Genomic DNA, 495,000 nt, shown 5'->3' with positions numbered 1-495,000 from the left:
ATTTGAAACATATCCACGGAACACATAAATGCCACCATGGGCTTACTTAAAAAGTGACCTAACTATGAGTTCTTAACTGTTGTCAGATCCCTTTGAATATTACATGTTTTATTTTGCAGCAAGCCTCATTGTTCAAAGAGTAAGTACTGTACTGTCCTTTTCTTGTTATCATAAAATAACTCATAAAGATTCAGGATGTGTTCCCTGTAAGACGTTGTACTCTCATGTGTCAGGACATTGAGATCAAATTGTCTTGGAAGCTGTTAAAGAACAGGAAGCCTTACTCCCTTGTCTGCCCCATTAAACATTAATAACACTAACACCAATAGGACTGGGCTTCAGTGTGTGATGCTGTAGACCAGAGACTCTCTGTCCGAACAGAGTCAAAATCTTTAAACCAAAGTTGCAGTCTCAAACCATAAGTATGACCAAGATTTTGAAACTACAGCAAGGTGAGCTTATATAGATGATGTTACACATGACAAGAACTTTTCATTTCTATTTCTTACAGAGCTACCTACCAGGTCAGCACTTCAGTCCTTCAGACAGTGCTTATTTTGTGCTGGTTGACAGTTACCTAAAGTATTTCTTACCTACGGAGGGGAACGTTCCACCTTCTCTTGTTCCGGTCGTCAGAGGAACAGTGTCACCTCCTCCTCCAAGGTACCTTAGATTTTATCAGGTCAACCGTCCTATGTTCCTCTAAAGGGGGCAAACAAGATATATTCTTATGAAAGAGAGAATCATACTAATAAATGTTATTTTGTTTGTAGGTCCCCCACAGTGCCATTCACAGGCTACGGTGTCCACCACACCAGCCTCCTGAAGCGCCACATTTCACACCAGCCCTCTATGAACGCAGACCCGGCTGCACAGGAGATCTGGAGGTCTGAAACCATTCTTCAGGTGAGGCACACTTAGTTCACAAAATTGGGTCTGAATTGTAAATGCTATTTAAACACTATACCAAAGGCATATTAAGCATGTGTATATGTTACGTTTCATGTGGAAAATCGGTGAATCTATAAAATAATCAGTATATGTGTAGATTTACCAGCTCATCGGTCAAGCTGTAAACTAAACTAAGGAGATGCTAGTTAATGCTACAGCATTTGAGGTGAATTTGGAAATAAAGTAACGTCAGGGAGCTTAATAGCAAATAAATAAATATAAAAGATTGCTGTAAGATTTTTGTTTTTTGTATTGCTGCATTTGATTAATCTTTCTAAACTTCATGGCATCCTTTCTTGCAATGTTGTTGTTATTATTATTAAATGAATAATAATAAATGTATGCATTTAGCAGAGACCATGTATTTATGTTTTGTCTTATTTACAGACATGATTAGAGTCAGATTTCTGGTTTTATTTCTATTGTAAATCAAAATGTACCGGCAGACATTAGGTATGGTAATAATGACATCTCTTCAGCAAAACTCATGCCTCTACCAGGTGTAATTTAGCATCATTAATTTAAACTTATTTAGAAAAAAGCATAACTTAAGAGGACGCAGGTTTTGCATTTCAGTGAGAGTCATATGTGGTGCGCTACGTCATTTTGCCAGCAAAACATTATTTTGTATTGTGAATTGTTGCCAGACAGGGATTTATGGTTGTAAGTAAGAGATTGTTTACACAGTCTCCTTAGTTATTTTATAGATTGGCCAGTGAGCTGATAAATCTATACAGATACCGGTTAATCTATAGATTTACCAATTTTACAGATGAACTGTAACACATACAATCACTGATAAACACTCTCTTTTCTAGTATACAAAATCGGTGCCAGGTCTGTATTGGTCATACATCATGTCACATAGAGAGGGGACAATATAATACAAAAAATTTTACAAAATAGGGCATCATCATCATCTTTTTAACTTCTTATTTCAGTGCATGATACAAAGCAGCTCATCAGGACCATTAAACATTCCGTGATGCATATATTGTGACCAGCACATGCTAATACATATTGAATCAGGACACCTCTGTACCTTTTCGAGGCAGTGTTTCACCTTAGCATTCACTTGAGCCAGTTAACAGCATTAGATCTTCAGAAATAAAAATATTTTCTTTAACTTTTGTTGTTGTTCTGCAGGTGTTTGTCGAGATGTGGCTTCACCATTACTCCCTGGAGATGTATCAGAAGATGCAGTGTCCACAGGTCAAGGTAACAAAGCGCTGCAATCTGCTTTTCAAACACACACTGCCTTACCTCAATGCTCTAGGATTGATTATCACTGTGAAAGCATGTGGGGCTCTAATCAGTAAAGCTTGAAAAGTGACGATTCAAAGTAGGGGGTTTGCAGCAGCTTCCCTTAGCTTCCTTTTCTGTTCCTTTTGTGCATCGCAGCTGTTTGGTTCAGCCAGTCATCTCCCAGCAAGAGAGTCTTTGATTAGTTTGATTCTGACTAGTTGAATTAACCAGTTTATTTCTGATCGCTATCATATGGAAATCTTTAAGCAGCAAATTGAGTCTGCAATTTGTTTTTATTGAAGTGCAATTCATGGGGTGCTTTTGATAATTCTCTTTTGTAACGACACAATACCGTCACCTCGTTTTCTTTTGGGTTTCTTTGTTTTTTGTTATCACTTTTTGTTGTCTATAAATCCAACAATCAACTTGTACCCAAAAATGTATTGTCTAAAACCTGGAAAGGCCTACTGGCATTCATACAAATATTTGACTGTAATTTTATAAATAAAATACAGACAAATACACCAAATTGTATACGGGGTCCACACATAATAATTACAGTGTTGATTAGTCACACGAGAAATGACAATATTGCACCACATCAATTTGGTTATTTTAAAATGATTTCCATTGCATGGTTTTCATGTCAGATGCATTCCTTTTGTCCTCATACCTTGTCTTGCTTTCTTGGCTGTTGGCTTGTGTGTTTGAAAGCACCAAAAATTAAACATGATGTAATGGTAAAATAGCTTGTGAGCTCTTCCAATCATTTTACAATTCATTCTGTTCCCCTATTTAAGAGGTCGTGGTTTAAATCTAGCTGTTACTTCTATGGGTTTTTTTTCTTTATTATTTGTGCATGACTAATGGTGTGAATTAGTTATAGAAAAGCTGCAGTATAACCTTTTTCTTTAAAAGTTTGTAACAGGATTTGTAAAAAAATTCTTTTTTATTTTCAATTAAAATGTACCAGAATAAACATGTTTTTTTCTCAATACAAATCATGGCATTGCATCCTTTTAACATATCATTTCCACAGTTTTAAATATCTCTTCAGAAAAATAACTTTATAATAAATGTATACCCGACAAAGACTATTGATTGCCTTGACTGGTAAGATTTTTAAAAAGTGCCTTTATACTCTTGTGATATTTGACCCTGATGGATCTCAATCACAGATACATGTTATAATTCATTATCTAGAAAAACAAAACAAAAAGGAGTTTTACTGCTAACTAAAAATCAGTTTCTTACCTCTTGATTGTCTTTTATCACGTTAAATAAGCACATATTTCAAATACAATGATATCGATAAATTGCTGCATCCTGGTAACTGTGCTGTAAGTGGTTTGATTGCAACTAGACCATTGAAATGAGTCTGAAGTGCAATGCGTTGAGAGATTTAGTACCAGGCGGCAGCAGAGCCTGTTCCCCTGTAGCGCTGTCTTTTAAATATCTTCATATTCCAAAATAAATCAGAGAGCTTAAACAGAGAAAAAAGGGGATCAGTCAATAAGATAAAAAAATAGATTTTTAGAAGATGGATCTTCTATCTACCCTATACTAAAAAATACAACTAAACAAACGGCTGATTACATACAAGGAATATTAAAAAAAACAACTAAAAAAACAACTAAACAGACGGCTGATTGCATATGAGGAATACCCTAAAAAGTATAGTAGAAAGTACTATACTTTATAGTATACTAGAAAGTAGAAAAGGGGGCTACTGCAGCTTGAATATCATATCAGTTTGTTTTGTCAATGTTTTTTTCTTTTTTCCTTTTTTTAACACTCCTCCTTTTCTTGATCAAACACTATCCTCCTCATTCTCCCTCTTTTCTCTCCTCTCTGCTCTCTCCACGTTGCTTTTGTTCTTTTTTTTTTTTTTTTTTTTTTTTTTATGTTGTTCCTCAGCTGGAGTTGCTCCAGTACCGACTCGGTATTTCCAGTATGCACTGCAGCACTCCCACCCAGTCTGGCTATGGGACCCTCCACACGTACCAAGTACTTTTACCTTTTCATTGTACTGTATGAGTTCAACAAGTAATGCAAAACTGATTTGAAAATGCTCTCCCTAAACTTTTTTTATTTAAAAATAGCACAGGTTGCGGTAGAAAGAGAAATTAGAAACGTTGAGTAACATAATTTTTGTGTTCATTTGTCTTGTGTTTTATTTTATTGTTAAAGGTCTTTCTATTCTTTGCCTGTCATATGGGTCAGCAGCCACTGCTGTATCAATACATTTTTATATGCTGTTGTTGCATTGTCACGTGTATTGTTTCATTTGAATTGCCTATTTTATTGGGCCATTGCAAGTTGCATTTAAAACAAAAATAGTTTACGAAAAGCTTTGAGGTTGTAGAACTACAGTACTGGTACTTTTGTAACAATTTATTTTTTGAAGTTGCAATGGCTTTAATTTGAATTCAGAATAACACCATTATAAATATATTATGAATGGCAATTTTATGTTTTTATCATGATGAAGCAGTCTGTGTGGTATTAGTATTTATTTTTCCAATTATTGATAGCTTTGCTGGTTCAAAAGCAAATCTGAACAAGTTGGAACTACTGGTTTGTAAATCCTGTAAACAGATATATGTTCAGAATATATATAAACCCATGTCATGAATACACCATGCTTTCATTATTGATGATGTTTTTTCTAGGAGCCCTTCTGCCCTACAGAGGAGCATGTTCTGGTGGTGAGACTCCTCGTAAAGCACCTCCATTCCTTCTCCAGCAGTCAGAGACCAGAGCTGATCACCTCGTCCCCCTCTGCACACTCTCACTCCAGCCCACTTGAGGAGTTTAAACGGTGAGCCCTGGGAACTGGAGGGTACAACTAGAGTAGGCTACTCGACATGCTTTTCGGAAAGCACACAAGGTTTCATTGATATCAAATTTAATGCATGTTGTTAAGTTTAGCTTAAACATAACCTTTCTCTTAATCATATTGATTGTACTTACCCTTCATGTTTAGTGTTTATTTTTTATTTTTTTAAAAGAGTTGTGATCCCTCGCTTTGTGCAGCAGAAGCTGTACGTGTTCCTGCAGCACTGCTTCGGTCACTGGCCCCTTGACACTTCCTTCAGAGCGGTATGTACTCTTGTTCCCTCCTCATAGAAATAATTTTGATTATTAAGACAGTGGTCCTCAAAGTGTTTTGGCCACAGGCATATATGTGTATTTATTGAAGAGCATGATATAATTTCTCTTGACATTTTCTAACTGCTTATTCCAAAATGTAACACAATTCTAATGCTGCCTTGTGTGATGCACTTCCTTTAAAGGTTTTAGAAACATGGTTAAGTTACTTGCAGCCATGGAGATATACCCCTGAAAAGCAGAGCCCCCACATGGACAGTCAGGACCGCACTGTGCCAGACAAATGGTACAGTACTTCCTACAGACCACTCTCCAGTCCAAAGGCATTGAAATGGTTCTGTTGATTCAATCTGCAACCAGGTCCCCATTGCTTTTTTTTTTTTTCTTTTTTACAAACAGGGCTGCCTTTGTGCAGGAGAATTTGTTGATGTACACCAAACTGTTCCAAGGATTTTTAAACAGAACCATTAGGACTGACCTTGTTAACGTAAATAACGCACTGATGGTTTTCAGAGTGGCAAAAGTCTTTGCTCAGCCTAACCTATCAGAAATGATCCAGAAAGGTAGGAAATGAAATGTTTGCACTCCCAAGTTGTTACTCAAAGATGCAATAATACAGAATCGAGTACCCCTGAAAATGAGGCTGATATTGAGCAGTTAATGTTATGAGGCTGATGGACATAAGCTACAGTGTCAATGTTGAATTTAATTGTGCTTTTGTTGTAAAGACATAATTTACTATTTCAGTCAAAGCTTTTTACTCCATTGTGTAATTTGCACTAAAAAAAAAAGTCATGTAACCAAAGTACAGTGGTGAGATGGTAATTGGTAGTTTTGTAACATAACAGGAGTATAAAATTGTAAGCAGCATGTGCCCAGTGTGCGGTCTGTTCAGTTAAAGCAGGGGTGGTTGAGATGTTCTGCTTGGTGTCTCTGGTCAGGTGAGCAGCTGTTTCTGGAGCCGGAGCATGTCCTCCATCACAGGCAGCACCGCTTCCTGACGCCCAGCCTCGGCGGCAGCTTCCTGTCCTCACGGCAGCCCTTCATCACAGACTCCGTCTTCAAGGTGAAGAGTCACGTCTACAGCCTGGAGGGCCAGGACTGCCAGTACAAGCAGATGTTTGGAGCCGAAGTGCGCAACACGGTGAGCAACGCAGCGTAGATCTATGTAATTGTGGTGATTTTCATTGCATCATTTTACATTGTTCCTCTTCCCATCAAAATAGGGTCATAACACTCAATTTGCTGAAGGTATTTTCATGTTTAGGTTGTCAGTCAAAGTTCTAAGACAGAGGTGGTATAGTAATGTATAGCAAACAGAAGCAGCAGCTAACTCTAGTAAGCTTTAATCCAGACTTGTAATAAACACTCTGGTTTGGGTACAACTGTGCAATTGTAGTTACTCTATTTAGTTCTTATTGTTTTTCAAGGAAATTTACCAAAACACTAGTAGATCATTTTTCACAGTGCAGATGGAACTGTGTGGATAATGTTGTCTAGGGAAGACGATGGCAGCAGAACACATGATTACAATTTTATTTATTAATGATTTTTTTTTTTTCTCATTTAGGTGTTGCGACTTTCCCAGTTAATAGCACAAGCCAAACAAACAGCCAAATCCATATCGGATCATTCTGCGGAAGCAGCTGCTAACCAGTCATTCCTCTCGTGGTTTGGGTTCGAATCTTCAGATCTAAACACCTCCTATGTGGGGAACGACATAGATTATATGGGACTGGACAGCATAAAGAAGACTGATGAATACTTGGACAGAACACTGGACTACATCTGTCAGATATTTAAGGTAGGTTTTCAATCAAGCAATTTCATTTGATTCTCGCATTATATAGGGTGTTTGAACTCAGCTTTTTTTAATTTTTATTTATTTGTCTTATTCAAACAAAGCTTGTTAGAACTGGAAAGGAAGTATATGTCCCAGGACTGGAGAATGTGTATAATTGCCATGAAAACAGCAGACGAATAATAAAAAACCTTTGTTTTCGCACAGCTGAATGCAGCTCAGCTGTCCCAGCTGATGGTGAGTTTTGTGTCGACGCAGGACGATGGTGGATCGAAGCAGCTTCCTGACTGTATACAGGGAGCAAATGGATTATTGCTAACAGATCTGGGGAGGTTGCAGGTAGGAAAAAAAAGGCCAAAATTCAAACAAAAGCACAAATGTAGAACAATAGAATTTGCTTCCAAATAGTCCTAAATCAAAACGTGCTAACGTTAAAATAGTAAGAGAAATCTCTGCTGTTTTATGTTGACTCGGAATCTGTCGTTTGCTTCTTTGGTTGCAGTAGTAATTTACAGAAAATGGTTTTAAAAATGGTTGTGTATTTCCAGATGATAAACGGACTGCGCAAGTTTGACATCGACTATCAAGGAGACCCTGAATTGCAGCCGATAAGAAGTTACGAAATTGCTGTGTTGGTTCGTCTCTTGTATCGGCTGTCATCTCTGATAAACGAGCGGGTGAGTGTGGCGAGTCCATATATGTTTCCACAAATGTTTTTTGAGGAAACATATATATAATGGGGCTGTAGGTTCAAAGTCATTTATTTAAAAATGTATTTTTCAGTTTGCAGGAGAGATGCAGTCGCTTTGTTCAAGACAAGATTTTAGCGGCCGGCTAGCCCGTTATTATTTGACTGCGTCGTCCGTGGCACAGACGTCAAAGCGAAGCCCCTTGACACGCCGCAGCCTAGAGAGACGACCCCAGCCACGGATCAGCCTGAGATACCTGGCCAGCTACCGCACCCTGCTCTCCATCTTCATGCTCTATGTAATATCTTCCTTTTTTGGCTTTGGGCCTGTGTCTTTCATCTTCTGGGGGCTGCTTGCTTGTTTTTGTTATGGAGTTGTTATGGCAATGTTTGCTGACAAGCGAAAAACTCATTAACAGTGATGCAACCTGTTTTTTTTTGTTTTTTTTTTAATATAATTAAAAAACAAATGCCGTGCATTACATTTTTGTTTTGTTTTTGTGATGCAGCATAATTCTGATTTTTTTTTTTAAACTGTAAATAAAAGAACATGTCATTTATGTAACAGAAATTGTTTCTTGTGTGATTTAAGGCTGATACAGGCCACAGTGTATGCACTCCAAAAGCATCTGTCACCAATAGCACAGTGCAATAATTGTGATATTAAGAGTCAAGTCAGGAACAGGCACTGCTGTGCAGTGTCTCAACATGACATTTAAACGCAAAATAAAATCTGCATTTCCCAGTTTTGCATTCTGTTATGCTCTGTGCCAACTTGTTAAATTATTCAGGTACTTTGAGTCCGCACTAAAAGGAAAAAACAATAACATTTACAATTTCACTATTTTGTTTATATTAAGAAAAACAGAAAAATGCATCAATAAAGGCACAAGGGATAGTAGATTAACAGCTAGGGCTTTTTTTCTGCACTGGTTTAGACATAATTTTACAAAACAGTATATTGCGTTACAATTGTGGTGTGTATTACTGTGTTAAAAACAATAAGGCTTTCACAAAAACCACTGAAGAGAAACGAATAGTGCTTCTAGAAAACCAGGCGCCTGGACTTCAAACTCGCAACACCGGGATCGGGAGTTAATGGACTAAACCACCAATAACTTGGTAAAAGATTTGCTATTACTTTTGGTTTCCAATAATACGTTTAGTTACACATAGTGTAAAACTGATTAGGATGAGACATTACTGTAACCGACTGATATGAAAAAAAAACGCGAGTATACTTTCCCTTAATGTGTTCTGTTGTCATGGCGACGTTTACACACTAGGACAGGAACTGAACCTTCACAAAGGACGCAGGATGTGGGTTTATTTTCCGTGGTGACAAATCGGTTTGGGGGATTTTCAATTAATATTAGTTGACTATTGGTCGCACCGTTTTATAAGCAGAGCAGTAGAATATATTTGTGTGAATATATTAGTTTTGAAATGGATGAATGCAAAATTTGAACGTGGAGGATTCTTAATAGTTAATAAGTGCTCGTCTGAATTAAAAAAAAAATGATTGGATGAAAACAGCGCTTCGCAAACTCATTAGTGCGCTATTTTTTGTTTAATAAATGTTGTTATAACTGGACATTCAAGAGGAAATGTTAAAATCGAATGTGTCACAGATTGGAAAGAATACGGTATAGGAATACATGTTTTATAGAATTATTTTAATTGCGTATGTTTCTTTTTATTTACGATGTAAATATCTGGAGCTTTCTGCTTAAATTAGTGCTGCACTACGAGACAACGTGATTTATTTTAAATGTTTAGAAGTAGTTCAAAACAGAATCCATTTTGTAGCTGTACATCAATAGCGAGATAAATAATACATTACACGCAGTGGTACACTGTTGAAAATACACATTCCACACAGTACTTTGAAACAAATACGTTTTTGGTGTTAAATGGTATTATCCTTGCCTACGGATTGCCACAGTTATCCAAACAACGCTGCAGGCTCGATCGTCTATTTAAATTAATGTAGGTAATGTTTTTGTTTTGAGCATAACATTTACTAATACAATCCTGTAAGAAGTGTCAGATTCCTCCTGGACAGCTGCTTAAAATTCCTGAATTCTTCAACTGATTTTTAGACGAATAAATTAAACATCTTTATTGCAAACATTTGCTAAATACAGTAGTTAAGCCCTAATATACACATAAATGTCTAACAGTAGCCTGCCTCCCATGGGCAATCTTCCCCAGTGGTCCCGTGTTGTGTATCTTGATAATGCCCGTTATCCACGACCGTTTACCCGGGATATCCTTCAACCTTTGACTTGTCCCCCTGCTTTTGAACCTGGAAAGTTGTCACACGCACAAGATTGCATGGATCCTGATCAGAGTCGGGCCCCCAAGCTTGAGCAGAGCCTACAGTTCTTGCAACAACAGCACAGTGAGACACTGGAAAAACTGCATGAAGAAATTGAGCAGCTCAGGTGGCAAAATAAAGGTAGGCCGGAACACACCGGTTTAACTTTTTATTATTTAAATGTTATATTTTTGCAAAAGCTATTGGGGAACTTAATGCACGGCATAAAAGACATGAAAAGTTAGATATTTATGCAATTAATAAAACGTGATGGAAACAGTAAAGACACTACCTGAATCTGAAGAATTTGGTGGTACTGTATTTATGGAAAATTGAAAAGTAGTTTTCCATAAGCAAGGTCGTGCAAATTACAAATATTTATATAAGATTGGCGTCTATTTCAGAATGGAAGAATTATATATAATGTACTTAATAAGTTGTTTATACTAGCAGTACACATCCCAATGCTGTTTCATTTAAATTCATGGCACATTGGATAACCAAAGTCAGAATTGTTGACAAAAGGGATGGAAACTGGTTGCCTAGTAACAGAAAGTTAGGATTAAGAAAGTGAAAGAATGTCGTTATGGTAACCTTTTGGTAAGAGGTATACATTTACAGCATGGCCTATTTATACTGATACAAATAACCCCCTGGACAGTGACATGCCATGCCCAGTAGAATGAAACCCTCTCAGTGGTTTGCAGGTGGAAGCTTCCACCTCTGCATCATGTGACTGTCAGGACAGATCTAGTTTTATGGGCTCAATCCTTATCCTAGACCACAGGACACAGCTACAGGATTACACAGTGTAACAATTTTTTTTTTTTTTTGTTCCTGGGTAGTGAGTGTTATTTCCTAATTGCTTATGCCTCAAAAGTATAGAAAATGGCTATTATTCCCCACAAACTTTGCTTTTGTGACCAGGACAGTGATATTTCAAAATATCACTATTTCCAATGGGAAAACGGGCAAATGTGTGTCTTTTCGTTCACATAAAGTCAGAAAAAAACAACATATGAATCCAAATTAATATGTATTTATACTAAAGTAATACAAAAATGACTACAAAAGATTGAGAAGTGAGTAGTTTTTCGAGATTTACGATTATACTGTACTTGACTTTATGTGAACGAAAAGACACACATTTGCCCGTTTTCCCATTGGAAATAGTGGTATTTTGAAATATCACTGTCCTGGTCACAAAAGCAAAATTTGTGGGGAATAACAGCCATTTTCTATACTTTTGAGGCATAAGCAATTAGGAAATAACACTTACTACCCAGGAACAAAAATTGTGTTACATAGTGTTATTAAAGTGGTAATAACTAACCACGTATTTAGTTTAACACACGCTTTCTTTTACATTGACTCTTGTAAAATCCATTTAACACTGCTACTGTAATATAGACTGATGTCCTGTGCAGCAGGTATGAGGACCTGAAGTGCTAAAATGAATGTTGAACTTGACACGAAAATAAGGTTTTATATAATTATAATTAGGTACTTTGGTGAAATATTTGTTATTAATATCCTAATTAGAGATCTGCAAATGTTTTGGAAGTCTTAGTTGTTAACATATTGTAACACGAGCATTCTGAGGTTCTAACCTCCAACACCACAAAATTTATAACCCTTGTTTACAGTCAACTTGTCAACTGATCACAGAAACGACCGTTTAAATTGACACATCTGTAGCCCTACCTGTGACACTGAAAAAGCTGCAGATTATACGTGATGTTTCAACCTTAACCCAGTAATGAACACCAATGCATCTATACTTTGTAGCCTCCAGTTGAGTTGCAAGCCAGCCTCATAAACTCACAGCTACGTTTGTCAGGGTACGTTCTGTGCTGTCAATCACATCTGTTAGTGTTTATGGTTTGATACCAGGGTTAGTCAGTGTTTTAGTTTTTCAGGAATAACCGATTCACCCCAAACTCTATTTGAGCTGCATGACTAACTTTGTCCTGAGATACTGCTGCAAAAGAGGACAAGGTTTGCTCAAAGTGCCATGCCAGCACCTTGATACCTGTAGTGTTTCTTCTAAGATTTCTAATATAGTTTTACATAGATTTCTGTTCATTGTGTTTTGTTACAGATCTACAGTATAAACTAATTATGGAACCAAAACCATACAGAAAAGGTATTTATTTACTTTTCCACAAATCCTCAATTCAAAGTGCAACTTGTGAATTAAACAGTTCTGTGCAACATGACATTGTAAATTCTCTTGGAATCACACTATTATTTGGTATCTGTATTGTTAATGAAACAGTGCCCAATTTCTAATTGAAATTGTGTTTTTCTTCTGCAGAAAGCAGTGCATCGTCCAGTGCCAGTCAAACTCTACCTTTAATTAACCAGTCCAGCAGCAGTCAACACTCCTTGGGTATCCAAACATTTGTATTTTTGCATTGAAATAAGATGTATTTAAACAAATGCAAAACAAAAAAAAAAATCTAGCATTTGCTTCACCTCTGGTCAGCAAATTTAGTTCAAATGACAAACAAGCAGGTCATCTTTTGCATTAACTGAAAATACAAACACAGTTCCACTTAGTGGCCAGTTACTGCAAAAACAAACAAAATTGACAATAATGAAGTCAAAACATCCTTGAAGCACTCTTTTGCTGTATCTTGGAACTACTCAACCTACTGTGAGCTTAGCACATATTCTTCAAGGTGTTATAATCTGTATCTGCGATAAATGTTAAACGAAGAAAAAAAAAACTAGATGTTTTTAAACAGCAAACATGCCTGTTTTCACACTACTCAGGTTCTTCAAGGAGACTCCGAGGACTGCACCAGGAGGTCGAGCCCCAGGGACTGAAAGGAATTTTCTTGGAACAGACAGTGCACAACATGCATCTTCAAAATCTCCCTCCAGAGGCTGTGCAAAAGAGGCAAGATACAGAGCAGCCTTCCATATTACCACCCTGGAACTAACAGGCATGTTTGACTAATATATTATGTATTCAATTAATAATTTGTTTATAGCTTGATTATCTTTATTTGTTGTTGCTGATGTAGCAGTGGAGATGACTCCCCCCCAGCCAATGCACACGCAATTCCCCCCAGCCATGAGCAGAGTCAGAGACTGATCACCTCTCTACATCCCCTGATGATCCAGTACAGCCCCTCCCAAGTGCCACGCCCCCCCACCCTGCAGGAATGTGAGGTCATTATTCGCCAACTATACAACGCCAACAGCATCCAGAGTCAAGAGGTGGGTATGGGAATATACAGTGCACATTATAAACCATTTCTCATTTGTTAGATAAAAGCAACATGTCAAATTTCAGCGCAAAGCCAATTGACCTTGATATTCAACGATCAAACCAATCAAGTTATCTTAATGACAATATTAATTGCTATGCATTTCACGTTTATTGCACGTTCCCAGCTAAAATGTGAACTGAAACTCAACATGAAAAATATAAGATATATCTTTCTACCCCTTTTGTCCTTAACTGGTGCTCAGCTTGTATACAGCACCCTTTGTTATACATAATGCATTGTGAGTGAAGTGAAAACTATCATAAGAATCAGTACTGTCATGCCATTTCCATGTAATGCCCAGAAATGCAAGCTGCTTGTATCTCATCACTATTTAGTATACTGGTGTAAATGTTAATATTTCTGGTTTGTTTCAGATTTTGCGTTTGAAATCTGTTCTGAAGGATATTATCTACAAGAACAAACTGACACCTGACACCTATATTCTAACAAAGGCTTGCCTAGCTCATCACAGGTAAGTTACACCTAGGCTTGATAAACATACAGTGTAGCAAGGTTCATTGAATAACTTAAATTGTCAAAAGAGCATTCAACAACATTGCTGTTTTGTTTTTATCATCATAGAAGTGAGGATGTTACACATTTTCCAAAACTACCTTTAAAGACACTGCCAAAGAAACTGTAAGTCAAAATTATTTGTCAGTCTTTTTTTTCAATTCTTTATTTTAATGCCTGTTTTTAAAGCAAGTTGCTTCCCCCCATTCCCTTTAGGGCTGAAGCACCACTAGCTTTCTCAGAAAGAGTGATCCTGCCTGCTCTCAAACAGACCATTGGAAACAGCTTTGCAGAGAGACAGAAAAGAACACAAGCTTTGCAGAAAAGCAGGATCCGAAGAGCTGTGCTTTAACAAATGAATACTGCGATGTTTTGTTTAACAGAATCCAGAATGTTAATTCTTGCATCTTGAACTTTATGCATAGACTACACATTAAAATACTGCCTGATTATAATACAATCTGTATTTCATTCTCACATTATGACTTAAGGATCAGGTGTTAAATGAAACATTTTCATCACTGAATAAATGGTGCTAACTATTTTATTTTACAGTCACTTTTAGAGGTGTACATCACAGCATTTACCGGTAACAAAGGATTGTTTTTGGATTAAAATGTTTGGGTGGAATGACCTTTATGAGAACAATGTTGTGCGCCGTCACATCAGAAAAGAAAAAAATCCAGGAGATCCGAGTGTACTCTCTTGAGATCACGAGTGAGGCTTCATTTTACTTTTGCGTCTCTCACGATAAATCCGCAAGAGTGACTGTTGTTCTTGCTGTTTTTGTTGTGATTTTAAACACGGAGTAACACTGGCTACAATTATTTTTTTGCTCAATGACAGACTTTTATCCATACTAATAAAACACTAATAAACAACATGACAAATACTATTATTTTTTTAAAGAGAGACATGCTTTTTTAGATAATTCCAAAGAAAGGCTTCTGCACTCCAATGTTTAGCCTCCATGAGGTGCAAACCATAAGGCTATGGTATATAAAAAAGAGAAAGTCGTCTATGTGGACTCACGATTACTTCTTCCAGTTTTCAAATCAAGTCCACCAAGACATATATACTTATTACTTACCATTTCCATAACTGGAGAATGATATGTTTGGGTGCTTTATCTCAGTGCGCTTCATAGACACAGAACACCTCCATCAATTTCAAAACAAACAGCACATATGTGTTCTTGGGGTTTCCAAGAAAGAAACACTTGCAGTCTTTGCTGTCTGGATCAGATTCAAGCCAATCCTCCCACTGTGTGCACCCTGTGTTGATGATTTATCAGCTCTTAATTCTCTTTTCATGTAACGCTCAGTGTACTTTTGATCCTTTGCATATCTGGAGAAAAAAATATGAATCTGCAAACTATAGAATAAGTATTTATTTAATAATCTACCAGGATAGTTTCAGAAGACAGGTTCATATAAAAAAAAAAAAAGTTTATAAACTTGCACACTGCATGTGAAAGAAAGAAGTATACACTTTATAAATTCTTCATCACAATATTCTATATGGAGGACGGGGGTCATTTTACTGCCCTGTGTATACATTCTCAGTACAAACAATCAATTGCCATGATTTTTTACAAGCCAACTTAACAGATCAGCACTATGCTGCTGACAAGCAGGCCTGCCTTACACTCTGTGCCCACGTGCTGAGAAGTGCAGTTACTGAGTGCTTGTCAGGAAGCTGAAGAAGTTTGGATGTCATGTTCCGATGAACTGTTTGCAAGAAGGGGTTTGCTTCTATAAGAAAAATCAAAAACATAAAATTACAAAGTGAAATTATAAGGGACATGTTTATGAACTTCTTTTTATAAGACACAATTCTCATAATTAATAGTATGAGCATTTTCTTACTTGACAAGTGATATACTGGAAAAATAAATCAAGTTAGAAGCTGCCAGAAAGGGTTCTTTACCATAGTGCTGTGCATCATCTGACCATTGTGGACTCTGCTCTGGATAATCTGCTGGGATGCTCAACTGGAGTGGAGGAACACTGGGAAGATTTTTATCATCTAGATGAAAAATAATACAAAAATCATAAGATCTTAATTTATGTGAGATTCCTATAGCTTTCATTATATATATATATATATATATATATATATATATATATATATATATATATATATATACATACACACACACACACACACACACACACACACACACACACACACACACACAAGCTTACTGTATCTGTATTGCTACTGGCATAAACATTAAGCTATTAACCTTCAGAACATAACTAACCAAGAACAAACTAGTCAACACGTGCCAATCTCTTGTTATTTTAAAAGCTGCAAGCAAAGTCAACATATACAAGTGGTGCCTACAAAAGAAAGAAAACAACTAAAAACATTTTTTTACTGTACACGCATTCAATTTCTGATCTTAATGACGGCTTAATTTACAATGAGTTATAATCTGATGCTCACCTAATTTACAAATGAGATGAACAGTTCCATTGTTGCTGCAGTGGGAAGGGTCAAGATTGACGAGGAATTTCGGATTTAGCCGGGCTACTTCCCCTTGCAGGATATTTGGGATTGTCTGCCTTTCATCGTCTTCATGTTTCCGTTTCCGAGCAGAGATTACTGGGCCCCTGCGATACAGACAGTCCATTCAGCTTGACTCGGTTGAAATTCTTTTAAAACCTAACCATATTTTTTATCCATGTTGCTCTCTATAGTCATCTCCAAGTACTGTAAAAGCATACAGGTTCTAAAGCAAATCAATAGCCATTAGAAATGTTCTATGTTCCAAATCAAAAGCAACCTGGGGGGGGGGGGGGGAACGGGACAACAGCTTTGTTCAAATGACTGACATGAAAGGGTTAATTTTTCTTTTATATGGCACTATTGGGTTGTAATAAAAATAAACTCCAAAAAAATAAACAAAAAGACCTAATTTATCAATAATCAAACAGTAACGTTTACATGATTGGAGGTCCGTGAATAGCGGTCATGGCAGGTGCAAAGGTGCGGTAGAGGGAATGGTTGAAGACAGGAGAGCGCATATTTGTCAAGACGGCATCCAGCAGGGGCTGGCACAGGTACTGCTGCTTCGTACTGGGCACTGGCGGGGGAGGAGGTGTTGGCTGCAACACAAAACATTTACAGTGGAAGTAAATGCCAAATGTGGCCACGATTTCAAAACAATCAACTAGTAATAAATAAATAAAATAATTTTTAAAAGCCAGTGCAACTCACCACTGCCATATCATTCTTCAGCTTTTCAAGAGCGATTTCACACTTCTGCAGAGTTTTCAGTGGACAGCTGTAAGAGAAGTCACAAATGTTTTTAAATTTACATTTTAGATAGATACTTTACATACTAGATCTTTAAAAGAAAATCCCAAAGACACATTCTTTCACCATCTGGTTGCAGAATTTGGAATTTGCTTGTTACTTCAAGAGATCATTATTTCATTGTTTGATCTTTACAACAGAAATGAGTGCAAGTATTATAAAAACCAAAAACAAAAAACAGTGCTTTTCATGACTGCCCAAATGTAATATGTTTTATTAAAGCTAATCTTGTAGCTTTGTCTGTCCTAAAATCTCTAGTGCCTCATGCTGCCAAGCACAGTCTTACTGTTTCAAAGACCACCACAAGCCTCTCCCAGATCTTACCGCTTTGAAGGGTCAGTCAGAATATCCAAAAGACTTTTCATCTTACTGAGGTCTTTCTTCCTGTCTGTCAACAAGATCAAAAGAATAAAATACACAATTAAATGATGAATGAAAGGAAACACCAGGTTCCCACTTTCTAATTCAATAATAAGGCAATGACATCTTATAAACTATAAAATAATTTAAAAATAAGCATGCTGAAATTCTTCCTGTTGGTTACTATTTTAAAAAAAGTTAAACAATTACATGACTAGTGAAATGGGTCTTCGCTGTCAAATGAATTCCACATCCTCTCTTTGGCATGGTAGAAAATCTTTAGTTTTGACTCAAATATATCTGACTGAAATCTTTTCTGTGGCAACTACTAAAACAGCTATTTAAAAAGGTACATAAAGCATTTATTCACTCAAAAAACTGTCAAGAGTGTTTGAATATGTGCTGGCTGTTGTGCTATAGCTATGTGCATGCATGCCATTTAAATGCTAAAGCTGCATTGCTGATAGTGCCTAGAGCCATGTGGCCAAATAACATTATGATCTACAGCAGGGGTCTCCAACCCTGGTCCCGGAGAGCTACTGTGGCTGCTGGTTTTCGTTTCAACCAATCTCTCAGTTACTTAATTGAACTAATTATTGGCTTAATTAGTTAAGATTAACAGGTGTTCCAGATCTTTAGCCACTGATGATGTAAAGACACCTATAAAACCTACTGGATAGGGGCTGTCCAGGACCAGGGTTGGAGACCCCTGATCTACAGGGATCAAAACAATGCAAAAAGAGGAGTTGAGATGATCTATGTTGCAAAATTCTACAATACAATAATACAGATCTGAGGATCACAAGACGTCAAGTAAATACCGAAGTTAAAGAAATCCTGTATACAGCACTAATGACACACACAAGCTACATCTGCAAATGCTGTACACAAACTGAATGCAGGAGCTTCACCCACCTTCATTTTTATCAATCTTGTTAATCATCCTCCTGAGAGGTTCAATGTACTTTGATAACTGTTTGAGCTTCTCCAGGTACTGCTGTTCCTCCGTTTGTGATGAGCTGGCAGGACTCATAACTGAACCGGGGTTACCTGGAAAATAAGACACACAAATAAGAGACACAAAATCACATGCAATATTTAAGCCATAATGTCCATACATCAGGCACAGCCAGCATTCAATCTGGCTCATTTAACTACAGGGCAATATTTTCTTCGGTGCCAAGTTCATAAAATGGCAGTACATGTGTGTTTTGGTTTGAGTTTTGAACACTGGAGTTAAGTGTAGTGTTCCAAGCACGGGATGACATCTGTACACACGATAAGATTTACTGGAATTTTGACAGATACTTCACAGTGATTGGTTGATTTTTGATTTATAATAAGTCATATTAGCCGTGTATAGTATCCAGGTACCTGGAGTGTTGAGTGGTCCTGGCGAGGGCACGCTGAAGTTCTGTGGTGTGCGCGCTGTGGCCGGGCTTTGGGAGGGCTGTGGGGAGGGACTGGGAAGGAAACCCCCTGGAGATGGAGCCGGTCCGGAGCTGAAACAGAAACAGCCCACCAGTGTCTGAGAAGAGCTCCAATACGAGTCTAGGAGTTCCATTAAAGACGACAAACAACCCTCTGATTTGATATTAGCAATTTTAATTTTAAAAAGGTAATTGTCTTGATTTGGCAACTCATAACAATGACATATCCATTTGACAGCGTAGTGAAAGAAAGTGAATGAGACTGTGCAACTCCTAGGGTTGTCCAGATTCCTGTAAGGACTTAAAACAAGAAAGGAAGAACTAAATTCTTTGGGTTTAAACTTAGCACTCACAAGTGAAACTATTTATTTGTTTTAAATACTAAATTTGTGGCGTCATTTACCTGACGGAGTTGGGCTGGGAGGTCGGAGGTTGAGGTGAAGGCTGTGGCTGTGAGGGAGGTGGCATCGACTGGGGCGTCGATACCTGCTGTACCGGAGAGGGGGACGACATCATGGTGATACTGCTTTGACTCACCTGAGAACACAAACCAGTCAAATAAATACAGAGCGGACTGGAAAGAAAAAATGGGTCCGATGAAAATCAGCAAGCCAGGCAAAAGAAATTAAGTGATTCCACTTTTTTTTCTTTTGTTACAGACCAAGGAATCCACAGAATTAACACTATTGTCAATGTTACAAATTATGACTGTGCAGAATCAACACTGTTGATAATGCACTGATCCCGCTACAGATGTACATGTACAATTTTAGACATTTGCTAGATAAGGACGCGCAATGTTCTTTATTAAAAGGTACAAAAGAGAAGGAGTTTCTATTAAAAGTAAAAAATTATTTGGCACCCGGCGCAAGCATTTTAGAAAGTGAAAAAAAACTAAATATTTTAACTGAATTTCAGTACTGGCCACATTTACTGTACTCTAAAAGAAGTCTAGTACAATCTAGAAAAAATAACTGTACACAACAGGCTAGTTAACCAGTCCCTGTCGTGGGTATACCCCTATACAACTGTGGCAATCAGTGCAACACAAAACAAAAATTATACAAAATGGCAATGATTTCATTACCAGAAAAAAACTCTTGTCGTTTATACTCAAGCATCATTTCACAGCCACATACCAAACCTATGATGTTAATGCCACTAAATGGACTTACTGTAAGTTTGAGAAGAAAAAAATAAACACAGACAGACACACACACAGCATTTGTTTTTTTAAATAAGCAGGATTCAGAAATGCATCAACTTTAATGTGCAGCCTAAAACATCCTGTTCCAGTAACTAAGGAAGAGCTTTTCTGTCCCAAACCATTCTTTTAAACAAACAGCTGTAATGAACCTATGGCATTACCTTAGATATAGATCATATTTGTTAAAATGCCAACATTACTAACTAACAAAACAGGTACTAGCAGGAGGTGCCTCACCCTCCACATTATTGACATTTGCAGTACTTAGCCATTTCAAACCCTTTAAAATTCATTATGCAATCTGTAAAGTGGAAGACACAGCCATGCGAATAGTAAATAGTTTTATACAATCTCACTTGGTTTCAACCCAGGCACTTCATATGCAACGCATCTGTTTGCCAAAACAGAAATGGCTACTGCTAGGATCAAGGGTTTAATACACAAAACAGCTTGACAAACTGGGACGCTTTTAATAGAAATAAACGTACAGTAGTTAAAAGACACTACACCGAACCACACTTTCCTGTGATATAAAAGAAACATATGCTTCGGACCAATCATGCGCGAGCCACTGCAAGGTTATACAAAACAGACAAATGATATTTTAAATTGTGAAAGCTACTTACAGTGGCATCCGTGTTCTATATGCCAATGACCAGCAGATTGACTGCAATCTATTGTTTTGTCGCCGTGTGCAATACACAATGGAAATACCTGTGGCATTTGCTGTCCTCCCAAAGGAGCGGAGTTTTGAGGCACTGCAGAGGCTGCGGCCGCGCGGGGTAACCGTGGCTGTATTTGCATCCCACCTCGAAGCATATTAGGGGACATCATCTTGGAGGACAGAGGGACAACAGACATGTAATAGCAAAACAAGAAACGCAGTGCATTGCAGGAATGGAAGGAAGCACATGCATGCATAGATATCCTACATGACAAACTGAGTGCAATATGGGGGTCTGATGATCTTGAAATTTAGATCTGTGTTGAAAGGAAAATAAAAGGGCTAGGAAAATATTTATTAAACGACCAATCAGTTACAGTTATGATGGCAGCTAACTAAAAAAAAAGTGCTATTTTGAAATAAATGGAAAGTTTATCCTAAAGGACTCTGATCATTTATACTACTTATTTTACAACATTTCTCAGCTAATAATATGCTTAACTATTTTGAGGTATGAATAGATTTGAAAACATTTTATAAGAATAGTTGTTTCTTAATTTGCAATTGTTTTTATAGCCTACCAGCTGGGTTATATTTGTGGTCTAAATTTGGTGTTGTGTGTGAGGGGGTGTGATCTTCTACAATGAATGTTTACTGATGTACAGCAGAAATTATAAAATGATAGGCCAAGGTTCTAAAAGTATGCATGTGCTTTTAGTTTAAGAAAAAAAGGCACAAAATAAAAGCAACACCCAGAACAGAAAAAAAGAACTAATAAGGAAAGAGAAGGACTGAAAGTCAAACTCTGTGTCTCTATTAGTTTATAATAGCAATACAAATGCAGTGATATCTAGCAAAATATATTTTTGTAACACAGGAAAGCATGCAATAGCAGACAAGAAAAAAAAACAAAAACAAAAAAAAATGCATATAACATTCTCATGAAGCACAGGTGCATGCCATGAAGCATGGTGGGAAGAGTACAATGGATCTCAATCCAGCCATAGTTAAAGGACTTGTCAAAACGCAGAGCAACTCCACTTCCAAGGTCACCAGGTGTGAAGTTATCGTTCAATGTGCTGCATGGTTAGCTTTGTGACCCAGCCCCACTTCGCAACAGCCACAATTCATTAGAGCTACTGTTACACAAAGTCTGCAGCGGAAACCGCATCTATTGTTCAGCAGTTTCTATGTGTGCCTTTCCAACCTGGGCTGCAAAATTTAATTAAATTGGTAAAACAGATCTTGGTACCAAATGAAAAACAGATCCAGATGGTAGAACAGAATGTGACAACGCTTTATATTCAAACCCAATAAGCTGCAGCTACAGAGAGGGTTACAAATTAACCAAGTTAGGCCCACAGCTGCAACGGTGCACATTACGTGGTAAATATTGTTTCAGCAATCTATCAATGTAACTGTTCAAACCCATTTGACAAGCTTTTTTCTCTCTAACTAATTGAGACATGCTACAGGAAACTCTAACTAGGTCCCGAGGTGCACAGCTGTGTGCTCATAAGATACCAAAAGCTGCAAATTCATTTAACGCTAGATTCTTCTAGTGCCCAGACCATAGCCATCTATTCACTATATAGGAATGTAAAAATTAGGGAATAATTTGTCGCTCCCCCCCACTCAAAAAAAAAAAAAGAAAAATTTAATCCATGGATCATCTTGAACAGATGGTTAGTTTGCAACATCAATACAAATGAATTAGCACCTGTTTTTTTTATTTATTTTTTATTTCCATTTGTACCTGAAGAGACTTGAGGTTTTGAAAGCCTGTGTTTGCATATCAGTTAATCTAAAAAAAAATTTAAAAAAAACCACAAAACTGTATAACCTCTTCAGATCTAATATTAATTACTTTGATTAAAAAAAAAAAAAAGTAAAATAATGAATTAGCAGTGATCAAGTGATTGCCAACATGTCTCCACTTTCCACACTTAACTTATGCGTCAGCTTCAAACCCTTTTTTTGCATAAATCAATTAAAGATTGCTGTAGGGTTTTAGGGAACATACCATATGAAATGAACACTTTTGTTATGGTCTCCAACACATATAACACAGTGCTCATATAACCCTGCAAATATGAAATCAGTACCACAAATAGAAGCAGAGACACGAAGCAACGACAGAGCAGCAGAAACACTGTCTAATTACTGCAGCAAAAGATCACTTATCTTGTACAATAACCACGATCGAATTTGACCACGAGAATCATAAAATGCAGTAGTGTATTTAGCATGAAGCCAATATCATCCAGAAAACAAAGACACACAAGCATAATATGGCAGCCACCTTAGGTCATCGGTCAACATGAAGATTTTGCCAGAGGAGTTACCATAACATTGAAAATATTAGTAGTTGAAATTGGGGCAGTGGACTGACAAGATTATACAAGCCCCCGTCACGGGCACCTGTTCTTGATCTCTGACAGACGGTGGGGTCAGAATCTGCCATTCATATATAAATCACTGGGGAAAATTAACATCAGATAAATCAGCAAGCTATTTTAAAACCACATATCAGAATGTAAACCATAATATAAAACAGGAGTTTTAATAGCCAGAAAGGAATAACACACTGTCATTCATAAAAAAGGTCCTTACATTAGTGGCAATTACCTTAAATACATGGTGGTAATTGCTGACAATTGTGTGCAGCCTTCTTTCACCTCAGTGTACTAGCAGCACCATCATGCAAAGTCCAGGAAAGTGGTAGCATTCGATAACATAAATTAAAGTAACATATACTTCAACTTCAAATGCACCGACAACCCAAATGTACTTTCCATAGAAAACCTGATTATCACTTCCAGCGTTAACGCAAGAGTGCTTGTACCACAAACATAACATCAACTTCTTTTTGTGCTTCACAATGTTAAGTCCAGGTGTTTTTTTTATCTTGCCATTTATCACTGTATTACTATACATAGAAAAGCCACCAGTTACCCCACTACCATGCTAATTAGAAACATGCATTCACTACAGGCCTGCACCAATCACACCTTCCTCTATGAGCCACCCTTACCTGTCCAGGAGCTCCTCCTGCTGCTAGCTGTGCCTGTGCAACTTGCTGGGCTTGGTGTTGAGCCTGTTGCTGAGCTGCCTGTTGTGCTTGCTGCTGCTGCTGCTGCTGCTGAACCATTTGTGCACGAGCCTGTAACTGTCCAGAACAGTGTAGAATTACTGATTTGATGTATATTTATATTCTAGTGTATTGCAGTGGTCATGAAAGAATGGGACCTGAATCAGCACCTCCCTTGAGCAGAGCCTGCCGCTCACATTGTTCCATGATTTCAGAATTATTAACGCTGTGGTCTGTCAGAGAGGGCCAAGCTCAGACCACCAAACTCACATCACTTATAGCCTAAGCAATACTGAAACCAAAGCTTCGAGGTGTTTTGGTTTTTTTTTTTTTTTTTTAAAGCTTGAAGACTATCGGGCCACTAGCTGTGCCGATTACAAAAAAGCTTTTTTTGAACAGATATGAAATTACGATAAACAACTCTTACTGTTCTTGAGCTGCTTCTCGTAAACATAAATGTCTCATTTTTGTCACAAGTAGGTGTATGTATTTCAACAAGTAACATATTTGCATTCAACTTATTTTTAGTTTTTGTTACAATTACAGGACAGTCAGATATGAAGAAAGCAGGCATGCACGCTAATTGATTTTTTTTTTTTTTTTTTTTTTAAAGCAAACAATGAAAAGAGTTAATAAGTGCAGAAGCTAGTTAATGCCCAACACTGTGCTACAGCTGTTCTACGTAGATACACTTTTTTTTGCTGCTTATTCTCTAGGCTTAATCAGATAAAATTGCCTAGTTTTACCTGCATGGCTTTTAACTGCTGCTGCTGCTGCTGCGTGAGACCCCCAGTTTGGCCTGGCTGTCCTTGTATCTGCCCTGCTAGGGATTGAGGTTGGGGCACCATGGTTTGCTGCTGGGACTGTGGTGGCAGCTGAGCTTGCTGGGGCTGGGGGGCTTGTTGCTGCTGTGCCATTTGCTGCATCTGCTGCTGTATGGACTGAGGCGGCTGCTGCTGCTGGTGCTGAGACTGTTGCATTGGCTGCTGCACCTGCTGCTGTTGCATTGCTTGCGCCTGTGCCTGCTGCTGCTGCTGCTGTTGCATTGCTTGCGCCTGAGCCTGCTGCTGCTGCTGCTGCTGTTGCTGTTGCTGGAGCTGCTGCAATTGTGCAAGTTGCTGCAGTTGCTGATGCTGTTGCTGCAATCTTGGAGGAAGCATCTAAAAAGAAATTGCAGAATGCCAAAGGTTTTTTTGTACATTTAACTGCAATTGAAAAGCACTGTGTGTGTGTGTGTGTGTGTGTGTGTGTGTGTGTGTGTGTTGGGGGGGGGGGGGGGGGGGGAGTTAAAAGGCACAAACTTTTTTTTTTTTTTTTTATTATATAAAAGAGCTGAAGCAAGAAGTGATGCCTCCGCCCTCCAGCCCTACCATTCCAGACCTTTTTCAGAAACTAACATTTCAAAAGGATGAATTGCACAAATTGAGAATACTGTTTTATACAAAAAATGTCTCAAACTGTATTTTTAGAGGACCAATAGTAGTCATAAGCAAAATATTGCATGGAACACTTTGTTTCTTTAAATCCAGTCTGATCACAGCAGCCCTAACACACCAAGTCCCCACATGACTTTGGAACTACTGTACTGTATATTGGAACTGGGATGAGATTGCTAGAAACAGATGGAGTGAGACAGATTTCTTTAATATTTTTGTTGGTCTAGATCAAGCTTACTGTAATCTAGGCAACTGCCACAAGAGATCAGTGCATTAAAAAAGAGCATTAATTTAAAAGCTAAATCTAAGAGAGTTTGCAAAGCAATCTGCTATCTACGTATTTGGCGTCAGCTATTAATCAACACACCAGCTAAAGCAAAGCTGCACAGCTAGCGGCTAAAGCAGAATATATGTAATTTGTTAGAAAAACCAATAACTGATTGAATGTATAACTTGTCCGAGGTCATCCGGACTTAGCCTGACAAACTAGTGTTCACAGTATTGAAGTGCCTTTTAGTGCCAATGTGATCAAGAACTTTGATTAAAAAAAAAAAAAACTTGACAAAGCAAAATAAAATAATGGCTGGAGATCGAAGCAAACAATACAGACGAGTGCTTGTGCTGTCATGGAAGGCAGTGCTAAAGATAGAACACAACAACGCATTTGCAGGTACGGTGCACAGATTTGAAGAATTGGCCCAGGTAGCCATTATTGTAGCGTACACTGCAGCACCAATAATAGCTTAGTGGAAACTTTGCAAAATAAAATCTCAAGCATTCATTACCTGTTGCTGTTGGTTTTGTTGTTGTTGCTGCTGCTGCTGCTGCATTTGCTGCAGCTTGAGTATGTGTTGCTGCTGCGCTTGAAACTGTTGCTGTTGCATGGCAGACTGTTGCTGCGCTTGAAACTGCTGTTGCTGCTGTTGTTGCAAGGCTGCCTGCTGCTGCTGAAACTGCTGCTGATGCTGTTGCTGTTGTGCTAACTGCTGCATCTGGAGCTGATCTACAATGGAAAAGGATGAGGCTGAATGTAATGGAATTGTATGTGTTATTGCATCTGTACACAGCTAATATCTACTGTATAGCAGGTGGTAGTGACAAAAACAAAGCAGCAAAGCCAAGCCTTGTCTCTGTATCAATGCTAGAAGGGATCTTAAATCCATGAGATTAATGTAAGCACCTCAGAAGCATAGCACATAATGGTATTTACTACTTCCTTAATGGTTTTCAAGCAAAAGGCATACAATTTGCCTCATATATGTGCAAAGCACAATAAAAAGAAAGTACAATTGTTTCATTTAGCTAGGATTCTCACAATAGTTTAAAGGGACTGTAAATAAAGAGTGTGCTTGTTGATTAATCTCACACAGCACTTTACCTGCATTTGCATTACATTCAAAAAGCATCATTTCAAAGACCTAGAAGGAAGTGTGTGAATAAGCTAGAGAACCAAGTCAGTACTTCTACAATTGCTTAATGGGCTCTATCCACCAAGAGGGCTTTGTTTTGTTTTTTTTCTAATTGAAAAGTGTGGTATCTCTTACAGTATGTCTGCAGTTTCTTGCCACTTACTTTGCTGTGCAGCGTTAGCAACTCCTTGTAAGCCGTGAGGTGGCATCCCTGATGTCCCTGGCTGCGTCTGCCCAGACAGCATCTGCTGGCTTATCTGTCCGAGCCCAGTCATCCCGACTCCTTGAGGCCGCACCATTCCCATTCCAGCCGCCCCACCGGGAGGACCCCCTGTCAGGTTCTGTAATGCGTTCATGGGGTCTGGGGTAATAAGATGATAGAATAATTTGTTTTACAAGGCTGATCAGACCAAATCATTTCCAGCTTGGACACCGTAACTAATAGCCATCCAAGCTGATATTTATTAACTTATATACATTTATTAAGCATTTTGAGCTCATCATGCCCTTTACAGTAAAGACCTTAATGAAATCGGCCGTTTGTCTAATATTGCCACACTGTTAGATCTCCAAAAATACAATATGAAAAAAAGGATTACTTACCACCTTGGCCTTGGGCCTTCTTATCTGAAAAAGAAAGGTGCAGTGTCTCAACTGGAATATAATTGGTACAATAAGTCATTGTTTTATATATTTAAAAAAAAAAGTTTCCATTGCAAAGCAAGCTTCTGGAATTTTTACTGTACAAGTACAAAAAACTAAGCCAAATTGCATTTTAAACAGTACTTACGAATGTCTCTGAAGTGAATAATTAGTCTTGCCACCAAGGACAGATATTCCTCCTGTTTCAAAGTAAAACAAAAACAAAATATTGGAAAGCATTATTGGCAATGTTTGTTTTTTTGTATAGGAACATCAAAGAACCACATTTAGTAGTAGATTCAGGCAGTTATGCAATAATCCACTAAAGACTTTCAACACCCAGTTTATGGCACATGGTCTTCTGACTCACACCACAAGTGATGCAATTTCTGTGCAATAAAATATACGGTCATCATTTTCATTGGCAATACAAAGGATACAGCAAATGTGGCAACTAATGTATCAGAGGAATGGAAAAAAAAACACATAGGGAAACACAGCCTAAATAATAGCCACCAAAGAGTTTGGCATCCAAACACAAACATTTAAACTTTTTTGACAATACAAAACTAGAAGCAGACGATCTCGCTTAATGCAATACCAATAAACCGTGGCAGACTAGAACCTACAATCTTTACAAAATGTGTTTTGGTAAAAACAGCTTTAAAAAGGAACTTAGTCAAATTGCTCAAGTTAAAGCACTATTGTAATTAGACAAACTGTGATTTGCGTTTGTTTATTTTACTCAAAATTAACTGGCAAGGAGCAGGGATTTGATTCATTCCTTATTTTACTATGTTTAATCAGACACTTCTGTATTACCTGTGCACTGTGGCTAATCAAGCTGGTATTACAACCTGAAATGGATGAAACTACTATGCAGTGTTTTTTATTTCCATCCCTGCAGAGTACTCACCCTTGATTTAGCTTTCATGAAGACGTGGTTTTCCATGTCATTGCTGGACTTATTGTGAGCGGTCCCTGCTTTACGCATCGCCTCTTCACTGAAATAAACACCCATCAGAAAACAACGTTAAATCAAACTTAAATTACAGCAATTGCAGTCCTTTACGTGCCTTTAATATTGCAGTGGCTTAGGACAGACTCAAATATCCAATCTGTTATACATTCTGTATTTCTCTAAAATCGTTTTATACTGTAACTGCTTGAATCATTTTATTATTCAGAGCGGATTTATTTGTTAAGGGTCCATTTTTAAAATTAAATTCTATGCAACTATTCTAATAGATTTGTAAACTGCGGAAGCCAATATGGATTTACAAAAATCTCAAACTAGAATTGACTGTTTGCAATCCACCACTTTACAGAAGTCAGTGTAAAATGCTGCCTATACAAAAAGATTAAACTACTAAAAAGGGGTATTTAAAATGTAAAGGGCCGATGTGCTCATAGCTTAGGAATTCAATAAAACAACTATAAAACATACCACGGCTAAAGAATGTAATCTCTTACTGGGTATTTTACCACCTCCAAAAACCGTAATACATACAATTACTGTTGAATACATGTGATGCGACAAATAACCATTAATTAATTTAAATAGATAGCATTAGCTATTCCACTCCATCCATTTTAGTACAACCACTATGAATCACAGCACTGTCAACATGACAGGCATTTCAAACGCTATCATCGCCGGTCTTGGTAATTAACTGATACAGTAAAACTGGTGTACGACAGTAGCACAAACACGATTTCTTGCCATCTACCACCAGTCTTTATTCCAAGCAGCAGGAAAACGTTTTACAAATGAAGTTAATTCAAGTTCACGGTTTCAACACACGAATCAAAAAGTTGTAATGTTGACTGCCGTGAAATCAATCGTGCTTTGTGCTTCTCGTTAACCCGTTCGTTACACTTCTACACGTGTCTACATAAGTTGATATTTATTAAAATTATCAAACATTTCCGCAGTCGACTTTATATTGACGAAGAGAGCGGTGCGGTTTCGCAATAAATGATGCTTAAAGAGGGACAGTGCGAGCGAGGGATCGCAAGTCATAACCTAAACCACCCCCGCTTTTCGGCTGTGAGGTTGCAAGCAACGCCGAGGCTGCTATCACGGCCTGAAAGCGCCAGTTCCCGGCTGGTATTTCAATCGCTTCCTTGTCTAGACTCCCGGCTACCTGCGTTTCGAACATTACCAATAGTATACAACAAACCACGGGAACTTACATCTGTCCTACCACTTTCTGTCGGAAAGCGAGACTCCTCCAGTCGCTGTCCGCTCCAGGATCCATCACGGCGTTGCTGTTTGTTGGGGGAGAGTAAACTGGGAGACTGGATGCGAAACAAGACGCAAAGGATTGTGGGCTTGCAGTGTTAACCTGTTTGTCCGGAGCCCAGATTTGAAAAACAGAACAAAAGTAAGGGCCTTACATTTCGACCGAGTCGAAAAGTAAGGATGCTAAAGTCTGCCTTATCAACGAAAAATGCAGAGTCATTCTTGAGAGATCATTATGTTCAATGTATCCCGGGTTGTTACATAATACCATATCAAACAACGATCGACAGTGTAATGTTAACTCACCTGTGTGTTTGTTTTTTACTTTCCCAGTAGATAAGGTGGCCACTTTTAACAGAACTGTAAGTATCCACCAGTAAAACCGCAGTGTTTTTAAAACTGCTATTCTAGTAATTTCAAAGACACTCAAAAGACAGCTTATTTATTATGTGTTGTTTTAGGTGCTGAGCGCCAATTGCCTTTGAACGTATCTGAACTGCAATGCGAATAGTTGCTTATGTTGATGTTTTTGTTCAATGCGGTTTTAAGAAAGATTATGCTTTGCATTTGTGAAATTTAACAGCAAGCTGACACTCAACTCCATCCCACATATACAGAGTACATGGTGTTATTAATTCGATTTGATAACTTGGGGATAGTTTGGCTACATGCTTCCACTAGTCAGGAACCGTTCAATAGATAGAATTCAAAGTTTATACAATGCGTTTAAAATGATGTAGCATGGATCGCCATGCTTATTGATGTGATGTAATACGTCACACTAGGTTCCACAGTGGTTTACCATGCTTCCACTACGTTTATAATGAACTCGTATAAGGATTTTTAAATAATACCACTATAACTTGATTGCAGTGTAAAAAGTGTTTGTGTGTGTTTTTCTTTGTTTTGTTGTTGTTTTGTATGTTTGTATTTACAGAGAAACAAATGGATTTAAACATATTTCGTTTTTTTGTCGTGTATTTTTTTATTGAATAATGAATATACACCTGGCTCCTCGAATGACCAAATGTCTCAATTGTTTCAGTGCGGGTTTTTTTTAACACTGCAAGTGTAGCATCCACACAAACGTACCGCTGCTCGACTCCTATAGTCAGCGTCTCACATACTGTTCGTGTGCATTCCCTTGCCGTGGAAGTAAACTACGCCATGTTGGCGAGTTCTGCGGTCTCGGCTAGGCTGTGGTGTTTTGGTTGGGGCAGGGCAGTGTAACACTTACAAAAAACACAAGAAAAAATTCAGTAAAAAGTAAGAACTAGTGTTTCAATTGTTTTTACCTAATTTTATATCTCGTCTCTTAGAACAAAATTTAAAAAAAGCAAATTTCTTCTTTTAAGTAAACTGTATTCAATAGTATATTGTTATAAAACATGCATACAAACAGTCCCTTAATGGGTGAAGGGGGGAACGGGGAATACGTCTAATATGTTTTATTTTTTTGCGTATGAATCCTCTCATGTTTATGATCCCCCAAAGGTAGAACACGTAATTTAATAGGTGCATACCTACCAACACGTTAAAGAGATCTAGGTTAATAAATATTTCTAGAAAAAATTATATATACTTTAACTGAATACGGGGGATAGTGAAAATAGAACAGTGTTTTAGAAAATGGATGTGGTCATCTTTCCTTTGGAAATGTACTTCTAGATGATGATCATCTTATTAACCCTGCTTGTGTGCTTTATGTTCACCCTTTTAAAAGTTTACTATAGTAAGAGCATTGCTAAGTGTAATAAAGGAAAGTGAAAGCAGGGTAAACCATTGGTAGTACTGTAGAGCATATTAACAAACATGGCCAAATGTGATAAACTACATTAAATGCATAGAACCATGGGAAAAGCATGTGAAAAGTGCAAAATTACTGTGGTAAGCTTTTATAAGGGTACATGTATGTAGAGAAGCACAGCTTATAACAATTGTGATGAAACTTGGTAAGGACATTCTTTAACGCAAGATGTGGAGTATGACTGGAGGGTTATAAAGTATGGAGGGGTCTGCATTACTTACCGTGGGTGTAGTTCTTGGTGATTTACTTACTCTGACAGCCCTGACAAACTTATTTTCTTTTTGGGCTTTAGGGCGCCAATTCATTTATCTTACTACTTGCACCGTCTCCCGACAGGTGGTTGAACGGCAGCCTGGTGTTGGGTTGATGTGAATTGGTGGGCGATGGCAGAGGATCGGGAGCTGAACCAGGTCTGCAAGGCCCAGGGCCACAGCAGCCCCTCCAGTACACCACTCAAGCATACCGCAGCAGCGCGCACTCTCAGAGCTGCTGGACGGACTTGTAGCCCTGAGAAACAGCAGAACCCCCTTTGACGTTATGCTGATGGTGATGGAGAAAACCACTGAAGCAAACCGCATGCTTCTAGCAGCGTCATGTGACTACTTCCGGTAATTCAGATGTGTTTAGACTTGGGTATTTCCTTGCACATGTTCATGGTTTTTTTAATGGGAACCGCTCACCTGAATTTGATTAAACATTGCATGGACATTTGTTTCAAGAATATTTTTGTATATTGTTTTTTTTTTTTTTTTTTTTAGTGCTGGTGGCCTGTCATAATGCTGGCTGAAACCTGTAATGTGTTTTGTTTATCCATGGCAGGGAGGCTATTTATATTACTGAAATGCCTGGTGCAAAGAAGTCCTGCTGCAACACTTTCATTAATAGTGCTCTGTTTCTTTAACAATGAGGAAAAGAAAAAAAAAAACCACGCGTGCCAACCTTCACCTACATTGTGATTTCAGGAAGAGAATGTATGCAGAAGTACTAAAAAGAAAACTTGGTTATAAAATTACACATTTCAAACCACCCAAGTAAAAGTAAACTTTTCTGAAACAGAGGTGTTTCATTTTCTTTTTCAAATGAACCAATACAAGTTAGTTTTTAAAACTGGTGCTTGAAAGGATAACATGCTGGTGACTTATCCTTTTGATGATCTTTCACCAGATCTTCCAGTATATTTATGAAAGAACTTTCAAAACTAAAGTTCAAAGAAGTCCACGTGTTACGAGTCCTGTAGTGTGTGCAGACATGTAAAGTCGTCTAAAGAAACAGTTCCTGTAATGCATGCAATCCAATGACAAACAGTTCCTGTAATTCATGCAATCCAATGACATTTCACGTTTTCCACATTCAACAGGTTTCTTCCTCACTGCATCACATTATCTCAGTTTGACTCTGATCACGCCGCCTAACTTCCTTCCACATTTTTCCACATATGAATTAGAATCTAAAGTAAGGAATGGCTTTTCAAATAGAATGTAGAATTGTGTTGCTTATCTTTAGTATAGACATTTATTATTTAGTCATTTAGCACACACTTATCGAAAGCAACTTAGAGACTTGGGGTGCAAAAAGAAATGAAGAAACAGCAAAATAGAAGAAAAGCTGGTAACATCTGCGATTGAAATACATTGTTAGCAGGTTGGCACATAAAGGTCCAGTTCCAAACCTTAATGTGGGAATATACAAAAAAAACATGAATTACACAATGTGTTTGGTAGAAACTAAAAGAACAATCAGCTGCACCACTCCAGGCAGCAGGAAAGCCCTGATCTTTCAGGGGCCTGCAGTCCTCCGTTTGAATCTGCAGCAGCTCCACTCCAAGCAGCAGGAAAAGCCCTCGTCTTTGAAGCCTGGTTTAGTTTTCTTCCACCGTCTGAAACAGCAGAGTGAGCTCAGCAGACACAGACTGAGCACCAGCAGCAGCAAGGAGTCGCACTGTACCTCAGCCTCAATTCAACAGCAGGAGTGAAGCAGCCACAGCGGGCACAGATTGACTGTGTAGACCATGTTCGTTTTTTTGAATGTATTATTATTGACACATAAGTAAGTCTGTCTAATTACTATTTTTACATCTACTTATTATCATTATTTTACTTTTAATACATACAGTGAAAAGCAAGCTATTTCAATAACACTCAGAGGGCACTCAGAAGCTCAGTATTATTAATGCAAATAATAATAACTAGGGTTCTTTGAGTTAACCCCTCTTCTAATGCACAACTGCCTGAAGCCACACCTGCTCAAGTGTGAAGGATTTCTTAATCATGTTCAAAATAAAATTATTAATATTAGGGATCAAATCTCTCAGAATGGCCCTAACTTGAATGCATGAAACAGACCAGTCAGTTCTGTCATGGAATTGTTCACTCTCACCATGTTACAAGACCTGAATATTTTAGTGATGCAGAGTAATGTCTTCACTTGTATTTTAGATCCAATCCCCACTAAATTCTTCAAAAGGCATTTTTTTTTGTGATCTGTCCCTTTCTTTTGAAATTATAAATAAATCCTTGTCAAATGGAATAGTTCCTGCTGCTTTTAAAACTGCCCTGGTTAAGCCCATACTCAAAAAACCTAAATTAGATCCTACTATTTTAATCTATTTTAGACACCACTGATCATGCTATTTTAATTAATTGCCTTGAAAACTGGATAGGGCTGTCAGGAACTGTTTTGACTTCTTTAGAGCTTTAAGTTATAACTAAGGATACGATTTTGTCACAGAGGCCACGGAAAATCGGGAATTTGAACAAAAGTCAATGAAATCTTGGAAATGGATGTAAAAATGTATTTGCTTAAGCACTTCCTTTATTTCATTTAAAAATGCAGTATGCACTGAAAATACAAACCTGCAAGTATCTGTACATTTTCTGGTGGTATATGCATGCAGCATTTACATGTAGCTATGTAGGTCAGCTAATGAGATTTGTATTTTGTAGTTGAGCGAGCATGTAAATGAACAAAGATCGTATGTTACTGTAAACTCTCGGCTGTGATCTTTACACACACATACAGTGCTTATTTTTTTTTTAAATAAAAAAAGGTGGGCTTGCTTCTTTAAAAAATATTAATTAACCTACATTTGATTTCTTGAAAAAAAAAAAAATTCCCCATAAAATGTAATGTACACCCAAGTAGTCTATAGAAAATAAATACTCACTTTCTCTAAAATTAAACATTGCTAAACAAAAGCAGACTGCCGTTTGAACTTTTTTTTAACTATTTCCGCAAACTGTAGCCAAAACGAGAGGTTTATCTGTTTTCTGATCTTTGTGATGCCTTGCTTCTTGGACACGGTGCCTGTCTGTGATTTGACTTTTCAACTTTTTTTGTTGTTGTTTTGTTTGTTTTAATTTTTACAGGGGATGTGCTCTGTAAGCTACTCCGAAACAACCAATTTAAAATGTCTCGTTCTCGTTATTGAAGCATATTTATATGCTGTTTCATTTTGAACACGGGATTAAAAACAATCTGGACATGCTGATTTTGTATATATAAATGTACATTTACGCCGGACGCGCACAGAGAAATAGGAACACCATTTATTTCAGACCCCGTCTCTTTCACTACTCGGCCGGTGTGAAAGCTGCATCATACAGTATTAATAAAATAAAATAAAAAGTTTTGTGCTCTAAAGTAAGTCAAAAGCAATAATCAGCAGTCAAAAGCAATCTGGATTATTGGTTATGGTGTACTATTTAAAAGCTTGTGTATGTTGATGTAGCTAAACCTACATTATTTGGAGAAAAAAAAAAAAAATCACTGTGCCAAAATCGTATCCTTTGCTATAATGCATCAAAATTGTGGAATAGATTTCCATCTGACATCAGAGAAGCAGAGTCACTTCATGTTTAATAAATACACTTTAAACTATGCATCACAACTGCTGCTGCAGAATCACTTACAATAGGACCTCGGTTTTACATCTCATCCGAAGGACTGAGCACATGGAGTTTAAGTGACTTACTTAAACTGCATCTGCTGCAGCTTGAGTATGTGTTGCTGCTGGATTTGCTGCTGCTGCGCTTGTAACTGTTGCTGTTGCATGGCAGACTGTTGCTGCGCTTGAAACTGCTGCTGCTGAAACTGCTGCTGTTGCAAGGCTGCCTGCTGCTGCTGAAACTGCTGCTGATGCTGTTGCTGAGCCAACTGTTGCATCTGGAGCTGATCTACAATGGAAAAGGATGAGGCTGAATGTAATGGAATTGTATGTGTTATTGTATCTGTACACAGCTAATATCTACTGTGTAGTAGGTGGTAGTGCCAAAATCAAAGCAGCAAAGCCAAGCCTTGTCTCTGTATCAATGCTAGAAGGGAGCTGAAATCCGTGAGATTAATGCAAGCACCTCAGAAGCATAGCACATAATGGCGTTTACCTCCCTAACGGTTTTCAAGCAAAAGTCATACAATTTGCCTAATATTTTGTGTAGTACATAATAAAAAGAAAGCACCATTGTTTCATTCAGCTAGGATTCTCACAGCAGTTTAAGAGGCTGTAAATAAAGACTGTGCTGGTAATTAATCTTATACAGCACTTTTTACCTGCACTTGCATTAAATTCAAAAAAGGTCATTTCAAAGAGCTAGAATAAGACAAGAAATCAAAGTCAGCACCTGTACAATTGCTAGGCCCCTACCCATTTCACGGCCGTGAAAAACGTGACACAGGCCGTGAAATTCATTCTGCACCGTGAAATCTGGTCTGTTTTGTGTACTTTCACCCTGCACTAAAATCCAATTAAGTTATATGTACTGTTACAGGTTCCTGATGCGATTGTTTGCTTGTTTCAATTTAAAAAATAAACCTCATCATGAACTTGACAGGATTTATTGATTGACACTTGACAACAGCTAACTGGGCTCTACTCACTGATTGGTAGACACAGGCATCAGGGGCGGGTAGTATGACCTACGGATCTCAACTGGTAGTACCGTCAGGCAAGTCAAAAATAGACCTACATTTTAAAATGAGTGTCCAAAATAACTGAAAAAATGATACAATCATTACTGCAGCTGATCATGTAAAATAATTTGGAAGCCAAATATATACCAAGTAGTAGTATGAGCAGAAAAATACATTAAAAGCACCGCAGGACAAAAATAAGTACAAATAATATAAATAGAAATAAGTAAAATAAATATGTCTAATTTCAGAGACTTTGCATTTATATTTTTTAGCCTCTGAATATATTGTCCTGCTACAGATCCGTCCCTAGCTCGGTGCTGTCAGTCAATTCCAACAAACTCTGTGGATGCAGACAGAGCCTTGTCTAAATACGGCCAGGTATTCACACCACAGACAGGGAATGAAGAAAAACAGCATTTCAGAATAGTTTTTGAGTTACTGTTGCATACAATGACGTTTAAAACCAGAACAGTTTTTTTTTTTTTTTTTTTTTTTAATAGAAACACAACAATTATAAAACGATCCTCTGGATTTCTATTTTCTTTTAGTGTTTCTGCTTTGTTAGTCACATGGTTTTGTTAACTTCAGGGCTTTAAATGTTTACATTGCCATTTGTAGCTACGTGTTCATACTTTTACACCACCGAGAAATTTAGGATTTAAATAATAGCAGAAACTGTGAAATTTAAGATTTTCAAAATTATATGAAATTTACAAAAAATGTACAGTGAATTTGGTAGGGCCCTAACTATCGCTTAATGGGCTCTATCCACCAAGATGTGCTTTTTTTGTTTTTTTCTAATTGAGAAGTTTATTATCTCTTATAGTATGTTAGCAGTTTCTGGCCACTTACTTTGTTGTGCAGCGTTAGCAACACCTTGCAAGCCATGAGGTGGCATCCCTGATGCCCTGTGTGTCTAATATTACCACACTGTTAGATCTACAAAAATACAATATAAAAAAAAAGGTTTACTTACCACCTTGGCCTTGGGCCTCATCTGAAAATGAACGGTGAAGTGTCACAATTGGAAAATTATTGGTACATTATTGGTAGCATAAGTCATTCTGTAAAAAACAAAAAAGTTCCCATTGCTAAGCAAGCTTCTGTTGAAAATTTTTTGTACAATTAAAAAAAAAGGCCATATTGCATTTTAAACAGTACTTACGAATGTCTCTGAAGTAAATAATTAGTCTTGCCACCAAGGACAGATATTCATCCTGTTTCAAAGTAAAACAAAAAACAAAATATTGCAAACCATTATTGGCAATGGCAACTAATGTATTAGAGGTATGGAAAAAAATACGGAAACACACAGCCTATAGAATAGCTGCCAAGATCAAATATTTAAACTTATTTGACAATACAAAACTAGAAGCAGACAATCTCGCTTAACGCAATACCACTAAACCATGGCAAACTAGAACCTACAATCATTACAAAATGTGCTTTGCTATAACAGCTTTAAAAAGGGACTAAAGTCAAATTACTCTTCAAGTTAAAGCACTACTGTAATTAGACATCTGTGATTAGTGTTCCTTTATTTTACTCAAAGTTAGCAGGCAAGGAGTAGGGATTTGATCCATTCCTGGTTTTACTATAAGTTTAATTAGGCACTCCTGTGTTACGGGTACACTGTGGCTAATCAAGCTGGTATTACAACCTTAAGTGGGTGAAACTGCTATGCAGTGTTTCTTATTTCCATCCCTGCAGAGTACTCACCTTTGATTTAGCTTTCATGAAGATGTGGTTTTCCATGTCACTGCTGGACGTAATGTGGGCGGTCCCTGCTTTACGCAGAGCCTCTTCACTGAAATACAAACAAAAACACGCTTAAATCAACCAAATTATAGCAATTGCTGTCTTTCTTTACGTCCCTTTAATACAGTAGCGGCTTATGAGGCAGTCTCAAATATCCAATCTGTTAGTTATACATTTGCTATCTCAAATCATTTTATACTGCAACTGCTTGAATCATGTTCTTATTCAGTGCAGATTTACTTGTGAAGGACATCCCAGTGTTTTATACTGCGACCAAAAATCCTGCCATGTCCAAGCAGTTTCCACATCTTGCTAATGCTGCCAGGGCAACATTCACTAGTCATTTCTGGATTAACAACTCCCATCAGCCAATCACAATACATATTTTGCCTGCTGCTACTCTGCAGCGTCATTAATCTACACCGAGGGGTAGGAAATTTGTTTATTTTGCGAAAAAGGCTGGACTCCAGAGATTCTAATTAGTGAAATTAAAATTTGCTAAGGTAATGGCTTTATTATCCAGAAACGTATATTTAAAATGGCATGTTGCTATTTCTCATTTTTGTTTGTCACATGTAATTGCTTGCTTAGAATGTATTATGCTAAAGCCACATCTGTTCTTTAACATGTTCCAACTCTTTAGTTATTAGTGAGTCTACTAAAACCGAAAGATACGCTATGAAATGGGGGGACGTCAATGAGCAAATCCAGACTAAAACCAAATTCTGACTGAACTTGCACCTTGCTATAAAATAAAAATCAGAAATGCATTCATGTTCACACACTATTGACCAATTTCACTTTTATTCCGAACCCCGAAATTAAATTTGCAACAGGTTTGCATTTCATAATGGGTACCGCCTTTGTAGTTTGGCCAACGCTTGTACTGGAAGCTGCTCGGATTTGTCACTGCTAGGGAGGACAGGCAGCAGCACTGAACCCAAAGCGGGAAAATAAATAGTGGTATGTCAAACATTTCCGTATTTGACTCACTTTTTATACTGACAAAGACAGTACCGCGGTATCGCAATAAATGATGCTTAAAGATGGACAGTGCGAGCGAGGGATCGCAAGTCATCACCTAAACCGCGCCTTCTTTTCACCTATGAGGCTGCTACCAGCTTTTCAAACATTGCCTATAGTGTACAACAAACCACGGGAACTTACATCTGGTCTACCGCTTTCTGTCGGAAAGCGAGACTCCTCCAGTCGCTGTCCGCTCCAGGATCCATCACTGCGTTGCTGTTTGGTAGGAGAGAGTAAACTGGGAAACTGAATGCGAAACAAGACGCAAAGGATTGCAATGTTAACCTGTTTGTCCGAAGTGACTTGGAAAACAGAACAAAAGGGACAGGATCAACACAGTCAAACTCTGCCTCATCAACGAAAAATGCAGAGTCATTCTTGAGAGATCATTCTGTTCAATGCATCCCGGGTTGTTACATAATACCACATCAAACAACGATCGACAGTGTAATGGTAAATCCCCTGTTTTTTTCACTTTCCAGGTAGCCACATTTATCAGAAATTAAGTATCCAATACTAGTAAAACTGCAGTGGTTAATCTTTTTAAACTGGTATGCTAGTCATTTCAACAACAATATCAAATAAATTATAGAATTCTGTTGCGCAGCTTTAGTACAGACAGTCATTTAGCAGATGCTTTTATCCAAAGCGTAGAGACTTGGGAGTGAACTATGCATCACAAATGCTGCTGCAGAGTCTTTTGCAATAGGACCTCGGTTTTACATCTCATCCAACGGACTGAGCACAAGGAGGTTAAGTGACTTACTTCAACGGCATCTGCTGCAGCTGTGCTTGAAACTGTTGCTGTTGCATTGCAGACGCTTGCTGCGCTTGAAACTGCTGTTGCAAGGCTGCTTGCTGCTGCTGAAACTGCTGTTGTTGCAAGGCTGCTTGCTGCTGCTGAAACTGCTGCTGTTGCAAGGCTGCTTGCTGCTGCTGAAACTGCTGCTGATACTGTTGTGCTAGCTGCTGCATCTGGAACTGATCTACAATGGAAGAGGATGAGGCTGAATGTAATGGAATTGTATGTGTTACTGTATTTGTTCACAACTAATATCTACTGTATACCAGGTGGTAGTGCCAAAAACAAAGCAGCAAAGCCAAGCCTTGTCTCTGTATCAATGCTAAAAGGGAGGTTAAATCAATGAGATTAATGTAAGCACCTCAGAAGCCTAACATGGTGGTTTTCATGCAAAAGTCATACAATTTGCCTCAGACCTGTGTAAAACATAATAAAGTACCATTGTTTCATTCAGCTAATTTTCTCACAATAGTTTAAGGGGCTGTAAATAAAGACTGTGCTTCTTAATTAATCTTATACAGCACTTTTTACCTGAAAAAAAAGTTTCCATTGCAAAGCAAGCTTCTCGAATTTTTATTGTACAAGTACAAAAAAACTAAGCCATATTGCATTTTAAACAGTACTTACGAATTTCTCTGAAATGAATAATTAGTCTTGCCACCAAGGACAGATATTCCTCCTGTTTCAAAGTAAAACAAAAACACATTAGAAAATATTATTGGCAATGTTTGTTTTTTGTATATGAATATCAAAGAACCGTATTTATGATCTAGTAGATTCAATACAATAATCGACAAAAGACTTTCACACCCAGTTTATGGCACATGGTCTTCTGACTCACACCACAACGGATGCAATTTCTGTGCAATAAAATATTTGCTCATCATTTTCACTGGCAAAGAAGCAATACAAATGATACAGTAAATGTGGCAACTAATGTATTAGAGGAAAGGAAAAAAAAACACATAGGGAAACACAGCCTAAAGAACAGCCACCGAAGAGTTTGGCATCCAAACAGAAACATTTAAACTTTTTTGACAATACAAAACTAGAAGCAGACGATCTCGCTGAATGCAATACCAATAAACCGTGGCAGACTAGAACCTACAATCATTACAAAATGTGTTTTTTTGTACAACAGCTTTAAAAAGGGATGAAAGTCAAATTACTCTTCAACAAGTTAAAGCACTACTGTAATTAGACAAACTGATTTGTGTTTGTTTGTTTTACTCAAAATTAGCAGGCAAGGAGTAGGGATTTGATCCATTCCTGGTTTTGCCATAAGTTTAATCAGACTTCTGTGTTACGGGTACACTGTGGCTAATCAAGATTGGTATTACAACCTTAAGTGGGTGAAACTGCTATGCAGTGTTTCTTATTTCCATCCCTGCAGAGTACTCACCTTTGATTTAGCTTTCATAAAGATGTGGTTTTCCATGTCACTGCTGGACGTATTGTGAGCGGTCCCTGCTTTACCCATAGCCTCTTCACTGAAATAAAAAACACATCAAAAAACAAAGTTAAATCAAACTTAAAATTATAGCAATTACAGTGCTTCTCTACGTACGTTTAATACTATAGCGGCTTACGAGGTAGCAAAACAGACTAAAATAATCTATAAAATCAAATAAAACTAAGTTAGTTAGACATTGTGTATCTCTCGAAAATCATTTTATACTGTAACTGCTTTTATTATTATTCAGAGCGGATTTACTTCTGAAAGGTCAATTTTTAAAACTAAATTCTATGCGACTATTCTAATAGATTGGCAACCTGCAGAAGCTCATATGCATTTACAAAAATCTGAAACTATAATTGACTGTTTGCAATCCACCACTTTACTCGAGTCAGTGTAAAATGCGGCCTGTACAGACAGGTGAAACTACTAAAATTAGGTATTTAAAATGTGAAGGGCCGATGTGCTCATAGCTTAGGAATTCAATAAAACAACTATAAAACATACCACGGCTAAAGAATGTAATCTCTTACTGGGTATTTTACCACCTCCAAAAACCGTAATACATACAATTACTATTAGAACATAAGAACATAAGAAAGTTTACAAACGAGAGGAGGCCATTCGGCCCATCTTGCTCGTTTGGTTGTTAGTAGCTTATTGATCCCAAATATTGAATACATGTGATGCGACAAATAACTATTAATTAATTTAAATGGATAACATTAGCTATTCCCACTCCATCCATTTTTGTATAATCACTATGAATCACAGCATTTTCGCCATGACAGCATAGCGCCGGTCGGATGATTAAGTACAGTAACTGTGGTGTACGACAGTAGCACAAACACGTTTCTCGCTCTCCAGCCTTTATTCCGAGCAGAAGAAACATGTTTTACAAGTCAAGTAGGGCTGTATTAGCATAACAACGGTTGCAGTGCTCAGTAAAATATATACAAGACAGTGTAAGATAAGTACTACAGGTAGAATATGTTTCAAACATACTTTAACACTAATAATTCTAATTTCGAAAAAACTGAGCACCGTCCGTCCCGTCCCCCACTCAAGCTCGTGTCAAGGCAAGCAGAAGCAAATATCTCGACAGGAAAGCGCTGTATATCGTGTAAGCTGTATTGAAGGAAATATCTCGAAACGCCTCTGCTGTTTGTGTTTTTTTTTTGTTGTTGTTGTTGTTGTTTCTTTCTTAAATGACAAGACGACCAAAAAAAAAAACTAAGTTGAATGCAAACTGTGCAAGCGTTTGTTGACGTGTCATGGAGGCACATCCAATCTCTAGGGTCACATTACAATCGTAAGTTAATATTATTAGTAGTAGTCGTACTATTAATAAAATGTGACTCTCTGATAACGTGCTTGGAACGGTGACTGTTAAATTAAGTTTTTGCCAAAGTCCGCTCCAGTTAGTGCCGCCGCAATGCACCTTACTCGCAAGCAGCATCAATTCCGTGTAAAAAGAAATAACGTGTATTTGTATTTACATTATAAAAACATATTACTGTTCTATATAACGTATTTTTAAACTAGATGGTAGTTTTTTTCCATTTATACGGCTTACTTGTAAAACAGGATTTTCAATCAAATATAAACAAGTAGCTGTGGTGACGTCACCAGTAAATTATGCAAATCAGAACCATCGAAGGTTCGAACATTCGGTAATGTGTTCCGAACCTGCGGAGGTCAAAATGTACCCTTCGTTACAGCCCTAAAGTCAGGTTAATTCAAGTTCAAGGTTAAGGTTAAAACACACACGAGTAAAAAAGTTGCACCGTCGACTCCGTGAAATCAATAGTGCTTTGTGCTTCTCGTTCACTGGTCTGTAAACGGTTCGTTACGCCTTTTAAACGTGTCTATGGATGTTAATAGTTATTAAAAATGTCAAACATTTCCGCAGTCGACTCAATTTTTATATTGACAAAGAGAGAACTGCGGTATCGCAATAAATTATATTTATGGACAGTGCGAGCGAGGGATCGGAAGTCACCACATAAACCACCCCCGCTTTTCGCCTGTGAGCCTGCCAGCAACACCGAGGCTGCAATCAGTATCACGGCCTTTAAATGCGCCAGGCTGGTATTTCAATCGCTTCCGTGTCTAGACTCCCGGCTACCTGCGTTTTGAACATTACCTATAGTATACAACAAACCACGGCAACTTACATCTGCTCTACCGCTTTCTGTCGGAAAGCGAGACTCTTCCAGTCGCTGTCTTCTCCAGGATCCATCACTGCGTAGCTGTTTGCGAGGCGAGAGTAAACTGAAATTGAATGATGCGGAACAAGAAGCAAAGGATTGTGGGATTGCAATGTTAACTCGTTTGCCCAGATTTGGAAAACAACAGGATCGTCTGAGTCGAAAAGGGAGCTTTTTTTGTCTTGTATTTTTTTTTATTGAATAATGAATTAATGTACAAAAGTACCATTTTACATACATATATGCAAAGCAGACTGAATACAGTATATAGAATGATGTTGCAATACATACAATATAAATACATTTATAGTTGCTTACATAAGTAATATAAAAACTACATCTCCAAGAAAATAACTTAGCATATAGAACAGGGGTCGCGCGAGTCTATACCAAATGTCTCTCTTGTTGAATACGGTTTTTTTTGTTTTTTTTTTTAAGACTGCACTTGTAGCATCCACACAAATGTGCCACTTCTGCATCTCATATGCTGTTCTCACTCAGTCATTGTTCTTAGGCCCACCTACCTTATTGTATCTGTTCCTGAAGTCTGTTACCATGATCTGCTGTAACGACTGGCACTTGGCAACTTCTACTATGGAAGTACAAAGACGCTATAGATAAATACAATTAAAAAATTACATATAATAATAGTATACATTGATCTTATTAACAATATTTTGTTTTCTTAGAGTGATCAGGGTGACACTGGGCTAGTTAGTAAGAGATTTATAAATAACTGCTATAGAAACAACGTGAAAAAATGTATCTTGAACTTAGAACGTGTCATGATGCAGGACGTGACGTACATGTGAAAGTGGTCTATGTGCTGAACTCAAGATAAGCGACTGAAATGTCCAGACCCAAGAAGGTAAATAAACAAATACAAGTGAAACAAGGTAAATAAATAAATAAACGTGAAACAAGATTGTCTCATTCTAAGCAAATGTTCTGCTTGTTCGTTAAAAATCGTGCCCATTCTCTCGCTGTGTTGGTGAGTTGTTTACACGCATCATCATGTGACGAGTTCTGCGGTCTCGGCTAGGCTGTGAAACACTTACAAAAACAGAAGACCTACAGAAAAGATTCAGTTTAAAGTAAGGTAGAAGGACTAGTTTTTCAATTGTTTTTACCTCATTTGACATCTCGTCTCTGAGAAAAAAATAAAACAAACAAATGTCTTCTTTTAAGTAAACTGCAAATTTAATTGTATATTGTTAGAAACATCTCTTTCATTTTAAAGTTTTTTGTTGGGTGTGTTAATAATTATTTAGTTTGAATGTATGTTAAGTTTGCTTAATTGTTCGTTACAATTCTAAAATAATTGAAGCCTGCATTAAGTGGAAGTGCATTCAATTACTTCTTGTTTTGTAAGTTAGTAATTGGCGGTAGACTTGCAATGTAAGTGTTTTGCAGAACCAGGAAATCAACCTGCATTACACCCCCGTTTATTATTAACGATAGGTGGTTGACTTCACTTGTTATCTGGATAATTCTCCCAATATAGTTGGTTTTACAAATCTTTATGCAATTAAATTAAAGGAGTCAACTTCAAATATCTTTATATAGTATAAAACACTACATCATTAATACAGAATATATTTGAAATGTATAGTGCAAAGGTAGAAGACGTAATTTAATAGGTGCGTGTGTACCAACGCGTTAGAGAGTTCTAGATTAAGAAATAGTTCAAGATTTATTTATATTTTTAACTGAGCAATAATAACTGTAGCAGGGAAACTAGAACATTAGATGTTTTAGAAAATGGATGTGGTCTTCTTTCCATTCAAAAATGTACTCTTAGATGATGATTATCTTGCGTGGAATGCATGTCTCTAATGAGAGATATCGTGAAGTGGGCTGCATGTTCTTATGTTGACTCTTTTAAAAGTTTACTATAGTAAGAGCATTGCTAAGTGTAATAAAGGAAAGGGGGGGACGGGGGACGACATGTGTGCCAACCTTCACCTACATTGTGATTTCAGGAAGAGAATGTATGCAGAAGTACTAAACAGAAAACTTGGTTATAAAATTATACATTTCAAACCACACAAGTAAAAGTAAACTTTTCTGAAACAGAGGAGTTTCATTTTTTTTTTTTTTTTTGTCAAATGAACCAATACAAGTTAGTTTTTAAAACTGGTGCTTGAAGGGGTAACATGCTGGTGACTTATCCTTTTTATGGTCTTCCAGTATATTTATATAATAACTTCTTAGTGTCCTGGTTCATTTAAGACCTGTCCAGAACAATACCATCATGTGAGCTGAACAAACCTGCCCTAGCTGAAATGCGTGATGCATTTCTGACACGTTGCGTGCTCTGTTCCTGTGCAGGGGGATGTTTGCGGGCGGCCTGCGGGAGATGCAGGAGAAGGAAGTTCAGGTGCATGGCGTCTCGTACACAGCTATGTGTAAACTCCTGGACTTCATTTACACCGCTGAACTGGAACTCAACCTGGAGAACGTGCAGGATATCCTGGCTGCTGCCTGCCTGCTTCAGGTAAGACTCAGAAATACCAAAGACAGACTCTTAAAGGACAGCAGCAGACCTGGACAGCAGATACAGTAATGCAGCATTTGGTATAAAATAAAGTAATGAATGGCCTTTCAAATAAAATATAGAATGGTGTTGCTCAGCTTGTACTATAGACATTTATTAAAACAATATGGGTTTCTTAGATGGACCTTAACAATCGGGAGACATTATTATATTGCACAGCCACAACCATTTAAGATATGTGTAAACGTAGGTGTGACTAATTAAGCTCACAGTAAAGCCTGAAGATGCTATGGAATGGGATTCTATCTGATTTCCTGCAAACAGGTTCGTACAAGTGTCTATGACGGGACTGTGGTCTTATTCTGTATGTGAGCTGTAGATCCAGGATGTGATTGGTTTCTGATGATGACAACATTCTGGAGGTTTACAAACTGTCCGACCTGTTTGGGCTGAGTCAGCTAAGCGCCAAAGTTGACGCCTATATCTTGAAGAACTTTCTGGCTTTCTCCCGGACGCCCACCTACCGCCAGCTCCCCCTGGATAAGGTCTACTCCCTGCTGTCCAGCAATCAGCTGGAGGTTGACTCTGAGAACAAGGTCTACGAGGCTGCTCTGCACTACCACTACATGCCCGAGCATGTGGAGACTGACCAAGTGTCCCTGCAGGTAGAGGGCTTTTTATTACACTCAATTCCTGCGCTATACACCATGCCACCAGGTGGGAAAATGTTACTGGACTGGCAACCATGTTAGGAATATAACAATGCATGCCCTTGCTGCACATTGAGTAGAACTTACAACTGAGCAAGCTTCCATTACACTCAAACCTAGGAATAGGTTATTCAGATTTGACTTCTGTTCCCCAGGACTCCCTGAAGCTGCTGGAGACGGTGCGGTTCTGCCTGATGGAGAAGCATGTGCTTCAGCGGCTCCATGACAAACTCAATGGCTGCCCGCTGAAGGACAGACTGGCGACGGCTCTCCAGTACCACGAGAAGGAAGCCCTACAGCCGATGCTCCAGAACCCCCAGACGCAGCTGCGCTCCGAGTTCTGCTGCATTGTTGGTTTTGGTGGCATGTGTTCCTCCCGTTTGGAGACCCTCAGCGACGAGGCCAAGTTCCTGAACCCCGTCACAGGAGAGTGGAGGAGCCTCACCACAGCACAGGACCCCCGTATGTCCAACCAGGGCATCGCCGTCATCAACAACTTTGTCTATCTCATAGGGGGCGATAACAACACCAGGGGCTCTCGAGCTGAGTCCAGGTGCTGGAGGTAAGTTAGACCAGGTTTTCATCTGAACCATGAAACTAAACCCCACCTTATCCCATATCTAACTTCCACTCGGAATGCAGTCTATAATCTGAAACCGTTACAGGTTTTTGTAAAATACCCCTTTATAAATTCCTTCACTTGTCTTTAATATTTGCATTATGGTAAAATGATTTGTTTTGTTGTGTTATTATTAAGATATACTTTCAAAACGCTGGTCTTAGCCCTAATTTGCAGTTGTTACGACGTGAGTTCTCGGGGACAGCGACTCTCGTTGTGTTGCCTGCTTTGTGTGCAGGTATGACCCGCGTCACGACCGCTGGTTCCAGATCCAGTCCATGCAGCAGCAGCACGCTGACCATTGTGTGTGTTCCCTAGGGGGGTACCTGTACACTACAGGGGGCCGGGACTATCACAACGAGCTCAAAGTGGTGGAACGCTATGACCCGCAAACCAATGCCTGGGAATTTAGGGACTCTCTGAAACAGGAGGTAAGGGAACATTTTTTTAAAAACCCTGTAATTCTCAGTGATGTACAGCTGCAAAAACAATGCTTTGTAAACCTAATGTGCCGTCTGGTGTATGAAAGCCATTGTTAATTGTTAGTGGCTATGTAAAATAGTCATGTTGTCTGTTATGTGCACAAAAAGCACTGCAATTTAAAACCAGGTTGGAATAAAAAACAGAGCTGTTGCTGCTACTGAACTAAACTTAATTTAAAAGTACTCGACCCCTGTAGACTGGCCGGGCGCTTGCAGTCCTACCTGTAAATGGCCCGGAGCTGCGTGGTCCTCCGACACTGTAGCTCTGAAGGTAGCTGCGTGGTCCTCCGACACTGTAGCTCTGAAGGTAGCTGCGTGGTCCTCCCTGACAGCTGTAGCTCTGAAGGTAGCTGCGTGGTCCTCCGACACTGTAGCTCTGAAGGTAGCTGCGTGGTCCTCCGACACTGTAGCTCTGAAGGTAGCTGCGTGGTCCTCCGACACTGTAGCTCTGAAGGTAGCTGCGTGGTCCTCCGACACTGTAGCTCTGAAGGTAGCTGCGTGGTCCTCCGACACTGTGGTCCTCCGACACTGTAGCTCTGAAGGTAGCTGCGTGATCCTCTGACACTGTAGCTCTGAAGGTAGTTGCATGGTCCTCCGACACTAGCTCTGAAGGTAGCTGCGTGGTCCTCCAACGCTGTAGCTTTGAAGGTAGCTCTGAAGGTATCTGCGTGGTCCTCTAGCTGCATGGTCCTCTGACACTGTAGCTGTCAAGGTAGCTGCATGGTCCTCCAACGCTGTAGCTCTGAAAGCTGCGTGGCGGGCCTGCAGTGTGAGAAGAAGTGGACGGTTGACGGCACGCGTTTCGGAGGATGCGTGTGTGCTCGTCTTTGTCTCTCAGCACGGGGTTGCAGTGGTGAGCCAGGCTTAAAATTTGGCATTTCAAATTTGGAAGAAAATGGGGTAAAACAAACAATTGGCGATTCCAAATTTAAGGAAAAAAAAAAAAAGTACTATAAAGCCGTACAATTTGTGACCAGAATATTTGCCAAATCACACCCATAAAACCTGTTTTGCTCGAATAATAAAAGGATTGCAAATATTTATGGCTTTACAGTAATCTTTTTTCCTGTTTTTTGGCTGATTACATTTTAACTGTTTATTTCTGGTTTCTGTAAAAGTCCTCTAGAGGGAGTGATGTTACAAGTATAGTTCTTGTTCGATTTAAATTGAATGTCTCGGTCAGTAAAAGAAGGATAAAGTCTATGGTAATCTCAAAGAACTGTCATACAGTGAAATGTCAAAACAAATAGAAATGTGAAAAGTGTAAGTCAACCCTGTGACCTGAAGAATACCACTTTTACTTTTTTAAATATACACAACTCTTAAATGTTTACAAAAGGAAAAAAAAAATAGTTGAGGATATTTGTTTGATTACTTTGCAAAAATAAACTTTTTTTCAAGTTTGATATTCATGCAAAAAAAGTATTGTCTTAAAGTATTTTGTATTTTTATGTTACATTCTTGCATACTCAAGCTGTTGGGTTTCTTTAACAGCGCTTCAGTAACTTGTCCTCTTCGTACCAGGTGTATGCTCATGCTGGGGCAGTGCTTGATGGGAAGATCTACATTACCTGTGGCCGGAGAGGACCCTTCTACTTGAACGAGACACACTGCTACGACCCAGAAACGAACCAATGGGAGAGCAGGGCTGCCAGTCCCATCGGGCGAGCCTGGCACGGTATGGCGGGGCTCAACGGCAGGGCGTACGTCGTCGGGGGCAGCAACGACAACCTGGGCACCCGCAAAGACGTCTTGATGGTAAAACCATTCAAAGATTGTTTTTGTTATCCGTTTAAGAATATTTAAAGCTGTGACTGTTTGCTAGTTTTAATCTATACATCCTATATGGTTGGATCTCTGCTTCGCTAGGATTTTCATAGTTTGTGGTACTAGATAGGCACATTTAAAAACCATGGTGAACCAGTTCTATAATATTCATGTCAAAGAGTTACGTTTGAACGTACTGATGAAAGCACTAGTCAAATTATTTTATATATGACTTGGTAGTTTTATCAAGTGTTTAATGTTATGTGTTGAGTGCAGGCTCCTGCTCCCGTTTTTTTATACATTTAGGAGCAGGCTGGTGCCGGACAGCATTTACAAAAATCTTGCATGGTTTTCTTATTTTTTTCTACAGTTTAGGAAAATTGACTTCCCATAAGAAAAAAAAGCAGTTAGTATTTTAAAGCTGGACAACAGTGAGTCCGTTGCCTTCTGGGCACAGAGAGCCTGGCATCGCTGTGCTGGATCATCGCATCTTCGTGCTGGGCGGGCGCTCCCACAACCGCGGCAGTCGCACGGATTACGTCCACATTTACGATGCCGAGGTAGAGCGCTGGGTGAGCGGGACCCTCTTCGATGAAGACATCTCCGGACTTGCCGCCTGCGTCCTGGTGCTCCCCCTCTCTGCTGTCATGGATACAGAAAACCGGTCCTCGGATAGGCGTTCCTTCTTGATTTTACATAACCGTACCTTTGACGATGTCATGAGCCTCGACGACTGGGATGAATCTGACCATTCCAGTGAGGATTAATTTTTCTAGGTTTTTATGAATAAAAAATTCAGTTGGTGACTCCCCCAACCCCAAATATTAACACAGCATAAAGGCTTTTAATTTTATATCAGCATTGCAAAATCATGAATGAAACATTCATTTTAAACCACAGCGGTTTCAAACTGCCTGGTCAAATGCTGTCTCTAGTGAAATTTGAATGTGCACTGAAAAGTAAATTTACAGTTTGCCATTTTTCGAAGGCAAAGTTCTAAGAATGTCTGAACTAAAGAAAAAATCTTTTGGCCTTAATGGGGGCAATAATCAAAATAATGTATCTTTTTTTTCACTTTGATTGAGGTAAAGCAAATGTATCCTGCTGACATCACACTACAAATTCACTTCCTGTGCAATAGGTATTTGGACCACCAACAGAATTATAGACTTTGAGGCTTAGGTGGGGTTACTACACAGGAAATGAATGTGTATCGTAGTGGCTTGATAAATGAGCTTCACGCCATTTCAAAGTGAAAATAAAGTCTGAAAGCTTTAGCTCGAGTGGCTAGTCAGAATGTTATTCCAATGAGAAGCAGCAAATGGATTACAAGGTCTTGGTTATTACCCCTTCAAGTTAGAAATATCGTATTCTGTATTGGAACAGCTTTCACAACAGCTATTATATCACTGTGCTTAGTTTTGCTGAATTATGTTGGTCAAAAAAGCATGTTAGATTGTTATTCCTGATGACCATTAATCCTGCAGTGCACATACCCAGAGTGATGTCTGTTCAAACTCTTCAACACACACAGAACACACAGATGGGAAGTTGCCCCCAGTGCCTTAAAAGGGGTTTACTGAATACAACCTGTTCAACAATGCCATTTGTGATTTTACTGTATTTACAGGAACCTCTGTCTCTCTTTCCATGGTGTATTTCTCCAGGACACCCTTGAACTGATCTGGTCCAGCATGCCTGATATAATATCTGGCTAACTGAATCAACCACATATTGTAATTAAATAGTGCATTCCTTTTTGCTGTTCAACCAGTGCATAACCTAGAACTTCACGATCCCAGTGTCTGTGCCTGTAAGCATATCCTGAGATATGCTCATCCTCTTGAGATGAAACCGTGTGAGGATATTCCTTAGCACAAGTCCTCAAGGGTTTTGGAGTTTAGGTAATGTTGACCTACTGTTTGCATAACTGTTGGGGTATATCTTGGAACCCGTGAAAATATGCATGGACATCTTATAAAGTTATTCCACATGCTGTAAAGGTGGGCCACATTGACTGACTTGAGTCACCTGATTGGCTTATCTAATTAAAAAGTATGTTTATCATTGAACACAATCCACCTTATATTAATCTGCAGTGCAAATGTGCCAATTAATCACTGTTCACATTAGTTAATTGCATTTATTAAGGGTAAGCTTGCACTGAATAACTATAATGTATATATTACAGTTTTTTGTAAAAAAAAAAAAAATAAAATAAACAATTTAGTAGTTAATGAGGAAAATGTTTTTTGTAATAAATAAAGGTGGAGTTGAATTAGTTAGTTTTTTTAGGAACCTTATCAGAGTGCTTTGTATTGTGAAAAAAAAATAGAAGCTCTCAGTGCAAAATACTCCAGTCCTACTTTTAAAAATTTATTTCAATCCCATGCCTACCGCTTAATCCACATGCTCACAATACTTTTGATCTGATGAGATTCTTGCGCTGACGGCTTCAATTAAAAGATATATATACTTGAATAACCAATATTACTGAGTGCCATGTGTTATGCATAAAATATTAATTATTTCACCTTATAGTGTGCCTTTTAGATTCTTTATAGTAAACTGTGTTTGTTTGTTTGTCCATTCCTTATGTTGCTGTGCTGGCATGTACTGTATAATTCATATGAACCTTAAAGGTGTAGGGTTGGTAAAATATTTTGTACATATTTAAGAGGGTTAATAAATATTGTAATATGTAACCCAGATGAGTGTAAACTACTGCCCATTATACAAGCACCATAATCTGGATCTCTTTTTCCCAGGTAACAACTTGTTAAATATTCAACAGCCAGTAATTGATGTGAAAACAGGAGGATTTAACAGATCTGAAAAGGTATGGTACCATATACAGCTATGGCCAAACATTTTGCATCACCTAGAATTTAAAAAAAATTCATTTAAAAAAACAACTATATGAACATAATTTTAGATCTTTCATTTAACATCATATAATCAAATAAACTACAAAATTATGTCGCAAAAGCCATAATAGTAGTACAGTACTTAATGTTAGATTTTGATCTGTCACTTTTTCAACTGGCAGTTTTTCATTAAGTACAGTATATGGAAAACTACAAAGTGGTGTGTAATTCAATATGTTAACATGACATTATTCAGCAGGTTTCATTTGATTTTATGAAGCAACATTTGTTAATTCTAAAGGGTGATGCAAAACTTTTGGCCTTAGTTATATGTCTTTTTAATACAATTAATTTAACAGAAAGCTACCAGATGTGTTTGCAAATTGCAATTACACAAAAGGGGTACCAGGTGTATAAACAGAAAAGGAGACATGCACATCACGGATGGCATAAAGAAAAGAAAGAACTACTAGTTGTATTCAGTGATAGATGCAGAGTACTGGTCTTGAAAAACTGCAGTCACACTGACCCTAATGTGGGGTTACACACTTTGTATAAAGCATGAAGCTAATGTCTACAAATCTTTTTTATCAGCTGTTAAGTGAAATAAAATTGGAGTTTTGTGTTGATTTGAACATGTGCATACAATAAGTGATTACAGAATAGTAAAAAAATAAAAATAAATACAAGACAGGATAAAATAATATGCAAAATAAAATGAAAAGCAAAAAAACTTAAATCATCAGACTTTTTATAGGGTACTCATAACATTTTCCATGTTATTCAAATGATGCATTATTAAGGTAAAACACATTTCCAAGTAATGTGTGTTTTTGGTGGCTCTTCTCCATCAGCTGTTCAAGAAATTAGTTGCACTGCTAGCCTGTGCCAGTATGCAGCTGTGGCCAAAAGTTTTGCATCACCTAGAATTTTAGGATGGAGACATATTTTACTATATGAACATAATATAGATCTTTTATTAGAAAATGATATTGCAAAAGTCGACTGGAAGCCAAAATAGTAGCACAGTATTTCATGTCGAAATGTCACTTTTTTTTTTTTTTTGATTGGTTAAAGCTTTTCGTTAAGTATGGTAAACTACAAAGCAGTGTGTCCTTAAATATGTTAACATAAAAAAACAACGTGTTAAATATATAGAATGGTGCAAAACTTTTGTTCATAGCTGTAGATGTGGGAAACTGGCAGACTTCACTGGTGCAGAACTGGTGGGTGCAAATCAATTAGGATTCACTCACCGGGCATGAGTCCAGCAACTTTTCTGCTTTGGTAACTCAAGCCTGTGAAATTGTGTTTCTATGCTCCTTTTGAATTCAGCACAGCTGTTGATCACATAGGCTTTGTGTACTGAAACACCATGCTCGGCCTGATCTGTATCGGCAAACCCATGCAGAACATCAGCATCGCTCTCCTTGATTCAATCAGGATATACTGTATTGTAAAGTGGTAGAAGTTGGTTCTCTCTTAGGCTTCTAACTTAAATATACTCTATGTTGCTTTCATATGCACAAGGAGGCAGTACTTACATGTCTGTGCATATTTTCATTCAGATGACTTTCAGTTGAATTCATATCCACTGCAATGTAGCATTTTGCTTTGATTTACGCAAAAGCCAGCCATCTCAGGGGGAATAAAATACTCAAAATTGGAGTAGCAGAACTCAAGATGATCATAAAAGCACCATTCAAATGTATTACAAGCTATGTTCACAGACCATCTATATTTAACTATGCTATTTGTGTTTAAAGAGACAGCTTTGCAAAGTTTCAATATTTTTTTCAATGGAACATCTGCTCCACCAACCAAGCTGTCGTCTTGGCTCCCAGGGCGATGCACAGTCAAAACGATGATGGCTAACCTCATTCTTTCTGATGATACGTGTGAACACAGCACTCAACCCTTGCACTGTCAGGTGAAAACTAATAATACAGATAACAATCAAGCACTGAGTTTACACATGCATGATGTATGTGTGTTTTTTTTAAACACCAACAAGAAAGTCCTACTATTTCAACACAGCGTCGATGGCTCACTTGGCTGCAGCCAGTTGCAGGCAATGTTGAAACAACCAATTCGACGTCAGGGGTATTACTCATTTCATCGCTGATCGGGAAAACCCCCGTGAATGACACATGCGCGTACAAATCAGACCTTCTTCTGATAGGCTGATGGAACATTGTAATGTGTCATATTAAAAATGTCCAGCATGGTTATTTCTAGTACAAGGATGGGGTCCAGTTTAGGTGAAGGAGAGGATTTGCAAGTAATGTGAACAGCGGTGCTTATGGGGAGCAATATGTAATATGAGATTCTTAAAATGAACTGTGGTGAATATGCAGAGGTATAGCTGGTTCTTTGAAGCCCAATAAATATTGTAGCTGTTGTTTTTTTTTTTTTTTTTTTTTTCTACTATGGGTATGATTTGATTGTATGATAAATATGCTTTTGTTGTATTCTAGGGGTGGGGATTTCGAACAATAAGATATTCGAGTATACCAAGAATAAAGGTTTCGAGTACTCGATCTTGTTAGAACGTATAAGGAGCGACCACCCTATGTGACAATGGGACGCATAGATAAATACAAAATTTACTCGAATATTCGGACATCCCTACAGTATCCCACAAATAAAACTGGTACCGTTATTGATTAGTACGAATGTATTAATACATACCTAATCTCTTATATAGTTAAGATATATGTACATTAGACATGGGGAATTCAGGGTCATGTATCTATATTAGGATCACAAGAAAATTGCTATATACTTGTTAAATAATAAAAACAAATCATAATAACAATTAAAAATACATGAAACCTCTTTATTGGGCCAGTCTTGGGAGAAACAAAAATTTTGCCTCAAAGGGGAAGTGATCTTACTGCTGAAAGTACCAGAAAATTCTTCAAAAAAACAAATAAATAAATCAATTAAATAATAAAAAAAAAAATTTTATTTATTCTATTTTAAAAATATTAGTTTTGTTCTAAATTATTGTTTGTAAATATTGCTATATCATTAAAACATAAAAAAATACATTATTATAATTGTTATTATAAATGTAAACTAGATAATACATTTCATTTTTGTAGACAGCGATTTTTGTCGAGCATGTTAATGTATTTGAGTGACCTGTATTACAAATTTAAAAGGTGAATATTTTATGCGAATTAACTACTGTTTATTAAAGAAAGCGACAATAGACTATATAACAGAGAAGATTGTGAAACTGACAACCCGGGGCTCAAACTCCTTGGTCCTGTGAGAACTATTCGATCCTGACACAATTCTTGAGTCAGCCACGATGACGTCTCTTGTAAAATCATCGAGTTTACGCCTTGTTGCGTCATCAACGTGGTGTGGGGCGAGTGGGAAAGCGCAGACACGCCCGCTTATCCGCCATTTGTAAGCATTTTCAAAGAGAACTGATATCAACAGGGGGAAGAAAAAAAAAAGCATTAAAAACCTATCTAGAATTATCCAGCTTTTAAAATTATAATCCAAGACCTGGCGGCGTAAAGCCGTGTCAATGCGGCTAGGAGTGTGAAGCAGAGGATCGCTGCAGAATTCATTTCAAAGCGGAGACGTGTTCGGATCGAAGGCCGCCATTTTCACAGCAAAGTCTAGTACTGGACAAAAAAGGCTTTTTATAAACCGCTTTCACGAAATCAGGGGCTCTGTATTCCACACTGCAAATATAAGTATACCAATATTTTTATATGTATATTGCGGACATGCCTGATATTTAGCACAATGAGGGACGATTTATTTAAGTAAAAAGACAGTCTGTTAGATGTGTTGAGTGCTGATAACTGATTTTAAAAAAAATAAGGAAAAGTTAAACTAATTGCGATATTCATTATATGCATTCGATTTCTGAATGAGTTTTTTTTTTTAAATGACTGTTTATTGAAAGTGGAAACTGAGCATTAGGATGATTTAAGTCAGTGGTGGTGCATAGACGTTTCTCGAGGAACGTTTAGCTACAGAAGCTTATTTCAATTTCCTTGTAGTAATCTGTTACATTTGCACCCAGTTTGATTTTTAAATTGTAAAGATTTTTGGAGTGCAGTTCACCCTGGATCATTTTAAAGCGTATGTGCTTCTTTCAAAGTAGCGGTTTAGATTGAGCTATTGTGTGTGTTCCAAAAAAATCAATAATCATGTCATCAGCACGGTTCGATTCCTCGGATCGGTCTAGCTGGTATTTCGGACCCGTTTCCCGACAAGAAGCCCAGAACCGGTTACAGGGACAGAGACACGGCATGTTCCTGGTCCGGGATTCATCTACTTGCCCTGGTGACTATGTGCTGTCGGTGTCGGAAAACTCAAAAGTGTCTCACTATATCATCAACTCGTTACCAAACAAAAGGTTTAAAATAGGAGATCAGGAGTTTGAACATCTACCAGCGCTTTTGGAATTCTACAAAATACATTACTTGGACACAACAACACTTATAGAGCCAGCAACGAGGTAAACCATTCAGTAACACTGTTTTTAACGTTTGTTCATTGAGCTGTAGAGGTAAATTCTGACTGCTTTACACGTGAGACGTTTGTTGTAGTTAAAACTGATTGTGGGAGTGTGTGTGTGTCCTTAAAACCTTCACGTCTGTAACTCAATGGTGTTTCTTCCTCAATGCTTTTGTTTTGTTTTTTAAAATGAAAACTTCCGTTTTTTTGCTTGACAGGCCAAATTTAGCAGTGGGCTACCGGAACACATTTGGTTTTTGCTAATGTTTTTTTTTTTTTTTTTTTGTCAGCCTTGTTAATATATTTAAAAATATTAAACAAGAAGTACCAGAACACCCGCAGAAGCAAAATAATCTTTTAAATATATTGTAGTATTTTACGTACGTCTACATAGTAACTCTTGGGCCAAGATCAATATATCAAATGCAGTATTCCATCTCTTAGGGAAACAGGTTGAAAGTTGTTTAATTTTCTAAACGAGGTCCGCTTAACTTTAGTGGTACTGGATTAGGAAGCTACAATCGGGCTATAAAAAATCAGTTATTGTGTAGGTTACTCGATTAATAAATATTATGGGGTAACAGATGGATTCTGCAATTAAACAAATTGTGTATTGTAGAAGCATACTGAAGTGTGCTCCCAAGAAATCCAGGATTACAAAGTACAAAATATCATTGTATTTCAAAGAATGTATTCGTCGCTTTCTCTTGGGAATTAGTCAGACTTTGTCTTGCAGTTGTTGTCTGAGAGAATTGACAGACCTGTCTTGTGTAAGTTGTTGCTCATCAGATTTGAGGAAATGTAAAGACTCTAGTTCCTTTTGTCACATAGGTATCCATTCTTTTTATATACTAGGAGAACATAATTAATTATTTAAGCGGAAGCTGTTCTGCATGGTTTATTATAACTGTTATCTTCTACCTTACAAACTTAATAGGTACCCAAATCCAGCCATAGGAACCAGTCCTGCACCTGTTCTGGGATCAGCAGAAGAAAACCTGGAATACGTTCGGACACTGTATGATTTCACTGGGAACGATGCAGAGGACCTTCCCTTCAAGAAAGGCGAGATCCTGATAATCCTAGACAAGCCCGAGGATCAGTGGTGGAGCGCCCGCACCAAGGAGGGCAGAGTCGGCATGATCCCTGTGCCGTACGTGGAAAAGCTTGTTCGACCATCGCCGCACCAGTTCCACGGCAACAGAAATTCAAACAGTTATGGCATCCCTGAGCCTGCACACGCCTACGCCCAGCCACAGCCACCCTCCCCTCTCCCCCCTACCACCCCAGGGGCTGTCATCAACCCTCTGCCCTCCACACAGAACGGACCTGTCCTGGCTAAAGCTATCCAGAAACGAGTGCCTTGTGCTTACGACAAGACAGCCCTGGCACTAGAGGTAAGAGATTTGTTACACACGTTGAACATTTGTGCTGCACACATTGTAATGTAAAGCATTCTTTAGGGATGTCTGTTCTCCCTGTGCAGGGAGTCTAATCAAGTGTATGTGTGTTTGTTTAATATCTTGCAAGTTGAAGAAAAAAAGTACAAATGAGCAATATGTTTTTTGCTTTGCTTTTTTTGCTGGCGCATTGGTGTTCATTTCCTTGGAGGGAAGTGCAAATTGGGTTACATTTTAATGAAAATGAAATGGCACTTGAGAAATAGAATAATTAGGTTCAAAATGTCTGTGACGCATGTGGTTCATAGTATTTAGGACAAACACAAGATTCCGCCTGGGAGATAAATGAGCTTCATCTAGAAGTTAATAAAAATAGCTTTTTATTTTAGGACATAATAAATTCAGGACCCTTTCTTCCCTGACTTCATATGAGTAATACACCCATTTAATTCTACCAGTTATTAATGAGCTCTATTTCCTGTTTTGAACCAGATTACTGCCGGTCCTGACAAAATGAAAAGGAAGACACTTTAGTGGTAAAAGGATTCAAAATATGACATTTTAGTCAGGATTATAAATATTAAAGCCTAACCGTTAGCTGCTAAACTTGGTGCCAGACATGGGAAATTGTTAGAAAATGCTGTGCGAGGTAGGGCTGAGCTAAATTAATTCTTGCTGCAGTCCACATCAAAGCAAAGTCAAAACCCACAAATGCTAAGCACTGCCCACTCTGCAGTAGTCCACAGGCCTCTGATGTTAGTGTCTGAATCTGGAAGATTAGAGGTTGCTTTTTGAATTCTAAACACACCACAACGATGGCGTTCCAAAAACAATCAGAAGTACAGCTCCGCACAACAAGCAAGCGTTCCTAAGCTGCTAGTGTGTGTGTGTGTAGCAGCAGCAGCAGTCTCTGGTTAGATTCCATATAACTTCATAAATGTTTCAACTTTAAGAATAAAAATATTAAACGGTTTTAATTTTGTTTTCTGCATTGATGCCACACATGTAAAAGACTACACCTGTACAGCAGTTGTGTTTATGGAAATGCTGTTAAAACACTTGCTGCTGTATAATGCTAACATCATTATTTGGTGCTTATTTTTCAGTTCTAAACTTTTACTGCACCCTCAATAGCCTCGTTCATAGGTAAGGTAGATTGAACTAGAAAGTAGGCTATTATGCTTATTCCCCAATAAAGGGGAATGTTTAGACAAGCCCTTCAAAAGGTGTATTTAGATTTTGTTGTAGTGCTCCACAATTAGATTATTTGCAAAATTGACATAAAGTTCAAATTGGGCAGTGCTTCTGTTCTGACCTGCATACATTTTAACAGTGGGCAGAATAGTAGCTGTAAGATTTGATATTTGGCACTTTGTTTGCACATCGGGAAGTGATACCTGGGAAAGTTCTCTCAATAGGTTTCCACGTGTGCGAAGACTTCAGATTACTACAAGGTGTGGCAAGTAGATCATTGAGTAGCTGTGGAATGTACCTCTGACTAGTGTTGCTCGGGGCAGTGAATTCCTGCTTGAACTGGAAACTGAAAACATTCTTCATGATCTTGGTGATGTTTTCAGGCTGTTTCATCAGGGTGTGCTCATACTGGAGGTGGTGTCTGGATTACACTGGTTGTTTGGGCTTTACACGAAGGTGTCAGAAGAACCGTTAAATGCATGAGTTCCAATCCGTTTTGATTTACATCCTAGTCAAAATCTATAACTGTGTGTGTGTATATATGTCTTATCTCACTACTTAATTATGATTTTATTTGTTATCCTAATGTGCAGAGGGGCTGTGGTCTGGAGTCATTTTAAACACCAAGCTGTAAATATTTTTTGCCAGATTTGACTTAATACTTGGCCTTTTACTAACGTGAAGCCCATTCTTCTTTATTTTACTTATTTGTATAGTTTACTCTTTCAGATTCTTCAAACTCTACATTCATAAAACCTAAAGCTGTACTTTAAGTTTCATAACTTGTTTTTTTGTTCATGCCCATACAGGTCGGAGACATTGTAAAGGTGACAAGGATGAACATTAGTGGCCAGTGGGAGGGTGAGGTGAATGGCCGAAGAGGTCTGTTCCCCTTCACTCACGTTAAAATAATTGACCCCAAGAACCCAGAAGAAAGCGAATGAGTGTGTTTTTTTTTTTTCTTCACATCTTCACTGCTGCCACAATTCGCCTGTCCTGTTATCAGCATCGTATTTGGTGCATTGCTTCTATGAGCTTCTCAGTCAAACGAGAAGTCTTCAACATTTAATCTTCTGCTGTAGATGGGATACTTCTGACAATTCGGAACGCTGCCTATAAACTGCCATTAACCCCTTTCAGTAATTAAAATCAGGTTTAACAAGTAGTTTGAATGTTTTATGAGTTTAATATTGTTTTTTTTTTTTTTTTTTAACTGTTGGCTACACAACTTCTGAGCCATGGTGTTTGATGTATGTCTTCAATTTAAGTGACTACAGTTGCTAACTAAAGTCAAATGTGTTTTATCAGCTTTGTGACAATGACCAGAAGGGGTTCATTTAAATGTTTTAAGGATAAGAAATGTAATCAGTCGAAAAATGGTATGACAGTGAAATGAACTACTGTGCTATAAAGGTCTGTTCATTCACTTTTGTACCTTAAACATAAGGATAAGACAGCTGCCGTTCTTGTAGAATAATGTAAAGTCAGCGTGGCTAACTGTAAAATGGTGTGTTTGGCACAGGCTGGATAAGGTAAGCCATACCTATTTGAAGCAAGGCTGTCATTCTTGAGCAACAAAGACGATGATTATGAAGACCATCCCAGAGATGCTATTATTTATGACAACAAAAAATGCTTTCCTCCAAAAGTTTTTGTGAATGAAGCTTGCGTTAATCTCAAAGAAGAAAGAGACTGAAAGGCTGCATTTTTTACACGGGCTTAAATGTAAATTGGGGTCTAAATAAGGTGTAAAAATGTTAACTTTTTGTGCCATAACTTCCTGCTCTAATTGTAGCAACAGCCGAAAAGATGTTTTGGATGCAACGGGGTGGTTATGAAACACAATCATGGAGGATGTGCGTTACAAGCACTGCATTTGTGGTAAGCTTTGAAAGGGAAACACTGCAGGCTCCTACAGTATTTGTTTTTCTTTATCTGTAGTGTGTGTGAGGGTAAAGACTGTCCCTTTTGAAGAAACCTTCATAACCCATTTTTACCTGAGCTCTTTAATTCCAGACATGGTAAGTAATTTAGGGCTTTCTATCCAGAGTGAGTCAGTCACTACTCCTTTAACAATGTTACGTGATCAAGAGTTTATGGGTATACCCAGAAAACAACAAAGAAGAAAGGAAGAACCCAGTGCTTTGAGTGGCTCATTTCTCCTGTACCATTTATCACAAACCAGTTTACACAACCCTGTTGTATTTTTCAGAAACTTTATAGAAAAAGCACATGTCCTTGAATAACCATCTGTTTCAACCCCCTTTCCCAAAAAGGTTTGCTGGAGTGTTTCCCTTTTAACGCTTTGTGCTGCTGGATGTTCTCTTGCTTGCTTTGTTATAGGCTGATAGAATACTGCATTAGGCTGTCCGCACAGAAACCACATTGTTCATGCTGCTGTCAGGTGGATTATCCCCAGTCATGTTTTTTTTTGTTTGTTTTTTTAGACGAGAAAAAACATTGTTAAATTAGGTTGTCAAACTGTAAAAGTTTGTAATGAAATCTGCGCTCGTCGTGCGTTTTTACTTGTGCTGAAATAAATGCATAATGCAAACTTGAGTAAGAATTAAAAGGGAAAATGCCTGTCTGGCCTCTCTGCATGAGATCCTAACCTTGTTTTAATTTTATTGTTTTGTGTTAAGGGAAGGACAAACGTTGCTTTGTGTCGCTCTGGAATGCACATGTTTCTTCCTGTGTAATGCTAATACAACCTTCATTCTAACCCTGTGATTGAACAATAACTACTAGTGTTTAAATATTGCATCTGAACTGTAAACGTCATGATCCGATATAAAGCATTTGCTTTCAAAAATGACGGGGGGGGGGGGGTTATGTCTAAATTGTATTTTTGTTTGTCAGATTAACAGTATTACAGTACCTATAATCATAATTTAGGGTGCATACAGAATATCCATGTCTCTTAAACAAATCAGTGCCTTTTATTTTCTTACCATTTACAGTTGTAACAGTGCGTCACATGGTTAACACCAATGTTCTGTAAATAAAATTGACATCAAGATCCGTCATTTGTTCCTGCTATTGTAGCTTCCTTTTTGCAACACTGATTTTTCAATTCGTAAAATTGAAGGTTTATTGAATTCCTGAGAATGGGTGTATGTTCAGTGGTAAAGTGTGTCACTAAAAACTGCCTGTGCAAGTAAACTCTTACACTGCAGATCTTTTAAACGGGTCGAAGAAAGATTCAGTAAGAGCATTTGAAAGTATTTCAATAGTTTCAAAGGCTTAACCGGAGCAGGGTATCAGTCCAATTATGAGCTGCTGGTATTTCTGTAAAGTCAGTGTTGAAAGGGATTAAAACTGTTACATTAAACTTACATGCCCTCCATTTGAACTACTTTGAAAACTTTTCTAAGCCCAGATGACCATGTACTTGCACCGATGTTTTTAATTGCAGTAGCATATATTTAGGGCTTGAAGTTTTGGGATTTATTTTTGATCACATGATGTCCCTTTAAGCTTATTTTGAGGCGATTCTGTAATTCAGAAAAGGCTGTTAATTCCTTTCATATCTTGATTGAGCTGGATTATGTTTCGCTTTCTTTTTCATTTCAGACAGACATGACAAATGATAATGGCTTCTTCCTGATTCTAATTGCATGTAATTCTTGCAGTCGCCTAGTTTATCGTTGTGCTTTGTTATTTTCACTCATTGAAGTTTTCTCTGTTAAAATGCACAATGCGGTCCATCAGAAACCCTCTGAAATGTACTGAAGTTTCACTTACACTTGGTTTAAGATGAGCATGTCTGGTAAATGTTTTGCTGGAAATGTTAAAATCGCAAAAGAAAGTTTGAAGGGTACTATGTATTCATTCATATTCATATTGAAGGGTCATATGTATTCTAATTTAGTACTATTTTTGTTTTTATTTCACCTTCATTATAATGCCTCCCTTGATGGGCAAGCAATTAGTGGCTTTTAATTAGGTCCTATAATGGGATCCAGCCCAATTTAAAGGTTAAGTGTTTATAGTACTACATGGAAACTAATGAGACTTGGTAAAGGACCCTTTCACAATGTGCTAATTTCCAAATTGTCCAATTCAGTTTAAAGTGAAACCTGTAATGATTTATTTATTTGCATTTATATGAATGCAACTTTTAAATTTTTAAATCAAGAATGAAAACCCTGAAAGCTTAAAACAAATCTTTGAGTGGATTTTAGTTCAGCACATAATACCAGTAAGCAAACTGAATCGCCCAATTGAAATGAACAATAAGCAAAAGTGTCTGTGGGGACAGTGTTTCAAATGTGGGTGCAATGAGGCATGTAATCACACATCTTGTTAACAAATCACTTCCTTGTGGATTGTGGGGTTTTTTTATGTCAATTTGCAGGTTTGAATAGGTGCCCTTGGAATGACAAGTTTGGGGCTGTATCCATTACCACCTTCAAGTGGTCTCCAAAGAACAGTTAATTTTCTATAGCGATTTGCCCTCTCTGTGTAAAATGATGATGGAACCAGAGCTGGTGCAAATTGGGGGTGAACTATTCACTGTTATGACATAAAATTAATATGCATATACAGTTATCTGCACACCATTTTAGTAAGAAAGAGCACAATGGGTTTAAAAATACAAATAATTTTAATAACCCAACATTTGATTCTTTGATCCTGTAAAAGCTTGGAGCAGCACACAAAGCTGCAGTATGTGATGCAGTGCCTAACTAATTTTTGTAGTAGGAATGTGTAGCTGTATGATGTATAGATGGGGTTGCTTACCCATTTCAATCCTGGTTAGCATTTTACTGCAAGAACGCCTTTCCTGAATGGGGAAATTCCCTTACGTCGATCTACAGCAGATACAAGGACTGTGACTATTATAACAATATATCCTTAGAAACAAAGATACCCGGTGATATTTTTTAGAGCCATACTTTCTACACAACATTGGATTAAAACTGCAAATGGAGGTTTCAGATAAATAAGGTAAGTAATTTGAAGTATACAAAATGTGTTACTGCTGGACAAGGATACTATACAGACCATAAAAATAAAACGTGTAGGTGTAGCACAGAAGGTTACAGTAAACGTGCATATCAAGATATTTCATCAACAGATTAGACCCCTCAGGTAAGGTTTAAATTTGAATCATTCAAATCACAAAAAACCGCCAGGCACTCAATAAACTCCAATACAGTCTTTTGATACGGCAATTTAAAAGCCACATAAATATTATTGCTCTCCAGCTCTTACAGCCATCTGATTAACTAGAACCCATGTGAGTTGACATGTACTCAGACTATAAAGACGCACGACTGAGTCTTAGTTGATCTGTGTTCCTGTTTGTAACTAACTAAGCTTTTTTAGTTTAGCTAATATACATTAGTGAACGCAATGAAGCCATTGCAATCTCTTGCTATACTGTTTATTCACTTGATCGCTTTGTGGTTTTCAACATTGGTAGGCAATGGTGTCGGTTTTGAACGTGTAGGATCACGATGGTTGGAGTATAACACATTATGAAGAGCTAACATAACACTGTCAATATATATTACGAATTCCTTCTGGAAAGCCAGACTCCGTTTATTTTTTATTTCTCTACTGCACAGTACTGTTTACTAATTTGGTTTGTTTTGCACAAAAAATGAATTATAGATTCAACTTTTTCAAATGTAACACTGTGATATAGGAATATGTAGTGATATGTAATAAAAAAAAGTAATACAAACAACATTGTCTTGGATTGTTTCTCGAAAGTGGAACTGTAATATAAATTTACATTTTTTATTGTGCTGTTGTAGTTATTTTGTGACCGGACTGAATTCCGAAACTATGCTGAATGCGGTTCCCGGTGAACTCTTTCTGTTTGTAAAGTTTGCTGTTTTTTTAACTTTTGTCCACAAGAGGGCTCTCGACTCATACACTGCAAGCAGCACACAGAGCCGCAAAATAATATGTAAATTCACATAATGTTTTGGTATGAGTTACTATAACCTCGGTTTTTAATAGCTGCTGTTTAGTAAGATATTCTTTTCTACTGCCTGCTTTGTTTACAGACATTTGCAACAGGTAAGTTTCTTTTTCGTTACAAACACACATATAATTCTAAATGCAGTAAGCAGATATTGCATTATTATTATTACACTATGTATCACAATTTTTGTTCCTGGGTAGTAAGTGTTATTTCCTAGTTGCTTATGCCTCAAAAGTATAGAAAATGGCTATTATTCCCCACAAACTTTGCTTTTGTGACCAGGACAGTAATATTTTGAAATGTACTTATTTCCAATGAGAAAACGGGCAAATTTGTGTCTTTTCATTCACATAAAGTCAGAAAAAAACAACATATGAATCCAAATTAACATGTATTTATACTAAAGTAATACAAAAATGACTACAAAAGATTTTGAAGGGAGTAGTTTTTTTCGAGATTTACGATTATACTGTAAATCACTTTCACGAATCAGCCCCCAAATGTAGTCTCCCATCATGTTCTCGTTATACTGTCCTTGGTAGCAACGTTCAAAGTCCAGTATATCCTGGTGGAAGCGCTCGCCTTGCTCCTCCGAGTACGCTCCTATGTTCTCCTTGAATTTATCAAGATGAGCATCAAGGATATGGACTTTGAGGGACATCCTACAGCCCATTGTGCCGTAGTTCTTCACCAGAGTCTCAACCAGCTCCACGTAGTTTTTGGCCTTGTGATTGCCCAGGAAGCCCCAAACCACTGCAATAAAGCTGTTCCAAGCAGCTATCTCCTTACTAGTGAGCTTCTTGGGGAATTCATTGCACTCCAGGATCTTCTTTATCTGTGGTCCGACGAAGACACCGGCTTTGACCTTTGCCTCAGACAGCTTAGGGAAGAAGTCTTGAAGGTACTTGAAGGCTGCCGACTCCTTCTCTAGAGCTCTGACAAATTGTTTCATAAGGCCCAATTTAATGTGCAGTGGTGGCATCAGCACCTTCCGGGGGTCCACCAGTGGCTCCTACTTGACGTTGTTCCTCCCCACAGAGAACTCGGTCCACTGTGGCCAGTCCCGCCTGTGGTAGTGCGCCTTGGTGTCCCTGCTGTCCAAAAGGCAAAGATAGCAGGGTATCTTGGTAAAACCGCCTTGGAGACCCATCAGGAATGCCACCATTACAGCCTCTTGATGCCATCTCAGAAAAATGCAGATATGTATCCACTTAGGCAACTGGAACTAAACTGAACTGGTGGGCTTAAGGCCCCTGTATTTATACTACTATTTATATTACTGGAAAGTTCTAGAAAGTTCTAGAAGTTACTCCAAGTTTACTCAGCACTGAATCTATCTAGAATGTTCTGGAAAATAGGTAAATTTCAAAATATCGCTGTCCTGGTCACAAAAGCAAAGTTTGTGGGGAATAATAGCCAATTTCTATACTATTGAGGCATAAGCAATTAGGAAATAACACTTACTACCCAGGAACCAAAAATAAATAAAAATTTGTTACACCATGTTATTATTATTTTCTTGGCTCACTTTGTTAGTTTCTGTAGTGGTCAGCTTTGCCTACAACGAATTAATGAAAATAATAACAACGCTTTTAAAAAGGAAATACTTGTGTAGTGTGACTTAAGATATACAATTTAAAAAGGAGGCAATCCAGATGCAGTTGAAATTCCTGATTATGGTTTCTATTTAGTGACGCTGTTTTTCAGAACATGGTGTTACTTGCGGTGTGCCTTGCTCCGCGTTCTCGGTGTGCACAGTCCGGTTGCACTAATGGGGGTGTCTTGTTCTAAATAACATTGGTGTCTGACGGTCAGTCATTGAGGAAGAGGGAAGACCCGTTCTGATTATTAAGGTCAAAGACGTGTTAGCCTCTTACATACAGAAGCCATTTGTAGGACTGTAGGTTACAGCGCCAGATGCCGTTAACACTTCAAAGAAGAGACGACAGAGCGCTTACATAATGCACATGTTTAAAGCGAAGCTTTTCGATTTCAATAGTCTCCCAGATACTTTCAGACAGGCTCTTCGGATGCATTTTTTTTTTTTTTTTTGTTACAATATTTATTTTGTTTTTTATCTACTGCATTTTTAATTCGCAGTTTCCTGTGTATGTTACGATTATATTTAAATTAATATAGCACGTTTCTGTGAATTATTCATGAACTATGCGTAGGTTCAGACATGTGATATTATGGATTCATCCACCCCCCGTGTATTGGACTATTAATTGTGGAAGGTGCTGTGAAAAAGGTTATCTGGTCAAACTTTATAGTCTGTTATGATATTGTTGAAGAAGGAGATCCAAATGGCTAGGGGCTGGGCTAGGGGACGGTAGTCTGCAGCACTTGGTTCTTTTTCAAAGGGTCTGAAAAAAACAGCAGTGTTTCCTGCTTCCTGCCTTGTTCAGGCCACTGAATACTCCCCATTTGGTTGCACTGGCTGTTCATTTTATGAAGTCTCTTGATTCTTTATTCCAGGTTTTGAAGGGCTGTTTTATCTGCAGCTGCCCCTGCTCCCCTGACTCCTCCTTCGCCCTTATCACAGGGGTGTGAATCCCGGCAGCCCAATTTGGCCAGACTTGTTCCCTTTAACCAGGAAATATAGGGCACACACTGGTTTTAACCTTCCTGGATCATCTGGGGGTAACTGCTGACAGTGGTAGCCGATGCCTTCCCCCAACTATTCCTTGTAACTACAGTTTCCAACAACAACCTTCATTTTTGATTTTATCCTTCTGTTCACTCTTCCTTAGTGGATAGCTGACCCTGTCGACAATGCCTCCCTTCTTTGAAACTTGTCACTAGTAACTTGTAGTAACGTTCCTTCTACTACTTGCAGTTATGCACCCAAGTAGCTGATAACTTGTCAAATCATATAGGCCCCTACATCTTAGAATTGCAGCTTCTTCTGTCTTATAGGACCTCCATGGAAATAAGACGTCTATGTCAGTGGTTTCTTATCCTGGTTATATAATAATAATAATAATAATAATAATAATAATAATAATAATAATAATAATAATAATAATAAAACATTGAATTGAAAAATACCCCCGGGAGACAAGTTTCCTTATTGTTCTGCTGTTTATTTAAGTAGGATTCTTTGGTGTCTGTTTACCAAACCACCAATCTGCTCATTACATTCTAAAGCCAAAGAATTGTGCTTGGGATGCTACTTTCAGCAAAAGAGAGGTTCTGAATGTCCTTGTATAACTGATCTAGAGAAAGAATAACTCCTCCTTTACCATTGCAGCATCATTCACTCAAACCCTCTTTGTTCTGCGTGTCTGACAGCTTGTTAAAAGCTTTTTCCCAAACACAGCTCTGTCAGTTAAATTGGTGTTGTTAAACAGCATGATCAATTCATTTAGACAGAACAGGCCACCCTGGGAATGACTGAAATGAATACCTGCTCGCTTAGTGCTGTCATGCTCAAGAACGGCTTTATTAGAGAGCATCGATTCTGAGCTTTTTGCTGCCCGTTATTGGTGCACTTTAAGGCTAATTAAACCGTTTTGCATTTTCTGAAAAACCCCTCTAAAAATTGTCGGCTTGTATATGTGTGTGTGTAGAGAGGGTGGGTATATATATATATATATATACATATATATGGGCTTGCCAATAGCCTGATATTGGTGACTTCTCCAGTGTAACTAATCTATTAATGGACTGGCCCTATACTCCTGTAGCTAACACTTATACCTTATTTATTATGTTTAATAGTGTAGTCTGGTAATTGGAACTAAAGAGGTTACAAACCACAGGCAAAGGCTCCAGGCTTATTTTAATTTAGCTTCAATTTTCATACCTGTTAGTAGTGCATAGTTTTGTGGCTTAGGTTAGCAACTGCATTGAAACCCACAGAACTGCAAAGCTGGAGTGGTTGTTATCCAAAATTAAAAAGATTAAGAACGTTATAATGCATAATTGAATTTAACAATGCATTTTAAAAAGCGTATTTGAACATGTTTTTCTAAATTAAAGTATTCACAAGTGAATGTATCTGCTGGCTTTTAAGCAACAAGACTCTGTCTGTCTGTCTGTCTGTCTGCCAGCTGTGAGTTATTGGAATCCCGGAGAGTCACAGTTTGTAAGGAGGCCCTGCACTTGAAAAGAAACTCACTCTAGTTGAATCTGCTGTCTAAATAAACAAGGCGGGGGAACAGGCCCTCCTATTCTATTCCAGACGATTGTAATGCAGAGGAAACAGAGGCTCATTTAGAGAAAGTCCTTACAAAGGATTAGCAGGATGAGCAGGGAGCAGGCTGGGTATCACCGAAGTGTGGCACTGCAGCATTACCCATGCAAACACTGCTGCCCATCGCAGTCTACAGTGTAAACCTCAACCTCTGAAGGTTGTGATCAGAAGATATACAGCAGAGGCTTGGAACTTACACAAGTGAACCTGGCAGTGTTTGTTCTGCAAGTACCAGGAGAAAGAACTATGAGCCTTTTGACACACCCACTAACCTGTGGAATAAAGTCTTCTTGCCTGCATGAATACTGTCTGCCAGTTTCTATAAAGACTGGACCCCCCCTGGTTTTGCATTGTTCCATATAGTGATAGACATATGGTGGAGGGTATCGCAAAATCAGCATGCAGAGATGTACAATAGGGTTCCTCAACGGTATGCACCTAGAGCCATTGTTAGTCGCTCCTGCTGTTCTGCGGCAACGCTAATCAAATCCACAAATACACGCAGGTGATCGGCTTCGTTCTGGGAATATATTCCATATTATATAAATCCCTTGAAATAGAATTCTGTAGTGAGTACAGTAGCGACTTACAATATTTTGAAATGTAATTATTATTATTTTGGGGATATTCATACTTATAAGCCAGTATGAATTTCTTTCTCGTATAACATTTTCTGCTGAAAAACACAAGATCAAACAGCACAGGTTTTGGCCTTTCCAAGCTACTGTGATTATTAAGCTTTTAAAACCTGCTCAACTGTGCCCATGTCCAGCTATAAAATGCGTGTTTATGGTGCACACCTGCACTTAGCGGCCGGCAGTGTGCAAATGGATTGATTTATTGATCAAACCGAATGGCTAACTCTCTTTTGTTTGTTTGTTTAGGTGCTTACAGTACAGATAACCCAGCACCATGACATTGTTAACTATCTCAGAAATTAGTGTTTCTCAGTAAAGTGGCTCTGTGGTTTACAACTATATAAAAATACAGTTCCCGTCAATCCTTTTATAGGGATGTGTTTCCTGTTGCGGTCTGATGTTTGTAAAGTGTATTATTTCTGTGTATTATTTCTTTTAGAGGGTGGGCTATGGGAACTCCAACAGCGCAGTTCAGTTCAGACTAATACCTGCAGGAGAGGGCTGCTCCACATTGTTGCAAGATTTAGAAAGGAAAAGTTGAACTTCACAGTAAAGATAAGAAGGTTGTGAAAAGGGTACTGGGTCTTGTTGATCTACTCTTAAGGTCACGTGGCGATCAATTGTCTTTTATCACTATCGACTTTTACTGTATTGCTTCAATTTAGATTAACACAGAACTGATTGCCCCTCCTCCCCTCTCTCTCTCTCTCTCTTCTCTCTCTCTCTCTCTCTCTCTCTCTCTCTCTCTCTCTCTCTCTCTCGTTAGCATTCTGATACTCTCCCTATCTGTAAATGAAGTCGTTCTTAGCATGTTTTGTGTTGTGCTGAATGTGTAGCCCTTCTCAGCACCAGTAGTTGCTTAAAGGGTGGTTGTCTTTTGAGTTGTAACTTGTAAAAAAGTACCCCCAAGAGGATCTATAAACTAGAGAGATCAGTCTTCCAGCCTTTTACCTCCATTTCATAAATACAAATGAACACAGTTAATGCTTAATTGAGAACAAAGACACAACAATACACTAATGAATCTTTGATAAATCACACTGTTACATCAGGGAGGGGAATAAGATTCCCTCTGTGTAGCAGTTTAATCCATTCCAGGTTTTACTGTGAGTTTAATAAGACACACTTGAGTTTGTTGCCAGTAGACTGTGCCTAATCAAGCTTGTGTTATAACCTGGAGTAGGTGCTATGCAATAGGAGTCTTATTGCCATCCCTACATCACGACTGAAAACGAGGTACAGGAATAAAAAAGCTAATGAAAAGTTGAAACAGCTTCTCCTTCCTAGACACTATAAAAAAATGAGATTAAGAGGCATCTCATTTAAATTGTTTCCCTGCAGTTGAAGAGGGAGGAAGGTGGCTTTATAGACTCTCAGGAGATTCTTTCCATTGCGTGGAGCAGCATGTGGAAGGCAGGCATGTGAGCTGCAATCACAGGTAAGATTAGTTCAGACCACTTCTTCTGTGTCTAAGTAATCACAAGCAGTAATGCCTGCAGTGTTGTGTAAACATATTGGCTTGACAAAGAATAATAGGAAGAGGTCCTGTGACTGATTACACGCTTACTAAATCTACACCCTGTCTTTCATCTCTGTAATCCGCTGAGCTCTGCATACAAAGTGACAGCACATTGCAAACAAATACAGTTAAGGGCAGTAACCCAAGCCCTTCTAATCCGTGTTTACTGTATGTGTGTTTGGAAAATTTTACTGCTTGTAATTTGCTTTTAGACCTGTACTAAGTGAGAAATAGCAATTCTTGAATCCCAGATGAAATCAGTACTATGCTGGTAAACGCCTGTGTCTTTGTAATTTACATAATATTTAGCCTTTTATGGGCCCCATAGTTAAAATGATGTGTCAAATTTTAAATTTGGATTATTTTAAAGGTAATTTATTAGACTTCTGGTACAGAATGTTTTATCAGTTCAATTTGCTTTTGTAGAAACTAGCAAATGGTGACATTTGTTAGTTTAAAAAAATATAATCACAAGTTTTCCCATATTTTCTTATAAAATCTGACAGCGATAGGGCTGCTTGTGCCTGTGCAAACCTGATCCCAGGTGAAAGGTGTTGAGATTTGGAGCTCTGTTTTTCCTGTCTGGACCTGGGGTCTGTGAAAAAGGTTTTTAATGAACAAACACAGGATACAAGGAGGGGGAGGGGGGTGTCTCTGAAGGCTCTCCTCCCTTTATTGTCCTCGTTCAGCCGGCTGTCCCCCGGACAATGCCCCCCTGTTGTTCTACAAGCTGCCATTAAATCAGTGTTTTAAAGATGGGGAGAGGGCAGGGGGCATCCCCACCAGGACACACCAGCTCTGTGGATCCCTCCTCTACCAACACGCAGCAGCCACAGGCTGGCAACCCACTTCACAGACTGTGTTTTATCAACAGTGACAACATTTCATTTATATAGAGCTTCTCAAGACAAGTCCTCCCAGAGCTCTTCAGTCCAGGGCACAGTTTTACATATACAAAATTGAAGAAAATATCATTTTAAACCTGTTCCTTTTTACATATACATCTAAGTCTGTAGTTTCAGTTTACTCCAGTCTTGCGTAGTTTGAGCTCTGTATCAGAAAGCAGACCCTGTTAGCTGCCCAGTTTGTTTACTGTAGCGGTAGTGAATTCATGTTACTGTTCGTTTTTTTTTTAGGAATAGGAATTCAAATGTTAATTCAAATGACCCCAACTAAACATATATCAGACTCAGGAGGTGTGGGGGGGTGGGGGGGTCAGGTCTGACAGATATTGAAAGGTATGTATTTATGTACATTCCTATTATAGGGAAAAGAAAACTACAAAATACACTCATGTCTTTTAAAAAGCAAATAATGAATTGGGTCAAGTAAAGTCCAGTAGTAGCATTGTCCCCAAAGGAAGACATCAACCTTATTGGGTATGTTTTATACCAGTCATTAGGAGCTGACATCCGTGAAGAAGGGCTGTGAGCATTGACTGGTTTGTGCTCTTCATTAAAGCCTCCACTTTCATGCTCCTTTAAGACCCTTTCAAGAGAAGAGAAACTGCGATGACACGGTTTATTACACAGGTATTCCAGAGACACTAAACTCTGCCTCCAGCAGACACAAAGCTTTGTAATTACCTGTCAGTTATATGTGAACACATTGCTTGGCTTTGCTGGCAAGAAAAAAATCAATGGGTTACTATCAACAACTTGGACCTAATAAAAATTACATTTCTGATGTAATTATTTTGTGAAAAATATCACATAACTGGTCATTTTTTTCAACAAACTGATTATCTTAGAAAAAAATCGATAATCTGTGGAAAGTACAAGGAGGTTAGACATAGGTTTTCAGTTCTGAAATGTGAATTATTTCATTTGTTACCATGGAATATTGCTACACTTTGGAATTCCTGTGAATAATACTCTTTTTTTTAATTATAGTTGGTGTCCTGCATCTTCCATTATCATTACTTTTCATTTTACTTCGTACAATAGTAAGATGTATTGAATAAGCAAATAGAAGTAACCATTAAAGTTAAACAAAATTATTTAAAAAGCCATTTATTTTGAAGTGAATCCCATCACTGGTGGGCTACAGAAAGAATAGAAGGGAAGCTTTAGGATAATTGATATAATGATTTAAAGTGATACAACACTACTTTTGAATACTCATTTAAAAGAAAAAAAGCTCTGCTTTCCTAGGTGATAAGATGAAGTACATAAATGTGCAACAAGCATAACTGATTGCATTTCTTTCCAAAAGGTAATGATGAATAAAATAAGCAGACTCATTAAAAGCCTGGCCCGTGTGAGAGGGGTCCTGTTTCGTTTCGTTTGTCCAATTCACAATTATCTATGAGAAGGAAATAAGACATGACCTCATTTAGGATCTAACACGGGTACCCTAATTACTGTTGCAAACCAAACTGCTTTACACGGTAGGTCTATTTCAATTCCCTGAAAGTAGCAGAAAACAACTAAAACACAGCCCTCCAGTGCCCCTATTGATCCCCAAATGGGAAGCATGCATACACATGCTGATGTTCCTGCCTGAATGGACTATGGCTACCAGGGTCCTACCTAACAAGGGGTTGTGGGGAGTTTTACACATTTTACAGACCCCTTAATTAGGGGCGCTGTACAATTTTGGGATTTATTTTAAATAAAGAGTTGCATTAGAAACTCATGCTTATAGTTCAGCCAAGCAAGACAGAGCTGAGCTGAATCAGAGTCTGCTGGTGACAAGAAGGCTTCAGAGAGGAATGGGAGAAACTGTACATGCAAACAAACTGGACAGCGAACAATACCACCAACACAAGGGTAAAGTATAGAAGCATGTAGTAAACTGAAATCACATTTCAGTATAAACATGACACTGCATCTTTAAATGAAGCCCCATCCTAGTGCTGATTTTTTCTATATGATCTGTATCTGGTATACGATGGTCCTTTGTTTGGCAGTAATAATAAAATCATCAAGTGATATTCGATTTGGTTTCTTCTATTCGTTTTATTGGTTTTTTTAATTAATTTTTTTCAATTCATTTTACACTCTGAATAGAAGACTTTTTTTTTCCCCAAACAGCTTTTTACAAAAATAATAACATATAAAGGTAAAAAGTAAATAAATAATAATAATAATAATAATAATAATAATAATAATAATAATAATAATAATAATAATAATAACAAAAACACAAAGTTAAAACAAATGCATGTGCAGCGGCTGTTTAAAATGTAACAGGTCTGGAAACAACATATTTCACTGACACCAACGGAGCGCCACTTGATTAGCAAACCACTTCCTGTGTTGTTGTAATAATAGTTTGCCCAAATGTTTTTCATCAAGCCAATAATTAAATTATATAACTATATAATAAAATTTAACAACACAATTATGCCTTTTTTAAAAGTTAATATCAGCAGCAGTAGACAAATAATGTCAACTTCAGCAGTACTGGCAAAACAGTACTAAATAATTTCTTCCAAATCCTTTGGCAGTTCAGTGGGAGTAGGTTCTTTTTCCTCATTGGTTATTGTGCTGAAGAGCATGTCCCTTTTTTGAGGTTTACCAGCAGGAGTAAGAGAAGAGGGGGTACTGGCTCCAGTCAGCCACGTTGCCATGGTGATACCCGTGGGGCATGCTCTGTGTGCTGTACTCTGAGGGGAGGTGGTGGGCGGGGTAACCCGAAGACCCGTACTGGCTGTGGGGTGGTCCATTCCACTGCCCGAGCCCCTGCTCGGCGGTGTAGGGATTGTAGAGGTGGCTGATGACTCCAGGTTTGGTGGCTGGTGGCGCTATTGCCACGTTAAGCACTCCTGCGTAGTCCTGGGGGGCGTGGTGCGCCGAAGGCAGCGAGGGAGGGCAGGAGGATGACGTAGGTTCTAGGGGAGCAGGCTTGACATCTTGGTCTGGCACTGTAGCCACATCCAAGAGCTGGGATTCGAAGCTGGGCTGGCCACTACTTTGAGAGCTGCTGGAAGGAGGGGAGGGAGGGGAGGGAGACTTACTGAAATTGTGGAATCTGTTGAGAGATAATACAGCTGTTTAAGAAGTGTCTGTTTGTATTTAAATCCAGTATAACAGCACCAGTTGACCGCAGCTTAGAACTACAGCATCTTCTTTTGTTTATGATTGTCAAATTATAAATAATGGCCTCTCCTAGACTTGGTATGGTTAGCAATACTTATTAATAATAATAATAATAAAATAATAATAATAATAATAATAATAATAATAATACCGTATAAAATTGATTCAGATTTAACAAACAATTAATATTGCTGATATGCACATATACATAGGTGATATTGATGTTCTGAACTAGGTTAGATAGTGCTTTCCTAGTTAGTGCTAACCTGTAAGGCTGGTAGGAGGCAGGGCCTGGGACTAGCTGCTCTGCGTTGTAGATCTCCCTTGTCTCTGTGCCGAGAGGGGACTCTGTGCGGATGTTGTGAGAGGGGTCCTGCCCAGCCCCCCATGGGGAATAGCTCTCATCTTTCACTGGGCAGCCCTCCTTGGGTTTGGGCACTCCTACTTCATCATCCTCATAGCCCTCATAGTAAGGCCTCCTGAACTCTGCTGTGCACAAATAGAAGAACTATTAGGACTGGTTCTTGGAATACTTTTAAAAGTAATTCAGTTGTAAAATTAGGAATTAATAATGCATCTGAAATTACATGTCGAAGTATACCTGGGTGGAGCTGTTCTGCCTCTTCATCGTCTTTGTTTAGTTTCTTCTGCACCTTTTCAGGGCACATCTGAGTTCTAAGTGTACGCTGTCTGTTAAAAGAAAAAGAACAAAAACAAACATTAGTCAGGGATGTGAATGTGACTTCTATTGCACAGCAGATTAATCCATTCCAGGTTTTATTACAAGCTTGATTAGCCCCAGTGTGTAGGTAAGCTCAGGTGTGTCTTATTAAACTCATAGTAAAACCAGGAGTGGATCAAGCTGTTATATGCATCAGGCATCTTATTCCTATCCCTGATTTAAGATCCAGAGAAAGCCGTTACCTCTTCGTATTGGTTCCTTGCTCCCTGAATCCTTTAGCGAAAGGGTTATTGTCAATCTTGAGTTTGGTTATCTGAAAGGAGAAACATCAGTTTTTAGCAACATGTCATTAGATTTGAATTTGAAGCTAGAATTATTTTTAAGATAAACTTGCTGTAATGAAAATGCATTATTGTGGTCACTGTGTGCACATTCAGTATTTTCATGGTTCTTACCTTTCCATTCTGGTAGGCTGTGACGGCAGTGAAAGCCGTCTCAGAGAAACTGAAGGTCTGGAAGACGCTCCAGCGGACACTGAAAAGATCATCGGCTTGCACAATGTGAAACCGGGGCTGGTAGCAATGCATGGAGTGCAGAATAATCTAATTGGAAAGAGCACATGAACTATCATTATTAATATCATTGACATGCACAGTATTTAGTCGGTTTATATATGATGCATGAGCTTTTCATTTCCCAATGAGGTGTGGAGTCCTTACGTGTCCGTGCTGGTCGAGGGTGTTGTTGGTCAGTTTGAGTTTCAGGAAGGACACGGGCTGCTTCATCCAGTGGCTGCCGGGGGCCGGGGAGTCTGGGTGGAGGTACGTCCTGCAGGGGGGCTGAGGCTCTGCTTTACCGGCCACCTCCCACTTATGCTTGTTCCACTGTGAAGAGAAACATTGAAACGTTTGGTCAGGAAGATGTTGTGGGTGTTGCATTGAAAAGTTGTTCAGCTGACCAGATCCATCTCATATTTTTAAGTGACTAGTGAAACACAGATGAGGGTCCAAGTTGAAAGCTTTGAGATGGAGCATGGTAGGTGGTCAGAGAGACTGCCCAGCATGGGGATTAAACACAACAGGACTCTGATATATTGCAGATGGCAGCTGGGTGATTGACGGTTTATCTGGTCTTTGCATTAGTAGGAGGCAGCAGGCCAGCGTTGAGCTGGGATCTAAGGCGCTTGAATGATTTCAGGTAAATTTGGTGTGTAGGAAAATATCTTACCTTGTATCTGAATCCATCTACAGGAACCAGGTCCACTAGCATGATGTACTTGGCATAAGGCAGCAGCCCAGAGAGGTTTATTTTACAATGAGGAAACATCCGTCTGGAAGATGAACAATAAGGAGTAGTTTAATTCACACATCAATTGTACATGGTTGTTTTTTAGTCACGCAGAATGAAAGGACAGTCGCTGGATAAAGGGACAGCTGGAAGCTCTTACCTGCCAGGTTTGGTGATGATCATCTCGGTTCCGATTTCATGGAAGGATTTCCAGAGGTCGGAGTCTTCCAGGGTCATCCTGACACTGCTCTGGGGGAACGAGTCTGAGCCAGGGGCTGCTGTGGAAGGGGGAGGGATGCCGAAGTTTGCTTTTATATCTGGAGTCGGTGGGGGGGTAAGGGAGACAATTAATTTTATTTGAAGTTGAAATAATTGAGCTTTGCAGCTTTGATTAGCACCCTCTGGCTTGTTAATGGTAAATCCATTTTAAGATTAAAATGCATCCTAACACATTGTAACAAATAATATCAGGGGGCTTTTCTTTAGCATCTCACTCTAGTAGTAACTTGCAATGACCAACGAATGAAATCGGTGAATTTGATTGCTATAATAGTTGTTAGAAATAAACAACAGCTGTTTTTCATTTGCATCACTAAGTAAAAAAATCTCACTACAGTGTACAATTTCCCAAAGACTTTACAATGGCTGATAAGTATCCAATATAAAAAGAAGTCATCTTCACATTTTCCTTGCACCACAGGAGTGAGATCTCAAATGCTCAACATGCAGACTAGGATTAGAGTGAAGCTGATGTTTTAAAAGTATCCTTTTAAAGTAAGGTATACTCACCACGTGAAGGCTGCATTATTCAAGGGAAGAGCCAAGAGATTTGAATTCAGATTTTAAAACAATCCAGTGTGGTTCATAAAGTTCAAATGAAGCAAAAATAGTGTTTTGAAATATTTGTAGGTATTTCCGTTTGGTTGTTCCTGTAATGTCTAAAGAGAAGGCTGGAGGTTTAGTGGATAATCCAGGCTGCCCTGAGGAATGGCGAGGGAGTCAGGGTTCTCACTTCTAAGGTCAGGTGCTCCTCTTTTTAAGACAATCTTGCAGTGGGTGGGGCCAGGGGACCCATTCTGTTCCTTTGAAGTGACACAATAAGAGGTGAATCCCCTGCCCAGATTGGTGGAGAAAGAAATCAAAGAAACTTAACAGAGTATTGATACAGTCCCCACAGGAAGCACCATGGAGGAAATGCATCTTTATTAACTGCTAACAGACTTTAAAACAAATACTGATGGGAGGTCCCTCTTGAGAAAGGAACAGCCTTCCGTGCAAAAATCCCTGTAAATATCCAGATAATCCCCTTAAGTAGAGAAAAAGTGGCATACAGGTAAACAAGACTTTTCTTTTTTCATTTTAATGTTGGCATAATACATGCTGCCTACTGTAGAGGTCTAGTGGAACAGTACATTGTCAGGTTAAACACATATTACTCTAAATGTATAAGCAATTGTTAATGTTATATTTTCATGCTAATCACACATACAAAAGGACATAAACCATAGTAATATAAGTCCAGCCTAAAACTAGAACACATTTCTATGGTGTTTTTGACACAGTTTATATTTAAATACCTTTTGTTTAAAATCTTGCCTTTTTAATCCTTTAAAATATTTAATGGCTAGTAATATTGTTCTTAAATAATCAACAGCCCTGTGAAATGTAAATACATATTATTGTATCCGAACAGCTTTTATTCAAATTTTGATGCTAAACACAAAACTGGGCAGGTTCATAACTATGTAAGCATTATGACGTGCTGATTATACCACATAATATATCTAGTTGGAATGTTTCTGTAAAACCATTCAAATATAGATGGATGTGTATACATTGTATGTGTAGTTTAGTTTAGATATGTGGCATGTGTAGTCCCATATGAGGGTTGACACATTTTATCTATCATTCTTATTATTATTTTCAAATTAAAAAATATTATTATTATTATTATTATTATTATTATTATTATTATTATTATTATTATTATTATTATTATTATTTTAAAATGTTTTGTTATTTCTTGATACATCATGCTTTTGCTCTGTTTTAACTGACATGGAAAGCACTTTGAAATACTGTGGTATGAAAGGTGCTATATAAATACAATACATTGCAATTAACACATGATGCTGCATGCAGAGCTATACTGTGGGGCTTGATGTCCTGAATGAACCTGGGGCTGTGTATTGGGGTGTCTAGACATGGGAATGGCGTGTTTGTAATCTCATTAGACCAGCTTCCCCCCCAAAAGGCCTGGACTTGAAATATTCATGGTCCCCTGGATGGGCTCGTTTGAGCCGGGACAAGAAGAGGGTACTTAGCACTTATTTAGCACTAGAGGGCCAAGTCCAGTCTCAAAGGCAGGGCCCTGGGCTTGAATTTCACATGAGACAAGTCCAGTAGCCTCTCCAGCCATGCTCATCCCTGGCAGTCTGCTTTCCTGGCAGCCTTTTGAAAAGCAGCAGGGCTCCTCATCCTGTGCTACTCAAATCCACACGTGGGCCCAGTTTGAAACCTGCCCCCCCCTCCCGCTCAGCCCCAGTTTATCAAGGGCCTCTCCTCCATGCGAATGCACAGCAACACAGTAACTGTAGATACATGCATATTCAGTTAGGCTTTTTTTGTTCAGCTATGCAGGATTTTTCTCTGCAGCTGTAAATGTATTTAGTTACCCGTCTGTATTGTCAAATTGTGAAATTTAGTTTTTGCATGTTATTTTTCATTTTATGTACTGTAATAATTTGTTGTTTTAATATAAAGCCGAATCTCTAATTTAAATTTATATCTTTCAATAGAACAATTAGAAATTATAGAAATTGCTTTTTTGTGGTATTTCTCTTTTCTAGCTTGTGTGTGTGTGTGTGTGTGTGTGTGTGTGTATATATATATATATATATATATATATATATATATATATATTTACATGGGGTGTCCCCATAATAAATCACCTTTTATGTTATGATTTAGTTTTTTTTTTTATTGTATCCACCTCAATCTTCCATTATGGTTGCAATAAAATCATTTTTTTTTTTTTTTATCTAAGTGTATAATACCCATCAGAGCCCAAGTTAATTTTTAATCGAGTGCTTGTATATATGCTTTTATGTTAAATCTGGTGTCAGATTTCAGCTGGAAGATAGCAGTGGCTATGAGTCAGTTTCAATGTTAATCCTGTTGTAAATCCCCGACAATAACTTGGTCAGGGTAAATGAGTTACATATCCAGCTGCAAAACAAGATTTCAAGGTTACAAGTGCATTATATTTAAACATGCACATATTTATATGCAAATAAGTTCCTGAAAGTACAAAACAAAAAGAAAAGATATAGGAACCAAAAACACTTCTCCTTTAATTTGTAAATATAAAAATACAAATACAATACGAGTTGCTGAAACACCGGTGTAAGAATCAGAAGTCACGCATGGTTTGCCTCTGAGTTGGGAGGAATTTAAAGGGACTGTACCTTTTGGCTGAGATTTTAGTTGTGAAAAACGATTACCTCAAAGCAGCTATGAACATGGTCATCTAAATCGACAGGTGAAAATTAATTTTTCCTACGGTATCGATTGCTTATAATGTATAAAACAAAAAACAAGACCGAATTTCATAGTGAACAGATGCTGTGCCTTTGATTGCTTCGTTTCTGTGTACCGGTTGGTCAGGTCAGACACACGGAGAAGTGATTTGACCGCCCGCTGCAAAAGCTGACTTTCCACTTCAGTTTTCTATCGTGTCTTTTCCTGTGAGTTCTAACGGCTTGTGTTTTCGTATTGTACAGAAAGTCTCGCCTTGGCACAGGCTCGCTGTACTGAGAAGGCTGCAGCTGTCAGGACCCTTTACATTCCATTCTCCTTTGAGGCAGTCCTTGGCACAGCAGCTCTAGCACCCCCTAGAGTTCATATTCAGTTATACAACTGGTAGAGCAAACCGCATAAGTTGTCTGCCAGTTCCATGAATCCACACACTTTTCAGCTGGAGTCAGAGCTTTATGCTATTGTGCTTCTCGTTTGTGGAACAACTCAGATTGAAACATTGCATTATTTTAAGTCTAAATTGAAAACATGCTTTTTTTGGAATGTGCTTTTACAGAACTGGTTGTACCCGGAGTGTATTGCACACATGACCTCTGTGGTTTTGTTTTTAACTTTGTACAGGGCTCGAGAATGCCATGACGTAAAGGGTGCAATATAAAAATACATTTTTATCGTGTCATTTTTCTACTCTTTGCAACAGAAAGCACCATTCTTGTGAGTTGTGTGTGAGTACATGTCGGGCAACAGTAAAGGTAAAGTTGTAATGGAATGGCTGTGTACAGTGGAGTGAATCACAGTCCTTGTTATTGCCATGGCTCTCTGAGGTAAAGAACTAGGGAGTTATGTTGTTTATGTTTATGGATTCACTCCAAAATACAGGTATATTGACCATATTAACTAGATTTACTGATATTCACTGCATGCGCTTTGCACACAATTTCAAACCTTTTCTCCATTACATAAAGACCTCAGGGATGGCTAGCAGTCTCACGCATTCCAGGTTTTATCACCAGGTGCAATGTCTGTGATGACTTATGAAAGAAATACTCATCTAGGCGCCACCTCAAGCATTGAAAATATCAAATTAACATTCAGCTTTGACCTTTCCTGTTAATTCCCAAGCTACACAGTATCTCATTTTGACCACCTAGTGGCACTGTCTGCGATGTGGAAACCCCAGTCCTGGAATCTGCAGTTGGAACATTTGCCAGTGGAAGAATCACACTGGTTGATGGTCCTTCCAGTCTTTGCAATTGTCGACAAATAACTTGATTACCCCCCATTTTATTTTGTTCACACTTTATCTCTTCCAGCAGAGAAGGAAAATAACTAACCCACTAGGGAAACAGAGCCTGTTAAGTCCCTCAGTCTTGTTTATGGCTATCCATGTAGGTCTTGAAAGCCGGGCCTGTCAAATTATTGACTACTGTGCCAAAAGTGCGCAATTAAACAGAAAGCATATGCACCCCATTATTCCAGCAGCCACAGGGGACCCCTTTTGTAACTCTGGTGCAGCTACAGTATTTTAAATAAACTGAAGCACTTACATTACTGTACCCTACAACTAATCTGAATCATAAATAAAAATAAAACATTGATTGGGACAGGGTGGGCACACAGCCTTTTTGTTAAAAAAAAAAAAAAAATGTGGAACTTGAGTTAGTAAAATGATCCAGTAAATCAATCCATTATTTTTCTCTCATGTCGCTGTGAAGGACCAGTAGAACTCCAGAGCAGAATGATGTTGCTTCAGTTCACAGTAGCCTCCTCCTGGTTATCTGTACAGTACTGCAGTTGTCATGATAGTTAAAGTGAGATGGAGGTGAAAGGAGAGACAGGATACTTGACAAAGTGAATAGTAAAAAGTGTGTATGGCACTCCTGAAGCAGGGTTGTGATATTTAGTGTTGCAGTTCTGTTGTTGAATTTGACAGCTGGGGGTGTTGTGTGTAACCCTCACAGCTAGACAATGGTGGCAGAAAGTGGACCAGCGATACTTGTCTTGAAGTAGAAAAAAATGAAATGGAAACAGATTAAGAAGTTTCATTAGTTTTACTGATCACAGGCTGTGTCTGCTCCTTATTCACACATCTGCCACTGTGCTGAAATGTGTTTAAAAAGAGTGTTGCCTTTGGGGCAGTGGTGAATTTAACCCTTTGTATCTAATTCCTGTGTCTGTGTGGATTATTGAATAAAACCTGGCACAGAAACGACTCCCACTGAGAAGCTGAAGCTTTCGTATTGCCCAGAATTGTTTTAACATGCTGGAAAGGTTCTCACTGTGGTGGATGCCCAGAGTTCATGTGTGCGTGAGTGTTTGCACTTCTCCTCTAAAGTTCTAATTAGTTAGGTGGTGTGACGTGACCTCTCACTGCAGAACACAAAAGCAAAGAGCCGCAAGTAAAGCATATAAAGACTAGATTGGGTTTTCTGTAATTATACACAAAAGCTTGTGGCATGTAGTGATATATATCTCTCACTGAAGAAACATCCACTTTTCATACCATAGTATAATTGAATTTGTGGGCAGTGCCTGGCACACTGTAAAAGCTGTTTTTCATGACACATTCACTCTGTGAATCTAACTATGCTTTCTTAGCATCTATTGTCATTAATACTAAGTTAAAGTTTAAAGCAGGGGGAAGGCAGCCTTTTTTCCAGCAGTGAATTCAATCGATTACTTATAAACCTAGAACAACAGCCCATTGAGGTCAGCATCTCTTTTCAAGGGAGTCCTGGAAGACCGTAGCATAAAAAACAAAACGTGACAATGGAATTGTCTACAGTGTTAAATTTTGAAGGATTTGTTCCAAAGGTCGTTAACGAGGTATAATCCCCTGTGGATGACGAACTTGACAACAGTGGACATCCTCTTAAACTACCGAGGGGAAAGCGAGAATAAACACTATAAATGCTTGTGATTCCAAGGTGTTTTTTGTCTCCTGAGCAGGTCATTGCTGTAAATCTTTTCTGGGGTCATGGTGACACTTCTGTAGGAGCTGATTCGCTCCTCTTGGGTGAGTCAGGCTGTAACAGTGCGGAGAATCTCATCATGTAAGCTTCCTAAACTGATCATCTTGCACACTGGTCAACATTTCTTATTGACCTTTGGATTCAGGAATTTCCCCATGCTTATCAGACAACCAAAGCAACTGGACACAATGTGTTCTATTCATAAGCAGGGCACACAGGCTCTGAATCCAAGCAAGTGTGACCATGCTTTAAAAACTGAATGACAATGGACACTGAAGGTTACTTACTGAAACGTTCTCGGCTAGTTTCACAAGCCCCGTTTAGCACTCAGGTCTGTGAAACCATCAGATCATGCCTCTTATCTCCTGCAGGGGATCTACGTGCACCTAGAGAACTGTCTGTATGTCACACTTCCATATTTAAGTTATCTTATGTAGTCTGGGGGTACATGAAGTCATGTGTTGATCTGTCTTGTTTTTACATGTATGCACAGTGAATAGCTCTAATTTTGAATTCACAGTCATGACTGTAGGAGGGTGAATGCACTGACATGATAGCTGTGCTGTACCAGGATCCCCCCCCCCTCCCCCATTGACATTCCCCATCTTATTTACACGAGGGTTAGGAAACAGCTGCTGCAGACAACTGTTACAAAGGGCACTAATATTAACCCAACAGAAGACCTCCACATATTGCATCTCGCCCCAGAGAATAAGAGCCCACAGTGTAAATGAAGCAGAGCTCAGTGGCTCAGGGGTTGCATGCAGTGGTCAGTTGATTTAAAATACCTGGTTTAGCAGGTTAAAAAAAACTACTCATTTTTTTTTTTTTTTGTCAAGAATTTAATATCAAACGTTTCTGAAATGCATCAGTTGTATGTACCAACTTCTCCTTCAGAGGCAGGCTAATGCAGGAATTCATTCTAAAATGCTGTAGTGGATTTTATATGCTGTTACAGACTGTGATAGCTCTAAACTCCTTATGGAACAGCTGTTCTTTCAGCATTCACATGGATTCGCCAGTAGGACAATACTCAAGTGTTGCCTCCATCTTTTGGTTTAACTTCTCAGTACTTCAAAGGTCTTTTACTTGTATCAGTAATAGGTGCCATGCAGACAGTATTGCCGCTGCCCTGGGTCTCTCTGCTCTGAAGTCACTAGCAGCATCAGCCCATCCTCCAGCGGTCTGCCTGGTCCCCTGATCTCTGTATGGATCCCTCTCGTCCTCCGTCTCTGAGGTGTCGGTCTCAGACCATTTGCTTTAACTGCAACGTTCTTGTGCTCGGTAGCAGCTAGTTACCAGCTGCCAATACACAGCCAATCAAAGATCAGATGCGTAGCCCTGGGCTCATAAACAGGATTGGAGTGCTCAGACGAGAGATTCCACACCTTTCACTGACATTAGCCATGCAGCGTGCTCCTTTTGATGCCTTAATTGGTCACAATAACCGACTAAGAGGTAGCACCCCTATTCCAGGGAGGAACATATACTTCTATAGACACTGGCAGCACCAGCTCCAGGCTGCTATGAATCTGACGGGTTCAAAAAAGTGACATTTCAGATCAAAGCCTGTAAGGAGCCATGTGGTTAGCCGGAATGCACTGAGCCACCTTTTACATTATTCACCTGGAGCGGGCATGACGAGTTCCATAAAACATGACACTTGAAGACCATTGCTGTACCAGTGGATGAAAAGATGAATATATGTTTAACTAGAGGAAAGGGAGACCTGCATAGAAGTGACAGTATGCTTGCCCCAGTGGAGTTTTCCATGGCAGTATTCAGAGTTAAACATCTGTGGATGAGCTGTAAAACCGAGGTCCTATTGGAAGTGACTCTGCAGCAGCAGCAGTTGCTGCAGAGTTCACCCCCCAGTCTCTGTAAGTCGCTTTGGATAAAAGCATCTGCTAAATGACTCATTAATAATAATATTATTAATAATGTGAATGTTCTTTTAAGGATTTATCTTCTCCTGTAGGTAAATTCACACTGTCAAGCAAATGAATATGCAGTCAGTCCCCAATATTAGCCATACTGTTTGCTTACAAAGTTTTGTCATTATACAATGTAGAATAAATAACTGACTGTCATTGTAGAGATGGTTCCAATGGCAGGTCGAACAGCATTGATCACTAGAAGCACAGGCATGCAGGATCCTGTTTTCAGTCTTGCCCTGTACCAGGGTGTCTTTGACACAATATCCTAATTTTATTAACAATTGCGTCTACATTTACCAGAGCGGAAGAAACCATTACTGCTTCTTATTCATCCAGTCTTGTTCCTGAAATAAAAGTAATAACCCAATAGTACAGAATAAAGGTGTAATTGTATCGAGGGCTCCTGCTGACACTATAAACCACGAGAGTGAAGCTTGAAGCATGCAAGATAATAGAGCTGAAGTCGGTTGTGTTTATCAACTACAGGAGGCACGTAATGAGGCTGTAGACTCCTGTAGTTTATACAGATGTTAATGTAATGTTTTAATTTGCTGACACAGCGCTGTGCGTGAGACAGCAACAGTCGATTCTCTTCTTCAGCGATGAATGTTTTAGTGTCTGATAACGACAATAGAATAATAGAATTACATTTTTTCGTGGGAACCAAATTAATCTCTCCAGGACTTTTTCATAAATATTTTAGAGAGATGAGCTCTTAAATAATTTGGTTTCAGAATGAACAGCAAAAGCATTGCTATTCTAGGGGTCTATATCATTAGCTGATTGACCACGTATATTTCCAATATTACTCAGTGCTGAAAAGATAGTTAATGCCTATACAAGGGTAAACGATTCTCTGTAACAGTTTGTTCATGTCTGTCTCTGCAGGTTTAATGCATGACAAATGGCACACATACTAATAAAACCAGCACCACATGACTACATTGTGCAACAGAATGAAGTGTGAATTGGCTGATTAACAGCAGAGCTATTGAAGTTTAGTGCCCCAATTTCAGTGTTACATGATGGTTTGTGTTGCATTTGTTATTTACAAGGGAAAAAAGGTTAAAGACATAAAATGTGTTATATCAAATTTGTGTAGCAACATGTTTTTCAAGGTCAGATTAGGAACATTCATTTTGTTAAATAAGTTGCTTTTATCTCACTTTATAATTCAGACATAACTTTCAACACTCATTTTGTCAAGAGCGTTTCGCTGAGAAACGAGACTTGTTGCAAAGTTTGTTAGATTTTTCTGTTTATTCTATGCTTTATGCAGCTTGGAACATGTTGAACTGTATTATATAACACATAATAATACCAGAACATATGAAGTATCCCTTTTATTTGTTTGTTTAAATGTATAGGTTTTTTTTTTGTTTTACACAAAATACTTTAAAATAGTGCAGTATAATATAATATATGAATGAGATGCATTACAACCTATGCAGTACTCCATCAATTCCTGGTTTCCTCAGCTTATACAATTGAATGCCTACTGCATCGCAAACGGACAGTGGCAAGGTTTGCCATCCTCCGGTGATAGCATTCCAGGGGTTTTTAGTCTGTGCAGGTTGCCTGGGAACTGGGGCTGAATCAACTGCATGCAAACCGAGTCGATCCGCTTCCAGGTCCAGGCTTTCTAATATTCTAGTGCTGAGGAATGATTCCTTCTTTTTTTTGCATTGCCTTGTTGTGCTGCTTTAATGCTTTGTTCATATATTTTTTAAAATCTGAAACATATTTGCATGGTGCATGACTACAGGTGCTTTAACATTACACTGTATACGGCTGACTGCAATCTAATTGACATACAATAATAAAGAATAATATTGAAAAATAAGCTGCAGCCTTCATCGATAGCATGGTAAAGGTTATTTAATGCACATGCAGCTGCTGCAATTCGTATTGCTTGTCAGCAACTGGCACCAAAAGAAGTGAGGTTTACTGCATTGATCTTCAATGCACTGGTTATTGATGGATTTTGTTTACAACCTTGGCTGATTTTATATCTACACAACAAAAGGGGTTAAAAAAAGCTTGACAAGCACAAACGTTGCCAACATGTTTGACTAATTTGACCGTTTCTGTAATTTGACCTGTTTTTAGATAATCCACATTCCGGTAAAATAATCACACAGGTTTAAAATAAGGCATCCAAAACGTTTTTTATTTTCAATATTTCAAACACACACTTGCATATAAAAAGCATTTCAGCAGCAAAGATACAAGCAGTCAGTTTACATCGAGACAAAAGAAAAACACCCTTTTTGTTTTTCCTTTTGTCAGAGTTGTTTAGATCAAAAAGCCCTTCAAAACAGTAGTTTTAAAAAGTAGATAATTTTACAAAAAAAAAAAAAAAATTCTATACATACTTCTGTAGCAACTGGGGGCAGGAATGTTTTCTTAAATACAAAGCAATTGAAACAAAAATAAACAGACTTAACTACTACAGTACCAGACCATGCAGAAACAGAGAATAAGGTTCCCAGTATGTTACGTGGAAAGGTTAGGGTATGTTCTTCATACAGCAGCAGCCAATCTAAATTCAGGACGTTTTCCAGCGTTTTACATATATTTCCGGACGGAAATACCCCAAAGAGACTTCCATGTTTTATGTTACATTTTTTTAATAAGCTTTGGTACACAAAGAGCCCTATTTTAATAATCTAAACCATAGCAGTACTTTCGATTTGACACTGTTTAGATCAATTGCACAGAGCTGTCTGCAGATAAAACCAGGGCACCCATCCTGCTGCAAGTCCATCCACCCATTTGTATCAGCAGACTTGTCTCCATGCCGCATGGGTAAATCGTGCTTCTAGCAGGGATTTTAACCATGGCATGATGACCAATATACTGAATTCAAATCCTTTCAAATTAAACTGAAAACAGTGTTCAGGATTAAGCCAACAGGTGGCACTGAAGCATGCAGTGTAAATAATAAAAATATTTGTGATAGGCAGTTGGAGAGATTCACGTTTCTTGAGGGGTGCACAAAAGTAGTTAAATTATTTGAGGAGACAAAAATGGCAAAATGACAAAAATTAAAAGAAATGGTCAAATTAATAATAGTGTTGCTACTTGTACAAACTGGAAAGTACAATATTTAAATTGCAGAGAAAATGGAAAGAATAAATCAGACTTGTCCCTTTTTGCTCTATTTCTTTTTTGAAAATATACAATACTGCCCTGCTTAGAAGTTTAGAAACAGCTGTATTATTGATACAATAATGAGAAACATTATATTATATATATATATATATATATATATATATATATATATATATATATATATATATATATATATATATATAATGACGTATACTGCATTGACAAAAGGTTTGACAGGATTAGTCATCTTAAAGCGAACATTCCAAAAAGAAAAAGCTGTATTTGTTATTTAAGTAATGTAAGGTTTTTTTACACCCACTTTCTTATACATGCAAGATGATGTTGCTGGTGTCCCTAATTTAACTGCTTTTTTCCTGTTGACCTGCTCCCTTTTTAAAATAAATATAACAATCCATTATAAGATTGAATACGTATCGGATAATGTATTTAGGATTCAGTGGGGAATCTCAGAGATGAGATGAGAAATGACAGGTCAAGCTTTAAGCCTACATCCTTGTCCTCTCTCTAAGCCCCATTCTACTCAAGTGGGATTTGTATGGGCAATCGTATGAATACCCTTCATCTCCAGATCGCCCTGTCATTCATGGTCAAACCAGTCATAATCTGTACCTTCTACCAAAGAAACCTGTCCTCCTCTCGTTTCCTCTGGACACATTACTATTGTTCAATGGGATACTTAAAAGTGGAATTAAGAGAGCCATACTTTTAAATCTGCGTGAGTCATATATGGCTCAAGAGCCTTCTGTTGGACAGCCCTGACACAAACCATAGCAAAGTAATACAAGAACAGTCATGCTTCAATGTATTGTGCTTGTGTACAATGCAGTTACATTAACTTCACTTACATTTTTGCTTTTAATTATGACCTGCACACAAACATCTGGAATTGACAGATTTCCAAAATGTCTCTCTCTCTCTCTCTCTCTCTCTCTCTCTCTCTCTCTCTCTCTCTCTCTCTCTCTCCTCTCTCTCTCTCTCTCTATATCTATATATATATATATATATATATATATATATATATATATATACACATACACACACACACACATACACACACATATACACACTGTGACACACTTTCTCTCTTTTCAGAGTTCTGCATTTAAATTATTTTGGTGCCGAGATTAAATCTTTACACATTACCATGAATGTGAAATTGTAATGTCTGAATACACGCTGTCATTTTTTGTTTGGTTCAGTTCCCAATAAAAATCCTGTCAACTCAGTTGCTGTCATGCTACACCCTAATGCAGCTGGTAATTTACACAACCTTTACAATGACAATAGCATGGCATTACATGAACTACATTTTTGGTTTGCAGCTAAATCAGTCAGATTCCTACGTTGAGGATAACAGCACCCCCTGGTGGTCCAACGTGGCAATGGTTAGTCCAAGACAGTAAAAACACTAAACCCAGTTTAATGCTCAATTCATAACGCGTTTTCAAAAGCAGCTCGGCATTTAAAATCGAGCCGTATATATATATATATATATATATATATATATAAAATATATACTTTTGAAATTTTTTTCTTTTAAACACAAAAACATACAATACATACAGGTATAGTTAAGAGTTTGTCTCTTTTTCCGCCCTGACATCTCATTCATTATTTACAAAGATTATTTAAAAAGAAAGCTGCATTTCCAGTATTCCATAAAAAATACTGCAAAGATCTGTATTCATATAGAAAAAAAAATTGTATAAAAACATTCCTCCATATTTTCTTTTGCTCACAAAAGAGATACCTATTTTTCACTGCTTCAATGGATTGATACAAGAAGACCCTTCAGTAATATTCACTTACTACTTTCATCAGTGCTTTGGATGTTGAAGTCAAAGTAAAAAACCAAGACAAAACCTTTCAAAGTGGATTTTTTGGCACTTAACAGTATACAATATTATCAACACTGGACACATCAAGGTTCCAGATGTTCTAAATATCTTATTCACATGTCGCATATAACCTGGAGCACATGTAGCTCAGTGGTTAGAGCTCAGGCTGCAGTGCAGAAAGATGGGAGTTCCACAAGGGCACTCTGCAATTCATTCTAGGCAATTGTAAATTGCAGGTTTGAGCTTCAGTTTTAAAAGCGTGTTTGTTTTTTGCTGGACCTTTCAAAACAAAGGTGAAATGGACATGACTATCTGTCAAATGGCACGGTAGCTCCCAACACGATTCCTGTAATAAACCCATGCACTGTCTTTACAGTCTGCACAGTACAAAAGAATGGCCTCAAAATTTCACAAATGTGAGATTTACATGTGAGAAATTGTGTGCTTCTTGGAAACAGGACAGAACTCGTTAGCCATTGCTAGCATAGAGACGCTGGAGATGGTAGAACTGGAGGGCTGCAATGATCAATGAAATCAACAGGACTACATGACAATGATGGCTGGAATGGGAAACACTGCATTACATTAGTGTATGCCCCCCCCCCCCCAAAAAAAAACAAAAAAAAAACAGCTGGGCTCAAGGACTTTGCACAGAAGCTCAGTTGTGTAGCTGGTGTCGAGTCATTCCAGGGTCATGATGATGGGCAGAGGGGCGGTGTTTACTGCTGGTTGCTGTAGACAAGTTTGTTTGTTAGAGTTTTTATTTTAATCCCATTTTTTGAAGATGACCAGCATGGTCTTTCCTCCGTGGCACAGCAGGTTGCGCGGCGTGCTTGTCAGTTGCCAGGCTCCAGCACAGGCTCAGATGTCCATGTAGTCGTCCTCCTCGTCAGTGTCGCTCTCCAGGGACGACTCCTGGCTCGAGGTCTCCTGCACTTCCAATGCCGGCTGACACAGAGTCTCCTTCTTTACATTGGCAGCTGACTGAGATGACAGGATGGCACTCTAAACAGATAGACAGACAAATAACAGCTGATTTTATATGAAGAATCATTTGAATGAGTACTTGTATTTAGTACTCATTGACAGCACTGGAGACTTGAGAATAGTCCTCTCTAGCCACAAAGCAGCAATATCGCTAGCCTCAGCAATGTCTCTTCCCCACATTGCCCAGAGAGCATGCCTCATGGCACTACCACGATGGTATTCAATTCTAGAGGACCTGAAGGCAATGTGCAATGGACAGATAAAGGAATGACCTGGTTAACAAACAAACAGTAAGGTTCTTGGCAGTGTTGTGTAATACACTTTCATTGTGGATTCTCATCTCTGAGATGAGGTTGCAAGCTCCATAACTATAAATTACAACTTGTGAATTTTTTTTTTACTTATTCAGAATGATGGCATGCGCCTAACAACTATTTAATTTCAAAAAGCCAACCCTTATTAAAGAAAAAGCACCAGTTTCTCAAAGTGTTATAACATCCAAAATATCTGAAGCATCTAGAATTATTACTGCGCACCTTCAATGAACATTTTAGAACACAAAATTGGAACAGCGTACTGTAGTGAGGCCCTAGGGAATACAGTAAAGAGTGACAGGCTGTTAGTTTTGCCACATTTCAACAAAGTGAGATACCTTTAGTTTTTGCTTGGTTTCTTCAGAGATGCTCCCTTTCGGGGAGAGCAGGGTTGGAGTCGGGGGGGTGACGGTGATTTCTGGGGGGAACTTGGTCACCGCTGACGGGATAAAGAGTTTTGGCATGTTGGGTGGGATGCGGGATCGTACCCGACTGCTCTCCGGCTGCTGTTTGGACTGCTGACTTCTAGGAGAGAGCTGGTCCAGAGACGAGCTGGAGGGGTCTGCTGCTTGACAAAAAAACACAACGAAACTACTTCTTATCTGAAAGCTGTTGCAACATTAACTGCTTTGGCCTAAAGAATTTTGTCCTTGACTGATGGTACTTTTCCTAAACATAGCAGTCCAGTTCCTATTGCAAGTGCCCTGTCCACCTAAAATTGGCGCTAAAATCAAAGTTCAAAACAGCAATTGAATGAAATTGTGCCTGCTCAGTCCTTGTGTCCCTACCAGTGCTGGGGGAGTGAGGGGGGTTCTCGCTGGCCTCTAGGTCTCTGAAGGGGTTCTCGATCAGCCAGACAGGGGCCTCCTGGCCCGGGTTCACAGTCGCCATCTTCATCTGCTGGCAGAGTTGTGACTCCTGCTGCCGATAGCCCAGCCCCTCCAGAGACTCGTCTGAGAGACACAGAGAAGCACCGTGAGCCGGAGGATCATTCAGCACTGCTTTGACACACAACACTAACAGACGGTTTTGAAATGCCAACTTTCCATGTATTGTTATTTCAGTTATATAATCCTACAACCCTTTGTCAAGGCGAAAGCAGAGAAACTATTTCTAAACAAATATTTACCCATTTAATATTCCAGCATGAGGGATCGCCACACAGGCAATTTCTCCTATTTTAGTCTTGTACTTTTATAAGTGGAACAGTTTGAAATAACCTCTGGGAGAGACGGTAAATAGCTGAGGGGAGCGTGCACAAGAGATACAAAGATAAAAACTAGTGTACGCACTACAAAGGAAAGCACACCCGCTGAGATAAACAAGAACCAGCGACCAGCGTGATATTTCCACAGTCAACTTGTCCAGTCTAGGTTAACCGCAACAGAAAGACCACCATACTGTGGTAAAGCAAACAAATAAATGGTCAAATGATAGGGTCTTATTCACAAAAATACACAGCACATTGTAAACAGTGTTAATTACAGAACGTAGTAGAAAAGGACAGGTTTACTCTGCGGCTGCTGCACCATCTCTGGGCAATGCGTGCCAAACTGGATGCTCTGGTCATATTGAATGCAGGTGACTATAGATAGGATTATGTCAGTGACCTCCACCCAATGTACGCACAACAATGACTGTTTACCAGACAGTTACCTTAAGAATTTGATGAAGGGTCACAGCAGTTTCCTTTTGAAGATGAAAATGCATATTGTACTCAGGAGGACGCCAAACCTAATTTGAAAATACACAGGTATTGTTAATCGCATAATTAACAATATCTCCATGGCTAAATTAACGAATGCAACCCAACGAGAGGTCTCGCATTACAATTTGATAAAACATGTAGGACACATCTAAAAGTAATTTCCAGCACTCCAATTAAATAATAAAATCGGGAAAGATTTTCTCAAACTGCTCCCCTCTTGACTGGCTAGACCAGTGGTACGCGTACCTTTACTGGTATCCGACAGGCTTGCCAGTAGTACACACAGACAGATACAATTCACCAAAACACAAAACGCTCCCTCATTCACACCATCGAAGTGTGTCAATCTGTTTGTATCACTGAATCACAGAGAAATTAGTAATTTTGATGCAGGACTCCAGTCTGACTAAAATGGTTACAAATGCAACAACAAAAAATAACATTTTAACTCTTTTTTGGGGGATTAGGCACAAAAATGCTGCATCTCCCTTTAAAAGCAAGAGTCAATATTTACGAATGTCACATGACGTCGGTCTGTACATAATACAAAATAAAAAAAAAACCTGCATATCATGTTTTAATAAACTGAAGTGCGAGGAAGGACGGTAACAATTTGATGGAATAAAAAAGCTTGCAAGTGCAGAGAGAGGTATATTAACACCAGCAGAAAGTTCTGAGTCAACACAATTGGATTTTGTTCATCTGTTGTGTCTTGCATCCCAGATATAATAGATTTAGTTACATTGTTTACCGTCTGGAGTTTACACATGATTTAATTGCACAAGATCCCATGGTTAGATGAGCTGATAATACCTCTTCAGCCAAAGAAGCAGGCACATTAATTTAAGAGCACCATTACCATTGTGTAAAACAGTACGTAGCGTGAGTTTTGTACTAAAGCAGCACCGGATCTGATTAGAATCAGTCGACTGAATGTGACGTTATCAAGAAGCATCAAGCAGGGTCAACTGTTGCAGGGAAAACAAAGTTTATTTCTCAAAAACTATTTCAAAAATATACATAAGAAATACTTGGGACTGTAATTAGGAAGTGTACTGCAGCTTATTTGACTGCAATAAGCAAAAAAATGCATTTAATATCGTAAACAGAATGAACTCACTGCAATTTAAACTTGTTTTTACTGAAGAATAAACGGCATGTCAATCACTAGAGCTGTCGGTGTTACCTGCTGGATTTCACTAACGCTGAGCATGAGAGCTGCAGCATGCTATTTCCAATATCACAACTGTGCACAATTAATGGTGCGCTCCCCATTTCCATACACAACACTTGCAAAATGTTTAATATAAACATGCCGAGTTCATTGCAGTCATCAGCTGCATTGATTAACCATTCAGCAGAATGAGGCAACAAACAAGCGAATACAGACTCAACAAACGTGGTTGTAATGGGGCAGTTTAAGACTACACATCGTTACTGGTACACCTGGTGGTCCCTGCTGGAAACACTGGTACTTGAGATGAAATGGTTTCAAGCCACTGGACTACAAGATAGAAAGGGATACTGGACTTCTGGACCAGCTCCCATGTGCTGTTCTCAAAGCATTGATAGTGAATGTAATAAGACAGTATTGCAAACCTCTTTAACCATGTTGCTAGGGTTACCTCTGCAGATTTCTCTAATAATTACCCAAATGCACAGCTCCCTTTCTCTCCAGGGCTATGTTTGCAGGTGTGAAAGTGAGATAAAGAAAGAGAGTGCGACCTCCACCTGCACCTCAACTTGCTTTTAAAATACATTAACTACTCCCTTGAGTGTTCAGATGTCTAGTGAGGCCAGAGTCTCACGGTTTGGTTCTCGCTCAGCTCAACAAATAGCCAGCGGAGAAGCACCTGAACCGTACCAAGCCCTCACGGGTCAGATGTGCCAGCGGAGAAGCACCTGAACCCGTACCGTACCAAGCCCTCACGGGGCGGATGTGCCAGTGGAGAAGCACCTGTACCCGTACCATACCGAGTCTTCACGGCTAGGCTGTGTCAGTGGAGAAGGGGGAGAGGATTCCCCTACCCCCGGAGCAGACTGCAGTTACAGCATGGCTGTGTTTCTCTGTCACATAATTAGTGTTACTTCAAACCTGATTGGTAACACAACTGACTTGCATTGTTTCACGCACTGCAAACTAAAATAAATCAAACAAGCAAATACTTTAAAGCTTGTATTTGAACTCAGTTATGTATTTTCCCAGGACAATCCCTTTATAAAAAATCTAAACATTATTGATTAAATAATGGATTGGACCCGTTTACTTTGTAACAAAGTCAAGTGTTTTGGCCTATACTGGTTCCTATTTTAATAAAATCTATAGCATTGTTTTGCCATCAAGTCACGCCGTCACTTTTGCAATAGAAGCATTAACATTGTTGGTAATACTTTCCCAGATCTCTAACACAGAGCTACACCTGGATACCAAAAGGTTGCTGCAATAATTACAATACTGGCAAAAGGTTGCTAAATACATGGAGAGGGTTTTGATGTCCGAATTACATGCACATCTTCATTTGCATAAATTTTCAATTGTTGAGAAATGGGTGCTAAGTGGTGAAGGTAATTGCTAAATATTGTGTTAAATGGGTAAAAAAACTAAACAAAAATAAATGTTCCACAGTGTTGTTCTTCACATGGCCTACAGGGGGCACCTTCACACAAGGCTTTGTAATGTGATCAATCCACATGGTTGCCTGTGCCCGTGATGTAATTTTCTTTGATTTAACAACTATCCCAGTTGCACTTGCCAAGCAGGGGTTTGAGCCACACAGAACACCGCCAGGATAGAACTGCGCTATGCAGTTATTGTTACAGGTATATTATAAGACATTACTGGTAAAAGGGTGATGCATCTGTGTAATACCTAGGGTTCAGCAGTCCCTGCAATCCTGCTCTGTGCACAGCAAGCCTCCCTGAAATATGATTACACCTTCTGCATCTATTAGGATGTTACATTTGCAGTAATCACGCAACAGGACAGATTATCTCCATATGAAAACGACTCTTTCCGCTCCCTAACCCCCACTATTACAACTCAAGCTACATGATGCATTCAGAAGATTGTGCATCATTAGTAAGATTGTGTGTCATTTTTTAGATGTACTTCTGCCTACTTCAAAAGTGATGCACAATAGTAAGCTGCCCACCTGTTAATGCTGCATGTCCATATAACAACATTATCACCACTGCTATCCTGTTCATGTAATACCTTTGTTTTAACTACTCTATACTCTAGCATCTCAAAAGCATCTCTCTCTCTCTACATAAAGATTCATATCAATTCTGAAAGCGCAGTAAATGACCCACTGAAATGAACGTCGGTCACTTAAGTCAACATTACAAATTCATGTAATCTCTTGTCTAAGATGGTTTTCAAAAATTGTATTTATTTTTTAACCTACTCACCAGGAAAAGTCTTGCATTATTGTATTAACTGCACATTATGTGCAACCCCGAGGCAGTCAAGTGATCAATTAGTCTCAAAGTGATGTGGATCAGTTTATCCTCGTTCTCATAGAGACCAGCTAAAGCAAATGCTTTCCTTCTAATACTGGGCCCCTAATGACAAATACTGTTTAAGAAACAACTGGTAAGAAGTGTAGCAGTCTTCTAACAATGCCCCATCCAATGGAACATCCGTTTCTACTCGCCACCACAGCCATATTCTTTATGCTTTCATTTCTTTATTTCCTCAGCTCCACTTTAAGACTTCTTGATCTTCCACACACACACACACACACACACACACACACACACACACACACACATTGCTGCACATGATGCCTAGAATCTTCACTTATTGATCAGGCCCTTGATTGGACCACATATCTACAGCGCTACAAAAAAAGTGCTTAATTAATTAAGAAAATTATTTTCATATAGTCCCAACTGAATAAAAAAAAGCGACCAGTGCATGATCAGGTAGGCTTTGATCTTTTTTGGAGACGGGATGGCCCTCACACACGCTACTCACCCCCCTGTGTTAGATAGGCCATGGTGTCGGTCTGTGCCTCCCTGATCCGAGCCCCGTCCCGCAGCTCCGCCTGGGAGCAGTAGGAGGAAGCCGGCTGCTGCTGCTTCTGTTGTCTGTTGGCCGCGCTGTCCGATGAAGGAGCGTTGTCAGCTGTTCCTGCCGCGGACTGCAGGGGGCAGGAGGATGCGGTGGTGGGGGTCACGGGGAAGAAGAGATCCCTGTGCTCCTTGTGCTTGGGAGTAGTCGGGGTGTCTCCTGTTAACTGAAAAAAAATAAAAAATACAAAATCAATACTCTGGATAGTAAAAAAGGATACGCGAGACAGATCCGGTTTGAAGGGACATCTTAATGGAACTGAATAGCCAGCAAAGCGGTGAATTCTGTTTATTCCGGCCAAGAACATCATTATTCGAGTGCCATGAGTAGGCAGGACCTGCATGTTATGAAGTTAACATTTTTCACTGCAGGTTAAAAAATAAAAAGCATAATGGAATTATCTGAGGCAGTAGTTTGTTTACTGCTTCGTAGTATTTGAGTGAAAATGCTTGTACCAATTTCTGAGCCAAAACAGAATCCTACGCCAGACAAACAAACAAAAAACATTCTACATTTTAGACTTCATAAAATATACAATTCAGTCTCTATTTTATCTTCACAGCACAACAAAAACAGCAGCACCCATAAAACATCTATGACACTACTGCCGTATAAAAATGATAAAAGTCTGATCCACCAAGCTTGAAAAAACAAAGCTTACCCACTTCAATCCTCCTTTAAAGCCAGGTATTGAGAATGAATCCAGTGTTCTCCCGAGAGTCGTGGTACTGTTGAGCCCCAGAATGAACATAAAGCAGGGTGCCTTCATCCCTCCCCCCATTTTAAAGGATCACTCACAAGGACTATGAGTAAAACCTGTAACCATGGACTGAGAGCACAGCGATGGGGCACCATAGCAACCAGGAAAATAAAATGATGGCACAAGCAAAATGGATGCAGTCCAAGTCTAATGTAACAGACCAGAAAGCGAGAGGTTTTTTTTTTTTAGTCAATATGCATTCACCTTTAAAAGACACTCAGAGTGCTTTTACAAACGTGGCAAAGAGTTTGGGATTTGTGAGGGTACAGCGATAGCCATAATATTAAAAATGCAATTAGAAAGGGGTATGAATTCAGTGCAAAAAGGTCTACTAAAATACAATTTAAAAAAAAAACCCACATCAGGACACTCCAGCCATGACTGATGAACACCTTCTCACTAATCTGGAGCTTTAGGAATGTGCCCTGTGAGTTCAGAACAGGACAGGCAGCACAAAAAAACAAAGCAAAATGTAGTAGGAGGTCTTGCAAAACTTTCAGGTGCCTACCAAAGTCCCCAAAACAAACAGATAGTCTCCCACTCAGTGTGCCAGGGGAACATTTTTACAAGAAATCCTTCCACACCAATAACTAATGAGTGCTTGGAATAAACCCAACCTAGGTCTGCAAAACAGAATCTAAAACCACCAACCTGGCACTAATAAAAAGAAACCACACATACCCTCTCGAGCACTGGTATGCACATTTCATGACACAGGAATACAACTGTATGCCTGCACAGAGAGCCATTGTCAAGTGTTTTTATTTAGGCAATAGTGGCAAGGTGGGATGAGGGGTCTTTGCTGGTTTTTGTTAATACCATGTTGTATTTTCCCCTGTACTGAGTCAACAGCCAAAGCAGCCCCATCAGCTGGATTTCTGACTATCACAACAAATCGACCCACAATCCTCCCCAGTTCGACAATGCTCTGGTAAAATGGAGGGCCCTGGTTTGTACAGCAAATGTAATTGATAAGGTATGAGAAACCTGCATTAAATGACAATCCCCTTTTGCTTTAAACCAGTGGTCCTCAGTTGTGGCTCTTTGAATCCAGACCTTGTTCTAACAAGGTTCTTATTTAATTGAACATCGGAGAGCCTAGACTCTCTTTAGTTGTTCAATTCAATAATTAATGGTCCGATTGGCACCAAAGCCTTGGACTGGAATGATGAAAGCCAAAATGGAGGTCCCCCGCTTTAAACAGTCAATTGTAAGATATAAAAACTTCCCAAATTATTTTTGAATGGAAGCCTTTTTTCAGTCAAAACCACAACCACAACTACTACCGAAACCTTTTCACCACTAGGTACTTCCCTTTTCCATTCCTTCTGGTTTCGACGCTCTCACACAGAGCCAAAGGATGATAGAAGAGGAGGAGGAGGAGGAGGAGGAGGAGGGTAGAGTCTGGAAAGGAGAACTACACACTCCCAATGCTCTTCACCATTCACAGAACACACCAAACCAGGGCTCAATTCCAATTGAACCTTGGCACAATTGTATTTGTAATTACCATATAACTGATCAATTACACACCTCTCCAAGCTTAATCATTCACAGGTTCGTGTTGCGATTCACACTAAGCAAACATTCTTCTCTTGTTTTTTTCAGCCACTTTTAGTGACCCTGTTTGCTTGAAAAAACATTACTGTAGTATGGTTCTGTATTTGTTTGTGTGATTACTGCCAAGCAGAATAAACAGAGTAAACATGTTAATGTGTGCAGCGATTCATGTTGCTTTTTAATGTAATTAGAATTATAATTGTAATTGATGCAGCACAATTGTAACCAAGTATAAACCAAATAGTACTGTAATTGCAATTTCAGCAAACAATTCTACTACAACTGTAATTCTAACTGACCCCAGGTCTGTAACACACTAAACTGTTTCCAGTCTTACATGGCATAGGTACTTTTTAAAAACTACCATACGTAATTGTCAAGAATAAGAATTATGTAAAAGCTTGTAATGAGAGGTAGATTCTGAAGCCCAGTGCTATTTTATTGTGGTTGCTTGGTTAACAACCAAGTCAAAAAATGTGTTTCTTCCAGCGCTGCAGACGTGAAACTTGTTTTCACAGGCTGGGTTTATTTTGATTTCCAGAGCTTTAAAAGACAGAATGAGGATGCTGAATCCCTTGAGAGCTGCTAATGCAGTCCAGCTATTCTACAGAGCGGTGAAGCTGCTGTACTCATTAATTCATTTTACAATATTGTCCTGCACAGCTTTAAAAGAACATGAAAAGTCATTTTTTATTACAACTAGTATGTTAGGAACATACACCCTCCTCCACGGCTCTAACTACAAAATCAGAGCTATCAGTAACAAGAGACAGTACTGTAAATTATAAAAATGTACATTATAAATATCATATGGGAGATATTGAAATTGGAGAAGGAATCTATGAAAAAGACCTAGGAGTTTTTGTTGACTCAGAAATGTCTTCATCTAGACAATGTGGGGAAGCTATAAAAAAGGCTAACAAGATGCTCGGATACATTGTGAAAAGTGTTGAATTTAAATCAAGGGAAGTAATGTTAAAACTGTACAATGCACTAGTAAGACCTCATCTTGAATATTGTGTTCAGTTCTGGTCACCTCGCTATAAAAAAGATATTGCTGCTCTAGAAAGAGTGCAAAGATGAGCGACCAGAATTATTCCAGGCTTAAAAGGCATGTCATATGCAGACAGGCTAAAAGAATTGAATCTGTTCAGTCTTGAACAAAGAAGACTACGTGGCGACCTAATTCAAGCATTCAAAATTCTAAAAGGTATTGACAGTGTCGACCCAAGGGACTTTTTCAGCCTGAAAAAAGAAACAAGAACCAGGGGTCACAAATGGAGTTTAGAAAAAGGGGCATTCAGAACAGAAAATAGGAGACACTTTTTTACACAGAGAATTGTGAGGGTCTGGAATCAACTCCCCAGTAATGTTGTTGAAGCTGACACCCTGGGATCCTTCAAGAAGCTGCTTGATGAGATTTTGGGATCAATAAGCTACTAACAACCAAACGAGCAAGAAGGGCCGAATGGCAAATACATGAGGCTCCGCTATATTCCTATTGCTCTAAAATGCCATACAATTACATTGTACTTAACTATCTATCACATATATAAAGTATTTATCAACTTGGGGTACTACAATTCTAGAAACACCACCGTTACCCCTCAACTGAAAACCACAAAAGTATGTCTTACGACTGGTGCGTCACAATTATTGTGTTGAGCCATTTCTTAGATTCAGCAGAGAATTAATATTCTTGATGTGATAACACACATCAGCAAGTTTCACCCCCTGCCCAAATCTGGCTGCCATAACAACCTGCAAGTAACCTGGAGAGTGCGATACGGTAACCAGGCCTTACTAACTCTACGAGAAACCACTTCCCCACGAGGTGCTGTACCAGGAACATGACTCATCTCCCAACTGTTAAAAATACAAACTCAACGTTATGTAAGAGAGCAGTCCTGTTTTTACTAGTGCTCACCACCGACAACACCACAGTGACGTATCGTTTAAGGGAAACAGCCGTCCTACTGTTGAGGGGAAACTAGATCAACTATAGAGAACTTCATGTTAATGTTTAGCATCAATTTTTGTTTTATCAAACTTGTTCACTCCCTATGGTTTTCAAATACTACTACTAATAACAATGAAATCTGAGGATTTTACATTACAGATTCAAACCAATCATATCACACTTTAGACCTTTGTTTTACCACCATGGCACTGGTTAGAGGAAAACCTCAAATTAACACACTGCTGCCTGATGAGATCTTCGAGATCCATTAAAATGATGCTGCAAGACTTCAAGACCCAGGGAACCACACCACACTACACTCATCTGTTTAGCCTTTACCCAGCAAAGCTCAGTTTTACCTTTCCTTGTCAAATGATTCTATATTAACACAACCAGACACCAACAACTGTTAACAAATGAAAAATCGACAGATCTGAACATCAAAGAATTCAATCCTATGCTGGGGAATTCCTGTTGTCGGTCTTTGTTAATTGCGCAACTTGTTTTGCCCCCATTGTTGCACTGAGTAATGAAACAAGTGGGTTAAAAAAATCATTGCACTAGATAAATATTTCTTCTGGTGTTATTTTAGGTTTTCCATTGTGAGTATATTTTAAAAAGGTCTTGTATACATAGTTTTAATATTGAATGATGAATAATGAGCTTTGCCAAGGCTAGAACTAGTAAACCGACAGGCTTCAATGCACAAGGCTAACATGCTTCCCCACAATCAGTCTTGAGGAGCCTTTTCAGAAGCAGCTTTTAGCTGGAATATTTAGTAAGCAGGACGAACAACGATCCAAGCGAAAAGTACTACAGGCAACCATACAGAATACACCTAGTAGGCTACCAAATAGGTAAGAGATTCAATACTAGGAAAAGGTAATCTCTTTAATGCTGGGACAAGATTAACTTCTTTAAATGCAAATTATTGGCATAATACATCGCAAGGTGCCACCTGAACTGTTACGCAGATGGGGTGTAACTGTACGCCAATTTGAGAAAGACAAAAAGGGGAAGTCCTGCGAGGGGAATGGAAAACCCCTTGATCTGGGGGATTTGTGTCTGAGGTTAGTGTCGATGGCAGCTTCATGTAAAATTACAAGATCAAACGCTGCATGGTTTACCACTTGAAGGTACTTGCTGCTCTCGCTGCACACTTACAGTTAAGCACCATGTGTCAAAAGTCAAATAGCTTCAAAATAATAATAATAAAACAAAAACAACTGGGTCCTGCGTTCAGGAGAAGCAACAACTAAGAGAAGTGTTCCCTATGCCCAAAGTGAACCAACTCCCACTGTGTTAAGAGACTTCAGACTCCCACCTCATTTCTGGTAGGAGTCGAGGTCTCTGACCCTGTGCCACAGGTCGGAATTACATCATCCACACATCGCATAGGGTCGGATAATGTTGAAAAATTTCAATATCTGCTGCATGTTCGGAGTGAAGCTGCACAGCTTTATAGCTGTCTGCGCTGGATGTATTGCATTCACTTAGGAGTTGCTGAATTATTATTTTAATTAACAGAAGAGATGGTTAGTAAGTTAGTTTGCTTTGGCATCTTAAGTTTTTTTTTGGGGGGGAAAGAAAGTTACTATAGATTCAGGACTTGAGGAGTACCACTTAATAAAAACCTAAGAACACTTTTCTCTAGTTAGTAATTAGTGTCTCTAATTTCTGTGTACTTACGTAGTACTACAGTAGTAAACACATGTGTACTTACACAATTACAATGTTATTATGCATATTCACAATGTACTTCATGTGTAACTTTTTGCACAATATACGTAAGAACACAATTGGATCAGAAAAGGGTTAGGTTTAGATTTATGGTTACAGAGTGCAAAAAGATTTACTTGTTAAAAAAGTACATTACAACTATGCATAAGTACGCACGTATTTACTAAGTAACTACTACATAAATACACAGTAATTAGAGACAAGGTAAAGTGTTACCAAACCCAGAATACAATATCAATGCAATCTATCAAAGTGAGATTAATACGGCACACTGGAAAATATTTATTGGAATTCCTTTGTTAGTTCCATGTGGTACCACCATACAGCACCTCTCAACACAGGATAACAAATGACTACAAAAAAGAAGAAAATAATAAACTCATTGCTCTATTGCAAGGTTTTGTGTTAGACAACAACGTAATGATGTGCACTGGATCTGTTTCCTTCGAAATCAGTGGCTCTGTATTTTGTTTCTTCTTTAATACACCAGCTGTCTGAACACCTTCACCCCAGCAACAGCCTGCTGCGAGGCAGCTCCTGGGCTGCTTGAATCGCATACCACTTTATTTTAGATTTTTCTTTTTCTTTAGTAAGATCTGAGCTCTGACAATTGAAAGCAATGGAGATGTAACAACAGTCAGCGGCTGACTGATTGCCTTGCAAACGTTCAAATTCAATCTTGAAGTACAGGGCACTGCAATAAAAAACAAGGAGGGCTGCGCAGGCAGGAGAAACAACAAACAACAACAACACTGCTCATGCCAGAGGCAGACTCCACAACACAGCACTGCCATTAAATCTTTAATGAACACGGTGGCAGATTTTTATATTATTACAAAACTCATTACTTAATGTTACACCCTTGAGCTGTCTATCTTTGCACTGCAGGTCTGCATTAAACAAAACTGCAATCCAATCTATTTATCTCTATGTGGCGAGGCTCTGTAGAAACACTAATCACAGCTACAAGCTGGTTCCTCTGGGGATATACCTTCGAGATTGAACAGAGTAGCCATTGGAGATCATGGCAAGTTCAGGGATGATTACCTGTCTGCCTAGAAACAAGAGGCTTGCATGCAACTAGATGGATTGATATTACCAAATCGGCACAAAAAATAAATATGTAAGACTTGCATCTCAGGGTTGCAGGGTTAGAAACACCCCATTGTAGAGATCAGCACCATTAAAACATCAGCTATAGTCATAGCAGCTCGAGTAGCAAGGTTTAATCAAATCTGGTTGAGTGGTTGTGAAGGTTTCACTTTGCTACCCCATCCAATCAGAGTGTACGGAATGTCTACACCATGTTTCATTACAATTGGATTGGCTGTTCTATCTAAAGTGTCTGACATGCTTACGTACAGGCAGCGGGATTATACTGTCCGAAGGTAATAAAAGGTTCTGAAACACGTTCACGTTTAAGCATCCCACCTGCTTCTGTGTAGATGCGGCCATTTGTATCTGACAGAACTTCACTGCTTGATCCAGAGCCGCATCTTCGTCAACCTGAAGAGAAAGACAAATCAAATATGAAAAGCTCTGTACTGGATGAATTATATACAGCCTCTCGCAGTGCGCACAGGACTATTATTTTCAATGCCAATTATTCTGTCTCTTAAGATAGATGCATATTTCCTTGGTGCTAATAAACGGTTGACCATGTCCAGTGGTGAAATTCTCAAAAGTGCAGGCACTCTTATGCACAGCCAGGTGTAAACATTTTAAAAATTGAGATGAATAAATACTTTAGAAATGTATACATATTGGTACACAATACATTTATACATACCAAATAAGCTTTAAAAATAACCGATCAATTATAACCAATTCACCGTAAACAAAGAAGCTGAAAATATTAAAAATGCTTGTATCACTCAGTCATGTTCTGTAATACAACACTTAAGTTAAACCATAAATGACAAGCATTAAGTTTTTTAAATATTACACTATGCAGTAACTGCTGTAGAGAGGGTTTTGTTTCAAGACATCCTAAAAAAGGGATGATGTTATAAAAATGTTTTAAAAAACTGCCATGAAAAAAATCATACAAAAAGGTCTAAGTCAAACAATGCACAACAGGGGCTAAAATGCCTCTCAAATGTATTATGCAACAGGCACTACTAATGTACTTGGCCATTTTATTCTCCACAGTATTCTCTGAAATCATCCCCATACTTTCCAGACCCTGGATACTCATCTACAACAGGACCTGGCCATGCTACAATAGCAGCCTTGGATTAGAACATATATCCATGTTTCTTTTATTTATTTTGTACTTCTTACTTATCTTCCAATAATATGTTATGTGTGCTTCTCTGTTGTTTATGTGCAGACTAAATTACCATGATCTATTCTAGAAAAAATGTAGACACCTTTTTATTTTATCCCTAGTATTGTGGTTTCTGCACAAGAAAAGTGGCAAAAGACACATTTTCATAAAGTAATATCATTACTGTGGTTTATTTCTGCCTTTTTTAAATTTAACTTAAACAAACTCTTCAAAATGTTTTAGAAAAGTGGGCATTGTACAAAGAACCAAAGCGGTGAGATGTTTGTTTTCCCTGTTTATTACAGTCCTCATAACAGAAAATACTAGGATCATAACAAAACAAAATGTGATCAGTATGTTTAACATGTGCCTTGCAAGTTGCCAGTGTTTGAAAAGCGTGAAACACACCTCCATCTGTATCCCAATTCTCCTACCAATTTTTTTTGTAATGTTATTGTTAATCCCTACTGTCCCACACATCACTTACAATTTGCAAATTCTGGCAATGTGTTGCAAGGAAAAACGCGTTATGACAATTATTTGTAATATTTATCAACTTATGGCAAACACTGACGTGAATTTTTTACTTCAAATTCATGTGCAGCAATGTTTGTTTCGAATATTTCAGATAGTTTCTCTGCCACACTAAAGAAAACAATTATTACTTAATAATAATGATAATTACACCATATCGCTGTTTTCACGTTGCACCGCTAGAGTCTTCTCTTATTGATCAATGGATGAGTACGGACACAAAGCGTAACGGGCAGAGATTTGTGCCAAAATTAAATCTGATCAGAATGAAAGCTCGGCCAATCAACATGCAGCGATTACACTGATGTTAATGGTGGCCAATAGCAGCTAACCGAAACAGACGCAGTATGGGGAAACAAAACGCAAGCAGCACGAACTGTGCTGAACGAAAGTCCATTTGAGAAACGCTGCACTAGTGGTCTGTGTGAGTGAATGGAATGCATCTGCGTTGGATGAAAAGCACATTAAATAAGTCCCAGTATCGGCATCAGAATAAGTCTCGGTACAGAGTACCGGTGAGTACCAGCAGAATTTCACACCTGACCATGTCTATCCCAAAAATAACGAGAAAGATTAGTAAAGGGGTATGCTGTACATATTTTTTAATTTCCACAATTCTTATTGTATTTATTTTTTCTGTGTTGTAGCCTGTTGCTACTTTCCCTGGGATCTCATTGACAAACACAATCCCAGTTGAACAAAATGTGTTCCCCCCTGAACAGTGAAGCAATTCCCTGCATTTTGCAGTTTTCACTACACTGCTCGTCCATGTAAGAATAACAAACTGTGGGAGTCTTTCCTGCATGCATCCAAGGCATAGGATGCACGGCAATGGATTTTCAACACAATCTAGATTTCTGTTGTATATTTATTTAAACAAGCATTCCCACAGAAACCTCCTCAATCCCTTTGTCCACTGGGTTTTTCATTATAAAATCTTTTTTTTTTGGTGCTGGGACATACTATAGAATACATTTAAGTTAAGACATTGTACCCCCCAAAATGTATAAATGTGAGATAAAGCCCCCCCTCTCTCTAGATGAGCCAGATACTTTGTGTACCACCAGCACTAACAATACATTTGTCCTTAAACGTTTGCTCTTGTCTTAATAATGCCAAAGATGGTCTAGATTAATTGAATAGAGCCACTGTTTTACACAGTGTAGGGGAGATTCCAGTGCTGTTCTCCTGCACAGTAGCTGCCCCTTCTGCACAGGGAAAACTCATATTTTCTCATTAGTATACTTCTGGGACAGAGAGATAGAGAACATACTAATGCACTACCATTCATTCAGTGCCTGCAGGTCTGCAGTACAGGACATCTGAACCCTCCTCCCTTCTCTTCCTGCAGAGCTGCACCCCTGACTATGCATTGCACGACCGGAGAGCTCTGTGCTGCATTTAAATCAGCTCATGCCTTCGCCAACATATTGTATTCAAATCTACTTTCCTTTCCCGTTCAAATGCTCAGTATATTTAGGTAGCCTGCATACATTAAAAAATACAATCCTCTCAATTTTGTGTTGATGTTTCTATCCGATCGTGCAATGCTTTGTGCAAAATACCTCAAAATTTCTGTTTTGGAGAGGTTAACCAGGATGTCATCTTTCAGTGTTTGTGGCTGTGAGTTTTTCAAACATGATGATAACATACATCTGGGTGAGACAGAAACGGCTTGGGATCTATACTATTGAAGCCTGAAACTAAATCAGAGAATGCTGAAGGATGCTACAAAGAACATTAGGTATTGGACTGTAATAACTGTGAACCTGAGACACCACCTACCATGAGAACCGCCTCCAATTAACGTGCCACTACAAGTCTCTCTCACTGTCTTTAACTGAACACACAGAGAAAGAGCTCCAGTCGAGAAGTTTGTTTTAGTTTTAGCAATCACATAAAAATGATCCCGACTCATCACCAGATTTATGTTTTCGCAGGTTTCAACAGCAGATGGCATTTGAAAAAGATCCACGGAAACTGATCGCATGGGTACACTGCACCGACTTCCACTACTCAAGCAATAACAATAAAAAGCCTTGTATTGTGAACCAAGAACTGAAACATCAGATCATTTAACTTTGGCTTAACTTACTGATCTGTTGCAGTTCTACACTATTTTACACGTACCTAATGTACTAAATCACATATGAGGAAAAAAAAAAAAAAAAACCTTATCAAAGCTATTTATAATTGGTTATCTTGTTTTACCCTAATAGACACTCTGTCACACCAGGGTTTGTACAAAAAAAATACTGAAGGACCATTTGGAGACACAGACTGTAACAAGCAGATCTGGGAACAGTTTTTCTCAAAGTACAATAGATTTGATTTCAAAGCAGGGGTATCAAGTTTAAACATGCACATGAATCAGTTTACTACTAAACATATAGACATTCACCATTAAAACTAAACTTGTGAGCAAGTTCAATGCAAGTTTACTTGCTACAAAACAATACACCTAACATATTTCACTCATGAACATTTCCCAGGACAGCTAGGTTAATTAGCCAGGCTTTACAGATCACATGCAACACCATGTGTGTCTAAGCTATAACCTGACAGGTTTGTGCAAGTTTATAATAGTTTTTACAATTTCCCTGTTTGCACAGACGGGACAATATCAAACTGTTCTAAGCTTCCTAGATGAGAAACAATAAACACTTGGTGTTTCTAAGGGGAAGGTTTTCTTTCACCAGCAGCTCCACAGAGATAAAGGGTTCTAATCCTTGTGTACACAAACAATGTATGGTACAAAAGGAAGTGCCCTTCAGCTGAATACTTTGCATTGAAAAAGTAACCGGAGGTACAATACAGTGACCCAAAGCTTGGTTTTCAGAGTCTATGTACACTACTGCATACAATGGAAAATGGTTAAAGGTGCCTTCTTACAACTAAGCCGTTTCTTTCTCGTTTATATATAGTTACGATTTGCCTTTGCTATTGCTTCAAAATAACTAAGAGTAAAGTGTCTATGGCAACAGCTTTCTTGGAAGCTACAGCAGGGTGACACAACAGCATTTTGTTGCCAGTCATTCAATAAAAATTTAAACTCCCTGATGAATATACAAGTTAGCTATTGTATATATACAGATTTAAAAAAAAAGAACATACTATCAAAAAAAGTTCAAGCAGTATAGGATTTAAGCCTCCTCCCAAAAGATCATTTATCTGAAGAAAAATCCAGGTGATCATTTTTGTACAAGGTAATGGATACAATGAACCTACAGGAACACTGTGCTAATTGCAACACTCAGTCATTACTGTATCTATAAATAAATGTCTTCCATTGGTTTCTAAAACTTTGGCCTGTTTATCCCGCTTATCGTGGCGAATGTTTCAGGAACAGCAGGGTAGGCTGTAATGAACTTTATTACCACTGAAATAAATTGGCCACCTAGGGTTCTACTAGGCAGCTGTCAATCGCAAGATCAAAGAGGAAGAGGCAGAATGCCCTGGGCTTCCCCACAGGAGCCTGCAAAACATTAAGAGAAGCCTGAACTGGTTAGATTTAGAACCAGGGAAACACTGCAAGAGCACAGCTGGTGCAGGAGCAATTTCAAATAACAGATCTGCTAAATTTCTGTGGTCTCAATTGAACCTTTTATAGTATCTTGCCGTATTTCGTGCAGAAACGGGAAAGTAACATGTTATCTTGTTACAGAACAAAGATAATAAGTTTTTCATAAGCTCTACACGCTGTCCCCTGCTCTGTGTGTATCCCCACATCTTTTTCAACATGATGTTTAAATATTTGTTAGTTGAAATGATCTTCGATGAACACCACGGAGACAGGTTACCCTACATAGCATACGGCTCAGCAAACAAAGCCTGAAAACCATCAACAATGATATACCACGTAACAGAAAAATGCAAAATTCAAACACTGCAACCACTGGATTCAAATGATGTACTGTTATTAACAATAGGCTTCTGTGAGTAAAGGGTGGTGAGAATGCATTAAAACCTCTGTGCCTACCTAAGGACATACTGGCATACCCATGCTTGTTTACAATGCTGTCTAAGGCTAAGGGGTGTGACGAGTGACTAACAGAAATCAACTTGCTGTGTGTCCCTACAAGCTCTTCATGAAATCACAGGTTCTTTAATATACCACACACGATCCTCAATGCAGAACTCTCACTTTAGTCATATTTGTCACCAAAATACAACTTTCAGTAATTAGAAATAAACACAGTGCTTATTCTGGTCTCAGTCTGGCATCATATGTCAATGTATCACCATAAAAGTTATTTAAAGATATTGCATTGTATTTTGATAACATCCTTTTAAATTTAGATTTAAAAAAAAATATGGCTCAGGTCCTCAAAGGTTATTCTAGTCAAGCTCTTTAAACCCACAACTGCATCTTTTTATGTGCTTTATAGCCCCCAAAAGACCAGTTACCAAAATAAATCTTGTTACCTGTTTGATCAACATGTACGTCTCCGACATGATCGTCTCAATCCTGCCCAGGTCGTAGGTCATGATTTTCTGTCCCTGCTGCCACACCCTGTAGGCATCCAATAGCAGCGTCTTCCCTGAATCGGTGTCCTCCAGCAGCTTCCTCTTGCGGCTGGGTCTCCTCACGATGGCAGTCTCCATCCCACCAGAGCTCACCTGGGGCAGGCCCTTAGCCACTGCCGCCACCACTACCTGCTGCTTGGAGCTGATGCTCAAGTCCTCCAGGGAGAGTTCTGGGGTCTTGCTGCCCTCAGGGAGATTCTCCTCGGCTTTGGAAAAGTCTGCATCCAAAGATTGACAAGCAGAGTCTGCCTTGCTGGATTCCGGCCAGCGGCCGGCCTCCATCTCCATAGGCTCCTCAGAGCCTGGTCTTGCTGGTTCTCCCGTGGCGTCCGCTTTCTCTGCTTTCTCCAGCTTGTCGGTCTGCTGCTTGGCCGGGCTGGGTTTGTTAGAGACGTCCGTCGTCATCTCCCCCATCAAAGAATGTGACAAGGTAGAAATGGGCTGTTCTGACACCTGTAAACAAAAACATCATAAAATAAAATATATCTAGTGAAACTACATTACTGTACACTTCCAAAGTGGCTTCAGTTCCTAGAAGAAAACACTTTACACCAAAACAAGTCTTAGCAGCTAAAACATACTCAAGTCACATTAACTGTAACTAGACATGGGCACTGAAGAAAGACAAAGCATGAGAACGACTTGTAAAAATGAAATAGAATGGATCTGCGAGAACAATAGTGGCTGTAAAGTGGATATGATGCTGATGTCATGAACTCGGCTTGTATGCTATTAATAATTCTCATACGATGACAGCATTATGTACAGGCACTTCTGCGTTGCATTTGTATTGCTCTAAACACCATGGAACTTGTTCTTTACCCCAGTTAGTTTGTTCAGAGTGTCCTCCAGTACTTTCACATTGAGGAAAAACGCTCTCCTGGCAAGAAGCTGGCGATCCACATCCCGCAAATATTTTCTACAAGACAGACGGACAATAGCAGATCAATATTGGGGCAGGTATGACAGGCGAGACGTCACAGAGCTGTCCTCTTTGCAGTCTTGTTTCAGCCTCCACTGCCGGTACACTGAATCAAAGGCATATTTAGTCTGATGCGTTCCCCTACTCTTGTGATCTTACCTGCCTGTAGCAAGGCCCTGCTTCACACAGGCCCAGTCTTAAACAAAGCTGTCTGGCTGAACTGAGTGACGGTTTGGGATGTACCAAAATCTAGGCCTCAGGGCAGAACTGAACCCAGGCCCTGGAAGATGAATGCATTAAAGGCTAGCGAATTCGCTTCTGTAACTATCAGCACCAGCATTATTTTTCTCTTGTAAGCACCTATAGTTCCCAGCACAGCTTAGCTCAGCCTCTCACTGGATGACATTGGGAAAGTCCCTCCTAGCTGTACAACAGGTGGAAAGCAGGATTTCACTGGGGGTATCTTAGGGGAAGTACCTTCTTACACCTTTCTATGTAATCATTGTTATGGAACCAGCCTGTACATTTCAGTGAGGAAGTACTCACTTTCCCTGGTCCGGTGTCCTCTGGAGCATTAACGAGACTTTGAGCAGAGTGTTGTGGTCCTTGAGCTGAGACAGAACCTCTAATAGGAGAACAATGGAGCGGTTCATATGAGACGCAAAGCTACCTGGTCGATCGATTTCATCCACTGGAATTCGCCAGATTCCCTAAACAAACATATATGTGGATTTACCATTCAGTATACAATATATACATTTCTAATTGGGTCACTCCATCCATAGCAGCTAAAGAACTCTTTGACCCACACTGATATCTATATTCATTAGTACACTTATGTATTAAACATGCACACTAGATGGGCAGGGCAATACATAAGAAACGCCTGAAAGTCATTTTTGTTTCTTATGAGCAATAGAGCACATTTGACAAACTTTGATAGAGGACAGGATGGTATTGTCTCAAAAGGTAATGATTCTGTAATTTCTACAAATGTACATCGGCTGCAAAACATGCTTTATGTTAACACATTTCAAATATACAATTAACAGAATTGTAAAAAAAAAAAAAAAAAAAAAAAATACCACACAAAAAATGCAACAGTTAACAAGATGAATTATGCAGCATTTATATATTCAAAATACTAAAGAAAAAATAAGGAAACTGAATATCCAAATGTCAGGCACGTTATTGTCATGCACCGTGAAAGCAATGCTGGCGCGCAGTGTTGAGCAAACATGGGAAAGCCCCAGCCACATCAATTATAATGAATGCAGTGTCCAGAGACAGAGAGAGAAGATTAACCACGATGTGTTTCCTCATAACGTTGGGAAGGAAAGGCTGGGCTGGTCCTAGATGGCAGAGCCATTCCACAGGGAATGCCCTTCCAGTTTTTTTTTTTTTTTTGTTTTTATTAGAACAAAGCCATGCACCAGATTGAGCAACTGCAAAATAAAATCGGCTTAGCTTCACTGTTAAGAGAGAAACTGTTCCAAATAAAATGGCCCTTCAGTTTAGCCTCAGGATTACTAAAACCCGGTAGCTGGCTTACAGCACATGCTATTTGCTAAGCTAATGTTGCAAATGAAGGTTACTTCTGCAAAGCAAGAGATGAACCATGTTGCACATTTCAGTTTACACTGGGGAAAGGGAAGTGCTACAGATTCCGCCCTGTTTTTGACTAAACCCAGCAACTACTCTGCAATACTGCTGGCTTTCCGTGACGAGGCATAGAAAAGAGTTGTAGGTTTCCCCATTGCCAGCTCAAATGCACCTGAGCCAGCTCTGTATTTACATGAAGGAATGACTTGTCGCAGTCCAAACAGTGCAAGCTTTCCCTTCCCTGGAGCTTAAACAGATGCGTTGTGGAGCCCAGGAACGGACCCTGTGAGGCCTCTCCGCAAGCTGCCACAGTGGCTACAGAATTTCTTTAAAGACTCCAATACAACTACAAATGCTATAGTAGTATTCCTAAACATGATATACACACAAGATTGATGGCTTAAAATTCCATGCTGAAATATTTGTATTGGTGTTGTTAAAACCAATTAAAAAAAACAAAAAACAAAAGACACATTGCAAGACTACTACCATGAGCTGTCTGTTGATTATTCTGAAGTATGGCTACTAAACTCATTTATTTAAAAAACGTTTTACAAATCCATTAAAACTATGGATTTCCAGTTTTCTTGGTTGCTTTTCTAGGCTAGATTTTCACGGAAGTATTGAATCACTCACTTTAGTTTATACTGGAGAGCACACCATGCTGACTTGGACTGGGTCCTGCTGCACATGGCCATTTCTTTACCGTACCCAAGGTAAGGATAAACAATCTTCCTCTGTTCAAAACCAAAAGCTTTCCAAAAACAGCCCTGCGTTTCAGTCCAGGCATGTTTAACATTCCACTGAGTTTTCTGAAATCGCAAACATGGTCAGGGCCAGGGATGGGAATAAGACTCCTACTGCACAGCAGTTTCACACATTCCAGGTCTGATGCTGATTAGCTCCAGTGTACAGGTAACAAGCACAGGTGTGTCTTATTAAAAACTCCTAGTAAAACCAGGCATGGATCAAATTGCTGTGCAATGGGAGTCTTATTTCCATCCCTGGTCTGAGCACGCTTTTACTCTGCCATCGTCAGCCACCAAGCTGGTCTCTCTGGGCTCCATTTGCAGTGTTTTATTGCTGGTGGAGGGGAGTGGAGGGGAAGCTGATTTGAATAGTTTTTAGTGTTTATTTTCCTCCCACAACTGCACAGCTGTTTCCTACTGCTGTGGACACCGAGAATCACTCAAAACACTATTGACTATTGGTAGCACACATTTTTATTCATTTTAAAATGTTGGTGTTTGATAATTCTAATGCTTGGTAAAGACGTGGAACTTTGGCACAGAGGTAGGTTCTGAAAATCAGTTAGTCTTGCCTTTCATTCCAATTCTTTACCATTATGATGAAGATGTGAGCTCTCATCTTCCTCCCTAAAGACCGTTTTTCACAGTTTTTAAACCCTTAAACCCATTAGACGATTATAAAAATGGGTTGATTGGAAGGCTGGAGAACAAACTGGACAAAGAGGATCATAAGTGATAAACTTTTGAATTCGAATTTAGTTTGACCTAAAAATTGTCTTGAAAGCTCCATTTTGCTTTATACATAAAGTATGTTAGCTGCACTAAACAGTCAACAACATCTAAAAGTACTGGTATTTCTATAGTTTGCAGTAGAAATCTCTATATTTTGGTCCAATGCTGGTACTTTTCAACACCCAGGTGCTCTGGGAAAGGGCTGAAAAGTTTTTCCAGGAGTAGTTTCTCTGCTGGTAACTACTTTTAAATTCTGTTTAAATACAACCAAATGTCTACAGAAGGCTAGAAGTCCATGACAGGAGATAATATTTGTGAGAATTCAAGGCAGTTATCGTGTTTACTGTGTAGTGTGAGACAGAAACCCTGTGGGTGATATGTACCTCACATTAACATGTTTCTAGCCTTCAGAGTGGAACTTTGCTACTGCAAATGCACACGTCACAGATTGTTCATTTCCCACCAAATTACGGTAAAATCTGAAATGTAACAGTAAAGAATGAGACATCCCACAATGTGGAACTACAATAAAAGACATGAGTTAAATAGCTGGGGTAGATACTGTATGTTCTTCCTTCCCCAAATAGCACGCTGCAGCAGTGCTAATGAACAAGTATAAAAGAACTCTACAACAACAGCTGCCAAGCTTTCAGATAGATGATGCTCTGAACCTCACAGATTACTTTGCACTGGGTCAGAGATCACTCTGCTGCCTTTTAGCAAATTCATCAAATGAAGAAAACAGTTTTTTAATGAGTGGTTTCTTAGAGCCGGACGGTTTAGAGGCAGGGCAGCCCAGTCCTGGATACTGAGCTACACCCATCTGAATGAGTCTGCACTGCTTCAAACAAAAGACATTGCATTTATTAAATTAAGCACATGTTTCCATAGGAACTCATCAGCACTCATTTCCATTATGCATAAACGATGCCAGCCCTGTAAGTGTGTCTGTTTGAAGGGTGGATAATACGGCCGGTATGCAGGGTATACAATTGAGGCACTCCTAAACAGCATTTTTGTACACATTTATGAATACCACTTAATTGGGGCATTGCAGTAATCGACTGTCTGATCCCTGAACTTGCAAGACAGGTTTGGATCACTTAGGTGCTAAGCATGTACACATGACCTTATGCAGTTTTCAAACAGTGACATGCAAGATCGTTGCTGGGTATGGTTGGTCATTTCTATAAAAAGTTCTAGAAGCCTGCAACAGGTCAGGTGCAGTTGAGAAAGTGGAAAGCATCTTTAACCAATCTACTGCCCCCCCCCGCCCCCTCCCCCAGTCTAGCCTAGCTGTACCCGAGAATGAGCAGGGGAAGCGGGCTACACCTCTTGGGACACCACCCTTTTAACCTTCCAGTTCAACTAAGCAAAATGAAAATTGTGGATTTGTAAAACTACAGTAAACAAATCCACCTCAGCCACTGCCATCTAATTTCAAGGTTTCCTTTGACACTGAAAGTCAATTACAAAACGGTGCATTGCCCTACATTTTTATGAGGCATTATACAAACACTTTGGCCAAGACCACCCTGTAGCACCAACCTACAACTGTACAAATAATCCTGCTTTGATCTTTTCTAGCTCTTTTGCATAAATATTTGATCTACCCATGAAAAATTTTAAAAAAAAAACAAGAAAAGAAGTGTTATAAAACAGGTATGTGTCTCACCATTAGATGAAGGTGCCAAAAGATGGTTAAAGAAAGTCACACCAATCCATAGGAGGGATTCTCATGATGGATCAAACAACAAGCTTAACACAGGTTTAAAAAATACAATCTAACCACTCTGTAACACGTGCAACACAGTGGGTTTGCAAGGACCTTCAGGAGTCCATAGCTGTGCATGTACAGAGACAGTGAAGCTGTCGGGATTTATGAGAGATTAGAATTCAAGTCTTGCAAAATATATACATTGAAATGTGTGACTGCTTATACAAGGTTTCCCCATCATTAACTTGCACTGAACGGTTTTGTATCAAAATATTGTGCAGTGTTGCTGTATAATATATTTCTATTCAAAAACTTTTAATTACCTTCAGGGAAAAGTACGTGAATTTGGAATTATTTCTTTATTACACCAAGTAAAGCAACACACGGGACAAGTGATTTAAAATGGAACAGGGCATCAAATACAACATTTAAATGAATAATTCAGGCAGAGGTAAAATCATTTGTCATCAGATCACGCTTCACCAGCGAGAGCTTCCTGGCTCCTGGCTATGAATAAACCATCAGCGAGCAGCACAGACAGAAGGTGCCCCAGTCAGAGAGGGATTCCCCTCCACAACCACAGCTAATGACAAAACGTGACAGAGTCACAAAGAGAAAGGCTAAATCAGCACACACAGGGCAAGCCCCCCAGGAGCAGGGCTGATTGTTGATAGGGTCTTAAAGGAGCAGGGCTCAAAACTCACACTAGCCACAGATGATCTTAAGATGTATATATTTTCCGGAAAAAAAAAAAAAAATACACATTTCAGGTATTATACCAAACCACCCCCAAAAGTAATAATCCTTTGAAAAAATACAAAATCTTATCTCTAAAACACAAAATAGTACACATTTGGGATATTGCACAGGTCAATATATATTTATGGTAACTAAGGCCACCATCATTAATGCTGACCCAAAGTAATTTCACATGCATTTTATTTATGATTTACTTTTAAATGCAATCCCCACCCCCCCCCCCCCCCCCCCCCCCCCCAAAAAAAAAAAATTGGTTTAATGATGCATGTTTCTGAGAATTTAAACTGGAGGGATAATGCTGTATTGCTCCATTTTTTTTATTGTGAATGGCCAGGAATCTCTTGAAACCAAAAGCAACAGTTAATTATTTTTACAGGCTCTATACACACAGCTAATCCAACAAAGGCGCATGATGACAGGCCAGGCTTTTCAGTGACAAGCCAGCGGAGAGAACTTAAAGACTTAAATCAGTTCTTAAAACTAGAATTAGGGCTAAAGTTAAGGGCAATGGCTCAAAGAGAACGTTTCATGTGAAAGAATATTGTAAAGGTTTACATTGGCCTGTCTTTCTGCCCCAGGTAAAGAGCATGGCCTGTCTTTCTGCACCTATGCAGCTAATCCAGCCTCATGCCATTGGCATTCTTTTCTACCGACACACTGTAATATTCTGTGTTAGGCGAAACGGAGCTGGCTAGTTCATCTGTTAGCACTGTGGCAGCCCTGGGTTCAAACACACACAATTTATTCTGCAACCCAGAAATACAACTGCAACAAAGCACTTCAGTCTTAACACTGACCCAGACGTCATAAGCAATCAAGTTTCAAACCCCTCAGCTGTGATCGCTGTCCCACTGGTTGATCACACTACTTCCAGAGGACAAGCATTCAATCTTTTAACAAATCACACATTGTTAGAGAGTTTAAATGATAATAGCACCACAGGTACCTCGTTAAACAAGCAATAGTATAGCCACGGACCTAAGTATTTTTCAAGTTTGAGAATAAAGTAATCCAAAACAAACAAATATTATGTACATTACAGTAGTACTTTGTTAACCCTTTCATGCACAGAACAGTTTAAATAAGGGTTAAAATATCACAGAAGGAATTGGTTTTTAAAAAATCCAACCTATTTTTTTTTAATGAAATCAGAACACAACAAGCAAAGTATAACTCACCATTACAAAGCAAAGCAACTCCACTCAAGCCTATCAAATTACCACTGGCCTCACTTCGACACCAAACTCCATTCAATTCTCATGAAATTCCCCGTCCAATCTTTTTGTTTGATTCTGCCCTGGGTTTAGATGGGTATGGGTTAAGGAGGCACAGAGGCGCGAAAGCCACAGAAAACAGCAGCAACAGAAGAGGCAGGAGCAGCAGCAAAAACAGCGTTGGCGTCTTGGCTGATAGAAACAGCATGCCACTGACAGACTGCTTTGCTTTCTCTTCTTTCCCTTTCAAACCTATCCATTTCACGCCCACGCGTTCTCGCTTCCCCCACTTGCTTGCTTGTTTTTTTTTGTTATACCACGAACGCCGGCCCCCGGGCTTAAGGCATCCAATCCAGGAGGAGCTGAAATCCACCCACCAGCCTACCCCCACACAAACATACACAAACAGAAGCGCTAAACCCACCTGATTCTCCTGTAGCATGGATTGAGTGAGAACTGCAGACAGCGTGAAAGAGAGAGCGTGTGTGTGTGTGTGTGTGTGTGTGTGTGTGTGTGTGAGACACGTGAGGAAATAATTGACTGCAACAAAAAAGAAAGAAAGTATTCCTACAGAGAGAGACAGACCTACACCCACAATTTCTGCTAGGCTCATAGCCTTAAAGTCTCCACTTCCTCCTTTCTTTTTACACTATATTTCTTTACCTCTTCTATTGAACTGCCCCAGAAACCACATACAACTTTTCATTTCCTGTTATGTTGTAGAAAAAAAAGATGAATCTGTTGACACCCCCTTATTTGAGTGCATAGTCTAAATACTTTGCACTTCTGTAAACAAAGGACCAGCCTACACTCATCCACAAACTATCAATTTCAAGAGCCCCTACTGTATTAACAGTACTCTGCACAGAGAAATAGAAAGAAAGAAAGAAAGAAAGAGAGAGAGAGACAACCTGCAAATGGTTGAATTTAGTGAGTGATTTAATTGATACTGGTCATTCTACATTACTAGAAATAACTAGAAATGACAAGAAGAATAACTCAAGGTTCTATTAAATTGATTAATTTCTCCAGGAAATTCTGTTTTGAGATTCAAGCCTTGTTTACACAGAGCAGAGAGCAGCTTAACTCTGTGACTTGGAGGACACAGTATAGAGGGAGGGCTGCTATTAAGGGATTTAGTTTATACTTGGCATGTAATGGATTTAATACAACTTAAATTAATTCATCTCATAATTAAAAGACCAATCAACCCAAATTAAACAATCTATATAGTGGTAATCCTGCAATATAGTTATTCTAAATACTTTTATAAAAACCACAGAGAAGTCAACCACAAATCACCAACAGATTTATCATGTGCACATTTGTCATGCCATGCATAGAACATAAAAAAATGGGGGTGGGGGGGGTGCGGGTTCTCATATTAAAAGAAACAAGTTTGTAGTTTCAGCGACGAGAACTGCATGCAATGACAACTCTTATACCAAACATGCCATGCACTGACCTACAGTAACACTTTCACAAAGCATATAAAACATAAAGGACGAGTTGTTTGCAGTGCCAATCCTGTCCACTATTTCACTCTGCAGTACTTTCCCCACTTTAAAATTTTTGCCTATTATTTCAACAGAATTGCAGGATTAAAAGACCATTTAAGAGTTTTGTTTTGTTTGTTTTTTTCCCCCCAGGAAGTTTTAACATGAAAATACAATTCTGGATAACCAGATACAAGAATCCTGTCTTTATAGGAAGCCAGACTAAATACTTTTGGGTCAGTTGGTTTAATGTTTGATTGATGCACTCAGTAATACATGGAGGTGTTTTGGTTATGCAAGATTACAATGCAGAGTTTTCTTAAGAGTGGCAAAGGGTTATTATTGTATAGGGTTTCACAGTCTGACCGGCTTAAGGAAAATTGTATTTGTATGCCCTACTGCGATTTCAGGAAGAAAAGAAAACACCCTTTAGAGACTGGACATACCCAATTTGCATATGTTACTTGCATAGGAGCGGTCTGCTTCTCATACATCTGAACTATTTCATTGTTTCCCAAATACTTAAAGTGACAAAGTAGCTTCAAGATTTATTGGAAAAGAAGCAAAACATTTCTAATGTTCCCAACACCTCTTGATCTGAATGCGCGGTGTGTGCTCCATATATCTGGGAAAAAATTACACTTTCTTAGATCCTATTAGAGCTACTGTAGCAATAAGAATCACTGTCCTCCTTTTTCTTCTGTGGAAGATCTTTTGGTTCTTTGCTTGCATTTTATACGTCTGCATATTAGGATGTGGTGGGGGGGAGCAGTAATACTTTCAATAAAGCTGATCATGTTTTAGCTTTTACAGCATGGTTAGCTCCCTGTTAAATCAAAGCCAAATTGAAACAAAAACCAACCAAGGTCTGAAATCAGCTCAAAAACTTTGCACAAAAAAATGTTACATTTATGTAGTAGCAAACAACGTAGCCTCAATTTTACTATCACTTAATGTACTTTCTAAGCGGCTTGTAATTATTTGCTTTAAGTAATCCTGTAGATTGCATTTTGGAAGATCTGCTCAATTGATTGAGTGTCAATGAATTGAAATAACACCTTGACTGAAATCATTAAATCAGATGTGAACACACTTAAGCAGACACATGTAAGATGACTTTCCTAACCTTGGTACACAAATGACACTACTTTACTGTATGGACTAGAGCCCCTTGATTATTGAGATATGTGACTACAGCCAGCGCTGGCAAGAAAAAAGGATTGCATCACTAAAACTGATTTATTTCAGAAGGGCTCAGCTCATCATTTCTTCTTTTAAGAATCATCAATTTGTAACACAGTTTCCTCCAATGCCAGATGAAAAATGATTAAATATTGTGTAGACAGCCTTTGATCTTCACAGACATGTCTTTGGAGGTAAGCTCTCTCCCATCTGGTCAAATCAGTTTTGTGCTGAAACGCTTTCTCTCAAAAGAGCGAAGTGAATTTACCCTACCAAAAAAGCTTGCAAATTCTGAAGTGCTGAAGGGTACTCTTTTTTTTTTTTTATTAGTAATTTTCTTTTCACTCACCCAAGATGGGAATGTCACAAGTGACTAATGGAGTGCATTCACACTCACAAGGCAAATCAAATGATGCAATCAGGAGCTGCTGCATCACCAGCAATGTCTGGTCCTCTCTGCTGATGCATGGCCCTACACAGGCTAGCTTTTCAAAAACTCTCCCTGCCTTCTGTTACCTTTATAGGCTGTTCAGCATAGCTTGAACCACGCATGTAAGTGTGCAGCAACCCTGGGTCTGGGGCCTGCAAACTTTATATATTTAAAAAAGGGAGTGGAACTTCAGCTACACAAGGAAAGACAATGAGCTAATGAAAGGCTGGAAATCAAAATCGATCAATTATTTATTCTAAAGCTAGCAAATGCTAGTACTCTACACAGCTCTACTATGTTCATCATTTGACAGTTTCCAACAGGAAGATCCCCACTTACAAAAGAATGAGAATATTTTTTCTGATGAAAATACATTCAAATAAATAAATAAATAAATGGATCTTCACTTTCTCTCTATGTCAGAATCAGAACTCCCTCAGAATCAATCAATACCTACTATCTGTTACTAAGACATCGTTTCCATGACCTCATTCCCTCATTTGTTTGAACTTGTGTTTGTTTCTATTACAAGACCCTCTTGACAAATCTTGCTGTATGTTAGGTGGGTCAATGTTCTATGTGTGAACAGCATATGAAAAAATGCCAGTGTGGGTGTTCATATGTATGCACACACACATAGGTAACTGAGCCACAGTGTGCTTGGAACAATTACACATTTGTTAACATCACAAGGATTTGTCATTATCTGACCTGCGATCATGTTAAACTGCACAGCTTTAAACTAACTATGCTATCATGACTCTAATCTTATGGAGCTTCTTATACATTCAGCTGTTTGCTCTTGCAAAAGCCTGCAAGTAAGGAAGAATTCAAGATATTACTCTCGCTTCAGTGTACAGTGACAATGATGCAAACACTTCCAGCAAAAAAAAAAAAAAAAGTCTCCTAGCCGCTAGTGTGATAGAAGCACACAGTGCTGATCTCTAATTCCAATTACAGTGAAACTATTTTATAGGTTAAAATAGGATTGTATTTTTGAAAAGTCACTTAGTGCTGAAAGTGTTAACCCCAGAAAAAAAATCAGAAAATAAACCACACAGTTTGTTTGCGCTCCTTGAAAGATATTAGGCTTAAGTATCAGAAAGTATTCAAATGTCTCCTTTTAAAAGTGGGTCAGCTGTCACACTCCGGTAATGCTGTGTGCTTTCCAAAGTAGGCTGCCATATTCCCAAAGTGAAAAACCACAGCCATGCCTTCTGTTTCATTCATTTGCTCATTTTCTCTCCTACTTAAATTTTTTTATTACTGACCATTCGCCCTCTGATTTCTAACATCATATTGTTACACTGTCTTCTGATGCTAAATGGTATTTATTAAACTTTTTTTTTATTAAAACACACAGAATATACTGTAAAAAGTATGCATTACACACACCTTGTGCTATCTGTTATACTGTGTAGATGCCCATCATAAGCAAATAGGCACATCTTATTTTACACTGACTCTGTACTCTTTGAACAAGAGTTTAAGATGTTTACCATAAGCAAGTAGTCCTTTAGGTAAAACATGCCGTGCAGAAAGGGCTAATCATCTCTGTAGAATTGTTAAAAGAACGACAGCCTCCAGCAGACACCCAGCAGTGCCCCTTTAAACGGTTGCTAATGTGGTCTAATACAAACCTTGATTTAGTTTTTCTGAATGTAATCAGAAACAGTTCCTGTTTCACGCATGAGCTGTGCTGTACAATGAGCGATCTCTCTGTGAAGAACTGATGTACTCTCATTCCCTGTGATCATCTCAAAAAGGGATTTCCATTAACACACAGCATTACATTACCTGAGAATGTACTGATGGCATTCACCAATTCCCCTACACCCCCTCGTTCGACTTCTGACTCATCCTTTTTATTTCCTTCTTGTAACCATGTTTGATATAAAATCAAGCTTCTGATCTCTCCACAGACAAAACAGCATCATTCCTCCCCCACCCACTTCAGAAGCTGCGGACTGGCTACAAGCATATACAGGTTTTGCATTAGCCAAAACACAGGAACAACTTGGGAACACAGAGTAGCCATAATCATAGCAACTGCTGTCACCTATGGCTTTAAAGATTTAGCATTGTCTTTACCACTGCTTTGTTTTTGTCTTTACGTGAATTTTAGTGCCAAAAACAAGACAAGACAAAAGTCCTCGCTTTAGTAAGACGAAGCTGACTGACAGTGACACAAAGCTTTGCCAATACAGTAGAACGTTGCACACCCGACTGACCGACATATAACCTCCCTGACCAATTAACTGCCTCGCTAAATAAATAAATACATAAATATTAAAATTAGGATACGAGACTAATGGTATTAGCAGCAAGTGAAGCGTCCGCGATGGAAATGGAAAGACAGCGTTATAGCAAATCAGCCTTTTGGAGCGTTCCCATTAAGAGAGGCGGGCTGCGTGCGTGTGTCAGTCAGCTGTGTGCAGCAGTGACGTTTCAATACACCAGTTGAGGAAGCTTTATGTTTTACTCTCTTTTCCTGCAATGTGTTTATATGATGGAGCGCACGGTTGCAGGTATTGGCAGCGTGTTGTTGTAGCTTTTAAATGCATTTGAATTAAACAAAGCAAGCTTCATAAACGCAATGCTTACCGGACGTTTGTTTAAAATAGCCGAAGCAATAGTTAAACTGAGCTTCTTATCGGTTGTTGGCAATATCCAGAAGGAGTGCAAAGTACCGTGACAGAGATATTAAGAAAGCAGAATCAGAGGCAGGGACTTCTAGAGTTAAAGAAGCCACCAGTTGCAGGTTACTGTACATTTACCGCTTGTTTTGTATTTATATTAAACCACTTCTACTAAACCGCATAACAACACTGTGTATTTTTAGCCTAATTAATCTTTTACATTTGCTTACTTTTAAAGCAATGTCCCCATGTTTAAAGCAGTTTGCTGTTGTTTTTGTTCACTAACCTATGTATGGATGTGTAAATGCTTTTTCTATAAATGTTCGCAAATCCGACTTTCACATATCCGCCTATACCCCAGTCCACACGCGACGCTGTACTGTATAGCTCAATACTTCATTTGTTCTCCAAAAAGCATTTTAACCAAGACCTCCAATGTCTATTACATTAACCCACTGAGGACCTGACAGTCAGTCTCAACCCTGTTCCATACTTTAAAAGGGGTGCAAAGTCAATATTGCAGTTGTAGTTGATGGTAAAATATACACTTTTGTGCATAGTATGAAACAAAGCACTAAACAAGTGCCAGAAATGAAAACAGGTCCATACCTTGTAACAAAAAACTGGGAACTCTACTGCTAAAGATAAGCCTGCCTGACTGCTAGTTTTTTCAGAAGTGAACCCAGTCAGGTTCCAGTAATGGCACCTAACAGGCCTACACTTTAGACCTGCAAGTATGTGTAAACAGGGTACGCAAAATGGAGAGGGGAGGAGGGAAGGGGGGGCTTGTGTTATTAAAGAGCAAGCAGGTTAATGGTTCTTTCGAGTCCAATTCCAAAAACTGACAGACTTCATAACAGAGGGGAGTACAGTGCAGTATCAAAATCACCTGTCACTGAATCCCATCAGTGCTTTTCCATTATACAGATTATGTGGACCAGGTAAACAAAATTGTTTAGTATTATAGTCATAGATATGTAATGATGTCACTTACATTGAACAAATTAGTCTTATTTCTCTCACAGAAAAGTCCTTGCGCTGGCATGTGCTTCAGCTGTTGCCATGGGACACTGCTTCCTAGCAACACGTCTCGGGCCCACTGCAGGTTCTGTGGAAACACAAAATATAAAATCAGGGAGTGTGTGTGTGGAGAGAGACCCATGGAGGTGGTGGATAGTGCTTCGCCTAGAACTAAGTATGAAAGAAAAAAGAAAATATGTTGTTTAAAGCTACAGTTACATTGTGACAAATTACTTGTTAAAGTAAATTACTTGAATGACTGAGTAGCATAGATAATACAACAGAGCCATAATGTAAGTGAATAAAGATACATTTCATTTTGTTTGTAATACATTTTGCCAAAAACTGTCCATTTTCCATCCAAACTACTGCAGCAGAAACTTGAATGAAGGCGGGCTAAACATACCCTCCCACACACACACAAACAAGTGATGAAAGTGATGAGTAACCTTTTGTTTTGGAATCTATCTTGCAATCATTCAACTATAACTACAGAATAATAATAAAAAAAAAAAAAAAAAAAATGAACAGATCGCACTGTTCCAAATAACACTGTTGCTAAGCATTTTCTTTTCAACAGTGTACTTATAAAACAGAATACCGCATGGTGGAGCCTGACATTTGGCTCTCTGTACAGGTGCGCTTCCATATTCAAGACTGCAAAGCTGATGGACGAGGAACAGTTTAAAATAAATAAATAAATGATTGTCTTATACTACTGAATTAAAGTTGCCTCAAGATAAATGTTAAAATCAATAGGACCCTGACTGTCCAAGGGGGCACTACACACCATTTACTGTGTTATGCCACACATTTACATATTCAATCACAAAAAAGGAAAATCAGACAGTAAGCAAGCTGCACGTACCACAGTCTGCACAGTGTGCAATTTGTTTCATTAAGATTATTATAATCCCCTTTTGAAATGGGTATTTTATTTACTGGTAGGCTTATGTACTTATCCATGTTATCAAAGTGCAGGTACAATAAGCCACTGGGATTTCTTGTTTGTTCTAGAATGTGCTTTTTCTCTGTTAACAAACACGCAGTTTCAAAATGGAACCCAGCATCTCTGACTGTTGCATACACTGCAGCTTCTTGTTAACCCGGAGGATTTGTGATCCACGCTGTTAGCAGCGTCTACTGTGCAGAGACACTCTGTGGGAGTGAAAATTGCCTGGTTCAAAAAACACTGCAGGTATACAACAGCCCCAACACCACAGTGATGTCAGGAGGGACAGAAACTGAGAAGTACTGGTAAGAAAAAACATAACATGTGCATGGGTGCAGGCTGCAACTTTTAAATGGAAACGGTATATCTAATAAGAAATGTGTGCCACTTTTTCTCCCATGAGTACAAAAAATAGTTTAAAAGGAGGGCTTTAGTGTTTTCATATATGTGTCCACTAAGTGTAATAACTAAAAGTTACTCTTTGCATCAGGGGTCTCCAACCCTGGTCCTGGTTTTCTGGTTTTCGTTTAATCTGAGCTCTAAATTACTTAATCACACCAACTGTTGTTTTAATTAGTCAAGAACACAAGGTGTTCCAGATCTTTAGCCATTGATGATGTAATGGCATCTAGAAAACCTGCCTTGATTAATCTTACTGAATCTGCCAAATTGACAAAAGCACAATCATAAAAGTAAAACAAACATTCAGAAACTGAGTAATTTAACTCAGCACTGCTAACAGTGTTCCCCACTTAGTAAACAATACAGAACATACTAAAACAAACTGTTCCAAGTCACAATAAACCAAATTAATAACATACTGTATTCATTTAGTGGGTGAGAGGTAAAGAATTTAGTGTTAACATAAAGTAGAAGTAAGCTGGTGGTCAATTTATTTGATCCAGTTTGTAAAGGTTTTAATACAGGACTAGGAGAGGATTACTCCACTCACAAGTGCGGATCACTCAAGTAGTGTCAGAAAGATAACTAACTAAACACATTTTTACATATATTATATACACACACACAGTTCGTGTTCCATTTATTTTTCCGTATAATTAAAAGTATTTCATAGTTTCCCTAGGGTCAACTTTCTGTACAGTTATTTTTCATCACAACTGTAGTAACTCGAGATACAGGTGATGGATGAACACGCATGTCGTATCTTAATATAGGCCCATGTCTCAAGTGTGCCTTTAAGTCAACTTCCAAATCCATGTGGACCACTTTACCAGAAGGCTGGCATTACCTTGGATAGAACAGTTTAACTGCTATTGCTCTGTTATAAATAATGCAGCTCGCCTCAGGCAGTTTTGATGGACACGTCAGATTAGGTTTGTTTAAAAAGGGAATTCCAGCAACACTTAAGAGGCAGTGCCAGTGTTTCCTCAATGCATGTATTCTTGCGTGCCGTTGGCCTTCTCTTTAAACACCCCTGAACAATCACACACAGGCAGACACACTTATTTGGGCTCTGTTGCCGAGTTTAGATTTGGTTGCCATAGCCAGAACTAAGGCTAACCAGATTTTTTTTTTAAATGATCCCACATCCGACTATACTTTTAAATATTAAAGCAGAACCAGACTGGAAAAATATTATTGATCAAACAAAGCCTAGCTGCCAGCTGTGAAAAATAAACACTGTCAACTTGTTACCCCTAGCTTTGATGCGAGCTTCCTCATATTTCATTGTGTGCCTGTACTATAACCTTCAGGGTACAAGTGCGCGCCTGGAAGGAACAGATAACAAACCTGTTGTGATAATGCACTAGGTTTCGGGATCTCAATTAAGATGACTTGGGGGCGATGGAGAGTGGACGTAGCAGCTGTTTGAGAGGTTGAGGAATCTACTAATTTTTTAAAATACAATACAACCTGTTTCCTTGACCAGATACACAGCACAGTGCTTGAAGAAGGTATAAAAAAAAAAAAAAAAAAAAAAAAACAGGTGTCTGTGTTTTGTAAAACCTTTTCATCATCACATATTTAAGTTTTCATTATAGGCATTTAGTTAAATTTCTACCTAAAGCTGTCTCCAACTAAATTAACCCACAACTTTAAGAACTCAATCAGCAAGTCCAATACTGATGACGGCATCTGAAATATCTGTCTGACGGACGAAGAAGTGTGTCTTTTTTTTTTTTTTTTGCCAGCTAAATTCACAGTGGAATGCCAATTCACTCATTCCAGAAACTCAATGGGTTCTACCTATAGCTAATCCAGTATACAGCAGCAGTGAAATGAAACTGGAGAAAAGGGCAGTAAGTTGCTCTGTAACAGTTGTTCCATGCAAAGGAATCCTGCTTCAGGCATGGCAGTAGTTGAGTGAACTGCATTCTTTCTAAATGCAACCTCAGAGTAGAAAGGCTGTAGAACCGGTGTTTAAATTCTAAAGTTTATTGCTGTTTATTGTTTTGAGAGTCGACCCCAATACACTTTGTACTGCTGCAGTGACCTAGGAAGTACATGGGTAACAGACTACCAGAATGTAAGTCACGCATACTGAGCTCTTTAATATATATATATTTTAAACTTTAATAAAAACGTATATAAAAACATGTGCTTCTTTCAAAACTGCACATTTTAGGATAGAGAATGGAGATGCAGGACAGGTAAGATTTATGAAATTATTTCACAGTAGCTATAAAAAAAAAAAACCTTTTTGTCTTTCATGGCTTTGTACAGTAACTGTATTTTGTAGAACATGTTATCAGCTCAATTAAAATCACAACCTGCGAGACAACTATGAATAGATTTGAGATAATCACACACTGAGAAAAGCCGAATACTGTTTAGACCATATTGTCATTTGTGTGTACATGACACAATATGAATCAAAGCGACACACAATGACAAGGGTTACAATACATGGCTTCAGAACACTTTTGTTCTATGGGGTAATTGTACGCTTTACATTTCCAGTAAGAGAGACCTATTCATATGAACGCAGCTTTGAGGATCTTTAGCCTGACACACACACACAACATTCAAACCACGTGAACATGCCCTAATTGCTTCAGTTTCAAAGGATTACTTATTTGCATACGATATCAAGTTTTGCGTAAATGGAAGCAAATGCATTTTATTTGTAAGAGGTTTAGTGTGTGTGTGTGTGTTTAGTTAACATCTATGCTGATTAAACAGTTTAGGAGAATACAAAGAATTTATTTCAAAACGTGTTTGGGGTGAGGTTGTCAAATCCTATATATCCAAGCATTGTGAAATAACCTTGAATGTTTCACTACAAACGACAAAATACATGCCCTGGTATGCAACACGTGTGCTAAAGGAAAATAAGTCCAGCGCATTAAAACATACTAAACTTTTTTTTTTCGTGAACTAGAACTTTAGACATGAAATTGACAGGCAGCAACACTTTTAGCCGAGATCCTTTTAATTGCAGTGAGAAGTAAGGCACAGATCAGACTGTAACAGAAGCCAGCTGTTTGCCTGTATTTTAACTAATTACACACAAGATTCCAATGCAAATCTAATGCAGAGCCAACATTCTCAGTGACAGTGACACGTAAACACTGTTTACCAGCATAGACTATACAGGGCCAGTTCCATTCCCTGGTTCACAGACGTGCCAGTTACACAAGATTACATTCTCAACTTCACACATCTTAATGAGGACACTGCTGCACTGCTTCAGTTTAACAAGGTATACATTTGATATGTTCAGCATATTAAAATGCAGCGTGGATTGAAACCTCTTGGTATAGTCTGTTCAACATTGAAAACCCTCCAACTAATAATGGGACAGCAGATATATTAATATACTGCTCTACATATAGCACAAGATTTGGATTTGATGGGGAAATAGAAATATGGTCTTTTAGGCGCTTGATGTAATAGCATCTATTTAAACACATACCGATTTGATTGAAGCTCAGGTACTGTGCTAGAACGCAGCTAAAAATGAAAGACTTCTCAGTTCTAAAATGTTTCTGTCCCCCGCCTTTGCATTATAGACACGAAGACAATTTATCCATTCAGCCTCAAAAAATACAACACAGGACAACAAGCTGGGGTTTGCATTCCTAGAACACAGAGAATAGAAATACGCCAAATAATAAAAAATAAAAAAAAAGAGAAATAATCTTCAGCTTTTGTAGTTTTTAAAAGGTTGCATAGATTCCTAGCATTCTTCATCCGTAACACAACTAACCAAAAGAGTTCATGATGTATGAATATGTGTTATGTCTGGCATACCTTGTGGATAATAAGACGGTGAAAAATGTAACCCTATGTAATTACGAGAACCACATATTAACTTTGCCATACAATCAGAACTAGACTTAGTGATGCACTTCTGTATTCCTTAAGGGTGTTTGTTCTCCAAAACCATCAGTATTGAAGCACAAAATAACCTGCAGATGCAGGGCTGGCTGTACAAACACAGAGAGCAGAATGACGAGGCAGATCAGACACCCACGCGCTTGTCAAGAACACAACCCCACCGAGCTGTGCTTCTGGCTCCTCTCTGCACGCTACTGCTTTTATACCATCCATAGCTTTTAACACTTAAAATCATAAACAAAATCTGCAAAAAGCAACACTACAAATACACTTCAAAACATACGTCAGATTATGCATTAGCAGAATTGTAGAATTTATTTTTAAAAACAAAGATTACCATATTGTATGGATTATTATATTATCAGTGGAATTTCTCTGGCATTCACTTTCCGTGGGATTCTAAAAGAAATTACCAAAAAATAAATAAAAAGGTACAGTTGTGATAAGCTATTGTAGAGAGTCTACGGACTGCACAGCAATCTATCATCGAAAGACTGATTTGGTTGTCAAACTCGGAGCGGAAGAGGGCACGTCACTGACTAGCTTTTATTAGAAAAAACAGGACCTTAAAATGAAGAATGACAGAAACACTTATCACAACAGCTAGAACGCGAGGATGCATCCTTTGTGCTTGGAGACAATAGTCTCCCTTGCGAGTATCATGGATCTTATCTACTCTATGCGCCTTTTTAAAAATGTACCTGGCAGGTCCTGCGGTTGGCGTAGAGGTAAGCCAGACGGTACAGGCTCTTGTAGTGCTGTGGGAAGCGGCTGAGGCACAGGAACAGGGCTTGGGTGCACATGTCAGTGAGGAGGCGTCGTTGCTCCCCCTGCTCCTCTGGCAGGCTCTGCGGCACATCGCCCGGCAGGTCCAGCTTCTTCCTGGCCTCGCTGCCTGGGGTCACGCTGGTGGTGCTGGCCAGGGCAGCGGTTTTGGTGGGGGTGGCTGGTACCGCAGGCAGCACCGGCTCAGCTGGGAGTTTCTGGGTCGGCATTTCTCCCAGCTCTTGAGAGAGAGCATCCAACACGTCCATTATATCAACCATGTTCTGTTGAAGGAAATCTGTAGGTCTGTCTTCACTTTTCTCTTCCAATCCCCTTTTGAAAAACACTAAAAAGCCATTAAATATGTTATATGTTCAACTGAGTAAAAACAGATCTAACTTTAAAACCAAAACTTCCAGATTCACCTTGCAGGTGTCGAGATGTGACAATGTTCCTGCAGGTATTTCGCATTCTTTTCTTCTAATCTTTCACTTAATACTCTACAATAGTTGCAATATGATATAAGGTTTTATTATAGGTGTTATGACTGTAATTATTATCACCACAAACATATTGAACGTTTTAGTTTCACATGACTGAAGTCACAACTTTTCATGCAGCACCAATGCAATAAAGTTATAATAAATGTGGTATGTGCTCCACCTTGACACTGTATAGAGCAGAGCTACTCAACCCTGGTCCTGGAGGGCCGCTGTCCTTCCTGGCTTTTGTTCTAACTGTACATTAAAATGATTAATTGGACCAATTAAGCTTCTAATAAGCACTTAATTGGTCCAATTAAGTAATTTAGGGTACAATTGGAACAAAAACCAGGAGGGACAGCAGCCCTCCAGGACCAGCGTTGAGAAGGATCAAAGCTCCCTGCCTCTTACCCGCTTCCTCTGGCCTGCCCTGCCCCTCCTTGGATGGGGTGGTGTTCTCAGACGAGGAGGCGCTACCTTTCCCAGAGCGCACCTTGCGGCTGCTGTCCTGGGAACTGGCGGGGTCAGTGAAGAGGTCCTGTGTGGAGTTGGAGTCGGAGAGCATCACCACCACACTGTCCTGACTACGCTCTGACAGAAAAAACACAGAGACAGACACACACAATATAGAACACTGGTGAAAACAGCACTACAGAGAGGCAGTGCTGGGAATGGGCCAGTACCCCCACGGAACCAGCACCACTTCAGAACTACTACAAGCTGAGTTAGTCACACCTAAGCTTGGGACCTGTTGGTTATGTCTAACTCACAGTAAAGCTTTATTCAACAGAAGAAAATTGTGCCAGAAAATTCCCATGTTAATAAAATAAGGTACAGTACTGTACACACGGTCCTGTAAATAATTAAAAAGAGTGCAAACCACCACCAAGAAAAGCATCTCCTCTGGAGGAATCATAAGCACCACAACCAAGGTGTCTCTACGGTTTCCCCATTACTGTGTACTGGTAAAGCCACATGACAGCAATGCATACAACTTCAGGACATCCTATGAATCAACCCACAATGAGTATCACAAGACAGGCTGGCTAAAGTATGCAAACAATATATGTAATCAATAAAAAAAAATTCACTGTGACCGACATCAAAATGCTCAACGGCCCCCTGAGAATGGACTGTGCCTTCTGCGCTTGAATCCTATGGTGAATAAACAGTTCTGAATATGGCATTTCAGGTGTCTGCATCTTCTGCTACGTTGCACCTGTACAGTACTACACTACACTTAATAAAGTGGCGGCTGAGTTGCGGGAGAACTGTTAGCTGTGAGTGAACCCTTTTATACCCCTGCATCACCCACACAAGCCCTTCAGTGATCTATGACACTGCAAACCAGAACTCCCATCCATCCCAACTTTTGAGGTAGAATTCCTTTTCAGTGGCAAAATGTTCATTCAGCTCAGAAATGCAACGTCAGTTTAGTCCCAGAGTACACTGTTCTGCAGACAACTGCTAAATTTAACAAAAAAAAAAAAAAATAATTAAATTCAAATGGGAACATGGGGGAAATAAAAAAATAAAAACCTTCCTAAATTATTGAAAAGTAAGGTAAGCACTGTTCTGAGTTTCATTACAACATAATTGTTCTTGTTTTTTGTTTTTTTTTAAACTTTTGCCAAAAGCAAAGGAATGCTGCCGCAGTGCTTAAAGGACAACTTGAATTTAGTTCTTACTACATATCCTTACTTGACCTTAAAGACAAACATTCTCTCTAGTAAGAAACTTATTTTTTATGTAAAATAATAGATAGACAAGTAAACACATAAATAAATAATACCAATACCATTCACTGGTGTCTGCCATTTTGAAATGCTGGGCAGGGAGTAATCATGGTCAAACGCTGGGGCTGCTGTAAATGATACAGGGCTGTATTATGACTAAACAACTTTTTTAGTTTGTAGTTTGGGGGGGGGGGGGGGGGGGGGGGGGGGGTTCATCTTTCATAAATCTAATTTCATATAAAACAAGGTACAAGGTACACTCTTAAGGTATTTACAGCAGAACAGAAATGCTTTTGTAGACATTTTTACTTGGCAGTAAAGGAGGAAACAACACGTTTGTTGTTTATAAACCTTTAAGATCTAAAGTTGGGAAATAAAAGGCCAGGGCATCTTTTGAAACCTATTCAATGATGTCGAAATTACAGAAATGTAAGCTTTAGCATATTTTCAACTGGCACAACTGTAATAATGGTGAATGAAAAAAAAATAAAAAAATCTGAGCTTCAGCCATTTGTGTTTATCCATGTAATAGAATGATCGATCTGGCCAATCAATACAAAGTTATACAAAAGTGAGGCTGTGGCTGTCAGGTTCTGTATTTCAATCTATATAAATCAAACTCTGTAGAGGTACGCTCTGGATGATTCTATATAGGATCAGAGGTCAAAGGCTACATTCAGAAAGCTGAAAGGACCACATTTGGTCCAAAGCCCTAATGGATAATTACACAATAAACACTGCCTAGATAGACTGTACTGAACATACATTGCCATTTTGAAAAACTAAAAACATATGTTTTTACTTGTGATTCAAATAAACACATTAATACACAAATATTGCCTGGTGTTTTAACTGAACCCCTTTTTTATTAATAAAAATGTTTCACCCAGATAAATCTGTGATGCTGTGGCTGTTGTGTTTCTTGTGGCTGGCATCAGAGGGGACTTCTAACTGCTCAACTGTTGGGTGATTGCTACTATCCCCTTGTGGTATTCCCTAGATGCACAAACAACATAACCATCTTTAAAGCGGTCACTGTTCTTTGATTCCAAAGATCAACTCTTTATCACTGCAGAAAGACGAATGACAGAACACAAGGAAGATTGTAGGACATTGCATGTGTTCAGCAGGCATTCACCCCATGGGTTCAGCATGCATACAAAATGAAAAAGCAGACATTATGTCAGAAGCAAGCAGGCAGAGAATAAGCAGGCAGGCAGGAGTCTGGAAAGGCTTAGAGGAATATAGGCAATATGGCTGCAATACAGACATACTGTACAGGGTAGGAACAAAGCCCCAGGTAACGCTTCATTATGGATCGAGGTTATTTTCCAATAACAGTACAGTGCCCAACAGAAGGCATACCGCTGTCCCAAGGAAAACATTACAGTTGTCGGTAACCATGTAGAATATCGACTGTGCACAGTTGCATCAAAACTGGACAAGTGGTTCCCAAGAACACCAGTCTCTTTACAGTAACAAATGTGCAAGCTTAACAGATAGGCAATATGAAACAATAACTATAAACAGAGGAAAACCCTACAGAAGTGGAGCAGGGACTTCACTTAAATTACATAAGAGAGGACCAATACTGAGGCTGACATGTAATCAAATAACTCTCTTGTATAAAATAATGTAAATTACAGCCTCTCATGTAATGTATGATCACTATGAGCTGATGGAGCACACAACAAGTACCTTAACACATCAATCAGCCATATTTCACTGTTCTTTGGAAAATGAATGTGCTTTACTAAAGGAGTTAATACAGGGTGGGGTGTCGTATTGTATAAGGTTCTGGCAGCTCAAACTGTGCAACACGATGTCTCTTACAACAAGATACACAGCAAAACTAAACTTACTACCATTAAAAATCACAGCCAGAGCACATTATCCAGTTTTGACTGCTCAAACCCAGGTGGCATTGAAAGCTGTATATTGATAACTGATATTGCTGGAAGTAAATCAATTATTAACAGGATGCATGCGGCTGCAGTCTAATGGCCTCGTTCTAATGCTGAATTAGAGTGGCCCTGTGGGTATAATTTTCAGGCCAGCGATGGACTACCGATCTGTTTAGCCCAGAGAGAACATCTTGACAGCAGCAGCATGCTGTGTGTGGATTTAATTATTTAGCAACTTTAAAAATGATGCAGTTGTACTACAATAATCTTCTCTCCCTGACGAGACTAGTCCTTGGGACAATTGAAGTAAAAATAATAATAATAATAATCAAGAAGCACGTTACAAATGTGTGCGGCTTGCCCATCGTCTACGATAGCCATCCCTGACAGGGGATAACAGGCTATCATCTGCTGCAGACTTTATTAGGACATGTTATTCTTCTGTGTAGGAGTTTATTCAGGCTGTTTACACCCAAGTGTACTGAATAAAGTAAGGATTGGGTTTTTTCCCCCCCACTCCCCTACATCACAGAAGTATAATAATCTTGTCAAAAGGAACCGACGAGCTGTCTAGCTGTCAGCCTAACCTCATTAAATCAAGGTGAAGTGAACGATGACAGGTAGCTCGCTGGCATTTGCTGGCCAAGGTATTGCTGTAGCTGCCGAATATGAACACGTACATTCGGAGACACACAGCGAGCTTTGCCGCCTACAACGAAAACGGGTGGTGGGCACATAAATAACCGCTCACAGTAGTGAACTTCAGCAGTGGAGTGGGAGAGATCCCTTCACGGGACAGCATACTAGGGCAACAATAAACCTGTGAATCCAATACAGTTAGACAGACTAACTCAATGTAATGAGAGCCGTCCCCAAATAAAACATTCCTTATTGCATCTTAAAAATGTGTACAGATGTGCATTTGCTTTTTAACTGCACTACACTGATAGGCATCATCAGCAACACAATATTAACTCTCCTCCAAGAGAAACAACTAATTAAAAAAAATTCTGAAAGGTCGTTAGATAATCTCTATGGAAATGCAGACAATAAACTGTGTACTTCAGATTAAAAATAAATCAATCAAAAATACTTGTATTGCACCATCCTGTCGAGTCCCATCACATTGTCATTTATGAATCCATGCCATAACTCCCCACAGGACAAAAAGAGGGGAAAAGGCTTGAACAATTATTTCTCTAAGCAGGGAAGTCACCACAAGGTAGGTTTTTAATAGTTCTCATCTTTTTGAAGAAGTTTCATTTCTTTAAATTTGTGAATTCATGCCTGAGCTCAGTATTTGGATATTCTCACCCCAGCGGAGTCCCGTCTGTTCTGTCCGCTCACAGTGCATCATACATTAATCCCTCACACTCATGCTATAAATATGAGCAGAATCTCACAAAACAACAACCACATTCCAAATGCCTCGCTATAAAATGTACAGATTTCTGTGTTTGTTTGAAATTATAGATGTATTGTGTTACAGGAGAACCTGTTTTATATTAAATTGATTAAGCTTCTAATAGGTATATTACATACAATTTAACAACAGTAAAGACAACAAGATACATGTTAAGTCTTTTCCATTGCCATTAACCAGTACTGATGCAAAGTCGTCGTGAGTGTCATTAATCAGATTCTCACCTTTAACCTTCATCAAGATGTTTCTAGAAGGCTATAAACAACACTATCACCGCTACACTTTGGGTTTCTCGTCACTGTTGTCTCACAATTAACTGTTTGATGCTTCTTAGGTTTTCTGTGTTGTTCAGTAGCTTCCTTAATTTGGAAAGCAGAATGTTCTTTACTTCATGAGACCCTCTGCAGTACTGATTTTAAAAAAGGACCCATGCAACATCCCAGACTGTATCTTCTTATAAAATCTTGAGAAGTCAATGGGAGACCAGACACAGTGAAAGTGTATATGCTACAGTAGGAAACACTAGAAGGTGGATCAGAAGCAGAAGGAAAAACAAAGCTCAGAGGGATGGGAGACAAGCAAAAGAAGAAAAGCCTTAATAAAGAAAGAAATTCACCCTCAACAGTGCCTTGTTTGTTTGTTGTGTAACCATTAGGAGGTCTCATTTTGTTTTCCATCTGCAGCAGTCTGAGATGAAACCGGTCTGAATTGGGACCGTGTCAGCCCCAGTGAGGATTGCAGCATGCTGTTATAAACCGTTCTCTCCAACTTGCTTTTAGAAATAAAAAATAATAAAAAAGTTAGATAAGGAGCATCTAATGGGAGAATGTGAGGAAAACAAACAGGTGGAAAACAAAGCAAGACACTGCTTTCAGCTGGCAAAGGGCAGCAACTGATATTTCCTGTTTGACACTATAAAAGCAATCAATGCTTTTCTTTCAATTCGCAATCCTTTGCTACAGTCATTGTTCGTAACTCTCAGGATTTAAACAACCTTTCAAAAAGACAAACCCACTCTAACTAACAAAAATAAAGTTTTAGTCACTTAAATGGAAATCAGTGAAAATGGCATCAAGTCTAAGTTAAAACAAGGGTAATCTCAATCTGAATGAGAGGAAGAACGGTAGAAAAATAAACAGGCACTGTATCAAAAGGTTGACCTGCAGCCATATTGCCCATGTTACCACCTCCCTATCAGGCTGGAACATCATCCAATTTCTACCCAGTGTAGTGATCATTACAGTAGTCCCCGCACCTCCCTGGAGTGGCAGGATCTAGAACAGGGACTGTACCATCAGCCAGGGCCTGCTCCTGCTTCTGCTGCTGCTGACGAAGGGTTTTACGTTTCACGTAATCGTGGTCCACCGGAGTGGCTGTGTAAGGTGGTGATGTCAGACCTGGACCGGTGGACTGGAGGTACGTCCCGGGACCCTGTGCCGTTCCTGTTGAGGAGTGCGAGTCGTCATCGTTCACTGAAAAGGGCTTCTCCCTGGACAGCAAAGAAAACAAGGTGGATCATGAACAGACATACATCTGGACAAGGCACACACACAGCACTGCAAAGAACATAGACAGAATTCACAATGCAAGTACGACAAATATACTGACGTGTGCCTCCAGCACATCCCCTATTGTCTGGGATTTTCACCCCCACAGTGGATAGTACATTTAAAAAATGATAGAAAAATAGAACAAATAATAAAAATGTGGAGAACCAAAGCATGACATTCAGAAAGACAGAGGGAAAGGGCATCTCCATAAACCACCAGATTCTGCTACTCAATAAACTAGTCCAGAGTACATCTCCCAGCGTTGGATAATAACCCTAATCTTCCTGTGACAAGTAATCTTCATGACCGCCCAGGAAACAGACTTCACAATCAGCAAAGAGCTATCACTGCCCATGCAGCAGAACCAGCTGGACTTGGGTGTGATCTGATCAGAGTTAAACTGCCTTTTATCTGCTCAGCCCCAATGCCAGCAATGCACTAATCAGCTCCCTTCCTGCACAGCCAAAAGGATTACATTTCCCATTCTCCAATCAGACTTCTTTTCAGAGGAAGCAAGCATTGTGCATGTAACACAATACGCAGCACACATTACATTTACTTCACTTTATTACAAAGTCATCGTAAAGTATTTGCAAAAGGGATACAATTGTTGGCAATCCTTTCATTTAAAGGACATCCCATGGTTCAAGAAAATACCTGTATCCATCACAGTACATTAATTAAACTTGTGAAATAAAACAAATGAAATGCTTGGCTACAACAGGAGGAAGAAAAGTTTTCAAATCCCTTTGAGAGTCAACGAATTAGGACGCTTTCTTGAAAGGTGGTATGTTTTTAAGAGGAGGATTGATTACATACTGGAGTGGTCATCTGGAACAGCCTACCAAGTTTCGCTCCAGCTGTCTCCAATGGCAATAACTACATGGAAAAAATATGCCTAATAAAACCGGCTTTATCTTGGTGAAAGAATTCAGGACTGGTGAACGCCTGTACTCAATTCACTAGTAATATTTTTTCTCAACCTTTTCTCTTATGGTTATGTGTTCCATCCAATCACAAAGGCATTGTACAAGAAACACAGAAGTGAAGGCAGGCCATTACTCACTTTTCACTACCTTTAGGAGTGTTTTTCTCCTCTCCACGGGCGAAAGCCCCCTCGGCTGCTTCCTTCAGGATGTTAAACATCATCTCCCGGTCCAGCGCCTGCTCCCCCTCCCCTGCCTCCAGCAGTTTCAGGATGGACGCACTGAGCCGGAAGTGCAGCTGAACAGGTGAACACAGTTAAAAAGCATTGCCAGGGACACAGGCTATCCTAGTGTTGAGGAGTGGTCTGTGCAAGACACAGAGACCACCTACGGGGCAGACAGAACAAAACATTGACTATACTTTTTTAGTTTTGGAATAAACTCCTCTTTTCCTAGTCACAGCGCAATACAATAAAACTGTACCTCCAGAGCTTCCATGGCTAGACCAGGGGGGTTATGGTAGTGAATCTTTCGGGGATATCGGGCAGCCTCCTCATGCAAGTAATGAGCCGCCTGAAGAAGACAGAGGAACGGGGGTGGGAATTCACAGCAAACAACTGAATGAAATTAAATCTGCTTCACAGACTCAGTTTGGAGTTTTCTTGGTCATGGTATATATTAACTGTACAATAAAGCATTGCAGAACATTGTAATCGCACCAATCAGTGCGAGCCACCGAGCTGTAAAAAACACATTCCAGATCTGCCTGCTTCAAAAGCTGCACAGCTCCAGCATCACACGCACAGTAACGGCAATTCCTTCCTGTGTGACTTCAAGGTTAGTCCTCAGCGCCAAAGGCATCTCACCTCCAGGCTTTCTTACTGGTAATTATATCTTGTGAGAGACAAGGAGACTTTTGGCATTTACTTTTTACAGCAATGATTTAAAAAAAAAGAAAATTCGGAATTACTCCTAAAATCGTAACCCTCCTTAGCCAACTTTCTTCCTTAACCCCAGGGAGCTTCAGCCAAGATCGGCAATGTAATGTATGTCTTGGTTATTCTAACCTCAACTTCGTAACACTTTGCAGCTGGTTTTACTGTCTTCAGTGACGCTTTTGAAGTAGTTAGAATGCAAGCACCTCAATCCAGACCTGTTTATAGAGCAGCAGATAGTCTTTTGGGGGCTGCTTGCGTTTCTCTGCGATCTTCCCCAGCATGTAGTGGATCAGCCACTCCTCCTCGTCCCCGTCCCCTTCACATCGAGAGGCTGCCTGGAAGCAGCGTGAGGCCGTCTCCAGCATGCTGTCCCTCCGCTCCTCCATCTGCAACACACAGGGCTTCATCAGAGGAGCACCCCCAGGAACACCAGCACAGCCCCACCGGGGACCCTCTACAAGAGCAATCAGCATGACAAAGAGACAGCGCACACACATCACTGTCACACAGCAGCATCGGCAGACAGCTCAAGCTCCAATTAGTGCAGCCTTCTGAAGAGCTCAGTCTGTCTGATTTTTAAATCTTTACATTTTTTGCACCCTAAGATATGATTTGAAAAGAAAAACTAAAATGTGTGAATGTTTACAATCTAATTGCTCGCCCAAAGAACTTGTGTGAGGACAATAATTCAGGGGTCCCCAAACTCAAACTAAACCACAACGTGAAAAACTAAAAAATAAATCACTTTTGTGTTACCACAGGTTTCACGTTAGCTTTTTACTTGGTGCATAATTATTTAATTTTTTGTCCTTGTTTCCATGGCCCTTGGCCCTGTTCTCAATGACTCGGTAGGTCAGTCTCATCTCTACCTGCTTGATGAATTCTGCAGGCAGGTCACTCCTGTACTGCTTGACCAGCCGTGAGGCGAAGGAATGCAGAGCGTAGGATATTGTGCCATACTCGATCCACAGGGACAGGTTGGAGAAGTCCACCTCCACGGCCCGCTTGAAGCAGTTCAGAACCGACAGGGAGTGCTTCCAGATCGGCCCGTCGCTCTTCAGCTCGTTAGAGTTCAGCTTGTCCTGGATGCGGCTGGCTCTGGCCAGCGCCATACCGGCCCACGAATCAAACCTGCACCGCAACCAACACACAAACAGGGCTGGGGTCAATTCCAATTCCTTTAAAACCAATTCCAACTCTTGTTCCCTTTTAATCAACTCCAACACATCACTGATCACACTTGCAATTCGCATTATTCTTTTAGAACAAGCTTCTCACAATGGCAACATTACTTGAATTGAAATCACTGTTAGTCAATGAAATCGGTTTCGAATGAAAGCAGTTGAGCAATCCCAGCAATTGTTATGTTTCTAAAATAACCCAAACCTGCACACAAAATCAGCAATGACACACATCCTCCAACACAGCTGCAGAATTCTCCTGTACTGACCTGTCTGGAGATATGCAGATGTCATGCATGTAGAATTTAATGGCTTTCGACTGCTCCTTGTTTTTGAAGTGATAATCAGCCAGGAGGTAATACAGCTCGCACACCAGAGGGGGTGCTGGACTAGCTCCTTCAGGGAGACTTGGCACCTGGACAAGAATGAAAAGATGGTACCCATAAAGCAAACATAAAATCATAAAACACAGTATAGCAGAAATACAAAAACAAAAAAACACAGGTTAGCAGCTTGGAAGAGACAAGTTTAGTCAGAAATGGTAGCAGGAATGAATATGTTCCAATTTTCCTGTTCTAACCACAGACGCTGTCTGTTCTTTAAATGGCTCAGACAACTGTCTTAACAGCTAAAGAAAATGCAACTGCCAAGAGAAAAGGAGGGAAAAAAATCCAACTGTTTTATTCCAGTGTCGCCACTCTGTTGTCTTTGGAACAGCCCCTATGTAAACAGGGCGATATCAATGAGTGCTTGGCACAATCCATTTCCAACAGAGACAGAAATATCAACAAGAACATTTCCAGCTTCAGGAACCCTTTCCTGCAGGTCAGTTAAAGCACTTCTCTGTATTATTTTCAACATTAAGAGGATTTAAATGTATGCACTCACCTTTTTTCTTCTGCATTTCCTATTACATGGCTATTCTGTTCTGCCCAGTACCATCGAGTTACATTATTAATGTAGTAATACCTAACGCAGAAAATGAAATTGGTCTTTTTGGTTCCAGAGAACTACTTAACATAGGCTACTAAGCTTTGACAACACATGTCTGAGAGTGCGGTCACATTGTGAATAATGACTCCACTATGCTATGCACTGTTTGGTCTATTATTCCATAAATCAGGGTCTGCGTCTGCCTTTTCAAACATCACCGTTGCTTGTTTTGCTTTAATAATTGGTTTTACCTACAGACTGCCAGCAACACACAAAAAGTGTAGGCACAGGACAGATACTACGAACATACAAACGCACAGACATATAGATATACAGGAATATGCCGTGAGCAGGAAGATTCGATCGAGACACATATCAGCACAGATTTCTTCACGAAACAGAAGAGATTCAAAGCACTTTTCACTGGACTTCAGTAAGCATGTGTATGTTTTGAGATTGAGAGAAAACAGCAGCACATTGGGGGGGATGGCTATTTAATACAACGTTAACTACCTGGAGTACATTACCTGTGGGTTTGAGAAAGACAGCAGTTTGCATAGACATGTTTTTACCTATCCAACCGGTGATACAAAATTAGCTTTTTATTTTATTGCATTTATAAGGACAACATAAATATGTTACTAACCAAACTAGCTGGTGTCTCTTGGCTGCTGTATACATGTGAAGAAAACTAAGCAGTCAACTAGTTTAAACTGACTGCTCAAGAAGATAGCGTGACCTGTTACACAAGCTCACAATCTGTAGCTCCCAGATGATTGATTAAGTAGACAAGTACAATATGTTGCACACAACTGTAAAAGGAGGCTGTTGACGGGCGTACTGGCCAATGCAGCCACTGTGTTCCGGGAGGAATCCCTTGGGAAGTTCCCATGATTGCTGCTCTATAATTGCACTCAACTCTCACTCAGCTTATATAAGACAATGTATCTGCGGCAGGGCGAAAGCCCTTAACCTTTCGCAGTCCATTTATTCAGCGCTTGTCAGACACTTCAGGTCAAATTTAGTTTCAAACACACGGTTTATTTTACACAAACACCCCCCCACCCTTTGTATTTTTCATTTACCTATTTATAGACGTGCATACTGATAAATCCTCTCCTGATCACTTGTTTTTTTAACTCCTCAATAATGCGATCCAAGACATTATTTTATTACTATAACATCTCAAAAAGCTCTGCAAATGTCTGTGACATTCTTTGAGTGCTGGATGCAGAAGCAGTTATGTCCTTTGTGTCCCGTGCTACCTCAGTGGTGCAGGGGCTATCTGTATTGCTCAGATATGGTCACACTCGGCAACTGAAAGGTTTTCTCTGCTTTTTCCGGCCACAACTAGAGACCTGTGCTTTACGTTTTTTTGTGGACTGGAAAGGAAAAATTGTAATGTCGGACCTGGTCCGACATAGGAACGGAAAGGGTTAATGTAAATAGTGTGTGTGTGTGTGTGTGTGTGTGTGTGTGTGTGTGGGTATAAGGTTGGCAGGGATGGGGTTAAATCTGTGACAGCCAGCAATCACAGGTGTGGCCATTCCCCAATTAGGTAATTGCGAGCTAATTGGGGAGTGGCCACATGTCTCTATTTGTCTGGGAGAGGGAGTAGGTGACGTTTAGGTGAGTGTATGTACTGTATTTTTGGAGAACTTGGTCAGTGAAGGCGAATGCCCAGCCTGATAGCAGAACTGTTTTGTTTAACCTTATGTTTTGGCCCTCGTGCCTGTTTATTTGTCCGTGTGTTTTGTTGCTTGTGTATTGAAGTATGCAGACACGTTGGAAGTGCAGCTTTCCCTGACTCTTATTTCTGACACTATCCAGTATCCAAATCACCAGAAAGAACAATTCAAGTAATGCATTTGCAGACTATATGATTTTGCTCATATAGGTCTCTTCTGGCGTGCTGTGGTTTACCTTGTCGGAGGTCCCCTCGATGAAGGCAGACACTTCCTCCATTGAGAGTATGGGGGTCTCGCTGCGAGGGACGATGAAGGAGATCTTCCTCAGCAGGTTGGCCAGGTCTGCAGACACTGTGCTTGCCTTGTAGCTGTCGAACTCCGGCATTGTCTTGGGCTTGACATATTCAAACAGGAACAAGGCTTCACACCACATCAGGTCCACCTGCACACAGCGAGAAGGAAGGTAGGATCTGAGACACTGTGCTAACAGCAAAACGATCACATTAAAAAAGGAGGCAAAACATTATGTGGTTGGTGATTCATGTCTATGTGTTATAAAAATAAATATTTATAAATGATAACTTACACAATTAAAAAATAAATCAGAATAGCATCAACACTGAAGTACAACCCAATGTTAAAATAGGTTTGCATTTAAATTAAGTGTGGAGCAAGTCCGGCATTATTTTATCATTAATTCAAAACCACTCAAACACTGTGCCTTACAAATGAATGTGGGTCAGTGCTTAACACTACAAACAACCCCAGTTTGCTTATGAACCACTCCATACCTCCAATGCTAACACATTGCCCCTTTAAACCTTGCATTAAAAAAAAAAGAAAATGCAAATGGTTAGGATATTCGCTCACAGCCACAGGCTAATACATGGGATTTCAAACTGCAGTAAAAGCTGGGTGAATAAAACTGTAAAAACACCAGATTCCAAGCTGTCTGACTCATACACAAGCCAAACAAACAGGAGTTTTATTATTTTATTTAGGGCGCCTGCATGAGGTCTGAACTGGCTGCGTTTCAGGAGGAAGCTGGGAAAGAATCTCCTCATTGCTCATTGAAAACACATGTGCAAGTACCACATATTCAATACATGCCGTGCTTCTTTCCCCAGTGCATAGTGTCAGAGAAGTGACGATTGTGTAAATATGTGCATAATTGTTTTTTTTAAATGCACAGTGTGGGGTTGCTATAGAAACTCTTTTTATGTGGGTTCAGTGGGACGGTCAACCTTAACCTTTTCGATCTTTAGAGACTTTGTGGGTGTATATATATTCTAAGGGGTTTAAATTTTGAATACTTCAAGTGTTTGCGTGCATATGTCTTTATTCGTTACTAATGATGGAGTAAACCGCCCCCCGCCCCCTCGACTTTCTGAAATACCAGACATGCTGACCCCAGTGACCTGAAATACCGTTTCTTAAAAGCTGCTTCTTCTCATCCACATTTCAAGACAGGGCCTCTTTCAAAATGAGCACACATGCTTGACAGACTGCATGTTTTAATTACCTTCCAAATGATAGATACAAAAGTAGACCAAAACAAAACCCACTGTGAAGCTAAACTTTGCAGAACGACAAGTCCTCTGGTGGTCTGCTATGGTATTGCTTCTCTATCTTGCTTTGTATATAAAAAGGGTCTGATCAGGAGGATTGTTAATATGTAATAGAAATCCCCCCTTAAAGTCTAACTTTTATAAAACACAACATTAAAATATATTGATGGTTTGTATATCAGGCTAAGCAAAATGTAAACACACTGACTGAATATGTCAAGAGTACCTTCTATTGTGTGTATCTCACTTCCTAATGCTCAGTATCCAGAGTGCAGCTGAAACACTGCTCTGATTACAACACCAACAATGATCATTAATGCACTGGGTTCTCCTTCACGTTCTGGGTACTGCTCTTCATACAGGCAGCAGAGGCACTGCTTGCAATGGGAATGCATGGCTCATTAGGGTTAAAACAATCATCCATGAGCAGAACATCAAATCAATAATTTGCTCAATCTTGATTATATATTGCACTAAAAAAAAAAAAAAAAAAAAAAAAAGAGTCGTCAATTAAAGCTAAAAATAACACTGCTACCGAGATATTTTGTTCCTCATCCTCCCTGTAGACAGCTGCTTTGTCAGTGTAATTAAACTCGGTTGGGTAATGCTTTCAATTTGTTCCCGTAGTATTGTGAGAGAGGAGCGAGCGAGGCTCTATGACGGGTCCCTGCTGACCTGCTGTACAGAGTGCTCCTCGAGGTAGCGCGCCTTGTTCTTCTTGCTGGGGTAGGAGTACAGGCAGTAGAAGCACTGCTCCAGGGCAGTCTCCAGCTCCTCTTTGTAGGGGTGAGCATCTTCTGAGGTGGAGGCAGCCAGCTCCTTCTGCAACACACGCACCTGACAGACACAGAGGGGCACGCTTTCAACGAAACACCAAACCAGGCCCACTCCACGTTACGTGTGTTACAGTTTAGAGCTTCCCCTCCACAGTGTAATGGAGTCTGAACACTTGGTGTAACGCATATTTAAGCGATATAGCCAAAACATTCCTAAAGGAACATTTTCTTGATGACTCATAAGGAATGATTTCCAGAGTGCTTAAATGTTCGTGTAAAACACATAACATGGAATGGGCTACATTTAGTCAAAAGCATGTGTCTAAAATGAGTCCCTACAGCTTAAAAAACTGTCCAGTCAGCATGGTCTACTTTCCATTAAAGCACAGTATACAAAATGCTAACTCTTTCGACGTCAAGTAGAGCAACATTTAGCTGTATTACATATTTTATATATATATATATATACACATACACACACACAGTTGATTCTATTAAAAGGCATTACTAAACAAAACTACCACTAGAACAAAAGAAACAGAAAAACTGTCCAAGGGTAACTACTTAAATAAATAGTTTCACCATTTTATACGGTAAAAAAAAATTATATATATCACACATATAACGATTATAAAAAAACAAAAAAAACACAAACAGTTATATAGTTAACAGATACCACTGAATGATATAGTAGTATTAACATGATTGTGGACTGTGGGACAGTGTCAGTGGTGTGCAATACAGCAAGACTTACATAAAACTTAAGGAGAGCCCCATCCGAGCTGCAGCACCAAGCCCTCCTGCCCAGGTACTCGTGAGCTGTGTTCAGCAGCATCAGGGAGGAGGGCAGCATCGGGGCGTCGGCATCATCTGGGGAATACATTCAAACAAATTACTAGGGCATCACAACACTACCATCAGATCAGATTCAAGAACACCGTTAGTTTAAAACAAAACTGAATCATAGTTACGCACTTCCTGATCAAGGGTCGTTAACTTAACAAGGTCTACTTTAATTATCTAAACAGAGGCAGATCTGAACACTGAGCTTTACCTCCCTATGGATGACAGTTATCATCTATAACAACCCAACACTCAATCGTGCTGAATTCAGAAATAAATACTTCAAGTAACTCAAATTCAGTGTTTTGATGATGTATATTTTTTCCCAGTATCTTCTTCAATGTCTTGAAGACATCTACAAATGCAAAGGCGAGAACACACTTTCTGAGACTAACAAAACCATTCTTAAAAAATATATTAAACTGGCAAGAAACATTTTGTTGCAGGAAGGAGAAGTTGGATGAGTTCTGACTCATGTCTTGTTAGTTTTAAAACATACAATATTCCAGAGCGGTTGATGAGTGTCGGGATCTCGCATTGCCACCGTCTGGGAGGTACCTCCTCTGACCTGTGGATACACACGTTAGTTTCTACAGAGGACCCCCACCCTCTTCGTGGCTCTTCCCCTGCCAGTGCTGCTTGCGCAGGGAGTCGAAGGTCTCCTCCTCCTGCTTGATGATGTGGTAGAGCAAGATCCAGGGCAGCACGGACGACATGTACGGCTCCTTGGGGTCCTCCGGGATCGCCATGCTGCAATCGATGAGCTGCAGCGCACAGACAGAGCGAGAGAGAGGAACACAATTCATTAGAATGTGGATCCATATACAAGTGCATGTACATGTACAGCTATAGCTCAACGTTTCGCATCATCTAGAATTTTAGAATTGAAACAAAAACTACACGAACATAACTTCGATCTTTTATTTAGCATCACCGAAACTACAGAATGATATTGCAAGTGTCTACAGGAAGCCGTAACAGTAGTACACTCTTTCGTGTTAGATGTTCGAAATGTCAAATTTTTCAGTTTTTATCAGTTTTTTGTTAAGTATATGGGAAAACTACAAAGCGGTATGCAATTCACTATGCGAAAGCAACATTATTCAGCAGGTTTCATTAGACTATGAAGCAAAACTAGTTAATTCTATAGGGTGATGCAAAACTTTTGGCCATAGCTGTAAAACGTCAGAAAGTGAATAAGTGAATGACCATTCCACTGTTATTTCCTTCAGCAACCAGTTTAACAGTCATGCCAGCAGTTTTGACTTGGGATGTAGATGAATATGTATATGTAGCAAAAGCTAGCACAGGTACATGTTTTACTGGCCACTGAGCAATGCAAATGATTTAGAAATACTAATTGAAGGGATCCAAGCAGAGCGGCAGGGTGGCACCTGTATGAGGTTGCTAGTGAAGCACACCAGGCTGGCGGTCCGGAGGCAGCTCTTCAAGATGCTGGGGTCCTCGGAGAAGCAGAGGTCGATGCCAGTCAGCAGCTGTGTCACCGTGGCGACCCACTCCTCTTTAGCGGAGGACACACTCACGCTGTTCATCTGCTGGATAGCTTCGTTCAGAGACACCTCAGAGCACTCCAGACACTGTCGGAAATCCTTCAGCTTCAGCAGCGAGTTCTGGAGCAGGGCAGACAGAGAGAACACACTTACATCTGCAAGCACTCAAGCGTAAATTGGATGGCACATTTCATAAATAACTAAGTGATCAGTTTTATCATCCAGTAACCCCCCCAGGGTAAGCCTCTGTGGATTGTATTATCCAAGGTAGTTGCTGATGCAATCCAGCTGTATTCCCTAGGTAGTGTAAAAAAAAAAAAAAAAACATCCAGCTGTGGTTTATCTCAGTGGGGAATAGTTTGATCAAATCAACCCTTAAGTCAAGTAGGTTTGGGCTATTTTTTGGTGTTTCTTTCTTATAAATATGGCCTTAGAATTCCTAAGATTTTTCTTGTGTGTTAGATTAAGTCGTCAACACCCAAACAAGCTTTTCCAAATGCCTTGCACAAATCATTAGTCTTGTATCAGATATGATCGATAACGAGTGCGTTTGTACATCATGCACAGTGCATCGTGTTCTGTGCAGGGGTCCTGACCTGGAGCAGCAGCAGCTGAGCAGGTCTCTCTGGGATGGAGGTGCTGAACTCGAGCTGCCTGGCCCGGCCCGATCCCTCTGTGCTCAGAGTGGGGCGGAGGAGCTGCACCACCGCCTGGTAATCCCCTGACTCAAAGAGACACTGCAGCTCTTCCAAGGACTGGCAGCGCTCCAGGGACTTCAGCTTCTTGTCAACCTGCGAGAGGGGCCACAGCAGAACATCTGAACAGGCACATTTGCATAAGGAAATAATCCAGATTCAAAATGTAATTCTGACATGCAGCATCCAGTGACGTAAATAACAAAGCGCTCAATTAGGGCTCTTTCAGTCCAGTTCATGCCAATTCAAGATGTATTTAATTGAATACTTACAGATCTGGCTAAAAGCATCATCTAGATTGAGGCAGAATTTTGTCTAAAAGAATTGTCAGGTTATTGCTAGTATATGGAAAACTGCAAAGTAATTCAATATGTTAATGTAACATTATCCAGCAGGTTTCATTCAAAATAAGTAATTCTATAGAATGATGGAAAACATTTGGCCATAACTGTAGATCAATGTTCTGGACTGCTCAACCCAATAACTAAGGACATGGTCAACAAAGTCTCCAGTAGGTGAAATTCACAAGACAGGAACCAAACACATTACTCTCCGATCCGATGTTGAGCTGTCTGGCCGGCAGTCTCACCTCTTCCACGGAGATGGCCGAGTCCATGCACAGGTTGGGCAGATGGATGGTGAACTTCTCACCGCTTTCACCTCCAGACTGTATCGCAGTGGGGCCCTGGAGCATCCCTGTGCAGATATCATAGCTCTCCAGAGCCTGCTCCATGTCACCCTGGAACAAGCAGCAACAACAGTGGCAGGGTTTCATTGTGAAATACCCATTTTAAAGATAAAAGCCCCCATTACATCAGGGCTGCCAACACACAAGCCCATTCTAAAAAAAAAATTTAAAAAAGGGGGGGGGCTTAAGTCCACATTCATATAATAAAGTCGCTTACAATGAATTCCATGGATTTTCCACAGAGGGAAGTAGAGTGCTCCAGCTGCTGCTTTCCAACAGCCCCTATCAAGAGTGACTATAGCAGCTCTGATTAGGTATTATATGATGATTGGAGCCTTTTTTGATATCAGGCTTTGTGTGATCAAATATTTTTTTTGGTTCATCTGAACTTTTAATTATGTGATCATGCTCATCAAGTAAAACATTGTTTTAAAAGGGGAGATAAATTGCAGAAAGAAAGATAGAAAAAAGGAGAAATTTGTTGCATATTTCTTATATCCTATTCCCATAATCTAAATATTGTACATATTGAAGGGTATATGTTTTTTTAATGAATAATCTAGAGATAACAAGACACGATAAATACAAATCAAGATAAAATGATCTTTCATTGGGGGAAGATAATGATGTGGATTCTTTGTCCCTTGTCAGTACCTGCAGTGCTAGGAAGCGTGCTTTGAGCCAATAGACCCGGACCACGAAGGACAGCCAGCTGTCCTCAAACAGGTCCCTCTGCGAGGAGGCAAAGGCCAGCTGCACCAGGTCACCCTGGAAATGCTGGCCGGGCAAATCTGAGCCGAACTGATCCGAGACTGGACCCGACTGGCACTTCCGTGGAGAGACTGAGAACACAGACAAGAGACAACGAGACTGGTGTTTGTCACCATTTACAAATCTGACTGCACTTTAATATTCCTTAAAGGTTTACCACTGTACATTTGCACTACAATTTCCCCATGGTTATACCATGTTTGTATTATGCTTTACCATACTTCTCTGAGCACTACAATTACCTATGCTTTATCACACTATTATGGTAAACAACGGGTGCACCGAAAGTGCAAAAGAACCACAATACGAACAGAGCACGAAGATAAATATACCAGATCAGTTCTGTAATAGAGATATGTGTTTAGTTTTTTTTCTATTTCAAAACTACAGTAATTAAAAGACATGTAGCTCTTACTTATGCTGTTTTTGCCCTTTGTCAGTAACCACTGCTCAAGCTGGAGCTCCATGCATGACAGGCTCATCACCATCATATCCTACAAGGGAAAAAAAAATTTAAAAATCACATTGATTTTTACAAACCTATGCAACAGAAGGCAGCTAGTTCTCAAAAACCAGACTCCAATTTATAAATCCAATAAAACCGTCTGGCACTGGGAACAAAGTATTTGAATCTAACTAACATTGTGAGGACAATGTTTCCTAAACTCCGATTTCAGTTCATGAGTTTTCCAGGTTGTGAATTTCATGGAGAAACCAAACAATCCTGAGAATCTTTCTAGCAAGCTGCATTGTAACAGGGATTTTTCAGGGAACATGCACTTTACAATTAACTAGGGAGATCTATTTGGATCATAGCTTTACAGTTTACATCCTATTAACTTGTATTACCTCGCCAGCAGAGATCAGCATGATTGGAAAACAAAATTAGTAACAGCCTGGCAAAGCCTTCAGGATCTGCCTCTCTTGCTATTCCCTGCCCTCAGTCTGTCCTGTACCTTGATGTGCTGGTTGCTGCAGTCCCGGAGAAGGGGGATGGGCAGGCTGCTGCTGTGTTTCCTCCAGTTGGTGTAGATCTCCAAGACCACTGCTGCCAGGCCTGCAGGCCACTCCGCCAGGAACTGCTGACCGATCACCTTCAGATAACGCATCATCAGCTCCAGGATCCCACCGTTAGTCATGTTATTCAGCAGGAAGGTGTGGACACCTAGCCTTTCTATATAAAAAAAATATAAACTCAGATATTACAGGTTCCTGCATTCACAGTACATTGTAGTTCCAAAGATATAGCTTTTAAGGTCCAGGTGTCTGTTTTTTGCAAAAAGGTCACGTGTACTGCGGTGAATGTTTTATCAAACTTGGGCAAGTGTTTCTGAAGATTAATTTTGCCAAAACTCATGCAAAATTAATTCGCTACTATCTGGACTTACATTACCTTATACACTATTGGATTAGCAATGAAGTGACTATTACCAGTTAAAGCTAAAAGACTAGCAATACGTCATCCCTTTGATGCTACGATATCCAAGTTCTACAGTTAGCATTTACAGAAACTGATAAAGTAAAACGCCAGGACAAGGTGCAGTAGACAAACATAGCTGCCATTATGTTTTCTGCCAAACATGCTAATTCCAGATGCAACAGTTTTCTTGTAATGTGGATTACAACTGCAATCTACTCTTTTACTACATTATCATATAGATATTGTGTAAGTGAATGAAAACCTACCAGATTCCATGAAGGGCGTGGAGTCGAAAGACATGCAATGTGAGCCGACAAGCTTCGCGCTGTCTTGCTTCACCTCGGAGAGGATCTCATAGCTGTTTAAGCTTTCATCCTCATCCTCCGGGTCCAGCTTCTTCAGCCTGCGAGGGAGACATTCAACATCTGGCATTTGCTATGTTTGTATACTAACTTCATAAACTAAATATGAATACCTGCAGGAACAAACCCCTATGGTCACAATTAGATCAAACTTAAATTTGTTTATTTTTTATTATTCATCATTCTTCATAGTAATAGATGATTAGTTTGCTCACCCATCTAATAAATCTGACCGTTTCATATCTTGAGTTCTTGGTATATCTGGCACACATTCTTTGAATATGCAAAGAATCAACCAAACCGAAAATATTGCAGTACAGGAAGCCTGTTACTTTGTAATGACATCAAAAGATGAACACAAACCCACTTCACTTCAGTATGTTACCCATTTGCTTTCAGCAAGTAAAAATAATAAAATTTAACAAGTTTCTTGAAAGCTGCTAAAAGCACTTTTTAGAAGGGCTTTCCAGTATTGTTGCTCAGGTGAATATGCACTGCACCTGGAGGGCAGGAACTTGACCAGCAGCTCCTGGAAGTCAATCTTCTCCTCCTTCTTGCACTTGGTGTTTCGGACCCTGGCTGAGCGTCGCTTGGCTGTCTCTCCGCTCTCCTCCGCAGCACGCTTCCGTTTGGGGGGCTTCTTCGCCTTGTCAGCTAGGGACGCGTCAGCTGCAACGCCACAGAGAGAGCAGCCTGTCAGTACTGACTGAGACAACACAGCTGACAGCAGACTAGCTGATCTGGAGTTCTCCTGCTGATAGGCATCTCTGTCACAAAAGGACTCTTCCCCTTACAAAACTAGACAAGTGCTAACCCAGCCTGCAGCTCTACAGTGCCTAGAGAACTGTAGTTTTGTCAGCCACTTTTTCATCCTGGCTTGTTCTTTTTAATTTTGCTTTTGGCTAGTGCTAGATTGACGGCAATGGAAACAGAAAAGAGAAATCAGCTTCTTGGTTGGAAACAGAAAAGATTAATATGCCACTGACAAACCATACACGTTCACAATTTATCTCAAGAAGAAAGGAGTCTTGTACACCATGTTAGCTGCTATACACATCTCACCACACACCTATGGTCGTGGTCACTTCAACAATGTTCTGGCTCTGCGCTAGCTGGAGCACGGTGGTCTGGGCTGGGGGCTGGGCAGGGGGCTGGCTGGTTGGGATCAGCTCTGTAGCGGGCAGTGATGTGCTATTGTTGCTGGAGGCGATTTGGATCACACTGATTGGAGTGAAGGACAGGGGGGAGGTGTGGAGCCGGTCAGGGTCCTGGTATTCAGACAGGTCGATCCTCTTGCCCAGGCTTGGCCGAGGTGGCTCACAGGTGGTCTGGTGCCTGTACATGGCCAGCAGGCTCTCTCCCAGGCATTTCCATCTGGGGGCACAGCAAGCAGCATCATCAGACAACAGAAGTTACTTTAACACTTCACTGACATAAAACAATATCTGCAAGCTTTTTGCATACACCTTGGGTTCTTGGGATCAGTACTTTGACAGGTGACCTTCATGGAAAATCATGTGCAGCTAAAGCATTAAGCAAAAGCCTTAGCAGAATCCCAACACAGATCAAAATGATGTTCAAAACAGCCAAGGTGCAGACTGACTGAGCTGAGAATAATACAGACTGATCAGAGACAGCTGGGAGTGTACCTCTAAGACTAGCCCCTTTAATTGAACCCCCCACCTTACACTGGTTCAGCCAGGCTTTTGCAGCTACAGTAAAACCAATGTGGTTTCACTTGAACACAAAACAGGAGAGCAGAGGGTGGTCACTACACACTGACTGTACTCTTCATTAGGACTGCAGAGAGAAGCTGTACAACGAATAAACAGCGTACGTGTAGTAAGTGATGGGCTGGATGAGCTTGAGGTCGGGCTGTGGCTCTCGGGTGTCCAGGGCCTGTCTCCTCCTGCGTAGCTCCAGAGCTTCCTGGAGCACGGCTGTCGCCTCCCCTTCATCCACCTCCACCGCGTGGACTGACATGTCACTGCCCAGGAACACACAGCACAGGGAATGAGACCACTGCTCTAACACACAATGAGGTCTCTGTAGTCATAATGTTTGCTTGTACATACACATCTGTAACAGAAGAATATATTGAACCAGACACTGACAATGAGCAACTGTGACACCTAGTGGTCAGAAAAAGGATAATCACAGGGGATCTCCCATTACTTTGTTTTAGTTTAAACCCTATTCAGGATAACTATTTTATTCACTAGTTCAGATAATATGCTTATATAGGCTTTTGAATACTTTCACATGACAAGCCAGTATATTTGAAAAGCCTAACAAACTATTTTCTACATCTGAGGACTCTGAATAATATAACACTTCAAGCTTCAGTTTTACATCAAACCCACCCAAGCAGTTTGATGGCAGTACAGAAAGCCAGGAATAAACCCTGCTGCTGACCTGTTAATCTGCCCCACTCACCATGTCATGAACATGCGGAAGGAATCCTTTCGTAGGCAGGGCTGCTCTTCGAATATCCGCTCTTTCAAAACCAGACCTTTGGTGTAGCAGCGGTCCTTCTCCAGGGCTTTACAGATAAAATACAGGCAGCCTGGACACAACAAGACAGAGCAACAGCTCATTTAAAACCAGTCTTTAATGAATATGGTCTTTCACATTGTGCACAAACAACCCTCCTGGGTCAATCCACTCCATGAAAATGGCAAATCTGGCACATTAATCAATCCAGATTAGAGGTAATCCCACAACGACAGAGGTTTTACATTGTTGCCATATACAGGACTTTGAATTAAATGGACCAGATGATTTAATGAGAAAATTAGAACAAGTGACTTGGTGTTTATGGAAAGATCCACCACCTTATTTTCATTTTAATAGTTTCTCAATAAATGTCTTGGTCTGGTGTACTGGATAAAGAACAAAATCTGCATAGAAGTAAATGTTAAGTTTGATTACCAAAATATAAAAGGTTTTACATCCATTTGTGTATAAAACTAAAAGCATAACATATATATTAGACATTTTGACAATCATACTAAGTGAGATACAAAACAATCTTACTATTCATTCATTAGCAGAACATTCCCTTTTTACAGCTCAAAAACCGTGGTGTCAGGACCAAGTGCAGGTTTCAGAAACAGCAAATTTAAAAACAAAGAGACACAGCTCTTCAATTATATATTTTTTTCAATTATTAACTTCCATGTGCTAAATTACAAAAAAATGTAACACATTTGTACTTTTTTTATACAGACAAAAACCGACCTCACCTGGCTAAGCCTCCGATAGCGTCCTGTTACTCATTATTAGTCTCTTTCAATTCGCTGTTTGATTTGCATTACTGTGTACTGTGGCGTGCTAACAGCCTGGCTCCACAACAAAGGGTGTCTTACTACCTCGTCTCGCTCAGGATGAGTTTAATTCCACAACATTGCAGAGAACAGAAATTGGATTGGATTTTATTGCATTGTTCCCTGGACCGGCGCATTATTTCCTGCACTTCAATCCTGTATTTCGCAGTTGAAGTTAAACATCTATAGGTGATAAAAGCTGTTTCCTGCAGGTGCTCTGATGTATAATAGATCAGAGCCCTTGACGCCAGCTACTGCCTCCTGAATTCCCAGTGAGGCGGAAAGAACCAGGGAGAGCAGGCTTGAATACTGAAATACAAGGCTTTACACTGCACAGAACACCACCATACGTTTTCACCTACCACACTGCTCTCAACTCTCAATCTTGTTTTAATAAGACAAATACTAAAGCTGTGCTTGGTGTGGAATGTGTTGCAGCATGGAGCATTCTAATTACCACCTGCGCCTCTGCCAAAAGATTAATTCAGGGCTCGTTTAGAATGGTTGGTAAATATTTCTCAGTTCAGGTAGAATGGCGATAGCTTCAATTGTTTTGTCATTCACTGCAGTTGCAACTAATTTCAGGCAAGACAGTTGAAGGTAAAATATAATACGGCCCATCCTGTTGCTGAGCACGATAAACAAAGCTATAGCAGGGCTCGATATTAACAGTGGTCATGTGGCAATGCCCGTGGATGCCCTTTTCAACTGCTGCAATGCCCAACAAAATGTACATCTGCCATGGCAATTGTGGCCACAGTGCCCTTCCCAATACAGCAACTGGAGACACTTCTACACACCAAATCACAAAGTGTTTGTGTCCAAACCATAACATGATTATGTGGTTGTCGGGAAGAAAAAACAAACAACAAACACTACCCTTTCAAAACACACAGATTTCTACCGTGCATAACAATGCCATCTCAGAAAACCGTCCAGAAAAAAAAAAGGAAACGCCTTGCACAATATGCAAAACGTGATCCTTTTTTCAGGTCAGTAGTATAAAAAGGTTTAAGGAACTTAGACCTACTGACAAGTGGTTTTCTTTCAAGGTTAAAAAAAAGGATTACTGTAACAAACTTGCATATGGTTCAGTTGTTTAACTTATGTTAACTTATGTTAAACTGGGCAGAATATATGCTATTAAAATTGAAGAACATTTAAATTTTGTATGTCTAAAGTATCCTTGAGTTTTTAACAGGATGGGAACATCTCATGATCAAGCCATGATACCTTGCTTTTTAGAGTCCTGCTGTTACTGGAATTCATTTTACCAGCAGCCACACCAGACAGCCCATGTTTTTATGTTAATTCATTTTGTAAATTTCAAATACAGTCCTATAGATCAACTGTTGCCCTGGGAATGTTTGCTGTGGCTCGCATGGTCTGATTTCAGTTCGACCCTTAGACTGCGTTTAAACTACAAAAGTGATTAAGCACCAGCAAAACACAGCAATTTTTCCATCTATAGAGCTGCAAACTAAAGGATAAAATACAAGCAAAGAATCAAAAAAGAATCCAGAGAAGAAAAAGGGGGACCAGTGAGAATAATCTTGCTTAGCCTCCTTCAAGTGATAAAGTTCACTGAGTTCTTGCTCACAGCTGTAGTCGCTGAGTGTGTAGAGCACTGTGATGAGGTTGTCCAGGCACGGCCAGTGGTCAGGGTTGCACCGCAGTCCCTCCTCGAAGGCGTGTCGGGCCAGCGGGATTCGAATCAGACGCAGGGCCACCTGACCAATCTTATACCACATGTTCACGTCCGTAGAGTCCAGCAAGACAGCCTGAATAACAGAAACAGGTATGACTGGTTATAAATATCCATTAATAAGCAAGAAACAGTAGAAGACTTTACAGGACTAAACATGAATTATATGCTGTATAAAATAAAAACGTTTTGCTATTTTAATTTACAGAATCTTCAAATATTACATATTTCCAACAAGTGGCACTGCATTTTACAAAAAGAACATATTAAAACCTAAAGTTAATGGACAAAAGTGTTAAAGGGCAAACGATCGCTCAGATTTGTTCCCCCTACTTCTCTACAAATGTCTCCATATGTAACTAAATGACAGTAATCACATTACAATTTGATTTCTGATAACGAAATGTTATCAAAGACTCCAGACAATACTGAAGGCAAAATACGATATGGCAAAACCCTGGAGCTTGTTTACCTCTAGATAGAAGTCCATGGCTGTCTCCAGGTCATCTCGGAGCACTGCTAGGCTGGCTAGGTTCTTGTACGTGGAGTATTTCAGCATCAGCCCAGGGTGCTTCAGTCCTACCTTCTCGTCCTCAGAAGGAATAGCCTGGGAAACAAAAGTAAAAATAAAATCAATAAAAAACATTCAGATACTGTAACCCCCTCTTTTATTAGCATGCCACTAATTTTAGCTATCTTCACAATTTCCAATTAATCACTAATTGCTAATTGTGCTTTACTGTATACTACACTATACATCAGTATGATTTGGACTTCATTTCTGAAAGACATGGCACTTTTCTGAAACAAAAATTACTTGATCAACACAAGTACACAGTCCTAAATGGTGAACTACATTAGGTTTCAAGAGAGGAAGGGAACCAAGGCCTGCTGCTCCTGCTGCCATTATTACAGACCTCTTTGAGCAGTGGGGTCTCCAGTAGCATGTGGTAAGCCTTCGCAGACTCCTCAAACTGGTCATGCTTCTGCAGGTCCAAGGCTTTGTGGTATAAAGAAAATGCTTCAGCTTCCTAATCAGAAGAAGAAGAATTTGGATCATAAAATTAAATTCACAGTAGTACAGTAGCTGCATCCACGTTCAGGCAAACAAAAAGACACCAATGTGAGAACATGTAACCTAATGTACACCTAATATAGGTTGAATACCTCTCATATCTACTAACCTGGGCCTCCTTGGTCTGAGACTTGTGGCTCTTTAGGGAATCCTCATGCTCATCGCTAGTTGCTGAGGCAGCATTAAGGGCTGCGATACGTATCTGAAAAACAACATGATAATCTGTGTGTAGGGTGTGTATTACTGTCCACCAAAGGTAGACAACTGCTAATTAGAAATTAAATACGTACCATTTTTCACTCAAGGTCAGTTTCCCATAAAAGTCTTGTGCAAGTGCATGCCACCACCTATGATCTGAAAGAATAACATTTTCTGTAAACAATACTATCTGCACAATAATTAAATTAATAACCAATAGACAGCATACAATAATTAAATATGCTGCATATCAAGTGGGCCAATGGGTTCTGCTCATTGTTTTTGATGAAAATCAATTGAAATAAGCTTTAAAATGACGATAACTTTATTTAATCACTCACGTGGTGAAAAATGACAACACAGCACTCGATCCACTTGAGCTGGAGTGACCCCATAACACTGTATAAATACAAACTGATGGTACCCCTAGTGTAACAAAAACCCACACATAGATTTACATTCAGAAACGTTTTAATAAACATACATGACAGTCTATTTCTGCTACTGGCAGTAGGGGTGTTTTAATAGAATCTTGATGTGTACGAGGTTACGGTTAATGCGTAGGTTTGGATTAGGGTACGACTGTATTTCCAAATAACCAGAAGCCTGAATGTACTATGAACAGCGGCTGTGGGGTCCACGCTGTAGACTAGTCTATCTGCTAGCCCCGGGTACTGGTCAGAGAAGCCACAACACGAGTCTAACATTTCAAAATAGAAATATACCCGCAGAACAGATGATCACTGATCACATCATCATCATCATCCTAATAATAATAATAATAATAATAATAATAACACAAACATAGCTGTATTCATTCGCAGCGATCTGAATGTATAGCACTTGTGCAGGTACGGTACCGATTGCAGTAACAATTAATATGACTTAATCGCCTGCCTGATCAATGCACCACCTTTGTCCGTCTGTTTTGAGTCTGGTTTTTCAGTAACACAATACCCTAATGGATACAGAGCCGGTAGAAAACAGCCAATCACGCACTCACATACTCAAAGCCAACAGACAATAAGGCGAACGATATTGCCCAATCAGTGCCCAGGATAAGTTGCGCTTCTCACAATGGCATTGTCCAGTTGCACCATTAACCCTTCGAACTGGCTCGTTTTAAAAGGAGCTTGTTTTCATAACCCTGTGCTGCAGGTTTAGTAGAAATGATGTAGCAAGAAGCAGATTTCAGTGTAGGAGTGTGAATAATTCTTCAATCTGAACCCTTTCCAAGGTCAATATTAGTTACACAAGATCTTGTTGCATTTACCCAGTAGAGAGACTGTTAACAAACTGCAGATAATACAACTGGTTTAAGTACATGTGGTGGTAAAGTAAGGAGGAAGGTGCAGACATTTAGGCGTATTTTTAGTATTTTATTGAACATGATTTAATAGAATAAGGACGTTGTTTTCCTGAGCTTTTGCTTCAACCAGGCTATTGCCTGACAAAACTGTGCTCAAGGTGTGTCTTTTTATAGAGTCTAGATGTCCCTGCAGTCAAATACCTTGAAATGTGAACTTCCAACTCTGAAGTATAACATTGGCAATGATTTGTAAGATGTGATTGTTGAAAGCCAACAGTCCTAAATATATTTCACATTGCTTGCATGTGTACTGTTGTACAATTCTAGCTAGTACACTTTATAATGATGCCAATTTTGGCAAAGAAAATTGTGGGAGGGTAAATTAGCTTTTTTGCTATCTAGAACTTCATGAACTTCCAGGAATATGACAATCTGGACCACACCTACTTTTCCTTGACAAAGCATGTTTTAGTTTGATTAATAATATTTATGAACTTTCATCAGCAATAAAAATGCTATTACTTGAAAGTGCATGTTATATGTTACCCAAAATGCAATGCTTCTGGTGTCCTTAAAACTAGTTCAGTTAAGAGAATATGATCATAAAATCCTAAGCAGGTGAGCAATTTAAAACAAACACACTTGGGTTATGTAAATACAACTGCTTAAACTAAACCACCAAAGGATATTATCCAATGTAACATATTACTGTATAAAACACACACAGATGATTTGGGTTTATTGGCTCAGGCTAGATACTCTCTCTGTGTTTCCACACATTCTTGCTCTGCTTGACCACAATTCACATTGAAGCCACAAATCAAAGCCATCAGTTCCATCAACAATGTGGTGCAAACCTGCATTTTAATACAGACTCAGGCTCCTGATGGCAGCCAACTGCATGGATTGATTGCCCTGCAGCACAGTGGCATCAAATAACTTTCCCCAAGGTCAGGATCTCAGTTTAGGTGCCAGTATTTTATTATTAAAACACATTTAATGCACAGTTTCTGTAATGTGATTGAAAGTACCCAGATCGTGTTGTTCTCTACATTCCGATGCTGTGTAATAAACGTTGTTTTCTCAATATCAATGACTAGTGTTTAGAGGAAGGACATGACTGTTCCTTTCTTCCCAATTTGCCAGGCTTCCAGAGGATAGAAACGGAGGAGAATCCTGTTGAACATGCAAAAACAGAAAAACAATGTACTTAATTCAATAGCTGCTGTCAATCAGCATGGGCTCCTCACTTTTGTCCTTGCAGAAAAAGAAGAAAATCCTGCGGTAGGTGAAAGGCTTTTTAGGATGTTGCCATTCAAACTTAATCCAGACCCTACTACAGTTTAAATTCAGTTCTATCCACGTAATCATAAAGTGAAGTCTAGAAGGGAGATTCACACTGGGAGTGTATTATTATTTCTGATCCCCTTACCCTGATTTGAACTTTTCACTATCAGGGATCAGTCGGATATGTTGAAACTGACTTCAAACTCGAGATAAAAAAGAGCGAATAGTCTCTGTAATTATATACCAAAGTAATCAGGCTGGTGAAAGGCAGCGCAACTACACAGGGAGCGCTACAGGGGTTTACCAGGTACTGTCACTAATACACAGAGAGTATATGACTGTTTAAAGAACCCTGACCTGTCTTCACTCAGCCCCAGCTCCTTGGTGAGAAACTGGAAAAGCTTGGCGCTGTGTTCCTTGTTCTGCTCCGCCGTCCCGACCACTCCGATGGAAGAAATGACCAGCTGGACACAGGGAGCCATGGACCCCGAGATCAGCATCGGCAACCCTGCCTTCACCGTCACGTTAACTCTCTGTCAATGAAAGAGTGTACAGCGGTATACAACACATGAGCACTGAAACAACAAGAATGGCAACCCCAGCTTCTGCTTTAAAATTTACGTTTTTAGGTACGTAGATAATGAACATTTTTAGTTCATTATCTACATAACTAATGCATACATTTAGTTCCCCGCCACTCATTAATGTATCTAGTGATATATTAAGTAACACAATAACGCGACCATATCACTGAACTCTGTCCCTTTGCCATCCACTGAATTGTATCGTTTAACTGAAGTGTCAAGTTCAAGGGCGCTCAATGGATAACGGACGCATGATATGATATGCCATAAAGCATTTCAATATACTCACGTCCTCGGGTTTTCCTAATATTGAAGCCGCTTCAGAGCAAAGCTTTTTCACAACCTCGTCGGGAAACCGACTGGCAGGAAGGTTGGTCTCCACATCGATAAAAGGCATGTTTCTTAGACAGTGTCAGTGCAGTCGTGTAACGTGCCAGATGGAAACAGTCAGCCAGAGTTTTAAAGACAGGAAAACTACACAAGGAAGTTGTTGGATTTTTGTTGAAATCTTCTAACAGCTCATTGGCTGGAAGAAAAACGCCCGTTCCGTGACATTCTTAAAGAGGTAGGACGTTACACGATGTGTTGTAGGGAACATATCATTAGACCTTTTTTATATTACCGGTATACTCATTAAATGCAGAGACTTGTTGGCTGTTTATAACCAAATTTTATTGCAGTTACCCCACACCAAAATAAATCTCTTTTTCTATGTGTATTGGATGTTTAAGACTGTTTAAGGCCATGAAAGGTAGCAAGCACACCTTTAAGAACACGCAGGCACGCACACACACTTAAGTGTGTGAAAATTAGCTCCCAGTGAATAAATGTTTTGGCATTATATAGATTGTGGCACCATATAAGCTGTAATTGTGCAGAATAATAGTACATACCTATATATTGACGAGAAGGTTGCGCAGTTAATCCTGCAATGGAAAATTAGGCTACTGATGGAGTTTCAACACATCTATTAATGGCTAAGCAGTGTCAGGTTTTTATATCACTACCCTAAACCTTTGAATCCTGCTCTGTTGTGGAAATCTTTCTATTTAGAGCTTTTAATAGGGGTTAGATGCATCACTTCTGTTGAAAACAGCAGCATAATTCATATAGTTAAGGGTGCCAGTACTTAGAGCCATCTCTGTGATGGGAATACGATTCCTACTGCATAGCCGTTTCACCCATTCCAGGTTTTAATATGTGCTTAATTAGCCATAGTGTATTGGTAACACGCTCAGGTGTCTGATTAAAATCATTGCAAAATGAGGAATGGATCAAACGCCAACCCAATCCATCCCTGCAACAGATCGGTCAAATAGATACCAATAAAAATAAATGGGCATTTGACTTGCATCTTATATCATTGCATTATTGTTTGTGCAGAGAGACAAGGCTCACCATAGGCTGTGGAAAGTGTGTGTGACTCAACATTATAAGGTCTGTCTTTTCACTTGAAGTCATGGCATGTCAACAGGTGCTGATGTGGGTGTTCAGCTGGACGTCCTGGATCATGCTTGTTTGTTATAGTGAATTGATGTTTGGACATGAATTGATATGCTGATGAAATTGTAAATCACAAGTAACTGAATGTGGATTAGTGACATTTGTTAAAACCACGGTTAATAATTACTGTAGATTTAAATAGCTACTAAAGAAGATGTTCATATTTTGTATGCCTATAAATAGTTAACATAAATAACAAGCAATCACATCTAGATTTAGAAAACATGGCTATGGCATACATCTAAGAAATAGATGCAAAAGAAAAGGTAATAATGTATCCACAGACCTCATTGGATAAAAATCTCTTATTTACAACCTGTTTATACAAATCCCACAAAAAGCACTGTGTGTCTAAACAAAAAGACATTGATTTAAAGACTATGATTACAGTATTTAAACAATGCATTTTTTGTCCTCTATGGCTGCATTCCAGTCCAGTTTTCTAGTTGTCAGTTGCTTGTGATGTGTGTTTCCTTCCATTTCTTCTGAATCAGCTTGTAAAGCACTTCACATTAAACCAGCGATGAGACACCTAGAAGATCAAGAGAAAGAGTAAGGGAGTTACCAACATGAACAGCATTATTCTCACTTGCATTCACGTCAATGAAGCACATTACAGTACCATTTCATAACAATGACTAGATGCAAGCTATTTTGCTGGTTTTCTACAGGGGTTCCCAAGTGACACCTTGTGATTTCAGATAATCAATCACTTAAAGAAAAGCCTTCTTTAGTACAGTACGTAGAAGCCTTTTGGGACTGCTTGAATCCCTGTTTTACACTTGAAGGCTCGCAACGTTTCAACAGAGCTTCATTATGCAGTGCTTGATGGGATTCATAACAGAGGAGACCGATTGCGCCTCATGCTTCCATCCCCGTTCAACATCTACTTGAATTGCAGGCACCTGAAGGTAATAATTGTGAACCAAAGCAGAAATAATGTGTGAGCGTTTATGTGGGGGTCTGGTCTCCCAGTAGTTTTATTATAGCTGATCCACACTGCAGGCAGTTTACCAAATTCCTACAAGAGCAAACCCAGTTAAGTAACTGTCACAAACTGATGCAGCTTCTAGTGAACATTTCGCAATCCTCCAATAGTTTGTCCAAACATTTATATAAAGAAACTGTCCCGACTGACTGACAGTATCCCTAAAGGGCACAAACACTCTTCCATTACAAAATGAATGACTGAAAATGCAACTTGGCACACAGCATTTACCATGAGAGAGCTTGCACTGTTTGAGCACCTCGCTGAACCCCTCACACAGGTGCAGATCATCCTGGTTGGTGGCGCAGTCCAAGAACTGTTTCACCTCGAAGTGACAGGGGCCTTGCTGCTGGTAGGCAGGCTGTCTCGCTGGCTGCTAGGGAGAAAAACACAGTGTGAATTATCACTCAGCAGTCTAAAAGCTTGACCTTGTCATTGCCACTAGAACCAAGGACTCATTATGAAGCCTCAATGCACAATGTGGTATGTCCAATTGGATAAGCGGAGAGGGCTTATCCTAGACTTTCCCAGGGTGTTTTGTTGACGTTACTCAGAGCTGGTCCTTTACAACTACATCTATGTCCAAAAGTTTTACATCACCTAGAATGTTGGAATTAAGGCAAAATAAAATAAAATATGAACATAATTTTGATATTTTATTCAGCATCATATAATCAAAATGATTACCGGAAGCCACAATAGTAGTACGGTATTATTAGATTTTGAAATATGACATATTTCAATTTGTCAGTTTTTCATTAAGTATATGGAAAACTACAAAGCGGTATGTAATTCAATATTTGAACGTAACATTATTCAGCTAGTTTCATGTTAATTCTCTAGGGTGATGCAAAACTTTTGGACATAGCTGTAGGTTTTTGTTCCCACTTGTAATTAGTCCAAAGTTTTGGTCCAGTCTAAAATCTGTGCTTTTTCATGGACTGGCTGTTTCTGTTACTGGGTGGCTGATGTGCTACAGTACCTGGGGCATGCTGGCTGGTTTTGCAGGCTCAGAGCTGCTGTCTCCGCTGAATGCCCCAGTGAGTGCACTGCCCACGACGTGCCCCACAGCTGACCCCACTGCCACACCCGCCGCTGTCGTGGCCATTTGTGCCATGAGCCCGGGCTGCTGCGGCTGATTAAGGGCTGGAGCCGCCACCGAGGGGGGAGCATGTGCAGGGGGGCCAGTGTGAGACGGAGCTGAGTGGCTGAAACAAAGAAGTCAAAAATATCGTACATTACAAATCAACAATTTAAACACGCGGTACATACATAACCTCAATTGAATTAAACAAGAACTAACTTTCTAAAGTGTTATGCTATTGTACAATTAGGATGGATGAATATCTAGATACAGACATAGCCTAAAATACTTCAAAATCCTGCACCCTGCTTTGTTAATCCGAGTCGTGTGGCAAATTGCCCACAGTGGAAAACATAAATCCAGATGTCTTAATACCCTTCAGACACAAATTATGCGAATAAGGTCCACCAGGATGTGTTTAGTAACTATATTTATAAACGTTGTGTCAGAGTGGTCTGGTTAAGTAAGCTGCCAGCTGCCAGTACCAGCCCAAAAGGGTAAACGTTTTAAAAAGGAAAACAGGTAATCTGCAAAAAAGTAATCTGTGTGTAGTGTTGTTTGTCATTCAATAGGGTACAAGTAAAGCTTGTTTTTAAATGTATCAATGCCCATCATTTAACTATACCTATCTCCCCGACTTTTGGAGATGTTACACAGTTTGAAAACTATCGCACCTGTTGCTTTTCAAGTTGTAAAATGTAGAGTTATGCCAAATAAAGTTCACTTTAAATATGTATTTATATTTTATTTAGAGTTATGAATCAACGTCACTATACAGATCTGTTCCACCACTACTACACTCTAGAAAGCAAGTACAGTATACATTGTACCGGTACCATAAAATTACAAACTAGACTGCCATTAACATTTTAGTAGACCGCATTCAAGTCATAATGACCTTGTGTCTTACTCGTGTCCTTCATTGTAAAAAAAAAAAAAAAAAAAAAAAACTATTTAAAATGATTATTAAAATTACTTTCCCAACACGATTTATTTCACTTGCGCTATATGCATCAATCTAAAGATGTTTCCTTTTACTAAAGCAGGTACCTGTATTTAATTTTAAATGCCAGCTGTCGGTGCCTTTTTGCGTTAGAGTACCTTCCAGGAACCGTGAAAACAAAACAAAAAAAAAACTGAGCATTACACTTTTTAATATATTTTACCTTGCAGCTGAAGAGGGTCTACTACGGCTTCCTCTGTGCATCTTGATATTCAAATATCTGAGAGTTGTTTTGTTGTGTTTATAATATTAATAAGTATGAATATTGTACACTGTGTCTCCCCTTCTGTACACCACACAACTCAAACTAAAGTCACACGCGTACGACCTTGTCTAAATAACCTTCTTCGCGCAGGCGCGTAAAATAAGCCTTTTGCATGTTACATGAGCAACGTCAGCCGACTTTTCCAATGGTTCTATTTTATTTAAATATGTATTTTTTTCAGTTTTGTATATCGTCTGAAGCGAATGCAGTAATACAGACTGGGGCTTTGTGGCAACATTAATAGGTAAAATGACTGGATTACTTCTAATGGCGGTTGAAATAATTTCCAGAAGTTTCCAGATAATACTAGCAAAGGAACTTTACTCCACCTGGAGTGGCTTATGTGACAACTGTCCGAAAGGCTTGGTCGATATATAGGCTATGGAATCATGAAATCATACACGTGTATCTCCACAAGATGGGGCTTGGAAACCGGTTAATCTGTTTATTGCATTCACAGCATGTTTGCTAGTTCGTGATTATTTTCAAAAAGCTTGACCTGAAAAAAACATGATGGTGTAATGCTTTCCACTAATTATAATCCATACTATTGTAATTACGCATGCCTATCGTTTATGTAGTAATACTCAATAAAACAGTCTTTACCATTAGGCTTGATAATTGACGGTGGCGACAGTTGAGTGTCCTTAGCCCAAGGCGAGTGTGAAGGTCACGCTGGGTACTGTGTCAAAATAACTGTTGTTTTTATTTAAGTACTGATCACCATTTCCCAGGAACGATGCTTCTGGGGATAATAATTAGTCCAGTCCATCACTGCTATGATGTGTGTTTGCTGGGGAAATAAAAATCTTGTTTTTGTAAACAAAATATTTTCCCGTGCTTATCTGGAGTAAACCAAGGCATGAAGCATGCAGTCTCAATTACCTACTTTAACCCGTGTTTTCTCAAGGACAGATGCGCTGTGTTTAATTTAAAAAGAAAACGTGTTGCGTTCCACTGAGGTTTACAAACATTTAGACTGAAGTAGAGCAGGGTTCAGAGAAAGCTCCCGAAATCAACACAAGCGCAGGCCGTTTCATTTCAGAAATTCCGATTTTTCAATATTTTACTAATAATGTCCTGAGAGCAATAGAGAACGACAGAGACGCAGAATGATATATTAAACTGGTAAAAAAAAAAAAAAAAAAGTAAATATTATGTAACGGCAGGTGATACGAGTATACCCGTAAGATAACTCGTATTTGCTATAGAGCAGCCAGTCAGGTTTAACATATGGGCCATGCTGTACCGAAAGAAAATGCCTTTGGAATACTATTATAACAGTATTTTCCAACAATGACAACAGTGTACTCAGAACGAATACTGAGCGGTCCTGACATGGTAGCACACTGCTATTGACAATGTACTTGTACTACTGAATTGCATTGTATTATCGGTGTGCATTACTGGGGCAGCTTCAAGACCTCTTTTTGACATCGACAAAGACTTTGTTTAATTAAGACATTAAAGATAATTACATAGGAAAAGCCCTTATTTCATCTCGATTTGCTTCAATTAAAGCACCATCTAGTGTCTGTTCTTTATATTTATAAACATTTTTGAAGATTAGGTCTGTTCCTGTTACATTGTGTGTGAGTGGATTGCATCCTTGTTAAAAATATTGCTTTAACCTGGTTTTACTTGTATGTGTATGATGAGCTACCTAGTTTAATGTCCCTACTGTTCTATCTTTCTGTGGTGTAATGTCTTCCACATAGCAACTCTTACCTATTGACTGTCATTGGCAATGTGGGGGCACTCCAATAGCAGTGAGGCGATGGACTAATGCGAGTGAAAAAAACAGCTACACTAGGATGAAGCACTGCTATAACGTAACTTTGCAACAAATTCAAATTAAGAGATATAAATCGTATCACAGTGTATCAAGACAACTGTAAAACATTTAATTCAAATTCAATTCAAATTGATGGTTCTGCTAACTCTGGTATGTACTGTCATTGTGTGCAATTTGTCTGTTTCAAACATTTCTGTAAGCAAGTGCTTAAAAGGCTGGTTTCATCTCCCTGCATTAAGATTAATGTGATACTTTGTATATATATATATATATATATATATATATATAATATATATATATATATATATATATATATATATATATATGCCATATAGTAAGCGCTGGTAAGAAATGATCTATGCATCTAAGTGATAGAGAATACAGAGAACATGATCTTAAACAGGTACGAAATGAAATATTCCAAACAAGCAATTAATCAGACAGATAATACAATGAGCATACAATCTCTCAGATAGTGTATGGCTGTGTCCAGCAGAAGAGGGAGTGCTTGGGTCCCGTACCATGGGAGGGAGGACTGTGGGGATCTGTGGGGCTGCCTTCCTGTTTCACACAGCCCCGTTGAATGCAGTCTGTCAATTAAAGGGCTTGTGTTTCATCTCCTCTTCCTGTCAGCCCCCCCACCCCCACCCCCCCCAGGGCTCTTGTTTAGTCCCAACAGGCAATCTTTACGTTCAAGGAGTACCTGAAACCAAGACACTAATCCTACTCTTCTGTCTGTAGCACTGAAATAAGACAGCAATTACAGTGAAACACCATCTAATGTAAAAATCTACCTGAGATATTCTACATGGCCAAGGGGCAAAAAAGCAAGTCAGAACCTTTCTGCTTTTGTGTCAGAATGACTCTGAGGTTGTGGTTTGCTTGTTCCAAAAGCTGTTCAATCTATGTACCTGGTAGGAGCAACAGTAAGTGTAAAAAATAATGTATTGATACTCTAAGACAGGGCTTCCCAACCCTGGTCCTGGGGACCCCAGTATCTTCTGGTTTGTTTTCAAACTGAGCTCTCAGTTGCTCAATAGACCCTTAATTGAATGAATAATTTGCTTAGACCTTTTCACTTGTAATAGTAATATGAACTCTGCAACTTTTTAGGAATTGAGAAAGGTATAATTAGGCAAATTATGAGTTCAATTAAGGGTCTAGTTAAGTAATTGAGAGTTCAGTTGGAATGAAAGCCAGAAGACACAGGGGGTCCCAGGACCAGGGTTGGGAAGCCCTGCTCTAAAGTATCTCACAATGATGTTATACCTATCAACACAAAGAGCTATTGGTACTTAATTGTTGGTATGTAGTAACAATATATTAGATGTTTATAGAGTGGATAATATAATGTATTCCTCTCATTTGTCAACGACCTAATTACCCACTGTAATAAATTGTAATATACGATCTCTAAGTATCGAATATCCTATATATAACATATAGTAGACCCTGACTAAAATGCCTTCTCATTAGCTTGTATTGTACATGACCCTATACAATAACCTGTATATATACCTGCATTAATAGTGCTTCAGCTGGTTGTGCTGTTCTGTTCTTTAAGAAGTTGATTGTAGAAGTTGTCTTGTATGGAATGTGAAACTAATGTAGAACTACCTAAAGTTTACTGCACTCTGCACAACCTGCTTCTACTTTCCTCACTGGCACTGATCTGATGCATATATCCAACTGGTATTCCCTGAGGCCTCACCTGCCTTCAGTAGACACATTCTCAGATGCAGCAGTAGTTAGCTATCTTTCACTCTGCACTGATGTGGGTTGCACTGGACTTCTGGATGACAGATCCAAATGTCTTTGATGCAGCAGTGCAGTGGGTATGTCAATGTCTAGAAAATAGGCAAGCTGATTGGATAAAAAACCTGTTCGTAAAACTCCACCAGAAGCAAGCAGTAATATCCATGTGCACCTCAAGGGGGACCAAGAAACAAAGGATTTATTTATTATTCCACATCTTCGTCAGTAATTCTACAGTAATACCCATGCGTCAGAAATTACCATTGTTGGAATTGCTCCCTGTGTTGTTGTACGCATTTGTGTCATTGTAGTAAAAGTGTTATTTTTATGTTGGCTGTGTTTTGTGACTCACTAGAGGTACAGATTCTGACCCCTGCTGGTGAGATGAGGTTAAAAGCTCTATAATTGCTTCTGCATATCAGCCTGGCTCTGGGTAAGGTGCTTGTTTAGGAGAGAATAGTCCCTGGTTCGAGTCTAGCCTCCACCCTGTCATACTGATCATTCAGGAGAGAATAATCACTGTTTTGCTCTCATCAGAAGGGAGAGAGTAACTGCAGACCAGTGTGGACAAGCCTGAGGTGGGGGACGGGGCCAAAGCACTTGGATATCACAGTTGAGTTTATCAACATATTGTCGGTTCTTGTCTAGTAATCTTGCCAATTTTGATTCTCTTTAAAACCAATGACATCAAGCTGGCAGCTCTCCCGCAACCTTTACTGGTGCTTCTTTGAAGGCTGTCACACTTCACTTGCATACCAATCGCAAGATCCTTAATTGTTTTGTACTTGTTATCTAAATACAATTTCTAAAGTGGCCCCAAAGCAGCCCGGGGTCTAATGTCTTTTCTTTATACTCACTGCTTTGGTGTGGAAGGGGGGAAGGGGGGCTGAGGTTAGAACCTCCCCACCTCCTTCCAGTTCATCCCCACCTCTGCATTCCCGAGGCACTGCTCACAAAGGGAACTGAGCTGACAAAGCATCTGGCTCCAGTCTCACAGTCTGTGAATGCGGCTTGGGGTAAGTCCCCTCAGGAAGGCAAAGGTTTATAATTTGAAAGGAAGCAGGGGGTTCTGTGGAGGCCTTGTCCCTAGCTGTCAGGAGGTTCTACCCTCTTTGAAATTTCATTTGCTTCCAGGACTAAAACAAAAAGCAGTAAAAAAAAAAAAATGTTTTTTTACTCTCGCAGGTTCTAAAATAACCGCACATTTAAAAGTGCTTAATTAGCATGATTTCAGACAACTGGCACTGAATGGTTGCTTTTCCTTGTGAGACTGAGGTGGAGCCCCTTGGCACTCCGGTGTCACTGCAAAGGGGCAACACTACAACAATCTGTTTTATAGTTTTTCCTGTAGGCGTGAATACCAAAGTCAGTTTTATCATCGTTAGTTAATATGATGATTTACTAAACAATCCAGGTCCTTATTTTAAAGGGCAAAGGCAAATTATATCCATCTGTTTGCATACATGCCATAGAGACTGTGGCTACTTTGTTAAGAACTATTGGGAAATAGAGAATGCACTTCATGGAGCAATTGAAGGACCATGAAGGGCTGAACCACTTGCATGTACACTATGGGACTGACATTCAGGGTTGAGCAAAAAAGCTTACATATTCAAGTAACTGAGAAAAACCAAACGTTACATTTAAGTTGAATAGCCAAGCTCATTTATGCTTTTGAAACTGATAAAAGTAAGTATGTTTACTGAAAAAACAGCAGAAGCAAAGATTTCTAGAAGCTTCAAGGGGTCAAGTTAGAGGATATCAACTTCAACCTGTATCTGCAGCCAGGACATGGAGTATCGCAATGTCATATCCTTCAGGAATTACTGTTATTACTGAGCGGCCTGCCTGCAGCAGGAATAAGCTGCTGATTGATGATAGAAAATGACAAGGATTGTGACAGCAGAGAGCAGAGCTGCTGCATGTATTGAACTAACCAGCTCACCTGTCCTAAAGGCTGCAAAAGGCTAAAACTGTGATAGTGAGCCTTTTCTTATTTCCAGATTTGGGTTAAACCTTGAACCTCCAATATTTCTCTCGTTGCCCATCATTCTTTTTTTCCTGTAGTTCTGCAAGACTGTTGGACGCTCGTTAGGTAACTTCTACCATCAAACTGAATTCTGCCAATCACTCACTGTCCTGACTGGGGCTGACAGAGTGTCAAGCCGGTATGATATCAATGGGCTGCACGGGAACTGCACTGATTCCAAAGCAGTTTCAACTTGGAAACAAGAGTAGTGAGGTTTGTCCAGGCGATCAGATTTCACAGCTGTGGACACTGCAGATGAGTGAACCCCGGGTCATATGTCAGCTCAAGACACAGGGGGTCGGAGATCATTCATCTTAACAGTAAGCCTGCTCAGAGCAGCTCAGAAGCAGAGAGTCTGAACACAACTTTTAGCTGAGCAACTCAGTTATTCGACTCACCCAGTACCTACAGCAAATATGAGCAGCTTTTTTTCTGGTGAAAAATTAGTCCTGGAAAAGATAACAATATAATATATTCTGTAGCAGTTGACAATAATTAGTTAATGCTTGTCTATAGCTTTTTTTAAAATGCCATGGAATGTGCTTTAATCGTGTTTTTGGAGAGTTAAGAGCTGAGATTGAAAGACTTATTTCATGAATTACATAGGCGAATGTGTTCCTATACATACTTCTGTGGGTCTGTGCATTTTCCTAGCAGGATTATGAGTGCTGTGTTCACTCATAGGGTACAATGGGGACCTACAATAAACATTTTTTTCTTTGCCATGAAGCAGCTTGCTTTAACTCAAGCTCCCCAGCGACTCCCCCGAGCTTTGCCATGGCCCTTTCTTGTGGTCAGAGTTTACTGGGGTTATTTTGGGCTAGACTAGGAATGGGTCTCTGGAAGAGGCTTGGGGATAATGACTCATAATTTATATGACTATAAAGTTGCAGTCTTTGGAGAGAGACTTTCTACACGCAACAGGGAGGCAGTGTGTCTGGTTTGCATTCTGGAGGTGCGTTTGTTCTTTATTAAAAAGGAGACAAATGTGTTTTCAAAGCAGGATCAAATTGCCTATATCAGCACTCATGTCCACTTGTTTAGTTTTGGTTTTTATGTGATTAATTACACCATTCTAAATGCTACATCAATGTCCAGGGAAGCTTGCGAGCTGATTGGCTAAAAACCCTGCCTGTAATATGCGGCAACCAGCCTCATCACTAAACTGATATCCTTGTGCACTAGAAGGAAAACAAAGGAACAACATAGGAACTTCTTTTAATGTGTCGCTGACATATCAAAAGTAAAATGTAGTTGGGGAATTAATGAAAATATAAGGCAATTTCAAATAATGCCACCTTCAGTACAATGTTGCAGGAACTTTCCTTATAGTCGTTCCTCATTCAGTAATTAGAATTGAGCATTTGAAGTTATTGAGGAAACACCTTCTTGTATTATATTTTTCCATAAAACGCTCAATGGCAGAATATGTAATACTAATAATAAAATGAATAATTTTAATAGGGCTGATGCTGTTTTATCCATTGCAACTGTGCACACTCTTACATATATACTATAACATTTTGCATCAACCTGTAGAATTGACTTATTTTGCTTCATAAAGTCGAATGAAATCTGCTGAATAATGTTACGTTAACATATTGAATTACATACAGCTTTGTAGTTTTCCCATACACTGTACTTAAGGAAAAACTGACAAAAATTTCAAAATCTACTACTATGTCTTTCAGTAGACTTTTGCGATGTCATTTTGTAGTTTCTCTGATTACAAATGAAATATCTAAGTTATGTTGTTCTTTTTTTCTTTTTCAAGCCTAAAATTCCAGGTGATACAAAACTATTGGTCACAGCTATAATATAATATACTAATAGTAATTATGAGATTTTTTTCCTTTATGTACTGTACTGGCTACATTACATTTAAAAGGTAAAAAAAATACTATGACAAGAAAGATGAAAGCGTATCAGTGTTTAGGAGGTGCTCATTGTCAGCTGACATTCTTCATTTATACAAAGCAAAGCTGTGAAGACAGTTTTCATCATGTCAGTCTTAGTTATAAAGGCAACTTTTCTTCCAAAGCTTAAATGATCTGTTCTTTAATGATCTCATGGATTCTATATAGCCAAGGGAAGAGTAATGTTGACAGATCTCCTGCAAAACTGGATTGATTAAAAGTGTTGTTGCATACTTTTTGTAACAACATGAAACAAATTGAATTAGTTTCTTTGAGTCAGCGACATGTGCAAGACATGTGAGATTCAAAAACAACCATGACTCAGAGAGCGAATGTCAGAGAGAGGGGTCATTTTAAAAACTCAAGTTTTGTAATATTCAACACAGCAGTTCAAAAGTTTCTCTTCACATGCAATGTTTACAAATACAATATAGGATGTGCCTAATTTTGAAGAACATGTTTGTCTTTCAGTGGGTCTGTAGGAATAGGCATATTTCACAACATTAACTAGAATCAAATTGTTGAAACAGTCTTTCATTTTCTGAATGCTGGAGATAAGAACTACAAATGAAAGTTTGCTTCCCCATGTTACCCCAGGCAGAATGTCATTTCAGGGCTAGGCACACATTTTTATTTTAGTAAATGTATCCAATTCTTATGTAAGCCAAACACCGCGGGTCTGTTTATTGTTTAATGGTTGACTCTTGTCATAAGCAACCAACTGCATCTCATCAAGCCCCCAGGTAAGCCCACCTGAATTGCCTGTTTAAATTACGAAACAAACCGAGGCCAGACATAACAATAGGTAATTATTACTTCTCTTACATGTATGTGCCAATGGCGGTTTGATGCTTTGTGGTGTAAAAGGCAAGAAAATGAATTAATATTATTGTAACTTTTCCTTTTTACCTGAGAGGAAACAGCTATAGACAGCGTATCTAATAATGTGAATGAGCAAGCTATTTCAGTGATGGTCCTCTCAGCTTGGTGAATTCATTTTATCTGCATTGAGAGAAAGCTTCACAAACCGTTCACTCTACTGACACCGGAATGAGCCGGTTGCAGAGGGAGGGGAGGACCGTCATTGGAACTGCAGCGCGCATAGCATCAAGCAGCTGGTCATACTTTCTTCGTCCTGCTCTGTATCACCTTGTGCAACTGACAGACCCTCCGCCATGCATAATGTAACTGACAGGCGCCTCTTTAGAAAAAAAAACCAAAACATTTCAAAGTACATTATGAAAGGAAAACGGTGTAATACGATTTCTTGGCACGGACGTGTCTGAAGTATCTGACGTCTAGCTATTAAAAGTGGCACAAAGAGAACGAGATGTGTGTACGTGGTCCTGCTCGGATGTGGTTTGTCCTGAGGGCTAACACTCTGCAGTCATTGTGTGCACCATGGAAACAAAGCCTTCATGGGTTAGAGACTTAACTCCTTCTTATCAGTGGATCTTCTCCCCACTGCCGTCTTTCTGGGAAGCTTGTTTAAGTGCTTTCTTGCTTCCATTAAAAGTAATTGTCACCCCCCCCCCCACTCAGGCCTCACTTTAGCTGTCTGCACAATTCCCCAAGCACATATACTGTACCACACATAAGATTCAGTACAGTGGCGACCATTAGTGTTGACCGCCTCCATTTATTTCAATACTATTTCCCTGAGTTGTAACATGCAGCATCATACAGTACATTTTGATTAAATGTTTCCAAACGGAGAAGAAGCATCAATGTTTCTTGTCCCACTCTATCATCTTCAATCCAACACTGCTGAATTAAAGGGAAAACACTAGATATCACCTTGGCTTGTGTAAAGGGCTATGCCAAGTTATCAAGAAGCTACAATAAAGCCAATGACTTTGATTTCCGGCCATTGACATATACCAGTTGATACATTGATGAGAAGCTTTATATTCAGGTCTGTTGTTGTAAGCTGAAGTTCAAAACCAGACTGGACAAGAATTAGGAAAGCGACATTATGAGTACTGGGACAGAACTGAAGTGTCTATAGGAGATGAAGAATGAAGTCCTGGGCACTGCAAGGGTGAATTCAATTCAAAATACTGTAAAAATGATAATGCATGATTCACATACAAATGCATATTCTTGGACCCTGTTCAGAGTAGGTTGTTGTAAGCTTAATGTGCAAATGTTTAATTGTGCCTTTAACACATTTCTAATCAGTCTGTCTGCTTTGGAAATTCCACCAAACGTACCTCCCCCTATTCTATTGACCTCCCCAACTTGTGCAGCTGTGGATTCCCCCCCCCCCCAAGATGCTAATGAAAGTCAGCACACCTGCTTCAAACACCAGGAAGCAGCCCTCTGTGATTAGGTCAAATGCTATCAAGCTACCTCATGCACACTGATTGATGGATACAGCCAACTAAAATGCATTTCTATACGACATCTCGACAGCTATCAGATGGTAAAGATGTCATATTAAGGTCCTCTCTACTGTTTAAGTGTTTTTGTTTAAATATTTTTTATTAAAAATGATGTATATTGTGTCCAATAGAAGCTGATTTCCATGGTCAGGTGGGTCAGTTAGCCCACTTGTTATTTTCCTTGTTGCTACAAACCTGACCAAAAGCTTAATGGTTTCAAACAATCCAGACTGGTGGCAGTTGTGATGAGGACACCTGTCTGCCAGGAATGGGCTGAGACCACCACAACTCATTTAACACACACAGACTTAGGTAACCAAACACTTGCCCTAAGCAAATAAAGCAGGTGGGCATCAGTCAACTGGCATCCAGCAGCCACCAGATTAATACTTTCATTCACAGCCAGACTGGACTTTAACTGGAGAACCGGTGAACTAAAATGCTTTCACAACACTTACAGTATCTCAACAGACTGCACATCGTTTTGCAGACTTCTGTTTAGATGCTTTCAATGGGCATTGCATTGACTGAAGCCGTTGAAGCACATTACTTTGTTTCTTTTCTTCTTTTCAAAACCAATGCTGCAAACCTCCTGTTGGAGCTCATGAACTGTGCTGGAATTCCATTTAGTCTTTGCCAAATTATCCCTTTTCAGGCTCCCAACTACATTCAGTAAGTGTTGAATTGAGATCCCACATCTCTGTATTTCTGGATTTTAAACCACTATATTTCAGCGTAATCCTCCTAAAACTGTTTACAGTGATACAATGAAGCTGTCTGCTTTTTATTACTTTAGCTGTAGGGTAGCATGTTAGGTCTGCAGTGAATGCAACAATGGGTTGCCCCTAATGTACTTGGAGATGATTCTAGGAGATCTATATACATCACAGCAAGAACAATTACAACTAGATCAATAAATGAAGTTAAGACTGATTAGTCCCTGCAATATAGGCGCCAAACTACCTTACATCCTGCTAGTAACATCAGATATGAATCCTATAGCAGGTCAGGCTGATGAAGGGTCCTGGTGTCCTGGTCAAATGAGCACGTGGTCACTTGTCTATATCAGCAAATGCGATAAGACCCTGTTCTTACGCCAGTGAAAAATAGAGGAGAGCCTTGCCACCCTTGACAAAGAGACATTTATATGGCAGAAGTTCTGGAGCAATTACTTCAGGAGCAACCTTCAATTTATTAATGCTGGAAATGGGTAAACAAATATCAAAACAATTACGTTTGTGTTTAAAGGAATAAATAAATAGACAACAATACCATAGAGACAGGAAGAGTTAGTGGTGTTTCTCTGGGCTTGGATACATCCAGCACCTTGCAGATGGACATCTATTTGTTTTAACAAGCTGCTGTGAGATCTTATCTAAAGAGGAAAATGCTACTTAGAGAACTTGCACCCGCACAGCACCATCAGGTGATTCCGTGGCAAGAAGCCTGTGGTTTTTTTTTTTTTCCACCTGGCTCTTTAAAAACCCATTTCCTGGTCGAGCATCTACTGCATATCCCCTTCTCCTCACCAGTTAGAACTTTAATGTGTTTTTTCCTGCCACAGGAATGTTTCTTTTGAAATCCTGCAATGGGGGTTTATTTAAATCTGCCATTTAATAAGAGGGACTCTTAGCGCCTACGCTTCACTTTCATTTTCTGATGCTAATTGTCCTGAAATGCCTTTTCCGAGAAGGCTTGGCTGCACACCAGCTGTGGAGGTCTTGCTGAGCTGATTGTATAAAGGTACAGGAGTCCGTTTATGAGGTATTTTATCAGCCAGCTGATAACATGCTGAAAATACCTGTATACTGTTCCCTTACCTTTTTGTGAGGTTTGCATTCATTCCATGTGCCTCTTATTGCAATTACTCAGATATTGTGGGGTGGGGTTGTATGTCTATGTTAAGGGGCTTTGAGGTGTCCAGAAGCTGCCCGTCAGTTCTAGTTACTTGCCATAGACTTATATTTCCCAGGTTAGCACAGCCAACAGTGTCTTTATAGAAGTAAGAGCCAGCTCTATCTAGTGCACATTTCACAGATGGGACCCTCTGAAAGGTAGAATTTGGGAAAAGAACAGTTGCCAGCTGTGAATGTTTTATATAAGTATGAAGGGTTACAGCTGATGAAATATGGTAGTTTGATGTCTTTTTTAGGGGTATTAATAAACATGCTTTTTTGATCAGAGCTTTTTTCTATAGCCCTAAGCAGTGTAATTCGGTCTTTAGAGAATGTCCACTGCACCTGGCTGTTTGAGGGTGAGTCACTGACAGGAGACTTTAAATGGGGGGTGAGGAAGTGTAACACACAACTGTATGGGGCACCTGTATTAGCCTGACCAGTGTAGTTTCAATGTTAAGCTAACTCTGCAAAGCAGAAGGGAGTGGCGGTTCACTAGTTCAGTGCCTGTTGCCTTCGTTAAGCTACAGGCAATAATTAAAAGATATGACATATCCTGCCCCCATTCAAACCCCACAGGATCCTTTCATTTAAAGTAGTAGCTATAAAGTTAAGTGCTCAAGAATGGTATTATCCTAAGGTATGATTATTACTGTACTTACTCAAACATTTTAGTGAACATGTGAAGCAGTCATTCTATTACCTGGCTGTGTTGGGGCAACTCAAATCCCAAGTGGAAAGGCTTTGGTTGACTTTTGACACTGTTTAATGGATAACCCTTTAATGGTTCACAGTTATCACTGTGTTCTTTTAGTGGTGAAGCCAGCATTCTTTTCAATCTAATATTTCAGCCTGACTGTGATCCTTTGTTAAGCTAAACAGTATGCCTCACATGTATTCTATCATATAGAATAGCAGCATGGCTCTAATACAAGTCAGTTCCAGTCACGACTGGCTAGACAACAGAGCTGGCAAGCTATTCTGCAGAACTGACTGGTAAACCAAGTATCCCTGAGGGATCTGAAGATGGGAACTACTAAGAAACGGTCAAGTATCCCGCCATAAGAACATAAACAGAGTATTTAGAGCTGAAATTGAAGCACTGCAACACTTGATGGTGCTATTGGGAAATATTGCGATTCTTTTTTACTTGCAATGTGGAACTATAAACTTTAATTCCATTTGGTTTATTCTGAGCTGAGCTGAAAGCTGTTGTCACATGGTAATGGAATCATATTAAAGTTACTTTTCATACTGGTGTTTGCTGTATAAATTATATGTAGATGAAAGAATACTATGTCAGGGATATCATGCAAAAAAAACAACGTGACCCTTATACAGTAAAAGCATAGCAAAGTATAATAAAGCCCAGATAAGCATTGTGAGGCTCAGAAAGGTATGGCAAAGCATATTAAAAATATGGCAAGCCAAAGCATAGGTAAACTGCAAAATTGGCATGCAAATGTTCTGTAATAAACTATGAAAAGGGTACATCATATTGCAATGAAGAACAAAGAAATTGACCAACTTCTGCATGCATGCAACCATCTTTTCAATCTCAACAAATTAACCCTTCACAATTCAACACTGCCACGCGTCAAAGTGATTTTACAGCGCTCATATCGCAGGGTCTATTGAATATAAATGGCATGTGTCATAAAAAGCATATGCCAACACTCAAAACGCAGCATCAGATGTAACCTTTGCAGCGCTCTGGGCTATTCAAGAGCCAGGCAAAAGTCAAACCCTGCACTTTTAACTGCTCATATATCTTTAATACATGACAAGCTGCAACATTTAACAGCTAGGTTATCACATTTTTTATAAAGCAGAAAAGTGCACCTACAGTATACTGTAACTGTTTTGATTGTAATATGCAGCATTACATTGATAAATGAAAATGAATAGTGTTTCTTTGGAGTATAATTTGTTCTTGGATTGTATACAGTATATTGCCAAAAGCAACATTGGCACTGTCAGATCTGTTGTGTCCTTTGGCTAAGATTAACCAGTGAAACTATATCATGAATTAATGCAGATGCTTTAGTTTGCTTTCAAGTCAGCTATCATAAGTATTAGACTCAGCTCCTATGCATTGACTTTTAATGAAAATATTAACACAGCTAGAGGAAAAGGCATACGAATAGTAGAATCCATTAGCCTCTCATACCTTTTGGCCTCAGTGCACACTATTCCACATCAGAACGTGATTCGGTCCGATTGGTGGTCTGTGCTTGACAGAGGCCCAGATGTGCATGTCAGGATGGGGGTGATGAGGTCAGGATGGAGGTCTTGTGACGTCTAGAACGTCCAGCATAGTAGAGTACATGTTCAAAGATCTGACCAAGTCCCGGGTCCAGATTTTCAAATGATTTTGTTCTGGGGAGAAATTTGAAACATGTTCTTGTTTTTCTAAAAGTAAAAGCAAAGTGGAAAAACAGTTTAACATTAGTTCAAAACAAGTATTGCAAATCTGGCTTCGGGAAACTGTATTCAATAAAAAATAATAATCGAAAACAACATAACAGGACAAATGACTGAGGTCACTGTGTGTCTTTGAGACTTCTGGTTTCAAACCCATTCATTCACGTGAACTGATCAAGTGTCAAGCCCCACTTTCTGTAACTTACACGTAAATTAGGTCTGTTTTTCTTGCTTCGAATATAAGACTTTCCCGTTAAAAAAAAGTAAGAAATCAGTAACTGTTGCCTACCCTGCACAACTACTGTGCGATGTACCATGGAAAAACCCCATCCACTCCCTATCCCCGTCACTTATCAATTGCCAGCACCATTACTCATCGGAGCTTCAGACAGAGTGCCAGCACACAATACAATAAATGCAATCACTGCACTCAGTACTTGATGAAGGTTAGCCGCTGGAATGCAATAACCGACACATTCCAAACCACACTTAAAAACAGTAGGCACTGGAATGAAACAACAAAAAGAGACCACTTTGATTGAACAATTAATTTACAATGTTTCTGTAAAACCAGCATGTTTTTTTAAATTTGTTTCCTGGGCACTGAACTATTAAACGTTACTGCACCAAGCAGATATATTGTACATAACATTTCTCATTGTTGTTAGATGCCACAGTACCCTTTGGAAGAACACGTAAACTACTGTCACAGATAAACCAAACTAATTCACATCCATCACATCCACGACTAGACAGACTGAAATTAAACAAAGGCAGAATGAAAACAGATCATTCCAAAAGAATGTCGAAAGAACTTGTGCATAGCATAATAATAATAATAATAATAATAATAATAATAATAATAATAATAATAATAATAATAATAATAATAACAACAACCTATGTCCAAACTATAATAAATATTTTTTAAAAATAAGCCGTTGTGGAGCAGCTAAGCGTTTAAAAAAAAGTCACATGGCAGCCGAAGTTGTCACTCAGCCTATAAACAGTGTCATTTGAAGAAAGAGAACAAAGGAATCGCAGAAGCTATAAAAGGCTCTTCAGGACATCCCTCTTCAGCTCAGTGGCTCCTCGCTCTCACAGTCTGATCGCAGCCAGAGCAGCGCTGCTCACTCAAGTGAAGGGATGAAGTTCTCTCCTCGGCTTCTGTCAAGTGTCTTCGCGCTGCATTTCATTTGCATTTATTCTGTGCCAGTGCCACAGTGGAAGAACAGCAGGCACAAAGCACTGCCGGTGAGTGAAAGACGTTATTTCAGAATTCTTTTCCAGTCCCAACAGTTCCCGATACCGTCGTTAACTAGAGTTTTATAGCTTTGCACCAAGTGCATTATAAAAACTTTTTCAAATAGGAATATGCTTTTATCTGGCTTTGTGTTTTATTTCTACCTTTTAAATCTATTATGTAGCATTACATAAAAATTCGTGCACTATGGATCTCGTTTGTATTAATATTTCTAGCAGGTGTTGCTTCAGGGCAATATATTTGTTGTTTTACTTATTCAGCAATAGAAACAGATACATATCTGTTGTAATTGAACTTGGTGTTGTGCATAAAAAAAAAAAAAATTAAAAAAAAATACTTTTTAATATTTAGCTTCCATTCTTGCACGCGCAGCAGCAATCACTGACTGCAGGGAACTGAGGTAAAATATTGAATATTGCTATAATTAGCCTCTTGCAAGAATGGACCACTTACATTATTCTCTATGCCAAACATTTCACCCGTACCACATCCTGACAGAACAAGTACAAATTATCAGGAAATAACCGGAAAGAAAGACTGGTGGTATCAGCTAAAGGTGCAGCAGAATGCTAATGACGAGTTATAGCGCTGATTAAATGGCTTATTATACTGTACAAAGAGTAAAGTGCAGTGCAAAGGTACTAGGTGTTCATATGTTTACTTGCTTTCTTAAAACAAACACACCTTACCTTTGCAACAGGTAGCCTATGCCAACAAAAACGATTGGTATTTTGTGCTCACTCAGGTTAACATGTATAATCTGCTATAGTTTGGACTTGTGATTTTCTTCATCCTGTGTTGGAAATGGATTAGTGGTGACAACGGGACAAACACAAGCACAGTTAAAGTAAAGTGTAACTACTGTTCTCTAACTGGTGAGCAACTGTTTTTGTCAAAGTTAACACCTCACCACAAAGACTCTGACAAAGACTTGTGTTTGAGTTTCTTTTAAGTATTACTGCCTCGCTCTTCTCCATATCACCATAACCTCATAGGATGGGATTAAAACTGATTCCCTTCTGAAGTGAATATAGGCAAGTGGGTACTGTAACTTGGTTAGCGTGCAGAATATGGGTTATGTCAGTTCATTCTCTTCAATTAAAACAAACACAAAACTAAATCGTGCAACTTCAGCGTTTTTGCTTGAATCTGCTGTTAAATCCTCTTTGAGGTGCAAGTGATTTGTTTGTGAGTGCTGACCCGGGAGCTGTAGGCTGCAGGCAGGGGCACGTTTCCTGAGGTATTTTCTAGAAGATGCATTGAAAGACTGTTTGCTGAAATAAAGATATGGAACAGAACCACTGGGATTGCTGCCCCTCATCAGGCCAGGGATAATACCTGCACTTGCAGCTTGTCATTCGGGCAACATCAGATACTCTCTGCTTATTACCTGCATATGTGCCTCGGGTTACTGAGTAACTGATATTTTGTGCTGTTGAGCTTTGTTTGCTTTATCATGAAATTCAATGCAGAAAGGAAATAATCCTCAACCAGCATTTTTCTCAAAAACAGGGCACAAATTTAGGTTTTGGCCAATAGAGTTGGCCAGTTGACTACTGCCATAGGTTGACATCAAGTAGAGCCACCGGAATTATTACACTTATTAAACTATCAAATGTTTTCAAAAAGAAATACTGCCAAGGATGTTGCTGTACGTTTTGATAAGTGTTCCTGCAATTAGATATTGCATTTTTGCAAACTAGTTGGATTTTACATTCATGGTGACTTCCATGGTGTATTCTTTGGTTAGTCCTTTGCAATGTACAGTGCATACCTGTCTACAGTATAGCATATACTGTGGCCTGTTTTTTTAAGTCTGTAAACCACATGTCATTCACATGTAATATGAGAAACACATATCAACCACACAGGGACTGCATCAGTAATGCTCTAATTCCATGTGTGAGTCAGATTAGTTTTTCTGGTCAAGGGCTGGCTGTCTGTAAGGAAAGCGGGTAACTGTAAATGTTGATGGTGAAAAGGGCTGCCCACACACAGTGTTACCATCATATTGTATAGAATTCTAATTGTACCCTGACAAGGCACTTCTGCCACAAGATATCATGCAAAACAAGTGTCATAAATTGATTTATAGTCATTGAATGATGTAATGGTTAAATAATGCCAGTATTTTTTAATCTATGGACATGTAATTGAGATTACCTTATCAGATGTATATTAAAGTGCATAAAATCCAGATTATTACACTTTAGAGCATAAGTATAGCATGGAAAAAGACACAATGGGAATGGAGTGGTTCTGTACTGAGGGTTCATGATATCACAATGGCATCTAAAATGGTGATGGTTTTATATAGTGCTATTGTGTGAAGTGGTAACCAATTTTAGTACCATTGTACCATATGTACAGCTATTGCCAAAAGTTTTGCATCACCTAGAATTTTAGGATTGACACATAATTTATAAAAATTAAAAAAAAAAAAACGATATGAGCATAATTTAGATATTTTATTTAACATCATGTAATCAAAGAAAACTGCTAAATGATAAATAAATTTTAAATAAATTGTAAAAGTCTACTGGAAGCAATAATAGTAATGCAGTATTTTCTCTTACATTTCTAAGTGTCCCATTTTTCAATTTGTGTAAGTTTTTTCGTTAGGTATATGGAAAACTACAACGCAGTGTGTAATTCAATATGTTAACGTAACATTATTCAGCAGGTCTCATTCGACTTTATGAAGCAAAATTAGTTCATTTTATAGGGTGATGCAAAACATTTGGCCATAGATGTAGCACCAATGTCCCAGTGCACTGAATAAGGACCACTTTGCCACAATTATTTGCTCTACATCCTGCATTCTTGTCATGAAACGTATGCCACAAAGCAGATAGCCTGTGTGGGGTGGGTGTGTTCTCGATTACATTTACCTGAAATGCAAGCGGCATAATAACACAATCTCTGCAGGAATGAGGAGAATTTAGCATCGTGTTGATTAAGATCTGGTTGATTCACAGATTGAGGATGTAGTTTTAACTGTAAACAAAGCTTCCAGTATCTTTCTTATTCCGAATCTCCAGTGGTCTGTTTCCCCTCAGTGACCTCCGAGTGAGAGAGGTTGGATCAGGTGAGAGGAGTGCTTGAGGAAGGGGTGTTGCATCTCTGGACAAAGGGGACTGACAGATTTGAGGAAATGCCTTGATTTCCATCTTTGTTTGGGGTGTTTTGGGTTGATGCAAAGACAATACAGTCACAGATGAAACTGAGTTTATTTTCTAGCAAAAGCACTATATCTTCTGTTGTTATTATTATTATTATTATTATTATTATTATTATTATTATTATTATTATTATTTATTATTTATAATTTAATTAGACCACTTTAAGTTCCCCCAACTTGCAGCTATAGTTTTCATTATGCAAGGTTTTGCTTTCAAAGTTAAAAAAAAAAAAAAAAAAAAAAAAAAAAATACTGTACATCTTTTTGACATCTGGCAATCAAAAACACAACTATAGACTACACCATTATATTATAACGAGGTGCAAGAGTCAAGCATGCATTTCCTTATGCATATATGGCATTCTTGGTAAGCCAACATTTTGAGTAAATGCTGTGCTCTTCGAACTGCTCGGTTCCTTTGAAGACACCAAGCATACTCCAGACTGATATTGAAATCAAATTAAGTGCAGGGGAGCATTGTTTTAATCTAATTATATAAGAAATTATTTAACAAGGTTTGGCCTGGATGCTTAACCCACACACCAAAGTAGGATAAGTTCCACTGTTCATCTATCAAAGAGAGAATTGTGAGGGACTGCCAATAGAGAAGTATTCATACAGGGCCCTTGTGTAGACATGCTGAATTCACACATGCACAACATTGCTTTTTTATACTTATATAACCACAATATTTAGGCTTCATGATGGTCTAGACCGCTAACCTGACAGACTTTGATTTATAGGGCTTTTTGTGGGTGCTCAGTTGGCAGGAGCTTCCGGCTCCAAGACTGCATAATGTATTGATGTTGCATGAATGAATATACAGTAGTCTCAACAGAACAGACTTTGCTGCAGGTCCACCCCTAACCTCCCCAAAGGAACTGGAGTCTTTAATCATTGATGAAAGATCACAGGTCACTCCGGAACAACCAAACACTTAAGTTGTCACATCATTGCCCTGATCGCGCACCGTTAGCCAGCAAAGCTTGTGAGATCTTCTGTCTTGCTGATTGTGCCCGAACATGTTTTGCAACATGCATCTTTTATATATTACAGAATACATGATAGAGGTGCCATCACAAAGTATTCAGCCATTCCAGAGACTGACAATTTGTGTGTGATATATGAAACCAGTTTTGCGTCCATGTATCACTCATAATATAATAAGATTCTGTCTCTCGCTCTGAGGTGCTGTGCTGTGCACAGTGTATTAAAGTTCACGTAACAACATGCATCCTCAAAACTACAAAACCCTGGAGTTTATCACCTGCAGGCAGGTGGGGTGGGGCGTCTGTCAGGTAATAAATTCTACTGCAAGAACAAAAGCTGCTCCTTCGACAGCTCTCCTAGACGCCTTGAACCGAAGCTCTTTTGTGTCTGTGGAGAAATCCAGTCATAAATTAGACTTCAGATATTCCATGTTGAAAGTAGGAGAGAGGGATACAGTGGAATTTACTAATTCACCCCTTTACTGCCTAATGGTGTAAATCTGACTTATTGATGGAGCAAAACTAATAATAATAATAATAATAATAATAATAATAATAATAATAATAATAATAATAATAATAATCAACGCAGACAGGTATGTAAAGTCTTCTTCAAGGATAATCTGCAAGAAGGAGTGAGCTGTCGAAGCTAATGAAGCTCACACTTACTTCTTGGTTACTAGTATTAAAGGTCAGGAGTTCATCATGTGTCTGTTTTGAAGAAGTTGTTTTAAAGCACTGTGCACTATACTGGTTCTGGAAAAAGCTGTATTTCATTTCATTTCATTTCTTATCTTTTTGTAATACAGGAATGTTTGTCTGCGTGAAGTTGAAAGCTTGCAGGGAAATTAAGTATTTAGCTCCAGGGTAACGCCAAGGTCAAGTTGTTGCTCAAGACTTTTTCCATTTGCCGTTCTGCCAAGGTGTCTTTATTATTCATGTGCTGTGCACACCTGACAGTGACTGGCAGAGCTGAAAGAAGATGCTGAAAATGTCAGCAGCACTGCTGGGAATCCACAGCCTACCTACAGACAGTTGCTGAATCTCAGTAAAGTAGTGTCAACTATTGAAACCAAGTAACACATAGGAGATGCTGAGAAATGCCTGTACTGATGCTACTTATTAAATAGATGTAAAACTCTGGGTTTAAAATGCTTCTTTGTTTCTTTTGTCCTTCTATTTCCTCACTGACACTAATATCACAATGTCATATGCAACACAGTGTAACAATACACACAATATACTTTCTATGGTGTGTAATATTTCAAATATCATTAAAGATCAAGTCCAGTTAAGTTTAGAGTAACGCAAAAAGGTTAAAAAAAAAAAGAAAAAAAAAAAGACAGAGCTCTGTACAGTAGCTGGTACGTTCTGAAAGATCTGTCTTACAGATGTGCATGCTGAATATGGCTCTGCATTCAAATCCTGTGATAAATCTCCATTACCACAATATTGTACTTGCAATGCATGTTAAATACTGTAGATGAGCTGAGAATGTGTGAATGGGAATGATTGTCATGCCTGTATCTCCGTGGTGTGTTTGTAATTTGCCTGTGTCATCGGGGGCGACTAGAGATCATTACAGTCATATCCTGCTAAACAGCTCAAATAAATAAATAGACAGTATGGTATACTGAAGGCGAAACCCATTTGAGAGCAGTGGTTTCATTGAATTATATATTTCAATCACATTTCGCGAGACACAATCTCAAGCTGATTTGTTTTAAAAAGAAAACATTCTGTTCTTCATTTTTTTAACTTTGTTCTTTTAGAATTCAGCAATCCCCCTTTTTTCCAAGAACTACAGATGAAATGCTTGTTTTGTTCTTGGAGAAATTGTGTAAATTGGGGTGTAATTGTTTGCACAAATGGGCACATCCTTGTTCTGAACAGTCTTGAAATGCAGTAGATTTGTACACCACAGCATTACCAGCTATGACATCACAATGAATTTGAAACAAAGCGTGCATCAGGACCACACTACCACATAGTGGTATGGAACTGTGCCATACACAAAGTTGTGGGACCTACTGGAAGACAGTTGTGTAGATGCAAGGCATGGGGTCTGTCTGATTTGAGATATACAGTGGCAAGCCTCATACTCTACTAGTAAAGACTATAGAGTCCACTGCCAGACGAAGAACAATCCTGTTGTCTGCAGTTCCATAATGTATCGACCCTCTGAAACTTTCCAGCGCTTCAGGTTGACATAAAAGGTCAAATCCTCGAGAGGCTAACTGTCCACAGAGTCTGTACTCTGGGCTGTCTTAGTAGAGTTGTCACAAGCTACTGTTTAGATCTTATGCTACTTGATTTGTCCTACCCCTGATTGAATCATTTATTATTTATTTAAAACCTCAGGGTTTAGTTTGAACGCCTGATCATCACAGTGGGGTAAATATATTGGGTGGCTTAACTATTGCTAAAAGAAATGGGACATTTTAAACATGACCTTGCGGAGATGCCAAGGTTTTCATGGTAAGTAATGTTGTTTCTCTTACATCCACTGTGTAAGTGATTCCCTTTGTGAAACGATGCTAGTCTGTATCAAACCAACGCTTTTAAAACCTCATCCGCAGCTACTGGAATTGCATTCCTCTCTGAGAGGATACTAAATTACAGCTCTTACGTTTTCCACTGGGGGAGCGGGTCCAACAAAATTTCCGAAGCTTTACAGATTCTGTACAGTAAATAACAATAAATCAACAGTGACTGCATCCGCTAAAGTGGATTTTATTCAGTTTGTTTTCCTTCCCAGTCAATTTGCAAAAGTATTTCCTTAAAATTCTGCAGAGGAAATTGACTGTGATAATTAACACTGGGTTATCTGGGCCTCGCGAGCTCAGCATTGTTGAGGAATTCCAGAGGAAAGCTAGCCAGAAGTATTGTCTTTCAGTAAAACTGTATAAGCAACTGTGTGTTTGTGAAGGAAAATCCAGGACCTACGCTCCCTTTCAGCTTTAAGGAGTGCCAAGCAATGTTGTAAAATCCATTGTCTTTCCTCGTTATTAGAAATAGCAATATCCTTACTATTTTCTACTTCAATTTGGAAAATGCAGATATTTAAAAGATAATGCTATAGAGTAAAGTCTATAACGAAGTTTATAGCAAAAATCACATGTTGTAGTTCAGAGTCACTCCAGTGGTCTAGCTGCATACAACCAGATCATGTGACTAAAAAAGCTAATAGGGTAGTTATCCATGGCTCCTGTAGAGTTGGGCTTTTATAAGGGGAGGCTATTGTTGAGCTGAATATTCTGTTTGGTTCTCTTGGTTTAACTCAGGGATGGCTGCAGAAGTCTGATTTCTACAATGTGAAGAAAGGAAGCAGGCAGTTCCACACTCAGGACACTGTGAAGGAGGTGCTGACGGGAAACAGCAGCCTCTCTGATCTCCTCCAGCATGGGAATGCCTCTGACTTGTGGAAGCGGCCGCGCTGTGGTGTTCCTGACTACCCCCAACAGAAGGGCCTGCATGGCAAGCAGCACCGGCAGAAGAGATTCGTGCTGTTCGGGGGACGCTGGGAGAAGACAGACCTGACTTACAAGTAAACATGTCAGCCTTTTATAGAAACGGTGTTCTGACTATTGAGCCCTGTTTGTAACACCGTTCAGTATTTCTTTTTGTCCTCCGCCACAGTGATATAGTGAAGGCACTCATTCAATTTAAGAGAACTGCTGTATGATATGTCTGCCTGTCTGTCTTCCTACACTGTACGTCACATTTACATTTTTTCTTATCAAATTGTCTAGAGATCTGGTTATGTTATTTTTTAGCACAAGCTTTTGAGAGTAGCAGAATCTGGGGTAAATGGAGGAACCTGTCTCTCTGTCCAGGATACAGATAATAACGGATGGTATCCTTGAAAACTGTGCTGACTGTTCCTGAAGAGAGTTTAGAGTTTATTCTCAAAACAACGGGTCCTTCTCATGGTTCCATATGTGCTATTCCCAGCTTGTACTTTTGATAGCCAGTATGACGGTGGCAAGTCAGTTTTAATGTGAGGATAGTCTGGAAATGGGTAAGAGCAGCAATAGCAGAATGTTTCCACAATGCAGCTGAACTGCAGCAAAAGGACAAGGTCACACGGTCCTTGAGTCTGCTCCCATGCTATTAAACACCTGCCCCAGATCAGTGGAACTGGAACTAGTGTTTATATAGCGCCTTTCATCCACAAAGGATATCAAAAGCACTCATTGCGCAGCTACTGAAGTGAAGCCACCTCTGGTGTGGAGAGAACCAAGGCCTCATTTATAGTGTCCTGCACAGTTACCTGCCTGTCCTGTGGTGTGCTGAATATCCAGCCAGGCATATGGAAAGCCAGCAGTATGGGTTTATTACCAGCACAAAGCCCACCCTGGAGAGATCACACTGAAACACACACAGCACACAGTCACTGTCCCGGAGAGGGTGGAACTGTGGGGTTCTAGTTTATAGGGTCATTGGACACCTCAGCCCATCGATGAAGATTGAAATAGATGATCACAGATTGTAAGTACCACACTGTAGAGCTTTTCATTCATTATTTAAGAAACTACTCAATATGGAGAGGACAGAGACAATTTCTTCAAGTTATAATAATGTTTTTGGCTGCTGCTGACAATATAAAGAGGGGCTGCACACTATGCAGGCATCAAAAGGAGTCAACGTAGGCTGCGCTCTACGATTATAGACAGAAAAAAAGGAAAGCAGAGAAATGAAAGAAACCTTATGGCTCCATCATGCTGAGCCCTTTTTATGGTCAATGTAATTAATTATTCCACAGTTCAGACCACCCAGGCTACTACTGGTTACAGAGAGGATATTTCCTTTGTTCTTCTGCCAGAGAGTCATAAAGATATAAACCCCAGAAGGAGCTCGCCCCCAACTTCTGTGTGTTTCCCCTTCCCACAAAAACCCAGTGCAAAAAAAGGCATTTCCACTGTTAAAATATGTGTTTCGGCATTTGCACTTTTTCTTAAATAGTTGGCTCTGTAAAAATAGCCCAGTTCACTTGTTTGTGCCCAACACTGCTGGCTCTGAATAGGCCATTGTGTTGGAGAGTAGTTTCATGTGAGTTTTGTTTTGCTGTTGTCAATGAAAGCTCCTTTCTTTGTGCCAGATAGGCTATGGAAAACAACTCCGACTATACCACAGGCTCTCGAGATTAATAATTGTGGTGGTAACTTTGTCCCTACATGTATCTCTCTAAAGCACTGCAGTCTCCCAGATTCAGCAACCTGGCATCCTTGTCTGGACTTGCTGGGATTCGCAGCAGTGTGCGGTTTGAGAAGGGAAAGCTGTCCCTGCTATTTTTTCCCCTTGGTAATTATAAAGCTGTCTAAAAAACTTGCATGTCTGTAACTCGCAAATCCCCTGACACAGTCTTGATTAGAAAATCTGAAAAATCATGAGATCTGAATCCTCAGTGAGTATATGTAAGAATGGATGACATCTGAATCAGCAGTGTGTACATGTAAGAATGGATGACATCTGAATCAGCAGTGTGTACATGTAAGTATGAATGACATGCTTTCAGACAGACATCTTCATATCCCCACAATCTGATTCCAGATATTCCCACAAACTTGGCTGAAAAAAATCTCTTTGCAAATGTTTAACCTCAAAAAAGGAATTAGCCCTGGTGTTTTTAGCTTGAATGCATTCGTACAGACATTCTTGCTAAAGGGCCATTACTCTAGACCAGCATATATATGTTGATCTGTCAGGAAGCCTTTCATCATTATCATTATGGTCACCCTCGTTGAGTAATAGCCGGCACTAACCCAGTGCTGCCTCATATTTACTAAACAAACATGTATTATACAAGGGATTTAATGAGCCTTGAGCTTTTAACTTTTTGAAAATGATAGGCTTGGCTTTAAACACTGTGTTTTGTATAAACGTTTACCACATTGACGTGTTACTTATAGTGCTATACAATGCTTTATGAATGTGGCCCTAGGAGGTCTTGGATTCATATCGGAAACAAAAAGAGAATGTAAACCTTTCTTTCCAGTCTTGGGGACTCTGAATTGTGTCTGCTAATACAGTACCATTACTGTGCAAGTATGTGTTTCCTTCTGTTTTCTGTAAAGGGGCTATTATAGTATTATATCAGTTAAAGCTGTTCGTTTCAGTGTGCTTGACCCTTATTGTATTTAATCCTGGAGATCCTCAGTGTTTCTCTGCTGTAACCTGCCTGTCTAACTGGGTGGCAGAGGGATTAGTTCCTGCTAAAAAAGCAACAGCTCCTCAACTACATAGCGGGTACAGTTAGGTTTCACAACAGTGGATTATTATTGCCACTGTAACTGAAAAAAGCCTTGAAGCAATTCAACAGACCTGCTTTGGAGCCTGCACTCCGTCAAAACAGGTTGCAAATAACACCATCACTATAGAATTGAACAAGTTAGTACTGTATATGACTCCTGCACATACATATGTAAATCAAATATATCACAGTTACATTTTCAGCAATACTTTGGTATGACATTCCTTAGAACAGGTTATTGAGTGAATCCCAGTGCATAACTCTTTAAGTCATTTCAGGCTACCATGATCTTATTTGTCACCCCTGAACTTATTTGTCAAATCATACAGGTCCTGTATACTGTAACCATCTAAGCTCATAGTAAAGCTCGAAGAATCTTTCACTGTTATGTAATGGTATTCTTCTCTGTTTAACTGGTACGAAAAGTGTGTAAAGGTCTCAAGTCTAACCAAAAGACAGGATGTCTGTATTAAGACCAGTGATAACCTGAAAACTAAGCCATGTCCTGTCATTTTGTATAGAGACACTTGCTTGATGTGTTGTTTCCCCATCTCTGTGATGGCAAAACACTGTTCTTGTCCGAAGGCTTTTGACACCTCCCAGTCTGTAATAGGAAATGGATGACACATTAAAAATTAATATATTTGGTATGATACTGGTAATCATTTACACCTACAATATCCATGCTAACATATTAAGACCACTCAGAAATGTTTGTTTCTCGATTCTATTGTATTTGCATGGGACGTCCTGTCGAAATGTCAGTGTACTCAATGTGGTGCTGTGGACCAAATTTTTCTCCTCCCATTGCCTCTCACCTCCTATTCAGCAGGTACTAGACGCACGCTGTGTTCTGTTTTTTAGGATCATGCGTTTTCCATGGCAGATGAGCAAAGCGAAGGTGCAGCAGATTCTCACGGAGGCCCTGAAGGTTTGGAGTGATGTCACACCTCTGACTTTTACAGAAATTAACGAAGGACGGGCGGACATTATCATTGATTTCACAAGGTAAAAAAATAAAACCAAGCAGAGTTAGAAGGATGCAATCCGGGAATTGTATTTTACTTAGCAGGGAGAATACGGTAAATGAAACAGGAGTGGAACCATCTAAAGTCTGACCACTTCATCTTTACATGTCCATGCAGTACAGTGGCAATGGTTCTTTGGTAAGAGGTGATGGTAACACAAGAGAACTTTATTAGCCATTGGTAGACACTGGTTACATTTGTATATTTTGACATGCAGTTGCAATGGAATCCCAATGGCAGAAACAATACATCCATCCATTGCAGTTCCATGGTACAGATATTGGTACAGAAGTGCTGCTGTATAATCTATCCTGGATCAGAAATATAATGCTTTGAAGTTTTAACTATAGTATAATTGCAAAACCCATCTTATCTGCTTGTTATACAGTAAGTGCAGAGCTTTCAAAACTGTTTAAATATAGTGTGTATGCAATCTAGCAAATAAAAATGCACCCTTTACAGTTAGCTGTGAATGTTATCACCAGTCCCAAGGGGCTTGGTTTCCCTTTATGAAACAGTGATTGCCAGCCATCAATAAAGACACACCCTGGCCCTGGTCCAGCCAGCCAGCACACATGAGCGGATCTCAGGAGTTCCTAGCAGAGGTATTTCCAACTTGTGGTCAACGGTTTTAGACGCAAACCTGAGGAGTTCAAGGGTTTAATGGTTTTGGTCAAGACACGGTTGACTTGAGTCATAAACTTTTACCCAATGCAATAAACCATGTTGTTAAATTAAAGGTGAAGTACCCAATATAATATAAAAAAGTAACAACTTTCTTAAAAGAAATATCTGAGGAATGTGATCCCTTTACAGAGCTTGACGGTAACCTCTTACAGCTGCAAGTAGTAAAGGAGCCTGCCTCACATTCAGTTTCACAATTCAGTTCAGTTTGAATTATGATGCCGCTGTCTTTATAGAGCCTTTTACTGAAAGTACCAAGTAACACGTGATAACACATAAATAAAATGTGATAACACATAAATAAAATGTGATAACTGTGAGCAAATATTTAGTGCTAAAACTGCATAAAATGGTCCAAACCATCATTGATATTTATTACGTTAGTTGTTTTTTGTGCTGTTTGATAAAAAAAGATAAGGATCGCCATGAATAAAATGTAATGCTAGAGATAGTGGCAAGCCAGTTTCAAGAGGAGAACCACACCTTATCACTCCTGGTCTGGACCTGAACAAGGTTCTGTAAATGGGAAGCAAACCCAGAACCCAGTGAACTGGAAATCAGATGTGTACTGTACTGTGTCTGTTGCCTTTTAGCTAGTTCAGCCATAACTGTGCACTAAATTACCAAATTACAAAAAAAAACCAATATAACCAACTTCCTGGAACTGGTGCATGTGTGCATGCGTGTGTGCGTACGTGTGTGTGTGTGTGTGTGTGTGTGCGCGTGTGTGTGCATGCGTGCGTGCGTACGTGTGTGTGTGTGTGTGCGCGTGTGTGTGCGCGCGTGCATGCGTACGTGTGTGTGTGTGCGCGTGTGTGTGCGTGCGTGCGTGCGTACGTGTCTGGTGTGTGCGCACACGTGTGCACGCATGCGTGCGCACACACACGCACGCAAGGTGTGTGTGCTGCGCGTGCGCACACACACGCGTGCGTGCACACGGCGTACGTGTCTGTGTGTGTGTGTGTGTGTGTGTGCATGTCACGCACGCACGCGTGCGTACGTGTGTGTGTGTGTGCGCGCGTGTGTGTGCGTGCGTGCGTGCGTGCACGCTGTATTGTGTGTTGGTCAGTGAAGGCGAATTCCCAGCCTGACATTAGTGTTTTTGGTCAGTATTGTTTTTTTTTAAATTTTTATTTTGGCCCTGTTTGTTTGTTTCATTTTTATTTATTTTGTTTCTTTAATAAAGTGCTAAGCTTTCTCTCTCAGGGTCTAATTCTTGTTGCTTTTCAGCTTGGGCCACGACGCTGCCCTGTTACAATTAACTGCTACAATTTTCTTATTGTCACTTTAGTCTGAAAAAAAAAAACTCTTGTCATCCATGCTTGCTGTACTGGTTTGGTGTACATTTCTTATTTGCCAGCTGGAAATAATTGGCATTCTGTCCCCCTTAGCACTGCCCAGTGGTCAGCATTCTCAATATTAGAGTCCCCTCCATTACTAGAAGTAACAGATTTAATAATATTAAGATCCTTACAGTCGCCCTCACCCCTGTACAGTATATGAAAAGGTTGCAGCAACTTTCGATCACCTAAGTCATATGATGGTCTTTTCCAGTGCAGTGTGACTTATTTTCCTAAATCCATTGTGAATTCATTTTTTATATGGGAGGAACAAAAAACATTGGTATGCATGGGTAATGCACAAATTACGGTCCCTCAATCATTTGGCACCTACTCCCTGAAGAGTGCCCAGCTTTCTATGTGGTTTTATGAAGATGAAATACCTTTCCACCCACTCCGTGTTAACATAGTTTGGCTGACTTTGCCTTTGTCAGCAAATGGACAGAGACTGCTGCACGTGTTCTTGCACCCCTGCAGGATGTTGATAACAGAGTCAGAAGTGGATAAGGAGAAACTCACTGCTGCAAAGAGTGAATCGCCCAGCAATGCTGCTTCATAGCAGGTCACTTACCCGACTCCAGCACTGGTTTTCAGCTGATCCCCTGGACCTGTGCCTGCTCTTGGTGCATGGTCAGTTTCACCTGGAGAGCTTTCTGTGATAAAAGCAGCCCAACACTTTCAGGGAAACTGTAATTTGTGAAGCCGTGTAATGCAGCATTAACTGAAACAGCTTAAAAACAACTGGAAACAGCATCTGATCATACGTGCCTCATGCACTGTGGTTTATAACTCATTTCCCTTAGGGTCAACTGTGTGGTGGGCAAAACCCACCACACAATTCCCTCTAATTACTAAAGCCTTTGAACAAATTACTGTAGCAACACTAAGACTATACCAGGTTTAAAAATGTGTGACTGGTGCAACGATTCAGCATGAATACGTCAAGACCAGCTTGTATTTAACAACAGTAGATCTAAATCCACTACAATGTAAAGCTCTTCCACAAGGTGGTCAATCAACACAGAAGAAATGTATAGGATTAATATAGATCTGTCACTGTTAAACAGACCCAAAAGAGTTTAGAATAATCCAAAACCGTTGGATATTTCTGTCTTGTCAGGTACTGGCATGGAGACAACCTCCCCTTTGATGGCCCTGGTGGGATTCTGGCGCATGCCTTCTTCCCCAGGACGCATAGGGAAGGAGACGTCCACTTCGACTATGACGAGACCTGGACAGTTGGGAACAACATGGGTGAGTGCAGGGCGGGGGAGCCATCTGTAATAGAACAGGTCATTACGGTGTCTAGAAAGGGAGGTTACCAGAGATCATGGCTAATCCATTACATCCATCCATTGGAGAAACAATCCAATACTGTCTTGAACTGAATGAAATCTGACCAGCTTTTAATGGTAAATGAATGGAAGGCACTTAGGGCCCAGATAGGTGGTTTGGAACAAACCAATATTCCTTGATCACCAACTATATTTTTATTTTGAAACTTACTGCATATTCTAAAGATATATGTGGTGTGTGGTGTGACTGGTATCATTCCTGTCAGCCTGTCAGATACAGGAATATACAGTGCCCCTGGAGCTCCTGGTCTGGGGCAGCTGGGCAATGCTTTGGATCTTTGAAACTGACCTCTTCTTCTTCTCTCCTCTGCCAGGTACGGACCTTCTTCAGGTGGCGGCTCACGAGTTTGGCCACGTTCTGGGGCTGCAGCATTCCCTGGAGCCGGGCGCAGTGATGTCACCCTTCTACAGCTTCTCGTACCCGCTGATGCTGAGCGAGGACGACAAGCGTGGGATCCAGTACCTGTACGGCCTGCCTCCCCACCTGGCCCCTCCCCAAATCACCACTGAGACCAATGAGATCATCCTAGCAGTGAGTAGTGACACTCCCACTCAACACTTCAACCAGGTAATCAGTAGATCGGTACAATTAGATTGCTTTCAGCTTCTGGCAATGAGTTCTTACACAGTTTACAAACAATTCAGATATAATCTATATAGGATTTGAAACAGTCGCAACAGGGATCAGAGATAGTAGCTTAGTCCTATTACTTCAGCTAATGAGGAGATCATCACAGTCAATTGTACAAGCCCAGTGAGAATTACTGTAGCTGAGAAAAAATAGCTGTGTGGCTATTGCCTTGACTATGTATTTCATTATATAATCTCTATAAAATAGACTTTAGTTCCCAGACTTGTTATTATCTTAATTCAATTAGGATATCAGGCATGTTTTTGTTTGTTATCAGTTTTCCTAAAATGTTTTTTTTTTTCTCATATTCTTATTCTTTTGGAAAGTGACCAGGATAAAGAGGCTGTAAATTACCTTTCTTAGCTGTTAATTAAAGACAGGAGTAAAGCCTTTGAAAGCATGCCCCTAGTATTGGAAATTGGGCTTAATTCAGCATTCCAAGAAGATATATATACTGATGAAACTGCCACCCCAGGGTACTTGGTTAATAATTAATATGGAGAGTGCTCTTTTTCTCTCTCTGCAGCCGGATGCCTGTGAGAGTAACTTTGACGCAGTGTCGATGATCCGGGGCGAGCTCTTCTTCTTCAGGTCGCGCTACGTATGGCGCATCAGGAACGGACGGCTGCAGGAGGGCTACCCTGCGCTGGCATCGCGTCACTGGAGGGGCATTCCAGAGCACATCGACGCCGCCTTTGAAGACGGGTCTGGGAATATCTGGTTCTTTCAAGGTGGGTGAGGAGGAAAAGAAGGAGTAAGTTTGCAGTGTGTTTAAGGTTGTCTTAGGAGAACAAGATCAGGCTGGTTGTTTCACTTAAGAAATGTGGCACTGTTGAGTGAGGGATTCAAGGAAGCTTTTAACAAAACTTGCTTATGTTTGCATGAACAGTGCAAACCACAAAGGAGAATAGATACTCATTGATTTATTTCTTAAGCTAAGAAACCAGAGGCGTGCCAAGGCTTTGTTACCTCCTTAAACATGTTGTGTTTCTTTTTTTGTCAAAGCATCACCTGTCTATCTTCCAGAGGTTCACTATAATAACTCTTTCCTTGCCAATGATTTCCTTCTAAATTGTACACTTAGTAGCTTGGTTTAGGGTGTTAAAGTGGCATGTGTGCTTATTGACTTTCATTAGAAAAACAGGGAGGGGAATTGGACAGCTTTTAACCAGGCTTCACACTTCTAAAGTCCTACTGTGCGTTCTGTGCCAGGACTTCTCACCCAAGGTGGCCTTGTTAAGAACCAAATTTTCAGCTAGACTGAACCCTTTTAGTCAGTTTAATTGCTATAAGGAATATGGGAACTTTACAACCTGGAAACTCAATTCCCGTTTTTCCATATGCAGTAGCTTTGAGATCGGATCAGAACACTTCACGTATTAAACTTTTAACATTGTAAAAAGTTGTGCTATGCATTGAGTGTACAGCTGTGTTCCACAGTTTCCCATGGTTTATTATCATACGTGTTGCCTATCTTTCAACTTCACTATGCTGTTAAACAGGCTACCTGTGCATCAGCATTTATATTCTAATCTTTTTTCAGTGGTCCTTCAGAGGACAGTTTATCTTGATTTAAATAACATTTTATATACAGCTATGGCCAAAAGTTTGGCATCATCTAGAATTTTAGGATTGAGGCATAAAAACAAACAAACAAAAAAAAAAACACTAGGAACATAATTTAGATCTTTTATTTAACATCATGTAATCAAAGAAACTACAAAATGACAAAAAATCTATGGAAGCCGTAATAGTAGATACCGGAAAATTTATTAGTCGGCATTATCATACAGTATGGAGTTTTTTTCGTTCAGTATGTGGAAAACTACAAAGCGGTATGTAATTTAATATGTTAACGTAACATTATTCAGCAGGTTTCATCCAATTTTATGAAGCAAAATTAGTTAATTTTATAGGATGTATGCAGAATGTTTAGCTGTGGAGAAGGCCATTTCATTTTAAAATGGTCTGCGATTATTATTATTATTATTATTATTTTGGGGATAAAACATGTGCCTGTTCTTCCTCTGTTTGACTCGCTTGCAGTCTGTAGATCGGTTCTGCTAGGGGGAAAGCATGCTAAGTGGAATCCACACAGCGATGGAGCTTCCTTCACGCTATTAGATTTGAAGTTCTGTATCTGATACATTCAGTGTGCCCCTCTACACCAGGATCACTGTCATCTGGTTCAAATACAGAACTCTACTCTGGTCACTGTACCTAAAGCATATCCTCTTTAATCTGAATGTTGCAGTAGGTGCAGGAAGCCTTGCAGATTGATGACATGGCAATGTTAGGGTTTAAATCAGGACAGACAACCATAGCAGAACTGATTGGGGGTTAAGGGGTTAAATGGTAGCATTTGTTTCTCATCACATAAGAAAAGAGGGCTGGAGAAACACCATGTTGACAGATCTAACAGTGACACTGCACTTGACCTTTAACCAAAGAAAAACACATCCATCAATAACTGTACTAAGACCCATTCTCCTCAGTAACACAGTGCTGCTGAATAACTGAGCTTGTCGCCCTCTGCTGGACAAGTGTAGTATGCCATGCACGCTGGGAAAATAGATCAAGGTAAAGTGATAACAGGGCAGGGTTGAAAAGTTTTAAATTAGTAACTAGCAGATAGAACTTCTTCTTTCAATATATTTCCAGAATGTGACTTTCCTTTGTGTGGTTTTGTGTGTTTAACTGTGACCATGTAATAATCACCTCCAGTTTTGTGGGGTAACACACTCTATTACAATACTTTTGGTAATTAAACTTGCAATGCAAAGCTACAGAAATATTTTGTCATTCATGTATGTACAATACTGTATAACAGTTGTATTCTATTTTAATGTTTACTGTTATACTTTGAAATTAATTGGCATCTCACCCATTGAATTGAATGAAAAGGCAAGGGCTGGACATGAACCCCAAAGCATGCAGTTCAAAGACAAATACCTTAACATTCAATCAAAGAGCAAACTCTGCAGTTGAGAGGAAAGTACGTAGCTTATGCTGAAGTCATCATATGTGAAGAGGAGATTCATTGCAGCTTTATATTTAAATATACCATTTGATTTGAAGGTAACACTTCAAAGTAATGCATTCAAATGAAATATCACAGGACTAATATTGGAACAGCATATAGATTTAAAAGTGTGTAGGAAATCAAATTGTTAAAAATCAAAAAAACGAACCTGTTTTTTTAACTTGGTAGGATTCAAACCGCTGAGATGCGCATGCTTTGTTCAGCTGGAATAAACTGTACCTGTGTGTGGCACTGTGAATTCTCAACTGCACCCTGATGAGTGTCTGCTGTCTGGGCAGGTATAGTGAATGGCTGTGGGGCTCCTCTGACCCTGTCAGCCAGCTGAACTTCTTTAGTGATAGGCATGCCTGGGCCTGACTCTGTCCTTCCCAGCCTCTAGGGAGGGGATCTGTCTGGAACCCTCCAGTAGGTTCAGATTTTCTGATTAGCTTTTGCTGTTACATCCCCATAGAGGCCAAGGTCATCGAAAAAAGTGTGAATTCTAAAAAAATAATTAACTTAATTAGGTCAAGGGAACTGAATTGATTTGGCCTAGAGCACAGAATTGGGGAGTCTGGATTGTAGGATCTTAAAAGGGGTGACAAAGTCAGTACTTTAGGGCAGCACAGAAATGAGGATCAGAGGACACAGCTGGAAATGAAGTGGAGACTTAGAACAGAGGGGGTGGTTCTCGTGTGTTAACTCTTGTTGCTTGTTTGCCATCAGGTCATAGCTACTGGATCTACGATGGGGAAAGGCAGGTTTCAGGGCCCAACTCGGTGCAAAGCCTGGGGCTGCCGGTCTCCGATATCCAGGCAGCTCTGATGTGGGGCCCCGAGAAGAACAAGAAGATTTACTTCTTCAAGAGCGGCAGCTACTGGCGCTTCAACCCTGCCATGGAGCGAGTGGACGAGGTGTACCCACGCAGCATCCTGGACTGGAGGGGAATTCCCATGGATATCGATGCAGCTTTCAGGGACAGCTACGGTAAACATCTCTCCCAGGCTCAATTTCACCCTCCTTCATTTATCCAACTTCACAGTTAATACCATGGGCCATATTCACAAAACATTTACCACCATGCTAAATTAACACCCGAAAAGAAAAGAAAACACTGATGTTAAAAGCGTCAAATAAATCTCTAAGGGCCACAGGTTCATTTAAGAGCTTCAGTTGGTTCTTGCTAATTCTGTAACATTGCCAGTTTGAATTTTGCTTCTGAATGGTGAAAAACTTGGCAGGTAAATGCTTTGTGACTATGACCCTAAAAAATTAGAAAGATCAAGAGAGTAAACCATCTTCTTTATAAAAATGTGATGACTGATCTTTGTAATCTGTTACTTGGAGGCAAACAATAAGCTATCAGTAGCAAGAAATCACATTTATGTTGGTTAAGAGTCAAAAATAAGGTAAACTAAGTCCAGGAGACAGATGTTTTGGCTAGTGCCTTCACAGTGATAAGTTTTTATCAACTGGTTTCAAAGTATTACCTTTTGTTTCTCTACAGGGTACGCACACTTTCTTCAGGGTAGCCAGTACTGGAAGTTTGACCCAGTGGCTGTGAAGGCACTGGAGGGATACCCTCGTCTGATTGGACAGGATTTCTTTGGTTGCCGTGGTTCACCTAACAACTACTGATAAGAACATCTCAAGAGATGTCCTGAGAGACTGACATTTTATAACAAATGTGTACTGGTACTAGTCTTTGAATCTTTCCCTAAATTACCTAAGACCTGTTTCATTGGAGGAGGTTGGGGGGGTGGGGGGCATTGGGAGGCATTGTCAATACCGGATTGAGGCCCAGCTTATTTGTGACACGCCAGCACACAAGGAGTGCTTTTCACCTGCCACATCTGGCAACAAGTTACCCTTACTGGTACATCTAAAAAGGGTGAAGCTGATATAACAATACCCTATAACTCAAGGTGCTTAATTCATTTGGAAAAAAAAAAAACATTCATCCTTTTTTTTTAAATCTGTAAAACTGCTTAAAATCTTTGAGGCAAAAATAGACACAACATTTTTGTGGAAAGAAAAAAAAAGAAATAAAGGCACAGACATATATCTAAAACATATCCCCAAAACTTCATTTGAAGCTTGGACATTAGCTCTTCCAGCCTCATTGTTCACTCAGGGAACACATTCTCTTTCAGTCATAGCTGATTGTAGCCCTCAGATTTCTGCTGTCCTCATCATCATCTCTCAGGAACCAAAACTACATTAAACTCAGAGGGCTACATAATGTCTGGGTACCATAGTCCTCAAAACAGGACTGTGACCACCACAATTAGACTGTCCTGGATATAACACAGCAGACCTCAACCCCTGGAGTGGTGTATAATACAGCAGTATTACATTTAGGGTTGCTGCCATTAACTGTGGACCTGTTTTATTCTACTGTACAACTGCCAACCCATTTGGAAAAATTTGTGCCGTTACTACAGATATTTTATAGCAATCAGATGTGATTTAGTAAGGGCATATCTATTTTGCAATACAGTACTGTACTTTTTTATGGCAACTGCATGTTTTACAAAGTGCCTCTGTGTTCGTTTCTTTACGGTATATATTTAGATGTTCACTGTGGAAACATACCTTATTAACAGGGACATAGAAAAGAAAGGCTGTGACCAAAACAAATGTTTAAAAAAATGAACTCCTTTGTATGCAGGGTCTCTTTTAAAAAAAAAAACTCTAAATTAAACAGCATGCAATTTAGCAATGAAGGACACCGTCTGTAGTATTGCAGTATACAGTACTTTGTTATTAACCATTAAAGTTAACGATCTTGAAAATAAATTGAATTGTTTAATGGCACGCAAATAAAATAGGGTTCACATTTAATCTGTACAACATCAGAAGCAGGAGTGACCTGCATTCAAACAGCCAAGCGTGTGACCGTACTTCAAATGTCTTTAAATGTCGACAAAGGACTTCAAATGTAGCAAACATTTTAAAACATGAACTGGATCATGTGGCCTAAATGCAAGACAATATTTTTGGTCAATCCACTGTGATTGTTTGCTTGCAAGCATCCCTCACTATTATAAGAGCCAGGAATGGCATTTGAATTGTGTAAACACTGTCATAGCAGAGAACAGAGGAATGGAAAAGGGTTTAAACAAACTTACTGTATGTCGTGCTTGTATAGTTATGCACTACAACTCAATCTCATGAGGCATTGAAGTTGCTATGATACTACAATCATACAAATATGTGTATCCTTGGTATTTTAAGTTGGTGTAATTCTTCTTGTTTAGTGAGTGCAGCTCTTGCTGTGATTGAACTCCTCATAAGGTTCTCTAGGGTGAGCTCTGTGTGAAGTCCAGGTGCATGGGAGAGCAGCATTGAACCACCCCCTTTCCTCAGACCTCTAGAGGTTATTATTAGTGGTACAATATGTCAGTGCTGGACACTGGTCTGTTATTTTCTAAAATGTTTTTGTTCTTGTAACATAAAGCATGGGCCCCTAATCTCGAATCATTTATCTTGTGTTATTTAAATACTGATTTTTTTTTTTTTTTTTTTTTTTTTTAAAGAATGTGTTTCGATAATAAATTGATTTGTCAAAACAGACTTAAACAATTATTTGAATAACTCCTGGGTTAACACTTTGTGAAAGGCTTCATGGTGTGATATCATCATTACTTATATATTTGGGGTACAGTTGCTTGACATATATATGTATATATTTTTTTGTTTTTCAGCACTGGTAGTTTACTATAGACCCATAGCACATAGTAACACAGTAACTGTGCGTTAGTAGTATTCATTCACTGGTATTTTAACTAAAGATACTCCATAGAAATGTATCTTTGTTTTAACTGAATCATTTGACTGTTTTCCCATGATTTATTTTTTTTAATAACCAGAACATCATATTTACTATGTAAATAGATACTTCTGTATACATTTTGTACAATATTTTTGTTACAATAAAATCTTTTTTTTTCCTGTACAAATTTGGAATTGTTAGTGGTTTTGTATTATTATTATTATTATTATTATTATTATTATTATTATTATTATTATTATTGGTTTGTTTTGTTTGCTAAATGTTCAGTAAAGTATTGCCCTGAAATAGAATTCACTTACTGACAACATATAGGACACCTTTATGAGGTCTAAAGTCACAGTACTATGTGTGTGATACAGAATGATTGCCCAATTCAAGCTACATTGAAGATGTACAGGGGGTGTCCAGTTTATTAGGGCTACAGGAAGAAAAGTAAGAGAACATCGTCAAATAACTTTATGAAATGAACTAAAAACCCACAGGACAAGCTATGTTTGCAGTTGAATCGATTGAAGTCATCAGCTGAGTTGACTTTGGAAGGTGACACAGCAACTGGTAGGGAAATCAAGAAAAACTCTAAAAAGTGTTTACTTCAGTCTTCAATGAACTCATAGTTTATGAAAGGATATATTTACACATTACCAAACTGAGAAACTTGTAAGAGTTTAATATGCCTTGAATTATAATAAAAACTGACAGGTGCATTATATTATTATTATTATTATTATTATTATATTATTATTATTATTATTTGAACCTAATGAAGATTGACGTAAACGTTTTGAAAAATGCTCTGCAGTTTCTTCCGAGTTTATGTGATGAAACAGCTGCGAAAGCAACAAGTCATCGGAAGGTGGACAGAAAGTATAGCGCTGATGATGGTATCTTGAGCAGCCACAACAACACAAACTACAGCGCCTCACGCATAACGCTACCATTTTAATATGGGTAAAAACCTTGTCTAACCCACATTCAAAAAGTACACATCGCTCATGATTTATTTGCATAACTTGTATTACTGACGCTTCCTTCACGTGGAGGCTGTTTACAGCTTGGTCCCGCAACTCTGATCAGGGTCTGCCCTCTTTCTTTACTCTTGAATGGGCAAAGCTGTTATCAATCAATACACTCACACCTTAGATCCTGACATGATTGGTTTAGAGAGACATTTGTACGCCCTCAATATTTTGTCTTTCTTGTACACGCGATTTGAGAGCCGAATTAATTTTTTTCCCATTGGCTCTCTTTACTGCAGTTCATTATTATACCCGCCCTTTGGCTTCTCGTTTGCTGTCTGATTGGTTGAAGTACTGAAAGCGACTGGGTACTGAATGGCACTGTACTGGGGGGGTAGTCTATCCCGTTTAAAGGGACCGCAGCAGACAATTGACCAAAATAATAATATTGTCAGGAAGACACGATGGCCCAGAGCTTCACCCAGGAATACCTTCAGATCCCGGCGGTCACCAGGGCGTACACGACGGCCTGCGTGCTGACCACAGCCGCTGTGGTAAGAAAGTCAGGGGACGGGGCGTTGACAAATCTGCTACATACGGTTTTCTGCAGGTTAACAATGTTTTTGGATTTCTGTGCCCGAGGTTGCTTTAATTTCCGTATATAATTTGGTATTCATAATTAAAAGCCATAGACTTTGTTGTAGGCAATAGACCAAAAAAAAATAGAACACACCATTCTTGCGATGTAATGCTTACCTGTAAAATAGTTTTCGTTAAACGCACGTTGTACAGTGACTTCTGTGTGCCTGAAAAAGTGACGAATTAATGACTTAATGTGTCTTTACGTGACGAGTCTTCTGCGAGAATTATAATGGTTTGTTCTTGTAAATCTACACAGTAGCTACTGTGTCGTTTGACAGGGAGCGCTTTCTCGCACAAAAAGGAACATTGTCAATTCATGGCATCCGAAATCTGGCATCGCATTACATTGTACCAGTGTCACCAAGGGTTCTAAAGCATTCTACTTCTGTTATTTGTACTGCGTTTTATATGAAAGTCTGTCCCGTGCACCTGCCAAATGTTTACCACAGTCATTCAAATATGTAAACAAACAGGACTGATTTCAAATCGCTATCGGCTCATTCCTAATTGGCTGATGTAAACGGGGCATTCTTCGTAGTTGTTGTCATGCTTGTGATCTGATCATCACTTTTCTCTCTTCAAATTTTTAGCAACTAGAATTCATCACTCCATTTCAGCTGTACTTCAACCCTGATCTGATTTTTAAAAGATACCAGGTCAGTCTGAAAAGGGTGCAGGTTGCAGGGGAACCTAAGCTTTCTTATCATAAATTGTGTCATTTGTCTTCTTGGCTTCTATGCCCAGACCACACTGTTCCCCTCTGTTCTGTTTACAGCTATGGCGACTGATCACCAACTTTCTTTTTTTTGGTCCCCTGGGATTCAGCTTCCTGTTCAACATGATATTTCTGTATCCTTTTATTGATCTATTTGGCCCCAATCGTACATTAAAAGAAATGTATGAAGAGATGATTACCTGTCATTGATAATGCCTTGTATAAAGTCCAATACATTCATGTTTTATTTCATGCAAAAATGTTTTTAAATATCATTTTCTATCTAATTTAGTGACTGATTGATAAAGCAAAGAGCAAAAAGATCCTCCAAGTGTTATCCAACCTCCTCATACACAGCTGCTAGGCTATCTTGCATACTGTGTAATCAATTGCAGTTTGATCAGTCATCAGTTCAAGTTTTAAAAACACTTTTGCATGAAACAAACATTAATATATTAGACTTTTGTCAGACAGGTTCGTTTTACATGTGCTCATTTATTAATTATCATAAGTCCTGTAAGGCATAACAAAGTAGTTTTGTTTATAATTTAATGTAGTTCACTATCTATCAATTTGTCCTTTCCTTAAACCAGTCAAAACATAAAAAAGCATAATTTTATGAGGATAATGCTTCATTTATATTTAGCAGTAGATGTGGCAGCTCTAGACTGAGCTTGTGCACATAGCATTTTCATGTATAGATTTGTTTGAGAGTGATTTGCATACAGTAGCTTGCTGTTCCAGCTGGCTGCTCAGCACTTGTAGCTGTGTGTTTTCTTTATTACCGACCCTGTGTAGATACCGATATTGCCGAATGCTGGAGGAAGGGTCATTCAGGGGCAGAACAGCAGACTTCGTCTTCATGTTCCTGTTTGGGGGAGTCCTCATGACGGTATCCTTTGAAGACGTTGTACACTTAAACTTGATTTTTTGGGCATTCTGAGTAAACGTCTGTCATCGGATCTATCAAGTTTGTTAGTGTTTCTACACTCTGGTACCAAACATTGTGCACGGTGTTATTTGTTTCGTGTGCTGGCACAGTGCTAGCAAGATCCAATGGAAGCTTACCAACATGTCTTAGTGAGCACAACACACTCCAGAATGTCTACCCCTCACTTTACTAGTTTAAGTAATACTTTCTTATGCTTGCATTTGTCTTGAATAATTATAGAAATGTAACGTTTTTCAATTCCCCTTAATCTTTTAGTTTTTACTTATAACAACAAAAATGTTATTTTTAAAGTGTCCTGTCTTGCAAACATTGTTATGTGTACCCTTAGGTTTCGAAATTGCTTGTTAAGGGAAGCAGAGGGAATGATGTGTTGAGAAATGCTCACACTTAGTATTCCTTGGCAAGCTTTTGCAGTTCTTTATGTGCAACCAAACTTTTAAAAAATAAAGATGGGCGTAAGAAGGCATAAGTAATGAAGTGCCTGGGCTAACATTGGTCTCAAGCAGTTAAAGACATATTTTCCTCATTCTTTATCTTTTTAGAAGCAGAAAAAAAGTTTCAGTTCAGATTCAAAGCAGCTGTGTTTGCTGGTTAGCTGCCCTTGACTGTTCCCTCAGCTGTTCGGCCTCTTTGCGAGCCTGTTCTTCCTGGGCCAGGCCTTCACCATCATGCTGGTGTACGTGTGGAGCCGCAGGAACCCCTACGTGCGCATGAACTTCTTCGGGCTGCTCAACTTTCAGGCCCCCTTCCTGCCCTGGGTGCTCATGGGCTTCTCCCTGCTCCTGGGCAACTCCATCGTCATTGACCTCCTGGGTATGTAAGTCTGCGGGTTTAACCTTTATTTATGATTATTGTAATAAGCAGTTATGGCGAGACTATGATGTCTGTGTTACAGACATTTTAATGGATGCACAATTGAGTGCTAATAAAAAAAAAAAAAGGTTTTAGAGAATCATCAGTGGGATTGTTATAGAGTTAAAGGGCAGCAGTATTTAGATCCTACTGTTAAGATCATTAAAGTAGACCTCACTGTGAAAGCCAGGAAGCAGTGAAGTATATTGTGCTGCAGTGGTTTAATGTGTCTGTTTTTATAGGAATTGGAGTTGGCCACATTTACTTCTTTTTAGAAGACGTATTCCCAAACCAGCCTGGAGGGAAGAAACTGCTGGTCACCCCAGGCATCCTGTGAGTGTTTCTGAAAAACGGAGTCAGTCCGCTTCTATTTAAGGAAGAATTATTGTGGTGGATTCAAGCTGCATTGTCCAGACAGATTCATTACAAGGTGGACTGGCCTAATTCCCCTCGGATGTTGAGACTCTAGCAGGCCATTAGCTCTCTTCTGAAGGAATGACAGTGATGTTGAGAACAAAAGCAAAATGCTGTTTTAGTTTTTGCTCAACTTTTAAATAAAAACATTTATACACAAATTAAACATTTGCCTGTAGAGATCTCCAAAGGAATAAGGAATACAAGCCACATAAAATAAAGATTATAGGTATAAAATGTAACTAGGTAATGTCTTAATGTGTTGAGAGAAAAATGTCTTGCTTTACTATAGCATACACCTGTTTTCAGTTGAAGGTAGTATATTAAAAGTATAAATTACTGTATACTTTTTTGTTCTATACATAAGTTGTGCTGTAATCCTGCCCCTCTTGTGATTTCAAGTTTCAGTTTAAAGAATGCAACTGTATAATGTAGCACTTGCTCTTGGTGTTTTAGGAAAGCTATTTTCGATGCCCCGGAGGAGGATCCCAACTACAACCCCCTCCCAGAAGAGCAGCTGGGAGACCCCACACAGGGTGCAGGGGAAGAGGGGGAGCAGAGAGCAGACAATGCTGGGGGGCAGGAGCCCCCTCAAGACCAACTGGACCAAAACGAACAGCAGCGGCGATAGGAGGGCTTGCCTCCTAGACTGACCTGCAAACTGACAGCATACTGAGTAAGGGGACATTGACAAACTGCTTGGAGACAAATGCATTAACAGCCTACTGCACAGCTAAGTAGAGGACTGTAAGCAGGGGGTGATAGTCCCTCTGCTGTAATGTACCTCTCCTGGTATCACTAGGGGAGACTGGAGAAAGGCAATAGGGCTTCACACTGAAAGTGTCAAGCTTTGATTCGACTAGCATTTGAGAATGGGAGGCCAATACAGAGCACTGTGACTGACTCTCTACTCCATTTACCTGGAACAGCAGACCTGTTTATTTAATTTTCTTTGTTTAAGTGCTAGCTTACCGTTGCCAATTGTGTGAGGTTTTAGTCGTTTTCTTGTTTACATGTGAGAAACTATTCCTACCATTAAACTGTGTTCCATTTTTTAAACCACAGTTGCATGGGACACTTGTGGAAAAGGGATGGGCTTAAATTTCCTACATTTTTTTTCTTTGGAATGGATACCCACACATACAGCTAACCAAGGCCAGTCATTGGCAGGCTTGAGAAAGCCAGTGGCAGTGCCAACTTTGTTTCTGCAAATTGAAGTGTTGTAAGTTTGAGGTATTTAAAATACATTAAAAATAACAGTGAAAATTATGGAAGAGAACATTAAACTGTGTGTAATTTGTTGATCCAGCACCCTGCCTCACGGTACTTCAATCAGTATTTCAATAAACCCAGAAAAATAGTTTGGACTTCCCATAATTTAGTTGTTATTTTTGCTTGGTCACAACTTCCACAAACTGAGGTTCTGAAAGCTCCAATCACTGCTTTGCCTGGACTGTGGATTTATCTACACATGTGCAGACTGCCTGAAATTCACCTTTGCAGACTATTTGTGTCAGCAGCTTTAACTCGCTGCCTGTGTGCAAAAAAAAAACAACCTGAATGCCAAATATAAACAGCCTACAGCAAATAGTTTGGGAAAACATTACAATACACCAGTGGTACTCAAGTCTGGCCGTCAAATTTAATTCCAGTCCTGGTCTGTATTCCAACCAGGTCCTAAGTTAGTTAATTGCCTCTTAACAGCTTAGGTTACCTACATTACCTGCTTGGAGTTAAAACCTGGACTGGATTAGATCTCAAGGGCCGGAGTTGAATACCGGTGTAATACTGTACTGAAAAAGTAACATCAGCCACAGCATTAGACAGACATGTCCGTACACATGTTTAGCGTTAATGTTTTCTGTAACTCTGTATTAAGCTGTTCCATTTTCTCATATAAGCTTTTTTGTGCCTAGACACAGATCCTGCTAGAAGGACCACTGGTTGGTTGTTTGGGTAAAGTTGATTTAAACAGCCGCCTAAAACAATGCATTATAACGGTGTGACCAAGGGGCTGGTTCCCAATAACACAGTAGATTGTTCTTTCCAGGGAGGTGCAGTTGCTTCCGGTTTATCATGTGTTTCCCCAAACCTGTCGATATTCTGAAGATGATAGTTTTCTTTTAGGCATCACTTAATGGTCTCCACTATATTAAAGTGCAGAATATTTCATGGTAACCCCCCACAAATACAATCATCCCAGACCACTCTTGGACTTAAGTAGAAGTTCAAGAATGTTTTGGGGCATGTAGAGTTTTCCTGCAAAAGTTGTTCCAACAGGGCTCCTGTGATGTTGATAAAAGTAGCTGCTGGGAAACAGCCCATTGATGTTTAAAGATGACTAGCTAGCCTTTGGTCATAACTGTCTATTGAATTCATCTGATTACTTAGTATCAGTATGATACAAGACTGGTCCCAGCCAGGACAACAAAAGTTCAAAAGTGATTATGAACATGAGCTAAAAGGTCTTAGTTGTTTTTCTTAAATCTGCAACCCTTTAAAATAAAATATTTTAAAAACCATTTTCCTTCATTTTTTTCTTTATAAAGATCCAGTAACAGGTGGAAAATGGGTGCAAAATACATTATGAAGCACTGCATTGAAATGTTAAGTAAACGGGTTGGATTGATGATATTTGTTATATGCCCCTACACTACAACTTACAAGTACCACACTATTTGTCAGTATTGTAAAAACAGTCACTGTAACCCACATGCACAGCATGTGCATTGCATCTCAAAATATATGACCAAATTATCAAAATTGGACGTGTGAACCCTCAAGATGTATCTACACATGTAATGTACCTGCGTCTCCACCAGGAATAATACAGCTCGCACTGCATAAACAAAGCAAAAAATACTGGTCACTTGTAAAACAACCTGTGTATTTATAATAGGCAGGGTTAATAATGAACATTAAGGAGGACCACTGTGATAAGAAAATCACATTACAACATGGTCTGCTAATGATTTTGGGTCATTAATGATAGTGCCAATAGGGATAAAAAAAATTTTAAAAAAAGACTGAAATATTAAGCATTCCTTTTATTAAAAAAAAAAAAAGTTTTACTAAAAGTGCCCTCTGCACCTATACAAAAACATTAACATCACAATACCAGTACACTTTTCCACACATTATTTTCCGTGGATCAGTTCCATGGGCGACTTTAAACGAGAGCATCAGTCTTTACACATACAGCACAGGAGGGGGTCTGTTTCATGGCAGCCTTTGATTGGCTAGCAAGTGGAATGTCTATTTTTCAATCAGCTTGCAGCGTTTTCCTTTGTCTCTTCTCTTTAGAATGCAAATCCAAGAAGATTTGCTCTGTGTTGATTTACCAGGCTGGTGCAGTGTTGGCGAGACGTCTCATACGCCTAGAGATAAAAACACAAATCCAGTCTCGGTGTCAAAAAGCAAATCATAATACAACCCTAGTTTATGAAATAGAACTGTTTGGCTTTGCTAAGTAAGTGTGATTTATAAACACAGATATGGTACAAGACCATGCTCTTTCAGCTGATGCTTTGCAGTACTCCAAACCATAAAACTCACATGAAAGACTTCTATTCAGTTGTCCTAAACTGATATAAATACCACTTTTAAAATCATTAAATTGTACTTTTGCAGGCATGTCACATGTTTTTACAGACAGAAATATTTACTTTTGTAACCTTGATTTTCAAATTTTAATTATCCTAATAGTGGTAATTGGACATGTAAAAATGAATATACAACAGGGTCAATAATACACCCCCAGATCCATTCACATGTATATTTCCTTGTGTGGAGCAACAGTCCGGGGTGAAATAGACACTATACTGAGTTAAGTTTTATAGTGGAACACTATTCCCCTGAAGGATTAAAAAGTTTCATAGTAGGATATACAACCCAAAGCCCCCGACTTCGTCAGTGTTCTGCTACTGCAATCACGTTCGTACCTTGTGTTTCTGTCCTGGTCTCTGATCTTCTTCTCCATCTCAGCGTCTGTCAGGGTCTCCAGCAGGGGGCACCACTGGTCTGCGTCCCCTGTGTTTCGAATCGCGATCTCCACCGTCGGCAACGGGTTCTCACTGCAGCACACAAAACAGGCATCCTTAAAACTTTCAGACTCACCATCAAAACTCACAATACAGTGTTGAAGTCCAATGCTAACAACGCTCCTGCTAAATAACTGGTTTCAAAGCAATGGGTAAATACGATATGTCAAGCAGCTAATACAGTACCTACATTATGATGTACAATCAAGATCCAACTTAAGCATCCCACTTCTGAAGTATTTAATTCTCCTATTGTGTAGATGGGATCCCAGAAAAGCATAATATAAAAATGAATGCTATAGTTTACAGTGCATTCACAGTGTGAATAATGCATAGTACATTTGTAGTTAATGCAGACATTCATTAAATTCTGGCAATCTGTTTCTAAGAATAAGTAGGTCATTATGACCTAGATTCTGAGACCCTGCAGTACTATGCTATTGAATGTCTGTGCCAAGTTATTTTATCACACTTGGATGAAGGGCTCTAAATATACACCAAAAAAAAAAAAAATGCATTTCTGTTAAATAAACCATTTAGTTATTTATACAACAAACAGTTCATTGTTCACTTGAACCTGGTAACTAGACCATTAACTGTAGTTTCAGCATTTTTGAGAATTCCTTCTTAATAAGCCAACTAAGGCAGAGTGCTAATAGGACTCCAGCTTGGCCACAGGTCAGACAGAATCGGCTTTGCTGTTCCAAAGGCACAAGAGCTACTTTTTCACTCTTAAATCTGAAAATACATTAGAGTTGGATTTCTACACTGCATACCACTATAGCATAGCTTTAAAAAAAAAACCTTAAAAAGGGAGTACAGGGTCCGAAAAAATGAGCCGATTGGAACAGCACAGACTTTTAAATTCCTTTTTACATGCTTTTACATTCCTCGCTTGCATTTCAACAGTGTCAATCAAACTGAACTGTGTGAGCGTTACCCTTTACACCACTGGCTAATCTACCAGTACACAGATGCAATCGATCTGACTTGACTGCAAGCATAGCCACTTACAGCTGCAAGAACACAGCTAAACAGTGCCTATGTCACATTTGATGCATTCAGTGAAAACTGTTTAAAATTGTTTTGTCCTTTAAGCCTGTTAAACACCCTTTCTGAATACGGCCCAAGTATAAACTTAGCTGGGATCTTCCTGATTCGGAAATAAAGGAATACAATAAAAAAAGTCAGCTTACTTAAAAAAACTATTTAGATGTACAAAATAAAACTACAAAAACATAACCCCTGGTTTGGATGCAAACTTCAGATTTCCACATGCTCTGCCTTAGAACCACTGATTCTGCCAGTAAACAGGTCTAGCTACTTCACCCAATGACTAAAAAAAAACTGAAAACTAAGAAGTGCGGAAATCACCTCTTTAGAAACTTTATGACCGGTATACAATTCTGTATAAACAAACTGGAGACTGAAAGGGTGCTCAGCCAAACACACAAAAAAACCTTTCAAACAGCAACAATTTAATGGAAGAGGTTTTTTTTTTTTTTGGTGAAATGTGGTGGTTAGAAGGAATTAATTTATGCGCGATGTAGTTCCTCAAAACAGTAAAACGATATCTGCTGTAAACAGGAAGACGTATAATTATAGATGGAGTTAAAATGAATCTTTATCTTTGTTCATGAGACCCACTGTGTGAGTCACCTCTCTCTGGTTGTTTTGTCTCAGACGCAAACCCCCTTCTAATGATCTTTGCGTGTCATTTCACCCATGATATCCAGATAAGTTTCTTTCAACACACTACAATGGGAAGAGATGAATTTAACCCTTGGATACCTCAAATGCCAGCGTACCATTTATATTATGATTATGTAAGTAGAAGAACGCTGGTTAATTTATAATATAGTACCGGTCTATATCAGAACCATTTGTTAGTCATTTGATTGCAAAACAGGTATCAGGCAATAGAGATAAAGCATACACATTTCTGACATTACAGTCTAGGTAAAATTGGGTCCCAGCTGTCCACACTTCATATCTGCCATTTCTTGGGTCAAAACCTGAGCAACTAGGCTGATCAGATCAGATGGAGCCAATTTGTTTTGGTTGGCCTTTCTTAACCCTAACATAACATGTGTACATCCTACAAACCTCAGTAGAAGTAATCTCTTTCAAGAGGCTGAAGACTGGATAGGTATGTATAACGTATCCAAAAAGGTAGGGTGAAGGAAGAGGTTTTTGGGGAATTTAAACCCAGGACGTTCAAACTACCTACTAATAAAATTTAGGAATAACGAACCTATATGTTAGGACGAGTAAGGCAAAAATCCTTTCTATTTAACATTTGGGTTAGCTCCATTAACTGGCCAACCATTACCCCCATTCACGTTTGTTAGAGTTTAGCACTCCAGTGAATACTCTGCTATAATAAAAAACAAATTGGGTCTATTGTCAAACACTGATCCAGTAACATGAAATATGTCTGAAGCTCTCTTTGAAATTAAACAGTGATTCGCTACATAAAGAAAAATACCCTGCAAAACAGCTGTTTAAACATGACTGGAATAGTTAAGCAAAATTCTGCCAAAATATTATTTATATTATTATATGCAAACGGATATCTGCAGAAGCCTTATGCCCTTGCTTGAGCAGGAAATCGTCACTCCCATACAGGTTTAGAGGTTAGGAAAGATTCCCTGGGTTTGCCTCCAGTCCTGACCCCCAATGGCAATGTTTTTTTGCAGTGAAGCTGAAATGGGTTTACAAACCTGAAGGCGTAGGTCCTCTGGTGCCAGCTGAGCTGCCCCCGGATGCTGTAGGCGATAGTGGTGACAAACTCTCCCCCCAGGCCCAGCTCGGAGCACAGCTTCAGGGCAAACTTCTCTGGAGAGTTCTCCTTCTCCGACATGTCCCATTCGAACTGGTCCACCAGCGAGATGTTGCCAACATGGATATTCAGCTAAAGGAGGATGAGGAAGAGGAGGAGGAGGAGGAGAAGGAAAGGACAACACATTACGGGCTTTTCCAGAGCATCCTCACAGAACAGGTAAGCGAGCCTGTGTTATAGAACAAAATTTGCCTTTTACTGTAGTCTCTGCTTTTAACTGCAAGTCAATACAGCCTGCCAGCCAGGGGCTTTCAAAATAAGCCAGCGACTGGCGCAATTCACCACCTAAAATGATATTTGCAGCAGCTACTTTTATTGAAAATTATTAAGATTATTTTGGGGTATTATCATTGTCAATTTTTGTGTGTTATTACTGCACTGTAACACATAATAGCTATACATATGCACCTTTTGTTATGTCATAAAAAACAAAATGTACCCATTGGCAGTGGTCATATTTCGAGGTTCAGGTAGAGAAGCTGTAAGCCTTTAAGTAAAAAAGCATGATGGGCTATCAGCTGATGATATACAATGGCTTGGATAAGCAGAGAAGTGCTGTACATTAACACCAGCAGAATACAATAACCCCAGTTTCATGCAACAGTTGTGATGGTGACCAAACGTGTGCGAGTACTGCTGTGTAAAAATGAAGACTAAAACAAATAGTTGCATTCAAGAAATTCAGAACAAGAACAGCAAAGTACAAAAAAAAAAACCCACTTAAGGTTTGTGTGTTGCATACATGCCATTAATAAAATCATTTTAATGAAACAAAAAAGGAGCTGTAAAGTTTACAGTATCATGCTGAAGAAAGCATTCTTTGTAAACTCCAATAAACCGACGTGAACCTTTTCCAGTCTAATCGTAGAGTGCCTAAATAAAAAAAGTTGAGTCAACACAAACAGATTTTTTGTCTGTTGCATTTTCCATAGCAGCTGCAACTATCCTAGGTAAAACAGATTCAGTTACATTGTTTACCGTCAGGAGTTTAAGGATGATTTAATCGTGCAATGAAATGTACTGCAGCTTTTTTTGATTGCAATAAAAAAATAAAAAATAAACAGCAATTCACTAAATCTAGCTCTCAGATTGTGCTACTGAAAATACCTAAAATATAAGACAAAGTGCTTGCTGTGGTGTATTTAATATCTTCAATAGCAGAACAAACTCGCTGCAATTTAAATATGTTTTTACTGAAAAATAAACGATAACTTGTGATCATATGCACTGTCTGTTACATGCTGTCAGATCAGGACTTTACTAACATTGAGCATGGGAGCATTCCATTTCCTAAACTGTACAAAATTAAAGGTGTGGTCTCCAATTCCATACACATTATCAGCCAGTCTTGTATTGCTCTGCGCTGTACCTTGATGATGACCCGCTGGTCTGCCTGCTCCTCCAGGATGCTGTCTGTGGGGTACGACTCGATCTGCTGCCTGATCGCTGAAGCAATGGCAGGGACGAAGGATAGGGGGTTCAAATCCAGGTCGTCACACAGAATCTCTGCAAACATTTCAGGAGTCATCAGCTTCTCTGGGGAAGAAAAGACAACTAGATCAGTTCACTGCACACCCAGTATGGCAGGCAGTGAATACACTATTTTTACTATTGTGCATTTAGGGGGAGAAAATGTACTACAAGTTTGAGCAAAAAAACAATACAATTAAAATTAAACAATTAAGGAAATGGGTTTGCTTTTAATTGATAGTGTTTTTGTATGTTGAATTATCACTATGTAACACTATTTTTGTTCCTGGGTAGTAAGTGTTATTTCCTAATTGCTTATGCCTCAAAGGTATAGAAAATGGCTATTATTCCCCACAAACTTTGCTTCTGTGACCAGGACAGTGATATTTCAAAATATCACTATTTCCAATGGGAAAACGGGCAAATGTGTGTCTTTTCGTTCACATAAAGTCAGAAAAAAATATATGAATCCAAATTAACATGTATTTATACTAAATACAAAAATGACTACAAAAGATTTAGAAGTGAGTAGTTTTTCGAGATTTAGTGTAAATACAGTATAATCGTAAATCTCAAAAAACTACTCACTTCTAAATCTTTTGTAGTCATTTTTGTATTACTTTAGTATAAATACATGTTAATTTGGATTCATGTTGTTTTTTCTGACTTTATGTGAACGAAAAGCAACGTTTGTGGGGAATAATAGCCATTTTCTATACTTTTGTGGCATAAGCAATTAGGAAATAACACTTACTACACAGGAACTAAAAAAAATAAAAAAATTGTTACACAGTGTTATTTGTCTAGTAAACAGGTGCAGCCACTTCTTTATTTATTTTTTGCTGCCCAGTTTTCAGCACTGAGAATTACTGACCCCTACCATTCATGTTCCAAGTGAAGGCGTCCCTCAGCTTCTGTCCATCTATCTCCATATCAAGTCGAATCGGAACCAGAACTTCGGACTGGGAAGCATTCTCGTGAATAACCCCTGGGTCATGATCATCAAAACTAAAATAATTAAATTTTAAAAAAGTAAAAAAGATGTCATTCTAATGAGTTAGCATTTTTTTCCCAGAATCCTCCAGTGGTTGTAGTGAGTGCATTCTTAAAGTGAAACTTTACTGAGAGAATCATAGAATACTCCTGTGTACCAACTGTAAAGACCCTTCATTAAAGCATGTTGTCTGTGTCATTGACTTGGCCAGAGCATAAAACAATGCCACAGTGAACACAGCTGTGCACCAAACCTATATTCCAGTTAACATAGCATGAAATGAAGTGAGTCCACTGAGACTAACCTCATTTATAAAACTGTGTTTCCTGTGTTTTAGGAAACCCATTTGAGAATTTGCCACACTGATGATGAAAGGAGCTTGGGGAAGAGAGTTGTTTTTGTTAAAAGTCAAAGCTGAGATTGACCTTAAATCCAAATGGAATTCGATTCCAAAAAAAGAATATACATGTAAGGAACCACAAAAGATATACAGACATTAAAGTGCTGTGAAAAGAAATAGCTCAATGACTGCAATTCATGCAGGACCTAGATACAGTATCAAAGAAACCTCAAGATAAACTAAGGAATGTCCATAGTGGGTTTTATCACAACTGGGTGAGCAGTTCTCAGGATATTAGACATCCCTATACAGTCATGTTGCCAGGGGTGTGCATTTCTGCAAGATCATGATGGCAACAGTTTTAGTACCAAAAGTGACATACTTGGCATGTTTCTTTAAACCATCAGTCCAACAAAGACCAGAGGGTTGGTCTCCTTCAAAAATGCATAGAAAAGAGTGAGTGATGACTAATAGCAAAACTCCCCGTCCGTGAGCAAACCAAAGCATAACGACTATTCTGCTGAGCGTCTCCACACAAAGACTGCTGTGTTGTCTGCTTGAGAGAATAATTAAGATGAAAGCATGACAAGAGCCATTCAGAAATAAGCTGAGATTGTGGTGGATAAGCAGGTAAGTGCTTCCCACATTTATGATTCAGACTTTTCATCCTGAACAACCTGTGAACCTTTAACTCCACAGATCATTAAAAACAAATCTTCCATTCTTCCAAAGCTTGGGGCTCCAACTATAACGACACAGGTGTGTTTCTTTGGACTAAAACTCCCTCAGAAAGTATGTCTTTGTACTGTAGCTTTGCCCCAGCACAGATACAGGCAATGTCACTACATCCAGGTACCTACAGCTCTCCTGAATACAAGGCATCTTGAGAGAAGCGTGTTGACATCATCAACACTGTACTGAGTTCTGGATATAGAACCTTTAGGCTATTCATTATGATATTTATCTAATTAGTGACATCAGCACAAATATCGTATGCCTTGTAAAGAGTCAGGGTATGCTAAGAATTTACATCCATTGCTATGTGTCCTATTTGGAGAGAGGTCTCATTGCAAAGCACTCCGGGATACTTGTTCAAGCATTACAGTAGAAACATTAGTGTGGTGCCGGAGTGAGGTGAGATTTTGGCTTCAATAACAGACCTCAATGTAATCAGATCCCATTATCCACACAGGTGCTGTGCTGCTGTGAGCTTACCAGAGTGGGAAAGTCCTCTTCTTGTCACGGCCCATGCGATTCCGGTTGATGGTAGTGGAGCAGGGCACTGCGTCCAGGTGGTGGGAGCTGTTGGGCAGGGTGGGCACCCACTGGCTATTCCGCTTTGCCTTCTGTTCTCTGAGGGAACAGTGAGGAAAATATTTCAAGCAAGCTAAGAATGGCATACTTCTTATCTCTAACACTGCAGCTTGTAAACAGCTTGCTCTAAACCACACAGCAACATATGAAACAATTCCGTTTTTACCTGAGGTAGGCAGGTGGCTCCGTGCTGATGGAAACTGCTTTGTACTTCTCATCGTTTCCCTCCAGAATCTCCTCAACTTCCGAAGCTTTCAGGAGAGTCACGCTGGTCGCCAAAGTCGTGTAACCATGATCTATGGGAACAATAATAACAGAGAAGAGTCTTTTTGATGTGTAAGGATTTTACAGTACCCGGGAATCCACTTGGATTGCATCAACCACTTATCTTTACTGGGTTTCCCAGTATAACCACAGGTAAGTGGTTGATGCAATCCAGGGAAATCCCTAGTGCTAAAAGCAACCCTTAATTCAGTAGATAAATATGTATTCTAATGACATTGCTGGTCTTAGTTTAGTATCTATTAAAATGAAGACAAAATAACCCACTGAATGACAGATCACATACAAACAAATAATTTTTGCATAGCACTTAAGATTAGGAACATACTCATGATACCTTGAAATGCATTAAATCATGGGATAAAAAAGTGTTATTGTTAGTCTACAATATTAGTAATAATAATATGGCTGTCATCTTGTCCTTGGTATGGAAACCTTAGTAGCAGCATGCTCATGGAGAATGGTTCATAAAAGATGTGAACATGATGCAGCTTCAGCACAGCTACACTAGACTGTGCAAACACAGTGTACAGATTAAGCCCAGACTCTAACCCAAGATGGCTTCAGTAGAAACTTACCATGTGAGGATGCAACTATCTTCTTTCTCTCTTCAACTGAAGCTAGTCTCCTCCAGAGAGAGGGGTACCTCTTATACAGAGAACCCCTGAACATACGCAGGTAGTTCCCTACCTGGAGATGAAGAGAAATGTCACATTGTGTATGATACGAATACATTAGACAGTACCTGAGATCAAGGCACCCTCACCAGCAATGCACTTCACACAGTATTTACCATCATGCAATATGTGCAATCACTGAAGTCTACTAGGGCTGGCAAAGGCAGAGTAAATGGTTGGTGTGTAAATAAAATAAAAAATAAATAAATATTATATTATTTGCCTTAAGATCAGAGAAAGGAAAATATTCCTACTGGTAGTAACATCTGCACAAACCACAGCGTGATAAAGTCTTTTTAGACACATAAACATGCATTTAAAGGCAAGGTGCAAATACATCTCAATAAATCTCAAAATGATGGACAGATAGATCTGTGACATTTGGAGTGGATGGGGTCTTATCTGTTAAGGACTCTCCTCGCTTCAATGATTCTAAACTCCCAAGCTGATAATCAGTGAAATGGTGCACATTAACATAAAATAGCTGATTGCTTCATAGTTGTTTAAAGTCTGCAGCACAGTAAATTATCCCACGAAAATGTGTAAATCATCTTGAACGAACACAATGTATGTTTTTTTCAAGTTAGATAAGTTGGATACTTACTTTTTTTTTTTTTTTTCCAAAAACAAATCCACGTTGTTGTGCTGTATTACAGCTAGCTAGTTAGTTAGTTGACAAGTCACAATGTTGTTGTTGTTGTTGTTGTTGTTGTGTTCGGTACTACAACCGTTTAACAACGAATACGACAGCGTTTCTGCAGTACTACTGTCAAATTAACACGTTTATTTTTATTTTTTTTACTGAAATATTACACCAGATTTGTATTCAAACCCTCTATTAAAGCAACCCCGGGCATAGCCATAATTCATTCAATCCACACAGCACCAACAATGAAGCCGAACCAACCCAGTGTGTTTACAAACGGTACCGACCAACCAAGCAGATGTTCAGATAACCCAAAGTGAACACTATGAAATACATACCTCTGACCCGATCATATAGAAATCCCCATCTTCTTCTAGTTGAAATTTTACCGGTTTCTGGCCAAACGTTTTACTCAACGCCATCTTGGCTGTAACAATGGCCTACACTGCGCATGCGAGTCGAACACCACACAACAAGCATGCGCTGCAGAAGACCAATTTCTAAATTTGGGCATGCGTGATTCAAGCAGAAAGCACTTTATTTGATATTTATTGGGATAGTTTTAGAGGTGGGGGGTCAAACGTTTACAGTCCCTGCTGTACTGGACATCAAAATATTGGGTCTCTTTATTTTGTGAGCTGAAAAACGTTATCCTTGTTAAAAAAACAAACAAAAAACAAGCAAACAAACACAAATGATATGATACACAAATGAAATGATCTGATTAGCAGATTTTCTATCTCCATATAGCTTTACACATGCAACCGTATACATTTGTCTTTTGAACACAGTAACGTTTGTTAATTTCTATGCAGTACAGAATTATTAGGGGTATTTTTTACAATGCCACTGAAAAAGTTTGCCTGAAAAATACAAACACAAGTAAGGCAACTAAAAGGAGGGCTGCGAGTGAGATGTGACCCACCGCATCCTTGACCCTACTGCGTCAAAACTAACATTAATTACTGAACAGACTTTCTTTATTTCTAAGTGTTTCCAAATCTTGGACAATATGCTCAGGAAAAATGTGTGACCTGTGACATGTAAACACTAAATACAGTGAAACATCTGTGATCAAATGCATTCTTCTAAACCTAGGAAATGCTGTAAACATGGAAGTATATAAGATTAACCTGTATCCAGCCCCTGCTTAATCTAATTAGTTATCACTGATTTTAACACAAATCAGCAATCGAGGTTTGATATCAAGTTTGTTCCCCATGAACGAAAGCCAACAACTAAGAAGAAACCGCAGAACCATTCTCAGCATTGAGACCTATCAAGTATAATGTATTGCAGTACCTCAAACCTGTGGTCAAACCCTAGGGACATGCTGACCCTTTCCTGCAGAGAGGATGTCGGGCATAGTTTGTGTCCACAATTATTATAATCACCCCAACCTGAAAACATCTGGTTCCGTTTTCTGTTTATTATGCGCCTTCATTCAAATATCTGGGAACTTGAAACAGAGCGGTTGTAAATTGATGCAGTGTTTATTTCTGACTGTGGATCAAGGGGTGGTTCTCTAGCTTTAGATCCAGATCCCAATATGAATATAAGAATCCCTTCATCTGCAGCTGTGGTAACAGGATTCGGTGTTGAGCTCTTGCAGGGGTTGGACAAACACGTTGGAAACACGTCTAATTGTAATATGTAGAGCCATTGTCATATGCAGTACCTCAGCTCACATGTATTCTGCTCGTTATAAAATATGTATCTCACTGTTGTACTGTTAAAGTAACAATCGTCAATACAGCAGCTGTGAAAGATTCAGATAGAGGGATAACAGTACTGTAGGCGTTCGGCTGGAAGCTGTTTCCAAATTACTGAGGTTTCAGGAGTAAAAGTCTCAGAATTGACTGGAGAGTTTGTGGCAGGTTTCCACTTTCTACCCCTGACATCCCTACAGGTATGTAAAATAACAGGGTTTGCCAATGGTCTCATACTGATGAATTATCCACTGTAACAAACATTACATTTTCATTCAGTGGCCCATCTGTGGATACAATGTGAAAGATTCCCCTTACCAAATTATCTTCAATGGCCACCATGGTTCAATACCAAGTGGCAATGGTCACATGTCCCTCCAGAATCACTTAAACATTGCAGACTGGAAACATTGAACTAAATTAGCACTATCCTGTCTGCCAATGGTTGTCTCTATTGACAGTGTTATGGCATGTTTTGTCTTTATCTCTCCATGTAAGAAATGATAAGCCATGGTAATGAAGAGGGTATTTTTAATGATAAGAAGATGGTAAGTGATACTCTTACGGTATAAACTATATAGACTAAAATACCAATTACTATTCCTATGTTAATCATAAAACACCATATAGAACAAACTACTACCAAATCAATCATTACAAAAAGCATCATTTAATTACCAGAACTATACTATTATAATGTTTAATGTTAAACTAATAACCTTTGGTAGTTAATGGAAAAATATATTTTGAGCAGTACGCAATTTCCGTGGCAGCTGTAGAACAGTGTTATGCCATCAAAAACAAGAATATTTTATTATGTTGTTATAGAAAATAATCAAACAATGAAAACTGTAAAAGTGAAAAATGTAATTTTCAAAGCCCTGGTTGTATAACTCCTCGCTTGGCAGAATTCCCATTGATGTTTTTAAACGGTTGAGTTATTTGTTTCCTTTAAAAGGCAGTAAACATTTACATTAAAGAGATTAGATATTTCTTCCGTAAACTATGACTATTTTCACAGAGGAAATAGCAAAGCAGCCTTTCAAAGCAGATGTATGATTACCCCCCCCCCCCCCCCCCCAGAATGAGAGTCTCTATGAAGCATGTTTGTTTTCATTCTCCATGCTGCAGTTTTGCAATCCCAGTCTTTTAAACATAGTTAAGCTGTGATGTAATGAAGTCTCGTGCCAATTCCAAAAGTCCAAACACTGAGCATGCCCATGTAACTCATGTACAGTGGGACATAATGAAGAAAAACCATCCACATGCTGTACTTCTACCCCTTCACCAAAAGGGAAGATATTGAAAGTCTGGCTCACGTTGTGTGTACGTTGGGTTTTAAGTCAGGGGAGCAAAGGTTCATGACCTGGTTGTACAAAATTGCAGATCTCTGCTGGAGATCCCAAGAGGGGCAAAATGGTCAGGGACTGTTTTTCTTCACTTTGCTACAGGGGCACCAAGTGAGCTGAAATGCACACCAGTAACACAATGAGCTGTAGAGCGCTTGACTGTAAAGAGGCAATTCCTGGGCTGCGGTAAGGGAACACATCTGGACATTCGAATTTGGGACAAATGGAGGTACAATAATTGGGTCTACCAGCTGTCTGATACTGATGGGTTATCCAATGTAACAAACATTATATTGTCATGCAGGGGACCATGATCTCCAATGGCAAAACATGGGTAATTACAAGGATATGACCCATTTTCATATTTTGAAGATGGGGTGAGATTTATCAAAGTCTTGACACCAAAATGCAATTTAATTCACAAAAAACAGCCCACTTGTGCCCTTGATTAATTTTTTCATATATATATATATATGAGGCACTTGGTTGAACTGACCTTAATAACAGGAAATTAGAATCCCAGTATTGCTCTTGTAACCAAGAACTGTAACCTCACTGCAGACATGAAAGGAAATATCAAAGGTTATATCAGAATCTCAGGATTAATGGGGGATAGCATCTGGAAGCATTTTCACTAACAACCTGATTTTGTTTCATCTTTTTTTTGTTTCTTTTACTTTGTTTCCGATTGTTTTAAAAACAAAAAGTAATTGTCGTCCAAGTCACACGCGATCTCTTTTCAAAGTCAAACAGGCCTTGGAGGTAGGGAATTACTAATGATGCAGACAACAAGGATGATTGATGAATAAATAAATGAGAAAGGGAATGAAGTGGCATCCCATTACATTATCCCTGTGATAGAGAAACTGTCCCACTAAAGTAATCTTTTAAGCTCATTGACTAAAATCTATGCTGGACCGGGATAAGGGTTGTACATTGGTATCATAAGTCTACTTTAGTTTTGGTGGTGAAACGTTTGCCATAGTAAACAGCATAGCAAAGTGTAATAAAGCATAGGTAAGCATTGTAAAGAATAGCAAGACATGGTAAAGCATATAAATAAACACGCAAAACATAGTATAACCATGGGAAAGAATGGTAGAACTGCAAAAATATTGTGCAGCCAGTGCTTAAAAAGTTTTGCAGGCACAAACTTTCTTCATACATTGTACTGAATGTAAGACAAAACCTTAGAAGAACTGAAAAATTGAACTTGTCTGTTTTAACATGACTGGACCTGAACAAGTACTTCGTGACAATATTGTGTTTGTCGATATTCAGTGGGTATCAGATTATTTGGAGTGTGATAATAATGTCAGCAGTTTACCACACAAAACTTGCCCTGTAAATATTGGGGAAGAATATCACTGAGAAAGGACTGTCGTGTTCCCCAGGGCTTAAGCTTGCTGATCCAGAAACTTCCATTGATGTTACCTTTTCCTCACAGTCCTTTACTGATAGGAGGATAGCTAAAAAATGCTAATTAAACAGTTGGCTTAAAAGGCAAGGAGTAATATAATGTTTGTATATGACCTAAGGTACTAAGGTAGACTGTGGGATCTATGAGAAATCAATAACAAGTATAATGCAGTATGTGTATAATTAAACAGCCTTACTGAAACCTATGTTTTGGCTTCAAATACAATAGTACAATATCATGCCAGAAAGCTGCATTGTTGCAGGCTGCTGCAAGTTTCATCTTATTGAAAAGCTTTCAGCATCTGAATGTGTGTCTTTTGGCAGCATCCTTTGAGGTATTTAAAAGCCCTGTGTGTGTGGGGGGGGGGGGGGGGGGGGGGGGGGGGAAGCAGCAGTAAGTTCCATTCTAATTACTCAACTTGAAAAGGGTTCTGTTTCAGTAATTATATTATAAAAGACAGCCAGCCATTGACACTGCAGGCACTTTCTACACATTCTGTCATGTGGTACCTTGCGGGCAGGCAAGCGTGGGTACAGCGGGTTCCATAGCACTATAGCAGCACTAAGGAAAACAATGCAATAAAACTGCAATAATGAATTGACTAGAGCTACCAGGACAGCATCTTGGGGGCACTACCAGGGGGGGCAGGTTGTCAACGCTATGACCGTTGGGTTCACCTTGCTGTTTAAATGCTGATAGTGTACCACGCATATAAGCCTATGCAGCATGTGTGTTTAACTTGCTGAAAGGAGTCAAATGCTATCCTTACCCCTGCTGCTTATGTAGCTTCAGTACTGTGGTCTAATCATTTGAAATGCTTGTGGCACCATCCTGTGGTTCTTACTTGTATTTATTTTTCTTTCTGCTCTGTGTTTCTTGACCTGCTAAACAGACAGCAACCAGAACAGTGCTAACCTGATCAGTCCAGTTAGGAGGACTATGTACATTTTTATTTGTTTAAAATCCAATTGAATTTTAGTCAACAGAATATGAACACTTAATTTGTAGAGCAGTAGAGCTGGGTTTCAGTTACCCCGTCCAGTGGCTGAGTGGGTTTGAGGCACGGTTTTCCTTCCAAGATGCAACAGTCAATTCAATATATGCCTTTCTCTAGCTGTGCGTGTCCAGAACTACAGAATTGTGAATAACTGGGCTCTATTGCTTTTCTTTGTATTGTTATACTGTACAGCTCAATAAAAATAAAAAGCATCATTTTTGTCCTCCACTCTATGTATTGTAAGTTGTCATGTATCTACAACCTCATGTATATACAGGTGGGGAGAGTTCTTATTTAATGCTTGCGAAACTGTCTGTGCATCATTATTAAGTAATTAACAAAGAAAACAGAAGACGCTGTGCAGTGAGTGGAACAATGCCTTACAATGCAGACACTGTGCTAAGGACGTTTAGTGAAACATCACTTGTGAAAAAGTCGTGCCTTCGCAAACTCCCCCTGTGTGCAACCAATGAAAAGTCAGGAGCTCTTGACTACAAGAAAGATCCTGTAAACATCACTGATCTCTCTCTTTTTTTTTTTTTTTTTTTTTTTTAATGTCAACTGAATGCTAAATTAAAAAAATGCCTTTCACTGCTTGTAGCAGTATAGCCCACAGCGCCACCAGTATAGCCCACAGCGCCCCCAAACCACCAGGACTACTCTGATGTTTTGTGTTAAGATTTATTCGGGTTACTATGGGAACAGACAGAGGGCAGAGGTAGCCTGTATGTTACTCTAAATACTTTCAGTAGTCGAAGTTACAAAAGTGCTTAAAACGCTCACTGAAAAATTTGACTGTCTACAAAAGTGGCCTGTGGGTATCATGTATTTTGGACTGATTCCAAAAAACATTATCAGCATTAAAGTCGATTGACTGACAAGTAAAGAAAAGAGGCTTGACTCAAAATACCCTAAAGGCCCAACTTGTCTTGAAAGAGGGATTTCTTTATAATGATCCATTCCAGTAGTGTTCAGATTAAACAATGAGACCCATTATTCTTTTGAGCAATCTCATTCTTTGGGATTGCTAACAGTAGGTCAGCAGTGTGCAAGTAAGACAGTGCCCCTCATTTATAAAAGCACACCTGGCTTCGTGTTGAACCCATGATGTAGAGCCCTGGATTGGTCACTTCAGGAGATCCTTTACAGAACCAAAATACGTGTTCCAAAGAAAATAGCCACCAGAAAGGAACAGCCTTTTCTAAAGAGTATTGTATATTTAGACCCAGGTAAAGATATAGACAAATCAAAATGCATTTACTCAACTTCATTACCCAATGGTATCCTATCTGAGGGGGTGATGGGATCAATATACACCCAGCGAGATCAGCCACCCCTGGATTTAATTAGAGCTTAGATGCAACCCAGTCCTTTTGAGGTCCCTAGTGATGCAGCAACATCTTAAAAAATATATATCTTAATGGATTACCAAAGGGAGGATTACTGATTGACCTGTGCACTAAGCACCAGAAATGGAACCCTCTTTTAAAATGTAACTAGAGGAGCTATGTAACCTTGACTGCTGCTTAAGGAAGATTATACATGAAGGCTCAAAATCTACACAAAGAGGTAAGATTTCTATCTTTATGATTTTTAGCTACAACATTTTGTGGTTTGCTATGGTACGAATCTGCCATGCAATGCACTATGAACTGTATATTCATCCCCTAGCAGATTGCATAAAGCAGTGGGGAAACCAGAATTAAACACAAGGGTGGGGGTCCTCACAAGCCCTTACTCTTATTATAAATAAACTAGAAAAAATCCCAATCTGAAGAAAATTGTGCATCTAAAATGTTTTGTGTTTTTTTTTAAAACAAATCTGGAACCCACGTTAGGGGCTGTATACTACCCCTGATGCACCTCTTACAGTATAGTCTTTCAAAGCCATTCAAAAAGGTGAAGTTAAAGTAGCAATTCAAAATGATATTCTGCAACAGCTAACAACAGAATACAAATTAATATTGGAAAAAAAAAAGAATATTGCTAAACACTTGAAAAGCTGTACCCACTTAATTTACATTCAGTACAAAATGATCCCGTTTAGTCAAATATATTTTAGAAAAGGTTTAGTTAACGTTCAATGTTCTGTTAAGAGCCTTTGCATACCCCAGTAAATTACATTACATAACTGCGTTAAGAAGGGCTAGGTTGCCGTGGATACTAAAGTAGCCCGCAGCGCCAGATGTATAATGTAAAAAAAGAGTCTATTTAGTTTCAGATTATCTCTTATAACAGTTATATGCAGCACATTGTGATTGCTGCAGTATTTGATATCGGTTATTTCGATTTAGTAGAAAGGTACACGTATTTCACCTGCTGGTAAAGAGTTCATGTGCTGTGCGTGTATTTCCGCTATTTCGTACAATATCATGTTTCTAAATTGTATGTATTTGTTTGTTTATACATTATATCCGAAGAACTAATTAATCCAAAATGGAGGAGAAAGAAATTGAACGGAATCCATCTAGAAAAAAGGTACAAGTATACATTATTTTAAATTTGTTTTAACTCAGCGATGGGGAATTGAAATAGCACTTAACAACAATACACCTGAACGTTGTAAAGAATACGGTAATTGTAAGAAGGCATCCCGATTCGAACATTCTTCTGCGCGATATTAAAAGGTCGTTCGAAGTCATATTTCAATGCAATTCATTTCTATTTAAAAAATCTATTTATTTAAGTTCTGTAGTGCTCCAAAATGTGATGTGATCGCATGCGGCTCTTAAATCATGGTTATAAAAGAAAACAAGTGATTTTTATTTATGTATTATTAATATAGTTGCCCTACTTAGGCTCCAGTATGTTTTGACCCCTGCCTTTCTGCATGCGGCAAGCATGTATATACATCCGGCCTCCAGGTCGTTGGAAGAAAATTATATTAATAAAAGAGACAGGGCGCTAAAACGCGCCAGCCCTGCAATTTACACACTTTTATAAAAGGAAAATTAAACTGTAATGTTACAAAATTAGTTTCCTTCTGGGTTGTGTATCACGGAATATAGTACAATATATTTGGTATTACAGTACTAATTTCTTATTTTAATCGCATTGTATATTATTCTTTTACATAAGTGTGATATTTGAATCGTATTTTGGGGTGCTACAGCAAGCACATTGTTAATGCAATGTTAAATATTGTTAATATTTAAAAGTAGTTGCTAGAAAGCCGCTCCAGATGTATAAAGAATCAAATTGTATTACAGAGTTTAAAGATTTGTTTTTTACCTTTAGACACAAGTGGTGTGTGCATAGCTTGAGAGGGCTGTAAACCAGTCTGGGCCATTGAAAAAATGCAATGATTGCAAAACTCATCGAATAGATTTGAATTAGCCATTGAATAATCCTTGCTTGTTGTGTTGTCTTCCTTCCACGCTCAGTTACAAGGCAGGATCCTTGTTCTGACAATCTGTGCCGCAGGAATTGGGGGAACCTTCCAGTACGGCTACAACATTTCCATCATCAATGCACCGACAGTGGTAAGGAAAATATTTACCATCAATAACAGATAACCTTCTGATAAACTCCATCAGTTTAGCTCAGATTACCTACTGATATTCCAGTATGCTGGGATATTTACCATGAGTATGGGAACATCCCCAGATGTAAGTTGCTTCTTTGCTGATGTTAGTTTGCAGTCTAGTGTTTAGTTTTCAACCTTCAGAAAAGCTTTTCAGAAGTGACTCTATTATGAAAGTTTTTTTTTTTTTTTTTTTGTTTTTTTTTCATGGATCAGTACGATTGATATTGAGAATTCCATAAACCAAGGTGTATGTCAAGAACTTAGATTTTTAATATTAAGTATTTTCAATTAATCGGAACCATATCAGAACCTAATAACACTAACATAAGTCTTTTAAATAATAGGATGGGACCTGTCATTTTAACTCTCTTCACTGTCAAGCATGTTGGAGACTCTCTCACCCTGTTAGATATTGGGTTTTCTCAGTACAGTGCTTTGTAATGCTGTAGTCAGGACCCATAGCAATTAGACTGTGCAATTTGTGTTCTGGTATAACGAGGATGAGTGTGCCAGTGAAATAGAATTATGGGACAAAATGAGAGTCGTGACCATGCCGCCTTCTAACTGGATCTGATGCATTAAAAGGCTGCCTTACAAAGGGGTTACCTTCTTTTAACGATCTTTAACAACGGCAGCGTTTAGATAAATTGAATAGACCACAGTAGGTATGTTCAGCAGTACAGGTTTACCTTTTTTTTTCCTTTCTTCTTAATATTGTAGTACATTCAGACATTTATCAATGAAACGTGGCTGCAGCGCTCAGGCGCGCCTCTGGAGAGTCATCTGATCACCCTGCTTTGGTCCATCATCGTGTCAGTGTACCCACTGGGGGGCCTGATCGGTGCCTTGATCGCAGGACCGTTGGCAGTCCGATTCGGAAGGTAACAACAGCAACACTGCACTGAATGAAGTATATTATCCATGTCATCAGCCTATACTCCTTAGAGTGTGTACACATGAGATGATAGCTTAGACCCACTCTATATCGTAAAAGCTTAAGTAGTACTATTCCATTTCCATGTTGCAATATAATAATTTTATTCAAGATAAAAAGATAAAATGTGTGCTGAATGTAAAACTGGTAATACTAAGTAATGCAGCATTGTTTTTGCTTTACAGAAAGAAATCGCTGTTACTGAACAACCTGTTTGTCATTCTTTCTGCGGTGTTGGTGTTGGCAAGCAGAGCTGCCCGCTCATTTGAAATGATTATATTGTCGCGAGTATTTGCTGGAATCAATGCTGGTACGTGTGTTTCCACACACTGCGGCTCCACGCATTTGCAAGCTTATATACAGAACAAGCACTTCCACAGTTTGCATCACTTATACTGGGACATTAATAGAAACATAATGAAGGATTATATATAAGATATGAATATATAATATATGAAGATAACAGTATCTATTCTGAAAAGTTGAAAGGCAGAGAGAAATACAGTCATATTAAGAAGAAACTTACATGACCAGCTGAGATATTTCATTCTATTTTTCCACCATTACAATTGTTGTATTCCTTTCAGAACATTTTCTTTAGCCCTGGCTTGTAGTGTTTCTCCAGCATGAGAAGATAAAAAAAACTAATCTGCCTGTACCTTCTGCTTAACCCCCTGCTGGACAAAACATAATATAAATGCACTCCAAAATGATTGGTGTGAGTGGAAGGCATCTACTATTGTACCAAATGAGGGAGGGTATACATTCAAATGGTAGACCATGGTGTGCCATATTCACAAAGCATTTACCACCATGCTAAGTTTGCACCATTTTTGTTAATGTTAATGAACTCGCAACAAACTGCTGCAGTCCAAGCGCTGTCCAAGCACTGTCCAAGCTCCCAGAGTGATTTTTAGATTTTAAAGCACAGTGGTAAAAGCTTTGTGAATATGGTAAATGTATTCTATTCTGTTTTGTTATAAATTAGCTCTACTTGCTTATTCGACTTTTTACAGTAGCTAACCGTGAACTATTCAATCCAGGTCTCGGCATGAATGTCCAGCCCATGTATCTGGGAGAAAGCGCTCCGAAAAAACTGCGAGGAGCTGCATCCATGAGCTCTGCATCCTTTGCAGCTTTGGGGATCGTTGTGGGACAGGTCATCGGACTCAGGTTAGAGGCAGAGGATATAGCAGTCGTGCTGCAGCTGTTCATAATGAACCTATTTATTGACCGTGATGTGAAGTACAAAAAATACAGCCCAGACCATGAGCTCCAGCGACCACTGCAAAAAAACAGTATGCTTCTAATGAAGATTGCATTAATACCTGGAAGGAATTAAACTGCGACGCAGTGAGAGGTTAGGTGGAACCAATTACAAGTGTGTGCAATCAAAACCGTTGGGAAAATGGTGCTGTTCGACTGGTTAATGATTTACAGTATTTTGCAATGATTAATAACATTGGAGGCAAAAAAGAGCTGTTTGATGGTAGTGAAAAAGTCATAACTCGCTTACATTAAGACACCAGTGTTATGTGGAGTACAGTTTATTTCTATAGTCAAATTTAGGTGAATGCATTAGCCTCAGCATTTGTCTGCTTGACTTGGTTGCTTTTGAGTTTGAATTTCTCCCCATTGCAGGGAGGTCCTAGGAAGTGAATGGTGCTGGCCACTCCTGCTGGCTAGCAATGCCATCCCTGGCCTGGTCCAGCTGGCCACCCTGCCCTGGCTCCCAGAGAGCCCACGATACCTCCTCATTGACAAGAACGACAAGGAAGCCTGTCTGAGGGGTAAGGGAGTCTGCTCTTCTACCAATTACTGTGTATTCACAGGCCCACATACAGCACTTGTGCAGCAGGGGGCTGATGTTGCATTGTGATTGCAGCGCTGAGGAGGCTGCGAGGCAGTGTGGACCTGAGCGCTGAGATGGCTGAGATGCTGGAGGAGCAGGCTGCTGTAAAAGGGGAGAGAGCCAAGAGGCCGTGGGAGCTGTTTCAGGACCGGTCTGTACGATGGCAGCTGATCACAGTGATAGTGCTTAGCAGCGCCATGCAGCTCTGTGGGAATGATTCTGTGAGTAGGACTTGGACATCTCTGCTGTGTGGCCAAGAGGACTCTGAGCCCAGTGGAGTGCATTCATGATGAACCCTGTCTTGACCTTACTTGATACAGAACTTTCTCCCAAACAGTGCAGTTGCCATACAACGCTCAGCTTGACATGCACCTACCTTTGCAGATAATTAACATTTTACAAACTTTAATCACAAATCGGATTTTACCTTTGGCTTATAATTTAGCTCTTTTCTGAAACATGTTTTACCTTCTTGTTTGTAAGCAAGTATGATCCAGGCTTGTCTCACACAGCCACGTCGACACATTTCGATTTAGTTTTGAGTCCTGTGTGTGGCTTCTGTCTATGGAGCATGTTATATACCACTGTGTTTGCACACCAATGAGCAGCTAATGCGGCTTACTGACTCTTTCAAATTGTTTTTCAGATGTACTTTTACGCGTCCTACGTGTTTCAGGAAGCTGGAATTCCTTACCACAAAATTCAGTACGTTGTCATTGGTACTGGGAGCTGTGAGCTCCTAACATCTATAACATGTGTAAGTTAGGCATTTACTATAAGCTTCGTTAGTTAAACCGGAGCCTGTGGCCTGTAGCATTGAAAAAAGATGGTTGCATAATAAACTGTAGTATTGCTCGGGACCTACTGTACAGCTGAATAGATCCAGTTAACCCCATAGTTTGAGGGAAGTTGTAGCCTAATTGTATAAACCATGTAAAAGATAAGTACAGTGGTTATTTCATAATTAAATAATTCACAAATTCAGTTCATGCGCAGTTTGTCCATGTTATCAGTACATTGTATTTGGACACGGCAATGCTGTTCCTTACAGCAAAAAAAACCTTTCTCTGTTGAATTGTAACGCAAACACTGGGAGAGACCTTTCCCTTCACCCAGTTACAGCTCAGGCAGTTCATTTGTATGTGTGTTTCTTGGTTGAGTCAGTCCCTGTTTATTGAGAGGCTGGGCAGGAGAATCCTCATCCTGGGCGGCTACATGCTGATGGCACTGTGGGCTGTTGTCTTCATGGTGGCTCTCTCACTCCAGGTACAGAAAAAGCCTCTTCTTTAAACCTTTGGAAGAAAGTTGCAACTTAACAATGCAGAGTCCTGTGCAGTATGAAACATCTGTTTAGCTTCCTTAACAGTAAAGAAGCTGGATGATCTATAACCCCCTAGTGCTGAAAGTTGTAGCAGGAGCATGGCTTTATGGCTCTTAAAATGACAAAGTGTCCAAGAGGTGTCAAGGTTTGGAGGAAGCCTATGTCCCTACAGGGACTTGTGTTTTACTCAAAACATTTAACTTGATTGCGCTTTAACTGCCTTTCAGTGTTACTATGTTATATATGTTGCTGTGGGTAACTGAAAAAGTGTTGTACTTTTTGGAAACTGTTCTGCATGATTTAAGTTAAAGCCTAATATCCAGGCATTAATGGGAGATTTTAAAACAATGTCTAGCTACTTAATAAAGTGTGCTAGTAAGATAAAAGTGAAACTTTCTTGGCAAAATGGTTAAATTGCAAATGGTTAAAACAGATGCATTCTGTTTTGTTTTTCATGATAAAAGGAGAAGGTCAGTTGGATGCCTTACATGAGCATGGGCTGTATGTTTGCCTATATCCTCAGTTTTGGAATCGGACCAGGTAGGTCTTTAAATACTACTTGTATAAACGAAACACGACACTTACATAAGCCTGGACTGAACCAGCCTGTAACTGACGCTCTTGCCATCTGTGTTTTTTCTCCCAGCCGGAGTAACTGGAATCTTACCCACTGAGATCTTCGACCAGAACAGCCGTCCTGCTGCGTACATGATCAGCGGCTCTCTCTTGTGGTCCATGCTGTTTCTTGTTGGGATGCTCTTCCCTTTTATTGTGGTAAGAGTTGTAAATAAGCAGATCAAGTTCTCCCCCCTGTAGATATTACACAAAACTATTAAGCAACAGTCCCAGCTTTATGCATGCCGTTCCTTGCTAATTTTGATTTGTTTTTCATTTTGCTTCTGGCAGTAATGCGTTTCTGTGCTGAACCCACAGAAACAATATGTATTACAAAAGGATGGGCGCCTTACAGTCTTTGGGTCCTTGATTCACACTTCACAAAGGATAATCTCTAAAAGCTTGCCCACGGCTTTTGTCCGTAGCATCACGCTCAAAGCATCCACAAGTAGTACTTTCTCTTTCTATTTCCAGAACGGACTTGGCGCCTTCTGTTACGTGCCATTCTGCACGGTCTGCGTTCTGTCCTCCGTCTTCATCGTGTTCTTCCTGCCCGAGACCAAGGGCAAGTCTTTACTGGAAATCAGCGCAGAGTTCGACAAGCGCAACTCCAAAGGAATGGAGCCGCTCAGGGCCCAGTACCAGCTGGGCGAAGTCTCCAGATCCACTGCGCTCTAGTCTGTGTTGAACTCCTGAAATCAGAAGGAAATCAAGGCCATGCTGCTGTACTGGCACCTCGAGTGCCAGAGTAAGTGCCAATGCTGGATGCATCTACAAAACCAATAGCTGCATGATTTTGCACAGTACATATTTTATTAGAACCTCAGTGGCAAGATTCCAACAAAAACTTTTGAATTGAAAAAGTGCATGCGGATATCTTGAACACAATGATGTTTCTCTTTTTCCATAAGTGATTTTGTTTTATTAATTCTTCCACATCAAAGGAGTGCGATTATAGTATATATCCTATATGTATAATGAGCAATACCGTCAAAAGTTTGTACTCTGGTGTACAGTTTTCAATGCTGGGAAAACATTAGGAGCAAATGCCTTGTGACCAATATGGGTATGCAAAAAACACTAAAACAGACTCCTGAAAAACAGAATGTATTGTTGCTGCTGACCAGCTTTAGGAAATACCTGCAGCGTGTGTGCGTGCGTGCGTGCGTGCGTGCGTGCGTGCGTGCGTGCGTGGTGTGCGTGCGTGCGTGCGTGCGTGCGTGCGTGCGTGTGTGCGTGCGTGTGTGTGTGTACATATATATTCTCTATGCAGGCAACAGCTGAAGATAATTTCTTCTGTGACAAAGTAAATGGTCAGTTATTTACCTCTTTCCTGGTTCCTAGCAGTGCACTGTTTGATCACATGAAACATTTGCACTAGGGAGTGTTCAAGTGTTATTAGATTTTATATCCTTTGAACAATATTAATGGTGTTTGCTGAATATATTGTTGACCCCTTTTGTTTGTTAGAATAGAATGCCAGCATATGTGATCAATGCAATACAAGAAGCCACCAGGCATGGTTATTATTCGATGAATCCGCTCGCAGCTGTTTTTTTGGTGTTCATTATAACAAACTGTAAAGTTGAGATATGATGGGCAGAGGACCTCAGACTGCCTTATTCTAAAATGCCCCTTATTTAGCTATTGTACATTATAAGAAATATACAGCAATTGTATTTTTGTTAGTTGTTGTTTCTGCACTTCAAATGCTTGAAAATGTACCCGACATATTAAAATAGAGTCATGATTGAAAATAAAAACACTGGAGTTTTTTTAATTAGAGTGACATAAACATCCTCTTTTTATGATACAATGATGCATGTTGTGCAAACACAACCGTTTATTGTCATAGATGGCCATTACATCACAAAGAAACCTGCAATAATAAAGTCATAGCATGTTAAACCACGTAATATTTATGTGCTTGGTTTAACACTGAGGTACCTGATGTGAGCTTGCAGTTACCCAAACAGGTCCTTGTATACCCAAGCATTGTTCATAGCAAGAATCCAGGTCCAGATGTTCTACCTTTGCTTGCCTCTAGTATTTATACATGACTTCCAGCATACTTTGTTGTCTTCCTGTGTGTCCATCATTTCGTAGTGAAAACAAACCCTCCTACACCAGTAAAAGCAATAGGAATGACAACGGCTTATATTGCACAGGCAGTACACAATTGCAAACTAACCTGAAGTTCCTTCTGCATCCAACTGGCCTTCCCTGAAGCACTATAGAACCCAGAATGGTTTGAGAAAGCATTCGTTGAAACCAGGTTGAAACACATGCGCTAAAGAAAAAATCCAAAGTTTTGCTAATCATTTTTTCAAGGATTGGTTCCAAGTTGTTTTTTACGTGCATGTAAAGAACAGCGTCTGTTTGTCTAAGAGTCCCAGGTGATTCATTCACGTTTAAGTACATACCGTTTTGTTTTTGTAGAACAGGTCTACCTTTAAAAGGCTAAGGGAGACACAACAACGTTTTATTGATGCCTCCACACCGGCTTGTTCTAGTATAGTTAAGTCATCGCTTAGATGTAACATTTGCATCAGCTTGCTTGTGTAATATTTAATCTAAAAGTTCATATTATGCCACCCAGTCTAAAATATGTTCTTTGTTGGAGAATTAATTGTACAAAGAGACTACTTGTTAATGTTATTTAATTGTAGTCACGTTACTGTTTAAGCCATTATTACACAGGTGAAGCTACCTAGTTCAAATGTCCATTGATCATGTTAAATGAAAGTCCAGTGGGCCACCCAGTCCATGATCCAGTCCCATGAGCAGGCAATGATCCAAGGGCTGAACTGCTACACCATGATAAACTGCAAAACACTAATCAAAGGGAGGTAATCCGTTTTGGAAAATCAGGTTTTATCCAGCTGTGTCCGGGTATTTAATGTTTGGTAACGTCTGTTACTAATGAACAAGAGGAAGTTAATACAAACATAACTTGCTGCTCAGCAGAAATATTTAACGGAGCATAAACCCTTCATTTCTTTTTGGAGTGATAGAGCCCCTCCCCTATCCATTCGTAAGCGTCACCCTGTAAAAAGAGCCACCTGATACTGAGTTCGCAGGATTCATCCAAGTCCTGTACCAGGAAGAACAGACCGATCAAGAGTAGCAATGATCAGCTGGCTGTCAGGGCTGGTAGGAGCTTACATTTATCATTTGGTTATATTGGAATTACACAAACAAGGACTGTTGACTGTTTTATCTCCAGTTGCTTTGCATGTTAAAGACTTGGATCTTGCCACAATTACACTGGCTGCAACTTAGCGTGACCAATTTGGGGTTTGGTCACTCAAGGTAAACAATACCACCTAAAAGGGGGTACGTGATTTTAGCTGCAGCATTTCGATATTTGGCACATCATTTATACAAAGAGATCATTACCAGGGCATTTGAAATGTCACTCCCTGGTGAAATTGTCTTTCTCTCTTGCAACTGCAGAGCTGGATGTTGATGTTGTTGACGATAATTCTGGGACTCGGAGGATCGTTTCAGTGCGGGTTTCAGATTTCTGTCATGAACGCCCCTTCAGATGTAAGTACCAGTCATTTAGTTGGTAAAATAAAACTATTTGCACTTGCTAGATAAACAAGAGTTGGGGGCTGTCTATTTGAAAAGCATGATTTTGAGTCAGCTATGAAGTCTCAGCCAATATAAATAAATAGGGTTGTGCCAGTACTCATATTTTACAAGTAATTGCCTTTGAGGAATTTTAAGTATTAATTAAATGTAATAAAACATGTTAGTTACTCAACAAAAAAAATGTCTGCTCTAAATGCACTGATAGTGTAAGGATTATTGCCCACATTATCAAACAGTTAACACAGCAATAACGATCCATGATGTGGTACGGAACAGAAAAGCCAGAGCAATTGTCGCTCTTCCTGCAGTGAAGAAAAGGACAGATCTCAAACCCCAGTGCACTAAAGCAGACATTTTGAAAATAGATTTAAAATAGACTTTAAAGTTATAAGTGTAAAAAGTTGTCAGGATGTTAACAATGAAAACAGAAATTACAGGTACGTTGTTTAAACGGTTGTAGTAACAATTATTTTATAATATCAATTTTAACCCCAGATTTAGCATTTTAGCCGCAAAAAAAAAAAAAATTGTTTGAACTACCTGTCTCAAAAAACAATAGTTTACTTCTACATTTTATTTTTTAACACTAAACAGTGTCAACATCTAAGAAAGCTTCCCCCTTATAAACATCTCCAGTATTTTACTGTTTAAATCTCCCCTGTGCAGCACATCCAGCGCTTTGTAAACGAGACATGGCTGAAGCGCTATGGCACTCCGATGGCCGAGTCAACTATCAAACTGATCTGGTCCATCGTTGTGTCCATCTTCAGTATTGGGGCAGTGTTAGGCTCAATCAGCAGTGGGCAGCTCTCAGTCAAATACGGCAGGTAAGAATTACAAGAATATTCTATTACTTAAAATTTTACTGTTCTTACCTCTTTACATATGACAAGCTTTCCACTAACAACACATTTCATGCACTGTTGGGTCATTTCTCAGATTTCTTTATTGTAGAAATTATGGGAGACACAGCGATTGGAAGTGAGTTCCAAAGGATGCTGAGAGAGGAAGTTGAGCCCTGCTGACAGGATCTCCTAACAGCCTTTGGAACTCCTGTCCAATCACTCTGTCTCCTTTGAGTCATGTGTTTATGAGTCTTCAGTAGACAAGGAAATCAAAGAAGAGGCAAACTAAAACAACAGTTCAAGTGAGTGTTGCCACGGTTCTTTCGAAACTAAGACTATGACAAACGCAAAAAATAAAAATAAAAGCATTAAAATATACTAGTGCGCCATCGTATACTGCCAAACAGGATTTTAACAACGTCATTCTACAACTTTTTTTTACAGAAAAAATTGTTTGCTGCTAAACAACGTTGTAGGTTTAGGTGCTGCAACCTTGGCTGGATTAAGCAGGATGGCCGGGTCGTTTGAGATGATCATACTGGGGAGGTTTCTGTACGGATGCAACGTAGGTGTGTATCCTGTCTTTCCATTTTAAATGTAACCAATCCTACAGTAATCTGATGCTGTGACGTGCCTAGCACAAAGATACAAAATATAATAGTGTCAGCACGCCTATTTGGCAAGAAGGTTTCATGAGGGCAGGAAGCTTGTATACCCAGAGCTGAAACTACCTTGGAATGTAAACAAACTGGACTGTCAACGAGTTCACAGGTTAGTATTATCAAGCCCACCTGTCCTTGCAATGTGTCTTTCTTTCTACTACTATATGATGTATAGTGGGACAAGCACGTATTTTTAACAAGCATATATAATATTTGTTAAAAATCTTAATTTATTTCATGTGGTCCCAGTACTAATAGATTGTGTTTTGTGACTGTGTGCAGGTATTGGTCTCAATGTACACTTGATGTATCTGGTTGAAAGCTCTCCAAGGGAACTGCGTGGATTCATGTCTCTGAGCAGCTGCGTGTTCATTGGTCTTGGGAAATGCTTGGGCCAGGTTTTCGGACTCAAGTAAATATCACTATCACATTTCTCAGATGTCTTTCAAGGCTCTCATGGCAGGTATAACGAACACAAGCATAGGGGCTCTATTCAAAATACAGAGCTCCTTTATGAGATGTTCTATGGTGTTGTTGGATCAAAGCAGATATCAGAGGATATACAGCCACAGCATGGGGGAATACTGCAGGTGATTTCTTTTATTGAGGTGTGGAGTCAACAAATGCCCCTGGATGTTAGCTTCCCTAGTACCATGTACTGTGTATGTGTGTTGGGGGGGGGGGGGCTATTTTGTTAATTCCTTTAAGGATCATTCATGTAACACAAGCTGTGACCCGGTAATCTAACAATGACTGTATTTGCAGAGAGTTGCTGGGCGGTGAGGAGATGTGGCCCTACCTGCTGGCGTTCAGTGGCGCCCCAGCCCTGCTGCAGCTCGTTGGCTTGTTCTTCTTCCCCGATTCCCCGCGATATCTCTTCATAGAGAAGGGGAATGAGGAGGGCTGTGTCAGGGGTAAGCCTCACTCCAGAAGCATATACACTCCCTTCCTGGCAGACTCCTCTTCAGCCCTACTACGCCAGAGGGAAGCTTGATGTTGCCATCTAGCGAGAGGCGAGGGAAATGTACAAAATGTATCAATCATGATACTCCCATAGGGTGTAAAAGAACGCACAAAAAAACATTTCTTTGTTCCTTTTTTGTGTTCTGTGTCGCAGCTTTAATGCAGCTTTGGGGTATAAAGGATTTCAAGATGGAGCTGGAGGATATGGCCAGAGAGCGGGACAAGATGAAGGGTCAGAAGGCCAAGACGGTTTTGGGAGTGCTTCGAAACAGGTCTGTCCGCTGGCAGATGCTGACCCTGATCTTCCCCTGCGCCGGAGTGCAGCTGTGCGGCATCAACGCAGTAAGTGACCCAGCAGATATAAAACCTGGAATTGCTCAAAGTGATATGCAGTGGGAGTAGTATTTCCATCCTTGAAAACTATTTGTAAAATTGTAAAATTACACTACATTTTTTTAAAGGGAGTAGGAAAGGGCCAAATCCAAGTGGTGAAATACTGTACATCCTGGATTTATTTTGACTTATTAGAGGTCGATTTGATCCAGTACCCTGCCAGGAGAAGCCGAGCGTAGGCTGGAAATCCCTTAGTGATCTCTGGCACAGACATGTGCTCCACTGTCTGAGTAATAGAGCAGAGCCTCAGCTGTGTCTTGTTTCTTTGCAGATCTATTTCTATGCGTTTGATATATTCAGTGCCGCTGGGATTCCTGACGAGCAGATGCACTACATGTCAATAGGGATTGGGCTGACAGAACTGGTTTCTATTATACTATGTGTAAGGACAGCTTTGACTGCATGCAGTGTATGCATCATTTTAGGGTTGTTTAACAAACAAATACCTTAGAATAATTTTTTTTTTAAAGTATTCCACCTGTGTGTTCTCATAATTGTTATGTTTTTATTGTTTTTTACCAGTCATTTCTAATAGAATGCATTGGCAGGAAGAAACTGATGGGCATTGGTTACACTCTCATGGCGATGGTGCTGGGAATTCTGGTTCTAATGCTCTTCTTGAAGGTAATTGTGCTTCAGTGTGTTTATCACAATTTGTCCAAGCTTGACAGATGGGTGTATATTGAGAAGATCCCACCAGATGGCGCTCTTGTTAATAGCGAAGGGCCAGGTTCAATAGTACTACTTTCACTTGTCAAATGTTTATTGAAATGTAGAAAATGGATGCAACTGATAGCTCTACCAACAACCACAGAATACCTTTATTAAACTGAAACAATTCACTTTTATTTCATACAGTGTGTTTGAGTATCTTTTTAATTGTATTTATTTTTTTAGGATCGAGGACACTGGATACCATATTTCAATGTGTTCCTCCTCTACATGTTTATCTGTATTTATGGATCAGGACCTTGTGAGTACCATTTAAAACATATATATATTATTATTATTATTATTATTATTATTATTATTATTATTATTATTATTATTATTATTATTATTAATAATAATGCTCTGCTCTATTAGCATGATAAAAGTATATTGAGTCCAATTCGAACGCAGTATTCTGTATGTAAAGCCTGCTTGTTTTTGTCACTCTTCCCCCTAGCTGGAGCATCGATGGCTCTTCCTGCTGACATGTTTACCCAGGCCTGGAGAGCCCCCGCTTATGTCGTCATCGGACTGGGCAACTCACTGGGACTGTTTCTCGTTGGGATGTGCTTCCCATTCGTTGTGGTACGGAACTCTCTCATCCCAGCTTTTTTTTCTTTGACCTTTGCCCCTTTACAGGCGGTATATCGAATACCTTGGACCAGATTCAACATATTTAAATGGACAGTGGATCACATTCGGTGCGCAGCGCAACGCTAATATGCTTCCCCGCCTCACTTCCCCACAATCAGCCTTTTTCTTTACTGAAACTTGTATGTCAGTGTGATGATCTAAGCAGGGGCAGCAGTAGAGAGAATCATACAGAACAAAAATTATAGCATATTAAAAAGGTAAAAATTATGTATCAGGATGTAGATGTTAAATGATCCATAATGTTAGAAAAGTAATAGAAAATGCCATCATTTTGAAAAATAACCTTCTAACTTGAAGATAACATTGCTTGTTACTTAAGGTTGTATTGACAGTTTAATTTTCTTTTTTGCATTTTGTTTTAAAAACTTTGATGACTTTGACCACTTTACTGCACCACAGGGATCACCTGTTTTAGTCAGTTAGACATCTCCTACTGTAGATAAAGCAAATTTGTTTAAATTTATTTAAAACTTGATTCAGTATAGCTGGCATGCTGCTTGCATGTTGTGGGTATCTCTATAGTTTGTCGTTTCTTCTTTCCCAGGCACTGATGGGCCGGTTCTGCTTCCTGATCTTCACGATGTACTGTGTCTTAGCGGCCGCATTCACGCTTCTGTTTGTTCCTGAAACCAAGGGAAAAACCATGCTGGAGATCGCAGAGGACTTTAACAAACTGAACTTCAAGGGAAGGAGGAGCCGAGTGGAAGGGTTGCAGAAGGAAGAACTTGCCATTGCCACAAAGTTGTGAGAAGCTTCTTGGCATTTCAGCAGCGGAGACTAGCGCAAGAAAGCACCGGTAATACAGAATCTTCTGTCACTGTGGAGATACGTACTGGTTGAAAGGCAACCAGTTCCTCCTCAGGAACAGTCAGTGTCAATTCCACCAATGGATCATTGCAGCAGTTTTTTATGTTTTACACAAGATTAGGGGGGTATTTGGCATCCCGAGCCCAATAAAAATATCGTGCAGTGTTTGGTTTATTCTTACATTTCATACACTGTAAATCTTTTCCATGTTTCTCATAACATTATGATATTGAAGATTGGTTTCTACAGCTTCGATCAGCATGCATCTACTCTGTTGTATTTTTTTTTTTTTTTTTTTTGTTTCGCTGCGTTATTTACAACAGTTTGTAAAATGTGGGGATGCTGTAAATGAATGTTGTATTTTACATGCTCTGTAAAGAATTGCAAATTGTCATTTAACAGTTGACTGTAGCTATACCTTAAGGGGTGCAATAGTACATGTTTCAAAAAGAATAAACCAGTTATAACAGTGCTGTACTGAATACCACTAGTTTAATACCATTAAATCATTGTAGTCCTTTCACTTGCTTTAAGCTAAAATGTTCTGTCCTTTATTAGCTTCCATTAATACAATTTGTAACTTTATTTCCATCACATTTTTAATACATTTTGAACACTCACTCTCAATCAACAACGTGGTTGCAATTAGAAAAGTGAGTGTGTGGAGTCAATCAGACCTAAATACAATAGACTAAACGTGTATAGTACAGGTTTCTTGTAGGACCCACTGATTCCAGCAGTCATGCTTTAATACTAGTCTTACGAAGGGAAGAAAAAAAAAAGTTGAAATGTCAAAATGTATGCTTTTCAATTAAAAATGTATTGTGTTTAGGTTTATTTGTACACATAATATTTGTTTCAATAAACTTTCAAGTTGAATATTGATATTTCATTATTTATTATCTTGAATACTTGTACATAGTGTATCTGACTTTCTTGCCTTTCCAAAAATGGCACACATTTATATTTTAGAAATTAGAAAACTGTAACTTTATTAGCACTATTGATGTAGCAGAAACAATTCTATAGTAGTACTTTGTTTGGGTTTTTCCTAAAATCTGGTGCCACACCCCCTTGAACCTTGTTCTACGGGCCTGTTGTGTAATAAACTGTGGAAACATCCAAGTAGATAGGGGGCACTGTTCTTTTGGTGATGTTTTGCTTCATATTCTAAAACACAAGGCAATAAAACTTCTTAAGCTAATACCATCTTAAAGATATTCCTTATAAAAGTTGACCATAGCAAAAGCATTACCAAGTGTAATAAAGCATAGGTAAGCATTGTAAAAACCAGCGAGGTACGGTAAAGCATATTAATAAACATGATAAACCAGGGTAAACTATGTTAAATGCAAACTAACCATGACAGAAGCATGGGAAAACGTTTATAAGAGATATAGCATTATACTTCTGCAAGTGTAGTGGGAGCTTACCTATTGGCTTGCAAACACTGTAGTGAGCAGGCTTCAAGGAAGCTGTGTCCATGCCAATAGAGCACACAGAAGGTTAAAGTACCTAAGAATGTGTCAAATGGACACCAAGGTATTATATACTACTGTTTATTTTAACTTGGCTTGGGCTTGGAGGAAAATGTTGCACACAAAAAATCCCAGCTATAGTAAAAGAACTCCATTTTAACCTTTGCACTCAACTATCTGTTCTCCTGAGTTAATATACCTCTATACTGTAGCTACTTAATGACCAAGCAACCATTCATACCAAGCCAGATCATCTCACTGTGTAAATTATACCTGTTAATTGTATCCATTCTTAATATACATTTTGCACAAAATATATATCATCTCTGTATTGTCACCTGACAGTAATCTGATACAATGTAATGCCAAGGTGTGACTTATATTGGTTTGTCACTGTCACTTTAGAGTCACCGAGGCAGCATGTTCCAGTGGTTAAAGTCCAGGGCTTGTAACCAGAAGGTCACCGTTTCAAATCCCACCTCTGCAACTGACTCACTGCGTGACCCTGAACAAGTCACTTCACCTCCTTGTGCTCCATCCTGAGGATGAGATGTTAAATCAATGTCCTATTGCAAGTGACTCCGCATATAATGCACAGTTCACAGCCTACTTCTGTAAAGCGCTATGTGATGGTGGTCCACTATGAAAGGTACTATATAAAAACAAAGATATTATTACAATCAAAAAATGAAATAGTTAAATACAGGACTGCTGTCAGAATGACACAGCTAAAAACAATGTAAGCTAATGGTTATGTAGGCTAATGGTTATGTAGGGTAATGGTTACCTCTCACACACTGTCCTAATCTAGTTAACAGAGTAGTTATGTTTCTTCAGTTTAGGTTTTTGTCATAATTTATCAGTGGAGTTGGTGGCGGACAAAGGAGATCTTTAACAGTTTTGAAAACCTTCATACAGTGTGCATCTATGTAACTGAACTAACTGCAAAGACAGATTTAAAAACGTAGAAGCTGAACAGCTATCCCGAAGCTACAATGACTCATGCATTGTCAGATCTGGTATGTGCCTCTCCTGTTGTTTGGTAAAATTTGGGAAACAAATCATGTATACAAATGTATCGTTTATCTCCTGTGTGTTTTATAATGCTATGTCATTTTGTTGTGCTTTTTGTATTACAAATTTGAACATTTTGACAATTGGAAACACTGTCTGCTGTTTTGATATTTTTGTTAAACCACATATGAAAGTAATAATAACCTTGTCAATGATCTTTTGCTGCAGTGCCACAGTCCGATGTTAGTCCTGGCCATATTTGTGCTGGGGATTGGTGGGACGTTTCAGTATGGCTTTCAGATATCAGTTCTCAACTCTCCATCTCCTGTGAGTGGTGATCATTCTTTCATATTCACAGACAATGCTGGATTCTTTCACAGAGAGATGCAAGGTCCTACTGTACTTTTGAAAATGTTAAACGATTGTAATGTTACAAAATCTTCAATAAAAACCTGGATGCAGGAAGGAGCAGTTTAAATAATGCATTTTTTATGTTTAAAAATGGCCACTGTATCTTTTGTTGATATAAGCAAAACATAAATGCCCTCTTTTTAAAAAAATGTAGCCTTGTGGTAAAAAAAAAAAAAGACATGGGTAACTATCCTTTTTGGTGTTCTTGATAGGCACTAGTGCAGAGATGCCCAGTAGATCACGCGCATGTCAGTTTTGGTGGTCGTGCAGAATTGTGAATTAAAGAGACTCTTCCCATCATTAAATGCACCCGAGTCGCTTTATATAACATGCTGGAATATGCCTCAGCTCGAATTTGATATAGCCAGGATTTGCTTATCACAGGAGAGTAGGAGTGAGTAAATGTTGTATTCTTTAAATGAGAAGTGTGTAAACTAAGTTTTACCCTTGACTGCACTACTGAGTTTGAAAGTCAAGTAGATAAAGATGTTTCATCTTGGCTTTCTAATAGGTGCAACTCTTTTCCCCGCAGTACATCAAGAAGTTCTTGAATGAGACTTGGCTGATGCGCTACGGCACTGCCCTGGAGGACTGGAAGATCAATTTAATCTGGTCCTTCATCATTTCTTTGTATGCTGTGGGAGGGTTCATTGGAGCTCTGAACGCAGGACATCTCGCTGTGAAGTACGGCAGGTAGGCGTGTCCATTGGAGTGATCCTACTTGACTGGTTGAACACTTTCATATTTTCAGAAGCTGCTGTTCTCTAAACTTATTTACTCTATTTCCATAGGAGTTTTAAAATGGTACATTTAATTTTAATGTGCTGAATAGAAGCCTGCAATATGCTGTTGACTTTTCAAAGAAACAACTTTCATTGCTGTTGTTATTATTATTATTATTATTATTATTATTATTATTACAGTATTTATTGTGTTTTCAATATCTTCTGTAGGAAGCGGTGCCTTCTGTCAAACAATTTTGTTGCCATAGCTGGTGGCGTGATGATGGGGCTCAGCAGAAGGGCTCACTCTTTCGAGATGATTATGGTGGGGAGATTCCTATACGGAATTAATGCAGGTACACAATGACATTTATCACAGAGGGTACAAGCTGGTGTGGAAGTGTGTGCGCACAATGTTAACAGGGAGGGCGATAATCTAAAGAATGGTGGATCTAAATACAGCCATTGTTTAAATCATTAAAATAACGGTGTTGTGAAAACAATGTAGTGTTTAGGTCAATTGGACTGCTGCCCTTTTTATGAGCACCAAAAAAAAGTCAAGGTTTGTGCGTATAATACACGTAAGGAAGATTTTATACAGCGTATTTCAGTACCAAAGTAGTGCCCTGCCGCCGTGTATCTGCTGCTCTCCCTGTCCTTCATCTATACAGGCATCAGTCTGAATGTTCAAACCATGTATCTGGGGGAGTGCGCCCCCAAGAGACTGCGTGGGCTTGTCTCCATGACTGTCTTTCCCTTCCTATCCATTGGCAAACTGTCTGGCCAGTTGCTTGGGCTCAAGTAAGTTCACATACTGTACTCTGGAAAGTTTTGCAATAAAAACAAAACAAAATTTAAAGAGCTGTCTAACTACACTAATATAGTGTGTGTCAGTAATGTGCTCAGTTTTAAGCAATGCCTCGGTCTACAATGATTTGTCTTCCATTGTTATATCAGTGAAATTCTAGGTTCTGAAGACCTGTGGCCTGTCCTGTTGGCCTTCAGTGTGATCCCAGCCCTGATTCAGTTAGTCAGTCTGCCTTTCTTTCCAGAGACTCCCCGTTACCTCCTCATAGACAAGGGAGATCAGGCACAGTGTGAGAAAGGTGGGTCAGGCTTACACTCACTGGTAGATTTAAAAACCAATTAAATAAAAGACTCATGTACAAATGTTATTCTTTGATTTGAGTAAATGAATGTACAATCTGTAGTAAATGCTTTTAATTGAACATGTACAGCAAGACTTCAGTTATGATGAACCCCACACTTATGAAATGACTGGTCAACCAAACAACGCACTGGAGGGCTTCTGTCTACTGTAATAGAAGTGAAGGTCCATTACAATTAAACAAATCTCTCCATGCTTCTTTCTCATTTTCATAATATTCTTCCTCATGTTGATGACTGTTCTTTTTTTCCCTGCCAGCGTTACAGCTGCTGTGGGGAAAGGGGGATTACAGATCTGAGATTAATGACATGGTGCTGGAACACGCAGCAATCAAAGGAGAAAAGTCCAAGAGTGTCTTGGAGCTGTTCCTGGACAGGTCGCTGAGATGGCAGCTGCTGACAATCTTTGTCACCTTCACCACCCTGCAGCTCTGTGGCATAAATGCAGTGAGTTCAGTATTGAGTCAATGCAGTGAGTGCAGTATTGAGTCAATGCAGTCAGTGCAGTATTGAATCATGCAGTGAGTGCAGTATTGAGTCAATGCAGTCAGTGCAGTATTGAATCAGCAGTGAGTGCAGTATTGAGTCAATGCAGTCAGTGCAGTATTGAATCATGCAGTGAGTGCAGTATTGAATCAATACAGTCAGTGCAGTATTGAATCAGCAGTGAGTGCAGTATTGAATCAATACAGTCAGTGCAGTATTGAATCAACGCAGTGAGTACAGTATGGAATCAATGCAGTAAGCTAAATATTGAATCAGTGCAGTGAGTGCAGTATTGAATCAGTGCAGAATTTAATCAATGCAGTAAGCGCAATATTGAATCAGTGCAGTGAGTGCAGTATTTAATCAGTGCAGTGGGTGCAGTATTGAGTCAATGCAGTGAGTGCAGTATTGCCTCTTCAGTTACTCTGCAACATGCCTCTTATTCCACTATGTAGCACACACTTTTAATGTGCTGCTGACCAGTATGGAAGTCAGTTCAATGGATATGACGGCAGAGCTTACAGACTGTGATAGTTCAGAAATAGCAGCTCCTCCCTCCATCAGCTTACAGAGTTGTCATGTTTAATCAGTCCAGGCTGGCCCTATTGATAATGCTATGGCAGATGTTTTTTTTTTTCCTATCCCAGTTGACTGTGTTTGTGAGACTGGCGTAATTCTGATCCGCGAGTTCCTCTCTATTTATCCAGATCTATCTCTACTCGTTTGATGTGTTCTGTGCAGCCGGGATTCCCATACACCAGGTCCGCTACGTGGCTCTGGGAACCGGGCTTTGTGAAATTTTCACCTCGTTGCTTTGTGTGAGTATATCAGGCGTTAACACTGTTACAGTCTGTCACCCTTTAATGGTCACTTTATTTGAATAGCCAACATCCTGCTGGAATAAGCCCTAGCTGGATGTTTTAGAGCATTTTACAGCACCATGCGGATTTTACACACCAGGAAACCCCCCTAGTTTGCACTGAGCACTTAAAGTACCCAGCCAAAATGTAGGTATTGTTTTAGCAGAATCCATTTTTATATGTGACACTTTCATAGCCAATAATAATACTCAGATAGCACTGCATTCAAGGGATTACTAATGCATTCAGGATCTTTATGCCAAAGGATGTGTGAAATCTATGTTGCCCCCTGTTGGTTAACTACAATGAGGGATACTGCAAAAAAGCACACTTAATAACCTTCATTATGTATTGTATTGAATATTTATGCTTTTAAAGCTTTGTCTAATCACTGTTATTTTTCTTTAAAAACACAGGGGCTGCTGATAGAAAGTACAGGAAGAAGAGTTCTTTTATTACGGGGGTACTGGTGCATGGCTTTGGTGTTAGGACTGCTGACAGTTACCATTTTTCTTCAGGTAAGCCCTCTCCCATCCTTTCATTTGTATCTTACTGCCGAATAAATGCAGATGTCCATTAGTATCTTATAACTAATATCAGTTTGTATTATGCTTTATAGGAATAGTTTCAAGAATATAGGTTTAGTTAGGATTTGGCAAGTCAAACCAATTGTCTTTTATTTTATTAGTAAAAAATCATAAAGGATGTTAAAAGGGGGGAGGGGACTTGTGTTGAAACCCACCAGTGAGAAGACATCACTGTCCCAATGTGGTCCTCTGTACCTTTTTGGAGCTGCCCCTGGTTTATACTACATGAAAAAAAAAAACATTTATCGTGTTTCTTTTTCTCCCAGGACCAAATCATTTGGATGTCTTATTGCAGCATGGCCCTTATATTTGTTTTCATCTTCTTTTTTGGAAGCGGGCCAGGTCTGTTCCCTTATGTTTTGAACCCGTTTTGGTAATCCTGCAAAATAAATCACTTAAGAACAAAATCACATAAGGCCACCTGCTAAGTTTCTTCCGGGTGAATGAAAACCTTGTTATGCATGGATATCATTTGCATTTCTTCTTGACAGATTGATCAAGCGTGCTCAGCTGGATGTTTCCTCCCTGGTGTTCATCAAAATCAATATGTATTGCATGCTGCTTGGGGAAATGATGTTGAGCTTACTAACAGAGGGAGTAGGAATTCTTGGGTACTGCTGCATTATGTTTAAGAGAAATCTTCTAGAAGTGTTTCTTTTTCCCGGTTACAGGTGGAGTAACAGCCCCACTGCCCGTGGAGATATTTAACCAGTCCTCCAGGCCCGCTGCCTTTGTCATTGGGGGATCCTTGAACTGGATGGGGCTTTTCATCATAGGAATGATAGTTCCCATTTTAGTGGTAAGAATCTCGTCAGAGCTCAGAAGAGCTTTATCAGCAATGTTACCAGATAAACCACAGTGCCCTTGGGTGTTAGGAGTGCCATCATTTAGAAGCCTCAGTGCCATTACAGGACAACATTTAAAAAAATATTCTATTCAAATACTCAATTGTACTGTTAAATAAATGTAGTCATTTAATTACTATTACACGGTAATGTTGGACATAATAGGGATGTAATTCCATTGAGATGCTCTGGTGACACAATAAAACATGAGAGTGAGTGACAAAAGCATTCTTGAACAGTACTAATTTTGATGCAATAATAATAATAATAATAATAATAATAATAATAATAATAATAATAATAATAATAATAATAATAATAATGTATTTTCTTTACAGGATAATTTGGACTACTTATGTTTTATCATATTCCTGGGCTTTTGCTTCTTTTCTGGAGTCTATGTGTGGTTTTATTTTCCTGAAACGAAAGGAAAGACAGTGCTGGAGATAACGGACGACTTTCAGAAAATGCACTCGAAAACGAAGACTGAAGCAGCAGAGACAGTGGAGAATCACAAAGAGCTGCAGTCTGTCACATCAACCAAGCTCTGATATCACAGACAGTGGGAACGCAGGGATTGTACTGTTCAGGGAACAGTATTTGCATTGTACTATAGTATTGCTCTACACATATGCTTTTTGTTTCGATAAACTCTTACCAGATTAAAGATTTGGGCAGCACAGCCCACCATTGCAATCTATACATTGATATAATTAGAGCTCATGTAATTGCGCACAAAGGGTTTCGAACCCTACTTGAAAGGAAGAGTGACCGAGCATCTGCAATGGCTTTGCAAAAATATATATTATAGCTAAAGCCTTTTTTTTTTTTTTTTTTGCTATCACACTGGAGAAAAGTGAAACCATTTATCACCCTAATAAAGAATCACAGACCCATGTATCAATTGCTAAAGAATCCTTTTACATCACACAGCGAAGTTCCAACACACACCTGATCTCATTCAAAACTGCAATTCGTTTTTTCCAAAAACAACAACAAAAATAAATAAATATGCAAAAATAATAATAATAATAATAATTATAATAATAATAATAATAATAATAATAAAATTGTGAAAAGCTGGTTATGCTGCTTCAATCAAATTGATTTTCTCTTAAATCTTTCCAGCTCTTGCAAACCTGTGGTTTAGGTTTCTATCCCAGCTGGCTTCAGTAAGAAACCAGGTACGTGTGCTTTCCAATTCCCAACTCATGTCACCGCTGGGCAACATTGTTGCTGGAATTTTCAGCAGGGTTTCATAAATATGGGTCAAGTCTTGTATAAGAAAAGGTTAACAGCTGACTGTTTGACTGCATGCCTATCCACCATGCAGTAAACAGATAAAGCAGTATTTATGTATATGTGTATATAGGCTTGAATTTAAAAATAAAATACTGTGACGCTAAGATAAAAAATAGTCATGCACGTAGTTTTCGCCATACTGCGCTTTACTGTGACTACATGGCCGCAGTGCTTCTTTACTATCCCTGCTAGATCTCAAACTACATTTTTAAATGTAAGCTTCTCGCGAGCATGCGCTGCTGAACAACATTAGGCTGAGAGAAATCTTGGACATCACAGCAAAGCCTTGTCCTGTCGCTGGTCTGTTAGAGCGGAGGAAGCCTTCACACGCACGCACGCACGCAGAGTGTGGGCGTGACTGTGGTGCTTTTATACTGGTCATTCCAGCCGGGTTAAAAGAAGAAGCAAACATCAAACTGCTGCAAACATGCCGATGTTCGTTGTGAAAACCAATGTCAGCAAAGATGCTGTGTCTCCGTCTCTGTTGTCAGAAGCCACGCAGGAACTGTCGAAAGCAATGGGGAAACCTGTACAGGTATGTCTTGAAACTCAAATGCAATGAAATAACAATACATCGCAAGGACCAGGTGGTTTGATTACTGTCTTGCTAGATAACAACAATACAACACGTCTTGAATAGTAATAGAGCACTATGCAGTAACAGTTAATATGCATAGACTAACATATTGTAATGCAAAACATTAAAGATGTATTGGAATATTTTGACTGCTGCGTAACTTTGTTATTGCAGTTAACAATCTAAAATATAGGATTCCAAATGGAGGTTACAGCACAGTCATTAACAGTACACAGCATACAATAAAATGCATTAGAAGCAGTAAACTAGAACCAGTGTTCTTGTAATAACCTAACCAATGCAGTGCTAGGAAGTCTGACACAGTCGTGCCAGTTTGTCGTCACATGACAGACTGCCTCTTATGTGCGAGGGTTCGGGCTGTACGAAAGCTGGGTGATTGACAGCTACAATTATCTGTGCAGCCAAATAAGACAAGAGAAATCTGTCGCTGTTCAATAATGCGTAGACGGGTCGATTAATCCCCCCGGGTTTTCAACTATAAAACTGCCAAATACAGTGTGACTACGGATTCGTACTAGTCGCAGTGCTGTGCCTCGCTCTTTTCATAATGTTATTTATTTAATGATTCAGCATGTACTTGTCAATGGAAGACTTTGGGTGCAGCACAGATATTTTTTGTCTTGTGCAGTACATCGCGGTGCACATCGCTACGGATCAGATGATGATGTTTGGAGGAAAACCCGATCCCTGCGCTCTGTGCTCTCTGCACAGCATTGGGAAGATCTCTGGGCAGGAGAACAAGGTGTATTCCAAGCTGCTGTGCGGTCTGATCAACAAGCACCTCGGCATCTCTGTGGACAGGTACAGCACCGAGATCAGCAACCTCTTCACACTGGCCTTTCTTTACCTCTTATTAGTTTATGGGCATTGCCCACGATTTTCCACTTGCCCTATTAAAATTTAAATACTGGTACCTCTTATTTATGACCATGGTACCTCTAAAATATATATATATATATATATATTATATATATATTATATATATATATTGATATATATATATATATATATATATATATATATATATATATATATATATATATATATATATATATATATATATATATATATATATAAGAGGTTGGTACATAACCATGGTACCAGTATTTAAATTTTTTTTATATATATATATATATATATTATATATATTATATATTATATATATATATATATATATATATATATATAAAATAAGAGGTCAATATGTCAGTCTGTATGTGACAATGTTACTGAGTAAATTTAAAATTAAGGAATATATATTCAGATTAATGAAAAAATGTACTTTTTTTTTTTTTTTAAACGCTGGCTCTTACTTCTGTAAAGACACTTTGTTTTGCTCTGCAGCTCCAGACCTGGGGTCAAAACATCTTAATACTGAACAGACAAAAAAAGAAGTGAAAAACAAATAAGTAAAAACAATATTTGACTTTGTGCAGTAAGAACCGCAGAGAGCCTGGTTCTTATCAAAATGATAAAGTGCTTTGCCTTGATTATTAGCCAGTACTGCTCTCGGTGTTGACTGAATCTATATCTAGAAGCTTTGATTGTAAAGTCCAAGCCTTTGCTTACTGGTCTATTCAATTCATCTAAATGGTGGCAGGTCTTAGCATTTCGTGGATTTTTGTCTTTAAAAGTAAAGTGACAGATTTGGGTCTAATGTCTTTTAACAGTGGCAGTATTTAGTATATTGCATGATCTGACCCAGTTCCAGAGTGGCATTTGTTTTGTGAAAACAAAATAGGTTACCTGGCAATGCCAAACATTTAAAGAATTCTAATGGTTCTTTACAGCAGGTGCTATTCGAGTCTGGGGCTTGCGTTGAAATTAAACATTATTTGCAGTTTTGCTTGTTCTCATCTTAAAAGAAGGAAAGTAATTTAAATTAGACTGGCAATGCGCGCAATGTAACTGTGGTACACAATGCTTCACCTGTAGAAGTTGGCTTATTTCCAGCATCTGGTTCTAAAGTGAGCGGAGCTGTTCTTGTTGAAATACTTTTTTGCATGTGGAGAAGTAAAGTGTCTTTTAAAAATGTAATTATAGTGCAAGTGGGATATCTGAATTAGGGCTCTTATTACTGTGTAGGCGATAGTAAGGTGAAAATTAAACAAAACATGAAAAATATGAAATATCCCGAATCGAATCAATAAGAAAGACAGAAAAGTACAGTACATTTTGCTGTATTTAAAACAGTCTTTTTTTTTTATTTCAGGATCTACATTAATTTTGTTGAGATGGATGCCAAAAATGTGGGCTGGAGCAACTCCACGTTTGGTTGAAAGAGTATTACTCTCAGAAGGACCAAGATGACAATCTTTCCATTCCTGCTTACAGCGGCTGTACCAGAGCTTGTTAGTGTGAGGATTCCCTGCTTAGAACTGGTGGAGTCCAAAGAGCCCACTGTGTTGCTTGCTTAGGCATTGAATAAAATAAAAAGCAATCAATCCTTTGTCTCTGTGATTTTAATGTTTTGCAGAAGTGAGCACACAGATATTGTAGATTATAAAAACCCATACCACATTTATATAATCGAATGTATTGAATTTATATTACAGTGCTCAAAACAATATATTTAAATATACTTCAGAGACGATACAGAGCTGACTTTACAGAAAACAGTGAAGGTCTGTTCATCTGCAGAAAGTCCACTAGATGGTAGAATCGTGCAATCTACCGCCGAAAACATTGGCCTGACGTCATCAACCCGCGCAAAAGCACAACACGTGGGGAGTTGATTGTAGCATGATGTTTATCTGACACATTGTAGGTGAAAAAGTAACCAAAGTAAGGGCAAAAACGAAGGACAAGCGATTGGCTTATATGAATATATTGTAGTTAAAAATATGTTTTATTGATATAAGGTCTTAGCGGTCGTTCTAGAAATGTCGCAGCTAAATATAAATAAATAATGGTATGACAAAATCCTTTTAATGTTTATAATTCTAAAGGACTAAATATACATATTTACCAGTCAAAAAGAAATCGCAGCATGTCTTGAGCGCTGCCGGTAAATGCAGGATATACAGCATTATCGAAGACACTGCGAAGTTGTGGTCGAGGTATTGATCTGACATTACAAGGCATATTTTCATACGAAATTAGTTTGGTATTAATTTGCTGTATTTACACCGAAGAATTGAATTCGCAAAGCTGTTGAGATGGCCTTGTTCCTCATCAACAGGTAAGCATAATCTTGTTCTAAAATTGTGACGCATGGGTGAAAAAAAAAAGACTGCGTCTGTGTTGTTTTTTATATCCAGCTAGATTGTATTCGCATCGTGCTCAGTCATAAGAAATATGTTCATGTTTTTAACTTGGAGTGAACGAAACCACCAATTTTGAAGTCTTCTATAGCTCAGGGAGGCAAAATCAAACAATGGTATTTCCTTAGTTTGCTTGCTTTTTGTTGTGTTCATAGGTAGACTAACAAAGGTGATATTTTCAGTTTGGCACCACAGGGTAAGACTTTTCTGAAGACTATTTGTAACACAGCGGGGATGAAAATAAGAGTAGAATTGCATAGCAGTTTGATCCATTCCTGGTTTTTCTTTTGAGTTTAATAAGACACACCTGTGCTTGTTTCTTGTACACCATGGCTAATCAACCTCATAGTAAACCTTATTTCCTTGCCTGTACTGCACCAGTCACTACATATTTAACAAAAAAATCACAAGGCTCTTTGAAAATGATTTATGCAGTTTTAAATAAGACCCAATTTAGAGGAAATTACAGTACCTGGGATCACATCAAACTATTTTGTTTTATACCAGAGCCAACGTTACATTATTCAATGGGGTAATGATTCTGATTATGGTTTTGATATGCAAATGTATTTGTTTTATAAGATACCTTGGAGATGAGGAGGATGCCCAGGAAGATGCAGCCGAGAGTCGCTCGAAAACCCTGCTGGAGAGGCTGCAAGAGCGAGCAAAGGCCAGGCAGCAGCAGCAACACAGCCAAGAGACCACACCAGGAAGGAAGACAAGAGCAGACACAGAACCTGACCTGAGCGACAAGACAGGGAAGAAGAAGAAAAAGCGAAAACTAGGGGCTCATGAGACTGAGGAGGAAGAAGATGGAAGTAAGAGGAGTAGGAAAAAGAAAATCAAGTCTTTGCGGGTTTGTTTGGACACACCGGAGCAGACAGAGAAACAGGTTAGGAAGGGGGACGTGGACTCTGCTGGAGAGACGGATCAAACTGGGAAGAGAGTAACCGTGAAGAAAAAAGAAAAAAGGAAAGAAAAGGAAGCAACGAAATCTCAGAGAACAGAAGTGGAGGAGGAAAATGAAACTGGTACTATTGTTAAGTTTACAAAATTAATTTTCAGTTCATCGTAGGTTAATCCTGCTTTTTGATGCTGTTCACAGTGTGTTCCTATTGTGAACTAAAAATCAAGAAACTTAAGTTTCCCTGTCTAGCATGTGTAAACATCTAAAGGTTTGAGTTTTTCCATAATATACTGTTTGTTTGTTTTATTATTAATTTAATAATCAACCCAGGTTTGTTTTATTTAAAGAACAAGACGACAGCATAAAAGAATTGGCTGAAGAAAAGAAGACACCAGCAAATAAACGAAGAAACGAGCAAGAGTCGGATGATCAGAATGTAGAAATGGATACAGACGGTGAGGAGGAGGATGAGGAAGGAGGGGGCAGTGATGAAGAGGAGAAGAGTGAAGAGAAAGAAGAGAAGAAAGAAGAGAGAACCCCAGACCAGAGCGCAAAAAAGGTGCCCCCCCAGTCCACACTCACAATCCTGGGTGGCTTTGAAAAGAAAACTGTGCAAAAGGTAATTCAAATCTTAGAACGTGTAGCCATGTGATTTAATGAGCCTGCATAACAACATAAATGGTATATTAAGGGTTATAGCTACATTATAATACAAGCTGTCTTTATTTTGCATCACAGGTTCAGAGGGTTCTGCCACAGTGGCTGGCCCAGCCTAATCTAGTCCAGAGGGATATCAAGAAGAACTTGGTACCTATCGGAGATGTCCCAGGAATCTGCCCCAAACTCCTGACGAAACTTCAGAGCAATGGGATCCAACACTTCTTCCCAGGTGGGTGAGGGGGTTGCACGCAGCTCAGAAAATACTGCATCCACTCCTGAGGTTCAGGATTTCCCTTATTTAGGTATGCCATTGAAACGACCAGGTGCCAGGAGTGAGTAGGTTATATAACTTACAAGTCAGTAAGTTAAAAAACACAAAAAAGCAGAGTCAATTTAAAGATTTAGGTCAACAGTGCATCAGTATTCACAGCAGGAGGCACTGTACCCTTGAAAATGTAGCTACAGTAGGTGGTGATGCTCTGGTTAATGTGCAGCTTTACCACTGTTTTGCTGAAACTGTAAGACAAACCCATGCTTAATTCAAAGAAGTTTAGCATTAAGCCAAATAAGAATCAGGACGATTAGATTAGTTTCAGGGTTCTGGTTTAGCTACGACTGGATTTGCATGTGCATAAACATGTCATTAAAAACCGCCTTAATAAGATAGCTCTGAATTTCTGTCATTTTTATCTGTCTGCTGCAGTCCAGGCGGAATTGATCCCAGCTATTTTGGAAAGTGCGGTGCACGGACTACTGATTGGCAAGGGTGGCTACAGACCCAGAGACATCTGCGTTTCGGCGCCAACGGGAAGTGGCAAGACTCTGGCTTTTGTTATCCCAGTTGTTCAGGTAGACTGTATTCTGTATTCATGTATGTGGTTGATTGAGTTGCTTTTGAAGTAAGATTATTGGGGTGTAACCTGTCACCAGATAGCAAGTATTGCTGACACGATTTTCAAGAGTAAACAGCTTTAAATTGAAATTGAACACTTTTACTTTAAGGACATCCTTTACATTTAAACTGCACAATGAGTGCAATCAGTCTGAGAGCTGTTGCTCAAATATATCTGTGTATACTTTTGGCTTGCTTCTGAGGAGAGCATGCAGTTTCTATCTTTGGTTTCCATGTCTGAGCCATATTATGCACGGGTGCAGTGTTTTGCAAACAACAGAAAATGTAACAAAGGAAGTTACAGCTTTGCTGTTAGAAAATATAATTCAAACTAGTTTTCTCGTCACTTATATCTCAGTGTTGATAATTGCGTCCCTCCTGCAGGCTCTGTTGGAGCGGGTTATCTGTGAGGTGCGGGTTCTAGCAGTGCTGCCAACAAAGGAACTGGCGCAGCAGGTACAGTACAGCGCAATACAATACAGCCAGCACTCATGTAGCGCCTTTCCTGTCAAGCGGCAATACAATAAGAGTTCTACTTTAAGTAATGTAATAATATATATTAAGTGCCCATCAGGCTCTAATTTAGAGGGAATCTCTGCCTTTTAATGTGTCCTTTATTGTATGTTCTTTAAGCTACAAAACTTAATTAGCAGGTAATTGAGCAGCTGCATTAGTAGTGAACAGGAAAAACTTAAAATCATGTAAGGAAGTTTTGTATGTTAATTCGGGTTGCAGTAAAATATTTTATCTGAAACTTTGCAAGCCACTTACTGTGTTGTTATTGCCAGTGCGGCTTTGGGGTTTATTGATTGGTGCATATTGTACTGAATACATTCAGTCTCTAACTTCAAACATCCATGCATAAAATGTTTAATAATATTACAGGAAACCAGGTAGCGTGCCTGGGGAGTGTTGAGTGAGATCTTACGCAGTGTAATGCAGCAGACATTGCAAGGTTGCCCTTGTAGAAGCTGTGTGTTTGTGTGACTCTGCTATCTCCACAGGTGTGTAAGGTGTTCCACACATACACCGACGGGACCAGCTTGAAGGTCGTCATGGTTGCAGGGCAGAAATCTTTCGCTGTGGAGCAGGCCTCCCTCGTCCAGAACACGTAAGAGAATTTAACTAAACACTCTTAAGAGAGATTTCGACAGCAGTAAAGAACGACAGCCGACACACACCGACTTTTAAATTGATAATTTAACAAAAATGTTAGAGGTATCCGTGTGGGTTTTAACAGAAAATGAAAGAAGACTAATTAAGGATTTGGAAATGTTTGAAACAACAACAACATGAAATGCATATTCATCTGAGCAGAAAAAACAAGCAATTAACTGAAGATTGTTACAGTAGTTATTTAGGGCCAGATTCAGAGGGATCTCATACGTCGCCATGTAAAGATCAGCGGAGACTTATTCTGATCAAGAGGGCTCAGTTTGAATATACAGTAGAAACAAGGGATTAGTCTGTGTACTAGGTTTGTCTGATTGAAAATCAATCTCAGATTATGTAATAAAAATGGTGTCTATCTTTTCATTAATGCAGCACTGGTGGGTGCCGTAGCCTGGCTGATATAGTGGTCGCCACCCCAGGCAGGCTGGTCGATCACATTGATAAAACTCCCGGATTCAGTCTAAGACAGCTCCGCTACCTGGTGAGTAAACACTGCTTTATTATTTGACAAATCAACAGAAGCTACCGCACCCTGTTTTAAAACAAATACATTATAAATATGTACAAAATACAGAGCAATGCAATTGTGGTGCTGTAAACCCTATCTCCCACTTTTTTTTTTTCTGTTTTTTTTTTTTTTTTTTTTTAACTAATAGTATTATTGTACATGGCAACCTTTAGTGTTAGTGATCTTATGGAGTAATTATCAGCCATTTAAGTTTGCGATGGGAATAGCAACATTAGTGAATGGCTTTTTCTCCTAAGTGAATTGGCTCTTCGTACAGATCATAGATGAGGCGGACCGGATGATCGACGGCATGCACCAGGATTGGTTGAACTATGTGGTGAAGGAGGTGTACAGAGCGCAGGGAAGCCTGGAGCTGGGCTCGCTCTTCAGGAGGGCAGAGCCTGGCCCTGTCACAGCAGCAAGGTAAGTGTTGGATATGGGTCCTCCCATGGAAACGTGATGCTTGTTACATTGCAAAAATCCTCAATATCAGACCACTGGAAGCCCAGAAGTATTTGGTGATCAAATTTGTATTAAAATAGAACCATAACAATGAATAATCTTGGGCTTGTCGTTCGTCTGAAATCGATGGCTGATCAGTGTAACAGGTCTGCATTTCCATGGAGTGACTCTGTTTGTCACCTCTGTACAGTGGTTTACAGCACTTCATATGATTTCTAGGGATTGCACTGAGGTGAAAACCTCAACGCTAATCCATTGAAGAAGTGACGTTTCAATCAGTCCTGATTACATCTTCAAAGGGATTGTTTACTCTTATTAGGTCTATTTATTCTTTCCTGTTTCTCAGCACGATTTTTTTGGTGTTTTTTTTTTCACCACATAAATATTGTTTAACAAGCTAGGAAATCAGCCACTTATTGTGTCTTTCAGAGACTTTTTTTTTTTGCTGCAGCTGTATTTTGTAGTTACAGTGTGGTAGAAAGCCTGTGTTCTCTCCCCAGCCTGTGGCAGCCCCAGATGCCCCTCCAGAAGCTGATGTTCTCTGCCACTCTGACGCAGAACCCTGAGAAGCTACAGCAGCTGGGCCTGCACCAGCCTCGCCTCTTCACCTCCGTCCACAGCGAGAAGCAGCGGTCAGGGCAGGGCTTTCAGCCTCACAGGACTGCTTCCGGACAGACCGAGGAGAAGTTCAACTTCCCCCAGGGACTCACTGTGAGCACTCCCAGCCATCCGATTTCTTTAAATTTGTGTGAACTTCAAAATAGATTTACTGTTTTTAACTGCACAGGGAATCATTGTAATTGATTGTTTTTAGATCCCAAAACAAATATGCCGAATTCACATGCCAACCTTAATGGGGTTCAGAGGACTCAGTGTTCCTGAAACTGCGCTCCAAATAAATCCCCAGCCCAGTTCCAATAGAAACTAGTTTACTTGCACAGTACGCAAAGGATTTGGGTATCGATTGATCAGACAGATGGCTTGAATTGGATTAGATGCATATAAACCATGTAATAGTGTCACTGACTCCACCCCTTTCCTCTTGTATTACAGGAGTACTATGTACCATGCAGTCTTAGCAACAAGCCCCTGATTATACTGCACTTCCTCCTGAGGCTGAAGTTCAACCCCGTGCTGTGCTTCACAAACTCCAGAGAAGCTTCACACAGGTGTGTTATCCAGCTCTGTAGCCCCTGCTTCAGGCATGTCAGCCCCTGCTACAATCATATTATTAGCATAGCAGGAGTGCAACATAGTGTAGTCATCTGTCTTTGTTTGAGTTAATAGGTTACACCTGCATTACTGATTCCTTTGCAGACTGTACCTGCTGGTCCGTTCATACGGGGGAGTGGCGGCGGCTGAGTTCTCATCTCGTCTGAGTCCCAGTGAGAGGAAGAAAACGCTGAAGGAGTTTGAGCAGGGCAAAATCCAGCTGTGAGTAGCCCATGTACATGAGAGGGTATGAGATGCTTCTAAATGGATCACTCAGCCAATTAGTTACAAAAGCATAGTAACACAGCAGTTTTTTTTTTTTAGTCGCTCTTCCTGCAGTGATCTAGAGGACAGATCTTAAACCCCAGTGCACTAGAGCAGCCAGTTTGAAAAGAGCTTTGAAACGGACTTTAAAGTTCTAAGTGTAAAAAGTTGTCAGGGATGTTAACAATGAAAAGAAAAATGACAGGTATGTTATTTAAACAGTTGTAGCAACACGTTGGGACGACGTATAACATTTTATTTTCCGGAACCCCAGTAATTGCTCTTTAAGATGAACTGTTTTCCCTCAGGGGACACCTGGATCACTTCCAGTACAGCAGGTAATCATTTAAAGACCTGCAGACTTGGGTGAGACTTATCACTGCTTTTATAACTCCTGTAATAAGTATGATCCATTACAGTGTGCCTGATTGCTTCAGTTGCTAACTGATTGCTCTTACCAGTTTCTAATAGAGATTTTCACATTAACCTTTTACACTTTGTTTTACCAGAGACCAAAAAATATTCTTTGTCCACAAACAGGTTAATCAGCACAGATGCCACAGCCAGAGGAATTGATGTTGACGGTGTGAAATGTGTTATTAACTACGATGCTCCACAGTTTATCAGGACATATGTTCATCGGTGAGAACGTTGATAATCTTAACAAAAAACGAACATGCAATTTCATTAAACCCTTGTAAGCTGTATAATTAAAGTTAGTTGGTTAATAATCAGATATTAAGTAGCATGTTGGTAATGTTTAGCCTGTTTGTGCTGCATCTCATGTTGATTGTGTGGGATCTTTTTAACCCTTTGGTTATCACCAAGCAGCAACACATAGCAGCAGTGCAGTCACCTTAGCTTAGTCACGTAGCTTACACACTTGGGGATGCATGTTCTTTTTTCCCCATTTCTAGTTTTATTAATAGCCCCTTGTGGTTGTGTTTCACAGAGTGGGAAGGACAGCACGAGCAGGGAAGGCTGGACTGGCCTTTACACTCCTCCTGGGAGTGCAGGTGCGTGGCAGTGCTTCTGTCTCTGAGAATCAGTGCATATTAAGATCATACAGCACAGGTGCTCACAGAAATGGTCTAATGTCCCCTAGATACATAGTCTGTTTACAAATCTCATGAAGTGGCACGGCATTCAACACATTTCTGAATACATTTACACTGGTTGAAGACTGTGTCTTGAGAGAAGTGCTATTGTGTAAACACAGAAGTTTTTATAATACACGTATCTTACTGTGTGTCTAAGAGTAGAAACTTTATTTTGAGCTCAGATGCTGTTGGTTTTTCCTGTAACAGCCATTGAAAGTACTATCAGAATTAGTTATGGACACTCAAGATTTTTCTTTCTATAAAAATAGAGGATGAAAAATTATCCAAAATGCTGCAGTATCTGCCACAGTTGTTATACTAATGAAGTATTTTGCTAAAATATTTGTCTGTGTGACTTATTTAGTTGTAGTGCTATCTAAGATTAATTGAACACACAAGAGGCCATACCCAATATCAGAGCCCTGCCTGACATTTCTTTTGCAGCAGTCAACCATGTGAAACTTTCTGTCTGTCATGTTATCTATTGTACTAACCAAGGATGGAAATATGACCCCTATTGCATAGCGGTTTGAACCATTCCTAGTTATACTACAAGTTTAATCAGACACACCTGAGCTTGTTCCCTATACACTGGGGCTGATCAAGCTTGTATCAAAACCTGGAAAAGGTGAAGCTGCTATGCAGTAAGAGCCTTATTTCCATCCCTGCTGACAAAGTGCATGCTGTTTCTTCAGGAGAAGAATTTCCTTCAGATGCTGAGGGATGCTGGCAGCCCTGGAGTGCAGAAACAATTAATCAGATATGAAAACCTGAAGCCACTCATTCCACAGTATGAGAATGCCCTTGAGGAGCTTCAGAGCATTATTAAGGTAGGTACTGTGCTTCGTTTTGACAGGCTTCTTGTCATCACATCCACGTGGATGTAAGAATTGCAACATTTTGTTGTGTGGTATTTATTACTGGTTTTAAATTTTTACATCCACTAGAGCAGGGGTTCCCAAACCTGGTCCTGGGGGACCCCCTGGACCCCCTGTGTGTTTCATTCCAAATGAGCTCTCAGTTACTTAACTAGACCCTTAATTGAACTAATCATTTGCTTAATTAGACCTTTTTAATAGTTTTCAGCTCTTGAACAGTTGCAGAGTTCAAGTTACTTATACAGTGTTATAGCTAACTTGAAATCTGCAACTGTTTCAGAGCTGAAAACAAGTAAAAAGATCTAATTCAGCAAATGAGCCGTTCAATTAAGGGTATAGTTAAGTAATTGAGAGCTCGGCTGGAATGAAAACCAGCAGCCACGGGTCCACAGGACCGAGTTTGAGAAGCCCTGCACTGGAGGCAGAGAGAAACAGGCTTATAGTCAGACTCGGGTATACCAGCTGTACTGAGAGAGAAGTCATGTTTGAAAACTGGATTGAAGCGATGGGTTTTTTAAGCATATGAATTTTAAAAAGTGGGGAATGATAACTGAACTGGACAGTTATATACAAAGTGATTCATAACAAGAATAATACATAACTATTTTAATAAGCATACCAAGTTGCTCTATAAGTAACCGTTTGAGTAGTGTTATTATTATTACAGGTTTTTATTCACTTTTGTTGTCTTGTACTGTAGTTTGATATGCAGTCAGACTCCTATGACTAACACCTATATAATACTTGATGAATAGCAGAACATGCACTGCCTCAGTCTGCATGATTGCACTCACTGTTCAATGTTTTCTGATGCTTAAGTGTGTTTTTGTTGTTTTAAAAACAGGAGGAAAGAGCCATGAAGTACACTTGATCACCCCGTGAGAAGACCAAGAGTTCAAACTATAGAAAAAAAGTAAAAGGTGTTATTCTGTTTGCTATAGTTTAATTTGTTATACTACATGCTTTATATTTGTTATTAGTGTTATTAATGCAAATATTGTAAAAACATTCTCTTCAGTTAAAGGGTTCTTTGAGAACTGAAAATAAACTTCTAACCCTTGACTGCAAGCGTGTTTTTCATTAATCAAAATGGGGCCTGTGTTTCTTCTAATAACAATCAGAATATTTGCCATTATTATTCTTTTAATAAAAAAATACACTTTTTTTTTCATACTCAGCTGCCTGAATATGAAAGCGTTTGTTACTTATGATGTATATACAAATTGTGCAACATCACAGTATTGAGACTGCAAGCTCAGTTGTCTTTCCTGGGTTTATTTAATGGTTAAAAGTGTCCAAGAGCAGGAGTTAACCCTGACTGTAAACCTGTGACATAAAATGAAACCTAAACTTTGCTGTAGAAAGTTCAGTTATTCATGCAGTAATGTACATCATTATAACAAGGATAACGATAGACAATGCATGCCTTTGTCTGAGTTTGTGTGTGGGTGCCCTTTTATATAAATGTTTATCATGGTATTTTTCCCCATACTATGCATTTAGCATAGTTTACCCTGCTTTTCCATGTTTATTAATATGCATTACCATGCCTCGCGATTCTTTACCATGCTTTATTACACTTTGCAGTGCTTGCACTTTGGTAAGGGTGGGTTAGGCACAAGCAATAAAATAAAGGATACCAGTACTGTGTTAGAATCCAGAAATCTTTTCTTTAATTCACGTTTACTTTGCTACAAAAAGATCCCATATTTTTTTAATAATAATTTCCAATTTAATACAAACTGAGGTCTGTTTAGATACTGTTTTCCTTAAACTCATAACCCTGCTTTATTGCAGACAATTTCTGGGCATGTTTTTAAAGATGTTAACAAGAGGGTCAGTAAATCATGCATGAGCAATAGATATAGTTAGTTTTGTGTGTTTAGATCATTCACATATACCCCTTTAGCAGTGACAATGACCTTCCTTCCACGGGCCCCGTGAGAGACTGATTCCATTCCTTATTGCAAGCCCAGTTTGTTTTTAAGTGTTTATCAAATATGTTATAATAAACAGAGGCTGTGTTGAAGGCAGGAAGTTTGTGAAAACAGTCAAGCTTCCCTGGAAGACCACTTCAAAATATACTCCACTAAATACAGCCCAGTTTTTCACCTATTGAGGGTAATGGAAAGTAGTCTTCAATGTCAAGGCCATATACATGTGCTATCTGTTTTTTTTAAATCTTTTTAGGTGTCCTGTGAAGTGCCTGGTAAAAGCTTCCTGTAATAATATAAATGAAACTATGCGTGAAGAAAATGGGTTTTTAAAAAGGCATATGGAAAGAATTAGTCCCCAAGCAAGGTTGGAGTTTCTGTTTTGCCTCAGTTGGGCTCAGGCTTGGGTCCTGCTTATTTTTTCTGTGTGATCCCCGCTCTGATATGTCATGAGAAAGTATGCAGCACAGTATTTTGTAACGTCTTAAATTCTGCTTCTTGTTAGTTGTAGGATGAATTTGAGCAACTCCGACCATGTAGAAAAGCAGTCTAGATGTCAATGTAAAGTTATGTTGAAATGTGAAATGAATGCGTTTGTATTTCTCAAAAGTACATCACTAATCATTGTATAAGTAATCAGCATGACAAGTACACCTTAAGAAATTCCTTTCAAGTAGAAAAAAAACCCATAACATTTCTGTAAACATGTTTGTGTTATGTTTGCTGCACTGTTACGATATGAATGTTCACAATTACATAACTATATTCTCACAACTACATTTGTTTACGTACTTTTTTTATATTAATACATAATTATACGACTTGTGGTTGGACCGCATTATTTGCTGTTGAACTGGTGTGTGTGGGTTTAAATTCACGTATTTAAATATTCTAGAAAGAGGAGGGGCTTGTACAGTTCTGTGTGTGAAAGTGGACGAACTTTTTTTTTTTGACTAAACCGTTGCTCTGTGCAGTTGCTGAGAAAACGGTCTGTCTTAAATTAAAAATGGTACTAGAGCTATATCTAGATCTGTATTCCCAGCCATGCAGGTCTGTTTACATCTTTGCCAAGAAAAACAACATCCCTTTTGAGTTTAAGCAGCTGTCGCTTTCTGAAGGTGAGTTATTTGTGCTATATTGACTAGTTTGTAGTTCGTTATGTGTTGCTGTCCACACGTTCAGATTTCGACTATGGGGCTTCCCTTTCGTATCTTTTTTTTTTTTTATATTGCCACACAATGACCAATTATTTTGTATGTTGTGTTTACTTATGTACCTAGTTTGTGCATAACTAGAAGTAATTATTTTGCAATATATTTGCACACTTCACTACGAACTATGAACTACACATAAAACAATAGTTAATCACAGTGAGGGAACGCGTTAATGTTTCCTCATTTCTGCAAACGAATATATTTTCTTTTGCAGAAATTGGGAAACATTAACGCGTTCCCTCATTGTCATTAACTATTTTTTTTTTTTTTTTTTTTATTTTATTTTTGTAGTTCATGTAAAATGTAATCATTCCCATACAGTATTTTGCAAAACAAAGGCGTGAACCTTCATGCATTAGTAACATCAAATGCATTTGGTTTTGCAAGCACGCAATGTTGTAATGCATCATGCTGGTTTTAATTGTTCTGTTCGTGGACCTTACAATACCCTTTATAAAAGTATAGGATCATTTAGTTTGCTTTTTTTGCAAAGATATTGAAAGGAATCATGTTGGCCTTTTAGAATCAATCTGTCTGAACAGTATCCTGCTTTTATGCTAATCTGTTTTTGGGTTGAGCCATGCAAATGTAATGTTATGTAATGTTATATTTGTTACATTAGAAATCTTACTGATTTCAGACTACTGGCAAACCCAAGACTTGTTGATGAGCAAACTTATTGGTATTAGACACCACAACATTTTGGAGCTTGCCATTCTGATAATGACCTACGATTTTCATAGAACTGGATCAAATAATTAGATTGCTGTTGACGTTATAGACATGCATTGTCCTATATGCATTTACAAGAATACATTTGCTTGAAATATGAAAAACAAATATCATTGGTACTGAACTAATAAGTTGGTCAGTGGTAAAGTCATCCACACACCCAAAGGAAATCCTGGCTGTACAGAGGCTTAAAATTATGTTTCTCTATTTGCATGTCTTTTGTTCTAGGTCAGCACTATAGTGAGGAATTCGGGAAGATTAATCCTCTGAGGAAAGTTCCAGCCATGAAAGATGGAGACTACCAGCTGGCTGAAAGGTATGCCTTACCAAAAGGCAGACAGACGTTTTTATACTCCAAAACGTCTGTGCCTTGTCACAATAGCTTTTTGGGCCAGTCACTGGAGCTTTCTTTTCCCAGTGTTTTTTCCACGATGTACGGTGGTAACCGATTTTTTGGACAGTGTGTCATATCTGAGAAATATTAACCCATGCCCCTGCCCCATAGACTGAAAAACGGAGGTTTATTTTCACCTAGACATCAATACATATAATCACAGATGGAAATAGGACTCATATTGCATAGCAGTTTCATCCATTCCAGGTTTACTAAGAGCTTGATCAGCCACAGTATATAGATAACAAGCTCAGGTGTGCCATATTACACTCAAAGTAAAACCAGGAATAGACCTAACTGCTGTGCAATGGGTTTTTTTAATTTATTTTTTTTATCCTGTATAATAAATGTGGAGTTTTAATATTATAAAAATACCTATTTTTATTGTATTTTTTATTTTTGTTGTATTTTTATTATATGGTAAATAATATGCCTTTGTTCACCCTGGAGCTTTTCAAGGTAAGCTGCATTTCCTAAGAACATATTTAACCCTCACATAGATGTAGCCTGTCAGAACTTGCCTGTTTGGGTGGTACAGCTTATACTGGGGAGCATCGAACACAAACACATGATAAGAATGCATCATTGAAAACATTGTGGGGAAAATATGCTGGCTGTAATTCAAATAACTTGTTCATATTCTTTTGAATTTGGTTGTTAAAACATGGTTTCTTTACCAGAGCTTGTACTTGTTCTGTGGCATGCTGTGGTTATTTCACTCATGAGAATGACTCTAAAACAACCTGGTTATTGATCCATCTTCATTAATGGAATAACAACACTCCTTCATGAACGTTGATGCACATCAGCTATATACGGATATTATAGAATGGCAGTCTACCCTGAAAACGTTGCAAATTCTTCTATTTAAATGAGTCTGTCCTATCTCAATGTGAAATGTTTTTGATTTTCTTTACGGTGTTGCAGCGTTGCAATCCTGTTGTATATTTGTCGGAAGTTCAAGACCCCAGACCACTGGTACCCTTCAGACCTGCAGAAACAAGCCAAGGTGGATGAGTATCTCTCCTGGCAGCACGCAGCAATCCGGGCCCCTGCCTCGCAGATCTTCTGGTTCAAGGTATGTGAGCACAGGGGCCTTCATGCCACAGTGCGGAGAGGAATGTTCCACATGTTTAATGTGTTTGATGGTAAAATATGACCTGTTTGTACAAGTATCGATTTTAATTATCTAATCTGTGCTGTGTTAATACTACCACTTGTCAGATTAGTTAGGCTCCTTTTTTGCACCTTATCCACTGTATTTAAATCACATTTATTAATGTTAATAAGTGGCTCAGTAAATCAACCATGGGGGGAGTTTAGATCCACCACTGCATCTGTGCTTTGGGTGGTGGTGGCTGAATAATTCATGTTTTAATTTTAGAATTTCAATAAAATGAGAGATTAAAGGAATGAGTCTCAAAGCCTTGGTTATTATCATTTTGTACACAATTGAGAAACAAAGAGCGTGAGAGTGCTTAAGTGACTTTCATTCACATTACCTCGATGTTTGATACAAGTTTTGTAAAGTCAAGAGGTGTTTTTCTCTTTTCAGAAAATACTGGAGTAAACTGAAAATCTGACCCAATGTCTACACTCAAGAGACTGTTCCTACATTCCTGTTGGTTTCATTGGGATATAGTTCATTTTGGATTGCTATTGCGAGCAGGCTGACGGCAGAGTAAATATTAGATAGCCTTGAAAATAACCGCTGGCTGATAAGTAGGGTAAACTAAGTTTGCAGCCTCTGTGTTGTAATGATTTGAAATACCAATGTCTGTGCCCATTGCTCAATTTCGACTTCAAAGGTTAATTTGGGGAAGAGACAGGTGCAGTGTGTTTGCTGTACATCAAGCGTTTGGGAATGTTATCCAGCTGTAATGTATGGCTACAGAGACACAATCTGTCGATAACTGTTGAGGCCCATGTGAAAGTTTGGCTTGCCTATTCGATGTCAGAAGGGCAGATCAGAACCGGAAGCACACAATCAAAGTTACAAACAAACAGTCAGTTAAACACACTATTTACATTGGGGAGGGAGGCTACCTTCCCTTTTTTATACAGGCGGGAGGAACAAAAACTTGCCGCCAGCCTGATCTTTTTTATGAATCACCCTGGCATGTATACAAAACCCACCCTTCATGCAGCGCAGACTGGTGACTGTCTATGTAATATGTGATCGAGGGACCACTTTTGTCTCCCTTATACAGCTGATGATGCCTATTATAACTGGCAGTAACACCCCGCAAGCTAAGATGGATTCCGCATTGGAGGAACTGAACACATCGCTGCAGCTGTTTGAGGAGAACTTTCTGCAGGACAAGAACTTTATCGTGGGCCAGGAAATCTCCCTGGCAGACATTGTCGCCATAGTAGAGCTAATGCAGGTACTTTTTGCTGTGTGAGAGATGAGGCCTGTGGGGAAATGACACTTTGGGTTTGAAACTTTTTCTGCTCTGAAATATATTAATCTCCTACAGAATGGGAGTCCTATTTCATTCACTGTATTTTAAACTGCCTAAGCACTTTTACTTGAATTTAACAGTACGAAGTGATTAACAGAAAAAAAAGCCAGCAATGTTTTTTTTGGGGGGGGGGGTTGGGATATGTGAAGAGGATTCTGCTGCATTTAAAATTGTTCCTTTGTAAATCGTGAAGTTGAGTAATGTGGTAAATCACAACAGGAAAACAGACAACAGCACCTGGCACTAAAAGTAAGATGGTTATTTTTAGTGGTTAATCAGGGACAAAACAGCTGCCGTAGTAGCCACTAGTCTACTATCACAAGGCAGGGAATGCTATTTATTATAGATAGTATTATTAATCTTTGAAGTGATTGAAATGTATTCCTATTAAAGTAAATAGAGCTTAGAACATTATTTCAGTAAGTCCAACCTAATATATACTGCCAGCAGTACTTCTGTTTTACATGTCCCTTTATAAAAAGTGCACATATATTATGGTAAACGTGCATTTGATTTTTTCTTGGTATTTATTTCTGAAACTGTCAATGAACTGTTGTTGAATACATGTCATTCAGATTTAGACATTAAAAACACCTGTCGATTTGTTTTTGTGTCCCTTCCTAACAAAGCCTCTTGGCTCCGGTCTGGATATCTTCGAAGGCAGGCCAAAGCTGACTGCGTGGAAAGAGCGGGTGAAAGGCAGTATCGGAAAGGAGCTCTTTGACGAAGTTCATGAGCTGATATTGAACGCCAGGGATCTGCCCAAGAAAATGCAGCAGTCTGCTATGCTGCCGCATCTCAAAGCCAGCCTCCAAAAAATGTTAAATTAAAACCTGACCCTGTTCTGTGTGCACCGCATATGCGCCAGGTTAGGTTCTTGTTGTGTAACCAGGATGAATTGTATACATATAGAGATACACAAATACCATTATACAATTATATTAAGCTGAGGACATAACAAAGTTTTTTGTACTCTTTATATGTGTGTACTACTATATACTGTAAGCAATGTTATCCTAGTAACTAATGTTAGTAGTGTGTGTGTGTGTGTATGTATGTGTGTGTATGTGTATATATATATATATATATATATATATATATATATATATATATATATATACACACACACACACTCACTTACATTTACTGGGAAATTATATATTTTTTTTTAAACATGCTGTACATTGTTGCATATTGACCAGAGTGCAGTGCAGTGCAGGTTCCAGCGGAATATTTCCACACATTTGTAACCTGGAACCTTTCAACATAAAACTTCATAGTAACAAAAGCTGCCATCAGTGATTATTCTCAGGGTTTCTGTGGTATTTATAATGGTTTCATTTTGCACTGTAATTTTGCAGTTTCCCCATGCTCGTACTATGCATGTATCTTAGACCTTGTTCACAATTACTGAGCCGGCCTTGGGCCATCTCTGGGCCGCCTCAGAATTTCCGTTCACAGTTGAGGTTTTAGGGGGCCTAAGTGTGTTCACATATGTGGCTGAAAAGGAAGCCTAAATTGTGGTGAAGTGCTTGTCGGGAATGTAAACCGTGACGTAAACACTGCATTCCCGGAAGTCAACATAAGAGATTGAGCTGGGAAATTTGCAACGTAAATATGGCCATCTTATTTTTTGCAACACTGTTGTTACTGTACTTATTGCATAAGATACGATAAAGGCGTGTGTTGACAGTGCAGTCGGTTACTGTGGAAAGAAGTGATCGTGTTGGATCATGCGTAAATGCAGAAAACAAGGACGTGTACATCATTACATTAGTCACAATACAAATTATTATGTTAATGGTGACTGAATATGTAACGTCGTATGCATTATTTATCAATATTGAGATTTACAATCTTAGCTACAATCTGTGTGTGTGTGTGTATAGAGAGAGAGAAAGTTTAACGTTTTAATGAAAGCTGTACGATGAAGAAATACTTACCATTCATGACTGACCCAGCATCGTCAAAAGTGTCGGTGTGTTCAGTGCATTCCCCATTGCTATTTTCCTGGCTGGAGATCGCCGTAGGTCTCAAAAAACCCAAGATCCATGGCGGATATATCTCTGGCCTGCTGCTCAGTATTTCTGAGAGTTCTTGGAAAAACTTGCAGGTCTTTCTGTGAACTCCACTCAAAAGAGCGTATCTGATAGCCCCTTGCACCACAGAGATAACACGGACATAAAGGAGAGACAGTTCCGTGAAAAAGTATTTGTCCCCTGATTTTCTGAATTTTTGCATATTTTTGAAACTGAATGTTATCAGATCTTCAACCAAATCTAATATTAGATAAAAGGGACCCCGAGTGAAGAAATAACACAAAGTGTTGATACTTATTTCATTTATTTAATAAAGAAAGTTATACAACACCCAAAGCCCCCGTGTGAAAAAGTAATTGCTCCCTTAGACTCAATAACTGGTTACACCATCTTTAGCAGCAATAACTGCAACCAAACACTTCCTGTAGTTATTGATCAGTCTCTCACAGCGCCATGGAGGAATTTTGGCCCTTTTTCGAGCATTCACACATGAGATAAGGCGACCTTGGGCTGGCCTAAACCGCAATTGTGAACAGGGTCATAGTTTACCCTGGGTTGACATGTTTACTGTTATGCTTTACCATACCTCCCTATTCTTTACAATACTCCCCTTTGAGGTGCTGGAGTCAAACAACTAGGTAACACAATCAGAGTTTTCTTAATAACCCTCAAGGTGTATGTTTCTCATTTTGTAACATTCGCATGATTTTTGTTTTTCCCCTTTCAAAAAAAAAATAGCAGTGAATTGAAGACTGGAGGTAACACTTTGAAAATATGGCCCAGTGTCCTTTAAATGATTTGTATAGTTTTACTGAACCCTTTGTAGATAATGCCATACTCTTGCTAGCTTTAAATTGGCATGCATGAAATCAACTCTAACAATCTGCTTGCAAGAACATTTCCCATTAGACTAGAAGTGAGAGTTTCTTAAGGCCAAGGGTTCCTTTTTATCCCTTATCATACATTTCAATTCAGAGCCTGGTAACTAAGATGGAGCAAATCTCTGATAATAAAACAGCTCTTCAACCAAATCAAATCCATCATCATTTTAAAGCTGCAATTCAAAAGCAAAGCAAATTGATAAAAGTGAGTAAATACACACTAGATTCACTTTTGAAAAGCAGTGTGTTCAGCATAAACATGACTGCTTTAAACAATTCTAATATGTGAAGGTCAGCAAATCTTAATGGCTCTTGTCTTTTCTTAACGCATGTACAGTAAGTTTAGTCACGGAGTTGGTGTTTAAGGTGCAGTTCATGTTGGCTACATTCATATTTGTACTACTTTATAATTTCTGATGATTTGAACTTTGCACATACTGGAACAGCCTGAGCTTTTTCCTGACAGGGAGCCAGCTTGTGAATTGATGTTTTAATAAGGTAGTGATGCTTGTAATAGTGTTAGAGAAACAGCCACGGTTTGCATGATCCTTTTCAGGTTGGAGTGAGGGTCACAGCTGGTATTCTTAAGGCTGCTAGCTCTTTATTTGCATATAAAATGATTTACATACAATCTTTTGACTGATTGATGAACAGTGGCATCAATTAAGACATCCTCCTGAAGCAACCATATAATTTGTATACTCTTTATATTATTCTCTGACACATTCTCTGTGTGTGTGTGTGTGTAGATAATTTTAAAATAGTAAAAGGAACACACAGCCACACTCATTCCACAGAAATAAACAACTTATTGCTATTCACAGTTTATAATTTAAAAAAAAAAAAGAGAGAGATTACTGCAGAGATGGAAATCAGACTCCTATTGTACAGTAGTCTGATCCATTTCTAGTTTCACTGAGATTTTAATAAGACACACCTGAGCCGGAGCAAATCAAGCTTGTAGTAAAACCTGGAATGGATTACCTTCTATGCAATAGGAATCTTATTTCCATCCCTGTTACTGTTTAATATTTTGAAACAAATTCCTGTTCATACTAATGTATTTGTCAGCTAGATGAACGTGGTGCTGATCGTTGAATGGAAGCATCCATCACTTTTTTTGATCAGGAATGACTTGGAAAAAATATATAATTCCCTGCACACCTTTGTTTTTTTTGTTTTTTTTTACAGAGTTTTGCATTTACCCGGATTGTAGATAATCTTAAGGTAACAAAAGCTGCATGATAAATATCTCCCATCCAAGTTCTGACACAACAAACAACTGTGAATTTGTTTTTGACATTTCTTTGGAAAAATCATTAGGGAGTGGCTGGTGCTAGAAAACTTAATATCCTTGGAAATACATTTTGGATAACAGGAAAAAATCAGTTAGGCTTTTTTTCTGTCAGCCTACCCTAAGTAAACCACCATCACTGTTCTGCTTTGCTGGGGTCTTCCTGTTGAAATATACTGGGTGATTTAAAAACTGAGAGGCTGTTGCATGAATTCCTTAGAAAAGAACGGGCAGACAACACACACTTTTTTTCAGAGGGTGTGCTGTCCATCAATCACCCTGTGTATGCTGCTTGTCTCCACTTTGTTGTACTTGCTTCATATTACATCACTTTACTACACTTTGCCATTCTAAGTGGTTCTTATTGCAATCCACGTTGTGTGTGTGTGTGTGTTTAATGTTTTTATATATTCTGTGCTAAGCTGCTCTTCAGTTCTAATTGCCCGTCTAATGTAACACATTTTTTAAACTATTCTTTCTTAAGAATTGCTGGTGATATATAAAGGTTCACCAGGTGGAGCGGGTAGCGGGTAGGTATACAGTAGCTTATACTAATGTAAAGACACTCAAAAGACTAATTCATCTTATTTATTCTTTTTTTTTTTTTTTTTTAATTCAGAAATACAGAGAATCCACCAGCACTCCAGCACACGACTTGAGTACTGGAGTAGCAGGAATAGGATCACAGCAAACACTACTGTCAAATACAATATATTTTAACCACAGCTCTACAGAACAACCTGCATTTACATTACAAAACAGTACAATGCAACACTTCATATAAACTGGGCAACCACTAGTATTATAATTACAGGTAATGACCTCATTTATTACTCTCAGAATGCCTCTCTCAATCTCAGAAGCAGTTCGTTTCTTCTTCACAGTATCTTGCTAGTTTTATATTCTAAAAGATATCTGAATTTTGCATTTGATTCCAAAATCTAAATGTAAAAAAATGTAAAAACTCCTCAGCTTTATTTTAAAAAATGTCCAACTAAAAATCTTATAAGGATACAGAACATTGCTAATATTTCTACTATTCTTTTTACTAAAAGCAGATGTTTTAATCAATTTAATTTGGACCCCACAGACCAGGCTGCTATTTGCACAGGGTTTTCATGAAAACAAAATACTCCAGCAATGAGTCAAAACTAGCAAGACAAAAAGATGGACTTAAGAGTCTTAGTCTAGATTCTCAAAGCTACTTACTCCAAACTGTCATTAGCGCAATTTTTATCTGAAAGATAAATAATACAAATACGAATAAGAAACCACTTAAGACTGCTTGCAAGTTCCTAAGTTAAACGTCTTAGTTGTATATATCTAATTTGGTTTCTGCTCTGGAACTCATTCTGGTTTCTTTTCATTTGCTGGGTGTGTTTGCAGAGATGGACCACAAGCTGGCTGCTGGTGGTCACCATGATTATGAGAGGAATGGGGCATAGAAATAACACAAAGATAAGCATATACAACTCTCCGGTGAACATCCCTGGGAATTTGAAATCAGGTGTGGTGCATGGCATGCCCAGGGTGTTGTTGATGTTGTAAGTGTTATTAGCAGCAACGTTTGCTGCCATTGTTGGAACAAGAGACAAGAATGGACAGAATAAGATGAAGCAGAAGAATACAGTGAGGATGAGAGCCCAGTTGACAACCAGTGAGATATTCCTCTTGAGCTTGATGAAGAGAGTGGTGGATAGGCTGATGATCTTCACACAATAGAAGACACAAAGCCAAGCAATGGACCAGAAACTTGAAGCGCTGGCACTGAACAAGATGAAGAAGACCACTGGCATGGCTCTTGCCATCTCATTGTGGCAGAACATTTTAAACTTATAAAAATATAGAATGCAAATCGTTGACAAGTCCAAGAATATATTGAGGAGTGAGATGCATGAAATTATGAATTCAAGTGTCTGATAACTTCTGCTTTTCCTCTGCTGATGGACGGTCATGACAAGATTGAAGAGATTCCACAGCACTCCAAACACCACCAGAGCTCCGCAGATCAATGTTAGTATTATATCTTTAGTTGACAGCATCGTGGTTTTTTTTTGTTACCTGCGTACAAATTGTGTTAAAAAAAAAAACCCTCTAAGGTCTAAGTCTCAGCTAGCTGTGTGGAAGGAATGAAATCTGTGACTGCTCATGATAATAACTACACAGTGATAATAGAAAGCCACGCAAATACAAAAATATCAGTCCACTTCACTGGCTCAGCCTAGTTTTTGAGATGCAAGGTCAAAGTAAATTAGATGTGTAATATTTAGTCACTGCTGAGAAACGACTCGGTAAAACTGATTTACATTTGTTTTTTAAGGTATTGAAATGTATTTAAAACAAGCACATGAGGATTTATGATTTAGCTTTCCTTTACTGAAAGAGGATGCACTGGCATACTCGGTCAATGCACATCAGTTCTAAAGGCCTGGAACAGAATCTGGCTGAAGTCACAGCAGCGTACGGTGGTCTTAGCAAACCCAGCACACAATTCAGCACAGCCGGTGGACACATTTGCAATAAGTCAAATATAGAGTAAAGAATTTTAATTTGTAAGGCGCTTGTGATAAAGTGGTGTGAGGTCAAGGCTAATCAATGGCAGGAATAGCAAACCCAGAGTCCGAAAGCTGTAAGTCAGGGCTCCTGTGCACTTGTATTCTTTACACAACCAAATAAAAGATTTAACCCAAACACAAATTCAAAGCAAAACGCAACACCCAAACTATGTCTATGAGCGCATGAAGTAACTTCTTACTGTTCAGGCTTGGCAATGCCTTCCCTGAGCCACCTCTCCTAATACACCTTCCTTTGTTCTTAAACAGTTTGGTGTCTTCTCCAGGTAAATATTTTTCAGAAATCTGTAAATCATTTAGAGATATCTCTAAATAACGTCCTGTCTAATTGACTGTTTGATCAGCCAACCAGGAACTACCTGCCTAGTATTCTTGGGCTGATCAATCAGACAATCAGCCCCCCCATCATTTGAAGATATCTTCAAATAACTTCCTGTTCATTTAAAGATATCTTCAAATAGCTTTCTGTTCATTTAGACATATCTCTAAATCATTTAGAGATATCTTTAAATAACTTCCTGTTCATTTGAAGATATCTTTAAATAGACAGGAAGTTCATTGAAAACATAAGAGCATTTTCACAGGAAGCTACTTCGAGATATCTTGTTCATTTGAAGATATCTTCAAATGATTTAGATATATCTCTAAATGAAGAGGAAGTTATTTGAAGATATCTTCAAATGATTTACAGATATCTTTAAATGAACAGGAAGTTATTTGAAGATATCTTCAAATGATGGGGAGCCTGATTGTCTGATTGATCAGCCCAAGAATACTAGGCAGGCAGTTCCTGGTTGGCTGATCAAACAGTCAATTAGACAGGACGTTATTTAGAGATATCTCTAAATGATTTACAGATATCTGAAAAGTATTTAAAGATATCTCAAACATTCAGAGATATCTTCAAATATTTAAAGATATGGATATATGAATTTGAGATGTCTCTAAATGATCATTTGGCTTGCCATAGTTATGCTGCCGCATCTCAAAGCCAGGCTCCAAAAAATGTTAAATTAAAACCTGACCATGTTCTGTGTGAACCATATATGCACCAGGTTAGGTTCTTGTTGTGTAACCAGGATTATGGATCATATATATATATATATATATATATATATATATATATATATATATATATAATATATATATATTAGTTTAACATGCTGTACATTGTCGCATAATGACTAGAGTGCAGTGCAGCAGGGTTCCATTGGGATATTTCCACACATTTGTAACCTGGAAAACTCATGCTTCATAATAAAACTTTAACAAAAGCTGTCATCAGTGATAATTTTCAGGCTTTTTGTCGTACTGAAACCTCCTTTCTAATGGTTTACTTTTGCACTGTATTTTTGCAGTTTCCCCATGCTCATACTATGCATGTATCATAGTTTACCTTGGGTTGACATGTTTACTTATATGCTTTGCCATACCTCCCTATTCTTTACAATGCTCCCCTTTGAGATGCTGGAATCATGGAGGTATGCCTCTGTATTCTGTGTGAGAGTTGAGTTTTAAAATCCTGGATAGTGAATAGCCATGTGAAACCAAGCGGCATTCCTGTGGTCATGTATTACATAAAAAATTAATACATTATTTATATAAATGTATCTACCCAATGTCATTGATTTCTTTTTATAAATCATTATTCTTGTAAAAAAAATGAAATGTCTGGCCCTGAATAGAAGCATTAATAATAAGGTAAATATGCCAGCTGACCCTCAGCTTGAACAATGATCTGTGCATTCTTGTAGCAATACAATACATTTCTGTACACCCTCCTATCGCTACAGCTACCACCAGCAGCTGTTTTGAATTTGATTCCAGTTCAGTGAACAGTCTGATTTTGAGGTGTGCTGAAATGCTTGTTTATATTCCTGAATAACTATAACACACTTCATACTACTACATGTGGAGAGACCTGAAGAAACTCAGTACATCCCATGACAAATGTTTAGACTAAATGTCAATGTATTTTCACAGCTTTTTACTCCAGTCTTTAATTAACTCCTATTTTGAAGTAAAATGTATGTTCATTTTACAAAACCAGAACCAAACTGCTAAGTAACACAATCCGAGTTCTCTTAAGCACCATCAAAGTATTTGTTTCTCATTTTGTAACATTCACATGATTTTCTTTTCCTCCATTAAAAAAAATAGCAGTGAATTGAAGACTGGAGGTAACACTTTGAAGGTCAGCAAATCTTAATGGCTCTTGTTTTTTCTTAACGCATGTACAGTAAGTTTAGTCACAGAGTTGGTGTTTAAGGTGCAGTTCATGTTGGCTACATTCATATTTGTACTACTTTATAATTTCTGATGATTTGAACTTTGCACATACTGGAAAAGCCTGAGCTTTTTCCTGACAGGGAGCCAGCTTGTGAATTGATGTTTTAATAAGGTAATGATGCTTGTAATAGTGTTAGAGAAACAGCCACGGTTTGCATGATCCTTTTTAGGTTGGAGTGAAGGTCACAGCTGGTACTCTTAAGGCTGCTAGCTCTTTATTTGCATATAAAATGATCTATGTACCATATTTACATACAATCTTTTGAGTGATTGATGAACAGTGGATTCAATTATGACACCCTCCTGAAGCAACCACTTAATTTGTATACTCTTTATATTAGTCTCAAACACATTCTCGATAGATAGATAGATAAGTGAAAAATAGTAAAAGGAACACACAGCCACAAATGCTAAAATGCATGAGATGTTTTGGAAGTTGTTTAGTTAAAGCACAAAGTGGTCTAACATTTTCACACAAGAGGGCCTGTGTGTGTCTCTCTCTCTCTCTCTCTCTCTCTCTCTCTCTCTCTCTCTCTCTCTCTCTCTCTCTCTCTCTCTCTCTCTCTCTCTCTATATATATATATATATATATATATATATATATATATATATATATATTTTATAGTGTATGTATATTATATATATATATATATAGTGCTCTTATACGCAAAGAGAGATCCTCGGTGGCTTTTTGTAACTATTGGAAATGTCATCCATTTGTCTAAATGCAATTTGACAGTGAGAAATCACATTCTCATACCTGCTGTAGCATAGCAAGTTTTTTTTTTTACGGATAGAAATAAGGCTCATATTGCACAACAGTCTGATCCATTCCTGGTTTCACTAAGATTTTAATAAGATACACCTGAGCCTCTTACCAATCCGCTGTGGCAAATCATGCTTGTAGTAAAACCTGGAATGGATTACCTTCTATGCAATAGGAGTCTTATTTCCATCCCTGTTACTGTTTAATATTTTGAAACAAATTCCTGTTCATACTAATGTATTTGTCAGCTAGATGAACGTGGTGCTGATCGTTGAATGGAAGCATCCATCACATTTTCTGATCAGGAATGACTTGGAAAAAACATATAATTCCCTGCACACCTTTGTTTTTTTTTTACAGAGAGTTTTGCGTTTACCCGGAGTGTAGATAATTTTAAGGTAATAAAAAACTTTACTTTCCTATTGAAATGTAATCTCTGACTAAGAAAATCACTGGAACAGTGAAAATCTGTGAATCTAGAAAAAGGTTTAGCTTTTATATTAAATCATTAGATTTGGTCATACCAGCCGCATGATAAATATCTCCCATCCAAGTTCTGACACAACAAACAATTGTGAATTAGTTTGTTTTTGACATTTCTTTGGAAATATCATTCAACTGGGCTTAAATTAGTTGATTGTTTAATATTTATATGGAAATATATAGATATATATATATATATATTATATATATATTATATATATATATATATATAATATATATATATATATATATATATAGCTCTGGAAAAAATTAAGAGACCACTGCAAAATTATCAGTTTCTCTGGTTTTACTATTTATAGGTATGTGTTTGGGTAAAATGAACATTTTTGTTTTATTCTACAAACTAAATAAAAATATTGTCATTTAGAGCATTTATTTGCAGAAAATGACAACTGGTCAAAATAACAAAAAAGATGCAGTGTTGTCAGACCTCGAATAATGCAAAGAAAATAAGTTCATATTCATTTTTAAGCAACACAATAATAATGTTTTAACTTAGGAAGAGTTCAGAAATCAATATTTGGTGGAATAACCCTGATTTTCAAGCACAGCTTTCATGCATCTTGGCATGCTCTCCACCAGTCTTTCACATTGATGTTGGGTGACTTACAAGGTACAAGGTTGTCCTGGAAGAAAACTTGCTTCCTTCTGCTCTGACAATGTTCCACAACTCTGAGGATTGTTTTTTCCAGCAGGGCAATGCTCCATGCCACACAGCCAGGTCAATCAATGTGTGGATGGAGGACCACCAGATCAAGACCCTGTCATGGCCAGCCCAATCTCCAGACCTGAACCCCATTGAAAACCTCTGGAATGTGATCAAGAGGAAGATGGATGGTCACAAGCCATCAAACAAAGCCGAGCTGCTTGAATTTTTGCGCCAGGAGTGGCATAAAGTCACCCAACATCAATGTGAAAGACTGGTGGAGAGCATGCCAAGATGCATGAAAGCTGTGCTTGAAAATCAGGGTTATTCCACCAAATATTGATTTCTGAACTCTTCCTAAGTTAAAACATTAGTATTGTGTTGTTTAAAAATGAATCTGAACTTATTTTCTTTGCATTATTCGAGGTCTGACAACACTGCATCTTTTTTTGTTATTTTGACCAGTTGTCATTTTCTGCAAATAAATGCTCTAAATGACAATATTTTTATTTGGAATTTGGGAGAAATGTTGTCAGTAGTTTATAGAATAAAACAAAAATGTTCATTTTACCCAAACACATACCTATAAATAGTAAAACCAGAGAAACTGATAATTTTGCAGTGTTCTCTTAATTTTTTCCAGAGCTGTATATATATTTTGTCGTTGTACTAGGTTTAATAGTATAGCATTAGCAAGAAACAACCTAGTTGCAGACAGAAGCAGTTCATTTCTTCTTCACAGGATCTTGCTCGTTTTATATTATAAAAGATATCTGAATTTTGAATTTGCTTTCAAAATCTATGTTGTGTACCGTACAGCATTGCATTTGTATACGTGTAAAATATGAACACACCAACAGCCACAGACAGTTCTATATTTAAAGCTACATTCAATAAAAAAAAAATGTGAAAATCCCTCAGCTTTACATTAAAATATGTCCAATTATAAATCCATTCTTATAAGGATATGAAAGATTGCGAATATTTTTAGTATTCTTTTTCATTGAACTATAGTTTAAAAGAAAAATGTATTTGGTAAACTGTTGTATGTCAACAAAAGCCAAGGCAAATACAGATTTTGCATACACCTCAATCTCCACCAAATGCATCTTTATTTTTACACAAAACAACAGCAACAAGATGAAAGGCAAAATAAAGCAATATGAATTTTAAACAGTAATTCTGTAGTATTAGTCTACTCTCAGGTCATTCAGGAAAATAAAAATATTAATATCAAGTTATTTCTTATCATATTCTATTTAGCTCAAGCAGATGTTTTAATCAATTTAAGCTCATTTATACGATTAAATGGACCCCTCAAACCAGGCTGCTATTTGCACAGGGTTTTCATGAAAGCAAAATACTCCAGCAATGAGTCAAAACTAGCAAGACAAAAAGATGGACTTAAGAGTCTTAGTCTAGATTCTCAAAGCTACTTACTCCAAACTGTCATTAGTACAATTTTTATCTGAAAGAAATAATACAGATATGAATAAGAAACCACTTGCGACTGCTTACAAAGTTCCTAAGTTAAACGTCTTAGTTGTATATATCTGATTTGGTAACTTTATTGGGTGTGTTTCTCTGAAATAAATAACAATGTGCTGATGACAATGCAGAGTAATTAGTTTTTAGAATGTAGCCCTTTACATTAAACTGCTGAGCTGTTTGTCATTAGAAACACTGGGCATTTAATTTTACTTTCACAAAAACAGTGCAAAATGCACACTATAAATAAATAGTGACGAATAATCTGAATCAGTATGGCTTCTCACTTCGGCTCACTCTGCTGCTGTATCTTTCCACAGCCGAACACAGACGCAAGTTTCTCCTTCAGATTCTTGTTAGTGGCAGTCATTAGAACTCCCGTTGCTGTGCAGTAGAAGGCTATATCTAAAATAATAAAGTCATAAGACATTTCTTCATTTTTTCTATTAGTAAGGATGTAAATGAACGCCAGCATGATGGTGAACAAATACACTACCACCAGGAAAATGATCATTTTGCAGATCAGTAGGTAGGAGTTTCTGCTCTGGAACTCGTTCTGGTTTCTTTTCATTTGCTGGGTGTGTTTGCAGAGATGGACCACAAGCTGGCTGCTGGTGGTCACCATGATTATGAGAGGAATGGGGCATAGAAATAACACAAAGATAACAAAGTAAAGTTCGGAGGCAAACGTCTCTGGGAAATCGAAACGAGGACTGGTGCATGGCGTGCCCAGGGTGTTGTTGATGTTGTAAGTGTTATTAGCAGTAACGTTTGGAACAACAGACAAGAATGGGCAGAAAATGACAAGGGAGAAGAACACAGTGAGGATGACAGCCCAGTTGACAATCAACGAGATATTCCTCTTGAGCTTGATGAAGAGAGCAGTGGGTATGCAGATGATCTTCACACAGTAGAAGACACAAAGCCAAGCAATGGACCAGAAACTTGAAGCGCTGGCACTGAACAAGATGAAGTAGACCACTGGTAAGACTCTTCCCATCTCGTTGTGGCAGAACGTTTTAAACTTATAAAAATATAGAATGCATATCATTGACAAGTCCAAGAATATATTGGAGAGTGAAATGCATGAAATTATGAATTCAAGTGCCTGATAACTTCTGCTTTTCCTTTGCTGATGGACGTTTACGACAAGATTGAAGAGATTCCACAGCACTCCAAACATCAACAGAGCTCCGCTGATCAATGTTAATATTATATCCTTAGTTGACAGCATCGTGGTTTGTTTTTTGTTACCTGCGTACAGATTGTGTTAAAAAAAAAAAAACCTCTAAGGTCTAAGCCTCAGCAAGCCGTGTGGAAGGAGCGAAATCTGTGACTGCTCATAATAATTATATACAGTGATAAAAGAAAGTCATGCAAATACAAATATATCAGTCCATTTCACTGGCTCAGCCTAGTTTTTGAGATGCAAGGTCAAAGTAAATTAGCTGTGTAATATTTAGTCACTGCTGAGAAATGACTCAGTAAAACTGATTTACATTAGTTTTTTAACGTATTGAAATGCATTTAAAACAAGCACATGAGGATTTATGATTTCACTTGCCTTTACTGAAAGAGGGTGCGGTGGCATACTCGGTCAATGCACATCAGTTCTAAAGGCCTGGAAGTCACAGCAGCGTATGGTGGTCTTAGCAAACCCAGCACACAATTCAGCACAGCCGGCACTGGACTGGACACATTTGCAATAAGTCAAATATAGAGTAAAGAATTTTAATTTGTCAGGAGTTTGTGATAAAGTGGTGTGAGGTCAAGGCTCAGCAATGGCAAGACTAGCAAACCCAGAGTCAGAGAGCTGTAATTCAGGGCTTCCGCGCACTTGTATTCTTTTTACAACCAAATAAAAGGTTTAAGCCAAACAGAAATTCAAAAGCAAAATGCAACAACAAAACTATGGCTATGAGCGCATGAACTAACCTCTTACTGTTCAGGCTTGGCAATGCCTTCCCTGAGCCACCTCTCCCAATACACCTTCCTTTTTTCTTAAACAGATTGGTGTCTTCTCCAGGTATCTAATTGACTGTTTGATCAGCCAACCAGGAACTGCCTGCCTAGTATTCTTGGGCTGATCAATCAGACAATCAGCCTCCCCAGGAAGACACCGCACCAAACCAGTTACCTTAATTAAAAGCATGTAGCTGTGCAAATGTGGCCATCTTGGCTCCAAGCTGTTCCTCCACTCCTAAGCCGAGATGGTCATCAGCCACAAAAACACATATTTTAACTGTGCACCGACTATGGCCTTTCACAGAGCTGCATCTTCTCTGTGGATGAAAAGAAGAATAGAGGCACTCTAACCCCTCGTTGTATTTCAGTTGTAGCTATTTCAGTGAACTTTATATACGGCCCACCTGAGCTTTCCAACTCTTTGGTATGCCTAAGCTTGGATGTGACTAACTAAGCTCAAAGTAAAACCTACAATGGCTCAACCTCCTACAGAATGGGAGTCCTATTTCATTCATTGTATTTTAAACTACCTAATCAGTTTTTTTAACAATACAAAGTGATTAACAGAAAGACGAGGATTCTGGTGCATTTAAAATTGTTCATTTGTAAGTCATTAAGTTCAGTAATGTGGTGAATCAAAACAGGAAAACAGACAACAGCACCTAGCACTAAAAGTAAGATGGTTATTTTTAGTGGTTAATCAGGGACAAAACAGCTGCCGTAGTAGCCACTAATCTACTATCACAAGGCAGGGAATGCTATTTATTATAGATAGTATTAGTCTTGAAGTGATTGAAATGTTTTCCTATTAAAGTACATAGAGCTGAGAACACTATTCCAGTAAGTCCAACCTAATATATACTGCCAGCAATACTTCTGTTTTACATGTTCCAGTATAAAAAGTGCACATATTATGATAAACGTGCACTTGATTTTTTCTTGGTATTTATTTCTGAAACTGTCAATGAACTGTTGTTGAATACATGTCATTCAGATTTAGACATTAAAAACACCTGTCGATTTGTTTTTGTGTCCCTTCCTAACAAAGCCTCTTGGCTCCGGTCTGGATATCTTCGAAGGCAGGCCAAAGCTGACTGCGTGGAAAGAGCGGGTGAAAGGCAGTATCGGAAAGGAGCTCTTTGATGGAGTTCATGAGCTGATATTGAACGGCAGGGATCTGCCCAAGAAAATGGAGCAGTCTGTTATGCTGCCGCATCTCAAAGCCAGCCTCCAAAAAATGTTAAATTAAAACCTGATCCTGTTCTGTGTGCACCGCATATGCGCCAGGTTAGGTTCTTGTTGTGTAACCAGGATGAATTGTATACATATAGAGATACACAAATACCCATGATTTGTATTATTTCCTTTGAATAAATATAGATACACAAATACCCATACACAAGAAGTTAACGGCATAACAAAGTTGTTTTTTGTACTCGTTCTGTGTGTATACTACTATATACAGTGCCTATAGAAAGTCTACACCCCCTTTCAAAAAGTTCACCTTTTGTTGCTTTATGAAGAAACTGAACACATCCCATGACAAATGTTTAGACTAAATGTCAATATATTTTCAAAGCTTTTTACTCCAATCTTTAAATAACTCCTGAATGTTCATTTTACAAAACTAGAACCAAACAACTAAGTACCACAATCGGAGTTCTCTTAAGCACCCTCAAGGTGTTTGTTTCTCATTTTGTAAGTTAAAACAAATAGCAGTGAATGGAGGTAACACTGAAAATATGGCCCAGTGTCCTTAAATGATTTGTATAGTCCTACTGAACCCTTTGTAGATAATGCCATACTCCTGCTAGCACTGCTTTAAATTGGCATGCATGAAATCTGCTTGCAAGACCATTTCCCATTAGACAAGAAGTGAGAGTTTCTTAAGGCCAAGGGTTCCTTTCTATCCTTTATCATCCAGCACATTTCAATTCAGAGCTTGGTAACTAAGATGGAGCAAATCTCCGATAATAAAACAGCTCTTCAACCAAATCAAATCCATCATCATTTTAAAGCTGCAATTCAAAAGCAAAGCAAATTGATAAAAGTGAGTAAATACACACTAGATTCACTTTTGAAAAGCAGTGTGTTCAGCATAAACATGACTGCTTTAAACAATTCTAATATGTGAAGGTCAGCAAATCTTAATGGCTCTTGTCTTTTCTTAACGCATGTACAGTAAGTTTAGTCACGGAGTTGGTGTTTAAGGTGCAGTTCATGTTGGCTACATTCATATTTGTACTACTTTATAATTTCTGATGATTTGAACTTTGCACATACTGGAACAGCCTGAGCTTTTTCCTGACAGGGAGCCAGCTTGTGAATTGATGTTTTAATAAGGTAGTGATGCTTGTAATAGTGTTAGAGAAACAGCCACGGTTTGCATGATCCTTTTCAGGTTGGAGTGAAGGTCACAGCTGGTACTCTTAAGGCTGCTAGCTCTTTATTTGCATATAAAATGATCTATGTACCATATTTACATACAATCTTTTGAGTGATTGATGAACAGTGGACAACAATTAAGACATCCTCCTGAAGCAACCACATCATTTGTATACTCTTTATATTATTCTCCGACACATTCTCTCAGTGTGTGTGTGTTATATATACAGTGATGTGAAAAAGTACTTGCCCCCTGTCTGATTTTCTGCATTTTTGCACATTTTTCACGAATTTGGTCTGATCTTTTTGTGGGTTGTTGTAGTATATAGAGGGAGTCTGAGAGAAAAAATGACACCAAAGTTTGGTGCTTCTTTCATTTGTTTGGTGTGCAAGGTAATCAAACATGCAATCTTCAGTTGTGAAAAAGTTATTGCCCCCTAGTTAACTCAATCCAATTAAAGGGATAATTAGGGTCAGCTGTTTGAATACTTTGGTTAACAATCAGGCCTGATTTGGGCCAGCCCTGCCAAATATAAATCTGATTAATTTTGGCCCTTACCATCAGATTGAAGCTGTCAGCACACAGGTTCTAGAGTCACATTATGCCACGATTAAAAGAAATTCCTGAAGACCTCCGGAAAAAAGTTGTTGATGCCTATCAGTCTGGAAAGGGTTACAAAGCCATTTCTAAGGCTCTGGGGCTCCACCAAACCACAGTCAGAGCCATAATGTCCAAATAGAAAAAGTTTGGCACAGTAGTGAATCTTCCCAGGAGTGGACGTCCTGACAAAATCTCTCCAAGGGCAAGGTGTAAAATCATCCAGGAAGTCACAAAAAAACCTAGAACATCATCCAGGGATCTGCAGGCCTCTCTTGCCTTGGCTAAGGTCAGTGTTCATGACTCCACCATCAGAAAGACACTGGGCAAAAATGGGATTCATGGCAGAGTAGCAAGGCGGAAACCACTGCTCACTAAGAAGAACATGAATGCTCGTCTCAAGTTTGCCAAAAAGCACCTGGATGATCCTCAAGAGTTCTGGAACAATGTTCTATGGACAGATGAGTCAAAAGTGGAACTTTTTGGCTAACAATGGGCCCCGTTATGTCTGGCGAAAACCAAACAGTGTATTCCACAGTAAGAACCTCATACCAACGGTCAAGCATGGTGGTGGTAGTGTCATGATTTGGGGATGCTTTGCTGCATCAGGACCTGGACGACTTCCCATCATTGAAGGAACCATGAATTCTGCTCTGTATCAGAGAATTCTACAGGAGAATGTCAGGCCATCACTCCGCGAGCTGAAGCTGAAGCACAGCTGGGTCTTGCAGGAAGAAAATGATCCGAAACACACAAGCAAGTCTACATCAGAATGGTTGAAGAACAAGAAATTTTAAGTTTTGGAATGGCCTAGCCAATGGTCCAGACCTAAAGCCATTGAGATGTTGTGGCAGGACCTGAAATGAGCAGTTTATGCTCGAAAACCCAGAAATGTCACTGAGTTGAAGCAGTTCTGCATGAAGGGCCAAAATTCCTCCACGGCACTGCGAGAGACTGATCAATAACTACAGGAAGCGTTTGGTTGCAGTTATTGCTGCTAAAGGTGGCGTAACCAGTTATTGAGTCTAAGGCAGCAATTAGTTTTTCACACAGGGGCATTGGGCGTTGTATAACTTTCTTTAATAAATAAATGAAATAAGTATCAATATTTGATGTTATTTGTTCACTCAGGGTTCCTTTTATTTTATATTAGATTTTGCTTGCAGATCTGATAACATTCAGTGTCAAAAATACAGAAAAGCAGACAGGGGCAAATGAATGAATGGATAGATAGATAATTTAAAAATAGTAAAAGGAACTGTGGCAGGCTGGCGAGTGGATAGAGGCCCAGAGACAGACTGCAGTTCAAAAAATATATACTTTTATTATAAATAAACACAAAATAAAAAGGCACAATGGCAAAAATAATGATGTTTAAACAAATAACCAAACAAAAAAAGCAAAACTTACAAAAATAAAGATTTCCAGGCTGGGCAATGCCTTCACTGGATTTAGAAAAATTTAGACAAACAAAACCAACCTGCTTCCTCAGCTCCCTCCTCCCAAATGAGAAGCAGAGGCCTCCTTTTATGTCAGGTGGCTGGGCGCTGATTGATCGTTAATTAACCTAATCAACTAATCAACCCCAGCCACCTGAACATAATAAACCCAGGCAGGTAGGGGAAATTAACCCCATCCCTGCCAATTTAAAAAGGGCAGAGCTTTGCTCTGCCACAGGAACACACAGCCACAAATGATAAATGCATGAGACTTTTTGGAAGTTGTTTAGTTAAAGCACAAAGTGGTCTAACATTTTCACATAAGAGGGCCTGTTGTTTTTATATCACTGATAACTGACCTGAAATTGAAATTCTCCCGCCCAGAGGTTTTCATGCAGGTAGGTATATAATAGTATATATATTATATATATATATATATATATATATATATATATATATATATATATATATATATATATATATAGTTTTTATAATACACGAAAAAAACATAAAGAGGGATCTTTGATGGCTTTTTGTAAATAGATAATGTTTATGCATGTTTTTTTTTTCCATTTTAGCCAAATACATGTCTGTTAGACACTAGGCAAATGCTACCCAAATATTATATAAGAAAATAAAAAAAATAAAAAACTGATACTGAAAATCTACTGTATTTATTTAAAAACAAACCAAATGAGGACAGCTACACACACTCAATCTTTTAAAACATTACTAACCTGTTTTTGTGTGTACCACACAAAATGAAAATTTGGCCCACTTATTCAGACTCATTCCACAGAAATACACAGCACATTGCTATTCCCCGTTTAAAAAATAAATAAAAAATAAGAGATTACTGCAGGTATAGGAATAAGACTGAAATGGATTACCTTCTATGCAATAGGAGTTTTATTTCCATCCCTGTTACTGTTTAATATTTTGAAACAAATTCCTGTTCATACTAATGCATTTGTCACTTAGATGAATGTGGTGCTGATAGTTTAATGGAAGCATCCATCACTTTTTCTGATCAGGATTGATTTGGAAAAATATATAATTCCCTGCACACCTTTGTTTTTACAGAGAGTTTTGCTGATGAGGTGGTGAACATTTCTTTGGAAATATCATTTGGGAGTGGCTGGTGAGGGAAACTGAATATCCTTGTAAATCCACTTTGGATAAGAGGAAAAAATCATATTACATCACTTTACTGTCCTTTGCCATTCCATGTTGTGTGTGTGTGTGTTTAATGTATATATATCTATATATATATATATATATATATATATATATATATATATATATATATATATATATATCAAAGAGCCAGCTGCCCAACGTTTCGATATGTTGTACATATCTTTCTCAAGGGAGCCTGTGTTTGAATCAAAACATTGGAGGTATTTATAGGTGTTTGACGGCATGACAACTACTTGTTATTGTTTATATTCAAATCCATGACTTATTCTTACATGAATATATATATATATATATATATATATATATATATATATATATATATATATATATATATATGAGATATATACACGATTCGACGAGAAGTCAAGTGCTCAGTTCGTCGCAGATTAATGTAACACATCTTTTTAACATTATTCTTTCTTTAGAATTGCTGGTAATATAAGGTTCACCAGGTGGAGATGGCTCTTAGTACTATAAAGTAGTTTATACTACAGTAAAGACATTTTGGCTGATTCAGCCTGTATTACATATGTCTTCATCTGGCAACTAGATGTCATCTGAAGCTTAAATCCATTTCCCTGCCTTACATTGTTTCCATATAGACCTTCACTTCACAACCACTGTAACATTTTTCTTTTGAAACTGGAGGATATGTAAACGACACAGAATTTAATATTCTTTTAAGAAAACGTATTTTAAATAAACAGTTGACAAGGGGCACTGAAAATGTTATTGCAGCTGACATTAAAGGAATGAATTTTAAAATTTTAGAGGAGAATTTGAATTTTGTACACCGTGTCCTCTGGACACCTGTTTTTATAAAGAGCCCTCAAAACACCAATTCATATTATTCTTTTTTTATTGGTTACTATAAGAAATATAGAGAATCCAACAGCACTTCAGCGCACGCCTAGGGTACCGGAGTAGCAGAAACAGGATCACAGCAAACACTACTATCAAATAAAATATATTTTAACCACAGCTCTACAGAACAACCTGCATTTACATTAAAAAAACAGTACAATGCAACACTTTATTACACATTGTTTTCAGAAAAAAAGATATCTGAATTCTGCATTTGCATTTGCTTCCAAAAATCTATTTTGTTTACAGTACGACATTGCATGTCTAAAATTCTAACATAAAATCTGAACACACCAACAGCAACACACAGTTCTATATTTAAAGCTACACTCAATAAAAAAAATGTAAAAGCTCCTCAGCTTTACATTAAAAAATATGTCCAATTAAAAATCCATTCTTATAAGGATACAGAACATTGCTAACATTTTGTACTATTTTTTTTCATTGAACTGTTGTTTAAAAGAAACAATGCATTTGGTAAATTGTTGTATGTCAACAAAAGCCAAGGCAAATACAGATTTTGCATACACCTCAATCTCCACCAAATGCATCTTTATTTTTACACAAAACAACAGCAACAAGATGAAAGGAAAAAGAAAGCAATATGAATTTTAAACAGTTAGACTGTAGTATTAGTCTACTGTCAAGTCATTCAGGAAAATAAAAATATTAATATCAGGCTAAGTTATTTCTTATCATATTTTATTTAGCTCAAGCAGATGTTCTAATCAATTTACGCTCATTTATACGATTAAATGGACCCCTCAAACCAGGCTGCTATTTGCAGTTTTTTCCATGAAAGCAAAACTAGCAAGACAAAAAGATGGACTTAAGAGTCTTGATCTAGATTCTCAAAGCTACTTGCTCCAAATTGTCATTAGCGCAATTTTTATCTGAAGGAAATAATACAAATACGAATAAGAAACCACTTGAGACTGCTTACAAGTTCCTAAATGTCTTTGTTGTATATATCTGATTTGGTAACTTTATTGGGTGTGTTTCTCTGAAATAAATAAAATGTGCTAATTAGCTTTGAAAATGTAGCCCTTTATATTAACCTACTGAGCTGTTTCTCATTAGAAACACTGGGCATTTCATTTTACTTTCACAAAAACAGTGCAAAATGCACACTATAAATAAACAGTGATGAATGGTCTGAATCAACATGGCTTCTCACTTCGGCTCACTCTGCCTCTGTATCTTTCCACAGCAGAACAAAGACGCAAGTTTCTTCTTCAGATTCTTGTTAGTGGCCGTCAACAGAACTCCTGTTGCTGCACAGTAGAAAGCCATATCTAAAACAAGGAAATCATTAGACATTTTTTCATCTTTTGCCTGAGTCAGGAGGTAAATGAATGCCAGCATGATGGTGAACAAATACACTACCACCAGGGATATTATCATTTTGCAGATCAGTAGGTAGGAGTTTCTGCTCTGGAACTCATTCTGGTTTCTTTTCATTTGCTGGGTGTGTTTGCAGAGATGGACCACAAGCTGGCTGCTGGTGGTCACCATGATTATGAGAGGAATGGGGCATAGAAATAACACAAAGATAACAAAGTAAAGTTCGGAGGCAAACGTCTCTGGGAAATCGAAACGAGGACTGGTGCATGGCATGCCCAGGGTGTTGTTGATGTTGTAAGTGTTGTTAGCAGTAGCGTTTGCTGGCATTATTGGAATAAGAGACAAGAATGGGCAGAACAAGACAAAGCAAAAAAACACAGTGAGGATGAGAGCCCAGTTGACAACCAGTGCGATATTCCTCTTGAGCTTGATGAAGAGAGCAGTGGGTAGGCTGATGATCTTCACACAATAGAAGACACAAAGCCAAGCAATGGACCAGAAACTTGAAGCGCTGGCACTGAACAAGATGAAGAAGACCACTGGTATGACTCTTCCCATCTCGGTAGTGCAGAAGATTTTAAACTCATAAAAATACACAGTGCAAATCGTTGACAAGTCCAACAACAAATTGGAGAGTGTGGTGCATGAAATTATGAATTCAAGTGTCTGGTAACTTCTGCTTTTCCTCTGCAGATGGATGGTTATTGCAAGATTGAAGAGATTCCACAGCACTCCAAACACCAACAGAGCTCCGCTGATGAATGCTAGTATTATATCTCCAGTTGATTGCATCGTGGTTTGTTATTTGTTACCAGCGTACAGATTGTGTTAAAAAAAAAAAACAACTCTAAGTTCAAAGCCTCAGCAAGCCGTGTGGAAAAAAGACAGGAAATTCGTAACTGCTTGAGACAGTAATTATAAAAAAGTCATGCAAATACCAATACATCAGTCAGTTTCACTGGCTCAGACTAGCTTTTGACATGCAAGGTAAAAAGAAATAGCTGCGTTATATTTAGCCACTGCTAAAATACAAATGGCTCCATTAAGCTGATTTACATGTGTTGTTTATCATATTGAAATGCATTAAAAAAACAACAAGGCTTAATGATTTCACTTGTCTGTGTTGTGTGCAGTAGTAGGTGAATGCGTGTAAAGCCCTGACCTTGCCCCCAAACCACCCCCCACCACACATACACGTTTTAAAACAATCGTGATTAGAAAGATTATTCTGATTGAAATATGCTTGCAAAAAGGAATCATGAAACTTAAAAACAAACCTTGTACTCTTCAATTAAAAGTCTAAAACAAGATTGAAATTCCAGAGGTATCACTAAACTAGGTTACCATTTAAAGCAACAGTTTGGATGTGAGCAATCTCGTTTAGAATGTGCAGATATATTGTATAGAATATATATTATATATATATATATATATATTATATATATATATATATTATATATATATTATCCGACTCAGTACTACATGGTCAACCATTGCAAAATTATTATTTATATTATATTATTATTTATTATATTATTATTATTATTAACGTATTTAACGTGTTAACTTATAAAATATGTTGTACAAGAAAGAATAGTCACCTGTAATATCAAAATTGAAGTTCTAGCACCTATGAGGTGCACCGATTCCACTGTGTAACAAATTTTTTTTTTTTTTTTTTTGTTCCTGGGTAGTAAGTGTTATTTCCTAATTGCTTATGCCTCGAAAGTATAGAAAATGGCTATTATTCCCCACAAACTTTGCTTTTGTGACCAGGACAGTGATATTTCAAAATATCACTATTTCCAATGGGAAAACGGGCAAATGTGTGGCTTTTCGTTCACATAAAGTGAGAAAGAAACAACATATGGATCCACATTAACATGTATTTATACTAAAGTAATACAAAAATGACTACAAAAGATTTAGAAGTGAGTAGTTTTTCAAGATTTACGATTATACTGTATTTACATGGTGGAAATGACAAATGACTGCTTCCTAACACAATTTGTCAAGGCACCGACTAGAGGGGAGGCATGCCTTGATTTAGTCTTTTCAAATAACGAAGATTGAATAACTAAAACAGAGGTCAGAGAACCACTGGCAAACTCAGACCACAACATGGTCTCATTTGAAGTGTTTTTTAAATCCCCAAAAGTAATGACTAAAGCTAAGGTTTACAATTTTAGAAAAGCAAACTATGAAGGTATGAAACAGAGACTAACAGAAGTAGATTGGAGTAGAATAGAGAAAACACCCACAGAAGAAGGATGGTTGTTATTCAAAAATGTAGTACTAGAGGCGCAAAACAATTATATCCCTAAAGTAGACAAATCTAAATGTAAAACTAAATTGCCAAAATGGTTTAATAGATCAATTAAAAAAAAAAATTCAGCGAAAAAAGGCACTTTACAGAGCATTAAAAAAGGACCAAAAAGAAAGTACGCAGAAAGAGTACACAGAACTGCAAACGCAAGTCAAAAAGGAAGTTAGAAAGGCCAAGAGAGAAATAGAAATGAACATTGCTAAGGGAGCTAAAACCAATTCCAAAATGTTTTTCCAATATTACAACAGCAACGAACATTCAAAGAGGAGATTAAATGTTTAAGAGATACAAATGGCAAAATCGTAGATGAAGAAAAAATAGCAAATATATTAAATGATGACTTTTTACAAGTTTTTACAAAGCAAGATACTGACAACATGCCCCACATGTCATCCAGTTCCTATCCAGTTTTAAATAACTTTAGCATAACTGAGGCAGAAGTGTTAAAGGGACTAGGAGCTCTTAAAATAAACAAATCCCCTGGGCCGGATGAGATCCTCCCAATAGTACTCAAAGAAATGAAAGAAGTAATTTACAAACCGCTAACCAAGATCATGCAGCAGTCTCTTGACACAGGGGTTGTACCGACAGACTGGAAAATTGCAAACGTAATACCGATCCACAAAAAGGGAAACAAAACTGAACCAGGTAACTACAGACCAGTAAGCCTGACTTCTATTATATGCAAACTTATGGAAACTATAATAAGATCCAAAATGGAAAATTACCTATATGGTAACAGGGTCCTGGGAGACAGTCAACATGGTTTTAGGAAAGGGAGATCGTGTCTAACTAACTTGCTTGATTTTTTTGAGGATGCAACATCGATAATGGATAATTGCAAAGCATATGACATGGTTTATTTAGATTTCCAGAAAGCTTTTGACAAAGTCCCGCACAAAAGATTAATTCTCAAACTGAACGCAGTTGGGATTCAAGGAAACACATGTACATGGATTAGGGAGTGGTTAACATGTAGAAAACAGAAAGTACTGATTAGAGGAAAAACCTCAGAATGGAGTGTGGTAACCAGCGGTGTACCACAGGGATCAGTATTAGGTCCTCTGCTATTCCTAATCTACATTAATGATTTAGATTCTGGTATAGTAAGCAAACTTGTTAAATTTGCAGACGACACAAAAGTAGGAGGAGTGGCAAACACTGTTGCAGCAGCAAAGGTCATTCAAAATGATCTAGACAAGATTCAGAACTGGGCACACACATGGCAAATGACATTTAATAGAGAAAAGTGTAAGGTACTGCACGCAGGAAATAAAAATGTACATTATAAATATCATATGGGAGATACTGAAATTGGAGAAGGAATCTATGAAAAAGACCTAGGAGTTTTTGTTGACTCAGAAATGTCTTCATCTACACAATGTGGGGAAGCTATAAAAAAGGCTAACAAGATGCTCGGATACATTGTGAAAAGTGTTGAATTTAAATAAAGGGAAGTAATGTTAAAACCGTACAATGCACTAGTAAGACCTCGTCTTGAATACTGTGTGCAGTTCTGGTCACCTCGCTATAAAAAAGATATTGCTGCTCTAGAAAGAGTGCAAAGAAGAGCGACCAGAATTATTCCGGGCTTAAAAGGCATGTCATATGCAGACAGGCTAAAAGAATTGAATCTGTTCAGTCTTGAACAAAGAACACTACGTGGCGACCTAATTCAAGCATTCAAAATTCTAAAAGGTATTGACAGTGTTGACCCAAGGGACTTTTTCAGCCTGAAAAAAGAAACAAGGACCAGGGGTCACAAATGGAGTTTAGACAAAGGGGCATTCAGAACAGAAAATAGGAGGCACTTTTTTACACAGAGAATTGTGAGGGTCTGGAATCAACTCCCCAGTAATGTTGTTGAAGCTGACACCCTGGGATCCTTCAAGAAGCTGCTTGATGAGATTCTGGGATCAATAAGCTACTAACAACCAAACGAGCAAGATGGGCCGAATGGCCTCCTCTCGTTTGTAAACTTTCTTATGTTCTTAAAATCAATCAGTTGTCACTAACAGAAATTATGTGCCAAAATAAATGTGCTTAAACAACAACACTCAATAAAAACTGAATATAATGCAATAAGTCAAACGTGCCTAAGTCACGTGAGCAACCCCGCTACTTTACGAATTGCATTTCATACAAGAATATATTCAATGTTATTAAAAATAATAGTTAGAAAATAAAACACCATGTTTTAGATTTAATTGAAGATTACAAGTTTTTTTTTTTAAGTTTCATGATTCCTTTTTTGCAAGAAAATTCCAAAAGATTAATTATTTTAAAATATGGAATATATAATTAAGTCCATTTACAAGTTACAATTGTTCAGCATTGCCATTTGAACATCAAAATCTAAATAGTACGAAAATAATGTTGTTACAGTACATTTCTGGCTCCACTTAGGATGTCTGCTTCCTCTCCGTGGATAAATGTGAAATTTACGCTAATGGGCTATTACAAAATAAACATTATTAAGGTTGCAATATCATTAATTAATTTGTAAATTAAGCATATTTTATGCTCGAGACGAGTTCATGACCTTATCTACCTACAATGCAAAAAAAAAAGCCTTGATTGGCTATTGCGTGACCCATTACGGCCCCTAACCGATACTATTCCCCCATTGGCTCTCTGTGCTACGAGCAGCAAATATTTCACTACGCCTTGGGTTTTAACATTATGGCCCTTTTGGCGTTTACCGTTGTTTTTAGGACGCGTAGTCTAATCACAATCTTTTTTACACGTTGATTAATCCAGGTTCTCATTGCTCACTTTCTTACGCGTTGAGTCAAGGCGTTTGTGGCCCCGATATGGCTTGCCATAAACGTGCAATACATTCACGAAACAATTAGCTATACTTGGCATTACACAGCGACATCTAGTGACTGAAATACACAACTTTTAATAACTGGATCAATATGAAAAGAACCTTTAAAAGAAAATATTAGGAATATTAAAATGTTAGTAAGTGCTCAATACCACAATCTATCTGAAAACTAAACAGTTTTTCAGAACAGTCAGCACACATTAAGGATAGGTAAATGCGCTGAGCGGGGGTGACATTCGGAAACGTGGAAATCACTTGAAAATTCAGGAAAAGCTGAAGGTGGCCAAACGCTGTTCTCTTGTCCTTGTCAGAAACAAATTTAGTAAACTGGAGCATTTCTGCTTGGGAAAAATTCGTCCAGATCTGAAGGATTGGTTTGCATGAGTGTAGCAGCTTTGTTTTTGATGTCATATTCTGACATGTTCTGAAAGTCGGTAAGGAAGCCATACAAGTTATGCACAGTAACATACGCCTTTGATCGCTGGAAGCAATCTGCTGAAAGAGCATCCAGAATCTTCAGGAAGATATGGACACGAAATCTGTCTTACTCTGTACTACAGTACTTACTAATTCTTCAGGCCGGTTATTTGGAACAGTAGCGCTGCCAAAACTATCGTTGAGCAGTTGTTCTGGTCCATTTGCTGTTGTCGTTACTTCATTTTTATAGGATTTTGATAGGCTGTTAATATTTTCCAGCAGACATGTTTCACTAGCTTCCTTTTCCTTCTGTTTTTGTTCGTTTCGCTGAGCCGCTAAGTTTTTCCGTTTCTTTTTCTCTCTCTCTCCCTCTCGCGCGCTATCTCTCACGCTCTCCCTCTCGCGCGCTATCTCTCACGCTCTCCCTCTCGCGCGCTATCTCTCACGCTCTCCCTCTCGCGCGCTATCTCTCGCGCTCTCGCTCTTCGCTCTCTCGTCGTCTTCCAGCGTTCGCGTGACCAGTTATTTTAAATTGATCAAAATGACTGCTCTCGCTCTCGCGCGCTATCTCTCACGCTCTCCCTCTCGCGCGCTATCTCTCACGCTCTCCCTCTCGCGCGCTATCTCTCACGCTCTCCCTCTCGTTGCGCTATTTCTCATCTACATCTCGCGCGCTTTATGAGTATCGCGGTTTCTTATTTTCTGTAATACTGTAGCCTATTTGTATGTACATTTATCGGCGACAGTTACCGAGAACCTATTAGGTTGGAGTACTGTAACAGCGAATCAGGAGTGTGTATTGGTTGTTAAGGGGCGGGACAATGTGGCAGTTCAATCCAAGAGTGTGACGTAGATGTTTTTCTCCACGAAAAATTACTTCAGAATATCAGTTTGATATCTGTAAAAATTACAATACGTCCTGCTCGGTTATTTTTTTCTCACTGTAAGTTGCTTGTTTGTAATTTCTCTGCAAGATAAACCGAAACTAAATCTTCTCATACTAGATAGTAAGAACATTGTTTTTATTTGTACAGGATTGATTAGGGGAATTACAATTGAACTAAAAACAAAACAACAAAACACCTATAAGAACTTCAGAAGGACTGCTGTTCTGTACGTAGTTTATTTAACATTTTCATTCAGAACTGTACTACCATAAAATAAAATGGTCTTACTATGTGTGTGTACAGTAGTTTGTAATTTACGTGCTAGATCTTCGGGGGTGTTACATGTATATAGTCAGTGTTGCGCGTTTATTTGTTTACTGTGTGTGTGGTTTTTTTTAGTAGGGGAGAGAAAAAAAATCCCTTAATGTTTCTTTATTGATAGCGGCCTTTATTTGAGGACGACCTCTATTGTAGAGCTGATATATAACTGCGCCATCAATACTAGGGCGTCCTTAATACGAGGGCGGCGCTAAATTGAAGTAATACGGTATTTTACCCTGGGCTGCGGAGCCCCCTCGGGAGTTCAGGGCCCTGGAAAAATGTTCAGGTCCCCCGTCCCCCCCCTCCCTGGGCTTTGCACCCCTTCCTCTGTGGAATTCAGGCCCTGGTGTAAAAGATATTGAGCCCCTTAAATCAGGCCCTGGTAGAAACATAGCAAGAACGGTACCCCTTATACTATGTACTCATACTGCATATTGTTATTACCATGTCATAACTATATTAACTTTATGTAGCGTTTCGGGTTATTTTTGGGACAGAAATGAGACTGATGCCGTGATGGTGTAAAGGCTCAAGCTTTTTATTTCTGTATTTACAATAATTAATCAAATAAAATTATAAAGTAGGGAAGGGAACTGTGAGTCGAAAATAAAATTAAACGATTTAAAGTCATTTTTCATTTACTCTACCGTATGCACTTTCGCGCTCTATCTCTAGCTCTCTGTCTCTCCACGCACACTTTGTATCTCTCAACGCTCACTCTTGTCTTCCCAAATCTCCACGTCTTTTCCACACATATGCGCTCCGCCCTCTACATCTTTCGCGTCAAACCAATGACCCCAATTCCTCTACACACGGGCACCCCCTGCACGCATACACATACATTGCAACACCCCCTGCACTCATACACATACATTGCAACAACCCCTGCATGCACACACCACCAGGCAACACCCTTGCACGACACACAACCTCTACCATATCCTAACCCTAACCCCCTACCCCCACCTCCCCGACAGGATCTTTACAATAATATAAATCGACAAATTGTACCAAAATTAGTGCAAGTATGCATTGTAAAATGTTTCCATTGATTTAGAAAATTGTTAAACTGCAGTACTGATAATGTTAGTTATGAGTTACAGACTTGGAAAAATCGCACCCACGTGTGATGACTCACATTGCAGAATCTGTAAATTAATAGATCTTTGGAACACAATGACGCGCATGAAAGTTACATCAGTGCATTTCCACGGTCATTTTGCAGTTTTCCCATGGCTAGCCAGTTTACCGTGGTCTGTCATGTTTTTTTAATGTGCTTGACCATATCCATGTGGGCTATGCAATGCGTACCTTGCAATGCTTTGGCTATATTACACTTTTACTATGGTAGTATATTTTTATAAGGGAAATACTTAACTGATGAAAAAGATGATTGCCACTGGAAAATAATTATATTAATTAAAATATTACTAGTGCCGCTCTATTGTTATAACTAAAATCTCAGAATTTCCGAAGCCTTGACATTTTAGGAATATTACACTTTCGGTCAGAAATTCTAACCACGAGGACCCCTCTTGAATGGATGCATTGTGCTGCTGTAGTGTGTGGGCTTAGGGATCCAGGCTGGACCCTTACTGCGGTTTAACTGCTTCGATACGCTACCACTTTACCAAGGCACTGTATCATTAACAGTAGGGCTACGCCTTTTAAAGTTATAATCTCAATTAATACTAAAATCCTGAAATTAAAGGTTGTATTTCTAAATTCATAACCCTAAATTCAAACCACATTTCATCACATCTTTCAAATTACGTGTTAAACAAATGAGCTCCTTGCTACTATTGGTCTCTGTCTCTCTCTCTCTCTCTCTCTCTCTCTCTCTCTCTCTCTCTCTCTCTCTCTCTCTCTCTCACACACACACACTTAATTTTTTGCTGTTAACAAAATAAGAATAAGTTATCATAACAATAAAACAGAAAATTAAAATAACAAGTTGATGCCAGTTAAAAATGCTCCAAAAAATACAAAGTAGTCTCAAACGAGGTAATAGCAATGGATGGGTTAAAGGAAGTGAAATAAGACTTTTCTGCACAGTCCTTTCTTATAACGTGCCTAGTTATCTGTTTAAGTGAAAGATTTAAAATACCCCTATTTCCAGTTGTGCACAAAAGACAAAAACAAAACTGCACACGAAGTACAGTAATGTAATTGCACTGCTATACGAGCATATCGTTGGCATATTTATTACAGTAATGGTGCTTAGTGTCTAGTCGTGTCCTAGTGTGGCGTCTGCCCAGATCTCTAACAATAAACAACAGAATACGCGTGTACGAGCCTAGCAACCCACAGTCGTACATGTGACGGGGGTGTCTTGCTAATTTTAAGGAAGGGAATTTAGAACGCTATGTTTTTGTAACATTTTCAGAGGCAGCAGAATGGGTCTGCGTGATTTCTGCGAGTACGAGACGATTAAATTAGTGCGGATTAGAAGCGTTAAACTGGGATCCCTGAAATGGGGTATAAACGGGACCATTTTAGCTTTTATCTGGTGAGTCAAAATTGAAGTCAGAGATTTCTATTGCAAAAGCATTGACAGTGAAAGAAAATGGACATGCAGATTTTCCTATGTGTGAATAGCCGGGGAAATGTACTGTGTTGCATCGTGTCTGTTGGGTTAACTGGAGAATTAGGGTTACGTTTTGCAGATGCACGTTATTTAAATGGGGATCCCTGATAAAAGTGGGGTATACGGATGCCTAGTGTTTGTTATTAATTGGTTTGCAAAAATTGGAATCGTCAATTGAGCACCTGAAAAGTGCAAGAGTGAATATTCTTTTGAAACATGTTTTTATACCGGGAAATTAACTATTTGCCTCGTGTCTAAAATTCACGTCATGAATAGGGTTAAGTTTGTCAGGTGTAGTATTTGTAGACTACAACGTTATAATGAAATCAATTCGGTTTTTCTGTTGAATATGATTCGTTTTCTGATAATAAATTATTTTACTTATGAGATTTTATTTGGTCAGTGGTTATTAATCAATTTCGGTTTGATCCAATAATCGATCATGTGAATATTTTTGGTCAGATGGAAACGTAGCATAGCTGCAGATTCAGATTCTGGAGTTCGGTTTATTGCATATTGTTTGAAACGCTAAGTAATTGTTACACTTAAGTGATCTTTAACAAAGAGCTGTTTTGTCGGCTCCAGCTTGAGAGTGAGGGATGTGTTCTTACACTTGATTTCTCTCATAACATGGCTGAGTTACATTTGTCTGCAGTGTGTGGTTAAGAGAGGACTGTTGCTATGCCAAAACACTGTTCTAACACTGGAGGATTTAACTATGAATATTTAAAACTATAGTTTTGTTCCATAATTTGAATGCTAACTATGGATTCTGAGTTACGAGTTTTCGTCGTCCGTCATGGATATCACAACAATGGGGGTGCTGCATTGAGTTGATTGTGGGGTTTTATTCATTACTGTGTAGTGTATAATTTGCTTGTATAGTGATTGAATTACATTTGTAGGTGCCGAATTGTTTTTTTTTTCTTCTGTTCAATTGTTGACTCTGCTAAATCATTTTGATAACTGGGCATTTTAATAAGTGATTCCACTGTGTACCGCAGTCAAACTTTGAAAAATGAATTTGCAGTGCTTTCCAACAAAACTAAATTCGGTAAGGTCTTTAAAAGCGAGAGGATTGTTACACTATTCTCTCATGATCTTTGTCAGTGTTTCTGAGCTGTTGCTCCAACACTGAGAGTGAATTAGTTTTCCATTAATTTGACTGCTAACATGTTTCTGAGTTACATTCAATGTGTGCTGCAGATTGTGGGTTTATTCACTGGAAGCATTTGTTGTGCACAATTGTTGAAGTTGAATTTTTTAATTCACACTGCCGCAGGAAACTTTAAAACATTGCACTTTCCAAAAATAAATAGATGCTGATTATAATTTTGTATTCCCGTGTATTTACTGTATTCAGATTAGGGTGTGCAAGTAGTAAGTAATGAAACAAACAACTGGGTCATAGCTAACTGGTGGCTTGGAGCATTGTATGGTACTTGTTACGAAATTTGCTGTAAGGATAGCAGCACTGTAATTACAGTTTAATCCTGGAGTAAGTGTGACCGAATGTTTTTTTCTCTGTCAATTTTACCTGCTAACACTGTGTTTGCAACTGGGCAGTATTGTGCTGTTTTGGAATAAGGAATTCCAGGAACACGATTACGTCGTCAGCTCGGTGACAGCGAAAGTGAAGGGCGTAGCAGTTACCAAGAACTCCGATCTGGAGGGAGTATTGTGGGATGTGGCCGATCACAGTGGTGTATCACAGGTAACATACTAACTTACATTCTACCAAGTAGAGAAACCCCACTTGATACTGCAAGGTGCATACTATAAAATACTGTAAACAACATGAGCAAGCTAAAGGAATGATCTGGATCGGAACGTCATATCTGTGAACCGTTAATTTACTGGCCTTTTCCTCATTGTCTACAAAGGGGTCAGTTGGATCAACCTATACACCACCACCATAGGTGACAGCTGGATTTCATCGGAAAATCACCCCCCAAAAAAAACATCCTGGTAGGGTGTAGTTTATGGAAATCCAGCCCTAAGCCTAATTGTGTGACCCCCTATGCAGTTCAGCAGTGAATATAATATAGTTGACTACACCATCACTAGATGTTAAGAATATATAAGGGATCTTGAATATTTACCCAGTCATTAGACCTTACCCCTGACACAGATAGGAAGGTAGCAATGTATTATACAAACAAGCAAGTAAACAACAATAGTCCAAAACACCTGTTAGGTTGATGCAGTACTAGGGTAGAGTATAAAGGTGCTGCATTTTTACACACTTGATAGTATGAGCTATAATGCAAGGATATTTTCTCATGGAATAAAGCACAACATACATTGGTCCTCATTTGTTAATTGCTCTAAATAACAAACACACACTTCACTAACTAATGCTTTAAGGGCTATGTATGTTCTAATTGACTTTGTTTTACAATTCTTGTTTTCTTCCACAGGGGAAGAACTCCTTTTTTGTTATTACTAATGCAATAATCACAAAGAACCAAAGACAAGGCAGCTGTCCGGAGGTAACTACTTTCAAATGTGTTGGCATCTATATTGTAAATTATCAAAGGTACTATATATGTGTGTATATATATGGAAGCACCTACCATTCAAGCACCTACAATTGGATCTCTACCAAAGTGTCAGGTGTTCCATCTTGCCCGTTGTAACTGAAACTCACTTGAACCAGTGAGATGCTGCTTTTGTATATTACAGAAATCTTGTAATTTATTCAGTCTTCAGTTACAGGACAGTCGATTTACACAGAAGTGTATTCTGCAGCATTCGTCCAAAACCCTTGGTTTTCAGTGACACACTGAAGTCACACACATGGACAAGCTTAACAATGTTATCCTTGATGTCCTTGAAAAAAAAAAAAAAACAGGTACAGTAATGTAGCCTGCACACATAAACCAGGCCTTTTCAATTGTGTTTAGGTGCCAGACTCTGGAAAAAAGTGCCGTTCAGATAAGGATTGCACAAAGGGATATACTGACCAGAGGAGTAATGGTATGTCATGTTTTACTCTAGTGTTTGTTTCAGTTGAGCTGTCCTCTTTAGGCATTTGCGTATGGAACTGAGATTCTGCAAACTCAATGGTTAGGATGATTCTATTCTTGAAAAATGAACCTTGCTTTAAGGCATGATTAAAAGTAAGGTTTTTAAACAATCTACAGTGTTCCTGTACCCTCCTATATCATTGTTTAGTTAACTTACTTAACCTTGAAAGCATCGTAGGAAAGAGCTTACTAATTTATTTGGGCCTTTAGTCACCTTGTATCACTGTATTTGCATTATGTTATATAAATAAATGTTGATGGAAAATCATACATGAATAATGTTGAGTATTAGAATCTGCCAGTTTTTAAATCATTCAAATAGTACCTCTAGAGGCCTTTCAATGGAATACAATTTATTAGGTAAAAAAAAAGTTAGTAAAACGTATTGAAATCTTTGATTCGATTTTTATATCCTCAGGGGTTCAGACTGGCAAATGTGTTGATTTTGACCGGTCAATAAAGACCTGTGAGGTCTTTGCCTGGTGTCCAATTGAGAAAAGGAGGGTTGGTCCCAAGTAAGTGTTTTGTAAAGCACGGTGTGGTATTGTGTACGTTTTTTACAAACTCAAAAGTATAAAGTCTGTTACTTAAAGTTGACAAACGTTTGGGCTACTGCCTTCAGTTAAACCATACACCACTTAGTTACCTTCAGCCACTACTGGGAAACAGACAGCAACCAAATCTTGATTGTGTAGCATGTATTATAAGAATAATTAGATTTCCTCAGGATTACATGGGGGCAAACAGAATGAAAAGGCTTTCTTCATATTAGTAATCCCAGCGTTTCATTGGTTGCGACTGGCTGTTCTATTTCCCTAAATGAAATCAAGAAGAGCAGTTTGTCAGCCAGTCCTTCTTGGTTCTCCCTTTTTTTCTTCTTTCCAGTCCATAAATAGAGCTGCACTTCCTTTTTAAGATGGTATCTGTTCCCCATTGCAGTCATAATGTCCAGTGTGCAGAGCTTTCCAGATGAGTGTTTACTTTCAGGATTGGACTGCACTTGCAGATCTCTTGAGCTAGCCCCCCTACTATGCATTCACTTTATCCCTCTGATCTATGCACCTCAGCTGATGCACTATCCTTGCACTATTGCACTACTAATATGTCATTGTAGTTATAACGTGTTGTAATCCTAATTTGTTGCATCCTACATCATATTGCATTCTAGTAGTATTATTTGCACTTACTGTAAACCATACTGTATTTAAATATTAATCTTGCATTGTAACCCTGTACTGCCCTGTAGCACCTGTAAGTCACCTTGGATAAAGACATCTGCCAAATAAATAAACAAATAGTAACAATAATGTGGGTCTGTTATCCATTACCAGACTGCAAGCTACAGTCTGGTAAATTGATTGGGCAAATGTGTTGTACTAAGAATACCGTTTCTGATTCTTATTGATTGGGTCCACTGCTGTAGCAGTGTTTCTCAACCCTGGTCCTGGGGACCCCACTGTGTCTGCTGGTTTTCATTCCAACTGAGCTGTCAATTACTTAACTAGACCCTTAATTGAACTGACAATTTGCTTAATTAGACCTTTTTAATTTTTTTCAGCTCTTAACAGTTGCAGAGTTCAAGTTGCTTATAAAATGTTATCGCTAACTTGAACTCTGCAACTGTTAAGAGTTGAAAACAATTAAAAATGTCTAATTAAGCAAATTGTCGTTTCAATTAAGGGTCTAGTTAAGTAATTGAGAGCTCAGTTGGAATGAAAACCAGAAGACACAGGGGGCCCCAAGGACCAGGGCTGGGAACCACTGCACTAGAGGGAGCTCTGCTTAACCCTTTCAGTCCTGGCTCTGAAGGTCCTGCCTTATGTTTGTGCTGTATCTTAACATGTGCCGTTGATAATCACGCTGGAACCTTGCGGGACACCTAGGCGTCCCAGACTGAGGTAGTTTATAAATATATGCAAGAAATCTTTTTTTGTCCTGCTCTCATGGAGTTCCTTCTTCTGCTCGACAAAACTAATTCAGGACTGAAATGGTTTAGCAGTCTTAGCTCTGAGTACATACAGATGGAACAGGAATCAACAGTATGGCAGGGTTGGGTTCACTGACGGGATTAAATCGCACATGCCTGTTGTCTTTCCCTAATAGGAAGGGTCAAAGGCATGAAAATGAATTCTCAGTCAATAATGTCATTTTTTTAATCTCCCTAGGCCTGCTATCTTGGGATCAGCAGAAAACTTCACCGTCTTAATTAAAAACAACGTTGGATTCCCTAACTTCAATTACACAAAGTAAGAGTTTAGATTACAATCCTTCAAATGAGACGTAAAACCAAGGTCCTAGTGTAAGTGACTATGGAGCAGCAGTTGTGATGCATAGTTCACCCCCTAGTCTCTGTAATTCGCTTTGGATAAAAGTGTCTTCTAAATGGCCAATTAATAATAATAATAATAATAATAATAATAATAATAATAATAATAATAATAATAAGGTAACTTATTGTAACAGTGCACCATGCTCCAGTCAAAAGTTTGTCCTACATGATGACACTTAGTCGCAAGGCTGTATTTATAAACAAACAACGAGTACAAAACCGCCCGATATCCGTGTAGAAACATTTTGTCCTACATGAATGACACCTATTTGCGAGGCTGTATTTTTAACCGAACGACAGATCCATACTGCCCGATATTCCGCCTGGGAGATATCGTCCAAGAAGCCAGGGAGAATTTCACGGAAATGGCTATTGAGGTTCGTTCCTGATTGTTTTTCCTTTGTAGAGTCACACAATAGGGCTTCTGTTCTCAGGACCAGAGCAGCCAGCTGCAACCCTGGATTGCATTGCAGAGAAATGAGAAGACAAAGCAAAGGAGGGAGAACCAGGAATTTCACTCACTTTCCTTACTTACTATCCCCTTTTTCTTGTGTTGAAGAGTATGCTTATTTGGATCATAGAGTGATTCAGGGAAAACAGTTGTAACAGGGGTGGATCTTGTGACTTTACAACTAAAACCAACGAAAAGCCTTTCTAAAAGTGCTGTTATTCTTTCCCATATAATCTTAAAGGAAGCTTTCACTTTACATGCTTGTCCTTGGTTTGTCTCACTTACATTTTTGTATAAAACTGCTGATTAAATTGGGATGAAACTTGGTATTAACATGATTTAACATAATCTATTGAGAGTATCAGATTGTGGGGCTATTTGGAGGTGTTTCTCTCTGTCTGTCCACCTGTCAGTCATTGTCTTTCAGCCATTTCTTATTCTATACTATTCTGTACCTACTGTTCTGCATGCTCTGTAAGGGTGGTGTGTGCATACACTTGCGTTACAGGGAGGAGTGATAGCAGTACAGATCAACTGGGAATGTAACCTAGATCGGCTGTTTCACAAGTGTGTCCCGGAGTATAGCTTTCGAAGACTGGACGAGAAAAACAGCAACAAGACCATATTCCCTGGCTTGAACTTCAGGTAAGATTAGCAGGAGTATAATCTTGTATTACAGGGAAGGGATGCACTTTCAGTGTCTAATAAACTGTTACCAGGAGCTAGTGATGTCACATTAGACTATAGATGATTCTGCATACTGTTGACTGGTAGGCTTGAGTTGCCACCGACAGTGAAAGCTTTTTGCTATTAGTCTTAGTTGTTTCAAAGTGGGACAATACCATAGAGCTGGAGAACCATCCAGTGGCAGACAGAGGAACTGTTGTATTTCAGTTTATATGTTGTCATTTTGGCAGTGATGTGACATACTTGGAAATGGCTTTGCAACAACAATCCTTCCTTTTTATTTTGGCTTACTGTACTGCTGCAAATTGCAATTGTACTGGTTGATAACAAACCAGAAGAGATACTGATTTGCCTAATAATAATTCCTGTGGGTTTAGCAGATAACGCTGTACACCAGCTGTTGGTCTTTATTTGCAGATTTGCAAGAAACTATAAGCAGAACGGAGTGGAAGAACGCACGCTGTTCAAGGCGTATGGCATCCGGTTTGATGTCATGGTTTTTGGAAAGGTGATTGGGAATGTTAGTTTTGGCTTTATTTAGTGCATATAAAATAAAACCAAGTAATCAGATCACTGTGTGTAAACTGCTAAAAAGTACACCGAACCTAGGGTTATTAATTACCTTTCTACTGCTCTGTTCAAGTTGATACTTTCAGCAGTTTGAACGTGAACAACCCTTCCTGTTAAACTGCCTCATTTAGAGTTTCTCCTGACACTAAATTAAATACATATTATTATTATTATAATAATAATAATAATAATAATAATAATAAATAATAATAATAATAATAATAATGACCTTTAAAGTTGCTTATATGATGTCTGTTTTTGATTTCAAAAGGCAGGGAAATTCAGTGCAGTTCAGCTGATTATATACATTGGATCCACACTCTCCTACTACGCACTGGTGAGTCTGAAAACAATTGCGATATACTGTGCTAATGCGCCCTTGTCTATAAAGTGCGTACACAGTTTAGCTAGTCCTGCATCTCTTGAAGGTTATTTCTTCCATGTGCCTTTCAGACTACAGTGCTGCTCGATTGGTTCATTACAACATATATTCATCCCAGCTGCTGCTCAGAGGAGGTCAAAAGTAACTACACTGGGAAGAAGTACGAATCTGTAGAAGATCTGAAACAGGTAAGGACTGGTTAGCAATGTTGCTGCATTGAAGTGAATTAGAAAGCCTCAGACGGGGCTCCCTGGTGGCTCACCCAGTACAGATTTGAAGCTGACCGGTTTGAATCTTGCTTGCGCTTACTACTGTAGTTGCCGATCTAGTTGTTGCTTTTGCTTTTGCAAATCGACAGTGATTAGCTAGTCTCACCAAGTAACACCATCATCCAAATGTAATTGATTGGCTAAGACTTCAGTACGGTTTGTGGGTTGCTGCCGAAGGGTAACAATCGAATTAGTCATTCCAAATCTGAGAGGAAACGGGGGTGAAATCGATATTGGGCATTCCAATTTAAAGAAAAATGTTCTACTTAAAAGTTTTTTATGACAGAATAATAATAATAATAATAATAATATAATAATAATAATAATAATAATAATAATATACTATACATGAGCAAAGCAAGGACACCGGAGTGGTTAGAAACGGACAGTATCCAAGGTGACAGAGTTAGGATTGTACTCTCCTGTCTCTTCCCTAGAGCCCTCTGTACGTCTCCTTTGTGGATGAGGACCACATCGCGGTGGTGAAAGGGCCCTTCAAAAGGAGCTTACAGGAAATGAAAGCTGCCGCTGTTCATGTGAGAAGGGTGAGTTGTGAGGCTGTCTACGGTAGATGATGGGGAGTTTATTTCTAATTTTCACTCCTGGAATTAATGTTTTTTCCAGGCAGGAAGGTAATGTCATGTATCTCCCTTACCACAACTTTGAATCTTTCATGTTGATCACTGTTGCCTTGGTAAAGAAGTGGAGGGGCCTACAGGGGAGGTCTGACATCCTTGTCCTGTTTGGTCAAGCAAATGCATGTGGAACCAAGGAAAGAAAATGAAAAAGTGAAAAAATATTGCAAGCTCTACAGATTCTTAAAGGTGATGAGATTGTCATGTACAGTGTGTGGTTCTCCATCCACATGGTTCACAAGGACTTATGTCATTTATTTTCTAGCTGCACAATGAAAGCATGAGAGAATGCCTGAGCTTGTTGCAAAGGCCTCCCAGCCGCAGCAAAGACATCGAGATGCGAGAAGTGAGACAAACGGGAGAGAATTCGAAGGAACACGAACCCCCCCCCCCACTGTGGTGCCACTGCGGACAGTGCCACCCAATGCCAAGCTTGCAGGAGCAGCTGTGCTGCCGCAGAAGCGCCGGGCACTGCATCAGCACCTCGGCTACATTCTCTCGACTCGTCCTTGACAGGCAGACCCTGGAGTCTGTGCTGCTGTACAGGGGCCCTCTGCTGGACCTCAGCCAGGCACACACCAGCACCAAGTGGCTGAGACACTGCGCATACAGCCAGTACACCCAGTGGCGCTTCGGAGACCTGGAGCCAGGCAGCTGCGCTGTGATACCGAGCTGCAGTGTGTGGAAGATTAGGGAGAGATACCCCAGTGTGGAGGGGCAGTACACTGGCTTGTGTTGTGAGAAGAGGGTGCTAATCAAACATGATTAAGGTGATAAATGAGACTCTAGGTTTAGCTTTAGTGACCTTGAAACAACTGGAGTTTGTTCATCAAAAAAGACTCAATGTGCAGTTTTTATGTAGAATAAGGAAATTGGTACCATTACAAACCTGAAATTGTACAGTAATAAAGAGCTGTTTTCCCAGACTACAGCCGTTAGTGCATTTTTATACTGTTTTATTGTTGTTTTACCATGTACTGTTCTGAGTGTTTACACTGTATATTTTTCATTGATAATCAAACACAAATAATTAAGTTTTGTCCTGGCACCAGTCTTCATAAAGTGATGTTTTACAACCCTTTTTGTACCACGATGAATACACCGAAAAAGGATCTTTGAAAAGCCTCTTGATTTGGTCAAACTACACCATACTAGCCTAATCTACAGTGGGATGTTTTTGTGCATTTTGCAGGCCCCTGAATTGTATTTTTATTATTCCGTCTATATTATTCATTTTTTTAAATTAATTGTTTGTTTAATTAATTTTCATTTTTATGTTCTTCATTAATAGCTGTTACAGAGAGTCTATGACATTGTTAAAGTGTTGGTTCTACTCTCGATGATAACATGTGCTCTATGCTTTACTACCTAATCTAATAAAGGAGATTATTGAAATTAAAAGGATAAGGGGAGTATTTCAACAACGCCGCTTTTGGATTAAAGTTGAGGAGATATATAGTAACCAGTCACAATGGTAATATATTTAATGTAAAACTGAATTGCAAGACAAAACACTTAATTGACCATAATTGGGTGACAAGCATAGATTTGTGTGATTAGACTCATTAATATGCAGCATCGTGTTGCTCAAATTGCAGAATACAATAATAAAGATGGTAGCATATATTATACATAAAAGGTATTGATTTATTTTTTAAATACCATGTATTCCAAAGACTAGATATTAAACAGTTGTTGTTGAAGCGGTGGCAACCAGCACCACGTCTGACCTGATGTCGTGACAACACCTGACTGAATTAACTGTGAACATTGTCCTCTTGTGGTTTGTGTGTGACTCCATCTGAAAGTCTTGTGACTGGTCAGGTTGGAAAGGAAAGTGCAAACGTCAAGCCTTTTTTTTTTTCTTACAGCGGAAGTGATCACATTGTTAAACAGACATGTCTTTTTCGTGCGGTTGCTGTAGAACTCTTGGCCAGGTGCTTTTTGAATACGACACTCCGAGAATAGTGTCAATAAAAAGCAGAAAGGTCGGACTGATAAACAGACTTGTACAGCTGGGGATCTTGGCGTATGTGATTGGGTAAGTGTTTGATTTGCGGTAAAGATTTATTCCGGTAGATGAGTGTAACTGACATAATCTTTATTTAACAGCGCGAAACTGCAAAGATTAGAAGGATGATATTATAAAACGTTTCTGTTTAATACACTTATTTTAATGTTACTCAATTTTCAAAATAGGTAGCCTACTTTGTACGTACATCCTATTTGGGTCACTGTTCGTGTTAGTTATGAAGTTAAGGTTAAGCAAATTCAGTTTCGTTTTAAATCAAAGTAAAGTGAGAATTGCTGTTTATGCATGCAACATTTTGAGCCACGCCACCGCAACAATGAAGGGTTGTTATCGAGCCATATCCTGTTAATGGAGACCTTCCTTATTTTTCCCGTCCACTGTGGCCGACTCCATTCACAGTGAAAACAACAGAACGTCAGAATTAATTAACACGCTCAAAATTTGGCTTGTGTGGTTTCTACTGATATGAGTGCACGTTTCATAAAAGAATAATGCAAAAAAAAAAAAACCTACGCGTGTTATTAAAACGTTTTCAGCTAATTTAGTTTACATCCTATCTCGGTGCACAAGCAAGTCAGTACTGAGGGATAATGCCTTTTTCTGAAGCAGCCTCCAACTTTCCATTGGATTTATATAATTACAAACTTAGCGTTGGGGGGGGGGGGGGGTTATCCAAAAATGACATGTAGTGCGCCGGGCCATTCAGTGTTTCATTCTATAGTCTTTCCATAAAGGGTCATTTGAAAGGTTACCAAGTTTATGTTAAACTTTAAAGAATATGCCAATTTTATTTTGATTTTCTTGAATATTTGAACATGGTAAATCCATATTTAAAACTAAGTGTGTAGAACCTGCCCATTGCCCCTGTCTCCACAGCTGGGTGTTTGTTTGGCAGAAGGGTTACCAGCAGTTTGACTTGGTCATCAGTTCAGTAACAACCAAGGTGAAGGGGGTTGCAGTGACCAACACCACTGACCAGGGGGTGAAGATCTGGGATGTGGCTGATTATATTATCCCACCACAGGTATTGGACTGCTCCATGAATCACTTGTGTGCACACTGTCATCCGTGCCAATACACCTATACACTCTCCCTAGCATAAAACAACTTTGTGCAATTATACAATGCTAATGCTGCATCAAGTAACTACTACTTTTCAAAAGCCCTTGTAAGGATTGCAATGCCAGAATTAAAATTGAATCCTGCGGTATATAATGTACAGCAGTTTTGTTCATGTTGTCCACCATGGCTAAGGTGACCATATGGCTCTGTGTTGAGTGGGACAGTTTGGGATAGTTCAGGCTTTTCAGCTCACAACCCAGTGCATTCTGGTACGTTTTACCTGCCTCAGGTACCATTCTTGCCTTTGAGAAGCAGGACTACGCTTATCAGAGTGCATTGGGTTGTGAGTTGATAAGCCTGAACTGTCCTTCTGAACATGGAGCCATATGGTCACCTTAGCCGTGGCTGCTGTCCCCAACTATCAGCTCAATTAACCGCTGATGACCAATGGTAATTGCTCAGAGACGCTGGGGTCTAGTGAATTCATCTTCACAATTGTTATCTTAGTATGGAGTTCAGCTGGTATTTGTTTCAGCACATACTGTGTAAGATCATTGTGAAGCCTGTGTCACCAGGGAAGTTGTGTCCTCTTTTTCCTTCACAGGAAGAGAGTTCCTTTTTTGTGATGACAAACCTAATCATGACTCTGAACCAGCAGCAGGGGCGCTGTCCTGAGGTAAGGGTAGAACCAGAGACCTGACTGCTTTAATGATTGTATTGAAATGTAAACTACTGCCTCATGTTCACACTACATTCTGTATTTGTCTCAGATGCCAGAGGACAGCCCACACTGTATCTCAGACAGTAACTGTACTGCAGGATCACAATCGCCTAGAAGCAATGGTATGATTCAGAGTGCGTAGTGATAGACTTGTAGCTAGTAAAATGTATTTATTTCATCTTGCTCTTTGTTAAAGCTTAAAGCGTTTCTGTTTCCACATAACTTGGAATATCTCTAGCTATCCATCTATATACTCCTAGAAATTCAAAAACAGCAAATTGCTCTATATCCATGATACTCGTCAATCACTAGAAATGCTTAATGGAGAAGAAAAGTAATTGACAATGGTAATTGATATTAAAATAGTAAGGTTTCAGTTTATCAATTACTTATATACAGTGTGTGTGGATTGTAAGCAATTAAACAGTACACAGTGCTTCCATACAGTGTTATTACTTTTTGGGTGCATTGGAAATAAAGCTGACTAAATTAATTTCCATACTTAGGTATTCAGACTGGAAAATGTGTTTCTGCCCACAATAGCACATCTGTTCACACCTGTGAAGTACTTGCTTGGTGTCCCTTGGAAAATGACGTCGACCTCTCTCAGTAAGTTTCACAGTCAATGAGATCCCCAAGTAGCAGAATTAGGAGGTTTCCCCTCCTGTAAAGAACGAATAAACCACAAATCAAAACCCATTTTCACAATGAAAAAAAAAGAAATACTTGTCATTTTTTCCTTTTAGGTCAGCAGTAGTTTTATTGCACATTTAGTCTAATACAAAAATACAAATGTGATGTTTCTACACGTACATCTGTTACTCTCTTCAAACACAAGAGGGAGCTGCCTTATTGAAGTAACGACAAGATGCAGTTACATGATGCAAGACCAGGGTTGATAAGTGCAAGGGCTGTCTGTGTAGGGGTGTAGTGACAAGAGTGCATATTAATACTTATTTTTATTTCCCCAAAGCCACCCTGCCCTTCTGAAAGATGCAGAACAATTTACAGTACTAATAAAGAACAACATCAGATATCCCAAATTTAATTTCACCAAGTAAGTGATTTGATAGTGCTTTATTTTCTCTATATTCACACACACACGGGTTCTGGGAGTAAACGGCATCTAATAAAGAAATACAAATATGTAGTCCAATTAAAAAGAACAGTGTCATCCAACATGGTTGTTTTAAAATATAGTCTATCTTGGGGGGGGGGGGGGGGGGGGGTTCAGCTATGCTAGCCAAGATTTGCCTATCAGTTAGTATTTATTGGAATAGTAGGATGTTACCTCTTTCAGAACAAATTGTAGAGACCTACTTGTTTCATGCATTGTCTCCCCACCCCCAGGAGAAATATTTTGCCGCATATTAACAGCAGCTATCTGAAGCAATGTGTATTTAACCGGGTGACTGATCCAGACTGTCCCGTCTTCAGACTGGGAGACATTGTCCGAGAGGCTGGAGAGGACTTCCAGGAAATTGCTGTGGAGGTCTGTGTCCCAACATCTCTCCTGCACATGCTCTTTTGCTAATCTTTTAGTGCATACCAGCCTGCTGTATTATACAGTATCTCTGCAAGGGTCCTTAAATACAGAGGGAAAATTGCTTCCCATGCATTGCAACTTTACAGCATTGTACAGGGAATAAATTCGGATTGCATCAACCTTTAGTTAGGGTGTGCATCTGAGCCAAAAAGTGCACAATCATTTAATTTAAAAGTAATTTAATTAAGAAACCATGCTGCTGTCAATGTGTTTAAATATAAAAGCCAGAATCGAGTTTCAAAACCTCTTGCACATTGTGGAATTGAAATTGAAAACCCCAATCATCTCCATAACTATTAGGGAAAGGTGAAAACCAAAAGTAAATGCAAGGATTCCGGAGAGGTTTTTGAAGAAAGCACGGTATGTGGGGTTTGTTCCAGGGTGGAGTGATGGGAATCCAGATTAAATGGGATTGTGATCTGGATCAGTCGGTCTCCAGGTGCGTCCCTCAGTACACCTTCCGCAGGCTGGACAACAAGGATGTGCAGAACACAGTCGCACCTGGATACAACTTCCGGTGAGAAGAAAGGCATTGCTAGAAATACAAATTGCTGAGTTTCACTTTACAGATGTTATAAAAAGCACACTTAATGTATTCTCACTGTGCACTAGGTAATAAGGTATAGTACCTGTTGGACTAACTGAAAAATAAATTCATACAAAAACCTAAAGGGCAACTTGGCAGCACTTTGATGCTGTGTATTTAAATTCCTGTTGTTATGGTTACCCTGATGATGATTTCAACAGATTTGCCAAATATTATAAGGGTCTTGGCGAGGTTGAATCCAGAACACTGATCAAGGCGTATGGAATCCGCTTTGATGTCATGGTGTTTGGAAAGGTGGGTGTTGCCTGTTGCGTTTCCTCTAATCAACTGTGCAGACTTGGATATTGTTCTAGAAAAGACCACTACTTAAAAAAATGAAGACAAAGTAGGATATGTATATCTATGCCTAATTGTATTTTATTTTCCTTATTTGATAAACATATGTATTAAATTAGTTATCCTCAGTTAATTAATGCTGAAAGAGTTATTTGACCCAAACCATTCAGCGTGACGCTCCTTATCTTACAGGCAGGAAAATTTGACATTATTCCAACGATGATAAACATTGGCTCAGGTCTGGCACTTCTGGGAGTGGTGAGTAATACAAGGGTGCACACAACATGTACTGCAGTTATAAATCATAGGAACATTAGAAAATGTACAAGCGAGAGGCGGCCATTGAGCCCATCCTAAGCTTGTGTGGTCCTAGTAGCTGAGTGATCTCAAGTTGGGTGATTCTGCCCAACGCCATGACGAGGCAGTCCATTCAGTACCCTCGCCACTCTGTGAAGAAGTGTCGCCTTCTCGTCCCAAGTCAGTCTCCACTTCATTTCCAACTGTGTTCTGGTCCTGGTTTCTGTACTGTGTTTAAAGCATTGGTTTGGGTTAACTGCCATCAGGCCTAACAGTGTTGTGTGTGTCTATATCTAAGATATATATAACTCAATGTATTACAGTGGTTGTCCAGGATTGAACTGTGTTTGTATTGGGATATACAAATACAATGTATAATTCGTCACCTTTACTTCTGTTAGGCTACAGTTCTGTGTGATGTGATTGTCCTGCACATACTGAAGAAGAAGCATTTTTATAGAGAAAAGAAATACAAATACGTAGAAGACTATGATCTGGTAAGTCTATTAAACCTCCATATTTCAAGAACATACCTGTAATATTCAACCTGTAAAAACTGAACCCTGAACAGTTTCACACCTGTCCATCCAGGATGAGGAGTCTCTTTCCTCAAAAGGGACCCCTACTGGCAGACGACTGTTTGTGCAGCTGTCCGTGTAATTCCGAAAATCCAATTTGTTCTAAATACCGTATATCTGTTATGAAATCCAGATATGTTGAAAAAATCCTTTTGAAACATACTGTTCCTCATTCAAAGCACCTGCTACAGTGTAATCATATGTGTGTGGCTGTGTGTATAAATAATATGCATAGCTATGTTAAATTATTTTATAATGGAGATGATATTGTTTATTAAAAAAAAAATGCTAAGTTAAAAAGTGGTCTTCTAACTTGGATTATCTTTTGGAATTTAAAGGTAGGAAATTCACCTGAATGTGAACTCCCCTAGGCAGTCTTTCACAGAGGTTCTGCGTAACCAGGCAGGGCTGCGCATCGGGCTCTGCACTCTATGGAAACCAAGTGCACGTTGTGATGGTGTGTTAACCTTGCCTTGGATGAACAGAGCTCAGACTCTAATGGGCCCTACTCAGATGCTGTATGGCAATGCTAGAACCCAGACGATGTTCATGAACTTTAGTAGATGGGTCTGTTCACTTAGTTAAGTTATACCTACCTTGAACTGATTGTACTTGTGGAGAATCGCTTGTATCAGGATTCATTGGCAAATGTATTTTTTTGTTTTCTAATCACTGGAGAATTTATTGAAAATCTTTTTTTTTTTCACTTGTTGTAAAATAATACACCTGTTTTTTATTTTCATTTTTATAATTATTTATTATCTATCTATCTCTATCTATCTATCTATATATACACACACACACACTATGTAATGTGGTTATAGAAAATTAATATGCCATCTAATATGATATTTGCATTCCACAATTTTACAACTGTAGTCAGGATCCTAAAGGGAAAATCAAACCACACTTATTTTTTTTAACAATAAAATTGTGTGCTGTCTTGTTGGCCATTAAGCTTGTGTTTGCTCCCTGCTATGACTTGGAAGCCATCACATGGTATAAAATCAATCTGTGACATTGTAAAATAAACACACAGTACAATGAAGGCAACTTTATTTAAATAATAGGATATATTTCACCATGAAGCTGTAGCAGGTTGTCTTGCTATTAGAATTCATAACAAGACCTTTCCTAGCCCTGCCATGTGTAGTGCATATCACCCACTGCTCTGAGGTCAACAGCTGTTTATAAAACGTGTACGCAGTACAGGATATCACGTAAAGAAAGAAGCATGCGCTTGAGCGTTAGCAACTACTATGGTTTTGTGCCATACCCTGGAGTGGGAAGGCAGCTGTATCTTCTTCAACACTGCTACAGTATATCAAGACATTTTGTTAAGTGTTTTTTTTTTTAAAGTTTTACTTCAAAATACATGAGCAGTAATACCCAACACCCAGATGAACGAATTGCATGCAGCAGCCTTCCTTACATCTCATCCAAAGTGGCATTTTTGTACAGTATTGCGTTTCACTGTTTTTGTCTCTAAATTTCCACTGCTTTCCAGTTAGCAGACAAAGCACTACTCTACAGTCTCGGAGACAAAGGACGCTGACGATACTGTGCTCCCCCGGCTACAATTCTAATTGATTTGAACACCAATGTTCTAGAATGGTTACCACTGTGTGGAGGATCTTGCTTTTAAGTATGCATTTTTCTGTCTTTGCATTCTGCATTACACTATTTCATTGGAGTTAAGATTGTGTGCAAGTTGATATATTACTGACCAGCTTTAACCCTCTGTTGCATTGTGAAATTGGAAATTGAATTAGGTGGTCTAGATAGCCAGCTTTGTGTGACGTGTTTGGAATATTTATCACACAGCATGTACCTCTTTCAGTGTACAGTTTTTTTTTTTTTTGTCAACAGTCAAACAGGATAAATGACCTTCGCTTGACCTAGTGTTCTTGTTTGGGACACCATGCAACATCGGGTTAATATTACCTAGGTCTGTGATTTTAAACCGCCTGTATACATGCGTTATATTAAACCAGGCAAATACTGCAGCCCTGGGCTGATAATAACAACCAATACACCTGCCATTTTACTTCAGTGAAGGCTGGCATCAATATTGTCAATATAAAACATACTGAAACGGACAGTAAAATTAAAATGCACAGTAAGAAATACAGTCCATACATATCATAGTAAGAAAAGCCATTTTACTACACTAGAACAGCAATAACTTACAGCAGTATAACAAGGCTTATGGCCTATGTGTGCTCTCAAAGGCATCCATAAACATCACCTTAAAAGTCTAGAGTTTCTCTCCCTCTGCTCCTTTAGAAGATATCAAGGGGAGAAGGATGTACTTTCCACAGCCATCAGTTGGGGATTTTCTAGTAAAGTTTTATGAGTTTAACAGTAAAAAAAATAGAAAAATTGTCGCTTTTTTTCCTTACAGATTTGATATTAGGTTATGAAGATTGAATAATTTCAGTACCACTGTTGCCTACCTAACTTTCAGTCAAATGAACTGCCTACTGTCTCCAATGTCCTCACTGCAGAAGGTGTGGCGGTGGATTGTCACTGGGAACCCTGCTCTGTGTGTAGTATTTGGTGTCACAGGGGCCAACACAACAGGACGCTTTATAGGGGAAATGCCATTCTCAATGCAAAACCGAGAACCACTCAAAATGATTGAACATGTCTAAACACAAGATGCGCTTTCTTTCTTTCCATTCCACAAATCATTTTACACTTAAAAAAGACATTCTATAAATCAGAATGTAATAATAATACAGCAGATGCAGTTTATTAACTTAACAACCTCTTGGTTCCCAAGAAAAAGTTGCCAATAAGTGAAAAGCTGTTTTTCAAGTGTATTTATATGTTACAATGATATATAATGTAGTTTGTACAAACATGGCACTGAAATACATTTATTTTAAATGTTAGTGTTAAAAAATGAACATGACCAACACAAAATACCCAAACAGAGCTGTTTACTTCACGCATGTGTAAAACAAAAAAGGGAGTAGGCTTATATAGTACTACACAATGATGCGCTACAATTGTCCTTACAATGAGTAAAGCAAGCATAAAAAAATGTATTGTACTTAAAATCAATTCTAAAGAACACCATTTTAAAATAAGAAATTGTCCAGTGTTGTCTGCTTTTCTACAATGTACCACCTCTCGCTGTAAATCCATCTCAATTTTGCGTGCAGATTCGTAGCCAGTTTCAAAGCCGTGATTCTTCCTCAGTCTACCAGAAATACGCAGTGTATTATAAAAGCTGCATGAAGTATGTGCATAAATCATGCAAGTGTGCTCTGTAGCACTGGTAACTAGTAATAAAGCTGTCAATAAGCAGCGTGCAGTTGCTAATATCAGAATTCCATTAACATTAAAGATTGAACTTAAAGTTGTCTTTATCAGAGTTGCTAATAACCGACATCTACTATAATAATAATAATAATAATAATAATAATAAAAAAAAAAGAATCACCTCCCTAACATTCCAGAGATTGAACAAGTTCCATTGCTACTTTTTCACTTTTCTAGGAATCTGAATTTACAAAAATCACTTTCACTGTTCCCAGGCTATGCACAGGTTAAACAGTATATAGGATCACAGAGGTTGTAAAGAGACTGAAAGAGAAGTATATTGAACTTTTTGTTGAGCAAGGCTTAATCAATGGACTGAACCATTCACATAGCATGTCTCGTTCCAGGCTACCCTTAACTAATAATGGGATTCAGCTGCACCTAAATAAAGCCCAGTACATTTTAAAACACATACTTATAGCATGTATTGGATCACAATGGGCTGCTTTAAACAAAGCTTTTCTTACCTATCCCTAACTCGGATTCCATTCCATTACCCATGTATAGGGTTCTGGTTTGCCTCAGCCCCCAGAACCTCTTGTTTAATTGTCAATCAGAAGGTATTTACAAAATGTAAAAAAAGCAAACGGAAGCATTACTTTAAATCAACTGACTGGTTCAGAATCAACTGCAAAACATGCAGAATACGTTTCAGTCCATTTATCTGCAACTAACAACTACGACACACTCTAACTGGAACTATAACAAAATACTGGACTATCATATATTAGAGATTGATTCAGTTTTGTTCTATTTAACAGTTAATCAGGGTATATGTACTAGGCGTGTATTGAAAGCAGTCGTTGCCACAAAGCTCCTATTTGAAACATTTTGCATCGATGTAGCGGATTGGTTATGGAAGCATTGGTACATGTGTTATTCCATTCCCTCAGATAAAATAGGGCCATCTTGTTTAAAGTAAGACTATTTAAAAAAGTCACATAGCCCTTGTACCAAAACAGGTAAAACCGTTTGGTATTTTTTTCCTCTCAAAAGTGTTTTTTTTTTTTTTTTTGTTTAGTTTTTTTTTTTTTTCCCCAGGCTGCTCTGTATGTCACACAAATCAATAAAACCATCAACCAAACTGCAGTAAAATTCAGCCCACTTTTCACTTCCGGCTACTTTCCCAGACCCTGATTAACACTAGTCTCAGCCTATGGTAACATTAGGAAATCCAGGATTAGTGGTAATCGGGGTCTGTGAAAACAGCCACAGCTCGTATTCAAAACATGTCCGTGTTAGTCCATGCTGGAGTTAATGGTTTTCAAACTGAATAAGAAGCACCATCAAGTGAACACTAACATGTATGTGGGGTTTCTCAATATTGCTGTCAGTATATTAAATAGCTTATCAGAGGTTTGTAGCAAGAACCTGGAATCAGCAGATTAGTGATAATGTGGCACTTGATCAAAATAGGCTACTCGCATAGTGCCTAAACTACCGTTTTATTAAAACGATTGAAAGCAGTAAATACATTTACTGTACCCACTGTATAGTGACCGTTAAACTTAACAGCAAAGCTATAAGCTAAGACATGGAAAACAAAATGCAATGACAAATACCGTCAATACTCTACAACAACGCTTAAAGAATGCTATTGTGTGCTACAACAATAACAGAACTGCTCCTGCTACCTAACTGTATGCAGATATCCAACATGTGATTCTACACGACACTGTACAAGATCCTTTTTCTTAAATACACTTTAAAGAAACAAATGTTCAAACTGCACCTTTATATCAGTATCAGGTTTTGTTAAACCACAATTCTTAAATATATTAAAAGCCTCAGCAAGTAGTACACTTATAAAGCGATCCAATCCTATATCGATCACAAATAGTAAAGCAGTTCATGCTGGGGGGGTGGGGGTAATTTGCACCAGTAGGTAAGATATTGATCTGCTGTACAAGTCTGGGTCATTGATGAAATGTTTATCTTGTATTTGAAAACATGCAAACCACAAGGACTGACCCATGCCAGGCGCCTGCCTATTGTAAAGCTGCACACAAACAGATTACTGTACTGGGGGCTCCTTCAAACCACTGCATGAGACCTCGCTGCTGGCAGTAGCTGTGCTTTAGCCTCCAGTGCTTTGGAGACTTGCGGCAATCCATCCGCTCTCTAAATCGACAGCCACCTTCAGGACAGGACCTCATCCTCCCCCACACCTGGCAGGTCTGCGCTCTTTATACTGTCCCCACTGCCTTGCTTCCTGGGAGAAAGAGAAGAAACAGAGATGCAAAGCAGGGGTGCCGTAGTTATAAAAAAAAACAGCTTTCCATTCATTTAGAGAGAAGAGGAGGAGGGGGGGAATCAATGTTAAATAGGTAAATAATTCTGGGCTGAAATATTTTCTGTGCCGAATGACAAAACAGTGTAATATTTTATCTATTTTAAATCGGGTGTAAACAATTGGAATTATATGGGGAGACAGCATTGGCAGTGATTTTGTCGTGGTGGGTTTGAGCTGGCTAACAGCATGCCTTCCCTCTCGTAGTGCCCATGCACAGGTGGCAGGCTTCCAATGCAACAGCGCTGATCTGCGCGCACCATCGTCAACACTGCAGAACAACAGGAGGATTTCATACTGTTACGCCTCTGTGTGCTCACAGCTCTGTTCTCAGTCACAATTCAATGCCGAAACTCCGCAGGGAGGCAGTGTAGCTTCGGGAGATTCTAACACATGCTCGACTAGGCTTCTGTCACACTCAAACTGCGTTGCCCCTGAAGCACTAGCTGCAATACCTGAATGAATTGTACAATTCCAATTCAAATTATCCACAATTGACATCGGGAACCGGCCTGACCCCATTTCTCAGCACTTCCAGACTTTGTCAATCCATACTCTTGTGCCTTTTAACTGCATACAGCATTCATCAAGTTCCCAAATGTCACACAAATGACAGATTATAAAACTTAACTTTTTATAAACTTATAAAAATTTTACAATCTGTTTATTTTATCTCGCATGATCAGTTCTCTGCTTAGTTCTCAGTAGCATTTGTAAAGTCATAATTTCAAGATACCATGCAAGGGGTTTTTGACCTATAATACTTACCCATAAGTTCATGTGCAACAGGAATAAGCAAGTGCAGTATGCAGATGATGAGAATTTGTTTGTTCAATTGTAATGTTTTTTTACATGGCAAAAGTACAAACTAGTTCTCAACTTTAGATGGGGAGTTGACTATGCAAAATAAACTGGATATTTTTAACACGGCACCCCAGCATTAATTTTCTCATGCTATTTTAATGTTTTAAAGAATGATTGTTATTAAATATTTCATGCAGATCAGGATTCATGCAGAGAGATGTATTTGTTTAGCAAGTTACTCTCGTCAGAAAATCCACTTGCTGTTTGCAAAGCGTGATCCAAAGTAGAAGGCGGCATACACAACTGAAGTGTGTTTTAAAAAATATAAAACAATCTGTAACATTCTGAGATACAGGCTGTGTTAAATGTGCTAACCTTCCCTTACAAAGTTGTGCATGCTTACAGCTTTCCCGTGGTTATATTATGCATTTACCATAGTTTTCCATGCTTTTAAATACAGTATGCTTTACAATACCTCTCTGGGCATAAAAGACTTACCTCTCTATAATAATATTATGTAATATGCTTTATTACACTTTGCTATGCTTTTACTATGGTAAGCCCTTCTCCACAGTAAACAGTGACTCACTTGCAGGTGTCTCATGATCTCAGTTTTGATGCAAACGTGACCAGTTATTTACGTGTGTACCCTTCAAGTATTGTAGCACATTGCATCAACGGAGATTCCATGCGTAGTCTGAGTTTCAGAATGTGTTTTCAGCACTGACAAGCTGTTTCCCAAAAGCACTGAAATTCACACATCGTTACATCACTACTCGCTGCGGCAGCCTCTCAGAATCGAGCAGGCTCCCACTGTTGCTATGCAGACGCAGACAGAGATGTGGGAGTTTGTACCTTCAGCACCTTGGATCGCACTTCACAGCTCTAGAGCAACCCACCTCGGTTAGTTGCATTTGGATTCAAATTTACAAGCAAACGAGATTTGCAGCAGAGGAATAGTTTTACCTGTGGCTACTGTGAATGTAGCAGTATTTCACATTTCCTGACTTGTTTTTTCTAGAAAGTGGGAAGGTAAGAAGGAACAGTGAGATATGCTGGATTGTTGCAGGTGCCCCAGATCGTCAAAAGGATGATGCTCAATGAATCAGGTCAGATAATTACAGCACGGCATGGCTGTTTCAGTGAAAGTTCAAAACAAAATGAAATGCCCTCTGGCTTCGTGGGATACATGAGCAAAAAGAACCACTCAGGAAGACTAAAGGATAAATACATACATTGCATAAATAACTCAGCTACGATCCCTATATATGGGATCTGGAATCCTCTCCTTTCTTGGCACAGTGGAATTTGTCTGAATAAATTCAAACAAATAAACACATAAAGTTGACAGCCACATCTGTCCCAGGGCTTTCTGGCTGGGTAACGGGCCAGGTAAAACAGCCTGGGCTCTGGTAAGAGTGTGTAACTGTGTCAAATTGCTTTAACTATGGGTTCTTTTAATTGGGTTTCTCAAAAGCCAAGTTCTGTTCAGACTCACATGAGCGAGTTTCCCGAGGCAGACAGACACCGTTCCTCCCGCCTGCTCCAATCAAAGGGGTTCCCAAAGGATCGCTTCCGGAGCATGGTCTTCACCAAAATCTGAAGAGAGGACAAGTGTCACTGCAGGGCGTCTTACAAGCCTTCTAGAACACCCTGCAGTGCTGACAAGAAACCTGTGACTTTACCTGTGCAGCATCCTGTGCTGTCCGTATCACAATGATATATTTGTGTTTTTAAAATTTTTTTTTTTTTTTTTTTTTTTTTTTTTTTTTTTTTTTTTTTTTTTTACTCGAGTGTGTCTACCAGAATTCCTTTTACAGGCATTGTAGTTTCCGCAGATTCTCCTGCTGCAATGTTGCTGCTCTGATTGAAGTGAGAGAAAACAATGAACTTCTAAAAGGAGCACGATCCGGATATACACTACGATGCTTACAAGAGAAAGTCTCTTTCCCCTGGCAAAAACTCTCCAGTAAAACTTGAGAAATGATATGTTTAAAAAAAAAGCAGAAAAAGCAGTAAAGCAATGCGTTTTAACACAAATGTTCGAATTGCAGCTGCCTTGCTTTCTGGTCTCATTGAGCCACAGTACTCTACCTGAAATATATGTTGTTGTTGTTTGTACAGTGGTGTTAAATTTATTAAGAATAGCTGTTCCTGTTTGGCTGCAGGACTTCCTAGTCAAGCACACACAAACACATTTACTTTACAGTAATGCCCACTACAAATAGATTTCCTGTTATAAGGTATCACTTATTGAAATGGTTAATCAAATCTTAGCCATGTGCCAGATTTTTCCCAGATTTTATTTATTTTTTATTTTTATGATTGTGTAGCAATCTGACCATGTTTAGCTGTATGAGTACAGCAATTAAAACTAAAACACAGATCTTGCTTTCCAATAAAACGATACCAAAACGGCAGCAGCTCAAGGGAATTAAACAAATATAAAAAGAAGAGAAGAGTCACAAGATAATGATCAAGTACATCTCGTTATATAGAAATCCAATGTGAATATGCAAAGCCTGCTTTACTGGAAACAGACTTCCATACACACCCAGGTGTTTGGTTTTATTTTTCGTACTTTTTCACTAGTCATGTTGGGAGTCACAGGTTTTCACTATGGGTGTAAGCAGGTCTGATAATACAGCGATGCTTCTGACCTTTTAAGATCACAGAAGTACATGGCTTTGTGGAATGACAACATCAAAGACTGAACAGCCACAGAAAACAGATGAAATGATCAAAAGTCAGTATTGGAGCAACTTGCTAGTTATGTGAAGTTCACCAAGTGTACTTTGCAGTGCCTTGGCTGAACATTATTTTTTCAATATATAAGAACAGAAGAAAATGTACAAATGAGAGGCGGTCATTGGGCCCATTTAAGCTTGTCCAGTTCCTAGTAGTTGATTGATCTCCGATTTTTGTCTTAAAGGACCCAAGTGATTCTGCCTCAACAGAGAATATATAGGCAGCCCATTCCATACCCTCACCACTCTCTGTGTGAAGAAGTGTCTCCTTTCTCTGTCCTAAGTCTATCTCTACTTAAATTCCAACTGCGTCGTCCAAAACTGGTTTCTGTACTGTGCTTAGAATATTAAATTAAGTTAACTATGTCTACTCCTTTTCAGATTAAAAAAAAAAAAAGCATTGATGTTTGAAACTCCAGGATTTACTTTTTAATCATCTAACCCTATCAGCCTGCCCAGCCCTGCAGTATGAACGAATGAGTGTGGGGAAGAGCTGGTTCTCACCACTGTAGCCAGGCTGGGGATGTGCTTGACAGAGTTCTCCACCTCCTCCTCTGTCACCTCTATCAGTGTGCAGTTCTCATCCTCCGAGGGGAGCGGCTCGGACCCGTGTCTCGTCACCCAGGGGTGGACCTGCACAGACAGGGCGAGGACGGCCATTACACACCATGGGGCTCAGTCCGGGACACACAGCAATGCACTTTCCAGAAGAGCACACTGTACCTTAATCTGAGGGACTGTGATTCTCATCTCCGGGTTCTTGTTCAACATTTTTAATAGCAGGTCCTTTAACTCTTCAGATACATCTCGTCTGCAATCCCAAAAGATTGTTACCGGCACTTCTGAGGCACAGTTATTAATGACGTTTCCTGACCCCTCAGAACTGAAAGCTTGCTGGGGAAATCATTTCCCTAGCTACACTGGGTATAACTTTTAAGATGGCTTTTAAAACCACCCCTGGAGGCAAACTCCAGCCAGGTTCATAAACAGTTAAAGAGTGGCAGTATCTGGCACCGTTTACAGCTATGGCAAAAGGTTTTGTATCACTCTATAAAATTAACACATTTTGCTTCATAAAGTTGAATAAAACCTTCCGCATAATGTTACGTTAACATATTGAATTCATAATGCTTTGTAGTTTTCCATATACTTATTGAAAAACTTACAAATTAAAAAAATGGATATATTGAAATTTAACATGAAATACTGTACTTTTTTTAATGTCTCAATCCTAAAATTTTAGATGATGCAAAACTGTTGGCCATAGCTATAGAGACTGATGCCATATGCGAGTTACCTCTGGAAGGGTAAATTAGAGGGCGAGGGAGGGGGTAAATAAAACACAAGCACAGAACACAATGCAGATATCTGGCACTTACTGCTCTGGCATTTCCACAAGCTGGTTCTTAATTTTGTGATGCAGGCTTAATATCCGCTCATCCATGAAGGGACACTGAAATGCAAATGGAATTTGGCACATTGTGACAAGCGGTAAAGAAGATGAAAGGAACAGGTGCTCACAGGAGAACGCTTCTCTGTAAAGCAAGACTGAAAACCACGTTCAAGATTTCTATCCCACCCTTCAAACCCCATTTGAGGGAGAGGGTTTGATGTGCGGGGCGCCAGGTGCGGTTCTTTACGCTCATGCCAATAACAAAACAGATAAAACTGCACAGGCTGATCTTCTGCCAGCTCACAAAGATGTCCCTGTACACCCACTCACAGCACTGAAATATTCAACGCCTTTTAAACTCCATGCACCTGCGGGACAGAACTGGATATTTTATTGAAGGGGAATTTCCAAAGGAAAATTAAATGCAAACAAAACAGTGGTTAGAATGATGAAACTTTTGAATTATTGTTATTATTGTATGTTTTATTATTATTATTATTATTATTAGGCAGCTACTGTAGCTTTAGTTTAAGATCCTACATAAAAGAGAGAAACTTAAACAATTTGCACCACACCATCAGTGATTTCTGTCATGGCACTAATTTGCTTTCTTTCCTTGAATCAGAACAGCACACACCTCATGTGTTTTATTACCTGTCCAAACATGAAGCAGTATAAAGTGACTCCCATGGCCCAGACATCCAACGCCTTGAAAGAGAAGCAAAGAAAATGGTTTGGACTGCACAGAAGAGACAAGCAACACAACACAAGCAGCCACAGTCCTACATCCAAAAAGACATGAACCTTAGCTTCCAAACCAAACTGGTACCACAATCCAACAGGAATAATGAACTCCAGTATGCACTTTATAGGCAAATCAACGATATGAAGGACTGAACAACTCTGGTTCACCAGCCTATCCACAACTCACTGGTAGATTATATCGTTTGCTCACATGATAACTTGCAGAGCGAAATCTGTCACATAAAAAGCAATTTGCACCATTTTTTGGGGGAAAGAAAAAGAAGACATGTTAATGTAACATAACTTGTAGGTGCAACGTTGAGCTAAATTGATTTTTTTATCTGTTACTTGTTTAATACAGTTTGATTTTACTTAAACAAAACACAGAGCAGATTGCATTATAGTGTTAATATAAATCAGTTCCATAGAGCTGACTGCGCCCTGTATACAGCCAGGATACATGCACAGGTGATTGTATGTTCCTTACATGGACCACAGGGACAATAGCGCTTGGTTACCTTGCCTGAGAAATTCTTCCTGGTCTCTGACAGGGTCTCGGGGGCCAGGAAGGCTGGGGTGCCCACAGTGCTGGTCAGCAGGGCGTCCGTGCCTTCAAACTGATTGCTGACTCCGAAGTCCGCGATCTTGACGTGCCCGTCTTCTCCCACCAGAAGATTGGACGGCTTAATATCCCGGTGGATTATCTTCTGATAGTGCACTGACCCGGAGGAATAAGAAGACACAGCCATTATTGGAAGCCAAGTGATGTTTCAACTCTGTTGGCTCCAGACTGCATTTTAAGCTTGCGTTAGTCATTAGCTTTTTTAAAAATATTTATATTAAAAGAATTATAAGAAGTACTGGTCTAAGCCTGGTTATGTTTGGAAAAATTGCTTTGCCACTTACAGAATTCGATTCCCCGCAACAAATCCTTGAAGTAGAACCGTGCCTGGTTTTCAGTTAGGGGTTTGTCTGTTGTAACTTCCATTACAGGACTGAAAAAAATTAATCAAAACAACAGCAACAAATGTACATATTGTACTGTGCTTGAATGCAATAGCAGAAGTACAAGTTTTATTACTGCAAAAAAATATTTAAAACGGCAGTAGAGCACCTTTGGGAAATAACAGAATGAGCCTGTCGACTCTGGCAGTATAAAAAAGAAATACCATACAATGTTTACAACTGCAAAAGCCTGAACTTGTCTATATGGTACTGCTGTATGCGGATATGGTTTCACTGAATTCCTCTCTCATGTATATGTAGAAAACCTGCACATTGCTCAGCTTACCCTTGTTTCACCAGTTCAAACACTGCAAGCAAAAGAAATACACCATTAATACAAGGTGGCGTTTTTTATTTTCAGGACAGTTTTTCATCAAATACAGGTCAATGCGTGATTGTTTTCTGACAGCAGGACTTGACAGTATTGCTTGAAGTTATTGAGCAAGACGACAACCTCTGAATGAACCGGACTGACAGCCTGCTAGTGACAGCAGATTTAGGCTTGAAAGAGATCACACAAGACTAACAAGATTACTTGTAAAGGCAGTCAGGATTGAATTAAAAGGCAGTAAGGTTTCTACACCACAAGTTACACAGACACAGGGTGGGTGCTTAACCCTTAGCGATGAGGAAGACATGCAAGCCCGCTTGTTGTCTTTGAAGACTATAGGATCTTCAAAATGCCTTGAATTTGTACTTATCTTCCCCAAACGTTTATCATAGCCTCTTAGCCTCCTACTGGCCTTTCACCTTACGGTATAACCCTATAAACTGTGGATTTACTAATAGCTACATTATGAGGTATGTGTACGCACTGATTCTCACTCACCTGGTCTCACAAAATACTGACTTTGCTGTCTGTAAACGACCGAAATTCTGGTCTTAACGAACATAATATTTCAAAAAAAGATTCATCGTAATAATTTAGGTTGCTATCAGAGTTATTTAATTAAGAATGTAGGAACAGCTGCAAGAAATGCAACAAAACAAGACTTTTATTTGTAACCCTTTCATGAATGGCAACCTCATAAGTGGACGGATAAAAAAAAACTATTTTAGTCCTTATATGGGAACATATCGAAGACACCAATATGATGACCTCATATGAGGATGCTATATTTATTACACTGTGTCCAAAATTACTTTTGCTTCAGCAATTTTCAACATTTCCTGCAAGAAAGTGTTAAAGCTGTATCTAGGGAAACCAGAACAAGCTATGCTGGTGCTGAACAGCCTGACTGCAAAGTGTGAACTCTGCAGAGACACAGTTGGGACCGACAAGCCCCTGCCTGGGTCTGTTCCCCGGGACAGACGGCTGTACTGCAAGCACACCCACCCATGTACAGATGGTCCTCACTGGGGTCATCCAGCACCTGGTCAGCAAAGAGAGAAAAGGGGAGAGAGGAACAAGAGCATCATTTTATCCTCACTACCAAATCCAAACATAACCACCAGCTGTTTTTATACGCAAAAACATGAACATGAACTCTTGCTGCTGTGTGTGTGGTGTGCTTGGATCACGGGAGCTGTAGTTTATTGTGTAGAAAAGCAGCGTTGATTATGTTGACAACACTGATTTGAAGTGTCAGTTTACAGATCCAGAGCCGTGGGTTAACTTGAAGAGCGCACGGTCACTTCATCTCAGAGATGTGTCACATTTCAAATCACGCTTAGTTATCGAATATTGCCTTTCTGGAGTTTACAGCGGGAAAGAGTGGGCGTCAGTAAAGCCTGGATTTTTTATGATTTTTACCACCACATGAATTTGAGGTTTATACTTTCCACCAGTGTGAGCACATGTCTGTGTTTTGGAAGGGAAAAAGTGTTATATAATCTGTCATGTGTGTGGGCAGTTTAGTTTGGATTGAAAGAGGCATTCTGTCTTAAATATTGCATCAAAACTCAAAATTCTGCCCAAAATTGACATCCGTCCTTCACAGAGTAACTTTACCAGGCTTCCTTGCTTGTACATGTTATTGGGTCCTCTTGACGTGAATATGGTGTTAATAACAAAAAACAATACCGTGCTGAAGGGTTTCTATTTGGGGTGTTTTGAATTCATCCATTTCCACATTTCCAGTCTGCATTCAGGAAAGGCTCACCTCGACCAGTTTCACCACATTCGGGTGGTCCAGCTTCTTTAGGATGGCAATCTCCTGGTACACTCGCTCCAGGGGCCCCTTCGGCTGAGGGGGACCCTCAGAGACGGCTTTAGCACCCCTTGGGGGGGGCCGGCCTGTAAAAAGGGGCGGTTTATAACAGGCTTTGTTAGATAGGAATATCTGCCAAATAAATAATGAATAGACATTCCTGTTAATCAGTACGATTTCCAAAAGGGGCAAAGTAAAAAAGTTTGTTTGTTAAAAAACTTACTTAGACCACTGACTGTGGGATATTCAAGAGGCTACAGAGGGTTTTACATCAATGTTTTATATATTGATAAAGCAAAATTAATAACTGATTGGCGAATTATTAAAATAGTGGGTATTCAGACTATGAATTACTTCATGAAGTATTTCTAGTGGTGGATGAGTATCCTGCTCAATCTCAGAATCAGTAATGATGGTGCATCACACAACACGGCTCCTTACATATGCCAAGGGTTCACCCTCTGGTGAAACCCACAATAAATAAATCCAGCTCCGCTGATGAAGGCACCAACCGAAACATGTGTGTAATTGACCTTTTTAAAGTTTTACATGAGCACTTACGCGGAAAGCCAGCTTGTCGCATGAGCTTCTTTTTGGAGAGAACTTTCATTGCCTGCGGAGCAAAACAACAGCAGCAGGAAAGAGCCCAGTTACAGTAAATCCTCTTTCATACTCTGAAAATAACTGCAAATAACGTGCTTGGACTGGAAGGCGGGACCTTAATGCCTAATTTAGTCCCCACTGTGTCAACAAAAACAGAGTGGAAGCAGACAGGGCTCAGAGCTCTATTGAGTGCTTAGTGTGGGCAGTACATATTCACAAAAACCATCACTGTAGATACTGCAATACTGTAGATAATGCAATTACTGACATAAAAGCCACAGTTTCTTAACTTTGGGAGTCTGTTACCATACCCAACCATACCAATTTCATTTATCCAGTATCCTTCATGGGCAAGCAAAAAATTATTAAAAAAAAATAAACTGCAAACCAAACAAGCTCCAGACTGCTTGCTAGTAAAAGATCAAATCACAGAGGAATGTTCTGAGCTTAGATGTAAAAATACTGACTCAGCATTCCGGATCAAATTTGGAAGCGAGTTCCAAAGTGAAGGAGCTCAAAACCAAAAGCCTATAAACCATAGGTTGTAAATCGAGTTCTTAGAATGACTGAGAAGTCATTCAGATGATGTTCATTGATTAAAATAAGAAATGATCTCACATCCATCTTAGACATATTTTTGAAATAATGTATGCCCACTATACGAGCCATGCAATGCACCCATACGTACATAGTAGGTGTTGTCATCTTCATTATACGCCAGCTTGACAACTCCATAGGAGCCCTGGTCAAAACAAGCAAAACAAGTATTAGCAAGACATGTTTGCTTGTCAGTTCATTTACAGTTACAAGCATATAACTGCTCCTTACTAAACCACCAGAATCCATGTACTGCTATTGCAGATTACCCTTTACGAAAGACACCGTTTCTGACTGCATAAGCTTGCAGTAAAACATGACTCCACCTGCCATGCATGCAGTCACTGTAATGTGTGCGTTCCTGGAAAGGCAGTTTCATATTACGTTTCCAACCGGGCTGCCAGGTTGTACAGGCAACAGAGGACCTGCTTGTGGTTTGTAAATCGATTTTACAGTTGGACTGGCTGGGATGCCAGTTGTGAATCAAAATCCCAATCCCCTGACCCCCGGTCCTTAGCTGAAACAACTCAGCCACTCTGCCTTCTGCCTCAGAGGCCAACTCTGCTCTTACTGTACCTTTCCAATTTCATCTTTCAGCTTGTATTGGTTGAGCTGCACACAGTCCTGTAAAAACAAAACAAAAAGCACGGCTAATGAGAACCTGTGGTGTTACAAGGGCATGTAATGTAGCAGAAAGCTATACAATGTCATGATAATGGTCTTAAACCCTATTCACAATACCAAATAAAATGTGGAGATTGGGAGTGAAGTGAATGAAAACATTATTTATGTAGTGTGATTAATGCAGTTATTCCTGACCCTAAATACATCCAGTTATTTTTTCACCGCTTCTTGTTTTGCCTCTGTTAACGTTTAAACTTTAGTATTAAAACTGCTAAAGGGTTAAATCTGTTTGGAATGTTTGCAATCAGAAAAGCCATCACAAGAAGTCAATCGCTTTCTAAAACTTACTGCAGCAAGTATATAAAGCTGAGTATAGGGCTGAATGGGAACAGCATTTCATATTATACATGGCAAAGACTTTGAAGATATATTGAACATGAAATAAACTAGCGTCCACTGTACGCACTATGTAATGCTTAAGTGTTTAAACTCTAAGCTATGATCAACTGGAAAGGCATTCTTTTTTCACCTTATTAGGTGAGGACCAACAGGGAAGAGACAGTGCTTTTCAGTGTTGCATCCTGTGACTTAAATAAAATGACTAAAATACTATTTTTTTTTTAAATAAAATGACTAAAATACTTATTTTATTGAAAAGTGCATCTTAACAGTGGTAAAGGGAGCTGTGGGAATTCCATGAATTGCTATGGAAATTGATTTTAACATCTAACAGTACTGCAACTTTAAATACCACAAGCAAAGTGCCCTGCTCAAGCCACATAATATAAACTACATATATAATGTTAAATATTTATTCTTGCCTCATGCTAGTAACAATGATCATATTTACCTTTACTGTTGTCACACAAGTTTCTTTATAATTTTGACTATCTTCTGGCTAGAGCTGAGTCACTGAGTTTCAAAATCCCCCAGCATACAAAATAAACCCTGGTATTAAGTGCTTTTCTCTTCACACTAGTCGTGTGTTTGCTGTATAAAAGCAAATCCAGGTGAGATCCCTCAGACATACAGCTAGCAAACACTGTATTGCTCATAGAGAACTATAATGTACTTCTAGGTATTCTGTTATCATGCAGCACATGTGCTTCTCTGTGGATTCGCTCTTGAATCATCTCAGAACAGCCGTGCTTCTGGTTAATTAACGCTGAATTTGTTAATCTGGATTTAATTAACCAGGAGACAGCCTCTCACTGCTAGTGGGGTCCTGCTGATTAGAGCTGGGGTGGAACTGGAGGACTAGAGGGTAGCTGGCTCAAGGGCTCACAGCATTACTGTCTCCAGGACTGGAGACATAAACCGATATGCACTTGCAACCAATGAATTTGTAGAAATGACGAATTGACACATTTCTGATGATTTCAGTACATTTCAAAGGCTACAGTTCGTCAAGGGAAATTTTTATTTTGGGGGACATGCATTTGTGAGTGCAACAGATGGCAGCCCACAGTGCATTGAAATCTGCTCTGTGTAACTGGCACTGCATACTGGCGCCCAGTGAAACACAGGAAACGTGCAAGGAGCACCAACTGGTGCATTTGGAATAGAAATAGAACAGCTCTGTGTGTGTTACAGTCCATGACGACAAGCCTTTTAAATAAAACAAAGAGCAAGAAGCACACAAATCACACTTTCAAGGCTTTAAAACACATGCAGTTTTGTCTGGTTTTAATAGCGGGCTTGAGACGTCAACCTGGAAGCTTTCCACTTCACATGGGCTTGCTTTTCACACAGAATGATGAGGTCACACCTTCTTTCTAAACCCATCCCTTCACTGCCTCTTCTGTTAAAAAACTAATAATTATAATGAAAGCAACACACCCTAGAAACCTGAAATGACTGCAGTAGGTGTGACAAATCAATTTGTTTCTGCAGGCAAAAAAAAACCCTCAAGACTTTCTTAAGGTGTGTTTACATGTTCCCGAACCTGTGAAACTTGATTGTCTGAAACCCCTTCATTATGTTACAGATCCAAATCCTGTACTGTCTGATTAGAAACTTAGAAACAACTTTAGTGGACCTAAGCAAAGAAAAGAAAAAACAGTAAAAATGTCAGTAAAAAGCATACAGAACAACCATAAATACCCTCAAAAAAAAGGTCAAAGCACCATCATCAAAAATGCAATGTTTTCTGTTTCCTTGGGAATACAGACACATCAGGTCCAGTCCTACCTGCAGATCAGTGATCGAGACTCTGTGAGACTCAACCGTGGGTCTCCGTGGCAGTCGAGGGGAAGAGTGGGGCGAGGTGATAGGCGAGTAGGGCAGGGAGGGGTAAATGTAGCGTCCGTTTACCCCTGGGTTGCTGCCCGGAGACTGGGCAGTCTGGGAGCGTTCCTGCAGGGATAGTTTGCGGTCGGAGAGGTTGAGCCGGACTCTGGCCTCCTGGCTCCCTTGGTTCTGCTCGTTCCTGAAGAGGGGCGCGGAGACGCCCACTTCGGTGAGCCGGCTGCAGTCAGGTTGATGCTCGGGGGGATTGCAGCTGTCCATGTCTTCGCCCTGCCCGGCCGAGCTCGGGTCATAGTCAGTGACCACAATCAGGGACTCCATGCCAACGTCAAGGTTCAGTATTGAGATGCTGCACACAAGGTCTGGGGGATGCTGCTGCTGCTGCTGCTGCTTGGTCTTTCTGGTGATGCTGCTCTGCTCATCCCTGCAAACAGGCGTCTTCTCAGCAGCAGGCTGACTCGAAACACATGATGACATGGCGATCGTCCCAACTGCCGCCAAACTGCTCATCCATCAGCCCTTCAGGTAACAAGGCTGGAAGAGGGAAAGGCAGAACGTCAGGGCTCAGACTTCTATGCATTTGTATTATTACTGTGATGATTACATTTTTTATTGATACGTAGCTATATATCTCTCGCTCTCAAAAGAAAAGCCAGTTATTTACACAGAACATACAGTACTTTTTATTTCTCAATTCTATATTTGTTAGTTTGGAATTTGTTTAATTCACGGCTGGCAGTAAATTGTAATGTACTTTATTGTGTAAGGGACTGTTTTCAGTTTTTCATTATTTTTGTTTATGTGCAAGACAGATAGTAAAATACTGAGGCTGAGATACTTGAATTACAGTATCCTCCCTTCCTGCTATAGAAATCCTTTGCAAAGCAATCCTTCTAATTTCTAGTAATATGTACTCTTTGTGTCTGTGGATACCCTGTGTCTGTATATTTATTCAGATCTACATAGCTGGTTGATGCACACGCCTCCATGCTTTGATTTGTTTAATTGTTTTCCTGTTACCTGTCCCAGAGTTGTCTTTCGTTACTCGTTTAATCCCCTTTTGAATTTGGAGCCTGAAACATACTCTTCAGGCCTGGTGTGCAAGTATAGTTGATTTTCCCCTGCCACAGAATTATGACCAGTGTCAGTTTAGTAAAGAAATATTTCAGTTTGACATCTCAAGTCTGCAGTGCAGGAGGCTGGCACTGTGATGTTCCCTATGGCTCTAATCAGCAAAGCTTGCGCGACCTTAAAACATTCTTTCCCTTAAATTGCCTTGTTGTATCTATGATACTATCAAATTAATGATGAGAATTCAGAATGGTCTACTGCAGTTCAAAGAAATCCAGTGTTGGGATGCTGACCCACTGCAGGTTTTAATAAGAAATCCAATAATGAAGGGCTTTAGGGACTGGACAGGGGTTTACTTGGTCCAATAGAATAACTAAATGAACATTAACCAATTCACTGTGGCTTCAAATGGCATTTCAATGTATTTTGTACACTTCCTGTACTATTTCGGTGCTTATTGCTCATTGTGAACTGTTCTGGGTTTTGTTGCTTCAACACCAAGTTCGAATATTTCTCTAAATCTGCTTTCACCTGGCTCTGAACTTGCTTTTAGCTTGCCTGGGGAATCCTAAGTGCCAGCACTGTACAGCCTTCCTCGTGCCATTAAAATCCTGTCACAGTGTGACCTTTTAACTCTTCTGGCCCAACCTACTCGCCTGTGTGTGTGTGTGTATCTGTAAATGTACAGCAGGTCAGAGGTCACATTGTCACGATTTAAACTGAACGAGGAGCGCTCTTCAGTGCAGGCACTTTCTCCAGACGAGCTCAAATCTAGGTTAAGGCAGAGAAAATGATCCCTAAATGAGAAATAATAGAGCACCATAAATCAGAGCCAGTAAGAACGATGGCATACACCCTGAAGTAGGAAGGGAAATGTAAAAATAGCAATTACCATGACATTTGAAGCTACTTACTCTTAAAGAGCATGGTTGGAACAAAAGCCTGGACTGAAAATACCAAGATAGACCCCTGGCTAGGGGTCTAATGATACACTATGTATCACAATAAGCAATACATGTGATGGCCCGGATAGGCTACTTGCATGATGTATAATAAGATCAAATGATCAATCAATGATGGACTGTTATACTAAAAGACAAATTAAATGAGTTAGAGAGAGTACGTATTTATATGAAACTACAAAATATACCTATTCTTCATTCAAAAACCACTTGGTGAACTACGATACATATCTCTATTACTATACCATATATCATGTAAAGAAAGCATTCCAAATGATCGATGTACAATGAACCATTACACCTGCTGCTACAGTAGCGCAGGAAGGCACACAGGAGTGACAGTTCCAGAGACAAAGCAGTCAATGATTACATTCACACGATGTAGGCGTTGCTTAGCAGTACACAACACACACCTGTGGGAAAAGATCATTATTCTCATTATTAATAATGCCTCTCAACATGCAGCCAGCAGCTATCAAGTAGTTCAGAGTTCAGCTCTGGAGAGGGTTCAAATCCATGCTACCCTCTCACTGTCCAGGGCAGGCAGCAGCGATGGGACTCATGCGAAAGAGGACCGCAGTGTACCACCTACTTGCCCCGGTTAGACTGCTGCTCAAATGCCAAAGAGCCAAAGCGTAAAGAAGAAAAAGCAAACACTTGAGTTAAGAGTGCACAGAATCTTAACATGCAAGATAGAAAGAGCACTCACTACTGTTCTGGTTTTCCTTTCCTTGACAGTACATGCCGTTGAAATTTATAGTCTAGATCTCATTTCACTGGGAGTGCCAGGGCGCAGTAAGAGTTGAAGAGAGAGAGAGTACTACAGATTCAACACAAGCTTTGATAAAAGACCCTGATTCAAGACTACCTGCTGGTGGATATGCTAACTGTTCTGTATTCTATCATGTTATTTTTATGAAAAGCCACAGAATATGACTAGTATTGATCACATCTTTTAATCCACTGCGCAATTTACACCACACTGTTGAAAAGGAAAAAAAAAAAAAAACGCCATTGCGACAAAACTAGTGAAACTAAAGTTTCTTTAGTTTTTACTGTTTATGCACATTTAAGGGGTGCTTTTCTTTGAAAAAGAAAAAACGATGCACCCCTGTGTGTCATCTCTCAAAAAAAATGCAGCTGAACTACAGCAAGATCACAGTAAAACCTCTTCCCACCACCCACTGTTTAAAATAGATGATGTGGGTGTTCACACCCCTTTCAGGTGCCCCTGGCTCTTTTCAGTCACCCCCTCCAAGTGTAAACCGCCCCAGCAATTTCTTCCATCTTCACAGAAGATCAGCCTGGGTGTTCTGCCTCCCACGGCCATGACTCTCTGTGTGGGAAGCACTTATCTTTCTGATGTATTGTTCTGGAGGCTGGCTTTTTATTATAGCAGAGCAGCCTGCTGATTACCGCACACACTCTGCACACTCTTCTTCCACGCTCCCGTTCTTCTTGGCGCTTCAGACGTAGTGCTCTGCTGCGTGTGCTGCTTCTGCCTCCACAAATCTTTGGCAAGGCACATTTCTCCTGATGATGTTTCAGCTTTATCTTCTTTATCAAGCACAAGCATTCATCAGATCCTGGTACAAATGAAGCATGTGGCTGAACAAACAGGACCAATGCACCTTTTCCTTCAACATGCAAAAGAACCCAGTTCAAGCATTACAGAATGTCTGAATGGGTTGTTCCTTTGATGACTTGACTTACCTTAAAAAAAGAAATGGGTTTTATGGAAATGTGATACATTTGCTAAGTAACGGTTCTGCCCCTTATTTTACCTATTGTAGATTCACTGCACAAATACTACCAACTGAAACTCATATCCACATACAGGGTGATTAGAAAGGAATCTGTATAATAGTTCTTCTGCATGAATGACTGCAGCTCTGCCACATAGTGTTTGTTTTGTTTCCCACCAGCAACACACGGTACTAGCTAGAAGACTGCCCTTGGACTGGCGAAATCGCAGAGTAATTAGTGCAAATTGCTTAGGAAGGCCCCTATTTATTTCAGCAGATCCCTCTTGTATAACACAGACTGGGAGCCCTGAACCAGCAGAAACTGTTCTGACTGGACAGCTGATCTGCACAGTGCACTCACAGCAAGGCAAGGCGTGCCAAGCATTGCACTGGTTTTGTGAACACAGTGCTACTGACATTCAATACAGAGTCTGTGCAGTGGTTATAGCTATGATGTACAGGGCCCTGTTCCCAAAGCTTTAACTAATAAAAAAACAGTTATAAAATAATTGTTTCGTCAAAGTTTGTTTTTATGAATTAAATACAATACAATACTAAAAGTACAGAAAATCACACCCAATCAGCAATTCTGCTAATTCTTAATCGAGCCAGTATTACAAACACTACAATTCACAAACACTGTGAATATGCATTTTATGTTTCCTTCATTCATTTTACTTTAAGTAATTTTCCTTCCCTCCCAACCTCTAAACCCATTTTTCACACCTGAGTGTGTGCTTAATTAGCCCCCCCCATTCACACATCATTCCTCGTAACAATGGGACACATTTAAACCCAATTTTACCAGGGAGGGACAGAGCTTCAGACTGCTTCTGAACTGCTCCCAATGTATTCAGCATCTCTGATTGTCCCTGTGGGGGGGTTATTTGTCAAAGCTCATTCTGGAAGGGAAAGGAATACACCTTCCCAGGTCTGTTGTAATGGCTAAGATATAGATACAGAAGAACCCTTGTCTAAAGTGAATCTCCAGGATGTGTTTCTAATCAAGTGGCAAAGCCCTGTATATTTCCAATGTTAGATTCACAGATCACAACTCATGCTACAGCTAAACCACAATACAAATGTGGCTAGGCCACCACCAGTAAGCACAACATCACAATCCAGTGTTCTACCAGACTGTGCTAGGTCAAGGGAATGCCCTCGAATCTAAGAATATTAACTTTGACGTGTGGGTGATGTATCACAGGAACAACTTGTTATTCCAAACAAGGGCCGAGTGAGTAAATGTTCCCATAAATGTTCAATTATAGCTGGCCAGAATCCAGGTGCATAAAGGCACAGCCAAAATGGAAAATGCAGAAACAGGCATTGAACCAGGTTGTCTAAAGGTGACTAATACAGAGTGGTTTCTATGTTGCAATCATGAACAGGGTTGTTTTTGCCTCTGAATGTATTTGAATTATTGAGTTTTTTTTAAACATTTGTCCCACTTCTTAATATATCTGATGCTTGTACTGTACTGTATTGTACTTGCAAACTCCTATACACTTCCTTCCCAGTTATCCACACACTGCACACTGTAGGAAGCAGGGATGCTATACGTTGCACAGCCGTTAATTTCTTTCAACACTGCAGACCTGTAAGGGGGTCTAGGAACCACAGTGCAGGCAAATGCTGAAGGTCCTTATAACAGCACAGTACCTGAAAGGACCAAATGCAATCTGATCTGCTTGAGGCTAAGCGTGCAAGACAGGTGAAGAACGGTGGAAAATCAAGGCAGTTATTGTATTCACCATGTAGAGTGTGACCGACAGACAGACAAACAGGACTGGCATGAGCAGCACATAAGCAATAATAAAAAGTATTTAAGTGTATAACTACAAGGTAAATGCTAAACTCATTCACAGAATCTGACTATTAAACCCTGGAATGGCTGACAGTCTCTATACAAATAATTTATCCCCTATTCTTAAATACAAGAAGCAGTACAAGCCCACTGCATTGCGTTAGTGGCTCAGACTCAGTGCTGCCCTGCTTTCTCATGGGAATTGCTTGCTTTATTCAAGCGGCATTCATTGCCCCAGAAACAAACAGATGTTCCCATCATGTTGGTCTATGGGGTTCCTGATACCAGGGCTTGTAAATCAAAACAGTGTCATGCGCCCCAGCCTTGATCACCCTGGAAAGCACTGGATCGGGCCGAATACACAACACAACAGCAATCAAAGCCATCTGGAATCTAGTATCTACAGTAGTTTGGCATGCACAATATCAAAAGCACACAAATAAATATAATTCATTTACATGACAGCCTTTACAAAAAACTGCCTATAACTAGCTCTGCTGTGTTGTGTTGGTGGAGCAAAGTCATGATCTTATGCTTACAGCCTCCCACAGCTCTCGCCTTCTCTCCCATCCAAGAGTGAAATTCCATTACAACAGGTACACTCAAAGGACAAAACCTGACTGTCTTTTCTGGATGTCACTGAGTAGTGAACCTGCCTCTTTCTGTTGCACTGGTATTATATGTTCTGTTGGATTCAGTATGACATTTGTCTGTGGTGACAAGATTTCACACATTATCATATAATGATGTAAAATTACAGCACAGCGTTCATTACATTCTGTGATTCTGAACTGGATGTTAGAATCAGCAAATCAAAGTCAGATTATTTTGCTAAACGTGGGTGGGAAAATGACACTGCATTGCATAGTAGGTCGAATCGTTTCAGGGCTTAATCAGATACAACCCAGCTAACATCTGTGGATTCGTGTTTATTTATTTTTTTATTTTTAATTTACTGAATGGTTGAGCCGGGTATGCAATAGGAGTCAATTTCCATCAGTACAGTCACATTGAAAATATCTGACACTGTAACAAATATATCATTTAATGTTGACCATCCGTACAGTATTATACACGAGTATGATTTCTGTTGCGGATACCCGTTTTGAAGTCGGTTCTAGAGGCATCGTATATTTAGGTTACTGACGGTATATATGGCTCGGTCCCAAGAGTCATTATGACCCGCTTCTTCTGCACATTTCAAACCCACAGGGCTTTAAGACCTAGCGGACATTTAATACAACTAGTTAAGCAACAGCAAAACAAGCATCTCGAGTGGGATGCAAACATACGGCACTTCCAATTTCTTTTTCGTCCTCAGTGGATAATCTGCATGGTGTGTCTGCTGCGGGGTACATTTATAACTCGAGCCGTGCTTATTAATAATGCAGACTGGAAAATATCAGGCCTCTTTTATTATCCGGTTTTAAATTCATGTCGTAGATCGCGGCCCCTGTTGCCCACTTGCTCTACAGAAAACACCATTTTAGTGCAGGTGACCGATTCACCAGAAATAAAATCACATGCATCTGCCCTAGATTTGCAAGAACTCGGTTGCAAACGAATTGAGGCCACGTTATTCTTCTCCCTGGAGGCATAGCCATGTATAGCCATTTCTCATACAGCAAACACAATATATCGCAATAAATACAAGTATGTTTTTATATTAGCGTACCAGAAAAGACATCCGATGTGTGCCTAATACACTGTGTATTCAGACACAGAAAATTGTCACAAACACTGCCTGTTTTTTTTGTTTTTTGTTTTTTCCGAAATGTATGAACAAGAAACAGCTGCTTCCATTGTAAAAAAAAAAAAAAAAAAACACATTCTAAACATATGAACATTTGCACTTACAAAATGCATTTTTATTTCCCATATCTATTTCCAATTCCAAGATTCAAAATAAAACATTGAGCCATTACCGTTTGATTTTTCACGTGAGCAGATCCCAAGCATTCTTCACTTTCTCTACCCTTCTGCTCTCCGCTCGACTTTTGCCTGCAATAGAACTGCAGATTCGGGGAGAAGACACTCGGCGCTGATAGGCTGGAGCGCAGAAGTGACAGACCAATCATAAAAACAAATCAGATTTACATTGACCCCCTCGTATACCATATGTTTCCAAAAAGCTGGTCGTGTCTATGTCCAAGAACATGTGTATTAACAACACAAAAGACAGGTCCTCTCGTTTGACTTCTCTGCAGAGTGGTGCACTGCGATGCCTAACTTTTTTTTTCTTTTTTTAAAGAAACCATGCATGACTATCATTCTAATAGTTTAGCTAGGGCACTAATTTGTTACAGCCTATTTTTAATTTCGCTAAAAATAAATGTATTGATTCCACGGCAAATTATCACTAACAGTAGCATCAAAAAAGAATAACAAATTTACACTTTAAACAGCCCAGGTATTGTACCGTTTGCTTATTAAAAACACCATTATTCCATGAAGTTCTATTTTAATCATGCAGTTCCACATATAGTACATCGTTACAAATAAAACCATTAACAAATGTGATTTCCCGGAACTTTAAAACTTTAACCGTTCCGTATTGACTGATCAAAGAGTGATTCTATTTGCCCATTTTTAACAAAACGCACGAGGCCATTCTAGCAAACGCCACTCCCTTCATAACGTGAAAACGACGCAGTGTAGGCTAACTGAGCAAATGATTATTCTGCACTTTTTTAGAAATGTAGGTTGCACCCCTATACAGTGTAGTTGTTTTGAAAGCTGCGTAAGTAATATAGGAGAAAGGCTATAATTTGCTTTTTAGTGTGTGTTAAAGCTATACTTGTGCTCTACTGCCATCAATTGCTTAAAAGTAGCTTAGCCATTAAAGTATCTGTATTGGTTTTTGCAAAGGTTGCATTTACATTAAATAACATACTACATTGTTTAGCTGTTATAGTAGCAAATATTTTACTAATAGTTATCTTTTAAATATACTTTAGCTATAGGGAGGCAGTCAAGTACATCTTATGCTTGTTTTAAGACTGATCACTATATAACTATTTACAGAGTGATCATCTGCTTACCCTTAATCCTTTGCAGCCATATGGCACTTTGGAAAGTTGGTTACACTCTATATTGCACATTAACTGGCATAATTCAAACATGACTTGTAAAAAACAGCATTTGCTTTCTCACATAGCATACTAAAGATTTTAGGGGTATAGAGTAAGTAGTATTGATCAGTATCAGATTTGTAGGTGTATGTACATATTTTGGCAGCGCTGTTCCACCACGATTTATCCATGCCAGTAAAAAACAAAATGCCACACACAGATGTTGGAAAACATTTATTATAGCCACGCACCAGTCAATGCAGCCTCCATGCAATCTCAATAGAATCACCCAACAATTATAAAAACTGTACAAAAAGAAACGAAACTTCATGAAATCAATTTTAATGGGAGCGTAAAGATTATCGTCTCTTTTGGAATATGTTCCCCCGTCCCATACTTCCACGACCTCTTCCCCTGGCAGCCACTGGAAGGAAAAGAAATACATTCTTGTGAACATTTCACACATATAAGTAGACCTGAACAGCAAGTAAACGACATACAGTAAACTGAACAGACTAGTCAGGACAGCATAATAACCGGAGAAGCAGAACAGCTGAAGGCAAGGGCTCAGGTTACAATTGAACATGGACAGGCATTAAAACTGCATGCAGCCCTGTAGGTTAATATGAAACATGCAGTGTGGCAGAGTAGCTAATCCAATTACAAACCCTCTGCACAATTAAACCCTTACCGAGTAAGCCTCCAGATAAGGCAAGTCCCGATAAGACAAAGCAACCACACAAGACATGTGCACCAATTGTTTTCTACTGTGCTATTAGACAGTAATTTCAATGTTTCTCTCTTTGAAAGCAGACCTGGTTTAAGCCAACTACATACCTTGGGCTTTGAGAATTGCAGCTTTTCCTCTTCCAGCCCCAGAACCTTGGTTTTTGTTCTTCATACTCTTCAACATCGGAGCATTTTTTAACATGTCCGGTAGTATGAGGAACCTGATCTTGCTGCCACGAATGTAGACCTGTTCCAACTGTGCGACGCGGCCATCTCTGTATGTCACAGTGATATTGGACATCTGTAGGCAAGCACACAAAGTCAGAGCGTATCAAATGCTGCAGCAGAGCAGCTAGGTATCTTAAGCATTTCTCAAAGCATACAATGGCAGGCTCCGAACCAGTTCTGTACAAATGTTTGAGGTGAATTAGCAGTTTCTTATGTGTATGCTGTTGAGCATGGCCCTGCTGTTCACCGTGTTCTGCATATAACATTGTTGAAGTGCATCATCAGATAGCATAAGCATCCATTTTCACAAAAGGTCAATACTGAAATGCAATTCAGGGTAACATTTGTGAGCTGTTGATACAAGGGGGACCAACAATACTTTATTTTGCCTCACCTGGCAATTCATATTGTCCTCGGCTTCAATGAGCTTCCCTCTGTAAACTTCACCAGTGTTGGTCTCACAGGTAACAATGTGGCCCTCCGCCTCATGAAGAACTTTAATTGGGACTCCGATAGACATGTTTCCTGTAGCAGGACAAAGTAAAAGGTTAAAATTCACAGCAAAATTAGTGCCAATGCAACACAGCTGCAAGCATTTCTGAACATAGCAAAGAACTTGCCACAAACACAAATTCCAACACGCAACAGACACAAAAATAACCTTAGATAAATATTTCAGCTATTGCAGGGGTGGAGTGTAAATTTGACTACCACTGCAGGGCAGTTTTACTCACTCCAGATTTTATTACGGGGTGTCTGATTAAACGCATTGTTTAACTGCTAAGCAATGGGGGTCTTATTTCCATCCTTGAAGTGCCTTACTCACTTTGAAAAACCACTACTGGGTTTTGTGTGTGTATATGTATGTGTGTGTGTATATATATATATATATATATATATATATATATATATATATATATATATATATATATACATACATACATACATACATACATACATACACACATACATACATACATACATACATATATATATATATATATATACACACACATACATAGGCCTGAACTTAGACTCAATCTATTTTGCAGCTTCATCAACAAACGATTCTGCAAGGGAATATACAAACTCCCGGTTAAAAACAAAAACACCAATAATAGGGCCCAACCTGATCACTAACAAACAAAGGTAATACAATCAGTCCTCCCAAAGTAAATGGGTTAGATTTAATTAACTAGATTAGTAGATTCAGGATACATTACAGCGTATCCTTTCTAAATAAGTGTTATATTCATTTACATCCAGGATGCAGATTTCCCTTTATCGACTGAAGTATGGCCTCATTTGCCCGCGATTATATCGCTACATCATACGAAACGCAGAGTACCTATTACAATTCTAAAGCATTATCTGTATCAGAAAAAAATATCCATCGTTTTGAACTGACACCCTACCAGACTCTAATTTTTATTCTATTTGTATTTTGGGCGGTGCTACAAGCGCTTAAACACAACCGTTTATTCAGGCATTCATGGTTAGAGACATATTTTCGCCAACGGAGGGAGGCAATCAGCTTGCAAGAAATAATACATGTTTATTAAAGTTTGTAAATGGAATTAAAACGTACCTTCTGAACCTTAAAAGTTGTCTTTGTTGTTCTCAATTTACTCTGTCTATCCCCTGTTCAACAGCAGCGTGTATAAAACCGCCTCAAAGAGCAATCTTGTACGTTTCCCACGTCCCACAATGCACCAAATTGACCTGGACTCCAAAACTCTTCCGTTTTGAATCCCACCCCCTCGTCCGGGAAATGTGATGCATGTTGGGACTAGAAGTTTTAAAAAAACCAAAACATTACTTTAAGGATGGATAAAATTGTATTACAGGCTAGTCATGGCTGTCACGGGTTAAGGTGGTCAGTAAAGATGCAGGCTTGTTGCAGAGCACACAATGGCATTGAAGCTGCTTACATTGTTCTGTCATTTGCTAAACACGTTATTGAATAAATATTTTACTCTAGCGTAAGCAGTGATATATCAAAATAAGCCCATCGTACAATGTACAGTATTTATGATATTACTGTTTGGTGGTAGGGTGGTAGTCTAGTAGTAAATTGAGATTTGGCATCGTATTATTTCACTTCATCCAGGTTAGGGGGCACTGTGGGATAAACACTTCCAGCCAGACTCTCTCTCTCTCTCTCTCTCTCTCTCTCTCTCTCTCTCTCTCTCTCTCTCTCTCCCTCTCGCTAGCGCTTGTCTAGAAATACTTCCTTTCTAGGAAGTCGTGCAGGAAATCCGAATCGGGGGTGGAGTGAAGGCAAGTGCCGGAGGGAGGAGAGTGGTGCTTCCGAAATTAAAAACAAGAACTGCATCAGGAAGATCGATACGATGGCACCTGAACCCCCCCGTCCCCGTCCCGTCCCGTTATAACAACAGAGACATGCAAAGCCATGCATGAATAAAGCTTGATCAAAATCATTAGAAGCAAGCAAATGTGATACAGTGTAGCAAGATTAAAACAGCAACAACACAGAATGACAGGTAAGAGAAAGTTTTATATTTTACGACCAAAACAAGCTCCCTAATTAGAAGTGCAAGACCGCTGTGCTTGGGCCGGTTGAAACCGCGTTGCTATTTTTTTTTTTTGTGGTGCACAAAACTAATCGGTTTAGCAGTTCCAGAACGTAGGTAGGGGTACCGCAGTGTTCACACGGAGCACAGTAATATAATTCATGTTTCTTACAATAAAATGCGATTGATGTCAGTTTTGTTAAGACTTAGACACCACAGTCTATGCTTGTCACAAAACATCCCATACTTAAAAGTTTAGTCTTACTACGGGACGGACCACAACTATAATAAGATGCAGTTTATTTGGACTGTCTTGTACAGCTCACACTTCGATCTCGCTCATAGGCTGCAGTGTGCTGTACTCGCTGATCAGTGAACTAAGTAACCGACACCAGCTGCTTCTAGCATCGCTGCATTGTTTCTGTTTATTTTAACACGGTTAAGGTCTGATTACACTGGGAGCTGTGGCGGTAAGCGGTAAACCGTGCGGTTTTTCATATTACACTGGCGGCGGGAAACCTCGCGGTATATGTAAATATGTAATCACGTGTTAATGTTGAGAAAAATGAATTTGATGAAGGATGTCAAGAAATATATATATATATATACACACACACACACACACAGCTCTGGAAAAAATTAAGAGATCACTGCAAAATTATCAGTTTCTCTGGTTTTACTATTTATAGGTATGTGTTTGGGTAAAATGAACATTTTTGTTTTATTCTATAAACTACGGACAACATTTCTTCCAAATTCCAAATAAAAATATTGTCATTTTGAGCATTTATTTGGAGAAAAATGACAACTGGTCAAAATAACAAAAAAGATGCAGTGTTGTCAGACCTCGAATAATGCAAAGAAAATAAGTTCATATTCATTTTTAAACAACACAATACTAATGTTTTAACTTAGGAAGAGTTCAGAAATCAATATTTGGTGGAATAACCCTGATTTTCAAGCACAGCTTTCATGCGTCTTGGCATGCTCTCCACCAGTCTTTCACATTGATGTTGGGTGACTTTATGCCACTCCTGGCGTAAAAATTCAAGCAGCTCGGCTTTGTTTGATGGCTTGTGACCATCCATCTTTCTCTTGATCACATTCCAGAGGTTTTGAATGGGGTTCACGTCCGGAGATTGAGCTGGCCATGACAGGGTCTTGATTTTATTCACAACTTGTTAGTACAAGGTTGTCCTGGAAGAAAACTTGCTTCCTTCTGCTCTGACAATGTTCCCCAACTCTGAGGATTGGTTTTTCCAGCAGGACAATGCTCCATGCCACACAGCCAGGTCAATCAAGGTGTGGATGGAGGACCACCAGATCAAGACCCTGTCATGGCCAGCCCAATCTCCAGACCTGAACCCCATTGAAAACCTCTGGAATGTGATCAAGAGGAAGATGGATGGTCACAAGCCATCAAACAAAGCCAAGCTGCTTGAATTTTTACGCCAGGAGTGGCATAAAGTCACCCAACATCAATGTGAAAGACTGGTGGAGCGCATGCCAAGACGCATGAAAGCTGTGCTTGAAAATCAGGGTTATTCCACCAAATATTAATTTCTGAACTCTTCCTAAGTTAAAACATTAGTATCGTGTTGTTTAAAAATGAATATGAACTTATTTTCTTTGCATTATTCGAGGTCTGACAACACTGCATCTTTTTTGTTATTTTGACCAGTTGTCATTTTCTGCAAATAAATGCTCTAAATGACAATATTTTTATTTGGAATTTGGGAGAAATGTTGTCAGTAGTTTATAGAATAAAACAAAAATGTTCATTTTACCCAAACACATACCTATAAATAGTAAAACCAGAGAAACTGATAATTTTGCAGTTGTCTCTTAATTTTTTCCAGAGGTGTGTGTGTGTGTGTGTGTGTGTGTGTGTGTGGTGTGTGTGTATATATATATATATATATATAAAGATAATGTGCACTGCATGACTGAATCGTTTACCTGGCATGGGAAATCCAAGAGTTTTAGGACAATATAATTTAAAAAGCTGCATTAAATACTACAAGAAGCCCATCATTATCGATTCCTCTTTTTTTCATCTTTTGAAGTGATTTGCTTGAAGGTCTATGGCATAAAGTATGCTACAGCAGCATGCACAGGGGAAGGCAGCAGCAGGGCCGGTAGGTGACATAACAACATACAAAGACAGTGGTATCGGCGCTATGCTTTAGTGCCAGAGGACCCGGGTTCGCGCCCACCCTCTGCCTGTGTGTGGATTGTCTCGCCCTGTGTGAGGATCCAGCCTGTGGGAACTGAGATTGCTACACTGTATAGTGTATAGTTTATGTTGCTCTTCAAATATAAATATTTTTACTAGACATGTCTAGTTTGGCCACAGTGGTGTCCCAGGTGTTTTGCTTCTTTAGCGTGTTCTTATAATCTGGACGGGGTGTATCATAAAATTGAGGGCCTTTTCTTTATTTTTCACTTTCCGCTACAGCGGCCACTGTAATCAGATCTTCATCTGTGCGGATTGTTTTTACATTACTGAGTGTCTAGGTACAGTACTGTATTAGTTAATGTGTGTAACTCGATGGTATTAAAACAAATGTAGAGACAATTTCCAGAATGTATTTGTGGTGAGCTTTCTGAAGTAGCGCCTGCATCTGAACGACATATAGCAACAAATAGCACTGTACAGAAAAGCAGCTGGAGGCGGCCAAGTTGAAAGCAAATACATAATGCAAAACAGGGCCAGATTTTCCATGCATAATGCAGGAAGAAGAAGAAGAAGAAGAAGAAGAAGAAGAAGAAAACGTTTCCCAAGATAAATCTTTAATTTGCTAAACAAATCAGGCGTCAGCACCATGATAAAGTAGAAATAGGTATTGTAACAAAATATTAAAATGACAGCTAAAGGAAGACTTATATTTATATTTGAATGTAGTTTGATATAGACATTAAGAATGTTCAAGATATTTTATTCACAACTTGTTAGATCATTAGATTTTATTTATGTCAATTTAAACAAAGTTAATAAATGAATATGAAGTGTTGGGTTTTTTTTTTTTTTCTTCTTCTAAATAACCTATGTGCAAAGAACACGTACATGGACAGGGTGTGCAGGGCCTCCACTATATCTCCATTGTTGAATAATAATACTAGCGGCAGAAGTTAAGTCTGACCATTTATAGTAACTGCACACCAGGCTATCCTGAGTGTTTTCCCAGAGTCTGTACTGTACTAAAAATATGCAAACAGAATTGCTATCTGTTCATCTGAAATCCATCATCGCAATCCAGGCTACTTCTGAAGTGGAGTTAGCAGATGAAATCCCATTATCCCAGCAGGGCTTGGGAAAGATCCAGCAGAAGAAAAAAAACAACGTAAATTATACACAGCTTTATTGGCTAAACAAATAAGTGTATTTTCATCTTTTTACATTTTACAAAACTAGACCCAAACACCTTTGTGTCTCTTAAGGACTCACGTTTTAATTTTGCAACATGTGATTCTCCCTTTTCACAAGTCGGAGCATGTCAGTGCTGTAATAGTGTGGTTTGTTTCCTAGATGTTCAACTGAAAGTACCTGTCATTCGGCAGCTGTATCACTGGGACTGTGGGCTGGCTTGTTCCAGGATGGTATTGAAGTAAGTATTTAAACTGTTCTTGTTTCGTTAGGGTAGCGGAGATAATGCTGTCTTTCCTGGAATCTGTTTGTACATGTGGTCCACACAGAATTACATTTACAAAAGAACTACGAGACCCAAAGACACCAATAATGAATACAAAAAAAAAAAAACCTTGAAAACATGCTGAAACAGGTTTTACTTGAAATTGCTTCCACATCATACAAACATTTTCAAAGGTATCAAAATTTGTGGTGAGGGCCCTCAGTCAGGATGCCTAATGTTATGGGGAGCCTTGAGCTCAGAAAGTTTGGGAGCCCTCTTTGTACATGACAACCACCACCATCAACTTGCACAGGTACCTGCATCCAGTAAGTGAGGAGGAGTTCCAGAGTGCATGCTGGGAGCTCAAGTTGACGGAGAGCGTGTGGACGATCGACCTGGCCTATCTGATGTGCCAGCTGGGGGTGAGGCAGAGGTTCTGTACCCAGACCCTGGGTGTGGACAAGGGCTATCGAAACCAGGCGAGTGGGTCACCCAACAGCGCTGCTTCAGTTTTTAATTCGATAGTGCTAACCAGATGTGATGTTTTGATTTTCAGATAGCTGAAAGTAAGGAAAGTTTTTTTTTTTTTTTTTTTAATTTTAATGGTATGAAAATAGAAAGAACAGGGATGGAAATAAGACTCATTGCACAGCAGTTTGATCCATTCCTGGTTTAACTATGAGTGGCTGATCAAGCTTGTACTAAAACCTGGAATGGATGAAGCTGCTATGCAGTATGAGTTGTATTTCCATCCCTGAAGAATTTAACAAAACATTTGTTTCTTGTTAGTATCAAACTGTTAAATTAATTTTCTTACATGCAGGGCTCTTGGCTTATCTCAAAATATTGTTTATGAAAGAATCACATATCATGAAATGACTATTCTATTGTAACAGCAAATTCCTAAATAAACAGCTTCTGACAGGGAACTGTTTTCAGCTTGTCCATGCTCTGCCTGCATAACCCCCTCCCTCTCAACAGCAGTTAGCGGCCAATTCAAATCCTTTGGAATACAGTGCTCCCTCGCTATAACGCGGGTCTCGGAACACAGGCACAATATGAGCATTATAAACGAAGAGTGTTATAAATGGGAGAGGGGTGCCTCGGAACAATGCACATACAGCGAAGCAAAAATGTAACTTTCCGTGAATTAACCGTGCATAAAGCACAAAGTAATCAACGCTATATTTTTTACAAAAAAAAAATATAAATAGCCTGGCTAAACAGTGATCGGGAGTTCAGTTTGAAGCGGCAGACGGGCAAATGAAGTGCGAGAAGGAGAGCAGGTTGGGTGAGGGGAAGAAGGAATGGGCTTACCCCGGGTTCGGCTGCCAGAGCTGGGCTGAAGCGTCTCGTCTCCCGGAGAAAGCCGCAGCTCCTCTCGCAGCGAAAAAGTAAATACATTAGGAAAGATAACCACATAATCGGCCTAATATTTGTTTAATTATAAAGCGAATGCTGAGTAAGATGTCTGTGTTATAATGTGCCAGCGCAGCTTTTCTTCAGTTCAGTAGAAATATTGAATGAATCACTTGTATAAGGTATCGTGGGTCATGCTGTAGGAGCGTTATAACCAAGAGCCTTAAGTGAGGGAGCACTGTATACATTAATCAACATTGTAGCAAAACATTTATACATCTCCAAACAGTGTGATTGATTGGAAACCAGGTGGTGATGTTTCTGATTGATGATATTGGCTGAGTTCAGCTTGTACGTGTGTGTTGGGTATTTGACTATCTCTCTGTTTACACCTCTAGTCGTTTTATAAGAAGCATTTCAGTACTGAAGAGAACAGAGTCAATGAGCTGTTTGCTAAAGCAGAAGCCAACGGTGTAGTGGTGGAGAAACGGTATTAAACATTTTATTTCTTAACTTTTTTCTTTTAAAATAAATATTTCTCTAAGCTAACCCACTATCTATCTGTCTATCTATCTATCTATCTATCTATCTATCTATCTATCTATAATGTGTGTGTATATATACACTGAGTGTAGAAAACATTAGGAACACCTGCTCTTTCCATGAAATAGACAGACGAGGTCAATCCAGGTGAAAGCTATGATCCCTTATTGATCTAACCTGTTAAATCCACTTCAATCAATGTAGATGAAGGGATGACGGGTTAAAGAAGGATTTTTAAGCCTTGACACAATTGAGATATGAATTGTGTTTGTGTGCCATTCAGAGGGTAAATGGGCAAGACAAAAGATTTAAGTGCCTTTGAACAGGGTATGGTAGTAGGTGCCAGACCGCCGGTTTGAGTGTTTCAAGAACTGCAACGCTGCTGGGTTTTTCATGCTCAACAGTTTCCTGTGTGTATCAAGGATGGTCCACCATCCAAAGGACATCCAGCCAACGGCAGGCCAGTGGTCGAAAATGGCTCATTGATGAAAGAGGCCAAAGGAAGCTGACACGAATTGTGCAGAGCAACAGACGGGCTACAGTTAGTCAACTGACAGTCCAGTACAACATTGGTATCGAAAGACCCTTAAAAGAATGCACAACTCGTCGTACCTTGACACGAATGGGGTGTGGCAGCCGACGACCTAACAGAGTTCCACTTCTTTCAGCAAAACACAAGAAACTGCGGTTGCAGTGGGCTAAGGAACGAAAACACTGGACACTGGAGGATTAGAAAAACATTGCCTGGTCTGATGAATCCCGGTTCCTGCTGTTTCACGCTGGTGGGAGGACTAGGATATGGAGAAAACCACATGAGTACATGCATCCATCATGCCGTGTGTCAACATTGCAGGCTGTTGGTGGTGGTGTGATGGTGTGGGGTGTGTTTTCATGGCACACATTGGGCCCCTTGATAAAAGTGGAGCAACGTTTGAATGCCACAGGATATCTGAACATCTTTGCCAATCGGGTGCATCCCTTCATGGCAACAGTGTATCAATCTGCTAATGGATTTTTTTAGCAGGATAATGCCCCATGCCACAAGGCTAGGATTGTCCAGGAATGGTTCCACGAACATGAGAGTGAATTCAACTTACTGCAGTGGCCTGCCCAGTGACCAGATCTCAATCCAATTGAGCATCTGTGGGATGAGATGGAACGAGCTATTCGGAGCAGAGATCCACTACCAGCCAACTTGAGACAACTGTGGGAAGCATTGAAGCCAACATGGGCCAGCATCCCTGTGGAACGCTTTCGACACCTTGTAGAGTCCATGCCCCAACGAATTGAGGCTGTTCTGAGGGCAAAGGGGGGTGCAACTCAATATTAGGAAGGTGTTCCAAATGTTTTGTACACTCAGTGTATATATATGTGTGTGTGTGTGTGTGTGTGTGTGTGTGTATAAATAGGTTTTGAACATGTCATGGTCATTTTATTTATCTTTTAACAGTGGCAGATCCTAATACTACCAGCCTAAAACCTCTTTCCTCATATTGGGAAAGAGTGGGCCAATAAATCACAGCTGAAGTGAAAGCAACTAATATTTGTTGAAACTCTGGAAGTATTTAGATACATTGCTGTTTAGATCATTACCCATTCAACACTTACCAGTGAGCTAAGCCCATTGAATAACAAGTTCCCAGAATCACTAAACAGGCAAAACCTGTCATGATTCAGCATTCTCACTGTTGCTGCCTCCTTTACATACAAAAATCAAGTGGATGTTCCTAATTTACTTGTGCTCTCATCTCGCCCAGTTCTGTAACTGTTCAGGAGATCCAGAATCACCTGGCTCAAGGGCACGTGGCGATCGTGTTGGTAAACGCGGTCCTGCTGGTCTGTGACCTCTGCTCGACCCCTGTCAAGTACTGCTGCTTCCTCCCTGTCGGCCAGAAGTGCTTCTGCAGGAAGCCGGATTATCAGGGTCACTTTGTGGTGGTGTGCGGTTTCAACGGGGCTACAGGCTGCATCTTCTACAACAACCCTGCCTACTCTGACCGTGAGTTATCTATTCAGACAGCAAAGAGCACTACTTTGCAAAACCTTGTCCAGGACTGGGGCAATCATTTAGAATTGTATTTGCAGACAATGAAACATAACAGATCCAGCCAGCTGCTCAGAATGTAAAACATGTGCAGTGTTGAACTGCTCTTTGAGGCTGGTTTGCTACAGAGGTCGGCAAGTAGAAGACTTTATTTCAGTTCTCAAGATTCAGTTCTTACGACTTTCAAAGGGCTGTGTTTACAGTATTCTTGTTGCCTGGGATATTCTCCCCCCATTAGCGGATACAAATTAGACTAACCTGTATTATCAGAAATTCCACATTTGGGTAAAAGCACAGGTCTCATTTTAGGTCGTGCACTCTTGTAACCCTCCTTCCTTTCTGCTGTGTGTCCCCCAGGAGTGTGCAGCACCAGCATCAGAACCTTTGAGGAGGCACGGATGAGCTACGGGACGGATCAAGACATTCTCTTTGTATACAAGGAGAGCTGATATCGGCTTGGAGCACTGGACACTCACTGTGACCCCTATTCTATGCAGTCCCGGACACTGCGGCAGGACCTGCGGCTCTCAACCATGACTTGCACAGCAGCTTAAAAAAAAAAAAAACCTGTTTGTATAATGGACTGAGATCCTGAGATCCTTCACTCTCTTTTTTTATCTCTTGCTCTCTCAATTCTGGGTAAAAAAAGGGAAAATTACGGTTAAAGACAAGTGGTGGAGGGGAAAAAAAAACATGACCAGTGTTTTAAATCCAAAGCCTAACAAGTCAAATCATTACTAAATGAACTACCTGAACCGGCTACTATTCAGATGACCCAGGGTGTGACGTTCCACAGCCAAAGAATGGAAACACAGTTTTTAAAACTGGATAACTAAGAGATTGGCTTATGCTAGCCGGGAAATTGTGGGGCACCGGTGCTTGAGGACAGTGTGCACCCCAAGAATAGAAATACAGGGTGTCCCTTGGCTGTCCTTTTGCATAATTGTTAATATTGGTTGCCTCACTGTTTTCTTTCATGTTTTAGATAGTCAACTGGGTGTGGCCATCCAATTTAACAGAGAACATCTGATGCCTGGCTTATCGGACACTGTAGGATAATGGAAGGTAGGAAACTGTACACTGAACAGTCCCAAAGTTTGTCGCCCTGTAGTGGTTACTCGGTATCGAGTGCTGGAGACACAACAGACACAACACAACAGTTTCATGGCATGAAGTTTTGAGGTGTTTCTTTGTGAGGCAGTTTCTAAGAGCAACCGTTTGAAATTCTTTGAAAAGAGTGAGATATTATTTTTTCTTTTCCATTTTGATCCGCACTTTGGAGACCACTGCCTGTGCTGTGATGATTTAAAAAGGCAATATTTATTTTTATTTTTTTTGGAGATGGGGGAGGTAAAGCATCGTGTGTGATCTGTATTATTTTTTTGCATTAGAGCAGAGTTTATTTAGGGACATCCTAATGGTGAATCTCAGGTACTGCATTTGGGTAATGAGTGTATTAGTAATGCTGTTCAAGGAACGTAGTGTTTTCTGTTCATGCAACAGATCTTAAGAGGGAACTGATTTTGCAGAAACTTGCTATCTAATCATGAGAAGAAAAATTGCATAAAATATCAGGAAATACAAAGTGACCTCACAGGGACCTGAACACTGACTGGGTCAGCTGCCTGGCTAGCGGCGCCCCCTGTTGTCCACTCATGATTTCATTCTCAAATCACACTTACAGGAAATTTAAAAATAAAGGTAATCAGTTTTCCTGGAACTGTTCTGGCTTATTTAATTTTGTTTAATCAACTGCTTCATAACTTCTGGGGATTATGCAATATAAAGGTGTTGTGTTTTTTTTTTTTTTTTTTTTGTATGACTATCTGTTTTTCATTAATAAGTGTGTTATTATTATCTTGCATGTTTTTCATTGTAACAAAAGCAGGGCTAAAAGAAGGATTTGGGATCAGTGTAAAATACTGGAGCCCAGTTCACAAAGCTTAGTTTATAAAATAAAGTTAATATTCGTCAAACTTTTCCTGAATGTTATTTAAGAAGCCAGCAACAGTCTCATGGTAATAAGTTTGTTTGATTCATTAACTTGTGAGTTAAGCTTTTGAATTGACCCTAAGTAGCAAATCTGGAAACATCCCTTGAACCCTGAAACCCTAATATTGCCATAAAGAGCATGTTTTTCAAAGCATCTACTCCAGTGATAACACAAACACTTTTTACAAAACAAAGAAACAATATAACTGAAGATCTCGTAAACATTCTCAAGTGTTGTTTCTGACACGCAAGTCGATACTTTGAAAGTTTGCCCCAAAGTTCAGTGGAGACGCAGCAAGTTTTCCTGGCTGGTGCTAGAAAAAAAAGACTGCAAGTACACTTTACGACTGTCTGTAAACAAATGAAGAGCACAACAGTGAATCAATCACAGTGGAAGTGAAGATAAGCATGCCCCGTGATTGAGCAGTGTTAGAGTGGAGGAGTGGGTGAATCCTGATAGTGGTCAGAGTCCTCTATTTTGCCCATTTGAGAAACTGAATGGAAGTGTATCATCCACTCTGAGATATGAACGTGCGCACATTTCCAGATCATATCCTTAATGTTATTGTTTTTACATCATTAATAGAGTCAGAGGTGTGAGAAACTTTCAGTATTGGACACTTCAGATTTGTATAGGGTAACAAACTGGTTTAAACACTGCCCTGAAGTGCACATACACCTTTTTCACAAATGCATTTATTAAAACACTGTAGGGGTATCTCACACCCCTTAACAAAATAGCTCTTTTATTCTTCATATTATAGAGTAGCTGTAGCGTAGTATTTTGGGTTTTCTATACATCAGATTAGTTAGTAAAGGTTTTGCACTGTGTTTTCCAACAGCCATAACTGTACTGTATTATAGCTACATGCATTTATGTTCACATGATCGTGGCTATAAATGGGTAATGTTATTTAATTTTTTTTTTTCTGCTGTCAGTATAATTTTAAAGAAAAGTTAAAGCCTTTTGAATCTGAGCACACAAGGAAATGTAACAGAATTACATTCACATAATCAATAAAGTATAGTATTCAGCTCTGGTCCAGCTTTTCAGTTTGTACACTAGAGGGTGCTCAATGCCCAGGTTAGCTGTGTTTTATGGGGCAGATGGTTGTTAGTTCTGTAACACTGATGATACAGAGGGACTTTAAACAACTTGCAAAGCAACTGTTTATTTTGTTTGGTTTCATTCCACCTGCTATAAGACAATCGTGACATTGTTACAACAAACTACTGCAATACAGACAACGGCAAAGGTAATCTCTACATGTTCTGTAACCCTTTAAGTTGGTCTCAGCACACATGGTGCGGTACACCACTTGTAAAGGCAGATTTGTCCGTCTCCCAGGTTGCTATCCAATCACAGCCATGGGCGTGTGATCACTCCTTGATAATGTTCGCTTTGAAGTCGTGTTTAACAACCTTCGCCAGCTCCTCCACATACATCTCGTACCTGCCGGTCATCTGGAAAACACATAGAAGAATCACACAGCTATCAGTGGGCTGAGGAACGTTTTATAGATTGCTTCAACCGAGCTAGAGTCAAAGTGAACAATACATGTCTCATTGGGCAAAGGCCTACTCCCTCGTGCTAAATCTACAGACACTTGCCAAACCTACTGGAAAAGACTTATTTCGATTATTTATTCGCAGCTGTTAAGATTAACAGACAGATTGAACACAGCAGACCCATGTTCTCTAAAACCTTTGACAAAGTCAGCAATTTGACCAAACCTTGCATGAAAACAAAACAGGTGCAATTTTACCGGCAACTTCCAGAAGATTTCTTTGTCAGGGGGTGAAGGATGATTCTGATGCCCTTAACATGACAGAGTCATTCAAGAAGCATTTCCCTGGTAAACTATTCCATTTTGTAAACGTTAAGCTATTGTGAAAATGACAATGAATTGCAAAAGTGCAATGAATTATTTAGCAAGTTCAAAAGTGAAAAAGATGAACATGTCTATAAATAGCACAGGCTGAACTATGGAATTACATTTTAATTATATGCCAATATCCGAGCAGTTTTAAAGAATTGACATTGTAAATCTACAAAGAAGAACTGTGATAAAGATCATATATTCTGTTAGGCAGTTCCACCAGCTGACCTTGGTTGACCCCTGGCAGTGTCAGTGGTCACACCTCTATTGAGGGAGGCTCCTGGCGTCCCCCCCAATTCAGTCCAAACTCACGTCATTCCCACATTCAGCCCACAATACTTCTGAGTTTTGCTCTTTCAGTATACTGAATAAACAAATTAGCTGTGAATTTGTGCTTCTCCAAAATATATTCTTGTTTTGTCCTTGTTTCCCCAGATATAGATACCTTCTTTGGAAGAAAGAAAAGGATACGAACAACAAGAGTATTAATATGACATCTGCAAAAACGAAAAGTATGAGCTTCCTTACTTTGAAGCTCCATTTATCGCTGATCTGCCTGGTCAGGTTAAGGTCCATCTCCACCACCAGTAGCCCTTCTCGTGTGCGGGACAAGCCAGGGGTACGGCTGCCATCGGAGGCTGCCGCATAGCTAGAGCCGTAGAAATGGCCAAAATTTGTGTGCGCTGAAAAACAGAAACACATCACACTGTGCACAGCCCAATAGGGCAAATTCAACGTATATTCTTGGGAAACATTTAGGATAATCTTACATTAATGCAATAGATGCAGAGCAAATGTGTACTGTGATTGGATTAGAATTTTGCGATTTTCCCCATTAAAAAGTCGGTCAGATTTGGCTTTAAAAACAACCCATCAATTAATAGATTAGTTCGTCATAATACACCCTTACTGACAGACTGACCCCTATTCCCTGGTGATTCTGCCGGTATTGCCTCTATTTAAATACTGTATCATCCAACTGACAAGTACGTTTAAGTACTTGATATTTACCTACCTTTCCATCTCCTGATGTAAACTCATTCCTAATGCTCCTGTAGATAGGTACAGAAATCAGAATAACCAGAAAAAAAACTGTTTAGCTATTTGATAGATGAAGTCAGTGGATCCCTGTCACACTGATTTACTGTGTTTTAATTTAAAATTCTACGTTTGAAAAAACATTTTATTCCTTAGGATTTTGCACTGGTGAGGCTAACCCACTGTATTCTGTAAAGGGCAGTGTATCACCACAAGCAGTAGCAGCAGAAGTAAGCTGCTGCACTCGCATGAAAGCAATGGAAAACACTATCTGGAATTTGTGTGCAGAGTTCTGGTTGGTTTACAATGTACAGACATCAAAAAGCCTATCAAATTCTAGGGCTTCTCTCTAAGGCAGAGGGTCACTGCAGGTTAACCTAGCAGACCTGCAGCAGCCTGTGGCGTGCTCTGACATCGCTGAAGTGAAATGCTCTATGGCGTGTAAGTGTAACAGACCCTGTAAAACCAAAAGCTTTTTTTAACCTGGTAATGCATCAGATATATATATATATTTTTTTTTTAATGAAAACATGTTTGCCATCAAGGTCAGGTCAGAACTAACACTGAATTACCCACCGTTCCCACTCTGTTGATGGCGCAGGTGAAACAGTGGTTGGCGATAGCGGCGTTTCTTGCTTCGACTGGCCACATTGGTTCACTGAAAGAGAAAATAATGATATAAGGAAATAATGTACATACAATCCAACTATATAATAACACCAATTCCATAGAGGGATCCTGAGAATATAAAAGCCCACAAGAGCAGCAAGGACCAGTCCAGTCGGAACTGCTGTGGGGCTTTGACAAGAGCAAACCTATTACAATAATGACAATATGGCTAGCATTGTTATTATTTTAAACAATGTTAAAATACATCTTATAATCTGGAGAAACTCCAGCTCACTAGGGCCCAGGCCGTGGAACACTCCACAAGAACCATCACCTTTCATCCTCACTTAAGCCGTTCACGACTGAAAACTCTTTCAAATTGTTCAACTGCATTTCTAAACAAGACCAAAATAGGCTTACGTGCTCAAGGACAAGACTGGCAGCACGTCAGCTGGATAGCTCAATCCACTTGTTTGTATAACACATGGCAATAACGGTTTACAGTACAAGTCTTCCTGTGCAATATGCCAGAGTTCTGAGAGAGGGCATCAATGCCAGCTGGCACTGAAAAAATGACACAACTGAGACAGACCACTTTGCAGCTCACCAACACTGCAACTAACTAGCATTGTTCTGAGTTGTTTTAAGGCAATGGTTAAGGAGTAAAAGGGTACATATTGAAAAGTTAATTTAGAAATGAGGCCGCTTTGGTAACTCCTAAATCATTCTGCTAGGTTTATTTTTTACAGTAATGAAGCTTTAACAAATATGGGTCCACTGAGGCTACATTTTGTATGATTTCAAACAAAGGCACGGTCTACTATTTTGTACATTAAATATTACCGGCACTATTTCAGAGAATCAAGGGGTGTCCTACACTATCTTACACTGACAGACCAAAGAATTTGAAAATGTACATACAATTATAAAATCTTCTAGTCTGAAATTTAATGCAAACTAATGGGGTGACGTGTGTGAGAGCTGTGTGCAACTATTCAGTAACAATCATGGAAAAAAGGCCAGATCACAGAAATCTTCAACACTGGACAAGACGTGCGCTGTGGGCTGCGGTAGCAGGGCACTCGGTGTAGTTTCTGGGTACAGTCCCCCTGCCCACCTCAGTACCTGAGCTCCCCGACAGTGGCGGAGGGGTTGAACATGATTTCGGCCCAGTTCACACTGTATATGAACCAGTTGGTGGATGGTGCCGCCCGTAGCAGATATTCACAGCGATCTTCCCAAACTGGGTCTGGAACACTCTGTCTCCAGTGTTCCCCTCCATGCAATAGGTTGACTGCACGAAAAGAGAAACAATCTGGAAAGGGATAAAAAAAATAAATAAAGAACTATACAACTATTGTTTAATAAAAGCCTACAGCACCATCACTGCTTCATTATTGCTGAGCCAAAGTTTACATGGATATTTTGTAAGTCCTTTTCCTTACCCAGTGTTTTGTTGCAGTCTAACTGATTCAGGGATTAGCTTCTTGTAATTTCACCATGTTTTATGTGCATAAAGTAGGAGTAAACGGGTCAATCTCATGTTTGTTAAGCTAGAGTGTCACACTGAAAGCAGCTGGGGTAAATCCTGCCAATATGAGCTTTGTTATGCAGAGCGGTTTTTTTACAATGTGCAGGGTTAGTTTGAGTGATATGGAAAACAATGAAGCAGAGACCCTATTTAGCACAGAAATAATTATTAAAGCAATCACATGTCCTGTACACACTACGAGAGGCAGAATTGCAGGTTTTAGTTTGAGAAATGCACCATTAACTGGTTACAGGTGGAGAAATACAATAGAAAAGGGATACTGATATAACATACAGAGCCTGCTTATTGTGTCCCAGTATTAGTCAAACAGATTATCGGGTGGGGTGGACCACAAGCTATTGCACGTGTATTGAGTTGACCCAATGTTGACAAGGACAAGCTCCCCTTGTCTATGAGACCATAACTTAGTCTGTCATTCCCAGGAAGATCTGTGATGGTGTGCAGAAATATTTAGACAAATAAATTAATGTTCTAAGAGGGCGAAATTGCAAAGAATTGGGAGAGCTCTCAAAGCACTAATTACAATTATCTGGCTTTGTAATTTAGTGCATTTGCCTTTCTAATGACGGGTGTCTTGTCAACACATCACTTCACTGCAGTGACAAAGGGTTTTTTGCTGACAGAAAGGCATTATCATTTCTCAAAAACCTTGCATCTCACAGCAAGGGTAAAAGTAGAATTATGCACAAAACTGACACATCAGAATTTACTGGCATGTCATAATCCTGAAGAGCACCTAGCTGGTTTTCTTAATGTCATGTTTTAAATATCTGGGTGTGTGCAGCACGCAGCCACAGTTCCCTGCTGTGACAGCACTGGGATTGCAAGCTTTCTGACTTGCCACGTCACTTACTCGGTTTCCAGAGCACACGACACCTGTGTGTGCTTGTTATCCTGCCTTTGACGAACGCAAATCTAATTCTGCTGCGATTTCAAGACATTGGACCAATCACTTAGCAGGTCAATGCCATCTATCAAATACAAGCAGAAGCTGGGCGTGGCCCCCAAATGAGAACCCCCAAAGGAAGTCTCACCTGCAGGGGTCAGAGGTCTCCATGACAGCAGTGTGTGACATAAGCCATCAATTGCTCAAAAATAATGCAATCGACTAAAAGCACCACTGCTTACTTGTTATAATAGGTAGTTATCTGTGTAATCTGATTTTAGAGTGCTCTTCCTGGTGATGGTTTTCCATTGTCTTTGGCCATGTGCAAACACTTGTACCTTTGACAGTCTTGACCTGTGCATAGACCCCAATGAACACTAGTGTACAGCAAGACTCTCCAAGTTTAACTCAAGAAAGGGATTGAACATGGCCAAATGTCCTCAGACTCTTCACACAGGCTCCCAATGCATATCACTTTGATCCATTCTTGATTTTACTATGAGTTTAACAAGACACACCAGAGCTTGTTACCATATAGGTGGTGTGCGGGGGGTGAGTGTTACATGTGACTACTTCTAGCGACATATATTATATTTTTACTGTACACTGTGGATAGTCAAGCTCATAGTAAAATCTGGAATGGGTGAAACTGTTGTGCACCTCTATTCACACCTTTTATCAATTAATAAACCAGTAACAAATCTGCATTTCTATCCTGTTGGCTTGTTAAAAAGGATCACCTTTTACCAGTCTTTAATTGTGCTCTGACTAGGGTACTGAACACTTTCCATTCTCCTTAAACAGCAGTATCCATCAACCTTCACCATTAACAGACAGGCTTCTTGGTGTTTCCAAGTCTGACACACTGACCCCAAGGAACTGATCATGACCCCCCCCCCGCCCCCCAGTCAGAGCTTTTGCACAATGTCAATATATCCTGCGGAGACAAACAGACTCGAGTTGTCATCCTGGTAGAAAAAGAAAATGTTTCAGAGATGCAATTATATCAGCTGGATCAGGAAGGTCACAATAAAACAGAGCAGATTTAAAGCTAATGAGCGCAGATCTCAAGTCAGCCCATAGACTAATGCACTAAAATGCTCATCCTGGTTATTAAAGCACAATTACTCATTGTTCTTTTGTTCTTGCGGTTTTTATTTGGTCTCTTAAATACTGTATAATTTCCTAATGACAGGCTCTGTTCCAATGAATGCCTGTTTTGGCGTTGTGCGAACTAGCCTGCCCCCAGTGAATTCTGAAGCACAATCAGTGTATTCAAGACTTGCTGTGTTTTTAAATATTGAAAGCATACCCATTTATTTCAGCTTTTAAAAATGATTCATATAAAATCAGCCGTACTGTAAAAGTGTCTACAAATCAGCTTATCAATCATGATCCCTGTGCAGCACTGTAAAAGCATAGGAAAGGATAGTAGTGTGATATAAAGACAGTATAACACATACAAACATGGTGAAGCATGGGAAAACATGAGAAAAGCATGGGAAAAGCATGGGAAAAAATACAGGGCCCATTTGCCATGGCAATCTTAGGCAAAATGACAAATGCAGTTAAATAAGATTGTCAAAACGTTTGTCTACTGGACCGTTTGCTTAATTTTCATTAATGGATCCTGGATACCGTACTGCAGAACTCCTTAATCATAGAATCCTTTATGTTGATCTTGGGTCAATAATGAACGGGGGAATTGCTCCCCAAGGACTCCCCCCGCCCCCCAAACCCCAAATCCTATATATTATTGCCCATCCGGTCATATTTTACAAATACATTACAGCCAAAAGGAACCAAAGCAAGTTGAAATATAACATGCAAAACGAAATCACAAACCTTTCCTTAAAAGCATCACCTTCAGATATGATGGCAAATATCACATGAAGACTTAATCATCTGAAAAAACCTTGCTGAGATTTATAGACTCATTCACATCCTAACAACTGGCACTTGGGTGTGCTTACACTCTTAACACTGGCATTATGAATGTTTTAGGCAGCCACTGATGGAATGCAGCAAAACATAATTTACATCTTTGATATAGGACACAGTAGCAGAGGAGGGCAGACTAAGTGAACTGAATCATTACTCCAAGAAGAAAAAGCCCACAATAATAGTGCGGGTATTGCAACGGATGATTAAACTGACATGTTTGCATATCTCAGTGAAAGCTTGCAAGTGACTCAAACTGCACTAAAAAATATGAAGCTGAAAAAATTAAACTCCACGGTGAACTAACAATTTTGTACTCCCTGTATTCTTCTCTTTTGATCCGAGTTTCATACAGGGCTGGTGTATCATTAAGGACAGTAAAAGATTCAGGTTTGTCCAAACTTTATCCATAGAGGTCCACTCTTGCCTTGTTGACTATCGGTAATAAACTCGTACTTCAAGGTCTCAAAACAAGCAAGGGTAAAAAACTGAACACAGAAATTATTGCATGGTTGTGCCTAGATGACTCACCTACAGAATTTAGCGAAGCCGATTTTATGAGTAGAAAACTACATGCATTCGTAAGGTTGCTTCTTGGATGCATGCTCATTATTCAGATGAACACAATTCATTGTAAAGAGGAATGCTTGAAGTCTGTTTTGTTTTACTGTGTCACGTCTGTCTACAAGGACCCTGATAAAAGGAGCATAAACCATTGCAGAAACAAACCGGCTGCACTGAAAAATAATGCTGCATTGTGGGTAGTTGGGAGGTTTCATTTCTTATATAAATAGTTATGTACTCGGCATGCCTGCTGCTTGCATGTTAACCTTTAGCCTTCAGCCTCTCACCTCCTGGCAGAAGCGTGTTGTTTGTCCTTCCTCAGCAGACTCAGCAAACTGTCCAGGGCACCTTCTCCCTGGTACAGAAGGCAAAGGGCATTGCTGCACAAAAACAGAAGCAAATACCTGAATCAGTGGTTCCCTGCCTTTTCCAAGGAATACTACAATTTCAACAGATATGCTTTTATACAACCAACTATAACCTTATTGGTATATTAGATATTATCAGCTTTTTAAAAATGGGAGTGCGGTGTATATATATTGTAACGAATTTGCTGCCGTCTTTCTGGATAATGACCTTGTGTCGTGTAATATATAAGAATAATTCCAAGCAAAACAGTACTTAGAATGAAACACACCGGCTTTATTTGAAAACAAAACAACTGCACTGTTGGTGTAAACAAAAACAAAAGAAAAGCTTAAACCCTTTTTTGGGTCTAACTAAACAGTAAAGGTGTCCCTTAGGAAGGGACAGGGTAATTTACCCCGAATTACCCACACAGGTAACTTATTTCTTTTTTCTCTTACTTTCATTTCTTCGTATACAATCAACTCCACTCAGGCTCTCAGCAAGTCCTCCTCATATTTCCCTTCCCCCCTACCTTCTCAACCTTGCCACTTTTAACAACCAGCAAATTCACAATTAAACAATTACACTATATTGGAGATAATGTTGACATCTGTATCTTCCTCAGGGTCTTAATCCCTCCAGATACCCTTTCCGATATAATACCTTTTTTTTCAACCCAACAAAACATTGATTCTTTTAAACCCAAGTTTGTGGTTTAACCTCTTAAATCAACCTGTGATAACCACTTTACATTCATTTGTTAACTCTTTAATTTTAATTTTAAACATATTACATTATCCCCACACTTTGTTTACCACCCAGTTGGTTTATGTCTTTTCACACTTTATTACTTTTGTCCACAGCCTTTACCCAGATGGAGTGTGCATTCTTTACACCCACGGCCCCACAGCTGCCCAAGTTTGATCTGGAATGCACACTCCATCACATATATATATATATATATATATATATATATAATATATATATATATATATATATATATATATATGAATGAAGGAATCGTGAAAAAGAAATGCTGCACTGCACAATCAACTCTGTTGAAATGAACTTTGTAAATCCAACTTAAACATAAAAACCACCTTTTCAGCAACGCAGTTTTAAAATGAATAAAGTCTGCTTGTACAGTCAGTGGCACACTAATCCTGGCCCAGGCTCCAGCTACAAATGTGTTTATGTTTCTCATGCAGTTAAGCTGCCAAAGCAAATACTGCATCGTACCTCTCCTGCTCTGCAGAGGACAGCAATGAACACAAGTAAAGGCACTTCTAAAAACAACAGACTAAGCGTTTTTAGGGTCCTCAGTCAAAATGTAGACCCCTGTCCATTGATTGTGTCTCTCACACTCTCAATGGCAAACACGATAAATGCATTGGATTTTCACAAATCTTATCCAAAGAGAGCCTGTAACTCCAACCCTCTGTAATGCAAATCTCCCAGGGAATCTTGACCAAGTCCCCGTGTTTGTTAAAACAAGATTTTTTATAATTGTAAATACAGATACCAGGAGTCCTTTGAGATTTTAGTTTTTCTCAGGCCTTGCTGTTCTGTCGTATCTCCAGAGGCAGCTCCAGGAGTCAATAGGAGAACAGTGGCAGAAGTTCCAGATTCAAGGACATGGGACCTTTTTTATGAGCGCACACTGAAATCTCATTAAAAAACAAAACAAGGGCAGTCCCTAATCCTTACGACCAGCTGTGGAGAGTACAATAACTGGTTTAATCCTCACAAACCAACTAACACGTTCATTCAGATTAGGAATTCAAGGTCCCCCTAGAACCTCAATCGCAATTTGATTAACCACACACATAGTGTACCCTGTGTATCAATGATACCTTATTAATGGGAAATGGTAGCACAAGGGCATCCAGCTATAATGGTAGGAGGCATTGATAGAATTGCACCACAGTTGTTACCCTTTCTCAGGGTTGGAAATAAGACTCCTATTGCATAGCAGTTTCAACCATACCAGGTTTTATTTTGAGCCACAGTGTGTATAGGTAACAAGATCAGGTGTGTCTTATTTAACTCAACATGAAACCAGGAATGGAAGAAACTGCTAAGACATGCCAATAGTTCCACACACTGCAGTAGCATGGTACCATGTTAGTAGTACCAGACCAATGTGCAATATTTGTTTCACACCCACTGTGTCGGGATTGCTGGTAATGCTTTGCACCTGTACTGTAATGGTATCCTAATGGTATTTTTCTGATGTTTTTTGCAAGGTCATGAATTAGAGTCCTGGACAGCACAGGGACTCTGATGGGAACGCTGAGAGTTCCTGGTTCCCAGTAATTCTGTCCTGAGCATTGTCCTCCTCTATGTTGGAAGACAGTATTTGGCCTTATCCCCAGGGACACAGGAAAACCAGGCTTTGATCCCTCAATAGTTCAGACCACACAAGCTGCACAATGCGTTGTCTACAAGGTTGTCTCTGAATATTGCATTACCTTTTTTCAGTGGGCCATACTGACCTTGGAAATATGTTTGAAATGTTACAATCTTACTTCTAAAAGATGTACTGAATACACCCCACGCCACAGAGGTAAATACAACATTAGCGCTATTAGAATCATACAAAAGTATGTGGAGTGTCCTCTCATTATTCCATGATTCGATAATTCACAAGCTCAAGTTAATTCACAGTTGCTGAAAGTAAATTGCACAGACACTATACTTCAGTGAATTAGTGCAGAGCCCTTCATACAGTGTTTTCAATATTTAGTTTTTTTTTTTCAATATTTAGTTCCCTAGATCTATGTAGAACTCGAATGTGTAGCGTGTGGAAAGCCAACTTCCCATTGGAGGAAAGTCCCAACCAAAAGAAATCTTTTTTTTTTAGTAATACCATTTTCTAATGCACTGCAGCAGACACAAGGATGAGCTTGGCTGTCTGTGCTGCACTTACAGTACAGTAAGTGCACTGTATTTACTCCAGGCTTCCTGAAAGAAGATAATGTTGACCCCACACATGGCTGCCACTTTGACAATCTCTCCTACCCTCTTGTGCAAGGCAGTGATCTGTGCAGAAGAACCACAAGGCACAATTACAGAACATAGTTTCTATAGAACTTATAATTAATAATTACAATTAGACTCTGAGCCACTGACAATGCAACTGCTAATGCTGGTCACAGCTCCTTTGCGTATTATGGGATGAACTTAGGACAGGAATTCACCTAATTAAAATCAGACCAGCTACACTGTACAGTACGCTGCATTTGACGCACAGTATGTATTTAATGTAATAATCAATTACATTTTTGATCAAGTTTTTAGGGTTCAAGTATAAATGTTTTGGTGCAGTATCTGCTGCAGTACAGTATTTTCCATTCGAATTATCAAACATTTCTGGGGGGTTTCTGTTCAATACCCAGACATTGCAAACACTCAAATGAATTGACCTTCCAGTCAGAGAGAGAGGTCAATGCTCATTTAAAGCAGATGTACTTCTTGAAAAGTTAGAAATCTCACGAATCCTTGAGAGCACTTCCTTTCTACTTTTTCAAATACCGCTGCTACCACCCTGGATGACAAATGCAGCTGTCGTTTTCTTTCAGCCTCAATACTTGAACTGAATTTATTAAGAAAAAAATAACAATATCCAATTTTTCAATGTTGACATCTGTTCTCTATGTAATCCTGCTCTCCCTTTTGTAAAATATGTTTGTTTTTGGGGATTCTATTCCAAATGGTACATTTTATTGACTATTTTAAATTCGTACTTTTTTTTCAGAGAAACACAAGAACCACTTGAGATTCAACATCTCATTTATACGTGTCTGGGGAAATATATACGTAAATGCAGTGCATGTGCAATGTATAAGAAGAAGTAATAATAACATAGCTGCAAATGAAATAGTAAGATGTAATGTATCCAAAGGGACGTGCTGCTGTCAATAGACGTAATCAAAAAGCCTCAGTACTTCATCCTTTCCTTGGGTGCCACTCTCAGGCATCTGTTATTTCAACAATGAATCCTATGACCGTGGCTTCAGAGTAAACATTTTCTTTCTTAGATATGTTTGCTATGTAATGCCAAAATACAGAAGCATTGAGGGTGCCCTTGAAGTGGCTGAAATGTTTGCACATTTTCACTCCTGCACTGTTTGTTTTCCACTTTTGACCTGTACTTCTGAATAAAATAAATCACTTCACATTTTTGCATACATTTTGCATTTTAACAAATTATTTTTCCCTGCCATACTTAATAGTGTTCAGTGTCCAGATCTAGTACATGTTTATGTGCTATAAACTATTGGTGATCTACTCACCTGTACTATACTACCTGTTGGAGGCTACCTTCTAAGGCACAGTAAATAACACAAGCAATTATACAAATTCACATATTTCTTATGTTCTTGAGGGATGTTGAGAGTCGTTGCACAGACTTGATTCCCAAACAGACCTGCTCTATAACAGGTGCATCAGTAGGGAGGACGATCTGGTTCTGAATGAGTCCCACGTGGACGATGCGGGGCTGACACAGTTGCTCCACAGAAGCACTGAATCAAAGCGCCTTTCTGCAGCAGCCTCCACGGCACATTGGGGCAACTCTATTGTCCTCAAACATAAATTACAAGAGATGGTTGCTCACAAACAGACAACACAACAGATGGGTCATACCATGTCATTTTCAGAAAAAAACAAAACAAAACTGTGATATACCCAACTCTGATTGGCCTGAAAGAATGCATTATGGTAAATACAAAATTTGGAGAATTTATTTTTTTATCTTATGTCCAATGGTATACAGATATAACCCCATCAAAAATTAGGTAGACTGGGAGGCACTTCCTACAGTTTCGTTTTCGCAAATGCATGTTCTTTCCAATGGCTCCCCTCATCACTGTGTAGCTGAACTATCCTACTATACTGTATGCAGTCACCCCTCTGCCATGTTGTTCCACACCCCAGTAAAGCCCCATGGTTTATTTATTGGACTGTCACTTTCCAGTTAGAACTCAATTTAACCCATGCTATGCCATGTTGCTTCACTGAAATAAGTGACCAACATGAAGGGGTGGGTTTGCTCTACATTTTGATGCACAACATGTTTTATTAACGTTACCTGTGACATGTAAATAAATAAACAAACGCTTGTTTTCATAAAGTTTTATAAACTCCAAGAAGGTGTCTTACAGGAGTCAAGGACATCCTGACCATTTAAACAAGTGAAAAACATCGCAGTGTGTGCTGGGATTGTGTAGTTTATTTTTACCACTCGGTCACAGGCGAGGTAGCCCGGGCCGGTGAAAAGTAAAGGCAGACAGCTTTGTTTTGTTTGCTCTTACTTGGTGTCTTTCCCGTACATAATCCGTTTTACTTCTTTAAGCTCTCCGGGGGGGGGGCTGGGGGATGTTGTTTTTCCAGCGTCTTCTCCAGTGATTCAAACGGAGTCGCAGACATGGTAAAGCTCGTCTAGCTTCAGAGTCCAGCGCTCGTGTGTGTGTGTTTTTTTAAAATATAATTATCTTTACAATGCAATCGTTTTGGTAAATAGTATACAAAGTACTTTATCACAGTGCTCTATATATTTATTTATCTGTCACTTCCGACATTCTTTGTAACTTGATTCGTTTTGCTGCGCTTTCAGATAAAGTCCATGGGATACAGTAGAAAATATACCAAACATGAACGCTATCATTTCTAATCTTGATATATTTTTTTCCTGCTTGATAGCGTGATGTCCCGTTTCCCTTTCCTTAGCCCTTGTCTCTTATCCTAGGGACTGTCAGTGACGTTTTAAATTGATAAACATAAGGAGAGCGATGTGAACAAAAACCAAACTCTGAATCTGACGTCTACAGGAAAGCAGTGTTTTTACACGTTTATAAATCACCCTACGTACATTCATGGAACTGAAAGCTAAAACAATACACTACTAACTTTAAGGCATATCACTTAGGACTATGTGCCGTGCACTGCACAAAGAAGTACAGTAAAAGCTATAATACAGCAGATTGTATTGTATTGAGCAGATAATTACAGGCTTGAAGAAATCAAAAGATAATGTGAGCTTAATAGTAAATTTAGGTTTTAAAAAAAAAAAAACTCCGTAGAGAAGTTATAGGGGAAAAAGAGTAATACTTGGTACTGGAACATCAGAACGATTGGCAACATCATGAGAAAGGGAATTTAATAATAATTAAAAAAAAAAAAAACATAATCGTAATGATGATGATTTAAAATATTTACGCTTTATTATAGTGTTAATGCTAAATGATTTGTAAGTTCTAGATCTTTATCCGATTGTAATTACCCAGCATGGCATTGATTTGTCACTAAATGCAGACAGATGGGATCGAATGCCTATTAAACATATTATTGATAAAGAGTAAAGACCTTTAATCACAGCTCCTCACATGTTCACGATGCAACCCTCACTTCAAGGATGATTCAAATGGCAAATTGCATTCCTTTGGAACCTGAATCAGTCTCTTCTTGGTTTACAATGAAATACCATTCTTTGGTGTCCAGATTAGCGGCGGGAAGCAAGCTGATTTGGAATTCAAAAGCACATCATTTTTACTGTGCTTGGTTAGTTTGCTTAGTTATGTATTTCACAATGAATCTAGTTGGAAGCCCTTGTGACATTTACTAAAGGGATGATCAGACTGGCCTGACCCGTTGTATTGAAGTGGAGCTATCCTGTTTACAGATCTTTCATCAGTAAAATATAAAAATGGATCATAAAAATCTGATAAAGGTGACTGACCGGGTACCGGGTTCACAATACATGATTCAGTACCATTGTAAACACAGATGAGATGTAAGTGTGTATCTCAGTTTTTATGCTTGGTAATCACGTATAAGGAAATTCCCATAGCAGCTGAGAAAGAATCAAAATGATATGTTTAAGAATATTGCTCTTTTTATTTCCAAGAGTTTCCTGTTTACCACATGAACTTTTCAACCGGATTCGGATGATTTTATTTTTGGAACTTGTTTCTGGAAATGCATTGCAGTTTCTAAAAATATATAGCAGAAAGCAGAACTGTGTCCACTTGGATGACTTTGTAGGTCCGGAGGTCTGTGATGAGAACCAAGACAGACCAGACATATATTACAGTTCCAGGCTCAAGGCCACGCAGTCTGCAGACAGAGGCGTCAAAAGAAGGGGGGTTGTGGGTTACATACACCCTCTCCGAAAAACTCGAGACCCCACAGAGATATAATGTTTATATGTGGCAAGTAATGAAAATGCAAAACATGTTACAAAGCATTTTTTATGTATTGCATCTCTTCACGCTTTGCATTCTGCTTTATGAACAGAGCCCAGTATTTCATGTTTAATAACAGATGAGGCAGATTTGCGGTCCAGTGCGACTGCTTCACAGGGCCGGCGCCAGGGGTGCACCCGGGCCCAGCCTCTCCTGGGGCCCATACTAAAGATATTCTGTAACATCTTTGCCCATACCAGTCCTATTTCTTTTTTTTTTCTAAGTCCATTATCGATGGTTTAAAAATAAACCGTTGAAAAGTTGTACTGTCAGTCAAAACACACATTATCAAATCAGAGCTACGTAGACAAGACTCTTTATAATAGGTCAGTGTCGATTAGAAAACAACACTGTTCAATTTCGGGCCGGGGGTTGCATTTCTTTCACAGCTGCTGTTTATAAAGATTGCAACAAACAGTTTACTAACAAGGTATAAAATCATAAATAAAAAAAAGAACGCTCGGTGGAAGTAAGCTAACTTTTCCCCAGTTGTGGTAATAAATACATAACGTACGGTATATCGAATATTGCATCAAAACACAAGTCGGGTTGTTCAAAGCGAAAACAGCAGAAAAGACAGCTAGAAATTTCCCAAAAAGCAGCAGAAAATGCTAAAAAAAAATTAAAACGTTTACAGTATATGGTTTAAAAGTGGAGATGTAAAACAGCAAATACAATGTACTGAATCGTGTATTGTGAAACCGGTACCCAGTCAGTCACCTTTACCAAATTTTTATAATCGAGCTACTTGGACTGACTTTTGCACCAACGAGCTAAGAGTTAAAATCATGAAACATAAACCTGTGCAGCTAAATAAACTGACGTTGAATTCCCCAAAAATCACACATGATTTGTATACATTTTTGGAACAAAATTCGATTTATTTTAGGTTTGTTTTTTCTTTGTTTTTTTGTTTTTTTGGTGGGGGGATCCACTTCATACCCTTGCACCAGGGCCCTGGAAATCCTAGCACCGGTCATGTTGCTTCACACATCGTTGAGATCATATTCTAGTATTCTAGTCCTGTGGCTGTAAAAAGAAGGTATCTGGTTGATTCTGTTATTTATAAAAAACAAATTCTAAATAATCCTCCTGAAGACGTTCTGCTGTTTTGCGACTGTGAAGTTCTCAGCATTTTCCTTTAGATTCGAAGACAGCATCAGATTTTGCTTCTGACTCATTAGCATACACATAGTTAATGCTAATCCTTTAATGCAGATGGTAACAGACAAAAAACATCTCTTCTGGTATACACAATGTGTGTGTGTGTGTGTGTGTATTTGTAACATTGCAAGGACTTTGAAGGCAACATTTCCTTTGCAGATGTCTCATTCTAAGCAGTTTTTTCTGAGATTCAGTCTATTTCCTCAGTGCATGTGAGGAGGGCTCTTGTTAGGTTCTGTGGTTGATATTGGAATTCTTCTTGCTGGTGGAAGGGGTTTTATTCTTAGTGTGGGGGTGGGTGGACGGAGGGTCTTTGTGCTGACGGCCTTTCCTCGAGACACAGTTCTTCCTCTCCCGGTCTCTCTGGGGGTTCGACAGCTTCTGTAGGACATCTGTGGGAAACAGAGGCTTATTTACTGGGTCCATTGAAACTGAACTACAAAATGCACTAATAGAGCGTAGGTCTATGGAATGGCCAGTAGGGGGCTACACAGAATACAACTACAGTCTGTTCAAAAGATTATTTCTTTGCAATTAGAGTGATAATGGATTGTTATGCACTTCAGATTTAAAGTGCATTAGAAACCATGCATGGTCTTTTATTCAGGCAGAGACCAAACAACTTTGAATTATATTCAATTTGGAATGAAATCCAGCAATAATACCATATATAGATTCAACTGAGGTAGATTACAGAACATTTTTTATGTAGTAAGAAATATATTGTTGCAATTATATAGAAGACAGAGCACATACTCATGTACCAGTCATATGCTGTAAACAAGCACCACTGTATTCACCTTGGGAAGAATCCAATGCAGATTCATAACAAGGAATGTAGAAAGTTAATACAAAAATTAAAAATGTCTGTTCAAGCTCTCACCTGCTAAATCGGGGTGGCATTTTCCTAGGTTCAGTAAAAGAGATTCATATTTGTTCCCTTCACCGCCATCTCCTCCTAAAACAAACACACACAATGCGTTTTTCAAAGCTGGGAAATGAAAACTGGTTTAAAACAATAGCACTCGTTTCTTTAGACAGAAATAGATGAGGTGATTATATTTTGGACTCACTGATGACTTTGAGCAGGATGTACCTGTGCCTTTCCTTCAGGAAGCTGCTGGCAAAGTCAGGCGAGTTTTCACGTTCGCTCAAATTCACGAGGGCTCCCGATTCATCCAGCAGGTCGATACAAACTGCAGGAAAGAAGGAGTCTTGGTTCATTAAAACAGAAACATAGCATATTCAATCCACGGATACACAATCAAACCCACATTGTGTATTTTTAATGCAGGATGGTTGGCATACGGTAGCTTCATGAGGTTTAAAGCAACATTCTTTTAGTATTTAATTAACCAAGACTGCATTTTTAACAGAAACAGTGCTATATGTTTTTTTCTTATTGAGGAATTTATGTTAATAATGCAGATGTCAGAATATTTATAGGCTTGACTTGAGCAGAATTTACTTTTAAATAGCCATCAGTGACAGTGTGGTGGCCTTTATACTGTCCATTGCCATGTTCTGTCAACGTCATTGGTCCTTTAGGGTTTACTCTCTCTTTGTGCAACTTTCCCAAAAGTAGTTCCTGTATGTACAATCATGCAAACAGTGGGGACAATGCAGTTGTAAATTGACATCCCTTTAACCTCAAATAAGGGCTTAGTCTTGAAAGTAAAAATGTTGTACCTCGCTGCTTAAAAACAAAGGCTTTTATACACCACATGGCAACAAAGTGCTGTTATTGGGGACGGCTATTGCCAGATCATCTGGTGACATCAGCGGGAGATCACTTTGGTGACAGGGTTCCTTGTCATCGTGGAGGCAATGAGTGGCGATGGTTCTGAAGAGTCTGCGGATCCTAGATTCAGATGCCATCTCACCCACTGTGACACCGTGAGCCCAGGACTTGTCACTTTTGTCACCTATAGTGTAGTATCCCTTTTGCTTAAGATTTGCACACACCTAGGCAAAGCTACTGTGGTGGGTGTTGTGAGTGAGTTTCATGTGTCAATAAACATGCCACTACTAAGATTTGAGAATTGCGGCGATTTTCACAGCATGTAAACACTTTTTAACATTAAATATCACATTTGAAATAGCTTGCATGCAAACCCTACCTGACCTGAAAATACAGGAAAGTGTACTTACTTGCAGGAGTTCAGTATGTACAGTTAGTGTTTAACTAACACAGTAGTATTTCATACAGCAAGTTAAAATATACAAGTCCAAACTGTATCTCTCTATAGCTACCTGCTAGCCCCTAGACAGTTTACACCTGTTTTCTATAACAATCTAACCATAAAAACCCTTTCCGCTGTATTTTTGCACAGTATTTTTTGCAGTTTCCAATACTTTTTCCATATTTATACTACGCATAGTTTACCCTTATCATACCGCTTTGGGTTTTACAATGCCTGCCTATACTTTACCATGCTTTCACTGTGCTTCATTACACTTTGCTATGCTTTTGCTGTGACCTTTATAAGGGAAACATTAATGCTTACTGCGGTCACCCCACAACCCTTTTCTATCAATAAATGCTGCTGTGTGAACAAAACAAAAAAGCTTTTCACTGGCAAAGAAATACATGTACCTTCTTCCATACAGTTACATCTCTCTTTCAATGAGTGGATGAAGTTAATGATTCTACAGTTCGGATTAAATATCTCCTTTTGGTCTTCTGTAGATAAAAGCAACAAACAAGTGGGTATAGATTAATATAAAAAGAAACCTGTCTTTACTTTAATTCCCTGTCAATTATTAATAAAAGCTGTCCAATATACAAATAACAGCCGTACTGACACATCGCAAAGTGCAGCTGATGAGTTCTCCTTTGATCCATCAATTCTCCATAGTGCATTTGCAAAAGAGAATATAGAACAGTGCAAAGCTGGCATTAATTTAGTTTAATAATTTAAATGGCATATTGCCACCCAGAGCTAGATTTCAGCTCCACAGGTAGGGTTACACAGTATAATTAAATGCATGATTCTATAGGTCTGACACATGCTTTTTTTTAACATTGTCAACAGGAGTTGAAATGGGGTTGTTTTAAACACAGAATATTGCAGTTAATCAATAAACACCTGCGCTCTAGAGTCTGCTAGAGTGGAGCCTGCCCACTGTGCAATCCTGGTTTGAATGCAGAAAGCTGCTAAAGCCTTATACAACACACAGTATGATGAGAGGATAGCTAGACTTGCAACGCCTAAAACAGTAAGACAGGGGAAAAAACAAATTCTAAAAAAAAAAAAAACTTTTAGATTTCCAATCAGAACTTACCCCCAAACTTCACTGTGATAAACATCCTTCCCAGGGTTTAAAAAAACGTCCCCAAGGCTGAAAGACTTCTTCCCTTTGAAAGCTGTTCCTTTGCACTGACTGCCAGCACGTTTTTCTTGTCTTTTCTTCCCAGCTCAAAATCCAGCCCAGTCTCCATAAACACAGCTCATAAAAGGGGTTTAAAGCAGTGTTGTTGACTACAGCCATGCTTAGTGACAAAGCTTTGTTATTGTGAAAGAGGATTCATTATACATGTGAAGTTGTTTGAGTTTGTGTGTGTGTGTGTGTGTGTGTGCATGCACAATAAGAAGTTTGTTGCATTCTTACAAATTCCCTCCCTGAAAAATATAACTTTTTAGGGTCCCTTTTAAAAAAAAAATCCTATAGAAATCTACAGAAAATTGAAGAAATGTATTACATGTTTTATAGATGTATAGAAAATATATAAATCTTTAGAAACAAGTATTTATATATATATGAAAATAGCAAAAAATATATAGTTTTTCTATAGTAAGCTGTATTTTTTGTAAAATAAATCTGTAAGATTTTTTGTAAGGGATATTTTTAATGCATGTACTAACGACGCAGGTTTTTTTGTATCTGACAAATGTTTCACAAAATAAACTTATTTATGTTAACTAAAAAGAAAAAAGGCAAATGTTTAAATTAACACTGTTAGTTGTTTATTTTCTATTAAAGGACGCAAAGTTACCACCTGCACAAACCAAACCGTCAAAACTAGTATCAATCAATTAGGAAAACACAATTTTATTTTTGCTTTTAACAAAAATGGTTTGAATTTCATTTCTGACAAAAGGCCTTGATACCTATTTCCAAAGAGTCTTTCTGTGCTTTGCCCGTGCTAGTTTCTTGAGTGGAAAGAACTGACTAATAACCACAGAAGCATTCTCGAATACAAGTTACTTTCACAGCAACGACACAGAGGGAAGTGTGTGGCTGGAGAAACCAAATGAGCTGTTCTGCTTTTAATCGATCTCTGTCTTTTATGTTTTTCTCCACTACCGCCTGATGGCTCCGTCTGCCAACGCAACCACTATTTATTAGAATCAGTCAGACACACACAGAGGCATTCTTGCTGACAGTGATTAAACAATGCTTAGCGGGAGGAACCCACCTTTACAAAAAAGTCTAAGTGCACCTTTCAATATCATTAAAATTCATCATGACATCCACACGGCAATGCCAGCTGGGAGCTTAGAAACAGACACTTTAAAGCTACAGTGCCCTGCAATCATCTTCAGTTTTACCAGTACACTAAGATAGAATTCCTCTGTGTCTTTTTTCTACATTCCTTTTCAGTTTCATCTTCTAAGCGCTTTGTTTTGTAAGACCTTGCTGACAGTTTGTTTGCACGTAAGCAAATCAATTTGAATGCACATTAGAGAACAAAAAAAAAAAAACCCAGTCCCTAACAATAATTATACTACTCCTTCCTACAACCAAGTTGTTTCTTGCTAATTTTATAATATTAAAATAGCTGTAGTCATTTCAGAAAGTTAACTTTTGCTCTGGCTTCAAATTAGGGTGCTTGGTGTACCAATACTTCACTGCTCCAATGTTTGTTGGATGCTAATGTGCTAATTGCAAAAACATGTTTTAAAAGAAAATATATCTCTCCTTGATCTGGGATAGTCTGAGTTGAGTGGGGCCTAGGAGTTTGTTGTGTCTTGTCGTTCACCGTATCCATGGTACCCATTCACTCAGACAGAGAGCAGCCTTTTACTATCACCCTTTGTATTTTGAGCTATATTGAAGTGTCTAGGCTTGCTGAGTGTGGAGCGGGCTGTGGAATCTACATGTACAGCAGCTACGGTGATATTTACTGTCTTTTGTGTTCTTTCATGCCAGACCCTGATCAATACACCCCTCAATAGGAACAGTGCTGACTTGGACATTGCTAATCTCCAAGGCAGACCTTCGAGCTGCACTAATGTTTCAGCTGCATGTTTCTGCTGATTCAATAACATTCTCAAGGTCAGGTGCATTTCAGTGCATTTCAGTGCATTTCTGGCAGCTTACAATTGTTGCAGCCCATCTTCCTCTGTCCTTCTAATGAGGGTCTGTTATACAGCCTCTGATGCCTCATCTCACTGTCAGGGGATGGGGGGGGGAGGGGGGCTAATTGAGGTGCCAATTACCTCCAGCTTTTATGCTGTGACCTTCTGCCATCCATCCATCCCATCAAAAGGAAACATAAAAAACAACAGTATTAAAAGTTATCAGCTATAGCATCAGTGTTATGTGTGCACACCATACCGGGGGGGGGGGGGGTATATATATGCACACCTATATATATAGATATATATATATATATATTATAATATATAAATACTGTTATTATCACTAGCAGATAGTACGTTAATGAAAAGGTCATCCTATTTATCCCTTAAATGTGTATTTCAGGCATATTACATTACATGGTTAGAGGGGAAAATCTGTTGATGTAGGTACCATTAGTGAGAAACAATTATCCCATATTTCTTGTTCATGTTTTATATGACTCAGGTCTTTTGCGTCATTCCTCAGCGGTTTCAAAACTTTCTGAGCAATTATATGGCTTATAGAGTAATATTATCCCTGCAGCCCACATACAGAAGGCTAAATAAAGGACAATTGTTTTTTTTTTTTTTGTACATCAGACAATTAACACCTTCTGGCAGGGTTTGCACAGGTCAGTAACATAAACGGTGGTGCATCTGCTGCTCAATATGGTTTTGCTAATAGTATGGGCACTGGCTGCTTTGCATACTGACTCATGTGAAGAACTAATTACCCAAAAAGTGCAGTATGATAATTAATTGAAGAAATAATCAACTTAAATGCTATGTAAATAGAACATTGATAACTATGGAGAACTAGCAGCCTGTGACATTTCATAATGACTAGGAAAGCTTTAAGACAAACACACCTCAGGGTATAGGTGCCTGATTGTATAAGTGATTACATGCTTGCCAATAGGATGATCAGTCCTCATTTGGAAAGCAAGGACAAAGTGCAGAGATCCAGCACTTTCCTGTGCAGACAGAAGAGATGCTCTACCAGTATAACTAATGACTGGTAATGCAATTATCAGATCTACTGGTAAATATGAAACCATTAAATACAATAAAATAAATTTACATGATCCTCAAATAGCTATTGAAAATATCCATAAGTGATGATGTTACCAGCTATAACAAAACTATTGATGAAAGTTGTCCATTTGTATTATAAGGTTACCTTGTCTGCAGCATTGGCTCATCTGACATTACGATGGGTCATTTAGATCAATGGGATTACAGTTCAGGTCACCTTATGTCACTTATATCATTTTTTATAGCGCCTTTAACCAAGGCCCTTTACAAATTTAGACAAAATGGTACAATCAAGAATATTAGGTAAAAAAAGACTGCAAGTTATTGGGCTGAGGTGGAGATATTCTGATTAATTACTAGTATGAAAGCAGAGGGCCTAGGTCAGGGTCAGACAAGCAGGGTCATAGCAGGAGGTCAGAGGTCAAGGGTATCAGTAGTATGGGCTAGGGAGAAGAGATGTGTTTTGAGGGAGGAGCCGAAACTACGTGGTGTGGGTGACTGTTATACAATAAGTGGGAGTCTACTCCAATGAAGGGGAGCAAGAAAGGAAAAGGAACGGAAATGGGATTGGACACAGGGCGTGGGTGGGACAGAGAGGAACAATAGGGGTTGGGTGCGTAACGGGCGTGGAGGTACATAGTAGGTGATCAGTGCAGCCAGATAAGATGGGGCAGGACCATAGAGAGATTTATACACAAGGGTAAGGAATTTGAACAGGAAACAATAAGAGACAGGGAGCCAGTGTAGCTGCAGGAGGAGAGGGGAGGTATGGCAGGAGTGGGGGAGGTTGAATATGAAAGTTTGTTGTAATGGTACACAGGCAGTAGAGGGGAGGCCAAGGAAGAGGGAGTTACAGTAATAGGTGGAAACAGCAGGTGCGTGTTATGGCTGAGATATGGCCAGAAAGGGAGAGGGTAGAGTCGAAGATGACGCCAAGGTTACGAGCAGAGAGGGATGGAATGAGGGACAAGGGAGGGAATGAGATGGTGAAAGGTGTTAAAATATCCTTAATTTGCTCCTTAAAAAAACAAATGCATTCTTCTCATATGTAACAGCACCTAGTTGCTAATTTGATGTGTTCTTTGAATCAAAAAGCATTTCTGTATAAAAAACTGTTTATCTTTCTTAGGCTTTTTTTATTACTTAGTGTGGTTGTAAAATATAAATTATTTTGGATCATTAGAAAAACATATTTACAAAAACAAATGTAGGTCTACTCATCACACTTCATGAATATGTTTATTTAAAAAAAAAAAACAACAAATCACTTGTGATACAGGATCAAACTGGATCATTTTCCTGGGAACGCAGAGTAAAACACAGCTCTTAAAAACAACACTCCGATAAGGTTCCTGGAATCTCTGCTATAAATGCCTAACATATAACTCATAAACCCATTCTAAAGCCTTCATTTACTTTAACAGCTGTGCTAATTACCTGTAACAAACTGAGATGCACAACAATATTTATCCAGAACTCTGCTATGTACTCTCTGAGGGCTCAGAAACAATTTCTATAGTTTTGCTCGAGGTGCCTGAGGAGCCAAACTCTTGTCTAAAGTCTCTTAAAAGTTACAGCATCCTGTCTGCAGGCTCCTTACCACTCGTATATTTCCAAGCACTGCATACATATTGATTCTCTAATTATGTAAGCACTATACAGGGCAGTAAATATTTGGAATTTTATAAGGTTTTCTCAATAAGCAGGAACTTCAGCTAACCTTTACTAAAATAGAATGTTTCCATTTCAGTCACACGAAAGGAGCGAGGTAATGTTTCCTCTGTAGCTATTAACAGTCGCGTTGACCCAAGAGAGTGTAGTAATGATATCTCCCACGACACTAATCAAAACCAGCTATGATTCTCAATGTTTTACCAAAATAAATAAATATGAACAGATTGTTTATTCACGTTTTCTAGAGGGAATATAATACAAAATTCACATCTGTTTTTCATTGCCCAAAACATGATAAAGAAAAAGTAATTGATAAACTGAAAGCTCGCTATTTTAATAATTAGCTGCTATTAGTGTTAGTATTTTTTGTATTTTCTTTATCGTTAAGTATTTCTAATGATTGATTAGTATACTATTGGATCCTGATTCTCCTTAATGTTTTTAAATTCTCTCTCTCTCTCTCTCTCTCTCTCTCTCTCTCTCTCTCTCTCTCTCTCTCTCTCTCTCTCTCTCTCTATATATATATATATATATATATATATATATATATATATAAAGTAATACATGTGCATTCACAATAAAACTGTACCATTGTTGTTTTTGTCACTATGCTAAACATGCTTGAATTAATTATCAGCAAACAAATATGTTTTTCAGTTTCCAAATGTGTTTCCAAGCCCTTAAATCAAAGCCAGAAGAGATTTCCTTGATCTATAGCACTGTCTAATGCATGAGCACAATGGAAACTGTACATTAGAGAATAGGAGCACTGTTTTCAAGTATGTGCTTTGACTTTATTGATAGCATCAACCTAAACCGGCCACTGTAAAAATAGAGAGAGCCTTAGACAGGGTATGATTGATGTGCTCTTTCTGAAGCTCTTGAAATCCAGGATTTGCAAGTTCTGTCTAGAATGTTTGTAAAGTTTGGAGCACAGTGATCACCCAGTGTCTGGTTGCATTGGTGAGTCACTTTATTGTCAATCAATCACAGGCAAACCTAAAGCATGGGCTTCATAGATTGAAAACAGTTATAGTAAACACTATAAATCTCCCCATTGAAACAGATGATCACACCAGTATAACCAATCCTGTCAGTTCCTTTTAATTGCAATGAGCTCCCTCAATTTGGAGGACTATCTCTCTGTTAACGCCATTTGACTTCCTATCTGTGCTCATAATAGTTGTCCGTTGTACAGGTTTCCTACAAACTGTCTTTCTCCAATGAATTTGAGTCAAGCCTAGTGAATATATGTAGCAATGCCTTGCACTTCATTTATTAGCACCTAGTCCTTTAAAGTTGCACTATGGACCATATTGACCAGGCTCTAACTTTAATGAGGTATTTTTAAAAGCCGGATTTATTCATTAAAAAAAACTTTTTAATAAAGTAAACAAAAGTTGAATGGGTACTAAACTTTATTTAATCCAACAAAATCAACATAAGACTCCCATTGCATAGCAGCTTGAGCCATTCCAGCTTTTAGCATGACACACAATAACCTGCAACCTCTTAAGCAGAGGTTTTAAATTATTCCCATCCTCGGTTACAGCTTATGACTGTGAATCCGACCCCAAAGATACAGCAGTATTTATTGTGTAGGATATTGCAATAATCGCTGCGCTGTCATTAAAATAGGCTACAGAGCTTCCTTTTTCACAGGGTTTCAATTTGCATCCTGTTCGGACTGGACAGATTGAATTATTGTTGCGCACGTGAATTCGCACACACATGCCTTGCAGAGGAAGTCTGTGGAAATTGAAGAGTGACGGCAGGCACAGAACATAAACAGCCTTCTAATCTGCACGACAGCAACTTCCCAGCCTGGTGATGGTGGTGGGGCTTGTACTAAGGTGCTTTGATTATGAGCCCAGAAGCTGTTCTTCAGTTCTAGTTGCCTGTAATAGACATATAAAATAGGCTAGATCAGCCTAAATGTCTTTATTTTTATAAGCCCCCACACCATTTAGTGCACAGCGGCGCATTGCCTGCAAAACTAAAGGCAGATCACTAGATGGCGCTGGCTCTTACTTCTCTAACCAGTACAGCAAACAGAGGGTCCTCATAATCCCATCACAATCAAGGTTAGAGTGAAGTGTATTCAACTAGTCATTCTATAATGACACATGTAAATCAAGGAAATGCATTTAAAGTCCCTTTAATGTTAATGTTAATGTTGTCTGCTGAGAAATTAATCAATTTCCTGCAGCCGTATCTAGTGCTAGGTTGCTGTGTAATAATTCAACAAAAGCAGTAAATTCATGTTCTGGTTCCTATCACAGCTTACCAGCCAACCAACGGTTCCTGGAATCCCTGTTGGGACGTTATCAGTTGCTTTTTTGTCTATATGCTTTTAAGATAAAATTGCATCTACTAGATGTGGTATAAAATACAATGGCATCTGGTCAGCTGCAGCTTTTTCTCTACCAGTGCTGAGAGGCTAAACAACACTACGCACTGAATTCTAAATCCGATGCTCTGCCACCTTAACCAACTGCAATGGAATCCACAGGCGAAGATGAGCAACTTCAGACTACCCTAACGTGAAGCTGCACTCCCCTGACTGTAGGACTAAAACTTGCCATATGTAAATCCATATTCGAACGTTGTTTTATTATTGTGGAGGTGAATGTTATGTAGTGTGTATTTATGACGCAGTAGCTGCGTCTTGACGTATTGGTTTGAAGCTGGTTGGTCACAAGCTCAGAACGGGTTGAACTAGCATTTACAGAGTGATATTCCGTTACCTGTTGGACCAGCGAGTCGATGACTCTCAAGGCCATTCAAACCAGGATAGGTCATTGGGTTCAACTAGATTCATTCTTAAGGGCAGCCCTTTTGTTTGCAGCAGTATTACAGGGTAACAAGTTTAAACCTGCACATGCTGTTTTGCAGTTATTCTTGCTGTAGACAAACTCCTTTTCTCAACATAGTCTTAAAGCCAGGCAGGCGGTATGAATCTAGCTTAGACTGAAGAGTCACAGCTTAGTTTAGAAGCAGAGGAAACACTGCAAAATGTAATGAATGAGAGCAGAACTATTCATAAGCTCCCATACTGAAGATTTGGCCTGATTCTCCAGTATGAGCTGTACAATGTATGTTTACTTACTTCAAGGAGAAGGGAGGGTGATGGTGGTGGTGGTGGGGGGTCTAAGTAGCATACAGTTCCCGCTCTCATCCATTGGTTATAGCGGGCTTGCAGTCATTCTAAACCTGAGGGAACACGTAGCCACTTTATCAGGAAAAGTGACTTGAAACCTGGTTCCAGTCTCAATTGGTGTGCCTGACAGGTGCTTGAAATCTAGTTCCAAACTTGAAAACCAAGTTCCAAGCCACAAAGTAGCTTTGTGTTCACCCAGCTTTAGCGAAAAAGAAAGGTGAACCAAACTTAATTTAAAACTTACAAACATCCCACAATCCCATTCAGTTTTACATAACATAATTCCTTGGTCTTTATTCCATGCTTCTATAATCTAACCTGTTCTTCACTCTGTTTTATGAACATGTACTGGAAGGCAGCCCAGTTTCCTTGCTTTGCACAAAGGTAGTTTTAGGTATCGGTACGCAATGCTCCCATTTTAAACCTTGCCACTGTGTAACTGAGCAAACCAAACAGACATGCTCTAGCTACTACCTGCTGCAGTAGGAGTCTATATATCTTCAAACAGTTTGTATGATTAGAAAGCAAAACACGTGGCATTTTTGTTTTAATTCTTAGCAGGAAATCATCAAATGTGAGTAAAACCAAATGTAATCAGTCAGAGAAACCTTTCAACAAGTGCCTTCTACAGTTTATTGATGTTTTTAATACAGGCTTGTGAATGCCTTTTTATACATTGCCACTGCGTTTTGACAGATAACTCAGTTCTGCTTCTTCAGATTTTACTGTGAAAATATTTTTCGAAACATTTGCCTTTAGCTCTTTCCCAGGGGAAAAAGTTACTGTATATTCTAAAGGGCTACATGAGAGGAACAGTGTCATTGATCCTTTTGAGATTGCTGTAAGTTCATGTCAAGGTTTCTTCCAGTAAGGATGAATGAGAGTTTACAGAAGGGTTTGTTCCAACAACAAAGTATCTGGCAGTATAAGAGAGTGGATGACTAAGCTTTCAAGGTGTATACGTTATGATGCAATAACAGCTTTTGGGCAGTGTGAATCATATAATAACACTATGTAACCCAATTTTCGTTCCTGGGTAGTAAGTGTTACTTCCTTGCTTATGCCTCAAAAGTATAGAAAATGGCTATTATTCCCCACAAACTTTGCTTTTGTGACCAGGACAGTGATATTTTGAAATTTACCTATTTCCAGTGAGACAACGGGCGAATTTGTGTCTTTTCGTTCACATAAAGTCAGAAAAAAACAACATATGAATCCAAATTAACATGTATTTATACTAACGTAATACAAAAATGACTACAAAAGATTTAGAAGTGAGTAGTTTTTCGAGATTTACGATTATACTGTAAATCACTTTCACGAATCAGCCCCCAAATGTAGTCTCCCATCATGTTCTCGTTATACTGTCCTTGGTAGCGGCGTTCAAAGTCCAGTATATCCTGGTGGAAGCGCTTGCCTTGCTCCTCCGAGTACGCTCCCATGTTCTCCTTGAATTTATCAAGATGAGCATCAAGGATATGGACTTTGAGGGACATCCTACAGCCCATTGTGCCATAGTTCTTCACCAGAGTCTCAACCAGCTCCACATAGTTTTCGGCCTTGTGATTGCCCAGGAAGCCCTGAACCACTGCGACAAAGCTGTTCCATGTCGCTTTCTCCTTACTAGTGAGCTTCTTGGGGAATTCATTGCACTCCAGGATCTTCTTTATCTGTGGTCCGACGAAGACACCGGCTTTGACCTTTGCCTCAGACAGCTTAGGGAAGAAGTCTTGAAGGTACTTGAAGGCTGCCGACTCCTTATCTAGAGCTCTGACAAATTGTTTCATAAGGCCCAATTTGACGTGCAGTGGTGGCATCAGCACCTTCCGGGGGTCCACCAGTGGCTCCCACTTGACGTTGTTCCTCCCCACAGAGAACTCGGTCCGCTGTGGCCAGTCCCGCCTGTGGTAGTGCGCCTTGGTGTCCCTGCTGTCCCAAAGGCAAAGATAGCAGGGAAATTTTGTAAAACTGCCTTGGAGACTGTGACACATGAGTTCTGGTGATGAATCTTCCTCCCCTGTGAGGGCGCTAAAGAACGAGAGGAGAAGTATCTGGAAGGGCTGGCCTGACAGTTCGTTTCTGGGTCAGGGAAGTGGGTCAGCCTGGAAAGAAGCGAGACTCTGTTGTAAGACCGTATTGATTTGAAAGGTAAACGAGAGGCAGCTGCAAGTAATAAGGCAGCTGCAACCATTTACCTAGATATCATGCGGGAGTACATATAGGGGCCAGGGTAACGCTGATCTTTTCCTTCGTTTGGGTAAAAGCTCAGCAGAAAGAAGGACCGAGAGAGGAGCTCTCGTGCAGAAAGAGAACGTATTGTGTTTTGTGTTTTGTGTTTTGTGTTTTTTGTTTGTTTTGTAATTGTCTGCGTTTTGCACCACCAGACAGTTAACTCACCTATCCGGAGCTGTCGACCAGGGTCAGCACAATCCGGATCACCACTATACAGAACAGTCACAACATTCTCGTGTCTTCATGTACCACAAGCACGTCTTGCACTCATCCAGGACTGGTGACCATGCGTTCGTTTTTGTTCGGGACTGTGCCCTGCTTTGTTATCCCCGCACTTTACACATCGTTGTGTATAGCCGGGGATTTATTATTTTACATTCACCAGACCTGGATTATAAATAAAAGCACCTTTGCACTGGAAACTGTTGTCTGCCTGTCACTGCTGTATCGCATCACCGCTACACCTGTTCCCCTCCACTAGCCACTTTGCCACAAGACCCATCAGGAATGCCACCATTTTGAAGTCTCCTATGACCTCCCAGCCGTACTCATCATACTTCAAGGCATCCAGCAAGGTCTTGATGCTGTTGTAATCCTCTTTGAGGTGCACCGAGTGAGCCAGGGGAAGAGACGGGTACTTGTTACCATTATGGAGCAGCACGGCTTTGAGGCTCCTGTCAATGAAGAGGCGCCACTCATTCTGGTTACAGGCGATTCCGATTGCCTCGAACAGACTGGTCATATTGTGGCAGAAGCAGAGCCCATCTTGATGGGTGAAGAAGCTGGAAAAAGGTTGGTGACGCTTCCTCCGATCTGCGACTTGCACACTTTCATCCAGCAAGTTCCATTGCTTGAGCCTAGACGTCAAAAGCTCGGCATTGGACTCGGTGAGACCAAGATCTCTAATCAAGTCGTTGAGGTCTTTTTGGTTGGGGTAGTATGGGTTTCTCTCCTCAGCTCCACTTCTGAAATTGTCATCTGGATCTACAACGTCTTCCTCGCTCTCTGACTTGCTGCTCTCTTCTAAAGACGGCTGCTCTCTCTGGAGGAGTGGGTACGGGGAGCTCATGGCAGTGTGGCACCGGGGCGATGGATGAAGGAAGGTCCAGATACATGATAGCAGGTGCATTCTTGCCAGTCCGACGTTTGGAAGGGTCCACCATGCAGAAGTAGCAGTTGCTTGAGTGGTCAGTGGGTTCCCGCCAAATTCTTGGGATAGCGAACTTCATGGCTCTCTTTTCCCCTCTGTACCATCCTACAAAAATACATTTATTTCACCCATGACACCCATTCTCGCAACATTTTTCATATATGATATATTTTTTCAATAACATTGAAAATTGTAAAACATTTTAAAATTAAAAACTTTTACAATTTTAAAAATGTTAACAAATTTTATAACATGAAATTCCGAGCAACAAGTGTCCGTCTTACCTTCCAGAGTTTTTTTGCAGTGCTCGCTGGTGAAATGAGGTACCCAGGGTTTGTCTTGATCCCCAACAGGCATGCTGAAATATGCCTTGTAGGCCTCACATATCTTAGCAGATGCTTCCACGGAGTACTTTTTCGCTCTTGTCTTGATAAATTGGCCGCAGACATAGCAAAATGATTCTGCCGGATGCTTGCAGCCTCTTGATGCCATCTCAGAAAAATGCAGATATGTATCCACTTAGGCAGCTGGAACTAAACTGAACTGGTGGGCTTAAGGCCCCTGTATTTATACTACTATTTATATTACTGGAAAGTTCTAGAAAGTTCTAGAAGTTACTCCAAGTTTACTCAGCACTGAATCTATCTGGAATGTTCTGGAAAATAGGTAAATTTCAAAATACCACTGTCCTGGTCACAAAAGCAAAGTTTGTGGGGAATAATAGCCATTTTCTATACTTTTGAGGCATAAGCAATTAGGAAATAACACTTACTACCCAGGAACCAAAAAAAAATAATAATAATTGTTACAGGGTGTAATTAACTCCCAGCAATGAAAGGCACTTATAAATTACCATATGTAAAAAACACACCTAGAACAATCCCTGTGTTTTGTTTTGTTAGTCAAAATATTAAGACTAAAGGAAGGATGCTGTCAATCCTATCCCAGGAAAGGACAGTGTGGACATTTTTTTCCCAAAGGTTTGATAGGCTATGAAAGGGTCTGCAGCAATACTACAGTAGCATCTCAACCTGGAAATGTGGTCAACAAATTTGTAACACAACCAGTAGAGGGCAACATATATATTCAGCCATTGTTAATCTCTAACTACTCATATACTAGGTGGAAGAAATATATGTATATCTGCATTATAATGTTATTTCCTTAGATCTGAGAATATTTACTGGTATGATGTTATTTAATGTGGTTCGCAAACCAGCACAAAGCATGAATGGTCGTAGGTATTCTTTGGGTTATCCATAGTATTGTGGTCCTTTGTGAAATGGTATATACAGTGGCTCTCAAAAGTATTCACTCCCCCTTGGACTTTTCCACATTTTATTGTGTTACAACATGGACTCAAAATGGATTTAATTAGGAGTTTTTGCCACTGATCAACACAAAAAAAGTCCATGATGTCAAAGTAAAAAATAAAATCTACAAATTGTTCTAAATTAATTACAAATATAAAACAGAAAATAATTGAAAAGTATTCACCCCCTTTACTATGCACACCTAAATAAGCTCTGGTGCAACCAATTGTCTTTAGAAGTCACATAATTAGTTGAATGGAGTCCACCTGTGTGCAATTAAGGTGTTTCACATGATTTCAGGTTAAATGCACCTGTCTCTGGGAGGTCCCACAGTTGGTTAGTACATTTCCTAACAAAAACTACATCATGAAGATGAAGGAACATTCAAAGCAAATCCGGAATAAGGTTCTTCAAAAGCATAAATCAGAGATAGAATATAAGAACATTTCCAAGGCACTGAATATCCCCCGGAGCACAGTAAAGTCCATTATTAAGAAATGGAGAGAATATGGCACAACTGTGAATCTGTCTAGAACAGGCCGTCTTCAAAAACTGAGTATCCGGGAGAGAAGGGCACTAGTCAGGGAGGTAACAAAGAGGCCTATGGCAACTCTAAAGGAGTTACATTCTTCCATGGCTGAGCTGGGAGACACTGTACATACGGCAACAATTTGCTTCACAAAACTGGCTTTTATGGGAGAGTGGCAAAAAGAAAGCCATTGTTGAAAAAAACTCACATCAAATCTCGACTAGAGTTTGCCAGAAGGCATGTGGGAGACTCTGAGACCAAGTGGAAGAAGACTATGGTCTGATGAGACCAAAATAGAGCTTTTTGGCCTCAACGCTAAGCTTTTAGTTTGGCGCAAGCCTAACACCGCACATCGTCCTGAGAACACCATCCCCACCGTGAAGCATGGTGGTGGCAGTATCATGCTATGGGGATGCTTCTCTCCGTCAGGGCCTGGAAAGCTTGTGAAGATATGGGCAAAATGAATGAAGCAAAGTACAGAGAAATCCTGGAGGAAAACCTGCTGAAGTCTGCAAGAGACCTGGGACTTGGGAGAAGATTCATCTTCCAGCAGGACAATGACACCTAACATACAGCCAAAGCCACACTGGAGTGGCTTAAAAACAAAAAGGTCAATGTCCTGGAGAGGCCCAGTCAAAACCCGGACCTCAATCCAATTGAGAATATGTGGAAAGAGTTGAAAATTGCTGTTCACCAAAGGTCCCCATCCAACTTGATGGAGCTTGAGCAATTTTGCAAAGAAGAATGGGCAAAAATTGCAGTGTCCAGATGTGCAAAGTTGGTAGAGACTTATCCAAATAGACTCATGGCTGTAATTGCTGCCAAAGGTGCCTCTACCAAATATTGACTCAAGGGGGTGAATACTTATGCAATCAATTATTTTCTGTTTTGTATTTGTAATTAATTTAGAACAATCTGTAGATTGTGTTTTCACTTTGACATTATGGATGTTTTTTGTGTTGATCAGTGGCAAAAACCCCTAATTAAATCCATTTTGATTCCATGTTGTAACACAATAACATGTGGAAAAGTCTGAGGGGGGGTGAATACTTTTGAGAGCCACTGTGCAATGGAGGGCAGCATGTTTCACATTGATATTCTGTATATTCGTAAAGTGCAACCATCAAAACATGCAATAAAATGTACATTGTAACTAAAAAAAAAACAGCTGTAAGTAGGACTTTTGCTGAGACTATGAAGGATGCTTACTGCAGTCAGTGCACCATCTACAATAAAAGAAACCTCATATCTAAGGATGAACAGAGAACAGGCATTTGAAAAGAATAGTGTCACAAAGCTGGAACTGAGAGGTCTTTTCATAGAACAGCAGGAGCTGTCACTTCAAGGTTGTTCTTTAGCGTTGTGCAACAATCTTCAATCATTTCCCATGGACCCTTGTGATAATTCATCTTCACAGATTTTTCACAAGCATTGTTTGCTTACAGGTGTGTCTGGAAACCTCCCGCTGGTGCTGAACTGTGTTTTAAACATCCCATGTCTAATCACTTGTGATGGTCCCCTGGCAGCCATCGTCGTCCATTGGCTGGAGGTTTTGTTCTGAATCAAGAAGACACCGCCAACAGCAATTTCAGGGAGAGTACCGGCTTTAATGGAGAATGTCAGTAAAATTAGAACAAACTATAGTCTGTATACAAATGTATGTGCCGTGCCCACTAGATATAAAAAAAAAACAATGTGTGCAACTATTCAAAAACAATAAGGGGAATCTGAATTATGTCATTGAGTTTACTAGCAGTGCAAGCAGCTCATCCTTCAACCCAGTGGCTTCCTTGAACACCGTGACCTTCAAGATGGTCTCCTGGGTGTTCCTGCAATGGAAATGTTTGCGATGGATTTGTCAGGCAACTGATGTGCTACAGTGACCCGAATCAGAGAAACCTTCAACACTGGACAAGACACCTTGTTTCCACTTGAACAATATACTGGAAGCTCTGCATAGTAGAATGGTATGAGTCCATGTTGACTGTTAATATATTGCAATACCATGGCACCACATCAGTACCTGTGTGCAATGTGTTAGGACCACTATGAAATATTTGTTGTAAATGGGGGGAATGCTGTGGTTTGCTAATAGTTGATATTTCTGCTGTTTTGATGGCATCAAGAGGTGGCTTTCCTGTACATCTGAGCAGAAATGGTGAGGGAAAGAAGGAAATAATAATCTGGAATGACAAACACTGAAATCCGCAACACTTGGCTTTAGATAATGTAGAAACATTCTTCTAAAGGCAACAGAAGTCCAGATGGGAGATGCTGGCTGAGGGAAATGAGAGAATATACCTTCAGGTCCAGAAAGATCCAGGAAAACTACCATTAGCCTTTTAAAGTAGCTGCACAGGATCTGTGAGTCAGAACATGGCTCAGCGAGAGGCTGGCCACAGAAAACTACGCAAGCTACCAACATCCCACATTCTTAAATGGCCCTTAACTGGAAATATCTTAAAAGTGCAATTTTTTAAAATAGTTTTCAGATAACAAAACTTGGAAACCTCCTGTGTAGTGGATCTCTTTGTATCTTAATGTATTGTATTTATCTATGTATTTTATATATCTTTTGTATTGAGCAGTCTTATCATTGTAAATAATGTCTACATTTTCAAGATACAAACTTAATGGTAAAAATATGCAAATAACCGAAAAAACGTCATTGTCATTAGCATTCAGGCATACCACTTCAAGAGGTATTGTATAATGTGAGATCCATATTAGGTAGGGTTTAGTGGAGTTATTTTGTTTCTTAAGTGGCACTGTCTGTATTTAGAGTCATAAAAACAGACGTCTACGAGCCTCAAACCTTTTGACATGTTGGCTGCCAGTCCTGCAAGCTTATTTACAACAGATAGCCTATGATACTGCTCCCAAGTAACTGTCATCTTCTATCCCAGAAATTCTATTGGCACTTGCAAAAACAGTGGAGGTAAAAAGCATGTCCCAACATGAGACAGAGCAAGTACAATAACCAACTGGTGAGAACAGCATGATAGCCTATCAGAGAATTGCAGACACAATCCACCAACTACTGTCTGTATCTCTCTTTTTGTATCTTAATTATCTGTCATCGTGTTGCTTCTAGAGACACACCAGGAAGACTGGATGTAAATACTGTAGAAGTATAGTGTGAACGTTGTTAGTGAATGTGTAAACTGTGTGTGTGTGCCACTCATTTGGTACACTTTAGCAACTCCGACATGTAATCAATCACTTACAAATTAGCCTGTTCAACAGACGATTGGAAAACCTTTCAAATAAACTGTTGTCTCTATTGAGAATGAAAGTTTCACCCCTTTACCACTTCTGCATCAGAGATTTATTTATTTATTGAATTATCTATCCGAGATACACAGCCCAGCCCCACCAGAGGTGAGCGGTTTTAAGGTACATGTAAAACTGTGCTAGAGAAACCAGTGAGTGTTTTATAGTTATTAAAGAAATACATGTAAAACTATGAACAAGTCCAGAAGACAAATATTCTGCTAATGCCTCCATAACATTTTATGAGTGAGTTTCTTGGAGATGAGATTTTTACTGGGTGGTTTCAAGGTGCGATTTCATTTATTTGATGTATGTACATTGTATTATTTCATAGGCTCTCAGTGCATTCATCTGAGTGTGGACTCTTTACATCACTGTGTTTATGTATTACCCTGATAATGGAGAAGGAAGAACTCCAGCAACTGACTATCATAGGCTTACCAAAAGATGTGTAATCAAATACAGTAGCATTATCACCCCTGTTGCATGGAGTTGCTATGCTGCCTTCATCTTCTTCGATCTGCCAAGAAGTATGATATCAGACTGCTGTAGTGATTTCTCAACTCTGCGTACATTCAATTCCACACAGTAACGAGTTAATGAATCAGTGTGAGCTTACAGACCCTGGTACCTCAGCCAAATTCTTAGTACCTTCTTTCCACTTCACAACATTCCAGCATTGAGATAATGAGACAGGGGGGATGCTTGCAGTCTTAGGAATTACATATTAGTAAATTAGTGAGTTCCTGCTATAATGGGGCAGCATTTAAAAACAGTTCCTAAATAATATTTACAAGGTGCAGGGTTTCTGAATGGGTTGTCTGATCCTTCAGTTTAAAGCTGCAGTAATCCAAAACCATGCTTGATTGTATATTTAATACATAACATTGTATTTCTTGGTACCTGTTAACAATCTGCAACGTTAGGTTTATCTGTCAAGACCCAACCTCCCCCTTGAAATCCTTTTATGCATTGCTAGTGTTAAATCATTGCACCATAGCTTTGGGGTGTGATACTTTTTAAAAGCTGCTATAAGAAGAGAGCATCTCTAATTACAACTGAAGTATATCTCTTTGTGAGCTGCTGCTATTACTTTCAGCATTAGGAGGTTATACATGACACATTCTTTTACAAAAAAATTCTCTGAATGCCTCAACCCAGTCAGATTTCTCTGTTCACTTGAATTCGTATTATTTTGTTTATGGGCATTCAAATTCTGGATTGGATATAATAATACTGTACAAAGAATACTAACGGTCACTGCAAAAAATGAAGTCAGTTTCTTAATAAAAATGTAAAAGTAAAACTGATTGCTCTCTGTGAAGTCATAAGGAACTGACAATGAATATGCACACTAACACAACAGCTGACTGCAGGTCGTGAGGACGCTGATTAAACCAAAACAGTGAGCATGGAGCTACTCAAGATGCGGTTCCATTGAATAATGAGGGGGTGACCCGTGTGCAAGGTATACCCTGCCTATAGTCACCCCTCAACCTGAATTTTACATGCATATGCTGCAGTACATGTAGAGTGTGTTTGTTTGTAATCTAAATAAATCAAGTCACACATCACAAAAGAGATGAGAAGACCAAGACAAACTTACTGTACAAACCAACCATGGATAATTGATAGATGAACAAAGTGAATTTGTCAGTCGATCATTTATCAGACTGGACAAATATCCATGCAGTACTGAGAGCCATCACGCTGCAAATTAAATCTTGCAACACTTATTGATTTCAGCAATGATGAGATTCTTCAATTATTTATTTATTTTGTTTACATTCAGCTGTTTTCTATCAATTCATGCCTGAATGTCATGAATCCAGCTTGTTTAAATTGGGGCGCACAGCTCAATATCTTATCCTGTTCCATTCTGCAACCTGGAGAAAAATAACCCAGTTCTTTCTGAACGTCATTAGACATTGCACCTTTTTTATTTTACTCTTTCAGTATAATGGCTATACCTTCTGTTGTTTCCTAATGTGTCATTTCATACCTGTTTAATGTCTTATTATGAGTGTTCTTTGTGATTCTGCTTCAACCATTATGTGCTATGCCCCCTAACTATTCCAGCAAAAGTGGTTCTGAAAATGCTGGTTAATTATGGGGTTGTGAGTTGGGAAGCATATTAGGGTTGCACATGAATTTGCATAATTTGATTTACAGTCCAAAATCAAGTAAATGGAAAACTGCAAAGCAGTATGGAATTTAATATGTTATATCTTACATTTTCATAACATTATTCAACGGGTTTCATTCGACTTTATGAAGCAAAAATGTGTTCATTCTATAGGGGGATGCAAAACCTATGACCGTAGTTGTATATACCAGAGAGCCTTCTGCCACGTAGACGATCGTTTAATCAGAAAGTTAGTTCTAAGAACAGAGAACAATCAAGGTGAACAAGCACTTGCCAGAATTTGTATGTTAGCCTGTCAGAAAGAAAATGGAAATACTGTTATAGATAGGCACTACCACTATGCCAATTCTTTAAGAATATGCCTAGTATCTTCTGATCAAAGAAGGAATCACCCAGTTGCCAACCAATCAATCACATCAATACTGCTATGTCTGGACCACAGTGCAATATCGCTCATGCTATGGTTCTGTTAGAGTTTGCCATAGCAATACACAGCTATTATAATGGTAACCCAATGTTACCTTTCTAGTAAGAGGAATTTTAAACTTGGTTTCCTGGCCTTTCCCCCTTCCACAGTCAATTATATGGTGAAATTATGTATATATAAAAAAAAAACTAAAACAAATGTAAATGAACAATGAATGTATTGAAATGATTGTGTCTGCTACATTTAATGTCATGCCTCACACCTGGTCAGCTAGGAGCTATTGCCTTGCCACACACACATGCATGCTTTTTGTGTTGGGAAATGAGCTGAACCCAGGGATAAATGCAAGATCAGGGATGAGGGAGGTGCTGTGAATACACATGAACACAATAAGATTGCCAGCATGGTGGGATTAACAGTTTACTGGCGTTTTATCATTCAGTATGACGTCTCACCTCCCAAAATCGTTCAAAACAAACAATGCGATTCTTAATATAATATTAATGATATTAACAGGTTCCTGGATGGGTTAAACATATTTACCTTGTCGTCTGATATTTAAAGCATGAGCTCAGCCTTGCAGTATTTATTTTTATCATTATATTATAATCCTTTTGTGTGCTGTGAGCAATCTCCCTGGTTGAAATTACTTCCATTGGTTGTAATGCAGAACAGACGCTCACTAAAATAACAAGTGCTGATAGACAACAGGTGTCTCAGCAGCTGCTGTTGTAATAACAAGTGCTGCCCGGTCTCACTTTCCCTCTCCATCATCCCACACAAAAACCCCACAGCACAACCTGCAACCCTGCTTTCTACCACAGCACAACCTGCAACCCTGCTTCCTACCACAGCACAACCTGCGACCCTGCTTTCTACCACAGCACAACCTGCAACCCTGCTTCCTACCACAGCACAACCCGCGACCCTGCTTCCTACCACAGCACAACCCGCGACCCTGCTTCCTACCACAGCACAACCCGCGACCCTGCTTCCTACCACAGCACAACCCGCGACCCTGCTTCCTACCACAGCACAACCCGCGACCCTGCTTCCTACCACAGCACAACCCGCGACCCTGCTTTCTACCACAGCACAACCCGCGACCCTGCTTTCTACCACAGCACAACCCGCGACCCTGCTTTCTACCACAGCACAACCCGCGACCCTGCTTTCTACCACAGCACAACCCGCGACCCTGCTTCCTACCACAGCACAACCCGCGACCCTGCTTCCTACCACAGCACAACCTGCGACCCTGCTTTCTACCACAGCACAACCAACCTGCAACCCTGCTTTCTACCACAGCACAACCCGCGACCCTGCTTTCTACCACAGCACAACCTGCGACCCTGCTTTCTACCACAGCACAACCTGCGACCCTGCTTTCTACCACAGCACAACCTGCGACCCTGCTTTCTACCACAGCACAACCTGCGACCCTGCTTTCTACCACAGCACAACCTGCAACCCTGCTTTCTACCACAGCACAACCTGCGACCCTGCTTTCTACCACAGCACAACCTGCGACCCTGCTTTCTACCACAGCACAACCTGCGACCCTGCTTTCTACCACAGCACAACCTGCGACCCTGCTTTCTACCACAGCACAACTTGCAACCCTGCTTTCTACCACAGCACAACCCGCAACCCTGCTTTCTACCACAGCACAACCTGCGACCCTGCTTTCTACCACAGCACAACTTGCAACCCTGCTTTCTACAACAACACAACCCGCAACCCTGCTTTCTACCACAGCTTGCCTCAGGAAGGGGTCTATTTAAATTATTAATTCAAAGCATGATTCATTGTGCTGTGCTTTTTTATGCCAGGCATTGCTGAGTCACATTTCATGTGCTTTTAAATATAAAACCTTAGTGTACACAGCCACCTAAATCACTTTCTTAGTGCTTGATTTCTCTTGAGTTAAATCCATATAAGACATAGGGGTCTATCTAATTGATCTAAACAATGGCAAATCTAAATACTACATCAGACCTGCCATTTGACTTTTAAGCTAAAAATAGTCTAATAAGACTCACACACATAGTTAGATGTTGGTTTTCACAAAGCCCCCTTACTTGAATTATTTCAGTGATGATGGTGGTATCTAGATCAGCCGCTGTTTAGACTGCAGGAATGTCGATGGAAACCTCTAATCAAGCTGAGAGTGTATTTATCGCAAACTCTTTACTGGGTCTGTCATACAAAGATTGCAAGTACACTCTCAGCTGTTACTAATAGGTTCCAATGGGGACGTGACTTATAATAGACTCTATACTGCTGGGAGCTCCATAGTCCTTTTCTATACTGTATAACTATATACATTTATAGAAAAATTAAAGTACCAACCCTTTGTTTTTAATATGGAACATACCAGAACAGCACTGTGCTGTACTGGAAACACAGTAGACAGAGGGCTGGGCATCACATTTTCTGTGACAGCAGTGCAGAAGAGCAATAAACACAATAAGACACGAGGCTATTCTGATTACTGAGGTATTTCTAAAGTATTTTGAATTGAAGTTGGGCATGGACGGGGTTAAAATCCTATCCCTGCAGAAATAAGTGTGGAATGTGGCCATTCCCAAATTGGTTAATTGATTGGCAATTTGGGGGATGGCCAGCTGTATAGAGGAGGAGCCAGCTGCTTTGTTTGTGTGGTTAGTTTAGGGAAAAGACTGGGAACAGCAGCAGGTTGTGTGTTCTGCCTCTGCACAGTGATAGCGTTACTTGGGGGCAGGGTTTTGATTTGGATTTTGTGTTTGTTTGTTTAAATTTTTTACTTGTTTTATTTAATAAAAGTGCATGGCCACGCTGAACTGCAAATGGCCAGAATTAACTACATTGACTACAACGCTACTATTACCACAGGCATATATAGATAGGCAAGCCCTGCATAACATTATAATATTGATCACTTTTCATTTCTCACAGCGTGGCGGACAATGCCTGTCAGTGCCCGGCACTTCTTTAAGATAGCCCTCTATCCTTCAGATGTGTGCAGTGCATATATTAGAACAATCTGGTTTTTATAATATCACTGTAGTGTGGGGCACTGCAGCTGTGTATGAGAACAGATGGGGAGGAGAAGTTTAAAAATAGTTAATGCAGGGCAGCTGAAGAAAAGCTGTTCCGTATCAGCAGTTACAGACTGGCCAGTAAAACAACATGAAATAACCTCTGGTTTTATGGCCCTGCAGTAAATGTCTTTGTGAATTTGTGGGATGTTAGGTGAACTGGGTCCAGTAATATAAGCGCTTTCTGAAATGCAGTCTTTTATCTTTAATTTGTTTTATTGCGTTCTCCCGAAAAAAAAATAATAAAAGATATAGAATTTGGAAATCACACAACAATACATCAGTATTTAAAAGAAAATTGTAATTTACAGTAAATAATTAAAAAATACCTTATTTTATGTTGAATATATTATATTAACAAATAGAAATTAAATATTTGTATTTGTACACGCTGTACTATATATTATGCAAAAAAATATAATTTTTAGATAACTCACAAAGCTGTTGAAGGAGATGACTGGGGTCCAGTCACTTGAGAGGGGTACTTTATTGTGTTCTGGAACCCTTTGTGAAACCATGGGAGTCTGATTCATACCATGCTGGCTGCCTTCAGAGGATTATCCAGCTGGGATCAGGTGTGATGTTCACCTCCAAGGTACTAAAAACCAGAACAATAGAACAGGATCACATCACAGTATTTTTTTATAAAATATCAATCTATTTAAACATGTTAAATGTTACTACTGCCAACAAACTGATATTGCGTGTCAATTGCAAACATATTGCTTCTTGGTTTATCCAACAAGGTAGTACAATTTGTGCTGCACTTTTTGGCGTTGTGTTGTTCCTGTAGATTTTTATATAGCTGTTGATCAAGCTGCTTATGCGATGCAGCTTTTTTTTAAATATAAAAATCTATCTCTGCTTTTAAAGTGAACAAATGAGCCACATTCCTGCATTACTATCTGAAGGACATTCCTAAAAAGGCAATTATTTTAATATGATTATCTGGTATTCAGTGTGCAGTTGTGAGCAGTAACAGTTGTTTGCCTAACAGCATTAGCTGTGCCCATGTGCTTCCATTATTTGCTAATACTTTGTTAATCTCCTGCCAAGCCAAGCCAATCAGTGGCAAACTGGTCCTCTGGTTACAAGGCAGATGTGGATTTCAGAGGGACCTGCTGGGTCCAATAGTGACCCGTCAGTCCTGAAGTCCTATGAAAACCATAGCCAGAGCACTTTTCAATAAGAAAAGGAATATTCTCTAATATAAATAAACAGTGTAGTACAGATTTGAGCACCAGAGGTGTATTGGTCTAACTGGACCAATACCTGTTTTATTTCATGTGTTGGACATTCATTTAGGTTTTGCAAAAGGTTCAAAAGTGGCAGTGCCATGCTTTTAAAGCAGACGAAGCAGGGCGCTTGCAGTAGTTTTCAGCCTTGCTATGCAATCATGTCACTTGGGTGGTTGTCCAGGAAATCATCTAACCAGAAAGCTTGCCCTGCCCCTTTAGCCTGGATGTTATTGTTTTTCTCTCAAATGCAGCAGAAACGGATGGGCAAAAGCAGCCCTCTGCACATTTCCAGCCAAACTCAGCAACTTCCCAGTAGTGCTTTCACCAGAGGAGTCAGCTGAGGTGTTGCTGTGGTTTAAGAGGCACTTCCGTGTCGCTGGTGTGTTTTTCTCATCTCACTTTTGCTTCATGGGTGCAAAAGCAATTGGAAACTGAAATAAGCACAAGCCTCATTGCCATTTAGATCCATGATGGCATAGCAAACAATTCTCCACCGATGTAACTGATGTGTTCCCCTCAAATGTGATTGGATAATAAAACCCATCATCAAATGCATCTTATTTCAGCTTTCCATTGCATTACACCCAGCGGCTGGCGTCAATGGCATTTGCAGCACTATTTTAAAGAGAGTCGATTTTCTAATGCACAGTGTTGGAGTATGCTGACTTTTTACATTTTTTTGCCTGCAGAGAACGTACAAGACATAAATCCATTGCTGACTGTTCCACTGGGAAAGACAGCATACATTCCATTCCAGTACATTTAGCTCTAAAATGTTTTGCATGTACAGGGTCAATATGACAAACTATACATTTGCAGTACTAACCACCCTTTCTGAGTGTAAATTAGCCTTTTCTTCCTCTCAGTCCATGCCAGTAACTGCAGCACTATACTTCACTGTGGCAGAGATAATATTCAAATACCCATGATAATATATTGCTACCTAAGGTGTGCCTCATTGAACAAGAGATTTGAAAGACAAACTCATAACCTTCTGGTTTCAAAGCCAAGACTCTTTGAGGTATGTTTCTTGTGTTAGCATGGTCATTACATTTTGCCATAACCTAGCCATGTTCATTTGAAAAACAAGACGGTACATGAACAGTTAGCTATCTGGGAGTTTGAGGTCAACAAATAAATATATCAATATAATAAACAGGCACGGATGCAAGTGAATGCAGCCGACAGAATAAAGCAATTCCACACATTCCAGTCCTTCTCACCCTACTGTCAACCTTCTCCTTAGCATCGCACATGTTTTCATTTATAGACCCTACTGAAAACAGTGACAACACATTACAGTAGATAACCGCAACCCCAAAATTCCCTGCCTCATGCTGTCTTGTGAAAGAAATCTTTAAGTAGAAACATTCCTTTTAAGATCCCTAAAGTGAACTCTTCCAAATAAATGAATACAATCGCTGGCCGATTGTGATTTTCAATGTGAGATACCAAGAGCTTTACAGGACATGTATGTGCGAGATGTCAGGATCATGACCAGACCTCCAGAGGCTGTGTCTGCGTGTGCATGTGTTTGTGGGGGAGTTATAAACTTGGAACACTTCCTCCTTTACTGAAAGCCTTTGAGTGATTGTGGGAGAGAAAAAGCCCTGACCCAAGCCAACAATGTGCAAGCAAGGTTATTTCCTCTGAGTGGAAAGGAAAAGTGTGTATGAATGAACACGCTTCAATGGGGTGCAGATAGCTTTAGTAAACAGCACCACTGTAGGCATTGAGATCCAGCATGGGCACGCCATCATATTAACAGATCATTAGAGGCCAGAACCTGAGTAGCAACTATACAATTTGGCTGAGTATGTTGTCGACATAGCACACAACTTGTTCACCAATAGCATAGATAATTAACAACAACTACCTGCAAGCACAAACAGAGAGATCAGGACAAGAAGACATAGTTGGAAAATGAGTGGAGGTAGACTTTTTAATACAGTTATCATTGGGACCCTTTACGAGACCATGACACAAAAGTTCTTGGGATCAATCTGGCATTACCGGCAAGCATTGACTGACATAATCTTCTTGTTTGTAACTCTTCTTGTGTTTTCTTGATTTCCAATGTTATTGACTTGACTTGTTATATTACGAGGAACCACTCTCAGTATGATTAGCTATCTCCTACCACAGAAAGCTTTTAAGCATGTCCCCTGAAATAAGTTTCATTGTCAGCCCGTGTCTGCCCCAGCAGTCCCTGGGGTACGTAAGGAGCCAGGCTGCTCCTGTTCAGCACATTTTATTTATTGTTACGGGCAAGAGTGATTGTTCTCATTGTGTCTGGAATGACAGAGGCTGCTTTCAATTTTATGCTTGGCTAGTCAGGACAATGCAGGGCTGCCCTTAAGGCAGTGTGGTCCAGTGGTTAAAGTCCAGGGCTTGTCACCAGAAGGGTAACAGTTCAAATCCCACTGCCACTGACTGACTCACTGTGTGACCCTGAGGAAGTTGTGCTCCATCCTGCGGATGAGATGTGAAATCAATGTCCTATTGTAAGTGACTCTGCATATAATGCACAGTTCACAGCCTACCTCTATACAGTGCTTTGTGATGGTGGTCCACTATGAAAAAAAAATAAAGATATTATTATTAAGAACCTCAATAACAGGCAGCTGGTCCTTTAAATGCCAGAGGTAATTACTGTTGGCAAATTCAGCAGCAGGGAAATACATTTTAAGTGAAGGATTCATTTTACATTCATAAAGGTTTCACAAATCATCATTAAACTCAAATTAGGAAGCTGCATCTGCTCTTTTTTAACCATGGGACCTTTTGGCACAACAGAGGCAGTGATCAATAGTATAAGATTACAGGGGGCAGCATTCCAAGTTCATTTAAATCTGTCAGTAGATCCCAGACACCTCTTGTTAACATACTATACTAGTACCATATACAGGGGCTTGACCACTTTTACTGTCATACTGACATCCCAAGGCAGTAAACTGTCAATTCATTCAAATGTCAGCACCTTGGTCCAATCAATTCTAACCCTATAAACTGCAAAACCTCTTATTTTGCCAAATGGCTTCAAAGGGTGTATTTAGTGACCTCTTCACACATTACCATTAACAATGCAAAGCGCCCTCCAGAATCTGACAGGCAGGATTATTGCAGCAATGAAGAGTCTGTCAGTTATGTGCTGGAATCGTTTGCAAGGGTAATAGAGGTCATACCTGGGCGCTGACTGAATCGCTGGCATCCAAGCAAACTTTTTAGAGAGTTTGAGGTTTCAGATTATTATTTTTTAAATGTATTTGTGAATGAGATTTGAACTTGAAACCCCCTCCAAGATCTCCACCTGCTGCCAAATACATACAGCTCTAAGTGGTTTGCAACTGGTAGTTCCTGCAGTCATCCGCTTGCCTTGCAGTCAGCCTTGATCTTGCGGTCCCTTATACCAATGTATGAATCATCACTGTGTGGTCCATGCCTTGTCCATTACATTCACATCTTAAGAACATTTTCACAAAACAACCTGAAAAGCCATGGTCCAGGACCTGATTGAAAAACATTTCTAACAGCGTAACATTTACTGTAAAAAAATCAAAAAATCTTCCATGGCCATTCGTTTGTAGCAGCTAGTTTGAACTACATCATTCTGTGTTGATATTGTTTTGTACCTTACTTAAATAAACAGTCCAGAAATCTGACCAATCAATCTCCTACGGGTACTACAATTGCTCTGTAATGACTTATGAAGATGTGTCTATTGATTCTAAAGTGAGTGCTTGCTGGATGAGAGCTGCGGAGGGTAACTGTTTACCAGACCAGGTTTTGGGTTGTAGACGCCCCTATTGTTTTGTTCTGCATGTGTTGCATAGAATTACCGGTTGTAGCTTCTGGTTTTTCCTGCAGAGTGCTCAACAATTTAGCCACAGACCTCTTTCCACTGTTTAATATGTCTTTAAAAGACGGCTGTGTTTTTTTTAGATCCACAAATAAGAAAGTAAAGGCAATCTGTTTTCTTCTGTTGACTGTGTGGAAACTTCCACCAAGCACCACTGTTGTTTGCAACGGAACAGAGAGGGCTTCAGACACAATCTTTCATCGTGCAAAGGCCTAGAATTACTGCCAAAGGAAACTATGTTCCGCCCCTGATAGTCTCATTTTAAGAACATTGATAACATTGGTCTGTGGTGCTGGAAACCACAGAAAGCAAGCAGTACTGTGTTAATTTTAGCTTTGTTGCATAAGGCATTAGTCACTCTTTAGTATCTTTTGTTCTGTGTATTTGAAATTATACTTGGGGCATGTAGAACCATAGGGTGCATTGATACTCATTTTCTTGTTTCAAAACAGCTGAGGAAATTATAGAATAGATTTCAAGCAAAGGCATCTAATTAGGGGCATGGTTCGAGTAAGTTTGTATTTCTAGGGATTTTGATGTTCCTAGAGTTTTCAATGTGCATCGATCATTCTCCTCTTTGAAAGTCCAATTCTGGCCTTTGACAGAAACCATTATGGTCTCCCTGCTTTTCTGTTGTGTTTTGTATCACTGTATTTTTTAAACTATGGATTTGTGTTTTTATTCCACTCTTTCCTAACTTCCTCATTAGCTGGTAGAGGAAGTGACGATAGTGTAACAGATCTTCTCTCACCCCTTTGACATCCCTAGTTACTGTTCCCTTGGTTTCCAGTTGCCTAGGTCGGTTTATTCCACTGATTTAGGATGTGTTTACCTCAGGCAAACAACAGGAACATGGTACAGTTTATCCAAATTAAGAAAATCAATTACATCAGAACCGAAAAGCTTTGTAAAATAGCCCATTTATTTGTTCAGTAAAATACAAAAAGTTTTTAGATTTTACCAACGAAAAGTGAATTGAATTGGGCCTGGTGAGGGGTGTGTGTTTCTCTCCATTTCAATTGCATTGACAATTCACAGGATAAGAGCAGGGTGGAATTGAAACTAAAACTGGAACCGAGAAACCAATGCATGTTAAGAATCCCTCCGGATTCCCAGTAAAGATGAAACTGTGGTCAGCAGTCATAGGCCCTTTTATTTTGCACGGTCAGCAGCACCAAGAGAACAGGCAGAACATGATGAGCAGAGCTGATCTCACTCCCAGTGGCTTTACAGGGGCACTGCTTGTTCACGCATTCTGCATAACCAGGCACAGGAGTTTAAAATTCTACTCTGAGGCGTTTCAGGACATGTGATTAATAATAATAATAATAATAATAATTAATTTTATTTATATAGCGCCTTTAATTGCAAGAATCACAACGCACTCAACAACAGAGGAAGAAAAAAATAAAAATAGAGAAATACATGTAAAACAATAAGCACTAATCCAAAAAAAAAAAGCGACGATTGGTAAAAACATGCTCATGAATATTAAAATCACCTAACAGGAGAATTCTATAAAAAATTGGGCACAGAGATGTAAGGAGGTCAGCAAACTCAACTAAAAAATGTATATTAGGTCTAGGAAGGCAATAGACTAGAATTACATGGAGTGGATGAGAGGATCTTAATTTAAAAGCCAGCCATTCAAACAAGTTCACATCGAGAATAGATATTTCAAGTAATGCCTTCATCAGTGTGTTGTCCATGACATACTGTTTGCTTAGTTCTACTTGACAATGCCAATAAAATAATAAAACATGCCTGTAACCTTGGGCGGGAAGGTATATGCTGTATATATAATCAAGAAAACCTTGCCTTAACCTCAGTAGCTCCTCAGTGACGAAGCACCTGGATTGATTAATTGCACCCTTTTTCCATCTGCTTGGATACTTTGAAACCAATAGAGAAGTGACAACAATCACCTAAAATAATGAAGTATTGGACGCCAGTTGGGTTTAATAACAATGCAATCAAACGCAATGCAGGTTCTTTATAGTGGAAACCATGATGAATTACTACTACATTTTAACAATATAGTTATCAGAAACAGACCTTTTAGCCCTGGAGAACGTTACTCCTCTGTTTGTATGCTTGCCCACCCTCGTCTAACCCCTTTCCCCACTCTCAATGGAAATGGGTTCGGGGAGAAGCCGGTTCTTTATTATACCCAGCAATGTAATGCTTCCCCTCTTAAACTCTCTTCCCAACCCTGACCGCAATCAAAGGGAGCGTGGCATTTCGAAACTACTTTGACATTAAAGTCAGCAGACCTAACGGCAAGGTGCTGTATGTTCTTGCTAGGCTTCTTGGCTGTCTCCAATATGCTACAACGGGCATCCTTTGATTTATTCTGGGGCTGGGAATAGTTTGATACATTTTGGCAAAACTGTTTATATTCGCACAACATACATACATATTAAAACAACCACTCACTAGTAAACATGTTGAGAATTATTTCCTCCCAGCAATTGGAAAAGAAGGCATGTTAATCTGAATACATTCTGCCTGTTTACTTGCTCAAATTCTTCTTATCTGTTCTATTAGCATGCTGGTAAAAAACATTAGTGCATATTAAAATAGGCAGTGGTCAAAATGGCAAAACTAATGAGGTTAAGTGTAGAGCAGAGGTGAGGGGAAACTGATGGGTGATACTATTTGTAATACTAAAAATGATACTAAAAATGCAATTAAGGAGCTCCCAAGTGGTGCATCCAGTAAAGGCGCTCCAAGTGGCGTGCAGGATGTATCCTATAGTCTGGGGATCGCAGGTTCAAGTCTAGACTATGTCACAGCCAACCGTGACCAGGAGTTCCCAGGGGGTGGTGCACAATTGACCAAGCACTGCCTGGGTAGGGAGGACTTAGGTCAGCAGGGGTATCCACAGCTCACCGCGCATCAGTGACCCCTGTGGCCGACAGGGCGCCTGTGGTTCTGCAGTGGAGCCACCAGATCTGTGTTGTCCTCTGGTTATAGGTCTGGTGACTTCACTATGGATCAGCAGTGCAAAATATGACAGATTGGCAGGAGCACATTTCACAGGATGCATGCTCCAGCTTCCGTTGCCAGCAGGGGGGTTGCAAGCGGTGAGCCAAGGATACAGATAATAATTAGGCACACTAAATAGGGGAGAAAACCAGAGTAAAAAAATTGGAGATGACTAAATTTATTTAAAAACAAAAAAAATGTAATTAAATACTGTACCAATATATCATAGAGGGTTATTACCTGAATCTCAAAATGATCTGCCATCAGAGTCAAGGATGCCAAGTGCAAAGGTTCACATTGTGAAGTTATTTATTTTATCCTATCTCCTGTACAGAAAAAGGTCTCCACTTCGAACTGCAAAACGAATTCGGATTGCTTAATCTTACAATTAGAAGTATTGGGGCTAGATTCTCACATCTCTTAACTCCAAAGAAAAACAACCTGGACATTTAATTTGGGGGAGCCATCTTGTTTTTTACTGTATTCGTTTTGGAATTATAATTGGTATTTTTATCCTTTCCAAAAACGAATCTAATAATTGTGCCTGCCTAGGAAGTAAAACTAACATTCAAGAAATCGTGTGAAACAGAGCAGTCCTATCAAAGTGTTTAATTCAGCTCTAATTATCTCTTTTTTTAAAAGTTTTTTTTTTAAAAGCAAACTTTAGGATGGATTTTAGTGGCTGATGTCTCTTAGTTTTGTGAATGGCTAAATGTTTAGTAGTACTGTGTATGTTTAAACATGACACCCCAGTGCAGGACTACCAGTACTCTTACTCTGCAACTAATAACTGCTTAAATTCAATGTTGTTGTTTGCAGCACATTGCTTTGCAACCCCTGGTGGTTGTGTAGCTTCATATGTTCTCCTTATTTGTTCTCACAGTTGCCACATTTATCAGAATACAGTAAATACAGTGTGACTGTGAAGAAAGTCAGGGTTTGTGCTATCTGGAAATATAACCCAACCAGTTTCCACTTGCTGCTTCGCCCTTCCTCGCCCACAGAAGAACATCTGCAATGCTTGATAGTGTTAAAGGGTTAGCCAGTTACAATGACAGCAGATATAGTACTTGCAAAGTATCCATGTGCACTCATCTCAATTAGAAAATTCTGGCTGTAGAAGTAAAGCAATGCTGGTGAACGGTTGTGTACCAGGCACCAACTATTTCATTATTTTAGATGATTGTTGTCAGCTCTTGTGACTTCTCTATTGGTTTCAAAGTACCAAAGTTGATGGAAAAAGGGAGCTATTTTGCTGCCTGTCTTTCTTTGTCTGCTTGAGGGCTTAGTGGTTTTGCAATGTATGAATATGAAGCCTCTTACCACAAGGTCACTGGTTAAAATCTGGAGCCTTTTCAATTCCGGGGCTGCTGTGAAACAAGTCGTTGTGATTTCAGGAACATCATTTGAAGGGCTATTTTTACTGGTAGCTTAAATAGACCACACAGTTGCTAATTGTCTCTGTGGGATTTCAGGCTGTTCACATATACAATAACACACACACACACACACACACACACACAGACTGTCAACAGTCATCATTATGGATTGCTACAAGCCTGGAAGGCATCATAAGTTTTGTTACTTAACTCGGAAAAACAACCGTGTTTTCAGATTGATCAGCAGATGCCACAATTATGTTTCTTTTATTACAGAAGAGAAAAAAATGGAAAAAACTGCAGTAGGCCAATAATGAGAATCATCAGCAAAGAACAAAAGACACAACCTTGGAAACTGCAAAAACAAATCTGGATTGTACATGCAATTATTGTTTCATACTCTACTGATGGAAGGCAGATTGATTTTAATTAGCCGTCAAGAGGGGAGTTTAGATGATTATTTGCCAATTCTTCAGCAATGTCGGAAATCAGATTTTTCAATAGGGTGAAAACAAGCCAGACCTTCTTAATAATAACACCAAAAAATGTAATTTACTTAAAAAAACAATATTTATTCAGAAAAAGGAGGTGTTGCTGTATTTGCCTAACAGTTAAAGACAAAACCCAGGCCAAAGACAAAAGAGTGTGAATTAATTCTGGCTGGATTTATAGGCGATATGTGTGTACCACAGGTCAGCACATTTGTGTTTCTTACTGGATAAGCAACAGACACCTGGCTGTACAACATCTAATTTCATTTATCACTGCATTGCAAACCAGATCTTTGATTTTCTGAAAAACAGATGGGGAGATTACATGGAATATTCTGCTCTCTTGGTCCAGTGGGTGAGGAAAATACTATTCAGTCTCTTATCCACTCAGCCACTGAACAAAATACAGAGTGAGGCCCCCACCCGTGCCTAAATGAGACACAACTCACGAAAAAATGTATTTCACACTAAAAGTTCCTTTTGATGTATAAAATGCTTTCATTTGTTGTATTATTCTGTTTTGTATTTGCTTTATTTAACAACGTCAACTAACTGTTCTGGTCATCCAAAATTGACTAAGTGTGACAGTCTGGTGTGTTAAATTGACTCATTTTGTCATTAGGTTTTTAAGTTTTCAAGATCTGCAACAACACATGTACAGTTTTATTTCCACCATGACACAATGATTGCCTGTAAAGATCTACTGTATGACAAAACTGGTCACTTATTTTTATGCAACAGGAGAGCATCTTGGAAGCATTACTGAATGCGCAGTGTCTTAGAAGAAACTCTTACTGCAATAGTCTCCTATGCTGTTCATATCCTTGCTAATATCTTTTTTAGCATAATCACAATTGCTTTCATATTTATTACTCACGTACCCAATGTACTTAAATGTGGAATGTAGCAGAACAGATTGCAATAACTCAGTTCAAAAGGGAATCATTTTGCGTTCTATTGTGATTGAAAAAGATATTGCATTGAAACGTACCGCACAAGATAACTCAACTCAATGCGTAATGAGTTTGCTGTTTGCTAACAAGACCCTGCCTGGTAGCTCTTTAACTAATTACATTATCACAGGCAGCTTTGTATTTTTTGGTTTGTATCAAGTAAGACTGAAACAAGAAAACTACTAGTGGACCCAACTCCACATCCCATTCTTATCAACATGTTGCAATCAGGGTCTCAGTGAAAAAGAAACAAGATTTCAGAGGGTGATTAAGACCACCTTTAACGCTGTGAAATTCATTTAAAGTTGAGCATGGTGGGATCCCCAGGGAATGGTGGCCACTGGGACAAATGTGTCTGTACCCTACGTATTCTCTGTCCCACCCTGGACATAATATTTTATCACTTTTTTACAACAAGAAACAACACATGAAAAAGACGTTTCTACGCCCATAAAAATGTACAGCAGAACCTCCCCTGGGCCTCAATAAGCAGATGTCTGCCCTTTTACAAAAGGTGGTGGCTTAGGATCATTTCTCCCGATTCATGAAACCAAGGTCCTTGGAATGCAGAGCGAATTCTGGATCACAGCCTGTTCTTACATTTATTTTTATTCCCCCTTGCTGCCCTCTATAAGAAGGGAGTCAATAAATAATACAAACATATTCAAACACATTCATATGCTAACAGAAATAGTTCTGGACTGAAATCAAGACACTTCCGTAAGACCGGGACACTGTGAAGATTTCTCCTGGAACGCAGAGTTGAAATGCACCTTCGAGAATTCCTCATTCCCTTGCAGATATAGGACCACTGTATTTTTGACAAGCTTGGGCATGTCCCCATTTTGAAAAGTTGTTGTTCTGTTGTCAGAGATGTTGCTTATGTAGGAGGTCTAAATGTTGACCATTTTGATGCAAATCAGAGGGGGGGTTGTTTTTACTCAGGTTTTGTTCAGCTGGGTTATCCCCGGGAGTTTTCTGATCATTACAGATTTTGCTGCCATCTTCCTCTGTGTACATATCCAGGACACAGCCATTAATTGTGATGGTGGAATTCTCTGCCATGCTGGTGTACACTGAAGTCCTGTTGCTGTTGCTTCCCCCACTCTTGAACAGATGCTCCTTCTGGCCCAGAATGCGTCGCCTAATGATCTTGCGGAAGGTTTGTCGGAACTCCCGTATCCGGTAGGCGTAGATGAATGGGTTGACCACAGAATTGCCATGGGATAAGATGATAGCCAGGTACATGAGCCAGGCCGGGGGCCGTGGGCACTGAGGACAGAAGTAGGTGAAGCAGTTAATGATGTGAAGCGGGAGCCAGCAGACGGCAAACAGCCCCACGATGATGGCCAAGGATTTGGCCGCGTGGACCTCCTTCTGGAGGATGGAGCGGCACTTCTCCCCCTGGATGGCCTTGAGTTCAATCAGCTGGAGCTGATGCCGAGCCGCCATGAAGATCCTCAGGTAGATCCCCAGCATGAGCAACAAAGGCACAAGGACAAAGGCGAAGAAGTTGAAGTAGACCATGTAGTCCATGGTGACCACGCTCTCAAAGAGGCAAGGCATCATGCGGTCATCTGTGCAGTTTATAGGATTTTTCTGGGTGCTGATGGTGACCTCACTAGTACATTTGTGCCAGCCCAGCATGGGCGTCAATCCAATGATGACAGAGAGGACCCAGCAGATGGCGATGATCCCTTTAGCTCTCTGACCCGTCACCAGACCATTATACCTGAAACAACATTAAAGAAACCAAAGTTATTCCTGTTGCTAAAATAACAAGAACAGACCATAAGGTAAGCTGGGATGGAGAAGAGGTTGTTCATCTTATCAAGTCCGTCCCTAGTCCACTGTTCATTGTTTAGTAAAGGATCACAGATGTACAATGTGGGTTTTCATTCACAGAGCAGTAGAAATAAACATGAACAGGACTTCACAATCAGCTCTCTCGGTATTCACATCTGTCTCACTGGAGAGGTCTAAGGTTTCCTTGGTCACCTGGATCTGAGACATTTCAATCATCTTTTTCTATCGCAGCTAGACTTGTTGCCATCACCCCAAACAACACCTTTGACAACAAAATCAAAACCTTTCAGAAGTCCGGGATAAGCACATTTCTTTTCTTAACAATGCTCACTTGATATGGATACTCTTTAAATGAAATCACAAGGCAATGATATGCACAGGAGCTGAACGACGTGACATGATAAATGGTGCGATATATAAGACCTTGAGCAATTAGCTATTGGTTAGTATGCCTGTGAAATGCATATATGCAAAGATTGATCATATTTTGAAAGAGACATGATGGTGACTGCATGAAAACAAAAGCATCAAATCAATACACTCAGTAACCCAATAACACCCTGTATGTCCCTGGTAAGGGGAAATCAAGGGGTGGGGGGCGGTTGGGGGGGTGTTTGGAGCAAACACACTGTGCTGGGGAAAAGGTCTGGAAATCAAGCACACGTGAGACTGAAGAAACTAAGAAAACAAAGGAAACAGAACTAAAAATGATGCAGACACATTTTTGAAAAATAATAAAAAGGAGCTAAAAATGTGCGTTTTCTTTTTTAAATATGATGCAGACAAAAGGAACAAAAGGGCAAATGAAAACTCACAAGGCATTAGGAACCTGCATGCTGTGCTGATTAATCAAACTGCCCTGATATTGGACTATTCTGGCTCTGAACACTCAATGGAACAAAATCTTCAGATCTACGGATATCAATCTGCGATGCCTTCAGCCCATCACTCTGTAATCAATACTCTTCTGTAGTGTCCCCCCTTAATCAAGCAGATAAGAATCATCCTCTTTTGATGTGTATTCCAGCTTGAACATCCCAGCAAATTATTATAATTGTGCGCGAAGGTTTCGTCTGTGGAAGCCTGTTCTGTTGATAAATGAACGACTTCTATGAACATTGAATTCTACACAGTTTATCTGAGCCCTTTGTTTTGCACTATGCAACACATTTTTTGGAAGGTAGAAAAGATCCCCCTTTTCTTTTAAATTAATACTGCTTTAGTTTAACCCCAAAAAAAGACAGCTACTGTATTCCTTCACTTATAACGCGGATGGACCTGTAAGTTACTTTTCAGGGGTAAGAAGTGCATTTGCTGACGTATTGTTGGAATCAAGTATTAGGATCACAAAGCTACACACTTTTACTTTCAAGAGGAATAACAGAATTATGTTGTTGCATTGATGTACTAGTTAATATAATAATTGTAATAAGGGAAACTATGCTTTTTTTCCCCCCATAGTTCTATTAACAGTATGACTTTAGCATGGTTATATTCTGTGGTACAGTATACTGCAAAATAACTATATTATTTTTCTTTTATATGGTGAGAAGCAAAGACATTTAACATTTTTATTGGAAAATACTTATCCTGGTGCATTCCTGGGAATTAATATCTGTTTTAATATTTTACTATACAACATATAACCGGACTTCCTGTTATAAAAAAAAAAAAAAAAAAACTCTAATATGTTTACAGTTACAAGATCTATTTTCAGATCTCGTGGGATACCAGCTGGTTTTGGCCATTTTGACCGGGTTCTTCATGTTAGTTAAGAGAGTGAATAAACAAACCCAGCCCCAGAGACACACGCACGCAGACAGAACAACCCTAATCGGTCCAGGCAGAACGAGCTTTAATGTGAACCAAACCAGCATCCAACACATTCTCACATTTTGACAACGCACACCGTCTTAAAATCTGATACTATTCTAGTACCGTACCTACATTTTTAATAAGCCTTTTCAGCTACAGTACTCATTCCCGTTCTCTTCCTATCTTCATATACTTGGGTTTTCCAGTTTGAATATCACTGTCTTCACTTTGAAGCCCTATTGAGCAGCATTCTCCTCCATGCTGGTTTGCAGAGGAAATGTTTAACTCTGAATCATTCACCTGTCCCATTCTTTCAGCAAAGCCAGATGGCAGAACATGTGTCAAGTGAAGCTCTAACTGGAAAGAACGCACAAGTGTACCAGCATGAAGGAAACAGTTGCTCTGCAGTGCTGTGCCATGCCCCTTCTCCTGGGGCTATCAAAGGGTCTGGAGCAACGCTACGGTGGTGTGTAAAGTTCTAATATGACATGAATTCTGCAATGCATTTTGTGTATTGAAATGTGTTCCTTATGTTGCACAGCAGGAGAGTACCAATGCAGCTGGCCTGTCTTTCAGAGGCACAAGCTACCGGTTCCTTCCTTTTTAAAGGCAAAAATATGCAGTGGGACCAGTGCTAGTGCTCATGGGAGGTAAGGAAAATGATTTTATAGCCTTGTTTTGCACTTCTTTTAGGTGATTTGCTGCTGATCTATTCTGAATAAACAATTCAGCAGTCGATCACAGACAGCATTTACACGATGAAGACTGAAGCATCATGGGCACTCAACACTCACAAGTACAGAAGCAGATGCTGCTGCTGATATCAGTGGCACCCAACATGGACATGTATTAAACCTTATCTCTGGAATCATGGGCCACCTGCTAAGAGTCCTATCGCAGGGCTTTGAAACTGTGAAGACAATTACGTGACAGCTGTCTGTCACACGTCACACTGGCTGTAGGTTCTTTGTTGTCATTGATAGACTCCAGACTTAAATGAATGTCACATTTCAATCCGTTGGATTTATTGTGTTAGGGTGGTGATGGTAAATACAAACACCCCATTTTCAAGCACTTTCTAGTGTGTCCCAGGGGACTTGCAGGCATGATAAAAAGTTTCTTTGGCAGTCTTCCTGCAACCTGACATAATCCCAGTTTTATATTGCTCTGTCACACGACTGAGGAAGACAATGGATGAAATGATTGTCTACAGTCCTACTTCTTGTGTTTTATAGTTTATTAGTGTTTAACATGTTGTCAAAAAACTGTTGTGGGGAAAATATAGGTGTTCACTTTAGTATACGGTGTAGGATGATTTTATATAATATTCAGTATTTCTTCAGTCTTTCCATGTACAGGTAAATGCTGAACACAACCTTTTTTTTTTTTTTACGCAAAAACATGCTTCAGTAATTTATAAAACAGTGACGATTCCTATGATGGCTTTTCTGACTGGTTACCAATAAGCTTAAGCATTTCAAAGTGTTTAAAAAGTTTAGACATTTAGGCAAACACTCCTAAAGAGGCTTTTAAAGTTAAATAAGTATTCAAGGTGTCGTGTAGAGCTCTATAGAAGGCATAAATTTGACACTTCTGTGTTCTTTCATCATACAGTCTGCAGTAACACCCTGGCTCGCCTCTCAAAAGTAATGCTTGTAAGTCAGAGCCCCTTCATGTATTTGCAAAACATTTTCTCAGCACCCAGTGTGCATAGAAGCTGGGTCTATAAAACTGTACCATAGTATATTTATAGTACACCTTACTTTGTTTTTTGCTAAGTGAACATTATAATTGACATGCATGCATGTGTTTCTCTGGCACGTCCTAATAAGTTCCCCTCTGGGTGTGGGTTTATGTGTTTTAATGTAATTTGAGTACAGTATACATTTCTTCTGAAATACAGCACATTTGTCTGGAGAGATAATTATACTCTAATGCTCTGTTTAGACAGCTATGCTCGATAGAATGTGTCCATCACAAATTCCTGAACGCACTGACCAAAAAATCTCCAGCAATAGCAAGAATCATCAATTAAGTATAAGCCAGCCTTATGTAAATGGCTTTCTTTCTCTTCTGAGCTTCTGTAATGCAACAGCAGCCTTCCATTGTGCTGTTATGGGAAAGTGGAAAACGCCTTTCTGAGTTGGACACTTTTTGCCAAAAGTGTTCTAATTTTAAACAGACCACCACCCGGTCACAGCGGCAACACGACCTGAGAATACTACAAACACCCCCCAACCCATACAATCATTCTATTTAGCTGCTGTCTTTGAGTTGTAGGGTCAAACATTAATGTAAAAAAATACAGTGGACTTCTGTGCAAAAGGCCCTGAACTTGGCACTGCTAATGGTAATGTGTGAGTTTATGCTTCTGACACACATGCAAGCCATAGCTGTAAATAAAAAACAAAACTACAGCCATCAGTATCACAATAAAGATGATCACTTTCATATGTAAAAAAGTAAATGTGACATACATACAGTAAGGTCTATATGTAGCATACAGACATGTTTCTCCATAAATCCCTACATTCTGATATTACAAATAACTTCTAATTAACATTCTAACCCTGTTTCACCCCAATTGAATAGCTGCCTAAAAAAAATGTCCTAAAGGCTCTCTAGATATATGAAGAATTTGTAGAAGTATGCATTCCCAGTGGGGATAATAATGGGTCAAGCTCTTGTACTCTCATGCAATTTGCACCATTTTAGTAAAAGGAAAAAATATAATGTACCATGTTATTTCTACTGAGCGGCTGCATAAGGAATAGCTCATCAGAGCCTTGCAGTCCTGTATACAAGGCAGTGGTCATGTGGTGACTATCTATACCAGTAGAACTACAGTTGCATCTATACATACAGTACTGTGGCTGCCCTCTTACCTGAGGGGTATCTTTATGGCAATGTAGCGGTCGATGGCGATGGCCAGCAGGCTGAAGATGGAGCTCTGGGTGAGCACAAGGACAAAGCAGGCGATGAAGAGGCAGCCGTGGAAGTGGGCGCAGAAACCCCTGCTGATAGTGATGGCGAAGGGGATGGCCAGCACGCCCACGGCGATATCCGCCACCGCCAGCGACACCACGAAGAAGTAGGTGACGTTCTGCAGGTTGCTGTTCAGCCACACTGCCCAGCACACTAGCACGTTGCCCAGCACTGCTAGCACAGCGATCACCAGCTCCAGGATGATGTAGATCACGTCAGCACCTAGCATGGTGAGGTGAGCCACGCACACACTGAGACTGAGCAGGAGTGATGTAGGGTCACTTCAACGTGCATCGCTGCAATTCAGCAAGGCACCACGGGACCACAGCATGAGATGGTTTGCAAGAAGTTCTGATGGAGGATCAAACCAACCTTCTGGTTCAATTCCAAATGGTCCTAAACCAGATAAGCCAGTGTCTCTAAGGCTGTATGAAAGATACTCAAAAATTCAATTAACCCCTCAAGGCGGCCTGTTTTCCCAGTCCCGACTGACTCTGATGTAACACCCAAATGGTCAATACTTATGGAAGTACTGCTGCAGATTTTTCATCCAAATGTTTTAAATCTGTCAAGAGATGCGTTTCTGTTTATTGGCCCTGACTTATTTAAGACTTAGTTAAGAGATTTGTCTTAGCACATGATCAAAGGTTGAATCCAAAACAGCCCAAGTTCAAGGCTGACTATACACATGATTGGAACAACTTTAGTCCAGAACGATTTCCAGCAGTAATGATTTGGCCTCCAAATGGTGAGTGAAAATGGGTAGACAACCATTCACTCATTGATTTTTAAATTGAGAAGAACTTAAGCCAGTTCGAGTGTCTTTGATGGGTCAGTAAATAACTCAAGCTGTCGTTGACTTGTGGTTATTCCAATGATGACCTCTTACATGCCTGTTGACATACCGTTGAGATGTTGCTTGTTGTAATTATGATCTGCAGCTCTGGTTGTTTGAAATGAACCAGATTTCTTCACTTTACTTCTGGTTATGTTCAGATTTTCAGCCTTCCACAATTGGAATCTGAAATTAAAAATACATATATATATATTATTATTTACACTGTAATTAGTTACTGTTTCAGGGGAGAAAGCAGCTTTAATAATTAGACATGTTTGCATTAAGCACTGTGGAAACTGTTCACATATACAGTAAATAGACGTGCAGTTCACTAAAGACATACTGAAAGCTTTGTGTAGCGGTTTGGTCGTCCTCATTCAGCTGGTCAGTTTGTTTAGTATTCACAGGGGGCATATTCACTTTCTTATTTTGTCATGGAAACACTCAAGGGTCATATTTAGATTAAAAATATCAAATTGTACTGATGTTTGTAACATCTAGACATCTGGCCAGTCAAGAGTCCCCCAAAAACCAAACACATTTGTAGTTTGTTTTTGTAACAGTCTGTATTTACTAACAGTTATTTTCCAACAGAAAATTAACCTATTAGAAATTGTTTGTTGAAATCATTTTTTTTAAGGCAAACAGCTTAAATGTACACTTTCTGTTAAGCTATGTGTTTTTTGTTTTTTTTAGTACTTTGTGTATCTGGATGAATTTGATCATTTTGCAGGAAAAAGTCTAAATAAGACAAATGCATTAAAAACACTGAAAAGGAATGTTTTGCTGTCCTAGATGTCCATTTGCCATTCATTCAAATATTGGTTTGTAACTTGAATTATTGTAGGTGTTTAAGAAAAAAACAACAGCCTAGTTTCAGGAATATCAAACACAATTCTGAAGACTTTTACATATACAACTTTGTTTTAAGTAACAAGCAATTTACGCGTTAAGTTTCATACATTGACCCTGAAGAAGAGTCAAGTTCCCACAGTACACACTGGCTTGATTTCCTCCCGCTCCCCACGGTTTAAGCAGATAGCTGATGTCTGGGTTGATCTTCAAAGCAGATGTGCATTAACTGTATTTCTAATAAGGTGGCTTCAAGAGAAACTCTCTGAATACGGGGATCGTGTTCTAAACCATTTCCTCATGTCAAGACATACCGCCGGTGAAGAGAAACGATAACCATGAAAACAATGAAGCGAATGAACTAAGCTGCTGACCCTAGTCTGTCTGCCAGTGCACGCAGTTTAAGAGGAGGTGGTACTGCCCTCTGCTAAAGAATCTCACAGCTTTTCTTTATTTTTATATTTATTTTCATGCAGGACAATTGCTGTTGTGCCAAAGATCTACTTGACCGCGTTTGTAATAATATGCAGTGAGACCAGGTCTTGGTACACCGATACCCATTACACCATTTGAGAAAGCACGCTAACACTCATGACGTGCAGCTGGCTGAGCTGTTGAACTTCCACATCCATTCATTCTGATTACTTTTCTTTGATTGATATGCAGTGTAGGAATGACAACAGGTTGCTGGGACTCTCATTAACAGCTAGGTGTCAGGATCATATTAGCTGAAGTAGCTGGCTCGATTTCCAACTTGATCAACAACCTGCCAGTGGATGGAAGTCTCAATGTAACAATGTTTCAAATCTGAAAGGCAGGAAGGGCACAATACACAGCATTCATTAAAGCTGGGAAATTAGTTAGATGTTAAATATTTGCCCTTTTGGAACTAGTTGAAATGGCTGAACCTGTAGGTTGCAGTTAAGTATAATTTTTAGTACACTTATTTTCTCTGTTGAAAACTGAATATCTGTGCTAGGCAAGCTGGACAGTTGAGCTCCACTGTGTACTTATTTCATTGCATTATTTTGCTTATCTGAACAATCCTTCATTTGTACGTATGCCATTGTACTGCTTACTGTTGTAAAGCCTCTGACCCTTCTTAGCCATGTAACTTGTGTCTAATGCTCTTTCCCGGGTTTAATAAAGGAATTGGATTGTATACATTCAAATACAATACATCAATGTTAATCTTATAACCTCAGGAATCTATTTCTGATCCCTTTGGTAGGTCCTTCTGTTTCCAATATGTTACTGTCTGTTTCCAATACTGCAGACCAAACCCTTTTTAAAACTAATGGTTTGCTGTGTTTGCATGCAGACAGCATTTAATAGATGAAGCTATATTAGAAATGGTTGAAGATGAAGGGGTTAACAGTCAGGAGTCTTTTTCCCTCAGGTACAAAATATTTTCAAACAAAACCACAGACAAATCAATCACTTGATGCAGTGAAACACTGCAATAATGTTAATAATGTTGCAATAATGTTTTTAATTAAAAAAATAATAATAAATAAATAAATATTGAGTGCTTTTGTACGATGTTCTCTGTGAGAAAAGGCGGGAAAGAAAAATTAGGTCATTTTTACAGTAGATGGTAGTGGATTTGAAAAATCCTCATAAAAGGGCTTTCCAGGATGCCTGTGTCCCAGGGGCATGGGGTGTGCTAGTTGGCCTCATTGTGTACTGCAGTAAAGCACACAATCAATCAGTGACAGAAACAGCCTGTGAGCAAGCGGGACAGAAACTTGACCAGCTATAATAAAGCTACTTGTGTCTGCCTATGTGCAGCTCTGCAAACACACACACACACACACACACACACACACACACACACACACACACACACACACACACACACACACACACACACACACACACACACACACACACACACACACACACACACACACACACACACACACACACACACACACACACACACACACGAACTCCCCCTAAGCAATCCTCGCACGACCCTGGTGGCTGTTTCTTCAGTTACAATTATTTACCCAGAGAAAAAGAGAGAGGTGTGGGAGGATTCAGAACCGGTTTCAGTCAAAGCACCTAGTTTTTTTTTTGGTTGCCTTATTCTCAAGTGTATTTTTTATTTTCTACAGTGGTACTGTCATAGGCAGTGAATTTATATGAAATTGATTCATCCACAGACTCTGGAGCATATTACATAAATAAAACACAGCTGCTAAAAGCTCAGACTAATCCCAAAGCAAAAGCAACAATTCTCAGCTCACCAGTCTTTGAAAATCAAGTTAAGCTCCCTCAAAACAAATAACCCTCCCTCCTGCTTAATGCTTCAATCCTATCTGTGAACACTGACCAATTTATGAGTAGATTCGTGCGATGTGAAACTCCTGCTGCTTTCACATGATTATATAGTTAGGTGACATCCTGAGGTCAGTTCTCTTCCCTTATGGGAACAAGTCAAAGGCAAACAGTTTCCCTTGAAGCGATGAACTGATAACTAATGAAATTGAAAGATTCTGTCAAATCAGCCCTTTTATTGCAATAGAGAAACATGGATTCCTTATGCTATTGAGGGTATGAACAGCATTTAAGTCAATTGAACCCTTTGGACTGAAATTGATTTTGAATCACACCACAGGAAGCTGGACCGTAACACAAAAACGGCTGCTATCAATCACAGATTGATTAGCACTAATCATTGACTACCCATTGGGACTTTAGGCAACAAAGTCCAATGTCAACATCACCAACACATGTATCAAACAGTGTGTGTATACAGGCTAGCACTGCAAACATAAAGCAATTCCTCAAATGATGTATGATATGAGACATGAAAGGGATCACTTCTATCAACTATTGCACTTGACCCAGAGTACTAAGTATGAAGACAACATCTCAAAGCGTTAGGTCTTTATCATCCAAAAACCAAAAAGTCACACAACCCCAATCACACAGCCATATGGGTGTAACTCTGGTATCAATGTACTGCAATGGATTACCAGTGTGTGTTGGTTCACAGCATTGGGACTGCACTGGCATGTCACAATATAAAGAACAGCAGATGCTGCATTGCCATTCTAGTGCCACTGCACTGCCATTAAGAATCTCATTCCACGCCCTTTTCTTCTTATTTTTAATGGTATCAGTGGCAAGACAGGGACAATGGTTTCCCACTTATTAAAATAGAAGTGTGTTCGCATTCAGGGTCCTGGAAACAACACCAAAAAGTCAGTATAATAAATAGCAAATAGTTTTTGTAATTTTAATTAAAAAAAAAAACTTAAAAAAACAAGTTCGGCACAAAGAAACGGTACCAACAAATGAGAAACACAGCAAAGATTACAGCAATGAAGTTCAAGTTATAATAAGCAATTCTGTTATCCTTCAATATCTCTCTCTCTCTCTCTCAAATCATTCAAGAGCTTTCCAAACATTTACAAATGTTAATAATTCCGTGGGAGGCGTATTCAGATTTAGACCAAACCATTTTGAAGAGCATTTTACAGCATTCGAAGATGAATGAACTAGGATTGCTATACCTACCTTACTCCTCAAAATCAGCAGCTGGCACAAGCTGTTCTGAATTTAATGTTACTCAGCTTGTGTCATCTAGTCCATCTCTGTGTTTGTTACTTGGGTTAACCCTACTGCATACCAGGTCTAGCCTACTGCAGTACAAGCACTGGGAAAAAATACCATATCTTATTAATTTTGAAAGAATATCCATGTGTATCCCAGCACTAATAATTAGTTAACAATGGGAAAGCCTACGTGGAAAGGGACATAATTTCCAGTTAAAGTCCTCAGATAAGAGTCCACAAAATATATCTATGTGTAACTTCAGACATAGTTGCAAATCAGGCTATTCTCTAGAGTTTTACTGGACTAGCAACAGTGGGATAAGAAAGTTCTAGGCAGTGGCCAAAACAAATAAAGTACCAACATCGGTCCAAGATTGAAAAACCCTAAACTACTCTAACACTTCACAGTGTTACCAGTACTGACGTTCAAAAACCCTAAACTACTCTAAGACTTCACAGTGTTACCAGTACTGATGATAAGTTTTTATAAGTTTACCAGAGTAAATGCGTAGCACAGTGATAGCATGGTTAGCACAGGTAAGCAATGATAAAACTCAGAGAGTTGTGGTAAAGCATACAAACAAACATGTCAAACCATGGTAAATGTATGGTATGCATGTGGAAGCTGCACAATGACTGTGTTAAACTGTTGTAAAGGTAATGCTTTGATATGTCGATACACAAGGTTTTTTTTTTATTTCCAATTCGAGTTGAAGGTATACTGTAGGTCACAATGTACACGCAATTTGACTTGCTTGTTGCTGTCATAACTACCATTCATGTTACTCACACAGTGCTTCTGTAAATCACCCAATCTATAAACCTATAACTGAAACCATGACAACAGAGACCGTAGTTTTGAAGATTAGAAAAAGAAAAAAAAACAATGAACATGTCTGTCCACTTCAAAATTCACAAACAACGCGCTCTCTTTCTTAGTACTGTGTCACAAAATCAACACCACACTGAATACATTTGTTTTAAATGTAAATATGTGAGTTAAGTTTATCACCTAGTCAGTTTATACACTGTAATCCCTTATAAGTGATCAGAGAATTACTGTAATGGCTCACTTCCAGCGCTCAATATTGTGGTTGTGAGTCAGTAATTATTGAATAGCATTTGACAGTTATGTGGTCATTTCCATACAGAACAGGAACGTTCCATATGAAGCCACACTGCCATATATATATATATATATATATATATATATATATATATATATATATATATATATATATATATATATATATATATAGATAGATAGAGAGATAGAGAGAGAGAGAGAGAGACACACATACACACTATGAGACATAAATGCTTTACTTATCAAAGTATTCTGGAGGGGTAATAAAAAATAAATGCTGTTGATTTCTGAGTATCTCATTTAGAGTTGGGACAGGCACCTTGTGAATGTTGCTCACCCTGCTGAACCTAATCCCAAACTCCTAGATAGAACCCGATGTTGCCTGTTTAATCTGACAGAACAGAGGGAGGAGAGTGAGGTGCAGGCCAACACACACCAAATAAACACTTTTCAGTTGCACTGACAAAATCCTACTCTTTTATAACATCTGTTTGGATCGGAAAAGTACACCATGCTGTACTGTGCTACTACAGCAAAATATCTACTGCATCTAGCTGTTTGGTGATTTGCATGGGGTTATGACGGTTGCAGTGGGATGAACTACAGTAAAATAACATTTGGCACTGCATAGTGAGCTAGACTTTTGCCAACCGGGAAATGTGCTGTGTTAAGGCGAGACCAATTAGAAGATCACAACCATTAACTGTCAACTGCACTTAATATAGTGTGGATGTCGAGTGCAACTTTAGCGGTTCTTCAGTCAGCACTGAACAATTCCACATTCTACAGTCAAGCTAAACTACTGACAGGCGGGTACACTGTATCTCACATGTAATGTGGTGTTTTAGAGTTCATAAAATGACTAGTTTAACAGGTACACGGGGTAAACAAGTGTCCTAGTCTGAAGTGCGTCACACACGGTTTTTTTTTTTTTCTGGGAGACGCTTAATAGCAAAACGAATGCACTAAGCAAAATGAAGCACAGGGAGTGATGAAGACATTTAGTTCAAATACAACGATTTGTTGCACATTTTTACTAGTCAATATGTCTAGACGGTTATGAAATTTGAGACAAGATAAAGCCCATGCAAAGAGACAATCCTTCAATCAGTTAGCTAGATTTGCTTGCAAATCGACCCCATCAACACAAGCAGGGATATTCTTACTTTTTCTAATGGTCTTTCTGAGCGCAGTAAAACGATTAGATGGACTGTGGACACACCAAGAGGGGGGTACGCTTACAAAACAAACAGCTCTCCACTGACTAAATAATTTGTGGATCTCAGCTTAACTTGGTAAGTACCTGAATAGGTTTGTTTACCTTGTTTTTTTAATCGTTCAGGTACCTGGGAGTTATTGCATTGCAGTTCAAAGCAACACAAAGCCAGCTAAACAAGCCCCTCAATTAGGAGGCAGGTAACTTGTCCTAAGACTCGCAAGCTGATCACTCCTTCAACTAGACACATTCGCTTGATAAAACTCCCAGACACCGTACAGTAAATTCTTGCTTAGAGTTGCGTTTATAGAGCAACCTGTTGCTAGCATATCTTCATCTGCCGCTCTTCACATGATATAACCATTTTACTGATCATGGTACATGCACTACCGATTATATATTTTTAAATATACATTATTATTACTCTTCATGTATATTAAGGTAAACAGGCTATAATACACATAATGCCGGTAAACGTGACTAGAACACATAGATAAGCAAATATACATACACTAGTCGGCATAACAATTAAAACCAAACGGCTTTTTAAAAATATATGACACTTTCTTACCATTAAGGCGTGTGTACATGGCAATACATCTAGCTAGTTTTGGGTTGTATTGAAATACTGTGCGAGCAATGCAACTCTGTCAGTTTCACTGATGATGATGTCAGCACAAGGGACAAGAAAGTCATTCACTGCGTGTGTAACTGAGGGGTTAAACTCCACCTTTTTGTTTTTTGTCCCTTAAAGCAAGCAAGCAATAGTCATGTACGTGTAATTTGGGTGTACAGCTAGCTGCCTAACCTAGTCCCCACCTATACCGCAGGGTACATTCTGTCATTTTCTGCAGCACGATCTAGCTTTGCAGTCAGGAAATTAGGCATTCTCACCTACCTAATTTGTTCACGATACATAAATACCTGCTATACTTTATGGAATTACCTTTACATGAGTTCCGCAGAACAAGTCTAAAGAACGTTTCGCTTCTGCATTGCTGTTCACTACCCATACGAGAGAATTACAGTGTACTGCAAGAGCCAATGTGTAAGGCTGTTCGGTTGTAGTGTGGTATTAAATTAAATAATTATTTAATTGTTGTTTTTACACAATTTAGAATCTACTTTTTATTAAATACTTTAACTAATGATTACTATAACGTGTGGTTATATAAAAAATACAGATATTACATACCTTTAAAATCCCCCCCCCCAAAAAAGACTTCTGATAAAGTGATCTAAAAAAAAAAAAAAACACCCTTAAGGTAAAATTGTTTATGGTCAATGTCTTTTTGTAAGCTTATTCGATTATGAAAAATCATTAAAAAACAAAAAAAAAAAAAACATTTTTTTTTAAAAATCCTCTGAATTTTGATGTTGACTTCCAGATTTGAATGAATAGCAGATCTTTCTTGGCAGATTTTAAATCACCTGGAATTAATAAACAAACAGATACACCTTTTTCTTATTTGATGTATTCCTTTGCCCATCTTATCTTATGCTAAAGTTATTTTCGTCTGCAAAATTCCATTCAATATCGATGGAACTAGAATATGTTCTTTGATAGAAGTTTTGGCTACATCGTTTCAATTTGACGCATTGTCTTTAGATTAGCTTGCTCTTCAAACTTAGTTTTCTGTCTATTTATTTATTTATTGGTTGTGAGTTAGAACACAGAAAGAAATATTTTCCACCTTTGCAGTTCGCACTTTGGAGATCCTGATCAAGTTAATTTATAGCAGAAAAAAAGCATAATCACATAAGGCTTTTGGATCCTCAGCATGATTGTTATTAGTAGATTTTCCGCAGATCCCTGTTAGTTTGATAGACTTGTTTCCTCTGCTATTCGTTGATTCGGGTTTCTGTTTGCTCAGTCACTCACACGCGGTCACTTGCACATCTTTAACCCGGCTGATTTTCTTTCTGAGTTTGGAGCCAAGCTTCAGGTTTTGAAGAAAGCAGAATTAGCCAATCAGCCGCAGACCCCTGCAAATACCACGTGATACAGACGATCCTCGAATCTGGGTGCGGTGATCGACACGGTCTCTTTATTAATATTATAGTACATTTATGCTGCACTGTGTTGTGTAAATAATGCACTGATCTATACAATACCGGAATTGCGCTTTTAAACCTGATTGTAAGTATTGAATAAGCAAATTAATACTCTTTACGGCTATTCAAACATGGTTTTAGGGTATTAATACAGTACCTTCGATTGATGTGTAGCTGTTACACAAAATCAGACTTATTCTGTAACTTTGTTAACGTCTGTGATTTGTGCTTCATCCCACACATGGAAGCCTCCGGTTTCAGTGTGTGTGAAACAAGAAACTGCCGTGGGTGGGCAATCTGCTTCAGAGATCTTTTAAACAACACAAAACAATGTAAACTTTAATTCAACAAGGAGGGAGTAAAAGCAGTCTTAACGAGATATAGAAAACACGTCTGGAAGGAAGGTACAGGTGCCTTAAACATTATTTTTTAAATGGGGCCCTAGCATTAATCAGCTGGATTGTTAAGATTGTTATTTGACTTGTCAATCAGGTCAGAAGGTAAGTTGACACTATTTTAAAAGCCCATATTAAAACAGTTTTATTGCACATTAGTAGTCTTTTCCCTATTCTGTCCTTTATGACATCCTACTGCTGCAAGCAGTTTCTGAGGGAGTATACCTGCAGTGTTTGGGTTATAGAGGTTTGGCTGGCTTGTTTCCAAGAGAGAACCATGTGTCTCTATAGCTCTAACTTTAAACAAACTGGACTGTCAACAAGGTTTGCTTTTCGATAATATAATTGAATGCCCAGAAGGCTGATCTGCCCATACTTGAGGTTGCCTCCTGTCTCAAGGTGTTTGGCTTTTTTCATGCATGTATAATCCCACCGGAGGCCAGTGTTTGGCTCAACATAGCTTCCAGTGCACCTCACAAAAATCAATCACTTCTGTAGTCTCACTTGTAGCTTTTGCCACTGCCCCCATCTTCATGTGCACTGCATTCACTTTCATTAACACATACAGAACAAAACAAGCCAACCTAGCCATGCACAGAAGTGGAATGTTGTACTGAATGTCCCCCTGTCAGGGTCGATTTCTCGCTTCTGCTCACTTCTCCTTTGTCCCTGAGTTTCGTCTGCAGCGTATTGTGTTGCTGGTATAAAAAATGGACTTCTGTTCTGTCTCTCTCTCTCTCTCTCTCTCTCTCTCTCTCTCTCTCTCTCTCTCTTTATAAGGGGGGGGGGGGCTGTGAAGTCATCTGATCACTGCGCTGCTCTCTCTCTCTCTCTCTCTGTAGATATACACAGGATACCCATAAAGAATTGTGTTTTGTTTTTTTAATCCAACTTATAGGGAAACTTATTTAATGCTATGTTTTTGTTTTGTTTTCCGTTAGTAACGTATGCATGTTTTGTTTGGCTCTCTGAGAATTTCATCCAAGTAGCTGGACAATTCTTCTTTATTAAGAAATTACTGTAAAATAGATAAATAATCTATTTTAATCCCGTATACTATTTAAAATATTTATGAATTACAGTACAGGGAGTAAAACGTGAATCCCTAGTCACCCCATCACTGCAGTTAAGCATTTTGAAGATCATTATACAGTAATTCCAATTTCCCATTTAGGATTCATGACAAGAAAATAATGCCCCTGCTATTTTGGTATCACTCGAGAATGAAATGTATGGTGCTGTTTTTTTGTTTTTTGTTTTAATAACTGAATAATTTTAGCTCTTCGTTCCAAGAAAGAATCTGTAAGATAAGGAGCTAATTCTTGCATTCCGTGATTCCACAGAAGAGAGACAGACTGCAGCTGTGTGGGTCTGCAACCATGGTGGAACCTCTTGATTGGAGCACAGGAAATAGCGATACAAAACAACATGCATTGAATTATATAGGTTTGGAAATTAAGTCATGTTGGATATTGTCTTTTTTGTGTACTCATTAGGAACTGTATGTGTTGGTAACTCTATACCAGGAGTACCCCCTCCATGTGAGAGCTCGATGTTGACAGCAGACATGATTATGACCAGTCTGTAGTAGGTTAGTGGGGAAGGGCGGGTGAACAAAAAGGAAATCGAGAATCATACAGAACGCACAGTTGCATGCAGGCAATGTATCCCTTTTCAAAGAGATACATCTTGCAGAACCAAGCCGTCATCTAATCAAGGGAAAAGCAGCTTGAGAAATTGAAAAGCACTGGCATCTCCATAGAGCACAATGGTGGACAATGACAGGATGTTACTGGTGAGGCAGAAAGGCCTGGGGCTACAAGGGATCAACTGTCCACAGGAATTCTTTATTGTCAGTGTAGAATATCATAAAGCTTATGCTCAACCTGGTAACCAGAGAGAGAGAGAGAGAGAGAGAGAGAGAGAGAGAGAGATATGTGACGTCTTTTGTTTTATTTAATCTACATTTAAATGTCAATCTGGTAGAGATAAAATATCTCTTTCAAACAACCCACTGTAACCCAAACACAGGCTAGAACAGGCTCATAGCACAGCTCGGGAGAGCACGCAGCTTCATTGTTTCTTTAAACTAGGCCATGATATAGAACCGTCACGAGAGGATCCACAGCACTGTGAGACTCTGGGAACATGTACGTGTAATAGAAAGCATGCTCTTCTAATTCTTGAAATTAGAAAAAAAAAAACACACACACACACACACACAACACTTACTGAATCCGAACGCATGTTAAAAAAAAAACAATGTTTCACTATGCTATTGATCTAAACTAGGTGCTTACATACAGTTGTCCTTTAAAGGGATGGTGGCTAACTTGGATTGAAGGCTAACTGCTGTTTGAGTTGACAGTGCTTTGATTTGACTATTTAAGGGGATCTGTATAATGTGCAGAATGCAGATTGTTCAGCACATTGCCTTACGCGAGGCTGTGTGTGTGTATATGTGTATATGTATATTTATATATATATAAAATAAAAATGTGTGTGTTGAAAAACTTGTGAGGAATTACTGTGTGCTAACACCCATGTTAAACACTGGAAAGGTTGTAAAGGTTCCATCAAAAGGCCACTGTCTCCAGATCTTAAGGCTGCTGTTCACAGGCTTCACTACAAAAACAGTAGACATGACCCAGGTGACCAAAGCAGATCCAGTGACTTCACCATCACTCTCTTTTCCAGCATGACAAAAACAGGAACTGAAAACGCACAAGAGGAATTCCTAAAGCACAAATTAATGACTTTTTTCAATCATGGGGACAAATAACAGAGTGCAAGCTACAAACTCTCTGCCAGACGACAGCTTGTGTAAATCCTGTGTAACTAGCACAGGTTTATTTTTCCCCTCACTCATTACACCTCGTTATTCTTCCAGATCTTGCACGATTTCTAAAGTGGGCATCATTTTATAGCAGGATTGTGCTGAAAAACTGGCAAAAAAAAAAAATCAAAAAAATCAAAATTCAAGTGAAATGACATCCATCCGTGTCTGATAATCATTTTCAGTTTTACATGGAAATGTTCCTGCTACTGAAACTACCTTTAGTGCATGTAAACAATGTGCTGTGTGAAGCAGGAACGCTGCTATATTTTACTGTAAAATACAAGCCATCAAAATGCTGCTAATCGGCACACCAGCACAGTGCAATTACCTGCACAATAGTTGTAGCAATGCGATTCAGATATTGATGATTAGCTTGCAGTATTGAGCAGCGTACAGAGAATAACATTGTTCATAGTTGTAGTCTATGGCTCTGTGTAACATGATGGTTTGTGATGGGTTATTGTAGTGCCTGTTTACGGAGACATTAAAAGGCATTCTGCCCAACTTGACTTTGTTTCTTTTTTCTGCTAGCTCTTAATTCAATTCATATCCATCCCATTAGAGGTGCTGGTCATAAAACACTGCTGTGTTTTTATTTATGTATCTATATATTTATTTTTATCCACTTCTAATTACTTTGTTCCTCACAAAACACAGTGAGTTGTGAACTTTAAAATTAAAAATCCCATGCTTGTGAGTAACAGATGGGCAGACAGATTTAGGTGAGAAACGATGTCAATGCAAACAATAATACAAAATAAATGTTTGCCAGTCAGCTGGGAGTTTAATGCAGCAGCTAGTCAGGAAGCAGACATTCCTTTATGTGGAGCATTTTTCAAATGAAAGATGCAGTGTTGTTATACCTTTATTTTAGTCTTGTTGATTGTTTGTGTTCCAGGGTGGTAATAAAATATAATTTTGAACTTCAAGTTTGACATTTTCTGTTAGTTAAAAAAAGGCTGTGTATGTGTGTGTGTGTGTGTGTGTGTGTAATATATACAGTGCCTTGCAAAAGTATTCAGACCCCTGACCAATTCTCTCATATTACTGAATTACAAATGGTACATTGAAATTTCGTTCTGTTTGATATTTTATTTTTAAAACACTTAAACTCAAAATCAATTATTGTAAGGTAACATTGGTTTTATGTTGGGAAATATTTTTAAGAAAAATAAAAAACTGAAATATCTTGCTTGCATAAGTATTCAACCCCTGTGCTGTGGAAGCTTCCAGTTTGCACCGATGAAAGAAATTGCCCTAACGAGGACACAATTACCTTACCATTGGCCTCCACCTGTGAACCATTAAAGTTGCTGTCACATTTTCTGGATAAAAACCCCACTGTTTAAGGATCATTGGTAAGGCTGTGAATCTGAAGGAAAATGAAGACCAAAGAGCATTCTACAGAAGTTAGAGATAAAGTAATACAAATGCATAGATTTGGGAAAGGGTACAAAATAATATCCAAGTGTTTGGATATCCCAGTGAGCACAGTTGGATCAATAATCAGGAAGTGGAAGCTGCATCACACCACCCAGGCACTGCCAAGAAATGGCCTTCCCTCAAAGCTCAGCGCTCAAACAAGAAGGAGACTTGTGAGAGAAGCCACAGAGAGGCCAACAATCACTTTGAAGGAGCTACAGAGTTCAGTGGCTGGGAGTGGAGTAATGGTGCACCTGTCAACCATATCAAGAGCTCTGCATAACACTGGCCTGTATGGGAGGGTGGCAAGAAAGAAGCCGTTACTCAAAAAGTACCATCTGAAAGCACGTCTGGAGTTTGCCAGAAAGCATGAGAGTGACCCAGCTGCGATGTGGGAAAAGGTTTTGTGGTCAGATGAGACCAAGATAGAGCTTTCTGGCCAAAACTCAAAGCACTATTTGTGGCACAAACCTAACACTGCCCATGCCTCAAGACACATCATCCCTACAGTGAAGTATGGTGGTGGCAGCATCATGCTGTGGGGATGCTTCTCATCAGCAGGGACTGAGCATCTTGTTACAATTGAAGGAAGAATGGATGGAGCAAAATACAGGAAAATACTGCAAGAGAATCTGCTTCAGTCCGCTAAAAAACTGAAGCTTGGGAGGAAATTCACCTTTCAGCAGGACAATGATCCCAAGCACAAGGCCGAAGCAACATTGGAGTGGCTCAAGAACAAAAAGGTGAATGTCCTACAGTGGCCCAGTCAAAGTCTTGATCTCAATCCCATTGAGAATCTGTGGCACTATCTGAAAATTGCGGTCCACAAGCATCGTCCAACCAACCTAAACAACCTGGAGCAAATCTGCCAAGAAGAATGGGCCAAAATCACTCCGACACTGTGAGCAAAGCTGGAACATACTTACCCCAAAAGATGTAAAGCTGTTATTGCAGCGAAAGGTGTCTCTACCAAATATTAATGTGTGGGGGTTGAATACTTATGCAAGCAAGATATTTCAGTTTTTTATTTTTCTTAAAAATATTTCCCAACATAAAACCAATGTCACCTTACAATAATTGATTTTGAGTTTAAGTGTTTTAAAAAAAAAAAAACGAACAGAATGAAATTTCAATGTACCATTTGTAATTCAGTAATATGAGAGAATTGGTCAGGGGTCTGAATACTTTTGCAAGGCACTGTATATGTGTGTGTAATATATATATATATATATATATATATATATATATATATTTAAACACACACTATATATAAATAAATCATGTCTGCTAGTTAACAGTTTGGGCACACTTACAAAGGTCAGATGGAAGTCTGTGACATTGTGTTTCACACAGAGAGAAGGGCATCTCTCTTCAAAGTGCCGTGCAAGTCAGCTGTGACAGCATCCTGCACATAAATATACAATTGTATTCGATCACATTTTGAAAACTGTTTACATGATCTCTACTACTGGGTATAAGAAATTGTCCTGACTTTCAAAAGAAACATATATGCATTAGAAAGAATAGCATAAGTAGGATACTTAGCATGGTACAACTATAGATACGGTGATTGAAGAGACTATAGATTGGTATATAAAATACTAATTACAATGTAATTCGTCCAAGGTTCTGTTCTGTCTGAGAAAGGAAAGCCATAAATCTGTTTTGTCTACCAAACCTTGATCAAATACTGCGATCCAGTATAACATTGTGCACAGCTATTCTCTCTTCCTCCTCCAACTATTATACTATACTGTTTATTTATCCACTGGCACTGGTGGATTTGCTTTTAATGATAACGAAGCTCAATGTTTACCAATCGCCTGACCAGCAGCCAGCCATGTGATGAGGGATTTGGAAGACTTTCCTGTCCGGATCACATCAGACATCCTAGCGTCATAACAAAACCTAACCTTCCTTCTAACACTTAAACTTTGATCCATCTGCAGTTTGCACTGCAATCGAATAAGTGAAATGAAAGGGGCCTGTGCCAGGATTATAATGGAGGCGCCACTTATTTTGGAAAATGTTTTCAAAGGAGAGCTAGTGTGAAAATCTAACTAATTTGATGTTTTCAACAATGTTGCACATTACAAGGGTAATGTATCTATGTATTTTATGATGTTTATAACATGAATTGTATGATTTTGTTGTTGTTGTTTTTTTTTTTTTTTAATTGATTACCTGATGTTTACATCAAATGCATTCTCTACGACTTCAAAGGGAATATGCTGCTTCACCGGCAATTGCTGTGAACCTACTGACTCTTGTTATGAAGTGTTACCTAGATTGCAAACAGACTGGCATTTCCAAAACAGCATCTGGCCAGGCATCTCCACCAGTAGACCGTGGCTCTTCTCTTAGTGTCTTATCAGGATAACATTCCACCACAGCAATGGACACTTATCTACGAAAAAAGACTTCACATAATTTGCTAACGTGATATATGTACTGTATCATGAATCAGGTCATCTGCAGGTTTCTGCAGTGTGCTGCCAATACATCAGAAATACTGTGGCTGTGTTTTTCCTGCCTCTGGGTACTGTGGTATAGTTTCATGTTGTCTTTTTCTTTCTCAATACATTATTTCATCCTTTTGCTCGATACTCAAACGGGATTGTGGAGTGCCAAGTAAGGTCAAAATAGGATCCTGGAAAAGGGAGTTCAGCACATTTTTTCCTGCGTTGTAAATTCTTTCAAGGAATTTCTTTTGGAATCAAAAGGAAATGCCTTGAGTTTCCAAAGGAAAGGTCTGAACTTCAGTGGAGAGTTTAGCTGTTAAAAGGAAATGCAGGATGCTAGGACTCGGTGTTGCGCTAAGCCAATTCCGTGCTGAGATGCAAGTGCCCTCATTCCCTCATCCTCCAACCTATGCCTGTGTTTCTGTAGCACCTTTAGTGAGGTCCAGCTCAACGTGCTGTGCGACGTTTTCAAAAAATAAAACCAGACTCTGAAGCCTTTGGGGGGGGGGGGGGGGGGGGGGGGGTTTCGAGGCATGTTTGTTTATTCCTTAAAGAGAAAGTAGCTGGAAATGGTTGCTTTTTAATATTTCCTTTACTGGTGTTTGAATCCTTCTGAATGGTTGTTTTCTGTGGTTCCCATAATGCGTTCTTATTTCTCTAAATCAGGCTTTACCTGGCTTTGTGTTTGTCTGGAGAAGTGCTGGGACTAAAGTCTTTTAAAAAAAACTTCAGGAGTTGACAGAGTGGTTTCTCAATTGCAGGGTCAAGCACCTGTAAACATTCCCCTTCAGCATCCAGGCTTTTGCAACACACAGTTTAAGGAGTTAACTGCATTGTTTTCTCATTTACACTGGTTCATGCATTATGGCCATTCCATTAATAATGCTGGATACAAATATCTTCTGGAGACGACTGGCTATTTTTCAAAATGACAAATCCCTGGATTCCTCTCCTAGTCAAGCACATGTCCCAGTGTGTAATAAATGCTGCACCTGCCCTATCTGAAATAAGGAAGCCATTCCTTCAGACAGTCAAATGCATTACCAGGAAATGTATAATTCAAGGGTCATGCATCACTTTTGGCTTAGAGAAAAAAAAAAAAAGTCTGCCATTAAAACTAGCACTGGATAATACAAACAAAAACAACTGTACTGCCAACAAGGTCTACAGCTGTGGCCAAATGTTCTGCATGCATCTCCTATCATTTTAGGAATGAGACCAAAAACTACAATGAAAAGAGTCTACCGAAAGCCATACTAATAGTACAGTATTTCATGTTAGATTTCCAAATGACACATTTTTCCAATTTGTCAGATTTTCGTGAAGTATATGGAAAACTACAAAGCTGTATGTAATTAAATATGTCAATGCAACATTATTCGATATTGCAAATGCAAAATGTTTGGCCATAGATGTGGGTAAAATTGAACTTCTTTGGGGAACTCTGCAGCTTTAGACAATGGTAGGAAATCTATTTGGAAATGTGTCAGCTGGTCCCTTCAAAACTAGTCTAAATTTAAAAATAATAAAACTGATTAAAAAAAAAAAATAAAACAAAAAAAAAAAAAAACCCATTGGTACATGAAATGGTTTGTGTTAAACACAAAGATGAAGTTAGCCTTGCCCAGAAGCATTGAGGTTGGCTTCAAATGTATTGGTAAGCGTTGATGAGGAATTTGTCTTGTTTGACGATCCAGAAAGTGACCATCTCTGGTCTCACGAATGCTTCCACATGACAGAGTTTCCTTTTCTAATGCCTCTCATTACAGCTGGTAACCCCACTCAGAGTATGCCCAAGATTAATACTGTAGTAATTAAAGTCGCAGTACCGCTTACAAGTACTGAGAAACTGCAAAGACATATTCACCAAAAACAAGTTTTGCAATGCAATTTACATGTTTTTTTGTTTGTTTATTCATTTAACAGGAACTTTAGCACAGACTCAGGAAGTCCTTAAGGTAAGATACACTTGTTTTTTTTTTTTAATTTAGTTTATTTTTCATATATTTATTTTTATATAGCGCCTTTAACAGTGGACCATCATCACAAAGCGCTTTACAAAATACGAGACTAGGGTGTGTGAACTATGCATCAGCTGCAGAGTCACTTACAAGCATGTCTCACCCAAAAGGCAGACAACGAAGAGGTTAAGTGACTTGCTCAGGGTCACACAATGAGTCAGTGGTTGAGCTGGGTACCTCTTGGTTACAAGCCTGTTTCTTTAACCACTGGAACACACAGCCTCCTATTGATCATCACACATCTAAGGCAGTTCTAAAAATGTAAATGTTTGAAATCTGTGAAAATCTGATTTATTTTATGTTTTCAACAAGAACTACGCATTACAAAGGTAAAATGATGTTATGATGTTTTAACATCTCTAGATGTCATTATAATTCTATTCTATGATGATAGAATTTAAAAACAATAAACAGCCCTGTGTATAAAAGGTGTATCTGGATCCCACAGGATACACACCCTCTTGGACTCCGTGCACATTATAATTGAATGTTTCTTATTCGTTATTAAAAGTTCTCTGTAGTTGATTTGATTTCTTTGGGTCTCAATCATCAGCAGTTCAAAGGGGAATTCAATCCAATTAACAGAATTCTCTAAGGTCATAAGAGGTTATACATTTTCTATCAAAGTTACAAAAAAATGAATGTCAGCCAGCCTCAAGCATTAATTGATGCTACCAATTGCTTGAATGCACAGTACACTTATTTATGTCTAATAAAAGATGTCCTGTACTCCCACAGGCTGAAAACATGCCATTAAATGATGCCTGGTACGGTACTGTATATGTTCAAACAGCAATCACAATCATAACGCCACCTATTTAAAGTATTGAAAGCTGTCTTGAACTAGGCCCCATGCTACTCAGTATGGCCGTCTGTGTCGGGTCTTATTGCTTAAACATGCTTCAGTCAGCTTGTTATGTCATTTTCTGCAGTCGCCGGACAATAAGAGATTGACCGCCATTGCCTACAGAGGGTGGGTTATTGCACAAGGATAGTGGGCAGGTTGCCTGGCTACTGCAAACCAAACGCATTCATCTACACACAGACGTCCACAGCACTGTTCACTTATCTAGCATGCCTACTTTTCATTGACTTGATTTTTAAAAATAGATTTGGCAAGTGTCTTTGTTTTACTCCCCTAAATGATTTTTAAGTGTTTATATTGCCATGGGCTTTAATGATTACATGATGACAACAAATTTGTGTTTTGGTCTGCCTGCTGTAAAATATTAATGTCATGCACATGGTTCAGTTCAGTTTTGATTAATTTTGCTGTTCTGGATTCCTGCCATGTACCATTGGATTAAACTGATTATTATTTTCTGGCAAATGTCATTACACTGTTTTACAAGCTCACTTGTCCATTTAACTGTGATTAAACTCTCATTAAAATATATATAAAACAGACTTGCAATTATTAATGAACTAAAACTAAAAAGGTTTAAAACCTGGAATCATGCAACAGAATACAGATTTGTCATTTTGATTGCCCAGGACTGACTGGCTGAAGCGCATCATATTTTTAATTGAGAGGATCCAGCATGTGTCCAAATCTACACCGAGACCAAAATGCAAGTCAGTGGCTGAGCCTGAAGTGCTTTTATAACCTTAGACATCTGCTGCAGCAGACAATGTGCAAGCCAACTGGAAGCCTGTTTGTGGGTAGTGAGAGAACGGAAACCAAAACAGTGTGCAGTGCACCAATTTGTGATCTGCATGATCTGCACCAGTAGTGGCCAGTTTACTTCTCCTGATTAACTGGCTTCACACTGCAAGATCTTTTGATAGGGACATATTTGAACTCCTATCATCAGCCCAAGTTAGTTTAATTAGCTATTATGGGGTAATGTTCCACTGCACAATAGCATTTTTTTCATTGTTGTTTAATAATGATGTAACAGTTCAAAAAAAGATCTGATAATGGTTTTAACGTAGCTTAGACATTTGTATCAGTTCAATACATTTCCAACAACAAATGCGTATATTTGTATACAAAAAAACCAAAACCCAGTTAAGTAATAAAGTAATACATAACTTTTATAATTACTACTGCCATACTGTTGCCTTTTTGGCAGACGACATGAAAACAAACACACACACAAATACTAACTCAAACAGAAAGAAAGCCTTAGCGGTCTCATTATACATTCAGGAAGATATTAAAAAAAAAAAACAACATAACATACGAAATACTAAGTTACTGATAGACATCATTTTGCAAAATGAATAAGAATGGTGACTAAGTTGTCACCTTTCATTGCGTAAGTCTTCGGCTAAATAAGTTAGATACAGCATCCTCTTTTAATGGATTACAAGGCAAACGGTAATTGATTGTGCGAAATCAAACCTGTAGCATCATTAGTGTGCAGAACTTGAAATGCTCAACTGTTAAGTATTTTACCCCAATGTAGCAACCCACTGTAGCCCGCAATCGGACCACAAATTAAGCCAGTAGATTTGACACACTGCCAATATTGGTAGTTTTGGAAAACTACTGTAGTGAGATATATTCAAAGCTAACTATTTCCAGAATGTTTTGAAGGGTTAAATATAATATGATGTTCATGAAACTAGATTCTTGTTAGTTTCCTTAAACTATACTTACTCCTCCAAAAAATAACTTAAAACAAAAAAAAAAAAAGAATGACTGATTAGCAGTTTTTGCAGCATTTCTCCAGTTCTGTATTGACAAGTTTTACAGGCTACAGCTGCTGCAGGTTTAGCTGCTGTGTGCCAGTAATCCAAAGAGAGGCTGCTGCATCCTTCGCAGTGGATGTCCAAAGTCATGCAATAAATAAAATAGATGAAGCAGGCCATCACGGTACATCCTGCCAGGCCATGTTGATTCACTAAACCCTTTAGCTCCTGGTGCAGTAATAGTGAAAGTGGTTCTTTGTGACCAAACCAAGACCAATCCTCATGCAAACCCCTGTGCAGTAAACTGAACTAAACAAAATGTGTTCCATAGGCACCTGAGATGGCTGGAGGATGGTTGTACTTTAGACATGTACTGCCCAAAAAATTAGACGTACAAGAGACAGTGTATATAGATGTTAAACATAACTTGAACCAAGAGGTGCGCGGAACCGAGTGTCGGTCCACTGAAGCCGACTAACATAGAGGCTTGACTGGCAGACTCCTTGTAACATTAAAAATATACATCATCCCTACTGGCTGTGTTATGTCTTTCAAGCTCCAGAATCCGAATGATATTTAACTCCTCTAAATGCTTAAAAACAGACAGGCCCCGAGCTCGGCGTACTGCTTATCTTCATGTGGGGAGTCAAGTAATGTTTAACAGCCTAACGCTTGCATGGCCTGGCAGTGGAATACAGATATAATATTTTAATTTCAATGATTGCTATCAAAAAAAAAAGCTAAGCTCTGAATCATCAAAGCTATTAAGGCAGAAAGACAATTTTATCTAAACATATCGTTTCAAAGGATCCAGTTCGAACCCTCTTCTAGGTGCCTTCGTAAGCGGCAGCTTATATCCTGGCTGGCAGGTAGGCTCAGCAATGGCAGAAACCATGTGTGAAATCAGAAAAATAGCTTAACTTTACAGTCCACAAAAAAAGCATGGTCCAAAAGGTAACTGTAAGGATTTTAGGAAAAAATGTATAACTACCCTTTAAAACAGAGTGCTTTCTCCCACCCCACCCCACCCCAAAACATTCCCCCACCCAATTAGCACTAATCTTGTGCTTCATTTATTTTCTTTTGATCTATAGTGTGACCACAAAAACAGTATTATTCCAAGGGATTCGCCCACGATTGCTATAGTCAAGGTTTAATAATGGCTGTAGAAAAATAACCAGTAACTTCTATCTTTTTATCTTCTACACAGATCCGGCGACCTGAACAGGTCTTCAGCAGCATGTGAAGTGGCTTTACAGAATTGTGTGCCTGTGCAGAAACCATCCAATTTCCTTTAACATTTCCACCAAACATTCATATTCTTAAGTTAAGGCATCATTATTTTTTAAGTTCTGTATTTAATATATTAGTGGCATAGTTAATTAAATCACTGCAAGCTTTGTTTTATTTTTGTCCTTTTTAAAAAAAAAAAAAAGAGCCAGGATTCAGGCATTTCCTATCACAGCCCACACTCATGCCTCGCAATACTGACATCTGGGGTTATTGCTGATGCCTGATTTGATTCATTTTTCACATTTGGAAACCACAATAAATTGTAAATTTGTGGTTTCTACCAAATATGTAATTCCCTAAATACTTTAATTCCTCCAGATGCTTGTATAGTACAGGAGGGACTGTGTAAGAGATCTGTAGAATGGGTTACAGCATTGTGAACTTGAAGCCCTGAGGTGGGGGCACTACTGCATGCGACTGAGCTGCCATTGCCCCATGGACTCCACAAAACACACTGGATGCCAATGCTTCGCTGCAATGATGACTTGTCTACATTTGGTTGTCGGGAGTCCGTGAAAAACAATGGATTTGTGTTGCCGTGGAAACCAGTAACAGAATGAGAAGGGAACACAAAAACAGACAGTAAAATAAACCCTAAAAACAAGAGCGGTCCATGTCAGTTTTTTTTTTTGTCCTAGCGATATTAAAATCACATCCTTGTGTAACACTGGCTTTTTAAAAAGTGTTTGTTATTATGAACTATAACAACAACCCAGTGTTTGGTATTGATGACTACAGCATCCACAACACAAAAGCCCCAACTTCACAATAAGAAAATTACAATTTTGGCTTGAGGCTGGCATTCTCACTTCCACTTGTAAGTTATTTTGTGTGAAATTTTCCCATTATCAGCTGCAAAGGAGAAATAGGTAAAAAGGGTTAATGGGTTTCACCCAGCTTTAACAGACAAGTGATTTTAAGACTAAGGCAGGGGTGCTGCACCTCCTGCATTATGGTTGGCAAGTCAGGCAGGTGGTTTATTCATTCAGGTGACACACTTGCTTAGCATCTGGGGAAATAGCTTTTTAGATGTGCTGCTTTTTGTTTTTAAGCAAGTTTCAAAATGCTTTAAGTGTTTAAAGAAAGTGTGAATGGTAAAATGGCCCCGTGTGAAACTATGAACTGCCACTGCAATCAGAAATGAGGCAGTGCAAAGGTGAGTGGGCAGGACTTGACTACATTGTACCATGGTTTACTATGAACCGTGCTGCATCTAAAAGGTCGTACCCTATAAGATTAAAGCCTGCTGCATTAGAGCGCAGAGGTTCCATCTGGCTATTTCCTGTGCTAGTGTTTTCAGTACTAAACTGGGATTTCAGATTGATGGAAAACTTCAAGGCAGTGCTAAAGCAGCAACAAACTAGAAGCTGCTGCTGCTGCTGCAAAATATATTTTTTTACGCTGCTTTACCGAAGTTGGAAAAAGCGTTTGCTACTCTTTAAATCATCCTCCAAAAAAGGATTTTAGTCGTCCATCCGTCCCCCACCCCACCCCACCCCCCCTTGTAACGTGCTGTTGCACAGCTCAGTACCAGTCTGTATTCAATGCATGATTAGCTTCTCTACATGGTGCAGCCAGGCAGATTGTAGTATTAATGTAAAACCTTATTTCTTTGATCCCTGGAAAGCCTTTTACCTGCAATAAAAGAAATCAGAGGGTGTTTTGGTTTCCTTCACTAAAACTTAAAACTGCGATAATGTCCCTGCAGTTCTCCATTAACCAGTTGAATGAATATATTAGACAATATTCAGTACTGTGTGCCTCCCATGTGCAGCTGGTCAGTGCTGGTGGATGGGATTCCCAAAGCAGTCAGCTTATATCAAGAGGTGTTACTGGTTGTGGTGTCAGTTAGCTTTAATGCTGTTAAGCTGGGTATCCCTGCATGTTGCTGGGTGTCTGTTTGCAGCAGGTGATTTAGTGGTTGGTCGCTCTCAGAGACAGTCCTCTATTGGAGTCGAGACAGGGGGACATCATGTCTCAAAGTACTTGTAAAGAGCCGTGAGGTACGTCATGACACTCTGCCAGTCTGGTCGCTCGGTGCGGACCATTTCGTTGATGTCCTGTAATCGAATGAAGAGAAATTCAATTAGAAAAGACCAGGTCATTTGGAGACATGTGTACAGATGACCCAGTTTCATTGGATGAACAAAGGACTGAAATATTGTTCGTGCTTGTGGTGTCATTCTTGTCAGTTTGCTGTTTTCCTAACATGAGAAGACACCTGTAACAAAATAACCTCAACTGAAGTATTTGGACAACAGTTATAACTGAAAAACAAAATGTGCGACCAACTCTCAAAACAGGTTTACAATTGCTGCTATAAACACTTCCCAGTAAAATCTAGGTTTGTATACAGGGCGCATTTACCTTTACTGGAATCATTTTAAAAAGAGGTGCATAGGGTTAAAAAAAAAAAAAATAAATGAAGTTTTAACATTAAATAAACAGTACTCTGCACTTCATCAAAGCCGTTGAGGAAGTATCGCTTCGTTATTTGCAGGCAGTTCTGAAATAGATAAAGATCTTGTGGTCAATTAATAAATCAACAGACCTTTTAGTTTTTACTTCTATTTCAACTAAGGGTGTTAGTTAAGTAACTGAAAGCTCAGAAAAGCTACACATGTGGTCCCCAGGACCAGACTGGGGAAGCCCTGCTCTAAATGCTACACTTCACCTTCTACAGAGCGCAGTGGAACCACTGTAAACAACAGCGTAATCCCTGGCCATCTATTCCATTTAGCATCAGGCTGACTTATGGTTCCATATGCAGGAAGAGCAGTTGTAAAAGCAATACATCTTTCAACACCACTGTTTAATACCCTCCTCATGCAGGAACACTCAACAGCCTTGTGTCCTTTCTGAATATATTAACAATACTTCCCTCCTAAACGCATTATTTGACACCCTGGATTTCTCCGATATATATGACAACTGAAGTTATAGCTGTCACACTTTACTTCAATTAAATGTTGTTGTTGTACACCTCAAAACGTAACACATGTAAAACTTCATTTAGGATGGAATCCCATAATTTATTTTCCTCGCCCTCACACCGTGAAGAAGCTCTTGTTCGGAATATAAATATCAAAACTGAATAAAAAGCAAAGCAAATAACAAGTTATCAGAGTCAAATGCGGATATCTTATTGTGCTGTTAAACCAACTGATGATCCTAAGAGAAAATATAAATTTAAAAAGCAGCCTTTTATAACACCAACTGAAAAGGCAGCAGGTCAGAGCAATGTTCTGACTAAAAGCATACTTTAAAAAAAAAAAAAAAAAAAAAAAAAAGTGTATTTTACAATGAATCGAACATGCATGTTTTAAGTTGTATTCACAGGGTTTCATGAAGAGTCTGCAGTGTTTCTTGCTTTTGGGGGAAAAAAAAAAATCTGTTCTCAATACACTGATTATTGCCAATTACCAGTCTGTCACTCGATAGGAAACCGATGCAGTAGCTGAACGCTCCTCTTTAAAAATGACCACATCAAAATGTCCCACTTAAGTAAGTGCTGCTTCAGCTGCTGTGGGTAACTGCAAGTGCATTGCATGTCAAATACGTGGCATTTCAAAACACAGTAGAACCTCCAAGTTCTGAACAGAAAACTTACAAACTGACTGGTCAACCGAACACACACTGAGCCAGAAGCATGCAATCACTCAACCACGTGTGCAATGGAACCAGACAGGCACCCTTCTAAGTGGCAAGGCGGCAAAAGTACTGTGCCAGCAAACGGTGAGGTGTACACAGACACAAAGTACAGTCAGCGGTTTTCTGGTCGATACATTTGCTCTGTACAATGGTTACAACTTCCAAAGTGAAAGTCACAATAAAATACACTGCATTAGTAGTTGGTGTTTTTCTTACCAGCGTGGATTTGATGCCAACACTCTCTGCTGCTTGAAAGGCAAGTGTGAAATTTCTTCTCTGAAAGATAAAAAAAAGAACTTCCTTTATTTGGTACACAGTGTTTGAGGGGGTATTTTGCAACTAATTACCAGTAAATAAAGACGTTAACATGATCTCGCTTGGTTTAACTGCATAGTAACAGTGCTCAAAATGCAGCTAATTTAACCAGCCCTGTGTGTGGGGTGACCTGTAGAATCTCCCCCTTTAATCAATTAGGGTTCCTTTCTATGTGGTACTGTACATGCCATCAGTGTCTCAGACTATTTTTTTAAGTATCTCTCATCAAATGATAGTGTTTGTGCCAAAAGGACTTTATCCCACCCACATTTATATAAGCACACTCAGAGTTACACAGCCGCATCTCACCAAGAGACATTTTACAGCACAATATGTTTTCAAGTTCCCACAGAATGCTAAAATACTGGAAACTGTTGCATAATTCTACCACGCTTGTTCAATGAACTCCCATGAATCAAATCTGCTCACTTAACATTTTGTGAAATGTGTTGTTTTTTCAAACCCACATTTTTAAAAGGATTTCTGCCAGAACCAGGCAGAGAAAATAAAAATACCCAAATGAGGATTCTGTGTGGTCCAGTGGTTAAAGAAACAGGCTTGTAACTAGCAGGTCCTTGGTTCAAATCCCATCTCAGCCACTGACTCATTGTGTGACCCTGAACAAGTCACTTAACCTTCTTGTGCTTGGTCTTTCGAGTGAGATGTTCTTGTAAGTGACTCTGCAGCTGAATCATAGTTCACACACCCTAGTCTCGTATCTTGTAAAGCGCTTTGTGATGATGGTTGACTATGAAAGGCACGATATAAAGATTATTATTAATAAGAATAATAACACAGTGTAACAAATGTTTTTTTTGGTTCCTGGGTAGTAAGTGTTATTTCCTAATTGCTTATGCCTCAAAAGTATAGAAAATGGCTATTATTCCCCACAAACTTTGCTTTTGTGACCAGGACAGTGATTTTTTGAAATTCACCTATTTTCCAGAACATTCCAGATAGATTCAGTGCTGAGTAAACTTGGAGTAACTTCTAGAACTTTCTAGAACTTTCCAGTAATATAAATAGTAGTATAAATACAGGGGCCTTAAGCCCACCAGTTCAGTTTAGTTCCAGCTGCCTAAGTGGATACATATCTGCATTTTTCTGAGATGGCATCAAGAGGCTGCAATGGTGGCATTCCTGATGGGTCTCCAAGGCGGTTTTACCAAGTTTCCCTGCCATCTTTGCCCATAAAATTGCGCACTACCACAGGCGGGACTGGCCACAGCGGACCGAGTTCTCTGTGGGGAGGAACAACGTCAAGTGGGAGCCACTGGTGGACCCCTGGAAGGTGCTGATGCCACCACTGCACATCAAATTGGGCCTTATGAAACAATTTGTCAGAGCTCTAGATAAGGAGTCGGCAGCCTTCAAGTACCTTCAAGACTTCTTCCCTAAGCTGTCTGAGGCAAAGGTCAAAGCCGGTGTCTTCGTCGGACCACAGATAAAGAAGATCCTGGAGTGCAATGAATTCCCCAAGAAGCTCACTAGTAAGGAGAAAGCGGCTTGGAACAGCTTTGTTGCAGTGGTTTGGGGCTTCCTGGGCAATCACAAGGCCGAAAACTATGTGGAGCTGGTTGAGACTCTGGTGAAGAACTACGGCACAGTGGGCTGTAGGATGTCCCTCAAAGTCCATATCCTTGATGCTCATCTTGATAAATTCAAGGAGAACATGGGAGCGTACTCTGAGGAGCAAGGCAAGCGCTTCCACCAGGATATACTAGACTTTGAACGCCGCTACCAAGGACAGTATAACGAGAACATGATGGGAGACTACATTTGGGGGCTGATTCGTGAAAGTGATTTACAGTATAATCGTAAATCTCGAAAAACTACTCACTTCTAAATCTTTTGTAGTCATTTTTGTATTACGTTAGTATAAATACATGTTAATTTGGATTCATATGTTGTCTTTTTCTGACTATGTGAACGAAAAGACCGTTTTCTCATTGGAAATAGGTAAATTTCAAAATATCACTGTCCTGGTCACAAAAGCAAAGTTTGTGGGGAATAATAGCCATTTTCTATACTTTTGAGGCATAAGCAATTAGGAAATAACACTTACTACCCAGGAACAAAAATTGTGTTACATAGTGTAATAATAATAATAGTGCCACACTAAGATGCATTTGCCTGTGATTTGCTTGGGTGACTTACAGTGGTGATGAGAAAGGGATTTCAAAACTCTTTCTCTTTTTGTTACAGCCAAGGCTCCAAGAACATGGACAAACCTGGGAAAAGCAATCCTTTGCTTACTATCAGCTGCGCCTTTACCAAGTCATCTGAGAGACAGAGATTCTTTGTCTTGGTTTAAGAGGGAACTGTAAGTTTGTTCAGAGACATGCCTTGTATGTAACAAGTAAAATGCATGGTTTTGTTAACTTTCTGCTTGTTCATTAAATGTTGGGTCAGACTGAAAACACAACTAACAAAAAACATACTTCCTCTGCCCTTTCTGTACATACACAGTTACAGCCATCAGTGCCATGGAAAAGGAGATCACAATGACCTACAAACCACCATGTACAATTCCTAGAACAAGATATTTGTCTAGGCAACATCAACTAAAAAAATGTCCTAAGCAAGTTCTCACAGCGGGATCAGTAGTTTAATTGGCACACTTCCATCACGATGGATGGACAGGAATTTCTTCTACCCCCAGACTCTCATACTCTCAATAACTTGGTAAACAATATCCTAACCAAGTCTCATCACATCTGGGCGAGCGAGTCAACTCTATCCCCATCGCAAAGGCATAATAATATCTCTACAGCCAAGCTTGCAAGAGCAGGAGTTTGAGCACAGTGTGTTTCTGCAGGCACTGCAGTACTTGCCTTGTCTTGGTTGTTGAGTTCCTGGTAAGGGATGTGGGCCGGCAGGTAGGTGTGCAGGACCGCGCAGAACGCCAGACCGTCGTTCCAGCTGCTGCTGAAGTTTGTGATGTCGATGTTCTGGAATGGAAACAGAGACGTCAGGTTCAGCGCAATTCAAGGGACTTTTTTTTTATTAATTCATATTTTGGTTTGTTAATAACAATTTCTTTTTTAAGCAGTCAGTGTTCCATAAACTGACATGCTGCCAAATCCCTCCTATCTCTATTGCAGACAAGATTTGATTAGTTATACTGCTTCCATTTAATAAGGTGTATTAGGCCTTACACCCCAGTCCTGCTAAGAATGACATGCCAGCTCCAGTTGGCTGGCATGTCTCAGAGTGCACGTGTGTCAATGTTCACATCGATTATTTAAAATCAGCTGTAGGGGCTTCTGAAACAATGGGAAACACTTTTCCAAGACACAATAAAGTCCTAATATCCATATGGAGGCTGCATGGTCCAGTGATTAAAGAAACTGGCTTGTAACCAGGAGGTACCGGGTTCAAATCCCAGCTCAACCACTGATTCATTGTGTGACCCCAAGCAACTCACTTAACCTCCTTGTGCTCTGTCTTTGGGGCGAGACATTGTTTTAAGTGACTCTGGAGCTGATGCACAGTTCACACACCATAGTCTCATATCTTGTAAAGCGCTTTGTGATGGTTGTCCACTATGAAAGGAGCAATATAAAAATAAAGATTATTATTATTTTTATTATTATAATATCATGGGCACATTCACTAGCCTTAACCTACATATTTGAGAGTGCCCTCTTCTGGGGAAACCGAGTACTTTACCACCAAGCTATTCTCTTGACTGTTTCAACACAATATACTAATGATTTGTAAGTTTGTAAGTGCACCTACAATAGAAAACCCAACACATCATTACCCAAATATAGAAAATGAAGAGCAATTTCCTACACCGAGCTTTATGGAAGTAAACAAAACACACCGGGGCAACAGCACAGGAAAGTTGCTTCACTATTTTTTTTTTTAAATGGACCAGCCCGCAGCGCATTCGAGACACAGGCTGCTTATCACATCATGGCTTTGACTTTCTGAGCACCCTGCACAGAAGCGGACCCCGATGCTGTTGGTTCTGCAATACTGTAGCTCAGCTTCAAAACAGAGTGGGGATCTTTTATCGAATAACACAATCAATGGCTTTTTGTGGCTTGATTTGAACCAGCAATAGGGGCGTTTGTTTTACTTAAAAGTAGTGTTTTATTTAAAAGTAGTCTGGGATGAAACATAGAGACAGCAGGTGAGTAAGAGAGCTGAGGGCAACACTCCAACTCTGGCAGCTTCAGACAGCTGAAGAAGTCAGTGCCCGACGCTGCACTATAGCTGTACACGGAGGGTAATGAATTCCTGAAGCAGTGCTCCTCTGCTCTCACTCTCCCTCTCTATGGGTTAGAACAGCAGCCTAGTCAGGATGAATGACCTCCTTGCACAGTCAGACTCACTCCAGAGAGAGCACCAAGAAAGGATGCATGATCTGAAGATCACGTTCAGCTTGAGTAACGTCTAGACAGAATCTGATAAAGGAGAAAATGAATATATACCTAACCCTGTTTGACAGGGCATCTTATTTACAGTTACTTTTGCCCAAATATCATTTCTGGAGACTTCCACTTAATTGGTAAGTATGCAAGAATTCATTAAAGGTGTTGGTGACAAACTTCATTTTAAAGGCTGAAACAATTTTCCCCCAAAGCTTGACAAAAATATTATCTATTTCTTTTTTAATACCTTCAGTGTGCTTCATCTGCTAAAGCACATTAAAACCCCATCAGAAACCTCATAACTCTTATCCACCAATCAGGAAGCTTCACTGTAAGGTACTACTTAAAAAAAAAAAAAAAAAAAAAGAAAAAAAAAAAAAAAACCGGAATTGAGATTTTTAAATGTTTACATTTAAATGTTTAAAAAAAAAAAATTAGAAGCAAAGTTTTGCAGTTTCGAATGGCAATAAAACCCAAACAATTATTACCTTAGAGCTTGTCTTTACAGACGTGACTTTGCTAATGGCATGGGTTTTAACTTCTAATCAGGAGTCTACTGCTTAAGTAACTAATGCAAGCCTTGGATCTGTACAAAACTTGGTGTGGAAGGTAACTGCAGGTGACCTTGCTGATTCATGTCATTACTGTTGCTTGATTTTGAACAGACAATCATGTTAAATGTGAAACAGCTAATCTGTCCTCACTCCCAATTCAATGCAAAGCTGAAAACTCAGACCGATATCATGGTGCAGTTACTGCAGTTTGGGCTGGAGGGGGATGTAGAAAATGTGACAGATATTCAGCTAAATCAGCTGGCAGCCCCTGGGCAAAATAAACTTGCATGTACTTGTATAGTATAAAAAAAAAAAAAAAAAAAAAAACAGTGTACAATACCTCCGCCTTGACCCAGGTTGCACCTCTATAAATGCTTTAAATCTACGTGCCTGGACTCACAAGCCAGTGTGAGGGCTGCTTGATATTCAGGAGGGTTGTGCTCGTATCGGAAGCAGCTTTGTCTGGCCCTATGTGGGAATAACCTCAGATGGGGAAGAAGAATAGCACGACCCTCAATTGGAGTCAGGAAACGGAGGATGCAGCCAAAGCTGGATTCTATCCAGTTAATTTTAAAAGGGCCCTAGTTTAACTTCAGCTCACATTCATTAATTAAAAACTCCAGCCACAACCCCTTCCACACAAACACTTCCAAAGCCCTGGTCTCCAGTGGCTAACAGGGTCAAACAAAAAAGCTGCTTCTGAGAAAGGGAAAGGACAGTATTCCTCCAATAGTAAATTAATGCCATATTGTTGCTGGCCTTTCAAAACACACACACACACACACACGAGTTAAACAAGGAAAGACAATCGTGATACATCAGTTCCACACGTAGTAGCAATGCCCTTTTGTCACAGACAAGTTCACACAGCATTGAGAGAGTGAGAGACAGACAGAGAAAGACACAGAGACATTAAAAGGCTGTTTTCAAGAAACCACACAGTCTCTCTCGTTCATATTACATCATGAGAATATTCTCCACGGCTCCCGCATACCCAGTAAAAACAAGGACAGCTTTGTATGCAGGTGGATTATCACAGCTAAAACAAACAACTCAGACACAAATATATATATATATAGAAAAACACTGCAAGGAGAAGAAAAGTTAAGATTCACAGGGTTAGCACCATAACTTGTATTAAGGCTGCAATATTCACTGTCAGTGAAGTATCATTTTTATTTATAATTCTGCCTAAAAGCTACAGTAATAACATGTATTGTCTTAGTCATAGCTCTACTAAAATGAATGCAACAAGTTTATTATAAAATTCAGTGTAAACTGATTACTGTATTTCTTTTTTTTATATTTGTGGAGTGAACTGTCAGCGACACAGAATGCAAGCCTTCTTTTACTAGCAGTCAAGCGACTGCAGTGGGATAGACAACTTATTGGTTCATCAAGTTATTTACGTTTTTTAAAACGTTTTCGGCAAGTGAAGAATTGAATTTTTTATTTTTAATACAAATTCTAGATGTGTAATAAGCATTTGGAAGCTTAAAGTACTTCTAACAGCATACCTCTTCAACACATTTTTTTAATGGTTTTGCTGTACGTATTTGGAGCCTGTGCCAAAAAAAAAAAAAAAATTATATATATTTCAGTCAGGATAGCAGATTTGCACGGGGTACTCCTGGGTACCATGTTAAAGGATTGCATGCTTTTTCGACTGCTCCATGCAGTTCAGTGTGGAAGGGGTTGGGTAAGGGAAAAGTTCAAGGGGAAATTATACATCCATCAGCCAGTACAACAGAAAGGAAATGAAATAAGATGGTAGGAAACAATTAAGAAGACCTGCACCAGCTTGCTGGCTGATTAATATTAGAGGAAGGGGAGCTTTGCAGATACAGTATTAGGAAAACGATCTAGCACACAAGTCTCAGAAACCAATAGCCACACACATTTCCCTCTGACCGAGAAAGGCCTGTATCTACATCAGCGAGTCAAACCCTCACGCTGTTGCTACAGCAGGGGGTTATAAATTGCATTTTCCAGCACGTGGTGCATTTGTTATATACAGCTCACACTCAATATGACTAAGGCAACAATCTTCTCAAACATACACAAACTATTTTTTTAAAAAACATGTACGGGATTCTACATCTTAAAAGTGACTTTGGAATAAAGACCCCCTCCCCTCCCTCTGTTTCTCGGCTATAACCAATTTATGCAAGTTCTTGTGATTTTTTTTTTTTTTTTTTTTTTTTTTTTTTTTTTAAGAGTGTAAACTTTGTGCATGTTCAAACCCATCAATATGGGTTAAATCACTACGTAGTGGGTGTCCTGTGAATTTAGGAATACCCGGATGTCCTGATGTTTATCAAGTCCCAAACGTAACCCGGTAGCTTTCTCATTTTTTATTTAGGCAGGTAGTTTATTCACAACTAAATGGTTCACTGCAGGTCGAGACAGCTCTCTTGGACTGGAAAAAAAAACAAAAAAAAAAAAAAAAACACACCTTACAGTAGCAAATGAACATGTTGGCAACTTATAAGCTTCTAGCTTAGCTAATTGTCTTGCAACGATCATACAGGCTAAAACCTAATTATTATAACCCCAAATCTTTCATGTTCTTGTTCAAATGAAGTAGAAATGTCTAGTCTGTACCTTTTGCTGGAATTTGTACCCTCCACACCTTGTTCATTTTCAAAGCGCTGCACAGAATGAGTCCCGCAACCATTGCAGGCCCTTACGCTTTGCATTAAAAACACATAATTGTTAACAGAAAAACAAACACAGTCTTGCTTTGTTCTCTCAAAGCAAAGGGCAGTCTTGCTGAAGCTAACCTCACAAAATACACAAGCTTTACTTATTAACCCATAAAGGTGTTTTTTTTTTTTTTCCCCCATCAATAAAAATCATTACAAATCCATCTTTCAAGGTTGACCAGTCAGTAACCCAAAACAGAAATAGCTTCGACAACAAACTACAGATCATTTATTTTGGTTCTCCTGTACCAAACCAGCATTTAGGATCAATAGAAAACACGTATATGAAGTATGCAATCATTACCCCAAGAAGCAGCTTCTTCACAATGCTGACAAGGGTCTTTTTTCATAGCAACACATGCATAGAGAAATAGTGAGTTAGAAAAAAAAAAAAGTATAATTAAATTAACATTGATTTTTCTATTGATTAATTCTATTGATTGGTCATCAGGAATTCCCAAATGACACACAGGACTGTCTCAGGAGACACCGTCACAAAGGAAGTAGTACAGGTGAGAAAGAAAGTGTAATCCAAGTGTAATCCAACTGTGCTGTCTATCAGGCATAGCCTGAAAATAAACTTAGAAAGCTGCATTTTACCAGATGAATATTTTACAAACACCTGATCCCTAACACACTCTTTCTAATGAAGAGATATGCACAAGCAGTGCAAGTTAGTATACTTGCTTGCTCATGCAGTGATTCAGAAGCAAGGGCTTTGCATTATTTCTTTTTTTACATTCCTTACAGAGTTTAACCTTAGGTATTAACATGTCCTATTGAAAATGACTGAAGTGCAAATAAAGTAGCTTACAATTAAACTTGTAAATGCCATAAAGGACAACACACACACACACACAATAGACAGCAGCCACTGAGCAGACCATCACTCAGCATTCACCTCCAGTGGGATTGTAAAAACAGGAAACTGGCATCAGCAAGCCAGTGAATAAAGAACAGAGCAGGAGCATATTGTGGTTAATATATAATTTGCTTGCAAGTGGATGCATACGGTAGAAGGTGAAAAAACCATCCGAGTTTGAATAAAACAACAAGCTTGTGTACAGTCATCATGTCAGAAACTAGTTTGTCCGTCTCCACTGTGCCCGATTCTCCTTTATTGGCAAAAAATTAATAAAAAATGGTGGGTTGGTCAGGGGGCTAGGCAGTGCAGAGCGCTGATGCATTATCTTTTTTTTTTTCTTGTTTCTATGTAGGGTAGCCTACATGCATTTGAGGGATATATAGCTATCTGTCTGTCTGTCTGTCTAAAACAAATCAGTAGGATTTTAATAATGAAAAATTAGGCTGCAGCTTTTTTTTTTTTTTTTTTTTTTTTCTTGATCAGCTTTCCTTCCGATTTGGGCCTGTCCTCCAGCCCTGACAGATTTATGCAGTCCAGCCAAACTCAACGGATGAATTTCAGACCAGACAGAAACCACCTGACATCTCATCATCTCTTCCTTGCACCGGGATTGCTTTGTGTTTTTAGGAGACAGACTGTATTTACAGCTTCAACTGCACTGTGAGCTTACTAGACAGTTCAACTGGGAAGTGGTGATTGACTTTGACTCATGGGAAGTTGGAACAGACGAAAGCTGGAAAGTAGCAACCTATAGTATGGTATTATTTACTTGTGTTTTGATCATCAGAAAATAAACTTTCAGTGCAGCAGACAGTGCTCTACAGTAGCGTGGAACATTATTACACCACCTCACTGCTTCTGTCATTCTGATTTGTGCATATGAAATCAAACCACTAACTGAAAACTGTGGAATATTGTTAAAATAGGCAAATTAGTGATTGTCTAAAATTAACTGATGGCAAATAGGCCACACATGCAATTCATTTAAAATGCTAAGAGAAAAGGAACACAGCCACAAATGGTAAAATGCATAAGACTTTTTAGAAGTTGTTTAAAGCCCAAAGTTGTCTAAAATTTTCACACGAGTGCCTATTGTTTAGATGTCCCCGATTACTAACTGAAAATTGAAATTCTCACATCATTTTCATGCAGGTAGGTATATAAAAGGATATAAAATGACAAAATCTTGGGGTATGCATTAATTTCAACACTACTGTTTATGGTGGCTATCTGGTTAAAAAAAAAATTTTAGTTAAGAAGAGAGTCAGGGAAATCTCGTAACTCAAACGTTGTGTTGTTTTTCTTTTTTTTTTTTTTTTTTTTAACCCTTCCCCACTCGGAGAGTGAATTTCTTGCGCTTTCTGTAATGCACTTCAAACACTGAGCTATTGAGGCACAAATCTTTCTTCAGTGCCAACCTACATCGCTTTTACAACCATTACTTGTGTCAAAAAAACCTGCAGTACTCCATTCTCGCACTTTATGGCTTTTTTCTTTAAAAACAACCTAAATGCTTTCCGCAAGGTCCATTCTGTTTATAGCCTTGCATTTCTTGATTTACTCAATCATCAAACGCCTCTGACTTGTTCTGTCCTCAGAACATCAATCCTCATGGTTTATAAGCAAACTCTGAACTTCAATCTCTCTTGCTACTTCGTAATGAAACATTTACTGGAGTAGACTCCTCTGCATGCAGTATTATAAAGAGCAACTAGGGGCTGTAGAATATGTAAGAATAGGCATTCATCATTCAGTATCCCAGCTTGGCTGCTTCAATCCCCACTGTTTTTTCAAACAGAGCCCGACTTCCTTAATAAACGCTGGCTTGCAGACTGTGCGTCACTTCTTAGATTCTGCTGTAATGACAGGCAGCATTCTTCAGGGGCATGAGGCCTCAACTCCTGGGTTCATTTAATAAAACCATCACCCTGGTGGTGGTTTTTTTTTTTGCCCAGTGTAACATGTGCAATGGGACTGCTTCTACTTCTCTCTGACTGACTGGGATGCAGAGCAGCTGTTGAGCTTTCTTCTACTTTCTTTAGTGTTCACAAGCAGGACTGCTTACTGTATAAGAGCTGGTAAAGTAGTCATGTTACGTTTCTGGGAACCATTTCTCAGCAGCTTTTGGAAGCAAAAAAAAAAAAAAAATTGCTGTATTTCCTACAATATATCACAGGAACTCGCTCAAGCAAATCACGGGACAAGCTAAAAACAGTTCATCACACAAAGCTGTTGATGTCTTTTTCAAACGTTTGTTATAAATAAAATTTCAACATGAGTTTCCTAAAATAAGGAAACGTGGTGCACAAGGCATTTTAATCATGGTTGAGTAACTAATGACCTCATCCAGTAGGTGGGAGGAAAGGGACTGGAGACAAATAGAGGGAAGAGGATGATTGCAGAGGACAATGACATCGAAAGTGTGTAACAGATTCACACAGTAACCCAAACCCTGAACGCAGGTGTTGAGCGAGCTGTAAAACTGCATGGAGATGAATGTGCACAATGAATTGCACACAAGTAGGCAATTATTTAATAAGATAAAAGAGGATGACCACGTGATAACCACGCACTACTCTACTGGCTACATCTCTTAAGATTTACCTCCATTTTATGACTACATTTTCAGTTGCTTGCATTTCTTTGTGGCCCGAATGCACACCTTTGCAAAGATCCCGCCAGGCACCCAACTGGGATTCAAAGCCTTGGGGTCGATGCACAAAACAGATCATTCAAACATCCATCATCTGTAGAATAAAAAACAAACAAGCTCCTGCTGACAAACTCTGGCAGCTATACAGAAAATCAAAGCTGGAATGGAAGCAGGTAATGTCTCGCTGAATACTGTATGCAGGATAATTTACAGCTGCAAGCCCAGGAAATCCACCTACTTCAGTGGACTCTTATCATGGCAAAAAGCATGTGCTTCATGCAACATCATGGTTATTGAGCTTATAATGGATTGTATTAACAATGAAAGCTGGGCAGAGAATACCAGGAATTTTAAACCAAAGTGCATCATAATTTGCACAAATTACTCACTATTGTTAGAAAAGATGAGTACTTTAAAACACCACGAAAGGGATGCTTGCTTTCTTGCCAGCCTTTGACTTTCAACATTTCTTTGGTCGGTGATATGGCAGCAAGAAGGGACCCAACTTTCTTCTCCCAAGGACAGAGTTTTCTCCTTTTATTTTGTAACCTCAGTGTCTCCTTACAGAAATGGTGTGTAATTACTCTTTGTAGTACCATACTTTGGAAATGGACCCCTGTAGTGACTGCACAAGAAGGCCAGAATCCATTGAGAAGGCATTACATTCACAGACTATACACTAGGGGCAAGGAATGCTAGAAGATGTGTTGCATTTGCAAAACTCAACTCAACCCAACAAAGGCTGTCTTTCCCAGCCAGTATAGGGACAGACACCCATGGGAAATCGACATCCATTCTCAAACAGTTTCCCCAGAGTAAACATCCAAATAAACACACCAGAGGCAAGAGAGCTGGAGCAGGAACTACTTGTCAAAACAAGGACTAAGCCACCTCATAAAAGCATCTGAAGGGCTGTATTTGCAGAATTAAACCACTACATGTAGACGTAACTTTATCATAACAATATAGTTAGAAAAACAGGTACATGCCAGTTAAAAACGCTCCAAAAAATTAAATAGAAGCCTGTCCTCAAAAGAGGACAATGACACTTAATGGGTTAAATGGAGTGGTAGCTATTATTAACCTTCCATCTGCTGAACAGGTGTAAAAATCCCTTAGGCTTCCTTTGTTACAAATTGTTTACGTGCAGAACCTAGCGTACAGTTCCTGATAAGAGTTACACGCTGAAAACAAGGAAGATTAGCATATTACAACAAATCAGTGATGAGGATATTCAAATGAGCCATTATTTGCGAACTAGCTTTTTATAACAAAGGCTAGTAAGACTTTGAGAGTCAGATGTACAATTACGAGTCTTCAGTTTTGCCCTGGGTCTCCGGAGTGTATACCAAATGACTTGGAAATTAAACAGAGAACTGATCCAGTTCTAGAATACCTGATGCACAACAAAGAACAGAAGTCATTTTCATATTTGTAGTGGTGCAACAATTAAAATCGATGTACTGATTATTGATCATCTGTCTTTAAAATTCCACAAGGTTCGATTACATATTAGTGAATCGATACATCAAATTACAACCCAGTTTGAAGTCTCCTGTTGCCAGTTTGCATTAAAACCTTCTTTTAGTGCTAGGACGGTAGACAAACAAATGTCAACCCGTTGCTAGGATACACACTTTAGGCCTGCATTTTTTATTTTTATTTTTTTTTTTTTTACACCAAAAAACCGACAAGAACACATACACCTTTTAGGTTGTGCGCACTCATTTCAAAAGAATACCAATATTAAATCCACTGATTATCTTATTTTTTTTCAAAGCATGTTGTGTTTTTATTATATGGCAATATTATACAAAAAGAAGATCAATTTAGTACAGTAGTTAAAATTAGTCAGGATTTATATGATTCATTAAAATGTTTCGCTTTGCTTTGGACATAAAATGTTCACAGTAACGAACAACCATAGTTCAGATAGAAATGACTTCTGTTAAAATACAGTATTTTTTATTATTACAATGTGAAAGAGATATCTGATGTAGACGCACGCATATTCTTTTCAGTTGTTAATTCAAAGTCTTTTGTATTTCTTTTTTATAATCGGAAGTGTTCTAATTTGAATATAGTTGTGCCTTTTTGTTTAACTATTATGTGCAACAGTGTTTGTAGTTACTGAATCTTCTGTTAAATAAAAAAAAAAAAAGTTCTTTATTTTGAAAAATAAAACGTCAATGCATCGATTATCGTTTATTGCACCACTAATTATTCGTCAACAAGTGCTGTTCAAGAACGTAGCAGTTTCTACTGTATGGTACTACAGAGCTGAAGAAATACAAAAAAGACAACGGGCTAGATTCACACAATCTTTGTGAGTGTTTGAAGTTACTGTATGGATGTGGACCAACATGGGACTAGAGGGCTACTTAGCATTGCACCTGCACAATCCTTTCACAGAGAATAAAATCTATTAGAAATATACTGATTAAGGACTCAATCAAAAATGATTTACAGAACACCAGGCATGAAAACCAAGTCTAAATTAGTTTATTTTAGGACAAGCTCAATAGGGCAGTAATAAATGGATGAAATGCTGTACCCTATTAGCTCATAGCAGTAACACAGTAATTTAAAAAAGGGAGGGGAAGAGTCACTTGCTTGGTTTGTTAAATAATTTCTGTTTATTTTATTGTTTCTGAAATGTGGCCCTTTTTCCTGGTAACCATATTATAGTCAATAGTCACCATGGTGAATATACTGAACTACACAGCGTCCAACAGATTGAAATTGATTGAGTAGACAGCAGACTTGTACGGATTTATTTAAAAAAAGATGTTCTGTACTCGGCATTTTAGTGACAGAAAGTGTCTTTTTGACGAAACGTTTCATTAAAAGTTTTGTTTCTCGCTCCGTAGGTCATGTCACTTAGGCATAAGGAACAGCTTTATGTCTGCTTCCCGGAAAATACGACTGATAGGATTCAATTTAAAAAGCTCTCTGAAGTACAAGCTTTGCCACTGTTGAAAGGTAGGTGATTCCACTGCAGCCTGTTAATCAGTGCTAGCTTTCATTAGGACATCTCCGTTAGCTCCGAGTTAGGGGATTGAGCTAGCATGCTAGCCTGCCCTCTAAAGGCAAAACAGTACAGAGCGGCACCTATCAGAACAGTCACCACCTTTCACCACTGTAGAGCGACAGGGTGAGTTCCGGCTTAGTAAATATAATAGAATGGAATATAATAGAATGGAACTCAGCTTTCCAAATCCAGCATGGAGATGCATACACTTCCCTAACAGGGTTTGCCCAAAGTGTTCATTCTCTGTGAACTTCATTAGAATTAAGAGACTTTGTTACAAATTAGTGTAGCTACCCAAACCACCTCAGAACACGCCTGTAGGACAGAAATGGCATGGGGTCAGTTCAGTACTGAAGTGTGCCGGCTTGCTGAGCTGCGAGAGGAAGCTCTTATGGCACTCGCCTGCACCTGCTAACTGTAGCCAGAACCAAGATTATACAGCAGACAGACTAGACTATTTAGGCTTTGCTAGATTCATACTGGATATAATAGATAGCTGATTAAGAAATCACTACATCAATATTATAAGGGCAAGTGTAAAAACATTGCTGTAGGCAAGGAAAGACACAGAACAGTCACAACGAAAATGATACCTTTCAAAACATTCTCTCGGACAAAACAACAAACTATACTACTTGTACAGCGAATCAGGGTATCTTTAATTTAATTGCCAATGGTTCAGACCAGGAAGCGTGTTTGGAACAATGCACATTTGCAATGAATGTTATCTGTGTTTTATTTATTTTTTATCCATGGTGGGTGGAAAGAAGGGTTCATTAGCCAGCCTCCTACCTGGTATCCTTCGGTTTTCTTCTGGCACCACTTGAGCAGAGCGTTCCTCTTGGAGCCCCCATACTCCCGGGCCAGCGCTGACAGTGGGTCCTTCCTCTCCTCCCTTACAGGGGAAAACAAGATCAGCAGCTGAACTTGGGAAGGGAACATTTACTGCTAGACAAGTAAGCTGGTAGCACACTGTACATCCCCCCACCATGGCTGACACAAAGCTCAGTGTCATGATTAGATAACTTTCATCCTATTCCTGTTACAATGTGTGACACAAGGCCAGGTGGGCAGGTTCCTCAGTATATCCACTGATTGTGATACTTCCAAACCCTAAAAAAAATTGCAACATAATTTCATGTCAATTGACTAAATGATTCTCTAGACAGAAGCGGTTTTGAGAGATTCCACCCCCATGAAGAGTGCCTTTTCATACATTCAGAAAGGAGAGTTTTGACAGTCAGTCTCTGCAGCATCATCAGATCTGTCATGTTTTTTGTAATTTTTTCATCATCTCGGAAATATGACAAGACTAATTTGATCATCGTCTGCCTGGGTCACAATCAATCACCAACCATAACAACGTATCAGTGGGTAACAGCAGCCTTGCTCTGCGGTCCAATTAACATCCCCTTGTGTATTCTGTTGCCTAATTAAAACAGTGTGTGCCTAACTCCATAAACTTCAAGAAAGAAAGCAAGCAAGCAACTTAATATGTTCTTACATATTATTACTCCTTTCTTTTTTAATGGTTGGGTTCTGCTCTTTAAAAGTAACAGCAGCCCTCAAAATCTATGCTCAAAGTTACGTAGCCCAAAATGTATTCTACAAAGCCCACGAGACATCAGCTAACTTTCAGCAACCTCTTCTGGCCACCTGCCATACTGTAGAATACACTTTTTAAGCAATGTTCAGTTTCTTTTGGTATAAGCTAGTGGTCTAAATGACCTGTAATGCTGGGTTTTCGTTAGCTTGAAACAGTAAGGACACATAGATGGTTAGATGGTACAGTATCCCCGGATGAGGAGTTTGACAGGAAAGTGACTCCAATAGACGAAAACCAACAAAAAGGATAGGTCTGTTGTTCTGTGTGCCTTCACAGCCCACTCGAAGCGAATAAAATGCTTGAATGACTTAAGAGGAACGGAAGGAAGGGGTGAAAATAAGAGAGCACTGACTAAAAGAACCAGAAAAAAAAAAAGTGAGTCAGTTCAGTTTAGATAAAGACTGCTTTACCTGCTTCCATGCGACTTACTGTACAACATAGCTGACTGCATTTAATGGAAGGGTTTCCAAACACGATATTTGGTAATTACAACAGCTTTAAAAAAAAAAGACAGTAACAAACTCCTTTTATACTGCCCCAAAATAAAACTGTCTTGAAAAAAGGGAACGACAGCGGATGTGAAAACTGCTCAGAGGAGATTAAATTACCGTTTGAAAATGACGACAGTAAATTGGAAAGCAGGCTCTTTCTTTTTCCTGCCACATTTCGCTAATAAAACGGCAAGGCCTGCTTTCTAATTGACACAGTGGTTTCCACAGACAGTCGGCCGGATTAGATTGGGCTGATTTGTTGTCAGTGGAAGAGGCTTCATTCGCAGCAGAATGGGGCCACACGTGCAGGTCTGCACACCACAGCTCTGCTTCACCAGGCACGTCTCACACAGAGGTGTTTACAAATCAAATAGGACAACTTGTTGAAGTGACGGGGGTACTGTTAAGAGACATTACTGCAGAAGAACACCTTGGACTGGAGGAGAAGGTGAACAGCATCAGATACCGTTGTGGTACATTAATCTTCAGTTCAAGGAATAAGTGTGCAAGGGAGGATGCAAGTTACACCTTTCGTTACAGGGCTGTGAATTGTTTATTAGCCTTCTGCTGCTCCAGCGATGAACTGTTCAATCTGATCGTTAAAGAATATAACTAAGCGAAAGCCTTATGCATGCAGGTGGAAATTTTACACAGTGTAATTTGTACTGATAATCAAAAACAGCACTTAAAATAAACATCCCACGCATTTTCTTCAAGGGTGCATTGTTAAGTTTCTAAATTGTGTGATATTTACAGCTTTACTTTAGGAAAAAAATTATGCTAATGTCATGTTGGATTAAAAACTTGTCTCTACAGTGAAACTGAAGTAATGCAATGATATGAAATAGAAAGACTAAAACAATAAAAACAGTAGGCACTCAATATGAAATAATGCCACTCGCACTGAAGAGAGAGACATGGCTCTAGACAGAGGGTGTACAGTTTTGTACCCACTTATGAAGGTTTCATAGTAGGTGTGGTATTACTCGAGTAACATCTTATAAATAATATTGTCAAGGAACTTTGTTGATGGGTTCAAGACTATAATATTGTATTATGTACTGTATATGTGTACGACCTAGAGCAGTTAATTGTAAAATGAGTTAAAGCAAAGACTTGGTCTGAGTCAGTGTTAACTGTAGCCAAGACTCCCATTGAGACTACAGGTAGAAACAGGTCAGGAGAGCAGGTGTATAGCAAGATGTCTCTAATTAGAATTTCCATTCCATTCTGCTCTTACAGTCTATAAGAAAGGACAGGATTTAAGACTTTGACGAGGGATGGAATGTGAAGTCTTTGTATTAAAAAAAAAAAAAAAAGAAAGATTTGTTTCCTTTTGAGTCTGTGACAGCACACTGGGAAAGCAGGCTTGCTAATTAACTTCAAATGAAGGATGCCTCTCCAATTATACATGTTGCGTTTGAAGCTTTGCAATGTACTCAGCTGACCAGAACAGAAGAAACAGCTGACACACACACAGGCCTGCACTACAACTTTAAGAACATTGGTTTCTCCTCACGAGCCATTATAAAACTTGAACTTCTCACTGCTGCATCCTTTGGGACTATAAACTGTTTGGAATGTCAACAAAGCAGCGGTAAACAATGAAAGATAAACAAGACACCAAGGAATGGTATTCAAGTGTAAAAGCCAACAGTTGTGAGGCAGTGCAATTTTAAAAACAGCAGAAGAAAAACGAATAATTATTTGTGCCCAATTCCCCACTAGCTAAGCTGTTAATTTAAATCAGTTGGAAAAATCGCTTAAAATTCAAGAACCACTTCATTCATTAGCCAAGTGTCTTTTGTTGTCAGTATTACTTATGCTAGTAACTGTCTCAAATCCAGCAATCCAATTCAATAGAACACAGGCACATGTTAATAGCCTTAACAAGCTTCAGCTGGCATTCTTGGAACTTTAAAGTCCATTTACTCCACATTACTTACTCACGTTAAGTAGCTAATGGGCTTCTGTTGTGGCTAACATGAGATAAATGCAGCGTTTTAAATATGTAGTTTCTATATATATATATATATATAAAACTTAAATAGGCAGAGAACATACTGCACATATTCCCACTACAGCTGAAATGTTATACAAGTGGAAACATCAGCGTTGAACCAATGTCCTTATCAAGTTTCATCACAACTGGATATGTGCAAGTATGACATTCGTACATACCCCTCCACTATATTCCCGTTGCAACCTTTATCAATAAATAGACATACTGAACACTAAAGGCTTCTGCAGAAAATAATTATTTGATGTCTGTAGCTCCTGTCTGAACCATCCTGCTCAAGACTTGTGTGCATGTGTCTTTTACAGTGGCTCAACTGGGTAACACCACATTTTACGTGACATTTATAAATGTCCTCAATACATTTTAAATAAAAGCATCTTAATATGAGCAGCCTGACTAAATGTAACCAGGATCTAAGCACTTCAAACCACATGCTCTGTATGCTGTAATGCAGTTTGAGGAAGAATTGTATGCTATGTGATAGCATACTATTATATGTGGAAATCAACACGTAGGAGATTATTGTAGATTACTGTACCTCCAGAGTTCAAAGTTAAAAGCTGCGATGTGACACATTATCTTGTAAATATGATTGTAATAGCAAATATTTACCAAGATAGTTTAGTCTCACCTGCATGTTGCTTGATCAGTCCAAGTCTGTGTTGGCTTACCAGTTTGTTTACATTAGTGTGGTTATCTTTGACTGTGCGAGGCTTTGTTGCTGGCTTACCGGAGGCGGCTGCGAGCTGTGGGTGTGACAGAGGCAGTCGGGGAGGAGGAGGAGAGAGACAGCTGGGGAGAGGCTGATCTCATCGTCATGAGAGAGGATGAGGATGCACCGTCTGGAGCAGAGATGTCACGCTTCACCTCTTCGCTGCTTCTCCGAGACACTGGGGGGGAACACCAACAACCACTTCAATGCACAAGCATGTTAAATTAACCTGCCGGTCGCTTCTCATCAGCCCTGTGTGTAAGAGATTGGACTTCATTGGTCTTCGATAGGAAAGGAACATATTGACACAAAATGATTAAGACCAGAAACAAGAGTTTTGAGATTTCCATGGAGGCCAACAAGTCTGTTAAGAGACTGGAAGATGTATGGGTTTCGCTAAAGTTCAATAAAGAAATAACGATCATACAATAGATAGGGGAGACCATTTAGCAGCCGTTCGTTCAATAGCAAACACACTGCTTGTGCATGTATGTACTGTAGCTGCATATTTATACCACGTTCAAGTGGACAGTTAGATATGTTGGCACCACAAAAAAAAAAAAAAGAAGCTTTTTTAAAACATGAATAAAAACTGTGGGCTTTGTCACAAACAGGGGCATTCATCACATTTTCAGGTGATGAATACAATGGCATTCCACATGACAAAGTATTACCTGTTATTTTACTCTAGTATACAGTGGGATGACTAGCCCTTTGTTATATTCACTTAATTAAGAGAGTGGGAGAGGGCCAGTCATTTATCAGGCTTGTGGTCGGGCAGATTGCCAGTGGGGTGGAGACAGCGGGCGAGTAGGAGATCTTCATTTCCAGCCTGGCTTCGTTACACTCCTCGGGAGAGAGGCACAATGCATGGGGAGGAGAGGTGGGCGGCTGAGTAAACTCCAGGGAGATGAGCATTTTGACACGTTGTTAATTAAATACCAACAGGCAGCCTTTTAAAAAACCATCCAGGATTCCTGGAAATCCATAATCTCCATTAACACAAACTCACACACTGGAATCGAGCGCTTTTTGACCTGCGCAGCTAGTTATACATGTCAAAAAGCAGAAAAACTGGCGTGCAGGTAGTGGTCTGCAGTAGCGTGTATCATATCTGCAGCACTAAAATCGACACTAAAATCAGAATAAAGGATCAAAATGAATGATTAAATCCCAACCGGACGCAGCTGTACTTAGCATAGCTTGACTAATACAGAGGGCAGGAAGGCGATATTTGATGTCAATAGCACTCTACATATTCTGTCTAGGCCTGCCACTTCTTTGATCAGAGGAAGACTTTTAATGAAATGAGCCTTGAAAGAAATCGAGAGATGACATCCTATTAGAAAAGGTAGCAGGAGCTTAACAGAGACGTCAAGCATCTGCCAGGCCGGCTGTGAGTCACAGGTTTCTGTTCAGTTGAGAAATGAGCTGCTGCTCCCACAGACACGCCAAGTGTACAAGGTGCTTGCATTTAGTGCCTCAAGAAAATATATTTAACTTCCAAACAATAAGGAAATAGTGCAGCATGCTGAATTGTATGCATCTTTATTAGGTATGTAAAAAGTAAATAACCACACAGAGCAGTTCGCATTCTCTCAGGTTTTCAAATGTTCTGATAAAGGTTCAACAGGAATAAGCAGGAACCTAATCTGGGATATTTTTGTACAGTTTTTTTTTTATTTTTTTAAACAGGTTTTTACAGTTGCATTATGAATTGTGTTCTTAAATATAAAACATGTTTGTTTTTTTTTGGTTTTTTTAATGTGCTTGTAATGAATGAGATCAATTAAGAGTTATCTGCACTACAAATCCCTCAGTTCCACGTAGAACCAGCTTGTAAATGTATTATTCACGGTTTGGTTTCCTTAGCAACAGGAATTCTATTTTAGTTGTTAAAGTGCCATCGCTTCATTAAAGGCACGTTATTGCTCTTCAAATCCCATTCAAATGAGATGCAAAAAAGCTGGTACACCCACTTACTGCATTTCTGTAGAATGGTGGTTATTACAAAATAAATAAACAGCCATGGTTGCACATTTATTGCGAACCTTTATTTAAAAAGACAACGTCCATGATGTTAATAACATCCGCATTTATAACAACATAGCTACCACTTCCTCTAATATTGCAATAGCTGACTGAACAGGAATCTAAGGAATTGTGCATTTGTTTGAGTGGATTAGTTTAACAGTGCGTTGAACTTCCCTAAATCAGTAGCTTAATGCAGTGAGCTACACAGTTTCACCTCTGGAATAAGTATTTCAAAGCACCATGTATTAGAAATCCAAACCCTTTGATTGGAGCCGGGAATCCGCAGTTCAAATCAACTTCTTTACACAGCTCCTGTTGAGGATTATTCGGTTGTGTATTGCTGCATTTACCAGTTTTTCTATGTGAATGTTGCAGGTTAAAAACTACTGTTTTGTCCAGACACTTCCTTAAAAGTAGTATGCATGTAAACCACAAGTTCACATCATAGCGTGACACTGTTGCCTCAAGTAATAAAACATTTCACCAGCAGTCACTTTGCAAACATTACGATGTGGTTAACTTTGACATAAAAAAACGGCAGTTAGAAATAATCAAATCCATGCCTGATTAATCGTCGTTGATAATCATTTGTTAAACCAGAAGTGACCGATACATTAATAACTCCGATCACTGGGGCAAAGCCAGTCCTCTTTGACATGTGTGTGGAGAGAAATGCAAGGATTTGTGGTCGGAGACCCCAGGTTTCCCTGCAGTGACTGACCTGAGATAGACTTGGAGGAGTCGATGGTGGGGCCCCTCTGCAGTGTGGATGCTGGCCTGCCGGTCGAGGAGGTTCTCATCAGGTGCTCTGTGAGTAGAAGGAACAGAATTTACTGAGCGGCTCCCTACTCCCGGTTCCCCTGTGCAGCAGCTTGGCTATCCACTCTACAAGTGCATCACAATACATTTCTTAAAGTCCACAGCAACCATATTCCTAAAATCAGTAGCTTTACATTCTCTCGGTCATGTGAGGCTGTGTCACATCCCTTCCTACCACATGATGAACCCATAATGTTTCATGCAATAATACAAAAGCTCTCTTAATCTGCAATGGTCCTTTTTAAAATTGACAATGGTGAGATTATGCAGGGTGAGACGACAATGTCAACAGTAACAGTCACCTCTACATTACTAGTTGATTCCGATACCACTTTGTGCTGACACTGCTGAAAAAAGCATATCTAATTGAACTGATGTACTATTAAAAGGAGGTTAGCGCAGCTTTCTCCTTGTCGTGATGACTCTGTGTTTGGGACCACGTTAAACCGTGGGGTACGGGGTTCAGCTACTGAAGCTTACAGTATGGTATTATGTACTGTATATGTGTGTATACAAAGAGACAGATAAAACTGAGACATGGCAAGTAGGAGGAGACAGAGCACGATCTATGGAATAGTCACAACTGACCAATCGCAAGACAGAGCAGTTAGCTGTAAAATGTAGCTTTTGGTTTAATTTTCACCTATTATCTTTACCACATGGGTATTTTTCGTTATGTGAAAGCTGCTATATCAAAGTTTAAATTGTATTGCTATCTCAGCTTCAATAGACGAAGCCTAACAATTCATCATCAGCGCCAACCCAGCTGTTTAAACAATGCCTGTCAACTCCACAACAGCCTGTCATCACTGGGAAATAATGTTTAAATAATGGAGTGATCGTCAAAAACACACCAACACAAAAGCAGTTTTACATTTCATCATTCCCCGCACTAGAGACTGTGACAGCCCCATTTATTTCAATGGTTTTGGAGTCAAGCAGTTTGTCTTAAAAACCACTGGTCTTCATTTTTCTTTTGGGTTCATTAAATACTGTGACATTAATGCCAAGCAATACAGCATGAGCAATGGATGATTAAGCATTAGTATTTATCAAATACAGTGCAGTCTAGGGTAACACTAAAAAACATGACCGTCTCTCGAACAGTAGCAAGGAATTATATATAGAATGTGCATTGCAGTATGTATTCTAGATCATTTAATGTAGTGGGAGGCATGTATTAAAACTGGAACGAGACACATATCGTGAAAAACAGCCAGGCATCTAGGTACCATTTGGGGTCATTTCAAGCTCAATTCTGGTAACTCAATGTTAGGGGAAAAAATGATAAAGACCTGCTTTTTCACTCTTAAGAGTTTCCCTGATCCCAAGCTCCTAAGAGCATCTGTTTTATTGGAAATTAATATTAACTAGCAAAAAAAAACAAGCACTACTTTTTTTTGTGTGAACTGGAAAACAAAGCAATCCTAAAGACTGTTGCTGTACTTGAGGTTCAGAGCCACCAATGACTTCATAACACCTTTAACCTTGTGAAGCCCAGGGATAAATCAGACACATATTCTACAGCTCACCGCCATGGGGAATGCACAGCCATGCTGTTCACGAAATGTGATTTGGAACAAACTACATGCAACAGCAGGGCAAACACAAACTGAGCAAGATTGAAAGGTCTTATTTCCAACCCGTGAGAGCAGAGCAACAGCTTGAAAACCTTGTTGACTGATCTCTCACAAAACTCAGGCATAATCTACATTAGCATTCTGCTTTACACTTGATGGATTACAGGAATCAAGCACACAGCTTAATTACTGTGTAATGGTTTTCAATCAATGAAACTGTTTTTAAAATGACTTCCACTACATTACAGACTTTTAAATGTAAAGGTGCCAATACTTTTGCCATGAACAAATATTTGAAATTGCTTAAATGCTTTTGTATTTGCTAATGTTCACTAAATGCTTGTATTTAACATGCTTTCTTGAATAAATCTCATATTAAGTGCAGGGTGCCAATACCTTTGTCTGCGACTGTATTTGAATCCTGTAGCAATATTTTCTGCTACATTGTCTGTGTCTAGACATTCTTGGTGGGATACCATTTATCTGCTGCCAAGATGTTTAAAAAACACATCTGAACTCAACCAAACGAGCAGAGAGATTTAAAAGGAAAGTCTCATCCTGAATTAGCCTAATTTATCACTAACACAAAGAGGTTACAAGAATATGCATTGCTTTCTTCAATAAGGTAATGTCATGTGATCTAATTTCTGTACATAGGATCCAGTATGAGAGCTTTGTGTTATAGGGTAACTGGACAATTTTATTTTATTTATTTTACTTTTAGTGTTAGTCCCCCCAACACACTCTTATTTATAAATTTGTCATTATAAAATCATGACCTATTGTTCTTTGCCTGGATTATCTTTTATCCTACAGCTTGTGATCTATGATCATAAAATCAACCAATTACAGTAGCTAATTCTTTTTTTTTTTATTTTATTACCTACATTTTCAATTCCGAGGTCTGCTTAACTTGATATATATTTAAATGCAGTCTGAAATACGTAATTGTGAATGCATTTAGTTGGGAAGAGAGAGATCACGGCATCAAACAACATCCCAATACAATCCACTAGACCTATAGCAAGCTGTGCGCAAGTTGGGTGCAACTATTCAGCAACAATCATGGTATGCAGAAAGATCTCAGTGACTTCACATAATAGTGGACACCTGTGTTCCTCAAATGGCAACATTTGCAAAAAAACCCTAAAAACTCTGCAGGGGTGTTCAGCATATTGTGATAAGCTCTGCAGCATGTGCTACTAATCAATGAAAACCTTCAACGCTGGACAAGACAAATCTGTTTCCGGCAGCTACGCTACTGGGGTTTTAATTAAGGCCGTACTTTTTTGGCCAATCAATGCATTATACAATACCAACTGAATTTCATTATCGAATTCTTTTTTTCTCTATTGGATTAGACACCTTAAATTATTATAACATGTTTTTTAACCCTATCGCTTCATCCCCACTGTATTGCAACGGCCATCCTAAACGGTGTTCATCAGAAAGCAGAGGGAGTGTTAAGAGCATACAAAGCTTGTCAGGCAAATAAAATCACAGAGCGTCTAATAATTTCATCAGAGTCTTCCATCTGGCAGCTATATTGTTATGTTAAAAATTTAATTTCCGATGCCTGAAAGATGGCATAAATCAATTCAGTGACAAAAGCCGATAAATGGATTGGAGCTGTGTAAGTAGCAGAAACTGCATCTGTCTCAATGCTAAACCGTATTATTGTTGAATTTTTTAACTGAAGCAATTATTTGTTACTTTCTGAATATGATCAAGCTGAAAGTTATATATCGGGCTGATTCAAAACAACCAAATATTAAAGTTAAAAAAAAAAAAAAAAAAAAAAAAACATTTCTTGAGCTTTACCTGAAAGTTGTTATTTTATACACCTTCAAAGGTTTAAAATTTGACGGCATCAGTCAACATGTTTTACTAGAATTTGAGAAAAAGTACCAGTGAGCAGCCTTGAATTCAAGGGAATAAATACTGAATGAATGTATCAGCTTTTAGCTCTAGCCTTGCTTGTCAGAAAGCTGGAGAGCGCAAAACAGTCCATCCTAGGGGATTTACAGCACCATGTTTTATGTTTTCCAGACATCTCAGCATCTTCTAATCTTTTATAGACAGACTTCTGAGAGTTCACAAGAGGTAGAATAATGGATATACACCTCATTACAAATGGGAGAGTTTGGTAAGCCAGTGATTACATATGATACACTGTTGCACACAAAAACCTGGCCCAGTTGATTAAAGAATAAGAACATGAATCAAAATACCAAACACAATCACCACTGTGATTAAAAACAAATTTGCAGACAGGAGGCAGCTAGCAGTGAGATTATCATACAGCAGTAAGAGTGAATAGCTTCAGATGTTTCTTCTTCATTACAATTCTCTTTTTTTATACATGTTTGCAATGGTTCAGAGTTCTGCTGCTCCAGTTCAGAGTTTCAAGTTTATTTTCAGCTATATTTGCTGCTGTGTGTTGACTGTGCTGTCAAGGTGCAAACAGAGTGGAAAAGTCACAGCGTTGCTGGACTTCCAGGAATCGGGATGAACAAAGCCAGGCAGGGAGTTAACAGCACAAAGCCTGCAGAGGCATTGGGCGAAAATCTGAGTACAGGGACAGCTGAGGGGAAACATCACTAATACAGAATATTGAAGCAGAATAATACTAATTCTGAAGGACTTCCAAAATCAATCAGTTGTATGTTTTAATCAAAGCTTTTCACCCTTAACAAATAAGCAACAAAAAACCACTGTAAACAGTGGTGCCCATAAGTACTGACGTCTCTGTTCATTCCAATAGTACTCCCCCTATCCTCGAGTAGCATGCAATATGTGTTGATTTGGATTACACTTTTTCAACACTGCAATGGAAACATGAAGATTCTTAGTTCACAGCCCAGCCTTGACCCAGTCCTAAATTCAACTGAGCACTACCGAATCAAGTTAGTGAGAAGAAGACAGTTATCAAGCACAGAGCAACCGAAACTGGTCTTTTCAAAAGCATCAGGACATGGGACTAGTGCATGAAGGTGATGCCAAATTTTAACAAAGTCTTTTGCAATGCTTTAAAAGACTTATTCAAATAGTTTGTCACCATCTGTTACTGTTTTTTTTTTTTTTTTTTTTTTTTTTTTTTACCAAAAAAGGCAAAAATAAAAATGTAACAAAGTTAAACATGTAAAAATACAAATCAGGCAACCTAACAATTGATTGAGTATCTGAAACCATCACAGGTGATCAATACTTCTGAGCGCCACTGTATACACTTATTTAAAACTCACCCATGCAACCCCAGGACATAGAATCACCTGCTGTAATGACAAATCAAGCAGCAATCACAAACCCCACACAGCAGCTCGAGTCATTGCAAATGCCGATTCCCCTCTCCCCATCCGCTAAAACAATAATTCCGTACAACCCCACATTCTGTTCAAACATGACCCACTTAAAGAGTAGCAATCCACGGTGTGGTAGGGAACAGAAAAACCAGAGCACTTGTTATGTTTGTCACTCTTCCTAGAATGATTTAAAAGGACATTTTGAAAAGAACTTTGAAACAGACTTTAAAAGTTAGAAGTGTAAAATGTTGTCAAGATGTTAACAATGAAAAGAAAAAATACAGGTGCGTTATTTAAACAGTTGCAGCAACACATGGGGACATGTAACCCTAATCCAATGGAACATAAATCAGGTCTCAGTATTTGTATGAGAGTGGCAGGAGTTTTCATTCATTTCCTGGGTGAAAACGGTAATAAATCTGAATGTGTGCAATTTCCTGAAGCTAATTAAAAGATAAGGTATTAATAACTGGGGCTGTGGTTCAGACACTCTTGCAGCGTCTCGAAGATGTGAGTAGAAGTCATGAAGGAATATAAGAGCTGGTTTGTTGAACAATTACAGTAGAAACAAAGAAACAACTGCACATTAAGATCTTTCTTTATATTCCATTAATTCTAGCCACAAGGCACTGGTGACTAACCTGGCTTCTCCTTGTCTCGAAGACACTGGACTACACTTAACCATGATAGAACAACACATGGGCAGTGTGGCTGCCTCCTCCATAAGTGAGGAATTAAGGAGTTGCCTAATTGTGATTGTGGTGAAGTGAAATCCATCACTCACACCACCGATCACTGCCCAATATACGCTTTTTGCAGGGGTACAAATGGAATCCATCTGGCAACCTCAGATTCCATCGAATGGCTTTCCAAACTCAAGATACAGCTATAAACTCGGCCCACTGATATTCAAATACCATACAAAAGAAGAATTCAATGAGAAAACGTACATACGCATATGGTAATACAGCAAAACTAAAACCATACAAAAACAGGAAATCCTGCAGGCAAATCAGGAGACAAGAAAAAAGAAAAAAAGTTGCTAATATTTGGATGTTGATTTTACAAGCTGGAAAACAGGAAGGATTGAAGTCCTCGTCCCTGGAGCACGTGTCATCTCGCCAATAATTTACAGTCTAGGAACATTGCCCTTCCAAATGTATATCAATATGGCAGAGCTTGACGAGACAACCTTTTAGCATCAACACTGCTGCACTGGATAATACCAATAGCAATTTCATTCTGAGCAATGACATTGCTGGATTTCACATTCGCTAATGATTCACTGATAATGTATATTCTAAGCTCTACAATGCTTAGTGAGCTATTAACTGTAATGCAGGCTACACTTAGTAGAAGGTTTTTTCCTCCAGCAGTAAATCAATCTTACTACTTCAGCCCACTAATTAATTCAAACTAATGCAAGTGCTGATGATGGCTGTAAACTGAAACTGAAGAGCTGTTTACCACTCCTCTGGTGTGAAATGCCATTTATGTACAATTCCAATTACTGGTCCTCGCCCTGTAGCCATGAGCTCTGGGGCCCTCCTGTCATGGTAAAACATCACTGCTCATCCTCTCATTGGGATTAACGACTGTTTGTACTCTGCAGTCATTTAAAAGGGCTTGGGTAATAAGCACGAACCAGCTACGTATTGCAGGTGCAGTGATGAATAACAGATATGCACAGTTACAATTATTCTGGATATTTATGTTGTAAATAAAGTGTACTGATTCCACATCTACTTGAGTCAGGCTTCTCATTTCCAGTGCAGACCTGGGGAAAGTCCGGATTCATCTGTCCAAATAAAAGATCTTTCAGTCACCTTTGTACAAACACATTAAACTTCAGTGTTGGATTCTGTTCCACCTGTTTTACAGTTGGACCTTTTCTTCAAAAGAAAAAGGTTCCCTTTACAAGGTGTCCTCCTGACCAGTCAAGATTAGCGTCATTCACTGAAGAGATAACACTATAACAAACATAGCATTCATGGCAACTTCTAAATCGCAAAGAGCCACCATTAGGCTCCAACACCAGTATGAAACAATACTACAGCAGCTATCCACTTAATAGATTCACATTAGAACATATTCATTTAATACTGAAAAGAGGGAAACATCCAACTGTAGCCATACAGGACAGTCATTGAAATGAAGACAAGGAGCGCTAATTTCCTTTACTGGCACTTTTTTTATTGGCAGTGATTCCACAACTGCCCCTCACCATGCCCCAGTACACTTGCATTGATCACTGAAGGAGGCCGGATGACTCCAATATAAATCTGGTCTCAAAGAAATCCATGAATGGAATCCTCTGCCTTTCAATTACTACATTAAATTTCATCAAGGTTTCAGACTATCTAATATTCCATTGCACTGGAACAAATGTTTTAATGCTCCAATGTGCTTGACATGTATTTATAAATGCACGTACTACATGTATGGCTGCTGTCAAGGCAATGGGCATTGCTGTGTGATGCACCGTCATGGAGGATTCTGTCCCGTTGGAGATTAGATTGGGTTATAAGCGCTATAAACCACAAATGTAGACAAGCATGGCTCTTTTGCATAGTGGTTAAGATGCTTGCTTGCAGTGTGCGGGGTGACCAATACACACCCAGCCTCCGCCCTGTTAAACCAGTAAATGAGATTATGTTGAAAGAACTTGTTTGGCTGCTTCTTTTATAACAAGCGGGTATATGTAAAGTGCTTGAGATGCCAGCAGTATTGAGTTTCTTATAAACACTACGCTACAAATAAAAATGCCTTTCCTCTAGGCTAAAACATCAATTCAAGCAAAGTCACAGATTACAAGGGGTTTATAAAAAAATGGCTACAAACTGCTCATGTATCGCCGATGGTGACGTGTGCGATGAAGATGTATGAAGTGCGGGGTAACTAACCTGGAACATTGATCTCAGCATAGCTCGGCCGCTTGTCTGCGAGCGAGGATAGGGGCTTTGGTGAAGACATGGGTCCACTTATCGAATGTCTCTGAAAGAAACCAAGCAACAACCAACATCATGAGAAAAAAAAAAGTTTGTGAACAAGAAAAGGCCATTCGGCCCATCAAGGCTTGTCCATTGTTAGCACACCATTCTCAATTTAAAACCATGCTTCACCATGTAATGATTCCCACTCCTGCTTTTCAATTTCACACCTCGCCTTGGATCATTTCCAAATGGAGAAGGAACTATATTTAGTCTCATTCATTATCCTCTCCCTGACTCTTCTCAAACTCTATTTTAATAAGAATTTCCTCCTGACTGAGCTCCTGCGAGGCTGTCAGAATGTTTAATCCATGAGCTGAACAAAACCACAGAACCTAGTCTTTTTTTTTTTTTAATGTTCCAATGTTTTAGATTCTACTATGTCACCTAGTAGGACATTCCATGCATTTATAACTCTGTGTTAAAAATAAATAAATAAATAAATTTAAAAAGTGCTTCCTACCTTCTGTTCTAAACTTACTTTTCCTCAGCTTCCATTCATGCCCTACTGTTCTACTCTCTGTGCGAACTCTGAAGTAGTGTCTTAGGTTAACTCTATCCATTCCATTTATGATTTTATAGACTTCAATCAACATATTTCGCGCAACATTATTACCAAAAACCCAAACGTAACTCTACTACTACTACATGGTTTGTACAGAATCCCTTCCCTGGTTATTTCTGAACAGCAAGACAGGGTTGATTGTCCTTGTCTTTCCATGTTCAGCTTAGCCAGGCATGTATAAAACGTACTGCAACATGTATTTGTGTACAGGACTTAAAGAGCTAGAAGGTCGTTTGCCAAACATGGCAAATCACCGCAAAGAACGCTCACAAATTATTATGCTCAAGTGTCTATTAAATGACTCGTGGGTGGGAGATTTCAGTGCTTCAATCCAATAATTCGCTCACCATTTCACAAGGAAAACAAACTTACAGAAAAAGAACACATAAAAACATGTGCACTGCAATCTTGCCTACATAACATACTAAATCAGTGCTAATTGGTATTGAGGAGAGGGGTGTTTGAGCCAACAGACGCTACGTGCCAAGAGGCACGAACACACTTCACCATGCAATCATTCCCACTCCTGCTTTTCATTTCACACCTCACCTTGGGTCACTTCCAAATGGAGAAGCAACTATATTAATCTCATTCATTATCCCCTCCCAGACTCCTCTTTAATAAGAAAAATAATGTCCTCCTGACTGAGCTGCTGTGAGGGTGTCTGAGTGTTTAATCCATGTGCTGAACTCTCCTCACCTGCACTTTTGCAAACACTGCCATTTCTGTTTGCATTGCTGCCTTATAAGGAAGCTTCAGATGGTCACGTTGATCTAAAATGTAGCTAGTGTCTCTCAACCATGTATTTTCATGTAATTTTCTTTTTACACAGCTGAAGGGCGTTTGTCCGAAACTTATTTTTAAATCATTTAAACCTTTTGTGTACTTCTGACTGTACTTCAAATCCCAGCCTGTGCACTGAACTTATGGATACATTTTGAAAGTAAAAAAAAAACAACTGCACTTTATGTGCAATTTGCAAGAAGTAATACATTGCGGGTAGAGTCTACTGTCCGTTTGCTTTGCAGTCCTCCCAGAAAAACGGCAGAAGAGGACATGTCTTGTACAATTAAAAAAAAAACACCAGACACACAATTAGCGCTACAGTAGAAGAGACAACTCTTTAGACATTTTTACCCATTTCTTAATAAATGGTGAATTTAAAAACTAATTTTCTTCCTCCTCCATATACATATTGTATTCTTAAAAAATAAATAAATAAATAAATAAAAGGTACGTCACCTTCAGCGCTACAAGAACATTATAAAGATGCTTTATTGGGGGGTAGGTCTATATATAAAACTCTGCCAGCAGGTTCTAAATGTTTTATGGATTTCTTTTTACAGCATGTCAGCAATCAGCATTATTAAATATCATCTGATGCATTCCAATGGGAATCCGAGACTGAACCTGGAGTGCGAGGAAGATCCATCTTTAGGCCATTGAACAGATCACTCTATGAAGTGTTGGGAACAGGCACCGCTTTAGTATTCTCTTAATCAATATTATAAACTGTGATGTTTATGTTTACCTACATTCGAAAAAAAAAAAAAAAAACCACAGGTAATATATTTGGGCACGCTCATCTGATTGTTTTCTTGCATCAAATACAAATATATTACTATTTATTGTTTTCTACTAAACACTTGCATCACAGGGATGGAAATAAGACTCCTACTGTATAGTAGTTTCACCCATTCCAGGTTTTACTACAAGCTTGATTAGCCACAGTGTATAGGTAACAAGCTTGGGTGTGTGATTAAACTCATAATAAAACCAGGAATGGAGCAAAATGCTGTGCAATGGGAGTATTATTTCCACCCCTGCATCACTTGAAAGAACTAAAAGCCAATACATGAATTTAGTTAATGACAGCTAAATCAATAAGGATGATCAAAAAGTTCATTTAAAATCAACAGTATTTGAAACTGTGCCCAAAAATAATACAATTTAAAAAAAATTGTAATAATAATACAGAATGGAGTAATCGCAATCAGTTTGAGCACCTGCTGTAAGAGCACTTATTTTAAAATGTATAAAGAGGCCTGATACTGTAATATAAATAGGTGGGGAGGGGGGTACAATCTTTCAAATTGGAATGAATTTCATTAAAATGGCATTCAGGAAAGAAAGAAAAAGGCATAGGTATGAATAATACATAATTTGAATAAGGTTGCCGTTTCATATAGGGAGGGCTGCAAAAGAAGGAATAGTTTATATTCGGGTAAAACTTCCTATACTAAAACAGACAGAATATTAACTAAATAGAAGTTCCAATTTTTTTTTTCTGATGACATTACTTCTCCATTTAGCTGCAGAGAATGACTTCTACTTCAGCCTGCTTCCAAGGAACACGTTGTTTACTTGGCGCATTTGGGTTGGTCGTAAACAGCAATCCTCAACATGCTGACCTGGTATTACATATAACATGAAAGACAATTCAACAGTAAGGGGTCAGGTCATTGCTACAATTACAGGGAAGCCAGTGATTTGACAGACAGCAGGCATGGAGTTGGCAGTGCTTCTGTATAAAAGATGTGTTTTTTTTTTCATGAGCAGAAGAAAATCTTGGAGCTGGCTTTCCTATGCCATCTTTCTGCAGTGAGAACACGCAAATGCTGTAGCTGTACGAAGCTCAGGCAAATATAGATTTCACATATTGTACCTGTGATTCCAACCAGGTAAGATGTACTCTTATACTATTCTGTTTTAAAATAGCATTAACAATACTTTTAAAATGGAGAGATCCAGACAAGAATGCCCAGACCAACTTCTCAGAAAAGTCTTGAGCTGCCTCTAATTAAATCTTCAGTGACCTTTTTAAGAGCAAGATGAGCTTATTGAGTGCTTTTGCAAACCACTTCATTCTCCCTCTAACCAACAGCTTTTCTAGTTGCTGGGATACCAACTGCTGGGGACATGAAGACTTCCAAACTATCCAGCTGCTAACAGCCAACCAAGTGCTAACCCGGCATTTCATGCCTAATCCGGACACCGCATACATAAAGTTATTCTTCACAATGCCAAAAACAACCACGGCACAAATTCCACACAAATAAAATCATCTTCTGGTGGAACTGTCCGACACACAAACAAACGTCAGAAATGTGGACCCTCCCTGCAAGAGAGTAGACAAGGTGACCCAATAGAAGGAAAGAAAATGACCACAAGCTTCTCACACAGTATGTGGAGCACCACATGTTGTTTCAAAGTTTTCTCAAATTCAGGCACCCATGCTGGTAAGGAGGCCCTGCTGATCTTACCTGGATGGGCGAGACAGCAGCTGCTGGGGGGGTTTTCAGGGGGCTGGGGCTCAGGGGCGTCCGGGAGATGGCCGTGGTCGTGGCTGTGGCTGTGGCAGCAGCAGCAGCAGCAGCAGCAGCAGCAGCAGCAGCAGCAGAGCCCGGGATGACTAGAAGAGGTGAAAAACTACTTGTTATAGGCGGGAGCAGTTTCTGCAGAGCAGCTCCTTAACATGCATGTACATCTGAGTGCATAACATACTGCTGTACATTCAAATGGTACCATCATCATGATGAAAAAGCAGATCATCACGGCCAGCCAGGATTGCATTCACCCTACCACCTAATAGGCGGACTTCATAAGGATTCATCAGTGCTGTAATAAATCCAGCTGTGGCTAATCCTGGCAATGTTGATCAAACCAAGTCACACTAAGAAGGCACTAGATAAACTGAAGTGTGAAATAGCGTGGGAGAGCGTGCCCTGGGGTTACCTTGAGAGGCATTGTCGAAGGACTTGATGAGCGTCTTGACGGTGGGCGAGGGCTCCGAGGAAGTGGAGGAGCGTCGGCTTAGCCCCATGCCCTGCCTCAGAGCTGCCAGGTCCCTCTCTACTGCGTTCATGTAGTTATACACCCGGCCACGCTCCTCATCCTGCCTGTGCAGACACACACACACACAGTTACAGGCAGAAATGACTTTGTGACAATGCTGCTCCTCTTTTGAGCTCCATACATTTTGGAAAGGAAGGTCAGGAAGTTTCAGGTGACCAAATGTAACCTGGAAGGTGCTCAGGGGTTTGTGCGAGTGTGTGAGAGCCAAGATCTATTTCCTTATTCCGTACTTCTGAACAAGTGCACACCGTAAAGAAAATGCAATCACAAGACATTAGTATGATGTAAGGCTTGTGCAAGAGGGCGGAGGACGGATGAGAGCCAGCCAGCATCAAAACCATTACCCCAAAGAGCCGTGCTCATCTGCAGGTGTGTTTATAGAGATTTTAACCTCATCTCACCGACTGGAGACAGAATCCATCACGGCAGTCTATCACACAACAGTGCCCGTTACGATTGCTGGCTGTTTAACAAGTACTGTTGGACAGAACTATATTGTTTGGATCAAGATTCAGAACACCTGGATACAGCTCTCTGCCAGCTTAGCTGGACAATGGAGTACCAGAGAAACTGAAATGAACAAAAGCACCCGGAATCAGCTCCCAACTCTGTCTCAATTTGACACCACCACATACATCTCAAAAGACATTCCCAGAACTGCTGTAACAAAACACTAAGACAATCTGTTTTCTTCCACTTAGAAACACCTACAGATTGAAACAAAGGGAGGTGATGTGCAAGGCTCTGTGTTCTGTACGTGTGAAATGCATACGAGCGGGGGGTCTTTTAATTTCAAACAGCAGGGGATCTAAATACAGCTGCCTTTCATGTCATTAAAATAGGGATTTGTTCAACATAATGAACAGTAAATTATAATATTATTACCGCCACAAAAAATTAAACTTATTACTTTCAGTAAGTGTGTCATTTAAAATTCTAAACATGCAGTTCCTTATCGTATTGGTAACATAAACGCCGACAGTAAAACTCAAATGACTAACAAAGTTACATACTTAGTTTCAGTTAAATTCATGTATCTTGATTATTCTTGATTATCATCAATTTCTCTGCTGCATGTACAACGTTACTTTGTTGCAACATGACAGATAATAATATTTCTGGATTGCTACTTATGGTGCACTGGTTGAGAGGGAAGAGTGTCCCCCAACACCACACTCTGCAATACCCATCCAAGTACTAACCAGACCCACCCTTGCTTAGCCCCTGAGATCAGGCAGTCACAGGTTTGTGTGAGAGAGAGCGAGCGAGCAAATGAGAGACTGCGAGAGACAGAGAAAGAAAGAAGAGAAAGTACGCACTTGCGGTTCTTGATGTCTTCGAGCTCTTTGCCCAGCTTCTCGTTCTTCTCCTGGTTCTCGTGCAGCCGGCGCCGCAGGTCCCCGATCTCCTCCTGTGCCTCCGATTTGATGTCGTTCGCGATGACCACGGCTGTCTGCAGGTCTGCCTGGAACTGACGCCACTCCGCAGACTCCTCCTGCAGAGAGCAGCACAGACACTCGCTGAGCTAGAAACAAGCAGGAGCAGCAGAGCCATTATACACCATGCTGTCCACTGGGAAGCCCCCATTATACAGCATGCTTTCCACTGGGAACCCCCCGTTATATACCACACTTTCCACTTCAGGCTTCCGTCTAACAGTGCCAAAAGCATTCATGTTTCAAACTGCATGATACACAAATCTGGAACCAAATCAATTTATACAGATCACACAAAAAAAACATTATACCGGTTTATAAACATTATACAAAATATTACCGGTTTTGTCACACATGCATTTTGGAAGGTGGGTTAATCATTGTCGGTACAGTGCTCCCTCTGCATTTTACTAAGTGAGAATTAGTGACACGATTAACCACATTTGTGAATCCTCAAATCGTGAAACCCGAAAGCACTGTAATATTCCATGTAGCCTGACTATACATGCATTCTACATAATCCACAGCATCATTTTAATGGCTCAATAATGAGCTCCCATTCTTTAAAGACATTACATCAGGAAGCCCCCTGCTTCCTGTGTTGTCTTCGCAGTACTTAGATGACGCACCTAGTAATACCAGACCATACGTTTGGATTTCAGACGGTTCACTACAAAGGGTGTAAAAAGAAAGATATGATAGATAAAAATATCAATATATTGATCTGCCATCATCAGCAGCCAACTAACAAAGTTCAATGTGTGGGTTGTTCATTTTTACTGCACTAACTTACAGTACAGAGAGTAAAGTCAAAATCAGATTTTAGAGAAAATCTATTCTAAAATAAAAGGTTGCTCTTTCAATTCAAATGTGCATGGTTTCACAGACCCAAATTAGTGGGACTACTCAATGTTAACTTCGGTAACGTAGACCAAGACTAGAGCTAATCGAGGTCTGTAAACGCCGTTTGTCTATATATTTCTCTCTTACTGTGTTGTAACCCTTTCCAGTTTTGTACTGATTTCTGTTTTTTCTTGCATCCCGACTGATTGTCTTCAACAAAGCAAGATTTTGAATTACTTGCACTGCACATCTGTAACCGATGAGACCACTGCAGGAGCCCTCATCAGCCAATCAAACCTGATGGCCTCATGAGGAGCAATATTTACTTTGACTTGCTAAACCACTGACGGCTTCACGCTGAGCAGTATGTATTTGCATTGCATTCCCCCGCCCCAGACATCGCATCCCTTCCCTCCTCCCAAAGCGCTCAGCCTTACCCTCAGCCTTCGGTTCAGGATTTTAATTTCCCGCTCCATGTCGTGCTTTTGGTCGTGGAGCTTTTTCACCGAATCTATGACGAGAAAAGAAAAAAAAAGTATTTAAATTAACAAATATAAAACAGAAAAATCATGAAAACTACATTTTGCCTTTTCCTCTTAGTGCCATTGTTCATTGAACTCTACAGAATAGTGTGACGTATCTACACTTGCAGACTGCAGAAAGTTTCAAACTCTAATAACCTGTAATTACAAGGGGACAATAGTAAGATCCCCATTACTGACCCATGTATTGATGAAACACCACTAATCTGTGCAGTCTTGGATACTTCAGCATTAGCACTTTACTGCAGCCAGCTAGAACCTAAATGAACTTCAAATATAGTGACATGGCTTTTATAGATCACAAACATGCGTTGGCATTTAAAAAAACATTTTTAAATGTTGTGAACAGAAGTGTGTGCCACATACCTCAGGTGCTTCCAATATCTGACCAACTCCTACATTAAATGAGAATCCACAGTGCATGCCCTAATCTAACCAAGGGGTCAATTGTCAAGTGTACCTCCAGTCAATAGATCTTCCGACTGTGAAATTAATTTGCTTGTAATAAATCTTTTCTTTGTCACCCATCAATAAAGATGATATCATAGCTAGTGGGAAAGGTTTCATTGCAGTAATAGTGTCAGCACCTCCATAACGCTAGCCCTCCTAGGTCAGCAGGCTAGGCAGGTGCCGGACAGTCTGGTCTCATCGCTGTCTTCTACTTCTTTACTATCACAGCACCCAGCTGCTAGAGACCAAGCGATTAATCAGGGCTCGTCTAGATTTCGCAAACCATCAATTTGGAGCACATTTTATTATTTTATCATGAAGTGTTTCTTAATCTAACTTTGCTCCTGTGTCAAATTATTATTTTTTTTTTTTTTTTCTCCCCAATTCGGAAAACCCAATTATTTTGTTTTAACATGGCTCATGGCTGCTGCCCCGGCGCTGACTCTGGAGAGACAAAGATGGACACGTGTTCTCCGAAACGTGTGTCGTCCGCTTCTTTTCACTCTGAGGGTCGCCATGCAGCCATCTCAGTGCTACAGTGTATGAGGATCACGCAGCTCTGGGCAACTTACAGGCAGGCCTGCAGGTGCCCGGCCAGTCGCTGGTGCACAGCGAGCCGAGGACACCCTGGCTGACCCAAGCCCCCACCTGGGAGGCACTCTGCCAATTGTGCGCTTCCCCCTGGAAACTCCTGTACATGGGCAGCAGTGGAATAGCCTGGACTCGAACCAGCAACCTCCAGGCTATAGGACACATCCTGCACTCCATGTGGAGTGCCTTTACAGGATGCGCCACTTGGGAGCCCATCTGTATCTGATTTAAAAAGCACACAACCAAGAGCAAAATACATCTAGTAGATAACTATATCAAGTTTTTAGGAGTCTGTGAGCCTGCAGGTATTCAGGTGTGTAATTACCCCCGTTAACTATTGATGACTGCAGCGTGGAGTTAACCTTTGGTACCAGGTCTGCATAAGAGGTGACTGTCGTCATCGGAAAGCATGTTGTACAGTTGTTTTAAAGCTTGCTGTTCTACATACAATATTGCTCTTTTCACCTAGTGTGCTCACATACTGTACGATACAAATATAAAAAAAACATCCCACTAGGAGGGAGCCCCTCCGCTTCCTCTTCTTAGATTTAAAACTTGGGTGAGATAATGAAATGCTGTCAAATCGAATGGCTCGCTTGAGGAGAAGCAGCAGCAAATGTAATGATTCTTCCACAGTTACGTCCCTGCAGAGCTCTGTGCAGGTCTGGTGATGCTGGAACAACTACGACTGCTAAAGACACATTTAAAAAATCTCCGGGGTGAAATAAATATCCATAAACAACATTTAACAGATTCTGGGAATGCTGTATTTCCAGCCACATGTTCCTCACAATTTACTACTCAGTTATGCAGTTTTAGCTCACAGATGTGCTTTTTAAAACAAATTCTGAATATTATCATCTGTGGTTTTCCTCTCTGCTATTTAATTCAGGAATGGGACAGTCAGCATGCAAAGCACATGCTGGTGCAGTGTGAAAAATAAATTAGTAAGCATTACACAATGTGAAAGGAGTATTTCATTGTTTTTTCATAATCTTTTTAAGGCGGCCAGGCTTCTTGGGTACTGTTGATTTAAAAACATTAATACAATCAATCCATTTTCATGAACAAAAAAAAAAAAAAAAAAGCAGATAAGTTTTAATTTCTAAACCTGCAGCAGCACTGAGACCAAAAAACTAAAATGTGTGAGGACCCCCTTCAAGTAAAACCATTCGTTCCCTGCAGTATAGCAATACATAATTCCCCAATTAATACATGTGCTGTACTTTTCAAAACTACATCAAAGCACAACCATGGCTCATCAGCATCCCCTAGTGTTCAGCTGTTTCTTTACATGTTGTTTTAAATATTGTGCTGAAAGGTTTTCTGAACTGGCAAAAATATAGAACTGCATTGATTAGACCGTGGTCTTTAAAAGGTTACATGATACCAGCATCTGGTAGCTCTGAACTTTTCAAACACAATTCTGTGTTATCTTACCAATACCAGCCAAACATGCAATGCAGGTGGCTTTGAAGAGGTCCCTCGTCTACCACAGTGGCTACATTCACAGCAACTGTATAGACGACTCAGTCTATAGGTTTACTAATATTAATTCTTTGTACTAAAACTCATAAATAATACTCTCAATTGTCTCCAGGACTGCAGGGCTCGAGGGAGTTCCTAACAGGTTTGGGGTGCGGGGTGCGGGGGTGCAGGGTGCCACTCACTCTCGAGGTCAGAGATGATGAGGTTGTCATGCAGTTTGACAGCGCGGTGCTGCTCCACCTCATCCTCCAGCTCGAAGATGGTCTCCTTCATGTCTCCGATGGCCGTCTCCTTCTCCTCCAGAGCACAGCGCAGCTTGTCCAGGCTAATGGTCAGGTCCGCAATCTGCTTCTTAGCCTCGTCCTGGAAGAGCCTGTATTCCACTTCCACCTGCGAGCACACATACACACTACAGATAAAAGCATGCCTTATACGTTAAAAGCACATTTCTGTGTTTTTCATTGTGAGGTATTCTGTACAATGTGATACAAAAACAGGCATTACAGGGTTAAATAGGTCTGTAAAAAAGAAGAAGGGTAGACCTAGATAACCTTTTACAAACTACCAGTAATGAAATGATTTATGCAATAAGCACCTGACCTTTAAGGAGTCTTCATGTTAAAGCTTTTCTCTTTTTGATAAATAGTAGACAATTTCAGTCAGAGAGGGCAATCCCAAACAGGTTTTATTAAATAACACTACGTAACACATTTTTTGTTCCTGGGTAGTAAGTGTTATTTCCTAATTGCTTATGCCTCAAAAGTATAGAAAATGGCTATTATTCCCCACAAGCTTTGCTTTTGTGACCAGGACAGGAAAATTTCAAAATATCACTTTTTCCAAAGAGAAAACGGGCGAATGTGTGTCTTTTTGTTCCCATAAAGTCAGAAAAAAACAACATGAATCCAAATTAACATGTATTTATATTAAAGTAATACAAAAATGACTACAAAAGATTTAGAAGTGAGTAGTTTTTCGAGACTTACGATTATACTGTAAATTTACAGTATAATCGTAAATCTCGAAAAACTACTCATTTCTAAATCTTTTGTAGTCATTTTGGTGTACTATAATAGCCATTTTCTATACTTTTGAGGCATAAGCAATTAGGAAATAACACTTACTACCCAGGAACAAAAAAAAATGTGTTACACGGTGTAATTAAATACTTCAGGACCTGCTTGTCAGAGGCCTAATGGATTCTATTATTATTATTATTACTATTATTATTATTATTATTATTAATAATAATAATAACAACAACAATAAACATGGTTGGAACAAAAGAACTTGGCTGGATGGGAATGGGATAAGATAAACCACTGCTTTAGATTTACTTTCACACTACATTCTTTTTGATATCATCACTGCTGTAAAATTAACTCTACACAATGTTGCAGTGTCCCACTGCCAATTGAACAGTCCCGAGCCTTTTTCTAACAAGGTATATCATTGTTTAGTGAAGTGCCTAGCTGGAACAAGGCCCTGGAACGGAATGGACTCCAAGTACCCCTCACTGTATTAAATAACTATACCACCCATCTCCCCCCCACCCCCTCTCCTAGGACCTGTGTGTTGCTCTCAGTTACCTTGCCGATGGCATCCTGCAGCCGGTTGGCCTCATTGCGTGTATGACCCAGATCCTCCTGCAGGTTGGTGGCCAAGGCCTCTGCCTTCTCCTTGTCCATTCGCACACTCTCCAGAAGCTCCTGGATGTCACTCTTCTCTCCAGAGTTGTGGATGGAGTATAGTTCAGCAACCTTCTGCCTCTCTTGCTCCAGCTGGCATTTGAAGCGGTTCAGCTCCAGCTGTTCATTGCCAAGCGTGGCTTTGTAATCCTCCAGAGCAGCCGAGAGAGCCGCCTTGCCCTTCTGCTCCGAGTCAATGATGCGGTCCATGTGGTGGTTCCTCTCCTTCAAGGCCCCGATGATCTCCTGGGCTTCCTTATTGTCCTGCTCAGCCATCTTCAGGGTGTTACTCAGGTGCTGCTGGACCCCAAGCAGCTGCTCTCGCTCGAAGCGTGCGTTCTCCGCCAGCTCCATGTATCGTTGCTCCAGCTCCAGGTAACGGCCGCTCTTGATGTCTTCGTCTATGACGTAGGAGATGTGATGCTCGTCCAACAAGGTGCGGAGGTACTCGATCTGCCGGCCGTAGTGCTCCAGCTTGTCGCTCTGCTGGCACAGTGAGTCCATCAGGATGACTTTCTCCTCCCCCAGCCTCTCGTTCTCTGCGTTCAGCTCCTGAGTGATCTGCTGCAGGTCGGACAGCTCCTGCAATGTGGCCTGAAGCTCCTCGGCGGTGCTGTGCTGGTTCTCCTCCATCTGGTGGATCCTCTCCGTCAAGCAGGCCACAGAGACCTCGCTGACGTTCCCGCTGCTGCCTTTCCGAGACCTCTCCCGACTCGGGGCCCCCTCGGACTCGGAGGAAGAGGAGGAGGAACAGGACGGGGCGTCCAGTGCGTCGTCGCTGGAGGTGATGGGTTGGTAGACCTCACTGGATTCGCTGTCCAGGTTGTCCATGGAGCTGCTGCGACGGTTTTCCATTAGAGTGTTCTCATCCTGGCTCAGGAGATCCTCCATGGACCCAGGGGCCGATCCTTCAACTGAGGAAGTCAGCATCCCTCCTCCGTCACTGTGGGTGCTTCCCACATCTAAATCCAGGCTTAGGGACTGGTAACTGAAGATCTTCTCAGAGCCGTCCAACCTCTGCTCCAGGGAGAAGCCCAGCGCATTCAACCGGTCTTTCAACATGCGGTTCTCGTTCTTCAGCTGGTTCAGCTGCTCACGGATGGCATTGTTCTGCTCTTGGAGCTGCAGCAGAGTGGATTCCACATCTGTAGCTTGGTGAGTGATGGAGACGACCTCTTCCTCTGCCACCACCACCACTTTGTCCTCCTCCCCCTCTTCAGAGGTCTCTTCGCCCAAGCCAAGCTGGGCCCGCATGTCCCTCAGCTCGTTGCGCAAATGCAGGATCTCCACATCTTTGCTCTTTGCTAAGCCTAGAAGGTCCTTCACTTTAGTCTCCAAGGCAGCTTTGTCGGTGATCTGGCCGTCTGATTTAGCCTTGGTCATGCGTGTCTCGGACTCTGCCAGTATGCGGCTGCGGGATCGCTTGGCCAGCGCTGCATCATTAGTGGCAGCAGCTGCAGAGGAGGACAGCTTCTTGCCTGTACCGGCTCGAGAACGCTCCCGGAGTCTGTCTCGCGTTGAGCTCACCTCTTTAGCCCCAGAAGACATGCCACGTTTAGCTGAAGAACCTGTATGAGGAAAAGATATAAACACAATGACCGGTTTTCATTTCAATTACTGTTTTAGTACTGTGTGAAATGCACAGGTTACGATAAGCACAGCATTATCAACTGTAGGTTAATAAAACTGTATTTTTGAATGCTGCATTTCCACCTGACACCTGGACTGATATATGAACGCGATCTGAGGAAGAGGAGATGCTTGCTTAGGATATTTCTACACTAAAAATCTGATCTAAAAATCAGGCCTTCTTCAAGAGTACTTTTAAAAGACAATTCAGCCTGATTAGCTGTGAATGTCCATCCGTGACAGTAGACTAATTACAATAGAAGCACGATGGCTTAAACTGAAACCAGAACCTTCTGACACTATTCTGATGGCGGTTTTCTCCCTCGCAGCCTCTGCCCCTGCCCCCCCCCCCCTATATTGGTGCATGTTCTGAAGTTAAAGCTGCAGTATCCCACAATAATTTCTAATTTTACACCAAAATATAATTCCCCGATCTGTTTAGTTCATACATAATCAACTGAGAAAGCAGATTTCTGTTCAGTTTGTTTCAAATGAATGCTTCAAACCTAGCAGCAAGCACGTTAGCAGTCCACCTTATTGAAGTAAAAAGTGTATATGTATACAGTACAGGTTCCTCCATATACTGTATACAGATTGCTACGCTCAATAACCTGTGGTAAAGTATGCCGTAACACAGTTTTGACACAAGTGGAGAAGTGGTTTTCAAGGTCTATATAAAACTGTAAAGTGAGACACATTGCACATACATAGGGACGCCTCCACTTCAACAGGGACATGCATCCCCAGTGTTGTAAACAAGCTTCTAAAAAGATACAGGATGAAAGTTTGCCTTAGCCTAACTTTCACCGAGTCTCTTACTATGAAATTCTTACTAGTTCTGGAACACTGACATCTTTACGAGGTTCGTAACAGCTTTGAACAGCCCGCCCCCCGGCCCCGCACCTGTGCTGCTCTTGGTCTTGCCCTCAGAGGTGCTGCCGGTGGTCCCCGTTGTGGAGGTGCCCGCCACCGAGCAGGTCCTCTTTCCCTTCATACTGATGTTCACAGACAGACCGCCAACCATCCCTGCTAACAGGTCATCATTGCTCTTTGTCTGGAAAGGAAACAGAGAAAGTTGATGCCACACCTCGTCCAGATTTAGATCGCCATTATTACAGTGCATTATTATTTCATTTTCAAGCTATGTGGGCTTTCAGCATGTTAACAAGCATGCGAGCAGGTCCTCCAAGTGTCCAGTCTCGTGGATTTTGATTCAACCTGCACCGTATCACATTTGTCCGCTCTTTATCAATAGGAAATGGGTAATAAAGACATAGCAGACCAAACGTTACCATTTTTCAGCTCACTTGCCCTGTAACCTTGGAATGTAATAATTGCTTAGTAGAGAACTTCAAACCGTATCAGTGGATTTGTGCGCGTCATTAAGTATATTACCTTCATTCTATTTATAAGAACAAAGTTATAATGAATTAAGATGGTACATACTGTACAGGTGATAATGATGTGGTGTTTTAGTCCCATTGACTTGCAGTACCTCTTATTTCAGTATACAGTGCTACAAATACAGTACTGCCATTGAAAAGCTCTACAACAGAAAGTGATATTACAGACAAATATAAGAGATGATCATGGTGGTTGTCTTGTTGCCCACCACTGGGTGCCTCCATCTGCCAGGTTTCATTGCTCCTTTCCATTGCAGCCGTGCTAACTTTATAGCTACCCTGTGTATTGCAGATATGTTTCAGATCCTAAGTCGCCTCTCCACCTCTCCGTCCTGTGCAGTGTAGAAGTCATGCTTCGTGCCCATGGTGCGGACGTTACCTTGGACAGCGGCGCTGTGCCCCCAGTCTTGGAGCTGCTCTTCCCACTTGCCCCGTTCTCAGATTTTAGCTTCTCGTTGCTCTGCATCTTACTCCCTGCCTTCGACGAGGCGACCGCTGGCCTGCTTGCTTTCTTCATGCTGGGCTCCCGGTTTCTGATACATTTACAGCTCAGTCTGCGGAACAAAACATCACCTATTAGTGCATCATGCCAAGTTTCTCATGATCCCATGCTGCCAGTAGTAAGTAATGCCTCTTGACAGCAAATGGTCTAATGGCACTGTATGATGTACTGATTGGGTTCCCTAAATGAAAACTACATTGCTTCAAGCGTACAGAAAAAAAAAACCTCAATGTCCTGTGCTTAATGTCCTTACGATAAACTGCTCTACCCCCTGTGCTGTGGAAACAAACCATCTCATTATCTGCAGAATGAACAAAAACATCTTGAAGTTCCAATCTCAAGCCCTGCTGTGCTGGATCAGTTCCCAGAGTATACACAAGGGGACAGTGGAGGGAAGACATCACATCACATTGAAAGCGGAATAAAAGACTGGATCTTCACATGGTTGAAGTACTACACTTTAACAGCCCACTCCTCTATTGGTCTGCAGGTATTTAGACCCCCCCCCCCCCCAAAGCTCTCTGTGCTGGACGAAGAGGTTTTTTCAGAGGTATAACGTGTTTACAAAAATGGAGGACTTCGACGTGTCTTTAAAGACTACTGTACAGAAGTTAGTACAGCATAGGTTCCTGTGACAAAGACAATGATTCTTTGTGGTAAATCTCCCTCTCGACCTGCGAGGGTGCTAAGTAACAGGAACAGAATACTCTGACTATGTGAACTGACACTTCATTCTGAGTGGAAGTTGGTCATGTCAAAAAAGAGACTGAGCTTCGGTACACTAACTCATTGACCCGGAGGGCAAATGATGTGGCAGCTGCAGATCATAAAAAGCTGCAATTGTTTACCAAGGGGTCATGAGTGATGGTATAAAAAGGGGGCGAAGCAATGTATCTGTTCCTTCGTTTTTGGTTATTAATAAGTGACCTGGAAGGACCTGTCTATTGTTGTTTGTAATCACTAGACGGCTAACAGGTTCCGTCACTGTCGCCAGAGGCCAGCACAAACCCGGGAAAGCACTTCACTTGTACCACAAATCACTAATTCACGCACTAAACGATCTTGTGTATGTGTTTTGTGTTTAATGTGGGGATACAATAACGGGACTATTATTTTGGGACCAGCCCAGAGATTAAAATGGAAGTAACACACGCCACTGTATTACTTGCCACCACTATTATTTACTGTTTGTTTCACTGTCAGGCACTGGAGCTGAGGAATAAGGAATAAAAATAAATAAACCGTTTCCACCTGGATTACAATTGTCTGTCTGTTCTTTGATCACACACTATTAACCACTTTGTCAAAGTTCCCCGTTCAAAAATGAATATCTAGTGCACCGACTTCATCCATCTGTTGGTCTGTCGTGCACTACATGGCAAATTTTTACCAATCTTCAAAGAATCCTACAGATTTAGGAACAATTCATGTCATACAAATTTTACAAATATTTACAGGATTATAAAAACTCTCAGTCCCTGCGTTCACCGTTTAACCTTACAACTGTATAATCAACTTAATATAGCAATGTCTCTTCGCTTGCTGTTATGAAAAGAATTTCAGCACTCACTTACAGTAAGAAAGCTGCATCCATCATTCTGTAGTATATCCTATCTGGCTAAACTCGAATACCAAAATCTAGTATTTGCGACCTCACCTTAACACAGAACGACTCTCTATAACTAGCAGTTATATTGCATCAAGTACTACAGAAGTCAAACAACAGCAAGGAAGTTTACCTGCTGTCCTGAGACTGTCCCTTCCTTGGAGAACACATTAGAAAAAAAGCGATAGGAAATCTTCACAGTGCTGCAGTAGTAGAGTAAACACTCACAGAATGAAGAAAGCACAGGACGCTTTCTGCTTTTGAAGAACAGAGCATTAACAAGCAACCGCCAGCAATGCAATTTGAAAATACGACCTGTCCAATTGGAGAACCTGGCATGCAGCTCCAGCAGGAGTATTCCTTAAAAGGTTAACACTACAGTTCACTAATGCAGCCGGTACAGCGTACAGTGCTGTAACAGAAAGGGGGGCTTGCAAGGGAACAGACGTTTCAAAGTTTGTTCCCATAATACAGTTTGATGTTACAGAAGACAGCAGCATTGTAGAGCAATTTAATGAAGATCAAACTTTATCTAATTTTCATTAAAACATTCTTTAAAACAACACATCTCGAGTGAAAGTTCTGGTATCTCAATACCACAATTCAGAGTAGCTTGGGCCATTTAATATGTTAGTGGTCTTTATAAGCTTCCTATAGTCTTTGTGTGGCATATATCTTTTATTGTAGCTCTGCTTTAAAATTTAGCCTTTAAAGCTTGCATTATCTGAGCTACTGGAAATACTTTTTTTTTTTCTTTTTTTTTTTTTTTAAGTAGAATTGGAAGTGATATCTGGTGAAATTGCATTTCTACAGACCGCTAACCTTGGAGTCTTGGAAGGGCTCAGACTAAATAAAGACCATTTGCACAGCACTTAACTGCCGATCTACAGACTCCCTTGACAGTAACACCACCACAAACATTTTATTTCTGGTTTAGTCTTGAGCAGAAAAGTTCAATTCTTACAGTATCATACAGTCAGCATTAATAATGGTTTTGTATACTGCAGCACCAACCAGCTACACCTGATCTATACTCTAGTTAACTAAAGATAACCTAAAATGCGGGAAACAGTCATTTTCAATTTACTCTTATGACGACTTTAGCACAATATCTAATACATCTAGCAGTACCACTGCCCTACTTTTCTGTTGCGATACAATACCCCAGTGCAATGAATGAAAGCTGTCCTCATACCCTTAGGATTTATCATCTCCTTCTCAAGTGCAGCTAGAGCAGTTAAACTGCTACCAACATCCTGGTGACAAATACAAGTTTGAATCAAAAATGCTGGATACACTGAGCTACAGTAACAATAGCTGAGGCTTACTGAGATGTTAACTCCCAAACCATATACAGAAATACTTTACTGTCTGTAGAATTCCAATCTATAGTTGTATTCTTCTGTATTGAAGTGGTCTAAACACCTGATATATACTCTGTTACAGTTCAAGAATGTTGTGGACACTACTAAACATTAATGAAAAATAGTATTTTTTTTTTTTTAAATATATTGAACAGCTGTAAAGGATAAAAACATATGAATTCATTCTTAACTTTGAAAACAATAGCATGTCACATACTGCAACACCTGGGAAACGTACAACAGGCATTAGACAACTAATACATAAATAAAATTAATCTACACAAAAATAAATAAATGATGTCAGTAACACACATCCCCCTTCATGGCTATACAGTCAACATTACAG

At 39.3% G+C, this 495,000-nt stretch overlaps 27 protein-coding genes, 1 long non-coding RNA gene and 2 pseudogenes across 48 annotated transcripts in view; 16 read left to right on the top strand and 14 right to left on the bottom strand.

The window, feature by feature from the left end:
* The window catches only part of LOC121297371 (sphingomyelin phosphodiesterase 4-like), an 11,016-nt gene extending 2,736 nt beyond the window's left edge, over positions 1-8,280 (top strand). Inside the window, exons 7-20 of one of the 2 annotated variants that reach the window (XM_041223659.1) lie at positions 87-139; positions 512-663; positions 774-906; positions 2,098-2,169; positions 4,114-4,203; positions 4,869-5,017; positions 5,208-5,298; positions 5,493-5,593; positions 5,707-5,870; positions 6,249-6,451; positions 6,878-7,111; positions 7,316-7,447; positions 7,657-7,785; positions 7,892-8,280. In XM_041223659.1, the coding sequence (XP_041079593.1) occupies positions 87-139; positions 512-663; positions 774-906; positions 2,098-2,169; positions 4,114-4,203; positions 4,869-5,017; positions 5,208-5,298; positions 5,493-5,593; positions 5,707-5,870; positions 6,249-6,451; positions 6,878-7,111; positions 7,316-7,447; positions 7,657-7,785; positions 7,892-8,212 (2,024 nt within the window). In that variant the 3' untranslated portion in view covers positions 8,213-8,280. The remainder of the gene's footprint in view (positions 1-86; positions 140-511; positions 664-773; positions 907-2,097; positions 2,170-4,113; positions 4,204-4,868; positions 5,018-5,207; positions 5,299-5,492; positions 5,594-5,706; positions 5,871-6,248; positions 6,452-6,877; positions 7,112-7,315; positions 7,448-7,656; positions 7,786-7,891) is intronic. The other variant, XM_041223660.1, reaches the window with a different exon arrangement.
* An 820-nt stretch (positions 8,281-9,100) lies between these two features.
* Positions 9,101-15,073, top strand: si:ch211-222n4.2 (uncharacterized protein LOC101885505 homolog). The gene is made up of 8 exons (XM_041223524.1): positions 9,101-10,257; positions 12,218-12,262; positions 12,434-12,508; positions 12,895-13,021; positions 13,149-13,344; positions 13,772-13,869; positions 13,980-14,036; positions 14,127-15,073. Exons 1-8 carry the CDS (start codon positions 9,969-9,971, stop codon positions 14,260-14,262), a joined length of 1,023 nt encoding a protein of 340 aa, XP_041079458.1. The 5' UTR covers positions 9,101-9,968; the 3' UTR covers positions 14,263-15,073.
* Positions 15,074-15,328: 255 nt separating this feature from the next.
* LOC121297285 (mediator of RNA polymerase II transcription subunit 15-like) lies at positions 15,329-29,936 on the bottom strand. 4 transcript variants are annotated; one of them, XM_041223521.1, is made up of 18 exons: positions 29,670-29,935; positions 28,390-28,477; positions 27,622-27,673; positions 27,435-27,458; positions 26,995-27,192; positions 26,208-26,425; positions 24,733-25,146; positions 23,930-24,058; positions 20,946-21,065; positions 19,428-19,561; positions 18,969-19,096; positions 18,510-18,644; positions 17,559-17,622; positions 17,136-17,202; positions 16,863-17,023; positions 16,362-16,528; positions 15,840-15,938; positions 15,329-15,664 (listed from the first exon to the last, which is right to left on the bottom strand). In XM_041223521.1, exons 1-18 carry the CDS (start codon positions 29,732-29,734, stop codon positions 15,528-15,530), a joined length of 2,400 nt encoding a protein of 799 aa, XP_041079455.1. In that variant the 5' UTR covers positions 29,735-29,935; the 3' UTR covers positions 15,329-15,527. The 4 variants fall into 4 exon arrangements, with proteins under 4 accessions (XP_041079455.1, XP_041079456.1, XP_041079454.1 ...); XM_041223520.1 differs by having other exon boundaries at positions 15,330-15,664; positions 23,930-24,064; XM_041223522.1 differs by lacking the exon at positions 20,946-21,065 and having other exon boundaries at positions 23,930-24,064; positions 29,670-29,936.
* Positions 29,937-31,892: 1,956 nt separating this feature from the next.
* On the top strand, positions 31,893-52,661 carry LOC121297289 (annotated as a pseudogene).
* Positions 34,678-43,785, bottom strand: LOC121297288 (mediator of RNA polymerase II transcription subunit 15-like). Its single transcript, XM_041223525.1, has 5 exons — positions 43,653-43,785; positions 41,422-41,509; positions 37,599-37,650; positions 37,410-37,430; positions 34,678-35,697 (listed from the first exon to the last, which is right to left on the bottom strand). Exons 1-5 carry the CDS (start codon positions 43,715-43,717, stop codon positions 35,492-35,494), a joined length of 432 nt encoding a protein of 143 aa, XP_041079459.1. The 5' UTR covers positions 43,718-43,785; the 3' UTR covers positions 34,678-35,491.
* Positions 52,662-56,024: 3,363 nt separating the features above from the next.
* LOC121297140 (crk-like protein) lies at positions 56,025-62,733 on the top strand. The gene is made up of 3 exons (XM_041223217.1): positions 56,025-57,116; positions 58,053-58,512; positions 60,519-62,733. Exons 1-3 carry the CDS (start codon positions 56,806-56,808, stop codon positions 60,651-60,653), a joined length of 906 nt encoding a protein of 301 aa, XP_041079151.1. The 5' UTR covers positions 56,025-56,805; the 3' UTR covers positions 60,654-62,733.
* A 12,787-nt stretch (positions 62,734-75,520) lies between these two features.
* Positions 75,521-78,819, bottom strand: LOC121297040 (T-box-containing protein TBX6L-like). The gene is made up of 9 exons (XM_041223051.1): positions 78,804-78,819; positions 78,175-78,331; positions 77,955-78,057; positions 77,447-77,611; positions 77,183-77,329; positions 76,970-77,040; positions 76,647-76,735; positions 76,312-76,531; positions 75,521-75,977 (listed from the first exon to the last, which is right to left on the bottom strand). Exons 1-9 carry the CDS (start codon positions 78,817-78,819, stop codon positions 75,521-75,523), a joined length of 1,425 nt encoding a protein of 474 aa, XP_041078985.1.
* A 12,295-nt stretch (positions 78,820-91,114) lies between these two features.
* On the bottom strand, positions 91,115-160,994 carry LOC121297225 (calcineurin-binding protein cabin-1-like). 4 transcript variants are annotated; one of them, XM_041223383.1, is made up of 39 exons: positions 160,389-160,994; positions 160,140-160,203; positions 159,959-160,051; positions 159,692-159,805; positions 159,247-159,381; positions 158,670-158,850; positions 156,180-156,309; positions 155,581-155,730; positions 154,813-155,117; positions 154,244-154,412; positions 153,648-153,784; positions 152,918-153,135; positions 152,377-152,455; positions 151,845-152,032; positions 151,092-151,241; positions 150,404-150,598; positions 149,691-149,927; positions 148,904-149,060; positions 148,208-148,323; positions 147,353-147,514; positions 145,345-145,551; positions 142,758-142,903; positions 142,177-142,438; positions 141,523-141,693; positions 140,853-140,942; positions 140,510-140,667; positions 139,186-139,382; positions 134,629-134,694; positions 133,242-133,421; positions 132,285-132,694; positions 126,304-126,417; positions 113,336-113,499; positions 112,690-112,786; positions 111,766-112,320; positions 105,969-106,043; positions 98,422-98,683; positions 93,523-93,687; positions 93,073-93,302; positions 91,115-92,438 (listed from the first exon to the last, which is right to left on the bottom strand). In XM_041223383.1, exons 2-39 carry the CDS (start codon positions 160,140-160,142, stop codon positions 92,295-92,297), a joined length of 6,612 nt encoding a protein of 2,203 aa, XP_041079317.1. In that variant the 5' UTR covers positions 160,143-160,203; positions 160,389-160,994; the 3' UTR covers positions 91,115-92,294. The 4 variants fall into 4 exon arrangements, with proteins under 4 accessions (XP_041079317.1, XP_041079318.1, XP_041079319.1 ...); XM_041223384.1 differs by having other exon boundaries at positions 93,073-93,299; XM_041223385.1 differs by lacking the exon at positions 134,629-134,694.
* Positions 160,995-162,315: 1,321 nt separating this feature from the next.
* Positions 162,316-163,726, bottom strand: ddt (D-dopachrome tautomerase). The gene is made up of 3 exons (XM_041222755.1): positions 163,517-163,726; positions 163,001-163,176; positions 162,316-162,532 (listed from the first exon to the last, which is right to left on the bottom strand). Exons 1-3 carry the CDS (start codon positions 163,622-163,624, stop codon positions 162,460-162,462), a joined length of 357 nt encoding a protein of 118 aa, XP_041078689.1. The 5' UTR covers positions 163,625-163,726; the 3' UTR covers positions 162,316-162,459.
* Positions 163,727-164,869: 1,143 nt separating this feature from the next.
* LOC121296787 (coiled-coil-helix-coiled-coil-helix domain-containing protein 10, mitochondrial-like) lies at positions 164,870-168,147 on the bottom strand. Of its 2 annotated transcripts, none has more exons than XM_041222572.1 (4): positions 167,969-168,147; positions 166,701-166,926; positions 165,950-166,094; positions 164,870-165,262 (listed from the first exon to the last, which is right to left on the bottom strand). In XM_041222572.1, exons 1-4 carry the CDS (start codon positions 168,007-168,009, stop codon positions 165,243-165,245), a joined length of 432 nt encoding a protein of 143 aa, XP_041078506.1. In that variant the 5' UTR covers positions 168,010-168,147; the 3' UTR covers positions 164,870-165,242. The 2 variants fall into 2 exon arrangements, with proteins under 2 accessions (XP_041078506.1, XP_041078507.1); XM_041222573.1 differs by having other exon boundaries at positions 165,021-165,262; positions 165,950-166,091; positions 167,969-168,145.
* Positions 168,148-183,358: 15,211 nt separating this feature from the next.
* mmp11b (matrix metallopeptidase 11b) lies at positions 183,359-205,878 on the top strand. 2 transcript variants are annotated; one of them, XM_041224070.1, is made up of 8 exons: positions 183,359-183,522; positions 190,987-191,249; positions 194,820-194,963; positions 198,128-198,261; positions 198,677-198,894; positions 199,520-199,724; positions 202,742-203,002; positions 203,523-205,878. In XM_041224070.1, the coding sequence occupies exons 1-8, from the start codon at positions 183,415-183,417 to the stop codon at positions 203,651-203,653; spliced, it is 1,464 nt and encodes a 487-aa protein (XP_041080004.1). In that variant the 5' UTR covers positions 183,359-183,414; the 3' UTR covers positions 203,654-205,878. The 2 variants fall into 2 exon arrangements, with proteins under 2 accessions (XP_041080004.1, XP_041080003.1); XM_041224069.1 differs by having other exon boundaries at positions 198,677-198,930.
* Positions 205,879-207,124: 1,246 nt separating this feature from the next.
* LOC121297309 (derlin-2-like) lies at positions 207,125-212,866 on the top strand. 2 transcript variants are annotated; one of them, XM_041223552.1, is made up of 7 exons: positions 207,125-207,321; positions 208,000-208,065; positions 208,185-208,258; positions 208,923-209,016; positions 209,694-209,893; positions 210,171-210,261; positions 210,799-212,866. In XM_041223552.1, the coding sequence occupies exons 1-7, from the start codon at positions 207,232-207,234 to the stop codon at positions 210,988-210,990; spliced, it is 807 nt and encodes a 268-aa protein (XP_041079486.1). In that variant the 5' UTR covers positions 207,125-207,231; the 3' UTR covers positions 210,991-212,866. The 2 variants fall into 2 exon arrangements, with proteins under 2 accessions (XP_041079486.1, XP_041079487.1); XM_041223553.1 differs by having other exon boundaries at positions 207,126-207,321; positions 209,694-209,889.
* A 342-nt stretch (positions 212,867-213,208) lies between these two features.
* Positions 213,209-223,389, bottom strand: LOC121297308 (SWI/SNF-related matrix-associated actin-dependent regulator of chromatin subfamily B member 1-A). The gene is made up of 9 exons (XM_041223551.1): positions 223,286-223,389; positions 222,203-222,314; positions 221,509-221,638; positions 221,244-221,381; positions 219,575-219,702; positions 218,594-218,760; positions 217,106-217,296; positions 214,284-214,415; positions 213,209-213,719 (listed from the first exon to the last, which is right to left on the bottom strand). The coding sequence occupies exons 1-9, from the start codon at positions 223,367-223,369 to the stop codon at positions 213,680-213,682; spliced, it is 1,122 nt and encodes a 373-aa protein (XP_041079485.1). The 5' UTR covers positions 223,370-223,389; the 3' UTR covers positions 213,209-213,679.
* A 7,259-nt stretch (positions 223,390-230,648) lies between these two features.
* On the top strand, positions 230,649-238,514 carry LOC121296941 (solute carrier family 2, facilitated glucose transporter member 11-like). Its single transcript, XM_041222890.1, has 12 exons — positions 230,649-230,900; positions 231,806-231,904; positions 232,669-232,829; positions 233,068-233,192; positions 233,926-234,055; positions 234,524-234,672; positions 234,768-234,955; positions 235,381-235,491; positions 235,899-236,000; positions 236,520-236,595; positions 236,702-236,829; positions 237,145-238,514. Exons 1-12 carry the CDS (start codon positions 230,859-230,861, stop codon positions 237,346-237,348), a joined length of 1,515 nt encoding a protein of 504 aa, XP_041078824.1. The 5' UTR covers positions 230,649-230,858; the 3' UTR covers positions 237,349-238,514.
* Positions 238,515-239,585: 1,071 nt separating this feature from the next.
* On the top strand, positions 239,586-246,106 carry LOC121297464 (solute carrier family 2, facilitated glucose transporter member 11-like). Its single transcript, XM_041223802.1, has 12 exons — positions 239,586-239,823; positions 240,127-240,219; positions 240,934-241,094; positions 241,557-241,681; positions 242,057-242,186; positions 242,540-242,688; positions 242,892-243,079; positions 243,402-243,512; positions 243,653-243,754; positions 244,028-244,103; positions 244,299-244,426; positions 245,040-246,106. Exons 1-12 carry the CDS (start codon positions 239,800-239,802, stop codon positions 245,241-245,243), a joined length of 1,491 nt encoding a protein of 496 aa, XP_041079736.1. The 5' UTR covers positions 239,586-239,799; the 3' UTR covers positions 245,244-246,106.
* Positions 246,107-246,823: 717 nt separating this feature from the next.
* On the top strand, positions 246,824-253,423 carry LOC121297039 (solute carrier family 2, facilitated glucose transporter member 11-like). Its single transcript, XM_041223050.1, has 12 exons — positions 246,824-246,844; positions 248,023-248,121; positions 248,738-248,898; positions 249,159-249,283; positions 249,599-249,728; positions 249,885-250,033; positions 250,354-250,541; positions 251,288-251,398; positions 251,857-251,958; positions 252,294-252,369; positions 252,699-252,826; positions 253,211-253,423. The coding sequence occupies exons 1-12, from the start codon at positions 246,824-246,826 to the stop codon at positions 253,421-253,423; spliced, it is 1,503 nt and encodes a 500-aa protein (XP_041078984.1).
* Positions 253,424-254,453: 1,030 nt separating this feature from the next.
* Positions 254,454-257,216, top strand: LOC121297362 (macrophage migration inhibitory factor-like). Its single transcript, XM_041223648.1, has 3 exons — positions 254,454-254,709; positions 255,401-255,573; positions 256,985-257,216. Exons 1-3 carry the CDS (start codon positions 254,602-254,604, stop codon positions 257,049-257,051), a joined length of 348 nt encoding a protein of 115 aa, XP_041079582.1. The 5' UTR covers positions 254,454-254,601; the 3' UTR covers positions 257,052-257,216.
* A 257-nt stretch (positions 257,217-257,473) lies between these two features.
* Positions 257,474-267,153, top strand: ddx51 (DEAD (Asp-Glu-Ala-Asp) box polypeptide 51). Its single transcript, XM_041223735.1, has 16 exons — positions 257,474-257,953; positions 258,618-259,066; positions 259,290-259,561; positions 259,681-259,831; positions 260,306-260,451; positions 260,879-260,950; positions 261,499-261,605; positions 262,040-262,148; positions 262,453-262,598; positions 263,138-263,348; positions 263,691-263,806; positions 263,955-264,071; positions 264,654-264,755; positions 265,066-265,129; positions 265,909-266,043; positions 266,936-267,153. The coding sequence occupies exons 1-16, from the start codon at positions 257,931-257,933 to the stop codon at positions 266,960-266,962; spliced, it is 2,247 nt and encodes a 748-aa protein (XP_041079669.1). The 5' UTR covers positions 257,474-257,930; the 3' UTR covers positions 266,963-267,153.
* A 1,817-nt stretch (positions 267,154-268,970) lies between these two features.
* On the top strand, positions 268,971-273,899 carry LOC121296868 (glutathione S-transferase theta-3-like). Its single transcript, XM_041222744.1, has 5 exons — positions 268,971-269,143; positions 270,200-270,287; positions 271,293-271,443; positions 272,576-272,752; positions 273,460-273,899. The coding sequence occupies exons 1-5, from the start codon at positions 269,032-269,034 to the stop codon at positions 273,658-273,660; spliced, it is 729 nt and encodes a 242-aa protein (XP_041078678.1). The 5' UTR covers positions 268,971-269,031; the 3' UTR covers positions 273,661-273,899.
* Positions 273,900-294,934: 21,035 nt separating this feature from the next.
* LOC121297038 (taste receptor type 2 member 40-like) lies at positions 294,935-295,897 on the bottom strand. The gene has a single exon (XM_041223049.1). The coding sequence runs from the start codon at positions 295,895-295,897 to the stop codon at positions 294,935-294,937; it is 963 nt and encodes a 320-aa protein (XP_041078983.1).
* Positions 295,898-304,113: 8,216 nt separating this feature from the next.
* LOC121296888 (P2X purinoceptor 4-like) lies at positions 304,114-314,309 on the top strand. Its single transcript, XM_041222788.1, has 13 exons — positions 304,114-304,395; positions 306,040-306,187; positions 306,894-306,965; positions 307,380-307,452; positions 307,921-308,017; positions 309,668-309,748; positions 310,067-310,208; positions 310,791-310,927; positions 311,387-311,477; positions 311,811-311,876; positions 311,993-312,109; positions 312,628-312,735; positions 313,091-314,309. The coding sequence occupies exons 1-13, from the start codon at positions 304,283-304,285 to the stop codon at positions 313,592-313,594; spliced, it is 1,749 nt and encodes a 582-aa protein (XP_041078722.1). The 5' UTR covers positions 304,114-304,282; the 3' UTR covers positions 313,595-314,309.
* A 371-nt stretch (positions 314,310-314,680) lies between these two features.
* LOC121297618 (P2X purinoceptor 4-like) lies at positions 314,681-320,662 on the top strand. Of its 2 annotated transcripts, none has more exons than XM_041224065.1 (12): positions 314,681-314,866; positions 315,734-315,881; positions 316,524-316,595; positions 316,690-316,762; positions 317,147-317,249; positions 317,614-317,697; positions 317,991-318,132; positions 318,567-318,703; positions 318,934-319,027; positions 319,262-319,327; positions 319,768-319,863; positions 319,958-320,255. In XM_041224065.1, exons 1-12 carry the CDS (start codon positions 314,724-314,726, stop codon positions 320,024-320,026), a joined length of 1,227 nt encoding a protein of 408 aa, XP_041079999.1. In that variant the 5' UTR covers positions 314,681-314,723; the 3' UTR covers positions 320,027-320,255. The 2 variants fall into 2 exon arrangements, with proteins under 2 accessions (XP_041079999.1, XP_041080000.1); XM_041224066.1 differs by lacking the exon at positions 319,958-320,255 and adding an exon at positions 320,283-320,662 and having other exon boundaries at positions 314,683-314,866.
* Positions 320,663-320,983: 321 nt separating this feature from the next.
* LOC121297617 (calcium/calmodulin-dependent protein kinase kinase 2-like) lies at positions 320,984-346,090 on the bottom strand. 4 transcript variants are annotated; one of them, XM_041224060.1, is made up of 17 exons: positions 345,989-346,090; positions 338,422-339,012; positions 336,184-336,231; positions 335,699-335,752; positions 334,969-335,020; positions 334,360-334,493; positions 333,594-333,630; positions 332,544-332,565; positions 332,159-332,247; positions 331,771-331,970; positions 331,163-331,216; positions 330,495-330,568; positions 329,839-329,926; positions 329,620-329,748; positions 327,867-327,967; positions 327,335-327,385; positions 320,984-325,486 (listed from the first exon to the last, which is right to left on the bottom strand). In XM_041224060.1, exons 2-17 carry the CDS (start codon positions 338,986-338,988, stop codon positions 325,414-325,416), a joined length of 1,773 nt encoding a protein of 590 aa, XP_041079994.1. In that variant the 5' UTR covers positions 338,989-339,012; positions 345,989-346,090; the 3' UTR covers positions 320,984-325,413. The 4 variants fall into 4 exon arrangements, with proteins under 4 accessions (XP_041079994.1, XP_041079997.1, XP_041079995.1 ...); XM_041224063.1 differs by having other exon boundaries at positions 320,984-325,482; XM_041224061.1 differs by lacking the exon at positions 327,335-327,385.
* A 1,265-nt stretch (positions 346,091-347,355) lies between these two features.
* LOC121297313 (small nuclear ribonucleoprotein Sm D3) lies at positions 347,356-349,807 on the bottom strand. The gene is made up of 4 exons (XM_041223558.1): positions 349,680-349,807; positions 348,486-348,616; positions 347,972-348,164; positions 347,356-347,558 (listed from the first exon to the last, which is right to left on the bottom strand). The coding sequence occupies exons 2-4, from the start codon at positions 348,609-348,611 to the stop codon at positions 347,494-347,496; spliced, it is 384 nt and encodes a 127-aa protein (XP_041079492.1). The 5' UTR covers positions 348,612-348,616; positions 349,680-349,807; the 3' UTR covers positions 347,356-347,493.
* Positions 349,808-350,285: 478 nt separating this feature from the next.
* On the top strand, positions 350,286-362,610 carry LOC121297587 (protein GUCD1-like). Of its 2 annotated transcripts, XR_005947183.1 has the most exons (7): positions 350,286-350,595; positions 354,155-354,233; positions 354,571-354,736; positions 356,015-356,106; positions 357,917-358,158; positions 358,561-359,268; positions 362,511-362,610. XR_005947183.1 is itself a non-coding variant. In XM_041223983.1 (6 exons), exons 1-6 carry the CDS (start codon positions 350,589-350,591, stop codon positions 358,650-358,652), a joined length of 678 nt encoding a protein of 225 aa, XP_041079917.1. In that variant the 5' UTR covers positions 350,286-350,588; the 3' UTR covers positions 358,653-361,175. The 2 variants fall into 2 exon arrangements, 1 of the variants encoding a protein (XP_041079917.1); XM_041223983.1 differs by lacking the exon at positions 362,511-362,610 and having other exon boundaries at positions 358,561-361,175.
* Positions 361,295-374,443, bottom strand: LOC121297037 (annotated as a pseudogene).
* A 2,894-nt stretch (positions 374,444-377,337) lies between these two features.
* On the bottom strand, positions 377,338-380,863 carry LOC121297472 (uncharacterized protein C22orf15-like). Of its 2 annotated transcripts, XM_041223820.1 has the most exons (5): positions 380,707-380,863; positions 380,018-380,104; positions 378,495-378,617; positions 378,305-378,379; positions 377,338-377,813 (listed from the first exon to the last, which is right to left on the bottom strand). In XM_041223820.1, exons 1-5 carry the CDS (start codon positions 380,729-380,731, stop codon positions 377,650-377,652), a joined length of 474 nt encoding a protein of 157 aa, XP_041079754.1. In that variant the 5' UTR covers positions 380,732-380,863; the 3' UTR covers positions 377,338-377,649. The 2 variants fall into 2 exon arrangements, with proteins under 2 accessions (XP_041079754.1, XP_041079755.1); XM_041223821.1 differs by lacking the exon at positions 380,018-380,104 and having other exon boundaries at positions 380,707-380,862.
* Positions 380,864-412,795: 31,932 nt separating this feature from the next.
* Positions 412,796-429,832, bottom strand: LOC121296951 (adenosine receptor A2a-like). 4 transcript variants are annotated; one of them, XM_041222912.1, is made up of 3 exons: positions 429,054-429,832; positions 420,200-421,320; positions 412,796-415,425 (listed from the first exon to the last, which is right to left on the bottom strand). In XM_041222912.1, exons 2-3 carry the CDS (start codon positions 420,526-420,528, stop codon positions 414,561-414,563), a joined length of 1,194 nt encoding a protein of 397 aa, XP_041078846.1. In that variant the 5' UTR covers positions 420,529-421,320; positions 429,054-429,832; the 3' UTR covers positions 412,796-414,560. The 4 variants fall into 4 exon arrangements, with proteins under 4 accessions (XP_041078846.1, XP_041078847.1, XP_041078848.1 ...); XM_041222913.1 differs by having other exon boundaries at positions 429,553-429,832; XM_041222914.1 differs by having other exon boundaries at positions 429,618-429,832.
* Positions 427,443-444,465, top strand: LOC121296952. Its single transcript, XR_005947121.1, has 3 exons — positions 427,443-427,937; positions 438,958-438,989; positions 442,900-444,465. It is a non-coding gene; the product is annotated as an uncharacterized LOC121296952 (long non-coding RNA).
* Positions 444,466-444,486: 21 nt separating this feature from the next.
* Positions 444,487-495,000, bottom strand: part of LOC121296950 (cytospin-A-like) — a 62,914-nt gene continuing 12,400 nt past the window's right edge. The window contains exons 1-16 of one of the 2 annotated variants that reach the window (XM_041222910.1): positions 493,424-494,056; positions 491,562-491,736; positions 490,683-490,833; positions 488,052-489,718; positions 486,645-486,852; positions 483,829-483,902; positions 482,432-482,607; positions 480,993-481,156; positions 480,521-480,669; positions 476,606-476,696; positions 468,723-468,809; positions 465,986-466,145; positions 461,931-462,033; positions 449,783-449,899; positions 446,850-446,909; positions 444,487-445,042 (exon numbers count right to left, since the gene is read on the bottom strand). In XM_041222910.1, coding sequence (XP_041078844.1) covers positions 444,953-445,042; positions 446,850-446,909; positions 449,783-449,899; positions 461,931-462,033; positions 465,986-466,145; positions 468,723-468,809; positions 476,606-476,696; positions 480,521-480,669; positions 480,993-481,156; positions 482,432-482,607; positions 483,829-483,902; positions 486,645-486,852; positions 488,052-489,718; positions 490,683-490,833; positions 491,562-491,736; positions 493,424-493,461 — 3,510 coding nt within the window. In that variant the 5' untranslated portion in view covers positions 493,462-494,056 and the 3' untranslated portion in view covers positions 444,487-444,952. Of the gene's footprint in view, positions 445,043-446,849; positions 446,910-449,782; positions 449,900-461,930; positions 462,034-465,985; positions 466,146-468,722; positions 468,810-476,605; positions 476,697-480,520; positions 480,670-480,992; positions 481,157-482,431; positions 482,608-483,828; positions 483,903-486,644; positions 486,853-488,051; positions 489,719-490,682; positions 490,834-491,561; positions 491,737-493,423; positions 494,057-495,000 lie in introns of those variants that run through there. The other variant, XM_041222911.1, reaches the window with a different exon arrangement.

Source organism: Polyodon spathula, chromosome 22 (assembly GCF_017654505.1).
Source record: "Polyodon spathula isolate WHYD16114869_AA chromosome 22, ASM1765450v1, whole genome shotgun sequence".
Taxonomy (NCBI): domain Eukaryota; kingdom Metazoa; phylum Chordata; class Actinopteri; order Acipenseriformes; family Polyodontidae; genus Polyodon; species Polyodon spathula.
The sequence above is the reverse complement of the archived record's forward strand: the minus strand, read 5'-3'. Positions and strand labels throughout refer to the sequence as shown.

Coding starts and splice junctions, on each gene's coding strand:
- LOC121297040 (XM_041223051.1), bottom strand. Junction 77,041..77,182: donor CAGCCTACCAGAATGGAAAG/GTAAGAACCATG, acceptor TTCTCCTTTCAG/ATAACCAAACTCAAGATTGA. Junction 76,736..76,969: donor CAAGGAACCAATACGAAGAG/GTAACGGCTTTC, acceptor TTCTTTTAACAG/ACAGCGTACACTTAGAACTC.
- LOC121297140 (XM_041223217.1), top strand. CDS start 56,806: ATGTCATCAGCACGGTTCGATTCCTCGGATCGGTCTAGCTGGTATTTC. Junction 57,117..58,052: donor CTTATAGAGCCAGCAACGAG/GTAAACCATTCA, acceptor CAAACTTAATAG/GTACCCAAATCCAGCCATAG. Junction 58,513..60,518: donor AGACAGCCCTGGCACTAGAG/GTAAGAGATTTG, acceptor ATGCCCATACAG/GTCGGAGACATTGTAAAGGT.
- LOC121297309 (XM_041223552.1), top strand. CDS start 207,232: ATGGCCCAGAGCTTCACCCAGGAATACCTTCAGATCCCGGCGGTCACC. Junction 208,066..208,184: donor TGATTTTTAAAAGATACCAG/GTCAGTCTGAAA, acceptor TTCTGTTTACAG/CTATGGCGACTGATCACCAA. Junction 210,262..210,798: donor CTGGTCACCCCAGGCATCCT/GTGAGTGTTTCT, acceptor TTGGTGTTTTAG/GAAAGCTATTTTCGATGCCC.
- LOC121296941 (XM_041222890.1), top strand. CDS start 230,859: ATGGAGGAGAAAGAAATTGAACGGAATCCATCTAGAAAAAAG. Junction 236,001..236,519: donor TGGTGGCTCTCTCACTCCAG/GTACAGAAAAAG, acceptor TCATGATAAAAG/GAGAAGGTCAGTTGGATGCC. Junction 236,830..237,144: donor TGCTCTTCCCTTTTATTGTG/GTAAGAGTTGTA, acceptor TTCTATTTCCAG/AACGGACTTGGCGCCTTCTG.
- LOC121297362 (XM_041223648.1), top strand. CDS start 254,602: ATGCCGATGTTCGTTGTGAAAACCAATGTCAGCAAAGATGCTGTGTCT. Junction 254,710..255,400: donor CAATGGGGAAACCTGTACAG/GTATGTCTTGAA, acceptor TGTCTTGTGCAG/TACATCGCGGTGCACATCGC. Junction 255,574..256,984: donor CTCGGCATCTCTGTGGACAG/GTACAGCACCGA, acceptor TTTTTATTTCAG/GATCTACATTAATTTTGTTG.
- LOC121297464 (XM_041223802.1), top strand. CDS start 239,800: ATGATCAGCTGGCTGTCAGGGCTG. Junction 239,824..240,126: donor TCAGCTGGCTGTCAGGGCTG/GTAGGAGCTTAC, acceptor TTGCAACTGCAG/AGCTGGATGTTGATGTTGTT. Junction 241,095..241,556: donor CTCTCAGTCAAATACGGCAG/GTAAGAATTACA, acceptor TTTTTTTTACAG/AAAAAATTGTTTGCTGCTAA.
- LOC121296951 (XM_041222912.1), bottom strand. CDS start 420,528: ATGCTAGGTGCTGACGTGATCTACATCATCCTGGAGCTGGTGATCGCT. Junction 415,426..420,199: donor GCCATAAAGATACCCCTCAG/GTAAGAGGGCAG, acceptor ATGTTGTTTCAG/GTATAATGGTCTGGTGACGG.
- LOC121297225 (XM_041223383.1), bottom strand. Junction 140,943..141,522: donor ATCTGCTGCTCTATAAACAG/GTCTGGATTGAG, acceptor TGTCTTCTTCAG/GCGGCTCATTACTTGCATGA. Junction 140,668..140,852: donor TAGCCATGGAAGCTCTGGAG/GTACAGTTTTAT, acceptor TCACCTGTTCAG/CTGCACTTCCGGCTCAGTGC.
- LOC121296787 (XM_041222572.1), bottom strand. CDS start 168,009: ATGCACAGAGGAAGCCGTAGTAGACCCTCTTCAGCTGCAAG. Junction 166,095..166,700: donor AACCAGCCAGCATGCCCCAG/GTACTGTAGCAC, acceptor TTTTCTCCCTAG/CAGCCAGCGAGACAGCCTGC. Junction 165,263..165,949: donor ACAGTGCAAGCTCTCTCATG/GTAAATGCTGTG, acceptor TTGATCTTCTAG/GTGTCTCATCGCTGGTTTAA.
- LOC121297038 (XM_041223049.1), bottom strand. CDS start 295,897: ATGCAATCAACTGGAGATATAATACTAGCATTCATCAGCGGAGCTCTG.
- mmp11b (XM_041224069.1), top strand. CDS start 183,415: ATGAAGTTCTCTCCTCGGCTTCTGTCAAGTGTCTTCGCGCTGCATTTC. Junction 191,250..194,819: donor AAGACAGACCTGACTTACAA/GTAAACATGTCA, acceptor TCTGTTTTTTAG/GATCATGCGTTTTCCATGGC. Junction 198,931..199,519: donor CCACTCAACACTTCAACCAG/GTAATCAGTAGA, acceptor CTCTCTCTGCAG/CCGGATGCCTGTGAGAGTAA.
- ddx51 (XM_041223735.1), top strand. CDS start 257,931: ATGGCCTTGTTCCTCATCAACAG. Junction 259,562..259,680: donor AAAAGAAAACTGTGCAAAAG/GTAATTCAAATC, acceptor TTTGCATCACAG/GTTCAGAGGGTTCTGCCACA. Junction 261,606..262,039: donor GCCTCCCTCGTCCAGAACAC/GTAAGAGAATTT, acceptor TCATTAATGCAG/CACTGGTGGGTGCCGTAGCC.
- LOC121297285 (XM_041223520.1), bottom strand. CDS start 29,734: ATGGATCCTGGAGCGGACAGCGACTGGAGGAGTCTCGCTTTCCGACAG. Junction 25,147..26,207: donor AACAAAACCAACAGCAACAG/GTAATGAATGCT, acceptor ATTTCTTTTTAG/ATGCTTCCTCCAAGATTGCA. Junction 15,939..16,361: donor TCATCTCATTTGTAAATTAG/GTGAGCATCAGA, acceptor TTTTTCATCTAG/ATGATAAAAATCTTCCCAGT.
- LOC121297288 (XM_041223525.1), bottom strand. CDS start 43,717: ATGGATCCTGGAGAAGACAGCGACTGGAAGAGTCTCGCTTTCCGACAG. Junction 37,431..37,598: donor TATTTACTTCAGAGACATTC/GTAAGTACTGTT, acceptor GTTCATTTTCAG/ATGAGGCCCAAGGCCAAGGT. Junction 35,698..37,409: donor TGAGGCCCAAGGCCAAGGTG/GTAAGTAAACCT, acceptor TTTCCATTGTAG/ATCAGCTCCAGATGCAACAG.
- LOC121297313 (XM_041223558.1), bottom strand. CDS start 348,611: ATGTCTATCGGAGTCCCAATTAAAGTTCTTCATGAGGCGGAGGGCCAC. Junction 348,165..348,485: donor AGGACAATATGAATTGCCAG/GTGAGGCAAAAT, acceptor GCTTGCCTACAG/ATGTCCAATATCACTGTGAC. Junction 347,559..347,971: donor TGCAATTCTCAAAGCCCAAG/GTATGTAGTTGG, acceptor TTTTCCTTCCAG/TGGCTGCCAGGGGAAGAGGT.
- LOC121296888 (XM_041222788.1), top strand. CDS start 304,283: ATGGGTCTGCGTGATTTCTGCGAGTACGAGACGATTAAATTAGTGCGG. Junction 310,928..311,386: donor TTCCCTGGCTTGAACTTCAG/GTAAGATTAGCA, acceptor CTTTATTTGCAG/ATTTGCAAGAAACTATAAGC. Junction 311,877..311,992: donor CACTCTCCTACTACGCACTG/GTGAGTCTGAAA, acceptor TGTGCCTTTCAG/ACTACAGTGCTGCTCGATTG.
- LOC121297039 (XM_041223050.1), top strand. CDS start 246,824: ATGTGTCAAATGGACACCAAG. Junction 251,399..251,856: donor TTTTCACCTCGTTGCTTTGT/GTGAGTATATCA, acceptor TTAAAAACACAG/GGGCTGCTGATAGAAAGTAC. Junction 251,959..252,293: donor CAGTTACCATTTTTCTTCAG/GTAAGCCCTCTC, acceptor TTTTTCTCCCAG/GACCAAATCATTTGGATGTC.
- LOC121297472 (XM_041223820.1), bottom strand. CDS start 380,731: ATGTTTATCACAGTGAAGTTTGGGG. Junction 380,105..380,706: donor TATCACAGTGAAGTTTGGGG/GTAAGTTCTGAT, acceptor TTTTATCTACAG/AAGACCAAAAGGAGATATTT. Junction 377,814..378,304: donor ATGCCACCCCGATTTAGCAG/GTGAGAGCTTGA, acceptor TGTTTCCCACAG/ATGTCCTACAGAAGCTGTCG.
- LOC121297617 (XM_041224060.1), bottom strand. CDS start 338,988: ATGAGCAGTTTGGCGGCAGTTGGGACGATCGCCATGTCATCATGTGTT. Junction 332,566..333,593: donor TGAGGACCATCTGTACATGG/GTGGGTGTGCTT, acceptor TTTTGCTTGCAG/TGTTTGAACTGGTGAAACAA. Junction 329,927..330,494: donor CTTGTGGAAATGCCAGAGCA/GTAAGTGCCAGA, acceptor TTGGGATTGCAG/ACGAGATGTATCTGAAGAGT.
- LOC121297587 (XM_041223983.1), top strand. Junction 354,737..356,014: donor ACAAGGGCTATCGAAACCAG/GCGAGTGGGTCA, acceptor TTACACCTCTAG/TCGTTTTATAAGAAGCATTT. Junction 358,159..358,560: donor CAACCCTGCCTACTCTGACC/GTGAGTTATCTA, acceptor TGTGTCCCCCAG/GAGTGTGCAGCACCAGCATC.
- ddt (XM_041222755.1), bottom strand. CDS start 163,624: ATGCCTTTTATCGATGTGGAGACCAACCTTCCTGCCAGTCGGTTTCCC. Junction 163,177..163,516: donor TATTAGGAAAACCCGAGGAC/GTGAGTATATTG, acceptor TTTCATTGACAG/AGAGTTAACGTGACGGTGAA. Junction 162,533..163,000: donor CTGGGGCTGAGTGAAGACAG/GTCAGGGTTCTT, acceptor CATGTTCAACAG/GATTCTCCTCCGTTTCTATC.
- si:ch211-222n4.2 (XM_041223524.1), top strand. CDS start 9,969: ATGTCTAACAGTAGCCTGCCTCCCATGGGCAATCTTCCCCAGTGGTCC. Junction 10,258..12,217: donor GCTCAGGTGGCAAAATAAAG/GTAGGCCGGAAC, acceptor GTTTTGTTACAG/ATCTACAGTATAAACTAATT. Junction 13,345..13,771: donor ACAGCATCCAGAGTCAAGAG/GTGGGTATGGGA, acceptor GGTTTGTTTCAG/ATTTTGCGTTTGAAATCTGT.
- LOC121297618 (XM_041224065.1), top strand. CDS start 314,724: ATGTCTTTTTCGTGCGGTTGCTGTAGAACTCTTGGCCAGGTGCTTTTT. Junction 315,882..316,523: donor ATTATATTATCCCACCACAG/GTATTGGACTGC, acceptor TTTCCTTCACAG/GAAGAGAGTTCCTTTTTTGT. Junction 319,328..319,767: donor GTCTGGCACTTCTGGGAGTG/GTGAGTAATACA, acceptor TACTTCTGTTAG/GCTACAGTTCTGTGTGATGT.
- LOC121296868 (XM_041222744.1), top strand. CDS start 269,032: ATGGTACTAGAGCTATATCTAGATCTGTATTCCCAGCCATGCAGGTCT. Junction 270,288..271,292: donor GACTACCAGCTGGCTGAAAG/GTATGCCTTACC, acceptor ACGGTGTTGCAG/CGTTGCAATCCTGTTGTATA. Junction 271,444..272,575: donor CGCAGATCTTCTGGTTCAAG/GTATGTGAGCAC, acceptor TCCCTTATACAG/CTGATGATGCCTATTATAAC.
- LOC121297308 (XM_041223551.1), bottom strand. CDS start 223,369: ATGGCGTTGAGTAAAACGTTTGGCCAGAAACCGGTAAAATTTCAACTA. Junction 221,639..222,202: donor GATAGTTGCATCCTCACATG/GTAAGTTTCTAC, acceptor TTGTTCCCATAG/ATCATGGTTACACGACTTTG. Junction 217,297..218,593: donor ACCAGCGGGTCATCATCAAG/GTACAGCGCAGA, acceptor ATCCTCCTTTAG/CTGAATATCCATGTTGGCAA.